The sequence below is a fragment of the Diuraphis noxia genome, unplaced genomic scaffold (genome assembly GCF_037042655.1).
Source record: "Diuraphis noxia isolate RWA-SAM2 unplaced genomic scaffold, SU_Dnox_SAM2 contig0002, whole genome shotgun sequence".
Classification (NCBI taxonomy): domain Eukaryota; kingdom Metazoa; phylum Arthropoda; class Insecta; order Hemiptera; family Aphididae; genus Diuraphis; species Diuraphis noxia.
In genome coordinates, this window is record NW_028301712.1 from 75,935,156 (window position 1) to 76,422,174 (window position 487,019).

A 487,019-nucleotide genomic window follows, 5' to 3' on the forward strand; every position below is an offset into this window, starting at 1 on the left:
CTCTCAGCAAAATATCCTCACGAATCAGTTCTATTCGATAAAAAATAACACATCTTACTACTTTTCAAATGCTTTGTCTGTACAATAATGCACATGCGGTACGTTTGAGCGCACAAATATACTATGTGATGATATAATATATAAACAAGTAATGGGAAAAAAATTTATTAAATATTACGAAAAATGTTCAAACTTAAGTAAATATGTTAGTTAAAACATACTTTTAGTTCAGAACAAAAAAGATCTAATTGTGTAAAAAACGTGTATCCACAACCAAAAGGTTCTGATGTATAACGTATTGATATCTAATCTTAACAGAAATTATTTCTTAAGACAATGAAAAAACCCAAATTACAAAAATGTATTAGCACACAACGTTAGTTTTTGATTTTTAAATAGTTTTGACAATCATAAATATCATTCGTTATGAAAAAGATATAAAACAGTTTGACCTTAAAATTTTCAGTTCTGAGCTCCTTAAATCTTAAAGTAGCAATGAACAATATTTTCAAACGTATTTTATTAAAACATTTCTTTATAAATGAATGTATATAGCGTATTTAATGTTGTAATATAAATGTATTTATGTGCATATACATTTACAATTAGTTTTTTTTATTTATCTAGAACTACAAAACATGATAATTTAATAATTAAAACAAAATTACTACAACAGTAATAAATAAATTTGTAAGTGATGTAGACTATTTTATAGTTTAATAAAGTACACTTAATATTCTGCATTGTATAATATCCATTGAAGATCATGGAATTGTTTCAAACATAAATCAAAAATAATATTTCATCTTTTATTCTTTTAAACACTTAAATATTTCAGTTTTATCGTGCTTTACTTTAATATAGTTAAAACACAAATTACAAGTACAAAATAATATATTGGGCATGAAAAATTTGTAATATATACCTACAAATTACAATATCATAATATACTAAAAAAATAAACAATTATTATTCATGGTTTTTTTATGGTTTTTAAGTACAAATTGTAAAAAACCCAAATATTTGACCTCTGTGATTTGATATTAAACAATCATTAAATTATAAGCAATGCGCTTTGATAAATTCATCGAAATAGCGTAAACTATTTAGCCACACAAGTCAACCTGCTTCTTAATAAACTCATTAATCTCTGAACACGATTTTTCATTGATGTATAATTCTATTATTTTGTAATAAATAATTACAATTCAAATATTCTCAATTAACGCAAATCAGTTGCTTGAAAATTTCTTATTAGCTCGTGAATTTAGAAAATGCAAATTATATATATATTATAATTTATCATAAACTTAACTATATCGTGCATCTACACAAAATAATTTATCGATTTTTTAAAGAAAAAAAAACAAACATCTTTCAATTTTCGTAAGGTGCTTATACTGCAGGTATAAGGCATAAGCTATACTACAGTACTGATTCGTATTACCATGTATAATGCACCTATATTGTATAAACCATTTTGCGATAAATAAACATAATGTGACACACCAAAATGTAATCCTGTTTAACGAACACGCATAGTTCCGAATTTCCTATAATTCAAAGCTATATACTCACACGTGGATATGAGGAGTATTATCTAACTTAACCAAGATGATGCTATCTATTGCGGATTTTTGGTTCAATGAAAATACAGTTCCATTAAATTTACTTATAATACAAATTAAAATTTAAAAAAAAAACTATAATATGGCCATAATACATATTATTTAAGTTATTTCTGATAAAAAATATTAATAGTTTTAAATATTTATCTCAGCCGAAAGTTATACATGGTTCGGCCTGTGCTGTAAAACGCTAAACCGTATGTCACCTACACACCTGATCGAAAAAATGATAAAACCGTAGTAAGCCCCTGCAGAAGGGGGGGGGGGGGGTGATTGTTTTTACATCATCCACGTTTCTCACGTCACCCACCCATGTCCCCATTCACCAAGAACCGTCACTGATCTGGCAGTCGGAGACTGCGGTGACGCAGAGTTGTCGGGTTTTAACCGCGATCAGCGCTTCATCGCGAGATACCCCGTATATATCGCAGTATATAGTAGTTGTGGTGTACACATGCGACGGTCTCATATAATATATTTTATATAGTCCAAGTCATGTACACGGCGACAATGGCGTACCGGAAGACGGCAGTGAGACGCGAGTCCGAAACGAAAATAATACTCATCACCACCGCTCGCGCGGCGCAGCAAATAAAAAAGCAAGCCGCTAAAGATATCGTACCACGCGGGGACGACTTTGCGGTCTGCGCTCGGGCCCGGTCAGACGCGCGACGTCGGCTGGCGTAGGCGGGGGCGTCGGTGGACTGATGGCGTGGGCTGGTGGTGGGCTGGCGATGGTAGATGTGGCGGAGACGGCCGCTGCAATGGGCTTTCGTCGGACGTTTGGCACAGATACAAACGCAAAGGCGCCAGTTCGTCCTCAGAACGGTTAGTGGTTACACATTATATATGTATATACATTCTATAGCTGCGCTGATGCCGCTGCCGTACTATATATATATTATATTCGTGTGTCTGTGTGTGTGTGTGTGCGCTCGCGAACACTGCACCGGGGTGGTGGGCATAGGGTGCAGTTTCCATCTCGTCCAAGACTATATACGAACGTCGGTGTGAGAAGTGATCGGTGGTAAGGGTGAGTGGGTGAGAGAGAGTAAAAGCGGGAAAGAAACCTCCAGGCGGCACGCCCTCTCTGCAGCAGTGTGTTATACGATGACTTACCCCCTCCCCTATCTACCACGGCAAATGAATGTACGATTTATATTATATTTATTGTACGTACATAAGTGTGTGTGTGAGTGTGTAGTATATTATGTACCATGAACGTACACTATTATTGATATATGTATATTTTAATATATTATTTTCTACGTTTGTCCGAGTAGTTTTAGTTTGTGGGTCGTTTCATTTGCAGCGATCGCAATAAACTCTTAAAGTCTAACTTTTATGCTCACCGCATTGTACATAATAATATTATATGGGTGCTAAGGTAACCGACGTTTATTATCAATAGGACCTATTCATAATTCATTTTACGGTAAAATTTTTACCACGATAACGCGGCAGTGGTTCTGATTGCACTATATTGCAGTGACATGCACCAACGTCCAACAGCCGCATACAAGCATTTTGCATTATCATTTTACCAAGCATTTTAACAGAGCCCGATCGCGGAAATCCGTCACTTGCATAACAACAGATATATCGTAATAATATAATTTTGTTATTTATTGATGCTTTGGGTATTTTCAAATGTCTTGTTCATACTACTACTTGTTATAGCAATATACATAATATGGCTATTGTAATCTGTACCTGTTTCCGTTTACATATTATGTCAACCTCTCTAAAATAACGAAATCTAGCCAAGTGTGCCTATAAGATAAATTTCAATTTGTTCTCACTCAATTGATGATCGATTCGATTGTTTAGATTAGTTCACCCAAATAATTTTAAATTTATCTTCGAATACGTAGGTATTAGAATATTCGATAATTCATTGCTTAGTCACAAGAATCTTACTGGTTTTTATTGATATCATATTATATATTATTTCTTACATTTTAATGCTTAGATTCTACGCCTATACAGTGGCAAATCATAATACACTGCAAATTACAATATAATACATTGAAATAATTTAAGTATTTAAAAAAATGTGGACGTTCTAATACCTGCAGAGGTTGTGAAAACGCATATAATCATGATTCATGTTTAAAATTATTTCACAGATCTAGCAAAGAGTGTTTATTGGGAGTTTCCTTATGAAATAAGTTCCATCTCAAGATAAAAAAAACATTTTTAAGTAAGTTGATATTTGCAGGTCTGGCCATTGCCAGGGTGGATAGAAATAATTACTGTGGTTCTGTGTTGTAATTGTAATACGGTTTTTAGAATCACTCGAGAGCCATTTTTTGGACCAGCACCATAGCCGTTTGAAAGAAACAGTACCATATTATATCCGTGATATGATGATGCCTAAAACTATTTTAAGCGTTTTTGAAGAAAACTTCAATCGTTGGCATTTATCTACTTGACAACTCATAAGAAATCAGACAACTCGTATAAAGGAATATGATTAAGCAGAAATTAGATTAAGGACAGAAATCATTTTAATGAAAGTTCAACTCCACACACGAGTAAGCAATTTATGTATTGTATTCCTATTCGCCAATTATTTCTATTAAGAACAACTGGGTCATTTTCATAAAAAAAATTATAAAAAACAAAAATGTATAAATAAATCCTAACTTTCATTACTTCTACATAGCGTTCATTATAATTCAATTTTTATACTTTATTTACTGCCCAACAAGAAAATTAATTTTTCCATGCTCTTTAAGAATGGTATAGCATATTATTCCAATTCTTAAGATAATTATAAATAAGGTATATAAGTAAGTAATTTATAATCATTCTAAAAGAACTATTATTTTGTATAATGGTAATATTCATTTAAATTTTAACAAAAATTACTTTCAAAGTTATACTATATGTCTATATGGACATGCTATCTTTAATTATAATATAATTTCAGACTCATTCAATGTAACATAAAATGTTTTCAAAAAAGTAGCTTTAACTTTGTGATCTAATAATTACATGGCTTTAAATCGTTTGAGTTGTAATGACTATTGCATCTTTTAATACGACAACGGTATACTTCTTGTTTTTTGAACTTGTTCTTGGAATTTAGTTTCAACGTGGATCTTTATATTTTTCTTATTTCCGGTGATAACATTAACATTTTTTTAGTTAAATCTTACTAACCTATAGAAATATTATGCTGTAAATGGAATTAAAGTAAGGATTTAAGACTTCTTTTATATGCATCAAAAATATAAATATTTTTTTTATTTAAATATCTAAAGAATTAAAAACAAGCTATAATTAATGCAAGAAACTAAAACTTCATTTTACTTTACATTTGAATACATATATAATTTAAATACATCAACAAATTCATGTAACACGTAGAATATTCTCCACTACGAAAAAATGAAACATCACTGATGTATAATTGTATAACGTTCTTATTACACTCATATAAGTGTTGACCTATTATAGTAAAACTAAAAGCTAATAATAAATAAAGTGTAAAGTATATAACATAAGTTACGTCCATATTGAAACTGAACTCATAATTTGTTTTTTGACAAAACTAATTATTATATGAATGTAAAAATAAAAAACAGTTTTAACTATTAGTCCGTTGAATCCCTAGCATTATTTTAAAATTTGAACTTAGTATCTTTGAGATGAGCCGTTTTACTACAGTTTTTAATATGAATTGTTTTAATAACTATAAATGAAAATTTCAAACAATTTGCCGTTAAAATTGCAATTTTGTTTAGTATGATCATTATTTTTAAATGGTATATTTATTATTTTTCATCTACCACTAACAGTGATACGCTTTCCTCGAAAGCAATAAAATGGAAGTTTTGTTAAATACAAAATATGTTACTATAATATCATTTCTTGGAAAATATCAACTAGCAATACTGTTCTCTAAAAACTATACTGATTCAGTTCTGTTAAAATATTTTTTAATAGTTTATTCCGGATCAACGTTATAAGATAAATTGTTTTTTTAATTAAAATGTCAATGGCCTTTAAATATTTATTTTTAGATATAGATTCTGCAGATCTGGAGCTTGTTTTACAATGCGATTTTATCTTTACAGTTGATTAAGAAAATACTTTCATTAAAATACTGTAATACACTACTACTAGAGTAATGTAAAAAATGGAACTTATATCATTAAAATATTAAGTACAAAATATATTTGAAAAACTGAAACCAGGAAATAATTATGTCAAATAAAAACTTGAAAACTTTCCGAATACGAAAAAATTGTTATACTACTGTTATACCTTCGTAATAGATACATAATATTAATAAAAACACTAAATGGCAGACATTAATTTCCTCAACAAATATTTAAGCGTTAAGGAACACGACGCTGAGTTTATCTGTCTTCAATAAGTTCAATGTAACCCCTGTATTGGTATTTGAATTATAAGACTTAAAAAAATATATTTATTAAACATTTATAAATTTTATAAATATTAAGTTAAGATTTTCAAAAATTTAATTTCATAATGAATACTAATTATAATTTTTTTTAACCACATGATTTGTTCCTAAATTAAACTCTACATAATGAATAACAAATTAATTACACTTATATACGAACTCATGAATATTTTAAATGATTATAATATAAGGTATATTAAGTATCGACATAACAAAACTACTTTGTGTTTATGACCTTTTCCTGAGCACAAACGCCAAAAATTTATATTTAAATAAAATTGACCAAACAAAGTACAGTTGGTCTCGAATTCTCGATAATCCGAACGAGATTGGGGATAGGGGTCGTTCGGATTAGCAATTTGTTCGGATTACCTATGGCTTAAAAAAAACATAAATTTTATTGTAATTTAAAATATGAAATTTTATTTTTATTTGTATTAATCGTGAAAAACTTGTAATTTCAAAATATTATGAATGTATAAAAATATTAATATAATTATTATGAACTTTAAGATTTAAAATATTAATTAATTTTAATTTTTTTTTGTACACTGGTCTCCGCTTTGGATTGGTATGCCTTGTCCCACATAATTGAAAAATTTTATTACCCGAAAATATTATTTATAAATACATACATAATATGTACATATTATGGCGATAAGATAATTCTCAAGCCCGTTCGGATTACCGCGTCTTTCAGATTAGCCTGTATTCGGATTATCGAGACCCTACTGTAGTAAGTACAAACTATAATTGACACTGCTAAATAATATGTAGTTTGATAATTAATGTGATCGTATAATAGCGCTAAATTTTTTTTTTTGTGGTAAATTTTATATTTATTAGTCTCGAAAAATGTATACATATTAAATGTTCTTTTCTTCATTTCGGGTGAATAAATAAAAAAATAAAAATCTAAACGCTTTTCGTAGTTCATCACATTTTCGAGGTAGTGTATGTATATATATATATATATATATATAACTTTAGACTTCGTCACGTCAGTTACATCAAACGCGCCCTATGTAAAAAAGGACGAAAATCATTTTCACTCGAAAACACAATAATGGGTGGTGGCAAAAGAATGAAATGGAAAGTTGAAGGGTATAAGTTATATTTTTTTCTTTACAATGTATTATAAACTAAAAACTACAAACACAAACCACATGACACTGAAACGAACATTTATTTTAATTAAAGCTATTTGTATAGTATTATTTTCAACTGAAGCGAACATTTCGTCGAACCAAAACAGGAGTTGGCTAATAGTCTTGCATCGTCATCCCGTATACACTGCCCAGACAGAATTTCATATAATATAATACCATGGCCGTAGACACAGTGGGGGTAGATGGTTAAACCCACCACTCCGTTATATCATGGAAAGTATATAAATTTATTTATAAGCATTTGAAACTATTAACATATTTTTAAGTATTTTTTTTTTACTATATTCACCTTATTCTTTGCATATTAAATTCCTGTCTACGGCACTACAGTGTAATACAAACATTTAATACGCACACGAGGTGGTAGGTGTAAAATAAACATCGCCCTGTGTGATTTAAAAAAATTTAATAGTTTGAAATTATGTAGGTACCTACCAATTTACGCCATATATCAAAAACAGATTTTTCTAATAATTTTAAATAATATGATCTATTATATTTTAAAACTGAATCAATACCTACGTAGATGGTTAAATGATTAAAAATAATGGTTGACTAGAAAGTCCAATATACGATGAGCACGATAATGAATTAATTTTCATAAGTTAGATCTCAAAAATATAACAATTAGTTTGAGTTTAATTTATAAATTTTATGTTATTCCAAATGTATTATTACATAAACCTAAAGTATATTTTTAAACATTTTTTTGAGTGTAAAGTTCCGTGCGTCTTATTCAAGCGTTTTTTAGTTCATCAACTTAGAAACGTGGCTTATTAAATGCTTTCCCCTTTCGAAATGAACTGTCAAATGAAATCATTTATATAATATAATTCAAAAATTATAGTGATCGTAAGAGGACGCTTTATTCGCATGTATGTTGTTTGTCTTATATACAAGCGTAACCTAATGAATCTATATAGGTACTGAATTAGTATTTATTACTGTGGACTGTGGTTTAATTATTGTGATGATCGTATAGAGCATGTTTACATGTTATATGGAATTTTTAGACCATAGTATAAACTGGTCCTGAGCATTGAGGTTATTTTCATATTTGTATTTTAAAAGGATTTAAAGTTACTCAAATATTTTGATTTTTCATATTCATTAAACCCGTTTTAAAATAAATATAAATAATATGAAAAACGAATCTCTTTGATTGGCCACAATTTATAATATTTTCTTAAATAAATTCAATAGTATATCAATTTGGTCTTATATTAATTTTAAATAATCTGTAGCAAAAGCACGAATAGCTCATTTTTATTGGGGAGACTAAAGTGATCCACCCAGAATACAGAATATCTTAAATTTATATTTAATATTTTTATTTCTATTGAGCAAACCGAGTACCTAAAAATCATACAATGATCTGAACTCTGTAGTACGGATCATTGGTTTGATTTACATTAATCTCTTAACATATTTTCAATGGAAAACAAACAGCCTTCTCATATCGAACAGTGTATCACCTATCAAAAATAATTTTTTTTTCAAATAAATTTAATTGTAATTTATTTCAAAATCATTCGAAAAAAATATACTTCTTTGGCACTTAATTCATGAAGATCTGATTTAGAGGGACTCAGCATAGTTTTGCGTGATTAAAATTCCTCAGATATGAACTGCTTTATCGAGAGAGAACCAAGTTCATATGGATTTGCTATATTATGTCACACGTATGTAAGATAAAGACAACACCATGCAGGACCTCTTAAATTTTAAATCATAGTATATAATGGTAATGATCATATTATTATTATAACAATTATAATATTTTCCTGCGTGTTAATGATAATAAGTCTTCGGCACGCACAATACCGCCGCCGCCACCGCCGACGACGACGAAAACAGTGCGGTTTTGTGGCAGAAGATCGGTCGGGAAATCGGCGAATTTCTCATTACTCATCGTTACACGTCGACCCGCGTCTTTATTATGCGCACACCCGGGTCGTTTATTATTGTGATCCACGCTACTGACGGTTGTACCTACTCATTATTCGTCAACATTATGTAATAACGTAATATTATAGTATTATTATTATATTATGTGTCTACATCATCGCATTCGCCGCCTCATACCCATCATTTTCCAAACATTTATGAAATAATATAATTAATATAATATTATGACGTATGCATCGCGTGGTGATAATAGAATACATACTTAGGTATATATTTTATAGGTGGTATATGATAATATTTTAATATATGTATATTATTGTGTATAATGTGGGTGTTTATGTAATACGTAGTCAAACGCTATAATATGTATATTATGGGATATCATATTATTATCATTACATATATTATTGTTCACACCGTTCATCGGTTGTTGTTATTTACTTTGTAAACATCACAATCGTTAAGCCAACCTGAAGTATTTGACGTTGACGAGTACGGCGGCGGCGTACAGTACAACAGGCATTGTCCATTGCATACTAAAAATGAAAACAACATACAAAATATAAAAACAAACAAAAAAAAACATAAAACAAAATATTTTTGCCGGTGAAATAATGATTTTTCTTTCTAAACAGTCTATAAAATACAACTATACGCGACAAACAAAAAATAAAAACTAGGTGTTTGTACATAATATTATATACCTATGCGTAAAAAAAAACTTAAATTAAATTACCGAAGTCGTGTCATCATGGTATTGCAAAGTAATACAATAAAGACCATATCTGTAATCGGAAAATGAGTTCAAAGAAACATTAAAATAATACAATAACGTGTTCTTAAGATTATCTTTTTCTTTTGGTGCATACTTCTGGAACGAAATCGCTATTTTCAAAAAGGATATACGCCAGATGGCCGAAAAATGTTCCATTTTGGTGGAAACTAGAATTTTTTGCCTTCCTATCGTCCGTTCCTTGTTTTATTTTAGATTGAGTGGATCTATGATTGCATTGAGTTTACAATAGTGTGTGTTTTTACACAAAATTAGTTTTCGATAAAATTAGTTTTTTACTTTGTTGTAGTTCAAAAACGAATGACCGTTGGCCGTTATTGTTACTTGAAATTTTCACCAAATGATTATATTAGCAATTTATATACTTTAAAAAATATTTTTCTTCTTTTTGAATTATTTATTTATATATATATTTATTTATACAATTTTTTTTTTTTTGACAAAATTTCAAATTTATAACATGAAGTTCTCTATGAAATACGTTTTCCTAGTTAAGTTTTAAATCAATATTTATATATATATAATATATATATAAGGCGTTTTTGGCTGCGAAGATAGGGCATAGAATTAAGGTACTTCAGCCTGGTATCCCAAATTCATATCGAATTTTGATGTTACTGTTTTAGGGTGACATTAGCCCAGTATTCTAAAATAAAAACATAACTTTGAAGATAAGACTTGGGTTATACATTTCAAATTCTTAGTTACAGATTATTGATACTCATTTTGTACTTATTACATTTATAGTTATTGTTCAAAATTAAAGATTTCGGGGTGCCAAAGAATATATTGTCACATGCATGGGTGCTCATTGAACGGGAGCAATACGGGGTACTTTCCACTCAAGAAAAATTATATGAACTTATAATTCAATAAATATTAGCATGATATTGGCAACATAAAATAAAATTTTTAACTTTTAAGATATGAAATACTTCTTCAGTATAACGATCGTCCATCATGAAAAAGTGGACTTGAACAAAAGTAGTTTCATTCAAGATGTCATTATTATTTTTGGAATGAACCAAAGAAATTCGCAGTTTTTCTTAAACGATACCGAATTACACATTTAATTATATTTTTTCTATTTTTTGAATAGTAGGTATACCTGTATTTAATATAAATGTATTTTAATTAATTATTATATACTATACAAATATTATTTATATAAATATTATAGCATATTTTTATTTTTATGCTGAAATTACATTAAACTTTTATTCAACTTAAATTTGAGAATTTTGTTATTGGCAGCCCTTTCCTGAAAAGTTACCCATGGACGCCTAATGCTGACATATAATATTTTCCTATAGATATGGGAGTCCACAAATATCTGACAAAAAAATATAGGACACTACGAGGCGTATGGCATGAGTTCGATTGCAAAAATTGAATTCGTTGACACAACAAATCTGATAAGCCATGTCAATATCCAATTTAGTTCGGTAAACATTATCAGTTGACCGACATTATCATACGGTAGGATATAATATGGAGACTTACCTACATCATTGCGTGTGTTTCACGCGTGCCACCGTTACCGTTGGGCGTTGGTATTTTAAATTTAAATTATATTAAATGGAAAACAAATAAAAATATAGAATAGCGACGACCACCCAGCTTGTAATGATCTTGCTGTATATATTATTATTTATTATAATAAATTATAAAATTACGTATCGCGATTGATGCTTATTGCGGTTATTATTTTAATAAATTGAGCGATTTCTTCGTTATTTTTGTAATCACGATCATTACAAAATATCTTGTGCAGGCATGCAACCTATTATTACAATATAGCCGATAACGATGTTATATTATTATTATTAGTAATAGATTTAATAACTGCGTGGTTCCTACATTTAAATACTGGTAGGTATGTAAATTTCTTATTATTTTTACACTCAAATATAATAAAACGACGCACATGTGAGTGACATTTTATACCAAAGATTGATTGGATAAACAAAGCTTTAACGTTGAATACCAAGAAAAATGACGAAAATAACATTTTCAATTTTTAACTTTGAACAGTTTTTTTTTTAAGCCCGACTACGCCGCCGTATTCAATACAGTTACCTACCTGCAACACTCATTGACGAAAACTTATTTAAGTCTTATATGCAGAACCATGTGCGCGTGTTATTTATATATGCATCATATACGCGTGGGCAAATAAATTAACATGTTTTTTTGACAGAATGTAGTTTTTTCACATCTTGTTATAAAGGTTTAAGCAATGCTTGAGTAGGAAAAAAATTAAAGGGGATGTAAAAAAAAAATTTCTTAAACAGAGATTTAAATTTCTCATTTATTGGAATATAATTAGAATATATATAGAGGGTATATACGCTAAACAAGAAGAGTATCAGCAGGGGACTTTAGAACTGGGCACCTATTCTTAACTATAAATCCATTTAAATGTCGATACATCTTCTTATGTGTCATGTTAAAGTTACCATAGCGTGAAAAATAATTGTATCGCCTATAAACAGACGCAATGACATGGAAAACACGCGTAGGTATATATAATAAATATATTCAATGTATTGTCATTATATTACTATGTAGAATTTAAAACCATTAAATCTGTTTCCTCGACGTTTGAATCAAAATATCATAATTATTTATTAATGATATTCCGTTACTCGCATTTGTTCAAAGTATTAGTTGAACGTCTAACTTAATGCATTTTAAGGCAGTGAAATGTTTAATTTGTTTTGACATGCGAACTACTATTTTAAGTTGGTGAGGGGTTTTTCGAGGTAGTTACCTGACAACAAACTTTCACGGGTTTTCACTAAACCAACTTTAGAATTGTTACCGGAATTTCAACGAGTCTAACCTGCGCGAGACCTTAATACCACCGTATAATCCAACTGATCCAAAGCCAACATGATCCCGAGAAAATTAAATTGAAAAACTATACGTCAATGACATTTTTTTTTTATTACTTACAGAAAATATCTGGATAAAAATATATAATTGATATCAATTTTAATCTAACCTTTACGTTGCATACGCGTATATATAGTTACACAACGCTATAAGAAGTCCAATACTTATATTTATACGGTAAATTTAAACCTTAAATGTTGCTTTTTGTATTTTTTTTTTATTTTTACAAGTAATATTCAATCTGAATCATTAATACAATAAGAATATAGGTTAAATCTACAATTGACAGGTAACATTATTTTGATGAAAGCAGCCACCTACTCATGACACTCCTTATGGTTACTTATAATTTTTTTTTTTTTTTAGATCAGACACAACTTCATAGAATATTGGTTATGAAAAAAAGCGTTAAAATGTTTTGAATTTGTACAATATCATAATATCATAATATAAGATTATATAAATAGGGAGCTTTTAAATATTTCAAAATGTTTTCCATGTTGGCTGGATCAGGATCAAGTACTTTATGTCAGCAATATGAAGATTGGGAAGTAGCAAATTATGTGTTTGACTGTGAGTATTTTTCTACTTGTGGGGCATTGGTCAGGTTTCATTCTGGTCATGAGGTGTTTGTAGGTCAGCCATGTATGAACTATTCGGAGTCGATTTATAATAACTTCTTGTAGTCTGGATAGTGTAAAAGTTGGCCATAGGAGGATGGTTTATCTCATTAAGTTTGGAGTGAAGTGTTGACCACGATTGGTGCCATTGACTCAGGATATGCGTGTGGGTGGACTGTTTTATGTCACGAAATGAACTCAAAGAAAGATGGCGCGAGACAGAGAAAGATATTGCCTGTTTAGCATATTATGTATCATCCAATTCGTTTCCAAGGATTCCAACATGACTTGGAATCTAAATCATGGTGATGGTCTGTGGGTTGAGTTTGAGTGAAGTTATTTGGTTGTGGATTTTACTGGCTACACTATTTGATTGCAAGAAGTTTTGAATCTGGTTAAAGTACTGGTATTAATCTGGTTAAGAGAATCATTGAGTATAAATAATATTTTTTAAATATTCTTGTTTTATTATATTGAGGCGTAAGATATCGCAAGAGCTTCAGTGGTAAAAATTGAACTGGAGTCGAAGAACTTAAGCATTGTTTTGACTTCGTTGAATATAGCAGACGCTCATGTTACTTAATAATTTAAACCTTAAATGTATAAAATGAATATTTTTGTGTATTAAAAATTAATTTATATTGATTAGGTACTTACGTGCAGCAATTAACTGTCCATAATCATTATTAGATAGTTAAAATATCTGTTATAATCTTTTATTTTAAGCCAATTAGTTTTAATATTAATGTATGGATTTTATTTATCTATAAATTGGCATAACATTTATAATTTAAATACCTACGTCCATCAAAATGACAAAATATCAACGAGTATACTTGTACTTTTATATGATTATAATCATCGATTTACAAGTATTATAGAGTTTAAGAGTCTAAATCTATAATTTGATGGAATTATTATTTTATTATTATTATTATAATTATTATTTTATGGAATCAAAAAATTGAATTTTTGATTCTTTAAGAAGACTTGAATGAATTATTTTAGTTTATATGAAAATATTTGTACACGGTAAACTTTTCAAATTTAAAAAAATAAATAAATGTGATCTATAAAAGTCAATAGAAGTACTTCAAATAACAAAACCTACAAACACATCCAAAACATAATAATGCATTTGTTTTGAAACAAATGTGTAATCAAAAACATACCTATTTCATTTCACAGTAAATAATAATATTTTTCCGAGTGACAAATTTATTTCCCTGGAATGTGTGCACGGTAAATATTGATTTTTATTTTAGAAGTATTGCCGGTTAATACGGTTTGAATCGTTTGAGAACCGTGTTAAGAAATTTTCTGTGGATGAACAAATATTTAATTCAGTAGATATTTATTATCTCGAACGTCGATACATCAAATTTCATTGTAATCTTGAACTCAATTGGAATCCCTTGAAATAATTAGCATTACAATAAAACATGGTATCTTGAAGTTTTTGATATATGTATAGAACTTTTTTCAGTTCTCCGTGAATTTGTACATAACAAAAGTTAATTGTACTTTCCCGTGTATGGCAAATAGTAAAATCAATAAAATTTATTACAATCGTGAAATTTAAAAATTAATTTACATGTTTTAATAAAATATTTGGAAATCCATTTTATACACAATGCTTAAAACAAAATAGTATGATCATTTTGTAGATTATGCATTGGTTGACGTACTAGAGAAACTTACATAACTTTCGTGTTTATCTGTACTCGCAGTAAACAGTATGAGAAATGTGAATTTCCGATTTGTCTATTATACATCAAAATGTTTAGAATACATTTCATTATAATATATGAATATATTCTCTTCAAAATTATAAAGCTTCTTCTTTTCTTTCGCTTTCTCTCGCAACTATTTGGAGTCGGCCACCCTGGTCCTCAATTTCCACTTTAGCATCCTCCTCACTAACACCAGTCATTCTCCTATCACACTCTATAACTTCAAATCATCATTTTTTCGGTCTTCTCTTCTTCTTTTTCTATCCACACTCATGTTCTTTGTCACTGAAACTGCCTCAATTTTTTCTCTTCTTAAAACACATAGGTACTAGCCATCTTATTATCTCAACCTATTCTCACACAATTTGCCAACTATTGGAGCCACTCCTATACTACTTCTTATATATACTCATTTCTTATTGTGTCCTCTCTCGTCACTCAACTCATCCACTTTAACATTCTCATCTCCAAAACAATCATTTTCCTCTCCATTGTTTTATTTATAGCCCAACATTTCGATTCATACGTCATCGCCGGCTTCACTGCTGTCTTATAAAATCTACCTTTTAACCTGATTGGGATGTCTCACCTCTGATCCTTTTATCAATTACCTTTCCCAAATCTTCATAGCGTGACTCATAATCCACGAAATTCTAAATGTTCAAAACTTTTGTACGTATATCTACAAAGTGGAACACATTGTGAGGGTTCTATAAGGTTATAACTTATAGCCTCCCCCTTGAAATATATAATTTCTTTAAAGAAAATCTATTTACCTTAAAAATTAATATACAGAGTGGATTAATAAATTGTGAATCATTTTTAAATTTTAATAGATATAAAATTAACAATAAAATTATAAGATCGAGAATTAAAGTTTAAGTTAATAGTTGGGAATTTATCTGATTAACAACATTGTCAAACGTCTAATATAATTTTCGTATCATGTACCATCGATTATTACCACGTTATTACGAACTGAAAAAGTGAAGAGAATCTATACTCGTAGATAATCAGGTTAAAAACTTTAAACGTAGACTAAATTGGAGACTAACAACATAATTAGTTTAAATCAACTGTTTATAAAAAAAATTAATTTATATGGAGAGAAATCCCTCCCACGAGTCTAAAAATAGTCTTAGATAAAACCCTAATCTAACTAAAATCCAACTAACGCTACAACTGTACCTGCATTCTGAATAACATTAGATACACTACGGGAGAGGTTGACAATTTATTAACCTAACCTTGATAAAATAAGTCAAAGTGCGTCTCCGCATATTATGTGTATAATTTAAACTTAACGCAAAGAGTGCTTTTAATGTTTTAATGTTTATCGAATTAAAGCTGTTTATGTCTTTACTTTTAGTAATTAATAGTCGATTACGTTTTTAAGAAAATTTATATGATTAGTTAATTTTAGACAGACACGCATATTAATAATTAGGGTTGCAATTAAGTTTTAACAGTTAAAATGTAAATCATATGTGTTAGAAAATTCGTTTAGTACTACGAGAATTATTTTGTGATATGGTTACCGCTCAATTTAATAGATTGGCACCAGGATTTGTTGGCCATATTATTCATTCAGTTCTGTCAACCAAAACTTTGGTTGTATAACGTATTACCGAGTGATGTAATGGGTGACAAAAAAATCTCTCTCTAATATATGTATAATACATATTATAAACGTTTTGCATCTATACAACATACAGATGGAGACTAATAAGTTACATTATACATTTAACTTGTTTTATACATTAAATCAGATATTAATTTTATTTATTATCTTTTAGAACGTAAAAACACAAAAGACCAAAGGTTTATCATGATAATATATTTTGGTAGTTTCTAAAATCACTAAAATTCTCAACATATCATACACGGTAGATTTAAAAAATAAGCTTTATCCTCGGTCAAATAAAAACTTAATGTATACTGGCATAGGTACTGCACTTAAATGAGTGCATACTAAAAATTAAATTAATCCGGAATTTCGTCAAAAATAAATCATATTAATATTTAAAAATAATATTTTTTTTCTCATCTTAATTCTATATTGTTTAGAGTAGGTACCTAGAGTCTGTACATCGAAAATCATTTTGAATACTTCCAGTGTACATCAATAATAATATGACTAATAAGTTCTCCTAAATCAAAGATAAGATACCTTTTAGAAAAACATTTTAAGACTGCATAGTGTAATATAATATAGTACGATGTTTATGGCTCAATTTTCAAGATTTATAGTCGAATAAAAGCAGTAATTTGTATGCTATATCACAATTAATAAAAATTAATAAATATTCGAAACAATACAAAATGATGCACAACATGAGAACAAAATGAATAAGTGTTTAGCGTACGAAAATTATCAGTAGCCTGTCTTGTCTGAATCATAAGATCTCGAGTTACAATTATTCAAGTACGTCGTACCTACTTGGTTGATACAATAATGATCAAAAATGTCCACGTTTTGTTGATTGTTTGTATTGAGATTATATAGGTATCCTTCACTATCAGTGGCGGTGCAAACAGTTTTTATAAATAATACAATTTTTTCAATCCATTTATCCTGTAAGGCTAATATTAAAATTAAGTTACATCCAAAAGTAATTTAGGGGCAACTGACAAACGGCCGATAAGTTAATTTTTTATAAATTAGAACAATATACCTACAGGAATAATAAACGTGCAATAAACATAAGAAATTTAAAATAATTAATTAAAATATGTCTAGGCACGAGGACCCGAGGTCATAGCCAGTGGAAAAACTATGGGTGCTTAAGCTACTCCCCCCCCCCTACCAGTTAAGTATAGCACCCCCATAATGTTCGATGTCATTGTTATTTTAGATATTAAAAGATTAAAGAAAAAAAGAAAAAGAATTTTTAAGAATTCATTATTTATTTTCTTCTTCTATAATTTTGCATTAATATGATTATATTATTATTGTTTTTTATAATTTTAAATTACAAAATGTAAATTCATAATTTTAGTAATTGTTTTTAATAGATTTGTTAAGAGTTATAAATATACACAATACAATATTACAACCCAAAACGGCTACATTAGGAAGATCGAAATTATAATTATTAATACTCAATAGTGTCATTGTTTCATTTCAAAATATGAAAACAGATTGAGCATTTTCAAAATTATTGCATTTTAGATTCTGAGCGGAGCCATGAATGTATGATTTTACCATTGTAACAATAGCATTTGAAAAATATTAAAAATACATAGGCAAGATTTTTTTTTATAAGCATTTAAAGTTCAAATTTTGACTAAATACGTCAAAATTACATCGATGTTCAAATTATCTTAAAAAAAAAATTAGAAATTCATAAAAGTTTTTCTTTTTAGATCCAAGATTTTAAAATTAAGTACAAGGCTCCTAACATATTTTTACAATAGCAGCTAAAAAATAAAATAAATATATAGTTAAAATTTTCTTTTATAAGCATTCAAAGTTGAATTTTGATAACATACGTAAAAATCACGAAAATTCGCAAATTATTTTAAGTTAGGAATTCATAAAAAATATTTCTTTTTAAATCTATGATTTGAAAATTGTTAATAATCTATAATATATCATAGATAGATAAACCGTCTCCGCTCAGAATCTTTTTTCGTATACAATGATATAATATCATTGGATTCAAATTTAATTCCATCCATTACAGTAACCCATGCACTTATAACTTACTGTACAGCAGCAGTGGCGGTTTTTAGGGGGGGGGCGAAGGGGGCGCTCGCTGTTATGTTCTGTAAGTTATATATGCAACTATTATGGAGGGGGGCACAAAAATTGAAAATAGCCCCCCCCCCTTGATGTTTTATCAAAACCGCCACTGTACAGCAGAGTTACATCCGCGACTTACCCGCTTTTTTTCTCATAATGATATGTTGTCATAATATATAGCATTATCTAAATATTGATAACATGTAATGTTAACAGATAACATCTATGATCAATGTAAGCGATTTCATAACTGTGGTAATTGTAGCACCCCTAAGATTTGAACTTTATTTACGTCACTGGTCATAGCCAATAAGTATTTGCAAATCCTAAAGTATTAGGTAAAATCCCTTCCGGTCTTTCTATAGTGTCTAATCTATATACAGGTATACAACTAAATCTGACATTTATGATTCATAATAAGACGTATACTACCTAAATTTATGTATTTTATACAAAAGGTTCATGATGAGCTACATATTTTTTTAAACAAAAATCAAAAAAATACTAAGAAGTACAACATTTGATCATCAATTTATAATTAAATTCCACTCTTTACAATGAGGATGATTTTAGATAAATTAATAACGGCCCCAACTTAATCAATAAATAAAAAGATCACGTTAAGATCAAATAACCATATAATATCTAGTTTTGATTTATGTAGATAATTTATGTAAATTACATAAATTCCTTATTGCACTGCGTGGCCACGAAATTATTCACAAATGTGTTGGCATTTATGTTTAATAATATATAGTCCAAAGATCAAAGGAGTTTCGTTGACAAATGTTTGTGAACATTTTACCCTGCAGTATGGACCTTTTAAAATTAATTTCTAACATAAATGCACCTCATGTTTTACCTTCAACGGATAAATTTACTCTGAAATATACAGCATTAAGTATTCATAAAATAGAATTAATTATTGTTGGAAATTTAAAAAATTATTATTATTACATTTTTAAAACACAATTTAATAAATAGAATAATATGATATACTGAAAACAATAGCTAATCACCATGAAGGTTAGAAATAAGGAGACCAAACTCCGTATACAAAATATGAATCCTGAAAAAAAAGACCAGGGAAAAAAAGAACAATTTTTAAAATTTTTAAATATATTAATTTATATTATAAATAAATAAATTATCACATACTAGGTACCCAGTACCTACTACCTACGCACGCATCGAAATTGCCTACATTGGACTCCTTAAGAAGATGTCGGCGCACTATTTGTTTTCTCTCTATGTATAAACAATTTAAGTTAGATAAGCCTAATTAAGTACTTAGTATATTTTTATATATTAAATACAATATAGCTTAGTATAATATAGAGTAAGATGCATTTGTATTACTGAAAATTTCTTAAATAGGAATCATAGTGCCCTTATAGTTGACTATAGGTGGCCTTTTCATATTTCATCATAAAATATAACTAGTGGTAAAATATAAAATATATATATATAAACATTTATGTATATATGTATAAACATTTTATTACTGGGAATTTCTCATGTAGACCTTTCATACTGTAATGTTATCATTCGAGTGAACAAATTTTAGTTTATTGACAGTCATTGAAGTGTTAAAGTTTTTTCATTAAATTTTTATATTTCAATTTATTAAATACATTTGAAATGGAAACTTTTAAACCCAATAAAGGAGGTGAAAAAGTAGCTTTTGAAGGATATACATACATATATAAATATTCTTATTTTTTATTTTATTGATACCTAGGTATATTTATTATTTATGTATAATATTTGTATACAATTTATTTATTCTTACGCTTGTAAAATTATATGATGTTATTATTAAATAATACATAATTAATAATAATCATTTGATATATTTTTCATGTAAATGTGTATAAATAATCATTTTAATCTTCATAATCCATTACTATATATATATATATTTTTTTTATATAGATTCAAATTTTTAAAAATTGTTCTTTTTTACCAATTACCACAAAATATGGTCTGACAAAAGTCGCCAATAAAAAAGGGTACATTACTTTCTTTTAAATCCATATTGTGTTCTTCACCACCAACAAAAAGTAAAGATACCGCGTCCATCCATAAGTTTTGAGTTATAAAAAAATAGCATCTACATTTAATTCTTCAAAAATTAAAGACTGTAGTGTTATATATTTTTTATTATTATTACTATTATAGGCATATCGCATATGGTTATTCATAATATATAAAGTGAAGATATTTTGTTTTTTAACTTTAGGTGCTTTAAATAAACTTTTATTTTTAATCCAATTGTTTTTTGTTTCTTGACATCTAGAGTGCACCTGTATTACACCCGGGCTTATGTACCTACGTTTTTCGAATTAAACCTGATTTATTATTCCTTAAAAATGCTTTATTATCTGAATCAGATCTAAAACACATATACAGGAGTAAAGTGATCCCGGTTAAAATTGGTTTAAATTTAAACAATATAAATTTATACTTACAATATTATCTGAGCGCACGGCAGTGCGCCAGGCCAAGTTACAGCAATGCCAGTGTATCTTTACACGAACCAATTCGCCCTTTTTTTCTAACCCATATATCTCTGTTTCCTCTTAAGATAAACTTTTGAAATTTAAAACACAGATTAACCTCTAGTAGCTTAGGACACTGTAAGAAAATGAGCCCTTAATATTGTGCCATTTCAAAATGGCAGGATTTCAAAATTTGCAATATTGTTACTGACTGACTGACTGACTGACTGACTGATCATCAAAATTATAAGACACTTCCCGTATAGGTAGAAACGTGAAATTTGGTACAAAGGTAGATTTTACAGTGTAACTAAAGGAAAAAATCTAAAAATTGAATTTTTTTCAAAATGAATGCCTCTCCAGAGTGTGTATTTCTAAGCGTATGAAGTGGCGCGCTTAGCACGCATAAACGTTTACTTTCAAACAGCGTTACAATATGGTAATAAGAAATTGTTTGTAGTTGACTTATATACATATATTTATAAAACATAATCATGTTTTCATACATTTATTTTATTCAAATACAAAATATAATATACTCATACAAATACAGAATATTTTAATAATATTCGTCGGTTTGCCAACGATAATTTTATGTGATAACGTCACAAAAAACATTGATGACAAATTTCATAATGCATACTCTTACGACGCTGAAGCCCGCAAAAATAAATGATATCCCCAACAAAAACATAACAGTGAAAAAATGCCAAGTTCCAAACTCCCTCCCAAAAAAGTCGGCCTATCAAAGTAGTGAAATCTACATTGTGGCCAAGTCTGCGATTTTTTAATTCATAACATCAATGCACTCCTACATTAAAGAGCAACACTTCTCTTTTATTTGTATTGTTTAACACTTGGTCAGTTTCTGAATGAGGAATAAAACATCATTATCGAATGTGCGCACTAATGACTTACGAGGGTGATGGGGAGAAGAAGATTCAGAAAAAAGTAAAAGGTTTAGATTTCTTCTCAAAAAAAAGACAGCGAATCATAGTAAGTAGCGGCCAAGTCTAGTTTATTCCTCATTCGGAAACTGACCAAGTATTAAATAGAACAAATGAAAGAGAAGTGTTGCTCTTTAATGTAGGAGTGCAGGTTATGAATTAAAAAATAGCAGCCTTGGCCACAATGTAGATTTCACTACTTTGATAGGCCGACTTTTTTGGGAGGGAGTTTGGAACTTGGCCTTTTTTCACTGTTATATTTTTGTTGGGGATGATAATTATCTATTAAACACGACACACGTCATTCATACGTAATTATTTATTATTCATCAAAGTATTAAATTTATAAATAGACAATGTATATAATCATAAGGTTTTAAATATTATTTTTTTTATTTTGCTTTGATTATTTAATTACAATAATTATACATAAAAACTATAGTAATTTGTATTTTAGATTTTTGTATCTACACATTATAAATGGTGTAAAGCTTCGACCATAATATAAGCTAATAGACGCGACATACGGTAAATATCTTGACGCCAACATCATGCAGCGTGTGACGTCACGTTCGGGCAATAACGCCGGCCGGCGGCCGGACTATAGATAGTCTTCTAGCTATCCCAATAAAATATGATTGATTAATGAATTACTTATAAATTTTAATTCTTAATTTCTTATTTCCTTACTATAACATTAATTACTATTTATCAATCTATCTGTGTATTTCGGTTTTTCTGTCCTGAAATTCAGTCCCCACATATTCCCTGGAAGTATTATATCTTTTACAATTTTGTGAAGATAAGCTATTGAAAAAGATTCCTTCAATTCAAAAATTCTGAAATTATAAGAAACCCCAAAATATAATTAAATTACATTTTATATTATTGATATAATTAGTAAATTTATGTAGTAGTATCATTAAGTACAAGTAGTGTCTTACTCATTCGGTGAATTTTGTTCTTGTACTATTTTAATTTCATCTAGGTCACTTGTTGATGCATTACAAACCCTTTTTTTTTATTTCTTGCCTATTTTTAGGTGCCGGTCTTTTTGTCCCTACATTTGAAAATCGTTCTGGTAAGCCTAAAAATATTGTCGGAATAGCATTTTCTCTCAATGCCGGACGTATTCGTTCAATGTATTTAATTGACCCATCAGGCATTTTACACTCATATTTTAAAAAATCATCTTCTTTAAAATGTAAACCGCAAACTACATGTTTTATGGATAAGTTCCTATCTTTCCGTGGTATTTTATTATTCCATACAAATAGTAAGTCCTGCAAGATAAATAATTTTAAAACGTTCATGTTTATACCAGAATACCTGTATTAGTTGTTGTGTAACTTTTTATATATTTATTTTGTTTTTGTTATTATTTTTATTTATTTTTTTTTACTTATATGTATTGTATAGTTTTCTTTTGTCTTAAAAAAAATGTTATATAAAGATCAGTAGAATAATAAAAAAATTTTGTGGACGCAGGCTTCCTCTCGGTGGTCAACGTGTTAAGTTTCGTTAGAGGTATGTTACAGTACATAATTAAGTATACAAAATATTATTATTATTTAAAACAAAACAATAACTATCGGGTAAGTGTTACTTGTGGTGGATGGAACATGGCTGGTACATTCTTCCCTGCTGATTTTAATATTTTAGTATTACTTAAGTAACCAGACTTGCATGCGGGAACAAAACATTTGTTGGGCATATTAGCACAATATGAAAAATGTTTAAAAATAATAAGTTTTACTAGTTTTAGGTAGGTGTGGGTTATATTTCTACTATAGGTAGTGTGGTACTATATAATAATAAAATATAAATAAACAATGTTATTGTTTATTATTTATTTATTCAAAACAAATATACTTAAATAGACAATATTGCTTATAAAATATTTTCAAATCGGCCTTCTTAGCTCTTCCTGGTGGACAATTCTGTAACTAAACTGCCGTAAAAATGGTACTCATTTATTTCTCATACGTATCATTGATAGCACGAACTAAGATATACTATAGTATATATATATACTATACTATAATAGTATATCTTAGTTCGTGATTGATAGTGACTACACCGTTTTATCTACATCGTGAAAGAATGTAATGAATGATAAACAGCTGTCTGAAAAATGATAAGAGTGGTTATATGACGGTTACCTAGTGGCAAGTGACCAACTTGTGATGGTGTATGCAAATCAAGAGGTAATATTTTCGTTTTTTTATCCGAGCGCAGCGCAGCGAGTGAATGGCAACGCGGGAACCCATAGTGAAACTGAACAATCATGAGTCGATGAACATGAATAACATGAATAGATACATAGAATTCTTTATTATCTATGGAATAATATGGTATTTGTCATTATCACTATTTAAGGTATTAAATCATGGTCACCCATTGGTCACCATAATACAATCATTATCATGCTCATCACTATCTATTTAAACTTCAAGCATTGTACACAATGTAAACATAACATTGTAAACACAGCATTTTCAAATTATTGTTCAGATTACCAGATTATATTTTGTTCAATTAAAATAAAATAAATAATAATGTATTAATGTCCTATTATTTTTATGGTCTCTTACTTGAAGTTTTAGTGTGTGAATCATTCATGTGATGACTATTGACTGAAAAATAAGTATTGTTTATGCTAATAAAATGGATCGGTCTGATACTTCATTGCAAATGCATATTAATTTACTCAAGTGTCATGTCGACCTTTAATATTACTCCATTGCAAATTGTTATATTTACAAATACTAGTCAAAGGTGATATGAAATTAAAACTCTATGTTGTCATTCAAAAAAGTAAAAACCTTAAAAAATTATAAGGATAAAAAATATTTAAAAATATAATTTTTTAATAAAAACATTAGTTTTTTAACAACTTGAAACTATGTAATATAATATTTTCAAAAACATTAATAATTTTTGAAATAATGAGAGTTCAATGATAAAAGAATCACTCTGTATTGTGTGTTTGATATTATATTATATTTTTATTGACACTTGTTATGTTAATAGCACTTCTAGATTCCAGTAGACCATGTCCAGCAATTTGAGATTCCTTGAGCATTAAATTGTGTATGCATTCTTGATGAATATTAGAATATTAATAACAACCTATTTTATTTTCATTATTATCAATTTATATTTTTACTAATGATACTTATTATTTTTTATTTTTCAGAAAATAATGGTGGACTTTTAGATTTAATTTATGTATTAAAAAAGATGTGTTAATTTGGATGATGGTCAAAAAGTAATTTTTATTCCTATAGAAATAAAACAAAGTTCTAAGTAATGGAAGGCTTTATATAAAGTAAGAGTCACTGATTGGCGATTATGATATGGATAAAACAATTGCCAATATTGTTTTAAGTTCTAGTGATATTAGTCATAGATATTATAGTATATTATTAGCTATAAAACAACTCTGGATAACACAAGTATGTAATTAAATTTAAATATTTTGATTTTCTTTTACATTTTTTTTATGTTCCATTATTTACTGGTAGTTCCTACAAGAATATTGGTGTAAAAACACTTATGGATGGTATTATTGATTATCTACCATCACCAAATTACTATATTACAATATTACCTTAGATCCATTTAAACTTTGGTACCTACGTATATGTCAGATAGAGCTTTTAAAGCTTTTCATGAAAAAAAGGCCTGTTACAGTTTTACAGTCTTAAGGAGTTATGGAGGTACTTTAGAAAAAACAAGCTTAATGAATTTAATAATAAAAATCTATGGTTAATTTACTATTAATTCTTATGATATAATATCAACAATAATGTTTCTCTTACTTTAATTGATTATGATTCATGTATTTTACACAGGTATATTTTTTTCAGCCAAAAATTCATGAATTGACAACCCTGAATGTGCTGCTGCATTGTCGTGATGAAGAAACCTGGTTTCACTTCGTCATTTTTCTGGTCGCTTTTTGCAAATTCTCTCTCGCAAACGTATTAATACATCTTTATAGAATACCTGATTGACTGTTTGTTTATGGGGTACAAATTCATAATATACAATTCCTTCAATAATAATAAAAAAAAAAACAATCAGTATTGCCTTGATATTTAATCCCAGTTTACCAATTTTTTTTTTGGTTGAGGGGAAAATTTTGTTCTCCACTGAGATGATGTTTATTATGAAATTAATATCAGCAGATCAATTTTTAAGGTCTTGAAAAATTGTTAAATGATTTTCCTTTTATTCTAATGTCAATTTCCAATGTCAACTGCGGAACAACTTGGCAGCTACCCTTCTCATCTGTACATTTTCTGTTAAAATTTCATAACAAGATCCAATTGTGATTCCTGCCTCATTTGCTAACTCATGAACAGTTAATCTGCGGTCACATTGCACATTTTCGTAAATGTTCGGCACCACATCATAGTTTCTGGATGTCGACAGTCTTCCAGGACTTGGATCATCTTTACTTGACTGTTGACCATCCTTGAAACGTTTAAACCATTCAAAAGTAATGGAACAATTTAAAGAATCGCCCTCAAAAGCAGTTTTAATCATTGTGTATTTTACAGTTGCATTTTTACCAAGTTTCAAGCAAAACTTGATGCACATACATTGTTCTTTACTTTTGTATGTGATAAAAACTGAGATTGAAACAAACTAACTAGATTTAACCACGTATAATATTAAACTGAAATAAGATAACGACTCTGGGCTTTGCTCAAAATATTCTCTAATACGTTGGGAATACATCTATTTGTAATTTAAATGTTATCATGTGTAGATTTGCCGCAATAACAATAATATTTGTCTTGGTACTTTTTGAATATACCTTGTATTAATAATTATTTCATTTAAAAATCTTGGTATACATTTAATTCATTTTGAGATTAGATATACGTGAATTAGAAATTGTTGGTAAACAAATAAAAAGTAAATTTAAAATTGATAATGATCTTAGTCATCCTTAAATTCCATACAAATAATTAATGTCTGAATTGAAGCAAAAGAAAATCATAAACTTGATTTTGAAATTGGTAATTTACTATTGAAAAATTTATATTTTTATCATCAAAATACCATTACTCATATTATGATGAATTTTGTAGCAAATAATAAATATTAACTTGTCAATTTCTTTTATTCTCAATGTTTTTATTGAAATTTTATTTTAAAAATATAATAAATATAAATGTATGCTCAGGATCAACTATGCATAATGTTTAAATACTAATTGTGATGTCAATATCAAAACATAAAACTAATAAAAAATGTTTATCATTGAATCACAGTTCAGAATTCCAGATAATGCATCCAATACAGCATCAATGTATTTAAACTGATAAAATAGTGTAAAAGCATCTTATATATAATTTTACTATTACCTTTAAAATTATTTTTACCTAGACCTATGATTAAGTGTTATTTATATTTAATATTACAACAATCAAAGATATGCTATCTTTTGAAAATTTAGGAAATATAGTTATTATAATACTTGTTAAAATAGTTAATCTACTTTTAAATTTAAGGTAATCAATGAACAGTTTATATTTCATTGGTTTGAAATTGGTGAAAGAACATTACATACTTTACATAAGTTCTACTGTAAATCAATGTGTTCAAAAAGTGTGTATTCCAATGTTAACTTAAATCTGTTTTTTAAGATTTTTAATTATTATTATTATTTTTTCTGATTATTTAAAAAAGCTACTAAAATTTGCTAATAAGATTTAACTCAGATCTATTATAAATATTAAAATTGTCAGTGACAACAATCATTCTTTTTCTGTACTCTCAGATTTTGAAAGAAAAAAAATGTTCAGTTCAATACATTTCAACTAGACTAAATTATTTATAATCTCCCCAATGTTGTATTTATTTTTTTTTTCTAATTTGTGTTTTAGTTCATAAATGCATTATAGTTCCTCTAGCAGGTGTATTAGGCATAGGCTAATCAAAGGAATTTAGAACATTCACATCGTAAACAGCTTCATTTTCTATGGATTTTTTTTATTTTCAAGAAATTTTAGCTCCAAAGATGAGAAAAAGCAATTAAAAATATTACTGGTTTTTATCCATTTAAATTTTTAATTGTGCCTTTGTATTTTTATAATTTTTTAATCACTATAAGAATAACTTATGAGGAACTTTGTATTAAATTTTCAAGTATTTTGATAGGGCCATAAAAATTTTATCGACACTTAAAAAAAAAGTCGAAAATTTTTAACTAAAATTTTTCCTATAATGATGCTTCGAGTTCTCTCTATAGCTACTTGAAGGAAAACTTATGGAAAACTTAGTGTTGTATTTTTAATCCTTAGTTATAAACGCAAAAAATTTTATGATTTTTCAGCTTCAAAATTAATTGCAAATTTTCGCATTTTCGACAGATTTCGTAAAAATTTGAACTATAAACGCTTATAAAATAAAATTGTGCTTATGTATTCTTATAATTTTTTAATCTCTATAAGAATAACCTATGAGGAACTTTGAATTCAATTTTCAAGTATTTTGATTGTGCCAAAAAGTTTTTATCGACACTTCAAAAAAAAATTTTCAGACAAATTCAAAATTTCAGTCGTCTATAAATATCTCAAAAAAAGTCAAAATATTTTGAAAATTAAATCATGTAAATAAAATGCCAATACTAATAACTGGTAAAATTGTCAAGTATCTAGGACTTATACTTTTTGAATAATAACAAATATTTAAAATCGTTTCAGGATAAATCGTTATCGGTACACTATTTCGTAAAAATTTAAAATTTAAACGCACTTAAAATTTGTCCTATAATGATGCTTCGAGTTGTCTCTATAACTACTTTAAAGGAAAACTTATGGAAAACTTAGTGTTGTATTTTTAATCCTTAGTTATAAACGCAAAAAATTTTTATGATTTTTCAGCTTCAAAATTACTTGCAAATTTTCGCATTTTCGATAGATTTCGTAAAAATTTGAACTATAAACGCTTATAAAAAAAATTGCGCCTATATATGAAAATTAAACTGTATATATATAGCACTACCATAAACATTTGGTGAAAATTTCAAGTATTTACAGTGATTAGTTTTTGAATTACAACCATATAAAAAAATCGATTTGGTCGAAAACTGATTTTACGTAAAAATTCCCCTTTTTCTGTCATTTTTTTTTTGTTTTTCTCGATTTTTTTGAAAAATGTTGGAAAATGTTTACTTTTGACCTTATTTCGACTAGTTATGCTGTACACAGACACAAAAAAAAAAAAAAAAAAAAACACATCATTGTAAAATCAATACATTCATCACTTCGTTCAGAATCTAGTATGTAAGAATTGAATACGTACTTGAAAACGGTTATAAACAGAGGCGGAATAGGCAGATTTAACATTTTTACAGCTACAAAACTAAACGTATTTAAGTTGTTTAAGGGTTTGAAGAAAGCACCACAAACGTACAATATTTTTTAGGGATTTTTCGAATTTATATAGAGAATTTAATCTAAATTTTCACATTTCGTTATATTATTTGGTATATTATATATTGGTTATTATATAATATATATTATATATTGGTAGGTAAAACATTCATTTTGAGTTGATCGATAAGTTTTCTAGAACCCCTGATTTTTTTTACTCTCAGCTAGGTATATAGGCCGTCGAGTGTGAGGTGGTACCTAATACTACGGTATAGTGGTTATTTTTGTATATTTTGTTTGAAGGTTTTAAAGTTAGTAGGTTTGTAACACGTGTTTTTGTATGTATGACAAGGATATGTTGCTAAAACACAATTTTGTATTTAAGTACCTTTGTATCTACTTTAAATTTACGAAAATTAAAAAAAAAAAATGTATATTAAAAGCATGTTTTCTCTTTTAATGTTTACTATGATTTAGGGTTTTTATTCTGTTAATAATTGTAAAGTAACATTTTGATAAAATTTCAACAATGGATCTTCGAAACCCACGTTTGATATGATAACGGCAGTCAGTGGCGTATTTACGGGGGGGGGGGGGGGGGGGGGGGTAGTACGCTATATATTATAGACGATAGTAGACTCAATTTGTATTTTATTATAATATTATAAACTTATAGTTAATATTTAGACCCCCCCCCCCCCCATAAAAAAATTGAAAATACACCACTGACGGCAGTTGCTGTTTACCACCAATCGTAACTTTGTGGAGTTAAAATTATTTAAATATTTAACAAAAAATATGTAAGAATTGAATACGTACTTGAAGACGGTTATAAACTGAGGCGGAATAGGCAGATTTAACATACAGCTATAAATAAAGTAACCAACAATTTGCCTTCCCTAAAATAGGTGAACAAGTTACATTATCTCCTCCAACATACTTAGTCTAAATATTAAATATATAGACAATAGTAGCGGAGATCCATTTGAATTTTTAGATTAATTTTTTCGCCTTTTGTTATCTAGCCTACTTAAAAAAAAAAAAAAAAAAACAAAAAAAACGTCAATGGATGTTCATTGAATTTTAATAAAAACCTACAACGATCATTTTTATTAATTATAAACAATCAATTTAAAACAAAACTATAACTATTGTTAGGAACATTAAGTATAACACTAAGTTTACAGTACATTTTATAATAAAAAAACTCTATTTTTATAATATATATTTAATATTTATATATGTTTAACTTTAATTAAATACATATTATGATTTCTATAATTTTTACTTAGGATATTATAATATTTTATACCTTTTTAATAGGTGAAAGGAAAATGTACAACTGACCACATTTCTGCTGCTGGTCCCTGGTTGAAATACCGCGGGCACTTGGATAATATTTCAAATAACTTGTTTTTAACGTATGTTATTATAATTGTTTGTTTTTATTATAAATATAAAATAATTGTTATTTTCATTATTGCAGTGCAACCAACTCAGATAGTAGGCAGTAATGAAATGAATAAAGGTTAATTTAACCTTGGCATTTGCTACTGGGTTTAAGCTCGGTAGTTCATTAAATAGAATGAAAAAATTGACTTATTATTCTAGTTTGTATCAAACCAAGGGAAAAAATGTTTTTCTCAAACACGTCTTATCATCAATTTTATGACCTCGCTGTAGGAAAAGGGGTTTTTTGCATAATATTTTAGAATACCTATTTCATGGGTTAGAGAGTAATTTAATATTGGAATATTTTGTAAATGTTGAGAAAAAAATATTAATTTACTATTAGTTTTAATATTATTGTAAAACAATTGTATATTAAAGCATATATTGATGTTAATCGACAAATTTCGCTTTTTTAAATTTTTTAATTTCTAATAGAATATAATGAGAATATTTTAGATTTTTAAGAGAATAATAACATCATATTTAAGATATTTGAGAGAATATAAGCCCTATCGTTAGTCTTATTATTACTTATAACTTATAATAGGTATTTAATATAATGATTGTATAATTATCATAAATTGTGACCATTTCAATTTAGGTATATATTTTATTTATATTATAAAACAAAACAAAAAATAAAAGTATGGTTGTATGCTAATATTTTAGATACGTATAACTCATAAACTAGGTAGGTACTCGTTTTAAATTCGATTTTTATTTTTATACATCGAATACTTATAAACAATTTTGATTTGGAATATGGAATAAAAACTGTGCTATCATTAAACAAAGTTAATTCTTAAAAAATGTTAAGGATGAATTGTATTTTTTACGCAGAGCATAGCCAACAATCAGCGTGTTTAAAGTAGTGGAAAATGAATTATGATGAGTGAATATATTATAATATAAATCAATACATTATCTAATAATGAAAAAATCTCATTTCTCTAATGATAATCTGTAACTATTGTTTTAATTGTCTTAAGTATACTATTTATAATCTGACATATTTTTGGTTATGCCCCATAAAATCTTGTAAAAGCGTGATTGCATGTTATTAAATATGACAATTTATTGAAGAATTTTCAATATTAATAGTAATGTACATACATTTATTATTTACGATGAATTTTTAGTTAATAACTATTTAATAATGTTTGGTAGAATTGAAAATATATTTTGCATATTTTACCATTTTTTATTGCATAAAAAATTTGGATCTAGTAATAATCTAGGTAATCATTAATTTTTTTAACTAAGTACTTATATTGTCTTAAAAGTATACAATCATTAAAAATAAACATATCATAAAACTAATTTAATTACAAGCAATACAAAAAGATAATTAAATAAATTTATAGATAGGAAAACAGATAATTTATTTAAGTTTTATCTAAATCAGATAATAGATAAAACTTTTATTAAAAGTCACACATTTTTATTAGCATACATAAGTCACTATTTTTACACTATTCGTATGTCAGCAGTGCTTCATAATATTTTTTATGGCACCGCTCTGCTTAATATATATTTTTTATCCATAACATTTTTTAAAATGTTGCTTTTTGGACACAGTTTGTATTTCATATTTCAAAGGGTAATATTTATCTAAATATTTCCATTTATAATATTTAAATTTAAGACAAATACCTAATTTGTAAGTTATTTCTATAAATAAAATGTGAATTTAGGACAAGTAAATTCACGAGTTTTATAATAAATAAATATAAATTTTTAAATACGTATAACTTACAAATTAGGCATTTGTCTTAAATTTAAATATTATAAATGGAAATATTTAGATAACTATTACCCTTTGAAATATGGAATACATACTGTGTTTCCAAAAAGCAACATCTTAAAAAATTTTATGGATAAAAAATATATATTAAGCAGAGCGGTGCCATAAAAAAAATTATGAAGCACTGCTGACATACGAATAGTGTAAAAATAGTGACTTATGTAATCTAATAAAAATGTGTGACTTTTAGTAAAAGTTTTATCTATTATCTGATTTAGATAAAACTTAAATAAATTATTTGTTTTCCTATCTATAAATTTATTGAATTATCTTTTTGCATTGTTTGTAATTAAATTAGTTTTATTTTTAGTGAATGTATACTTTTAAGACAATCTTGTTTTAAAAAAAATATGATTACTAGATTCTAAATTTTGATGCAATAAAAAATTATAAAATATATATTTTTTGTTTTAAAAAGTATGCAAAATATAGTATGTATATTACTATTAATTTTGAAAATTCTTCAATAATTTGTCATGTTTAACATCTAACAATAACGCGTTTACAAGATGGTTAAGAAAAAAATCTTATATTGTATTGGGCATAACCAAAAATATATAGTAGGAAGACAATTAAAACAATAGTTACAGATTATCATTAGAAAAATACAATTTTTACATTATTACGTCATTATGTATTTATTTATATTATAATATTATGTTCACGGTGTTTTGTCATTTTCCAACACTTTAATCCCGCTGCAGATTGCTGGCAATGTTCGGCTTAATAAATAAATTTTAAGATTTAACTTTTTTTAATGGCATCAGAGTTTTTATTTTATATTTCAAATCAATATTGTTTTTAAGTATTTCGATGCATAAAAATTGAATTTAGAACGAGTAGTTTATGGGTCATACGTATTTAAAATATTATCATACAAGCATACAACAGCGGTACTTTTACTGTATTTTGTAATAAAAATAAAATATATAAATTGAAATAGTCACATTTCATGATTAACATACAACAATTATATCAAATATTATAAATTATAAGTCAATTAATGAACATAGATTTTGGATGAATAAAATTAAATTTAACCTTGATGGGGGTAAATTACCTAAGTCAACTATGATTTTACGAACTAGATTAATCAGCCAATTGCTTCATTCTGTTTAATGAACTGCCGGCTTTAAACCATTCAATTTGTTGTTCGTTAAATGTGTGGTTTAGTAATATTTCATCACTACTTCCATCGCTATGGCATAATATGCATAGTAAAGGCTGAAATAATAAAATTTATTAGTGGGATAGTTCAACTAAAAATGTGTTTTTTAAATATGTAGTAGCCTAAAATTTTCAATTTTGATTTTACCTTGCCGGGAGCAAATTGATCAAGTCCGACTATAGACACTCTATCAGTTGGTTGAACTTTATCATAATCTTTGGGGTCAGAAAATGTCAAGGCTAATAGTCCCTGCTTTTTCAAATTTGTTTCGTGTATCCTTGCAAAAGACTTGACAATGACTGCACGTCCTCCCAAATGTCGTGGTTCTAAGGCGGCATGTTCTCTGCTACTTCCTTCACCATAGTTTTCATCACCAAACACAACCCACGGTAAATTATTTGCCTTGTACGCTCTTGCTGTATCCGGTACTCCTCCCCATTCTCCAGTCTGCTGGTTCATTACTTTATTCATATCATTATTATCTGAGTTGGTTGCACTGCAATAATGAAAATAACAATTATTTTATATTTATAATAAAAACAAACAATTATAATAACATACGTTAAAAACAAGTTATTTGAAATATTATCCAAGTGCCCGCGGTATTTCAACCAGGGACCAGCAGCAGAAATATGGTCAGTTGTACATTTTCCTTTCACCTATTAAAAAGGTATAAAATATTATAATATCCTAAGTAAAAAATATAGAAATTATAGTTATGTATTTAATTAAAGTTAAACATACTTTAATCAGAATAATAAGGCCTTCTAAATCTTTCCCGTCCCAAGCTTCAAACGGTTCCAAAAGTTGAAGACGATTGGATTTGGGATTTACTTCCACATTTACAGACGACCCATCTTCAGGTGGAGCTTGGTATGTATCTTGACCAGGATCAAATCCCTTTTGCGGTAATTCATCGCCAAATGGATTACTCAGTTTAAATTCTTTACCTTTAAAAATAGATAAAATTATGACTATAAATATATAAATATTAACCCGAGATAATGAAAACTGTTCACGAACGAAACAATTTGATATTTTTCATTAACACAATCATAGTAGCCGTATTATATCATAAGTTTGTCATCGCGACAATAACTAATAATATTTAATATTTGACTAACCATCAGCCCCTTTTATTGATTCAACTGTTGGATCAAAGTCCAAACGACCTTCAATGGCTAAAGCAGTTACTAGCTCTGGAGACGTGACAAAGGCGTGAGTCGCTGGATTCGCATCATTTCGTCCAGTGAAGTTTCTATTGTATGAGCTGACAATGGTATTCTTTTCACCCATTTTAACATCTCTACGGTCCCATTGACCGATACACGGACCACATGCATTAGCTAATACAGTACCTCCAAAATCTCTCAGTGTTTGTGCCTAAACAATTTTGTAATTTAAATATCTATCAATAAATACTAATTAAATATTTTATCATTTTATACAATTCCATCTCTTTCAATTGTTGCCCTAATTTGTTCAGATCCAGGAGTGACATAAAATGGAATTTTTGATTTACGACCATGATCTAAGGCTTCTTTTGCAATTGTACTACATCTCGCCATATCTTCATAACTTGAATTTGTACAACTTCCAATCAGACCTGAAATTTAAAAAATAACATTATCATAACAAATATCTTATAATCATATATGGAAATAACATTATCATTTTTAGTATAAAATAAATCCAAATAAGAAAGCTAAAATACCTACTCATCGTTCGTGGATTTAAAACCGTTTTAATATAATATTTAACATATACATATAATTATAATAATAGATATTATATTGGGTGTTACATTATGTTACCCGTGTAAATGGTATTTTTAATTATTTTTTTTTTTTTACTAAATGCCTAAATTAATGTCAATTATTAATTTAACTTATTGCAGGTGATAGTATTTTATGTATACATTTTAAACAAAATTTCACAAAATATTATAGTGAGCCATTTTAGTTTTTATACACAAAATCCCAGATTAAACTGCAATTATCTTTATTTGTTGCAACTGTTAAAGGCTCATAAATCATCGCGTAAAAATCACAGTTATCGTGTTATATTCCGAAAGAGAACATCTATGGAGTTTGAAGGACGATTAAATAATTATTGAACATCAGTTAATTATTATCAGTATTTATCACAGTTATCATCTGCGTTAAAACATTATAAATTATAAAGACAAATCTATTTTCATTTTCAAAATTCAAAAATATTTAATTTAAAAATCTAAGGTTTGAAAACGCAACACAAGATTCCTTATGATTTTATTTTATTGGCATTTTAAGATCAAATCGATTTGGTTAGATTTTGTCTTGCATTCGCCTTTATCTCTTCCAATATTTATCATAAATTAAATAAATAAATAACTAACCAACTTTAATTTCAACAGGCCAATCGTTACTTTTGGTGTTTTTGCCAAGTTTTGAAATAGGATGAGCGAGATCTGGTGTAAAGGGTCCATTGACATGAGGTTCCAATGTTGTTAAGTCAAGTTCAATTAACTACATCGATGATAATATAACAACATATTAGCGTAATGTTATATTAGTACAAAGGAAAAGAATTACCTGATCATAATTACAGCCTTTGTCAGGAGTCAACAATGATTTACTATACTTCGCAGCTTCTTCAGAAATATCACTACGTGAAGTAGCTTTTAAATAATCTGCCATTCGGTGATTATATGGAAATAAACTGGTGGTGGCTCCAATTTCAGCTCCCATATTACAAATGGTGCCCATACCTTGATAAATATGATTAAATTATTATTAAAATATTATAGATACTCTACGTTTTGTTAGGTTCCTGTCAGTACCTTAAGCCGTATATTAAATAAAACCGAGACGGCAATCCATTTTTGGAGGATATTAAGTAATAAGTAAATTTTTTTTTCATATGTGGAACCGATTTCACATATAATTTTAATATAATATTATTACTATCGGGAAAGCCGCCCTAAAATTAGTAGTTAAATACTTATATTACCTAAACCCTCATCAAATCGTCAAAATCAGTCAATTATTTTTAGATTCAATAAAATTGTGCCACAAAATTTGCTTTTTATATTTAGCTGTTACCCGTGGAACCTAATCTAATATTCTTGAGACTCTATCAAAATTCAAAAATGTGTGTGCAAAATTTGTTACAGATGGGATAAAAACTGTGATTTCGCATATTTTGCGTTATAAAGATAGAACCCGACTAATAATAATATCTATGTTAAACGAGTATTATTCATTTATGTATTGATTCTATTAAAATATCCTAAATTGTTTTTTCTCAAAATCGGTGAAGTATTCTATTCTACCTATAAAAACCTCGACCATATATTTTTTATTTTTAAAATATTATATTACGTGTAACCAATTATGGTGACCTTGAAAATAAACCATAATATAGTTTGTATGTGTTAATATAGTTATATAGTTTAATATGTTATTATGTTTTGTAAGCAGAAACTAAACTAATATGCGAGCCATCCTATAGTGACCTAATTGGGTTGTGAAATCAAGCTACAAATTCTTCCAGAGTCTCATATAGATATCTATTGGTATAACTTTTAAACAGTCCAATAGTTTTTGAGTCTATGTAGAGGTGTAAGAAAGAAAGTAATTTTCATTTTTATTATATATATGGACATTTTTACCTGTGCATGATATATTATCAACTCCTGGTCCGTGATATTCAATTACAGCACCGGTTCCTCCTTTGACTGTCAAAATATCTGCCACTTTAAGGATGACATCCTTTGGTGTAGTCCAACCTTTCATTTTTCCAGTCAAATGGACTCCAATAATCTATATTTAGAAATTAAAAGCATAATTTAAAATTATTAGATATTAATTATTATTGTTTACTTTAGGACACTTCAACTCCCATGGGAAATTTGCCATCACATCAACAGCGTCCGCACCACCTACTCCAATACACAATCCACCAAGTCCACCACCATTAGGCGTGTGAGAGTCTGTACCAATCATCAATAATCCGGGAAATGCATAGTTTTCCAGAATTATCTAAACAAAATATTACAATTTATTTTAATAAATAAATGTTATTTTGATATACATATTAAAGGTAATATTTTGTTTTAGTTTGTAATTTACTTGATGAATAATCCCTGAACCAGGGCGCCAAAATCCAACTCCGTACTTAGCACTAGCTGTTTTCAAATAATTAAATACTTCTTCGTTATCTTTATTAGCTCTCTTTAGGTCCTCTTGTCCACCGATCTGTTATTAAACAATTTTCAATAAAAATGATATTATATCATTTTTAACTGTTAAATAAATCTAACTTACTTGAGCTTTAATTAAATGGTCACAATGAATAGTTGTAGGTACCGCCACTCTAGGTAAACCAGATGACATAAACTGCAGCATAGCCATTTGAGCAGTAGCATCTTGCATTGCCACACGATCGGGCCTTAGTTTTAAATAAGATACACCTCGTTCGATTTCTTGTGTAGCCGGGTCCTCCAAATGTGAATAAAGGATTTTTTCAGTCAAACACAACGGTTTTCCTATCCTGTTTTAAAAAAATATATATTTCAAATTGCTTAATTAAATATAAAATTGTCATATTATATTTATGCCATAGTCTCGGTACATAATAATATTGCAAACGTTAATTTAATTTGTTATTTTTGAATACCAAAAATGCTAAATAATTATTCAATACATTTCTTAATATCGAGAAAGCATGTCACATAATGTCACTGAAAAGTTAGGCACAGTAATTATTCAACTCTTTCTCGCTAGTTTATTTAATTTATATGGACTGATCAATATTTTTTAATACTATTGTCCCTACTTTGTAAAGCTGAAATCACGCTACTGATTATAGACTAGTATAAAATACATATCTATCAAACCTGTATGACCGTACATAAACACTATAAGATTTACGACCAATGATAAATGTAATTTAAATGAAAAAAGAATTTTTCCCTATGATTTACGTTTTCTATAATATATTGGAGAAATGCCAATAGAACCTCCCAAGTTACTTTATCCAGCCTGAATCTAGTTCGATGTCCATATAGATGCATTATTATGAAATCGATATGAGATAGAAATAACTTTAATTGCAATTAAAATATTACACGTACTTTTTTTTCACGATGTCTAAGTTTGACTTCATCTTTTGGTAGGGCAAAATTTTCTTGTCAAATACACTCATGGTTGGTGCTTTTTTAACGGCGCCCAACACGGTTTGCGATTCCAAAAATAGCGAATTCCAGAAGGATTGTACTTTACTCATATGTTTGATAAACGCCATAATTTCACTTTTAAATATTAATCAATAGAGTTTTAAGTTATCTTAATACTTTATAGAAATTATGTTCAGAATATAATAATAATATAATGAAATATTTTTAGAAACTAACTAAATTGAAAACAATTTTAAGTATCTATGGTTACAAAATGTATTACAATTTTTAAAATGTAAATATGTTTTATAAACAAAAAATAACAAGGAGGTTATATATAATAATTTAAATTAATTTAACAATCAGTTAAATTAAATTAAATTAAATTATTGATTAGTAAAATTAATTTTATTTTCAGTCTTCGTTAGTGCAGTGAGGCGGCAAGGACGAAGATTGAAAATAACACCTGTGCTGTTTGACGCATTTTTTTGGTTACGGTATAATTCTTTTTTGTTAACCAAAAAAATGCGTCAAACAGCACAGGTGTTATTTTCAATCTTCGTCCTTGCCGCCTCACTGCACTAACGAAGACTGAAAATAAAATTAATTTTACTAATCAATAATTTAATTTAATTTAATTTAACTGATTGTTAAATTAATTTAAATTATTATATATAACCTCCTTGTTATTTTTTGTTTATAAAACATATTTACATTTTAAAAATTGTAATACATTTTGTAACCATAGATACTTAAAATTGTTTTCAATTTAGTTAGTTTCTAAAAATATTTCATTATATTATTATTATATTCTGAACATAATTTCTATAAAGTATTAAGATAACTTAAAACTCTATTGATTAATATTTAAAAGTGAAATTATGGCGTTTATCAAACATATGAGTAAAGTACAATCCTTCTGGAATTCGCTATTTTTGGAATCGCAAACCGTGTTGGGCGCCGTTAAAAAAGCACCAACCATGAGTGTATTTGACAAGAAAATTTTGCCCTACCAAAAGATGAAGTCAAACTTAGACATCGTGAAAAAAAAGTACGTGTAATATTTTAATTGCAATTAAAGTTATTTCTATCTCATATCGATTTCATAATAATGCATCTATATGGACATCGAACTAGATTCAGGCTGGATAAAGTAACTTGGGAGGTTCTATTGGCATTTCTCCAATATATTATAGAAAACGTAAATCATAGGGAAAAATTCTTTTTTCATTTAAATTACATTTATCATTGGTCGTAAATCTTATAGTGTTTATGTACGGTCATACAGGTTTGATAGATATGTATTTTATACTAGTCTATAATCAGTAGCGTGATTTCAGCTTTACAAAGTAGGGACAATAGTATTAAAAAATATTGATCAGTCCATATAAATTAAATAAACTAGCGAGAAAGAGTTGAATAATTACTGTGCCTAACTTTTCAGTGACATTATGTGACATGCTTTCTCGATATTAAGAAATGTATTGAATAATTATTTAGCATTTTTGGTATTCAAAAATAACAAATTAAATTAACGTTTGCAATATTATTATGTACCGAGACTATGGCATAAATATAATATGACAATTTTATATTTAATTAAGCAATTTGAAATATATATTTTTTTAAAACAGGATAGGAAAACCGTTGTGTTTGACTGAAAAAATCCTTTATTCACATTTGGAGGACCCGGCTACACAAGAAATCGAACGAGGTGTATCTTATTTAAAACTAAGGCCCGATCGTGTGGCAATGCAAGATGCTACTGCTCAAATGGCTATGCTGCAGTTTATGTCATCTGGTTTACCTAGAGTGGCGGTACCTACAACTATTCATTGTGACCATTTAATTAAAGCTCAAGTAAGTTAGATTTATTTAACAGTTAAAAATGATATAATATCATTTTTATTGAAAATTGTTTAATAACAGATCGGTGGACAAGAGGACCTAAAGAGAGCTAATAAAGATAACGAAGAAGTATTTAATTATTTGAAAACAGCTAGTGCTAAGTACGGAGTTGGATTTTGGCGCCCTGGTTCAGGGATTATTCATCAAGTAAATTACAAACTAAAACAAAATATTACCTTTAATATGTATATCAAAATAACATTTATTTATTAAAATAAATTGTAATATTTTGTTTAGATAATTCTGGAAAACTATGCATTTCCCGGATTATTGATGATTGGTACAGACTCTCACACGCCTAATGGTGGTGGACTTGGTGGATTGTGTATTGGAGTAGGTGGTGCGGACGCTGTTGATGTGATGGCAAATTTCCCATGGGAGTTGAAGTGTCCTAAAGTAAACAATAATAATTAATATCTAATAATTTTAAATTATGCTTTTAATTTCTAAATATAGATTATTGGAGTCCATTTGACTGGAAAAATGAAAGGTTGGACTACACCAAAGGATGTCATCCTTAAAGTGGCAGATATTTTGACAGTCAAAGGAGGAACCGGTGCTGTAATTGAATATCACGGACCAGGAGTTGATAATATATCATGCACAGGTAAAAATGTCCATATATATAATAAAAATGAAAATTACTTTCTTTCTTACACCTCTACATAGACTCAAAAACTATTGGACTGTTTAAAAGTTATACCAATAGATATCTATATGAGACTCTGGAAGAATTTGTAGCTTGATTTCACAACCCAATTAGGTCACTATAGGATGGCTCGCATATTAGTTTAGTTTCTGCTTACAAAACATAATAACATATTAAACTATATAACTATAATAACACATACAAACTATATTATGGTTTATTTTCAAGGTCACCATAATTGGTTACACGTAATATAATATTTTAAAAATAAAAAATATATGGTCGAGGTTTTTATAGGTAGAATAGAATACTTCACCGATTTTGAGAAAAAACAATTTAGGATATTTTAATAGAATCAATACATAAATGAATAATACTCGTTTAACATAGATATTATTATTAGTCGGGTTCTATCTTTATAACGCAAAATATGCGAAATCACAGTTTTTATCCCATCTGTAACAAATTTTGCACACACATTTTTGAATTTTGATAGAGTCTCAAGAATATTAGATTAGGTTCCACGGGTAACAGCTAAATATAAAAAGCAAATTTTGTGGCACAATTTTATTGAATCTAAAAATAATTGACTGATTTTGACGATTTGATGAGGGTTTAGGTAATATAAGTATTTAACTACTAATTTTAGGGCGGCTTTCCCGATAGTAATAATATTATATTAAAATTATATGTGAAATCGGTTCCACATATGAAAAAAAAATTTACTTATTACTTAATATCCTCCAAAAATGGATTGCCGTCTCGGTTTTATTTAATATACGGCTTAAGGTACTGACAGGAACCTAACAAAACGTAGAGTATCTATAATATTTTAATAATAATTTAATCATATTTATCAAGGTATGGGCACCATTTGTAATATGGGAGCTGAAATTGGAGCCACCACCAGTTTATTTCCATATAATCACCGAATGGCAGATTATTTAAAAGCTACTTCACGTAGTGATATTTCTGAAGAAGCTGCGAAGTATAGTAAATCATTGTTGACTCCTGACAAAGGCTGTAATTATGATCAGGTAATTCTTTTCCTTTGTACTAATATAACATTACGCTAATATGTTGTTATATTATCATCGATGTAGTTAATTGAACTTGACTTAACAACATTGGAACCTCATGTCAATGGACCCTTTACACCAGATCTCGCTCATCCTATTTCAAAACTTGGCAAAAACACCAAAAGTAACGATTGGCCTGTTGAAATTAAAGTTGGTTAGTTATTTATTTATTTAATTTATGATAAATATTGGAAGAGATAAAGGCGAATGCAAGACAAAATCTAACCAAATCGATTTGATCTTAAAATGCCAATAAAATAAAATCATAAGGAATCTTGTGTTGCGTTTTCAAACCTTAGATTTTTAAATTAAATATTTTTGAATTTTGAAAATGAAAATAGATTTGTCTTTATAATTTATAATGTTTTAACGCAGATGATAACTGTGATAAATACTGATAATAATTAACTGATGTTCAATAATTATTTAATCGTCCTTCAAACTCCATAGATGTTCTCTTTCGGAATATAACACGATAACTGTGATTTTTACGCGATGATTTATGAGCCTTTAACAGTTGCAACAAATAAAGATAATTGCAGTTTAATCTGGGATTTTGTGTATAAAAACTAAAATGGCTCACTATAATATTTTGTGAAATTTTGTTTAAAATGTATACATAAAATACTATCACCTGCAATAAGTTAAATTAATAATTGACATTAATTTAGGCATTTAGTAAAAAAAAAAAAATAATTAAAAATACCATTTACACGGGTAACATAATGTAACACCCAATATAATATCTATTATTATAATTATATGTATATGTTAAATATTATATTAAAACGGTTTTAAATCCACGAACGATGAGTAGGTATTTTAGCTTTCTTATTTGGATTTATTTTATACTAAAAATGATAATGTTATTTCCATATATGATTATAAGATATTTGTTATGATAATGTTATTTTTTAAATTTCAGGTCTGATTGGAAGTTGTACAAATTCAAGTTATGAAGATATGGCGAGATGTAGTACAATTGCAAAAGAAGCCTTAGATCATGGTCGTAAATCAAAAATTCCATTTTATGTCACTCCTGGATCTGAACAAATTAGGGCAACAATTGAAAGAGATGGAATTGTATAAAATGATAAAATATTTAATTAGTATTTATTGATAGATATTTAAATTACAAAATTGTTTAGGCACAAACACTGAGAGATTTTGGAGGTACTGTATTAGCTAATGCATGTGGTCCGTGTATCGGTCAATGGGACCGTAGAGATGTTAAAATGGGTGAAAAGAATACCATTGTCAGCTCATACAATAGAAACTTCACTGGACGAAATGATGCGAATCCAGCGACTCACGCCTTTGTCACGTCTCCAGAGCTAGTAACTGCTTTAGCCATTGAAGGTCGTTTGGACTTTGATCCAACAGTTGAATCAATAAAAGGGGCTGATGGTTAGTCAAATATTAAATATTATTAGTTATTGTCGCGATGACAAACTTATGATATAATACGGCTACTATGATTGTGTTAATGAAAAATATCAAATTGTTTCGTTCGTGAACAGTTTTCATTATCTCGGGTTAATATTTATATATTTATAGTCATAATTTTATCTATTTTTAAAGGTAAAGAATTTAAACTGAGTAATCCATTTGGCGATGAATTACCGCAAAAGGGATTTGATCCTGGTCAAGATACATACCAAGCTCCACCTGAAGATGGGTCGTCTGTAAATGTGGAAGTAAATCCCAAATCCAATCGTCTTCAACTTTTGGAACCGTTTGAAGCTTGGGACGGGAAAGATTTAGAAGGCCTTATTATTCTGATTAAAGTATGTTTAACTTTAATTAAATACATAACTATAATTTCTATATTTTTTACTTAGGATATTATAATATTTTATACCTTTTTAATAGGTGAAAGGAAAATGTACAACTGACCATATTTCTGCTGCTGGTCCCTGGTTGAAATACCGCGGGCACTTGGATAATATTTCAAATAACTTGTTTTTAACGTATGTTATTATAATTGTTTGTTTTTATTATAAATATAAAATAATTGTTATTTTCATTATTGCAGTGCAACCAACTCAGATAATAATGATATGAATAAAGTAATGAACCAGCAGACTGGAGAATGGGGAGGAGTACCGGATACAGCAAGAGCGTACAAGGCAAATAATTTACCGTGGGTTGTGTTTGGTGATGAAAACTATGGTGAAGGAAGTAGCAGAGAACATGCCGCCTTAGAACCACGACATTTGGGAGGACGTGCAGTCATTGTCAAGTCTTTTGCAAGGATACACGAAACAAATTTGAAAAAGCAGGGACTATTAGCCTTGACATTTTCTGACCCCAAAGATTATGATAAAGTTCAACCAACTGATAGAGTGTCTATAGTCGGACTTGATCAATTTGCTCCCGGCAAGGTAAAATCAAAATTGAAAATTTTAGGCTACTACATATTTAAAAAACACATTTTTAGTTGAACTATCCCACTAATAAATTTTATTATTTCAGCCTTTACTATGCATATTATGCCATAGCGATGGAAGTAGTGATGAAATATTACTAAACCACACATTTAACGAACAACAAATTGAATGGTTTAAAGCCGGCAGTTCATTAAACAGAATGAAGCAATTGGCTGATTAATCTAGTTCGTAAAATCATAGTTGACTTAGGTAATTTACCCCCATCAAGGTTAAATTTAATTTTATTCATCCAAAATCTATGTTCATTAATTGACTTATAATTTATAATATTTGATATAATTGTTGTATGTTAATCATGAAATGTGACTATTTCAATTTATATATTTTATTTTTATTACAAAATACAGTAAAAGTACCGCTGTTGTATGCTTGTATGATAATATTTTAAATACGTATGACCCATAAACTACTCGTTCTAAATTCAATTTTTATGCATCGAAATACTTAAAAACAATATTGATTTGAAATATAAAATAAAAACTCTGATGCCATTAAAAAAAGTTAAATCTTAAAATTTATTTATTAAGCCGAACATTGCCAGCAATCTGCAGCGGGATTAAAGTGTTGGAAAATGACAAAACACCGTGAACATAATATTATAATATAAATAAATACATAATGACGTAATAATGTAAAAATTGTATTTTTCTAATGATAATCTGTAACTATTGTTTTAATTGTCTTCCTACTATATATTTTTGGTTATGCCCAATACAATATAAGATTTTTTTCTTAACCATCTTGTAAACGCGTTATTGTTAGATGTTAAACATGACAAATTATTGAAGAATTTTCAAAATTAATAGTAATATACATACTATATTTTGCATACTTTTTAAAACAAAAAATATATATTTTATAATTTTTTATTGCATCAAAATTTAGAATCTAGTAATCATATTTTTTTTAAAACAAGATTGTCTTAAAAGTATACATTCACTAAAAATAAAACTAATTTAATTACAAACAATGCAAAAAGATAATTCAATAAATTTATAGATAGGAAAACAAATAATTTATTTAAGTTTTATCTAAATCAGATAATAGATAAAACTTTTACTAAAAGTCACACATTTTTATTAGATTACATAAGTCACTATTTTTACACTATTCGTATGTCAGCAGTGCTTCATAATTTTTTTTATGGCACCGCTCTGCTTAATATATATTTTTTATCCATAAAATTTTTTAAGATGTTGCTTTTTGGAAACACAGTATGTATTCCATATTTCAAAGGGTAATAGTTATCTAAATATTTCCATTTATAATATTTAAATTTAAGACAAATGCCTAATTTGTAAGTTATACGTATTTAAAAATTTATATTTATTTATTATAAAACTCGTGAATTTACTTGTCCTAAATTCACATTTTATTTATAGAAATAACTTACAAATTAGGTATTTGTCTTAAATTTAAATATTATAAATGGAAATATTTAGATAAATATTACCCTTTGAAATATGAAATACAAACTGTGTCCAAAAAGCAACATTTTAAAAAATGTTATGGATAAAAAATATATATTAAGCAGAGCGGTGCCATAAAAAATATTATGAAGCACTGCTGACATACGAATAGTGTAAAAATAGTGACTTATGTATGCTAATAAAAATGTGTGACTTTTAATAAAAGTTTTATCTATTATCTGATTTAGATAAAACTTAAATAAATTATCTGTTTTCCTATCTATAAATTTATTTAATTATCTTTTTGTATTGCTTGTAATTAAATTAGTTTTATGATATGTTTATTTTTAATGATTGTATACTTTTAAGACAATATAAGTACTTAGTTAAAAAAATTAATGATTACCTAGATTATTACTAGATCCAAATTTTTTATGCAATAAAAAATGGTAAAATATGCAAAATATATTTTCAATTCTACCAAACATTATTAAATAGTTATTAACTAAAAATTCATCGTAAATAATAAATGTATGTACATTACTATTAATATTGAAAATTCTTCAATAAATTGTCATATTTAATAACATGCAATCACGCTTTTACAAGATTTTATGGGGCATAACCAAAAATATGTCAGATTATAAATAGTATACTTAAGACAATTAAAACAATAGTTACAGATTATCATTAGAGAAATGAGATTTTTTCATTATTAGATAATGTATTGATTTATATTATAATATATTCACTCATCATAATTCATTTTCCACTACTTTAAACACGCTGATTGTTGGCTATGCTCTGCGTAAAAAATACAATTCATCCTTAACATTTTTTAAGAATTAACTTTGTTTAATGATAGCACAGTTTTTATTCCATATTCCAAATCAAAATTGTTTATAAGTATTCGATGTATAAAAATAAAAATCGAATTTAAAACGAGTACCTACCTAGTTTATGAGTTATACGTATCTAAAATATTAGCATACAACCATACTTTTATTTTTTGTTTTGTTTTATAATATAAATAAAATATATACCTAAATTGAAATGGTCACAATTTATGATAATTATACAATCATTATATTAAATACCTATTATAAGTTATAAGTAATAATAAGACTAACGATAGGGCTTATATTCTCTCAAATATCTTAAATATGATGTTATTATTCTCTTAAAAATCTAAAATATTCTCATTATATTCTATTAGAAATTAAAAAATTTAAAAAAGCGAAATTTGTCGATTAACATCAATATATGCTTTAATATACAATTGTTTTACAATAATATTAAAACTAATAGTAAATTAATATTTTTTTCTCAACATTTACAAAATATTCCAATATTAAATTACTCTCTAACCCATGAAATAGGTATTCTAAAATATTATGCAAAAAACCCCTTTTCCTACAGCGAGGTCATAAAATTGATGATAAGACGTGTTTGAGAAAAACATTTTTTCCCTTGGTTTGATACAAACTAGAATAATAAGTCAATTTTTTCATTCTATTTAATGAACTACCGAGCTTAAACCCAGTAGCAAATGCCAAGGTTAAATTAACCTTTATTCATTTCATTACTGCCTACTATCTGAGTTGGTTGCACTGCAATAATGAAAATAACAATTATTTTATATTTATAATAAAAACAAACAATTATAATAACATACGTTAAAAACAAGTTATTTGAAATATTATCCAAGTGCCCGCGGTATTTCAACCAGGGACCAGCAGCAGAAATGTGGTCAGTTGTACATTTTCCTTTCACCTATTAAAAAGGTATAAAATATTATAATATCCTAAGTAAAAATTATAGAAATCATAATATGTATTTAATTAAAGTTAAACATATATAAATATTAAATATATATTATAAAAATAGAGTTTTTTTATTATAAAATGTACTGTAAACTTAGTGTTATACTTAATGTTCCTAACAATAGTTATAGTTTTGTTTTAAATTGATTGTTTATAATTAATAAAAATGATCGTTGTAGGTTTTTATTAAAATTCAATGAACATCCATTGACGTTTTTTTTGTTTTTTTTTTTTTTTTTTTTAAGTAGGCTAGATAACAAAAGGCGAAAAAATTAATCTAAAAATTCAAATGGATCTCCGCTACTATTGTCTATATATTTAATATTTAGACTAAGTATGTTGGAGGAGATAATGTAACTTGTTCACCTATTTTAGGGAAGGCAAATTGTTGGTTACTTTATTTATAGCTGTATGTTAAATCTGCCTATTCCGCCTCAGTTTATAACCGTCTTCAAGTACGTATTCAATTCTTACATATTTTTTGTTAAATATTTAAATAATTTTAACTCCACAAAGTTACGATTGGTGGTAAACAGCAACTGCCGTCAGTGGTGTATTTTCAATTTTTTTATGGGGGGGGGGGGGGGGTCTAAATATTAACTATAAGTTTATAATATTATAATAAAATACAAATTGAGTCTACTATCGTCTATAATATATAGCGTACTACCCCCCCCCCCCCCGTAAATACGCCACTGACTGCCGTTATCATATCAAACGTGGGTTTCGAAGATCCATTGTTGAAATTTTATCAAAATGTTACTTTACAATTATTAACAGAATAAAAACCCTAAATCATAGTAAACATTAAAAGAGAAAACATGCTTTTAATATACATTTTTTTTTTTTAATTTTCGTAAATTTAAAGTAGATACAAAGGTACTTAAATACAAAATTGTGTTTTAGCAACATATCCTTGTCATACATACAAAAACACGTGTTACAAACCTACTAACTTTAAAACCTTCAAACAAAATATACAAAAATAACCACTATACCGTAGTATTAGGTACCACCTCACACTCGACGGCCTATATACCTAGCTGAGAGTAAAAAAAATCAGGGGTTCTAGAAAACTTATCGATCAACTCAAAATGAATGTTTTACCTACCAATATATAATATATATTATATAATAACCAATATATAATATACCAAATAATATAACGAAATGTGAAAATTTAGATTAAATTCTTTATATAAATTCGAAAAATCCCTAAAAAATATTGTACGTTTGTGGTGCTTTCTTCAAACCCTTAAACAACTTAAATACGTTTAGTTTTGTAGCTGTAAAAATGTTAAATCTGCCTATTCCGCCTCTGTTTATAACCGTTTTCAAGTACGTATTCAATTCTTACATACTAGATTCTGAACGAAGTGATGAATGTATTGATTTTACAATGATGTGTTTTTTTTTTTTTTTGTGTCTGTGTACAGCATAACTAGTCGAAATAAGGTCAAAAGTAAACATTTTCCAACATTTTTCAAAAAAATCGAGAAAAACAAAAAAAAAATGACAGAAAAACGGGAATTTTTACGTAAAATCAGTTTTCGACCAAATCGATTTTTTTATATGGTTGTAATTCAAAAACTAATCACTGTAAATACTTAAAATTTTCACCAAATGTTTATGGTAGTGCTATATATATACAGTTTAATTTTCATATATAGGCGCAATTTTTTTTATGAGCGTTTATAGTTCAAATTTTTACGAAATCTGTCGAAAATGCGAAAATTTGCAAGTAATTTTGAAGCTGAAAAATCATAAAAATTTTTTGCGTTTATAACTAAGGATTAAAAATACAACACTAAGTTTTCCATAAGTTTTCCTTTAAAGTAGTTATAGAGACAACTCGAAGCATCATTATAGGACAAATTTTAAGTGCGTTTAAATTTTAAATTTTTACGAAATAGTGTACCGATAACGATTTATCCTGAAACGATTTTAAATATTTGTTATTATTCAAAAAGTATAAGTCCTAGATACTTGACAATTTTACCAGTTATTAGTATTGGCATTTTATTTACATGATTTAATTTTCAAAATATTTTGACTTTTTTTTTAGTTATTTATAGACCACTGAAATTTTCGACTTTTTTGAGGATTTTTTTTTGAAGTGTCGGTAAATAAAATGTTGGACGACCAAAAAAACTTTGAATTTTTTTTTGATGTGTCGATAAAATTTGTATGGCCCTATCAAAATACTTGAAAATTTAATACAAAGTTCCTCATAAGTTATTCTTATAGTGATTAAAAAATTATAAAAATACATAGGCATAATTTTTTTTTTATTAGCATTTGAATCTCAAATATTGACTTAATACGTAAAAATTACGGCAATTTTCAAATTATCTTAGATCGAAATTCATAAAAGTTTTTCTTTTTAATTCAAAGATTTGAGAATTTAATACAAGGCTTATAATATAGTTTTGCAATAGCAGTTGAAAAATAAAAGAAATATATAGCCAAATTTTTTTTTTACATTCATTAAAATTTTAATTTTGACAACATACGTAAAAATATTATGAGCCTTGTATTAAATTTTCAAATCTTAGATATAAAAGGAAAATTTTTTATGCATTTCTAGTATAAAATAATTTACAAATTTTCGAGATTTTTACATAATATGTTGTCAAAATTCAAACTTTCAATGCTTATAAAAAAAATTTGTAACTATGTATTTCTTTTATTTTTCAACTGTTATTGTAAAAATATGTTAGGAGCCTTGTATTAAATTTTCAAATCTTAGAATTAAAAAGAAAAACTTTTATGAATTTCTATCTAAGATAATTTGAACATTGCCGTAATTTTTATGTATTTTGTCAAAATTTGAACTTTAAATGCTTATAAAAAAAAACTCTTGCCTATTTATTTTTAATATTTATCAACCACTATTGTAACGATGTGTTAGAAGCCTTGTATTAAATTTTCAAGCTTTTCTACCCAACAAATAAATTTTTATCGATATTTATAGGAAAAAAATTTAAAAAGTTGAAAAATTAAAATATCTGTAAACAGCTCAAAACAAATCTAAATATTTTGAAAATTGTATCAAATATAGAAAATACTTATATAAGCATTCAGTCAAAATTTCAAGTATCTGTGGTCATTTGTTTTAGAGTTACACCAAAATATGGAAATCGCTTAAAGTGAAAATCCAATGTTGTAAAAATTTAAATTTCAAATGCTCATAAAAATTTAATTTGAATTTCCGGTGGAGTTTTTATTTGTGATAAAGATTGAAAAACTTTCAAGGAATCTTGTATTAAATTTTTAAATCATAGATTTAAAACCAAATTTTTTTATGAATTTCTAGCTTAAAATTATTTGTGAATTTTCGTGATTTTTACATAATATGTTGTCAAAACTCAAACTTTGAATGCTTATAAAAAAAAATTGAATGAAACTATGAATTTATTTTATTTTCAACTGCTTGTAACAATATGTTAAGAGCCTTGTATTAAATTTTCAAGCTTTTCTGCCTAACAAATACATTTTTATCGATATTAATTTTAAAAAACTAATAATGTTCGAAAATTTCAAATGCCTATGAATAGTTCAACTTCAGTCGAACATTTTTGAAAATTGTATGAAAATTGTATGGTGAATAGAATATACTTATATAAATATTCTGTGAAAATTGCATTTATCTATGGTCATTTGTTTTAATGTTACATCAAAAACCAAATTCGAAAAATGAGTGTGCGTAAGAATTCCCGTTTTTCCTTTAAATTTTAGTTTGTTTTTCTCGATTATTTTAGAAAAGTATAATGATTCACTTTCTGATCGAACGAGGTACTGAAGTCAAAAATCGAAGCACTTTTACTGCCCCAAAACGTGATGACAGACACAAAAAAAAAAAAAAACATCATGGTAAAATCAATACATTCATCGTGTTCGGGCCGTACGGCGATTTGCTTTATAATTATGTTTATCGAACGCACGACAACTAGAACTTTAAATTATAAATATAAAACCACTTATACAATAAATAACTGTTTAACCAAACAGTTTTATATCTTTGTGTTTTATAAATTTATATTGATATAATTTAATACCCTATAAATTACATAGAATATTATTTAAATTTTAATTATAATATTACTTTTTGTTCTCATTTACGCACTTAGAATTGGCGGTTGACAGTGCATCGGTCGCAGCTGTTATGAGACTAAAAACACGTCCGTACTAAAAACTGCTCCTTTGACCGGTCGAGCCGATAACTCGTTATTATAGCTTATCTTACGTATGAGTACAATAGTATAACAACCGCGATCGACCACTATCGACCGTCAATACTTAACACGTCGCTCCGCTCAGAATCTAAAAATCAGGGGTTCTAGAAAACTTATCGATCACCTCAAAATGAATGTTTTACCTACCAATATCACCAAATAATATAACGAAATGTGAAAATTTAGATTAAATTCTTTATATGTCCAGAGGTAACGCTTTTTGGTACTCAGATCCCCTCATCCCCAAACGTTAAATACCTCGGCATAACTCTTGACCACCGTCTAACCTGGGCTCACCACATCAAAGCCAAAACTTCTCAATTAAATTCCCGTTTACAAATAATCAAAACCCTAATAGTCAACAACAAACACTAAATTAAATATTAAACTACTTCTTTATAAATCTCTTTTAAAGCCAATTTGGACGTATGGCCTACAGCTGTGGGGCAACGCAAAAATATCTAATCTAAATAAAATTCAACGTTTCCAAAACAAAATTCTAAGAAAAATACCCAACTCTCCACTATATGTCTCAAATCACTCCCTACATAAAGACCTTCATATGAAAACAATTCAGGAAGAAGCAAAAAATTATTACAAACGATTTCACCAACGCCTCAATTATCATCCAAATGAACTTGTAAGAAATCTGGCTTCTTTAACCATTCCTGGTAATCCCCCTCGTCGCCTCAAGCGTAAATGGTGTAGAGACCTACTTAACCCCTAACAAAAAAAAAATAAAAAATAAATAAAAAAATGAAAAAATAATAATATTTAATAATAATAATAATAATTAAGTTAAAACAAATAATTTAAAAACATAAGTGTCATCGGTGGGTGGCTTCTTAGCTCATAATTTCATGTTTTTTATTGTCTTAGCTCATACTCTTATTGTGCCGATTGTGTACAGATTGTGTATTACAAATAAAGAAAAAAAAAAAAATTCTTTATATAAATTCGAAAAACCCCTAAAAAATATTGTACGTTTGTGGTGCTTTCTTCAAACCCTTAAACAACTTAAATACGTTTAGTTTTGTATAAGTATACCATTAAAATCAAAAATCAAAATACATAATATTGTTTTAAAAAAAATATTTTAATATAATTATTACACATACTTAAAAGTTTTTAGTGTTCTTGTACATTAAATAATTACGATTTTAACAATATAATTTTATTAATCGATTTAGAAGTCTAATTAAAATTTCACTGGGCCTGTGAATTGGTAAATCGTGTTCTGCAGTTAATATTATGATTTAATCAGAAATATTAATTAAGACTTATTTTTTTAAGACTTTAAATTGTAATAAATTCTTAATATTAGGGTATTATTTATATTTATAGTTGAATTTGGCCGTTTCAAAATTGCATACCAAAACACAAATTTGGATAATTGTTAATTAGTGTAAAAGCTAAGTACTGAGTATTTTTCTAAACACTATAAATTGGTCTTATGAATTATATTTTAATCAATAATTTATAAATACCTATATGTTAATATTATCTTACAAAGTATTGACTGATGTAAATATAAAATACCAATACAAAATAATAATTTTTATGTTATAAGCAATTAAATGGATAAATGTGAATGTTCTAAATTCCCTTGATTAGCCTAATACATCTGCTAGAGGAACTATAATGCATTTATGAACTAAAACACAAATTAGAAAAAATAAATAATTACAACATTGGGGAGATTATAAATAATTTATTATCCAATAATTTAGTCTAGTTGAAATGTATTGAACTGAACATTTTTTTTCTTTCAAAATCTGAGAGTACAGAAAAAGAATGATTGTGGTCGCTGACAATTTTAATATTTATAATAGATCTAAGTTAAATCTTATTAGCAAATTTTAGTAGCTTTTTTAAGTAATCTGAAAAAATAATCATAATAATTAAAAATCTTGAAAACAAATTTAAGCTAACATTGGAATACACACTTTTTGAGCACATTGATTTAACAAGTCATGTTAATGTATTTTAGAAATATGGTTAAAAAGATAGAAAAATTGCTAACTATAAAATTATGTAATATTATATGTATTTACTATTTACTATTGATATTATTCATTTCAATTAATTTTTGTTCGAACAAAATATAGTAATATTATATCCCATTTGGTAATATTAAAAGAGATAAATAATTAATGGTTTTTTTAAAATTGGATAATTTTTTTATTATATATTATAAATCTTTATGGGTAAATACATTTGCAGGCTATTTATTCGGTCGTGGTTTATTCTTTTAACAGTTTCACAGTATCTATAATCTACATAGGTACCAACAGTTTTAAATCAAAACATTTGTGGTATGATTATTGGATAAAAAAATAATAGTAATAATAATTTTTTTCTGAGAATAAAGTCCTACCAATAAAACAAAGTGATCGATCAACGAACGAATAAAAGATATTATATTAGTGGCATACGTTTTATTTAAACGCCTATGTATGAAGATAAGTGCTATCTTAGGCCGTGATTACCATTATACCCATCGATGTCATTATGACAGTGTGATTATTCACATGTACAAATACAAGGTCCCAATATGTGCAATAAGCCTAACTAGTTTCAGTTATTCTTATTCATTCATCGTCGGCACGCGCGTCGACACCGAACACCGTGCGCGTACCTGTCGGTCGACTAACTGTTACTTATGTTGTAGCCTACAACTTGTAGGTGAATATGAAATAATAATAATATTATATTCGTAAAAGCATAATGTTTCCAGCATTCAAAACAATAATGTTTTTTTTAATAGTCCTGGTAATTGAATAATATGTGTAAAATAGTTTCAGTTCAAATTGTAAACTTCGTTTTCTGTGTAAAACCAATGACGTGAATTGAAATGTAAGTACTCACCTGCTATTATATAGATATTTTTCTCGTAAACAAATACAAACTATTATTTATTTTGGATGGAATACGTGTGTTGTGAGCAATATTATTTTCGTACGAACAGTTACTACAGCTCGATTTATTGATGAACATGATAAGTTGTGTTAAAACTAAAAAGATAAGTCATAGATAGGGTACCTATATGGAAATAAAATATTCGAACGTATAAATTCAATTCTTTCTGATAAAATACTCCTAAATCTACAATTACAAATTTCGTGAGACACTATAATATGCAAGTAGGTAATTCAAACACAAATTTTAAAACAACTGTTCAAATGTAAAATTATAAATAATTTGTAACTATTATACTAATTCTGTAGATAAAATTCATCAAACGCAGTACTTACATATTATTTTCTACTCATATTGCTACTAGTAGAGTTGCAGCAGATCGTTTGAATGTCATTACTTTCGATATTTGCCCTCTAAAATTACAATTTGAATGTAAATAGAGACAAACCACGCGAAACAACTTCAGACGTGTGTCAAAGTTTAGTACCTATATAGCATATTGTATACCTAAAACAAATTAACGCGTCTTACTAATGTCGTGTTCATAATTTTTGTTTGCTACCTATTTGTTAAAAACGAAGTTATTGTTTTGGTCGTACTAAAAAGTAACACCAACTTTCTTAGAGTTTAGCCTTCAAATATTCATATTAATTATTAATATAATTATATTATATTATCAAAAATTCTGTTTTCTGTCCGAATGCGTAATGTGGATACTATAATGGTTTCGAAACTTTAGTGGTAATACTCATCGACTTATCTCAACTTTATTGATCAAAATATGTTAATTATATTGTAAACACTGAAAATAATAATAAAGGCTATAGTCTATAAAGTATAAATGTAGATTATTGGGTACATATAAATAAGATGATTTACGAAGAAGGCTTTAAATTTACTTAATAATAAAATAAATGGATTAAATTGGTAAATCAATGATAAATTAAATACATTCCCAGTTCTGACAAATTTACAAAATTCAAAGTCTATGTAATAAACGTCTTGTTCGTATGTTTATTATATTAGTCATTTTCTTGTCATGTTTTATTTCCTCAGTAAATTACTTCTAGACCTGCAACTACCTTTTAGATAATTTATTAACTATTAAGTGTGCACATGTAAAAGTGATATACAAACAATATGGATTAAATTCAACGAAGGTGTGTCTGTTCATGGTATAATATCTTAAACATTGTGATATAGGATAAAATAAATATTAATTTTGTTTACCAACTTTACTAAACAAACATTTCCAAAAAAAAAAAATAAGATTTTTTGTTTAATTTAAAACTAGGTATTATAATTTATAACATTTTTATTAGGTACCTTCTACGGGTGTGCAACAGTCTAAATGTTCCTACAACAGTGTTTTTTTAATTTTCATTTCAATAGCTTACAAGAACTAAAAACAAAACAATTTATGCCGATTGTATTAATCAACATCAAATACAGGTTAGTTGTATTAGAATTTTAACAAAACCAACAGATTAAGAATTTATTTTAGTTTTTAAGCTGTCTTACTTCCATTTTAATCGTTTTTTTAATGATTTATTGTATTCTATTTAAGGATCTTCCGATTACTTATTTTTAATTTCTTAATTTCGTATAATACTGACTCACAAACAACTACGTCAATACGTATGCAATTACTGTTTGTAACAAATGATTGTACATCTCATATGATATTACCAAATAAATAAACATAAATATAATAATTAATTTACAAAACAATTTTACCTCGTTTGTTGGGGTAATTGGTACTGATTTCTGGTAACTTCCTACTTGAACATTGGTAAATAAACGGTTTCAAAATATCAATGAATATCAATGAATTATTCACGAAAAAATAATACCAAATTTAAGATTATATCCAATAAAAATACATAATTTCTATAAATTCTTACATGAAGATCGGACGTTCTGATGGTTATATATTTAATTAGTTTAAAATGTAAAATTTTTTCTAAATTATATATCAAATAAACACGATATATTATCTTTAACAAAACTATTTTAATTTTTACTAATATTTACATTGCGTCCAAATTTACGCTTCTTTATAGGTAGTAAATAATACGATTATTATAGATATAGCCTATTTGATTGTTCAATAGAACTTTGAATTCAAAATATATTTAAAAGTATTTTATATTTAACATTTTAAACGTACATTTAGCTCGCAGTCCGTATTGTAGTTTTCATCTTTGGAAAGTTGAAAATATTTAACAATAATAAATATCTAAAATCTAATTACGTATGAAGCAGCAATACAATGACATGAAACATTGGAGGCAATGTACCGTTTTTACTGCTACAGGAAACCGTAATTATAATTACAGACCGGTATTCAGCGATTAATTTCCGGACCCAACGATCGAGGCCATTTAAGCGGCACGTACCAAATAATTATATTGCATTTTTGTTATTAATATTTTCAAACGTATATCTATGCAGTGTAATAATAGGCTGCATAATGCAATTTGTTGCACCAGGCTTTCAATTAATTAGATTAATAATTGTAATGAATTCTTTTTAAATAATTTTATTTTACGCCTTACATTAAATGAAAAGACGGATGCATATTTAGATTAGGTACACGAGTTTTAATTCCAACCACGATCGGTCATTAATTTTAAATAAAAATTGAATAACAAAACACAAACATTTTGTGGTCAGTAAATGAGCAAGGTTATATAATTATAGGAAATAATTTATTTAAGGCAGACACTCATTGTTTCAAAAATTATCAACATTGTTGATACATTTTTACATAATATTAAGTGGTTGAAAAACAACATTTTTTTAATATAAATAGATTTTAACAATTTTTATCGTTATTAGATATTTTTTTATTTACTTTTTTTGTTGACAGCATACACTTTTAATTCCTTATTCCAAAGTAAAATGTATTTGGAATACTTTCCAGTAATTTATGATTTATAAATATTTGAAGTTTAGATGTGTGATATGGTGGTACATAGAGTAGGTACCCTAACAATGTTGGTGCACAGCTCGGCTCGTCTATAAAATTTAAACACTTACCTAACTATTAATAACTTCTTGTATACAGTTTGATTTTCATAGATCAAAATACATATTTTTTTTTATAATATTATATAATATAATATATGAACACCAATAATCAATATCATAATAAATAAATGAGTCAAACAACTTATTATTTTAAATACCGACACGTCATGATATCACATATTAGTATATGTTGAAAGTTATAACATGGAAATGGGTTGTACAGGCAAAAAGAATGAGACGGAAAAATTCCTCCTAAAATTCCATTCTCTAAATAATGAGTTTGCTAAAATAAATGAATAATAATGAGCGTAGCAATAGCCTGCGTGGGTATAATAATTTCAATCTGTATCGAGGTCGGTATTACGGGAAAACGTCGAATAATCGTCTTTCGTCCAACCGTATTTACTAAAACTATGTAGGTGCTTATTATAATTTAGGTATAAAGTATAACTGATACGATTCCGCTTATTGGCACTATACGTCGTTATTTTATCGCAATTTTCTCAGTGTTGGACCAATAAACTCAATCCGTCATTTTATATAAAATTCATTAGAGAAACTGTAATAAATGGAATTTATATATATTTATTTATTTATCTTGGAATTCATCTTCAATACCTATCGTAATGCTTAAGCGGTTCAACTACACATTATAAAAATATTAATACATTTTAAGCTTTTCTTTTTTTTTTTTTTTAATTGAGAATAAAGATTTCTAGATCATTAGCCTGTGATTGTCTTTACATTATTATTAATAGATAGTTCAGTTGTGATTGGCGATTACATAAATTTTAAGTTATTTATATTTTATGTATACATGTTGTATATAATCTTTGTAAATTTTAATCGCCGATTAAGCATGTAGTTTATTTTCCTTACACTGCTGCAGGAGAGTTTCGGCTGCAGTGATCGACATCCGTAGGTGATAGCTAGAGAAGGGGGGCAGAGTGGTAATCTCCACATACCACGTGAGTTAAATCGTATCTTGTCCAAAAACGATGCTTAATTGTTGGCGTGGGTTTTTTATTCAGAAAATATGTCTACTGAATTGGATTAACCAAATAGTCATAAACGGTTTGCACTTTGTATAAAATATATTAAAATGTTGTATTGATCTCTCCTTTGACCACGGGTGTTGTTCGTGTCTTAGGTGAAATCCAAGACGAACTCAGCAATCTCACGTCATATAATATACCAAATGATAACTTTGCCTACTGCAGCAAAGGATTCATGTCGTCGCGGTTTTCGTGAACCCAAAGATTAGAGTCTACTACTTCTACTAAATGAGATTACACCCAAACGAAATATGGACTTGGACTGCACATCTTCACCATCAACTACAACACCGTCGACTCTGCAGGTAACTAACAGGGCCAAACGGCCAAACTTGTTGCATATGTCCAATATCGGATATAATAGCAGCGTCGAAGATCGTCACAATACCGAACAAAAGGACGCCCTTCTGCTGTCTTCTATGACCGACGATGCATTGCTGTCTCCCGACCCCGACGCAGCCACCGCAGATGTCGACTACCCTGCAATCCTGGCCAATGGACAACGGATCACAATTTCAGTGGCTAAACACAAGTACAAGTCCAAAAATTTAATAATAATTATTACCCCATGTGTTTTTTTCGTAACCAATTTTTATTTTTTGACCTAACATTATAAGGCTCAATTTCACCAGAATGTACACATGCGATTTTCTAACTTTTTTCAAAATGCTTACGTTATTTTGTTGATATTTTTTAAATTTTAGTGGATAATTTATTATCTTATAAAGTTATTTTTATAATTCTAGAGAATATTTTTTTTATTTTACGACAAGAAATGACCATTCAGGAAAATTATCCTTTAAATAACTTTAATAGTAAATGTATTGAGTAGTTTATAAAGATAGTTTTGTTTTAATTTTTGTATCATTTCACCAAAATGTAAACAGTTTTTTTTTAATTTTTAAGAAACTAATTGTCCACAACGATCAAAAACTATTCTAAGAAATAAAATTAATCATCCGCAAAATGGTAATACGAGTCCACGAAAAAAATAAAGCGAGTGGTTTTTCAATTTTTAATTTGCAAAAAAATATTTGTGCAAAAAATTAAAATAGTTTGAAAATTATGCAAGATATCTATATAATAATGTGAATGAGAAAATTCATACATTGTCTAATGTACAAGCATTCATTACAATTTCGAAGTACTAGAATTCTTTTAAATATGTAGGTAATATACAATCAGCTGAGTCGTCTTATACCTAGATGCGTCAATGGCAGGCACTTAAACTTGTGCACATCAATTATTATTATTATTATTTTGTTACACAATGTTCGTCCTAAATAAGTATACCGATTATTTACAACACTTTTCTATGACTCTTATAATTATAATTATTAATTATAGTCATACAAGTTATATCTAATAAAACTGTAGTTAATAATTGTACTAAATCCATTAAAATATTTTTTGAGTATTGTATAAATTATTATATCACAAACGTTACAAGCACATAATTATTCTACATAATTTATAAGTTTAGATGTTCAATAATGACAAAACAAGCGATTTTAATTAATAATGTATCAAAAATAATTTAAAAGTTGGTACAAGAATATATATATATATTTATTTTTAATAAGAACCTATTGTTGCTTTAAAAAAAAAATGATTTGACTCATAAATATCATATATGTAGTAGTTAATTTTTTTTTAAATATATTTAATTCAACCTATTGCAATAATAGAATAATATTGAGAATTAAGAGCAAAATAAAACAGATGAAACATACTGTAGAAGTCTCTAAGTTGAGATATCGTGGCATGATAAATGTTTAATTGGGTCGTAGGTTACGACACCACTGAAGAGTAAACGAGGTAGGTATTTTGTTTCATATCGAGAATCTTGCAGGAGATTACAAGAATCCTAAAGTATTACATAAACAGTATTTAACTTACAAAATAATAAATATGAATTAAAACAATTAATATTATTTGTCATATTATAAGCTTCTGTCAAAAACCAAATACCAAACTGATCAATAAATCATATGTTGTGTGTGTTTCTAAAACTGTTATTTCACTGAATTAATTTTAATTTTTTTTTAAATCAGCTAAGATGTATAAAAACATTAAGTTTGTAGTAACTAAATGTATATCTAACAAATAAAAAAGACATGTTTCGCAGAATGTAGAATAAGCTTCAAATGATCACTTAAATGAAATTATTATGATTATAATTCTTATAAAGCATTTCAATTAACATTCATTATACATTATATATCGTATTTAGAATACTGAGAATTAATATTAGTATAACCAATTTCAATGATTTATTAATTGTTTTAATTCATATTTATTATTTTGTAAGTTAAATACTGTTTATGTAATACTTTAGGATTCTTGTAATCTCCTGCAAGATTCTCGATATGAAACAAAATACCTAGTTGATTTTTTTTTTTATGACGGGTTTTTTAAAAACATAAGTAGATTATTTTTCTTATCAGTGTCTAGATTTGTATAAATCTGTAAGGGTCCGTTTTATAATCATAGTTTAAACCTCGGTTATGCTTAACCCACTGATTTTACCGACTGAATTCCGTAGTTTAACTGTTGTAAGACGGGCTCTAATTATTACCATCTAGGTATCATTTATAGCCACACAATCTACATGAATGTAATAATAATAATATTCATCTGGTATTAATCATATCGAAAATCACAATAAATAAATACTATAATTATCCTTTGTTAGAATATAACGATATTATTAAATCTTATAACTATAATTCCAATGATTAAAAAAATAATTATTATAATATCGCATAAATTTAGTATAATAAAATATTATTATACGCGTAATTAATATTGGTTAAAATTAATTGGTTAATTAATTATAATATTATAAGTATTTCGTATGAACACAAATTCTGAGCAAATAAATCACTGTAGTTACACCGATCAGCTGCTTGACGTGTAATCGGTCAAACAAACAAGAACGATTATAACGGTACATAAATATTTTATCTGCATGACCAATATCATTATTATAATTATAATGTTATAGGTGTAAATCGTAAAACCTATAATTCAATGCGCTAAATCCTTTGATTTTGTAATACTTTCTGTGTAATAAATTCACTTAAAGTAAAATGTATAGTTGTAATGTGATGTCATTTTTAATAAATTAACGACCAATAAAGTATACCTATTTTTTTTAATTGTTGTTATTACAAAGTTATTAGATTTTTTTACGAAAGATTTTAACTACGGACCACTTGTTAGGAAACCATCTCAATAAACCGATGAATTTTAAGTTGTTATAATAAACAATTTTTAGATCGTGCACAATGCACCATTATAGTTTTAAATTTTAAATCATTAAATCATGATACACCTTTTCTGGCTACTCTATTTTATATCTTATATAATATTATCTTATTTTTAACCTATGGCCTACACATATTATTTGTATACTTCCATGGAGCGTATAGATATATGTAATGAAATTTCTGCTGTATGCCTGTATACCAACTTTTCTACTAATTTTCACGCACTTTTTTTTTATTCGCAGCCGATATATTATTAAAAATCGTTTCATTTTTATATTTTATTATATAGGTACTAAAACTTAATCCTAATCCTGAAGATTTTGGATGTTTAATTAAATATAGCAAAGTCGTTTAATATTATAATATTGTTTTTTTTTTTAAACTTTTATTACTGTTTAAATTTAAAACCAATATTTATAGGTTTTATTTAGTTTAATGTAATTATCAAACAATTCAACTATGATATTTTTAAGTATTCGTAATTAATTTGCATAATATTATAATGCGAGCAATCTACGTTATTAGTTATTAATTTGTTAACCAATGAAATCATTGCAATATATCTTATATTATTTTATTTCGACCACGGACATTAATCTATCATATTATATTCAAAAGGCTGTTAGTTTTCAGTCTGACACATATGGTGAATACTGTGCAGTGTTAATAATACCTAATATTTTCAACAAAATAAATAGCACGTTCGAGTTATGTCTGATATTGTATTCGGGATAGATAACTGTTTCAGCTGTGACAATACCGATGATAGGTGCGATCGATATTCCATGTTAATACAGTGAAGCTTCCATATTACGATGTCTCGTGGGCAACGAAAAAAAATCTTAAAGTGGAAATATTCGTTGAATATATTTAAATTGTTCTGGTTTTCAAAAATATTCCGTTGAACAGAAAAATTTTGACTATGAAAGTTTCACTGTATTATATATGCACATTGATATTGAACTTATACGAATGCGGCCTCCCATAAAAATCGGTAAACCAACACAACCGTCAACCACCGATACCAACTGTTGACCGCAAAACCATCGCATCTTCTTTCACTCGACTTTTTTTTAATGTCAGTTTCTTTATCGCTCTCGTATCAGAAGATTTTGTGTGGTTGAAAGCCATATCATCGTTTCTCTTTCCATTTTATATTTTGGCCTAAAAGCGTACTTACGTTTAATCAAAATAGGAATGCTGTAATTATATGGAGTTCAATTTCAATGATGCGATTATGTTATAATCCTGATGACATTGTTTGCTTGCCGGGTGCAAAATTGTCACCATTATTATTTTATAATCGTCTGAAATCCCAAAATTGTTTCAGCACGAGAAAGTCGCATCTGTCGTCGCCGTCGGTGTATCGGAAGGCCAAACGGAGAGCTCTGTACAAGAATGGCGAGTGCAACATCGTCCTGGCAAACGTGTCGAAACTTCGACGGCGGTACATGCAGGACCTGTTTACCACGCTGGTGGACGCACGATGGCGATGGACCCTGTGCGTGTTCATCATGAGTTTCCTGCTCAGTTGGCTCGCTTTCGGCATCATCTGGTACCTGATCGCCTTCACTCACGGTGACTTGACGCCCGAGAACATCGACAACCCGGCGTGGTCGCCTTGCGTGATCAACATGAAAACGTTCATGGCCAGCTTCCTGTTCAGCGTGGAGACGCAGCATACCACGGGCTTTGGTTACCGGATGGTCACAGAAGAATGTCACGAGGCCATAGTGTTCTTCTGCTTCCAGAGCATCGCCGGTTTGATGATCCAAGTACGTTCGTTTGTAAACGCGACCAAACGATTCGTTCAGCGTATCAATAACCGTTACGGTTTTGATTTATGATTTTGTATTATACGACACCTATACTTCATGACTAGTACCTAATTAATAAGTTAAAAAGAAATTAACAAATTAAAAATTTGTCTATATTAACTAAAAAAATTATCTAATAATTCAAAAATGTCAGAAGTAAAATAAAAAATTCAAAATTTATTTCGTTAGATAATGCTTAATTTAAACTTAGTGTTAAGAAGCCTATGTTAAAAGTAATGCATTTTTTTATAAATGCACAGCTCTAGCCATAAAGTTTAGACGAAATTAACTTTTTAATATCAATTAATGCCTTTCTATGGTTGTACTATGATACAAAAATATTCACACATTATAAAATTGATACGTGCTATTAATTAACTTATAAGATAGGCTATAGCTTATATAATAATACTAACATAATAATCATTGGTTTTATTTCATTTATAAGTGAGTTTGAGAAGGGAAAGGGTTATCATAACTCATAAGTCTTTAAACGTACCCGCCCATAAATTATTATACGTTCCCATCTCTGGTTATATGATATTACACGCTGTTCCGCTGACGAAAAATCCAATTGACATTTCAATGAATTTTATTCGTAGGCGTTCATGGTGGGCATCGTGTTCACGAAGATGGCACGCCCGAAACAACGCAGCCAAACGATCATGTTCAGCAAGAACGCGGTTATATGCCGAAGGGACGGGCAGCTGTGTTTTATGTTTCGCGTTGGTGACATGAGGGAAAAATCGCATCTGATCGGCACCACGATCCAAACCAGACTCATACGATCCCGAGTCACACCGGAAGGAGAAACGTTATCGCCTCATGTTACGTATTTGAAAGTGAGAAAATATAAAATATACCATTTACGAATAAATATTTTTACTAAAAATAAATCAGATATTGAGCTTTTTTGTTTTGGACACGAATATTTGAGCTGAATACAGCTAAACAACACTATTTAGTTAATAACATATCAGTGAAAAAACTCGTAAAATATTTCTAAGAAATGTATAACCTGCTCTGCATCTTGAAGAATTCACGTTGCTTAGTACCTAATACCTATTAATTGTAACCTAGGCAGTTAATGTACGTTACCTTTTTAAATAGTCTTTACTCTATCTCACATTCACAATATGTCAATATGTAAACTATACAGACGCGTAATTCCAGTTTTTCGATTTTTGCTGTCAAAATGTTCACAAACCGTTTCTCAATAACTGTCACACCAAAGGATATAGGTTACAGCAGTAGATTACATAAGTACAATACATTTAGTAGGCAGGCAATAAAATACTAGGAATGCTGTAATAATATACCTATGTAGATTGTAGATTTTTTTTTCTTTTTGATATTTTGATGGAAATTATCAACTAGAAAACGCAACTTCTATGACATTTTTGAAACAATCAACATTTTTTGATACGCCTTATGATTAAAAAATAAATGTTTAAAATAGTACACATTAAAATTAAAATTTACAAAATGCAAGTTATACTGCTGATATTGGATGTTTTGATCCACTTGCAATATCAACTATATAAAAAATATTAGATTTGTCAGCAGGAACAGCAGATATTTAGTATTTGCAATGTCTCTGAAGTTTTTGAAATAAAAATAGACAGTAAATGGTATTTATCATGTAAATTAATAATTAAAATTACATTGATACAACTACATTGATGTATTCTTTATGTCTTTGCAGTCACGAATAACTGCAGACGACTGAATGTGATGCAGGCAGCGTAAACAATACAGACGTTACTATTTCAATATTGTTAAAACTTAACACATTCATAACAATTGATTTATAAAAATATTACAAAAAAACTGAGAGGTTTATTAGCTCTTCTCGCCAATGGTGTGGCCATTGATGGACAGTTTTTGTCAAGTGTTTTTTTTTTCTAACAAAAACGTTTCGATTTCAGATAAACATAGACGACCACGACGAACGCGTATTCTTAATGTGGCCGACCGTAGCCGTTCATATAATCGACAAGGACAGTCCACTGTACGGGCTAAGCGCAGCCGACCTGTTGAACGAGAGATTTGAAATAATCGTGATCCTGGAGGGCACCACTGAGTCTACAGGGCAGACTACGCAGGCGCGTACATCTTACACGGCGTCCGAAGTCCTATGGGGCCACAGGTTTCGGCCTTTGGTCAAATATTGCAAGAATAAAATGATGTACGAAGTCGACTACTCGCAGTTCAACGAAGTGTTCAATGTCGACACTCCACTGTGCAGTGCTAAAGATCTAGAAACGTACTTGATAGTCAATGAGCCGAAAGTCGTGATATGATTCACTAATCATTATATTACCTATATATTAAGATAATGCAAACATATACATATTCGCTCGACTTTTATTTTTCTATGACTGCGAAAGCGATGAATCTTTACTTGATTAGTAAAATTTAAACACCATTGTTGACTTGATTTTTTTTAACATAAAAATTGATGTAAATTTAATTTTTCTAATTTATAAATCATGACTTTTTATGTAATTATATTTCTATATAGCGAAAATTATTTTTTGAATTATTTAGACAGTCAAAGGTAACATTTTAGATCTTAAAAATGATTATTTTTGTGCACATTAATAAGTCTATTCAAAATACTATATTATTTTACGAATGAAAATATTAAATTTAAGACCATTGAAAACATGATAGCAATATAATGTATGAACACATAGTTCAAAACAGCAAACGATAATATGATCTCTAAATATTAGTATAGGATAAATAATAAATAATCTCTACAAATGCTATTTTGAATATTCCATCTAAACTTAAATAATGCATAGGTATTACTCAAATGTATTTGAACTATAAATATATGTCGTGCCGTTGTCCCAGCAGATAGTGATAGATTGCCCTTGTATTCAATATATCTAATATCTAAAGTAGTAGCCAGAAGGTACCTTACCCCACATTATTAGTTTAATTTAAATGCAAATTTTTGATTTATGTTATCTACCAATTTTTCTAATCCAAACTCTAGAAACCACTTCTCCAAAATGTAAACTATGTAATGATTAATATTACAAAATGTTTAGTCATAATTAATTAGGTATGTTTTTAAAATAATACAATGTCAATATAATAGAACATTTATTTTATTTAAAATATATGACTCCTACACATGACATAACTAAAATATATTATACCTATTAGTTATTACTCATATATTTAATCTGATAAAAGTATATAATAAAACATAATATGGATTAATAAGATGAGAATTATAATTACCAAAGTCATAGCGTAAGCACTATTTACTATAATAGCTACTACTATTTGAAGAAAATTTTAAAGAGTACTCTTTTTGTGAGGTTAAAAGTAGTGTCTCCTTATTCCATCCCTATTACCCCCACTTTAACCTCAGCATACATATTTTACTATATAGTCAACTGTCAAGCACCGCTTATCAATATAATATTATTATTCTATGATGACAAATATATTATAATATCTTATTCTTATATTATCTATGAGAAGTAACAAAAATATGATATTGTATACCTACAAATTACTATTCAATGTTCAATTATAAAATATAATATAAAAAATTAATCACATAGAATAACAAAACAACAATTACAATACCGTGGGAATGATATAGAATAAATTACAATTCCATATATCAAAGAGGAAAACATGCAAAATTAATTTTTGTTTACAATTTTCTACTTTAAAACACAATTATAATTCATAATATTACTATCATATTTTTTGTCTTTTTGTATAGGTACTTCCATATTATGATACGATCAAGTATCTGCATTAATCCGTTATTACTTTTATAAAAATGCATGAAAACTAATTACCATTAAAAGTTTACCCAATATATTACCTATATATTCATTCAATTTATGATATTTATTAAATCACAACCAATCATTTTTTTGGACAACTGTGATGGCTTTTTCCAATTCTGGCGTCCTTAAGTAATTTCAAAATATATATTCGCATATCAATACATTTTTATTTGACATAATGACATTCGGCCCTTATTAATTACACTCAAACTCTTATAGGTAAATATAACAATTAATAAGTAATAACCAATAATGTACATGTATGGTGGTCTGAAGAATAATTTATCCCAACAAAAACACTCCGTCAACTCCGTGTAAAAAACGCTAAGTAAAAAAAAAAAAAAATATAAATGCCATAAAATGTGTGATATAAGGTAGAAATCTAAGTAAATGGTCTAATGTGTAAAATGTATTTATTAGTAATTAATTCAAATTTAATAAAATTGGTTATTTATATTAATTTATAATATGAATTATTTTAACTAAAATTTATCCAAATTTAGTTTACTTGGCCGGAAACAATTTATTTATTGTAATGGTGCTTTCATTTTTTATTACATAAACTATTAGTACTTGGCTATACATTTTTTAGACTGAATGTTCCGGCCAAGTAAACTAAATTTGGATAAATTTTAGTTAAAATAATTCATATTATAAATTAATATAAATAACCAATTTTATTAAATTTGAATTAATTACTAATAAATACATTTTACACATTAGACCATTTACTTAGATTTCTACCTTATATCACACATTTTATGGCATTTATATTTTTTTTTTTTTTTACTTAGCGTTTTTTACACGGAGTTGACGGAGTGTTTTTGTTGGGATATCATTAGTTTTTATTAGGGTCAATATATTTTTTATTTTTTTTCCATTATTATGATGTAAACATCTTTTGCACCACGAGGCCACCGTTCAAACTGTACAGATGTATCGTTACATCTTACCCATTTATTCTGATGTTTTATTATTGCTGTATAATGGGCTTCAGTCATAGATTGTCAAACAATAACGCAGACAACAAGCTCGTACACAGGACGCGAGACGAAAGAACGAAATTTCAAATTACGAAAACAGAATGCACCGATACCGATAAGCGATAGTGAACTATGTCCGTGTGTTGTATGTGTCTAGTGGTGGTGGGAAGCAATAGTAGTGGGAGACACACGCCGCCGTCGCAAGAATCCCCTCACCCGTCTCCGTCCACATGACGCGTTTAATACGGCAGCCGGCGGCGAAAGTAATATAAAATGATCACTTAAATATCCACAGTTTTTTGATCATAACTAAAATATTATTCAACCGATTCTATTGAAATTATAAAAGCACGTAGCCTATGATTTTCTCGATCGATTGATACCTCATTCTAACTATTTGGTCCATTTATTAATAAATGATTAAATAATAAAGAACACCAAAATATTAACACGTATTAAATGGGAATGTTTAGGTTTCTGTATATACTACACGGTCGAGTGCTTCGCCTTCCTTTTTTTTTACTTAGCTCGCGACACTACCGTGTCGCTGGATTTAAAATAAACAAAAATGTACATCTCACCAATATTTCTTAAAATATTAGAATAAATATCAAATTATAATACTCATGACATGGAAAAAAAATTATATGATATTACAATGATTGAAAAATACTATTAATTACATATAACCTATTCTGAATCAATTGCCGGATTCCGACTTGTTTAATGTAGTATCTGTGTATGGCAAACTCAAAATGTTTAATAACACAAATAAACAATTTTAAAAAACAATATTAATAAAAATATGGGAGATCCTTAAAATTGTTCTAATTCGGACGAATCAACTCGTTTATGTTCATGTCAATTTTCTAAAATTAGCTTAAAAATTGTATTTTAATGTTCAGATTATTATAGTACTAATTACAAACTAAACATTCAAAATGATTTTATTAGACCTAAAAATGCGTAGGTACATGGACTTCAATAAATATACAACGATGATGCATAAATAAAAATTATACAAAATAAAGTAATAATTGTAAAATAAAAAAAATAAAATCCTTAGTACTAATTCAAACAGATATAATATAATATTAGTCAAAAATATATGTATTATTATTTTTTTTTTTTTTTTTGAGCAACATAGGTGGAATATTCTGTCAAGTATAATAATATATGAGCTTATAAAAACGTATTTATAAATTAGTTACGAATTATTGTTTTAAAATCACACAAATTTTGAGTATTCATAGGAAATCTCATTGAAATGTGCGGTCGTAAAACAATAGTATTTATAATGTCCAGCCAATTTTACAAAGAAAACGTATATATAACCATACATTTACGGTTTTCATCGAAAATATATAATATATTAGCTGGACAAAAAAATGTATAATTTAAACTGACTGGTCCAGCTTATACAACGCTTTGCCTAGTAATTGTAGTGGCCGGCGTATTGTGGTTGTTGTTGTTGTCCATGGTAGTAGGGTCCCGATGGATATGAATTTGGTGCTGGGTATCCAGCATAAGCATATTGTTGTTTTTGTGGATATACTGTAAAATAATGAAAAATAATTATCATCCGTTGAAATTTATAGTTCGTATACAGTGATAGTACCATATGGTTTTTTAATAGGCGAACCACAAAATTAATTAATTAATGATTTAATGTTCACGAGTGCTATATAAATTTAAAATATACTATAGAGGTCGGTCAAGTTTCGTGACGCAACGTGTTTAAAAAGTTAGGGTTAATTTTTGGCCCAAGGTTAATGTGCACACGATCCACCTAATTTTATAATTATTTTCTCACTATACTATTTTCCCATAACTAAATAAACTCATTTTAAATAATTGTGAACTAAGTCCTATTAGTTCTCTATTAACTTACATAGTGCCCTCGATATTTATAAAGTAAGTTTGTATAACACTATAAAATATTTATTCGTTCATCAAACATCTTATATTGTGTAACTGCGCATTTATTCTCTAGTACAATATATGAAAAACCAACACCAAATTAAGCGCTGGTCACTTGATTTAATATAATATTTAAAAATAATATATATTTTATATTTATGATCAAGATATTTTGCACCCATAATTTTAGTAGTCAGATTTTTAATTGAATGCAATATCAATGGTCATAATGTGAAAATATATGTGCAGCAATAGTATACAAAAAATCATACTGTCATATCAAATTATAAAATGTTAAATGGGATAGTTAAATGTGATTTTCCCTTGGTATAAAACATAAAATAGTACACTTATATTAATATTAACTGTTCTTGGCCACGTTTACAAAAAGCATTCGACGATTTAATGTCCTTCGGAGAATAAATGCTCAACAGCAATAAATTAACTCCGTCATTGGCACTTGTTAAACCACACATTCTATTATACTGACCAGGCATTAAGTATTGCATGTTGAGAGCCTCTTCTCTTTCGCGTTCGCCACGTAGACAGATTGCAGCGCCGGAAAACAGTATAGCAGACACCAAAGAAAATGCAACGCCAGTCCACGCCATGAAGAACGACCAATCATAAGATATACGAGTGTTGTCCTTAAGAATCTGTACAAACATGATAACAACAATCAATTGAATATAAGAGTGATCAAAAATAATAAAATGGAAATGGAAAAATTAAATTTTAAATTAAAATAGTATGTAGTTGAAATACCTGTCCATAATTATAATAATATATCTACAATAAATTCGGTAACGTAAATAATTATTGCATAAATGCATCATTACAATAAATAGGATAAATTACATGCTTGTCCTAATTTTTTCTTTAATACTGAATTTATTCAAATTCTGATTAAGCCTTAAGGACTATATTTTCAATTATATATATTTCTTATACCATTTAAGGAGTGTCCTTTGGCAATGCAATATTCTTTTTGTCAAATAACAATCAATCTTATTTTACTGTATACTACTAAGCAAACGACTTTTCTGAAAATTTTGGCGTTTTTTAATCGAAATTAGAACGAGTAATATCTGAGTTATTAACATATAATATATATATACATATATTATATATATTATACGTACCTACTATGGCTAATAATCCTTAAAAATGGTTTTACAGAAATATAAGATACATGACGTCATATTGGATCTATTAATTATTGTACTGGAGCCATTTTCATAAATTACTAATGTTACTTGTTACTGAATTAATATGAATTGCTGAAATTTTAAATCACAATAACCTCTAATATTATCTTTCAAATGCGTAACCATCATCCGTAAAAAACTACTAAGTTAAATAATCCATATTATAAAACCCGTTCAAATTTCTATAAGCATATAATAAAAATGTCAACATTTGAAAAACACCATATGATTAAAAATTTACAAGATAAATGAATATTCTCAATTGTAAAATAGGAATTTTGGTATCACCACGATACCACAGGCATACTCCTTAAATAGTATAAAAAAATTAATACATTTTTATAAATACAGATCTTAAGTACGTTTGAAAATTACAACAATTATAATTTGAATAAATTTATATTTTAAAGAATAAAAAATGCTTGATGAATCACTCTGCATAATATATTTATATGATTTATTTACGTTATTCCACTGCTGGTAAAACTCTTCTCCTACTACACGTTCTTTTTCGTAGTATTCCACACCGTGCCAGAATCCCATAGCGCCAGCGCTAAGTAGGCCTGAAAATGAAAACAAATGAGTCATTTTCTCAACATTTTTGATAATTTTAAACAACATCTGATCGTCAATATTACTCACATGCCAATAGCACTAAAATTGCAGTGGCCGTGATATTTCCGGGCGATCTTCTCCAGCAACCCGCGACTCCGGTCCAAAAAGCGATGAACATTACGAAAAAGCTGACAATGAATAAGGCGATAGTTGATCTTCCCATGTCTAAACAAGAATAGGTGGATTAATTTTTAAACTGTAAACAATTGCCAATTACTTTTATTTGTTCAGACATACGTAATCTGGTCATGGCGTCTTCAGAGAACTCATGTGTCTGATTTTCCGGGTCCAAAAAGAAATAGTCGACATTCATACAATGTGTTTCGACGGGACTCAAATAGGTTTCAACTGAAAACAAATAAATATTACTGTAATTGATATAGTAAATTAATAACTATAGATATTATTATTGTGAATAGATCGTTATTTTATCCAAAAGTTAATGATAACGATTCCGTTTTCATTTTAAAACACAATATTCATCTTCTACTATTTGTTTTTTGATTTCCATTTGATGCATTTGTTTATTTAACAATAAATAAATAAATTAGTTTTTTATTCCAATAATTATGTATAAAAAATGTATACATTGAGTAACATAATTGTTCTTTCTTTAGTTTTTAATGTGATATTTATGTTTAGAATCTAACCTTCCTTTTCAATATGGGTTAAAGTCGAAAGTAATTTAATTACAATTCAACAATATTCATTAAATAAGTACGGGTTTTTCATTGTTCTCGATAGGTATTGAAATAACTTAATAACTATATATGCTCTTATAATAATATAATACATAAATTATAGTATCTATATTATAAATGTAGAAACTAATTGTTATATTTGTATACTTCACCCTATCTAGAATTCAATGTTTTCTTATTTTAATACCTATACAATAATATTATTAATTCGTATTCATATAATGTCCTATCCTGATATCCTACAATATTTAAGTATAAATTGTTTTATGAATAGAAAAAAAGGAAAAGGTTTTTTATTCACTTATCGGAAAACAAAGTGGTTACCACAAACCAGCACACACAGAATTATTAATTAAAATATCCACATAGTTGCGACTAGAAAATTAAATTTAAAAAAAAAAAAAATCGTGAGTGGAACAAGAAAAATGATAATTAAATGGTAGGGATTAAACGATAGTACATTTTTATCTATACTTATATTATAATATTACATAATAAGATTTTAAAAACAAAATTATAAAAATCATCAATATTTGGCAATCTACCACTTAAAATTATACGGATTGAAAAAATGAAATATTGAAAAAAAATAATGATAGTATTTACCATAATATTATTAGTTTCCTTGTCGTAGATGTACGACATTGAAAAATGTAATTATTGCAGGAAAGTAGACTTTTTTCTGTAATATGGAAATATTGCCAAATATACTTAGGATTATTCTCAACTTAACGTTGAACATTAAAACAGTATATAAATAACGAAATATATCGGATTGAATATTTAAATACTGAGCAAGGTCACTAGCACAATGTAATAATTTAAAATATATGTAAAATCATTAAAGTATATTTATTTATAATAAATGTATATGCATTAGTAAATGTTTGTCTTATTTCATATTACTATCTCAATATTGTTATAGGTAAATCAAAATAAGAATTTAGTATATACGTACTCAAACGTACTTATAAATAATTATATAATATATTTTACAGTATTAATATTTGAGTAACCAACAAGAAAAATGTAAAGCAGAAATTAATACCAATTATAACCTTTATGAAGATGATTTGGCAAGTAAAAATATTGAAATATGTTTAGTAAATTCAATAATAGATTCATCAGTACGTTTTAATAGATATATTACGATACCAGGCATCCTAACAATTGAAAACAATATAGTACCTATTCAACGATACGTTTTCATTACTTAAATGCGTAAGAACGACACGCGACGTTAAAAAGTCAACGAAACGATTTTAATGGATAACAATAGGAATAGATATTTTTTTCCAAAAACGCTATGATAAGATGGTTAGGAATGGAGCGGAGTCAGGAACCACGTCTTTAATTTTTTTTTGCCATTAAATCGAGGAGAGAAATTCTATTTTATGAACCTACGATAATTGATTATTATTTATATAAAAAAAAATATAGCGGTGGCAACATTAGAAAACTTGGTGGACAGTAAATATCGTCATCTATCCAATTTATACCTATTGAATATTATGAACGTCACGTCAAGATAATTAGAATATGAAAACGAATTAACCACATTTGCAGCATAGTCGCATGATTTCATCAGATCTTGATTGGAAATGGGAATGTAATAGGTATAATACCGGGTTAACAGCAGCATAATATTATAATGTAACGTTTGAGCGATTCGGTTTTAATGTGAACAGGTAGAATATTGAAAAACGTAACACTATTTTTTTAAGATTACCTATCATATTGGTTTGCTGCGCGAAAGAATAAAAACTGCGGATGGACATCAAAACTTGCGTGGTCACCTCCATACTGGTTTGAGAATTTATTTCCATTCCAACAATATTATAATAATTATAATAAATATGCAATCGTCCGAAAAACCAACTCTGGCGAATCAGTGGTGATTAAATAATAATGTCATAGTTAGCCAACACTGGGATGATCATCAGACACGTGTGCAAGCGTGTCACATATTAGCATATTACTATACGATCCGAAGATTTTGAACTAAAGTCAATTTTTTTTTTGCACGCTGTGAACGATATTTTTGACATACCTTTGACGGATCGCGTAAACATCAATCACTAAACATTTAACGAATTAATAGTGAACTAAAAGTACCTTAAACATGTTTCAGTGGTCCATTCTAATAATATAATTTTCACCCTTTACTATAGTGGTCAGTGTCTATTTAACATTATATAATACCATACGAGTTGGATACCAATAAATTGTTAGTGCTTTTCTCTCTCGGAGAAGAAGGACTTACTACTATGCCGAGTTTTCATTTGACATACTTGTTAATTACAATGTATTATTCTCGCCACCAACTCTGTGGCATTGTATATTTTAGTCCGTTTCGCAAATATGCCGTGTGTTCACGCTGTTTTATTGTGCGGTTCGAAGCGCATCAAATGTCGGACCAGTTACCGACGTCGGCATTAGTTATAGATATCTAGGTATATTATTACATTATTAGATGTCTACTTTTAGTTGAGTTTTAATTCATTAAATACTATATGATAAGTGATAACACTTCTATAGAGGCTGGAATGGTTCGATAAATCTATCATGCGGCTCTGTATAGTATAATCGTGTCTATATTCATTATTCGATCGACCATTCGTAAATGCGATAATTTAATAAATAATATATTATATGTATATTATCGATGGATAATTTGGAATACCACAACTTGCACAGTTTGTATCGTTATTATTACTTATAAAGTTATAACATTAATAATATCAACTATTATCTAGATTTTGGATAACATATTATTATGATGAATACAATTAGTTTTTTTTTGTATTTCTCGGTACACAAAAAAAAACAATTTTATTATTTGGACAGGTTTTTCAATAAATTAATTCATGTGTGTAAACAAAAATCTTGTTTTGGCTAAGTCGAATTAAATTCGTTAAAAAAATTTAGTTTTGCCAATAAAAATCTTGACCTAGGTACCGTTGTTGAACATTATTTTGAAAAATGTATACTTTTAAATTATCATAATTATACTCTTATACCCAAGTGGCTAAGTGATAATATAATGCGTTAACATATTACATAGTAGGTATATACACAACAATATGTATATATGTATGTAAAATAAATGATAATATTTTATTATAAGCTGAACGTGTTTATTATAATATTATTTGAATAATAAATTATTCATTGTTAATTTTTTACTAAATACGTTGGTCACTTGTTTTAAAATGTGAAAAGTCTAGGTAGTAAAATTTTATTGCTAACATAGTTAGTTGGTTTTTGAATTTTTTGGACAATCTGAGCTACAATAAATACAATGTTTATGGAAAACACTTTCGTTGGGTTAATTTTTTGTTTCAAACACAAAGTAAAATTTATATTGTTATTTGTTTTATTATTATGTAATTATATTATCATCATTATTGTTTTCCCAGACACTTTGAGAAAAAACAAAACCGTTATTAGTACATATTTAAACAGACAAATAGTGTGAAATCACCAATCTCACACTGGAGCAGGCGCTGTGCACAACCACTTTCTATCAGCCACTAAAACAAAAAGAGAAATATTGCATTCTTAGACGGCTATCGGAGGGAAATGAAAAAAATAAATACCTCCAGAGTAATAATAATAATAATAATATTCCCTTGTGGCTTTTTCTTTCGTCCTTTTCTCTGGAGTATATGTATACTTTTTTATAAACGCGCACACATGATGTGCTACTAAACGTGACCTTGGTTGACGTCCTACAGAAGCAATTATGGGGCACAGATGGAACCGGTTGTCGGTGAGTCCCTCACGCACGCGCATGGAATGTGGGCAAGTCTATGCTGAGAACCGGTACAGGCAGCTGATGCTGAATGCGGACACTCCTAAGAATATATTTTATACATAGATATATGTATACACACACCATGATATTATGCGAGCCCCGGGATGTCAGCAGGCTTCGTGCTAAAATGATCGTGATGGCTATTAGGTGTTCACGTCAATATCATCATCATGTGTAATGACTCCAACTAGGTATCCTTTTCTCGGAATTCCATCCAGAAATTCTACCCTCTGCTACAGCAGGATGCCAACATCGAAATGTTTTATTTTTCTACTGATGTATCGTTGTTGTTGTTGTTATTTTTATTGTTGTTAAACATTAAACAAACTGTAGTATAATAATAACATGTATAGACAAAAACAAAAATATCACTTTTTTCCGAAATGTAATTGATAGGTATAATGTATAATATATGAATAAATAATCAAAAAAAATCGCGTAAAACGTAAATTTCAAAATACTTTATAATATAGAACACACTGTGTATTACGAGTGGATGTAACCTAGTATAAAAATATAAAATATGTTATTATTATTATTATTACCTACTTTTGTGGTATAAAATAAATATCTACAGACATTAAGATAACTATAATTCTATATTAGAAAATATTATGCAACAAGATTATTATTTTATTAATACATAATATGTATATTATGATAGTATTTGAATGGGAATAATACAAAAAGTTACGATGGAAAATATTATAACATGATAGGTACACAGATATTAACTTTGAGACTTATTATCACACTTCCGTTTGATAAAATAACATGGTGATTAATTTTAAAGCACAGAATACGTTATTGGAAAAAAAAAATAATACTTTTGTAGAACGTAGAACGTACCTATATTATGATATATGAATACGCAAGGCGTGAGATATAATAATACTAGGTATAACACTTTTGACAAAACTGCATTTAAAAAATAAAATATATACCTATATAATATCAAATTATTTACACTTTTTTTACAAATTTATTTGTGTTTTCGTAATCTTAATCCTAAATAAATAAATCGGGATATTGTGCAGTCGTGCAGTTAGTAAAGAACATATTTAATATGTAATACGATTTCTAACCTAAAACAAATACTATAAACATTATACCAGAAATGACTGACATAATTTATATAATTAGTATAATTGTAGTTGTATAATAAATTATTACTTAAAAATACTTTAATACGTGTTGTGTAATTTATAACTGTGAACTGACAAAAATGTTGGATGTGCACACACTGTCTTATCCCCAAAAAGTTAGTTGTAAAAAATGAATATAGCAGTTCAACATCGTTAAGTAAATTGATGAAAAACATTTTCTTAAAAATAGGACGTGCATCAAACTGAAAATTTATTCGTGTCAACAGAATTCTTAAATATAAATTGTTGTACTCAAATGACATGGTTTTATCAAAAATTTTCCTGTTCTCTTCGATTAATATGTATTATGTATTCTGGTATTCGTGTTGAACAGGAAGAAATTTAGATAGAAACACGTTAGTAGCATCAAAAACAGGTATATATTATTTTGTAGAAATATTTATAAAAATGCATAAATGACTAACCTGTTCTAACTGTAAAATATAAGCTCACGATAGTATCATTTATTATTTAATATTTAGAGGTTTTATAAGTAAGAAACACGGGCATATAAATTTAACGATTTCAAACATAAATATATAATATGTTATAATGTACAATTATTATTATTATTCGTATAGGTAAGGATTAAAATAATATAAATTGTCAACTATTTATTCTAGAATTACCTACTATCTAACGATAGCGAATCAACGTCTATCTAAATAAAAATTATTTATATGGATTTATAAATGTTTTAATCGTCTATATTATATAAGACTGAATTATATTGCAGTACATTACGCTGAATAATATATCTTGAAACATATTTGCTAATATTTTTTTATTTGATATTTTCCCACTTAGGTAATAGTCGTATGGTCTTAGTTTAAATCAATTGTACTCGTACCTTGTACCTATACATCTCTGATCTCTACATAACGCTGTACATGAAATTGAGAACAAAATTTGTTTCATTAAAAAGAAAAACTATTATTTATCTATCATAAAATTTAAGCCAGAAAATCACAATGTTATTTATATTAACAACACTTGTGCCGACAGCAATTTCCACTCTTTTCAAAAACCGCAAACGTCGAAACCAAAACTAAATGGTACCTCGACTAATCGAAGATTCTAGCAAAACCGGTCGAATGAGGTTATACATTACCACAGTATTATTATTTTTTTTTTTTCATACAGCTCTCTTCCGCTTATATACTGTGATTAGTGCGCATAGCAAATACTTTACGAATGAAATGTAATGTAAATCGTAAGGAACAAAATATGAGAAAGCTTATCCACATACTTTAAATAATTGATCAAATAATATGTATTTGGTCTTGACCAATTACGTGCAAATATGTCATTGCAAGAACCTATTTTAAAAGTCAAATGAACATTTAATTATCATAAGTGTACCGAGATGGTCCTCAAGTGACGGTGAATGTAATAAAGGTAAAACAATTTTTTCAACCTATCTTCCCTCCACACAACACAATTTTATGCATTACCGTAACAATGTAATTTTGGTAAAATTTAATACACTGCTCCCCCCCTTTTACGACACACGTAAACAGGTTGAAAAACTGCCAAAACAAATAGTTTTATTATTAGATTAATAAAATAAAAATATGGGTAGGTACTAAAATATTATTTATAAAATATGTCTCAAAATGATTTCTTATTAGTATATAATTTTTCAAAAATATTGATGAGATACTCATTTAGTGATTTAGTTACTTTACTAAAAATTTATATTTTTAGATTATTCGAATATATTAGATGATAACATTTTATCCACTAATAATAATGCTACCAATTGAAATAATTGTATACATTTTTTTTTATTATTTAAGTAAGATTTTATCTTTTTGAGCAGTGTGAAGCGGAACTATAATCAAAAAATTTGATGGTAATTCTAATAAAAAATAGTTCAAAAAAATAAAGACTTCTTATACAATATATGTATAGGTAGAAGATCAATCATTATATCAATAGTATTCAATGATAGGAACAATCGTTGAATTATATACACTATACATAATTTAATTAGATTTGATTACAACGTGTATACTGTATATAGATGTACACGTTTCAAGCTCGCTTTATGTTGACATGAATTTTTAATAAAAAAAAATATATTTATATTAATACAGTAAAACACATAATTATGTAATATAGAAATATTTATGTCATAATATACATAATTGTATATTAATTATATAATATTATTATTATTAGTATTATAATATATGTACCCTGTATAGTATCATCGCCAACATGAAATATTATTTAAATGTTTTTATTTAAGTTCAACATAATATAACATAATTATAGCCGTGTAAAGTTAATACATAATATCGTAATCAGAGATTATAATTGCTTTTTTTTTAATAACACCTATTAATTGATTTATTGCTTACACGTCACATCGAGCGAGTTGTTTGTATAATGGACTGCTGATTTAACCAATCTACATCGGATGGCGCAGCCTCTCGTTTTCTACTCAGTATATTGGTATAATATATTATAATAATTGAGAGTACCTACTATACCTATCTATGAATGGAATCATAATATAATACTATTATAATCTGTATTATGCGTGTATTATGTGTCCATACGGAATCGGACGAAAGGGAATAGGAAAAATCGGTCCATTCTCGAGAAGAGAATATTATTTTCTTTTTCACGCGTGACATATTATAATAACAATAACACGAATTATATTATGTTCTATATATTTTATGTGCACCGTACATAATAATAAAATATGTATTAAATAATATTAGATCCTTGGCCGACGACACACACGCGTATACCATATTGTAGAAAACTATCTAATCGGTGTGTATTGTGCTCTATTGTTGTGTCGTTGCGTCCGTTTCGGTTCCGTGGGAGAGCGACTTGTTGCTCAGCTTTATACCATAATACACCTGTATGATAATGGTAGGTAGGTAGATACAGCATATAGCGGCAACGCTTTTTTTATTATTCGTGGACGGCCGCGGTGACGTAACGACAGCGCGAATGCGATTGCAACAATGGTCGGGTTTGTAATAGTAATAATAATAATGTACCTACATAGTTTTTCGAACTGAGAAGGAAACACGGCTCACGAGTGTACTATTATATTATTATAGACACTCGTTTATATATATATACCTAATCCTATGTATAGCGTATAATGATATATTATAATATGGGCGTAAGCCGCCACTGCGCGGGGAGGAGAGAAATCGAAATTTAAAAAAAACTTACGTCCGTAATTAATAAACGAAAACTCCTAGCGTGCCGTACAGATTAACTAGACGGTCATGCAAAGTGAATATGTGACAACGTAAATAGAGCATGGGCAACCGACAAATATATTATAATATATTATATTATTGTGAGCACCTTATAATGATTATAATAAGCGTCGTGCGCGCGTGTGTATTCATTTATAAGGGAATTGTATAACAGGTGTCAGTGGCGCAACCGCGGGGAAGTAGTCTCCGAGTCACCATCCCTCCCACGCAGTCCACCATGCTATAATCAAGTATCATTATCAAGTGATACATTTTTTGATTCAAAATGTATTGGTCTTGCCAAAAATCGTGATTTAATAATATAATGAGCTATTTATACTCGTAATTTAAATAATATGTTATACAGAAGGTAGGTGAGTACAAAAAAAAAATACGTAGTTTTGGACCCATCCACATCACCCTCTCGGGATAGTCTTCATTATGTTATTTATTTGTTATAGATACCAAACCAAGGGCACCAGATAAAATTTTAACCAGGAAGAGGGAATCATAACATAACATGTTATATTATAATGAAAAATTATAGAATTGTATACTTCCGTATTATGAGTATATTATATGTTATAACAAACTTCGTAAAAAAAAATCGACAATAATTATAATATATTATTTGCTGTATTATATTACAAGACTGCGAGAGCACTGAATATTTTGTTCTATAGTTTTTAATTTTTAATGTTAAATTATTATTTTATTTACTGACAAAAAAAATGGCTTTTAAAAGTTAAAAGTATATAAACCCTAAATATATACCCTATACATACATTAGCACAAAAGATTGAGAGTTGGGAGGCCCACACACTATGCCTACACACGGACGCCCTTGTACCTAATGCTGTTATAGTGTTATGACTTGTGTTTTTTAATGTACAATTTTATATCGTTCTGCGTATGTGTATATAGTAAGTTAGTAGCTGTCGAATCACAGACTACGAATCGGGTGACTTGGCGGACCACTATAAAGGTAATTGCTGAACACAATACGTTATAGTGGTTCGGAAACTGCATATTGTGCAACGTGGAGTCCAAGTGTTCAGCTAGACTACTAGAGTGATATACAAAGCTAAAGACATAAGGACCGAATGTATAAAAAATAAAAATAAAAATAATTTGTGCAAAATTAGTAGAAAATAAGCAGCAGATATGTAAAATAAAAATATAATTTTTATCAATGGAAAAATGTATAATAATATATATATTATTTAAAAAATGTATGATCGTCAATAATCTATTTTATATAATTGTTGAGATTTTGGAGATTATACATCTTCCCATGCAATACTATGGTAGTTGAATTGCAATTATTGTGTCATCGTGATTTCTATTATTTATTCTTTCTTATAGGTAATTGATAATCATGGTTTGTGGGGCACCGTAAACTTGGCCGTTTGAGGACTGCTTTGAGATACACGCACATAATATAAGCACAGAGTGCAGTTATAAAATATCTGAATATTTTTCGCAACGTCTTTATCAGCCTCGAGAGTTTCACAACCGGTCGAAAATCGGGACATTGAGAAAATTCTAATTAATAATATTGTATCATGGGTTATCATCATCAACACGAGAGTTAAACGTAAACAATATATAATCATATAACTAATCACCTAGGTATGTATTATATACTGAAGGCACATCTCGATTTCTCACGCTACCGCGGTCGTACGTTCCGATAATATAAATTATTATTATTATATTCATTAACTTCGCTTGTTCGCGGATTCAGATACTACAATGGATCGTTTAAATATGTATTATTTTTTATATTTTTCGCTAGTTCGTTTGTTCACCACATGACATTGAAAATTCGACGTTTCGCCCGACGGGTTCACGGGTTGTACGAAACTTTTGCGTAATGGTTTATGACTCGCGCCTTTATTATTCCTATGTTAATCGTAATGCTATAATACGCGTTAACGGTAAAGAATTATAATAATATTATTATTGTATAGTTGTTGTTTAGATGTGATTGAACGCACGTCGTATGATTTTTATCTGTCAAAAATTATAGATGAAATCGGCCGCGATGACGTCAGCTCCTGCTTGGGTGAGGTGAGTAAAGAGAACCGAATGACGACGAATAGATAATATTCCACTGATTCACCAAGCTCACTCCGATCTCCGCCAAGTTTATTTAAATTCTGATTTTTGGAATTTTTAAGTAACATTTTTTTTTAAATACCATATTTTCAAATACTCAGAATATTGTCTAATTTAATGAGCACCACGTGATGATACTTCGTATTATTTCGAGTCAATTTTTTTACATACTATAGGTAAATTGATAAGCCAATGATTTATTTTTTTTAAATGTTGATTCATATAAATCAAAAATCAAACAAGTAGGTAGTTTCTAAGTTATTAAACTTTGTATACGAAGGAAAATAGTCCCTAAAAATAGTTTTACAATAATAATAATAATAATATGAAATATATAATTAATGTATTGACCATTATGCTTGGGCATTTTTACAAAATTTTAAATGTTAATAGATTAATATAAATTACTTTGATTTTCAAATCACCATACTTAGTTCACGTATTTTAAACATCTATTATCTTTAGTATTCACAACTACGTTTAAAAACTGAAAATAAAATCGTATGAATTTCAATTTAGATATACGTACATAACATATTCAAAAAATTCATCTAATAACGTGTCCTCATAGCGGAATCGTTCAGAACCAACCCATTTTTCCGGCATAAAGAAGGTTCCGTTATAGGGAGACTAAAATATACGGGAATATAATTTTTTGTTGTTAAGAGATTCCCGTCTAAAAAGGGGGTCCGTTATTAAGAGTAAGTCCTCTTAATAACGGACACTGTATAGGGAAAAGGCGGGTTTTTATCTGGAAAAAGTTGGCATCACCTCAGGACACTGTTCAAATTATAAAAAACAATCTAAATATTTGAAAATTTCGAAAATCAGAACATGAATAAGTTCCTTATTAAACGAAAAATGGAGTTGAGTATGGCAGGCGCATTTAAATACATTATTATGCTAGTTTAAAACTATTAACGAATAATATATATGTCATAATAACAATGAGTACACGTATCAGTCTAAATATTAAATTTTTATTTGACACTCCTAAATACACATTTGTATTTGAGTTTTTGAGTTTATACAGTGTAAATTCTTATAATATGTAAGTAATAAAATATAATATCAATATTTATAGTATGGCGCGTTACTGTTTATAGGTAATATGAAAGGCGGGTAACAAAACAATAAAACTAAATAACAAGGTAGCATTCTATTTTACCTTAGCCAATAGCCTTCTGTATATTATCCAACCTAATTTCAATGAACATATCAACGAGACCGTATTTCATGAATTATTTGTATTATTTTTTTTCCATCTTTTATAGGAATTCGTGTGAATGATTATTTATTTTTTTTTTTACCAATAATATTCGATTTTCATTTAACCTGTATTTACCGTGATAATATAATAATATGCAACAAAAAAATAAACGTGTCCAGTAACCCGATAAACTGATTTGACTGCATCGAATTTTCAAAGTACCCTTAAGAGACGTTATTTTATAATACACTGTAACCCATGTCCCCATATCATATACAATATGGAAACTCGTGGTCTAATTTTTTTTATTATACCGACATATAATAATATTATCGTGTCGGGAATAATATATTTACCTGCTGGAGGCCTGTCCTTGGGATAGCATATTCTAAAAAGACCCTTCGTTCTTGTAAAATAGAAATATTTATTCATTTGTTCGAGTACTGAAGTTTGACTACGCTGGCTAACGGCATTCTGAAAATACATAATAGATACAAATTAAAATACTGTGTTAAGGTTGTAAGTTTTAAAATTTCACAGATTATGTTTGTTCGTAACATTATCATCATCATCTCAAAATTAACATTTTTAAACATCATAATACACACATAGTTAAGTGTTTTTTATTTTAATTGGAAATTACTTTACTGTTGTTATCCAAACCATAAATTTCAAAACTACACGGTTTAATTATTAGGCGCACATTGCATTTGTTTTAATACATAATGGAATAAATAATATATCATGTATGGTATCGGCGAGTTGATCAAATGCATGGCCCAGTAAAGTATTGCAATTATTGCAATGAGATGTATTCACGTATAATCATTACACCTATTTTATAATCTCGTTATATTTAAAAAAAAAATAATAAAAAACAATAAAATAAAATAATCGTATTGTCGTTCACGTTTCGGGCGACCTTCAAATACACAAACTGATTTACGAAAATATACAGCTTTGACGGGCAAACATTACGTTCTAAATATTCTGAAAACATTGAGTATAGAAAGTATATCTACTCATTCAAAAAGGTTTAAAACCGTATAATATTATTATTGATTGTAATTCAAAATATTATACATAACTATTATAACTATGTAATAACTAATAAGCATTTAATGTCCGAGCGGAATACAACAGAAGGAGAGGATACTTATCGATCAATTAACAACATAATAATATATATTAAAGACGTACTGCGGCACGCTTGCATTTGATTATTTGCACATTATTTTACCGATTTCTCATTTTCTAGTAATGGGTTTCGTATGTAATTAATTATTATTATTCGATGAAATCGACCCACTTTATCGTATATTTTTTTCCATATTTTTTCTATTTATTGTCATTCGGCTTTGTGTCGCTGTCAGCATCGCGTCTTTATTATTATTTCGCAGACCATATCACTGTTTTCTTCGGATTTTAAAATGTACTTATATATACTGTATAATACGATAGAGGGGAGTTCAATTCTATGGTACAGCGACCTCGACTTGCATACGTATATAAATATATATATATATATACAAAATAATATATTCGAAACTGCGCTAAATATTCGATATTTTTTTTATTTTTCAGTAACGCTTCAAATCGGACTATGCCCGCGGCGGTCGCGACCAATCGAAAAACAAACTATATGTGTCATACATGCGTTTGTAAGCGTCTAAATAACAAAAATAACAATACGGATCAGTAATATAAACTAAGAAATTTATAGATTTGACTTTGTGGATTGGTTACGCTGTTACGCACAACGGGCGAGAGGTTTTTTGAGTACACAAACAGCCACCTAAATTGTTGGTAGAGTTTTTTTATGATTACAATTTTTTTACAAATACTAGATAGTCCGTATCTATACAGATGTAATTCATTGATTTATAATTTTGATCATATTTACATTTTTGTATCAATATCATAAGACAATTATATTTTATAATATTATTATATGTTAATATAAAATAATATATTTATATTACATTTTATTATGTTTATTGAAAAATAAATAGTTATAATTTTCCACATTAGATTTCCAAAAAGAAGAAACACTCCCTGAAAATGTTGATGCAGATATAAATAGACTTTTACTGTACGTGTCGTGATATCTCAAAATATGTATACCTACCACCAAGTGTGTCTGACTTAAATAAGATGCAGTTAATATTGGGTGCGTTCTAACGACAAATAATTCCAATATTGTATTTATCAAATACGTTATAATAATGTTGTGAAAATCACGACGGTGATGTTCAAATTATTATAAGATGTGCAATTCGACGTTGTTGCTCAAAAATAAAAAACAAAAAAACTGTCCATAATTATACGTAGGTATTAAAATGAAACATTAAGTCATGCTATTGCTTGCGTAATAATCTTCGTCGAAAAATATATTATTATTTCGAACTAAATTATTGTTTAATGTTTTCTAGTATATTAAGCAGTATTTAAAATAATACAGTCACTGGTACGGGATCGATTCAACGTTAATCGTATGGTTTTCTACGAACTTAAATTTTTTATATGAAAATAAAAAAATATATAAAATGAGAACTGTACACTGTATTTACTCCGAATCCGCCGATATTATACGTTTTATTACAAATAGTAGAATAGTTCACTTTTTAGATTATTTAATGAAATCGTTGTGACTCGGTGGTGATTCACGATTATTTTTAGATTTAACATTAATACAATCCACTGCAAGAACTCTAGCTGTGTCGTTTATTTGACGTAATGAACAACGCTGTCTTGAACTCTTGTCACGTGAAATATCGATATTTTTCATCATGACGATCCCAACTGTACTAATGAATTCGTAGTTCACTCTATTATCAGTTTAGGAACAAACAATTCATTTTGTCAGAACTTGGGTTGTTCTATAACCTATAACTATGCAGCATAATCTCGACTATAATATTATAGTTATTATGCGATGAATATTAAACTGGCCAATTTTATAATGTTATAATATATATATATATATTGTAATAGTTAATTTATAATATTTATATTCGAGGTTAAAAACTAATGACGTCATGATGCATTGGTGATTCGAAACGAAGGAGCTCACGAGACTCCTGTAAAACAACTAGATATGTTCACGCTGAAATGTAACTGTATATAATATATTATGTTTTTTGAATTCGATTATTAAATGAAGAGCATTCTCTATCAAACGCATTCTTCTAATGAAAGATCGATCGAAAGTCAAAACCAGCGAGTGCTTATACAAATGTAATAAATTATTACTAATCTAATAATACTAGCTGTTTAACCCGACTTCAACCAGAAAAAATAAACCAAATATTCAAATACAGAGTTGTACTAGCGGTTTTAGCATAATATATAAGTACCTCGGTTCACGGGTAAATTGGCGTCTGTGTAACTAGCTTTGCAGTGAGTTGATTCGACCAAGAATCGAGATGGACAATCTGCCTATGACAGATTATACTACTAAAATAGTAGCGTACTTTATTTTCGCTGAATCATAATGCAACTGAACAGTAAATATAAAATCAAGTAACAGAAAACTGAGCATGTATAACACTCACTTAAGTTTAAACATTTTTGCGAATCATACTAGTCATTTAGGCTCCTTGTCAGTAAATAAATAAATAACAGGCCAAAACGGGGTCTTGCACAAAGAAAAAATTGTTATTAAGACAGTGCAATATCCAAAATACGCCTGCACTGTTGGTGACCAAATGATAATAAAATGTATGCAGGAGCTATAGCTGAGACGCGGAAAAGGCTTACACTATATAGACGACGAAAGTAGTCACCCATAGGGCCATATGTATATTATATATTATTATTGGCAATGATATTGTGCAGACCGTCAAACGAGGCGATTCTAGTACAATCCTAATATAATACCAATAAATAATAATATTATAACAATAAACACGACGAAATCTTAACCGTTCGTCGAGTTTCCGGTGTCGGAGTGTCGTCGTCGTCTCTGCAGTGTTTCCGGTACGATAGGTTCGTCTGTGCGGTGTATATAGCTGTAGTAGTATAGTAGCAATACACCGCTGCAAGAAGCGCATAAAAAGAACCAATACTACATAATAGTATAATGCCCGACTGTACCTATAGCATGGGTAGGTCTATACCACCTACCTATGCACTCGAGAATTACACAGCCACCGCCACCACCGCCGCAACAGCAGTCATCGATGGCTCAACGACCTCGTATAGAATTCTGAGCGGCCCCCGACGCGAGTGCTGGTGCCGACGGAATACGTTATGCGCTCTAAAGAATGCGCGTCTACGCGCTATTGTATCTTGTATGCGACAATATAATATAAATTATTATCATATTCTTAAGTATCTATATTAAACAGTTAGTGGATAAAATGCACAGAGAAGCTTTTTCTGTACCACCACGCTTAATTTCCTCTGCCGGATTTCAAGGTTTTAACAAAAAAAAAGGAAAAGTCCAACTTTTGATATTTTTTACCAACCGCTCTAAGTTATTTGAATTCCGTACGCACTGGAGCGAAATACTCTTGAAAATGGTTGAAATATATTGAATATAATATTATACGTCTAATAACCGACAATACACACCAAACGAATATAAAAGTTTTTTATTTTTATTAATAAACAAACTTTAGACGCAGCATTTCGTTTTTTTTTATCTAAATTATACTTGTACATTTCCTTTAAAGGGTTACGGCCGTAAGAAAATTAGTTTTTTATCAAAAGTGTCACTTTTAAATAATTATAAAACTATTCATAAGTGCATGGATATTTTTTTTTTATTTAAAAACTCTCATAAAGAAATAAATAAAACTAATTTATTTGGCAAATGAGTAAAGCAGTTATAAAAAAATCACCCTGTATATTATTGCTAGACAGACAGATGAACACTAATATTGTTTATTATTATAATGTCCAACGGAGTTATTTTACTTTTCGTATTGTTTTTTTATTATAGTTGTTGCCTACTATTATTATTATTGAATTTATAGAATTCTTATTTAATTTTTTTAAATTTTTATCTGTGTCTCACCTCACTCGTTCCCGGACCGGTAACGGTAACAGACACGAGAATAGCAAACCACATGATTCATATATACATGTACAATAACGGTCATGTACAGAATGATTTCAATGGATTAACGATTCTACTATAACCAATCGATCGGATATTGTATTGCAGTTATTTGTCACCCTATAACCTTATTAATTATTTTAGCTAAGCCTTCGCTACATAACAAATTCTGAGATCCTCCCCCCAAATCCTAGCTAAGTAATCACAATTACCATATAGGTAACAAATTATAGTCATAACATTAACTATTTAGTGTTATATTAAAAACATACAAAATATAGATAATATATAGATATAGATATATCAAATTCAAATAATATGATAGACCTCATATGGTACAGTGTTATTGACGAACCATACTTTCCTTTTTTCTTCAATAATCCAGTTATTGAAAATCTGTTTAGTAAAAAAAAAAATAGAATAACAATAAGCTTTTAAACAACTGAAAAACTGCATTTGTTCAAATTTTGAATTGAGAACATTAATATTTTTAAAGAAATTATATACTTCATAATTTACGACGATACCTATAGAAGAAATATCATTTGAAAAACAAAAGTTTGTATCAGCTCATCACAGTCCTTCTATAGCACAAAATATCTCAACAATTTGAAACTACTTTCTTTATGAGTTTATTGTTTATTTAAAAATTTCAAAAATCAAAAGTTCTAAATTTTACTATTACATAAGAAAATGGGGGTAAACATGCTTGCTGAATCACTCTATATATAATATTAAAGTATTATTAAATGATAGATGCCATAAAATTCTGTCATCCTCATGACGTCTTCACAGGATCTATAAAATTAACCTCAAAAAATAATTCATCGACAATTTTAACAAATCGGCTACGATTGGCTATTTATATTTATTTCAAAGATTTTTTTTTTTAATCCATTCACTACCCTCAGGCTAATTAATTAAATATACCTCTGAATAATTTACGAATTATTAATCACCCCCAAGTTAAATTGCTAAAATGTATTATACTAAGGTTCATAGTTACCTACTAAGATAATAATATACTATGAAAGTGGGTACGCCAATTTAATCTGATTTACATATTTTCTAAACGATCAGTTTAGAAAAACATAAAAATAATAACGTTGATTAATTTTCGATGGCCCAGTTATATATTGAAAATATTACGTCGGATATGAATACATTATTAAGATTAAACTGTGATTTCAAAATGCTGGTTATATGTTACTCGACGATGAAGATTATCGAAATACACTACGAATCGTAAGTATTAGATAATCTTCTACAACATTACAATTTAAAATGTAATCAGATATTTCAATATTTTTAAAACATCACACATTTATATAATAGCATTATAATTTATAACATTATACCTGCAGGTATGTGCCAAAAACAAAAAAGATGCGATTTATTTTTCTTACGAGCTGACATGGATTTTATATTTATAATATATAATATATATAGTAATAATTCATATTTATATAATATGATACAATACAATGACATAATAATAGTTAAGGATTGTCTATACGTGTATAATCATAGAAAACTAGTAAAAATGTAACAGAAATTTTCTTATCAGTTGTGTTGATGAAATGACACCGATTCGGCCAATGATTATGATGCAAATTTCTGCCGCCGCTCCTCTTTATCTCTCATCACTAAGTCCTCAAGTTATGTCGTCAGGTGTACATTAAACATCATAAATCATAATTCATAATAGTAAGTTCGACGAATTATTATATTATTATTATTATTATTATTATTATCAAAATATGTCATCTGGCGGTAGCTACCTAATACCTTACCTAGTATCTATTTCTACAGGTAGTTAGTAGTCTGTACTCGACGTGTTTGGTAACATACACCGGCACCGTATTATATTGTATATGATAATATCTTAATAAGATAATTATCGGATAGTGGCATTGTGATTCCCTACCAGCATACCAGACACCAGTACTACACTACACTTCTCCGCGGGTAAGCCAAGTTCAAGGATGACGATCAAAACCATAATATTATTTAACACAAACCACCGAACCTCAGACCTCCACCGCTTGAAAGGATTAACGCATCAATAACGAAGATGATAGGTAGATGCATTTTTCTTTCAATTCGATTTTAGTCTAATCATAAGAGTCTTAATATTATAATATTGTTCAAGTGCGTTAATAACTGTATCTTAACTATTATTTTGTTGTTATATAAAAGAATGCCTATTGTAGCGATAACAATTTCAACCTCTCCGCCACAGGTGGGAATCTATTAAAATGCCAGGGGAGAGCGAGGTAACAATTTTATCATTGGGGCTTCGATCTAATAGGTACAACAGAAAATCTGTTTTTTATGGTGGGAGGGGGTCTAGTGGAATATTAGAGGGGCAGGGGAATTGTCCTCTTCCGACATTTCCACTCATAATTTTCGTGGACGTGAACATCTTCGAAACTCGAACCCCGCCACTTGGGACAATGAACGCATCATTAATGATATAGGCAGATTCTTTTTTCTTTTTTTTTTAACTCGACTTTAGTCCAATCATAAAAGTTATGTTTATGTTATTTTTCACGTGCGTTAATTATACGCACCTGCGTCGATAACACTTTACCGTTACAATTATTTTGTTATTATAAAAGAATAATATCTGTTGTAGCGATAACAATATTAACCTCTTTGCGGATATAAACATCTACAGCTGCACTCGTTCGACCGTGTAGGCACCTATAAACATACGTTTTCACCAAAATCGTCCGCGGATATTCCAATATTTTCACGGCGATACATCCTCGGGTTATGGCGATGGCTCATTTTTTATACTAAATATTATTCACCGTTAGGGCGATATCGATTAAACCATAGTCAACTTCATAGTCTGCCAATCATCCGTCGCGGATTTCAACGGAATTCATGTTTTATACTCGTTTATATTTTAAATTTTATAATATTCTATTATTATAAGAAACATTGTAAATTTTGTAAGTCATGTTGTCAAAAACTACGTTTCTGTACAAATATTATTTTTATTATTATTATTATCATCATAAATAGGTGATCGATTCTAATACGTATCCTGTATAACCTCACCCAATACAATATAACATATATACGCTATGATATAATAATTTATTTCACGGGATAATGCCCTTTGAATATATGATTAATATACATAGTCAATAATCACAAAGACAGACAAAGCATGATGGAACGATTTCAGTACAAAATACTAAACTTAAATTAGAAATAGTTGATAGGTACTTAAAATAGAATTATACTTTTTTACATTACCAATATGTCTATTTTAGAATCAAAAAAGTCCGTCGAGGTTGATATTACTAAAAAAAATATAAGTTATATATATTATACTAAATTAACAAAAAGTGGTGCTCGAGGCATTGGATTCTGCACTACGATATTCAGGAATATTGAAAAGGTCATTAGTTCTGGAAAAATATGTTGGGATCCTGATTCCTAACAAATGTAGACAACCAATGTGACCATTCAGTAAATCATAAAATACCAGAAAGTTGTTTTCTTAGGTTGAGTGAATCTAAATTGAATAAAAAATAATATTCTGAATGTTTTTGTAAGAATTTCTAGATACAATTATACAAGTGTATTGTGACATTCCAATTTTTTTTTAAATGAATATCGAACTAACTCGTGTTTTTTATATCAGGTATAATATTCAAATAAGTTTTGAGGCCAATATCTGTACAATCTTGTACGAGAGAACAATATAATGTTTCTAAGCTTAAGGTGTTTTTTTTTCTTTTTAACTATGTTTATTGAAAACTTTTGTGGCTATAAAACGTATGGTAAGGATTATTCAAATTGGTTTTAAGATGGAATTTAAACGACTCATGGTTCAAAATGTATATAAAATTCTTTAACTATTAATAGGTACTCTTTTTAATTTGTAACCTATTATTATTATTAAAATATTATACTATATAATATACCTGCGTTATCGTCACAATGTATACACACTGTCTTTGATGGAAATTATTCGAGCATAAAATTATGTACGGATAGTATAATGTTAGTATATACGAGTATGTGTCGTGCTCCCACGTCATAAAAATATATTGACGGATAAACACTACGCCAGCCGTTGTCCGATCGTCGCAACACTATATTATTATATAGTGTCGGCGTGTCTTCGGTGTAGATCGAACCGGCGAAGAAGAACAATAAATAACGATATTATATTATGTATATGCGTATGTGGAATTCCGCATCAATAACTCGTATCAGGGACACGTCGTCAACGATTTTTTTTCTTAAAACAATTTTTTTCAACACAGGACTATAATATTATGGATGGGTGGGTTTAGCGTGGTATCTCTTTCCACCTATCTTTATTGCAGGCAAGTAGGTACTCCACGATATCTGTACAATACAATTTATTATTTATTCACTGTATTGTTGACCTTTTTGTTTTAAATTATTACATATACAATAATATTATAACATTATATATAGGTAGGTACGTACGTTTATGTAATGAAAATGAGGCTCGATGCGACACGACACGTGAGTACTGCAGTATTATAAACGCGAAGATGACGCAAAATATATAATAATATACCAATACAATATAGGTAGGTACCTATTTACGTATTGTGTACATATATACGTGCCGGACCCGTTATTTCGTGACGCCTCTGCCGCATACATATTACACGGTATCACGTAGTATACACGCATCACAAAAGCAAGGAATTCGGTCGGTTCAATATCGTATTAGACGTGAATAGGTAATGTAGTCTGGGAGTTCAGCGATAATTATACGGTCATCATCGTGTGGACATATCGCGTCTCAACGTATAATAATATGTGCCACGAAGTATAAATATAATATTATACTTATCTAGGTGGTGTATTATAGACCAGTAACTCAAAATAAACGATACACCGCACGAATACCGACTTACGCAATTTTTTTAGTTATTTCTTTTGTTTTGTATTGTTGAAAATAAAAAATATGTAACTCGCATTCAGTGGTTCGAGCTATTATATTATAAACAACTGTATCAAGTTCACTCAGTAGCGTATAATATATTTATATACTCGTATTTACACTGGTGCAAGCAGCTGAAGCAATTACCAAGGGGTGCAGTTCATCATATTCAGAGTGCACTACTAACACAACAGGTGTAAGCAGTAGTACACCCTTTGAGGCTAACCCGGGAATAAAAGCTATACTATAGCTAAAGATGAATCACATTCATCACAATTTTTTTTTTAAATCGTTGCAAGTAAATAACACAATAAGGACCTTTAACATTAAATTACGTGTAAATAATAGGTACCAAGTTCATTAAAATAATTTCGATGTTATAGGCTATTTCGTTTCGGAAAGTATTCACAATTCTTATATATTTTGTGATTTATTTGCATGCAATTTCGTAAAACAGGAAAATAATTATGGTCATGTTTTTACTAAAGAAGTTGGTATAAATATGCATCACCATGTGTATCACCTACACACACTGCAGTGGAAAATGTCACGCCTACATAATATATTAATAATAATATATTACACCATTCAATTGCAATTAGTTGGTGGTGCAAAAAATTAAAATTAAAATTGTTCACAAATCACAATGATTACAAATATACAAATTTACAAGACTATATAACATAAAATATCAAATATTGACAAAACAATACACTGTACTAACCTCCGTCATAACACTGTAATCATTTACATAATATTTCGTTATTTATTCTCTAAGCATATAGATAAACACAAAATTATAACTTTGCTAACATTCATTTTATATTTGTGTATAAGTGTAACATGATTATATTAAATCTTAAACAGAGCCTGATTAAAACGGTAAAAAACAGTTTACTGAAAATCCGAATATCTACGGAACTCGGAAGTGTGACTACTAATGTAGGAACCTACAATACCTACATATTATACATTATACACGAATATATGAAATAATTAAATTCTTAAATCTAAGCCGTGTTCAACAAATTATGTTTTAATGTTTTAAAACCACAACAAAGCGAATACAATTTATTAGTTTTTGAATAATCCCTGTCATTAAAATGGTACACCTATAATTTTTACTAAAACCTATAAAAAAAAATTCATTTTATTCCCAACCAAATTGCACTTTTTTCATACTACAATAGGTACTATAATGTAGTAATTTAGTGTTCAAAGTTTGATTCTTTTAAGAAAAATAATAAATATTAAAATTTACTCTTCTACTCCATAAGTTTTTGTTTTGCCACTGCATCCATTTTCAACCTTCACGTAACTAAGCTCCAATTGCATTCTTTCGGTTTCCTTTTGTGCTAACTGCTAAGCCACATTCTCACCCGTACATTATAACATGTAGTTAGCATAAAAATATCTAGTTTTATACATTACCAATAGCAATGTAAAAACAGTTTCACTTGCTAGTGAAAAAAAACTAAGCATAATCGTTTAATGCCTTTTAAAGAATAGAAAATAAATAACGTGAAAGTGAGAACTCTAATATAATTCTCAAGAAGCTTACAGTAACATCATATTATTATGATGCTTTTGTAAAATGTAAATATAATGTTTCATGTTTATACCGTCAGGTATATAATTATAGATACTTTTCGTATTTTTAGTTACAACTTACCATTTATTTATTTAAGATGTAACATACTTTGATTTCTTTTCCTTTTTTCTAAACTATATTATATTATGGATTTAACAAGTACATAAAAATAAATTATATTTTTATAAGATATTAAGCAGTATGTACAATTTTTGGACATTATATTATTTAGTACCATTCATATTTTTTAGTCAGTACGCATATTATACATCAAAAAAATGTAATATAAATGCTCATATTATTTATTTGTCTATATGACTCGGAACATGGTTACGGAATGGCACCATTGATACGTATATTGACGTTTAGAAAATAAAAATAAGGAGGGACTAATTATATTTATAAGCCCACGACTATGTGTGTTTATATTATAATGACGCATAATCAGTGATCAACCGCAGTTTTACTATCTCAACGTAAATACATACACGCTATAATTATATTGCTGAGGAGATAAAGCATCCATAGACATCAATTGAGTGCGATAATAATATATTTTTTACGAATATTAAAATTTAAAATTCAAAAGGAAAATAATTATAAATTATCTTACCACAGAAAAAGTTCATATTTTAGTTCATATTGAAAACTTTTTTTTAAATATAATATAATACAACGCCTTTTCACTTTTATAGTTTTGCTCTTATACAATTATTATTGTATTAAATATTCAATTAAAGAGTGCTACTTCTGTTGTCACGGTTCAATAATATTATAGCTTGTGACTTGCGAATTGTAATCTAAGAGTTTTTCTCATATTAAAATAACAAGTACCTACCTAATTGAGCGGATGAAGGTCCCGTGTACCTAATATAATATTAGAGAGTTTTGGTCCCTATCAAACATATTTGTTTTTACTTTTAACAGCATTCATTGGAGTGAACCTAAATATGAGATAAAACGATCATGAAAATGTGATGCCTACCTACTACATAATTAATTTACGTTATTAGACTATCCCGGTGAAATCATTTAACAGATCATTACAATTCACAGTAGGTACAACTGGTATATTATGTGCGTAATAAAAAAGCTTGTCTCGTAATTTTCATTGCCTACGCTATTTTTCTACATTTAAAATATCCATATCGAAAACGATAATCGATCATCAGATAAGGCTCTCCAGATTCGTGATAGAAATTTACTGGAATACATGACGATGACCATTTTCTATTACAAAAAAAGTCTCGACTCTCTTTGGTCTGGTCAACACTTAACTACGTGCCAGTCAGTCAGGTTATTGACCCTGGTTCGCAACGCTATTGGTAATTGGAAAAACTTTCATTTCAAGCAGTTGGAATATTTAGACTTGTTTGCCCGCTCGTGCCTACCAACAGTATTTGATGAAAATGAAAGTAGAGTGAAAAAAAAATACTATTTTACCATTTTACTAGGAAATAAGCGGCCGTTGATAACTATTTAGGTACTTCAAATACTAATAACAAATAATAAAATACCAACATAATTTATTTTGTTACAATATAATTTAATATCAGAAAACAGAATATACCAGTTACGTAGCCTGCAGTTTCAAATAATATTAATATTGTCTCAAGTAATTATGTTTAATATAATAATAACCTCGATGACTAATTTTCTACTGCTGGACCTAGTTAGATAATACATTTTTATAATTCTTCAAACAGGTTTATGAACTAAAAAGTAATTAATTTATATATATTTCCATAATGTTTGAAAAAAAAAGACAAAATTCTAAAATATGTTCTTCTTTTAAATAATATGAAATATTTATTACACAATATTATCAATTCTCCTGTGACCTACAATTTAATTTTTTTATTTTCTAGTTTATACAATCGCCAAATATTTGGAATTTGGATTCTGAGTATAAATATTTTTATACAACTATTAAGAGATTGTAAACCGAACAGTTGAAGTTACGTTAAAAAATATTTTCTTAAAATTTCAACTCAGATCTCAACAACTTCCAGTCTTCAGTAATAGAATTTATAATAGTTAAGTAAATAGTCATTATTCTAAATTTTTATTTCTTGTTCCAATTCATGGCCATATATTATACATTCGGTCTCGATGATGTTTTATTATTCGGTTATTTGTAACTCAAAATACGGTTATTGCAAGTAACACGAATTGATAAAGTAAGACATGCGTCTAGCGTGAAACCAATTAAATGACTGAAATCATTCATCTTGTGTAGTAACCTCAATAAATGCATTTTATATAAATACAATATATTTTCGTAAGCAATTTTGGATTCGTTTATTAACTTCTTAACACAAATAACAATTGTTATATTAAGTAACCTTCAAGTTTCAGGTGTTATTTCCTACACTACATGATTATAATATTTAAAATGCATAGACCATATAATATTACACCTAATATTGAACAATAAAATATTATGGTTTATGCATAATAAAAATGTTTATATAGTCCACTTGAAACAAATAAATGCTTCCAGCTATTTTTGTTTAACTAAACGTAATAATATGTCAATTATCTAAATTATTACTTAAAAATCATTAATGATATAACATGAAAACTATGAAGTCACAAAATGACATTTCAATTTTTTAATGGCACAAGCTAAACATCTAAGGAAAACCATAAAATTCTTCTATTAGCGTTAAACTAATAATTAATCTCTTATAATAGGATATTATAATCATAATAATTACATCATATTATCTCTTTTTCGGTACAAAATATGAACATTATGACGTATAATTAGGATTATTAGGGTTACTAAGATCAGAATTTAAAAGAAAAAACATGTTATCATTTTAATTAATTGATTTTACTCGGTAATTATTATTAGTACAATGTTGTATAGTCATGCTGACGGTTTGGAAATAAATTATTTTAATGATGATCGTATTTTTATTTTTAATAGATCAGCTATATTTCGAGAAATAATGAATATTATATTTTATTCTACAAAAAAAAAATTAGATTTGTATAAATTGTTAACATACTGTAATTTATTTGAAACTGTAAGTAAGTACATTATTTTATTATATTTATATTAGTTACTGATTCTATCATTACTGATTGTTAAAACACAATACCTATATAAGATAGAAACATTATTAAATTATTGTAATTTGTTTATAGAGGTCATAGGCACCAGTTTTGATGATTACTTTTAAACGTTTGGCTATTACTTATTTTTTTATTTTTAACGTTAAAATCTAATTGACGTAATAAATTTAGATCGATATTAATCTGAAGTCCGATAGAATAATTAGCAAATTTTATAACTCGTTATTTTTTAAATTTGTATATAACATAGTTTGAAGAAACTGATATCTGTTTGATTTTTGTTTCAAATGATTGTCCACGTATGAAACTCCTCTTAAAGTTTTACAAAATGTAAATTAGTTTTGTAATATTCCATTCCAGAAATCAGTAAATTTATTATTAATTATTAAATTTCTATTCATTTATCGAATTATTTCACGCAAAATATTAAAACTGGTTTTAGAGTTTGTTCAGAATTTAAAAAAAACTAATTTGCGTATAGCTTTATAAGTATATAGGACAGAGGAACTGCATAATATTTTATGATATTATATGCCGAACAAGATATGATAGGTACTAGGTAACAAATTAGGTAACTGTAAATGTAACTGAATCTAGCCTGACGTGGATAGAAATATCGAAGTTATTTAATTTTATAATTTAATGGAAAATTCATAATATAATGATTGATTTTTTTTCCACTATCGTTATGATTACTTGTAATATATTATAGTTTTCATCCTTTTATTTTGTTGATGTATGTAATGATTACCATTTACCGATGAAAAACGTGCTAGTATAATTTTTCATAATTTCTGTGTTTGACCTTATAAAGCATACTTCTTATATATAGGTGTATACTACTGTAGTATACCTGCGTGTTTTGTGTATAATATAAGATAGGTATTAAAAATACTACAATCAATTAATATAATTAAACTAAATTCAAGAAAATTATAAATATTCCAAGCCGGTACTCTTTCATTCAAAATTGAAAATATTTTTGTCTTGTGGCGTTCGTGTTTCACAGTAACCATTTAAAACGTTAATGCAAAATAAAGATATAAATACGTTGAATAAAACATAATTATATATTAACACCTAGCTAATAAAGTGATTTTGGGCAAGTCAGTAGTTTTTTTTAGAGTTTGCGGTTGTGTACGAAGGGCATTGCCCGATTGAGATATCAACAAAAAAACACACTCCCGTAACCAATTTGTGTTTAATAAATAGGTATATGTTTAGTGTTTGAATTAACCTTTAGTCAGAACCAGTAACCACCACATTAACAGAAATAAGCTTTTCCAATACGGCAATATTCCTATGATATCGTGGGAACTTAACCTCTGGTGGTTTAGTCCAACGACACGCAGTTTGTGTTCATCCACATGTATTCATCGGTGAATAATAACAATTTATAAATAATATTTCTCTTTCAACAATGGTGAACCGAATAGATTAATTTTCCATTGCCTATTGTTCGGATCCAATAGGTATTAAAAATCGTACACAAAATAAAATAGTCTCTTGAACTCACTGACCACTATACACAGACACGCAGTATAGATACCTGTTACACATAGTCTTCAAGTATAATATAATATACATTATAAACATTGCGTGGATGGAGGTACCAAAGCACTAAGAATGATAAAATATAAAAATTGATTGAAAACCGTGTTAAACCGATCATGTTGGTCGTTTATTGTCATTATTTTAATATTATTTTAACGACTTAGTCGTCGGCAACGAGTATTAAAGCTTACGCATTAACTAGACTACGAATATTGAAATGTCGAATAGACCATCGTGTCATGGGATTAGGTACTCACTTGTATTTGATTCCTTCTGACTTCGTAGTACACCCAATTGTCGGTGGAAAAAGCGATGGCCAGTAAAGCCGTGGCCACGATGGCCGTGATGGTGGCCAACGAAAGAGTGACTGCGGAACAAGGCATGTTCGTTCAGTTGCGTTTAGTCGGCGTTTGACTCGAAGGTGTCAGCTAGGCCACAGTGTGACGAAAATATCACACTACACAATAATCGTGTGTTCCGACGAAAGATATGAAAAATATTGGGCGACGATTCCGGTCTCGAATACGTGATCGACCGTCGAGATTTTTACCACATTTTCGAAAACAGACCAAATACGAACCCCCGTCTGCGATGGCCGATGGTGATATTTTTATTCAAACACACACGCGCGCGCACACACACAGAATATATTATCATACACAAACGAGAGAATTACACAGAAAAATAATAAACACTCGGTCGCTCGTTACGGGAATATGCACCGCGCACACACACGGCAGACAAACCGGCCGTCTCGAACAATAGTGGAGACCCAGTCTTAACGTGTACAATTGCTCGACGGTCCTCCCCCACCTAAACGTCCGTCTCGCCTTCTCGCCCTCGGTCTCTATCGCTGCCTCTCTCGCGGTCTGTCCCTCATTCCATCTCTTTCTAGCTCTCTCGGTCTCTCCCAGACTCTCTCTCCGGTTCCTCATAGACCATCGTGCAGCAGGTTTTGTCAATTTTTACACCTGCTGCTGCTCTGTTGGTGCAGTGGCGTTCCAATATAGGGATAAACGCGTTGTTCGGTGCACCGACGACGACAACAACAACAACAATAATAATAACAACACAAACAACGAACGATAAAGGAGAAAAAAATTATTATGTCTGACACAGACGTGGTAGATTTTTTGTTTTAGGTATAAGACGTATGCGACGATATATTATTATAAGCCGGGTTGTGACTCGTATAACATTCGTGTACCATAACATATGCCGGCACGTCATACTTACACGACGTGGATCCAACGTCCGTCATCGTTTTTCCCCTTCTCTCTAGCTCCGCAGACATTAGAAATACACAACTAGTCCATATATATTCCGTAATATAATATTATTGTATCGAACAATGAGGCGGTAATGTATTTTATGTTTTTCTGGGTGGTCTCGTTTCGGTAAAAAAAAAATACACAAGCTAATTACACTTAATCGAGTGATCGAAATTTTGAATAAGTTGCATGCTATATAGTTGCCTGCTGCTGCTTCTGCTGTATACAATAATAGATGACATGTAGATTCTAGGTACTAGATTGTGAAAGAAGAAAGTATCAATAACGATTTCTATCTATAGCAATTTTGTTTTAAATATTTACAATTGAATGTTTGGGAATAGAATATACAATATAGATACAACATATTAAACGCAACTTTTTATTTATATGACATTAAAAAAATTACCGATCTTATTTTTAATGCTAATTATTTGTGGTTCATTATATTATAACGTGTACAAGTGAAAACAAACACCAATTATTATGATAAAAAAACTTTTCCGATGTTGCAGTAAGTGTGTTATTATGTAAATAAAATAACAAATTATTTTTCCTTGAATATTAATAAATTTTATATAGTTTTTAAGTAGCGGTTTTTACACAAAAAAACATGGACGAAGTATTTAAATACAAACTATTAAAGTTTTTATTGAAATAAAATTAATTACTCATATTTCATTATTTTAATTACAATGTGTGAACAAAATGGTATTTTCTGTTCCCAAAAATAGGTATGAAAATAATTCTATACTCCACTTCTTTCGTATACTTTATAGTTTATTATATGCAGTGAAAATATTACAAATTAAAATAACAACACTTCTTATTATTTTATTTATATTTCGTATACATACATTATAGCAAATAAAATAAATACAGAGTAAACCAATCTTTGGCTTTTGAGCCACAGCACCATTAATTCAATTTTTTGCTGAATCTGAATAATTATATTATAATGTTATTTATGTTAAAATAAGTATCATAAACTGTACTTAATGTAAAAAAAAATTTGGAATCCCAGTAACTATGATGTTGACGTATATTAATAAATTCATACAAAATAAGATGATATTCTACAAACACTATCAATGTATAGAATATACTTATGTAATTTTATACTTATTGTTTCTTTTGCCAATTCCAGGACAAATATTATATCACATAGGTACATTAAATGTCGTCGATGGAAAAATATCATGAAAATACTGGTTATAATGATTAATATTATAAGTTATCAAACCGTTGATTATTTTTATCTAGGATTTTTTGTCTTAGTGAAATCATGAAAAAGTGAAACTTTATAATAACTTTTTTTAAAATAAATTTAAAGTATAGGCAGGCTTTCATTAAAAACTAGTTGAGAAATTACGCATAAAAAAACTAACCTATTTAAGTGAAGTAACTATACCTAAATTATACTCTGTTAAATTCATTATAATAGTTATCGATATATTGTGAAAGATTTTATAATACTTAATATAGATCTTAAAGATTGAAAAATAAATATTGATTATTAAGGAATTATATCGAAAAATATTTCAAATGTTTTCATGTCTGGGAAATTGTGTAGCTATATGTTTATTTAGAATAATAGAATACATAAATATTAATAATTAAGTATATAGTAAAGCTTAAAAATGTTATCAAAACATTTAGACAAGGAATTTAAAATTAAAACACACTATAATTGTAATATAATAGTTATTTGAGATTGTAAACACTTGTATAGTAAACACGATATTATATGTATAGACGATCCCGCAGTTTGTGTCATCGAATAAAATAGAAAAAATTTATCGCATTTAGGTTTTTATTTTTAACCATTAAAATAAACTTGTAATGGAATACAATATTCAATAGCTATAAGTCGTTATTTTTAAATAACATTTCAAAAATATAACTCATTCACTTGTACATTTGTACATAAAATATTATAGCTTTAACTTGTGAAAATAAAATGGTAATTTCCATAATTATTATTAATTCATTATCATTACATTATTCTGAAAATTATTTATATATATAAGTAAGTGGAAAAAATATTAAGAAAAAAAAATTATATTCAAATACGTATAAATAATGTAATTATAAGAATTAAGAGACTAAAACTTAATTTATTATTCTCATGACTTTCATAACGACGAGGACACACAGTGAGAAGTATAATAATATTATGAAAATATGAACACCTCGTAAACCATACAATACAGCATGTATTATTATAATATACATATAATATAATACATAGTTGCAAGTGTTATAGATATGTAAGAAATAATTAATCAAAATAAATATTTAAGGTGCTTTAAAATGGTATGTTTTTTTTCTGACAGACAACACTCAACTATCATAAAATACTTATTATTGTATTGTAATAATAAATAAAAATTGTTTCGTGTTATTCTAGTTCTGTATTCAAATGTATTATATTAAAATTAACTGTCAATTGTGTTTGTAAATACTGTAATATAGTACAATGGAACTATTTGGATTACACTAAATACTTGTACAGTATAATTTATCGCTTAAAACTCATTTCATTTTAATATTGTACTTGAGAAAACAACAGACAAATTTGTGACGATTATGAGAAAACGTGTTTTCTTTTTAATAATAATATACCATACCCAGTACCTAATCATTATTCATACAACTATACGTACTAAGTACTGATCATGAATATAAATGTATAATTTAAATATTTACTCATTTAATATTATGTCAACAAAATACAAATTAAATACTCACATTATACACATTTTTTTTTTAAGCAAAATTATTTTAAATCAAGTATTTATTTGTTATTTAATAATAATGCCCCTTCTGAAACACAATATTTTGTTTAAGCTTTAAAGCAATATGTTTAGTATGTCTATAATAACAGGCGCAAATTAAATTATAATCAAAATTCGATATAAACGTAAGTTTAGTTGCCTATAAACCAGGAGTTGAACTTTTTAGTATCAAATCAAATTTTAGTCGATTGTCACTTATTAGTTATTATCATAATTCATAATAATGAAAAAAAAAATTATACAGCAGAGCAATGCTAACCAGAATCCGAAAATATGTAAATAATTTTAATCTATTCATATTTAACTATTATTATAATTTATGGACAATGGATAGTTTACAAAATAATTCCTGAATGCTGTAAATTATAAATACGACATTGATGGTTAATTAACAATTTATGACGAATTAATAAATACATAGGTAATAATATATTCTTTAATAATTAAAAAGAAACGTATAGCTATTAAGTAGATATAAAATTCAAAAATAATATAATAATAGAAATTAATAAATTTTAAAATATTATATAATATACCTAGGTAATAGTATAATATGAGAACCATATATTAGTTTGTATTGAATGGTGCCAAAAAATATAATTACAATTATCATGAATTTCCAATTGCTATTTGTCAGTGTGACTTATTCGCGAACATATTCAACTAAATAATTTTTTTTTCTCACTTATGAAAAAGCGAAAATAGAAATTTCGCCCAAATATGGCTAGCTATTATAACGACTCTATTAAGCGAACATCACGACAAATAATCCTAATCGTCAAACAACTGTTTTCAAAAGAATAAACTGAGTAAAATCATTTTAATCATGAAAAATGATTTAGTCAGTTATCTTTTAAAAGTTAACACATAATGTTTATGTACCTATCATGTATAAATATTTTTTGAGTTAGCCTGGTTTACTTTTTAGAAGATCACCTTGTATTAACATTTAACATAATATATAATAAGTGAGTAGGTAACAAGAAAATAATTATACACCTTTCGGATTATTACTGCTCACTAATCCGGTGCATAATTTTTTAACACATATAAATTATAATTTATAGCTAATAGATTGTTGATTACTGATTAGATATTCAATAAATAGAATAATTCTACTTTGATGAACATATAAAAATCAATGTTACTATTTAAATTTAGTGTAATACCTACCGGATAGTCAAAATTTTAACTTTAAATGCTTATAAAAAAAAATTGTGACTATATATTTCTTTTATTTTTCAATTGCTATTGTAAAAATATATAATGAGCCTTGTATTAAATTTTCAAATCTTAGATATAAAAGGAAAATTTTTTATGAATTTCTAGCATAAAATAATTTACGAATTTTCGTGATTTTTACATAATATGTTGTAAAAATTCAAACTTTGAATGCTTATAAAAAAAAAGTTGTGGCTATGTATTTCTTTTATTTTTCAACTTCTATTGTAAAAATATGTAAGGAGATTTGTATTAAATTTTCAAATCTTAGAATTAAAAAGAAAAACTATTATGAATTTCTATCTAAGATAATTTGAACATTGTCGTAATTTTTACGTATGTAGTCAAAATTTGAACTTTAAATGCTTATAAAAAAAAATCGTGCCTACGAATTTTTAATATTTTTTAACTTCTATTGTTACAATGTGTTAGAAGCCTTGTATTAAATTTTCAAGCTTTTCTACCGAACAAATAAATTTTTATCGATATTTATAGAAAAAAAAACAAAAAAAGTTGAAAAATTAAAATGTCAGTAAACAGCTCAAAACAAATCTAAATATTTTGAAAATTTTATCAAATATATAAAACGCCTAAATAAACATTCAGTCAAAATTTCAAGTATCTGCGGTAATTTGTTTTAGAGTTACACCAAAATAAGGAAATCGCTAAAAGTGAAAATCCAATGTTGTAAAAATTTAATTTGAATTTGCGGTGGAATTTTTATTTGTGATAAAGATTGAAAAACTTGTAAGGAATCTTGTATTAAATTTTTAAATCTTAGATTTAAAAAGAAAATTTTTTATGAATTTCTAGCTTAAAATAATTTGTGAATTTTCGTGATTTTTACGTATTTTGTCAAAATTCAAACTTTGAATGCTTATAAAAAAAAATTGTGACTATGAATTTCTTTTATTTTTCAACTGCTGTTGTAACAATATGTTAAGAGCCTTGTATTAAATTTTCAAGCTTTTCTGCCTAACAAATAAATTTTTATCGATATTAATTTAAAAAAAACTAATAATGATCGAAAATTTGAAATGCCTATGAATAGTTCAACTTAAGTCGAAATTTTTTGAAAATTGCATGGTGGATAGAATATACTTATATAAACATTAGGTGAAAATTTCATGTATCTATGGTCATTTGTTTTAAAGTTACATCAAAAACCAAAATTGATTTTGTCGAAAAATGAGAGTGAGTAAAATTTCCCGTTTTTCCCTTAATTTTTAGTTTGTTTTTCTCAATTATTTAGAAAAGTATTAAGAATTTTTTACTTTTGACCCACCAAAGTACCAACTAAATTCACTTTCTGATCAAACGAGGTACTGAAGTCAAAAATCGAAGCATTTTTACTGCCCCAAAACGTGATGACAGACACAAAAAAAAAAAACACACATCATGGTAAAATCAATACATTCATCGCTCCGCTCAGAATCTAAAAAAATAATAGGATGCATATATGTTTTTAATTTAGTTTTAAATGTATTTTTATTGTTTTGACAATGGATATACTCGTACTTTTTGATCATTGATCATAATTAAAAATTTGAAATAATACTCAACTGTTTTTCTTAATTCCAGTAATAATTATTAGATAATTAAGAACATTGAACAACTTTGGCGTTCCAAACGAAAACTGTTATAACGGGTTATGGGTATAATACAATTGTTATAATACAAATTTACAATAGTATATCTTTACACAAGTGTAGTTGGTATATTAATAGATAATAATAATAATTATGTTTGAAAAAATAAACGGTCTCAAAATCCAACTGATGCTGGCCAATTATAATAATATTATTGCGTACTAGCTGGCCACTAATAAACAACGGTTTGTTTGAAATTATCGGCTTTGGTCTACGACGAAATCCGGAAATGGTTCATTTTATTTTTTTCTGTCTACCTACACGCGCATAATACACCTGCAAAATGGCTGCATCTTATAATATCGAGAAATCCGACCACATTGAAAAGACCACCATAAGAAAAGTTATCGACAAAACAAATAGCAACATCGAATACGATGAAATGGAAACCAAGCTACACAGATTCGATAACTACAACGAAGAAATAACTTATGACGATTTGGCGGGTCTACTGAGTTATGCAAAGCAGTTCACAGGCGACGACGCGTCGACTGCCATAATCGCTCAACCGGACGAATCCTCCAACATTGGACCGGCTGAGATAAACATTATTGCAGACGACGTGATTGCGACGTCGTCAACCAAGCAGGTCGCGGCCGTAGAAGAACATGTTAAGCAAAATGACGAGGCGTTGGACGTCACGCCGACCAGGGGAAAGGAGGTCACATCCCCTTTTTGGGGCTTGTTCGTCTGGCTGGACCCGGGAAACACTCCAGCGATACGCGCACCTCCACGCCCGGGCATCTTGATGAGAATCATTAGCGCGGTGTGGAGAGGCGTAACAAGAGCCGTACGCGGAATTCGTTGTTTTTTATTGAGTTTTTTCCCGAAGTGAAACCGTACGAAAGTTCCCCCCTGGTTGAGGGCAGCAGACAAAGGCGTGGCGATGTGAGGACGAGGAAGGTACGTGACAGAGCACTGCAGGGTGATCGGCGGTAAGTCGCCAATACGTGTTATTCGGCCACCAGCTGTGGCGCAACGGGATCGCAGACGTCGGGTGCTCGGGATCGCCGACACGCGAGACCCTCTGACGGCGCGGTGGACGCCTAGCTGCTTCGATTGCGATCGACGACGACGACACGACGACGGTGAGCCATATCGACGCGGGCATCGACGCCGCCCCGTCGATACCAATAACGACTGCAATGCACGAATACGACTCGTTGCGACGGTGACGACGGATTTCCGTAGAGCTCAAAGTGTTCGGGTAGTAGATGATTATAATTTATGTAGGGTAGATAGGAACACGGATGTCAGTATAGCGCTGATGGACTCGAAGAAACTAAACGTTTCAGAGTTACGGCGGTGCGCGACTCCACGGCTGGACCATTGGCCGCGGCAGACTGCACGGTGCCGACGGATGTGGCCAGGGCGAAAATCACGGAGAGTCTCACTACTGATTCTCTCCCCTTTTCGCCTAGTGGTCTGACGCTGTCGGCCTAGTCACGACGCCTCGGTTAGGTCACCGCCCATTCCACAGTACCCATCATATTTTATAGTCTTCGTCGCTCGCTCCGGGAGCTTAGGTAACCGTCGTCACCGGCACAACGATCATCGTATTAAACATCTGCAGTATCGTCAAGCGCACAACATCGCGCACTAGCCACTTGTCGTCAATCGTTGTTCGTCTCGCAACCGTCGTGGTCGGGCTCCATCCGCTGCCATGGTCGTCTTCGCGGCCCGGGCAAACGCGCCAACGATTCTTGAACGCCCCTCAGGACCGACCGAATAACGTTGTAGAGGTGACCAGTAGCCTTACTAGCATTTTCTGCGATTATCACTCAATCGCCATTACGTACCACTCACATCGCCACGTCTTCTCTGATGCCTTTTTTTTATTTTTGTTAAAATTATTAGTTATTGTTTTTTTTTCAATTTGCATTGTATTATATATTATACTTCATCTTTTCGACGTAATCTGTTCAAAATGTTAAAGCACACATTTGTTATGTTCACTAAATTGTTCATTAAATTTTTCAATAAAATATATTTTGTTTATATATACAGTAACATTTTGTTTTTTATTTTTAGCATTAAAAAGTACGATTTTTTAATTTAACAGAACGATGATCTCAGTGTGCAAAATCATGGTGTCACGTGGGACCCATAAGGAATATTAAAAATTTGTTTTTTTGTTACGTATCGATTCGACCAAATCTCAATAAAATATATTATAATATATTTTTGACACGTCATACTTAAAATTATAAGTTTATCGGTGTGGTAAGATTAAGCGTGATTACAGAAAAAAGAAAGAGAAAAAATTAAAACACCACGCACACAATATCATAGTAAAATCAATACATTAATTATTAGTCGGCTTAGAATCTAAAATATCAATAACTACTTTTTTGTTATTGTTCTATGAATACCGCATTGTCTTTAGTGTTTACGTAAAAGTAGATATTGCTCCGATCCACAAGTCAGACGATGAAATCCGTGTTGAAATCCACACACGCTGTCTAGTAGTCTAGTTGATGATGTTGATAATACTTGTTGTGGGCATAAAAAAAAATGCCATTAAATAACTCAAAACAAGTAAAAATATTTTGAAAATGTTATCAAGTATAGGTTAGGTTAGGTTCCATCTGCGTTCTCTCGCCGTGGTGAACGGTCGTGTGTTGTTTTTAGTGCATTGCTGATAAGGCCTGCTCTGTGTAATATATTTCGTATATTGCTAGTTAGTTCGTTTTATCTATGTCGTCATCTTCGGGCAGCGGCTCTCGCGCTGGCCGGAATTCGTCTACGAACAGACTAAAATCGACTTCTCAAAATGGAAGTTCGGGGCTCGGCTCCGAATTTACACTCGTCTCGTACCAACGTAAGTCTAAAACTAAACCAAACCCAACCAGTCCCGTCTCTCCAGGTTTACAACAAATTATGGATAATCCACCGGTTCTTGATACATCAAACACTACTTTCAATTATAACATTCCCGATAACGCGCACGAGCCAATTATGGTCGATGATGCTATTAACGGCTACGACCGTTCTAATGAGTCTGCCTCAGCCACCACGTTATCTACAGATATCACTATGCCATTAACAAACCAAAATCCAGCTATCGATAATAATAACATTAACACTCGTCTCAGATATTTTTCGCCGGATTATAATGGTCCTATAGTTATACTCGCCGAATCAAAACCGATCAAAACAAAAATTTAGGGAATTTGCATCCGTTTAAAATAGCAAAAGTATTAAGAATTTTTTACTTTTGACCCTCCAAAGTACCAACTTGCTGGATTCACTTTCTGATCGAACGAGGTACTGAAGTCAAAAATCGAAGCATTTTTACTGCCCCAAAACGTGATGACAGACACACAAAAAAAAAAACACACATCATGGTAAAATCAATACATTCATCGTTCCGCTCAGAATCTAAAATTAAAAATTTTTTAATAATTTTAATTTATTAATTATAACAATTTTGTAATACATAAGAATATATCATCATTTAAAAGTAATTTAACATAAATTAAAACCCTAAAATTAATTTAGTAAGTCAAATATAACATGTCATATTATACAGGGCGATTTTTTTATCATGAACCACTCATTATTTCAAAAAGTATCAATGTTTTTGAAAATATTTTTTTACAAAGTTTCATGTTGTTAAAAAAACAACGTTTTTATGAAAAAATTATATTTTTTAATATTTTTTATCCTTATAATTTTTTAAGTTTTTTACTTTTTTGAATGGCAACCTAGAGTTTTAATTTCATATCCCAAAGCAGAATATTTTTCTAAGTATTTTGATACGTAAAAGTCGAATTTTGGAAGAGTAGTTTATGAGTTATAAGTATTTAAAGTTTAGATTGGCGGAGTGGAGTGGTACGGGGTTACCCCGCAAAATGTTTGTCCACTACTCCGCTTGTCTTAACTTTAAATACTTATAACTCATGAACTACTCGTCCAAAATTCGATTTTTATATATCAAAATACTTAGAAAAATATTCTGCTTTGGAATATGAAATTAAAACTGTAGGTTGCCATTCAAAAAAGTAAAAAACTTAAAAAATTATAAGGATAAAAAATATTTAAAAATATAATTTTTACATAAAAACGTTGTTTTTTTAACAATATGAAACTTTGTAAAAAAATATTTTAAAAAACATTGATACTTTTTGAAATAATGAGTGGTTCATGATAAAAAAATCACCCTGTATCCATAACAATATTAAGCTATGTACATGTATAATTTTATATTTCAGTAGACTAATTTATTGTAGGTCTTAGATTATTAAGGTAATTAAGAGTCATTAGCACCAAGTGCAATAATCTATACAATTTACGTTCCAAAAACTAATTAACAAACTGTTAATGTGTAAAAGTGTTTGCTCTAATCAACCAAGATCTGAAGGTCATCAATAATTAAAATCTAAAGCACTTTATCTTATTCGAAACAAAACCTCATGACAAACTTTATTTATCAATTCGATATCGTTTAAAAAATACTATTTCGTTCAAACTTAAAATCAGATTTTCACTAGAGTAACCAAGGGGTTATTTATTTAGTTATCTATTATTAGTTACCCTGGCCGATGACGTAATATTAACAAACTATTGTGTATAAATAATTTAATATTATATGGCCATCTGAGAAAACTTTTTTGTTATTATAGCCAAACATGATAATACATTTTTTTCTACATCTGATGGCGTTTTGCCGGTAATAAAGTGGTACATACAAACATAAATAATTATAAATAAATATTTGGAATTTTTAGAATTTGCCATAGTTGAATCATCTTTTGACTGGAAAATTTAAATTTATATTCTAACATGTTTAATTGGAAAACAAGATAACATTCTGTTAAATGTTAAGCGTGCCATTAAATTTCAGGTTACTTTACTTATGGTTATATAGAAATTATCGTGTACGTACTTACTGTTAGTAATTATAAAATTTATAAAATCTTGATAGGTATTACACAATGTTTTTTTTGTTTAATAATCGAAATCTTTAACTAAATTTCAAAATATAATTGTTTCATAAAAACACATATATTATAAGCTCAGTTGACAATTATTCAACAATTCTGAAATGCAATAATTATTATTATTATAACTTAATATGAACGTATAAATAATTTTACATTAGCGATTTATTAAAATATTGTATTATGTTGACGAGACCTCAACAAAATCAGACCAACGACCAACCATCTGATGCCTGAGGGTTCTTGAGTAGAGCGTACAACAACCTTTCTGAAATAAATGTCAACTACTCGACGTTTATAAAGGAGACAATTTCAAATTTGTATGCAATTAATAATTATGCATATTGTATGATCATAGCTGATTACATAAATGCAATTTGAAAAATTGTAACTAGATTACGGGTATTTTATGTATTTTTTTTTTTTTTATTAACATAAAGGCTTCAATTATATTTTATGTATTATTATTATCGAATCACAATAAGTTGAATTGTATTCTTGCTCTTTGAAATATTTTTAAGCTGCATTTGGGGTAATACTTTCAAATTATTTTTATTCCCCCGGAGATTCGAGTTATCGAGTCGAGACCTATATGATGGAATTTGAATCCACTATATATATATATATACATATATATATGTGATATAATATAATATAATATAATAATTCAGGGATGGTGAACCTTTGTCACGCGTGCATTTTTCCAATTTAAATATAACTCATAATTTTTACTTCACTTTCCAAAAAAATTACTGAAAATTTGAAATTATTTTTAACTTATTATTATAATACATCATAAGAAATCACAGATGTCATTGCAGCATATGTAGTATTCAATTGAAATCTTTAAATTATAACCCCTACAGAATTGATTGGTTAGCTGGAAAAATGAAGCAACAGATTACTCATTAAAAAAATTATTTTTATAAATAAAAAAAACTATGTGTTTATATTAATATGTAATAGTAAATGCTGTAATGTTGAAACATATTATATATCTTGCAACAAATAAAATTATGTTTATATGTTTAATTCATTATTTTTTATGCAAAAAGAGGTCTGAAAAGTTTCTAATGATACGCCAGGCAAATTAAATAAAACAAAACGAAATGGGCGCATATGGGTTATAAATCGGCAGGTAGTACGTTATCTTTCAGGCGCATCTGTCCATATCCCTCGGTGCGCAAATAGGCTGTAGCCTTTTAGTGTACCAAATATTGTTGGATCGTATTATTTTTTGATAAAACATTCAATGAATGATTAGTGCCAATGGTATCGATCTTAATCATGATTTCTTTTTTTAATTTAAAATATTTAATATCCAATTAGCACGAAGTACAGTTAGTACAGAATAAGTACATAAATAATAATATATATTATACTATATAATATACTATAGACACTTGTTAATATCAAATTCAACTGATTCAAGATACATAATAATAATAACATAATATGTTAAAATAGGTATAATTCTAAGACGTAAACATAAATAAAAAAGATTAAAACTGATAAATACCTTATTAGACAAGTATATAATTAATATTTTTTATACAGTATTTGAAACATGTTCATTGTTAGAATGAAAGAAGAAATCAAATTCATTGAGTTTATTTCTTAGAATTCACAGTTCACCGGTGCAAAAATGCAGTAATTTCGTTTAAACTTAGAAACATATAATGTAGATTTGAATCTTAACGAGAAAGTTGGTACATTTAAAGAGATTTAAGATAATATTTTAGGACATTCAACTTTGGATTTATTTAATTTTTAAGCCACCATATATCTTTAATGATCTACTAAATTCCAAGATTTAAATATTGAACTCAGTACCTAATGATTACAATGTTATTTCAACTTTATTTATTGTTTTATACGCTAACATTCCTAAAAATGGATTTTAAGTCATCAAGTACTTTCGATATTGACTTGTTATGATAGAAATTTTGTGGCCAAAAGATATCCACTAAATATTGGTACTCCATAAGGTTTAGTTTAATACATTTTTTATGCAATTCAGCATTTATATTATTATTTTTCATGCTATGTTTACAATAATAAATTCCATATGAAATAAAAACATTTAATTTTAATTTTTAACGTAGTACTATTCAACTAAAAAAAAAGTTTTATTTTCAAGTCATCTCACCATTACAGTCACCAATAAAAACGAGATATTTTTTATTATTCTAGTAAAATCTGTAGTCTCGACTTTAACGATATAATACCATTCTCTCCTGCAGGGTAAGTTAAATATACAATTAATTTAAGATCGGATAAAAAATAGTGAGATTGCATATTTTTAAAAGATATTAAGTTCAACCATATTGCATAAAGGTTGTCTAGGCTATAATGTTTTATTTTCAAAAATGTATTTTTTGTACTTCTCTAAATGTTCAATAAAAAAAAATAAAAAAATTGTAACTAATGGCTAATGCCCAATGGTAACCGATGTAGGTAAACTAAGAACAATAAAAATAAAAAGTATTCACTTCAAAATATATTTCTGTTGTTTAAAATCTACATTATTGACATTTTTAAAATAATTTATTTAATTATGATTATAATACCAGTTGCAGTATTTTTATTTGCTTAGTATTATTTTAGTTACCACTTACCACACATAAAAATGTATTATTTATTCGATTTTAAAATTGTATAATAGATGTGTAGGATTAGTAAAATATTTTATAATTATTTGTTTGCTATTTGCAAATGACACAAGCTATGATGAATTGTTAAGTGGATACTGGCACACACACCCATGGGTAAAATATTTTTTATGAGTAATGACCAACATGGATAACATTTAAGTATTTAACTATTTATGCTTGTTTATATTATCAGTCTACAAACACAATCTAATCGCATCCAATGATAATAATTTGCATATATATGCATATGTTTATAGATTAAGATAGTATAAACAATCACCAAGATTCCTAATTTAATAAATTATGTAGAGTAAATTTGTTAAGTCCCACGGTTTTTGTTTATTTTTTATTAATATTATGTTAAAGAATATTTTTTTGTTGATAATTTTAAACAGTTGTGGTTTAAAAAATACATATGTTATTATCAACTAAAGATCTGCTATCTGTATCTAAACTGATGTTGTTGAAGTACCTAAACAAATGAAACAATACTTAGATCATAATAAACTTGTATTTATCAACTATCGTGTAAATTATTAATATTATTTTGTATATTATGACCTTAGGGCTTAGACTCAATATATATGTATAAGCTTATAGTGTACGTATCTTTATCATATCGATATCTTAATGCATGTATAATAAACCAAATCTTTGGATTAATCTCCACATGATGTTTTTATACAAAAAATAATAATTAGCGTTTAAGGTGAGGTGCAATAGTTATGATGATGAAACAAGGACACGCCGAGTCAAATACGTTGCAGTGTTCGGGACTTCAGTGTTTGTCTATGCTCATTTGCTTTTATATATATCTTTGGAGTGAGGGGCTTAGGAGGTTAAGACCTCTTAATAATAAAATTTGCACTCCTCACTCTTTCCATGTTATTTTAAATTTTTTTTATATATATTAGGTATTTTTGTCAATCTCCTGGATTTATGCTTGTTTAATGCTAAAAATATATGACATGAATTTGGTCGTCTTGTGATTTTTTAATAAAAAATCCTAAAATATGAATCAGCTATTTTAAACTCTTATTTTCTCTTCGTCCCCGGCAATCAATTTAACTATAAGATTAATTTTTTTTTTCAATGGTACAGTAGATCTTTATGTAATAACGTAATAACTATACTACATAAAAATCCAATCATATAAACCTATCAAAAATTTTAAATTATTATTTGTAAAAATATTTTTAATTATCCCCCCCCCCCTAAAAAAGGGTAAAATATAAAACATAAAATGTAAATTTTTAGTACAAAGATAATTAATTAGCTATTCTAAAATGATGACAATTCTATGATTACTGAACTGGATAAAAATGTTGATATAATTATTATGTCATTTCTTATTAAAACAGATGGCAATGATCAAACAGTTGTTTTTGATCAATTTCCATGCTTAATTTTATCATGACTGATTCATAACACTTCTAACACAACCTTCTAAACACAGCGACATTGGACACACCTTTAAGTTGCAGATCAAACCACTGATGCGTAGGTGCTACCATGTAACTTATATAGAATTACGTTTCATGAATTTAACTCATCAAGGTCAAAATTGGTTTCCAATGTTTACGGTAAACGGTCCTATAATAAAATCAGCCAAATCAGTTGAAAACTGTACTTACGAACACGTATTACAAGCTCACTACAGTGGCGTAGCCAGGGGGGCTAAGAGGGCTCCCCATTGACTGTGTTTATTTTAGCTAGGTAGACTATAGCCAAGAAGGATGCAGTTAAAAGATTGGAGCCTGTAGGTATAATAAATAAATAAAAATGTTTATACATGTATACAATTAAAAAAAAAAAAAAACGTAAATAAAAGAAATATGTTATTTGTATTTTTTGAATTTTTTTGTGAGACTTAGCCCTCCCCCCCCCCCCATACAAAATTCCTGGCTACGCCACTGGCTCACTACTACAGTTATTTGATGTTTGGTATTTTTTTGTTATAAATAATATGCAAGCATTCAATAATTACCTACACAATCATTTTTACTCGTATCAATCATCTTAAATACTTAAAGTAGTTTGATATCAATTATTATAGCCAAAAGTATTAAATTTATACGAAAATCGTGAGCACCTGACCTATAAAAATATAAGTATATGTATAACGATATCAAACCTTTTGTACTTGACTGATAGATATTTATTACCAGATTTCTGAATCTAATTACATGGTACTGTCTATTACGATGTATTTGATGAGAAATATGAACTGCTTACTCAGACACTAAACGTAATTGTAATTTATAAGTATATGCAAAAAAATAAGATTTTTTTTGTTTTATTTCATCTGAATATAACATTTTTCTTAAAATGACGTAATACGCAAACATTATAGATAATCATTGCTGAAAAAAGGGATTGTTTTTGTTCATAACATACTTAACATAAATCCATACGTTTTTTGAATGATAGATCTGACAATAAAGTTGCTTACACTAATATTCATATTATATTTTAATATTCACATATTATTGTTGAATTCGTTTAAAGCATTTTAATATTTGATATTTATAGTTATGTCTTTTCATATGATAGGTTTTTATTATTTTATTTAAGCTTTTATAATTTGATCAAATGTTAATCACTATACCTCTCTTAAAATACAGCACAATATATGTTTAAAGAATCGATGATGGATATGGATAGCTAACAAGTATAAAATCAAATATTATTTCATAAACCAATGAGTATAATAATACCCACTTAAAATAATAAATAAAATGCTTAGATATTAATAAATTACATTTATACAATATTGCAAATGAGTTAAGAGTTTAAAAAAAAATTAGGGACAGCTGCAGTTGATTACCAATATATTACCAGATAAGGGTCTCACTCATACGTATCTAATTTGAAAATATTTATACTGTGACGAGAATAAAATTATCGTTTTTATTTAAAGCTTTATATTATTCTGTTTTCATATTAATGTATTCGTATTAATGAAATCGATATTTTTGAAAGTATCTAATGCAAATATGCATTGTTATTTTCATTAAATTTTCATATAAATGTATAGATTGTTTAGAATTATTTGTTCAGTGCATGACCACTGCATGTGTTCTAAAAAACAAGTTAAGATGGTATGTTGAAGATTTTACGCGATTCAGCGTGTCTATGGCAATTAAGTTTACCATTATGTGTTTGTTTCAACTATTTTCTTTCCATGTGTCATAACTTACAAGTTTGTGCCGTTATTCTTTACTGATAAGGTTAAGAATGAGTCAAGCGAGTGTGTCCTATTCTTACTCGAGTGGTATTAACTTATTTTCTTTTATATATGTCAATGGGATATTTTCATTTCTTTAACGTTGAGTCTCACATATTTGATTTTGCTTGAAAGAAGTAAATTATTCTAATAATTGGTCTGCCGTGATTACAGTGTTTTAGTTGTTAATATTAAATATACATATGGAGTTAAGTGTCTCTGGTGTTGAAGTAAAGTTATTTTTTTTTGAAAAACTGAGATGATGTGAATTCGTTGACTATATCAAGTCTGAATTTTCATAATAGTTTGTTAACGGTAATGTTTTTATTCTTATTCAGCTTGCAGAAATAGTGATGGTTCTGTTGAAACGGACGTTTGTCTTTATACTCAAGTCCGATAGCCAAACGGGATGGTAAAATATGGATAAAAAAATAGTAACCGGATCTCATCGTCTGTATAGCATTCGGCGTTGTTTTCATATCAGCCATCTTTCCGGTATTTATGAGTATTATAAACGCGAATCCTATCATAGCGGTTGCGTCGGGTTGCAGGACCAAGCTCATTCGGTTTTTGCGCCACGGCGGTGTTTAATTACAATGTTTCTGTTGTTGAAATAACAACAACAATAATAATAATATTAATAAGTGTATGCCTTGACAAAGTTTATTAAAAATATTATATGGAATTTTACAGCAATTTTCATATTTAAGTAAAATTCAATCTACCCTTGAAAAGTAGGTAGTGGACGAAAATAAAAAATCAATAATGTCAAAAATAAAAAACCGTTTTAAAATTAGTTAGTAGTTTTATTTATTTTTTATGATACCAATAATGTCATCAAGGTGTGGTAAACTGTCAATGTCACATCTGAAAAGTGTTATGATTCTCACATACCTATAGTTATAATCAACACTAAAGGATTCATTTATTTCAAGCAGAAATAAATACCTTTTGTATTATTTTGACTATATTAAATAATAATTTAAAAAAAGAACATAATATAAAAAAGTAGTGTTTTTCGATTTTTGTCATCGTGCCAATACATTTTTTTTGGAGCGAATACTGTTTAATATTAAATAATCAAATCGTGACAACTCGAATATTTTTTATTACCATTGAAATTCTCGTAACATTCAAAATTGTGATAAATAGCACGAATTATAAATACATCAAATATAGTGATTCCAAAAATGATGAAATAATGAGTGCCAAAGAAAAACATAAAATATTATTACGACGATCTAAGCATTGCCAATAAACAAAGAATTTTCAGGAATTTTGTTAATTATTATTAATTATTATAAACCTGTGAAATGTTTGGATATTCTCAGATGAAATAAGAAAATTATAAATAAAACAGCCGAAATGTCATATATGAATAACTAATTACTTTTCTAGTGCTGATACTGAACACTATAACACTAGCTGTGATGTCTTTTAAAAAAATGTTAAAATACCAACCTGTACCTTTACTAATTCATTAGACTTGAAAATACAATTTTCCCACCAATATCGGATTCATTCGAAACGTCTCTATAAAACTGAACCACAACATTCGAGCAGTACCAACGACTCTTTCCTACTCCCTTTATGAGAAGTATCATTTTCCGCAATGACGAGCACGCGATACGACGAGAATAATACACATGACAAAAAAGTATGGTATGGTGTTGGTGTTCTATACTGAAAGCGCAACATAATTGCATTCCGAAAACCCGATACAACTAACTGAACTAACAACACTATGACACTATACCTGTACAAATAATAAATATTATATTATAATAATATGATACCCCAAAGTGATATTTTGGCACAACAATTATAGTATAGTGTTGCACCTAGCATATACTATACGGAGTGATCAAAATAACACAAAATAATCATTGTTTCAGAAAAAATAAATTTTTTGAAAATATTTTTTTTTAATAGTTTTAAGTCGTTACAAAACAAATGTTTGGGAATAATTTATATTTTAATAAATATTTATTATCGTTTTATTTTTAATGCTTTTGCTGTTTTGTATGATACGTGCCTTTTTAATTTCATATTACAAAGCAGAACTAATTTGTTTGGAGATTTTATTCTATTAAAATCAAATTTTGGGCAATTAGTTATTATTCTTTATAAGTACTTAAAGATTTAACGAGCAGAACAGTAGAACAATATATTTTTTGGTGTATCTCTGCAGTACCACTCCACTCCGCTGATCATCCAGTGGTACAACCTGGAGGGGGCTTGGGGGTTGTGATCTCTAGTGAAATGTTTTTAAAATTCAAATATTTCAAAGTTTTTTTTTTGTATTTGTTCATTGAAACGACCTATAGGTGTTCATCAATGCTCATCACAAGTGGGTAGTATGGAGATCATGTGATCTATTTAACTATGTATATATCACTATATGCATGATACTACCCTCATTCTCCAATAGGAGACATGTGCGGTCTTCACTACCAGTGGAGTGGGACCTAGTTGGAAACCGGATAACGCAATCGGACGACAGAGTAGGGGATTTGGTAATCACGTAGACCCTCAAACATTTTTTTTGCACTTTGCTATGAATCGAACCGATGACTGTGTGAGTGGTAGTCAACTGCGTGACCACTGCGCCACTCCGAGTCCCCATATTTCAAAGTGAAGACCTTATTTTTGTTAATTAATTTTTTATATATACCTATGACCCCTAAAATCTACAAATTAGATCCACATTGTGCCACTGCAAGTGATCATCTACTACTTGAACACGTAAAACTCATAAGTTACACGTCCAACACTCAGTTTTTATATGTATCGAAGTAGCCTAAAAATATTTTGTTTTTGAGTAAGGCGTTTAAAATGGATATTGTCATAAAAAAAATTGTACAAATATAATATTTTTTTTAGAATAATATTGTTTTTAAACGACTCAAAATAATTAGTATCTCCGGTTAAATGGATAATCCGGATGATTTAAATTTTATAAACTAATTCAAACCGGAGGAATTAAAAAAGAAAAGAAAAGAAGGTACCTATAATAAGCTACTACAGCACCTCCGATATAATAATAATATTTTTATTGCGTCTATTGTAAACAGCAGTCGTGAGTCGTGAGCGCTCGTACCTATAATATGTAGTGCGACAAAACATTAATCCTGCTGGCGGCGGCGCCGTTTGACATTGATCTCGTGTGCCGCCGCCGGCCGATCTCAAAAGCCCGCGGGGACCATCTCGGTTGTCTGAGCAGTGGCGGGGCTGCACGGATAACTACGACGGAGGCTGTATATGATATGAGGATACATTATATTATATGCGTCTAGCGAGGTAAAAAAAAAATATCAGTCGGATGAGAACAAGTTTTTAACTAAAGTCGCGGACAATGCGGAGAGAGAGGAGAAGAAATAATAATAATAATATGATATTAGACGCGTATTACTTATTATTATTATATGGAGGTACGCACGCGTGATGTTTACGAAGACTGCTTTGATAGCGGTGGCGGGTGTGGTGGTGACGTCGGTGGAGGAGAGTACCTATACCGTTGTGTGTGTGTTTTTCTCTCAAGGTTTTCACAGCCCACGCATAAGTATCGTTAGGTACAATGACCATACGTCGGCGTATAACTGCAGCGAGGTGGTATGTACCTAAATACTATATTGTATGTATAGCACCTTGTATATCTACCATACATATTATACCTATTACCTATTCAATATAATAGGGCATGGCCAGTCGCAAATAAAACAAAATTCGTATTTTAGATGCTGCAGTGTATCAATTATTGTGCTTCTAACACTTTGTAGTATATATACCAACTGCACAGAAACGTATAAATTTGCACTTGCCTTTAAGTAAAAATATTTTCTTATCCAATCTAGTTCCATCAACATTATATAATCATATACATTACCTATACCTAACCTCATAAGTCATAAACTAAAAAATTAAAAACTTATACAATCGATTCGGCTGAATATCTGGTACCCTCAGACCCTTTTGTGTCTGTTTTTTAAGTCATATTATTTAGTACGACTTATTATTACTTTTATACATTAAAGATAATTTATTCATTAGCTAAATGCATACAATGTACATACTACTATACTACAATAGTACAATACCATATTTATCTCGTGAATTAAACAGCCACCGCTTCTCCGGTGTCCTTCTTTGTTACTATACTGTCTTGGAACCGATGCATCACCTATATACCGACGATTTGAAGGGCTCTGATTTACGATTATACTGTAGAATACAATAAATATTATTTTCATATATTATAAATTTAAATACCAACGAGACCAACTGCTATTTTTTAGTAAAATTGGTCTATATCAACCCTGAAAATGCAGACCTTCCGTTCTTCAATAACTTGTCAATGGAACTTAATTTTTTTTTAGCGAAATTATTGGTTGTTATAAAAAAAGGTAATTTTGTGGCTTTGTGCGCAATCTGTCAATTCCTAAAGATAGCATAAGTATGCTACATCGGAAATATCGACTTCACGCTCATACTTGCCATTGGTTCAGATTTTTCCGGGACACTTTTACACCGGTTTTACCGTGAACACGATCCTGATATACCTATTTTAAAACTCAATCGGTACGTATAAGAAAGTATCAGTTTCTAGAAATCAGTGCCGAGCGGGTTCGTAATCATATTATTAATTATTGCAGTGTACTAAAAATATATTATAGCTAAAAATAATAATAATTTAAATTCAAAATAATATTATTATGATTATTACACAAAATGTGACTTCACTTTTGTGCATCGCGTTAAAACGCACGCTGATGGGTACTTGTGTATACTTCTTGGGTTTACCATTACCTGTGCCGGCTGTTGGTATACCAACCTTCAAACGAGTTACTCTCCCGTCTAGTCTCGTCAGAATTTTCGGCCGGAGTGTGAGAGGGGGTGGAGAGAAGAGGGTGGTATAGGCGAAGGCGTCCAGGATTATAATGCTTTGATTAAACGCTCAAAATCTATCGTGAAAACGTTTTTTTCATCATTAAAAAGTAATAACATATACCTACGTACCGGTTTCGATAATATGCTAATAAGCGTTATATTATCGTCGCCTCGTGGTGATGTTATTATTATTATTTTATCACATTGTGTTGTGTGGTGTGTACACGATGTCCGGAGAGGTAGGTCCGGGCGGCGAGTGCGTTTTTATTTTTTCGCCAACGGTCAAGTCTATTTATGGGCCACTCGCTACAAGGTTCGCGGTGGCGGCGGCGGCGGCGGTGTAGTGTCGTATACCTACTCACTAGTATTATATTATAGTGTGCAGTTGTGTTTCGAGCGGCCGTCGAGCTTGTCGCGTGTGCACACGGTGTTCACAAGTCGTGGAAAAAAAATATTAAAATAATAATAATAATAACGCCATAAACACTCTACGTTATTAAAACATTTTCCTATTAAATCTAATAATCGAATATTTTTATATTTTTATCTCCGCGGTCGTGTGCCGGTGCTGTACAATAAGTCGACTGAAAAATCCTCTGATAGACGTGCAACGAGTGCCGTCGTATTCTGCCTAAGTTTTTCGCGGTAAACGCAGTCTTCGAGATGGGTCGAAAGTTCCCGTTGCTCACGTCGTGTCTGGGTTGCCCACTCAAGACCGGAGCCATCATCAGCGGCGTCTACGGAATAGTAAATAACAGCAATAATAATTATAATAACAATAAGTTTCTCTGGGTTGTACACTGTATGACGTTATATTATTACAATATTTGCGGTACAATTATATAGTTAGGTATGTACTAAATAGAGTACCTAAAATGGCTATAATACATCACAACACTTATTATATAAAGATTAATGTACCTGTCGTATATACATCAAACGTTACACCGCTTTCCGGCAGTGTGTTTATTATTAATCATCATCGTATATTATTAAACTTGTCAAAGCACCAAAAGTCGTTAATACCGTTTAGGTTACGCCTAAAGTTCAAGGGCGACACTCGTGATATATATATATTAGTTGCTATTAAAGGGCACTGCAGCCAGTGACATCAGCGTCTGTATAACATGACCATGATTTGAACGAGTTCCAGTTAAACAGAAAAATAGTTCATATGACCTAGATAGAAAAAATAAATAAGAATAGTCAATTTATCGTAAACACCATCTTTAATAAAAACGCATTTACACATTTTCTGTTTATGATTAAGACTTGTAAACGCTTTTAATTCGAAGTCATAAATACATCATCATTATTACTAAATAAGTGAAAAAAAAATTACAGATCTTCTAATATCCATACGATTTTATTTATCTAACTTGTTATACATCATAGGTATGCATTACAAATTTATAGTTGATACAAAATATGATCTTTATGCTCTTAATTTTGTTTGGTGTAAGAGTCTATAGCGTAAAATTAATATTTGTTACGAAAATTGTGGCCATAAACTGTAAGTACAAAAAGATTTAGGTAAGTTAGTTGATAAAAAAAAACCACAAAGCAATAGTTCAATGTAAATTTACCTAGGTATATACTTAATTAATTTTCAACTATATATAATATATAGATATTTGGGTAAAATCTGGTATTACTCATTAATCATTATAGAATAGATAAGCGTATATTATAAAAATCACCATGTCTTGACACATTGATTAACATCTGTTTAAAGTTTGAAACCAATTTTTCTGTTTAAAACAACGGTATAGTTGTACATTTATTTGTTAAAAATGCTCCACATTTAACATAAATAATCCAATCACACCTACAACACATGTAATAGTTTGATATCGTTATGATTATAAATTAACTTAATAATTAGTTTAAGAAAAAAATTTTTCTTTCAATTATAGTTACTAATGTTACTATATAAGTAGAAGTATTGACGTCTTGATCGTTATCTTTGCGCATCAGCTTAAAGTCCATTCCTATTCGATTAGAATTATTATACTTAATTTAAAAATGCTATCCTAACACATTCAATAAATTGATAATTAATAACAAAAATACAAAATATCGTGTTTCAAAAATATAGTTTACATTTTCCTAGGTACCCCATCCCTTAATATTGTATTTTTACATATACGAAAATTCCACTCTAAATTATTTTGATCAAAATAATATCTAATATTATCTGGTTGTTTTGCCACAATTTTAACTACTCGTATATTGTATTAAAGTAATTTGTTTAACAACTTGTTGTTTTATATTTTTTATGGTAGATAGGTTGGATTTATAGGAATCAAGAGTTAAAATAAAATTTGATATTAATATATAAAAATCAAATCATATTGCTTATGAAACTGTTCATTATTCGCCAACTAACCGATTATTTAACATATTATCTGTATAAACTTAATAATTTACTTACAATTTACAGTGTTTATTTTTAATAAGTTTAAAATTCTAAATATATTATACTTAAAACTTTTAATAGACAGAGAAAATAAAAGTAAAATCAACACCAAAATAATGCAATATTTCTAGCTCTTCTGTAAGTAGGGTTTTATGTTTTATTGCATAATATGTTATTTGGACTGAGAACTGTAGTTGTATATGAAAGGAATAATATTTATACAATCAGCAGTTGACGAAAATAATATTCATAGAAAACCAATTTCATTATTTATATTTAATGATTACGCTAATAATTCTTTGTTTATTCGATAATTTAATGTTTCTATGGTAAAACACGTCGATGCCAAATTAATGTATTATCGATTAGATTTATTTTCGAAATTCCACGTAGGTTATTCACTGTGTATAATGTATTCAATTGTATTTTATAAACTTAACTGCTAACTATATCAGTTAGATCTATTAATAATTTATTATTAATAAACTAAATTACTAAAATAATAAAATCACACTAATTCTATGTAATTGGTGAATGTAATCGATAATAATATTATGTTATAGGTACAACTACTATATATAACGATAAAGTTATACTGAACCAAATATTTGATTGAACGTATTATAACGCCCTCAGGTTGTTTTAATGAACACCAAACAGTAATAATGTGATAAAATATCAAAATTATACAAAACAAAATAAAAATCTATATCCATAAATTACTGCCATCATAATATTATATCGGCATAATATCAAACACAATGTTGTACTTTTGTACGCTTTTAAACAGATTTTATAGTAATTCATACATATATATTTATTTTTTTGTTAATGTTTTATTCAAATTTATAACACTCATAATTATTATAAATTATTTATAGGTATTATATGAATAAACATTGTAATACTTTTTGAAGGATTGTATACATCAATCAAATAGGTAGGTACCTATTCTACAAATTAATTATGTTAAAATAATAATGCTTGATATCTTGAAAGGGACGAAGATTTGTATTTATATTTATATTTATTATATTTATAATATTTGTATCGTGATTTTGCAGAATAATTATTTTGTGTATGACAGCACACATTAGGTTTATTAGGCCATTAGGTAAGGTGTATAGAAGAAGGTATATCATTAAAAATATTTTTCTAAACGTATAATGTGATTGGGAATAATTACGCTGACGAAACTTTATTTGTAGTTTTGAACTTTTGACGTTCAAGCTCTTGCCGGGGCCATTTAATATTTTTAACTATACCGTGTGCCGTGGCTCTTACGTTCGTTAAGGGTATATCTCCTAATGACATTTAAAAAACTTTTTAATTATCGTACTTAAAACCCATTATTATTTCGGATTGCGCTAACGAATTTTATTAAAAGCTTGAACTCGTTGACGGTTACGACTTGTGAGTCATATAACGTCTTACATTATACGTTATTATTCATAAACAGCTTTTAGCTTTCCCCTTGAAAAATTTAAATGAATTCTCTCAAAATTTATAATCCATGTAATAAATGTAATATATTTATGATGTACATGATGAAATTTAATTAACTACTATATAGAAAATTGCGCATAGGTATTTTAGTTAAATTAATAACCTACTTAATAGAATATAAGTTATATCCTACTATTTAACATAGTTGACAAATATTATGAAAAAAAATAACAACATTTAATGTAATTAAGTTGAAAATAAGTATTTTTACGTTGTAGGTAGCAACACAGCTTTTTATAGTTCTAACAATAAAAAAATGGTTTTTTATACTTTTAATGTGTATACAGAATATTTGGTTTTAATATTTAAATTATAAAACATAAATTTCAAAACATCAGTACCTATAATGGATTTACAGGCAATCACGTTAGAAATAAGTAAAATAAAATTGACTATACCTAACCAAGCGAATTTATATTATGATCAAAATATTTTGTTTAGTAAATAAATAATAAATAACAGTTCCTATACTTGTATCAGTTTTATCTACGTTGTATAAATGGTTTTATTCTATGTTTATATGTTTATCGAAACACAATTAAAATCTAGAGATTACCAAGATGATAATAATGATGGCTGTATAATATTTTTTGACGATATTAATTAAAGAAATATATATAAGAATAAGCATAAGGATAAACTATTAAGATTTATTTGTAATCGGCTTATTTTTCCAAGTACCTATACTAAGGTGTGTAAGGTGTAACTACTAACTATATGCACATAACTTCTAACTAGAATACCTTGCAGTTTTAAGTTTAAAAACCAATATAATCAGCTACAGTTTTCTCATCAGATAATGCATAAGAGTTTTACTTTCAACTTCATTCACTCGTCTTACCTTCAAGTATCTCCTCTAAGGCTCTAAATATCTGATTTTCGACCCTGCATAGAAACTGGTCACACGAGATGTACTTTTACTTAAATAGCATTATAATATTAGCATGGGAGCACATTTTCTGCCTTATGGTAATCGATTTGTCTTGTTATTTGGTGACACTACGAGTATCGATCGATTTTTAATGTACCTGTTTGGAAGTATAAATAAACATAAAATATTTCGTCATTTGTATAGGTATTAAGATATCAATTTTATGATTAGAAGGTAGAAGACGATGAATTTGAGCTATTAAAACATGAACTCAATATAATGTATGGAAGCAAAAACCAAACAATCGCCTGAGCCCTGAATCAATATAAAACTATGAGTATTCATCGATTCCACCAGACCCTTTTTTTATTAGTGCAATAACCTATCGAATCTACCGACCTTTTTTTTAATAGGGCACACAACTTATTGATTCAGCCAATTTGTAAATATTTCGAACTACCTAAGTAATAGTGTTGAAAAATGTATAATTCCTGAATAAAATTTAGTTTTATAAATCGTAATTTCATTAAATTTCATTTCTATAGGAACATTTTATAAACACTATTGATATAATATTATGTTTCAACTTATTTATGTTGCTATTATACAGCGTAATTCACCAAGCATGCTCAGTGCTCACCCCCATTTTTTCCTTTGATCACGAATTTATTCAAATTTTGATTTTTGACTTTTTGAAGTTTTCTTGTTATGAACATATTTTAGATTTTAGATCTTTATACCATTTAAAGACTAAAGAGCGTCGTTTGGTGACTGGTGACAATTACTTCGTTTTTAAAATGAGAATCGCCTTTTTATGTTTATGTATAACTCTTAATTCTGATTGCAGGATAGTCGCAGATAACGACACGTTCTAGCAAACTAAAATAATCAGTATAATAGTAACGATTTTTCCTTACGTTATTGTTGAACTTGACACTTCGAAATTATTAATTATGAATTTTAAAACATAATAATATAATAAAAATATAAAATATAAAGTTATTTTTTAATAATGTATAACTATTGACACAAAGTAAAAATACTTAACAATTTGGCCTAAAAGAGGACCAAATAATGCCTATAATCGATGTTAGATATAACTCTGATCTCAAGTAGGGAAATAAAAATAAATAAAACTTTTGTATGTTTCGAGTTACATAGAGAATCGACTGTAATAAAATTATAATATTACTATAGTTGGTAGATATTATTAACAAAATATCACATTGCATAGATTAGGTACGCGCAGACCTTCCGAACATTATTTTAACTCCAAAATCATTCTCAGACATAGCCTTGACGTGTGTGCATAAAAAAAGTTTTTATTCGAGACAACTAAATTTATTAGACTTAGGTTTTAGATATGTTATGTTATGTATGTGAGTACATTGGTATATTATGACGCGTTACAGCAGTACAGCACGTTTTTTTTTTTTTTTTATCCACATACTTTACTGCGCATTTCGATATTCTGCCAGTTGCTTAGCGAGACGATAACAAGTATTATATTTAGCATAGTAAGCACGTCGATGCGATGCAAATGTGTAAAAACGAGAAATTGTTTGTTCAATATATATAGGTATATTGTGTTTATTTATTCATCATTTAGGGGCCTAGCTGCTATTATAGTAACGACGAAACCAATATAGTGATTATCAGATGATGGTTTCTTGTATATAATATAGATGTGTAAAAGACAGAACACTCGATCAAGCACACTTATACAGGCATGCGATATTACGCTGACCCATAAAAGTTATTTTTTAAACGATTTTTTACGAGGGTATGCAGGGTATCTGACGTCTGGAATCAAATATGAATTATATTATTAATAATAGAGGTCAACAATTCCAGATTTATAATAATAATTTTCCTTGGCACATATTCACTAGTACGTTACAATATTTAGAACGATGGAAACGTCTATTTTAACTATACGACCAAGCAGTTTTGAAAAAAATAGTATAATATTATTCAGTTAGGTACGCGTTATTATTTCCAAAAAGAATATCGTATTGCTAGCAAATATCAGCAATAACAATATAACAATATAACAGCAATATAATACACAATAAATAAACAATCGAAAAGGTTATATATAATTTACTCTTTTGATCATCAAAATAAACATTAATATGATTTTATATTTAGAAACTAACGACTATAACAATAAAAGACTCGATAAAATAGAATTTCGCATTGACATGGATGGTCATTTGACCACATTTTAGGGAATAGGACCTTTTTTCTTTTTTTTCCAGCTCAAAAACCAGGAACGGGTGGGAACTGTTCATCGAGGGAATGCACTAAGGTACATTTCAATAGATGAATAAATTGTGTATTTTTCGTAGGACTTTAAAAATATTTGAGGAAGATTAGATTAGTGATCGCACATAATCAATGAACTTTAAAAAAAAACATAGTTCTTAAGTAAAAAATAAGTTTCAGGGGTCAAAATTATGTAGGTCCCCGGTCCCCGCTCTTTGAACGATCGGTCGCTTCCCGGACAAATAGTGAACAATTTAAAATAAATTTTAAATAATTGTGAATTCAATCCAACTCCATATTCTACGTTACAAAATCGACCAAAACAATATTATAAAATATAATATTATATCGTTGTAATAATATTTAGATGAACTTAAAGTTTCGTCGGTTATTGTATAGATATAGTTGTAGCTGATCATCACCGTTGCTATATGATTTTATGGTCTTAGGTAGGTATATGTGCGTGTTTAATGATAGATGCTAAAGGTCATTTATTATGTTCAAGTTAGTGTGGTAGGCGCATTTTGTTGATCGTTAAAGTTGCTTTATTACATATTTAAATAGTAAAATTATTCTTACGCCATTTTATTAAAAATAAAAACAAAACAAGTTTGACATTGAAAAACATTTGCTCAAAATTCAATTTATTGCATTTATTTCTATTATATTATTTTATACGCCCATTCTCTCTCGACGTATTTAAATGAAATATCTAATCAATTATGCACTTCCTATCATTTGCATCAGTAAGCAATATTGTGAAACTATAATATATCTTCCAAATAAACGGATCCTAAAATAAATTATAATACCTATGACATTTTATATACATTTAAATCGACAGATTGGCTTAGTTTAAATATTAAAATGTTTTTAAATGGTATATTTATGTAAAATCCAACATCATAATAATATAAATAATATAATATGCTATGTATAATACGTAAGTAGATATATTCGTTTTTATACTATAGTAATTTACAAAAATAATATAAAATAATATTATTTTTGTAAGTTTTTATGAAATATTACTATTCATATTATGAGTATTATTGTATAAAAAGTTACTAGCAAAAAAAAAAAATGCAAAGTCATAAACATTTAAGCTCTAACAATAACATTAAGAATCTTTCCTATTTCTGCATCCCAGCGATATGAGATAATGACACGGTAATTACGGAGAAATCATAAATAAAAAATAGTTTAAAACATAACTCACAAACAGCTATAATTTGATCAAAAGTTTTATTGATGTAGAATATTTTTATGTTTTTAAACTTAGCATATTATGATATTATTCTTAAGCAATTTGATATTCTAGAAAAAACACAGATTGAATATATTTGGTACACATACAAAGTTTGATTAAATTTACCGTAAAAATTCAACAGATAAAAATTATGTTAATGATAATATATTCTTGCCGGCTGCTTGTTTTCTAGCTATACACTATAAATGATTTTTACATATAAATCATGGCACAAAAAAAATGTCTGGTCACCTGTGTATACAAAAACAAATAATTCTACAAACAGAGTCGATGAAACGCATGATGAGTCTTATGTATATAAGTACATTTAATATAAAATTTCAAAATTAACCAACACATGTTAAATAGGTATATAAGTACCTAATTAATTTTGAATTATGTTAAATTTCAATTAGAGATGTTTATTAAACGTCGGTGACGTAACACTTAATGTTACCTATCTGATATAATACGATGACGCGCAAAAATGTGAATATTTTCCTTTCGAGCGATCAATTCGCGTTCAACGCCTGAAAACCTTGGCCAATATTTTCACGAGGTAAACTATTTATCTTAATTTTAATCGAATTTTTCTTACTTATCATTTTCGGGTTGGTGGGTTGGTCACAAACTCGTAAATAAAATAATTTTCTCGACAATAATAGTTTCATGTCATAGGTATTTCGAGCAATAACATAACGTCCACATCCATTAATATTTACAACATTGTTCATCGCTATTTGCGCGATACATTGAAACTGTACCGCAAAATAATAAATTAGATTAAAAAAAAATTAATCAAATAATAATAATGATATATATAGTTAAACGATATAAGTGTCAAAAATATCGACAACAGAACCAACGGACTATAATATATGATTAAGTTTTTGTGGCATAGGTAGTCTCTAGAAATAATCGCTATAAATTACGCGAAAAGGGGTTAAGTTCTTTCTTACAGAGTATTCTGATGCTGGACAGACACACAGCTAAAAATAGAAGCCTAAATATGGTCAGCTTCATATACACTTCATGAAGTATTAAAATCCAAAACTACAATGATTGTCAGAATTATTCTGAAAATTGTAAAAATTTCTTTCTGTTAATTGTATTAATTATAAAATAATAATAATAATTCTCAAACATGAAAGGAGAAAGAGGTTATAGTCTCAGACATTTTAGGACAATCATTTAAAAATACTTTTAGTGTTCTGTGATCTTATATTACTACGTCGTGGTGGCGTGTCCGGATGGTGGGCCTATATGTATCCAAACACACTCGGGACATGTTTCGATCGAAATTAAGTATATGTATTTAAATGTTTTTACTTTTTTTTTATTATAGGTATCATCATAATTTATAAAATTATGAACATTCTTGTCATCAATCTAAAATTTGTCGTGTACTTAAGTTTCGTAACCCATTAAAAAGTTATTAGCGAGATGATATTTTTCATTGACATATTATTATAGGTACAACGATAGTTAACAAAATAATACAATATTTGTACCTATTGTTCTATGTTACTATATTCTATGTTATATATCTTTATAATGTCATCGGCTCATCGCCATAGATATTAAACTATGATTAGATAAATCGTAATAATAACAATATTTTCATTAATATATAATTTTCAGATAGAATTTGCCAAAAAAAATTTTTAACCACCTCTTCGATAAAAAGTTCTGGATATGCCTATTGCTGTTTATCACTTTTTGCACATACTAATTCTTACTTAGTCTTTAAACAATTAAACACGTGTAACGATTGGTCATCATTAATTTTGTATACCTATTATCTACCTGTATTACCGATATACCAATAGGTAAATCAATTGAAACAACTGAAGATAGGGTGTGAAAAAGAGTCTATAACACTCCCAAGTTCTAATTTATTACCCCTTATTTTTTATGCCTAATTATTTTATTTTAGTGAAATAATATCAATTTTATATTTTGAGTTATGAAATATTTGCCAAAAAAATATTTAATTATTTTGGTCAATTTAACTCGTTATAAACTATTACCAAAATATTGATGGACTGTATTAGCATTACAATACATAATATTTCGGAAAAATGAAAATCTTATAAGCAATTTGTAGTCAATACTCAATAGGTCTCGTCAAAAAGCACTAAATACTAAAAAGATTTAATATGCTACGGTGGACTACTGGTAATCCCCATAAGTTCTATCAGCTAAATCTTAATATATTAATAGAAATACTCAGTAGTGCCTAGTATACATAAACATAATAAATATATACATACATATATTGTTTTTATCATTAATATGAAGCATGTCTTACATGTGTAGGTACTAGGTATCAAGTTTTAAAGTATTGATTATTGTAAATTTGTAACTTGTAAGATACCTAGTTTAAATTTAATAATAGCGGGTGTGAAGCTGTGGAGGCAAAGTCCCCACCCTCTTGCAGCTCTGTGAGACATTTACAATTTATTATAGCAGCTCACGTTTTAGAAGTCAAGTTGCGCCTATGGGTAAATCACTAAAACTACAACCAGAACCATTTGTCCTGTAACTTTTTGAGGATTCCACATTTCCACATCATCTACAATTTATCCATTAAATTTTTTTGCGCTTGACAAACTTCTTGAGACAGATTTCACAATAGCCTTACCAAATGTCGAACATACATAATATTATAGAAGACATTTATGTACGTCGTAGCGTTTTAATTTTTTACAAGACATTAAAAACTATTTTTTAGCCCAGAAAAAATAAATACTGTTTAACCTACTTATTAATATCAAAAAAAAAAAAACCACTACAACGCTGATAAAATCAACATCTATGACCTGTATAGTGTGAAAATTTGGTAAATCTACCGTAAATAATGCACCTACCAACTATCGTAGTAAGTCGTAAGTGTATCCAGGCTATCCAAAGCGAAACCATTTTTCTTTAACAACTCATTAGTCATTTTTACACATCAACCATAGTTGGTATTAACATGGAATCATTTTTTAAATTCTCTGAATAAGTATTTGAATATATTTATCATTTATGATTAAATACCTATTTTAATTATTCTCAGAATGTTATTAAAATTGCCTATCTTAAGCCCCTTAAAAAGCGAGTGTGTTATCCTCATAAGAACCAAAAAACTTAGATTTAGAAAAACCAGACCAGAACCTAAAACTCTGTTGAGGTTCCAAGCATTACATCCACGCGCTGTTGGACATTGATGTACCTATATATATTGTTATTAATTGTACAGCACTCACCAGTTTAACAGACGCATACCACATGGCTAACGGATTTCTTTTTTTAGGTTATTGCCATATTCACTCTGATCATGATTCTGACTAACGACATCAAAATACAGACGATCGTCATAGATTTCTTACCCAAATCTGTCGGTAAGTTTTTATTTTTTAAATAACTAACTAGTAACTACACCATCAAACCATAGTTAAAAAAAAAATTGTTTCCGTGTGTAATCAGTATGATTTATTTTGTCTACTTGTACGAAGTAAAAACACTTCTCTACGTGATCTCTGCGCTCTGCCATGTTCAAATGACTTTTATAAAATCATTTAAAATAATTATAATCATATTGGTTTTATTTTCAGTGCATATCATTGTAGCAATCAACCTGCTTATGACTATATTAATATCGTCTCTGCTTTTGGTCGGGATTTTTATGGTGAGTACGAGATGATGCAACAAAAAAAAAAAATAAAAATAAATATTCGCAGAATGTTTTCTCATCATGATGATTTTATTTCAGCGAAAGAAGATATTGATGCTTCCTTGGATAGTACTAACGATCATGTTATGCATTGGACTAGTCATATCTGTGATATACACTACTATTGATTTCTTGATTCATAAATTCTATTTCACTAGCATTGCGGTTCTAGTGATTGGTATGCTATGCGTGTGTAAGTATACTATGAATTAAGTTATAAAATTTACAAAGTTTCTTTTAATAATAATAAAAAAAAAAAAAAAAAGTTATAAAATACTAAATTTAATATACATTACTGTGCCATCACTCATTATCATGTTTTACAGGTGTTTATGTGTTCATGTGGTGGGTGACCTACAGTTATTATCAAAAAATCAAAGAAGAAGATAACCGGACTCCATACACCCGAACACCTTATTACGGCTGAACCATAGAACTAATTTTTTTCATAATGATGAATGTTTGTACAAAAATCATGCAATGTTATTGCCAACGAGATTTTTTTAGACAATGAGATGAAATGATTAACCCCTCGAAATTGTATATAACAACATTGAATGTGTGTGTGCAAGTTATATTATTAAGTAGTTTAACAAGGTTGTTTTCCATGTTAATTTTTAATGCACTATTTATATATTTATATATATTTTTTAATTTATAATATGTATATAATAAACAATTGAATAATGTACCCACAAAGTTAAAATAATATAATATTAATTTTAAATAAATGTTAAAAATGTGTATATTTGGAATGCGAAATATTATATTAATTAATCGAAACTTATTAACTCTGCGACCTGGGGTTGCTCAACTTTGGGCTGTTCTACTTGGTTTGGAGCGGACGGCTGTGGATTTACTTGCTGACTAGGTATTTGGTGTGCACCGTACTGTCCCATATGAACAGGTCCACCATAAGGCATAGTAGATATCTGACCCATCATTGGCTGCTGATGTTGACTGGGTATCATTGGCTGTCCTACTGGAATCGGGTGTTGTGGTGGACCCATATTTTGCATTTGAGGTTGTTGATGGCCAGGCATCATAGGCTGTGTGTGAGAGCCAACACCAGGAAGCTGCTGTTGGTGAATGGGATTCATTGCTGGATTAACAGGAATCCCTGAATTAATTGTGCTGGCCATATGCACCATGCGTGGTTGATAAATAGGTTGAGGAATGTTTGAATTGACTTGTGACATGTTATTGGATTCATTGGCAGGTAAATTCACTGATTGGTTGTTTGTGATTGAATTTGGATTTTGAGGTATCACATGTCTCGTGACAAAACCTGCAAATTATATATATTTGTTATTACTATGATTATTTACTCTATCTAATACTATATACCTTGAGGTTGAGAAATATGTTGAAAGTGAGCTGGTTCTGTTGATTGTGGATACCTTATACCATTATCTTGCATTTGAGAAGACATCAATGAATCTATAAGATAACAAGTATGACAAATATTATTATTTGTGATAAAATTCTATCCATATAAATTATAATGTGAATAGTTATTATAAGTAATGCATTACAATTTTTAATGGTCCCTTGAGGACTTGGATGTTATTATAAACAGTTTTTATTGTTATTTAAAATAAAGCTCATTAAAAGAATAGCTCAAATTAATTAATTTTTTTATTAAAAATAACTAAAAGATTTAATAACTATGACATGTTAAATCTATATATTAGTATTTATTATGTTTTAAGCAAGTTGTCAGTACACAGCAATAAGCCCTGGACAGAAAATGTAAGGAGAGCAGATTTTTATAGTTAACAAAGTCACAAAGTTGGAAGCCAAATTGAACAAGACATTAGTGGAGCAACTGAATCAAAGATCTGAAGCTCCAATAAATCAGAGATAGAGAAAGAGCAGAGTAGAATAGAGATGTGTGGTGAGGCATGATGGGAATAAATAACTTCAAATAAGCAAAAAAACCCGGCAAAAAATAAAGATAAAAAATTTCTATTACTTACTAGGACCAGGTGACATGTAAGGATTAGGTGCAGTGGGAACACTTGGCAAAGAATTAGGGCCATACATATTACTATTAAGATAGTTTTGCCTCTGATGTTCCATTCTCATAGCCATTTCTTGTTCTTGTTGTTGCACTTGTTGAAGAGTCATTTGATGTTGATACTACAAGACAAGCAGTCAAATAATCATTTTAATTCAAATAAAAGTTAATAGGAAATTAGTAATTACTTGTTGGTACTGTTGTTTTCTCTGTCTCAATACATCCAATTTCATAGCTAACTGAATCTGCCTCTGTTGTTCAGCAAATGCAGCTTCTTGTTGAATTGCTGCTTTATGATCATCTCTCATCGCATCCAGTGCAGCCCTTGTGTCTTTAACTTGAACCAATTTGTCTTGCAACCTTTCAAAATATACTAAAAAAAGATTTTTTTCAATTAATATAATATATAGTATATATACTAAATATTTATCATGTATTTAATATTTTTTTTACTTTTACGTAACAAGTATTTATTTTACCCGAAATCACAGTTACTTAACAACATAAAATACATAAAAACTATTTTGCTATCCTTACCTAGACTAATAAGTCTATTCAGAAATACTATCTTATTATTTTATGTTTTTTAATACTACAGTGAAACCTCCCTAAACGGACACCTCTAATTAGCGGACACTTCTCAATAACGGACAAATTTAACGGTCCCAGCATAACCCCACTAAAAATAATGAATTACGCCCCTCTAAAAAGCAGACAACTCAGAATAACGGACGCGGACAGGTTTGCGTAGTCTTGTGTGTTAGAATATCTCTAAATAACAGACAGATAAACTGAGAAACATGAACTCGTTTTATTTCTATTTTTCCGATAAAGACCATTGGATGCAACTGGCTTATTTTTCTGTGATTTATCCAACAACAAAACAATGTCTCTCAAAGTTCTCTCCACAAGAATTGCAATGATGGAAAAATAAGTAAAAAACAAATTACAGTGATGCTGTGCGTTAATATAGTGGGTAATTTTGAAACACCTTTGGTGATTGGAAAGGCACTTAAACCCCGGTGTTTTAAAAACATTATTGTTAACAAACTTGGAATAATGTGGAAGGCTAATCATAAAGCTTGGATGACTCAAGAATTGATGAAAGATATGCTATCGAATTTCGATAAAAAAATGCAAGGCCAAAAGGTTATTTTTTTTCTTGATAACGCAACTAGTCACCCCACTTGAACTTACAGAATGTGAAACTCGCAGTTTTTCCACCAAACGTGACATCAACTTGCCAACCTCTTGACTTTGGAGTTATACAAAATTTTAAAACTCATTACCACATTAGTCTTTTAAAACACGTACTTTCGTCAATAGATAATGAAAAAATGAAATACCAAATGTGACGGTTCTTGATGCGGTCCTGTGGACTACAGCACCAATCAAAAAAATTAATAAGGAAACGGTCACCAAGTGTTTTTTTAAAAGCCTGGTTTCAGGGGTCAGAAAATATTGAAGACTTAATACAAATAGAGGATTTAAATAGTAAGTTATTGGAACTAGCTTCAACAGAATGTCCAACGAAAGCAAAGGACTATTCTTCAATAAATGAATGTTTACAAACCGAAGACTTATCATTGAACATTGAAGACATTATCAATGATGACATGAGTGAGAATGAAAAACATAACACTGAACAAGATACAGAAGAAGATACAACTGGCGTCGAAAAAGAAAAAATTATGCTCATAGAAGCATTGCAGTTAGCAAATCGGCTGAAGACATTTTGTCTTAATACAAGTGATACAGATTCATTATTACTGGTTAGTCAACTTCAGTCTAATTTTGAGAGAATAAGAATTCAAGAAAAAAAGCAAACAAAAATATTAGATTTTTTTTCACTGTTGTAGGCTTAATAATTATGTAATAATAAAAATAATTAAATTAAATTAAAATTTTTAAAAACATAAAAACATAAATATTATTTTATTCATTTTTCCCAATAGCGGACATTTTATATGTGTCCGCTATTCAGAGGTTTTACTATATTAATAATTAGAGTATTAAACAACTATGAATCATAATATCTATAAAAGTATAAAGAGCGTTAAGTGAGTCGTAATTATTTTATTTTGCTTAAAAAAACATTGAACTTAAAAGTTTGTTATTTAATATATATTAAACATATAACAAATGTTACTAGTTCATTATATTTAGGGTAGTAGGTTTAAAATCATTGCCAACCCAAATATTTATGACAATAATTATCTATACTTACACCTTTTCTCATCTTGTAGTTGAATATATTGCAATAACTTTTGATGCATAGGTGTTATCTTTGAGTAAAATGTCTCCAATGAACCACCATTAATAACGGTTCTACCTCTGCTTAAGTTTGATTTGATACGATTAACGAAAATTTCTAACTGTGATTTAACGGAAGTAATAAACATTTCCATTTCCTCAGAGTCATCAAGTTGTTCATTATTTATGACAGGATTAATTTCATTGTTTGGTGACTCAATGGTATTCATCTAAATTATTTAATAGATAACTTAAAATTAAACTTGTTTATAAATTATAATTATAATACATACATTTGTTGAAGCCATTTTCGTTTGCATTGTTTTAGCTATATTTCCCATTTTCAGACTTTCCCAGTATGAACGATTTAAATAATGTGCCAATTCTGGATCATCTTCAGCCTCAACCTCAACCTTTTTTTCAGTCTGTGAAAGAAAAGATAAATAATTAATATATACCAAATTACTTAATTAATTGAATGAAAAACTTGTTCATACTACTGGTGGTGAAGAATATAATCTTGCTGCTGGTATTGAAGTGGAATTCATAAAAGGTATCCCCTATTGGAAGGTATAACATATTATACAACATACATAATAATATAAGACTGCATTATTATAAATCTAGATTGTTATAGTACTTTTTGTTGTTCTGCTTCAGATTGGGATAAAGCTAAAGCCAATTGTAATTCTTCGTCTTCTCTTAGTTCTTCTTCTGTTTTCCTATTAGCTGCTGGTATCTAATATAAAATAATTTATTCAAATTATTTCATATAAGAAATAAAATGTTTTGTGGACAAATGTTTTTATTTCGTAGTAATTTTAATATACAACTCAGTTATGATTCTTACCACGAATAAGTTGATTAATGTGTATAGTAATATTTAATTACAGATTTATATTCAAAATACAGTATCTTACTATTCACTCTAAATTGAATAGCTAATAATTTAGGGAAAGAATAGATCAAAATAAATGGTAACTAGTAGAAAATCATCAGATGTTTCACCACATGGATCAGTGAACAATTTAAAAGATTTCATTTGAAATTAAAAACAATAGAAGATGCCCTTCAGTTCAACATTGGGAAAAGAACAAAAAATCGCAGACTAGAGCCATAACACAAGATGTTTTACTTGAATCAGTTGAAGCTCAAGAAGAGGACTATCCAGACTCATAATCAAGCTAAAATGTATCTATAAACTTATTTGTAAACCTCAATTGATTAGCTTTATAATATTTTAAAAACATTGTAAAAATATTTGGTGTATGGAAACAATTAAATTAATAAATTTAAAAAAAAGATAAAAATAAAACATGAAGGTTCTCTTAAAATGTATAATTCTACCAAATTATTTACTTATGATTATAATTGATAATAATAATAAAGGACGAAAATAAAAATAAAGATTTTATTCAATGTTTTGTTCTGTTTGATCATAAGCCTAAACTTTTTAATCCACCACTCCAAGGAAAACCAACAAATAAGAAATATATATTACTTGATTTTGTTGAGCCAAAGAACTGGTAAGATATTCTATAGGTAAGTCTTCTGATCCTTTATTTATTTGAGGTCTGCAATAAAAAACATTGGTAAAATAATAATAAAATTTAGAAATAAAAATATAAAATCTTTGAATGCAGTATTCATAGTTAGTAATATGTCAAATTTAAATAATTAAGAGATGTTATAGGTAAATAACTTATAGTAAACCCAGATGTAATATAGTATTAGCCGGTAATAGGTAAGTTATGTATTAACAATAAGATTGAATATTGGCCAACTAACATGACATCTAATTAGGTAATAATTAACATTAATCAATAATATAAATTTAAAAAACTGGTACTGATTTAGTTGACACCTGCCCCGGAAGTATTTTCCCACTGATGGTCGATCCAACTCGTATATGTCCTATATTCAGAAATTATTGGCAAAAAGGTATTTATGTAAATAGATTTTACCAAACATTATTCTTAAAACATCCAATAATTGAATTTCATGCATATACCTAATAAATAAGTTTTTGTACCTTTTTTATCTGCGATAATAATTTGAAATTGTATTGCAAATTATGAAAAAATATGAGAGATATAAGTGATGAGCATTTATTAAACCTGAGTAGTGGGAGAATACTTTATAGACGAGCATCAACTAAACCAATACCAAAAACCCGAGTACTGAGTATTGGTTGAAATAATTTCTTTAAAAAATGGATACCAAGTAATGCCCCAATGGGTATTAAATTATATCTGGTATTTAGTAATAAAGTTATTGAAAGGTACCCAGAATATCTCTATAAAATATACTTTACGAATAAAATTTTGAATTTTGTACTTTTGTGATTTTTCAAAGCAAGCTTCACAAACACGCACTGGTTTCTCAATACCAAATTTTGGTAATGTACAAGAGCGTGATGAACATTGCGCACAGAAAACTTGTCCACAAGCACGACAATGGTGCTAATAAAAAGAAAATTATTTTCACAACAATATTAACTTATATACTATTTTTCATAATAGCTTGAATAAAAATTACTTTGCGTTGAACCATTCCAAATTTAACACGACATCTATGACAGCAATCAGAATCTTCCCAACCAGGAGCTACATCTGAACTGAACATAGCATCACTTTCTTTAAGTGCAGGAAATGTATAACCTTCAGCTTTCATTATGTTAACTGTATCCTACAAAAAAAAAAAATATATATATAAAACATTATTATGTTCAGAATAGCAATACTTCCTTTTTAAAATTAAATAGCTACATAATGTTGTAATAATTAATAGACCATGAATTATTATATTTTAATAGTCAAGAGTAGATAGCTTTATATGATAGGAATGTCTTATTGTAAATAAATTTTTAAAAAATAAATAAAAATAGCCAAGAAAATATAATTACCTGAACAGCACAATATTTTGGAATAGCTCGGAAAGCAAACGCCCACGTCTGTAATAGTTCTAGTAATTTGTTCTTAACATTTTCATGTGGTGTTGTTTTTATAATTTCTCTTATTTGTTCCATAAAAGGCTTAGTTCCAACTTCATCATGTACTAATTGACCACAATTTTTAACACAACATTCCAAAACCTAAGAATAATATGTTATTAGTTGTAAAAAATATGATTATTTTATTTTAAACAAATACTCACTAATAAGCTGTACATAGCTGTGTGAGGATTTGGACTAATGAGTTTTTTCTTAATGGCATTGAGTGCAAATTTTGGTCTGAAAAAGATAATAAATAATATAAATGCTTAATACCTAAATACAAGTTTAAGAATCTGTTATATTATATTATACTTCTAATATATAAAAATCTGTGATAAGTATTTTATTTATTAACAAAACATTTACAGGCTTTACCTATCATAAAATAGGAGCATTACAGCTTATTAGTATCACAGTAGTATTTAAAAAAAATCCCAAAATGTTTTTAAGATACAATATTTGAACTTAATTTATTACTAGAATACATTGCAATTAATTTGTAGTTATATGGTATCAATGTATCATTACTATCAAATATCAATTTGCTATTTTATGTAATTATTAATATTACAGAATTTAATTGTAAACAATTAAAAATGTCTTTTTTTTATTTAAATATATTCCATTTGATTACTAGATAAAAACAATAAAGGTCGCCACACACAGCAGCGGTGGCGGTAAAATTCTTTTGTCTTTGTGGTGCCGGTAAAATTGAGTCCGGCTTCATTTTGCCGTAACCACTACCACCACCACTACCGCTGCAGTGTGTGACGACCTTAAGTAATAAGGATGATAAGATAAGTACACACAAAAATATTCATCACATGAAGAGGAGACTAATCATTAACAGAATATCAGAAAATTTCTTACTTATTTTTTATTTTAGAAGGTCTCTAGGTCAATTTCTTTTTAATTGACAAAAACTTTTTGGACGTGTTTTTAATATAGGGGTTCAGATGGTTAATTTTTTTTAAATGGAAATTTTTATAGTGGCTTTTAGTAAGCTCGTTTATTGTTTGCATTTTTAGATCGTTATGGAGGGCTGCATTTGTTATGTCTTATGTACCATATAACGCTACCAGTAATAAGTTAGGGTAATTGTTTGAAAGGCTTGGATAGGGAGAATGTTTGTGGTTTTTATGGGTCTCAAAAAAATATCTTTTAAAAACAAATATTTTTATGATATTCTTATACTTCATAATAGGAATCTCCAAATTATAGCCAAAGAACAAGTTTTCATAATTTTGCTGACCTTGACCTAAAATCTTAGAAAATATATATTTATAGAAATCCCTTTAGTTGTGATATTGAAAAGTTGCCTCTTACCCTGCAAATAGAAACAATTGATTTGCAATGCAACAATGAATTAAAAATCAAATATCGCAGAGACTTTAATTGATTTTTATAAATGTCTTCTTTCTAAATTAAAAATAATTAGCGATTGAATATATAAATATATACATATATGTATAATAAATATATGCTAAGTCTTATTTTTGCAAATCAACTTTTTCTTAAAATAAATACATCAAATCAAAATATGGATAAGCCATGTAATGATTCATAGGTAAGTAGGTTTCAGATATGTGACGGGAGAGCTGGACGGCAGATTAGGTTAGCCACAAGCAGCTGAACCTCTCGGGACCAAAGATGGGGAACAAGTCGCACACACTCACGTCGGAGATGTCACCGACCACATTCTACCTTATCCCCATGGGAGGGACAGACCATACTGAAACATAAGACGATCTGGTGAACGAGAAACAAGAACAGTGGACTTTGTTTGGCTCGGGAAGACGGAAAGGAACGAGACTGCCAGGGTGACCGACTCCGGTCAGCTCGAGTAGATGTAAGAGAGAGATTAAGATAATAAATAGTAAACTATCAAAATGTATAACCTTGAGGGAGTAAATCGGGGTATTGTCCCTTCTACCCCCATGTGGCGAAAGCCTTTACGTATAATTATTTGTTGTCAAATAAAGATAGTGGTGTTGCGGAAGAATGTGAAAGCAATTCCTGTGACGTCTTGGTTCAAAACCGAAAAAAAAGTAAGTTAGATATGTATGGAAAACAAATAAAAATTCATCTTTCTATACATTTGTATACTCGCAACAATTCTGATTAATAACTATACATTTCATAATTTATAGATTCTAATCCCCAAATGTATGCTTATATATTTTTGGGTATGACAAGATAGACTATTAGATGTGAAACCGGATTAAGTTTTTCAATAAATAATCATTAGACCATGAACACTTTCAATACTTACTTGAGTAAGCAATAAGTAAAGAAATGAGTGTATTAGATGATATATATAAACTTTCAAGTGTTAATTAAGTTTGAAAATCTTAAATCATTTTTTTATAAGTTAAAATCTATGAATAATAATTCAAAATAATATTATTAGATAGGTAGTACATTATTTTTTATTTTTTTCTAAAGGTCGTGCCATATATTTAAATTATTATTATTTAGTAGAACATGAAGCTATTAAACTACTTTTTTTTATAATATTATAATAATATGTTGAGTATGAGTGTAGGAACTCATTTATACAATGTATGTATGAATAAGACATATTTTATTAATTGTTTGAAATGTTGATTGTTATCACTTTATAGTTTACACCTATTTCTATTGTTTTTAATCTTGATACCTATTAATAATATATTAAAACTAGTATAAAATATAATTTTCTTACTGGACATCCTTCTGCCGTATTGTATCACATATTTCTAATGTCGTTGGCCAATCCGCTTCTAACAACAAATTGCTGGTAACTTTATCTGGAAATTTGAATTATATGAAAACATTGCATTAAATACATACAATAATATTATAGTATTGCGATCGAGATAGTTCAAATTACCAAGAAGTTTTTCGAAATTCGATTTAAACATTTTGCTGAAGTGATTTTCAGTACGTGTTTAACAAAAATATAGGTAGTTTTTATGCGGCTATGTAAAGCGTTCACGACGTCTTTAAAATAAACTGATAATATTTTATTAAATAAATATTTTTTTGTAGATAAACTATTAAGTACCAAAAAATTAAACAATAAAAATTTGCATTAATATAAAATACGAAAACAATAAACATAGAAAAAGGTAGACTAAAGATTAAAAGACAATAAATTCATGACGAAATTATAGTGACAACAGCGGAGTCAGGAATCGTTTTTTAATTCGCTGAACCTTGTCATTTATCAATTGTTATCAAGAACAGTGAGCCAGCAATAGCTGCTGTCCCTAATTGTCACCGCCCCTGACGGACGTTTTTGTAATGTAATGAACGTCGTATAATGATTTATTATAAATTTATTATAAATCGACGTGCTTACTATAATTTTCGGTTGTTACGATAAGTGATAGTAGAATTTTTTTGCTGACTGGTTATTCTTCAAAAACCTAAAACGATTATTGTTCGCATATAAGATATAACACGTTAGTTTATTTTTTTATTTAGAAAACGGCGACACTGCACACAGTTTCCGAACATTCCGTCACTGAATATTGTTATATTTTCGTGAATGCTCAGAAATCAGAATACTGAATATAGTCTTATTGGGTTAGTTGTTAATAAGTAATAACACTAAATACTAATAACTATTGGCATAAATAGAGTGGGATGGATTTAGTTCCCCGAATTCAAAAATCAATATTTGATACTAAGCATATTAGATTTTTGGAAAATATTATATCTAACCAACCAAAAAACTTGAGCGATTTGTGCCTATATGTTGATAATATAATATTACACCCTCTAGTGGGAGTGGTACAACAGTAGAATAGGTACATACAATATTGTAATATTTTATTTATTAGCTAATAATTTAGTTATAGTAATTATTATCTAATTAGCTAATTTTTTACCTTAATCCTTTATTAAAGAGCTTGAAAATTCAATACATGATTTCTTATGAGATTTTCATAAATACATTTTACAATAGCTTGATTGGGCCGTATATCATAAAATATAATATTTAAATCATTGTATGTCCAAAAAAAAAAAACGTGTTTTTATATTAAACAATATAGCTAATTGAAAAAATACGTATTTTTAACTACCTATTTAATGTGTATATTAATATTAGGTAATATTTTCGCTTAAAAGTGAATACTTCGCATACATAGGTGACAACAAATCGTTGAACACAACGCTCAGCCATAGGCGCCCGCGGAAATTTTTCTAGGGGGGGGGGGGCAATGTTAGGATTTGAGGATAAATATTATAATTTTACTATAGGTATTTTAAAATAATAACCTTTTTTATTATACTCGTATACAATATATTATATTTTATTATATTACAACTTATTTTATACTTTAAATTTGTTGTATACTATGTATAGTATATACTGTATATAGTAATTTATCTTAAAACATTCAATTAAAAAAAATATTTTGAAAAAGCCAGGGGAGCAAATGCCCCAGCTTGCCCTCCCCTGCGGGCGCCTATGCGCTCAGCGTTAAACGTAAATTGAAACTGTAGAATTTTTTTTCAAATATTTATGCTAATATTATACTAGGTATTCGTCTACATAAACGGTATACTTTCATTATTATATATTTTTGTAAAATATTTTAACTTTATCAATTGTATAATCTTTAATTATTAATTTCCGCTGTTATATTATGTGACGTGTGTGCCTCTGAAATTACTCTTTGCCACGTCACTGTGCTGAATACTATAAGTATTAATATTATTAATTAAATATTAATTATTTTATCGTTATTTTTAACTTCTATACATCCATTTATATGAATGTATATTTTGTTTTTGATACCTACACCATAAAAAAATTCAATGACAATAATACTTAATTGTCAAAAACTGTTATTGCATGAAATTTTCCTTATTAGATTCTGAATGAAGTGATGAATGTATTGATTTTACAATGATGTCTGTTTTTTTTTTTGTGTGTGTCTATGCAGACATGTACAGTATAAGTAATCGAAATAATGCTTCAATTTCAAACTTTGGGGGTGGTTTCTGATGTAAAAGTGAATATCCTTGGTGCATTATAGAGGTCAAAAGTTAACATTTTCCAACAATTTTCAAAAAAATCAAGAAAAACAAAAAAAAAAATGACAGAAAAACGGGAATTTTTACGCGAAACCAGTTTTCGACCAAATCGATTTTTTATATGGTTGCAATTCAAAAACTAACCACTGTAAATACTTGAAATTTTCACCAAATGTTTATGGTAGTGCTATATATATATACAGTTTAATTTTCATATATAGGCGCAATTTTTTTTAATAAGCGTTAATAGTTCAAATTTTTACGAAATCTGTCGAAAACGCGAAAATTTGCAAATAATTTTGAAGTTGAAAAATCATAAAAATTTTTGTGTATATAACTAAGGATTAAAAATACAACACTAAGTTTTCCATAAGTTTTCCTTCAAGTAGCTATAGAGAAAACTCGAAGCATCATTATAGGAAAAATTTTAAGTGCGTTTGAATTTTAAATTTTTACGAAATAGCGTACGATAACGATTGATCCTCAAACGGTTTTAAATATTTGTTATTGTTCAAAAATTATAAGTCGTAGATACTTGAAAATTGTACCAGTTATTTAGATCGGTATTTTATTTACATGATTTAATTTTCAAAATATTTTTACTTTTTTTGAGATATTTATAGACAACCGAAATTTTAAATTTTTCTGACAAATTTTTTTTTGAGTATCGATAATATTTTTTTGGTCCAATTAAAATACTTGAAAATATAATACAAAGTTCCTCATAAGTTATTCTTATAGTGATTAAAAAATTATAAGAATACATAGCCAAAATTTTTTTTTATTAGCATTTGAAGTTCAAACATTGACAAAAATTCGTCAAAACCATGAATATTTGCAAATTATTTTGTAGTTCAAAATTCATAAAATTGTTTGTATTTATATCTAAGGTTAAAAAATTCAACACTAAGTTTTCCATAAGTTTTGCTTCAAGGTTAGGTAAGACTCTTCGTAGCTACCATAGGCGTGTCCACGGGGGGCGCAGGGTATGCACCTGCACCCTCTGCGATTTAAAGTGGCACCATGAATTAAGAAAAATTGTTCAAAAAAGAGGACTAGGGCCCATTAGTCCCTTGGGTTCGCACCAGGTTGCACCCTCTGCGTCAAAGGTCTAGACACGCCTATGGTAGCTACTGGCCGTAATATTATTGTATGACATATTTTCGGAAATAGAAGATTTATTAGATTTAAGCTGTTTAATGTATTTCCTAAATGGTTTTACATCAGTTAATATAATCTTATTTTCTAAATTAAGAATAAAATTTGAGCTACAATGCATTGACATAATCTTACATTCTTTACGTAGTTTGGAAAACTCAACATAATCAGATTGTAGAGCACTAATTTTGAACTTTTTATGAGCCAATTTTTTTAATTTTACAAGTTTACGTAAATCGGCGTTGAACCAAGAGGGACTCTGGTTGTTAAATAATTTGGTTTTAGGAACAAACAATTCAATAAAATGGTTAATAATTTCATAAAATGTATTAACAGCTGAGTCAATTTTCAAATCCTTAAATGAATGATTGAAATCAATACCTGACAAACATTTAGAAAAATTTGAAAAATCGAATTTAAGAAAGTTATAAAAAGTTAATTGATTAATAGCATCATTCCCAAATGAGTGATCAAAATTACATATAAAGTCTAAAGGAGGATGGTGTTAATCAGCTAAGGGGCAAAAGAACACCCTTTAAAGATCATTAATTTATCAATATCACTAAAAAGTAAAAATAAGATCAAGAGTTCTACTATTTTTATTATTAATAAAATTGAATTGCTTTAAGTTTAAAAATTGAATAAACGAATTAACAACAACATTTGCAGTAGAATGGATTACTGGGGACATTTCCCACCAATTTACACATTGTTAACTTGATCACGTGGTTCTCGATGCACTTTAATCGAATCATTCGTGATGCTTAAAAATGATATTTCTTTCCAATGTAGTATATTGTAAAACCATAAGATTTTGGGAGAGGAGTGGCTAAGCCCCCTATCCCCCTCTATTTTCGCCTATAGTCGAATCGTTGGAAACGTACTTGGGTCTTGGGTGAAAGAAACAATTTTATTCAATTATTCAAACAAGCATCGAAGAGCGTTTATCAGAATGAAAAATGATAATTACAAGATCGTTGATAGTTATTCAAATCGAAAAGTGGCAATGTGAATAATAAATCATCAGTATCGTTTATTTATAAATTGAAATGTGATTATAAGCAATAAGCTTTAGATAATTGAAAAAGTAGGTAATAAAAGAATGTCCGTTTGTTCTTCCATATTATTTTTATTTTTTATGTCGAGGTAGGTATAGGTTTTTTTCTATAGTTACAACTTAAGATAAATGAAACTAATAATATATATATATATTATAAAAATATTATACGATATAATATTATTGTTGCCGTAGGGTTTTAGTGGACTATATATAGATACATACACATTTTGGTTCTTACATTATTTTATATTAAGATTTGAAATTTGTTTACAAACATTTTAGTTTTTACATTTAAATAATTTATTGTGTTCAGAGACGGACACGATTAAACGATTAGAGACACACTAAAACCAGTAAAACCTACTTAATTAAAACATCAATTGCGCCGATATCGACGAGAATCGGATAATATAGGTATACAGATAAAAATAATAATAATAATAATTACATAAATTATATAATACAACAATTATGTAATATTTTTATAAGTCCGTTGTAATATCATTTGATGAAGTGTTGTAGTATAAATAGTTCCATTGATTTAAAAATTCCAACACGACACCATTTGTCCAACCGAATCCTAACTGTGGCGCGTATTCGCCACCACCACCACTTATTCCTAAAGCTAAAGCGTCATACTGTAAAATCATTATTAAACTATTACATTTGAAAAAATGTCTTAAATATTTCAAAGGTAAAATGGTTTCATACTTTTTCGAACATCGATTCGTTATTTGTAAATCCACGATAATTTGTGCGCAACCACACCTCAGCCAATTTCCCTGCAACTTGTTTTGCAATTTTTTGTTGAGTCTTATCCAGACCTTGAATGATAAAAGCTTGGAGCGGAGGCCAAGCATTCGGGAAATCCCATTGTTGTGACGATGAATACATTGACGTAGGCATTCCTATTGGGAAAAAATGGTTAAATGAGCTTACATAAATTGTATTGAGAAATACACTCTAAAAACTTGTCCAAAATAAAATCTTCAAAGTATAACAGCTATAATGACTTAAATTTTGCCATATTGACCCTAATTTTTTTATTTATATACGCCATGTACGATGTACCTACATATTTCATATACTTACATCAAGAGCAATTTTTTTTTTATTAATAATTTTTAAAATAATAATATTTGTTTGATTAAAATGGTAACCGGTAACAGTACCTACCATTGTATTTAATACTGTAATCGAGCTCGATTATACGTTCATCTCTCAAATATTTCAGAACTGAATGGGCCACTTTTTCTTTTGGCATTTTATAGCTTTCCGTCCACAGAGGTACAATATTGGATGCATAAAAATATTCTCGGCTCTTATTGTTGATCAAATCCCAATCAAACCAAGATCCTTTGTTTGGTTTCCACATAACCTAAAACCAAATATTTGATACAAAGAATATTGTATTCTTAAATTTATCAAATTTTTCTTGCATATTATATAGGCATTGATTATAAATAAGTATTATTTTATTATCAATAGTATAAGGTATTGATGTTTACAATGTTTACATTAAGGTACATATAAATATCATAAGCAAGGTTAGGGACTTATAGCACTTAAAATCATTAAAATAAGCGCTTAAAAAAGCTCTTATAAAAACATCATTATAAGCACTCAAATAAGCATTTAAAAACTTAAATTTTTGCAAAAATATTTATCAAAAAACAAAAAACTAAAAAATTCTAACTTAAAAATCAAACAAAATAGAAATTTATCTTTATCTTTATATTATAAAATAAATTAAACTTCACTTTCGAGACTTTAAGGATTTAATGGATTTTCCGAGGATTTTCTGAAAATGAAATGTAAACGATATTTATAATAGTTGAAAACATTATAAAAACATAGAAATACTGGTCAAATAAGCAAAAATAATCTGATAGTACTGATAAAATCAAAAGGTTACCTGTGTTCAGTGGCGGTTTGTTGAATTTTTTCTGAGGGGGGGGGGTCCTTTAATATTATCTCATAATATATAAGACCAAAAAGGTTAACCCTTTAATTGTTACATAAAAAAAAATATAGCATTTAAGATATATTAGATATAAGCGTACCTATTATCCGTATATAAAAATCGTAATAGCTATAAAAAAAAAAAATTACTGTCAAACCCCAAGCGCCCTGAGCGAATAATGAATCACAGCCTTAACTCGGAATCTGGGGGGGTTCCAGGGGTTTGGACCCCCCCCCCCCGTAAAACCACCACCGCCTGGGTTATTTTTGTTTAACTTTTTGTAACAGATATTAAGATATAAGAATATAATATACCCTTACTTCATGTATATTTTCGAGAAATTCATTAGCAATTGTTTTGTATTTTTCAGCATTTATTTCATCTCCCATTTGATCAAACCAAGTACTCAACGTAAGTGCATTTACATGAAGTAAGCTATTTAAGTCAACTGGGACAATGTTTGCCGTTTGTATATCAGATAAATTACCTGTATTAAAACACTAAGATCATAAATTATATTTCATTTTATAGTTCTAAATTGATGTTTACCGCTATTAGTGCCATTAGCTGTTATGAACCATCTACTTGAAAAGTCCCAACCAGATTCTGCTGCAGACTTGATGTGTATATATAATTCATTTTTATCTTCTTCTCTGTGGTGTTTTTCAGCTAGTTTATAATCGTTCCTTGGCGTATACATACACATTATTGTTGATAAATTTTAAAATTACAATAACTTGATACCTAGTTGATACTATATGTTATTTATTTATATTCTACAAACCTGTATGATTCTGGTCTTGGCCCACTTGACCGTGAGCTGTATCTAGCCATTTTAAATTTTCTACCATCCTTCTCGAAGGTGACCATTCGATTTTTTAACCAAAAAAGATATTCATTTTCCAAACTCTAAAATACATAATAATAAATTATAATATAGGTTTATTCACATTATTATTTTTATTGAACTTACACCTATAACAGTTTTTATGAAATTAAAGTCATTAGTTGCTTTATAATAACTTAATACCATCAATATAAGCATCGGTGGTTGTGATCTATTTAGATAGAAAACTCTGTTACCGTTGGGCATGAAACCAAACTGATCCACCAATGATATTATATTTTCAATAATACCACGGGCTGTGGTTCTCATATCACATTTCAGTAATCCATTAACAATCCAATAAGTATCCCAATAGTATAGTTCCTTAAAAATACCTCCTGGTATAATGAACCCATTTGGAACCCATACCAGTGAGTATTTATCTGGATGTATTTTTACGTCATTCTTTATCTTCCTGGCTAGGGTCATCCAAAGATCATTCAATGCTTTAGCCCAATATTTGTAAGTTTCATCTTTGATTCGATTAAAAATCGACGGTTTATCGATGAAGTCTGTAGGTGTCCATTTCTCTAATTCGTTACTTTCTTCGAAATTCTCAGTGATAAACTTGGCAAAATCTTCATCAGATGGTACATTATTAATTTTTCGTTTCATTTGATCATACTTTACCAATATCTCAGATTCAGTATATTTAAGTTTTTTAGATACAAAATTTTTACATTTTGGATGATTGCAATAGATTTGTACATCGTGCAAGACTTCGCTGTTGCAGTAAATTTTACTGAAAAATGTAAAGATTTTAAAGTAGGTAAATTATAATTTAATAAGTATAAACATTCTGTAACATAAAATAATTTATCGGTCATTACTTAATTTATGGTCATAAAATAGTTGTAATAACTAATAACACTATAATAAAGTAATAACAATAGCCTATAGGTAGGTACCTGCATAATATTTAGTGTCTCATAATAATTAATCATACATTTTTCATCATTAAGATGGTCATTTTCGTGTAATTATAAGCTAATCCATTAGTGAAAGTGTGAATTTAAAAGAATTATATAAAAAAAAACGAATGCCAGGTCATATATCTACTCACATCTCATAATAATAATAAATGAGATACATGTTTATTTGAAGTACCATATGTGGTCAAACTTCAAAGACCCTTTGACGACATATTGCTGTGTTTACTCTTACACCTACGATTTTCATACCATTTGGTATGAACTTGGGTCTATAATTTCAGAATTTTCAATTTATAATAAACTTAGCTTAGTTTTGGATATTTGCATATTTGAAGTCAATGTATTTTAAGTATAGTCTTAAATTAATGAAATGATAATTAAACATTAAAATAATAGCTCGTTTACTTTTATAAAAATTGTACATTGAATCTAATAATGCAGGATGTAGGTATATTTGTAGACTAAAGTTTCCATTATATTATAGTTGTAATATAATATACGTACATACCTTCCGTACATAAATAATGAAAAAAAATAGGTATATATATAGAATTAAGCTAATTTGATATCACCATAATAAGCTATACCGTTCGTAAACAGTAAATACAATTTATTAATTTAATAACATGATTTCATAATAATAGACCTATATTGCAATTGAATTCATTGAAACTCTATATAGTAATATATGAAAGCAGTAGGTAATACAGTAAAATAATATTTACATTGTATAATCTTGGATGTTGTTACCAATAATACCTATTATTTATATTATTCTATCAATTATGATTTTTAAATTAATCATTAAATCATTTTCGTGATATAATAGTAACTTTTATTTATTATTTTTAATTAATAATAAATGTACATGCAACATGTAAATAAGATAGAACTGGTACTGAATGATCTTTTTAACAATAAACACTCATTATATAAACAAATAATTATATTTTTGTAATTATTTTTTCATAACTTTCAAAACAATATTTTGGAAAAATACCACCCATCATTCAAGCCTAATTAGGTGAATTAAGTTACTTCTAATAAGACTAATCATACCACCAAATCATCTTTGCACATGATAGATAAACCTAATAGAAAATTGTTTCAAGATTTTTAGAATAATTTAAGCCAAGATTTACTCAAGTAATCTTGAAAATTATTTTAAATAGTAAAAACTTAAAAATTATTTTATTAAAAAAAAAAAATGTAAGACTGTTTGAAAAAATTGTGTCACTTTTATTGAATTATCTTGTATACTGTATACCTGTGACATGATGACGGAAGTTCATCCAATGGTTGAAAAAATGATTTTTTCAGATTTATTATAGCGTCTAGGGCAATTATCTGTTTATAGTACACAACTTGTAATAGCAAGAGCATAATAAGTAAGTAAAAATACTTCATATCGATATCAGTGATAAGAAACTTATATACACATGAAAGTAAATTATTGGCAGTTTAAATATGCAGACTAATTCACTTTTAACGATCTTTGAAGAACTCAGAGAATTAGATTGTTAAGTCCATAAACTTCGTGATAGCCGGGCTGAAAAATAAAAAAAGTATAGGTATGTAGAAACTGAGTGTCATCTAAAATATGATTTGTAAATCATAATACCATGTGTATCGTTGTATCTGAGAATCTGGCATCGTTTTAAGCGAATTCAACTGCAGTATAACAGTCAGAAATTATAAAAATATGTTTCTAGAGCTTTTAAGAACTTCCTATACTACATGTATTCGGTAAAATGATAATGGACTCATAGTAAACATCGCTACTTAGTACTTGTAGAATTATAGATGTTAAGTAAATTTTAAACAAAAACAAATTGTTGCCATGAATTATTATGAATTTTTCTAGCATGAGTTATTACCAATTAGTCTTTATGTTAATACCGATGGTATAATAACCACAAATTAGCTCTATTCACTAAGTTTAAAGCATAATCTTACTGTTCTAAGTAAAATATTCCCCCTGTCACTCATAAGTAGGTACATAATATAATTTAATACATTGTTAGGTAATTATATTAGATTATGATGCTTATACAGCAAGGTGTCCCGCGAAGATTTACCCATTGTGATACATTTTCGAAATTCTGGTTTTATACTTCATATTTTAATTTATTTTAATGTTTTGGTAAAAAATTTAAAAATATATTTTTTTTATTTAATTATTTACAAAAAAATTGACTATAGCCATTTGGTAGAGTTTATTTTTGCTGAAAATATTGTCGTTTCAAAATTTTATTTTCATTAATTTTCTGATTTTTAATTCATATTTAGTTTCGAGAAAAATTGTGAATTATTTAAAACCGTAGTGTTATCAGACATAGTAGTTATAATTATGGTTTATAGTTATAGTTATTTTTTTTAGTTAGATTCATATTTTATTTCTTCAAAACTAGAAAAAATATTAAAAATCAGAAATTCATGAACATTTTTAAAACGTCAATTTTTTTAGAAAAATAAACTCTACAAGATGGTTATCTTTAATTTTTTTTAAATTTATATTAAATAAATAAATATATTTTTTAAATTTTTTACCAATACAAAACATTAAAATAAATTAAAAATGAGATAAGTGTAGTTCTTATCCCTGCGAGTCTTATAACAAAACCAGAATTTTGATATCTTCATTATTTCATCAGATATCGCAATGGATAAATCCTCCTCTATACATATATATAACATAGGCTCAAAATTAAATTTCCCCCACTTGGCTCTCAAAATGCTTGACGTGGTCTTTTGTTCTAAAAAGCTCCTCCATTTTCCTCCCAATTTTAAAATATTATTCTATTGAGTCGCTTCTTATTATCTTGTTTACAGGGTGATTGTTTGTGGTTCAACCCTCTCCCCGAAATAATTTCTTTGAAAATTAAGTCAAATTATACACCTATTATTATAAAATATTTTTATCCTGTGTTTATTCTATATTTGTATGCCCTCTCCTTTCGAAGTTTTATTCTGTGTACGTGCCTGATCATAGTTAGTTAACCATCTAGTAGTGGAATCGCTAGGTACTGTTAAAACAATTATCCAATTAGTAATAATTTGAATAATATTTTGTTGAAACTCAAAAGGTTATTTTCCTTCAAAATAATTATCATTGTTATTTTTTTTTTTTTTATTGAGAAATCGCTAAATTTACAATTTATACAATTGAGTTTAGTAGATTATTAACTAAATGAAACGAGTGGCTTGAATGACAGAGGGGTCTGGGGACCGTCCAGAAACAGTAATTCTTACTTTGATGGGCTTTAATGGGAAACTGTTTTTTATTAGTATTTAAACAAGAACGTTTCTTGTCCATTTTCTTGGTAGGTTGTAGGGAATGGTTATAGATGATGAATGGGAAATTAGAGGGTTTGGCAGGTTCGGGTTATTAGAATGAAGTTTGGAATGAAATTTTTTGTAATGTATTGGCTCTGTATTACATTACTTTTTGTAATGTATGTTTGCATTAAAAACATTTATCAAAATAAAAAGTAGGTTACAATAGGAACAAGTTATACAATGAGTTCGCTAAAATGCTTATAGCCTCCCAGCTCTCATTATTTTGAACCTATATATTGTTTTATTGCTGTACACAAATAATAAAATATTTTACATAATATGATGGGTAGGTAATATTATAAATATTATGTATGTATTTTTATTGTTTTCACGATGGTTATATTTTTTGATCATAATTAAAAATTATTATTGTAACATAAAGAATGTCTGAAAATGTCAAAAAAAAAAAAATAGGTATTACGATTTAAAAATTTGTTGTGTCCCTTCGGCCACCAAAGTCTGAACACGTCTATGAAATATGAATACTATACATCTATATTACGATTTAAAAGGTATGATAATTTATAATACTACTGTACTATTATAGAACAATAAATAATTTAGTACTACTATAAATCGTGTACAATAAATTAATAAATATAATATAATATTATAATCATCATTCATCATTCTCCGTCGGTTAGGCGGCAACACTGTATTGTCTGAAGGTTTTCGATAACGAGTTGATAAATTTTTCCGTGAAACAATATACAATAATAATACATAATATTTTAACATAGTTTGTAGGCACCTACATATTATTATTATTTTGTATTTTGATATTGTAGACTTTAAAACGTTTAAAGCATTGTGAATTTTTGATTAATCGACGCGCCGTTTAATCGGTTCGGATGTGTCGCCGTCCATCAGACGTTTCAAGACTGTTTGCAGCTTCGTAGCTTGCCAAATCGTGTACATAATATTAAAACTACTAGCGAAATTCCTATTTTGTGTGTTCAACTTAAACTCTTCCCATTTGCTTTGTTTTTTTTTTGTTGTTTTTTATTTTCAAATAATTTATACAGTAATACATACTGTTCTAATGTTACCAAAATCTGTCGTTGACGTTTCGAAATGGACGAAATATCGTTGCTGAAGAAACGTACTTCGGCTGAAGCTCTGCACAACATGCTTCGCAATGAAGACCCCAACCCACCGACGTCCAAACTAAAACGATCTTTTTCACTTAAGCGTGACTTGATACGCAACAAACATGTGAAGCCTGGTGATGTAGACGATGCTAGACTAAAGCTGTCAATGCTAAGGAAACCGTCATCATGGAACAAGGTATTGGGGAAAATGTTGCAGAAAATGTCATACCTCGGTTTACAACAGGACAAGAGCAATTTATGTTCCAAGTATGATGCTTATGTTTCACGCTCGTCTACAGACATCTATAACGATAACACCTATCAAACTCCGAAAATTTTAAGCGGTGACAAAGTTCCGGGTGTGGTTGGTCTACGTAACCAAGGAAATACATGTTTCATAAATGCTGTGTTACAGTGCTTAAGTCATACAGATGTTCTAGCCAGGTAATACTTACCAATCTTTGAAATTAATTAATTTTCTAAATTTAGATCATAGCAAGGTTATCTTAATCTAGATACCTACTAAGTTATAAGTAATTTAATGTAAGATATCAATACCTATAGCATAATCAATAGTTATGTATAAAATTAATAAATGGTTTAACCTTTTATATAAACATATTTCAATAATTAGATAATCTGAAGTACAAATTCATTGATTTCAAAAAATAATTCTTAAACTTAGTATGTTGCCTACATTCATGTGTTATATTCACATTTGAAAACTAATTTTATCATAACTTACTAAAGTTAATAACTTTTACCTATTTTTTAATGTCTGGCTATTTCTCTTTTTCAAAAAATCAAGCTTATAAATAGTAGGTACTTATGTAGTGATGTATTCAATCAATACTCAGTATTCTCTATCAATGTTTTTTTCTACCTAATAGATTCTAATATTTTAATACACTATATTTTTATCGAAAAAAATATAAGTAAAAATATTAGTAGTTGTTTTCAAAATCATAACAATTGATAGATATTTTTTGGAACATTTGTCATTCTGTATATAGGTACCTTGGTAGGTACTTATTTGTTGATATATTATATTATGTACTTATAATACTATGTTATACTATATATTATGTTGTTTTAATATTATATTCTTAATGTAACGGTATTGTGTTTAAAATTGAAATTTCAATCATTTTTTAATCCAATTATTAGCTCCATCTTAAAGTTAAATTAGATTTATGCTCTTCTAACTGGAATTTCTCAAATTTATCGCCTTCCTTTTGCTATAAACTCAATGCTATTGCCTATTAAGAACAATCTGTACTTTGCTACATACGTCACACAATTGTTAAATGTCTTTTTATAAAATAAAATAAAACATTGGTTTGATTCAATGTAACGGATTACTTATTTCAATAAACTATTAAAATTTAATAGGCAGAGGTTGCTACAATTTTTAATTTGTATTATTAATTTATGGACTAGAGTAATTAATGACTATATACTAATATACTTTTCTTTGAATATAACAAATCTTGTAATTACGTCATTTTTTATATGACAACTAATAATAATTATTGGAGGCATCATATAAATGCTATTAATAGAAAGTGTCAAAATAACTAGGTACTTTGTACATGTTTGTGAATTATAAAACCAAACTATTTTATAACATTAATACACTGACTGATAGGTACTTCATAAATATTTAAAAATATTTTTATGATTTGATTGGGCATATTTACAAACTTAAAGTGGGATAGTTAGATATGGATACCTATATTAGCCATTAGGTAATTATTGATTTTTATGATTTTATAAAGCTCTTCATTGAGCACAATATATTTACATAAAATTTGCAATGTTTATTGTTTATTAAATCTAATGATAACTGTTCTGATCTTTGAAAATGCCTTGCATTACTAAAATTCTCTAGTCTTTCACTTGGCCAACCTGACCATATTTTGTATATTACAATGCTGTCTAGAAACCATTCACAGCTATGATATTCAAATTTTACTCAGTCCTACTAACCAAGTTTTGATATTATTAGAGAAATTGACCAGAAATATAATTTTTCAATTTTTTTTTAAATACATGCTCAGTTTTCGACAAATTTGAGAGGTTAAGATCTAATAAAACTAATTGTCAAATATTTTTTTCTTATACTAATTTTAAAGATATTTTAGTAAGTACAATATGTAATTACAATTTATGACTACCTATTAATATAAATAAATTTGTCTTATATCAAATAAAACATAAAAGATACACAATAATACAGTTTAATCCCCATAAAATTATTAACTTATAATTACTTTTAGGCTAATGACCTGGGATGTTGAAGCCTTTTATTCCAATAAAAAAAATAAAAAATAAATACAGTTTAAATCAGAGGTGGCCAACTTGCGGCTCGCATCTCTTAAAAAACCAATAATTACCTATTAACAATAAAATATGATAAAATATAAAAGTTATAAAATGTATTTTTAAACATTTTAGCTCTTGATATCATTGTATTTTTCCATGTATTCATGTTAGCCACCCCTAGTATAAAAATACACTTCTTATCCACAACAACAGTAAAAACCCGAATATTACATTAATATTAAAATTTTTTAAAGTTAAGTTAAAATATGGATTAAAATATAAGTGGGTAAAACATTGGGTAACACTCGCTAAGATCTCATGAATAATATGAGTTTAAACTAAAATATTAATAAATATTAATATCATTGTTATTTGTTCAGCACATATATTTTAAAATTAATGATCTCATTATAAAAAAAAATACACTTTTTATTCTTGTATTATTGTACTATGGTTGTAGAAAATGTTATCATCAAATTTTATATATTTTTTTATTTAGAAATGACATATACAGGTGATTCTTTTATCAAACAACACTCATTATTTAAAAAAGTATTGACTTTTTTCAAATTTTTTTTTTTCAAAATTGTAGATTTACACTCTTCTTGAATTGTTTATTATTTTTATATCTGTCACCTTATATTTATTAGATAAACCTCTAGCAACTTTTTATTTTCAAATGGTAACTTATACTTAAAATTTCATAAATTAATAAAGCTATTTTTTTATTAATTATTACGTTAAAGTTTCAAATTTAGTGCTAGTAGTTTATGAGTTATAGGTATTTAAAGTTTAGATTGGCAGAGTGGAGTGGTAAGGGGTTACCACGCAAAATGTTTGTCCACTACTCCGCTTGTCTAAACTTTAAATACTTATAACTCATAAACTACTCGTCCTAAATTCGATTTTTATGTATCAACATTTTTAGAAAAATATTCTGCTTTGGAATATGAAATTAAAAAACTATGTTACCATTCAAAAAAGTAAAAAACTTAAAAAATTATAAGGATAAAAAATATAATTTTTTAATAAAAGCGTTGGTTTTTTAACAACTTGAAACTATGTAAAAAAATATTTTGAAAAAACTCAATACTTTTTTAAATAATGAGTGTTGTTTGATAAAAGAATCACCCTGTATATTAAAATTAAAAAATAATCTTTACAATATTTAACAGAATCAGGTATTCAATATTGCTATTATGTATGAATATTAAATAATAAAATGCATTGCTTATAATTTACCTATTTATAATACTATGATATGGCATACTTGATTTTTAATTTTTTTAATAGGGGGTCGCATACCAACAAAGAGTATATTTTGTAGGTTAAAAGTAGGTAAAAAGTCTCTATAGCAAAAAAGTTGGGAAACACTTACATAGATAAACATCTTATCTTATCTTTAAACATTAAATTTAACTATATTATTTTATTATATTATGTATATATGTATTTAGATATTATTATTTTTTTATGTTATATAATTATTTTGATTATAAAAAAATAATTTTAAAATACCAAAAAGAACATTTAATATTATGATTTTAATGTTTTAGATATTTTGTAATGGATCAATACAAAATGGACCTTACTCGAAGAAATAAATTGAACTCAAAAAAATATGGTACACGAGGAGAGATGACTGAACAGCTGGCATTATTATTGAAATCTATATGGCTTTGCAAATATGACCCAGATATGTCAAATCAATTTAAAACAATTGTAGACAAATATGGTACCCAATATCGAGGAAATAATCAGCATGACGCACAAGAATTCTTATTATGGCTTTTGGATAAGGTTCATGAAGATTTAAACATAGCTACAAAAAAAAAATATAAAACAATTAGAGTAAGATGCTTAAATAATAATTGTTTTTATCTATTATGTTACTTATCATTATTATTTTTCTTAGAACACATTTGGGAGACCTGATGAACAAGTAGCAGCTGAGACTCTTGCTAATCATATACGTTGCAATGAGTCCTTTATACATGATGTATTTCAAGCACAATTCAAATCCTCTCTTACATGTCCACGCTGCATGCGTCAATCCAATACATTTGATCCATTTTTGTGTATATCAATACCAGTACCACAATGTTATTCAATGCCTGTTTTTATTACTGTTATTTATACTTCCCAACAACCAAGAGATGTAAGTTTAAATCTTTATTGTTGTTATTGTTCTTACATTTTAAAGTCTATAAAGCTTTTTAAATTTGTATAATTTTTTTTATAAATATTTTCTCATTTTCTGATAATCTGAATAAACTTTTGATTTTAAAATATTGATCACTATTAGTCATATCAAAACAAAATTCATATTATTTTTTCTGTACATATTTGTTTATTTATAAATACTCAATTAATAATAAATTGATTGTTTGCTGTAAGTGCTAAATATATATCTACTGAGAAAGTTTAAACTTAATGAAATATTTTCAAGCTTAAAATGGATAATATTTTCTTAATCATCAGTCATCGCCTTGTTAATACAATAGTATATATGTCTTAACCACTTCGTGAAATGGAAATATATTTTTTACACTTTGTGAAATTCAAAAATATTTCACGAAATGGTCACTCTAATTTAACATCGTGTAATTTTTTTCACAAAGTGAATGACCACCTTGTGTACTGAAATACAAATTTTTAACAACTTATTCTACCCTTACAAATGTAACTTAAATAATTATGTATAGTAATAAAGTTTATTTATATCATATTAATTTATTAACCATATTGTAAACATTTTTTATTTATGAGAGCAGGAAATTGAATTGTGACAACGACTGTTACATTTTAGACTACCTTTAAAACAAACACATCTTTTGGTTTGACAACCACTTTTACGCGAACAACTTAAAAAAAATCCCTGACCTCCAGATACAATTTGGACAGTTTTACACAAGGTTAATTTTTTTTTTTGTCAACTTCTTCAGCTAAAATACAATTCATTTTCCTGCTCTAATAAATAAAAAAATGTTTACAATACGGTTAATAAATTAATATGATATAAATAAACTTTATTACTATACATAATTATTTAAGTTAAGTTAATAAGGGTAGAATAAGTTGTTAAATGTTGTATTTCAGTACACAAAGTGGCCATTCACTTTGTGAAAAAAATTACACAATGTTAAATTTGAGTGACCCTTTCGTGAAATATTTTTGAATTTCACAAAGTGTAAAAAAAGTGTTTCCATTTCATGAAATGGTCATATTTTCATGAAAAGATCGATTTCACAAAGTGACTATGACATATAAATTATATAGTTATAAATAATAACTTATACTTTCAATTAAAAAAAAGTCATATTGTTCTAATATTGTTGAAATTATTTATTTTACAGGTTAAACTTGGGTTGTCTCTTCCAGTTGATAGTAGTATAGCTGAATTTCGAGAGTTATTATGGTCTTATACTGGTATTTATCAAGAGCATATGTTAATTACTGAAATAACTGATATCGGTTTTAATCGAACATTTTGTGGTAATTATTCTTTATTTATTTTAATACTTTTCGTATAACAAACATAAATTTGAATTGTATATTTTAGATTCTATGCCAGCATCTATGATAAAAGAATCAGACCCCTTATACTGCTTAGAACTTCCAAAATTGAATGATTGCAGTAACGAGAGTGGACCTTACTTATTACTATGTTGGGTTAATATTCTTGTTGTTGAAGATCAATGTTCAAGGTTGTTTGTTTTAGTCATTTCAATATATATTCACTGTGTAAGTATTTTTGTTTCTGTATATCAGATTTGGAAGTGCTTATACCATGCAAATATGTCGTGAAACATCCTATAAGGACCTTCAAAAACTTTTATTGAAAGAAATGGCAGTGATGTTACATGATGATATATTAACAACTGATCAAGAAATACCATTATTTGGTATTCGATTGGCTGATGCAAGTGATTTACCTCAGTATTTAGATCCAACTGTTGAATTACCTCTTTTTACCGATCCAATTGATCAAGCATTAGCTATGTCTGGGGATCAGCCTCATATAAAATTAATTCTTGAATGGAGTCTCCATGCTAAGGAAGTGTAAGTATAAAAATTAATATATTTATTTAAGGGAAAAGAAGTTACTAATATTCAATATTTTTAATATTTTTAGAACAATTGCTGATCATTGTGATCAAGTTGAAGAGCATGCCAGTGTAAAACAGCTAAAATTAAATTCAGAAAAGGGAACATCTATCACGCTTGAACAGTGTTTTGATGTAAGTTGTGCACTTTTTTTTGAAATTAAATTGTTATAAAATATAAAATAAATTATTGGTGTATTAAAAAATTGTAAAATGTAATATTAATAATATTATATTCTAACTCTCTTTGATTTATGAATTAGGAAATTAATAATTTGTTTTGAGTTATATCTTATATCTAATATTATAATATTTGCTTTCAACATTTTAGTTGTACACAAAAGAAGAGGTATTAGGTCCAGAAAATGCTTGGCATTGTCCTCAATGTAATCTTAAACAAGAAGTTGTGAAAAAACTTGGATTATGGACTTTACCTGATATTTTAGTGGTTCATCTTAAAAGGTTTAGACAATCTCTTTCGCTACCGTCATCGCGACAGCACAATAACAGGTATTTGATGATAATATAAAATAATAATGGATTATTAAATTTCATTATTTGTAGGTATATTTACTTAATATAATTATTTTAATTTTCAGGCAACCAACAAAACTTTCTGTACTTGTAGATTTCCCTTTGTTTAGTTTTGATATGACCCCACATTTAGCTATAGGTCGGGATGTTAGGGTACCATTGAAGCCTCTAGCTTCTCGTCGGTTATCTTCTATACAGGATCATAACCTATATGATCTTTATGCTGTATGCAACCATCATGGATCAGATCCTCATAGTGGACATTATACTGGTTAATATACATTGGTCATGGTTAAATTATAACAATAAATATAATTATTATTTTTCTAGCATTTTGCAAAAATCCATATGATAAACAATGGTACAGTTTTGATGATACTAAAGTTACACCAATACCTGATACTTCTCTGGTCACGACTTCAGCATACATGTTGTTTTACCAACGACGAGATATGATTCTCAATAATTCTGACCATTGGGCCACAAGGTTACATGCACACATATCAAATAGCCATTCAGTTGGACAAATAGTTGATAATATAGGTAATTTATTAACTAATTGAAACATGATTTCTATTAAACATTAATGAGGATAAAAATAAACATTTTGTATTCTTTGTATATAGAAATATGCTACCTCTATTTTTTTATTCTATGTAAAATCATTATACTTATGGTACAATTCCATTTAATATTTGAGAAACTTCTCTTTTAAATTTAGTAGTGATGGGTCGAACCCTTATTTTTTAAATCGAACCGAACTTGAACTGAACTTTAAATATTTTTTTTTGAACCCGAACCGAACCAAACCTTTATATTTTCTACCGAACCAAACCGAACCTAGAATCATTTTAAGTTGAACTCGAACTCGAACTCAACATTTTTTATCATGTACATTGTACACACAAATTAAATCAACCATCATTACTATTTTATTTTAAGTCTATATTATATGACTGTATTTACTATAAATTTAGATTAATTTCTTATTTTTTTTTTTTTTTTTTATATGTACAAATTAAATATATAATAATTTAATAATTAATAAATAAGAATAATATTATACTTTATTCCCACTCGCTTGACGAAAACTCGTCTTGTTCACGCATGTTTGTTGCCACCAGTTGGCGAATGATGTTGACAGCAACGCCGCCGACGTTCTGTAAGTGTATACGTAGTGAACTATAATATCGCATGCGTCTAGGCCACGAGTACATAATAAGTAATAACATAATATAATAATATTATTACGATCTAGTTAATTCGTAAAATCTTTGTTAATTGTTATTATGATCATCTGTATGCACGGCGGCGGCTGTCAATATAGACGGTTGACGGCAGCCGCCGACAACTGGCGACCAATCACGAGCCGATAGTCTAATTATTTCTTAATAATCACTATCAATTTTTATTTTTAAAAATAACTTTTGAAGAATTGTATAAATATTTGGTCTTCGAACTATTGTGGTCAGTAAGCCTGGTTCGACGAATATTTTCAAGTTTGATTTTCGGACAATAAAGGATACTTAATAGTTCGGTTCGAATTTTTTTCATACCTAGTTCAAATTTCGAACAGAACCGAACATCAAGGGTTCGGTTCGGTTTGAGATTCAAACAGTTCGACCCATCACTAAAATTTAGACATATCTGCCTTTCAAAAAATAAACATCTGTTAAATAATAAAAAACACAAATCATCATTGTTATATGAATATTAGAAGTTTGTATCGGTATACTATACTCCTTATTATATCAAACATTTATTTAAAATTGGGTCTTTTAATATATTTAGTAATTTCTAAAACATAATTTAGATACAGTACATCATTGATTATCTGTCGAGTAGGGTTGTACGGCAACCACAGATAATTGAGTTTCAAAGTTAATCCACATAATACAAATTAAAATTAAAATTTTTTTATCATATTAAATAATATTAAATAGAATTTAATGAAAATTAGGTACTTAAATATACATATTTTTGTTTAACCATTCGTTTAATTTGTATAACATTGAAATATATTTTTTCACAAAATTATATATGCTTATTGTACAATTGTATATAAACTCTATTTTTAGAACTGTAAATAGTTTTGCGGAAAGCCATAGATAATCGAGAGTTTACTGTATAATATGTATTATTCAAAGGTATTAAGGGTGAGTGGGGAAGTGCATATGCTTACTGTTTTGTGTATCATTTAGTATTAATGACAATTTATTTTGCTTGTACCAACATGTATGTAAATTAAAATAAAATGGTACATACAATTATGCTAAATGTTTTAAAAACTACTCAAAAATATATTATATTTAGAAAGCATTGCTAATAAATATATAATTATACAAATAGCAATTGTTTCTTATAAGACACACTGTTAACTGACTTATTTGCCTAATGGATTCAAACAATCTAGTCCTGATTACTGATACATAGAAAAAAATTTCTTTGACTTACTACACCTGTTAATCGGTGTACTAAAATACATAATTGGAGAAATAATAAAATTTAGATAAATCTTATAAATTTTTTTTTGCTTTTGATCATAAATACATAATGATATATACCTAGAATTTAGTGATTATAATTAAAAATACATGATCATTAAATGATAAATATTTTTCTTAAAAATCTTTTTAATATTTAATATTTATATTTATTACGCTATATATTATATATATTTTTATTCTTGGGAATTTCACCTTATTGACTTTCTGTTTATATACCTACACAATCATTCTGATTCCAAAGTGAGTCTAATAAGCACAAACCGCTACAATGCTCATTAATTATAAATTGTATTTAAATTAAATTTTCCATTGTTATTATTATTATTTTTAGAGCACAATAATGATGATATTGCAGAATTAAGTGATTCACCATCAAGTCATAGCATTTCCAGGTCATCGACAGTTGAAAATGATATGGTATTTTCGAGATCGGTAAATATTTTAATGTTTTTTAAGTTTTCAGTCAGTAAAAATAATTAATTGTTTTGTTCTATTTAGAGTTCACCCATGGTAAATGGTAGAAGACAGTCTGATCTTTGTCTTGATGATACTGAAAAAAATTTTAAAAAACTTTTACATAATGCTAAAGAATCATGTATTTAAATTTTTTAGTTATATTATCATTGTTTTAAAATTGTTATTTTGAAGAATTTCAAATTGCTTACCATTGAAGAATTATTAATTGTTTTTATAATATTTAAGTTAGGTACACATAAATAATTACAATAACATTTTGGCAAAAAGTAATTTAATTTGCTCATAAAAGGAACATTCCTTATACATGTTTACAGTTTCTATACAACAATACGGAGAAACAAAATTTGTACTTACTACAGTTTTCTGATTTTTATACTTTGTTCTGAATAAATTGAAAATCTTGTATATGAATAATATAATATTGAAAATGTTTCAATATATGCTCAACAATATGTCCCTCAGAATATGTTGGTAATAAAATATTTTAGAAAATAAAGTTTATTTTTTAATTTCAAACAAAAACCTGAAAACCAATATTTGGTGTTTTTGTCGATATATCCGTCTTATGTGAATAATGTTGTAAAACCTAATACCCTGTAATAAATAGAAATTTGTTCCTATTAAATTAAATATTTAGATGATCTTAAATAGGAAAAGTGAATACTAATATAGTTTTTACTTTCTCATTTCATTACCTACCAATTAAATATAACACATATTAACATATTATATACTATTTTAATTAATAACTATTTAATATAATGGTGATCAACCAAAAATCTAAAAAAACTCCTATGAGATTATAGAAAATTATATTTTATATGCAATAGACAACAATTTTAAAATATTAATGGAATATATAATAATATCACATCATCTGACATTTTGATCACAAATTATGATTAATTCATCAATGAATAATTCTATAATATAGGACATTTTGAAAAAATTTAATACAAATAAACATGGACATTTTTTTTTAGTTGAGTAAATTAAATTAATTGCTGTATCGTAACAGAGTATCTACTCTATAATTGTTTTTACTCTCAAAGTGTATTTGGTGGTCTATACATGACATTATGATTACCACGTAAACACTGATGATTAAAATGCGTTAAAGAATTTCAAACTGGATATTTTTAAGGAGTTCAATTCAATATAGTCATATCTTTAAGCGAGTCTTGTAAACGTGTGTAAAGTACTAGGTGATTACCGATATCTATTATTGTTCGTAAGATTAGAAATCATTAATACTTATATAAATTGATTTGAATTCGTTAATAATATATACTTCTTAAGATCGATTATGCAACATTTAAGTTTTTAATTTCAATTTATCAATTTCAAATGATCATCATCAAAACTTTCATAAATACCTATTCAACCCAATTAGGAAATTAGGAAACAAAATTTAATAAAACATCTTGATCGCAGATTGGACCCACTCAAGCAGAAATAATAAATAAACAAAAATTCATAAAAGTTCACAAAGTTTGTTTTACTTCCCTCCTACATGGAAGTAGGTATTCAATTATCATTATGATCTTTAAGACTCTAAACCTTATAAGCCAAGCACCTCGCCAGTTCTTATCTTCCTATCAGTTAACTACCAACTTTTGCAAAGCTCTTCGAAAAATTAATTCTCCATAGAATTACATCAATAAATGACCAACATAATATATTACCTAAATCACAATTCGGTTTCCGTCGCAAACACAACACAATCCATAGAATCACTGACAAAATCTCAGCCTCCTTCGAGACCAAGCAAGATTTCCTCGGGATATAGATATATCTCAGGCTTTTAACCGTGTTTGGTATGATGGCCGATGGGCTTCTATTTAAACTAAAACAAACATTTTCTCCCTTCGCCAAAAAAAATAATTATTCAATTGTACAGTATATAAAAACCTAGAGTTCCCCAAGGCAGTGAATTTTATCGCCTATATTTTGTAATATCCTCATTGCTGATATACCTACATCAAACCAAACGCTTCTCGTCTTATTTGCTGACGAAACAGCAATAGGTACTACGTCAAATAAATTTTCTGATATCGCATCTCAACATTTACAATTACCTACATTTAAATAAAATAGAATCTTGGTCCAAAAACTGGAAAATTAAAATCAATGACGAAAAATCCGCACAGGTGAATTTTTCACTAAACAAAAGGGAAAGCCCCCTACTAGTTCAATAACAAACCAATTCCACTTCACCAGTCAACCATAGTACGTAGGCATAACTCTGGATAAAAAAATTAACCTGGTCAAACCATACCAAATAAAAACAAAAACAACTTAACTCCCGCCTCCATCTACTTAGATCTCCACTAAAATAAAACTTGAGTCTTAAAAACAAACTACTCCCTATACAAAGTAATCGTCAGTATGGTCATATAGCATCAACATTTAGGACCCAGCAAAACCCGCAAACATTCGTCCTATTCAAGCTTCCTAGTCAATTAACCTAAGACTTATCATCGGTGCTCCGTGGTACATAACAAATGCAGCCCTCCATAATGTCCTAAAAATACAATCAGTAAACGAGCTTACAAAAAGCCACTACAAAAGTTTCCATTCAAAATTAACAAACCACATAGGTAATCCCTTTCATTCAAATATGTCCTCTCTAACATTACCACAAATTTACCATCGATTAAAAAGAAACTGAAGATCTCCTAAAATAGGAAAAAAAAATGTTCTGAGGTTCTGTTAATGAACTATGTACTTTTCACGTAATTCATGTTTGTATATTTTCCATGTTATCCTTATTACTTATTGTTTTTTATTGTTAACAGATTGAATATATTTAAAAGAAAAAAAAGTTCTCAAAAGTATAATAGCGTTACTATGCCCAAAGAGGCAAAGACTATCGCTATATGATTGATAAAAGGTTTGAAACCACATGTAATCCCCTCGTAATTAAATATCACAGCCCACAGAAAATAATAATTTTGAAATAAATAAAACTAAATTCTTATTTTTTGGAAATCAATTTTTACTTTCCAAAAATTTGCAGAATCGTTTAAAACTGTTTTTCAACATAGATCTGCTGTCTTGATTATCACTCTGAGGCTCTAAAAATAAAACAAAATAAAATAATAAACGAAATTGCGACGAGTAGATACTAGATAGGTGTATAGGCAGTGACGCCGAACCCCCTAATAAGTGTTGTTAAAACAATAGCGCTTAAATAGGGTGGGTGGTCTTAGGAGCTTAGCCCATAATGATCATAAGGACCTTAAGGCTGCTCATATAACGTTTATATATTATTATAAAGTAATATAATAGTATAGTAATAACCTTGGTTTGAATAGTTTTGGTGAAAATAAATTTGAAAATAGGTAGGTAGTACCTACTTTTTTAGAGCTCGACGCCACTGAGTATAGGTACCTAATACTAAGGCTCAATATTACCTACAGTGCCCTATAAAAAAGAAAATAGTAATGCGTATCACCATTGTCGTCAAAAGAAAAATAATTTGAGAATGAAGAAAAATTGATGATCTTAAATATTTAGTTATCGGTGATTATATGAACAAAAAAATAAATGTCAATATTATAATAATATTTGACAATCGTACCTACGACTATACACCTATTGCATTGTGAGATTTTAACAGTGGACGAATAGGGTAATATTGTTCATATTATATCCCTACAAGCTACAGTGATGCCTGTGAGAATAGTGGATGTGCCATTAGGAATAAGTATTACTTAAAGAAAGTTCCTGTGAACAGGGAATATTCTCCAATCTTTCGGGAAGTTTCTTTTACAATTCTTTTAAAAATATTCTGTATATGTCGATTTAATTTAAATAGAGTCACTATAAAATATAGTAGTATAGATTTAACAATAAAAAATTATTTAAAACCTAATCTTTAAACTGAAAACTGAAATTTAATAGTTATAGTTCTATAGTTCTATATCTAACTTATTAATTTTGGAATTTCCAAGTATTCTTATTCTCCTGTAATATTTTTGAGTATAAAATATTAATGATTTGATTGATTTAAATCATATACAATATATTCATCCATAGGTTTAATTAAACATTGAAACGTACCTATAAACAATTTAAAAAAAAAAAACTTATTATAGGCACTCATCTCGAGAAATTCCTGGCCTTTGTGACATTCCTTGGAATTTTCCTGAAAAATTACTGTAACTACATCCCTGTGATGTCTCATATCATTAAGGAATACTATTGCAATTTTCATGGCAGTTTATAATAGTGTCAGAGACGAAGATTTGAGAAATTTTAATTATTCTTTAGGTACATATATGGATTTAAGAGACTATTGAGTGTTGACACGTTCATGGTGTTATACGTTATAATTATTGTATTTAATGAACGTTAGTCGTTAAGAAATGTTAATAATAATAATTGATTTATTATTTTTATTTATGTAAGTTATAAACTCTCAACTTATAAAAATAAACATTGAAGAAGAGTTAGCAAGCATAGGCTAGGGCAGAACTTATAGTTTCAAATAGGTAATTTATTTTACCAGCTGCTGTGTATTTACGGAATACCATTGGTTTAAGAACACTAACACACCATTTTCCCAACCAAAACCAGTCTGCGGAATGCTCTTGTGAAATTGAAGAAACAAAAATATATAAGCCTGAATATTCAGTATCGGGATAGATATGACAGTAAAGTCGAAGAGGGTTGGCTGGCATAGGGCAGAGCCTGTCTAATTTTAAGTAATTAATTTTACCATCTGTGTCAGTTGTTTTGACGGAACACCATTGGTTTAAGAACTCTAGCACGATACCATTTGTCCAACCGAAACCAGTTTGCGGAATATATTCACCACCGCCACCAGTTTCTCCCGGAAGTTCGACGTGGTACTGTTATAGAACAATAAATGTTGACACATATTATATTACATATTTTCAAAATCAATATAATGATATTACAATATTTTTCTAGCGAATTATAGTTACCTACGTATAATATAACATTCGTGTTTGTTTATTCTTACCTTTTCATACATTATCGATTTTTCTGCAAATCCCTTATAATTCGTGCTCAACCAGACCTCGGCCATTTTCGCGGCCACTTGCTGTGCGCAGCTATGTTCTGTCCTGTGCAGACCTTGAATGATATATGCTTGCAGAGGAGGCCAAGCATTTGGATAATCCCACTGTTGAGACGATACGTACATGGATGTAGGCGTACCTTTAGTGAGAAATTACTAATCAAATTATTCTCTGCCTATCTGTAGGTATAGGTAATGCAAGGCTGGTGTTAAGGGGAGGCAATGTTAAATGTTAATACATACCCGCATAAATAAATAATAGGTACTTTATTTGTTGTATTTAATTGAATATTAGTTAGTCTTTTTAAGTACCTAGGTCCTACATAATATATGAAACTTGAGTAAATATTATACTACATATTTTTATATTTTATATATGTTCTTTAATAGTAAACATATTTTTAGCGCCACGCGAAGTATTTTCCAGTGGTGTTTTTACGGTCTGTTTTAACGAGCTGATAATCTATTAGATATGTGTTGTGTATGAGGCCGTTGGCCAAAATACGTTTCATAATAGCACGAGATTCGAAATACAGTGCAATGTTGGCACTTTAACCTAACCTAACCGATCGTCCCGAATAAAACGCTGCAACGCGGGCACGTTTAACGTCGGGAGGCGTACAGGTGAGCTACAGTGGCGTAATTATGGGGGAGGATATAAGGATATATCCCCCTCAGAGAATTTTTTTTTAAGACAACCATGATTTTATTAAATTCCTGAAAACACTTGGTTTTAAAAAAATTTTAAAAGATTTTAAAATAAGAAATATAAGAATTCGTTGATGTTATTACAGATGAGATTTGTTTTTATTTTATTAGTTTAAAACTGGGATATACCTCAACAATTACAATGTATGACAAACAAATTGTACGTTTCATAGTTAAAAGATAACTTTTAAAACAATTATTATATCATTTACCTCATTTAATCTTATCTCTATGTATAAAGGAATTTGTCTTTCGGAGGGATCACTGTAGAGCCCAAACCACAGGGCACATCTGCTTGTTATTTTCAGGACGGATTAATATTATAATTTCACTATTTGTAGCTGGCAATGTTTTCCCATATGTGTTTGAAATTTATTATAATAATAATCTTTATGCCAAATTTGGTGTAGATGTACATTCCCAGTAAAAAGATTGTGTCTAACCGGAAATATTAAAAGTGGTCATTTTGATGTTAATTTATCTATTTCTAATATTCCAAATTCTATAGAAAATGTAATTTTTACTACAGAGCGATTTGCCTATTTGTAAAAATTTTAGTTTCACAGATAATTTAATTAATAAAAGTAAGAAGCATTGCCGTGCTAGAAGTACAGATGGACCTAGAAGCAACCAAGTCATGGAAGCTAAAAAAAGATGAGAAACCTATTTTTTGGTCTGAAAATCCATTGTGGAAATGGAAAATTATTAAGTTAACTGGTCTTGCATATGATCCCACAATTGGTTATAAAAGTTATATTGGCACTATGAACCAAAATGTATTCATAACTTTTGCGTGTAATCTAAAATGGTAAGAAATCCAAGAAGCACTTCTACCAGGACAAAAATATTACCATCGCCCAGACATGTGCTGAGATTCCGAACTCAGTTATAGATCCTTTATTGTACGAGATAGTAAAGACTAACATGATACATGGACCATATATGGGTCATGGGATATAGACTTTTGAACAGAAATTCTCCTTGCGTGAAAGAAGGTGATTGCAGCAAAGTTATCCAGTTACCCTCATTAAAGAAACTCAAACAGGAGAAGATGTCTATCCAAAATACAGAAGGCGATCTACAATTGATGGAGGTTTGAAAGTGAGTATTAAGCCGATTGACTTGGATAACAGATGGGTTGTTCCATACAACCCAATTTTGTTGCGTACTGTTACTGCCCATTTAAGTATAAATGTTGAGATAACCAGTTCAATAAAGTCAATAAAATATGTATGCAAATATGTCACAAAAGGTAGTGATCACGCAGTTTTTGGTTTAGAAAAAAACTGACTATATAGATGAAATGAAAATATATAAAGGTAGCAGGTATATCAGTAGTTCCGAAGCAATTTGGAAAATTTTAGGTTTTCATATACATGATAGGTATATATATTACATATACACAGAACACATGACCAACCACAGCCTTAATAGTGAAAATGCACGAAGCTACGCCGACAGATGTCGCTCTACGAGCGTATCTAACTAAACCTTATAGTTTAAGTATGTATTTAAATTTTGTTATAATTTTATACCATGAAAACTTATGCTGAAATCTGGTTCGACAATCCCTTCATCTCTTAAATATCTCAATACATCATTGGCCACTGACTTTTTTGGCATGTTATAACTTTCTGTCCACAAAGGCGAGACATTGGAAACAAAAAAACATTCTCGATGCTTATGATTCATTAAATCCCAGTCAAACCATGCACCTCTGTCCGGCCTCCACATGACCTGTAGCAGAAGTTTAGTTTTCCGTGAAGATAATAATAAATTATGATAATTTCAATATAAATATTACTAACTTCTTGTATACCATTAAGAAATTCTTGTGCGATACTAGAATATTTAGTGGCTTTATATTTATTTCCAGTCTGGCCAAACCACGTGCTCAATATGCGTGCATTTTTGTTTAGTATACTGTTTAATTCGACTGGTACAATACTTGGCACATGTACATTCGATAGTTTATCTGTATTTTTTTTTTTTAAACATATTTTATTGTAGTATGGAAATTTCAAACATTAATTGGTGAAATATCATATGAGACGATATATAGTCATAGTGCTAACCGGGATCCGAATCTTGGTCAGTACTTATAAACCATCTACTCGAATAATCCCATCCGGACTCGGCGCCAGACTTAAGTCTAGTATACATATCATCTTTTTCATTTTCCGTGTCAAACTTTTCAGCAACTTCGTAGTCCTCTCTATATCGATATACATAATACCTACATTTTATAGCAATCTTTGTTGGCACTAACCTGTCATTTAGTACAAACCTATATGACTCTGGTCTTGGTCCCCTCGACGGTGCGTTATATCTAGCCATTCTATACGATTTACCGTCTTTCTCGAATGTCACCATCCGATTTTCCGTCCAAAAATGGAATTCACTCTCCAAGTCCTAATACAAATAATACAATGATTGATCGGTGTGGGTAACAGTGACGTAATTACAAGGGGAAGATTTAGCTGTCGTATCACAAGTGGCGTATATAAGGGGGGTTTTAGGGGTTCAACCTCCCCCCCCCCCCGAATGTATGGTTGGTATTGGCCTTGATTTTGATTGTTATAATATTATATATAGTATTATTCATAGAGTTTGGAATGAATGCAATTCATGAGTACATTCAATTTTTACATTATGAATTATGATTCTGAATGCATTTATTTTTCAAACAAATATGAATGGAAATTGAATGTAATTATACATTCTTTTTCTAATCACATGGAAAATATATTAATATTATATTTTTAATACCAAAAAATAGTTTTTAATAGAGTCTATCTACTATCTACATAATCTGCGACAAGATTAGAATATTATCGTCTCAGTTTCAACCACAATAACAAATAATTATTATTTTTAATATTTTATTTATTTATATATATATAAAATATTATATAATATTGTTAATGCAGTTAATGTTTAAAATGTGTGTTATTTTAATTTGCTATACCTACCTCGTTTATTGATATGGTTCATGCAATATATAAAATGCCTCGTTAAACACAAAAAATAAATTAATATATTATGTTTTATTCAAATAAAATAAAACATTATTATGAATGTGGTTAAGAATGCATTCTTTTAAGAAACGAATGCAAGTATGAATGCATTCTTTTTGAAAAATTGATGTTGAGTGTTAATACATTCAATTTTAAGCTCTATGAATGTGAATGTGAATGCATTTATTTTTTGAATGAATGTTCCAAACCCCGAGTATTAGGTATATCATATTATTAATATTATTATTATATCATAATATTATAATATATTGTCAGGATTTCTATGAAATACTACAAGATAACGATGCGTCGTGACGGACCGCTGCGAGTCGTCGACGGTCTATATATGTATATATATATAGTTGGTATAGAAGTCTGTGTTCAATATACGACGACAATCTAAAAACGGAATTCTCGATATTATTATTTCTTAATTTCTTATTATTTGGTTGTTAATTATTATGAAGAACCGGAGAACCGGACAAACAAAATTTAGTGTGTTTCGGACGTCGGTTGTTTCGGTTAGTGTCGCGTGTGTAACAAAATATTAATTATTAAATATAGCATCACAACCTTCATTATTACATTTTTTTAATAAAAAAGTAGCAGTGACTGAGCCTGAAAAACATGATGATAATCCTTGTTCATCCAATACTATTAATCATAGCAAAATTGATAGTAATACTGATTTAACTGAATTAAATGAAATTCTTGATATTGGTTTATATACTCGTATTAATACAAGAATATCTGACAACAAGTTGAAATATGATTTATTAAAAAAACCATGGCAGCCTCCTACGTACTACAATTTTCCGGTAATTTCAAAAAGAAAATTAAAATTTCATTTATCTTGGATCGCACGTTTCTCCTGGTTAGTATATTCTAAAAAAATAGAAGGTGCGTTTTGTAAAATGTGTGTACTACAATGCAATTTAATGATTTAATTTAATGTCTATAATTATTAAAATAAAGTTAGTTCATAATATTGATTAGGTAAATACATTTTTTAACCCCCCCCCCCCAAAAAAAAAAAAAAAATTAATATCTATATACGCCACTGCGTATCCCCGTTGGATATGACTTTTCTTAAACTGGAAAACCATGTTTATGTATTTGACTATAAATATTATTATTTATAGGTAGGTACTAAATAATGTAATATATTTTCTATAGAAAAAATAAAACATAAAACTCGAATTTACTATGATGGTATTGACATATTGTATTTATAATATTAATAATAATTTATACATAATTAATAATTTAATACATTTATAATATTATATTTAATATTTACTTATTGCACAAATATAATATTTAAATATGGCATAACATTGGAGTTTAGTTCGCATGCGATAAACATGACAAAATCACGGCACTGGCGTATAATATGTATTGGTGCCAGTAGAGTCATTACTTTTAAAAATTCATTACTTTGTTGTACTTACTGGAATGATCTTTTTAATATATTCAAAGTCGTCGGTTTCTTCGTAGTAACTCAAAGCCATCAGTATGAGCATTGGTGGTTGTGATCTGTTTAGGTAGTATGATCGTCCACCATTCGGCATGAAACCGAATTGATTCACCAGCGATATGATATTGTCGATGACACCACGAGCCGTGGCCTTCATGTCACATAGCATAAGTCCATTAACAATCCAGTACGTGTCCCAATAATAAAGCTCCCTAAATCTACCACCGGGTATGAAAAACCCGTTTGGAACCCATATCAGCGAGTACTGTTCGGGATGGATTCTCACGTCGTCTTTGACTTTCCTCGCCAAAGTTTTCCACACCTGGTTCAATCCCAACGCCCACTGTTTGTAGTTCTGGTCTCTGATCCGGTTGGCGATCGATGGGTTTTCGCTAAAGTCCGGAGGATTCCATGGCTCCAACTCGTCGCCGTCTTCTAAGTGCTCGTCAATGAACTTGACCAACTCATCCATCGTGGGCACGTTACCATTGTTAGTGTCTTTCAGTGTTTTATAATCGGTTAAAATTTCATATTCGGTACATTTCAGCTTCTTATCCACAAACGTTTTCGAATCCGGATAAATTCGTGCTAGTTGTACGTCATGCATGAATTCGCTTTCGCAGTAGAGTTTGCTTTAATTCAAACAATCACAAAGTTAGACAAAGATATAACGAATTTATTATATTATACATTATGCCATATAATAAGGTTGTTATTTTGATTTATAGGATATATATCCAGTGATCGTGTTGATGAGGAAGGTGCGCTCGGGGACGGAGTTCCCCTATTATGTACCCCCATTATATTTTTTCACTGGAACGGGGAACGGCCCAAACTTTTGAACAAAATAATTTTTATTAACATGTGACTGACATCAATTATATAACGATATCGAATTTTACAATTTTAAGCATAAAAATTATTTTGACATTATAGTTTTAAGAGGGCGTGATACCCGCATGTGTTGTCTCCGTCTTACAAATGCGTAACATGGTACGTTTTTCGCTCAGCAAAACACGTGTAGCTCCGTTAACTTAAAAATTAGAGTGAACTGACCTCTTATAAAATTTAAAGGTAAGATTATTATCCAGAAAACCTCATATGCTTTATATTTTATATCAAATTTAAAGCGAGTTATGAGTATTTTAAAATTGTACATTTTTTGTGCATCTTAAAATACTCATAACTTCCTTTAAAATTTAAATATAATAAAAAGCATATGAGGTTGACTAGATAACAATCATACCTTTAAATTTTATGAGAGGTCAATTCACTCTAATTTTTAAGCAAACGGAGCTACATGTGTTCTACTGAACGTAAAATTTACTATATAATGCACTTGTAAGACAGAGACAACACATGCGGGTATCACGTCCTCTTAATTAATTTATCATCATTTCCAAGTGGTATTCAAAATATAAGTAAGGTTGGAGAGAGGTTAGAAGGTGGCAAAGCCTTCCACGCGTCTGTGTTTAGCATAATTGTGCACTTGAAACGCAGTTTTTAGATCGTTAGATTGATTTCTTCTACTTAATTTTTCCCAATTCAAGCTCTGCGTGTATAATATCTAATCATGTATGGCTGACGGCATTGTGTAGGTATAATAATTTACATCGTAATGATTACAGATATTGCTGTAATTATGTACTTACTGACTACCTATATTAAATATTATGTACATGATATATATTATAAATATTAAATAGTCATGTGCAAACATTGGTAAATCATATAGAATATATATCAATACTGCTGCATTCGGTCCATTACCAATAGTTTTTCAACTTTAATCAAAACACCGCTTTACTTAGGTAATTTTTGTTACTATACAATGTAAAATATAGTGTCTACGCATCACGTTTAAATTGTTTAACTGAAAATAATATTTTGTCGAAATAGGATCTCAAATATAATTAATAATAAAAGATAATAAAAATTTTAAATACGCATTATTAAAATCGAATAGTTATTAATAACAATACATATTATTATAAGTACGAGAGTTTTTATTTTCTTTTGAAGAATTGTTTTTCGTGTAGTACTAAATTAATAATATTAATAATAATAATAAATCTTATAAAAAAAATCAAAAATGAAGTCAATACTATTTTCAAAACTATTTTTCAAGAGCCCAAGGCTATGATATGCATTTTATTAACAATTAAGAGGACGTTGTACCTCAACGGTACTTGTAGTGTTATCACTTTATTATATTATAAAAAAAAAATAGTACCTATCTATTGCGCATAGCGCTTAAAATATGTTTTATTGTGTTCATGCGGATTTGGAAGTTCAATTAAAAACTAAACTTGTTTGCGTTCACGCCATTCATTATTTTTTCAAAGGAAAAATTTCACAAATTAAAATATGCATTATAATATTTCGTTCATTATTCATTTAAAAATGAATTAAGTACTAACTACAGAAATAAGACACCAAACTACACAGACTCACCACTCACAGTGTATTATAGTCTATAACAAATTATGAAAACCAACATGATAAAAAACTAAAATGTATCATTCAAACATTTTTAATTTTTAATTTGTATTTAAAGTAATACATATACTATATAATTAAATAAAAAATTAATTTAATTTGGATTGTATGTATTTTACAAATGTTACAATGTTTTATTCAAATTCTCAAAAATATGAATTTCAATCACGTCACATTGTTTATAACTTATAAATTATAAGAAATAAGTGACGCTCACTTGTCGTTCACAGTATGGACGTAAGTATGAACGTAAATGCTATGAACACATCCTTTTCAAACGCTGGATTCATGGGCAGGTGCCTAATAATATTTAATTAATTATATGTAACACACTAATACTAAATTATTTATCACTCATGAACCCATTTTATTACTGCAAAACAATTATTTAATTAAATTTTAAATTCCTCTCGTCTATAGCATATAATTAAAAATAATGCCATTTCAGTAACTATTTATTTGAACAAAAAGTTAAGATTCATTTATCTATTATGTTTGGACTCTATGATTAATTTACATATTTAAGTATATATGTGCCTAATAATGATAATAGATAATATGTTGAATTTTAAAATATTAATGTACCTAAGTTGTTTTGATATTAAGTAGGCACTTGAATTAGATATCAATTGTTTTTTACAAATCTTGCCTGCGGGAAATATTTAACTTGTAATCCTACATAGTCACATATAGGCGATGACATTATGTGTATTTTAGAAATAATTTTTGTACATACATTTTTTAACAGTAGGTAGTAATAAAATATATATAATTTCTAAGAAATGCGAGTATATGGTGACTTTGAATATTTGAATAATTATGTTTATGTATCTAAACCAAATTAATACAATATTATTATTATTCTGTACCTGAGGCATGTTGGCTGTAATGCATTTGATGCATACACAGTTCCTGTCCTCCAGTCTTCACAAGCAGAAAACATTGATAGAAGACTTTTTATATGTAAAAAAAAAATATTTTATAACGAAATACTTAAGGTTTAAATATTTATTGAATACATTATAAATACATACACATTTCCTTCTTGGCTTAAAAAATAATGACAACTTGATCATTATAAATAGAGATTATGACATGTTTTTATCATAACATATTATATAAAATATCAGTTTGTAATATCAATCTTAAACTGATAAAAATAAAATGTTACGAAAATATATTACGTAAAAGCGTCGAATATTTATGTTTAGTAACAATTAGATTCTGTTAGAAATATAAAAATAAATTAAAAATGCATCTCTAACGAAAAACATAGGTCCCAAGGGCCAAGAACTATGCGTGTAATACCTAGTAGAATTCATTTAAAATATAAATTTCAGTTAAATTAAATAGATATTCGTAGGTTTAAAAAGTAAAAATTTGATTTTTATATGTCAATATTTTCAGAAAAAATATCTAATAAATAATTTACAGTAGAAAAGGTGTTATTTGAAAAACAGAAATTTGTATCTTTAAAGGACCCTATATACTTAAATAATACAAAAAATGTCAAATTTTGAAAAAAACCATAAAATATATTTTAAAATGTGATTTTAAATAATTACAGCATTTTATATTTATATTGTAGTCATACTCGTACGATTGTTCGTATTAGTGAGATTAAAAACTCAAAACATTAAATTTTAAAATCTCATGGTTATGACTTTAATTTTCTATACATTTCCTATCGACATTCCTGTCTTATATGATGGCTCTATATCGCAATTTGCAACTGTACACCAAGACTTATAAAATATATATATTAATAATAACTAATAACTATACGAATACCGTTTGGTTATAGTTGTATATCTGTCGTATATTTATTCGTCAATTCGTTCGTCCGTATTTCGATGTTAGATACTGTCATCGGTTACGGAATATAAAAATTATAATTTTTTTTTAATTCTATAATATTTATATTGTTGATTTTATAAATAAATAATACAAATGTAATATGTTTGGCTAGCACACATATTAGTCTCGAATAAATGGTTTTTTCAGCGACAAAAATAGTACCTAGGTAATTAGATTTCCTACCGACCAATAATGCTGTGTTTGCGTTTGAGTTTACGTTTCCAATCGTCTAAAATACATGATATTATGTGAATTTTTATATTGAGTATTTGATTAGGCACTACAACATTATCGGTAATGTATATTTTGTAATTTAAGATAATACGAATTACGATAGTTGTTTGTATAATATAGAAAACGGGAAGTTAACAATAATTAGCTTGTACTTTTGGACGAGTGTTCTTTTCCTCACTTATTGTAATTATATTATTATCTTGACTCCATACATTTAATGTAATATTTAGACCATTAAATTTTTTAATTGCCCTGGGAACCATTTTCTCGTTGTTAAAAACCAACTGGACGACTCCGTAGAATTTAGATATTTATTTGAGACCACAATGAGCCGTATCGCGGACGCAGAGACAGGACTTCGAAAAAAAAAGTCAATATTCTTAAATACATCCAATTTTCTCAAATATAATGGTTAAATTTGACTATGGAAAACAATTAATAATCAACAGTTTTTAATGTAGGTATTTTTTAATTCAAGTCAGATTAACATATTATATAACGGTATAACATCATATTATGTTACCTACTTCTCTTTACATGAAAATTGTATAGGTAATATTTTGTTGTTATAAAACTGAGAAAAATTAAGGTTCGAAGAACGCAAAAACTAATCGAATAAATTATTTCATTGTTTTATACACTGGTACTCAAATAAATATTTGATGAGGGTTTCAAGTGTAGGGCATTTTTAGATTACGACCAAAGAACCAACATAATATGTTTTTGTTAAAAACAGGTATTCTCAACGTTTTGATTTTAATTTCTCAAGTTCTTCAAACTGTTGACACAGCATGAAATCATATGTTCATTGCTTTAAACCATTAATGTTATTTTCATCATGCATGAAAAGTATCATATTAAAATGTTGGATCATTTTTTAATTGTATGGTTACATAATGTTATACTATACCATCGAATCTGAAAGTAATTACGCTCGTATTTTCAATTTTCAATTTAATAAATGTGCTTCTAAAAACGTTCAATTTTTATTGCGTGTCTTATAAAACGAGTTGAAAATTATTAACCACTGCAGTGAATTATAAATTTTTCGCATTGCGCAAAGTGTGTGGAATCAAATTTGTGGCCAACTTAATAAGTTGAGGATTGGAATGTTAGTCGTCACCCTTATTAGATAAGCTTTTATAATTTGTTCGATGTTTATAATAGGTAGTATTACGTTTTCCCTTCAAAATGCCAGAGAAAAATCCACTATAACGAATGTACGCATACCAGATGTGCGTGTAAAATTTGAAACCTATATGGTCTTATTAAATTAAATACTATATCAACACGAAATAATTATGCAGACTTTTGAATATTAAAAAATACACTTTTGGTTTTTCAATTTTTTTTATTTATTTCCAATAATAAATTATTAAGGCATACCATATAATAATAAACTTGTTGTACATGCAAAAAAGTGCATAAAATATAAATTACAGGTATTTTAACTATTGAAAATTGCCTGTTATTTTTCAATAATACTAACATCAACAACATTTCATTAAAGTATAATTAAAATAAGTGTAAAGTTATCTTATACAATGTTTACGAATGAAATAATATTTAAACACATTATTTATCTATAAACATATTATATGTTATTTATCATTGATTGTTTTTGTGTGTATAAAAAATCAATAATTCTAGATACGTGTTGTCTTTTATTTAATAAAAATGATCTAAAAATAATATTTTTTAATGATTAAAATTATTATGTAATAATTAATTAATACTGAGTTTCTTCTTTGAATTTATCAGCGTTTCAGCCATTTGAATCATGGTAAATTTAATTAGGTACCTAAGTATAATCAGTTTCCGGTGCATAGGCGAATAAGACGATTATCCTTGTCTCCTCGACTCTGAAAAATAAATAAAATTATTATGCATCGCTAATAATTTATCCCATTACAAAATTATTTGTTTTGTTCTGTATTTTTGTGATTTTTTTTAAAATTTAACATATACCTAATATAATAGATGAAATTGTTGACTTAGAAAAGCTTATAAGTGAAAGATATTATCATTGTGCGCTATTATAGTGCTTATGTACTGTGTCACTGAATAGAATTTGCAAATTATTAAATAAAATTAGTTTTAACGAGTGCATTATATTGGTGAATTCTAATGGACAAAAATATACCCATTTTTCTTTCATATCATTTTTTATTTGTCCAAAACATTAATTGTTGTCTGATCCTATTGAAATCACACAAGTAACTATAACCGGAAGAACATCCTAAAAATACAAAAACATCATTTTTCAAAACCTGATTTACGTTTATTCAATCATTTCGTCAATATTTCGGACACTTCAAGCACATTCGGTGCAAGTAGATAGTAAAATAAAATGTTTTCTTGAACGATACCATATTACCAGATATTATTAAGCTGTTTTTCCACAAATCGAATAAATTAAGACTAAACTTAATCCGTGTCACAATATTAAACACAGTTAATAAATATTGTTTTAATATTGAGTTTACCTCATTTTATTCTTAAACATTTTTCCTTTGTAATTATTCATAAAAACTTTTGGGATGCTATTTATTTAATCAACGGAGTCAGTAAATATACTGAATATTGTAAGCATATAAGACAATTTAAAAGATATAATATAATATAATAAAAATATTATACCTATGGCGGCCTATTTAATTTACTAAAATATATTTGTTATATACAGCATTATTTTGTTTATTAGAAAATTAACTATTTAAGGGTGTCGGAGGCGGTACGTTTTTAGAAAAATAAACATGTCTTACAGGATTATCTCTCACAACTTTATGTAGTCCTATAGTACGATTTCGTTGATTATTTAAAAAAAGAGAACATTTTGGAGGTTGCATCAAAGCCCGATTTTCAAAATTATAATTATAAAATTAAAAATAGCATTTAAATAAATCACAATAGTTGTTATTTTTCTGACTAGAAAAAAGTTTTTATCATTTAAATAAAAAAATTATCAATTTAGAGACGTGAGAGTTTTTCCGGTGAAATTATTTTTTTCGATATAATATAGGTATCGAGATAGTAGAAAAGTATTATAATTAAGATACCAACTAAAATATAAAATATAATTTTCAAATTTGTATAGAATTACGGAAAATTGGAAAAATTAGCACCGACCGTGTCTGACATCCTTTAGTAAAAAAGTTAACTTTTCACTAAGTTGATGTCGCATTTTTTTTTTAAATTTGCATTTTATTGAAAAATGCCGCCTTTGAATATGGCAAAAAATAATTATTATTACTGGGGTACTGGGTTAATTGGTTCGTTTTATGTAGATATAACAAAAACTTGCTTACGTTTCACTTACTGTTAATTTTCAATTTATAAACTTTTTTTTACCTGCTATTCAGTATAGTTATAGATTTTATAATATAGACTTTTATTATTACAAAATTACATTAAGATTGTTAAAATATTTATCCAAATAGGATAAAAGTTTTTCATTTTATACATCTAATACTTTCGAAACGCCATATTACCGTTTGTCCCGTTAGATACTGTATCACCCCATCGATTTAAGAACTCGAACACGACTCCATTTGTCCAACCAAAACCTGTCTGCGGAGTATATTCACCACCTCCACCAGTTTCTCCCGAAGCTAGAACGTCATACTAAAAGACAATTTTTAAGTTAGGTTAACATTTAAAATTATAAACCTATGAATTAAATGGTATAATACTATGTTGTAATCATACTTTTTCGAACATCATTGATTTCTCTGCGAATGATTTATAATTTGAACGTAACCAAACTTCAGCCAATTTAAATGCCACCTGCTGTGCAAGTTTCTGTTGTGTCTTGTCAAGACTTTGGATGATGAAAGCTTGTAAAGGAGGCCATGCATTTGGAAAGTCCCACTGTTGTGATGAATTGTACAAAGACGTAGGTGTTCCTGAATAGTAACAATAACATTGTTTTTCATAATGTACTTATATTGAGTATCAGTAATGACCGCAATGCGTTGATGATATACAATTTTAGTATATCGCGTGTTTGCAGATGTTACTTATATATAGTTATAAACAATTTGAGTTTAAAAATCTTATAAATTCTTCAACAAAAAAAAGTTGGTTACTGAAAAACAATGTACCATTGAAAATCACAGAATAATCCGCTTCAATAATATGGTTATTTTTTAGATATCCCAACACTGAACTAGCTACAGCCTTTTTCGCCATGCTGTAGCTTTCCGTCCACAGAGGAACGATATTGGAAACGAAAAAATATTCTCGACTTTTATTGTTCAACATGTCCCAGTCAAACCACGCCCCCAGGTCTGGTCTCCACATAACCTAAAACAATTGATGTATTATGAAATGTTTTTTTCAACAATTAATATACGCGTGTACGGAATAATGGAATATTATCAAAGAATATAATCTATCATACTTCTTGTATACTGTAGAGAAGCTTCTCTGAAATTGCATGATATTTCTCGGCTTTAGCTGTATCTCCCATCTTGCTATACCATGTACTCAACAGCGCTGCATTCTTTTGTAGTATACTGTTCAAATCGACTGGTACTATAAACTTCGTTTTTATGTCAGCCAATTTACCTGTATTTCATAAACGTCGAATAACCCGTATACAGTTGTTTCTTTAATTTAAGCAATAAAAGTACTTACCACGATCCGAGCCATCGGGAGTTATAAACCACCTACTTGAAAAGTCCCATCCAGTCTCTGCCGCAGACTTAATTTCGGTATAAAATTCCTGTTTCTCGTCTTCAGTTTTAAATATTTCTGCTGATTCGTAGTCCTCTCTGCATAAACATATAAATACTTAAGTCACTGCAGTTATAAGCCTATTAAATTATACGAACCTATAAGACTCTGGTCTTGGACCTTTCGACGGTGCGTAGTATCTTGCCATTGTGTACGATTTGCCATTTTTCTCGAAAGTAACCATTCGGTTATCCAGCCAAAATTTGTATTCATTATCTAAGGACTAAAACAATAATTGTTCGTCATGATGTGACTACAATTTCATATCGTAATTATTATTTATACGATATTTATTGATTGAACTTACAGAGATGACTTTTTTTACATATTCAAAGTCATTGGTTGCTTTGTAGTAGCTTGATACCATCAATGTCACCATTGGCGGCTGTGATCTATTCAGATAATACACTCGTCCTCCATTCGGCATGAAACCAAATCGATCTACCATCGATAATATGTTTTCGATAACGCCTCTAGCTGTCGACGACATGTCACATAATAACATTCCGTTAACAATCCAGTACGTGTCCCAATAGTAAAGTTCCGTGAATCGGCCTCCAGGTATGGCAAACCCATTTGGAACCCATATCAATGAGTACCTGTCAGGGTGTAATTTCACGTCTTCTTTAACTTTCCTCGCTAGGGTTTTCCATACTTGGTTTAATCCCAATGCCCACTGTTTGTAATTCTTGTCTTTAATCCGGTTCACGATCGAAGGAGATTCAGTAAAGTCGGGAGGAGTCCATATCTCCAACTCGTCACCGTCTTCTAAATTTTCGTTGACAAATTTGGTTAAATTTTCTTTTGGCGGCACTGCACCGTTGAAGCTATCTTTAAACTGTTTGTATTTGTATAAAATGACAGATTCATTGTATTTTAGTTTCTTATCCACAAAAGTTTTTGAATCAGGATAAATCTGAGACAGTGCGACGTCATGCATGAATTCACTATCACAGTATATTTTGCTAAAAACAATATCATTGGTAGTTGGGTTATTATTATTTTACTTTTAAGTTTTAATACTACGTGAAAATTACAAATGTCGACTATTATAACTGTAAATATTTATTTTAATTCAGATTCCTAGCTGGGCATTGATTAATGATTTTAATTACCTGTTTTTTTTTTTATAATTCAAAAATATTTTTGACGAGATTTTAAACTTATATTTGTATATTTATTATAATTTTATTTACTTGTACTAAATTAAATTTTCGAAATAGTTAGATACATTTTATTTATTACAATATATGATTTTTAAATAATATTTTATTAACTGTATAAATTAAGTCAACCATTTACATATACGTTATAAATTTATAATAATATGCTTTTTAAATATAGTTAGTTGTTTTAAAAGTTTGAATGTTTTATGTTTGTACAAATAATATTTTCTTACTATTTGATGGTGGAAAATGGAAATTGAAATAGATTTGTATTATTTAGTAATTTATTTGTATATATTTAATTAACTTTATGCTATTTTTTATTTTGCAATTAGGTACATTATGTTAAATGTTAATGAAGTATGATTTTTTATAAGTTAATTGTATTTACCGTTGCACGAATGAGAACGTATTAAAACCATAATCATTATCAATACTCTCAGTCAATTGATAATTCTAATTCTACTGCTATCAGTTACATGGACTTTAATCCTATAATGATAAACTAACTCAATTACTTTATTCAATATTAGTTCTAAGTTTTATAGCTAAACATGTCTAACATATGTCATATTTTCATTATGACCTATCACGTATGAAGTGTTTAGCACATGTTTTATTATTTTTTATTATTACGTTTACTTAGAAAACAAAATCATTATTTAGATTCGAATAGTACACCCTATCGAAAATTTTATAATATTGACATTCCATATGACAATATAACTATGCATATTGCAATTATTATACTAGAATTATATAAAAATGCTTGCTTAGTAACGTATCTATTATAAAATTGTAATTTAAATCGTAATATGAATCATTCAAAAACTATAAAAATAAGTGTATAAATTAGTTGATTTCAAGTCTTAATATAATCGAGATATTAATGTCATTTTCTTCATAGTTGTTTTATTTTTGTCAAAATGCATGCCTACTTTTATCAGTCGATAACTACGTATTAATTTTTAAAAATGTGACAAAGAACAAAATTGAAACTTGTTAACTAATTGTAAGTTGTCTACACTACTTATTAGTTATTATGTTTCATTATTATTTCGAGTAAGTTATAAATTAATTTAAGTCATAAATATTTTTAAAAATATAGGAAAGAGGTATCCACCAGCATTGTAAAAATGTTTGCAGCAATGTACGTAGTAATAATAAAAATTAATCTATCGTCCATCTTATACAATTCGACAGATTAGGATTGCCTATAGGTTTTAAGTAACAATTTAAATTATTTTGAATCGTTAATATTTGTATAACTACTAATATTATGTATTTACAACTATTAATTATTATCAGTAAAACTAAATAGTATTTTTTTTAGTTCTCACTACGTTTTTAGGACGTACAAAAAATTAACAAATTGTATTTTAAAAACGATTCGTCTTAATTCCCATCAGTTTTCAATAAAATCGCTTAAAAACAAAAAATGTATGTAATATTTTTTAACCGAGAACTCCACTATTTTTATTTTTAAATTTGAACAGGAATTTACATAGGTAGTTTTTTTAGCATAGTTATTACTTATTATGCGTATATACAATAACGATTTAATACAGTGTCCATAATATTCTTTCGACGATTGTTTGATTTTCATTGTGGTTAATTCATTTTTCTCTCTACACATTCGTGTTAAAAATATACTTTTAATTTTGTTATATGTTAATTTGTTGTCTCGTTAACATCTGTTATTTATTTTTACTACGGCTGTAAGACAATACTTGGTAATTATTCTTATGATAAAACATTGTCAAATGTCAATACCTACTCAATATTATGTTTAAGTTTTGGCAAAGTATTTGACTATACTTTTACATTGCTGATTTTAAATCATTGTAGTTAGTTTATCAAACGTATTATTATGTAGATTTATTATGTTTTTTTTTAATCGTATAATCACATAATATAGTTATTTACACATATATTAGAGACAATAACTTGTCTAAAAGCATCAAAATATTCTAATCATTTTGGAGTAGATTTAAGTACAAATTTAAAAAACCATTTAACGTACAAACTGATAATTATACTTAACGATTTACTACTTACGATGATCTAGGTATAAATAATTTACCATCATATTGTTCACTCTCAATGGTGCAATATTTTAATAACAGAAATAGATATTATATTTTGATTTACAACTATAAATGTTTGTTTTATATTTAAAAACAATATTTTTAATTAATATTTTGAAATATTAAGTTTAAAGTTTTGAAAAATGTATTTAATTAGTTCTAGACATTTTATATGTAATCATTAAAAATTAACAAAGTGGTGAATATTTTCTGATAACCTCTATATGAATTAATTTAATTAGTTCAAATCTTCTACTAATATGCATACCTACTTTATATTTTAGTAAGTAACTTACATATTTATTCTCTATCCATTACAATATTTATTTATACTATACACCAGTGATTAATTTATTAATATATTGTCATAAAAAATATTAATAATTTCATTGCAATTTATTTAACAAAATGTTAATAACGTTGTTTTAGAATAATATTGCTACTCTAATAAAATTGTTATATTATTTAAAATTATAAACTTTACCTAAAAATTTAAAGTGCAATTTTTACCAAACATTTTATCGATTATAATTTATAAGAAACTTTAAATATAACCTAAAAAAAATGTATAGTTAAATTAAATAACAATCTAAGGAGTTAAACCATTCAAAATATGATAACTATAGTTATCAGAATTTATTAATGAACCAGTTCAACAAATTTTAAATAAAATCAAAATTTCTATATACCTTTGACACGATGGCTTTAGTCCATTGGATGTGTGATAAAATTCTTTTGCCAAATGAACAAATTCTTGGTTATTTGCATGTGTGTAATACACAAAATGTACCAGACACACGATCAGTAAGTGGAATCGCATAGTTTTTAAAATATTAAACGAATTTCAATAATACGCAAATGATGAGTACGCCAATAGAAAAATAATATTTTTATTTCTTCAAATAAACTAGCATAATCTTTTTTTATAACAATTTGTATTAAAATAAAATTATTTTTTTATTTTTTCAATTAACAGTTTGAATATTAAAAATAAGGTGAGATTTTTAAGTTGGACCCTGAGCCTCCTTCGTAGGTTTCCCACAGGCCTTGCACGAATCGACTGCACTAATGACCAGCGTACATTGTGCCTTTATCTGAACGCAAGACCCAATGCTAATGTTGCCTAATAATTCATTAGACAGATAGTGTACTACGGTAACCCCTCACGTGTGATAATTTGTGCAAATACGAGCAGATAAAATTAACAAATACACGCGGTATGCGCACAAATTGTAAAAAGAAATTGTTGACACGTCTTCGTATTGTAATCTATTTTCCCCCTTTATTCTTACACTGGTTTTACAATAAACATATTACTTTGAATGAAGTAGGTATACCCAGCAATGTATGGACAAATTAGTTCTATTCAAGTAGATTTTTTTTCGCATTTCCTTGCCCAATTTTCATGGCCATGTTCAACCGTTCTGTCATTGTGTTCAAACAAATTTATATGGTATAACTGACAAATTATACTTAGGTATAATTTATTATCATTCACTTGTTTTCGGTTACAGTTTTTTTTTATTTGTTAGGTAGAGGTACTAATATTGTATGCACAGTTGTCACTGTAAACTACTAGTACATTTGTAAGTAAAAAATTATGAGATCAATATTTATCTAATTCGTATGAATCTACATCGATTGTTATTTTTTTGATGACAAATCAAATTATTTATTTTAAATTTTCACACATAAATCGATGAAACAAATTGTTCAACTCAATCAGTTTATATGTTTTATAGTTATATTTTGTCTTTATCGTCATAATAATATACGTGATACGCTATATGCATAGTACTTTTGGATTCAACATATTATAATAGAATTTCTATAAAATATTTTTTATAGTTATATTATATTTATTTTTAAATTGTACCAATACGTATTACGTACCAGATAAATATTTTATATTTTAGCGTTAAAAAATAACAAATAATATTCATGTATTTAATATTTATTATGTCCTTCATCAATCATCACTTTCTATGGATAATAATACAATTATATTTATAGAATATAAACGGGAATAATTTTTAATAATATTTCTCAATTTAATTTTGTTGAAAGTACCTATAGGATATCCCGTTACTTAGAACTTATTTAGCTCATCTTTTGGATTTATTTAAAATGAAAAAAACAAAAATTAAACTAATTAAAATACATCTATGTATGTTATTTATTCAAGATAAAAAAAAACACGTGACTTGAGTATATTAAAAAGACCAATATATTATCAGTACTTAACATTGAATTTATATTTGTTCAATAAAGTAATACGTCATGTCTTACATGTTTACGTAAGATATTAAATTATATAGTGCTTATAGCTATTTATTTGTTTTTAAGTATAGGTAGTATAACTAAATTTTGTATTGAGTACTGCGGGATGAAAGCAACATTTTATTAACTTCTGTTATCAACAAAACAACGTGAGTAATATCTATAAATTATAGACTATAATCTATATATATAGGTAATAAATTGGTATTATGATTGTTAGATATTTGAATTTTGAAGCCAATGATAAATGTTCAAAATTAAAAATCAATTGTAATTCAAGTTCGATTTACTTGAGTAATCTTTATGACGTCTTTTCAAACTTTGAAAGTACCTATAGGTATTCATAAAATTAATTGTAAATACAAAATGATAACTAATAATGATTTTTTTTATGTATAATAAATATTCTTTCTAATAAAGTATTAATATTAAACTATATAATATATTTTTTTTGGTCTCCAAAATCAAAATCGTTATTTTTTAAAATAAAAACCCGAAAAAGATACAAATGATGAATTATTATTCCACAAAAACCATGTTGAAACTATTTATACAGATCAAGTATGAAATAGAATAAAATACAATTAATACAATATTTAAATACATTTCTTAAAATGTAATTGCAAATGCTCATTAGTTAGCATAACCATTTTTAGACAGGGAAGTCTCTTAATACCTAATTAAGTCTACTAATATTAAATCAATTAAGCTTATTGTTACAGTAATCTATAACATATATTGTCAAGCAAAAAATTATGTTGAAAAATACATTTCTTAAAAAATCTGAATTGTATAAATTAATTAAAAAAAAAAAATACGTAAATAACACAAATTTACATAGACTAGATAATAATCAAATTGCCAATTTATTTTGAGTTCATTAAAAAAAATAAAAATCTATTATCTACTAAATTTTATTGAAAAATCTAAAATATCGATATTTTCCATGGGTTATATTTTTTAACAAGACACTCTATACTAATATTAATAAAAAATAAAAATATTAAATAAAGTCCTCTCGTATCCGGACATGTTGTCGCTGTCTTACACACATAGGTACCTACGACATATCTAATTTCCGTTCACTAGTGTCAATAGTGTGCTGTTAGTTTTGATATTATAAAGAATTGACCTAATATCAAACTTTTGATAAAAACATTATCTGTGTTTTATCATTGATTTTTACGATATTTTAATTTTTAATTTTAATTTTGAGCATTTTCAAGTACATATTATTATTTTACATACTCATACTCACTTAAAAAATAAAATATCGGAAAAACAATAAGAGAACACAGATAATTTTCTTACCTAAAATTTTGATAATCAAAACAAACAGTACACTCTAGCTAATACTATTGAAACAGTTAACGAAAATATTCTATATTGATGTATAGGCAACACATGCGTGTACGAAACTACGACGTTCTCTTAAGAACTCCATAGTATTATATTCGACTAACAGCTTGTGATTTGAAAGTCGACTCTGAATAATATATTATCTTCATATCCTCATATTCAATATAAGTATAGTTTAGACATGTCCTCATTGTCCTCGCACATATTTTCATTCACAAATAATAATGTGACTAACTACATGGAATATTAATACATAAATATTAAAAAGGTTAAATTATAAATACCTACATCTAGGTATAATGCCTTATGTGTAAGCTATCTTTGAACTTAACACGAAAATCAACTTATTTTAAAGCTTACATAAACCAAAAAATAATTGAAAATATAATGGACCAAAGACGCGGTTCTGTTCCATTAAATAAAAACTAAAATATCTCATTATCAAAAATGTAATTTCCTAGCAAACAATAATAGTAGTTTTTACTCGTTAACGAGGACATATCTCAGTTAAGGTACCTACCTAGGTAAAATACATTGCTTAATCTATCTTAGTATGACGTATAACTCTTTTGGTGACTAGGTAGGTATCACGATTTCGTGGTAACGGGCACTTTTATCCACACCATATATATACACTTTTCAATACAATATCCATTATCAGTGTTTGAAAAAACGTTTTCGTGACCGCGCAACCATGTTTGTTCACGTTCATATTTTGTGAACGTCACTTCTCACTTAGAAATTACAACAAATAGATCATTAACAATGTTCATAATTTCAAAAAATTTAAACGAATTTTAGGCTTTTCTAAAGGCGATTAATTGAATCGAAATTTCATACACATGGTGTATCAACAAAAAATTTATATTAATTTGGAAAAAAATATTTAAGATTTTTTTTTAAATATTTGATAACTTTTAAAAACACGATGTATACGAGCGATTGAATGCGGATGAAATATTATGAAATTATTAATAAGGACTATAATAGTAAATATTCTGTTAAAAATAAATAAAAATTGATAGATATTATATTAATGTATATTATATTTTTAATTTTCTAGTAAGTGTCTTGTTATTTACTTGCATATTTTATATTATTTTTTTTTTTTTTTATTTAAAATTAAGCCGCAACAACAAAGATTATTGGCTGAAGTTAAATTTAACATATGGTGATAAAGGAGGGAAATTTATATAATTCAAGCTTGGGGTGTGAAGGTGTGTTTAGATTAAGTTATATAATTTAGTTAATTTTAAAAAGGTAAATATCTTCTGAGTGTTGTCGGGGTCAGGACCAAGAGCTTCGTAGAGATTGTCAGCTAGTTTGAGGTTGACTCTAACATTGTTGTGTTCACGGCAGAAGCATATGATGTGTTTGACTGTAGGTGTTTCGCCGCATGAGAAACAAGGTTCGGGATCCGTTTTAGACATTAAGTGTTTGTGGGTTAACCATGTGTGACCGATTCTAAGTCTATTAAGAATTACTTCTTGACGCCTGGTAAGTGGAGTGGTTGGCCATGGGAAAATGCTGGGTTTGATTTCGTTTAGTTTAGTACGTTGGGTTGACCAGGAGTGTTGCCAATTTTTTAGAATGTGATCAGTAATAAAGTTTTTTGATTTTATATTATAATACCTATGTGTATTGTGTATTGTAGGTATATATGTATTACATATTATACTCATAAATTATAATTAATCTCTACTTATTTGGTATTTATTTTATACATATCAACTTTTAAAGTGTACCTATGTATAATTTATAAATTTTATTGGTTAGGTTTATGTTAGTTAACCATTACTTACGTAATATATTTTTTTTAAATATCTTTTTTAAAACAAAATAACTACACCATATCAAAATTTTAATTTTCAATAAATATAAGACTATGAAAAAAATTATTTTACCTTATGGTTAATCGATAATAAACAAATATTTTTATTCATATGGCCAAGTCATGAACTTTTTTTTTTTAGAACGTGAATTTGAATGTACATATTTTCGCAAAACAAATGTGAACGTGAATGATTTAGGTTTTTTATGCATTGAACTCGTGAACTTAACTAATTACAAGTGAAATTTCGCTAAAACTCCCACTATCCATCGCGTTTCAGAACGATATGAAGCTTAACGGAAGTGATATGTATATAGATTTTATCATATTGATAGGGAATTTGATATTTTTGCAAATATGTGGCACATGCAGGAGGTTCGTTTAAATTCATTAATATTTGAAGTTTCTGTTTAATTAATGCATGTACATAATGTTATTCATATATATTATGTATTTACGCAAGTAAAACTATCGTATAATTAAAAACTGAGAAAAATTTGTGAACTTGAAACAGAACAAGTATCTTAAATTTCAATTATTAGGTAGGTAGTGTATATTGTATGAATTGATATTTTTATTGCATTAAACCAAAACAGTTCGGCTGATACAACCTATAATCTGGTATCTGGAGGGTGCGAAAATAGAAGAAAAAAACGATATTTTAAAATATTAAACCTCTATAAGCTATATCATTGCGTAGATTTTTAACGCTCCAACTAACATAGTAGTACCCACAATAATATGTAAATTATACTCACATATAATAATAATTAATAGCAAGTAGTATTTTGCATTTACACTGTTTCTGTACCTACTTATCATAACTATATATAACACGCGTTTCTGTGCCTGCCACATAACTATTTACACACATTAATATTTTTTTAAATCTGTTTGTAAAGCTCATGCCTATCTGTAATATCGTACGATTTGAATGATTTCTTATGAAAAATGTTTATTATTCTTAAAAAAGAATCGCCGGAAAACAATTAAACAAAAGAATTCATGCTTCAATAAATCTAAGGTTAATTAGCCTATGTAGGTTATCTAAATTGGCACTAATATATTTGCATATTGCTGGTTAGGTGTATTTTTATTTGCAAACATCAAAACGATAATACAACAAGGACAATCGAAAATTCGCAAACAATCTATGTCACTGCCAGATTTTCAAGATTTATGTCTAATTTATACATAATAAACAGATTAGGCTTACGGAGTATTATATTTAATTTTTAAATTTAACGTTAAATGAAATATTCACCTAACAATATGAAAGGAGGAAGTTCTATTACGTAGCAGCTAGGCGTTTAGTGATGTTTAGAAATTCAAATTACACTGCCCATCAAACCATTTGCATGTATCATTATAATAGTATAATTAAGACGTAATGTGTAACATGCTACACAACGTAACACTTCATACATATGAGTATAATAAAATTTTACAATTATTGTAAACTCAATATTGTTGTAAAGTTGAATTATTATAATTACTGTATTTTTGTGATTTGTTTAATATCCTATACAATATTAGGGGTATATTAGTTGAACAAACATACTTAAGAGGACGTCATACCCACATGTTGTGTTGTCTCCATCTTGAAAGCGCACAACATAGTAAATCTTAAGCTAAAATAATCTATTTGACTGTGTTATTTATAAAATGTGCACATTTACCTTAAGAGTTTGAAAATTTAAAAAAATTTACAGTTTTAAAACGCTGAATTAAAATACAAATACAATACTTAGATATAATATCCTAATTATCTTTTGCCATGCATTTTATTAAAGATTCATTCTATTGGCATATGGATTATTCCGAACTTAAGACTATAACTTAACACTATAAGACAAAGTTTATAGATGCAAGTATGCCATCCTCTTTAAACGCATTTATAACGGCTCGGCTTAATCAGTGGATTTGTGGATTAGGGAGGTATACTCGTATAATTGTGGTATATCCACTTGCACAATACAAATTGTTCGCATGTGTTTCATACATAATTAGATAGTATATATTCTAATAATTAATTAAAGTATTTAAGCTTTAAGACTTATTTAATTATCAAATCTATTTTTATAATTTATTTACATAGGCTTATAATAAATGTTTAAGGTATAAAACACTCTCATACTCCTTTAAATTTATATTCTAAGCAATCTAAGCTAAGGACTCGAGAATGGCCCTGTCTTATATATGCTATAAATATTGGTTTAAAAACAAAACCTAGATAATATAAACCATTTAAATATGATATATTGTTGTAATTAATTATAATAAGCATAGTGTGTTTTCATTTTTCATTCTCATTCATTATAATTTGATTACTTGGCATGTAATTTTGTACACAAAACGTAGCGATAACCATTAATTTCTATACAATCACATATGTGTTTGCAGGTACTTTCTTGTATCATTTTTTTATTTTTTTTTTATTAACTTTATCAGTTTATCACGCTATAGGTATAGGAACATTTGGAGCATAATGATATTATGATTATATTTAATGTTGTATGATATTATATTTATCACTAATTATTGTTCATCGTCTTTCACATTAAAAAAAAAATATTATGATATTTCTTCTAACATTAACACTGCAATAACTATATGAATATTATAGACACGGTTTGAAAATTAAATAAGGGGCAGCGCTACCTAGTCTTACAACACAGATAAATTTAAATCAATGTATAACATATAAGATATACGATATACCAGCTCTAAGGTTAGCGTTTCTAAACACGAGGGCACCAGCTGATTAATTAAGGTCACCAACAAATAAAATTATGATTTCCGTTTTTTGCAAAATGTATGTTCCAATTGCCATAAAAAAATTTACATTATTAAGGGGGGGTTTTTTTTTTTGAAAACTCTTTATAATATTATATAATGTACAGTAATAATAATTATTATTATTATTTCGTCGAGGCTGAAGACTTATTAGATTAAAACAATTTTTATGATATTTAAAATGTAGGTATGCTGTATATTGTTTATGATAGTCGTATTAAATTTAAAAAATCATTTTAAAACTTCGATTCTTTTAATTTTTACACAACAATAATTTCTACGTTATACTTATATTAATTTACGCTATGTATAAGTGATGTGTTAGTGTGTATCATACATAAATTCGGCTAACAACGAACACGTTAAGAAATACACTAAATTTATATTACTTGAAAAATAATAATATAAGTCGTGAGGTGAGGTGTGGCCTGTATCAAAATATTCATAATTAATAATAGTTGTGGTTTCATGGTTTAGAGATTCAGGGAATCTTAAGTAATATCTAAATTATTATATTCATTTTTTGGCAGAAATAAGAATAAAACCTTTTGCTAAAAACGGAAACGGTGATAACGATCTAGTGGCACTATGGTGGAAAATAGTTACGCATCATAAAATGAAATATGTACCGACTAAAGAAAAATATATTAAATTTTTAACCGGTAACCGATTACCTCCGAAATGTAAAAGGTATCAATAGATATTATACTTCTACTAAAAATGCTTAATCCAAACTTCACTCGGGAAAAAATTAAAAAATATAAAAAATAACCTAACCTGTACCTATATAAAAGAGAATATAGGCATATTTCGGTTTCAGTGTGTCGCCTCAGTTCATTTGTAAATTGGTGTCAACATATCCTGCTCTATGAACTAATTTGACCGAGATAAACAATCTTATAGATCTTACCGATATTAACGTATATTTACTGTATAAGCATATTTGTATAGGAACGTGGTTAAAATTACACTCTACATTTTCCCGATATCTCTAAGGAAAATATCCGATTTTTTTTATTTCGATATCAATTGTGTGAGTACGAAAAATATTTTTTAACAAACCTCTATCAATCTGCACTTGAGCAGACGTCTAACGAACTTCAGGTAGCCAAATTGCAGAGATTGATAGATATAAAGGTAAATAATTTGTTGGACGACAAGCACTCATTAATGCAAACGAACGATTTTTCAAGGTTTTTCACCCAATGAACATTTTTTTATCGACAATATTAGATGTCTAAAAATTAACTACAACAATTTCAAATGATCTAATGTTTGTATATATATAGCTCAAATCGATACAAACTTTTTTGAAAATTTGATCATAATATATTAATATGTATATAAATTATCAATAGAAATATTTGGTGAAGATAATTTCAAGTACCAATGCGGTTATTCGTTTTAGATCTACACCGAAAAAAATGCTGTCAAAAACTGATTATTGAAACATAAGAATTTAAAATTCTCATTTTTTTAAATATATTATTTTTTATTCATTTTAAAAATATTGTGCATTTTTACTTATAGTTACAATTTTCTATAAAAATCCACCCTCAAAGTGACAATCTTAGTGGTATTTCTGTTATATAAAAAAACTTCAGATCCAAAATGAATATATCATTGTCACCATTGTAAAATTAACACATTCATCGTTCATAGTATAAAATATATGAAATAATATAAATATCGGAAGTATTCTGATTTTTGTATTTGCGTACAAGTTATTAAACGACTTAATAGATTTTCCCAAATTATTATACAAATTGTTTTTGAGTCGTCCTTGCGTCTATCCTTCATGATGTTCCCTTTAGTTCAAGGAATAATAGTTCGTTATGATGCTAGTCTAAGTCATATAACGAGCTTATTAACTTTGACTCAATTATCAAATTTAAATTATACATATTTGATTTATCATACATGATATATCGAAATGTAATTATGTGTTAAGATATATATTTTTTTAAAACAGTGTTAAGAAACTCTTTTTATTTTAGCCCTTTACGTGTGTTAATTATTATGAATTAATACATTAGTTAAAATATTAATTCAATCTCTCGTACCACTAATAGAAAAAAATAAATTATTATAATACCAATAATTAATCAAATATTCTTAAATATTAATTTTAGGCTGACTGACGGCCATATTATCTGCTCAAAATTGAATTTCTATACAATGATTTAGGTATAATTGAATTAAAAATTAATACATCCATTTCAAAATGACGAGGTACACTCAACACCAATTCTGCCGCAGACTGAGTTCCCCGAATTTTGGTTGAGAGATATAATTATTTTTTTTACTATTTCTTTATTAAAAAAAATAAACTAAAATACTTGTTTAATTCAAACAATGTATTACTATTGTTTCTGCAGCATGATTCTTTGTTTATAAAGACAAGTTGAAAAGGACTTATGGATTCTTCTTATCGATAATTCCTATAGTTGTAACATTAGAACTGATGATATGATACCAAACTTGACTTATTAATTATTACTGGACCAATATATGTAAATATATGATAATAACTACGTTTAAGTGAAGGGCAATGACATTTGGGTATTTGGTGGTTGAGGTCGGGTAAAGAGAACAATGCGTGTCTTTGCTCTTCACTCTGTACGGAATCCACCACTGACCTATATAATATTAAGTATATTGTTATTAAGTATTGATTTCATCGTTAAGTGGTTATCGTCTTTAATAACGGCGTTAATAATAATAAAAATAATATGTATTTTATACAGATAACATTAAGGCGCAAATATTTGCTGTACATATAGACATTTGCATGTTTTAAAGTGTTTTCAACTCACAGTGATAGTCGTTCTTGAATATCTGTATTTCTGTAGATCGTTATTAGCGGTAATTCAGACGAAATCATCGGGCACTTTCGTTCGTTAAAACATATGTTTCCACATTAATAATAATACATTGCTATATTATATTATACTGTTCCACTGAAGCACTTTTATTGAAATCACATAATATGTTATTAAATTGTCACGACGCCGTGTTAACAGTAACGTGTCCCGAATATCCCGTAATAGGTACCTATATACTATTCTCTCGTATTATTGGCATCATAGGTACCCATCAATTTAGTGGTTAAGTATTGTGCCACATCGTCACCGACTTTATAGTGTTGTTTCACGACGTAACATAATATATCTTTTACATAATATAATACGACGTGGGCTTATGAGTGTACTTTTTATTCAAAAATTATATTCTAATAGAAAAATAATAATTGTATACAACAATCTACACTGCGCATTAAACATAATATTATTACGACCCAGCGGTGTCAGTACAACGTCAATAAATTTTATGGAGGTCCCGGTACAGTCGTCGTTATTCAATAATAGTTGCTTTTGAAAATTGCTCGCATGGCAACAACGTTATAACAATATTATAATTGTTATAGATGCTTAAGCGTGCAGTGTATTATTAGTTATTACGCATTTAACGGTTTTTTTTATATTTATTTTCATTTTTATGGCCACGGTTTATCGTGGAAAGTCGCATATATAGGAGTAAATAGGTATTATTATTATTTAGATTTTGTAGTATATATTTTTTACTATTTCAGTGCTACGAAATCGAATGGCATGAAATTTCGTGACGAACGACATACGAGTATGATATTAAAACAATACCTATAATGTATATAGTCGATTAAGTAAAACACGTGTATATAGCGATCGATGACATTAATCGTGTTTTATATTTGAATGCCCTCTCTGGGCTCTGGCAATCACAACATTATTATTATACGATTACGAGCTTCTAAAATTTCCAATTTTCATGTGTATCTCTTGACAATGATCATCTTCTTGCTATGATGGTTTATTCAGTTCCAACTACTTTCACAAGGCCAATGGTTTTATCAAATTAATTATTATACAGTTATGACATTTAAATATCTATATTAAAAATAAAAGAAGTTTTTTCTGGTTAATATAGGTAGGTACTTAACATATTGTTTTTATTCTCTTCTATTAGTTAAATTTGTATGAATTACATTTAGTATTTATTCATTAGCCATTAAACTAACACAATTTAAGACTTATTAATAAGCGATCGAATTTGCTTTAATGAAAATTTTTAAGCAAAATAAGCTTGTTTTTTTCTTATATATTGTAGTAGGTTATAAGAAAACATGCCCTGTCCGATGCGACTATGGATTTTGTGGTAAGACCTTCCACACTTAAAATTATCAATTATTGAACTCTATTTATTGCAATCATTAATTTCAACATGAACTGACTTTATAATGTAATTCCTTTATTACTACCATACACTTGAAAACATAAAATGCACTTATATACATTGGCAGACCATTCACAAACGCATTACCTAGCGTAGCAAATTATTTATTATAGAACAATATAATTATTAAATGCTATCAAAAACATAAAATTATAAAATGTGTACGTCAATATTATATGTTCAGTATTAACATTAACCCTTTAATAGATTGATAAGAAATAAAAATATAAGTGTGGTTTAGTGGTTTAGTGTTTTAGGGAGTACCTAGACTTTAAAATGATGAATTAACGCCTAATAGCTATCGGTGTAAATAAATATAATAATATAGTACATTAAAGTATATTTTAATGGAAGATAATTTTTTCAAACAAAACACGACAAGGATTACCTACAACGCGTTTGCAAACAAAATAATATTAACAATTAATGCATTTAATTTAAATGTTCACAACCGTCAGTATGGAACATTTTACATTCAAATTAAAATTAAAACGCCCACCTATAATCACATTTTTATAAAAAGGGTAAAACTTAAAATAAATTACAAGGTGAGTGCTATACGCCCATTATTTTTGTTAGATTTTGTATTTTTAATTTTAGATTTTTGTTTCACATATAAATTTTAAGAATAGTGAAAATGCTTTGAAATACACACTATTTTTAAAATAATATTAAAAACCAAAATAAAAGGTTGTATACGAAAAATGATTATAAATCGGCTAAGTTCCGAAGACGAATAACCTAATATAATACTTAGACATACCTATAAATTTATTAATTACTATAAAATTAATTTATTGTACTAGCAAAAATACTAGCTACTAATATTACAATATCAATAGGTCCTATAATAAATATATTTTTTCCGAACATCTTGCATTTGATATACATATACATATACTTTAAAAGTTTCATGTTCTCACGAATTGTATTTTTAAATAATAATCATCAACTTCATAACTAAAATTGTAATTCTACGTTTAATTATCTAGTTTAATTCAAATTTGAACTTGGTAGGTATATCTATAAAAAAAATGTGTTTATTTATTTTTTAGATTTTTAGGTTACAGTATCAACTTATGATAAACCTTGTTTTAAATTTTCATTCCTTAAATATAAAACTATAAAATTAAATATTCTTATTTAAATTTTTAACTACAAAACAATTTACAATAAGTTTTAATGATTTTGATAAAATTTGAATTTTAAATACTTGCAAAAAATCGTGCATATATTTGATATGTATAGTGAATATTTTTTAAGCTGATATTGCATCCACTTAGAAGGATCCCACATAGCACTATATATTAATAGTTTATTCCACAAAATACTATATATAGAAGGAAACTTTTATATAAAAATATCTAACTAATAATGTCTATAAATAAATCCAAGTGGTTTAAAATATTTTTAAAACTATACCATGTGTAGAAAATAACACTTGATAGAAATTTCATATATTTACAATTATTGCTATAATAATAAAATCGTTAACTTACGGGTGAATAATATCCAATGTATCCAGACAACGAACATATAAAAAGAAATACGAATCTAATCAACACAAAAAAAATCCTTAAAACAATCAAAATATCATATTTAATATAACCAACATTTACAATGCACATAAATATCTAAGTATTTGATTAAAAATTGTGACTTTTTTAATTTTATTCTCCTATTTATACATTTTAAGCAATTTAATGTACAAATGTAATGCTAATGACGTTATTAGTAGAAGCAAAAATTATTATAATTTCAAGATCTATAAAAAATAATAATAATATATATCGGATGTTACGAAAATTTGTTTAGAAATTACTTGGTATGTTGAAAATTTTATCTACGATTATTTTTAATTGATGTAAAATATGTTATGAAAAATTTCGCATTGAATTTTCAAACTTTTTGACCAAGTGAAGAATTTTTTATCGGCATCACTCATAAAATAAATGTATGTGTTTATTAATAGATCAAAAAGAGTCAAAATATTTTATAATCTTTATCTCGTATGAAAAATGGTCTTACAAACATAAAATGAAAATTTAAATTTAAATTATCTACAGTTATTTGTTTTTGAGTTTCAAATTCAGTCACAAAATCAATTTTTTTGAAAATTGGTTTTGTGTAAAATTTTCTGACATTCAAATACTATTAAGAATTTTCTTTTACTAAAAAAAATAACTAGAGTCGAAGAATTTTTCAACAACTTTTCGTGTATACAGAATATTACAGACACATAATAAAACATAAATCTTTGTAAAATCAATAAATTTATCGCTCGTTAATTGTTTATATTCTAAAATAAAATAGAATTTTAATATTATTTATTATGATGATACTTGTGGTGTAGTGGTATACGAATATTCATTAGATTAGCATATTTAAACGTATAATAAATTCAACGATATATTATATAATTTATGTTATATATATCTATTATCTATACTATAATTCTTAAGTGATTTTTGTTCGAATAATAGACGAACTGGTAATATTATTGTGTATATGTAACTTGATAGATATAGCTAGATATAAGAATATTTGAGTACAATATCTACACTAATAAATATTGATTATCGATAAAATATTTTTTGCTAATAATTCTAGTAATGATTTATATTTTATACTAGCTGAACCCGTGCACTTCGTAGTCCGTTAAAATCCTAACTCTTATATGTCTCAAACTGTGTGTTAAATTCGTTTCCTTTGATTTTGCTAGCAGTATACTTTTATGCATATATATATATAGATATCAATTAAAATATACTTAAAATCTTACAACGATATTCAATTTAGTTTATTATTTTGTTATTTTATTATTTATTATCGAGAACGGTCTGACAATTAAATGATATTTGGGCCTATCACTTTTAATTTAGCGTATCTTCTGCCCACAGGTCGAATGTATCTTTGTACCAAGTTTCGTCGCAATCGGTCAAGCCGTTGCATAAAGGACAAATAGAAATCCATTTTTATATATTTATAGATTTTTATATTTTGCAATTTTATCAACTACCTACCAACGTGGAACATTACGAGTATATGATATTACCACAATAACTTTTAACATGTCTATGGATATTATAGTATCATTTATTGTGTAATATGTTCTATGTAAATTATAATGACATGACACATCCGTGATTGTTACAGATTGAACTTAAAATCAATGGCCATCTGCTCTATCAACAATCAGTTCAAGTGGAATGTGATGTATTTATATAACCGATTGCCAATCGATCATGTATGGTCAATGGTCATAGAGGACTGAAAAGTTTCAAGTATTCTTCTATACACCTCGTCTGAAGTCGAGACCGGTGGTGCTCGTCGTCCGACACATGAGTAACGAGTAATCCCCGTAGTAATGTATATTGTTATCTAGTTGGGGAAGTGGAGTATGTCTCATATCACGTATTTCAGATAATTAATTACAATTATTTAAATATCTTGAGGAGTATTATTTTTAACGACTTAAAATATGGTATGTAAAAAAATATTTGCAAAAACGCAAGAGTTTTCGAATTAATGAGTATTTTACATTAAATGGATTACACAGTTATTGGTGTATGTATTTTATATATTTCATTTTTTCGTGAATTCCATTTTATGTAGTAAAAATATTAGATTGTTATTGATTTTGTCCTTATTGGGTTAGTTGTTAATAAGTAATAACTATTGGCATAAATAAAGTGGGATGGATTTAGTTCCCCGAATTCAAAAATCAGTATTTGATACTAAGCATATTAGATTTTTAGAAAATATTATATCTAACCAACCAAAAAACTTGAGCGATTTGTGCCTATATGTTGATAATATAATATTACACCCTCTATTTGGAGTGGTACAACAGTAGAATAGGTACATACAATATTGTAATATTTTATTTATTAGCTAATAATTTAGTTATTAGTTATAGTAATTATTATCTAATTAGCTAATTTTTTACCTTAATCCTTTATTAAAGAGCTTAAAAATTCAATACATGATTTCTTATGAGATTTTCATAAATACATTTTACAATAGCTTGATTGGGCCGTATATCATAAAATATAATATTTAAATCATCGTATGTCCAAAAAAAAAACGTGTTTTTATTTTAAACAATATAGCTAATTGAAAAAATACATATTTTTAACTACCTATTTAATGTGTATTTAATATACATTTTAGGTAATATTTTCGCTTAAAAGTGAATACTTCGCATACATAGGTGACAACGAATCGTTGAACACAACGCTCAGCCATAGGCGCCCGCAGAAATTTTTCTAGGAGGGGGGCAATGTTAGGATTTGAGAATAAATATTATAATTTTACTATAGGTGTTTTAAAATAATAACCTTTTTTATTATACTCGTAGGTATACAATATATTATATTTTATTATATTACAACTTATTTTATACTTTAAATTTGTTGTATACTATGTATAGTATATAGTAATTTATCTTAAAACAATCAATTAAAAAAAATATTTTAAAAAAGCCAGGGGGGCAAATGCGCCTATGCGCTCAGCGTTAAACGTAAATTGAAACTGTAGAATTTTTTTTCAAATATTTATGCTAATATTATACTAGGTATTCGTCTACATAAACGGTATACTTTCATTATTATATATTTTTGTAAAATATTTTAACTTTATCAATTGTATGATCTTTAATTATTAATTTCCGCTGTTATATTATGTGACGTGTGTGCTGGTAATATACACGTACAAACGTTATATATATATCACTTTTTAACGAAGCTTTTTGACAAAATTGATTAGTTGGTTTAAGTTTAAAACGAATAATTGTAAATAGTTTAAATTGCCATCAATATTTTTTATATATGACCATTTTTCATTCATGATAACATTTAAAAAATATTTTGACCCTTTTGAACTATTTATGGGCATGAGAATTTTTTTTATTATAAAATATAAATATATTGTCGATAAACAATAAGTACAAAATTTTTTTTTTTATTGATCTTGAAATGTACACAAATAAATTTCCTCTTCGACAACACGGGCCACTGGCGTTACATTTTTAGTAAGATACAATTATATAATAATACATATGATATATAATTTAAATAATTATACAATATTTTAGTTGTGACTTATAATACCTATAGGTTTATTATTTTTATTGTTTTGAAAACTTCTATTGTTTTGGATTCATTTCCAGGGTTTGGACCTAGACTTATTCCGATGTCGTGGCTTAGTTCTTCTCTTTGTATTTGGTATATTCTGCATTCTTCAAAAATGTGTTTAATCGTGAGTGTGGACGTGTGGTGCCACGTGTTTCGCATATTGGTGGTTCGATTTTTTCCATCAAATATCCGTGAGTCAATTTTGATTATCCAATTCTAGCTCGATTCAGTTTTTTTTTCATTTATGGTACTAATGTTTGGGTTTCTTTTCCATCTTTTTACTGTTTTTTTAATTCGATTTAATTTGTTTGTTTGGATGTTCCATATTGCCAAAGGGAGATTGTGTTTTACCTAATCTGTTTTCTTACGTCAGTGTACTGGGTAATGTACAAGATTGTTTATCCTAAGCATAAAGCTCAAATTTTGATAACATCTGCACGTAAAATTTGCAAATTATTTTGTATAGAAAAATTTATAAAATATTAAATTTTTATAGCTAAAACAAGGTTTCTTGTGAGTAGTTCATATTTTGTAACCGAAAGTTCTAAAAACTGTATATATGTACACAGATTTCTTTTCATATCCACATTAATATAAAATTTAGAGAAAATTAGATATTTTAACGAAAAATTTTCAATTTTGATTATTTTATTATGGTTAAAAATATTATTTGTAAGTACTTACCTGAAACTTTTAAAGTATTTTATTATAATTTAAATACACAATGACATTTTAAAATGCAAAGTTTTCACCAAGCTCAAAACATAATTCAAGTTACTGTATCAGTGTATTAGTATTACTAATAGTAAAATAAATTACTTTAATAGCAATTATATCATATAATACACTTTGTAATATATGCTGACTGGCCGTCTTTGCTAAGAATCGTTTTTCATATTCAATCGTTTTATGACGTTGAGTTCACATTTAACACATCCATAACAGTGACCCACTTGCTACTGCAGCTGTACAGCAAAACGGTACTACACGGCTCACGCTTACCCACCTTTTATTTTTTATCTGATTTTTATACTCTTTGGACATTTAATATTCAACTTAAATACGTTAAATGAAACGAAACTCTTACGTTAATAAAGTTGTTTGCTTATTTTTACGGTGTGTTCAAATTTAACAATCCTATAAGATTGTTTTTCTAATTTTGTTACTGGACAGTTCTCGTAAATTTAGTTTAAATGAGCATATTGCCAAATCGATTACTTATTTTTTTTCAGTATCTCGCTTTATATTGAATTCGTCGTTTGTTAAGCTGTTGAACTTCTATCATTATTTACCCATTATTAATAATATAAAACGTTATTTTATTTTATTCTTTATCAGTAGGACGTGGAAATCTCATCGACATTTACATAATATATACATCAAACAATTGTATTTAAGTATAACTGTCTAGAACCTGATATTTAACTCGGGCACTTAGTCCTTAATTTTCTGTTACATGCAGTTATAAATGTAATTATATAGTTGTAAGGAATATTTATATTATAAACGAGTAAACTAGTGTTATGCTAATAACTGACACACTTTATCTAATTTATTCAATGGAATTAAATGCCTAGAAAATAATAAAGCTTGCATTAATATTACAAATGAAGCTCATATACTATGGAATTGTCGACTCTTATCATTACTAGGTGTGAACTGTCGTATAAAAGGCGGTACCTATTCTTGTTCTTAAAACTCACTTAATCATACAGGTACTGGATTATTATCGAATTTTTATGGCTTACAATTGTCATACACGCTTATACGTACTTATATCGTATAATGTTTTGGCTAATCACTAAAACTAAAGTTCTAAAAATAACACATAATTAAGTAATTAGCATAAATTGACGTCTGATGTAGGGAAACGAATAAATATTTAGTGGTTTTCGATAACGCCCGTAAATAATTTTAGTTAACGTATTTATATATAATTAATATATTGATGATTAGTTTTAAATATAGGATAAGTTAAAATTTGAATTAACTTTTTTTTTTAGATTAAAGCCTTAAGGTCCCCATACACTGAAGCGATTGGACGGTAGCGATGGCGATGGTGATGAAGGTGGCAGTAAATCGACACAATCGAAGGTACCGACAAAGCAAAAGAATTTTACTGCCACCGCTGCAGAGTGACCTTAGAGCGCTTCAAATCAGTGTTCATTATTAATTATTATTCAATATATGCCTATGATAGCACTTATAAACTTTTACAAAATTGTGAACATTTTCAAGATAATATTTTAATACAATAGGTAATTGTGGTAATGTAGGTATCTCTGATGTGTATAATTCTATGATAATATTATGCTTGTTATGAGATCAGATGTCTTGAGAAAATCTATAATTCACGATTGTTACCTATAGTTATATGAATGCTTCTTAAGATAAGATACGGTATTGTATTGATGCGTTTAATTTTGTTCCAGTGTGTTGGTAGATGCCAATTGCCAGGTGGTCACATTCAAAGAATATTCGTGTTTCATAGATAATACCCTGAAGAGACACATTTCAATCTCACTCGTGTTGGTTTGGGTTTCCTACAATTAAGATGAGAATCTGAATATGTAAGTCTTGGATTTCCAATGCTCGGGATTTTATCAATTTTACCGTTTTAAAGTGATTGGTGGTAGTAGTTTTATGTATTTTTCTAACACATATGCAATATAGGGATTTAGACATGTTTTCATTCTATCGTACCGATTGATCTAGAGAGATCTTAAGAATACCAAAAATAGATTTTAATTTTTCGTCAAGTCAAAAATCAAAAATCTGGAAAATTCTATGTTAAGTTGATTTGAAGAAAAATTAAAATTTATTTTTAGAATTCTTATCACTTAACTAGATCAATGAGTACTTTTGAATTGAAAAAAGTATATAAATCAATATGTTCGGCGTGTGTTAGACAAAGACCAAAAATCTCTGCTTCCAATTTTGATGGTATTTTGCATCTGTTTTTCCGCTGACTATCAATTCCATGTATATTTAATAATTAATGCAATATATACAATAACTCAAATAATGAAGAAGATTATTCTTATTATATTATTTTAAAAAAATAAATACGAATATTAAAGTGAAATGCTCACATTTTTGTTTTATACATATAACATATATATTCAATATTTTTATGACCTTTGACGGACGACGGTTATACACATTATGCTGTTCTTGTTGTTTTAATAAAGTAAATTAATTTAATGTTTAATCATGCATTTTATTCAACACCAAATAGCTAAACATCACAAAAACCAATACGACGATACTGCATTACTATAGCAGTAATAACCTAACCTGTGAACTCAACTTATGGTATTGTGTCAGGATAACATTATTACATTAATATAATAAACAATAATATTTACGTTTATGATATACCTATAAATTATGAATCGTTTGTATTAATATTATAATTTTCAGTTATATTATTTTATGTCTACACAGCTGCTAAAGCCTAAAATGTTATGTCTGTATGATTTTTTATCAAAATTAAATTCAAACATCGAAAATATACATAACAGTTCGCCACCACATAATACTTCATAATATACAGTGTGTTCACCGATTTAGGGAACACTGAGTTTCTCGGCCGGATTTGTTTGGAATAAATCGATTTTTTTTACAAACTGGTGGTATATGAATACACGTTTTTCGATACATTTCAAATTTTTTTGAGAATTTGGTCTACGCATGCGCAGTAAAAACTATTTTTTTAATAGCAACACCTACTTTTAACACCATATTCGGATAGGCCTATTTTTTAAAGTACTTTTCATGTATCAACTATGGCTCTAAATTCAATATTCACTGAATAAGAGCCATGTCAATTTTATTAAATAATACATTTTTAATTAATTACTTTTTGAATACCTATTTGTACGTATTTATTTTTTTAGAAATGTTATAAACAAGACTAACATAATATGGATAGGTACAACATTATTTATTAAAAATCGACTAGGTACAACAAGTGAACAATATAGTTATTTTATAATTACACAATAAATTAAATAAATTGTTCAAAGTTTGCTTCAAAGCAATAAATAATTATAAATGTTTAAAAATGTTTAAAAATGTATTATTTAATAAAATTTACATGGCTCTTATTCAGTCAATATTGAACTTAGAGCCATAGTTGATACACGAAAATTAATTTAAAAATATAGGCCAATCCGAATATGGTGTTAAAAATAGGTGTTGCTATTTAAAAAAAAAGTTTTTACCGCGCATGTTCAGACCAAATTCTCAAAAAACTTTGAAATGTATCGAAAAATGTGTATTCATATACCACCAGTTTGTAAAAAAAAAAATCAATTTATTCCAAACAAATCCGGCTGAGAAATTCAGTGTTCCCTAAATCGGTGAACATACACTGTATAGTTTTTTTAGTAATAATATTTATATATACACGTATAAAAATAGTGATATACAAGCATTATCGGTAAAAATCGTATATTTCTCAATAAAAGAGAATAAATTTAGGTATTCAGATATAGCTTTTTCATTTATAAGACAAACATTGGATAATTAAAAAAAATATTTATCTGGAAAATATAAAAATAAAGACTTGATATGTATAGGTAATACTTATAGGTAGACCTCGTTATAGACTATAGTATATGTAGGTATTATTCTCATAAATTAATCTAGATAATTTCAACACTGCGCTCAAACCCAAATACCCCAAGTGCCATATTTTATACTTATGGATATTTTTCCAAGTGAAGTCAGATAATACAATTTGTTAAAAATATTTCTAGAATTAATATATATTAGGTTATATATAGTTGGATTTTTATCAAGAGATACATTACGTTATTATAACAATTAAACTATAATATATCCATTGACTCATGACTGTCTATACTGCTGTCAGGTTGTATATGAGTAAGGTTTAAGATTATAATAATGTAATACATTTGAAGTAAACAAAATAAATATGCAAATATTATAAAATATTATACATATAGTAAAATATAGGTATACCGCATCCAGCGGTAAAGTGTGAGTAGTGTGACTAAGCAATAAACAAGTAAGTACTGTTTAATCCTGTTAACTGTTATCACTTTTAATTTTAAATTGTTCAACCTTATAAGTACTTGCTCTGTTGCTCAGTGCTGCAACTACTGGGTGTGCATTGCACATCGGCCCCCAGATTGATGTGCTAAAATTAATTGTAAAGTTGGAGCTATGGAAAATTGAAGTGAAATGAAGAATAAAAGAAAACCAATTTGATACTAAATATTTATTATTGTAATTAAATATCATACCTAACTGTTCAGTATTCACTTGTTGCCTGATGGCAGTGGCCAAAATTTGATTTAAAAATATGTTGAAGTTATACTATGATGATATTTTTATAAAAATTATACAATTATTACAATTATATAAATATATAATCATTACAATCATAGAATTAAATAATTTAATTTTTGTTTTTGTTTAGCTATTTATATTTTATAACTGAGTTCAAATTTCAGGTACTTACAAGTTACAACATAATATTATTTTGTCAATATCTTTTGCTGACAAGTGACAGTTATTGTTCATGTGCATTATCCATAAAATTAATTAAATGATGCAACTTTTATAATTATTTTACTAAAAATTTGATTAAAAAAATTTTGTTCAAGTAAAACTACGGTCTACAGGTATTCTGACATTCTGTAGTAATATATCATATTTTTTCATAACACTTTTCTGTATAATAATGTGAAAAACTATTAATAACATGTCTATAAAACATTTTAAGACGATTATAATCAAATATTTACTAGACTACCTCCATAATATAATCACCAGTTAACATAATTGTTTGAAAATAAAATGTAGGCCCCAAATTATGATTTGCACATTATTCCCGTAATGTGTAGTTGCGGCACTGTATTTGGTTAGTTGCTTAGTTCGATTTTACTTTAAAAAGTCTGTTAATAACTAATTAATAGTTGTTTAATTATAGATAGTATTATAACTAATTAATGTCATAATAATTAATAATATTATGATCATATAATGTGGCGTTATGGATAGGTCTTTTATGGGCATAGCTGTCCGGAGTGCATTTTGTTCATTGTTCATACATCAGTAGATACTATTCACAATTCAGACTGAATTCACACATAATAATATTATATTATACTAATTATATTAATATCACAATATCACCTATATGTATTTTATCACATTACAGTACAAAAAACTTACAAATAATTATATCTATTATCTATTATAGGTAAATAGGGCGAAAATAATTAGTATGTTAATATGTATGTTGTATATAATACATATAATTTTTTTATTTATTTTTATAAATAAATGCATTTACAATCTGTAATATAATAAAACAATAAGTATAAATTTGAGATTTTTTTTACAAAGTTTGGAAGTATTAACTGGTGGATAGAGAAATATTAAAGTATAATTTTTTAGAAATTGTTTGTACTTTGTAGTTAATACATCGTAGCGTAATAATTTTGGAGTTCAATGCTGAGTGATTATCCTTTTACTGAACATCATCGTGCCAACGAGTACACGGAAATTTAAACCGTGGCCACACTGCGCACGATTATTTTGGTACCAGTGACTCCCACTACAGTGCCGCGGTAACCGTTCGACCGGAACGGAACGTTTCGTAAAACCCGCGAGTAACCACCAATAATTACCAGCAGTTACTGGTTACCTAATTCCCAAACTATCGTTCATTCGTGCGCTCTTGCCGACAATCGTTTCGTCACATCGAATATTTCGTGTCAATGTTTTGAAACCAGAAACACATTCCTCAGCTGCAACTGATAACGTTACACAGACTGACAGTCACACAGAGCACTTTCTATTATTCGGATTGACTGTGTTGTGGTAGCGCAATATTATTGTGATTGTCCGCCGATTTCGTTCAGAAATTGATTACGGTCGTTGATTAGAATTGTTAAGTGAGAACTTTCGACTTTTGAAGTTTCGAATGCGAATTAATCTGTGCTAAGAAGTAGATCACTCACTCTTCACTGGGAGTCAATCACTGGACGAGGCGGTGGTTCGGAGGAGAATATTGGAAACTGTACTGGGCTTTGGAAACAAGGAACACATCAGCTGCTTGTAGGACGATAGACGATTAAACAACCGTTTCATCGCCAGTACCTAATTGCATTGTGGTCTTTTTCTGTCGTTCTGAAAACAAGGTTAGTTTATCTATCCAATTGGACGTTCGGTATTTAGGTACATTCAAAATCTGACTAGTTAGGTCATAATACGGTTGGCACTTCGAACGGTTGTTATTATCAAGAAACAATGACTGATCAAAATGAAACGGACAATGAAGACTGGAAGGAGAAGTTCAAAGCTCTGGAAAAAGAATACGATGATTTTCGAGAACAGTCTCAGTCACTGGAACATGAATTGGAAATGGATGTTGAGCATTTGGAAAAAAACAACAAGGAGCTTAAATCAAAAAACAATCAATTACAATTTGATCTCGATACATTAAGGGTATGTTCATGATTAGAAAAGATTTTGTTATTTATTAATTATACATTTGGCTTAGTTTAATATGAATTCCTATGTTGGCTATTTTGATTTGAATAAAGGCCCATTGCTCATCCAGTGTTCAAAATATTTATGACAAACAAGTAATTGTTTTAATTGGTTTATGCCTTATAGTCTAAAAACCGTGAAGAGCAACAAAATCTAATGAACCAAATACATAGTTTACAAGAGGAGGCTATCCATTTTCACGAAAGAGAAACAAACTATGTAAAATACATCAGAGAGTTGGAACAGAAAACTGAAGACTTAGAAAAATCACAAAGGTTTGTTAGATTTTAATCAATTATCATTAGGTATCTATAAATATATTTATATTTCAGTACAGTTTAAGAGGACGCTTAACTCACATGTGCTGTCTCCATCTTACAAATGTGTAACTTGACAAATTATATGTACTGAATAATTTTTATTTAACTCTGATATTGTGATATGATTATTAGAATGACCTCTTATCAAATTTAAAAGTAAAAAATATATAATCTAGTTAACCTCATAGGTTTTTAAATTGTAAATTGTATGTGCATTTTAAAATATTCATAATTTGCTTAAATATATAAATTTAAAAAAAAACTTAAGAGGTTCACTAAATTATATTCTTACTTCTACATTCAATAATAGGTCAATTCAGTCCTATATTAGACCTACCCGAGTTAAATATATTATTCTGAACGTACAAAATATGGTATGTTTTTGTGCTTGTTAGACAGAGAACACATGCGAGTGTAGCGCCCTCTTAATAATTTTATAATATTAGATGAAAGTAATTGTGTTATATTATTATTTAAGAATAGATTTTCAATACATTATTTTATTACAGTATATTTTCAATATACTTTAACATTATCTTAACTAAAGGCTGATAGTCTTAATAAAATTATATTATATTTTATGAATCAATGGACTGCAATAATTGACTCATATGAATTATATAATTCTAACCACAAGAAGTGTGTTAGTGTGTATATTAGTTAAGTTGAAAAATAAGAATATGAAATCAAAGGCCCATTAGATAAGAAAAATGATAATTGAATCAAATGGAATTGTTTGAGGCAGATGGTCATAACTCATAACATTAGGAGGTAGTCAATATGAGGAAAATAATAATTTTTCTAATAATCTGCTTTCGTTAAATTATTTTTTCTTCTGAGTACATTAACAGCTATGACTTAATATTACAATAAGTAAATTGATTGTTAAAAGTATACTAGTATAGCATAAGTTTTATTTTTGATCTCCAACAATTAATGATTGAATATATATGTATATTGTTATTGATGACAAATAATTGTTGTCAATAATTGAATAATTGCCCATTTTTATTTTCATTCTGCTACTTTTTAATTATTTATAACTCATTACTGTTACAATTTTACATCTTTGCCAACTAATGTTTTGTTGTGTTAATCTTGCTATTATAATTATATTTACTACTATTAGATATTATTACATTAGTAAGTACTTCCATAACTCATCTATAACCAACTGATATAAATAAAAAATGTATTATAATAGATATATTATCAAAAGTAATAAAAAAATATTTATTTGAATCTAAAAAATTAATTACTTTTAAAATAACAACAATTATTTGATTAGTTTCATAAAATAAGTGACTTACCTGTATACATTTTATTTTTAATGCTGTGCTGTACCATTTTGAGATTAGGCATCAGAAAATATTATTGTAATATTTGTTTTTCATCTGACCCACACGCAACAGATAAAATTCATAACATATTAAGTAAAATAGTTTTTTTTAATGGTTTTTGAGTAATCTTAAAGTTGAAATAACTATTACAAAAGTTATAGCACATAATATTTTTTAGAATTATATCGGTTTTAGATTTTATTAATTTCTGTTTAAAAAAAAAAGAGTAAAAAATAATTATTTTAAATGGATATAAATTGATTTGAGGCTATATTATCTAGACAAATAAATATCATTGGTGCCCACAAAAATATTATTTTCTTTCATTTTTTTAATGAGTAATTTTACTGTAAAAAAACTCAAAAAATATAAATGCGCGAATACGTTTTGCCTATGTAGCAGGAGGGCCGAGATAAAATGAATATTGTGCAAAGATCCTATTTTAAGCAGAATTTTATTTTTTGTAAAAATTAATTAGAAATATAATTTATTTATTGTCTTGATGTTTTAAATTGAATAATTTTGTTATATAAATATTTCTATCATGCTACCTGAATAAATAATCTATTTTTTTTATTTTACAGGGAAACTTGTGCATCTTTAGGAGATTTTGAAACTAAAATGAATGATGCAATTGAACGAAATGCACTTCTTGAAGTAGAACTTGATGAAAAAGAAAGTTTGCAAGCAATGGTCCAAAGGTTAAAAGATGAAATTAGTGGTAAGTCAGACAGTAACTTGTCATATTTTCTTACCATAAAATATTAATTGTAGTTATATAATTAATATCTATTAATTTAATACAAATGAATGAACAGATAAACTGTAAAACTTTCTTAAAAATATATGATTATAATTTGTAAATAATTAAGTTCTTGAATCATACAGAATTTTTTAATTGAATATTATTGACTATATAATATTAATTTAGTTAAACAAAAATATTATTGTATTTAATTTATAATTGTATTGGCCTATTGCAGTCTCGTCTGCCATTCTCAATTTGTCAAGCTTTATTTATATTTTACTAATATAATTTATTATGTTATCAATATTTATTATTTATCATTTATTTTGATTTACATTTCAATTTGTCTTTATTTTTTATTGGAAAATACCTTCCCTAAAAAAAAAAATAAACAAATAAATGTAATGGATACAATGTAAATTGTCATTACAATCTAGTTTACTTGTTAACAAAATGATATTGATTGTGTTATTGTATCACAAAAACTGTACTATTCTGGAAATTATTTCTGTAAACACATCGTTAGTAAGATTTTTGTTCATCAAAAATAGTTATATTGTTTATAATCAAATACTATTTACGAGAGTATAGAAAACTTAATATTAAGAGAACACTACATTCTCATGTATTGTCTCTGTCTAATAAATGTACAACAAAAAATAACAAAAACTGTTTTGTGCAGAATAGGACCACTCATGCTGTAGTGATAGCTACAGACTCCAAATTAATATACTATTTAGTTGAGAACATTATCTGTGAAATATTGTTTTTATATTTTGATATCACTTATACAAAAAAAGTTCTTATTGTTTTTAAATCAATTATTTTTATGTTTTTAAAATTTGAATAACTTTTTTTGTAGTTCTGATACAAAAAAATAAAAAATAAAAAATAAAAATACATTTCATATCCAAAATTATTCTTTTTATATAGTATACTGGGTGACATAGCTTACAATTTCTCTAGTGGTTGTGTATACAAATTCCTTTAAAATATAATAATATATTGTATTGTAAGATGTATAAACAACCACTTGTGAAATTAATTGACACAGACCATAATATCTAAAAATGTTGATGAGTTCTCATTATTATCGTACATAGTATTTGATATAATTAAAACCATCCAATTTTAAACAGTGAATAAAATAGGTATTATGTATAATTAATTTGCTCAACATCAAATTATTGTGTTATGACCTCAATACATTTGTTTTCAGAACTAAAGCAAGAAATTCAAAGTAAAGAGCGCAAATTAAATCCTGAAATGAACGAATCTCAAGCTGCAGCTGCTGTTAGGCGGTGTAGCAGTTTCAGGGCGGCAGTAGACAATAGACTGTCATCTTCAGCAGATAACACTCCAAAAAGTCATACAAAAAGTAAATTAATCTAAAATATATTTGTTGAAACTATATTGAATGTGCTATTATCAAATTTGTTTAGGTTTAAGTGGAAATGTTGTATTTCATTCACCACCCACTAAATTGGCTAGAGTTGGCGATATCGTCGGAGATCTGATGAGAAAAGTACATGTAAGTCATGTCCGTTTAAATCTTTATTTATTGTGTCAAATATAATTTTTTTTACAGGTTCTCGAACTCAAACTAGTGGAAGCCAAGCAAATGAATGGAGCTAAAACTCAGAATTGTCCATTCTAACATAACGCTTTAAGGCATACCACACAAATGGTTGGCCTTCTGTAGCTGAATCCTGTATACTTTATCTGCTGCTGAGAATCCTCAAGTTTTTTTATGTGTTTTCTGCTCTCTGAAAAACATCCTATTGACCTAGGGCGACTGTTTCGTATGTTTATGTCGCTAAAATACTATTTTCCAGTTTCCTGATGACACATTTGAAATGCTATTATTTTTCACAACACAAATGCAATGTAAAGTTTCTTTTTAATTAATATTTTTGTATTTAATTATAAATTATTTATATACATGATATAAGTACATAATTACATTACAAGTAAACTTATGACAAAAAAGTTTTATTTTAATTTAATTTACTTATAAATTAGTATTAAATAAGGACCTAACCAACGAAACATGGACCCTTCTTTTGTAGAAAGACAGACAATAATATGTTTGTACAAATATTTATGATATTATGCACATAAGATTATTTTTAAATCACATATGTTTATGTATAAAACAATAATGTATTACAAAAATATATTTATCCAACAAAATTTAAAAAAATGTATTATATTAAAGAAAAAAAATTGTATAAATGAAAATCGATATTGTACATTTTTCCTTTGTTTACTACATTTTTACAATTTATGAGAATGTTGACTAGACTAATTCACTTACAAATTAAAACAAATAAAAAAAATCATCATAAACAAAATACACCAACAGGAGGTGGTGCAAGTCAAATACCTTTGTATGACCGAAAGAGTTTTGGGACCCAATGCATTACAGTTAAAAACATGGTAATTTAAAATAAATTTATAAAAATGATAATAATATCATATACGTTGTAATGTCGGCGTATCGAGTGTGTAACGTATCTACTATCTATCGGGATTTATACGTTTATTAAATTCTTAACCATAACAATGTTAACAACCAATTATGAGCTGCACTATGAGATATTTGAATATAATATAATATTACACTTATATTACGATTAAAACTAAAACGAATACATTACAATAACAATAAATTATAATCAATAATATTATGTTAGTGTCTTACGTACGATGTTAGGTATTATGTGTAGTCGTACATAACAAACTACCATTTATAAAGTAACGTCACTGTTAATTTTATATTATACTTTCGATGAAGACTCTCTGGTTACAGGTTACTCGAGTGAAGTCTAGGGCCGGCCCGTGTGCCATCCGAGGATGACTACGAGGAATTGAGGTAGTCGCGCCGGGCCACATACACGCGATTACGCTATACTTAACGAATAAATTTGTACACGAAAAGAAAAAAATTATCACAGTCAAACAACACGCGCTGAACGTTTTTTTGTTGTTGTTTTTTTCTTCATCATTTATGGCACCGTCCGAGAACGACAAGAGTTAAAAAAAAAATAATAAAATATATAGAAAAACCGCGACGGACAATATCGTTTGCCCGCTCACAGAATCCACTCGAGGAACGAGCCGCCGAACCAGACGGCGACGACTGGCAACAGGTACGTGACCAGCGCCTTTTGGAGCGTCGGTTTGGCCTTGTGGCCGGCGCTTGATCCGGAACCATCTCCTCCGTCGGACGGGTCTGTGGCCGTCCGTGTCGGCGAGGGCGTCGTCGTACCGGCCGCGTTGGTGGCCGTCGTGGCTGCGCCGTTTCCGCCCGCCGGTGGTGGCGGCGGCGGCGGAGGCGTAGAGGACATGTAGCCGCCGCCGGAGTCTGAATCCTCGTCGCCGGAACCGTCGCCCGACGACGCTATCGCTCCGGCGCCACTCGACTCGCCGCCGTGGAACACCTCCTCCATGTCCCACTCAACGTCCAGCCCCTGGTACGCGTTCTTGAGCAGGTTGATCAGGGCCCTGAGCGCGTACACCTGTTCGTTGAGCAGGCTGCTCGGCCGCGTCACATCCACCGGCACCTCGGGATTCCTCTTCTGGTTCTTGATGCCATCCCTCATCACCTCCTTGCCGTAGCTGAAAAATTTCACCAAAATAAAATCACCGTCAGTACATTTAACTTCTCGTTGTGAGGTGTAAGCTGGGTAAATGGGCTAAAATTCGACATTTGTCGCCGATCACATGGCGGTGTGATGGCAGAAATTAAAGAAGACATCCAAAACACTAAAGTTCTTGTATTGTGTGTTAATCAACGAGGAACACGGAAAAATTAGTTAGCCGTGAAAGCCAAAGGTTATATTATTTACAGTTGTTTATAGTTTAATTTAGAATATTAAAATTTAAACGGAGCTAACTGTTTCTTCCGTTTTTTTGCAATTTGTATATTTTGTTTTTCAATGTGGTTTTCACGAATATATTTCATGGAATCTTTATGCATATAATAATTCGAGACACCAAGCCATAATATACGTTTGATATTATATGTAAATAAATCACTGGGGGATTCCAAGTCGATCGTATATCTTGACAGTTTTTCAAAGCGGATGTATTACAGGAACAAGTATTGTAACCCAATTTTTAGTACATTTTATGGTTTTACGAAGTTATCTTGTTTTTTTCTGGCAGTGAATTTATATTCTGAGCGGACTGAGCGGAGCGAGGAATGTATTTATTATTTTCATTATTTTTTTTTTTTTTTTTATCAACGAACAGATCAAATTGATAGTGGGTTATTGTATAATTCGTCTTTTTATTTATAAAATAAATCGTCCAAAAACTGGTAATATATTATTATTTTACCTGACCCAAACTAACCCGACTTGAAATAATGATTTATAATTACCTGGCCAATGCAGATCCGTTCCAGCAACTGGAGTTCTGGACAGTCTCGATCACGGCCACATCGTTGTTGCACACCTCGTACGGCAACCTCTTCCAGAAGTTTTTCGTAGACGACACGTGGGTGCCGATGTCCTTGAGCAGCCTGTGGAACGCGAAAGCTGGACCTCCTTGGTCTTCTTCTTCGTCTTCGAGACCGTTGTTCTTGTTGTTCTTTTTCCTGTTCTTGTTTCCACCACTTCCGGCGCCGTTCTTAGGTCCGTTATTGTTCTTGTTCTTCCTCTGCGGCAGTTGTTGCTGCTTATTCTTTCGTTCGCCGCCCTCTTCCGGGACGTTTTCTTTTTTCTCGTTTCTGGGCTGGGTCGGCACCGCCGGTTTCACCTCGTCGTATTCGTCGTCTTCGTCGTCCTCGTCGTCGTCGTCGTCCTCGCCGTCCTCACCGGCGTCCTTGTTCTTGCCGTCGTTCATCACCCGTCCTTGTTGATAGTCGTAGTAGTCGTCGCCATTGTACAACACGTCGCGGCGGCGACGGCGCCGGCGTGACGGTTCCAACGTCGGTTTACCGCAGTTGGCGAACACCTGTTAGACACCAACAGAATGATGATACCATTAACACGGTTTCTGATCAATAATATACATGTATTACATTACGTATTATTTTCTCGTGGTTAGTATGGGGAGAGAAGAGGGTCGAAGTCGTAGTAGGAAAGTTCAACGCAAACTGCTATTATTTTATAAGGGAATATACATCCGAAGACTTTTACTTTATACCTACACAGGGTTACGCCGGTTACGGTTGAGTATACACACATTATCATCACAAGTCGCATTTAGATTCCCCACCCCCTTTTTGTAATCTTTACCAAAATAGTCGTTTTTCTTATCTTGCAAAGAAAATCACAAAAGATGTATCGCACACAAAATGTTATTTAACTTGGTTATTGATATATTGAACATGGGAATCCCGATTCGGTGTGACTTTGCAGGGAATATAATAAAGACTGTAGTGCAAATTTTTTTTTAAATTTTTAGTTAAACGGGTTACTAAATACAGATATGTATATAACTATATTATTTTGCCATTATTATACCTTTTGCGAAACCTTCTGAGAATTCTCTTGGAAGTTCATAATTCCTTCGGATATTTTCACGTTGATCGGTATCACGACCAGTTCGATGTTGAATGGTCCTAGTAGACGTTTTTTCACTTTCTCCATGATATCTGTTAATGGAAAATCGTTATGTTGTATGTATATCGAAATCGATATTAAAAAAAAAAAAACTATTATCCGATGACTTACCCAAAAATGCATTCCAGTCTTGATCGAGCTGCGAGTGATACGCAAGACATCCCTTCATGACGTTTAAACAATATCCGTTACAGGCTTTGCTGTCCTGCAGTCCTCTGCAAGCCGGACATTGGGTCATTCTGGTGAAACCAACCAAACACTCTTGGGTGGGCGCCATCTGTAAAATTTAAAATCGATCGAATATTAGTATACCTGTCGAGAAACCACGGAAGTGTAGATAGTTATTGTTGGTTAAATTTAATAGCACGCCTGCCCTCTCTTTCTCTAATGCGGCAATCAGTTTTATTTTGTAAAACAGCAGTTATCCTACTCGAAGATTCCAATAAAATAATCAATTATATTTTTATATACATATAAAACATATATAAGACATATATCATTTACTGGTATAGATGAGTTTATATATATTATATAATGTACGTATTATTATGATTAACTACAATATTTAGGCATGTACCCCCTCAAAGCTAATTAGTAATTATGCATTTACGTTGAGCCATCATTAATATTTTTTAACGTTTTTTGCGTTTTAAAACCAAAATTATCCAAGTCCCGGATATTATGAATGCTCCTGATTATACTGCCAATGCTCTTTGGTAAATATTATTATATACTAAATTATAATATAATGGGTGTTAAATCTTAATATATATAATTAACTATACAAAACATATAATACGTCCACAATGTAACACGAACCTTGTTTATGTTGGCCAAAATGTCACCGGCTATTTTCAGTGCCTGGACGTACGTTCTGGAAGCGACAAATGACCTTTTCAGCGGCGCTGAAAGTTTGTCTGGCACGTCACCAAAGGGTGCTACCTCCGACATGCTCTCGCTGACGCACACCAAATACCTGCGGATAACACAATCGAACAGTGTTATAAAAACGTAGCTAATCAACCTTAACGGATAATTAATGTTAATATTATTGTTATTTATTCATTTTTTTTTATTATTCAGACAATTGAAGCAGATCCAAAAAATGTATACAAATCTGGCCGATATAGGTATTCTTTTTGCATATAGTTTCCTTTCAGACTATATTTTAAAATTTTACGTTTTAATATTAAGTACCTTCTAAACTAAAACAATTTTTTGTATAAAAATTTAGCCTAGTTTTTTATACGACAAATTTAGAGGGATAATATGTCTATTACAATCCCCCCCCCCCAAATTACAGAAGAAATGCCTATGTATTTTACATAGGTATAATATAGACCATACAATATATTGAATGAAATAAAAAAAAATTACTCTAATCAGTATTATAATCTGCAGTTGTCGTTTTTTAATATTTAAAATCTCTCCGAGCATAAAAAAAAAACAACAATAAAAACTTGAAGTTTTAACTATAAGGCTAAATGATAAATATAGCAGACTATAAAATACAGTTAAATATAATACTGTCGTTATAAAAAAGGAGAGGTTGTCTCATCATGTAAAAAAAGGCGTACATACCATCAGAAGAAATACATTATATTATAATGTTATCATGGCATAACAAATCGAAACATCTAGAAATAATACGAACAAGGATAAACGAGGATGATGAGTATCCTTTGTAAACCACCCTACTGTGTCGTCCGAAATACCATAGCTATTGTGTAAATATACATTAGTGTGTATGTGTTATCCACACGAGGAATTCGATTTCCTGACCACAGCTGTGACAGTAGCACCTCTCTGAAATGTTAAACTGATGAAACATACCTATCGTAAAGTTGTATAGCTGCCGAACGGAACTCGTGCAGCGGAACGGACTTTTGAAAACGTGACGGAAATCTACGAAATCGGTAGTAGTTCGTGTCAAGTCGACCGCAATAGCGAAACCGTTCATTCAGGCAGAAACAAAAAAAAAGTTTTCCGAGAGATATTGTCGCGCGCGATCGTATATATATATAAGTATAATATATATGCATTATACATATAGAGCGCATAAAATATTATAAAACGCATATAGGTCGACATATATTATGTATGAGACGCAAATGGGAAAAGCTATAGTTTGAATATATATGCGTATAATATTAAAGGTATATTATAGCAATATATTATGATGCGTATGAAAATGATAAAATGTATATGAAAAAAAAAAATCACTCACTTGGCGTCGAACGTAAATTGGCTGTTCATGACAGTGAACATTTTCTGACAGAGAACGGAGAAGAAGTTTTCCAACACCTCGACAATGTTCGTGTTGCCAGCGTCGTAATACTTTTCCAGGTCCCGGAACAGATCCTGGAACAGGTACGAGTTCTGTTCGTACATCATTCCGTACGTCTTTTTGAACATGTCGTGGAAACCCATCCTGGCCTTGTTCAGCATATCTTTGAAGTACTCTATAGTCGGGAAAAAATCAATAAATAAATACGATCGATACGTCGATTGTAAAAACGCTATATATTATAAAATAGCGAATTTCAGATTAAATTCGTATGTGTAAATCAGCATAGGATATTTTTGTTTAGTACAAAAATCGCAAATATATACTTATATACATATATACATATATTATATATTGTAGGTATAAACACAAACCATCGAATTTCGCAGCTTTCTCTTTGTACATGCCGCTTAGGGTTTTCAACGAAGTCTGCAGTTTGTCGTCGTACATACTTCTACCCACGGTCACCAGTTGTGGTTCGGAGTTTTCGTGACAACACGTCTCTTGCGACTTTCCACACACTTGTAAGTAAGCACCTGTAAAAGAAAAAAAAATCCGTCGTTAGCGATTTACGTATGATTTTTGCACTATAATATTATGCCATCCGATCATCGTTTTATAAATCGGACCATATACTAACATAACAATAATTTGTTTTTATAGGCGTATAGCGTTTGTACAACGGCCAAGGTAGTTTCGGATTACTATAAACGCGTGTCACACAGTATGATGACAATTCAGTGAAATTTTTGACAGAATTTCAGCAACCTAAAGAGTATTCGGTAGACGGTAGGTATTCAGAGCGTTCACTGGTTTATAATAATACGAACTCGTTTAGACATAAGGTAATTATATATTTGCATTTAATAAATCGTTATATTATATTATGTTATAACGCCACGTATATGTTATATATCCTTCGATCAAACATTCCGTCGACGTATCAGTGAATTCGGTCAATAATATTATTCCAGCTATAAATGTATGTAATGAATCAAAAATAAGCTCGTACGTTGCTATTAATGAGACTTTACCTTATAATAATATATTAACCTAGATGTTACGGGCAAGTACTTTCAACCAATAATAATTGATGGAGCTAGGAGTAGCCGTACTATCCTGACTTTACTATTATTATGAATTTAAGCCTGTATATTATTACGATTAATCGGGATCGTGAATATAGATTCATAAATATTATTTATTTCACATCTTTACACCAGAATCTGCGTTGTCTTACTCAATAATGATCTTATTACCCTGGATACATAATTGTATATTAATATATTCTCTTACCTGCAGATACTGCGTTGTATAGACGAGATGATAAATAGAATCTGAACGAATACCTTGGTATTGAGGAAGATGTTTAAATAGAATTAAAGCAGTCGTAATTCGGTTTTGAAAAGTAATTTTTTATTATTTATTTTTATTTTAAACGCCAAACAGCTTTTACCATATATATTACTAATTAATGAATATACATTATAACATTTTTTTTTTTATATACATATCCAAACATAACACATTGAATATCAATAAATTAAAATTATACAGTAGTACATAGTAGGCTCCTGAAAATTAAATTTAACGCAACAAAAACCTAAATTAGAAAAAATGTTTAACTAGTTTGACTATTAACTAAAGGCATATAGCTCTCCTTAAAGGATCATCATCCAAATAATTTTTTGACACTGAAGCAAGGTAGTAGGGGTCACGAGAACGGGTTGTACCTGGAATGCGAAAACCTATTCTAGATAACAAGTCTGGCGACTTTACTACTTCACAGCAAGATAAAAAGGTCGATGATGAAATTAGATTAAATAAGCTCTTGCTTTAGGATAAGACGATGTATAAGTTGCACTGAACTAGTTGTATGATGGGAGCAGGCAGAATTGAAAATGAAAAAAGGGGCTCTACTTCTTATAGTATTGACCTTTTGACTTGTTGTTCCACAATAAGTTATTAACATATATTTTTATGAAGTAATTTTGTGAAATATAATCATGTTATTTGATACAGCTATAAATAATAAATATGTGTATGTATAATTATTAAGTGGTGTTGAGTTTTATATAATTTTAAAGGTACAAATAGTTATTAGTTTTTAATATGTTGGTCTTTGAGATATAATTAATAATGGGCTAGGTATGTAGAAAAATGTCATGGATTTTGACTTATGAAACTATTGTTAATAAATAAAGTTGTTTGTTAAACATTAGTATTTTCATAGTTGACAATATTATGATGATATTAGATTATGAAGCTGAGTGGCGTTATAGTGTGATATATCATCACATGTATGATATGATATTTACGTATATAGGTAGGTAATACATATTAACATATATTATATTATAGGTTTGTGTGAATTGACTTATACCGTCGACTAGCCGGATCAGATGTTTATCCGACAATATTGATACTTACTAATATACGTGACTTTAACACAATTATATCGAGATACCTCGTTCATTAATAAGTCAAAATGTCAAAACCCCTGCGCCGAGAGCGTAAGTACCTACCTATATATTATTAATGCGCTCTGTGCCCGCGCCTAAATAATATAATAATTTAGTACACACGAATAATGAATGAAGAGAGTATTACGCGGATTCCCCTAAACGCGTTCGAGGTCGCCCATTGTGTATTAAATCGTATATGATGAGTATTAGATTATTATACGATGAGGCTAATCGTTTTAGAACGAAAAAACAAGTCAATTAAGGGCGTTGGGAATTAGCCGGACGCATTCAAGATTCTCCTTTGTCACGGTAAATTTTTAAAAACGGATTCGTCAACAATATCAATAGGCGTATTGCTCGGTACCTACCCATACATAATAACGCGCGCAGAACGTCTTGATCTGGAGGGGAAACAAACGTTCTTTTATACATTGATCGTAATCGTTTTTTGAATGTTTCCTCTTTAAAGGAACAATACAGATCCGTTTTTTAGATTTATTTTTTAATGCTGACTGTTTATGAACGATTTTGACGATCCCGTTATACATAATGCGAGAAGAGACCTTCGTCGCGATGAGTCTTCCAACAATGCCAATTATCTTTGCATCGGGGGTACAAAGACGCGGAGAACAGATAACGCAGAGATGCTATTACAGACCGATGGACGCGTTTCGGCATATATAGGCTATAGGTATACGTTCTTGTCCATATAGTATTATTGTAAACGGAATTGTGAAATGCGAATATCAGCTGGTTATAAAGTATACGTTTATTTAAAAAAAAATTTTTTTTCGATGTACGAGAAGCCCACACAGAAAAAAAGCCTTATATATAGGTACAATGAAACTATACACCGTCGTATATTATTATGCAATAACGACTATTCTATATTATTATTTTACTACGCATTAACAATTGGCCATTTTCGGTAAGCGTTCAACAAAGTACATGACGAATTCTATTTATCTAAGGTTCAACCCACTCGGTGATTTTTATTCATACAAACAATTTGATGAAAAAAAAGGCTTTGTATACCTACCGAATATACTGCATATTAATATTATACGAGTCTATAGGTTCAACGCAATATTTGTATAGTATCAAGCTAGGTATACGTTTGAAATCCAGAATGTTAGTACACTTCTTATGTTTAAGGTGTTTCATCTAAAAATCTTTAATCATTGTCATTTAAAAATATATTGAATTTATACTTAATTCATCAGTGCCAAACTTCATGAGGTAAGATATAATTTATATACTTCCAATCGGACATACAATTTTGATAGTCTATATAATTTCAGTCACATGCTTAAATATAATTTATTCATCATTGGTCAATTTTCTACAAAAACCGCAAGTATAATATATAGTACCTACTTTGGTGGAGATTTGATTACATTTTAGGGGGGTTAAAATCTTATTAGTTACATAAAATGAGTCGATTATAAGATTAAAATAAATTATAACTATATAGCATAATATATTTTAATTTTAAGTTATTATATTTGTATAAAATATTATTATTGTAAAAATTAATATTTTACTAGGTTAACACTACGGTCGATCACAACGGTTTTAATCTTAATTCATTTAATATATTTTGAAAACATAAAAATGTGAAAATTATGTTAACAAATGAGTGACAATTTTTTATGCTTAGAATATTTCAGACCACCGAGTGGATCGGCTTCCAGATTTCGAGCCCAACAGAAACTCGTGGAGTAACCCGACAGATAATATATAGAATATAAGTTTTGTAGGTATACTGTTTATATATATAAATACAGCGTCTATAGACCATAAGAGTATACATATTCAGGTGAGTAATAAACACTATTAATATACAAGTATAATAGACGCGATCCGATGAGTGTCGTCGTGTGTTATAGGTATACTGGGGGGACTGTCCACGAAGACTACATTGACAAAAACCTGCGGAAGACCATTAGTCGTATAATTTAATATTATTTGTTATTAAGTATTTTTTTTATTATTATTATTCTTAATGTAGGTACGACGTGTAATATACAATTGATACAAGACCGCGTAGTCGTTCGTGTCGTCGTCTTTCTCACCCGGTCCAGCCACGGAGAGACATATATACCTATACTGCACGCGTTACGATAATAATATTAACATTATTATCACTATATATGTATATCGTACACGCCTATAATAGGACAACGGTGCACTATAATGTAGCTGCTCGACGAAATATACTCAACCGTGTGTGCGACCAGAGAAAAAATAAATAAGAATATATTACCATCTACTACTATATAGTAAGGGCCCCAGCACATCACGCTGTGTTTACGAGTTGCAGCCGCATGTTTAATAATAATAATAATAATATGAGAACCGAGGAGCTAATGGGTTTCAATTGCACACACACAAGCACGTATACAGACCAGTGTGCACATAATAATAGTGTATAATATATGATTCGATAAAAACACATCAACACCAATCTCCGTCGAACCACGGGAACAGGAAGCCGGTCAATTTGTTTATACTACTACACGTCATGTATTATATAGTGCGCACTGCACTGTACACACGACGAAAGCATTTTTCGTTGGAATTTATCATAATGTCTATTATACGCTTTTTTTTTTATATACCATCGACTCAAAGTCCTATGCTTCAAAGGCAGTTGGAGTAAAAATGTAATGTTATTTGACAAACAAATGTTAAACTTTAACTGAATATATACATACAAATTTAACCTTAAAAAAGTTTACGTTTTGTTGTCCAGTATTTTATCTAAGGTGTGTGGTTATCAAATTCAACGATTTGAATGAATGCCTTGATTGAAGAAAATAGAACTATGAATTTCTTGGAGGATATATTTCTATTTCTAGTTGGCGCTATTCAGCTAGTAGATGTTTGGTTGAGAGTTCTCCGCCACAGGCGTTGCTGCAGAAGGAGGTTGTTCACTTAACATTAGTTGACTGAAAACTATAGATTACAGACATGTTCAATTCTGAGTCGGTTTATAACTGTCCATGTTTTCAGGTGAAATCTCTAAGGGGGAAGATGATTGACCTTTTATTTTCGGTTAATTTATAGTTTTTGCCATTCCTCTATCTCGCCAAATGTCTAGCAATGTGAGGTTTTTTCATAGCGTTTATGTAGGTATACGTGCGTTTCATTATTATATACACGAAATAATATGTTATGCTGTTCTCTATCGGGTCCATGGTCGAAGATCCCGTTTTATCTCTCTCAAACACGAACATACAGACACACACACTATGTCCGTCGATCTGTTTTTCTCGTGGCGTCCAACTATTTTTCTCGATAATAATCGCGTACCCACACAGCAACGGTGGGGCAAAAGCATATTATATAATAACACGAGCAGCACACGCTAATGACCCAGCCGACGGTGAATCGTATACGTAATAACTAATAATAAAATATAATAAGTACACACACACACATATATATATATATATTTATATATTATATATAGAGGTACCGTTGATTCGTGACAATGTCTTTCGACCACACAGGTCGCCCGACCGCTCGAAGGAGGCGGTGGCGGGAGATATATCGAAACGCGCGTTGTTTATAAACATCATAGGTACGACGGACTGCTGCGGAGTGCAGACTATAAATGTGTATATTATATGATTATTATTATTAGATAATAATAACGTAGAAACGGTGAAAACACTGAAAACAACGCGTTATTAGGTGCATTATAATAAACACGAGCGCATTATTTTCGGGTAAGTAATGAAATAATAATTACGCGTGTTGTGCATGTACACTGGGTGGATATTCAGCTCAAGTCTCTCTATGTAAAATGTATATTATATTATAAAATAATACGCGAGATACGAGAACGTAATGACGGTAAATCGTGTGTATCGCGTTCGTAAACGACGACGACGACGACCGACCGACCGATATTATTGCGAACGGTGTGTGTCGGCCGTGTGGGTGGGCCGAATAAAGAAAAATAAAAAAAAGCATTCTCCGAGCGGTGTGCGCGTGATTGCCACCTTTATTATTTTAATGTTCACCCGTCTCACCTACACACAATTATCGTTTTGGCTAATATCGCCAGGCCGAACAACGAAATCGATGTGAATATTATATAAGAAAGGAAAAAAAATATACCGTCAAATATAATATAACGTACTATATGATAAATTGATAACTTACTAATATATATAGACATACAAATCTATACACGACGGAGTGATACGGACACTCTGCAGACGTAGTATAGCATAACGTGTAGGTGAGTCATAGCACATAAATTACCATTCCCCAGTCCTCCTATTCTTACACCCGCAGGACATGTTTTTATATGTATATGTTTATTTCCCTGGGGCGCGTTGTGGAATCGTTAATATACGTTTACCCTCGTCGTGGCTGTTTTTATTTTTTCAGCGGAGAAGCAGGACTCTGCGTCCAAGTAGAATATACGAATGTCCGCGGCTCAGTGCGTTTAAAAACGTGCTTTAGCGCTTCAGCATCCTGCCGACACAATCTCATTATAAAACGCCGGCTTTTTACCCGGAAGTCACTCTACACTTTATGCTATATAATATATTAATATATATATACATATATATCGCAGGGTCGTGACCGAGGAGTAAAATATAAGTGCAAAAACCCGCAGATACAGAGTGATTCACCAAGCACGATCGTCAATCACATTTTTTTTTGTAACAATGAATTAATTAAGATTTTGACTTTGGAATTTTTTAAGTATACCTACGCCTACTTAAGAAGTATTATTTAAATTTTTAATCCAATTAAAGAGCGATACAAACTTTTTTTCAATCAATGGTGTAACATTGGATCTGTAATAGTATTAGTTATTACATTTATTGGGTAATTTTCATAAATTATATGGAATAATAATACCATTAAAATGTTCAAATCATCATAGCCCCATTATTACTTCCAAACCCATTTTCACGGACCTACTCGTACATCCTTAGTACGCACAGTGAATTTTCTTAGAAACTTCTCGATTGAATTTCGACTAAGATATGTATCTTAAATATAAATGATAGAGATAAAAATCTTAAAATGTTTAAAAAAAGCCATCTGATTAACAATATTAACAGGAAAAAAAGGTGATACTTATTTGAAAAAAGTTTTTTCACCGTAGGACATTACATAAAAAAATCTCTAAGTATTTTTAAATGAAGTCCACTTAAAAAAATCTAAGAATCAGAATTTGAATGAATTCATTATAAGAAAAAATATAGGACGTCCGTGCCTGGTGAATCACTCTGTACATAATATATACAATACATATAGATAGATACACGTTCAACGCAAAGTTCCGTTTCCTTTTCTTGTTATTATCGTCCCTTCACCACTTAATAAAAATATTGCTGCAGCATTTCGTGTCTAAGTTATTTATATTTTCTGTGTAGTGAATAATCGTTGTTAATTCGAAATTGGCAATTAAAAAACGTAAAAAATAAAATAATAATCGTCATCGTAGTCGTCGTCGCCGCCGTGGTCCGTATTTATGTATCGTGTATATATTATATATATACGTGGCCGGCGACTTGCGAGTCGCACACACACACACACACTCTCACAATAATCATAATAAATTATATAACGAGTAAACACAAAGCTCTGACGGCCCTGCAGAGCGGAAAAGCCACAAACGGCTCTTCCTTTTTGTTGTTATATCGCGCATTTATATAACATACATAACCGTACGATGTATATACGCCCGAAACAGCATTCTCGGACGGTAGCGTAATTATTTATGCTGACGAACAAACAAACAAAATAGTGGTGTGTTTACCATTGTGGAATACATATACGTCATATATAGACGTAGATGTATATACTATTATGATTATATGTATATAAGCCATGCACAATCGGTCCTGATCGTCATTACTCGAGCTCCACTATAGTATACGCACATTCGTTTCGGGAAATGCATCAACAAAATATAAATATAAATACAAATAATAATAATGATATAATATAATGTATGCCAGGGGTGTTTCGCCGCATTTGTATTTGGGCGTATTTTTTATCTGATAATTTAAATTGATTTTTTTTCAAGTGTATACTATATAGGATAGAGCAACGCTCATAAGTCACATTATATTATATTATTACAGTTTTGAGTAATTTTTGGTTTGTCGCCTAAAAACGCGGAATGAAAAGAAAAACCCTAAAATTGCAGTAATAGCGAGTTCTCTAACTCCCAGGATTATTAACCACCGCGGTTTTCCGGCGATGCGATTTGGTGTGTTTCCGATTTTCTTCACAGAGATGTTCATGATACTTCATGCGCATGCAATTTTTTTTAATATTATTAAAATCTCGTGATTTTTAATTTGCCAGCGGTTTGATCGAAATCGACAATAATTTATATAATAATAATAAAGAGTGTAACAGGAAGACCTGACCAAAAAAAAAAAAAAAATATGCTAATTCATCGTATGATAAAAATTATTGATATTATATGATAAGTAAATATTTTTTAGAAACATACTCATGTCAGCAAATTATCAAAAATCGTTATTTTTTAAAAAGTTGTTGTGTTCCAAATTAATCTAACAAAAAAATTCTAAAAAATAAATTTCTTGATTTAGATAAATCTTTTTACCATCAAAATTGTTTTGAGAATCAGATTCTCAAATAGCATATTTTAAATTTATCCAAACGATTTTGTATTAAATTAATTAATTTTTATTTTCAATACTAATAAATAAACATAAAAAAAACGTATTATACATGTAGCGATGGGTGACTTCATGAACAAAAAATAAAAATAAATATTAATTTGAACAAAAGTTATTCCAAAAGGCAAAAGTCAGTTCTATCTGTTACACCTTGTATACATTGTGAAACAAATATTAACTGAATATTTCAAGTATGAACAAGAAAAAGGATCGGAATCGAAAGCGACACTTGGCACCGCTCTAGACTAGGACCAGAAACCGAGGACAATATCATGATTGTGTTTAACTTCCTAAGATCAACTAACTTATATAACTCAATTTAAAAATTATGTATACCTTTTTTAGTTCTTAGTTCTTACTTTATTAGAATACGATAACATTATATACACCTATTGTAACCAACTTTTGTACCACCATACCTGTAACTGGTCAAAGAAGTCAGGTTGTATGTAAGATCAATAAAAAAAAATAATAACAATAATAATAATATACATTATAACAGCGAATAATTAATTAATTAATAGTAACTCAATACTGGAAATATTAACCATTTAACCACAACATAATTATTATACTTTAAATGACCGCAGCGAGTTGTTTAGAATTATTGCTATATGCAGTTGATTAATCACTGTGTAGCAATGATGGCGATTAATCCGACCGAAACAATTTTAAACGGACTTATTATCACCGGACACCCATACGCAACACAGATACATTTAAATAGAATTAATCGCTTAGCAGGAGAAACGTCTTGGAAACTTGATATAGCCATCCAAATAGGTAGGCATCGCACGTGTTCCGTTCGAATGATCATGCCATTTCGGCGATCGAATTACATATTATACATTGGTTCATTTAATAATAATAATAATAATTGTATTCTGTAAGTATCGCCGGCTTATCTTATTATATAAATGCAGATAATGGAGCACTCGAGGACGTGTTATATATAATATGTATAATATATTATTTTGGTATACGCATTCGCGTTTGCGGTCACACTGGTCACAATCTTTGTGTAGGTACCATAATACTTGTAACGTGGTAAATTTGGGAATTCGTAATTCGTTTTTAAACTCAAAAAGACTTCATCTGTGTTCTCTCGCCGGATTTTTGTAAAATTCAATATTTTGAACATAATATACCTACTTATATTGTATTTAGGTATAAAATATTATAATATTTAAAAATGCGTACATGTTTCTAACGATGTAGCGATCGCTCGGTATACAAAAAACTAGGAAATCGTCAAAATAAAACTAAAATTTAAGGTTTAAACATTTCAAGTATAATATATTATATACGTGGCTGTAGGTTTAACATTGAAAAAATAATACCGGATTCCTGATCGGTAACAGTAATTCGGATTAAAATGGATTAAAGCATTTTTTTTTCAATCCAGACATAATATATCATATGATGGTAAGTTTTTGATTTATGTAAACAATAATATATAGATGATGAATATACTAAAATGTACAATCTCGACAAAACCGTATCCAATGCGAGCAACATCGAATAAACTGCGTAGGAATAGGTACCTATAAGTGTTCCAGTGCCGAATTCTTTTTGTAAATATGATATAGTATACAAATTACAGAGTGATTGACCATTAAAATCTGAAAAACTGAAAAAGTTTATATCTTCACGGAAAACTCTTTTAAATAGCACAAAAACTCTTGAAAATAAAATGTAAACATGCTTTTATTTGGGGTATTTAAATATTCCAAAAATCGGATACTATACATAACTTCTCATTAAAGAAAAAAAGGGGCGAGCATGCTTTATGATCTATCCTACCTATATTGCTGTAAATGCAGTCTATAACGATGTGCATGATTATTGTTATTGTATATTAGGTATATAAACAATATATAAAAGATATCCTAATATATAAGTATACACGCAAAATACATAATATAATAACTTTGTATATATTATAGAATATAGACGCCGCCAATCTCCATAAATAATCGATATTATTTCAAGTACGACTCGGCCATTTTGTTTATAATGTATTTATTTATCTTACATATTATTATACTATGCTTAAAGAAATAAATCAAGAAAGGACCTATTTGTATTCAATATTGTAGTTTTTTAAACAACCGGAAATTCTATAAATTGTTATTTAGTGATGTGAATTTCTAAAATATTTACACAATATGTATCGAATGCGGTATTATATACGGCACATCACTGCTGCGTACAGAATTATTTTATAAAAAAATCAAACACAATTACAACGTTTGTATGATTTATGCTTGTATATAATTGTTAAAATATTAACTCACTTGCATCATAATAGAATGTTGAACAATATTGAAAATATTCTGTAAGGTGCCTCCTTATAAAATGATGAAGAAATGTTAAGTAAATAATTGTTATATTTATAAAATACATTAAAATATTATACATACTATAATAGGCTCATCAGGTATATTAAAAAAATTATAATCAAAAAATACCTTTTTTTCACATCATTACCTGGCCGTTTTGACAAAATACCATAATAAAATTAAATAGAAAACGTTATAAAGGTATTTAATATTATATTAATATACATTTACTATTCATTAAAACATAATAATAATAATTAGGTACTAATAGGTATAATTATTCACAGTAATATTTTCCATTTTTAAGTTTAAAATAACGAGTTGAATAATTTAATTTAACAGCAATATATAACTGAGGTCTGCAGATGTGCTGTGCAACACATCGATTCGTATCACTGATAATAATATCATCGTGTAGGTTTACTGCGACCAACATGAGATGCAGAGAAGTCACAGATGGCAATGAATCATTGCCATTGATATATAATAAGAAAACGAGTTTACGCTGTCGTTAATTTTATTTTAAAAACAATAAATACGAAAGTCAATTTATTATTTACTATATCTACAATCGATCATTAGTTTAATTTCGTGCAAATAATATTATTATGTTTATTTTAGATGTGGTATAATGCGATAGTTAATTACGATCACAGTTCATCAGGGATAATCTTTTTTTAGAATATTATTAATACGATTCCCGACGGAATTTCATTTAAAAACGATTACCAACTGAAGTATTTATTGTAATTTGGATACTTAAATAGAATTGAAGATTTCTAAAAACACAATCATTGACGATATAATATTATTATAATTGTTCAATTCAAAGGGACAATCATCTGAACAACACACTTAGTAGACGCTCTTAGAATATGGTATGTGCAATCAATATATTTGAATATTAAAAATTCCAAATCAACATTGAAAATATATCAAAATTCATGATAAATTAATAAATACAGTTCACGGAACGTTAAAGTTAGTAAAAACAATAAAAACCTACAAGATTAATATTTATAATGGGTAGATAATATATTATGTTTGTTATATTTTGTCGAATAAGGAATTCTTTAGAAAGCTTCTTTCTTTTTTTAATTTAGTCCTATTGTTACGTGTCACTTAAGCTTCAACGCACTGGAATGGTGGTATATTATTATATGTATCTAAAAATGCAAGTGATGGAGAATTTGTTGTTAATTAATATTCTTTATTCGAGTATGAATACGCAGAATATGCGTGATTCAACAACCATAATATATCGCACTCCAGGGACCGGATCTACAATCAAATACCAAACAAGATTAACTTCCTAAAAATCACAAAACTAAACAATGGGATTAAATTTAATCTTAAACTGTAAAATTCTATGGTAAATAATTTATAAAAACCAACTATGTAAATATTATATCCATATTAATCTATAATAATGGCTTTAGATACTATTGTTTAGATATAATTTAAAAAAGAAATTAATTCTGAATTGAATTAATTTAATTCTTCATATAGTTGTTTCGTGATAATTTTGAATATTGATAAACTGCATGTATTCATTGTAGAAAGAACTCGATTTATTACAATATATCATAAATTGTCATGATGTAGGACTATTCAAAGAATCGTTTAAATGATATACCATATATCGATATACTTTAGTCTTAATTTAATATTTTATAGTTTATATTATTTAGAACCAGTACCTATAACATTTCCTTATGACTCAAGTCATTCCTTATCCATTAAAATAGGTCCTAAATATGAATATTTTTTAAATACTCCTACGCTCATCCAAACTTCACTTCCGTTGTAATTAATATATATAATATACCCTTCACAATGATCATTCATTTATTTAATATCATATTTAATTATTCATATTGACTTCTACTGAAGTTGACAGTTCTGTTATAATGTTTATTGATTTCAGAGAAGTCCGTTGTGAATAGAATATAAGCTTAATACGCAGATGAATAAATCAATAATGGTAATTTTTTTTTTAAATTTTAAATTAATTTTCTAGAAAATTGTGAAAAACTACAAATTTTTGATTAAGTTCATCACACATATTATTTTTATTTTTATTTTTTTTTTTGAAACAGAAATGTGCAAACTTGATCACCTACTTGTTTTAGGTTAAGGTAGGGTCACCATATTCCTACGCGAATATAATACAACTGGAATTTCACCTACAATGAACTCTATGATATACGTTTGTAAGGCAAAAATTAGTTTTACGTTAAAATCGGAATAAGTAACCGACAAAATTTAGCGATAATAGAGATAGCAAAAATTGTTATTAGGGACAGGAAAACTATGAAGTATTATCAATATAATTGTCAAACCACAACTCACGACATCCCAATTATAAATAGGTGTATAAATTATAAGTTTATTATTTTGAATATATATTATAATATTTTTGCGCTGGTTTTTTGTTAAGTGAACAATTTTCTTAAAATTTAATATTCAGCATCAAACATGTTGAAAAACGAAAACAACTAAATTCTCGATGTCCGCGTGGGAATCACAAGTAAAACGTTGATTTGACGAAATCCTAGAAATATGAGAGAACTATAATAGAAAGAATAAGAAATGCCCATAATATTATAATGTGCAAATATACAGCGATAATTGATAAATAAAATATATATTATAAGCAAACAATAATCAAACTAGACCACGTAGTATACCAGTACAAAAAATAGCTAGATAGTAATATTTAGTATCCATATTTTAAGTAGGTATACAATATACCTGCATAATAAATAATATAGAATATTATCATTACTATTTCTTCACACCAATCATTAAGTTTTATTGACATAACTATAATTACTATTGTAGATTCGTATATAGGTCATAAAGTATATTTTTATACACATATATTAGTCGAAAAAATATAGCTGCGACTGCAGCGTATATTTAATAACTATTATAAACGGTCGTAATATACATATTAGATTAGTATATATAGATAGACAGATAGAGAATCTATTTAGTCGTATAAACTGTTAGCGCGTGTCAAGCGGTCGTCTGATAATTGTAATATTCGGTTTATTATAATTAAATCGTTAATGAAATGATTAGTGATGTGCGCGGTGAGAACAAAAGCGCACAAACTGCTGGCAGCAATAATAAAATAATATAATATTATAGTGTTTAAAGCCATAATAATTAATACTATAACATATTAAAAGATATAAATTATTATACTTATAATATAATTTTGTGTTATAACAACTATAATGTGTGTGCGCGTGTGTGTATTGTATAATTTATGCATAATATTATTATTATTATTATTACCTACCTATATTATATTGTATTATAATATATTATATTATATATATGGAATGGAACAGATTTTGTTCGATCGGTTATTATAATGTTATGTGCTGTGCTCAGAGTGTAGCTCCGGTGCGGTGGTGGTCGACGCATACCATTTTGTTCACATGGTCCAAACCAAGGCGGCGCTGCACACATATGTAAATTTATTATTATTACTATTATCCGGAGTGCAATGGAATTCCATACCGAATGGACATCTCGCATGGTCACACGGACACTTGTTGTATGCGGCACTGCACCGGTGAATAATATTCTTGGTGCAGAGTCAGTGACGACGACAACTCTCATAATAATATTATGCTGCATTTAGTTCATCGTATTCTCGTAGAGGCCTATATATATGTGAATGTGTATGTGAACGCTGAGAGATAGGTATCGAGAGACTTTTACGCATTATATATAACATATAATAATAAACGATTGTTATTGGCTGGGCTTTCTCTTGCTGCAACAGCACACGACCGTCGATGATGCCATTTAGAGTGTTTTGTTTCGTAATGAATTTTTTTTTCTAATTTCCTCTTAGCAGCATACTTTTCCGACGATGAATAATAACAATATTATATTATTATAACGGCAAACGAGGGGTACTGAACTTGAACCAGTCCCGTTCGTTCACCGCCTTCGTCTATATATAAAACGACGAATCCGATACACACTAACATACCTATATTATATTCCATATATATATATATATATATATATAATATTATATGGGTACAGGCAGTAATGTTATAATTTTTCAGGTAGGTATATACAGTGATGCACGTGGGCCGAGTGATTCTCCGCAATGACGTGCAGTCTCGCAAAATGCCAAATGTGTTTTGAAAACGTTTTTCGAACAAACCGTGCGTGAACACTATATTAAAATATAATAATACAATATACTATAACCGCTTGCAATAGTTACGAGTTGAATAAAAAAAAAAAAAATAATAATAATAATAATAATAAAACCCGTTGCGTTGTGAATGAATTTGAGAGGATATGTAAGTATAATATATATATATTATTTACTACATAGACTATATTATTATAGATAGTATTAATTTTTTTGTTTTTTCCTACTTATGCACGAATCTTTGCCACCAGCCCGTCTCGATGATTTCGGATTGCTTGACTTAATATATCGACCCGACAACGTTACAATATTATAATAGTCATCCGAACACAAAATTATAATATTATTCCCACCATCATCGCGTGAAACACGAGCTACGTAAGCGTTTCGGCATAACATTTTATTTAGTGTAGTATGAGGACGAAAAAAAATCTAACATAATAATATAAATACATGTTTGAGAACTAAGTCAAACGAATTTGAAGCAAAAAAAAACCTTGGATAAATAAATCATTGTTTTTCAGTTCTTGTTTAATATTGGTACTTTGCATATTCTGCTGAGGTGTATATTATCATACATTTTTTTGGTATGGCAATTTTTTTTTATTCCGAGGATTAGGCTTAGACCTACGATTTTGTTATAATAATAATGTATAATGCACTACCTACACCTATACATATAGCCCATATAGGTGTCGTAAGCGATCTATTAAACCAAACACGTTATTGATGTGGATTAAATTATTTAGATTTTCCATACGAATTTTGATTGCATACATAACATTTCATATAATAATAAATTAATGATTAGGTTAACACGACAGTTTCTGTACTGTGTACATTGTACTCACGTACAGTACAAATCAAACTTGGGATTTTTTTTCTCCAACACGACACTTATTGAATGTTATTCGAATGTCGAATTATAAAAATGCTATATATGTATATGTATATACGCTGTATAATATTGTAATGCGTAACGCAATTATATATAAAGAACGATTAAAAATCATAGATATAAATCACGAGACTATTCATGATTCCGTTAATTAAATTTAAAATATATACACATCATGCATAACATATTATGTCAATAGCCGGTCATTTACGAAAGTTTTAAATATTAAAAACACCTATATAATAGGTATAGGTGATTTGCGGTGTGTACCAATCAATGTAAATTAATTCTAAATAAATGTTTTATCGTTTGGAATTTTTGATATATAGCTGCCGTATACCTACCCCTTTTTAAATATGTAGGTTTTATATATATCGTACATCATATTATAAACGAATCCCACAAGCGGTTCTTTTTTTAATTAACCACAATATAATAGACATCACGCATTCCAATATTGTTTAGTAAAAGGGTTATGTGTATAATTATAAGAAAAAAAATTATATACTTGAAATTCGTCGAACAATGCCGCTTCGCCAATAATGCTCTTAAAAATGCATAATATATTCAATCGTGTTGTATAGTACCTAGTCCCCAACTACTGCAGAACTCTAGTACCACCCTAGGGGGGAGAATTTTTACAATGTAGTATACCGAAAAACAATGGAATTTTCAGAAAATTCAACGTACCTATATACTGTTATATGTGAAAGCGGGTATTGTTGATGGCAATTCGCTATTTTTACTTTGTGTTTTTAAATATATTATTTTATTCTTACACGCATATATTTGTTAGTAAGTACCGCCAAATCGATCATGATGAAATCACTGAGCGTATATATAATAATATATTAAAATACCAAACTATATCTCGTACATCATCGACATTGAATTATTGTTAATAGAGTATTATAAAAAAAAATGTCCATAATAAACTATAAAATACAGTATGCAAAACACGTGTCGAACAATAAACGAATAGAAAAAAGTTATTATATATACATTGCTATATATCGTTTCGTCTGCATATTATAAAATCAATAAATATTAATATTTAATATACTGCAATATTTTTATGCAGCCATATCGAGTACATATTATATATTGCAGACTGCAGTATATGTGGTTTTACATCACAAACATTTATATCATTATAATGCATGAAAAATAGCTATACGTGCGTTAAATTTGTACGTCTTCAGAGCACTTCATTTCATCCGGGATCGATCATTATTCATATTAATGTTATTAATCAGTGGAGAACAAACGAAATTACAGCGTTATTGTTCGAGTTAATTACTGAACGGCGTATACCTGCAGCCATTATTGTGTAATAGCAAAATGTGTAGACGAACCTACACACAATGTATATAATAATAATATATTAAGTAAACCTGTATAGTGTATACATACGAACGCGCACTCGAAGCAGCATCAACAGCAAAACGCGTATTGTATATAAATATATATCTAACATATTATTTACAGGTATATATTAGGTATAATTTGTATGGTACCGGATATAATATAACACGATGAGTAATAGCGGAGGATGGTATGCTTTTAAAGTGATCAGTGCCGCAGCAGCACGTTTGAATCAATATTCAAATTAATTTGTTTTCATTCTTCAAATGACATACCTATTATACGTACATTATATGATTATAATATCATGTCTTCAGCGCTGCCAGACAATACCCAATAATTATTATTCTCAAACTAGCGGCAGTTTGCGATGTATAGGTGGTGTGCTTATATACACGCCATATGGTGCGATAATTCGATAATTCGTTAAAAAATAAATGGGGGATAAAAAATTGTCACTGCGCTTAAATAACGAACGATCTCGTGTAAGTCGATTGTACAATTTTTTTTTTGTCTTCGCCGTCCGTGCCACGCCGCCGCCGCCGCCATTCCCAATCCCGTTTTGCAAAAACGCGTAATTATTCGCGACATCGGAATCTCCTGCAAAGATGCAAATCTCGATTATCCTCTCTCCCTCTCACCCTATATCTCACACACACAGACATACACCGTGCATATTAGGTACATTTATTTTTTTTCCGTGCCAAAGACGACATTAATAAATCGTAATAAAAGTTATTTTATATACCTATGTACATATACTATATACGTATTTTGCGCGTAGGTATAGGTGAGCGTATGTGATGCATATACGTGATGCATACATATATATATATATAAAGGTATACACACACAGATATATCGACATATATAATATACATTATTCATTCACCGAAGCATTTATTTTTTTATTATTATATATTATATTATATTGCGATTATTATTATATATTATATACATAAATATCATATAGGTACTGTTTCTTTTTTTCGTTTATATATTATATATATTATTAGAATATGGCCAGCTCCTCCGGCCCAATCCCGCCCCTTCATTCTATGTATATATAAATATATACATATGTACTACTACATACCGACGTCGCGCCGAACTGCTGCTGTCCGCCGGTCGCTAAACGGCAAACTTGTTGATTTATAGCTCAGGATCCTTTTGTTTCACGTGTGCGAATAATACCGGCCACTAGTTTCACATTTACACACACACAAACATAAATAATATATAAACGCGTACCTATAAGTATATACATGAGCACGTGTGTGTGTCAGTATTATATACACATTATATTATGTGCACGCGGAATACGCATATACAAGCGCGTATGTCGCGGGCGAGAGGAGGAAAAAAAATATAATCTCTGGAAGACTGCAACAAAAAAAAAAAAAAAAAATGGAAAAAATACCGACGACCCCTTCGAACTACATTCCTTTGCCGAGTGCTCATTGTTTTCTTTTCGGGGTTAATGGATTTCGGGTCCGGCGCACACAATACATGTATACGCGTATGTGTGTGCGCTCTGCAGGTCGGGTATATTATATACATATGCATATGTGTGTGAGTGTGTACGTTTATATATACCTGGTGCACTGGTGCCGCAGAGACGGTGTGAGACGAAGAGGAATAGAGGGACACGGACAGAGAGCGAGCTCAGCAGCCGCCGATTGCATTCCGAACAATACACTCACACACACGTTTAAGTACACGTGTAATTCGTGTGTGTGTACACACTGTGATCAGAGAGTACGGGTGACGTTAATGTGCAACGAGTTTGTTATTACGCGATTGCGTTATTATAATAGGTTTATTGAATAATAATAATAAAAATAACGCTCGGCGGTAGGTATAGTGGTATAAATATATACATTATATTATTATGTACGTATCCTATATAAATGGAAGATTTTCCCTCATTCGTATAATATATATATATATGTAGGTGTGTGTGTGTACATATTATATTATATATAAAAAAAAAAGTTATAGTGGTATTAAAGAGACGCACTGAAACGCTACCCGGTGACATGCAGCATATAGGTTATTTATAATTATACACGTTGTTATAAGACGAGTTTGGATTTGAGAATTTTTTTTATTACAATTTACAAGTAAGGTTTTTTTAAATCTTTATTTCGTCAAAGTGCTCGTCTTGTCGTCTAGACATTTTCCTCCCTAATAGTAATAATAATTTATGTATTGGAGTATTTTATTATTATTATTGTTATTATTATCATTTATCATGATTATTTGTGCTGCGAACTACAAGATATCGTATTTCCGATGGAAATTTCATATATATAACCAAAATAATAAATGCCATTTCTAAATTTCTTTTCCTCTTTTAAATCTAGAACGAACTAAAACAAAATTCATGTTCGATGTGGCACCGAGTAAAGAAATAAACTAATTACGGTTTTTTTTTAAGTAATTCAATTAACAAGACTGCTTTTTAATTATGAAGAAATTTAATATTCTACGACTCTGTTAGCTGTTAATTCACTCTGCTGCAGTATTTGGCACTGTACATATCCCAACTTCTTGCGTGGTAAATAATAAAAAGTTTTGATTAATGAAAATATAAAATTTACTATATTATAATTGTTAAGATTTTCTCAAGCAGGAGCTTTAGCATTAAAGCCATCCGATAGGGAGACGTGGTGGAAAATCTAAGCTCCCCCCTCCCCCCAAACTAATTCAACGGTCCCAATTATTGTCAAATATAATGTTATTTATGATAAAAACAAGATTAAATATATAATTAATTTATGTATTTGTATTAAATTTATCTACATTATACAGTATACACCCATCATAACCGAAAACCCTCGGTGTCGTTTCATAATTAGTTTTAAATTTAATCTTATCAGTTATTATGTGGAGTATTGGGGACTACATATGTATAATTTATATATACGATATTTTAAATCATATTATAAACTCGAAAATACGACATTATTACTATAGGTTTTCAAAATAAGTCGGTTACGATATTTTTGCCGAAATATAATAAGTTTCACGTTGTTTAAAAAACAAGGTGGAGCAGTAACAATACTTTTAATCATTATACTCGTATTGTACATACCTATATTTCGTATATTATGAAATGATAACATTTAAAGAACCAGCATTTTAGATATATATGATTTTTTTATCTACGCTTTCGAGAAAATTATACAAAAAACAGATAATATTATTATATAATTATTAAAAGGGCCAACCACTCCACTTACCAGGCGTCAAGAAGTAATTCTTAATAGACTTAGAATCGGTCACACATGGTTAACCCACAAACACCTAATGTCCAAAACGGATCCCGAACCTTGTCTCTCATGCGGCGAAACACCTTCAGTCAAACACATCATATGCTTCTGCCGTGAACACAACGATGTTAGAGTCAACCTCAAACTAGCTGACAATCTCTACGAAGCTCTTGGTCCTGACCCCGACAACACTCAGAAGATATTTACCTTTTTAAAATTATCTAAATTATATAACCTAATCTAAACACACCTTCACACCCCAAGCTTGAATTGTATAAATATCCCTCCTTTTATCACCATATGTTAAATTTAACTTCAGCCAATAATCTTTGTTGTTGCGGCTTAATTTTAAATAAAAAAAAAAAAATTATTAAAAGAATTTTAAAGAGGACATCACATTCGTATATGTGTTTGTCGAATTTGTGATCAGCAGTTCCAATTTTGATAAATAATATTTTTAATAATTGAAAGAATTGATTTGTCATTAAAGTTAAAGGTACAAGAAAATTATCAGTGTTTTCTAGTGGATTTTTAAGAATAATATAATTTTTACACAAATTATGAACATGTAAAATATTTTAACTCAAAAATTCTCATACAAGTCGCTTTAGGAAAAAATATCGTAAAAAAACACACAAATAATCAAGGGAAATCTTCTGAAATTTAATTTGATTGTAGGGGAATTCATTCTATGATTGGAACTTATTATATAAAATTGAAACTGTTAACTTAAAAATGTGAGCGTTCATATAAGACGGAGACAACACTTGTGACAGTTACTCTTATTAGTCCAAACCGTATACATTTGTTGTTTTTTAAAAAAAACCGTTAATATTTAGAAGCATCATGTCGTTTTTATCGTAATTCGTAAAATTATGATTATATACCTAAAACGGATACCATATAGTGAATCGTATTATAATATTTTAAAGGTATTACGATACAGGCGATAAAGCTGCAGCAGCTGTCTACGATAGATAGGTATATGCGTTATTATTATTACAGTAAATTAGTCTGATTTCTTATATTACACAACCTTTTTACTTTATGTTATAAGATACATTGCGTTACAAAGTGATTTTTTACGCACACGTTTTAAAAAAAAGTCTATATCGATAAATTCGCCGCGAACGAGTCAACGTACTTGTAAAATTGTATCTTGCGCGTATATTATTGTATACTCGGTTTTGTTAGGCACAAAGACTCGAAAACGGTTTTTTAGCCCAAATTGAATTGGTATTGTTATTTTTATATTTTTTTTATTTCAAAGTTAATTCGACCGGATAGTGTATATTATAATATTATATATAAGTACTTCGATCCGCTCCGACGCTTCTTCGTCGACCACGGTCCGGTTGAGACAACTCACCACAAAGTCAACTGCATCATCACGCATCGTATATATTATGCTCAGAAACATCTGATACGGGTGTGTGTGTGTGTGTGTGTGTGTGTTTAATGTACTTGTGTGTCCGTGCATATACAAATATTAGGTATGAATAACAATATATTGTTCGCAGATGTTGAATGTGCATAAAACGCGACTGCAGACTGCAGAGAGGTGGTGGTTATATGATTTTGTTCTCGGCGTTTATATGTATATACTTTTCTGATAAATTATTCCATTTGCTATAATATTACTGCCGCTTTTAGTGATGTCAACCGCGACGACAACGAAAGGATAAAAACAAAAAAATTACTCGTTATAATTAATATGCGTATTCGTTTCGGCCTTGGTGTAGCGATAAGCTTACTTTCGATCGGAATTCTTCGGGTGCAGCGACAAGGTTTTAAGTAGAAATAATATCCCAAACCAATTCGGCCGAAACCCGTTCCGTGAATCTCCACATAGTCGTGCATCAAAATTAATGTGTCGAACGATATTTATCGTGTATGGCACTATGGCATGGCATACATATAAAATATAAATACAATACGTACATAATATTATAAAATGTACACATAATACAAACTTATAGAATGGAAGAAAAAAAATCCCAAAAAATATAAAATTATAATAAAGACACGTTGAAACGATCGTATGGTATAAAGAAATGTGTATATACATGTGTGTACATAATATACGAGTAATATACTGAAAACTATTGAACTCGCGCGGAATTAAAGAGCGTCAGTGATATCGAATGTCCTGCAATGTAACTGCATTACATTTAATGTCACAGTCGATTACCGTCATCACTGTATATTATTATATATTAATATTTATCATTATTTTATGGACTTGTGCGATTCCATTTTTCCGCTCTCTCTCTCTCTCTCTCTCTCTAATAATACAATTGCAATGTTTGTGTATCGGTACTTCGGTAGAACTACTCTGTATGCTGCACTCAATACATGCGGCGCGTACATTGAATGAGTCTCGTTGCCCTTTTTTTTTTTTGCTTAATTATGATAAATATTGTCGACTAAACTTGTCGCCAACAGGACGGCGACGAGTTTGAAACTTGCACCACGATTTAGCGAAGTTTAAGTGTCATGTACGGGGCCACGAGGGGTGAATGTGCAGAAGAGATCATTCAGTCACGTACGTCGGTCGCAGAAGATGGAGTTTCCCTTGCATATTCTGTATATACTATATATGCATAAAATAAAATACTGCAGTGCGACTGCAGTTGTATGTAAGTTTATAATCGAAACGTCACACGCTAATAAATGAGTGGCTATATATAATAATATATTTCAAAATGTATATTACGTACAAATAGCACACTCAAATGTGAAAAACAAGTTTTCGGAATAAACGATTCGTTTGCTCAACAGTATATTATATAGGTAAAATAGTTATCTATATATAGTCACGGCTTAAACGGTTTGATAAACTTCGAGCTAATATATTTTTCACCGTTCAAATAATCGTTGTCAAAATGTTATTGAGGTGCGATCGTTAATATTTCGACGTGTTTTGAGTGTGATAACGAAAATATACGACCGCGGAAAAGGCACCGTCGCCGTGAAATATCATGAATATTATATAATATGTACGTATACTATATCGTGTTGTGCTTATTATATTTTTTCTGTATATTTACAACAAAAATGTACATATTATTAACTTAGAAAAAAATCGCGTGACGGCCGGAACATGGTTTTTTGTGAAAACTAGATTTTGTATTTTATATCAATATAATTATATACGTTGCAGGGTAACCTACGCGAGAATAAAACGTAACGAAATATATGCATAATATTTTAATTATCGGCTGTCATACGGCACACGCACAGCGGCCATCGGACCGAATAATAATAATATTAAATACGTTGGGTTAACGTCACTATACATTAAAATCCAACTCTTTGACTGTTCGAAATAATTTAACAAAAATTATCCTATACAGACAAAACTTAATAATTTCCTTCAAATAAATTATTTAAACTATTACGAGTAATTGATATTAACGAATTATACAAAAAATAAGCTAGGTATGTGCATTTTAAAACAAACTCAATGAGTATACTTAAATTCAACCTTTCTATATTGTTTAAAAAAAATTTCATTATTTAATGTTTTTATTTCGAATTTGTCATCGCCATAAGAAGACCAGCGCACTGCTTATATATTAATGGAAAATTCACCCGGATAGATCAGTGCTACAGCTACACTATATCTCATCTGTATGAAAGTTTTACATATTATATGTTATAAGTAACACATTATAATATAATACTCCATAGAAATAAATTTTAATAAAAGTTTAATAATTTCGCGCATTTGATTGGTCGTATGATGCAGAACAGCTGCGCTGCAGTGTAATGTAATAATAATAATAATAGTGACGATAAAGAAGACCGGCGCTACGCGCACGTACCGCGTAATTAAACGCCGCCGCCGCCGGTTTTTTCATTTTTTATTTCGTCGGGTTTCCGAAAGGATTGAACGCCGCTACAACCACCGACCGTATAACTACAGTGACGGCGGCGGCGTCCCGATGACCCGTCGTATAGTGATGGCGGTGTCGATGCCGCGTATTATAATATTATTATAATAATAATGAAGCCGTTTACGTGAACACTGCTGCTGCTGCTACACCGGCGGCGGCGGCGGCAACGATGGTGCTCTCCGCGTCGGGTCTTACCGGTGCGGTGGTATTATTATTATTATTATGGTATAGCGCCGCCGCTCCGTCCGTCGTGTCGGTTCGAAAACCAACGCGGCGGCCGTCGTTGAAAACGCGTCATTACCAGAGTCTCACATGCTCTCTCTATCCATCGCTCCGTCTCGTTCGCTGGCTGGCTGTGAAATCGGACGGTATTTCTGCGGCGGCTGAGAGCAGGTAATTTCCTGTCCGCGCGCGCGCGCGCACACACTCAAACGGCCGCGCCGCCATCCACCCACCCGCCGACGGTCTACATAATATACGTAATACACCGTACAGCTAATATTATAAGGCCGTCAGCCGCTGCGCCGAGCCGCATTCCAACGCTCAGACGGAGTGCACACACACACACACACACCGCATCGGTGGAAAACGTCTATTATACGCGGCGCGCGCGATATGTGTGTGTGTGTGTACACGCCGTATGGTATATATATTGTTGTTATTACGGTCGACGGGGGATGGGGTGACAGTTGGTGGGTGGCGGTGGTGGGGTTATGAGCGTATTCTCCTTCCCATTATTGCCGTGTTCCTCTCGATAATAAAATAATAATACGCTTTAATTGGCCCCCTTTTCCTCCCCGTCGCGACGCCTCATGGGTACCTACCTCCGAAAACTGAGTCGCGCTAAAATAATATTTAATAATATATATTTCTATAAGACTGCATAATATTATATAATGACGTTATATATACAACACATTTTATACGCAAACGCATGGTCCCGGAATGTTTTCGTTGGCTTTTTATTATTATTATTACATCGGTCGTCGGCGGTTCCCCTTTTTTCGTTTCCTTTCATATACACGACGTTTGACACGCATAACCGACGTCGACGTTGACGGGTGTTCGCAAAAGTAATATAAATTTTTGTGTTGTTCCTCGTTTTTACGACCGAAGCCGCCAGAACACAATCGTCGTACGTAAAACAACAAATTATATGCTGTGCATATTATTATGTATATACCTATCGAATCGTTTGCAATTTAACGTGTTCCGTCTCTTTTGACCGGGTGTCGAGCCGCCACCGCTACAACCAAAGCACTGGAGACTTAAACGTAATAATCAATGCAACGAGTACCGCCAATTGATTTGTCAGCCAATCCGTCTGCACGCGCGTACGCCATAATAACAGCATAGCATAATAATAATATTTAATATTATAGGATCCGATGGCACTATACGGTCGTAGTTTAGAATGATTATGAGAAACGTTCGAGAAGATCGTTAAACCGGGATTTTCAGTATACAGAATATGATGGCGTGGTGAGTCCGTGCGGTTTTAAGGTTTTAACGCAGTGGCTGATTTTATATAATAATAATGTATGTACTGAAACTATAATATTATAAAGCGAACCGATATAATGTGTCACATTTATATTAACAGTTTAACTATGGATATTTATAGTAATTTATCGATTATACTAATAAAGAATAAGTACCTACGTCTGCAGTTTTAAATCGCGAGAGTCCTTTAAATCCGACCCTAAGTCACACGTGGTACAATACGGAATTTTACAATGATACCTGCAATTTTGAAACAATTTGAATGTCGGATTTATATATCCTGAGAGACAATGATTCGTTAAATGCACCGTGCGCACTCGTTATAAATAATATGTATTTTATATTTAATATCATGTACTAACATACAAAAAAACAACAAAATAATATAATTATTATGATCGTATATTGTATGTTTGAATATAATATAACAATCATATGTGCCTTTGTGAGCCTACGTAAATCATTTGTGGCATTTTATTCTACCTTCGCGTTGCGGACACATTAATATTATTTCGGCGATCTAAAAAACGTGCTACAAACCTACAAGTGTCAGATAAATATTTTTTTTCGCAATAATACCACCGTGGAGATGACGAATAGTTGGTAGGTTAGGTCATAGGTATAAACATATACGAGTATAGGGAAGGAAAAAACGATGGAATATCATTGACACGCATTTTATATATTATGTGTTCACTAGATATAGATATAAACATTTAATTTTGCACTGTTTTCGTTCTCGCCGACCCGATCGATTTCCGTATATTCAAAGGGTCGCTTGGACGATGACCTGTTGTTAATCAATTGGTATTGGAGTTTATTAATGGACGGACAATAGACGGTTTTCCGACCCACAATTTCACCAATATTTACAAATGTAGGTATAGAATTTTTTGTTTTTCACTTATAAAAATAATTACAATAATAGCTTCATACAGTTGGTAATTATTTTACATTGTACGAAAATCCTTTAGGAATGTCATATAATGATGTTTTATTACAGGATATTGGCATCTATAAACACTGTGATGTGCTGTAAAATTATTATAAATAAATAATAATCGCCCTAGGTTTGAGAGCGATTGCGGGCGAGTTGGAAAAAAATAAAACAATATTATCGAGTAAACGTAAAACAGTTAGGTACTAGAACGTAAAACAATAATTACCAGAGCGTAATATTAATCAAGCCAACGTCAATATTATGAAAACGTAAATTTCAATAGATTTTATATAATATTTTACCGTCAATGGAGATAAAACATGATTTAAATTCTATAAAGGTACCTAACATCCAACAAATAATTACCAAAGAGTCGATAGGAATAATTATAATACATCTTTTAGATTTTACACGGTTTCTTTTTTTCGTCGTTGTTGTAACTTGTATTCTTTTGTTGGCGTGCGCGTACTCAAAACAAGTTACAATATATGTATATAAGGTTATTGTACACACATGTTGAATAATATATTATATTGCTTGTCGGCGAGTTCGGAGAACACGTGTGAAACATGAATGAAAACTACCACAGACAGTCACAATTATACGCACACTGATCATCAACGTTTAACTATTTTTCTCGTGTTCCGTATGATAGCGATCGCGTAGGTTTAATATGTAATTTTTCTTCTTAAAAAGTAAAAAAAAACACATAGTATATTATAATGTATAGTATAATATAGTATGTCGGGATAGGAGAAAAACGGATTAGGGAATAAGCTTGCTCAAAAACGAACCAAGCACTTACCCCTCCAAAAAATAAAAAACTATTAGACATTTTAAGGTAAAATTTTGAATTGATACGCAATCATAAAAAAACATATTATGTGTTTCGCTACTGTGATGATCGTAAATTATATTTTTATATAGTCCCGTCGAGCAGCGTGTAAATTTAGATGTTCTATAAAAATAAGAAAAAAACGTCTTCAATAATTAACGACGATAATTATGAAAATAACGATTCCGTTATATATAAATATATATATATATATAATATGATCCAAACAAACGATATTATTGTCTCAACATCGTCCGTATCGACCACATCTCACACACTTATACCTCTCGGGGTAACCTATATAATAGTAACGCCTATTCTGTACCTATATATTCTTTATTTTGACGCGCGTATCGTGCACGTAATAATATTGTTATAATAACACTTTTCTTTGTATGGACATTTATCACAATTTATCATAACGTTCCGTCGCGTTTCGTGATACTATAATGGTAGTATAAAACCGCATATCTTTATACTATTATACAATAAACGTCGATTATCGATTTCCGCAGCGGTAGACGGCGAGGATTATTTACTTAATAAAGACGTTCACGAATCCGATACCTCGCGCTATACCATTAAATTTAATATTATATTATGTGTACGACGAGCGCGGGGAGACATGTGTTGCTGTAATATAATATATTATAACGCTGTGTATTATATTTGCAATGATGTACCATCCGTTTAACGACACGTGGTATTAACTGGCTTGTAAGCAATCAACGCGTATATCTTGCGTGTATAGGTACTGCAGGAGGTGTTATTAAAATAGTATTATTATATTTGCAAGATTATCGCATCGGTGGCAGTCGCAGTATCACTATAGCAATATCTTATAGAGGTACGCGCCACTAACATAATATTATTAAACGTGGTGTCCCATATTTTAACGTATATAAACCACTCGTAATTTAAAAAACTGTAAACGTTTTTTTTTTTTTAATATTATATTGTTAATTGTCATTTTACTTTTTTTTTGTTTTTTTTAAACTTTTGATTGATAATTTAATTTTTAATTCATCGTTCCAAAGCAGAATGACCGGAGTGAAGTAGCTATTACCCACTTAAATATTGGATCATTACTCCGTTCGTGTCTAAACAGTAAATACTTAAAACGAAATTTGATTTTTATAGATCGATGAAATACTTCGAATAATATTATGCTTGGGAATATGAAGTTAAGAAATAATAAATATTGTCGTATAAAATAGAGAGAAAGCAAAATACAAATGTCAACGATAAAAAATGGTAACAAAAAGTTGTTTTGTATAACGACTATTCGTACTGTGTAAAAGAAACATTTTCAATAACGTTAGTGTTTTCTGAAATAATGAATGCGCCTTATGTTAAATGGATCACTTCCTATATGTACCTACTACAATAGGCGGTCGAAAAAACAGAAAAACATATTTTTAATAGGCGTTATAATATTTTTATACACACAATCTCCGGGTGTTATCTATATATACGAATTTCACATAATAATAATATATTATGTATCATAAATTTATAAACACAACCATCGCACCGCCGCCACAACAATCTCATAGCTGGCGGCGGCGCCTAAAAGACACGCCACACACCGCCGGTAGACACACACTCGCGACTCGCATACACACGAAATCCTCATGGTATTATATTTGTGTGTGTGTGATATTGGCGTCAGCGGTTTTCGCACATCTGCACCGGCGCGGTGGCGGCAAGACGGCAATCGTCGGAGCCTGCGGTCCCTTCAAAAGGCTGCCCATATATATTATATAATATGTAATGTGTGTGTGTGTGTGCTTTTTTCTGTGTGTGATGTAGAGAGAGAGAGAGAGTGAGGAGGTACCCAGCCGTTTTTGAGATCGTTATTGTATTTTATTATATATTTATATTGTTGCTGTTACCGATTTGTGTGTTTTTGCGGAGGTGGAGTACGGATCGCAGCGTGTGGTATATATATATTATATTATACATATGTACATGATCGGATTTTCAATTTACAAAAAAACACCGCCGACACTCGTACCGCATAATTTGTACGTACATGTGTGTGTGTGTGTGTGTGCGTGTGTTTACGCGTGTGCGTGGCGTAAGGTGACCCGGGTATTTGTGTGTATAATATTTGAGCGATAGAGATTCGGCGGAATTCCATTGCCGCCACAGAGCCTATTATTGTCCGGGCGATCGGATTTCCTCGGGGTTGGATTAGCCCACTCTTCCACCCTCCTAAGAAAAAACCACGGATATATGCTCAAGCATTACATCCCCGAAAGGAACTGTTCGGAATGGCGGGGGCAAAGGCCTGGTGCAATCGCAAGTATATAACATAATACCTATGAAATATAAATATATTATATTATCCATTATTATATACTTTAATACGTCTTGGTATGGTGGTCGTCCTTTGTCGTCGCATGATGCATCACCCGCGTTCGGCAGAAGATCTATTGATACAGACTGCAACGATCTGATATCAATAAGAATATAATATTATAATATGTGATACACTGCAGCACAGGCTGTTGACCGGTCGTGTAGTCTGTCCTATTATGATGTACAAAATATAATGCATAACATATATAATATCGATATATATATAGGTACGTGACAAGCGACGAGAGTATTATTATTATTATCATCGTGACGTTATTGCAGCAGTTCACATTACCCGCGGTAATATTACACATGTATAATATATAATATGATGCATGTAGTGTGGTACCTCTTTTTCATATTATGATGTGATATGGGTGCAGCGTTGCAGTATATTGTATATTATTGTACATTATAATATACTAGACGTGTACGGTGTATTATTATTATTATTATTATTGTACGCATGCGTTTTTACGATGGTTTAATTCACGGTTGAGTGATACGTGCGGCGGCGGCGGCGGCTTTGGGCATGTAATATATGAATGAAAACGTAGTAAAAGGAGATTCGAACCCGTGTCAAAACACACGCACTCTGCACAAGCCGATGGGTACCCTTTGATCCACCGATGACGTGACGCCGACAAATGAATAAATATCGTTATTATTATTTGTTGTTATACCCACCGCCAAGCGTAGGATACACGCTAAGAGTTTATGATATAGAGTTGATCATCCGCCGCACGATATATTGTATTCATAATATTTTTCGACGGTATAGAGTGATAAATAAAAATAGTTTATCCAACTTGTAAGTTATCGATGCATCATGGATAGCAATTTCATGAAATGTCATTAAAAGTTAGTTTGCATATTGTACATTTAAACATTATTAATATTTAGTTGTATTTTTTTTTTTGCACAGTCTGTGAATATCATATATTAAGTATAGCAATGTACAATTAAATATAAGTGTCTCAATAATATTATTGTAAACGTACTAATTTCTAATTGTAGTGTGATAACGGACATCCTGATATTATTATGACAGTTACAGGGCGTATGCTTATTCAACAAAAAATAATAATTATTATTCACAGCTGGATGACGTTCGACCGCGTTCGGACGTTCAGGAATTTTCATTTAAAAGCGGACAAAGAAAAAAAAACTTACTTTTGAAAGATATATTATATACCTAAATCGAGTTTAGGGATACAACTTATAAGTAAGTACCAATTATAAGTACTTGCCGGGTGCATAATCAAATCAATATTTCGAAGAGGGTTCTTAGAGTATGTATTGTCGTAACTACGTAGTACAGAAAAAAAATTTGACAGGAGTTTAAGCCTTCGTCTCAGCCATTCTGCACACACACGCGACTGTTTATATAATATTATCATAATATACAGGATTTGCAGTACTCAAGTTAGAAAATCCTCCAGTTTCACGCACGTGTTGACAGTCGTCAATTCGTAACGTGAGAGGGTGAACATTTGGCTAATTTTTTTTCTTTTTTGTGAACGATTTTATATGTTTCCAAGCATATAATGATGCCGTTAAAACGAAAATAATTTGTACAGAAAATGATCGAAAACATAACTATCGCGAACATCGCTCGTATTCATGTTTAGGGACACAATAGATACTTTGTACGAGCGAATCGGTGGACCGGGACCGGGAAAAACGGTCGACGCCGATGAAAATATACATATCATCCGTCCGCCACGCCTCTGGATACGTATTAGGAACCTAACCTATATATACAATAATAATAGCCGAAAAATTATTGGTGATATTGTATACTATATTATTATGATACATCGTACATATTCTATAAAGGAGCCAGGAGTGGCGAATTTCAACCATTAGGGGGATCCAGGCTATTCGTCTCCTTTCCTATCAGTTATCGTTTATATTGTAATATTGTCATCCCCTCCACTGTCTTGTGAAGTCCTAAACACGCCGCCGAACGGTGCTCGTGAACAATAATGTGCATGCCCGACGAGCGGTCATCGTCTTCGTTGTCGGCAAACCTCAGTGTGCGTTGCTCTCTATATATAATATAATAATATATATAATACGCGCGAACAAGACCGATGACGACTGCAACAATGCTCCACCTCCACCCCTTCCCCCCACGGGTCCACGAGCGACATCGATCGGCGGCGTGCGGGGGAGAAGAGTTGACACAATAGGACTTATCATCCGGACCACCGGTGCAGACTCCTCGCCACCCTCCTTCTCCCATCATCATCCGCTGTCGGCTCGTACAACACACACGCATATAACTCTATATAGGACACTCGTCATAATGGATTTTCTCTCGCTCAGTCTCTCTCACGGACACCGTACGGCGCACAAACACGCACACACACAGTATATATAGTTGTTTCTCTCTCGTCATTCTCAACACGAATATCATCTCGGATATATGCCGCCGCTGGTGTCGGTGTATGCGTATATATATATATGTACACCAACACAGACTATATATTATAGTAGGTAACTGAAAGCCTTATTTCACACGCTCCGGAGTATAATCTTATCGGATAATATTAATATTATTATTTTGTGTTTTATGGCGCGTATATCGGATGATATGCACTTCATCCTCCTCCGAGAAAGTCGAAATCTATAATATATCATGTATAATCGATGTAGCGTATTAAAATACCGCGACCCGATAAAGTGTTTTGAGATTTGTATTTCGAGCACGTGCTGGTGCGTTTATATACACTCACCGCCGACCGCCGTCGTTTAGAATGTGTCATTGCGACAGTGTGTATACAATGTAATATGTCACGCGATATGCATATACACCCCAAACACACAAAAATCTCATACCACAATCTCAGTTCCCTGCTATCACGTGTCTCCGGCGACCTTGCTGCAGTTGTTTTGTATCGTGATTGAGGAAGTATATAATATACGTCCTAAATACCTACAGCTGATGCAGCAGCTGTCATCGATGCAGTATATACCCCGTAGACAGGAACCCAGGGTGTCACTGAGAAGGTTTTCAAGGTAAAGGTGAGTATCTAGAATGTATATTATTATCATCCAAGTCTTATAGATTCTAAGATACTTGTACACGCGCCGACATCAACATTAATATTATATATACATTGCATTTTTTTTTTTTTACATGCTCGTCCGGATAAAGTAATTTTGTTATTCTCGTTCGTGGTCAAATATTTTTAACCCGATACACGATGCATCGATATTCATTGCCGAATGCCGATGATGATAAATGCGATGCGTAATAAAAAAATAATAATTAATTATAAAATGAACTCGGCGTATGACAATAATTATTGTATTATTCGTATCATATAGCGATACCAACCAATGGATTAGTCGTTCTAAACATAGTACCTAATGGAATTAATGAAAGTACAAAAGAAGAAAAAGAAGAAGAATGATCAACGACAGCCAATGAACAATAGCTGCTGGTAATAGCAAAAGATTAATTGAATATCTACAAAATAATATATTAAGAATAATATTATATTGTAATTGTATAAATGTAATTGTTCCAGTCGAACAGCGAGTGGACGCGTTGAAACTTTTAAAATACTTCGAGTAGAAATCAATGGTATATTATGTTCAGTACAAATTATGGAATTTGGGTCTTTGTACGAACTCGGACGAATAATAACAGGGTTACCCATCCATGCTGGGATCAGAATACCAGTGTCGAATAATACAAAAACAGATTATAACAATGGGATCAGACCCGATCAGTCTAAAGTGTTATTTTTTTTTACTAATGCCTAAATTTGTTCACTCGTACCACAGTGTTTTTATTTGTGTTCGAAAATAACAATGTATTATTTTTAAGGGGGGAGGCTATTACTTGTATAAAACTATTATCGGAAGAACATCATCCATTTAATACCAAAATACAACTGTTGCCCGGTGTAAAACATATATTACAATCGTTTATCTTCGTTTTTCATTTTTGATAAAATATTTCCTATATGTATACAGTGCATTAAATCAGCTGTTATTATAACGTTCAAAACCACGAAGATTTATTACTTTTGTCACAATTTATTTTTATTATACCTATAATAACGCGGTATTTGCATAAATAAAATTCACGTTGAAATCTGGAGCCCAACGACGGCCATACGTACGTATATAATAGAAATTAAGATCACATTGACATAATATTATTCATAAAATGACTATATACATACGATGACTATATACATCGTATATAGTCATAGTCGCATCGTGTTATTCGAGATCGTATATTCGGCAATAAATTCAAAATATGGAATTCAGATAAAAAAAATAAATATCATTGGTTGGTGTAATCGCATATTTATTTTTAAAGAAGGAACGTAGGCAGAAACGAAAATCCCATTCGAACGACCAAGATATAATATACAATAATATGCTTACGGCGGGATTGAAAATAACTTACGGCGTATTTAATTATAAATGCGGTAACTAATGGGTACAGTAAACATCTTGCGGTTTTGGAGTGCGGCACTGGGGATTAAATCCGTCGAGAGTTATGAAATGACTCATTTTAAACTAGTACGATAATATATACGATAAATAAAAACACATTATAAGCCTACGTGAGAGCGCCGCGTGACTGAAATTCGGACTTTGTTCAAATATATCCTACATATTAGATGTAATACGAGGTGTATACGAGGAATGAGAAGAGAAGGAGGTAGCAGACGAACATTGGAGGAAATATACGTGTTTGTGTACCCATTTGTAGTAACATAATAATAATATTATATACCCGACGTACCTTATATAGGTATATATTATATATATATATATGGTGGATAGGAGTAAATAAAACGCGTCATTGCGGGATCCGTGAAGAAGTTCAATAATCGAAGACAGTCGGGTAGACGTTTTGTGTATTGTAAACATACAATAAAATATATACTTTACCAAATATATATATATAAAGACGAAAAACAACGGCACACGGACGGGCGCGGGAGAGAAAAATGACACGAGGACAACCGTCGGATATAATATGCTTATAAGGGGTATAATATAATATTATTATATGCTGCAGTCCGTGTATGCGAGGAGAAAAGGAATACATCCCGTCAACGTTAAAATATAATATAATATATAGTAATATATTACACTTAGGGTAACCTCGCTGCACTGATGCTTTTGGGTATAGGTACTTGATGGCGGCGGCGATAGGACACAACTCTCGAGTTTTTCGAAGTAAACAGAACACTTCAAAAAACGTGCCGCTCGGGGCTTTTGTATAGTGTGATGACAAAAAAACCAACGCAAACATTTCACCGAAAACAAATATAAATATATATGATTATTATTAGGTATATCGAGTGCATATACTAACAAGTCTTGTTGTATTGCGCCCACCTATACTTACTTACGACGAGCACCTATATATTCCTTTTTTATTCGTGACAGTTGCCGCTATCAATCGAATATATCACGACAATAATGTGTAAGCACACGACTTGTACAGACATTATAATGTCAAAAATTTAAATCGACAGTCCAAGTTCGTATAATACAAAATTATTCCAGTTGCAACCATCATTGGGTCGTCGTTTTGTTACGCCCCTGCAACAGTGCCAAGAAGGCCTTTCGGAAACTATACAACAGCTTCGGGCTAAAATTCACGGCTCATACTTAACCATGATGTGTGATATTATGTATTTACCGTACAACGATATGGTGCATGGTAAAAGGCATATTACATATGTAGGCAGAAACAGCGTGTTGCGATATATTGTATAGACGTCATCGCGCTATACAACGAATGCGCGACAAATCGTCGACACAGATGCGATCAGAACACGACTGGATCGGATTTTTATCAGTTTAACAATATTTATTATAATATTTTTTTCGTCAAGTGATACGATATTAAATATTATACATGAATACACGTAGGTTTTCATTGTCCAATAAGGTTTATTGCCACGCCACATAACATTATAATAATGATTGAAAATTACATATGCCTATAAATAGTTCAACTTAAGTTGAAATTTTTTGAAAATTGCATGGTGGATAGAATATACTAAGTATATCCATCTATATAAGTCTTATACAAACATTCGGTGAAAATGTATGCATGGTAATTTGTTTTAAAGTTACCTACATTAAAAACCAAAATTGATTTTTCCGAAAACTGATTGTGCATATAAAAATTCCCGTTTTTCTTTAACATTTAGTTTGTTTATCCCGATTATTTAGAATTTTTTACTTTTGAGCCCCCAAAGAACCAACTAGGTTCACTTTCTGATCTAACAATGGGTATTGAAGTCGAAAATCGAAGAATTTTTATTGCCTCAAAACGTGACGACAGATACAAAAAAAAACACTCACATCATGGTAAAATCAATAGGTACATTCCTTGCTCCGCTCAGAACCTAAAGTCTCCTATTGTAAATAAATAAATCGTTTGTTAAATGAACTTTAATTATTTAATTTGTTTAAATGGTAATTGTTATAGAAAAAGAATTTTAGACGTAAATCTTTATGAACACAATGATAAAAACTCGTTTACCTCACCGACCACCTCAAACATATTATTATAGCTTACAAGAGTAAATATATTTTAATGCATTTATACATTTGAAAAAATATTTAAAATGTAAAGGTATTTTAAACACGGATATTGTATATAATAAAAAGTAAATTTATAATTTTTTATTTTATAGTGCCCCAGCAGCGAATCGTGCCAAACACTACGCAGCGATATACATACAAGACATACGTCTTAGTCGTATAGTCAATTGTGTAATACATCTACGTTGCAGGCCAACACTAATAATCGCCTGAATAATAATAATAATGTAAGATAATATACGCACGGTGTAACTAATAAATTATGTCGCGAAAAAACAAGATTTTAACGTGACGCGGGTACTATTTCGATCTCGATTTTACGCTCTAAGTGTTAACATTTTACGAGACTTATAAAAAAAAACTACGGATTTTTGACAGTCATTAACACGAGTTTACTACATAATAATAATGTACACGAGGCTTGGCGCTATTCCAGTGCAGCTGAATTATAATATATTACACCGTTCTCACGCGCAGACACTGAAACATCGCGTATACAATATAATATTATATATATACACATAGTATCATAATATAATATTAAAGCATTATTGTTATGATATTATTATGCGTATAATAATATAATACGACGATGTCTTCAACCGTAGTTTAATACTTCTATACTTATTATTTTATTTCGTATACAATAATACTCCTATTATGTTTGTATCGAACACGCATATCATCACCGCATCGCCTCGCCTGCTGCAGTACGTTTTAATTCCACTTCTGACGATCTTTAATTATTTTTCTTACAATACCGCAGCGACGTAAACGAAAAACTTATCGCCGACGAAACTATAATATAGTAAAAGATGCGTAGAAGTGGCGAATACGTCTTTATAATAAATGTACCTATAATATTTATATTATTACGTGCGTGATAAATCGACGAGTCTGTGATCCGTATAATCGGACTTAAATTTGTTTATACACGCGGCGTATAGAAACGTAATTATAATAATATTGATTTAAATTATTATTTTCTCATATCTTTCGAACATAGCGGACATTAAAATGTATGTAAGCATTAAATATATTATGCACGATGCACTTTAATAATCCGGTTAAAGGCATACGGTATATACGGATGAATTAAAATATATATTTTTTCGCGATTAGCGCGACAATGCGCGGCCACATATCGAATGTCGGCACAGATGTCTAATGATACGTAGCTCGGGCTTTACTTTTTCGACGAATGTATGTATATAGATACTATATATTATATATAAATAGGTGTAATATATATGTTTTTCATATTATACTTGCCTAAGTACATATTACATACAAGTATTATTCTTTACATCAGTTGGTGTTAATGTATACACACGCTACCTACGTGTTTCTCAACACTATATATTTTATTGCGACATCATGTATAGCACCGAACGGATAATAAACCTAAATCGCCAGCGGAGAATCCTTGCAAAAAAAAAAAAATTACTCGATATTACACACTCGAATTATAAGCAAAACCCACGCGGGACAATATATAATATTTTAAACATTTCAGAGTACGCAAGAAAATATCAATTATTTTTGGTCAATAGCTACAATATGTTATTTATTATATTTTTATCTATATACACATTATATTATATTATAAACTTGGACACCAGATAACATAGTACTAAGTCTCTGGACAATAACGATAAAACAGTGAATCATACCACGATATACAATAGTTTTTAATGTTCAATTAATATTATATTGTATTTAATTAAAACGACAGCAGTTCGAGGAGACCGCAATTATTGTAAAACCGCCTTCAACGTTTGATTACATTAACAACTTGCATTAGTGTCGATTTTCATACACGATACACATAAAAGTATAGTCCGACACGAAATGTCAAAAATAATAATGATTTTAATTACATTTGTGTGTTGTGCGTGGGTACTAAATACTAATAACGTACAATTAATCGACAAATACAAATCACTTATTTAATTGTATTCGAAATACTCGTTGCGTAAATTTAAATACGACGTCAAACTAAGGAAACGAACATGATATAGTATTATTATTTATTATAATATAATAGCAGTGGTGTCTTTATGAAAATAATTACGAAACCAAGCGATTTGTATACAAGATTCGTAGTTCACATCGCCGCATTCTTTGTAACGGGGGAAAATAAAAAGAAGAAGAAAATGTAGGAATCCCGACGCCCACGTCTCCGCCGATGGTAGCCGACACAGATCGTATCGGCGGCGATGTGGGAGAGAGTCGGATAAACGATATACCTATTACTGCTCGTACCTACATATTATTATAGTATTATATGTATATGGTATTATAATATACCTGGAGCGTAGGTGAACACTCTTAATCAATAAAGTATAGTTATATATCACACGGACGGGTTTAATGTGAGCAATTAGTGAGTGAAAAAAATTAAGTAAAAAAGAAGAAAAACTAGGAAATAAAAATGGTTTTTATGGCCAAATTCTAGTTTTATTATTATCATCGCAGCTCTAGACTGGAATGATGTATAATATATGTCTAACATGGGCGGTGGCAACTGGCAAGTGAAGTGACCGAACGTCACACGCATATTTTATTATACACAAACTTGACTTTTCGGGTTCAGTTTCCGTGTGTTAAAATATTATGGAAGTATAGTTGATTTATTGTCCCGCAGAACATGTCGTATTTTAACGCTCCGAATAACGAGACTGGAAATCCACAAGTAGCAAAATATGGGTACAATGGAATATAATATATCGCAGTTATCTCGTATTATTATATTATGCTGAGCATTGTTTTTAGTTTTTTTTTCGTCACAGCAAAACTGGGTGTTGCGTATATTATACGAATTTTCGATTGTAAAATGTGAGGTCGTTAACATTTTAAATTTACTAACGGCGTAATATAGTATAAATCAGTAGTAAGACCAATATTGGTTATATCAAGTACGAGTATATGGTATGATTCAAATAATTTAAAACAAGAAAAATAATGTTAAATGGGCTGCTCTCAATAATTAAATTGTAAAAACAGGTTTTGTTAATTAATACATAATATAAATAGATATATTATACGTATACACAGCGGTTTTATGCGAATGTAAAATAATAATAATAATAATAATAAATCTTACGGGATAGCAGAAAACATGATTCGCACCACAAACATTAATATATTATGTTAGGGAGGTATATCGCATATATATATTATATATGTATACAATACTAATATAATATTGAATACATGGCAGTAAATATTGTAGCAAATTAGTTGTTGTCGAAAGTTTTGAACGTGTTAACTTTGCACCAAACCCTTCTACATAATACACACACACACACACACACACACGCATACCAGTATAATGGATCCACGTGAACGCACAATGTAAAGACTTGATACTGACTTATTTCTATGCACTCCCCTAAAACTATGCCAATAATTAACACGCATATATATAGTAAATATACACGTTATATATATACGCGAATATAAGGAATATAGGGACCCATTGAAACCTTTCAAAGTTTAACGAGGTTATACGTATTTTATACATATACCATAAAAAGGGTGTGCTTGCAGTACTTGAGAATAACTTTTTATCCCACTATCGTTTTGCAGAAATCCGATATGTTCTAAACTATTATAGATATCTACCTACTTCAGAGGCTACGGTTGAAAAAAGTTATTTAATCTTTTTGTATTTTATGAGTGGGAAAAAGAATGAAACATTTTAAAGATATAAATTTCCGAATTTAAAACAAAACTGTCATCATTATAATAACATTATTGTAATATATAATTCAAACGCCGTTAGAAGAAAAGTCAAAAATATAATCTATACAGGTTTATATATATATATATATATACGAATAATGGTTAAAATGCGAAAATTATATTTTAATCTACTAATATAATAAAGATTTAAATTTTAAAATATTTATATTTAAACGGGTTATTTTCCATGACATCATAACATCGCGCGCTGTGCAAAGATGCAAAAGAAACCATTTCTTATTGCCTATTATGTATATACATAATAATACGATATAGGTACCTACTCTGCAGGTGCTGTCTGTGGTGACCGTCGGACTTGTTCCTTGAGAGGATCGCGTGCCTCGACGACGGATTCGTTTCTCATTAATTTTACATCATAATAATATACGTGTATATATGTATAAACGCCCCGTGTCAACCCCACGGCCACAGGGGATAATAATTTGTCGCAACCGAGATAAAAACAGGACGACAAATAACACTATAATGTGTCCATTAACACGACCATCATCCATTACCAATCCGGCGAACAACAAATTTATATACCTACACTAGATTTTCACATTTAAATACACTGGTGTTTAACGCGTGTTTATTTCTTTTTCTCTTCAGGTATACTCTCTTCTTTGTCTTCTTGTCCTCCTCCAAAGTTCTCTCGATACGGCGTGAACCGCAGCACAGCACCAAATCCGGTTTGTACCGCACATGACGATTTGTGTATATATTATACCGGGTGTCCGGATGAATGTGTGTGCGTGTGTGTGTTCCGCCGACAGCGGCGTGATGTTTCAATCGCGGTATACACCCCGGAGGAGACCGGTGCAATTAGCCACGGAATCGCGGCAGTACGCACGTGACCAATCGGCTTAGGTTCGGCTGCAGCTGATGAACATTATACACTGTGAGGAAATTCTTACAAGAGACCACCCTCTCTCTCGGCCCGATGACGTGGTGTCCAGGTGGCCCCGGAGGAATGCTTATATTACAATAATATGCGGGGATAATAAAGGTGTTTTTCTGCCGGGGCGAACCCGCATCATCGGGATCTCTGCAGCCATCGCCGAATAATAACGTTTTAAACGCCGCCGTTTGTAATAATTTTCCCTCGAGTTCTTTGCGCAGAAAACTGCCATGTATCACTAATATGTGTCCCCGCGATCATGTGATTCGACGCGGCCATTCAATGTACCCAGAGGTCCTTCTTAAATCATGTGGACCGTGAAAATTTTGACTAGCGTCCACTTGAATGGAAACGCGCCTATACGTTATAGTTATAACATTATAATATGTACACTACAGTTGACAAACGAATACCAACGCATATTATAATATTATATGTATTATGTACGCTGTAAGGAACATCGAAAACAAGTTCGATAATAATGGATAAGTACATATAACATGTTCATATGAGACGACCTAATACCCACGGGACATTTTTGTGGAAATATTTTGTTTCTTCTTTAAACGTTGTTGTGAATACACTCGAATAGTAAATAATAAACGATAGGAATATAAATATATAATACACTCTAACAGTATAATATTATACATTGTCATTAGGTGTGTACCTCATTGATAGATATTTTAACATTGTTGTTCCGTTGAACAACCTAAATCGCAACAAAATAAAGCTGCTTAAACACGCGGTGCTTATTTTCTATTATTAGTCTAAATGTTTACACGATTCTCAGAAGCACTGTTAGCGAAAAAGATGACTATATGGCCAAGGTGTATCGGCACAATTTCAGCTAATCACCAGCGGGCACGACGATTGGGTGTATAGAAAATATTATTAATATGTTCTAGTGATTTATAACCACCTGTACAATACGTGCAACGGGGAGTGGCCTTGTCGCGACATGTCCGTTATACACGAAAACTGTGGTATTTTAATATTATTCCGTTCCGAACCGGATAGGGCAATAAACATAAATCGACTGGACACTGGAAGTCTGGAAATAATTCTGAAGCAGGTGGACCGACGCAACACAACGAAAACTCTCGATTTTGCGCACTATACAACCAGACGTGTGGTAATTACACGACACGCTATACACAGATATACGAACATGTATATTATATATTATGTATTTATAACGTGACGCGTGTCGGGACCACCCTATAAACGTTGTCTGAAAGGAGAACAAAAAAAAAAAAAATAAAACCAACCGAAAGAATGAAAAGTACACCTAGCTTGTAATAACCGAATTAAAATAAATACGAAAAAAAAACGTACCGATGACTTTCCCACCGTTTTCTCGGTCAAATTCCATCGGATGCCTACGCCATTGTCATTTGTTACGGTTAATGTTTTCAAATATGTAATGATGGTGTAATGATTTAATCTCCGCGGAGCCCGGAGACGCAGGTACCCATATAAATATATATATATATACAAACACACGCGTATAGCAGTCTATATACTATATGCATTATATGTTTATAATGTATATAATATTGTATTATATGTACTACTAGTACTACGACGGGAACCAGAGCGGCGGCAGCGCTGCAGTACCTCCACGCACGCCGAGTGAGAAAGACGAGCCGACGAGCATTGTGTTTAAATGCAGTTATGGGAACAAAAGATTATTTGTGTATACGCGAGGCGTATTATATACCTATACATACCTATAATACACTGCAGTGTACAGCGACCGGCTCGGGATGACTAGACAATATGTGCGGTAAATGATGCTGGAGGCGGAGAGGGGTCACGCCGCGGACACGCGGGAGGATAAAAATCACACATAGATATATTATATAATACATATATATGTATATACAGAGCGAACGCAGCGCGATCAATGAACACGCAGTAATTGAGGTTTACGAGCTAATTATTTTTTTTTTTTTTATGATCTCGAGGAATTTATCTTTAGGTCTTGATACGACCTCCACCGCCGCCGACCACCCCACGAGAGAGAACTCGGGTACGCCGTAATAGATCATAATGTAATATATATAGATACTATTGCACGCACAATAATCTCCGGTATATATATATTTATATATAAATCATGTTGTTAAAAATACGATGTTCATTGTATTATATGTATATATGATGTAAATAACAATATTATATATATTATTATGTATCCCTTTTGCTGCGAGCAAACCAATTCAATGGGCTGCTCTCTCGCTGTGCATCATCGCGGCGTGGCGCTTGTATGTCTTATTTTCTAGAAGAAATATGATAGACCATCATATACCGTCGTCTAGGGAAAGAGGTTCAAAAGAGCATCACTTCACAATTTCCTCAGCATGCCTTTTGCGCTTCGCTAATGATTCGCGATTGTTCCATCCAAGTCCGAACTTAAAAGGTTCCTCCGTCTTACGCGAACATTATTTGGAAAGTATATATTGAGATATATAGCTGCTAAGTGTACTGTATACAATATAGTAGTATATATATAGTATATATAGCAATATATAGTATATAACTCACTTTCAATGCGCTCAAAAAGTGCTTACGATAAATATAATATTATAATACTACAGAGAATTCCATTCAGGTGCGAAATTCTCTATATTATCTATTCATAGATAATAATACAATAGCATTTACCTATATATACGCTATATAGGTATATAATTGCAATGAATTGAAGGCAGTAAGCCAGCAATGCACTTATTTCAAAACCGTTTACGTAGATATAATATAATATTATGTTCTACATTTTAAAACGATGGTACATCTTGTATTGACATAGTATTGTATTAAATATGTGCCTATATATAGCTTGCGATATGATTAACATAATTATTCATTCGTTTCCATTGACGTGTAAAAATCTTCAATATAATATATTATATCGAAAACAAAGTCGTGATTGAACGATCTCTATATATTATATAATATACATAAAAATAGATGTACAAAATTGTACTCGCAACATATTTTAAATGTAAGTTTGATATAGGTATATATATATATATAGGTCAAAATATAGAAGTGTTTATAGGCGAACGTGCGGGCGACGGATGCGATCACTTTGCGCCACACTTGATCGTTCTGTATATATATATATATATATACGTCCCATCAGTGTATGTGTAGTATGTATATTTGATATAATAGCGGCGGCTAATGAATACCACTGAAAAATCTCATTCAATATGTCGGTCCGTAATTCACCATTACGGTCAATGCGTATCCATGGGAGAGAGAGATGGAATGCTGAAGAGAGGGTGAACTACACAGAACGCAGACAGAGAAAGGAATAGAGATTTGGTATTCAGAACGGACTCCCATGGCCCGCGTGTATATACACTATATACCTGTCCAGTATCCACACGGCTATATGTGCGGTGTTCAAACACAAGGAAAAGAAGGAAGAGTAGGAAAAAACGTGTATTTATTATATATACGCGCGTGCATATCCATTACGACGATGTCCGTCTTTTCAGCTTGCACTCGTGATGAGTATATTATATTACTGGACCTTCAATAACCTCGGCCATTAATGCGGTATTTATTATTAATATGCTGATTGTATTTTGTGGCACGCCCAAAAACAGTGAGAACGGGGTGGAGCCGAAATTCCTATTGTGGATTCAGGGAACGAATAAATGTTGGACCGCAGGACAAACTGCGGGAGTGTGACCGGAAGAATGTGTTTCCGGTGGTAGATATATTTTTGGGCGTAAATCCTTTGTTTTTTTGGGGGGACAGAGGGGGTCTTGAATCCCCTATAGCACTTTTTCTATACAACATAATATATTGTACCGGGAACGAGATTCAATATATCGTGATCAATTGGATTCGAAGATCGTACGATTACGAAAAACAGGCAAAACATGACGTATGAGATACACGAATTGATAACGATTAGCGATTAAATAAAAAAAAACGTTAGTACCAGCAAATTTGTTCAACCAAGTCTAAATAGATACGACCGACATGATTTGTACGTCCAAAAACATAACACATCTTATCTTGTATATATAAAAAAAAATGTTTAACGGTTCTTAAAAGAAAACACTCTAATTCTCATTCAACTATATACATGCCTATGTACGTATAATAGGTACCTATACAATTGTAGAAATGTTATAGCAAAAGGGACGTTAAATACATTGCAGTAGATAATAAATTGTTCAGTAATCCAGCATTATTATTCAAAGCCATGCACACTGTTTACAAATATGATATGATATCTAAAAATCTTTTGTTAAAACACAATTTCATTTTTTACTGTCACTAAACGACATATACATAAATAATGATAATACGTCCGGGGACAGAGCACTCCAATTTAAAACAATTTTCTCGCAGATATAACCGGATTTCTCGTACCTATAATATCGTTTTCATATCGTAATATTATGACCTGTACGCATAATGTAATATGTATACGCATATGTGTACAGTCGATGGATCCTGCAGGCGACAGTGAACGATGTATATTATGGTAGTAAGGACGATGATGGATATTGGATATATATATAATATAACGTAGCTGATGAACACATAAGACGACTCTGTGCCAGTTTTAATGACTTCTACAGAAACGAACGAAGAAGGAACAAAATACAAAACCGTTTATGTATAATATAATGCATTATACCTACGCACAAGAGTCGAGATCTAGAGATTTGCACGCAACACTTCACAGATCTAGTAAACATCGTCTTCGTAGTATATAGATAGTAGTCCCACAATGACGTTTTGTGAGAAACAGACCAGAAAGACAAACACGCAACGAAGGCATTGTATACTTTTTTCTATGTTTTTGTTTTTTAAACAACCCTACAGTTACGCGGCGTGACGAACAGGTTACATATATATATTATATATATATATATAATTAAATGTTAATGGATAATATTATGTAGATGGGTATTATACATATTTTATTATTATTATTAAAAAAAAAATTTCATCTCGTCGCACGGTCGAGACGGTGATGTCGCGGTCCAGGCGCAGTCTATAATTCTGCCTTATCTTTGGCACACTCCATAGTCACGACGTTTTATATATGTGTGACGATGTAGGTACAAATGTACAATATGTCCACGGTAGGTATATATACGTGTCGGCTGATCTGACGTGTACGAAACGACTGTCACGTACACGTACGATCTGTAAACGGTATTATATATATATATACGATCTCTGCGACCGATAACCGCGACCGACACGAAACGGGCACCGATGATGCAGTGTAATATTATAATATATATATATATATATATAAGGTACAGACAAACAAGACACCCGAAAAAGTATATAATATAATGTGCACAATTTATAATAATATATGAATATTATATTATTATATAGACACTGCAGCGAAGAAGACGATCTTATTATTTTATTTATTTTTTGACACCGGAAAACCACTGCTCGCGCGTAAGAGACACGTCGTATAAGACGCATTTGTATGAAAGACAAAGATTTATAACACACGCATTATGTTTTTTTTTATATGTTTAAGTTTATATATTATATATGTATTATATATACATACAGAGAACGTGACTGGCCGGCCACAAGCGTCTGTTCCATTAAACAGCTCTTAGCTGCTGCCGCAGTCTATAATGTACCCCTTCAACGAGTAAATATACATAGGTACCTATATAATATTATAGCGTACACACGAGAAAACATTCGATGATTATTGCGCGCACTATCCGTGTGTAATTTCACGATGACGTGTCAAAATGGCCAATCAAATAAAATGGGAATAAAAAAAAAACATTTAAAAAAAATCGTGTACACGGCTTTTAGTGGTAATTGCGACGATTTTCACTTTGCCCCGAAGTGACTCAGTGTGTATAATATGAAATGATCATAATAAAAAAAATGTGTGTTCAAAATTCCGGTTGAATCTGACGGCGAAGAACATAATAAAAACGATTGTTCCCATCGAATTATATATATATATAATATATAATACGTATGTCGTGTATACCGTATATATGATCCTCGGCGTTAATTACATCACAGGGTAAGGTGAGAGGGAAGTAATACTCTTCATTTAACATCCGTAATTGCATTAGGTTTACATTTGAAGGTGTATGTAATTATATTATGATTGTCGTCGACTACAAGTATTAAAGCGCGGGCATCATTCAAAATCATTATTCATCGTACATATTAAACGTATGAATTTATGAAATATTAATAAGAAAATATTTTCATTTGTTATTTTTTCATTAAACCAGTAGATCGTCAATAATTATAACAATATTATACATTTTACAAAATTATAATATCATATTTATTTACATATATTATATACCTATAATATTAATGAAATGTGAAAATATTATGGGTAACTACTAATTAGTAAGTTTTGAATGGTTGATACTGATTTTTTTCATTTTGTATATACCTCGGTTTATACATTATACCTATACTATGGAAATGTTTTAGATATTTAATGTCTTTAGACTTTAAGTAAGTTTTTAACAGGAAATCGTTTTTTTAAGCCAGCTCTTTTAAGTTTTCGTTTAATTACATTCGTTGTATGATATAATTCAAGACACAATTATTGTTATTCAGGAGTGCAGGCTATAAAACCGAACTTAAAAGTTTAATCGCATTCAATTTGATTTGATGTATATAAGAAAGTGTTAGCAATATTGAAATAATGAATACAAAATATATAATGTAGATATACAGTAGATTAACGTTTGCAAAATTAATAATTGAATAAAACAAATTTTTTGTTACAATAATTAGTTCAAAACTATGTTTCAACCTATTTTTACTTTTCACACATATCAACGAACATAATAACTAGGTAACCGATTATTCATCAATTTATATCTTAATCGTTTTGTCAGAAAAAATTTTATTGAGTTAATATATATGGTTTTCGAAATATATTCCATATATTTATTAAGTTGTATAAAAACAATGCTTTATGAATGCTTTTATGTAAAATAAATAAAGTACACAAATTACTTACAAGTAAAAAGGGCAGACAAAAGAGTTCTTCTTTTGTTTATTCATTCATTTTTTATGAAGTGGATAAGAATTGCTTTTATTCAGAAGCACTAATTTGTGTGTTCGTAGAAAAGTCAAATGTATTATTATTATTCAGTCACTTGTTGCTTACAAACCTTAAAAAAGACCACTTGAAATTACCCTGTAGGGCTTATAAGAAGAGCAGTTTAAAATGTTAAGTACTTGAATAAATGTATTTAAATATTTACATATTGTAATTATATAGAATACATTCAAGTATTATGTTTTTATTCTACCAGGAACTTAAATTTAAATTTTATTCATTTGAATTTAAAGTAACTCACAGAGTATATTATAGGAACTATAGTTTAGATGAAACACATATACGACGTAGTAATCAAAAGGCCATATGATTATGGTAGCAATGATGATTTCAAATAATAATATTAAGATTATTTAAAATAGATGTCAAGATATAAGTAAATGATCGATTAACGCAATTTAATATTTAACTATAAATAATTTAAAATGTTCGAATAATATTGGTGGACTTCGAATAAGCCACATTAGTGCTTATATCAAAAGATGAAGAATTTTTAATAATTTTTAAATTTCCAGAATTATATTTAAATGATTGCAACGACATTGAACATTTTGTAATGTCACAGAGAACTATTAAACTAAACGTAACAATTTAAGTATTTTAAGCCGATTCCATCACACGATATATGATAAAACTAATCCTGAATTCCTGATCCTGGGGTTTGTTAAAATTATTACAAAAATGACCTACAGTACTCTAATGCATCATGCATTGAATTTCTATAAGCCCAAAATAATCAAATTTTATACTTTATTAGAAAGTTAGAAATATTATTTTCAGAGTAATGCTATATGGGGGGGGGGGCTAGGTAAATTGAGTCCGAGATAAGTTTGGTACATTTTGAAAGCGGTAAATTGAGTCCCGGGGAAAAATAGGTAGTAGGTAAGTTGAGTCCCGGAAAAAATGACGCAGTAGGTAATTTGAGTCCCAGGGAAAAACGATTTATATGCATTTAAAATTTAAAAATGTGCACTTTAAAATTTTTATTTGTGATATATGGACAATCATGTTGACTGCATGTATATGATTTTTAAAATAGTAACATGCAATTTTATTGCATAAAAAATAATTATATAGAATTAATAAAAATGCAATTAAATTGCATGTTGCTATTTTCAAAAAATTATATGCATGCAGTCAATGAATGTCCACAAATCACAAATAAAAATTTTAAAGTGCACATTTTTAAATTTTAAATGCATATAATTAAAACTATTAAAGATGAAGCTGCTATTTATTATAAAAGATTTCATAAAAGGCTTGCAACTCACTCAAATCCTTTAGTCAAAACACTCTCATCATATGCTATTCCGGGAAATCCTCCTAGGCGATTAAAACGCAACTGGTGCAGAGATATGCTGACTTAATATCATAATTTAAAAAAAAAAAAAAAAAAAAAAAAAGCAATCAATAAACATAGATGTATCTATGAGAAAACTTAATGTATAACTTCAATTTATAAGTGTCATCAATGGGTGGCTGCTTTTATCAAGATATTCATGTATTGTTTTTATATTTTAGCTAATACTCTTATTGTACCCACGAGGTACAGATTGTGTATGTAATAATAATAAAGAAAAAAAAAAAATGCATATAAATCGTTTTTCCCTGGGACTCAATTTACCAACCCCGTATAGGGGAATTATTGGTCACGTTAATTGCAATAGACTCAATAGAGTAATAAACGCTAAAATTGCTTATTTTGAAAAAAAAAAATTTATTAAATACATTTCAATTTTTTTGTGTACCTAAACTTCATAAATATTTTAATAAAATTAAGGATTTTAATTTTAAAATTATGTATTGATAAAATTTGTGAGCGTTAAAGATGATGTTATCAATACTGATTAATCACCGTAATCTAAAGGTTTTATAAAAGATATATATTTTGAAAAAATGAATACTATATTCCAGGGCCTCATCGTAAAATGATGTTAAATCATGGTTCTATAACTATAATATTATCATGACTCTAATAACAATATTATTTCCATCATTTATTGTCCATTAAAATATATTCAGTCGTTTTCGTCATTGTTGAATTACTGTGTCTATCGTCGGCATGTTAAATGTATGTACCTTTTACGATACCTACTTTTATTTATTTTATATAAACAAAAATTTATATTTTACAATGCATGTACAACCTTATAGGCTATAGGTATTTATTATGGTATTTATAATACCCGTACATATTTTATAGCGTGCAGTGTATATGTCGTGCGCGTACGTGTAAAGCCAGATAAACTCCAGGGTTTGGAGTTTATCTCTCGTTTCCAGTTATAGTTATATTGCCATTCCGAAGACAATCCTTTTTTGTTTTATTAGTTCGTTCGGTACACGGTTTGCCAGCCAATATTATTCGGGAGACGGGAACATTCCACGTGGATCGTTTCATTTCCGACATACCTCAGTGAGGACGCATTGTTTATATTGAAAAACCAGCGGTGGTTGGAGGGAGCAGCAGCCGCAGATAAGAACAGATGAAAAAAATATAGTTAATGAAATAAAAAAAATACATCATATAAATACCTTAGCCGTTATAAAAAAAAATTAAATATATTTTATCGTCGTCTTTTAGTTCTTTTCATTTCATTTTTTTATTTACATTTTTTCTGCATTGCTAAATTCTAGATAATTACGATGTAAGCTGCGTTGGCATATTACTCATTATAAAAGATACAAAATATTCTATAATATACTATAATAATCAGAAGAACAAACCAGCAACGCTTATTCGCATGGGTTGCCGTAGTTGGATTGTTTCGAACTCGTAAAAATTGACTATGATGTTGATATAATATAATGTTATTATAATCCAAATTTGTGATCACAAGCTATATTGTATACCGCAAACGTAATATAGCAACCACCGTGGGATAAAGTTTTATTTTACATGTAAGTATTATGCATGCAATACAAACGTACCTATACATGACGTATGATTTGTAAAATTATAAATATCTACTGAATATCTAAAATAAGCCTACCGAGTAAATTATATCCGATTAGGTATATCGCAAAGTATTAAAAGGATGTCAGATTTAGCACCTACCTATAATTTTTTTCTATTTCTCTAACCCACACTCTAAACAGTAAATTCACGTCCAAGCAGCTTAACAAAACCAACTTTGTGTTATTAGCTATAGTATATTAAATCCAACTATTAATTAATAAACTATGCAACTTTTAAGTATACAAAATGTTTAATGAAAAAATTTCTCATCTTAAAAATTGAAATATCGTAAAATATTGAACGTACAAACACAAATTATATTCAAAAATTTTAGTTTGACGATCATGATAATAATAAATCCACACTAATATTAAAGCTAACAACACAAGGGGTTGCTGTCATGCTAAACGCAGATTTTCTATGAGGCGCTAGGGGCCAGGGGGTCAAAGAAAAACCCAATAGTGCACTCATGTCCTTTAAATTATACTGATAATTACATATTAATATTTTATTGAAATTTAATAATAATATAAATTGATGTTATGATTTATTTTTGTCTAGTCATTTATGACGTATATACGCATTGCCATGAAATAAATAGGTGTTATAAATTAGACTGTCTAATGTCTACATACAATAAAATAAGGTACCTTCATAATAATCATAAACTCTAAAAACAAGCGTCAAAATTAGTGCATAAGTTAAGAATAACTTCACAAAACGAAGACTTTTAGGCATTAATTTTTTAAAAACTTAAACATTATTTGTTTGGAGAATAACAAAATGTGCTGTTCTCAGCGGTGGTTTTAAAATTAAAATAATACGAGTACATCTATTATATACCCAATACCTATATTTTATAATAAATTTAATATAATACAGAGAACATTTCAGAATAGTTAGTTCTTTATTTATCTTCATAAATGGTATTAAATGTAATGATTATATTACTAATTTACAATTGATGTTTACAGTTACACTAGCTAGGTAGCAGATAATTTTTAAATACATTAATACAAGATTAAACGTTGTAAAATACTATAATACCTATTTTTATCGGTCTAGAAATTGGCCATCGCTTGACTGGTACTTGTAAACTAAGAAATCGTGCTTTCATACATTTCCTACATAGAGTATTTACTATTTTGAACGGATGCAAATAGTGGAATGACCGGCGAATGATAAAATCTGAGCTCGAATCTGAGTGAGACTATTGATGAATCCCATTAAAGAGTTTAATCGAGTTAACTATCGGTATATTGCTTTATAAATGGATGCACTAGGACGTGTGTTTCGTAATCATACATTAATATACCTACGAAACCGTGATATTAATTATTCTTGATAATATTGAGTTGACCTTTCGAAAATTCTCTGCAAAACTGATATCAATCACAGTAACACGTAATTTCAAGCAGATATTATGGCAAGGACGCGTAATTATAACGTTTGTAATATTATAATTTATAACTATTATGGTACTTATTTTGTAAATTTTCTACAAACCTACATTTATTGTTACTGTTTATACCTACTTAATACACAGAAACTACGGTGTATCAAGCACAAAATTAGTGTTATATCCTATTACAAAGGTAATGCTATTATATTCTATTTAAACGGTTAATTACTCAAAAAGTCAAAAGTGTATACATATTATTATATATATGTATATATTTAGGACTATTTACTAAACATAATTTGAATGTGTACTACTACGGCGATATATGTTAAATGAAATGAAATTATTTATCTGCAGAGTAATCATCACTGTAGGTTTTGAAAAAACCCTAGTCCACAAACTATCTGCTCCACTCCACACACTTTGGATAAAAATTTTCTAGATCCGTGCCTGTACTTAATGAACACCGGAATCGAATCGATTTCGAATTCGTTGGCGCAAACGTCCAATATAATATACAGAGTTTTGCAGAAAGAGGGAGAGAAAGGAAAAACAAGCGCACGCACGCACACATGCTAGCTTGCGTATATATGGTAGAGGGGCCGGAAATGCGCAATATAGTGTCACCCTTTAAAAAATATTGTACGCGTATACACAACCACCCTTATCCTATTCGACGGCAGATTTGGCAGCATCAAAAGAGTTAATTGTATTCCGCGGCGGATGACGAATCGATATAAACGGGCACGTGCCCTGCACGATGTACATACGTTTATATTGTACAGTGGTGTGGGTAGTATCACTGGTAAGGGGAAAGACACAGCCGCCCCTGAACTAATTTTATTTCTTTTATGGAATCTTAATCATCACCATCACAACCTACCCCCTTAATATTACACTAGATTTCCGTGGACTATTCAAACCGGTACACATCACAGGATGCACTAGCTTACTGACTGCGAGTAGCGGTGAGCGGGGATGTCAAATTTTTTAAATAGTTAATGTATAATTTAAAGAAAAATCCGGGACAAAGCACTTGAACATCACTTACTTGAGACAGTCGGTTGTTCCAATACGTAGCTGGTGTCGTTGAAATGTGTTCGGAAGTAGTTGGACGTCCGGTAACATGACGGAGGCGCGGTAGCCGTGGCCGCCTGTGCCAGGCACAGGACAACAGTAAGAGAAAAAAGGTTGCGGCTCATTTCAGCTTCCGGATGTCCGGTTGCTACTGCGATCCACGCGAAACGAAAAACGCTAATAAATGGCAACTAAACTACGAAATGTTTAGTCGCCGGCACGAAACACGGTCCGTCGTCGACTATTTAAAGTTGAAAAAATGAATATTATTTTAATTGTGCAAGGGGATGATGAGCATTGAGCGTCCACCACCGACACTATAAATCGCGCAACACAGTCAAACGCATGGCTGTCGCTGCACTGTTGTGGAACCGGAAACGGCGTTATCGATCGAATTATGCTCTCCCAACCGGCCGGCTCGGTCTCCGCGTGACAAAACTACCGGAATTATTGCGACCACGGCAATAATAAAATAATACGAACGAATAACAATAATTCTGACATTCGTTTCTCGTTAGTTGGCGACGGACAGACACGAAGGAACAACACACCCGCACACGATACGGACGCACGTTCGACACTAATACTGCTAAAAGAAGAAGAACAACAACGTCGACGACAACGACCGGTCTACACTACTGCTGCCGTTAGCGGTGCGTGGCGCGTGCAGCTGCGGCGGCGGCGGTACCGGCCGGGCAAGCAGATGATTTCGGTTCGGCACCCGTCGACGGTACACGAAGCTCCCCGACGGTGGCGGCGGCGGCGGCGTGTTCGCCCGGACGACAGGTACACGGGCAGGTAGCCAGGTAGGACTGTAGGAGCAGGAGGCACGACAGGTACGGAAAGGTAGTCTCACCGAAAATATTATTATAATAATAATAATAATAATACCGACACTAATCGAATAAATTACACGATTGAATCTCGGCACCCTCCCCCCCTGCACCAACCCAAACACGACGCGAAACACGATCCATAATAATATTATTCATTCGCCGGAGTCTGTGTGTCGTGGAAGTTGTACTACAGTTCGACTGTATTGTACTCGCACATCATAAATAGAGATTCGGGTACGATGTCGTGCAGAGGTACGGGGAACTTGGTTTGCGGATCGTACATTTCTCGAAATATTTTAATAATGGGTCAATAATTAACGAGGAAAAAAAATCCAATTGACCACGATGGCCAAGCCCTCCGCGAATTCCGATCCGATTTTGACCTTTGGAGTTGAGATTTATCATCCATCTACTAAATTACATAATATACAACGCGTAGTATAAAGTTGAAATTAAATCACAATTTCATATTGTAGGTATTTTGATAACATTTTTGCCCATTACAGTATTACCACCTACAATCTACAGCTACACAACGTAGACATAATATGTAAATAAAAATACATAATATTATATGCAATGATTTGTAGTATTTACCCACTGTTCATTATTAATTCCGAAATAGTATTATTCATTAACAAATGAGACGTCTTGACGTTTTATTTTTAATTAATGCAATTTTTTATGTTACAATATAGTTCCAACTTTCCAAGAATGCTTGAATGATATTATAATCGTATTAATATTATAATTTTGCTGTACTTGGCGTTGTAACTTGTAACACGTGGATTTATTTAAAACAAAATAAATAAAATAATACTAACATATTACTTTTTTGTCACCACTCAAATTACGTTTAATAAGAACCCACTGAAAACAAATTTAAATTTAAGATAAAAAAATTGATTTTTCATACCTGCACCTTCTGAACTGCTGAAGCAGTAGCATGCGATGACACGAGTCAATCAACAAAATCAAATATATTTATCATTAATTGAAGGTAATATAATTATACAAGTCGTATAAATTATAAGCCCATTGGTTTACCAATTAAGTCCCAACGATTTGAGCAAGTTCTAAATCTAAACACTATAATATTCCAAAGGATAACGACTTTGACATCATCTTGTAGCTAGCAAATCTTCAGTACCGATTACAGTGGCATCGTCATAATAATTTTTTGAATGTTCATTAATTAGTGAAGTTAGTGATAAATCGATAAATATTTATTTTTAATATCACGAGGCTACATTACGTCATTATGACTACTTTAATCAGTCGTAATGAACGAAAATCACGTGTATAATTCTGTGAATTGCGATGTAATATAAATTATTGTGCTGATAGAATAAATTGAACGATAATATTCATTTTCGTAACTGTTAGGTTACTTATTTGGCAATTCATTATTCAAGAGTTAAATCGTAACAATACCGCCAATACCGGCCGACGGCCATAGATGATCGATGATTATAGCAAATTGCTGCGATTCTGTACGCCGACTTGCTACGGTTAACTGCTCAAGATATAAGAACCTAATCGGGCGGATTTAAAATTGACAACGGGAAATTGGTTTTGAAACATAAAAAAAGAATCATGTCGATAATTCAATACATGCGTATAGCAGCGGTTGGTATAGGACTATACGAATATTGTTTAAACTTGAGTTCTGATGGTAATATAACATAATATTGTAAGGTAGTAGGTACCTATATGTAATCTTGGTAAACATTTCGGTTGACAATCCACAGTACATGTGATTAAAGGCTGTATATTAAAAAAGAATAAATTTGAAATCGTGATTATTTATGATTAACTTTCCAAAACGATTTATTCTAATATTAACCACTTCGTTCTGAAAGAAGTTATTATAAACCGTGATCACTGTAAAAATACGTTTGATGCAAAAATCTTTATTTAGATTTTACGTCATTTCTAAGAACCAGTCTGTGAAATGTAAAACCACTGCGAGCCATCATAAATTATTTACAATCCATGACTTAATAGATACATTAGTACTTAAATATTACGCAAATTAAATTTAACCGGTGAATACTACCAAATATTTAAAGTATGCATAAAAAAATGTATTATTAACAGTGGATATAAATTAGCAATTTTTCATGTACTTTTAGAGCACTTCAAGCATCATCGATTGATGTAACAAATATTTTATGTATATATTTTTTATTCATTTAACATTTAACTTAAAAGTATATACCTGTATTGAGATTAATATAATGCATGCGAGGCACCTATTATATGTCGATAAAACTTATTCGACATTCCGTTCGAATTACTTACAACAAGTTAACTATTAAAGGAAAATTTATTGACGCAGCGAAAATTTCAATTTTTTTAACGTTGTTAATTATTTATATAATAACTTCGAGATGGTATTATAATAACTTATTTATTGCATTACTTAAATGATAGACCTCAGTACCTCATATTTGTCGATAGGGTGGTCCAAACAATTTTGAATAGGTAGTGCGTACCTATACATATAGTGAATAAATTATTCATTTTTTAAACTGCGGCTTATTGCTATAAAATATAATGAATAAGTACTAAAGTTAGACATAGACAGACACGTCTTAAATTAAAAGTGTTTGTGCTATAAATTACATTATTATAATAATATTAAAAAAACCGTTGTGAAAAACTTCGATGAGAAGTGAGAACTTATATATCTATCAGACCCTTCATGAAATCGAGCGTGTTATTGTATTTAGCATAAATTTAATCGAATATACTATGTATACTCTATGGATACGACAAATATTATCATACTCTTGGAATTCATAAAAACATGTGTATATACAGTAAAAACCTGTTAAAAAAATAACAATAAAAAAATCAATAACTGATAAGATTGCAATAATTAGGTATTATAGCATATTATAGGTACTGTATAATGATAAAAAAAGTTATATTTTGTAATGATAGTGCATTGTTTTTTCTCACATGATTTCAAAGCGCTTATTGTTTTTATCATGTTTTTTTTTTGTACAGATTGAAATCAGTATGAACGTAATATAGCTATAGCAATCCGTACACGTCCCCCGTTACTCACTGCTTTGAAAAATCATATTATATATCTAAATTAACTGCGTGTCTGCGTAGATATAGGTATTCAATTTACTTGGGAACCTATTCTGTGATCACGGTAGAGATAGGCTTACAACACGGTTGACTCCTGCCTTATAATAATAGTATTTAATGCATTTTATTTATCAACCAACCAACGGTACACAATGATGACATTGTGATACGTATGAGTGTTCTACCACTTCTTCTACATATTATTATGGTATATATAGGTATATAGGTATAACTATTATTATGGTGTTTGTATACAAAATAATTTGTTAAATATTTTTCTATATATTTATTAAAGATGACATATTATTATGATGTCGTTACAAACTGTCGAAACCCATACACCAAGGTATTTAAATTTTATTTATTACAATTTTATTATTGCCAAACAAATCTATATATTATATTATATGACTACTATTTATTATTGACTTATAAATATTTTTATTTTATTATTTTCACGTCATAATTATTATTATAAATATTTTGATTTTATTATTTTCATGCCAAATCTATTATTTTTGTTATTATCAAATGGATCTAAATACTATTTTAATGTGACTAGGTATATTAAACACATTTACTACGAAATCATGTAATTTTTTTGACATATCATATTTTAAATTATTATAATTATTTGAATAAATATTTTTAAATTTAAATTATTATTATTATTTTTTTTAAATTGAAAATGGCAATGTTGCAGAGTTTTTCTATGCTCAATTGTGTAGGTTTTCTTTTTTTTTAATTTCCTTTAATACGCCGACAATTTTGCTCATTCTTGTCGCAAAAAAGTTGTTTTATGCTCAATCGTGTTTCAGCCAATTGACGGACCACAAAACCGTAAAATAGACCTAATAGTATCAATAAAAACACTACCACTTAAAATAATTGGGGACGATACGATAAAGTCGGGGTGCCAACTTCACGGCGGTAAAATAAACCACACATGCAAATAATATTTCTTATTATTTAAAAATGCAATTAAGTTAAGATGACTTTATATACCAAACTATATTAATATAAGTTACTTCATTCTTATTTTTCTGATATGTATATCATAGTCAGCTGCTATACTTGCGTCATACCCCACCGTATTATTTGCACTATTTGAAAAAATGTTAAACATGTTAACTGTAACTGATTTTATATTATTTAAATTGGGATTCAAATTACTTGGGAACCTAATCTGCGATCACGGAAGAGATAGGCTTAGAAGAACACGGTTGATTCCTGCCTTAATCACATACGAATTATATTTATTCTGCTACCAACTACACCAGAGGCAAACAATGTGATACGTAGGATCGAAAATATGACATCAATATTTTAATGTAAAAATTCATAGATAATAATCATGTCACTTATTATTCAGTTGAGCAATACAACTTTTATATAATAAATAAATAAATAATAGCGTTTGTCGGGGTATAATATTTCAACAATTATTATTGTTATGTATATTATATTATTGTTAATGCTTCATACTTGTGTAAAAAAATATTAATGTTTAAGGCCAATAACCTATGTTGTTGAGGCTCAATTAAAATAAAAAAATATTTTGAACAACGGTTTCAAAACAATCCAGACATCATAATTTATTAAATATTGTTCTATATATGTATTAAAGATGAAAATTGACAACTGCTGCTTTAAAAACAAAAAACCCACCGTAGAATTGCATACATTTGGTAGACAACAAAACATTAAAATATACCTACTCCAACACTACCACCTTTTATAAACTACATGCATATAATATTTCTTACTATTTAAAAATGTCATTAACTTTAAATGACATTAGCTACTTCATTATTATTTTCCTGATATAATATAGCCACTTTATAGGAATTTACTAATATTTCATTATAATACATTTATATGACTTATAAAAAGACTGATTTTTAAGCTTTATTATTCCTATAAACCAGTTATAAAATATAAACTAAACATATATAATATACAATGCTCATTTACAAACATTTGAAAAAATCTGCACGTATCAAACAGTCAAATATATAATAATGCCTACTCACCTGCAATACCTTACCGTTTTTTATAATTTAAATTTAAGTTGTTATTGTTATAGTTATTTTTCAAATTTTTACATTAAACAATAATTTGAAAAATATTAAACTAAAACATTTGAAATATTAAAATATTATTTAACTTGTAATTTTCTTAACGACATGAAATATTCAAAATAATTATAGTTGTTTAATATTAATAAATTAATTTTATGCTGTCTATAGATATTATATGGAACTTGAATGTTTTAGTTTTTGCTATAAATGCTCTGTTAAATTCTTTCGGCTTAAAAGCTATAATATTTTTTACGAAGTTCCTCGTGCGTTGATTATATTGTACCATTCAAATCGTGGAAATAATGCTCACGGAAACAATATTCAGTGCTGTAGTCCTAAAAAAAGCAGAGGGTATACTATGAGTTATAATATTAAACATTCATACTATCATTAGGTATCACTTTGGTAGAGGGTATAAATAACACAATACACATATTATATTAATTTTAATCTGATCGAATACTTTGGTAGATGGTAAATAACACAACACACATACATTAATTGTGAAAATTAAAATTAAAACTAAACATTTTTTTCTAAATAAATTTATTGAAAAATATTCCATAAATGTTGTCTGGATTCCGATTTTGTTAAATTATTTCTTTTCAATATTAATAATAATCTAATAACTTTTATATTTATATTATTTGGTAATTTCATTACAACAGAGAGTATATACCTTGATCAGCAGGTATACGGAGTTTATTAGAAATAACCAGAAAGTATACGGCGTATACCGTCGTATACCCTCCACTACAGTACTGACAATATTCACAGAAAAAATTACCAGGAAAAAAAAGCTCTCCTAAAAATTTAAATTTTAAATAAATATAAATATATAATACATATTTAACTAATATGAATACATTTTTTAATATGCATTTAACTTGTAATTTAATAACTTATATTTTTCATCTGTAACTTTGTATACACATTTATGTATTTATTATTGCTCAATGTAACCAAATGAAAAATACTGTACCATATATTAAATGGATTTCTACCCGTTATGTTTATAAAATAAAATAAATTTTTTTTTTTTGGTTTAAGTGATTTTACATCAATGAGACTTCTTTAGATTCTATAAACTGTAATAAACACAAGTTTGGAAAATAATACGATAGTTATTAAATGTTTGACTATTGAATTATTTTATGAAAACATTTTGATTTGAATGATATGTTATGGAATAACGTGTCATGATATTAAATTAATGATATGACTAATTAAAGATTATTATTTATTATCTATTTATCTATAATATTGTGATGATATCGCATAGTATCATCACTTTTGAGTTTTATCGATTATTATATTTTGAATATATACTAATGTATAATAAAATAAAAATAACCGTGATTGTATTATGATTTTTAAGTTAATCAATAATCAACACTATAATCAACAATTAACAAAATATTATAAAATAGTACAATGGGCAATGGCACAGCTTTAATTTCCGTGGTTTTTTTTTTTTTAATTTTTGGGTTTTTTTTTTCAGTGTTCATTTCTTCCGTCCACCAGATAACTAATATCGTAACAAGGTTTCTTGGACCACGTTGAAATAAGTGTAACAATTATTTTAAAATATCGGAAAAAATAAAAACACAATTTTTTAATAAATATATAATATTAAATTTTCGATGAAATTTAATATTTAAACGAAATATAATTATGCTTTCCCCTAACGACCCTAATTATTTTAAATAGTGGTTAATTTAAATCGTAGACACTTAAAACTTTTCGTCAATACGTATGTATATTATATTATTATTATAATACACATTGAGATATTATGTTCAAAATATTCAGTCTAATAAATGTTAAGCTAGTTTTACTACGAACTTATTGACAGACCTCATTTTTCCATGATTTCGAGGTAGACATCGTTGTTTTTACTTAGAAGTTAATAACAATATTTTAAATTATAATAATCATTGTATAAAATTATATAATGTTCTTGGAAAAAAATAGTTCAATCGACCCTATTATTAAAAATAAAATACCAACAACAATGTAAGAAATGTATAAAATATTCTTAGGAATAGGGTGAAAAACTGAAAACCATCTCGGCTCAAAATCATTTTTCGTACGCGATGATTTATTATATTGAAGCCAAACTAAATGTTATATTCATTACAATGACCTTAAGGTTACGGATACGACGTACCTAGATTCGATATCGTGGAACTCTCGAAAATGATACCACAATTATATAGCAGAGTCTGTCTTGACCAGTCTTGCCAGGTTTTTCGACATTGTGGGTGCTGGTGAAACTCACCACGTGGTTTTTTTTTTATACTTTTGTAACAATGCAATGTTATTATATTTTATTGTAGTCGAATAGGGTCAATAATTTCAATGGCTGCAGGTATTGCTGTGTTATACACATGTATTATATAGGTACCTAACGATACTATCTCCAGAATACCACGTACGATAGATGGCTAAACCCGTTATTGAGACAACGAGAGATGGAAAATATCGAAAAACTCATCAATAATCCCTTTGGAGACAATTATATAATATATCTGGGATAAAAATAATCAATGTGTATCATCAAAGACGACATTTATAACAGCACACGTATAATACATATAGGATGGTTATTTTATTGAAGAGCACATTCATTTTATCAAAAACTATATGCCTATGAATGCTTATGAAAACGATTTTTTTATATAATAATATATGAGTCATTACGAAACAATATTTTTAAAATTTTACAAATTTTTATCGTCAAAATGTTATATTTTTTGTAAATTTTATAAAAACTATAACACATACATTTTAATTTCATATTCCTAAGCAGAATATTAGGTATTTATAAACGTCAAATATAAATATCATTTATATCACAATTATATTACAATCTTATAAAGTTTAGATGAGCTTCTAGACATTTAGAAAATTAGACAATAGTAATGGACACTCGTGCACGACGGCCTGGAGAGTGGAGGGGCTATTGCAGCCCCCGGCGGCAATATAAAAATTAGGCTTAGGGGTGGCAAAATATTGAAATGGTCAAACACGTAAAATGTAAAGTTATAAATTAATCGAACATTTTTATTTTTCAAATTGTTTGTCATTTTAAATATTGTTTTAAATAATATTATATATTATTGATTGTTACACTGAGTTTTATTTTATATTCATGTAACTATTTACCACTATAATTGCATGTGTAATATCAATAAAGTGGGGAATAAAGGGGGAGGTGGTAAATTTTATGTTGCCCCTGGTGGCAATTTTTGTTAATACGGGCCTGTGGACACTGGACAAACATATAACGCGGTGCTCCGTGTAAAAAACTTGAAAAAAAAAAAATGTTTTTTTTTTCTATGTAGGTACTTAAAATCGCGCAGGAGAAATATTTCCAAAAATGTTTATTGCTTTTAAAATAAAGAGTGTTCTTCGATAAAAGATACACCCAGTACCTAAATGCATCCCTAATATATACATAAATTATCATAGTAGAGAAAATACGTGCAAGAATTAATGGCATTTTAGGTTGAACGCCTAAGCGTTTACGAACAGAGCGCACAATATGATACGTATTAGTATTCTTCTTTATATACTTTACGGTACAAGTTGTTCATTTTATTTTTTTCCATATCATCATCTGTAGTTATTCCAACACGTCAAATTGTATACGAAAAAAAAAATCCCCTCCTTTTTTGTCTCGCGTTGGGTGTTTCAAATATTAGACATATTTAATAATTTAATTTATTATACTAATTAAACAATAATGATTATATCATCGTACAATTTTAAAATGCCACTTTATGCGGTATAAATTACCGTTATTTAAAATATTGAAAACTATTGAAAAGTTATGGATACTTTATAATATCAAATACAAAATTTTATTTCATTATTTTTATGTTGGATAGAAAAAATTAACGTAATTAATGAAGTATACGTATATGCCTAAATTTATTTATACATTCATGTATAGCTTATAAAATATAATATTTGTGTGTTATAATAGAATTGCATCTCTTTGTGTCGTATGAATATGAAATTACAGGCAATTGTGTTTATAGCGTGTACCTATATCTATATTATTCAATAAATTATGAATAGAATGTTATACAGACATATGTTTTACGTAGCCACACGATATTTACTTTCGTTCGTGCATGTATCAGACTTGATCGACAACGCGCGAGCATATAGATATTATAGCATTTTAATTTGATTATAGCAATATTTTATACGTTTAATGTCCGCACGTGTGTTTTATGAATTTTACGAGTATTTAATGTCATTTATTCATAAAAAAGTTATAATTTGTCACATTAATACGATTATTATTACTGCTGTGAAGTGGTCAATGTTTAAATGCGACATTATTATGGTTCAACGACCCAATTGTGAATAATAATAATAATACGAACGTTCGGTCGAGTCGGTCGCCTACATATAGTTTTATATAATTTCGGTTCTACATAGGCTAAAAATTCTGAGCAAATAAAATTCACGATTTTGAAAACTGATAACATCTTACGCATACGAATAGCGAATTGTTACTCATCATATTTTAAAAATTTAGAACACTGCATAATATTATTATTGTCGAATTAAAAATAATATGTTGCATTTCGTGACTGTCAAAAACTCGAGGACTTTGCGTCAAGGATTTCCCCTCGTGATAGCTCTTGTAATAATTTATGTACATTGTACAATATTATTATTATTATGTCTCGAGGACAAAATCAAACTTCATCGCGTTGTTTAATAATACATATTATACCGTACAGGGGTATACCATAATACGCATCTTGCACTATTAATCTATACACTAAAGTTATTTTTATAATATGATATTCAAGTAATATAAATTATAAAAAAGTAATTCGTGCGGGACAAATACTAAAAGTTATGAAGTTGATTGCACACACTCGGCGCCAATCCATTTTGACTGCATTTGACTTATCTACACATAATTGGCTTTTTTCTAAAGATCGCCGTCGATGATTACATGACTAAAATATGGTTTATCGCGTCATAAGTTATTTAATTAACTCGATAATAATATAATATACTCTACACTGCATCTGGCTTGTTAATAAATAATGGTCAATTTAATAATAATAAAGTTTTTATAACTTATAGGTATTATAATTTATAACCTTTGTCTAATCTATCTTTTTAAGTATATATAGGTACCTACCTAAATTGTATATAATATAAATAATAACTGTTTCAGACCATATCATAATTTATAATATGAACATCACAATAATTACTATTATATCATTTAGATTTATATTGGTTTCATTTACCTACGAACCATTTTAATATTTTACTTCACTAATTGTTTAATTTACTAACAACTATTTAGCCAAACAGCAGATATAACATAGAATTATGTAAAGTACAAAAATTATATAAATTAAATTTGCGAGTGTTCAGTAACAGGTTTCGGCTTTTATATTATATAACTGGTAAATTATGCATATATTTTTTATACATAAATTAAACACAAAGAAAATGTGTAGTTAAATAAATTAGTCAACTGCATAATAAAATGTTCATATGTATAACTTAATATCATGATAATCAAAATAAAATGTACAAAAAAGAGAAAATCCACATTTCTCTGACCTAGCCTTTCTCTGATCTGTTGTGGTCGGTGCCCTTAGGGGAACCTCACGAAATTTTAGCAATTAACTAAATTGATAAAGATTTGGATGGAGTTGGTTATTTGAAAAGAGTGGGCAATCATCTCCTACGACCTACGTAAATAGATCAACATTTTCAAAAAAATCATTTACTTTACAACTAATAGAAGAAAGCTATAGGCTGGTTCACATTTGAAAGAATGAAACTTGCATCGTTAAAGAATACTGATTAAATGTCTTAAAAATCTAAGTATTTGAAAATATGGTTTCTGTACTTGAAATTTAAAAAATTAAAATTTGAATAAATAATTATTGTTTGATAAAATGGGGTTGAGCATGCTTGGCCGAATTACTCTGCCGCATATTTTAACTATGAACTACAAGAAATTATTATTATATTATTTTATCAGCTATTTCTATTACTGTCATACTTAGTTTATGATAAACATTTAATAGTTAATGAATTATTATATTTTGCGAGGCTTGTTTTTTTTTATGAATTGCATAATATTTAAAAATATTATTGAAATTTCCGAGAAGTAAGATTAAGAGATTTTTATCGAAGTAAGTACCTAGATTAAAAATTCTCGTAGCCAAGACTCGACTGCAATGATCAAATCCTATCAAATCGACAATAAAATAATCATGTATTTGTAGTATTTGCACATCCCACACAATCATTTTACTGTAATCCGCGATCTTAAACGAAATATTGTTGAAAAATGTGTTTATTTATTCAGAGGTCGGCCAGTTCTGATTAGATTTCTCATCCAACGGCTCTAGGTACAATGATATTATGCTATTACAATAATTCATCACAAATATACAGTAATGTATATATAAATGCCATAAATTATAAATATATTATATTAATGGCATAATATACAATGCCATTAATTCAGTAGCATCGCTCAGACAGAGTAACCCAAGTAATGCACATTGCTCTAGGATTTATTTTTATTTTTTTGATAGAGTGAGATTTATCATAACTCTATTAAGTTTTTTGTACACGAAAAATAATGAGTAGGCATTATGTGGGGGGGGGGGGGGTAGAAGCGCGTAGCAACGTACGCAGGGTATAGCTATTTAACATTTTTATAATTAAAATAAACTTTTTTTATTGAATTAAAATAATATTAAAATATTCTATTGGTTAAAGTGTTTAAAAAAATGAAAGAATATTTTTCAGGTGTATTATTATTTATTAATACATCTCGTATTACTGTTAAATTCATATTAGGTACTTTAATTATAACGGTTCGAGCATTCAAAATCCAAATTCACGATTATTAATATCACAAAATTTTCATTCCGGCAGATCGGCATCATCCACGATACGAAAAAAATAAAATTTTGGTAGTTATATAATTCATAATATTTCGGGTCCCACTAAATAATAACAATAAAAAAAAAGAATCCTCTCTAAACACGTGAAATAGTATTCTACCACGCAATTTTTACACAATAAACGTTGTATTCGAGGGGTTTCAGTCGAGCAATCTACATACAGTAACGATTTTATTTCGTACTTTGAAACGTTGGAAAAAATACGGCGAAAATACATATTAACTTCTTGTAAAAAAATATAAACATTTCAATAGTATAATATTATGATCAGTGACAGAATATCATATTGTGCAAAAAATTCACATGGTTTGCATAATTCAATTTCTCACAGGCCAAAACAGCACATTCCGGACGGGATGGTATTTAATGAAAGATTTTTATTATTATTATTGTGTTTTGATTTTGAGTGGGCAGATCGGAATTTCGTATAATAAACCAGCAACGTAATTATTCTATACATATAACACAGTATTCGTTGTCTGTATAAATTAAGTCGGACGTAAATATTGATGTCGTGTGAATAACATGCAGTCCCGTTAACCATTTTCACGCATTTGGATTTTGGACCATATAAGAATATTTATTATTATAGACACAATTTAAAGGGGCTGGAGCGCAGCATGTTTTTTGGAGTATTATTTTTTTAATTTTTATATGACATGTCCATTTGGATTGTGTGGTATGGGAGTGACAGACATCAACAGATTAGTGTGTTTAATTCTGCAGTATCGTTTTTAAGTTTAAACTCTAGACTAGGCTATTGAATAATCACTTTTTCAATTAAAAATCTGATGTGCCGAAATAAAGCAAATGTTATTTGTAATATTTCATGGGATTTTCACGACAGTGTTTTAATTTTAATAATTTTAAGGTACTTTAAAATTTAAAACTAAAAATCGACTTCCTAAATGGCACAATCATATTATTTTTTTCAACGCATTCATACATACGTCATAAAAAATTAAAATCATACATTGCAAAGTATAATATACACATTATAATATGTAATTACTAATTTACCATCGCTTGTTTGTCTAAAACGTATGAAATAAACGTGTACAGCAATCCCCTTAATGACTGGAACTGTTGAACTACACGAAAGTGTTATCGAAATTTTCCATTTAAAAAAAAAATACATTTGCACAAGCCTAATCTAAATTACTATTTTTTAAACTTATTAGACCCACGAGAATTTTCGTAAAACTGGTGTTGGGTAAATTCACATGCGTATCATTCATTGATCTTGATAAAAAAGGGAAATTCGAATAAAAAAAACTAAAATACACCATTATGTGTATCTATTATGATAATTTAAACAACGCCAACTGAGTACGAGACCTGCACTGCATTTATTTTCCATACACATCCATAACGTAATACCGAGTGATCTATTTAACCTTAGGCACTCTCTTTTGTTAGAGATCACCGATCACCAACGTTTATTAAAAATATTTCTTTAGTAGATTCACATAACAATTTCGTTATAAAAAAACATTTATGGCAATGAATTATATTTTCACTACTTTTCTATCATTATCATTTTATAACTTTTTTATTATTTTGTATGACAATATGCATTTGTTATCATTTATTCTTAAGTGGTTAATTAAGGTGTTATTTGAATGCAGTATTTGAATTTAAAAATCAAACTTTTTACTATTAGGTATAGTTTGTTAACTATAATTTTTAAATATTTCTTTAAAGTTTAGATTAACCACGGAGTGTCGGAGTAGATAACTAACATTTAGCGGCATACCACTGTCACACATCACAACGTTGAGCTTTAAATACTTCTAATTATAGTAAACAACTATAGTTCAAAATTTGATTTTTATACATCAGAGTACTACAAAAAATATTCTGCTTTAAGAGTATGAAATTAAAATGACATTTATAATATAAATATAGAAGAATAATGTTTGTATGTTTGTGGTTATATATCGCAACTACCCTACCTACCAATTTTGACAACATCATCAGAAGCTGATTTAAGAGATATCAGGAAGATATAGAGAGCTGTAGATCTAACAGTTGTAGTCGTTTGATCGGTGAAGCTGAAACATATTCAACATATAAACTACCATAGTTTATTATATTTATATTGTTACATAACAGTATTATCACAGATTATATCAAACCATATGGTGCACTTCCTATTCAAGTCATGTAATTCTCAAAAATGTAATCAAATTAAAACCTACTTCAAATCAGTATTACCATCACTAATAGAAAAGAACAGTTTGTATGAGAAATATTATAGATTATTAACTACGCATTACTGATGTTTATCACTCGTGCCACATTCCTTACCATTGTCGTATAATTTGATGCAATAATAATTATAGTAATTGTGTGAATAATTCGACAGTTTTTCCATCACTTATGGTCATAAAGCTTATGTTGGGATGAATTTGTCCATTTTTTTATTTTAATTCTATGTGCTTTGCTGATCAAGTTTTTTACGAACACAAATCATGATAATATCGGACGACCAGTGTGAGTCAATGAGACGCCATCAATAACTTATATGTCATACGCAATTCACTGCATAGCAAGAGCATAACCATTTTTTATTTTTTTTTTGTGAAAAAGTGACAGGGTCACAGCAGGTGTGATCAAAACCGTTCACCCCTCCCCCTCAACCCATATAATTTTATTGATAAATTATCTAAATTTAAGTTTAAAAAGTCATTATAAGTCATTTAAGAATAATATAAAGCTTTATGGTTACAATTCAAATACATTTAATCATAATATTATATATATCCTAGCTGTATTGCCTAGGTTTGCCAGAGTCTAACCAATTTTTTTTTAGTGTTAAATAACTACGATAGCATGCAACACTCTATTTCTAGTATTGGTTTTGATAGTTGATATATTTTTCTCAGCCGAAAAAAACCCGATGAGTCGCAACTGGTTGTTGAATGACAAAATTGTGAACTGATATCGCATTTTCTAACAATGATACAATTTATTATCATTGCGATCTCTTGTAATAACTACATAATATATATATATATTTTTTTTTTTTTTTTTTTTTTTTTTTTTTTTTTTTATTAACATAAAGGTTTCAATTACTAGGATTATTAGCCTATAATTTTAATATATTTTTATTAGACTTGTAAAGCTAGTTCCACGCCACCCACATTCACAAACATTATGATTTCAGTAAATTTGTCTCAAGATATTTAATTGATTTTATTATTTTATATTATAAAATAAATTGTAATATTCATACACATACATATTAGAAATATTTTGCATGCAATTCTGTTTTATTTTTATAAGTACATTATATAGTTGTGTTTAATTTCAAGAAAAAAATATACTTTGATAGAATTAGAGGGACTTTTAACAATAGACTAGACGAATTTTCTAAAAAGATCGTAGATTCTCTTTTAAATAATAAAATGCAATATTAATATTTAAATGTATTTAGATTATAGTATATGAATATAGATTATTGATTGTAAATAATATTGCTAAATAATTATATCATATTTTTTTATTTACATTTGTGCTGTTATACTGCGATATTGTGTGTATCGACCAATTTCTGAATAAAAGTTTTTGAGCAATAAAATCGACTCTCACGACGATATAATAATTCACGTTCAACGATCTGTATGGTACTACACATAAATTCGGTAGAGCTGTATTAAATGTACCAATATCGCTCGTAAAACCTCGTTTAACACGTTTTCGCGTCTATAGAAGCGATTTATGTATTTTCGCCGCAGTCGTTGTATATCACGGTGAAATCTCCTGGCAGAAACCTTCTTTAAAAATATTTAGACGGTGTTGTGGTGTGTAGGGTGTATTCACGACTTGTATACAATAATCCCTAGTTATCTGCAGAGGTTATCTTCCAAGAAAATTGCACGGATAACGAGACCACAAAGCAATCCGATAAAGTAGGTCAGATTTTATTTTTTAACCCAAAAAATATAATAGTATTAATATTTTAACTATTTTTTATCGTTGAATTTTAATATATATTTATTACCAAATTGATTAGAAACGCCGTAGGTACACGTCGTGTCACGCACAAAATATCAATTGGTAAATGATAGAAATAGATATCATAAGATAATATTAATCATCCATAATACGAGTATACCTATGTTGTACTTAATATATTTATCTGTAAAGGCTATTTTGTAAAGTATTTGAGTAAATTAATGTATTTAAATACTGTCTTGGATGAGATTGTATTAGAAAATTAAATACCTTATAATTTTTGTTTTAAATATATTATCAATATCTTTTTTCACAAGAAAAATCATTGAAATTTCGTAATTTTATGTTACATAGCCTCGTGCAAACGTGAAAAATAAAAACCATTGCTAATTATTTTAATCGAGGCATACATTAACATAATTGCGTGTGACGTGAATTAAAAAATACACATAACGACTACGCGATACACATTTTATGTAAGTTACATAACGTGTATATTCTATATATGGCATATAAAAGAACTATAAAAATATTATATTATGGAGAAATATAAAAGATTTAACGAAAATATTCTACACTAGTACACTATTGCGAACTCACTGTCAGGATTCTATGAATTTATACAAGCAGATAAGTATACAATATATTACTACTTTATTAAACTATATATACAGTTAATTATATATTCCCGAACATTTATACAGTTTGACCACTGTTGCCAACACTGTTCTAGTAAGAGTTATAGATTCATTGAACAAATATTAAGTATTCATAGTAAAAAAAAAATAAATACATTTAGATAAGTATTTGTATTTAAATAGTTTCCAAGTATTTAAATTAATTGTTGTTAAATAATTATTGACAAAAGTACCTAATTGGAATACTCTGAATACTTTTTGTTTTATTTGAATCTGTATTAAGTATTGATGAAAAGTATTTTTTTACATGATTGTGGTACGATATGTGAAATATTCAGCCGCACGTAACGACACATAAAAAAAAAAAATGTCTAAAATTATCTAAAAATGACAAAATGTTGTTTGATTTATAGGTATTTCGAACAAATCTACGGATAACGAGGATTACTTTATATTGTATATATACGACATCAATTAATGTTCGTCAGTTCGTCACTGCAGATCGTTGCACCTACTATATTGTCGTAGAAAAGTGTAAACATGCTATAAACGTGTTAGCTAATATTATTTGTAACGTCTTGTGCGTCGAGAAGATTGTCGGCAAATGGAGAAAGCTCCAGTCAAAGGAACTATTAATATAATGAATACTTGAATATGTGACATGCGTCCTTACTATTATAGTGTTTTCACCACTCAATTGTGTCATGATTGCAACAAAATTGTAGTAGCGTGCTAGTATTGTGGATTTTGTGGAGGAATAAATGATAAGAATGAAATCAAATCGGACAAAAAAACAAATAATTATAATAATACATTATGATAAATGCTAGAAAAATTATATTCATATTTTTTCTATGCCATCTACCTACCAAATATTTAAAAATTTTCAAATTCTATTCAAATATTAATGTCACACTAAGCCACCAACCTCTTCAAAAATTAGAAATATATTTATTTACTTCAATAAATTTAACGAATGTATTAAATTTATATATTTGTATAAATTCGTAAAACCCTGCTTGTGACTGTGTCATAACGAATTATGATTTCATTTATTTATTTTTATATTTATAAAATCATATACATATATTATATATATACTAGCTGTAACCCGCGTGCTTCGCCGCCGTGGATAATTGTTTGAAAATTGTGGAACTGTTTTGTGGCTCCACAAATCTTGTCTATCTATCTTGCAGTTATTTTTAAAATTATATATTTTTAATATTACAGCTAGTATTATGTTTTTTACTTGACGATACTGCACAATAGCTCTGACGAATGTATTTATGGAAATGAATGTAAACGTTAAATTTGTTTCAAGATGGTATATTGTACTCGTTAATATCACAAAATTCAAAACAAAAATTATTGATATACAGAGTGGTAATAGTTTTATACTAATTTTCTAAAACAGTTGGGTAAACTATGTTTCGTATTTCGTTGTTAGGAGTATGTATGTAAAAAGCTTGTGCCATACCAAGTCGAGAACAGTAAAATTTACTGTAAAAAAAGCATGGGTTTAAAAGGTTAAGACCAACTTTTTTTAAAGATCGTCCTTATAATTTATTTATAGTCATTGCAAAACCCAATCTCACTAGGAATTGCAATCTTTTGAAATCGAAGGGCAGATATGAAGGTAAAATGAGAATATTTGGAAGAAATGTTGTTAAGTACTCCTTTAGCAGTTTCCGTCAATACTGTAGCTTCTAAGACGTTTGGTAGCAGATTTTCAATTATCAAGTTCAAGTCTAAGTTTGAATATCCAAGTTCCTGGGTAATATAATGATAACAGAACTTTTTTTTAAGCAAAGATCATGTGGTGGAAACTGGAAAGCCAGGAAGCTCTAATGAGTTAAAAAATTCTGTTGTATAGTGGACTGCTTGGTTTGGATCTGGCACTGAATCTATCGATTTCTACATTGTTTTCATCCCTGAAAAGAGTCTTGGATAGTGCAATTGATGTCGCTGACGTCTTCGTGGTGCAAAAATAGCTCTTTCTATTTTATTTGATTGAATCTAAGATTTTAATAACGTTAATGTTCAAATAGATCATGGCTAAAAGTTTAAACTGATAAAACAGTTATCCTATCATGAAATTATTATCTATTTTATACTAAACAAAAATTAAATATGTATAAGGTACTAACTCAAAATATTTAGGACTAACATGGTTATAGTGACGCTTATTCTAATAATTGTTCTATAAAATGCGTTATATGAACCATGTGAATCTAGAAATAAAGGTTTTTAATGGAATTTTAGTTTTTTTTTTCCATTTATTTTATTAGTCTCGAGAGTTTTTAATCGTGGAGTTAGCTCAATTGAATTAAAAATAATGAAGATACAGAAAAAAGTATAAGGTGAATAGGTTCTTTCTCCGTTTCATTAGTTTTAATGTTAAATTAAAAAGTGTTATTTATGTTTTCACCTAGGTTACTTGTTACTTTACTTAAATAATTAGTTTATTTACCTGATAACAATTTTTTTTGTATTATTCAATTTTTAACACAAAATTAAAAGACGATTAGGTACGACTGTTTTAAACTTTTTAAATATTTAATCACGACATCGAACATAACCATAATGGAATTTGGACTTTCACCCCATTGCAGACATCCTGGTGCCAGCGAAGATGTCCTTATTCGCCCTTCATATTGTATCAGTTGTCGTCGGCACACAGAACACGCCAATCCTCCACAACTACGTGTGTTGAACAATGGACGTCCGGCTGTGATGTCTTTCTGTCATTTCTGCCACAAAAAAAGGATACGATTGGTATCGTTTGGATGGTTTCACGCTAAAACCGGGATCAGGTAAGGCATTACCAAAGCACACATATCTAAACTGCAGAAAAACAATACATCACACCGTTACATTTATTTTATATACCTACAGAGTGATTTTGAAAAGAAAAAAATTAAGAAGGAAAAAACATCGTAGGACACGTGTCAATATATGATTAAATAATAAAAACACGTCATTATGTTCAATGTTATCTGTATATATTATAAAACAGTAAGCTGATTGACTGCTATCAATGCACAGCTCAAACCATTGGACGGATCTGGTTGAAATTTGGCATACAGATAGCTATTATGATGTAGACGTGCGCTAAGAAAGGATTTTTCGAAATTTTGAATTTAAAGGGTTGAAATCGGTAAAAGAAAATTTTTACATGTAATTTGTATATCTATATTCATATAATAATAACAATAGCAGTCGATCGATTACGGGAAATACTGTACGGCACGGCGACCAGAGGGTTTCCATCTACCTATACTCTGACCTTTAATTTGTGTGTGTATTTTATCAGCGTGTAGATATGAATTGTTCCGTATTGGTATTGGTATTGTGTATAAATATATTGATTTGTACGGCATTTTATATATTATATATTATTATTGCATATATTACATAGTGATGATCACACCTCCATCGCATTGTCTTGTGTTCCATGTATTAAAAAAGAAAGAGCTCGGAATAAACAGGCACCATCGCCAACAATGGGGACAACAGTATGTTGTTCAAGTTCTCCATTAACTAAAAGACTTTCTTTGGCCATTTCTTAGGTAATTAAATTAAACAACGTTAAATTAATCCTCCTAACAACAAAAACCAAACACGAAAAAATCTAAAAAACTGTTTTATATTACACTTCATGACAACGATAACGACAAAGCGGCCAAGTACATATAATTTACAGCACGTGGGCATAAATTTTATATAAGCAAACGTTTTTGTCACGCGCAGCAATAAATATAATATTTACTATATTATATAAGGATAATCACTTAATAATAACTTCTAAATACTACTTAATAACTTCTATCGTGAAAACGACAACGGTCTCAAGTGGCTCTATCCGCCGACAACGCTTAACGCCGACAATGCCTTACAAATCAATGTATTATTTAATATTTATACACAATACCAATACCAATACGGAACAATTCATATCTACACGCTGATAAAATACACACACAAATTAAAGGTCAGAGTATAGGTAGATGGAAACCCTCTGGTCGCCGTGCCGTACAGTATTTCCCGTAATCGATCGACTGCTATTGTTATTATTATATGAATATAGATATACAAATTATATGTAAAAATTTTCTTTTACCGATTTCAACCCTTTAAATTCAAAATTTCGAAAAATCTTTTCTTAGCGCACGTCTACATCATAATAGCTATCTGTATGCCAAATTTCAGACAGATCCGTCCAATGGTTTGAGCTGTGCGTTGATAGCAGTCAATCAGCTTACTGTTTTATACTTAGAATCATATATTACCGGATAGAGCCATTGCTTATCTCTGCGTGTTACGAAATCGTGTCATCATAATACGGATTACACTTTATCACTGCGCATGCGTAAACATTTTATTCATTGTTTTTATTTACATAACGGATAGTAGTGATAATATCGTATGATTAATTATTATGCAATTGTTTTATTTTATAATTTAATAATTGTATGCTTTTAATTTTTATATTAATATTTAATGCGATATACTACCTATATTAATATTATATAAAATGGATAAAAATAAAAGTATATATAATAACAGAAATTCGTGTTTTAAATGTTTAAAATCTATGAATAAGAATCCTGGTATGTCGTTACATAAGTGAGTAAAATAATTAGTAATAATTATATATTATATTATAATTTAATAATCTTTTATTATAAATAGCAATAATAATTTTTATGCGTTTTGATCATATACAATTGTTCCTAGATTTCCCAAAAATAAATTAATACGACAAGAATGGCTTAATGCTTGTGGGTTTTGTGAACAAGACATAATAAATAATAGGAAAATTTGTTCTTTTCATTTTGAGTCAAATTGTTATATTGAGGGCCGTAAAACTTTAAAGCCAAATGCAGTGCCATCCAAATTTTCTAAACTACAAGTCACTTGTGGTCATAAACAACATAATAAAAGTAAATTTATTTATAAATATGAAAATAATTAGAAAAATATCTATATGTATTTATTCATGTATTAAGTTTTTTATTATTTAAGGTAATGAAACAAAATCTAATACTGGATTAATCGAAGCTTCAACACCAACAGTTGATGACATTTCTGTTCTTTCAAATGAAACGCTTCTTACAAAATCTTCAAATACTAATTCAATATTTGAAACAATAATAGGTTTATATAACACATAAAATAATATATATTATTTTTCTCAAACATATTTAAAATAATATTAATACATATTTTAGAAACACCAAAACGCAAACGAAGATTGTGTTATATAGGAGATGTAAAAACACCAGATTTTGATACGCCAAAAAGAGCTAAAGTGCATTTCAAGAGAGCTAAATACCAAGTTATGATTCAAAAACAAAAAATTAAACGTTTAAATGAAACTGTTAGAAGGCTTCGCAAAAAAATTGTTTCTATAGAATCTCTTTTAAATCATTTAAAAAAACAAAATTATATTACTGAAAATGCACATGATGAAATATCGGTAAGCTATCAAACTCTATGTTTTTTTTTTTTTTTTTTCCCCACTTTTATTTAATCTATACATTTCCGATCAACCCACAACTAACCATACGATCACAGGCGACTTTGCCGATGATAAAGCCATTATGGCGCTTCACTCAGAACCAGAAATAGTGTCCAACCTCGTACAAATCCACTTAAATCTACTCCAAACCTGGTATAAAGATTGGGGAATCAAGATAAACGAGTCAAAATCCACCCACTGCACTTTCACTTTAAGACCAAGGAACTGCCCTACCATAACCCTTAATGACTTACCCATCCCACCCACACAAAATGTCCGATATCTCGGCCTCCACTTGGACCGTCGACTAACCTGAGCCCATCACATCCACACCAAGCGTATCGCACTGAATAACCGATCCCGTCAACTACGTTTCCTTCTAACATCTAAACACATCAATCTTAGCAACAAAGTACTTCTATACAAACTACTACTAAAACCCATATGGTCATATGGTATACAACTTTGGGATTCGGCCAAACCATCGAATATAAAGAAAATTCAAACATTTCAATCAAAATGCCTTCGACAAATTACCAAAGCACCCTTCTATGTCTCAAATGATACACTCCATAATGACCTCTCTATTCCAACAGTACAACATGTAGCCAAAACTCTGTATAAACGATTCCATTCAAATCTCTTCAACCACCGCAATCCTCTAATCTCAAACTTATTTACTCCCAGAATCCCAGGTGACCCTGGAAGACGTTTAAAACGCAAATGGTGTCGGGATCTCCTGACTGAATAAAACCCATTCACAATCTCAAGAAGTTCCATCGCTGGATGGATTCTTCACTCAAGTCATCAGTCCCTTTTATTTTATTTCATTTTATTTTAATTATATTTCTTATCAACACTTATACTCATTGTAAAAATATATTTACAGATTGTATAATAAAAAAAAAAAAAAAAAAAATGTTTTTTTTAATCTGTGGATTGGTTTGCAGCTATCATCCATTCTTCTCTATTATTATTTATCATCTAACTATATTATTTCCATAAACCTTGTGCTAGGGTTGACTTAGTATAAAGTCTATGATTATTCCATAATAAATTTCCTTATGTAATTCTTTCCAATACTTCTACATTGGTTACCCTGTCCACACCATTATTCTTAATCTTATAATTTAATCTGTTTGTGCATTTTTATGTTAAATTATAAACACTTTATATTAATCTTTGTGGAATATTGGTATACAATTAATTAAACAATTTAATCTGTTTGTGTTGTAATTATTGTGTATTTCTATATTAAATTATAAACATTTTATGTTAATCTTTGTGTAACTTTTATGTGTAGTATTATTATACCTACTTTTTTTCCTGATTCTTCTGGTGAAAAGACAGATTTATTGATTCTAAGTGTTCTATAAGGTGGGCTAATTATATAATTAACTAATGTAATGAAATTACTTTCTAGTTCAAATAACTTATAAGAAATTAATATTTTTTAATGCATTAAAATTTTTACAGAGAACTACTTCAGTATCTATAAAAGAAACTATAAATAGAAGCCTTAAATTGAAAAATTTAATAAAAAATTTTCTCCAGCAATAAGGTCTTTTGCTCTTACATTACAATTTTATTCTAGCAAAGCGTACACATTTGTTCGAAAACATTTTAATAATTTACTCACCCATCCTTCAACTTTTAGAAAGTGGTATTGTGTACTTAAAGGTGAACCAGGATTCACCGAAGAATCGTTTGCAGCCCTTAAAGCAAGACAAAATCAGTTATCTGACCCGGTACATCATAAATATTTCTATAGATGAAATGGCTAAAAGAAAGCAAATTTCTTTTTTAAATGAAGGTTTTATGGTGGTGTTGATTTAGGTACAGGAAATGAAAACGATAGTGATTGTACTCAGGAAGCTACGAATGCATTGGTATTTTTAGCAGTTTGTATTAATGGCCACTGGAAAATTCCATTGTGGTACTTTTTAATTCATAGTTTTTCTGGTTCTGAACGTGCCAGTTTACTGATAAAATGTTTGGAAATTGTTAGTAGAAACAGGAGTAAAATGTTATTCTATAACATTTGATGGTGCTGCTTCAAATATATCAATGTGTAAATCTTTAGGTGCAAATTTTGAATTTACATCTGCAAATTTTAAACCTTGGATTGAATATCCTGGCAGTCAAAATAAAATTTTTATATTTTGGGATGCTTGTCACATGATTAAATTAGTACGGAATACACTAGGCGACTAAAAGATATTAATTAATAAATATAATGAACCAATAAAATGGAGTTGTATTGAAGATCTACATAGAATTCAGGAAAGTTAAGATTTACATGCAGCAAACAAATTGAAAAAACCACACATTCAATATTATGAAAATAAAATGAATGTCCGTCTGTGTGTGCAAACGTTGAGTGCAAGTGTTAGTTCAAGTTTATTATTTTGTGAGCAATTAAATTTAATAAATGAAGTTAAGGCTACAGCAGAATTTTGTCAAATATTTAATGATGCATTTGACTTACTTAATTGTCGTAATAAATATGCTAAAGGTGAATATAATTGTCCAATTAATGATGACAATATTGAAAAAATTGAAAAATTCTTAGAAACATTCAAGACTTATGTAGAAGGGTTACGTTATGGACCAACAAATAATGATGCTAATGGAGAGCAACTTATTAAAAGTAAACGACAAGTAGGTTTTATTGGTTTAATCATGTGTTTGACAAATTTAATTAATACATACAAGGTAGTTAAAGAAGAAAAAATGACCTATTTATTAAGTTATAAACTTAGTCAAGACCACTTGGAAGTGTTTTTTAGTGCATTGAGAAGTCGTGGTGGTTTTAATAATAATCCCAATGCAATTCAATTTAGATCTGCCTACAAAAGACTTATTGTTAGACATGAAGTAAATGGTTCAATCTATGGAAATTGTACTCTGTTGGACAGTTCTAGTATATTATTTGTTAGTGCAAAGAAACGGCAAGATGCTGATGCTATTATGAACAATGATAATGATATAGATAATGAATCTGATTTATTTGAAGAATTTGAACATGATTATGATTATAGAATGCCAGAATTAGAGGAATATGTTACAGACGTGGTGAAATATACTAGTGGGTTTATTGTACGGAAAATTAAGAAGAATAAAAAATTGTGTAATGTATGTGATTCAATGTTAACAGTAGAAAATAATGAAAATGCATCAAGATTACATAAGTTAAAAACTAGAGGGAAATTGATTACTCCAACAACTGATGTACATAAGATATGTTTAACTACAGAATATATAATAAGAATGAATTTAAATATATTACTAACACATAAAAATATTAAACAAATATTAATTGTAAAAACAATGAATGAAATATGTCATGATTCTACAATATTCAACTCGCAGTTAATGAAAACCCATATTTTAAATCAAGATCCTCTGGACAATCACCGCAGTCAATTATTAAATATAATAATGAATATAAATAATATTACACTTAGAATGCACCATTATGCAAAGATGCATACATTATCAATTACGGGCAAAAATGTCATAAGAAATTGTATATTGTAAATTATTATAAAATAATAATTATTAAATTATAAAATAAAACATTTACATAATAATTAATCATACGATATTATCACTACTATCCGTTATGTAAATAAAAACAATTGATAAAATGTTTACGCATGTGCAGTGATAAAGTGATGGCTCTATCCAGTAATATATGATCTAAGGTTTTATATATACAGATATGTGTGTGTGTGTATAGTTTCTTCATTATAAATTATTTGTATTTCGGCATAAACACGGCGAATTATATTTTTCGTCAACCACATAAAAGTAATATCACACGGGGTAATAGATAGGCAATTTAGGTACACAATAAACCTTACTGGTAAATGGTGGTTGATTACTCAATAATATTGGTCTCGCACATTACCACATTAAAATAACTTGAAGAAAATTTATTTAAATCAAGTTGTGTAAAACAGTGAAGTATTCTATAATATCAAATGTATATGGCTATAATAGAACGTCATAAATAATTTAAAATAAATATTTCTTCTGAATATTATACAGTCGACTAAAGCAAAATGTATGAAAATATTTTTGAAAATTCACTTTATATAATCTCGAATAATTTTATTAGAGCTAAAATATAATACTTTAAGTCGGATTAAGCCGTTAACTGTGCACGCATCTTGATATTGAGCACTATTTTTTGGTATCATTTCAACTTGGATCAATCTTGAATTAATATATAACTAAACTATTTACACGTGTCAATGGATGAGCACTTTGAAATTTACTGTCGTACATTTTGGTGCTTCAACCTTTTCTGAACAGTTTATCGGTCTATATATTCTATTTTGTTTCGTTGGTTTTATAAACAATAGATATGAAATTAATTTGAGGTACGATCTCAAGCATTACGAACAATAAGGTACCACCGATAAACACACCGCGCAATAGTATTCTACACGGCTTATCAACTGTTTATTGTAAGACGTATAGTTACTCAACATTGATAGTATAATATTTATTTTAGATTTAATCATAAGTATGACACTGCGAACAAGGTGATAACACCGAACATTACGTTTACTTTTTTGCACTCATCGTCTGCGGATACGACGACGACAACAAAAACAAACACAAAACCTTTTTCGATCGGCGGACATTCATACTTTGGAGATGTTGAAATGTCAATTTTAAGGCATTTGTTGTAAGATAAGATGTGTATAGAAATATAATATCGTAATAAAATAATATGTTCTATGACGGTATGCCACAACGGTGTGAAATTTTTCAGAACGTGTGTATTTAATTTTTTTGGAAATAATTAAATAAAAAAAGCGGGTAAGTGGATGTCGCTCTGCTGTACATTAGGTGGTGAGGTGGACCTCTGACTAGGGTAGGTTAGATTTAAATGCAATGATAAGTATCATTGTATACGAAAAACGATTCTGAACGGAGATGATTTGTCAGTCTAGGATATATTATATTTAAATATTGTCATATATTATTCTATTTTGAAACAAATATTTTATTTTTCAATTAGGACGCATTTTGCATAAGGTATGGTTAATCAATTTTTCCAAAAACATTGCATGTAGTTATCATAATACCTTATATTATCTAATATATAAATGTGAAAATGAAAACCTTTGAGTGATATGTTCTCGGAAACTACTGAACCGATCGTTATGATTTTTTTAAAAAAAAATTGAAGAGCTCATTGCGGAGAAGGTTTATGGCTTTTGATCGATTCTCTAACCTTAAAAACAAAGGAGTTATCAATTATCATAAATAATGATAATAATAATAATAATAATAATAATGGTTTCTATGGTTTCTCGCATACTATAGTATTATCTAATCAATAATAACTAAAGTGCATAAAATAATATAATCTATGTTAATACAAAAAAAACACAATTTCTCGCATATTCTATAGAAATTCAACGCATTATAGTGAACGAAGGACGGACCGAACGACATTTTAAGAGAAGCTTCGTTAAAGTCGGAACGCTGCTTAATGTTTGTGTATCGACTATCGATGAATTGTCGAATATTCAAGATGCCCGCATTCAAATAGTAAACAGTACTAATAATAAGTAAATTACTAATAATAACTTACTTTTAATTATTTAAATTTATCACAATGAAAAGGAAAATTAATTTAGGTCATTCATCGAATATAATAAAACGTCAACGTTTACTTTGATTAAGTCAAAATAACAATGGCTCGCCAGATAACTGCAATATTTACAGCGATAATAATGATGATAATATAAATAGTGTTGGTAGTATTAATGAAAACAATATTAATAACAACGAAAATTTAGATGAACCACAAGTTCCATGGCGTCGCCGTGAAATTTCGGCATTTACTTATGATAAATTAATAGATTATAAAAATAATTCTCACGTTATCATGAATTTAAAATGTAATTATTGTCGTGCATTGAAATGGTCCAAAGAGCCTGCAGGTTTTTGTTGTTCAGGAGGAAAAGTTGTTTTGGAAGACATTGCTGATCCACCTGAACCATTAAAAAGTCTCTTAAATTTTTCTCACGAAAATTCAAAACATTTTTTTGACATGATACGTGTTTATAATTCGGCTCTCCAAATGACATCGTTTGGTGCAACAGAAATTAGACATGGAAATTTCATGCCAACATTTAAAGTTCATTTAAAATTTAAAATTCACTCAGCGAGTGGTCAAATGGTATATATCCCAAGAATACCAATGATAACAAACGAGTACCCATTCGAATTTAAACGTGTCCAATTTCCAGTTAAACTTTGTTTTGCTATGTCAATTAATAAGGCACAAGGACAGACAATGAAAGTTGCAGGAATTGACATCAGCGATCCATGCTTCACTCACGGACAATTTTATGTTGCCTGCTCCCGTGTAAGCTCAGAAAAAACTTATACATTTTTGCCCCTGGTGAAAAAACTAATAATATAGTTTATAAAGAAATATTGGTTATGTATTAAAGAAGGTAAATGGTAATACATGGCTTTATTTCATTTGTCACGAATTTGTTTCCGGGCAACGCCGGGTAATTAATCTACCTATATACACTTACAATAAGTTGGTTATTTTTTTCTGCACTAAAAATTCCCTAGAAATAATTTATATGGCAAAACAACGTTTGCCGGGTCAGCTATATATATATAAATGGAGACAAAAATGTATAACAATTCATCAAATGAGAACGGTTGAACCGATTTCGCTCACTCTTTTTATGTTTGGGTCGTAATTGCCAGGAGAAGGTTCTTACGGATGAAAAATTTGAAAAAGTTATCGGGTTAGAGAAATATGATGAGGGTGTGATGAAATTAAAGTGGCGCCATCTGCCCAGTAAAAAATAAAATAAATAATATTAATATGTTTTGATAGTCAAAGGCAACCATTTAAACAAACAAGTGCTCTCGAGAGCAGCTGGACTTAATTTTAGGATGGACATTTTTGTTTATTTATAAATGGTTGCTTTAGTGACGGTTATTATTAGCGGTTATTATTGTTCTGTGTTATTAGTGATGATTATATATATATGTATCTAGTAGTTCTATATACATTCTTAAAAAGCTGGACCGATTGCGACAAAATTTGGTACAGAATTTTATTAGACATATGGTAAGTTAGAAAGTGTTATGCATAAATATCATTGAATTGAATATTTAAATTGTCAACATTATATTGAAAAAACGAAAAAAATTACATAATGATATACGAAATTGAATATCGTTGTAAGATTATAATATATTTTAACCACTATCTATCATTATGTATAAAAATATACTGATAGCATCATCAGATGAAATTAATTTAACACACAATATGAACTATGGACCATAAAAGAGAATTTTTAACGGGCTACGAAGTGCACGGGTTCAGCTAGTCATTTATAAAAATATATTTGTTTATGTTATCAATAAAGAACTTTGTAATTTACTCATTCATTGCAGACTATGTTCTATCCTTAATCCCGAGGGTTATTAATTATTATTAGTGACAATAGTGACATTATATGAATATTAATTTGACATTCTCAATAGTTAACTATACGCTATGATCTCCAAAACCACTAATAAACTACAAATAAAAAAATTAATTATTTTCTCATAGATACATAATAACTAATAAGTAATAACACTATACACGGCCTACGAAAATGCCAAAAAAAAAACTAATACGCGGGCAACGCCGTGTCGGGACACCTAGTCATAGATATACATATACCTGGTTTGAGGATAAATCGTTATCGTAACGCGATCTCATATAAACTTAAAACTCAAACGCTCAAAACATTTTCCCTATTATGACGCTTCAAATTTCCTTTATAGCTATTTGATGAAAAACTTATGGAAAACTTAGTGTTGAATTTTTTAACCTTAGATATAAGTACAAACAATTTTATTATTTTTCAACTTAAAAATTACTTGCAAATTTTCGCGTTTTCGACAGATTTCGATTTTTTTGAAAACTGTTTGAAAATGTTTATTTTTGACCTCTATAATGCACCAAGGATATTCACTTTTCCATCGGAAACCACCCCCAAAAGTTTGAAATTGAAGCATTATTTCGACTAGTTATGCTGTACACAGACACAAAAAAAAAAACACAACATTGTAAAATCAATACATTCATCACTCCATTCAGAATCTAAAATATATTTTTAACTTTTTTACCAAAACATTGAAATCAATTACAATATGAAATAATTGTAGTTCTTATCCCTGAGAGTCTTATTACAAAACCATTTTTTGGGAGATATTGCAATGGGTAAATCCTCACGGGACATCCTGTATATTGCTATATCCGCGGGCAATTCACGACTAGTCAATAATATTCGATGTTGCGCGCGCTACGAAATACGAATAACAAATCGTTGCTGTATTGTGTTACTGCAGAGACTATAGAAATGAAAAACAATAATTTAATTTACTTCGGTGATGTGTACCAACACTACCAATAACGTATATCATATATACGTACATTGCACCTACGCAATAAACATTGTAAACGCGATGTGCATCTGAATATATATATATATATGTATGTAGTAAAGGTGTATATGTAGTATGTACGCCTATTATGTCCCGTGTCCTTCAAAATTCGATTACGTTTTCGTTTTTTTTTCTCTCGTATTATTATTCCTTACCCGCGCTACAATGAAATTGACCATCATTTGGGGTTGCTCTGTCGGTCGTCGTTTATTGTTTTTGGCCATCTCAGAAAATGCAATTATTGTACCTATATATATATATTTTTTACCTATGCTTTTTCCTCTTCTTCTGCTGCTGCAATACTACTTATCAATGAGATCTTTCGGCTGCGACGATTCGTGTCGCGACCGGTCCGGGCACGTCGGGTCAGGATGACACGCGCTATTAGCGTTGCCATTGTGTTATTATTATTATTATTATTGTTAGTGTGAATATCCGTCCCGCACCAATGGGCCGCCGACTTATGCGATTTCTACGAGATTCCCATGTGATGTATTATAGATATTATAATATACAGTGTTGTATTGTAAATATATAATATGTTATTATAATGCATATTATGGTCAGTATGTGCACATTAAAAAACGTTTCGAAAAACACGTAATTCTTCTCGACCAGATAACTAAATATAATAATATACAGGATGATTCATGTACACCCCACATTTAGAAGTACGACAGCGCTGTAGAATATAAAATATACATATACAAAATATATTTGAGGATACAAAGTTAATATATTCTAATGATAATATATACGTAATTGGTAGGTAAAAATTATGATAGAAAATATTTTGTTGGTTATTTGATTTATGAAACGCTTTAGACATTTTTTTAATTATTATAGCTTTAATTATCAATAATTTTAGATTCTGAGTGGAGCGAGGAATATATTATTGGTTTTACAATGATGTTTATTTCTTTTTCTTTTTCTTTTTTATTCTGTAAACACTTTTTCTCCCTCATAACTTACTCAAAAGTATCAAGTGTAGTATCTTTTCCGAAATGTGATGTTCTTGAGCTGATACTTTAGAGAGGTCATTTTACAGTACTCGAAATTAAACGGTTAATGGAGAAAAAACGTACGATTTCACGATTTTATAATATTAAATAATTACGGACGACGTTTTCTACCAGAAATATAAATATTTATTCAAAAGAAAAATGACAAGATATCTTTTTTGCTGTATTTTGGATTTCGTTTCTTACGGTTTAAAGTTCGGAAAATGTTAGCCATGTTTGAGCTATTAATAGACATTTTAGTTTTGGAATTTTTTTTTGTTTTAATTCGGTTAAAAAACATTCGTAAAAACTTAAAATTTGGGTTGTTTACTTATATTAGCCTTACCTAGACATGGTAAAATGTTCAAAACATTTGAGCGACTCTTTAAATCTAAGATTTGGAAATTTTTAATAATCTATAATATATCCTAAACAGATAAAATATCTCCGCTCAGAATCGTTTTTCGTATACTATGATATAATATCATTGGAATCAAATTTAATTCCATCCATTACAGTAATCCACTTGTAACCTACTGTACAGCAGAGCAACTGTGAACTCAAATAGTTTTTGAACTAGGTTTAGTACTGTTCTAAAGTTGTAAAAGATTTAAAGTGTAAAATTTTAAAACATAAAAATAAAATTTGTTTTTTAATATAACTTATAAGTGATCAATTCTAGTTAAATAGTATTTTGATATTTTTAGTTTCCAAATTAATTTTAAAATTGAGTAAGGTTACTAAAAATTATTTCAAATTTTTAATAATTTATAAAATATGTAAATACTTAGCATTATGCCATCACTAATCTCTTATAGTTGTTTTACAGAATCCTAAATTCAGTAGGTACCAATATTTATTCCAGGTTAAAAAGTCATTAACCAAAAAATGTATCGACCAAAATCGTACTATTATAGTTAATTTATTAATTTATTAACAATTAAATAAATTTGTTTTTATTAATTCATCATAATTCAAACATTTATGTATATCACTACAGTAAATAAGGCTAAAATCCGTACTTTTGTGATAAGCTAAAATGTAGGTATTTTATGTTTTTGGTTACCATGATGACTATAATATCTTTGTTTGTTTGATCCTATCGCATATTATTATAATTTTCGTACATTCACGGATTTTGGATTCCTTTTATCTTATACGATTTTTATATCAGTTCATATTAAAAGAGACAATCAGCGCTACAAAATGCATTTTCTACATCGATCTGAGTCGACGGAAAGCCTGGCGGCATGGTCACCGATCGAATACGAGAGAAACGAACACGCTCGGCGTTTTTATTTGTCCGCCGCAGCGAAAAAACGTGAGTTGCCACCGATGTGCTTGGACCGGATCGCAATGGACCGAACTTTCCGTCAGTTGGAAGGCAATCAGTCGACCGATTGCGAGAAGAAGCGGACGGCGGCGATGACGAGCGGGTATCGAGCTGAGAACGGCCGTCTGAAGGGCGTGAACGAGGTAATAAGTGTCCTACTAATTAGTGCTTAGGACAGCTTCTCAGAACGAATGAATCATTCGCAGTGACGGCGCGAGGGGGGGCAATCGGGACAGTTGCCACCGGCCCCACGATTTTATAATTATAATTATTAAGGCCCCGCAGTTCTTAAATTATATTTTATACTGTTCAGAGATTATAGTTAGTTTGGATAATATGTAATGTGGCTGTTATTTATTTTGCCCAGGGCCCCGTAAATCCTAGCGCCGTCCCTGCGAATGATGTATGTGATATGTAATCAAATTTGTTAAATTATATTGATGCTAATTATCGATGCGCAAACGATGTATAACCCAAAAATAAAACGATTTGTCTTACAAAAATAAAGGTCATAAAATAACAATAGTGATGCATAAACGATAACCGTCATAAAATAACTAATCGAAAAAACGAATTATCCTCAAGAAATGCTGCAATACTGTATAGGAAAGGGATACTATATATTATTTTTCACGTGTTATTTTAACAAATTTTTATTTATATTTGGTTTGACAAAGGTGTATATTAAAACCAAGCTGCCCAACGAGAAATGCGAAAATTCGGACTACGAAATTCAAATCAGTAGAAAGTTTAAAAAGTTCGACAGAGAATTCGTCACGTTGAGGGTTGACAGCGAGCGGATGTTGAGCTGCAGCGGCGATCAACAGACCGACGGATGTCGACAAATCGCAGAACGCGTTGAAGAGTACTTGAGCAGAGTCCGGGAGTTTTTTATTAGTAAACTGACACACGTCAACTCGATGGAGTCCACGTGGACTTTGAGACGCAGGACTCTCGCTTTAGAAACGTTAAAAAAGTTGTATACACGCGACGTGTCCAGGATGGATGCTTGGATCGAGTCGGTCGTCGAGGCGTAATCATCACACACTCATACGCATTTATCACTTATTATGAATAATTATTATTTTTCATAATATAATACTCATATATTATAATAATATGTATTATAAATTTAAATATTGTCTCGATATTATTTCTTCACAATTCATCTCAAATTTGTAAAACAGATTTTGTTTTTAAACCTTTCACGTGGAGTTGGGAAACGTTTCTCTCACCCATCGACTGAATTCTTCCGGCAAACAGACGCTGTCCAAATTTCAGAAATGGCCATACGAAAAAATATAAATATTTCTGTATAGATAAATTTGTAGAATTTAATCGGATGGGACTGAAATAACGTAAGTGTCTCGTCGTAATTTTCTCCTGTACATGTACTAATATTCTACTCGTTGTTATCCCTTTAAACGGCCGTTTCTTGTGTATAAACTTTGATTTTTATACCCATAATTGTTTTAACACGTTCTTTTATATAAATAATGCAAGTTGTAACATCAACGACGAGTTTCTGTATAAATTAGCTATCTAAATTTTAAAGTAACACGAATACAAAAATTTTTAACTTAAAATTATTAACTTATTTATATATAACTAATTAGTACTTTTAGAATACCAGTTGTAAAACCAGATTTGGAAAACGCGTTAATTTTGAAAAAGTCGTTGATGGTGACAAAATTCTTGGCGAATTTATCCTTAATATTAAATGATTCAATAGATATTCAACTTATGTCATAATAAGAAGGATTGAATATTATACCTTGCTCCTCTGAATTGTTTCCTAAACCAATATCATTTAGCATCACTTCATCATTATTATTAACGACCAGGTCAATTACAGTTTCAGTACCTAAAATCATTGGGTATGTTAAAAAAATAGTATTGCTAATTTTATATTTAAATATTTTAAATTTGTCCTTAATATTAAATTATTCTATACAAGTACCTAGGTCATAATAGGATAAAATAATTGAATATTAAATCTTGCTCCTTCGATGTTCCCAAAACCAATATTATCAATGTCCAACACAACTTCAACGTTATTATTAACAGCTACATCAGTGTCAGTTTCTGCTGCTTTACCAGTATTTGTATAATTATTTAGAACTTAACTTAAAAGTTTTTTGGTTTTTGATCTAGACGACATTATAATTAATTTAATATCGAAAAAAAAAACAAAAATAATATTATAATTGTAACATTATTTTGAAAAATAATATTTTATCACAAGTTATGCAGTTATGGTCGTTTAGGAGGTACGAAAATTACTTTTAATTGGAGACTCCTTGGAGTTAAGTTTATTTCGTCGTAACTTTAATTGCTATTAGCTAGTTGTACGAAGAGAAATTGTCTTATCAGAGTAAGAGTGGTTTTAAACGATGCGTTTCTTTTTTTGTAAAAAGAAAAATATAATAATCTCAAAACCGTAATTTTGAAGTTACGAGATTTACGAATTAAGCTGACGATATATTATGTGCAGTTATAGATCATCGTCGTGAAATAATGACGTTTGCTGGAAGTAAATATTCTCACGACGATAATCTATAACTGAACGTCTGCACGTAATACATTATACTATACTAATGACGACGAAAGTAGCCCACAATAATATAATAATAATAATAACAATATGTGATGTTCGTGCAGCGTGAAATATGTTTATGATAATAATATTATCAATATCCAAACAGTAAGCGTAATATTCAGACGGCGTCCGAATTCCAGAAATCGTTCAAATACAACCATTTTGCCTAATTGTCATTTATTAGAGACCGCGTTGTTCTTTTTTCGACCTACGCACGATCCGCCAGCTGACCGGTCAAATCTCCACAATTCAAAACCGGAATCTGATAGGAAATATCTGCTGAAATTTACGAGTTGCATCTCATAATACAGGTTGTCAGGTTGCGTCGCCACGAATTTTGTCACCATCAACAACTTTTTCAAAAATTCAACTGGTATTCTAAAAGTACTCAATTAATTATAATTTTAAGTTAAATATTTTTGTATTCGTGTTACTTTAAAATTTAGATAGCTAATTTATACAGAAATTCGTCGTTGATGTTACAACTTGCATAATTTATATAAAATAATGTGTTAAAACAGTTATGGGTATAAAAATCGAAGTTTATACGCAAGAAACGGCCGTTTAAAGGGATAACGATTGGCTAACGAGTAGAATATTAGTACATGTACAGGAGGAAAATTACGACGAGACACTTACGTTATTTCAGTCCCATCCGATTAAAGGGCGGTGGTCGTTTGGGCGAAGGTAATAATTTTTACCAAAAAAATAGTAGTCCGTTTGGGCGACTATCATTTGTACCGTTTGGGCGAGTGAAATTATTTTTACCTGTGCGAGGTAAAAACCGGGTGACAGATACTCTGATGATATTATTGCAATATTGCTAATCGTTATTAATCACTATTATCGAAAATAAGATTACGATTCAGACACGCTGTCCAAATTGTACATAATACATAGAGTAATTACTCTATATATTACTCTATGACATAATAACACTGTAGTGTGCTATGTGTAGTGTCTTGAATAATACTTTCACGTACGATTATTTAAAAATTAATTCTAACAATATTAGTCAGTTGTAAATTTTTATATTTTGTACTATAATTATATTATATATGTAATTTTATTTATAATTGTTGACTTATTATTAATTATGTATGTGTTATATGATTTTTGACTGCAGGTTACTTATATTTTATATGATTTTTGACTTATTATTAATTATTTATATTTTAAACGATTTTTGACTAATTATTTATGTTTTATATGATTTTGTTTAATTGTTGAGTGTATATTATAAGCATTTTCATACCGCTCAAACCGTGGTATTTTTAATTGAATAATTCTCGCCCAAACAGTATATATCTATTCGCCCAAATGGTATATATCTATTCGCCCAAACGGTAGTTTTAGTTGACTAAACCCTCGCCCAAACGGTAGGTATATAGTTATTCGCCCAAACAGACTATATTTTGGGTCGATTCGCCCAAACGGTATACGCCCATTAAATTCTACAAATTTATCTATACAGAAATATTTATATTTTTTCGTATGGCCATTTCTGAAATTTGGACAGCGTCTGTTTGCCGGAAGAATTCAGTCGATGGGTGAGAGAAACGTTTCCCAGCTTTAGCTCCACGTGAAAGGTTTAAAAAAAAAAAATCTTTTTTACAAATTTGAGATGAGTTGTGGAGAAATAATATCGAGACAATATTTAAATTTATAATACATATTATTATAATATATGAGTATATTATCATATTATGAAAAATAATAATTATCTTAAGTAAATGCGAAAATGAAAACCTATGAGTTAGTGTTCTCGGAAAAAACTGAATCGATCGTTATGATTTTTTTTGCACACGAGACATTTTAAATCATCACCATTAGTAACTTCATCAATACAAACTGAGCACAACATATCACGTTTAGGCAAGGTAATTTAATTGTGATATATAATATAATACATAAAAATATAGTAGGTATTCTCGAGCGAAGCAATAATTTCAACGCTAAGATAAGAGAGTATAAAGTAACAAAAACACGACCTGTAACGCTGGACTTTAGATATAGGTATATAATATTATCTAGCTATACCCAAACAGTAAGTTCAAATCTAACATTAATCTCCACGATCCAACACCGGAATATGATGAGAAATATCTGCTAAGATTTGCAAGTTAAAGTTCGCTGTACAGAGGGTGCGTCGCCACGCATTTAGTCACCGTCAACAACTTTTTCAAAATTAACGCGTTTTCCAAATTTCATCTGAATTTAGTTAATCGTACAACTGTTACGAGTTTTTCAAAAGTTATAATTTTAAGTTAAATATTTTTTGTTTTTATGTTACTTTAAATATATTAATTGAGATAGCCAATTTATACGGAAACTCGTCGTCTATGTAAATAAATTACAACTAGCATTATTTATATAAAATAACGAATTAAAATAGTTATGGGTATAAAAATTAAAGTTTGTATGCAGGAAACGGCCGTTTAAAACTATAAAGGAATAACATATTTTATTTTGATTGGCTAACGAGTAGAATAGTATTCTATATACGACAAGAAAATCACGACGAGACTAACACTTACGTTATTCCAGTCCCATCCAATTAAATTCTACAAAATTGTCTACACAAAAATATTTAGAACGCGATTCGTGTGCAATCGTATGGCCATTTCTGAAAATTGGACAGCATCTGTTTTTCGGGAGAATTCAATTGATAGATAAAAAAAAAACGTTTCTCAGTCCCACTCTCGTGAAAAATAACTTTTTTTGCAAATTTTAGTATAGTAGAGAAACAATATTGAGACAATATTAAAATGTATAGTACATTATTATTATATGGTATATATTATGACATAATAATTATTTTATAATAACTGAAGGTTGCAGGAGAAAACGGTAGTAACCATTTCTGTAATTTTTTCAGTTAGTTAAAAAAACTTCGTTTTTAGGATTAGTTATTTTAATGATAGTTATACAGGGCCGTATTAATCTTTTTAGCGCCCAGTGGCACTAATATAAGTTGAGGAGAAGTCACCAACAGCGGTTTATCAAGCTCCTTGATTTTACCAAGCTGTGGCGCCCAGGTACAAATGCCTCTTTGCCCCCCCCCCCCCCAACACAGTCCTGTAGTTATATTGTTGATAGAATTTTAGCTTTTTAATCAAATTTTTCTGGTCAATAGACAACTAGATATAATATTTAGAGGCGTAGTAAGGGTGAGGCGACTGAAGAGGCATTTTCCTCAGGTGCCAATGAAATGGAGGAGCTAAACTATGACATATTTTTAAAAATAAAATATTGGTCTACCATATACTTAGATAGCATCAGGGCCGGATTTAGAAATTTGGGGGCCCTCGGCCCACCCTTACAGAAGTATATATTATTTTTCGATTACATATTTTTTAAGTGAATTTAGTTTATTAATCTATTAAAATTTACTACAAAACAATATTTTATTAGAAAAAAGGTTAAAAATATTTACATTAAAATATCAAAAAAATTAAAAAAGCGTGTTACAATAAGAGTAGTAAATTACATTTATTAGATAATGTGTACTGTCATTATACATTATTAAACATTGAAATTAACGTTTACGTGTAACGTTTTCACAATAAACTGCATCCCAATCCGATAACGACAGAAACTTTATAGAATTTAATGATGTTAAAATAAAAATAAAATAAAATAAAAAATAAATAAAAAATAAAAAATAAAATAAAATACGAAGCACAAATTGCATTAAAATATTAGATCGATTCGAAGTTACTTAGAATATTTTCTAAATAAACATTTAAGTATTCAGTGTATGTTTCTATCTGGTAGGATTATTATTTTCAATATAACAATTAAATAACTAATATCGACGAAAAATTGTCAAAATTTAATTTTTCTTGCGTGAATTTCTAACTTTTTTCGCGTATTTGCGGTAAAAAAATTGTAATCATTGGAAAGAGGAAGTTTTGGAGAGTCTTAGACTATATTTTCAAGTCTTTACTTAATAATAATATACAATACAATAAATAATAATACATTAAACTAACCTGGATAAATATCACGATCAAAATATTGCACCAAAATATACTTGTGTGGTTGAAGAGTGTACACTGTACACGTCTATACTGCGCCAGATATCAATGTACAAATGAAATCTTTATCTACGTTATCGGTTATCGCAAATTTAATCGGTACGTATTAATTGTTGTATTTATCTACAGCAGCAGTTAGGCGGCTTGCTACACGGATAATAGATATAAGTAAATAGATATATAATATATAAATAGATATATCTATTATCCGTGGGCTTGCTGTACAAGTTGTATGTGTTTATTTATAACTGTTTTTTTTTTATCAATATTTAAAACTATACCAAATTACGAATATTATTCAATCGGGATTATCCTATGCTCTTCATGTCCATAATAATCGATTTTAAATTTATATTTGTAAACTCGCAACTTGTTTTTATGAATTTGTAATATAAAAGTATATTAATAATAAGATTTATTTATATATTTATGACAGTATTCATTTTTATTGAAATTATGATTTAAATCTATTTTGAAAATATTATATTATCGTGTTTTATATGTAAACAAATCCAACGAGATGAGGCTCTCATTTTGTGGGGGCCCCGGGACTGGGGTTCCCTGGACCCTCCCCTAAATCCGGCCATGGGTAGCATTTAAAAATGTCTTACTTAAAAAAAAATATTCAACTTACCTAAATGTATTACAAGTTTAATATATGTTAGCCGTTAGGTAGTTTTTGCCTTTGATAATTGACGGGCGTTTTAAGGTTGTGATTTGTCATCTATTTCCTATTTTGTCATCTAAATATTATATGCGACGTATGTATTTTTTTATAAAAATATTTTACTGATTACAATCGATATATAGCACATTATACGCATTGCAAACAAAAATCGTTGAGCCAAAATATAAAAAATACGAGCGTCGTTTCCGACGCATCTCCTATTACGGTAGACCAAAAAGTCCTAGGTCAGCAAAAATCCGATGCAAAAAAAGGTTGTGGTTAAAAAAGTTTCGGTACATAACCATCAATCAAGTAAAAATAAATAAGTTTACACAAATAAAATTATTAAATAGAATCCTATACGTGTTATAGTATATTGATGTATAATTTAATTTTTTTTTTTCATTAATCCTAATAATTTTGGCTACTAGACCATTAGTTCTCATTTACATTTTAACTTAAATATATTTTTCACTATAATAGAACATTTTAACTAACGAAATAAACAACTCATCTCTTAAGTGCATAGAGATGAGTTATCTCTTAAGTGCATACCAATATGGTAATATCAATATTATACTATAGTCTGCAGTTGTCAAGTGATATAATATATACCTAACTACTTTCTTTACGATTTCGATAAGTGCACCTAACGCATACTATCATATGACTCATAAGCAATTATTATTTTCATTCATTGCCTCATTGGCATATTTAATGACAGTTTGTTGCACGGTTGAATCACCACGACCGTTGTAGAAGTTGTTTGGAACGTTTTTCAGTGGCTAAAACAGTAATAACATATCGTCTTTTCAGTGCCCGTTAAGTGACTTGTCAATTTAACGTATTCATTAAAAATTATCATTAATTATATTGTGGATGCGATTTGACCCGTGTACTATTATGAGGTCGTCATTAAAAAACACATTACATTTTTTTTAATCAATAGCGATATTATTTTCACGTGGGGCTAGACTTCGATTGTCCAGCAAGATTGGCGAGAAGAAGAATTCGATACGTATTGACTGAGAATAGTTACGTACCGAATAGCATCGAAGTCTAGGTCCGATACCGGTCGGTACATATCGCTTGTATAATGTATATTGAACGTATAACTTCTTGAACACTCAAAATTAAATCGATACTTATCGATACACTCTGTTTTGACGGGAAGGTACTTATGAAAACAAATAAACTATTTTTTCGGGTTACTTTATTTAGTTAATGTATGAATATCGATAAAATTATTAATTTTACGAAACTCGAATACGCGAGGCAGTGCACTCGTAGCACAGCACTAACGCGACTGACTACAAAGGGTACTGTCCAAGAAGACCGGTCCGGTGTCCGTGCTATTAATTTGATAACAATTTACAATAGTGATATAATATTATTACATAGTGCACCGAACACACTCCAACTTTTTCCTTGAAAATCTTTGCAGGTTATGTTTTTTATTCACCGCCTTCCTAGCATGGTGAGAAACATATTTTTGTCATCGGAACATCGCTTCATGTATTCGCTCTAACATAAGTCAAATATGGACAAATAGTTGAATGATGTAATATCTCAACTCACATAAGATGTTACAACGCTCAAACGTTGATCTAGAATTTTGAATTTATGGGAACTACATTATTTTCAGAAAAAATACAGCTATTATTTTAGTACATAATAGATTATAGATTTATAAATAAGTTCTGATATCAATATTTACATTTTTATTTATGATAAAATAAATTAAGATAATCTGTTTGTTACAAAAAAGCGTGCAATGGTGCGCCTTAAAATATACGTCCGTTGTGAATAATTTTAAGTAATAATTTAATGTGATATATTAAAAAATGTAATTCGATAAAAGTTTCCAAATAATTAATACGGTTCGAAAAAAATTGTCCTGTTTCCATGTACCACTTTTTATCGTTGCGAAAAGACGACAAATTTTCTCCGGAGGAACCTTGGAGACTTGTGCTAAATATATTGGCGTGGGATTTCTAGTAATAAATTAGGCATCTACAACTATTGTAAAATATATAATACGACAAATGCAGAGGATAACGTGCAGTTGAAAGTGCATGAACATGTTTTTTTTAAGTAAAATAATTCGTCGATCTTGGCACCCTCTTAAGTCAGCCGCATGCACAAGTCCGTAAATCATGTAGTGAAATCGCAATTCATTATGTGAAATAAGCGTAGGAAATCGGTGCACCCATATTGTATTATATATACCATCGATAAACTTATTACGCAAATATATATACAGAATTTAGCGCGAGCATTGCATATTTCGATACCTATTTTTAAAATGATAATTTATCACTTTCAATAAATTTTTTTTTTAATAGTACTTAAGTATTGTGAAGAAACTAAAGTGCCGTAAATTCAATTTTTATGTCAACTTTTAACAATACGTTAAGAATTAAAGTTAAAAGCACCGACTGCTAAAAAAAAATAACCATTGCCTAATATAAATATATTATATATTCAAAGAAATACTATACCCTTTGTTGTCAAGAAGCATATAAAAAACCACCAACATTTTTCAGGTTTTGGTACATTATTTGGTTTTTCTTTTCTTTTTAATTGTTTTAAGATTTTATTTTAGATAGAATTCAGTTTATATTATGAAAATAATACTAATAATTAAAAACGAAAACCACACAATGATAATTTATTAAAATGGTTTCAACTAAAAGAATGTTAATAAAAGAATTTTAAAATCGATTTCTTTCCTTTATTTTTCTCTGCCGAATTTATGACGGGCTGTAGTTGTAATGACAATATACTATGTTTGGTATTAAGAGAATGAAAATTATTTTACTCACCGTTAGTTAGTTGAGACTATTTTTCGAGTTAATTTAAATACATTAGTAAATATAAATTAGGATCATTGTGAACGAAATGGCAATGAACTTTAAATGTCATCCAACTGATTAACTTTATTATAAATTATAAACGAAACTTTCCGCTGTTCCTGCTTACTTTATCTGTGATTCTTAACTTTCATTTAAACTATCATAATCTTAAACATTATTAAATTGTATCGATCATATTATAATGGCCCGGATTTTTAATCTGCTACTGCTTTTAATAATAATATAATTTAAAAAACATACAATCATATTATCGCTGAATTATTCTTTGTGCTGTGCGTATCTTTTTTCAGTTTTACTGAATATGATATTATATATAGACCAGCGGTTCTCAACCTTTTTATAGTCACGTACCACATACAAAATTTGAAAATTTTTACGTTCCACCTGACCATTTTTTTGCTTATTAATAATTTATACGTTTATATTATATGTATATCATTTTATAAATTAATTAATTTTTTATAAAGGTAGATTTTCTATGTGTACCACCTAAGAGCTTTCCACGTACCACTAGTGGTACGCATACCACAGGTTGAGAACCGCTGATATAGACACATAAATTGAATCAGTCTTGATAGATCACGGATGGTGAATCGGTAAAATGTTAATCACATTGTTGAATAATTTTAATAATACTACAGCGTAATATCCCTCTTTTCGTTGCAAGTTATATGATACTAAAAACGTACAATTCTACAAAAAGTAATATAAAAATAACATAGTTGTATAATTTGAAAATTCGGAGTATTATACTTTGAACGTTTGTAAAAACATTTTTAGTCAAGATTTTCTAGGTATAATTATCAGAAGTAACACGATGAAAATATTGTAAACCTTGTATTATAAAATGTCGAGTATTAAAACTCGAAACTACACATTTTATTAAAAGAAGAACAACTACTAAAATATTTAGAAAAATATTATTGTTGTAAATTACGAAAACTGTACATTTTGCTGAAATTCGAATTTAAAATATTTATATGAAAATATGTATGTTGATATATTAAATAATTTTTCGGTAGGTATTTTAAACTCGTATACCAACCTACTGTTGACTCTTTCACTAAACTGTAATATGAAGTTAAAATCCCCAATTTTACAATGTTAAATCGAAAAACAATCCCGCTTTAGAGTTATTTGAATTTCTGTAAACGTCAATGAACGAAAAAAAATAAGTAGAAAAAAATTATATTATTCTCGAATATAATAAACATTATTAACCAATAACTATTATTGTTACTCGAGATGATTTTCAGAATATGTTTAAGGCACATAAATACCTAGGGTTTAACTGATTTAAGAGGTATTTTATTTATCTTATTAATATAAGCTTATATAAGTAATATTCTTAATGCCGAGATCAAAAGTAATCCGATCAATTTCTTTAAATTTTCAAAAAACTATATTTTCGGGAAAGTAATATTTAAACTGCCGTAGGTAGGTAAGATAATATATTATATTATGTAAAATACAAGTATTGCAATTTGTACCCATTATGTATACTTGAGATAATTTAATTAAAACCATTGTCTCAATTTGTCATATTTAATGTATTTTGTATAAAATATTAATCGTAATGTATATTTAGAAATTCCGATAACCTTAACAGTTGAGACGAATATATATATAAAAATAGGTAGGCACTTGTAAAGATTTTTTTTTCATATCAATAGTGATGCAAGTACATTATAATAATATGTTTATATGAGATATGACAACCAATGTTTTAATATTTTTCTCATATATGTTTCATCAAAACAATATGAAATTATCATTTATTTTATACACACGTACCTGCTTATCATTGTGCATTTCTATTATTTCTAATGTGGCACGGGTGGACAAACAGTGTTCGGTGTGACACACGCATACCGAAATCTACACGATGCTAATTATTTTAATAGAATATGAAAAAAAAAATATAAATACAATCAGAATTAATTTCCGCTATGCCCAAAACGGTATGCGTATCATTTTATCACTATTACACACGTATGATATTATAAATCGTTAGTAATAGCCAATAATACATTAATATAATAATATTTATTGAATATTTAGAGTAAAATTAGTAAACTAACCTTGTAACTAGAAAAGTAACGAGTCAGTCCAATATCTAGTTACAGTTGGAATTTTATAGCATGGATAACAAGAGGAAAAGTAAATTTCAAAATTACAGAGCTACTCATTTTTAATGTTCAGTAAGTAATAATATCGTGTCAGGTATATCGTTTATCGATAAAAGACAACTCTAGTGGAGGTGAGATTTTTTCTAAGAAATTATTTTCATCACTACATTACCTATAACGGTTTGATATTTTCCACTCAAACCGTGACTTTTCCGTCTATACTCAAGACTATATGTCACTCAATTTTCGGGATTTTCCACCCGGATCCTGCTGCGAACGATAAAAGTAATTTAATAAGAATTTATTAATAACATTTTTCTGAACAGCTAAAGTATAATATTATTATGAAATACTTGGGGACGGTTTTCAATTACCACACACTGCACCACGGCGAAATTGAATATGTTTTCAATTATTACGATCAATTTCAATCAACCGATTTCGGTCTCGAACAAACGTAGGTATATTATAAAAATGTTGCGACCTGGCTGAGTTAATAATAATTATTATTATTTTAATTATAATAATGATAACAATTGTATAAGCGTAAAGTGTGGTTTTGATTTTAAACTTTAAAGTGTATACATAAACATATCATCACTTGCGTTTGTTCGTCGAAATCGGAAGGTAACACGTCGCCCGAGGATCCTTATGCAAGACATAGGTTTACATATAATATTAACTGCACGTGCACACGTTTTTAGTATTATTATGTTGTTGAATGTGTTATTATAAATGCATAACCGGTGTACGACACTACCATTGAACACTATGCCACGGCAATGCCAATATGAGCCATCGATTACACCCTCGCCGATTCCACCAGTGATGGTAAGTGTATAGTTTAAAACAACAAACAACCCATCGTTAATGTCACCTACCAAATTTCACCAAAAGACATTCTGCAGTTTACATTAATTCATCAAAAACCCTTTTAAATTAAAAAAAAAAAATATTTTAGATGTGATAATTATACAAGTATGAATATACAATGCCAACCTATTGGAAATGTTGTCTGCAATTTGATTTTTCAGTAACAGTGTACCCACTACTCAATACACATCAGGAGCAGATTCAGGACAGGACAAGCGGCTTCAGCTCTCTTACTTTGGAAATGTTTTATATTATGTATTTATTTATATACTAAATAGTCGTCTTGAAATCCAATAACTTAAAAATATAAATAAAATTATTAATATCTGAAAAAAATGCACTAATAATTGAACATAACTACGTTTAAAAATCGAAGCTCAGGAGAAAATATGTTATAGGTACTGGATAAACTAGAATAACATTATAATTAGTAAAATATAAAAAATATTCATCATATAAGAATAAGAGCGTAGTTGTCGTTAAGACGTTAAATACTGTTATTATTTAACACGTATTTTCTGCTTATAGTATAAAACTCATTTATGTTTGTCTTAAAATTTTTAAATCAATTAGTATTTTATATAGTATAAGTATACAGTGTAACAGAAAGACCGAAAAAATAAAAATGAAAAATTTATAGTTGTTAAACGATTGAAAAAATTATGAAAAATATATCTAGATAGTAAAAAATTTAAGATTTGCTTAACTGAAAATTTCAAAAATAAAATTTTTAAGAAAGTTATGAAATTAGGTATAATTAGGTACATTTAAAATTAATTAATTATGTACTTCAAAAAATTAAGAAATAAAGATATTTAAAAAAAATTACTAAAGAAATTATTCAAAATTATTACTTAAATACATATCCTTGCAATTAAAACATTACTAAAAATTAGATCTGCAGGTTAAAATTTTTTTCTAAATATTGATATAAAACTTAAAATTATTTATTTTAGCATTAAAAAAAAAAAATCGTAGCTGTACTCCTAAACACAAGCTTTTCTATAAATTTATCATACAATTTTTTTTTAATTTTTGATTACGAACAAAAGTTATTTAATTTTTCAGGTCATTCTGTTACATTCTATATTTCGTCATTAGTAGGATATTATAATATTATATCATCTACATTTTATCGTATTCCAAGATAAGATTAGACAAAGTGAGATTTTTAATAATATAGATAATAGGTTTTACAATAATATCCCTTTGTTGTTAGTTAGTCGTCGTGTTCATCGTATAATATCATACTACGTATATTTTTATAAACTGTATAAATATGTGAACGGTGTCGTTAATTATCATGATGAGGATATAAGGTGTATAATACCAGAAAAACTAACAGTCTGTTAAAAATATTCTCACGGCTACAATTTTCGATACTTCGAAAACGGTTTTTTTTATTAGTATATTATTATAGCTGATCCGATTAAAGGTTTTCTTTATTATAATTATACATTTATTTTTGTATTATCATAAAGTATTATTGTTTCATAGAGAATATCGTCAATAAAATATCACAGGTCATAATAAAATTGTTTCACTTCGTTTTTGTAGCACCTAACAAGCGACGGAGCAGCGAAGAGCGCGGTAACTTATTAGTTATTATCATACAAAATTATTATAAAGTTGTTATTCACCGTGGTAATGTTTCGTAATTTTTTTTTTAATTTTTCCGTTGTACGACATCAACAAGGTATCGGACCGGACATCATTCATATCAAGTCAAGCTATTTTACAAATTTTACTTATAGAAGTAATATTAATAAAACGATGTACTTGACGGTGTAGCAAATAGATTAACTTAAAATCCATCATCATGACCACCGCTGCAGCGTACTCGTTACGTTTTTTAACTTAATGAGGTACGAAATTCTTAGAGTTTATATTTGTACCTGACTATATAATCTGTCATAAATATTATTATTATGCGTACTATATAATATTATGTATATAATTATATGTATACATTTCCATGCAACCGATATACCTCTTTAACGTTTTATTTTTAATGTTTTAATATAATGTTATACGCATCCGCCGGTTTTCGTTAGGTAATAATTATTATCGAACCAACCAACCCCGATTACCCCAGATCGTTATTTGATAATCAATTTAGAACATCGCCTTGTGTTTCAGTTATTATCGTCTCGTAAAATGCAGGTTAAAGGAATTTTTTAATGCACGCGTTTATGTTAAAGTAATTTATTAAAATTATTTCACATTGGTTGTGATGCATAGACAATAATACGTCATGCATGTATTTATCTTTATCAGTTAGATATCAGTAACATAATAGAGCTTAAATCATTTTTTAATACAAATATCATATTGTATATTAATCGGGGTGATTATTTAGACTAGCTTACACCTTTTTCTTCAATAATGCAGTTATCAAAGATTTTCAGATTTAATTTTCAGAATATTTATAAATATACTCAAGATCATCAGGATTTCAAATTCTTAAGATACTTTTGTAGGCACTATTTATGGAGTGTTTTGTGGAGATACAAAAATATATTTTTTGAAATGATGAATCCCCTCCTCCTTTTATACAGTAAATCATTTAGTGGCGGAAAATATTGTAAACATTTAAAAATGTTGATATATTAAAAACGAAATTCGAAAGAGTGGTTTTTAAGTTATTTAATTTGTGTATAAAGGATAATAAGTCAATGTAAATAGATTATATGGAGGCTATGGTTATTTGAAAATTGTAGGGATTTATCTATCAATATTGATACATTTTAAACATCGTCAACGTATAAAAGATACTAGATTCAATTATTATACTTACTTTATATTTTTATAAAACCATTCTTAAGGACTATAGTCCTTAATATAAACATTTTAATACCTAACTGAAAAACTATGCTAGTCTGAATTTGGATTAGGTATATCAACATTAAAAAAAATATATATATTCAATAAATAATTTAATTAAAATAGGAGAAAGGGTTTCATTTGATTAATAGGAGCTTGTATCACCATAGAATACTCCTAAAATTATAAAAAGAACTTTAAGAATTTGAAAATATAAAAAAATTCAATTTTAATAACATAATATAATATCATAAACTGATAGGTACTTGTAATGTTTATGTCACACAAAACACGAACTTTCCTATAGGATATGTGTATAGGCTAATTTAACATTAAGAAAAAAAAATTATAAATTCACTTCGTGGTCGTCATTTTTGTTACAGTCATATAAGAGAGTATTATTATTTATTATACGATTATATTATAATATTCAATTATTGTTATTGAACGCCGCATAATATTATTATTAATAATACGTCTTAACTACCGATTGCTTTTTACGTGATAAAACTATGTAGTGGACGTGGCGCCAGTTTGTACCTATATATTTGTATTTATTTATTTGATATGTCTGTATTTGAAGGCTACTACGATATCTTAGTTATTTACTTAGTGTTTAGAATAATAATGAATTTTTCCATTCAAAAGGAAATTGAGTATTCTTAATTTCTATAATAAATCATATAAATAATTATGTAATACACTATCGCGCCATTGACAAAAAAAAAATCTGAATAATATTATTTCATCGAGTTTGTATGTACGAGTATACACAGTTTGTTTGTATATAATACATGCTGTATACACAGTAATATTAAATAATTCAACAAAATGTACATTGTTGATAATATATAATATAATATATATAATTGTATTAACAGGCCCGGCTTAAGTGCTTAAACTCACCTAGGCAAACTTGAGTTTTGCCGCCCCTTACATGTAAATACTACATCAAATTTTTTTTTACATAAATAATACTGAAATAGTCTTAATTTTGAGTTCATTTTATTTATTCACATAAAATTAACAATTAATTAGATCAATATATTTATAGACATGCAAACCCCTACTAATTTAAAAATAAATGTATTATAATACAAAAAAGCGGGTAAGTCATGGATGTCGCTCTGCTGTAGGTGTAGTCATAGGCGCACATAGGGTGTGAATTTAGGGGGTGCTGAAATAATTTATAGTACACAGACCCGTGGGAAGTGACTTTTAATACAGTATTAAATTGTATGAGTATATACTTATATTGCATACAGGTGCAATTTTCACGTCACATACCTAACCAGAAATAGCAAATTTTCACACTCCACTTTTTATCTTCTAACAGTTCTAACAATCTGTCCGATTCTCCATTCTTCCGTTCATTGAAGCTTACCAATATTTTTTTAATCATTTAGGTAATCAAAATGCATCATACTTTATTTTGTTCATTGTTTCTATATTATTTTTGTTTTTGTTTTTGCTATTTTACATCATAAAAGCATGTTGTCAGTACCGGATCTAGGGGGGGCGATCCGGGGCCCATGCCCGGGGCGCTTATCATAGAGGGGTGCACATTTCAAATTTTAAACTCATCATTTTTATGATTTGGTGACTTTTAGGGGCGCTAATATTATGTTGTGCCCCGGGTTGCATAATTTGTAGATCCGGTACTGCATGTTGTTCTTGAATATTGTAAATGTTTTACACTTTATAATGTAATACAATATTGTTATATACAACGGATTTTCGTTTTATCTAAAACTGGGTACCTACTTGTCCGCAACACACTAACATTATTAAATAAATAAATATAATGCGTTGTATAATCAACACTCAATTAGGTATCTGAATAATAGTAACAAAATACAATATATTTTATTTAACTACAGCTTACGTTTTTTTATGGAATAACAATAATACATTTACAACATGGTTTTACTATAAAAATTAATATTAAAATGCTTATGAATTATGACCCTACATATAATTGAATGTTATCGAGTTTAAATTATCAATATTGAAAAATAGTAAAATAAAATGATATGATGTGATTCAAATCATATTTTTCAAATGTTTTATCTAATAATACTTTTTGTTTTTCTGTATATTGATTGTGGACACCTACATATTGTGATGTTATAAAAATAATTTTGTTTTTTATTGATTTCATCAATGGGATAACGCTGTACCTATACTCTGTATCAAATATTATATTGCGAGTGTGAAAGTTTTTTATTCACCTTATTTAAAAAAAAAATATATATAATATATATATATCCTATTGGCATTTGGCATATTACTTTTATAGGTATGTGTAACCCAATAATAAAGTGTGAGTGAGTCTGAAAATAGAATATTATTTAATAACTGTTTTGAAACAAGTAAAATACCATATCAGATATTCAGTGGAAGTCGATACAATATAAAGGTTCAAGTTGTCTTAATATATTTTTAGATAATCTAAATCTATCCATGTAAGTCACGAACAACTCAACACGGTATGGAACAATAAAACGACACATTTTCTATTATATAATAGACCATATATGTCACCGAATTAAAAAAAAAAAATATTATTCATTTATACACCAATCGACTATTATAAATCTAATATACAATAATTACGTATATGTAGGGTATACTTTTAACTATGCACTAGAAATGATAAGACATTATAAATCTGTTTAGTTTGTTGTATACTTGTTTAAATCATCTTTCTGAGTGGTTTCCTAACTCTAATCTCTCTTGGTACTTTATAATATGCTTTGCCAGGATTAAATTGGGATACATTCGTTTATCAGGCTCACGCCTATAATACAGGGCTTAACCAGATATTTAAAAGGATGAACTTCAAACAAAAAAACGTTATTGAAACGCATAACCTGTATATAATTAATGATAAAATAATGCTAACTTTACTACTGGTGATATTAATAAATTATTATTAGATTCTGAGCGGAGCGAGGAATGTATTGATTTTACCAAGATGTGTGTGTGTTTTTATTATTATTATTATTATTTTTTTGTGTCTGTCATCACGTTTTGGAACAGTAAAAGTGCTTTGATTTTTGACTATAGTACCTCGTTCGATCAGAAAATGAATCTATCTAATTGGTATTTTGGGGGGTCAAAAGTAAAAAATTCTCAATATTTTTCTAAACACTCGGGATAAACAAACTAAACATTAAGGGGAAAACGGGAAATTTTACGCACAATCAGTTTTCGACAAAATCTATTTTGATTTTAGATGTAACTTTAAGAAATTACCATAGATCCATGAAATGTTCACCAAATGTTGATATAAGTATATTCAATCCACCATACAATTTTCAACAATTTTCGACTTAAGTTAAACTATTCATAGGCATATGCAATTTTCGATCATTATTAGTTTTTTTTAAATTAATATCGATAAAAATTTATTTGTTGGGTAGAAAAGCTTGAAAATTTAATATAAGGCTTCGAACACATTATTGTAACAATAGCAGTTGAAAAATATTAAAAATACATAGGCATGATTTTTTTTTACAAGCATTCTAAGTTTGAATTTCGATAACATACGTAAAAATCACGGAAATTCGTAAATTATTTTAAGCTAGAAATTCATAAAAAATTTTCTTTTTATATCTAAGATTTGAAAATTTTTAATAATCTATAATAAATCCTAGACAGATAAACCGTCTCCGTTCAGAATCGTTTTTGGTATACAGTGATATAATATTATTGGATTAAAATTTAATTCCATCCATTACAGTAACCCACTTGTAACCTAGTGTACAGCAGTACAGCAGAGCGACGTCCACGACTTACCAGCTTTTTTTTAAATTTAAATTGTATTAAAATGTAGAATAATTACAGTTCTACTAAATCTTCCATATTTTAACGGAAACAATATTCTTGAAATCAGTGTTAGCTAATTTTATTAGGTACCTATACAGTTTTTTAAAATACAGTAGTTTTATTTAACATATTGCCATCTAATTTTTTTGGTAATATTCATTTGTTTCGAATAAACATACGAAAATAAAACCGTGTAATTCATTCAAACAACCATATGTTAATGAATTGCTGGTGGAGCGTTATTGAACCACAAATTCTCAATCACTATACTTGCTTGATTATTGAATGTATAATATTATATATAAATATAAATATAGTCACATATAGGTAGTTACGTCTTACATGCTTACAGCTACCGAGGCTATTAAGATATCTGTTAAGTATTATAATCTCTACATATATGTCATTTTGAATATTACGGTGATACTATATATAACATCCGGATTTAAATGATCAAACGCAAGAATTTGAATAAATTATCATAATGTTTATATATATGCGCACGTTTCACATCGCAGAGAATTCTAGTCAAGTATTCGTAGGTACTAAATCTGATAAATTCAACGCATAATGGCATCCGTGAAACCGGAAACGAGCGCACCCAAACCGCCGTCGTGATTGATTCACCGATGTGATTCTAATACTATAATATATGTATAACTATTTTTTGATTTAAAATATAAAAACGATTAATAATTATTATTCTTATATTAAATCGGTATTGTTGTTTAATTTCAAATTTAAATGTATTAGCCATATCAGTCAAGCTGAATTTTAAATATCTCAGACCATAGTAAATGACTGAATATATTATGATCATGATATGATTATTAATGTACATTTGCTAATAAGGCATGTAGCACAACCAAAACTTGAATAAGAAAGTGATTAAAATAAATATTCTACTGTGCATAATATAATAATAATAAAAATACGTGATCTGCAGAACAGGACATTGAAACATTTAATTTCACTACAACGGAACAGAATATTTTCCCGGATAAAATTATATAACACACCATGTGTAGGTATTTTTTTCATCCGATCGATGTTTTCAATTATGTTTTATTTATTAAATTGTTTTTATTTATAGCTTTAAGTGACAGGATTAAATTTAATTGGTTGTTTTTGTTCAATAACGATAACAACAAACTATTTTGGATGTTTTTTTACAATATTTGAAATAGTTATTTATTGTATGTACCAAATTAATTGTACATGCACATTATTATTACAAACCAAAAAATAAATTATATATTTCATTCAATATATAATATATCTCAGTGACCACAATTTCTATGTATAAATATTGTGGATCCATTACCTTATTTAGGTGGATGCGATGGATGGCGCTGCAATGAATGATGGTTAAATTAAATTGGATTTTGTATTGTATTGGTACAGAGCTTAACCTAACCTAATCTTAGGATGAAGGTACCAGACTTAATATATTTTTGAGTAGTAAGGGCGCTTAAAATTAGCCACAAATAACTAGGATAGTCTACAATTATTGTAGTTATAACCAAAAATTTATTGAGTTTTTGTTTGTTATGTACTTATGACCAAAGTATTTGAAGACAATAATATATGTCAAATTTATTGTATCGACTTCCTAATAACATCATGTAAATATAGTTAAGTGTTTAGGCAGTCATTAATACTATTTTTAGTTTATTTGTGTTTTAAAATACATATGAAATAATGGAATTAAATACTATTTTAAGTCATTGTATAACGGTTGTACGAGGAAGGGTCAATTCGGATAAAACAAAAAGTGATGGTATCAAATCGGAGTTAACTTTTATGCAATGAAATATTGTTAAGCTAATATTTTTTGATCGTCAGTAATAAAACTTTTAGATAAAATGATTTAGACCTTAAGCGGACTAATATACTTTATTTTAACTAATTATAGTTACGAAGGCACTAGCTATGCTTGGTACAAACTTCGATGCGCAATTATCATTGTGACATTTGTGACCCAAATATGATCATACGTACAAAATAATATATTAGATAATTCCATTATTGCGATAGCGATTCGAGCGCTATAGATGTCTACGCAGACGACGCCACTGATACACACAATATCGCGAATTATACTCTTACAAATTTAAGTCCCTAATTTTATTCGAAAATTCAACTGATCTTTATTACATCTGAAATCATAGATAATTATATTAAAAACTTAACTTCTTTATAATTCAAATTTTGAAATTATTTAAATAAGATTTGCATTGATGATCGATCGGGTGGTGAAATTTTTCATTCGCCTTTGACAACGAACGTTTCACTCAAAAAACTAATCAAGGATTCCTATTCTATATTGTAGTCTGTACGTATCTATATTTATATTTATTAAATTATTAAATATAATGATTAGCGTAAAGGTAAAAAGACATTTTTCAACCATTGCAAAACCAAATTGAAATCTGAAACTTTTGTTGTGCGTTATTATATTGTACTGTTTATCGACTTTTGTTGATGAATTGGTTTTCTTTCGCCGGTCAAATATATCTGTTGTAGTATTTCGAGAGCAGACTTTGTCTATTTAGGCATTTGCTCATTTTGTGGTTGTAATATTTAGATTTGTTCACCAAAAATATTGATAAACATTAAACACGCATAATATTGATAATTTATAAATTTACTGTTTAAAACTATTATGCAGAGACGTCATAATTTTGTAACAAAACAATTGCCTATACATAACCCCTTAAATACTTTATATGACAATATGTTGCCACGATGACACTATGACTCGGTTTTGTAAAAATGATTATATTGACACCATTGATTAAAATTTTAGAGTTATAGCATTCATTATGAACCTTCTGACCCACGTGTGAGTATTGAATATATGACCAATGCGTGTTACGTTAGTTTGTGTAGCTTAATAACTTTATGAGGAAGCTTATATTATAATATCAACAATATGAAAAAACCGCAATTATTATTGTCATTTCCTTTTAAATCAGACATACGTTAATTTTTTAAAAACTAAAAAAATATAAAATGTAAAACATAAATATTATAATCTAAGTTTTAACTTAAACGCTGTATAAATGCCTACCGCAACCCCATAGCCGTATAATCTTGATGTTCTTCTAATCAATAATTTATGATATAATTATTATACAACATATTTTTATTTTTGTTTTGTTTCAATACAAATAATTCTTGAATATTATCTTTCTGCGTGTGTTTTATGCAATTACTAATTGGTCATTCAATTATTTATCAGCGGTAGGCAATTAACTTGGGTTAGCTTAATTAAATAACTTTTTAAAACTACTTTGAGATATATAGCTTAATATAATTATAATATTCAACTCTAATATTTTAAATATGATAGTTAATACGGAAAAAAATTTGACTTAACTCATTCAAAACAAGTCGGTTCATTTTTTATCACTACCAACATCACTCATTAAAATATAATGTATGATAATCACTCTATTAATTACTGTGAAATTAATTTTTTTAGAGTACCTAACTCATCTTTGTGTGTTAGTTCATTCTACTATTTCTTCTTAGTGTATCTACCGGAGTTGGTAAATTGAGTCCCGAATGACCCTAACTCGGTAAATTGAGTCCCGAGTAAAAATAGGTAGTAGGTAAGTTGAGTCCCAGAAAAAATAAGGCAGTAGGTAATTTGAGTCCCAGGGAACAACGATTTATAAGCATTTAAAATTTAAAAATATGCACTATAAAATTTTTATTTGTGATTTGTGGACAATTCATTGACTGCATGTATTTGATTTTGAAAATAGCAACATGCATTTTTATTAATTATATAATTATTTTTTATGCAATAAAAATGCATTTTGCTATTTTCAAAATCATATACATGCAGTCAATGAATTGTCCACAAATCACAAATAAAAATTTTATAGAGCACATTTTTAAATTTCAAATGCATATAAATCGTTTTTCCCTGGGACTCAAATTACCTACTGCCTTATTTTTTCTGGGACTCAACTTACCTACTACCTATTTTTACTCGGGACTCAATTTACCACTTTCAAAATGTACCAAACTTAACTCGGACTCAATTGACCTAGCCCCGTATCTACCTATTCTACCTGCATTGTATAATGGTTTACATAGACGAAAATAGGAGAGGAGAATTCAGGTGCTAAGCCCCCCAAAAATGTTCTAAATGTTTTTAAACTTATTCAATGATGTTATACATATCCAGTCTCACTCCCAAATCTCAAATGCTATTATTTGCACTTATGATGGTGTTATCATTTTATCATAAATTTGTGGCTAATGAATATCATCAAATCGAGAAATCTTTCTTTCTTTGCGTTTGTTAAAAACACAGCGTGATTAGATAAACAAATATTTAATTAGCTTATAATATCATCTTAGTTGTTGATTTGTATAAACTGCATATTCTTAAATTAACATGTACCTTTTATTTTTCAAATTATCTGAAAAACCAAGCAGTTAATTAAAATCATTGACAATAATTCAGTAATTAAATTCATTAGAGTATTTATACTACAACTAATTAAGTTTATAAAGTTGACAAAATTAACTTTTAACCAGTTAATGCCGGTCACCATTACGATTATAATAAAGACTACAGGTCCAACTCTTATTCTAATTTTAATTACAATTTTACAAAACTTCAAGGACCGCTTTTAAGTGTTTGTACATGCGTATAGATTAATTATTGCTGAATCGTTTGAGGGGTTTAATAATATCCTCCATCGCTTCACTCTTAGACAGAGCAGGTATAAACAGTATTTTTATATTTTTCAACCACCTCCCCACCTGGGGGAAAAAAAAACAAGAACCGAAATTAACTCCAAATTACTTCAGTGACCATTCCCCGGGAATAAAACTTAAATTATGCATGTGCATAAATATTATAGTATGCTTATATAGGTATGTATTTATAGTTCACCGCGATCGCAAGAAACAAAAAAAATAATAAATATGTAGATCCGACCGGCCGCGACATCAGTGGTTTAATACACCGTAGTACAATCGATTTCATGGTTTTATGTAAAGGTGTATTACGGGTAAGAGTATAATATAGATTGCATGCCATAAAGCATAATTTCGCCTCGTCTGCGTGATAAACAACGATTTTCTACCATAGATGCGTGCGTGTACGTATGAAAATGTGCATACGCCTTGAAAATATAATACTCGGCGGCGGTGGCGACCGGTTGAAAAAAAAATTACTTTACATTAATTTTATAGAATAGAAGGAGGAGACAAATTGGAGTATAATATTATATTATACATTTTAGATCATCATAAATTTAGTGCAACGAAAAATAATGTTTAAATGGGGAAATAATTAATAGTCTGTCGATCGGGTATTCAAAAAATTAATATAAACTCTAATAAAACTTTTCTTGTTTGGATATTTTCTCTGCAAATCTTAAGTACTTTTGTTTAACAATTCAAATTGGTTTTGTTTGTTTTAGAATCTCACTAAGAATTTTTCCGGTAACCTTTTTAAGTTCCTCGCATATAAATAAAATCAGTTAATAATTCATTTTTACGTGTTCATTGAGATATTAATAGTTCAGAAAAGTTATTTCACTCTACGATGATCGTGAAATGGATTTAAGGTTTCCACAAAACTTTGAACTACATAGCACATTTTTACGCAAATTTAAGTATAATATGATATATCAACCATATTTTTTGTGACGTTTATTACAATAATTGTCCTCGTGATGGACAGACTTGCATATATTAATACGTCATTAACTTTGTATATAAATCTAAGAAATTCAATAACTTGAATTAATTTGCTTATAGCTATGAAAAATAATATATGTCATGATTCATATTTTTGACAAACTAAATTCGTGACGTTTGTGCTTTTTTAGGACCTTTCATCTATATGTTAAAAACTTAAAAAATTAAATGTTGACTGATTCGTATAGAGAAATGTGCACTTATGAAACTTATTGGAAACTCATAAGCGTATATTATAATAATATTATAAAGTTCAATGTTTACCTATTCCAATATTTAATACAATTCAGATACATTAAACTCATATCGCAAAAGCTAAAACTCTATAGCTGCTGAGTTTCTTTTTACGCCAAATAGCAATTAACAAAGACAAATACATAAATATTGGTAAGTATTTAAGATAACAAATCAATATAAATAAAAAAACAAGCTTAAGTACTGAAAGACATGAAAATTAAAATATAATTAATAATATACATATCATATCAAGTAAAAAACAAAACGTTGTGCGTGGTTCGTGTCTAAAAATCCAAAAGTCTCGGGTCTGAGTTAATTTTAAACATAGTTCTTTGGATAGGATCATTGCATAGATAATTTGCTCTACGATTTCTGCTGATTTCAAACATCTGTTTACTACGAGACCCATTTCTAGGTCTATGAAATTTAACCCTTTTGAGTAGACGGCTAGCATCGGTCTTCCCTAAAACTAAATCATTTAAGAATCTATTATATCTAGCATATTTCTGTTAAATTCAAGGTTAGATAAGTTTAAAAAGTTCGATACCGATGTGAGTTTTAAAAATTAATTTGATAGTTTATGAATGATCAAAAATTGCAGTGCCAAAAAATGGAATATAATATAATATCATCAGGTTAAAAGTCATGACGTTAGGTATAAGTTAACGTTAAAACGCTAAAAGATTTCAGAAAAGATTTTAAACAAAGTCAATATTTCATGAAGTGTTCCAAAAAATATGATTATCTCAGTATAGAATTTAAAATATTGACGAATAAATTAACAACGTTAAAACATAATAAATGCGTTTAGTATAGGTACTTACGTTTTTTATTAATGTGCAAACAGCGTAGATCTCAACATAATGTACAGTATCAAGTTTCACATGTGTGGTCGTGACTACGAAATAAATTCAAAATCTTGGTCATGTCATAAATTACCATATAAAATAAACCATATACGGACGACCTCTCGTCGCAGTAAAAATTTCAGAAAAAATTGATAAAATTGCTGTAATACCTATATTATAGACTTGAGCAATTTTTTAACTTAATTCAATATTATGTATAATATTTTATTGTTGGCCATCCTATAATGAATTCAACTTTTCGTCAAGATTTTGACATAAACATTTTTACCAACAATTTTGGGTGCGCACATAAGGCGCAGTGCAAGCTCACGAGTAAGGAAAACCTAACTAACTACTTATATTAGCTGTCATGGTTTTTACTACAATTCATTTTTTAACACAGCCGTGTTTTTCCGGTTTTTCATCGTTTGTCATATTATTCAAAATACCATCTTGAAAAACAAACAACCTATTACTAATATATATTGCTATTCAGTTAAAATTTTTTAATTTTAAAAGAAAATATGGAATTCATGATAATACCAACACCGGTTGACAGTTCGTTGTCACTTCATTCTGAGAAAACAGCGCCCGTAGGGGGTTCTAATAGGGGTATTTCCCCCCTGGAGTTCTGTTAACTGTACGTAATTTAATAGCATGCACAATATGGCACATCATAATAAAGTGTATTAAATATTTCAGAAACAAAAAAACTTAAACAATGATGTTGTGTGCCATATTACAATATATATGATTATACAATACATAAGTAAACCAAAGTACAATAATACACTAATTTGGCCATTAAGTTCTGCGAGGAGACTTGTCATGGGCTTAGTTGTTCCAGGTAGATCTAATGAACAACATAAAAATTAAACGTTCAGTTTTCAATGTATTTAATTTGTATCAAATGTTAAATCAATAATTAATGTAAAAATAATGAATCCATAAATAACAAGCAACAAGTTTAAAAAACGTGACCGCAATTTAAAATCGCATTCAGCTTACAACTTTTGAACACATGTCTGTGTGCCTTGTCGTTTTCCTAATTTTATGTTATGAACAATTAATATTATGTTTTTACGACAAATTATAATATACCTAATTATCGAATCATTTTATAGTTCTGCACGTCCCACAATATCGGAGGTAAAGTGTTACAGAGCAAAACATTTCTATTTTCTAGACGTTTTCGACGTAATATAATAATATCGCGACTGTTCGTTAATTATCCGTGTGATAGTGTAGTGTATAATGCACTGGCCGATACGAAACACTTTGACGTTTTATGATTCCTATGCAAATCGAATCAAGCAAACATTGTTCGTGACTTGTCGACGCGTTATAAGTAGTAATGACATTCGGTAAGTGATTCACGTCGATAAATGGAAGGTTTTGGTCACTTTTGACCCTTTTCGGCGGCACAACTATACAATAATTCAATACACGTGCGAAAATTAAATTTAAACACTATAGAGTTGCAGTCACACCAGCTGTGGTCAGCAGTCAGCAATGTCTCACCAGTGAACACAAAATACATAATAATAATAATAATTGTTTGACTCCGCTAGTATTTTATTGTTTTTTTTCCCGTGGCCAATATATTTATCACTATTGTCCTTCTAAGAAAAACTGATACCTCGTTACACGTTCGATACTAAAACGTTTTATCGCGCACTGCATTTGTTTTACGCGAAATAAAACATACACAATAACTATATGTAATAAATTGTAAATATTATGTAGTACTAATATGTAATTGTTCGCATTGTTAACGTTTTCAAACGTTTCAGTCGTGTGGACGTGTGGTAGGTACAAACATTAATATTATCGAATTGATATTTCGCGTATTATTCCAATATAGGCAGTCCAACACAGAAGACTGTAAAATACTGCAGTTGTCAGGGCTGTTAAGGAAAGATGGTATTTTGCGCTAGTTTTAGCACTTGTCTTGTCTTGTAATTTTCACCGCTAATAATTATAGGTAGGTAATCATCTAATCATAAATGTTGGTAATCTACGTTACGACGTATAGATGTTAAACGAAATGGCATATGTAATCTGTACTACACTATACTTTATGTTTAAATAGTTGGAATTTTGCTGATAAACTTACTGAGCTTACATCAGTTATAGGCCGCTATAGCACATAAAACGTAGGTAAATGAATTTTAATAAAATATTTATACAATAATAATAAGCACCTGGGAAATAAGTTATAATATCTCTGGTATTTTATTATTAATTAAAATATTATATCATTATACACAAAATTTGTACCTACGATAATATTACAATAAGCGTATACATTTTTAAATTACATTTTATGTGTATATTTTAAGAATTTTTATTATTTAATAAAATAAATTTGACTGGAGAATGATTTTAAATTCAATTTAATATGATTAGTTATCTACCATTTTAAATTGACGCAAACTACCAAAATTAGTTTTTAACTTTGTCGCAAATTACATTGTGTTTGTCGCACGTGCCTCCTTAATCTTGTTGTGGATGCCTAGTGCAGCAGCTAACGATGAGCATATTTAAGTTGGTAGCCGAAAGTTTGTTCGACGAATTATGTCCTGCTGATAACAATATTACGATTGGTAAAATGGGTCTCGGGAATGAGTCCAGGGACTGCATCAACCCACGACTGTGTTACCTTGCACCTCTTCTTTGTTTTTAGTTTTGTACGGACTGTCATTTCGCTTCGAGAGTTGGTGCAACTATATAACCGACTTAGCAAGGAATTTCAAAGCATGTGGGAAGAGGCCTCCGTGACCGTGGTGGACCTATGGTTTGATCCCGTTGCCCCTCTGGTCGACCTACTCTCTGCACCGTGAAAATTGCACTTCATTTATGTCACGGTCAGAAGGACGGTAAGCACAAAACCCGGGTATCCCGCTGTACATACATACAACTGCGCGTTTTATTATGGTCATGTAATTTAATTTATGTTCATACCTATTATTCTAGAAATCCAATTAAATGCCGTTCGAATAAATTATTATCAATCGGTTGTTGTTTTTATCAAATTATTGGTGATTTCGTCTTACGAAACGTTTTAGCGCTAACGAATGATTACACTGACTACAAGCCTAAAGGACATGAATGTATTGTATTAAACTATAAAAAATAGAAGAAAGAGGTATACCGTCGTCGTACAGATAAAATGTAGTTGATTAAGATTTAGTTGGCGATGATGGTTTTTTTTCCGAAATCCTTTTTATCTTTTTCTGTGAACGATTATTATGTCAGGCAGAGAGAGCGTTCCGAAAGTTTCAAGTAACCCAGAATCGTTTTTCGAACGCGGTACGAATTATCGTCATTTTCAGTATTATAATATTATCACAAATTATATGTTTAAGTATAACACACGACACACCATATCAATTAAGCCTACCCAACTGTATCGGTTAGGTTTTCTCAAATTGGTCTATGATCATACTATATTGTTTTTATTTTATTTTGAGTGAACGTGTTAACATAAACGCGTTAGGTCAAATGAAGTAACTTTTTATTGACAGCGCAGATAAGTGGCTCACACAAGGGGTTTTGATCCATAAAAATGGGTGTTTAGAGGGTGACCGGTCAACTGTTAAATTTACTGCAGGTGAATCATTTTATATTGTGTGTCGAACTAATAATTACAATGGATTTTATGTCTTATAGTTATAAATGTAACAAAATCGATTAAAACATTTTTTTTTCGGTATATTTTAATAAGTGCAGTGTGGGTGTACCGTAACAATTTGGTCACTCATTGCGGAAAATGAATGTGCACTGATTAGCAATTAAAATATAATATTCCTCGTCGAGAAATAAGAAATCATTTACGCTTAGTGCAGTACACAGTTCAACTCATCTGTTATTGGTCATAATATTATAACATATTATATTATACCTATAACAGTATTTATAAATACTTGCAATAATATTATAATAATGCTAACTTTGGAAATTCAAAAAAGGTCTATCTTCATCGTTATGACAATACTGATGATAGTGCGATCTGCAACTGAAATCGAAACTCATCACCGTCCGATGGGGTTAAAGGTGGTATCGTTTCCAATAATCGACGTATGGCATCAACGTTTAAAACGATTTATTCCTACCTAACCACCTAGTCTGAAGTCGGGCACGCCGAAATTCGCACATTTCATTTCACGGCCCTAGAGTTTGGCAGCGATGTGTGATATTTGCTATATCAATGATTATAATATATTCAGCGCATCGAACAATAATATTATAATATAATATATATATATATATATATGAATTGTGCAGTTGTCTTTGGGTTGTCGATGTCGTCAATCTTGCTTGCTGTGACTACGTGATATTCCTACCCGATGACTGGCTCTATCAACGTCACGTCCGTCGAGCTATATTGCTATTTTTCACTCGACGCAGAAAAACAAAAATAACATGAACTCGACTAGTATAATATTATATAGTGTATGACGTGTATGGTCTAAAAATTGTATTCTTTATTGGATCATAATATATTATACATAATATTATAACTATACAGTATATATTTTATTATATTAGCATGAATAAACATTAAAGACAATTTATATAATAATAATTTTTAAATTTGCCTACTTAACTATACAAATCACAGTCGTCAAAATGAAAAAAAAAATAATAAAAATAAAATACAACTAAGGCAATACATACGTGAAAACATTGTAAATAATAAAAATAATAATAATAAGTTTCCGCTAATCATTATATAATAATTTTTTTTTCTCCAACAACTCTCGTACAAAACAACATAATTTCCTAACAAATTTATCCCATTCTTCTATATTTTATTATTATTGTAATTTATTATTACGTTCAACGACAAAAAATATAGGAAATTTTATTTTTTTATTTAGCAATCTCTTTCACCCACTGGAAGCCCAAGAGGAATATCCGATGACGACCACACTCGCGTGCAGTGCCCACAATCCCGTTATCGGTGTCGCAGTGTCTGCTGCAGTATATAATATATTATGTTGCACACATCATAGGTACATTCACACGATATCATATATATATTACGTCTCACAGTAAAAAAAAAAACGCGTTACACAAAAAAAACGTGTCTCTGATAATAATAATTTAAAAAATAAATAAACAATATTATATATATATATAATAAAAAATATTATGTCGGCTCGGTCTTCCATATACGTTCTTCGAGGGTCACAATTTTTTTATTTCCCTCTCTCACTCGTTCTAACTTTTTTTTTTTTATCGAAAAAACAATTCCATTTTGAAATGACGACAAAAAAATTACGATTGGATTAAATAATGATCTATATATAATAAAATAATACTTATGTACTACACATAAGCTACTTTATATGATATTATTATTATTATTAAATTAATAAATTGTTTACTGTTTGTTCGTGTGTTGAAGTATAATTTTAGACAATATAGTAGGTACCTACATACGACGTAAAATGGCGTGAAAATCGTTGGGCAGAGTTAGCCTTTATCGTGTGTTCCCCAGCTCGACTCATAAAAAAAAAATCATATCACCACGAGTGAGAAAAGTAAAAACAAGAATTACAAATAAAAAAGTGTGGAACTAGTGAAAATATAAAATCTTCCATCGAATAAACGTGTGTAGAGCATAACAATAAAATGTATATAGATTATTAGGGATAAGTGTTCAAAACTAGACTAAAAGAATATGTACACTGTTTTTTTTTTTTTTTTATCGTAAGTTAACATTATTTTTAAATATAAATTATTATTATGTATTATTATTGCTCGAGAACAACAAATAAACCGTTATAAGACAAAGTTAAAAATTGGGTTATTACGTATTAGTATAATAATATAAGCCTAATGGTTTATAATATATATATATAGATAGATATATAATATTATATTAACGATTGTTATTATAAATTATTGCGCTTGGTTTTCGACAACAAGTATATATAGGCTACAGAGAACATTTTACACATAAATAATATCATATGAATACAAATTTTATCAGTCTAAAGGACGTAAAAAAACAAATATATAATGACGACAAATTAAAAAAATAGTCTCATTTTGGAAAAAAAAAGTTTAAAATAATTAAACGATTAATTGTGTCCAGAAGTGTTATAAATTGTACATACATATAAATATATATATATATATATATTTTTGAAAAGGTACCCTAAAGAAAAGCCGAGTAAATCCAAGAACAAAGTTTCACTTAACAACAATATAATAACTTAACGTGACGAAAACAAAAAAATAAAAAGTACATTTAAAAATATATCCTCGTCAGCTGATGCTGCAATCCGGGGATGACCATCAAGCACACCGTTATCAATAGGGGTGCGTGCAGTCGTGTAGACGGGGTGGCGCCCGACGGTTCGTTGCCGTTTATCACTACGTCCGGTCCCGATTTTTCAGTCGTTTTGACTGAAAAAAAAATTAAAACATTAAAACATCGAATAAAACAATTATTGTCATGATGCACCTATCAAAATCATGATGTGTTATTATTGTTATAACGCACGTGTGCATGGCCGTTTAAATATTTAACTATCGCTAATGATTGCATAATAATAATAAATTTTCATATACACCGTGCGATGATAAGCTTTTATCATTTAGTTATTTGTATGTTTGATTACTGAGCCTCACTAAAAAAACTTGTTTGGAAGTCCAAGAGTACCAAATTACAATTTATAATGCAGTATCTATTCTATTTGATAGGTGGAAACACGATTAAATATTAAAATTATTTTATATTGTAAAAATAGAATTTATAGAGATAAACTAACAACAATCATGAAAAATGATTAAATATAATTCACAGTTATAATGGCTGAAATATGATGCTTGATTTGTGATTGCTAAAAATGTTAATTCTTCTGGATATTGTGATTGCCGTTGTAAAATGTATTTTTCAAATCGATTAATTGGAAGATTTTAAGCGTATAAGATGGTGTAATTTCACGATACATATAGTTTGGTGCCAGTTATTTTGAAATGTCTACTATAGCTTTAATTATTTGTTTTTTTGAAAATAAAAGTAGTTATGTATTGATGTACATACGTAATATATAGTGGAAAAAAACGATACTTACATTGTGAATCGTCGGAGTTAGGCGACTGAGTTGTGATCGGATTTTCACCGGAACCGTCACCCGATGATGAGTAGTCTGCGTTGTCGTCGTCGTCGTCCCAGCCGGAGTTACTTCCCCTGCCAGCGCCACTGCCTTCGCCAGACCCTTCAGCCTCGTCGGCCATGAGCGAGTCTGACTGTGGACTCGAACTCAATTGATTCAACACCGTCTGGAAATCGTTAGATAAAAAATGAAAAATATCGTTCGACAGACCATGAATTGAGGGGAGGGGGAGTCCATCTCCTCTTTTAAAAAAAATATTCGTGCGTACATTCCTTATAATTTTACTCTAATCAATTATACATTTAGATATTCAGGCACGCATATTTTTTTAATCTTTTGCATATTATTTCTTGTAATGTTTTCCCAAATCAAGAACTTTTTTCATTCGATCACTTTTAACGGTGCTATTATATAATACTCTGTCCGGCAAGTAAGCATGCCGCCGTGGCGTCTCTACGTGACACCTATTATAGTGAAAAACGGTTTTCGTCAAAAAGGTGTGGTGTCGAGTGAAGATGCGCAGATTTATTGTGCTGAGCAGAGTTTATAGTGGCAGGTATAGAAGCAGGTCGATGTGGTTAGCGAGAGGCTTACTTCCGCATACTCTAATAGTCTATATTTTTGTATTGAAGATATGTTAAGAGGACGCTACACCCGCATGTGTTGTCTCTGTCTTACACGCGTATACTACGTAGCAAATTTTCGTTCACTAGATTCAACAGTGTGCTATGAGTTTTGATATTAGACTGAATTGACCCATTATCAAACTTTTAGGTAAGAATATTATCTGTGTTCTCATGTTGGTTTTTTTACGATATTTTAATTTTTAAATGAGTTATGTAAATTTTCAAATATCCACACTTAACATGCTCATAACTCAATTAAAAATTAAAATATTGTAAAAAACCAACATGAGAACACAGATAATGTTCTTACCTAAAAGTTTGATAATGGGTCAATTCACTCTAATATCAAAACTAATAGCACACTATTGAATCTAGTGAACGAAAATTTGTTATATAGTACGCGTGGTAAGACAGATACAACACATGCGGGTGTAGCATCCTCTTAACAATATAATAAAAAGCTTATATCATATATTTCCACCAGATATAGGAGGAATAACTCGAGTACCATTAAGCGTTAATGATCGGTAATTTTTAAATTTTTTTTTTTTATCTTCTTACTGCTGAAAAAGCGTATTAATTTCTAGAACCGAATCAGAGTTAGAACAAACAATTAACTTTTTGTCTTCAAGCCCGCGCATATCAGTCGCCATAAACTTAAGGCAAGCTAATTCAATATAATGTTATTATTATATTCCACCTATATTGTGTTATTGATGTTATTATTTATTATTATATTATATTATGTGCGTTAATTGGCGTTATCCCGCAACAAGCTTCCTATACAATATCAACATGTACGGCGTCAATAAATCACGTTTATCACTCGGTTAATGGTTTTAAACGATCTATCATCCGACTAATACATATTATGATAATAATAATAATAGTACACAATATTTTCCTCCTATCCCTCCCTCGTATTTAATTTATTTGATCGTCAAGAGAATAACACACGACCAATGCATCTTCTACATCATTATAATATTATATCATGTACACCGAAGTGAGTATATATCGCACTACTCACTTGTCTGATGTGCCTGAGCTTATCGATGACTTCCGCCACTTTGTTGTCTTGTGTGTTGATGGAAGCCGTCCAATCGAATTCCGGGTTGTACATTTGCGCACTCAACAGTGGTCCGACAACGTTGTCTGTATATCTATGCAACATAAAAATATAACATCGTTATTAATTATATAAATATTCATATATATATATTATTGTGTGTAGCGTTGATAACCATTATTATTTTAATAAATAAATAATAAATCAATAGACAGATCGACAGCAATCCCGAGTCACGAAGGTCGGCTGCGTCGGTGAAACCGAATTCGGCAACAATTATTAATAAAAATTGCCACACACGCGTCTATAGTCTCGTTCGGACATACGATGATATAATATCAATAAATTATTATTTCGTAATACCATCGTATGATAAACTACACTGGACAATAAAATCGCTGAAAATAAGATGGCACGTCTCATTCGAATGCGTTTTTTCCACTTTCAAGAGGCTTCAGTTTATAGCTTCATTTAGTTTCGTTATAGTTTTAATAATATTCGTGTGAATTTATCTATTATTGTTATTTAACTCAAAAGGGAGGTAAAAGAAATTTTAATGATGTAGGTATAGGAAGCGATTTTTCGATATTTGAATTTTGAGAGAGTAGCATCACCTAAAACATCGGAAAAAAATTACCAACAAACTCCAAAAAATGTTGTTACCTTTTAGTTTAATTATATCGGTAAATTCACTCTATAATATTAAAACCAACAAAACTGCTGAACGTGAATTGTACGCCTTTATAAAACGAAATACGATACATGTGTGGACGTATGGTGTGGTAATGTTATTGTATTGCATACATTTATTGTAGATACATAGATTAGTATTAAGAATAATAACAAACGCACCATATGGTTCATACGCAACGAAAATCTACATAAAGACCTCCGAATCATAAAAATTCAAGATCATATAAAAGCTCTAGCAGAAAATTTCCATAGTTCACTCCAAAAATCAACTGGCTCAATACACTTCAACTTACACATACGTCCACCACCTCAAAGCAGCTAGACGACTAAAACGCGGTCGCCCGCACGATCTTATTCGATAATGCTATTAAATAACTAGTCACTACTGTAATTATCGCTCTTAATTGTAATTGTAAATACTTATATCATATTAAAATTAGTCAAAAAAAATTATGTTATTTATCCATAGATATAGATAGCCTTATAGGCTAGGAATGTCTTATTATAAAAAAAAAAAAAAAAAAAAAAAGATACATAGATTATAGGTACCTATATAGAGAGCTGTTGTACGAAAGTAAAAAAAAATACATGAAAACCAATATGAAATTGGACAGTCAATCGACTGAAAATCTAATAAAAATTATGTGGTTTAGCCAGATAGAGTAGGGTCCGGGAAGCTGTAGCCCTCCCAAAAAATTTCTGGAAAATTCAAAAATGCTTTTAGTGTTTTGTAAACGTACGGTCGTTGTAAGTTCGCAGAACATTTATCAAAATTTTGAATTTTCCTGAAATTTTTTGGAAGGCTGCAGCACCCTTAGTTTCTCCTCTGACTACGCCACTGTAGCAAATGCACTCACTCTCCCACCGCTCGGCCGTTCCAGCAGTCCGTCGTCGTGTAGTTTGCGCACATGGACCGCGCCATGTCTGAGAACAGTCCCCGCACCCTAACAGCAGTTTCCGGGTCGGAAAACTTGGTCAACTTGGATGTGAGCAGCGCTGTGCTAAGGTCCTCTTCCTCAACGTTCCACACTTCCTGGCTCTCTGGCACCATGGCTGCACCTGACGACGAAGCTGTAGCCGGGGCACGATTGTTCCACTTTGCAGGACCACAGAAGTATTTCACCTGCGACACCGAATCAAAAAGCAAATTACATTTATTGTTAGGCTGCAGTATGCACTTACACATTTAATATAATTGTTTTTCATTGAATTTAGCGAATCGTGGACTATTGGACATAATAATTGATAATATATTGTACACCTTTTAAAGAATAACATATAATATTTTACGAGGAGAGTTAACTCGTAAAACAAAACTCGTTCCACGTTTCAAAAATAACAATTAAATTTACATCAATCATGACGCCCCAACAAAACATTTAATTTTGATAATAAAATACAAAACATGCATTACATTTATGTGTGGGTAGGTAGATTTTGATTGTTTTGTTTCTATACGACTTCTTTTCATTACTATAACATAAATTAATAAAAATCTATTCAAATGCAAAATGATAGTTTTTTTTTTTTTTAATATATTGACCAACGTGAATAAATGCAAACAATATTTAAAAAGTGACAATATAAACGCGTGAATAAAATTCACTGTTATGGTGAGCACTAAAAATATTTAACACGTATACGTCGTAAACGCGTTTAAATAGGTAAGAATTAACTATTACAATAGGTTAGTTAGAAAAAAATATGCATAATATTAATTGAAAATTGGTTTTTGTATGAAAGGAGTAATAAACAATTTGTTACAAAAAACTGACTAATTTTGATTTGCAAACACCACGAAGAGTCCACGTAAATGTCTATAATACATTTACGTATATAATAAAATTAAGGCGAACACCTTTTAAAAACCATACTACATAATTAATACTCAACCGTAATATCGGGCGCAATCAGAGAGGTAGACAGAGGAGCAAAGGATCTGTCACTTATAAAGCACATTTCAAAGGTCCTTAAAAAACGGCTTGTCAAATATCCTAATAATGTTGCACATATTCTGTATATGTGCACCAGTGTAATGTATGATATTACTATAAAAAAAAAAAAGTCCGCGCAACGAAAACTGGCCGGTTACCCCCGAAACCCGCCCGCCATGAACGTGCCGCTAGCCGCGGGTTCTCAAACTACGCGTCGCCGCTGCGATGTTATACAATAGGCGCACGCGGTGTGTTTGTTATGCGATGTTGAAAACCAGTTTTAGCTGTATAATTTTAATTTTATAATTATAATTTTAACTGGAATGTATTGTATAGAGGGATCGTAATTATTAATAAATGTAAAATATTAAGTATAGCCAGCATAGGTATAAATATTATTTTATTTTTATTGTATGTGTAAAAATATTATTTTTTTTTTACTGATTTGCAATTATTATTAACAATCAATAAACTGTATATATATTATATCACGTATTGAAATTATGTTTTATACTGATAATCTTATAAACCATTTTCTCTCATGATTGGTATAATAATTAATTAATATATACCATGTGAACGAATAATTTTAAAAAAACGCGGCAATTAGATTAATAACCACTTATTGACAATTGCCACTAGAGTCACACCAGTCACCGGCCAGTTTTCGTTGCGCGGACTATAGTGATAAAATTAAAATATTCAAGTGACTTAAAGCACACCTTTTCGGAAAAAAAAGTATCCATCTCAAATTCTCAAATGCGCCTGAATCAAAATCTTGTTTTAAAAATGGTATATTGATTGCATGACGAAATCGATTGGAGTTTCTTGTCTACAGCAGGCATCAAGCGTGATATTAAATTGGTTTGTTTATAATAATACGTGTGATATAAGTACGTATATGTTATATATATATATACATAATCTATATATATTATTCCCTATCGATCGGCATCCGATATACGTTTCGATTAGATTGTTATTAAAATAATAAAAACATATAATGTCTCGTCGATGATTATACCGGAATCTCGAATTTATAATACATGAACACATATTATATAGCTGATATGGTTGGAGGAAGAGAGAGACAGCGACAGAGCCAGAACAGAGCCCGAGGCAAAGTTTTGGACACACCGCGAGAACTTTTTGTTTTAAAACATATATACCTATTGTTTAGTCATCGCGTGTACACACACTCCCTTTCTCTCTCACACACACACAAACACGCACGCACGCGCACACACAAATATATATATATATTGAACTTGGCTTTTCGGTCGGTATAACAATGCGCGCGCGATCAGAGCATGCACAATTGAATCGTGTGTACCTACATGACGATTATTGGGCTTGAGGCGTTTAAGATATACGTGATGTATTATATGTGTGTATACAGGGTGATTCACCTGCAAACATGCACAACCCCGTTTTTTACCGTGTTAATTAATTTATTAAAATCTTGATTTTTTAAGTAGGTACCTATGTATAAGTGGGGTAAATATGAGACAAAATGGACACATTTATATGTTTCATTAATCATAATATATATCATTGGGTGAGTTTGTTACTTAGATAGCAGATGTTATTGACAATATATTGTAACTAACTTTTTACAGTTTTAATTAAAATTTATAACAATGAATTCAGCCGAGTGATAACGGCCATGAGATAATACGAAAACTTGTATTGGGAAAAATGAAATGAAAATATAGTAACATGTTAAATAATTTATTTTCATATCATAGATATAATATGGAGGTGATTATAGCTATATAGGTATATAATTAAGTTAATATTAATATAAATATTTATCGATATCATATTTTGACATTTGAGGTATTTATTAATTTTATTATAATTATCGAAATATAGAAACAATAAACATTAATTCTTAAGTTTATATCACAAATATGAATTTATAAGCTATAAATATTGATAACAGAAAGTAATAATCAATTAAGCACTTACTCCGTTACAATTTTAGTCATTATAATATAACGACTAAAATAATCAGCTAGTATTTCACACTTTACAAGGCGAGATTAAAGTGAAAAAAAAATAAACAAATAAAGTGATGATACTACTTCAGTCTTACAGAGACCTCTTTTAAAACTTAATATTCCCCTCACATTTTCATTCAGTTTTGGTAAAATGATGCATAAAATGTGTTCACTTTGAACTCTAAAGATATCTTCAGTTAGATAAATAAATAACAAAGTTTTTGGTTTATACAATAATTTATACTTATATTTTCTCATTAATATGACGTCATATTATACACTGAATTGAAAAAAAAAACACCAACATAATATACTTATAAGGATCAAATGTCCTAATACATCGATTTTGTAAACCATTTAAGGTCTTATGGAGTACAATATCCTGTCACGATACAAATTCCTTTTCTGAACGAGGAACACCCGTTAATCCTGTTATAGTTAATCAGAAGTTAAATTCTAAAACATTTTGTTAATGTAGATAAAAAATAATTATTTAAAAACGAAATCTAGCCGATGATAAAACCATAATTGAATTTCCAGTTTTTGTATTAAAATTTGATTTTGATTTTCAGGAAAAAAGTTTAATGAATTGAGTGAAAAAATTGTTCCAATTATTACCATGATGACATTATAAAATCATATTTCGTCAGACATCGTGAACAATCTTCAAAAATATGCCACTGACACTGCGCGCATGATGTATAGCGTAGAATATTTATAATTTATCTATTTCTTTAGACTTTAGTGCAATATGATATTAATAAAAATTATAATTGTTGATTTTTCATTCGGTCATCGGTTACGATGAGACGATACACTCTATTGCGGTATTTTTCGTTTGGCTAATTAACAATAATCGTATACGAATACGACGTATTTGAAAAATATTGCTTTAACACAAAGTGCGGGCTTTTTCCGTTTTTCCGATGGGAAACACCACGGCGTTTTCCGTACGCAGTTTACCGTAATACTTTTGCATTATTCATCGAGCCGAGGTGTCCTGTATAAGCTATATGTGATATGTCATTATAATATCGTAAGCGCTTATATATAATATATTGACACTGACACGACGGTAAAATAATATTTATCCGCATAACGTCATCTGCTCGCGTGGTTATATTATCTGTCTTTCTCTCTCGCTTTCCATCTCCCTCGACCCTTAATTTATGTATAATATTCTAATATTAAATTTCTCGTAATTAAAATATTATTCCGTTCGTTCACACAGTTTGGGCGCGTTTGTGCCGCGGTACTACATCACACGGCACTCTGCACTGATGAATGATGAATGATTATATATATATATATGGATACAATAATGGCACACGATCGCGGTCGTCGTGTAATATTCTAAAACATTATTGTTTTCATCGTTTCCGTCGCGAAATTCTTTCGCTGAACAAATAACACAGTCGTAATGTGTACTACACACAATATTATTATTATATGCAATTGTTCTTTTATCCCATCGGTTGTCGGTCTTTGCTATGCGATTCTCTGGGACCAACCAACCGGAACTGAGTTGCATCCGCCGCCGTCCCTCCCAAATGTTTTCTCGTCAAACCCATCAACATTTTTGACCCATATGAGAGCAGAAATAATAACCACACTACTGACGGAACATTTTCTTTTAGGCGAGATCCAGAAACTGCATGTCTGTACCACCACAGATTATGAGCTCTCTTGTATAATGGTATTTAGACGGAAGTTCGGGTGATTGTCAGTCACCGTCGCGAAACGTACAGACATTTTCATAGATTTTCTATCAGTCACATATAGTTGCGACTGCACGTTGCATGCGCGGTGAATACGAATATTGCATAACATATTAATATATAATAATAATATTATATTAATCGATTGTCAGAATTATTTATTCAATAGTATGACATTATTTTACCATCATTATTATTATTATAATTTTTTTTTCTTTTGATAACAGAAAGTTATTATTTAGTTTTTTACGTTTCCTCCCTATCATCCGTTATAACCTTCGCCACCGGTCGGTAAATAATAATATTATAATAGGTTGTGATTAGGTTTCTAACGAGCGTCACGAGTAAAATGAAACGCGGCGTCGAAATTGTTTTATTTACGCGTACGTGACTGCTGCAGCAGTATAGACACATACACACACACACACACACCACACACACACAATACCTGTAATACCTACAACTACCGTGGTCGAGGCAATAAATCTAAGAATTTATCGCCGCGCGTCGGCCGCGAAATCATTTCGGTCGTTGTTGTACACGCAGGGGCAGCAATAAATGCGCGCGACGATTGCACGCTACGGACACGACCAGTTGCAGTCGCACATTTTCTCTCGGATTGTGTTCGCCGCTCAACGGTTGCGCTGTTTCGAGTGCATAAATTATTAGTGTGTAATATTTTTAACACGACCACGATATGCAAAAAAAGAAAAATAATAAAAATAGTAAGAAATGAAATGATTAAATGTTTCAACCAACAGAATAATAATATAAATTATCTACTCTTGGCAGTGGCTGCAGTATTATACGTTTGCTGTTCGAATGTGAATATATTTTTATTGTTGTGGCGACAAATATAATATAATAATATCGTCTTAACGGTGTGATGGTTGGACTTCTTACCCTGCAGGCCAGATATTTTCGAATTGCACTCGACTCGATCATTTAATTTATCACTCATTCGATATCTGCATATATGAGTCAATCGACTTATTGCGTCACAATGACGTAACTAATTTAGAAATAAAATAAAAACATAAAAATACGTTTTCATATAATTGATTATAATTCGTATTTACCTATGAAATTTTTATATATTGTATCCTAGCTATTTATTAGTTTTTAAAAAGAAATCATTTTTATTTTTATCTCTATACATTTTTAAAAAAAGAACATTATTTAACAAGCTACATATATATATATATGTATGTATATATGTATATATGTATAATTCCACTTATTATTTTAATAAAAACACTAAGCTCGTTGAGCTTTAATAGTTTTATACTCGAGCTAATAATAATAATAATAATAAAAAAAAAAACGGTAAACTTTAGATATTTCTAACCGTCGACTAATGTTCATAGATAAATTAATTTCATGTAAATGACTGGAATGAGTGCAGTTCGAATATTACCATTTTTTCCGAACGCCATTTCGCAAGAATAAGTGCAAATCGACCTTATCATTGCTTACTCCCCCCCGGGTGAGTCACCCGTTGAGGATAATCCTCTCCACATATTATAAAGCCTTTTTTCAGGTAGCTGTTATCATCGTGTAAGCCATAACGGTATTCCGTATCGTAATAAAAAAAAAAATTTTACGTTAGGATTCAATGCAGAAGTCATAAAAGTAATAACATATTGGCAAACACAGTTTTAATTTTATTCGTAATGTAGGTACTATTATATACCTATATATCACTATTAAATGTGAAAAAAAATCATAACTGTAATTAATTATTCTTACTATTTAATTCGTACCTTTATTGCATGTTGTCGTACGATATAATAATGTAGCTATTCCTATTTAAACAACGACGAAAATTCTTGTTTATAGAGCTTGTAAACATTTACGAATAATTTGCATACCTAATACATTAAAGTTTTAGTTATATTTATATTATTTCTGCAGAAAGTTATAAATTTCGTGGGGATTATTTTAGACAGGGCGTCATGCGAGGGATGGCTGTATTTTATTTCTCGTAAAGACAGTTCGTATGCTCAAGAACTACACATTCCCAATCACTTAACTGACGAACGTATAATAATATGATGTGTAATATACATCGTATAAGCCGCAGCAAGTATAGTATGGGTACGCGTGAGATATATTAATTTTCTTATAATTAAACTGTAAAACATACTCGCGGCACAGACACTTTTTACTGCACATACACGACATAATAATATATTATATAAATAAAATATAAAATGCGCTCGAGCACGTGTATGCGTGTGTGTGTGTGTGTGTGTGTGCACAAGACGAGGAATGCGATAAAACATTATATAAATTATAATAATATCGAACGCATATATATATATATTGGTATACCTACATTGTATTTTATGTGTGCGCGGCCTATAGATCACGGAGGGAAGATTGCGTAGCGTGGGAGGCCAGAGAAGAACGACGACGACGACGATGGCGGCGGCGTATACACCATATACCGAGAGAATATTATCGTATGTATATACTTGTGTAGGTACCTACCTCTATATTTACAATATAATATATATTATAAAAATACGTAATAATATGTAGGCACGTTGACGATCATTGTGTGCCGTAGTTCTTTGACGGTCGCGAGCAGCAGCGCGGATTCCGTACCGATGACTCTTCTCATTCTTCTCTTCGTTCTTCTTCTTCGATATATATATTTATTATATATTATATACACACTCTTATTCCATCCGTTCCTCTTATTATTATTATTCTCCTTTTCCTTCTCCTCCCTCCCCCACCACCTTCTACTTGTCCTATCTTTAACTTCTCCTCAGACCAGTGCCGCGGCGGCGCTGAAGTATAATATACACAGGTATAATAATAATAATAATAATAAGCGTGAGTATGCGAAGCGGCGGCGGCGGCGGTTGTGCATGTGTTAACGCGGGGTGGAGGAAGAGGGGGAAAATACCTCATGACTGTAAAAGAAACAATGAAACACTCGAGGAGGGGGTGGTAGAGGGAGATTATCAAAAAAAAAAAAATAATAATCATAATAATAATAAAAAATAAAAAACGGATAACAATGAAACGGACGGGGTCTCCGACATGTCTGAACTGGTCTTCAGTTGCGGCAGCGGCATACACTCGCGGGCCGACTGAAGACGTTGTCGTCGCCTTCGGGCTGTGACTGTGACGACGTCGAGACGGCGAGGTGTAGAGAGAGATGGCGCGAGAGCGAGAGAGAGAGAGAGAGAGAGAGAGTGAGAAGTGGACAATTTAGGGCGCCGCCGCCGTTTGATAATGAAAATATATATATATTTTATTATATTATTATTATTCTCAATGAACAGCGTACGCGCGGCGATGTGTGCGGACGACCGCGACAGGCCCACGTTTCTCACGGCAATAACCAACACCTATATAATAGATATTATATACCTGTAATTATTCGATTTGTTTTTTCCTCCAAATCATTGTTAGTAACGCGGGCTCCATCAACCTTTATAGTATGATATGGAAGATTTTTGTTTTTGATTTACTATATATAGTTGCATAGTCACCGATCTAGCTGCGGTCGACAAAGATAATTACCATACAATATGACGTATACCTATTACTCACATTTCGATGTGCATCGGTGGACATTGAAAACGGCCAAAACAGAGTGACAATTTATATATTTTCTGTCGGAATTGTGACATTTTTTACACGCAGTCACTTCTCTAATACTCACACTTATCAACGGGATTAGCTAATCTGTCGATTGCACTCACGTCTTACTTGCAGTGCGAATTGTACGTTTTGCTTAAACTTTCTTGACGCAATGCTATGCGCATTAAAGCAGTTAATATCAGAGTGTTTCGCAAAGTTTCGATAAAGTTTTTCACCACATAATCTTCCGCGAAAAAAAAAGAATACATTTAAACAACCCAACCGCGCGCCAGAGGTGCAGTAATATAGGCACGTGCGTGTACCGAGTTATAAAATACCTACAATAAATGAGAGATAAATAACTACCGTGACGGATGTTATAAGTATAACTTATTATATCTTTGCAGTTGCACACTTTTACAAATGTGTATACTGTATGATATGAAATCATGCGAACAATGTAAACGGAATTCCTCGAATGCATTAATACGTAATAAAACAATATAATTATGTTGTGAGCGGACAAATTACTTTCTTACTTAAGCAGAACCAATTTTGTTAAGAAAAAAAAAATAAGACATGAACAAGACGAAAAAAGTTTTCACGAGAACTTTATTATTGAAACATAAGAACCGTTCTTGACATAGATTGATTTAGGTTATTTCTCGCAACAAGTCCGTTTTCCACTCGTTTATCGAATGTTTCAGTCTTAGTTTAATATTGCGCGGGTTTAAGCAGTATAATATACTTATTATTATGCGACTTCTGCATCACACGAGAATTGGATAATTCATATTATTATTTAGTTTTTTACGTTTATTACAATCGATTCGAGACCATGATGATTGATGACACTTTTGACTTTTCGTGATTTAAAAGCAATACGAGAGCATTATAGTCTAGTAGGATACGTAGGTACTTATGATCAATAATACGCTTAACTATAAATTGTGTCTGATTCACTGATATAATGTAACAAATTAATTAGATTAGGTTAGTGTATTTTATACGTGTACGTCGCACTAATAAATGTGTATAATATTAAAAGGACACTGCACGGTCGATAATGTTGATGTTGACCTAAATATATTATAATATTACCTATATACTGAATGATTGCTTAGAATGTTTGTCTCATATATTTCTATTTAATAATGAATTTACTCAAACTAAGGGATTTTCAAAGTTTTACGTACCTATAGTTATATAAGAATTAAATACTTATAGATTTTTCATTAACGACTGATCTATAGTATAAATAATATTATGATGGCTATGATGATTTGAAAATTATAGCAATCGATATTATTTTTTTTATATAACATTTCAAAATCAGTAAAAACAGTCTGGGTATAATAATTAATATAAATAAGTATTACTTTATCTATATATTTCATTGTTTTTTAAGAACTATAGTAGTCTTAGTTAGGCATTTTATAACAATCCTGAGATAATTTCAAGTTTATATTTAGATATATTATTAATGTTTTAAAAAAAAATGATCTTTTTTACAATTTGCAGTGGTTAGTTCTCATTTGGAAAAAAAAAATTTGCATTGTTACTGGACATTTCTTATTAAATCATAGCAAAAATCTCAGTTTCTATTTGAAAATAATATGTTCCTTAATAATTATTCTTAAAAATTCCGAAAAATCAGAATTTGACTTGACTCATTGGTAAATGAAAACATGGTAATGTCACGCTAAAATTAAATCACCCTGTATTATGGAGAATATGTTGAATATGTGTCATATGTTCACCGCGGTTGAAACGTTTCTACACATCAACTCGATATCGACGTCAATGTTATTCCTAAGTATCAACTCAATGTATTCTAAAAATACACTCGTGCGTTGATGGTTCAATTTATAAATCCATATTACACGCATTGTATATAATTGTAAATATTTGCATACATTAATCATTGTTAACGAATTGTAAGACGAATATGATTATGAAATTAATAATATGCACGCGATGTTCCCATAATATATTTGCGCACGGTTGTCGTTTTAATGTAAATTTAAAATATATGTGAATCAAGTGTATGCGCCTTTAAGACCTATTGCGACCGTATGATAATATAATCGAGATTTTTTTTATTTCGTTTTCCTATTCGAATGTAACCATCTCGCTTATTGTTGTTGTGGCTCCCTCTGGTCAATACAAACCACTCGTCGTGGAACCGATGCAATTTACATTTTGCCCAAACACAATTTACATTTAATCCTCGAATTAATCATTCAGCGTGCTTTTTTTGTTGTTAAATTAACCTTGGTATGAGATTTCAATACTATGTAACAACGAAAAAAAAAACACATAAAAAATTGGTATTTTTTAACCGCAATTTGATCGTATAATAATAACCGCGTTGCATAAAATATAAACGACATCTTGTCTTGTTATTTTTTTAACGCTACCTTGCAGCTATATGAATAATACGATGTGGAGGGATCTCGTCCTCAAGCTGAATAAAATACCTGAATAACGATCGATGCAAATTAAAACTACATACGTGTACGTATATAGGTACCGAATTCAAACGGGAAAAAGGCGTTTAATTTCCAAATCGAGTTATCACCGCGTGGACTGTTCAGATACACTGAAAATTTTGGATTTCAAACTCGTTCTGACCATCATCGTCTCATATACAATACTTATATTCTATGTATATATTATATATTATGTATTTATGTTGTGTTCGCGCGCGCACTCGTTTATTTATTATTATACGAAATCCTTGCAGCGTATATAATATTGTAGTAACGCACGCATGCATAATAATCATTATCCATTATATTATTGTTATTATTATTATTTATTATTATTATTATTAGTTATTACGTAGGTACTGAAAGATTCAGGTACTTATAACCAATTATTTAACGACAATGATATTTTGTTGCAGTTGTTGCACACGAATTACCGATGGTGATAATATTATCTGTACGCGCACATATATATAAGTACCAATACGGAGTGATCCTTTTAACGAAAGACACTCTTTGTTTCTGAAAAAAATAACTAACGTTTTTGAAAATATTTCTCCTGCGTGATTTGAATTTGTTACGAAACAAAATGTTTATTAGGCGTATTAATGTGTGAGCTGTAAAAATGTTATCGAATGATAAATAAAATCTGATTTGATTTTCGTTTATGAAGTCAACTGAACATTATTATTTGTTTTTAATTCTACACGACTACAGGGTGCAGTTGTTTTAATTCACCTTTTATAGAATAATTTACAAGATACGCCGTAATTTTGCTTCAAATCTCATAGTCAGTCGATTACAAATAATGTATAACATCGAACATATAATATATATAATTACTGTAAATAGGCACAGCTATTTCCAAACGCACGACGCATTAGTCGTTCGAATTGTATTTTTACTATCCATCTCGACCGAAACAAAACGTGTAGGCACTATTATCTACAATATATCGTACTATTATATTCTATACTGAAATATGCACATCATTGCACACACATAAGTAGAAAATGTGACGTTGTAAAATATAATAATAAGTGTAATAATTTTGATTCGATTTTCGCGCGACGTTCGGGTCATCGATAACATGTTTCGACTTAAACATGCGATTTCTACAATATCGTACGAATATTATGATAGGTATATGTATACAGTCGACTGAATACGTAGGCGTTGCAGGATTTACGAGGTCGTTGTTTTCCATTTCTCGAATAAACCACTATACACGGGATGATCGTAAATCAAAACGCGGTTTTTGACGAAACGAGTGGGTCGTATCGAACTTTTGGGGTGTGTCGCGTACGTCACTTCAGGCTGTGCCGGAGTATCACTCTCTTTCTCTTTCTCTCTCTCACTTTTTAGTCTTTCTATGCGCATACACACACACACACACGCGCGCGCGTTTATCATATACGTACTTAAATAAATATAATGCTGTGTAGGTATATTTTATGCTGCTCGTACTATTATTATATTGGCAATGGTCGACTTGACACGTATTGATTATACCTATACCTATATATATACATATTATTTTATGCGTTAACGTTTGCGTAAATAATATTACGTATTATTATCGTATTTTGCTAAACTTTAACACCGAATACGAGCTGTGTATAATACCTCTCAATAACCTATAAAGGTGCAGATCGATATTTATTATATGTTATTATTGTTCCACGACCGTGCTGTCGCCTACACTCGTCCGTTCAAGCGTATATTTCTGTTGCCAAAAACTTAATCAGAGGAAAACGCCCGACGACAAGCGTTACTCTAATTGTCACTTATTGTTTGGGAAACGCCAACATCGAATAAAAAGAAAACGGACGCTTCCCTGCACCTCCACGCCATTAGGGCTATATATGTATAACTCACAGCTCGCACGACGACGATAATCAAACTAAAAGAATTGGGCCCTGAAAATAAATAAATGATCGACACATCACAACGATTGCGATTGTTCCTTTTTACGACCGCCATTTTAAATGGAAGTGAATAAAATACATTTTTATAAATCCTAAAATGATTGTCAAAATAACCGTTTCGGTATATTTTATGGACATACTTATATATTATTGCAGTCGATTCAATATTTTACAACTATAGATGCTAACTATATTATCCTAGTTCGTTATTGATCATACATAGTGAATAGCATTTGCAATCAATATAATCGTAAGTTGTGAGTAAATATATTTTTAACTAAAGTCAGCATAAGATCTACCACATCCACGAGTGTATTATATTATTATCATTATTTTTAAAGATGTAATGATCACAAATTTGTAATTAATCATTAACTTAATTTTAAAACAGTTATCTTATCGACGTTTTATATTATATTATTATATAGGTTAGAAATATCAAATAGTAAGCATATAATAACACTTTGAAACAAATATATTATTCCTAATTGCATATTTCCTATGTACCTAATGTATTATTCTAGGTACCTAGGTGAAACGATTTCTAAAAGTATTTTAATTAATTTTTTAATCGAACTACTGCCGTATATCATACAATTATCAGATTTCTATTATACTAGAACACTTTCAAGTAACTATCTATACCAAATAGATATTTCCTATTTTATACCTTCTATACTCCTAAAAATCAATAATAACATTTTACAAAATGTGTATATTATGTATAATATTGTTTACAATTTAACCATATTAATTAATAACTCTTCAAAATTAATTATTCTATACTGTAATTAATTACTCCCACATCCGGTATACGATTTATAACTGGCTAAAATAATGGCCATATAATTAGCAGTTTGTCTATTATTTCGCAGTATTAATTGTCCCCCGTACCGATATAATAATTTATTTTTAAAAGTTGCAGCGGTACCTATACTATAGACCATTATCATAAGGTTAATTCTATTCGATCAACACTCGACTACATTAAAGCGTTTTCGAAATCAATGGACTGCCTATACCAGTACACATATTGTAGTTTCGCGTGGCGGACAAAAACGAAATAAAAAAATTTAAAACGGCGAACGTTTAATAAAATAATAATATATGTAACGCAGTTTTTAATTTAGTGGTTGTGCAACGGATGTTTGTATAAAACGAGGTTATTATACTGAGTGTGTGTTAAACAGATTAGTGTCATTGTGTGTAAAAAAACAAGTAACGAATTAGCAAAAAAAAAAATACCACGCTCATACCCTTCGTTAGTCGAAAACATTGTAATAATAATCATAATTTAATATGTACGCAAATAATAATAATTATTATTATTATACTACATGGACGGCGCAAACTCGTGCGTTATAGATATGATATATTTGGAAATATAACGCGCATTTCGGTTCAAAGCCATTACAGAAGTGAGTTTCGTGTAAAAAAAATTTGTAGCAATAACAATAATGTTGTAAGCTACGCAAAATATCAAAATTTTTATCGTTATCATTATTTCTGAAGTTTTGTGGTTTTTATTTTGTGATATTTTTTTTATCGTTGTATTTATATATGTATACCAATTTTTTTCTCGAGTTTGTCGATAATAATAATAAATAGTCAGCGTATAATAATCATATTAATGTTTACACTTGCAATATTATAAAACTGTCATTATATAATGTACATACACGTTTTTTTTTAGGGAGTATAACGAAATTATTTGAAAATTTCAAATTAATAAAAAAATAAACCGGAAGAACTTCGGTCTATGTGTACGATGGAAATAAACAGCAGTACTTATCGATATTATACATTTATCATGTAGCAAATAAATTTATAATACACAGGTAGTGTTTGCAAACAACCGTTATAGGACGCACTACACACAATCGGGTGTATTTGACATTTTTTCTTTAATTTATTACGTACCTACGTTTACGTGTACTCGTCGTACATAGATATGACATAAACGAATAAATCATTTTTCTGTTATTGCACAACCACCATGATGAGAATTCCGAGCAATTAAAGTACTCAATTATAGAAAAAATTATTCCCTGGAACAATAATCATAATTCACCCCGTAAATATTGTATAGGTACGTCTCTGTCGATATGCCTTACCGACATAAATGCAGGATGTCCATTCAAGAGTCACTTAATCCACACTTTATCGAGAATACTGCAGTGAACAAATACCTCACCTATTTATATACTGGGCTGTTTAATTTTTGTGCATAATTCCATAATATGCAACTCGATACGAACGTTTAACATTTTGCTTTTTTTTACATTTTTACTAATATACATATTATTCTAATAAAGTAGTAGAAATGTTTTATTTATTTTTTTTTTTTACGTATAGCGATGTCTAATCTGAAATAATCACGTTACAAATTATAATTTAAACACATAAAAACGACCGCGCACAGTTCCCTAATCCATGCGCTAACATCGCATAATTCAACTTTTATTCGAGATATAAACTGATAGGTAAGTAATAACTAATAATATTATGTATGAAGACGTGCTGCGTTCATGATTTAGGTACATAGCGATCGTTTGTGTAGTCGTGTTTACCTATTTCATTATCAAGATCTCATGTTACGGACGTATGAATATTATTATTTTGTGAAAAAAATCCCATTCATGTTCGTATAATAATTTTAATATCGTACACTAAGAAAGACCTTCCTTATTTGCATAACTATGTGTTATGAAGAAACCATATTTATGTGCATGAACATTTTCTCCGTTGAAAAATCGAGTTATCGAGTTTCCACTTGCGTACCAAATAATATTTATTTCGATTCGTCAAAATGTATGTCATATGGAAGCGTACGATTAATTAAATACCAATTATGGTACATTTAAAAAACGACGTATAATATTATACTAAATGTATATCGTTTCGGGAACCTTTAAACTTAAGTTAGACTTTCCTATACACCTATATACCTATACACGCATGTGTGTATTTTTTAATAATTTTTCTTGACTCTGATTAGTTGCGATATTTGTATATTTCGTGGAGAGCTTTGCAGGGTATATACCTGCATATTACTGTATAGTGTTTGTACAATTTTTACGACACCACACAGACCACGTTACCATGTTGTTGTATCTATATATTCATGCACACGGCTGGTATAGTATAAGCAAAAATACGATATGTTTATAGAATAATATATTGGTTTTATAACCATTTATTTATGAGCCCGTACTGCCAATGTCAACCAATGTGAAACGTGCGTTAAAACTCTGAGTGGACGTTAATAATATATAATTCGTATACACAAACGTAATTTGCACGTGTGTCTGTTGTCTATATAGAGCAGAAAACCCACCTTAAAATATATCGTATGGTATAGAAGAATATCGCGGTTATCGCGGTATCGGGTAACATAATATTATATATACGCACACATAATAATAATACAGAGGTAGGTATACGCTTATATTCGAATCGTTTCGTCGACAAACTGACGCCGATCAAAACCTACGACAACACGTTGCAATAATAATAACACTGACTCTCATTTTTTGTTCTCCCCAGCCGAAACCCACGCGGTGTTTGTTTAGTCTCCCCGGTGCAGCTCGGTTTCCGACCTATGCGCACGTATTGTATATAATAATACACAAACACACTGCAGGCACGGCGTTAATCGGGACAGGAGCACAATAATACTATACTCGCTTACCCATAAGACCTATATTGTACGTGGACTCCATGAGGGGGGGGGGGAGAACGAGAGAAACGTAAAACTGCAACGAGAGCGTGTATATATATGTAATATTATAATGGTGCACACGATATATAGGTACTCGCACGTATATATATATATAAAAGAAAATTAGTATATTGTGGTGTACGGTTGAACGTAAAAAAACCAAACAAAACGTAAAAAAAACTATAGTCGTATATATATTATACATATGCGGGATAGACGCCTTTGTCACGTGAGCGGACATACACCGCACCCAGCGAATGCGAATCCACACCGAATAAAATAAAATAATGTGCACGCGCGCCCCAATCGACAACGTTTTGCCAATAACAAATTTGAATTTCGAAGTTTTGGCTAAGGTACAGGACATTTGACTATAGTTGGTTTATTTTCTAATCAACTTATGAACTTGAATAGTTTAATACTTTAATTGACAATTGAAATTACTTTACAAATCCGAGCACGGAGACGCAGGTACCCATTTACACATATATATATATATATATTTACAAATACACACACGCACACACATATGTACTGCAGTAGTGCAGTATATACACTTTATGCATTATATCTTAATAAATATTTTTGAATGGCTGCAATACACTAATATTATAGTTTATAATATAATATAAATTATAATATCACTCCCACTATACGTAGATATATAGGTACAATATAGGTATATATTTAATTAATGATTCAAGATTTAACGTATAAAACGTTCATTAAACCAATTACTATTTTACTTTTTTTGAAAAAAAAAATGTTTACATGATTTTATTCAAAGTATTTTGATGTACGAGTCTATGTATAAAAAAAATGTCTGATGAGTAGATATAGAGTTTATGAAGCTTTTTATTTAAAATTTAAAAAAATATAATTTTTTTCAAAAATGTTGTTTTGCAACAAGTTTAAATTGTGTAAACATACATTTCAGAAAACGTTGGTAATTTTTTGAAATCGTGACTTTGATTACCTATGTATGGTCCGACGATCGATGTATGAAAAATGATGATAAACTATATGTGAGTAAATCGTTCGAATTGTATATTTGTTTGCATAAAGCCATTAAATTATTAAATAGAGTTATCTAATACATATACATTATACGTGCACAACATAAATTACATATTTATCATAATAATTGATGATTTCGTGGTAATATAATTAATAGGAATAGGTACATGCATTAAGTATATATAAATTAATAATTATATAATACAAATAATATATATACTAGTAAACTCGTTTAAACTTGAGTCGATTTTTTTCCCGATCGACCGGAGGGACTGGTATTATATCATTATATTATGTGTATTGTGTATTATGTACTTACAGCAGAATAATACTCATTATAATATAATATTCAAGTATATAATATATATATGTAATAATATATGATACAGGGTGATTCATCAAGTATACTTATCCTTATTTTTGCCTTTATTCAAACGTTGATTTTTTATTCTCTAGATAGAAAAATAAATATTACAAACTGTAATAATATGGTACTCGGTCAATTTCCACACGACATTATGAATGACATTTGAAGGGATTCCAAACAGATGAAAGTTATTCATGCTAAAAATATCTATTTTCATTCCAACTAACAACTGTATTAAACACTGATCAATCAAATTACGTTATATTGATTTTGAAAACAAGTTTTGATTCCTGATTGACGTCTTATTTAGATCCTACAATAATAACTTATAAACAAATTTTAACGTTTATATGTTGAGTTGTCAACATTTTTACATTTGACTTTAGAAATGTAAAAAAATTTGCATTTTCAAATATTAATGTCATACGTTTACAACTACTCATCCTTCTCCTTTATCATTATTTTAATAAATGGAAAATGTCGTTCGTAGCCTCGTAGGATCTTAAGTATACATAATATTAAGACGTTCAAATCAGGTTTCAATATTGAAATTCATAAACTGTTTGTTTTTAATACCCGAAACTTGACAATTTAAACAAAATTCTTTTGGAGTTGAACTTACGAGGACTACATTATACCCACATGGCCACATGTATTGTCTCTGTCTTAAAAGTGCGTATAACATAATAAATTTTATGCACAGCAGATCATGTTTAGCTCCGTTACCTTAAATAATTATAATGTGAATTTAAAAATTATAAAATTAATTGGTAGGAGTATTATTTAGACGACTTCATGGGCTTTTGATTACATTTAAATTATTTTGAAGCGAGTTATAAGTATTTTAAGATGTAAAAAAAAATGTACAGCGTAAAATTTGATATGTTACGCAATTGTAACGTAAGACGGATACAACACATGCGGGTAACGTGTTTTCACTGGAATTTAAAAAAACATGATCCCACATGTATAAATTATGGCAGGGAATTGTCCACAAACAGGTGGAAATCGTCCAAAAACCCGACTATAGTGGCAAATGATCGGGTAGCAATATTGACCTAGATTCTAATATTATTTAGTGTCGAGTATAGTGAAACTATAGAACAAGACTTCAGAGCAAACCCGCTGGTCCCAAGTCGTCGAAGCATATATTATACAGACATATGTGCGCACGGTGATTGAATTATTGGAAATATAAAATTGTGAAACATTTTTATTTTGTCACTAGATATAATATATCAGCTATAACATACATTCTTTAGATACCTATAGCAAAACCACTTTTTTCTTGCAGCAATAAATTCCCAATTCGTAGCCAAACCAAAGAACATTCAAATTATCAAAGCAAGGCGTGTATTTTTGGTGACCTTTTATTACTACTGGCTTCTTGCAATATTTAAATTACTAAAGAAACTATTAGGCATATAAATATTTTATAATGTTAATAATTTTGATTTCGATCGTTTTTGACGGTTGTTTAAATATTAAAAAGATCTTACGTTGAGCACTGTACCATTCTTCCTTAAAAAATGTTGTATTATATATTTATATGTTTACCGATTAATGCTATCAGCTACACTTCGACGAAGGCATGACGTAATGGTACGCAGTCACGCAGATGTCTGTCTTGACAATAATTATGCGTTTATCTAGAATGCAATTTTGAAGACGTAAAAGTCAAATTGCGTTTTAAAAGTTATATATGCAATATTCAATCAATATTGTGGATTTCAACACGCGCATTACAAACCAATTGGAAATTCATATACATTTACCTATAGGCTATAACTAATATGCATTATTGTTATTATTAGGCATTATTGGCACAACAATAATTCGGTCGGTAGAAGAAAATTGTAGTAAAACAACAAACAACGACATCCGAATCATATCATATTATTATTATTATCGTGTTGCGAAGTTGTGATGAAACGACCGATGGACAATTAGCGTATAAATTAATCAAAGTAAAAACAGTAAAAATACAAAATACTTATGCACTCGTACTCGTATGCTATAGTAGACGACTATATCGACGGCGCTCGGGAAATCTCTGCAGCATCCTTAGCTACTACGCACTACTGCACCTCAACTGATGGTCGACTTAAATTATAATGTGTGTGTGTAAGAGAGGCGTGTGTGTGTGTGTGTAGCCTACCGAGAAATATTGCGGCATAATAGCATTCCGGTAATATGTCGAACGATAAAAATAAGTGACGGAATTCTCCGATAGAATGTCGCAGCGGTTTTGCCGTGTAACTGTTCATATATGTGTTATGTATATATCTATATGTATATCGGACTACTATTTTTTTCATCCTCCTCCTCTTCCTTCGCCTGCTCCTTCATCACCGCCGACTCCTTCTTCTTCTTTCTCTGCGTTTATACTATAACAAACTTATAAACTCTTTGTCCTTACATCACTCACTCGCGCATCTATATTATATATACGTACCTACCGTCTAATTATCGTGGACGATGCCGCTCCCGAAAACATTTACATCGTTTCACGTTTGACCGTGAATTAAATTAGAACGGTGATGATTAAGGAACAGGACGTCATATTATATTATTGTAGCCATGGAAAAGCGCAGCACTTGTGCGTTTAAAAACCCTAAAATATGCGCTACACGTTTTTTACTAAAGGCTTATTTTAAATATATAAAGAATAAACTAAATAAAGAGCAATGTAGCATCTTTAATTAGAACGATGTCGAGAAAGACACGGATAACGTTCAAGTCGTTATAAGGTACCTGCAGCGTGTGTACACTGAAATACTCAACCAACCGCTGCAGCCACTGTTGCTGAGTGCGCGGAGACTTTCGAATAATCATAATATTGTGGTAGGTATAAGAAGCGATAAAATGTATATATAAAAAAAAAATGTGTCAAAACAATCAAACAAATGTAAATATGCTTCGAAAACCAAAAAAAATCCTAATGTAATCGACTTTAAAAAATTAAAAAATACTTTAAAAATGCAACAGAAAACTATAAAATGTATAATCATTTTTTTCATAGTTTCTAGTTTGATTGTATTTCGTTCGTATAAGAAGCTGAACTATATATATTTTTGAAATATATTTTGAAATCAATTTGATTTGATATACTTACGACCGCACACATAAATATATTTCAAAATGTGTGGTTTCTGGAAAGTACATAAATAATACGATGTGCAGTACCTAATTGTGTACCTCTATAATATAGATAAAAGGTACTTAACACGTCATGTGTGCGCTTATAACCATCGAATAATAATAATTACGAGTTGTGGTCGTGCCGTACACTGTTATTATATCGGGAACGAACGAACACACACTCGACAACACTATTCTACACACCTCGCCTGTACAATAATATTACAATATAAACCGATTCGCGTTGATCGCGGCGACACAATTTAAAACGAACAGCATATATAATAATAATAATAATATATACGCATAAAATACAAAATATACACTCGCCCGGTGAATGCCCGGCTTAATTATATATTATACATTTAACTAGACACAATCGACGGTTTCGAAACGCGTCATAATACACATCGATTACTGTCTGCTTTTTTTCCATACCTATATCCACTTTAGATTTTGTTTTTTTAATTTTCATTTTTTCTCTCTCATTCCATTCCGTGTACACAAGAGGCCATAACAGTTTCGTTTTACTTTTCGTGATTAATCACGAGATACTGAACTTCATCTGGCGTGTCGAAACCATATAATATAATAAATACATCGATTCGGCAGCCATATATTATTATGAATGATAATATATTGTATTATTACTATTATTGTTTTTGCGCGAAAAACCGACTTGACCATCACGGTATTTTTTTTTTTTTAATACGAAATCAATGTTTTACGATACAAAAATGTAATTGAAAAAAAAATATCGATACCTAACACTTGAGTTCCGGTACCGTGTTGAATGTTATATAATATTATATTGTATAATGTAACGTGCATAATTATTTTTTAATTTAATGGATTTTAATTTATGGTTAAGCTTTAATAACAACGCTACCTAACAAACTAGATTTTTATTTATCTCGTCTTGGCATATATATATATATATATATATATTATATACCTACGTATCAATAACTTAAATTTAAAATATATTATACTCTAAAAGGTCGAGCCCTTGACCATTTTATATCGCGATGCGATCTGCATAATTTTTTATTATTATTATCTTAAACATGTATGATTTACCTATTCTTGTATAACTTATGAAAAAAAAAACATCGCTCTAGGGGATTCAGAAATTATGTACCTACACTTACGTGAATGCAATTTATTCCATACAAACTAGACGCGTATTTATAAATCGAAATTATAATTCGCCATAAAGTTATTATTAGTTATTACTTATTAACACCTTTAATATTTTAACTATCGATGTTTTTCCCCGGAGACATAAGAATTTATGTGTTATCCAAAATAAGCATATCATATTATTACTATTATTAATTACGTCACTTTGTTTGATAAAACGTACAAAATAACTTTTCTGCTGATTAACACAATTATGTGATACATTCCAAGTTTTTATGGTAATATACATCAAAACATTTTAATGCTGTTATTCAACGACCAATCTGTCGGTAATTCAACAAACATGAAAACAATTAAACTGTGAATACCATAAAGGTAGCATACAATTTGTAATTACATTAGTTTGACAACTTCGAACAGTCAACAAAATGTCAATGTATTTAATACCGGACAGTCGGTGTTAAAGTTTTGAGTTTAAAACTTATATTATTGCATCACGGATTTATTAAATTTAAAAGCATTTTGTAAATGAAAAAAAAAGATATATTAAACGCGGGCTCCATCCTGTTGAACCTTTTAAAGGGTTTCTATAATACTCGGGGGACAAATCTAGTACGAAATAGTCTTATTTTTGGCACGATCGTTGGAATTTTTACTCTCGACAGATTTATTGGGGAGCCAGACACCCGTTCTTCACTTGGGTTCTAATAAGAAATTTCCTGTTGCCAATGATACACACCGGCTTCTCTCTCTCTCACCCCTCCCTCTCAAATCACCTCCAGTCACTCCTTCATTCTATTTCACTCTCCCCTTGTGTGTGTGTGTGCGTGTGTATGTGTGTGTGAGTTTTTATCTTTTTTTTTACGCCCGGTAAAAATAAACCAACTGCACGGCGACATTCCATTCCGAGGTACACGCTAAAAATGCACCGTCCGCCGACGTCGTCGCCATGCATATAATCTTGTCACACATATAAATCGTTGGCCTTAACTCGGTATATTAACCATTCCCGTCTTAAAATATACAGAGTGATTTCCATACCGCAGACGGACCGTCCATTCCATCGCGCCGCCTCGTATATGTGCTTTATTTGGCCATATGTATATATTATGTAAAGCTAATCGCAGATTATTAATAATAATTATACGTACTTAAATACGTTTGTATTTGTAACGACACTTCTAATTATACATTTTGTAAAAACGGCGCGACGTTTAAATGTGTAACGCGCCCAAGACGACTGCAGCACTCTAATAAATTATTCATAACGATGCATTGGTAATTTATTTGAATCAACCGCACCCTGTGTTCTCTAAATAAATATACGAATCTTGTGGGCTCGCTATCTTCGATTATAAAAAAGTTCAAGATTTCTGCAATAGTGTACAAACTATTTTCTTCGTACAAAATAAATTACAGTAATAAACATTTTCGTTTCACTTTTTTTTTCATCAATTTTCTTTTCGTGTATAAATTTAAATTAGCCTAATTTTACTTTCAAAATATTGTGTTCTCTGTATATAGTATTAGAAAAATTACTTTCGTTATTAGCTATTACACTTATTATATTCGCTCCTTCAATATAAAATTCGTAACATTTTCCCTTTTCATAGTTCCGTTCCACACGCACCGCTAAGTGTTCTTATGAAGATTTGGGTATCTACAATCTATATACGTACGTGGTACGTCGCATATACCTATATTATATTATACAGGTATGCAAAGAGTATATACCTATACTGAATTATAAAAATAGAAAAAACCTAATTTTCACTAATTTGACCTAGTTTCGATGAAACAAAGCTTTGATGAGAAAAATGTATAAGTATGCCATTCGATGATAATGAATATTATGATAATTCCGTCACTTTTCTTTTCACTCTTGCTTTATATGATGGTAGCATGTATTGTTAACGATTTTTGAGAATTCCATTTTGATTTTTTTCTTTTCGATACGTATGGTTGCGCCGTCAGAACGAAGATAACATTTGGATGATGATTTATCGTTCCGTTACGACGTTACCTACGTGTAAGTATAGAAACGGTTAATTCTTTAAAACGGTTCCCAGACGCAATAATCGATTTATTTCGTAAACGTCGCACCAAAAAACACTCGAAAATTATTATTTAATATAATAACCTAACCGATATCGCAAAACGAATCCCGAAAAAACTACGTCAAAAAAAAAAAAAAATCATCCAACATAATCAACTATATTGTCCAGTGCTTTTTGGTGCCGTGCCTAATGCGGGATTTTAAACGAAACGCAGTCAAAGGATTTCCAACCCCGTCGTGGGCTCGGTAGAGGGGGGGGGGTGTAAGTGTACCGCAATCGAACGTCCTGCGCGTTTTTCGTGCACTGCAACACTGCACCGGCGGCACCTCGTTAGCGCTATACAAATCGACCGAATTCGTCTTATTGTTCACGCATCATGTGCTTACACATTGTTGTGCACATAATATAATATATACAGGTATTATATAGGTATGCATAGTATAGAGTTCTGCTTGTAAATATATAATATTTAATGTAGATATATAATATATAGGAAAATGCTGCGGATTGTCAGGAGGTGCAGCGCGAGTGTGTGTGTGTGTGTGCGTGTGTGTGCGAGTTGGAACCGGTCCAAATATGGTAAATCGAGTTTAGTATCGGAAGGGTTGTGCGTTTGTGTACACGCCTACGTCTGTATGCATATTATATATATATATACAAACACATAAAATACATAAAGAATACACGTGCGTTTGCGTGTGTGTGCGTGAAAGGTGCCGGCAGATCGGAATTCCTCTCGCCGGACCAATGGAAGTCCAGCATTTCATTGAGATGAGTCATACGCGTTGCACCGGTCCTCGCCCCGACGACGATGTGCACGTCCTCGTCGTCTCGTGATCTCAGGTGGCGCTACTAGGCGCACCGATCCGTCTGGTCGGTATTTCGGGTCCCGCCGCGCGTATACGCGTTATGTATAGTTATATATTATCATAATAGGTACGCATTATATTATATTGTTATTATACCGCCCGAACCATTCAGTAAAACCGTGTCGGAGATATCCGATCGCCCAGAGTCATTGATATCTGCGGGGAAATCGCCATATCATTTGAATTCCACGAGTTCGGACCACCTGGTCTTTCGTTTCATCTCTCCAGAGAGAGAGGGGGTGGGAGACGGAGAACAACGTTCGGTTTCGGCGTACCGCGGACGTGCAAGAGGTAGGTAGGTATACCTAAAAATATTCCGACCACATAATTTTACTCATTAGGTAGGTACTGCACGAAAATATGCATCCAACAAATGCACTATGCACACCGTACAAAGGTACAGGTATAATAATATTTTAAGCGTCCGCTGATTTCGTTATCGCTGCAGTAAAAAACTGTATAAATATGATAGCGCGTGACCTCGATTTAACATATAAAACACTCGAATCGCGAGGAAGTATATATATTATTTAATGCATTCGTGTAATATGTTATTACATATTATAATGTGGTAGGTATTAAATATTATGAAAACACTATTAATAGGTTATATAGGTATATGATAAACTAAACATAATCAAACCAACGAGTTACGATTGTTCCTACAGTCTTACGACGATTATCATTACTATAAATTAAATAGACAAACATAATTATTAAATATACAAGTACAACTAGGAAACTAATAAAATAAAGAAATTTAATTTTTTTTCGGCGAATAGAAAATACGTGTAGGCGCCTAGTATAGGTACTGCTACGAATAAATTTACATAGGTATTATAAACGATTTTTAGATAAATCTATAACGAGTGATATTAGAATTAAATTTTCTTTTTAAATAGGTATGCATATTTTTATGTAAATTGTACCAATACTCTGCCTAGAATTTATCTATTTTCAGACCAGCCAAGTCGAAAAGTACCATAATATTGTATTTTAACTCTTAAAATTAGTACTCACATTTACAGTGTATACCTTACGAGTTCCAAATGAGAGACTACTGGTAATGATATAATATTCAAAATTATATAATGTCGATTCTATCTTGGTGTGTATCGTGTATAGGTGTCATCGCAATGGTCATATTATGCATGATATCAAAGATGAAGGAAGATTTAAAATAAAAACTAAAAAAAGGAAACGTAGATAGCGACAAATTTAAGGAAAAAAAGTTGACATTGTAATCATATTGATATTTCAACGAATTAATTGAAACTTGAAACAACAGGTCCGAGAGAGAATTAAAATGATTATTAGGGTCCTGTTTTACAGATTTAAGGGTATATATATATATAATAAATTAAAAATAAGTATACAATACTTTTAAAATTACCTAGAGCGGTGTTCGACACTCGTGTCAATAAATCTATATAATGTAAATGTAAAATCCTACTCACGTTGTTTTGTATGTCTGAAGCGTGGTTCATCGCGTACATGATGGCTTCGGATATCCTCGAGTGCAGGGATCTGAGCAGGTCCTCCAGACACACCGACGACTGGCCGTTGTTGATGGCCGACACCAGACGGTCCACGGCCTCGTAGTATCCGGTCCACGGCGCGTCCAGGTGCGCCGTCTCCCTGGCCAGACAGCCGCGGATAACGTTCACGCACAGCCCGTGACACGGTTTCGCGTCCTTGCCGTCGCACCACGAGCACTGTCTCATCCGAGTCAGCGCCGCCGAACACTGTTCCGTATTTCCGTAGCCCAGCCACGACCGGGAGTGTTCTTCGTCCACTAATTGGCCACCGTATCTACATCATAATATTATTATTGTTATTACAACGTCGTCGAGTAAAACAAGTGTGAGATTTGAGATTTGATTGGACATTCACTACGCGATGTCGATATCTTACGAACTGTTTGCTGAACGAATCATCATCAGTCGGTGTCATCGGCGGGGACCGAGCCAAACGTACGCACAGATGAGTTTGGCAGTAATCAGTTACACGTTGCAAAGTAACGCAGCCAACACATATATTACAATTCTTAACTATATAGTAGCTTGTAATGAATTGCGTGATTTGTAGTTTTAATTAAAAGATACGTGTAATAGGTTACATTTATTGTTATATTTAAGTAAGTAATTATTAGACGATATCAAAATTATTTTTATATTTTATATATAATGAAAACCACGATATGAAATTTGGTATTTTTTTTTTTTAACTATTCTTAATTTTGAATAGAACTACTAAAAGATCTAACGTGTTATTTAATTTGCACTGACTACTAACAATATATTTATATATAATATATATAGATATCTATAAAATATTATTATGCTCTAACCATGAATATTAGTAATTATTATTAGGTTCCTATCGTTTTAGTATATTGTGTAATAATGAATTTTTATTTCAACAGCCGTTTTAATAAATTTCATTGTTAATACTTTTACATTAAACATCTTTTTTTCAGGAACCCCTCATACAAACAAATATTTAGCAGTGACATTATTATTTTCTCAAAGAAATGAACTAAAGTGACTTTCAATGTAACAGTAACTTGTATAACCAGTTACAACTAGTCATATAACTATAACTCATCTATCGAGCTGACTAGCTAAGTAATAGGGTAGGCGCGAGAATTGAGCATTATTTTGGGACAATAGATATATATAATATTATACTTAATAGTTCCACTTGGTACAAGACACACTTAGTAATATTATGGATATTCCGTTTGCCATCAGAATAAAAACGGAAATACTTGAGAAATCGGGTTTCCCAAAAAATCAAAGACATAAAACTATCGTTAAAGTCTATCCATATACGTTTATCATACCTGAGCGCGTGTACGAGTACATTGGTGGCGGAGAATGTCCTGGAAATGTCCTTGGCCAGCGTGTACGGCACGTCGCCGAACGGTTTAACATCGAAGGCTTTACCGGTTAGACACTGGACGTAATCCTCGTCGAACTCGGTCTCGCCGCCATCCGGTCTGTCGGCCGCCGCAGCCACCGTTCGGTAGACGACCGGAAACAGGTCGGCGAACAGCCGGGATGCAGCGTCTTCCAGGCTCGTCGCCGGAGTCGTTTCCGGGTCTTCGTGCACGTACCGCGACAGCCGCCCGTAGAACGCGTCCAACGGACCGGCGGCCGGTCCTTCGATGCTCGAGTACACGTCCGCCAGTACTCGAACCGTTTTGCTCTTGGACTTCCGGATCATGTGCGTCATGTGATCTGAAACGATAGTTTTCGAGATATACTTCATAATATATAATATAAGGGTGTAAGCGTAATGGGTACATAATAGATATTATAGTGTCACGCACGTGCTGCGGTAAATATCTGTTATACACTACGTAAGACAGAGCATACACATGACGTGTCTAGAAATTAAAATTGTTGGAAAATACAAACAACTTAATATTTCTGATAAAAAAAAAGTTGAATATTCACATGTCTCTTTATTATGAAACAATAAAGTAAAAGACGTTATGTACAAATTTGTTTACAATCACTTGAAGAAACATTATAAAACTCTATAGAGTTACTTAAAGGGTTATAGGTCATCAGGTCGTTGATATTTTGACGTGCCATTTATTCTTATAATTACTATATACATTTTGAGAAGAACACATTTTCTTATAAATCAAAAATAATAGCTTTAATACATATTACCATAATTAAAATCAACATTCTCATATTATGGTATTATACAGTAGATAATGAGTTAAAAATATTTTATTTTATTGAAATTTAAACTTTATATTTTAAATTAGAAATTTCAAATATTTCAAATTTGTTGATGTGTTCTATATTTCTTTTTTGCTTAAATCATCTCACTTTGTTACTACTGTTACTAGTATAGGTACCGATTTATCAACGACCATCGTTTTTAAAATGATTGCTATAATAGTTAGTTTAGAAATGTAATATTTCGCAAGCTTCGCATATTTTATTTTGGTTTTAAGAATTGGTAAGTTTTATTTTGGACACCGTGTTGTTTTTTCTGAATTTCAAATGGTAATTTCTATAATATTATTCACTTGTATTAACTATCCAAAATTGGTCTAATACACAATATTATTATTTGCATATAGACGAGTCCGAAACGTCGAGGTGGGTTGATTACTCGTTTTGAAATTCAAACAACCCTATACAATGTATTATAATGAGATGATGTCGCGGCGGTAAAGTGATACCTTCTCTAATTATTATTATTATTATTACTATTACGGGGGAATAGAACTGCGATTTGATGCGTTTTTGCGGTCTGTATATTATCCGCACGCATGGACGCGACATTCATATTAATAAAATACGATATTATGTTGCTACTTTGATTTAGTTGTATTCATTATTTCCGTTGCACCTATATTAATATCAGCACGATGACATTTAGAATTGCGAAAACGCATTCGAATCTCTATTAATTTTCCGTTTTGGGTTTCTTGCTTAAAGGTCCATGAATAGCATTATACCTAATCGATATCGAAGCAAAAAAAGAAATCGGTTTAAGTCGATCATGTCAAAAAAATTAATCGTACATCGTTATGGGTGCGCGTAAGTTATACATTTAAAATAACACAAGAAAAAAAACAAATTTAAAAAATGAAAAATGAAAAAGGTACCTACACCTATGACCTATATGATATGTATTTAAGGCTTTGAGTGTGACTTGTACGATAGCAAACTGCAGTACTCATAACAGTACTCAACTACTTAACATCACTAGCCTCCACCATAATACACGAAGATACAATAAAAATATAATTTACATATTACATTTGCATTATTTGCAGCAGTTTGCACTGACGATGGGTAGAATTTAAAACGAACATAAAAGAAGATAGAAATAATTACGTTCTTATATTTTTATTAGGTACTGCGATTCGATTTCGAATAACTCGACGTGGATTTGTGTTATGGGAAATATACAATTATTGTACTTATATTTTAAATCATAATAAGTACGAATGTGTACGCGTATATATAATATATAAGAGGATCGTTAGCTGAATAATTCGTATTCGTTTAAGCTTATTATTTCTTAAGTGCTTTCCAAAGTATACGTACAACATTTTTAATCACCAACGTACCTGGTAAATATAATAATAAAATATAGAAGTGGAATAACTTATATGATATGATAATAATATCTGTCGACAGTGCACTTAATATATAATATACGTATTACATTATAAACTGCAGATATTGAATTATCGCAACGATCTCATGCATCAATTATGTATTAGCGAAAATATTACTATATAGTGCGCGAGCACACACACACACACACACACACACGTTACATACGTCGTGCTCTAGTAATTCGTGTCTATAATTACTAATTAGGTATATCACATATTATATACGATAACGCAGAAATTAAATACTTCGAACTTAATGGATCGTTTAATCGTTTCGTACGCGATGAAGACACTGCAGAGTTGACGAATCCGTCGACAATCGAAACGATTGATATCATATGATATTTTCATAAAATATATTATATAGGTCAAGTCTCTGTGGACTGTGACACTTGTCGTTCGACGAGCACGGGATTCACGCGTCTCTTACACAGGCGCGTGCACTGTGCACCATGATGCGGCATGCAGTAGCTGAAGCGATTGCACATCTGCAGTAGGTACTCAGATAATATATTATGTACATTTTCCGACTAATTGACGATGGATATATATATATATATATATATATATACGCTGTAGTTTGTAAGTACATTATATAGTAGTATGATATATGAGGTGATACATTTAACTTTTTAATACACTCATCACTCATATTATGTTTAAAAAATATGTACCTACGTTTTTAAACATAAACAATAATTTTTAATGAAATCATTATTTCTTTTACATTATAAATTACAATATAACATTTTTAGATGAAAAATTCTTCTTTTTTTCTTTTAATGACAATGTTAAAGTACAATTTAAAATTCCTATCTTGTAGTATATAATATTATTCGATGTATTTTGATCTATAAAAATCAAATTTCGGAAAGTGGTTAATTTGTATAACATCTCATAAGTGTTTTAAGTTTGGACAAGCTGAATAGTAGGACCATTTTGACATTTTTAAAGGTGCCCCTGTACCACTCCACTCGGGTCATCAAAACTCGATATACTCATAAGCGATAAGCCACTCGTCCTATTCGATTTTTGTTTATCAAAGTACTCAAGAAATGAGAAATTAAAAAATGCGCTTGTTTTTTTAACGGGTATCATTAGAAAGGAAAAAAATTAAAAAACTATTTAGTAAAAATATAATTTTTTAGAAAAATGACCAAGTTAAGTGTGTAAAAAAGGTATTTTCAAAAACGTTTATAGTTTTTGAAACAATGAAGGTTTCACGTTGATTGGATTACTCGGCATATTATAGATTTTTTATTTTTGGAATCGGATAGTTTGTGCACGCATCATGTACATGAGGTGTACTTAGAGTATACGTGTATATAATATACATATACATATTATATATTATTATTATACTCGTTGTAGGCTGTTATAATATTATTAAGTACGGTATAGAGCTACGGGTAACGCGCAACGGGTTTAATAAGGTGGTATAATATTACGTAATACGTGTATTTATAGATACGCATGGAGAAAAACATGAAAACGAAATGAAATGATAATAATAAAAAAAAATTCAGATTATATGAAACGGAATTAAAAGAACGATCGGATGAGAGGGAGAAAAATACAAGAAACAATTGAATGGGACCCGCCGATCTGGACTGGAATGCAGTTTGCTATAGACCTATAGTACCCGGAGGACGTCGCCCGCGGCGGCCGGGGGGGTCTATCGCTGGAATGCGGCGGCGGCGGCTGCCCTCGTGTGTCGTACGAGTGTGCAGTACTATATACCGAAATGAACATTTATTCACCGTCATTCGTCAGCCGGGGTGAAAATATATTTTTATGTACGCCGCCGTCTCGCGTCGGGAGGATATTATTATTGAACGTTATTATATTATTATTATTTATTATCATTATTATTATTATTATTATTATTGACTACTAGGAGCCATCAAAAGTGAGGCCGGCAGACCGATGTATGTGTGTGTCACGCGCATTTATACATATACCGGTTGAACGCATTATTGATAATAATAATAGAACGTACTGCGTTGTAATAAGGTACCTATTATGTTATTTAAGACGAGTTTGCGGACAAACCGGACTGCTGTCATCGTTGCAGCAGCAGCTGTGAACAGCGAATTGCGATCCAGACACATCAACGCCTGGAAAATGCCGCAGTCGCGGAGGCAATCCCGAAAGCGGAGTGAAACTAGTCACTGTACCGCAATTCTGATTCATTTGACTGCAACAGGTGGCTCAACTAGTTTTCTGAGTAGTGATTTTAATGATTGTAAGATAAAAATAAAAGTGTCTTGGATGTAAGTATAGTAGTTTTGAACTCAACTTTAATGTAAGCAAAACTTTAAGAGGACGCCACACTCACGTATATCAGGATATGTCGTCTCCGTCTTACAAACGTACAACATGGCAAAAACCGTTATGCGCTAGACAACACTTTATACTCTCTCTGTATTTATTTGTAGAATTGCCAAAATTCCACAATTCAAAGGGAAAAACATTATTTGCGCCTGTCTTCATTTTTTTGATAATATAGCATTAACCATTAGTTTTAAATAATTAAATGAAAAAAAAACATATGTTCGGCGTCCTCTTTAGTCGAAAAGTTAAGAGTTTTAAATATATTCTGTCGAGACATTTTACGAAACAATTATATTTTCAACCGATTTTTATAATCAAAGATTTATTTTTGAATTTTGGTCAAACGGAGTAAGTATGAAGCATATCACAATTTTTAATGGTTGTGAATTTTTCGTTTAATTCTTAATTCCGTTCGTCTAAACTACAACATTTCAAACGATTAAATCTATTTAAATACTTAAAAAAAAGTACCTATTCCGCATCTAATAAAATTATAAATATATGTTTCAATAATAACTATACAAAACTTTTTAAACATTTAGTATAGTTATTAATTGAACACCAGCTATTTCAATGTTCAGACTATGTAAAAACAATGTAATAAAAAAAAACCAAAAATAAACTTAAACAACTTTTAGTTGTCAATGCGAATATTACGAGATTTTTATAGTACCTATTTTTCTATAAGAATTCATAAATAACTTTATAATTTATATTATATTTTACTCCTTTACCGTTCGACAGGCAAAACGCACTTAACAGGCCCGTCGTGGTTTATACATTATGCTGTAATTATGTGTGTAAAACTGTAATGTATACAGGTGATTCTTTTATCAAACAGCACTCATTATTTAAAAAAGTATTGACTGTTTTCAAAATATTTTTTTACATAGTTTCAAGTTGTTAAAAAACCAACGCTTTTATTAAAAAATTATATTTTTAAATATTTTTTATCCTTATAATTTTTTAAGATTTTTAATTTTTTGAATGGCAACATAGTTTTTTAATTTCATATTCCAAAGCAGAATATTTTTCTAAAAATGTTGATACATAAAAATCGAATTTAGGACGAGTAGTTTATGAGTTATAAGTATTTAAAGTTTACACAAGCGGAGTAGTGGACAAACATTTTGAGGGGTAACCACGTACCACTCCACTGTGCCAATCTAAACTTTAAAAACCTATCTCATAAACTACTAGCGCTAAATTCGAAATTTTAACGTAATAATTAATAAAAAAATAGCTTTATTAATTTATGAAATTTTAAGTATAGGTTACCATTTGAAAATCAAAAGTTGATAGTGGTTTATCTAATAAATATAAGGGTGAAAAATATAAAAAATAAACAATTCAAGAAAAGTGTAAATCTACAATTTTGAAAAAAGTCAATACTTTTTGAAAAAATGAGTGTTGTTTGATAAATGAATCACCCCGTATATTGTAAACATCATATTATATAATGCGTAACTCGAAAGAAAAAGGAAACCCCCATCGTGTGTGCCATAATTATTTGTAGCCGGCTAATAATTTCGACTTCGTTCCGTCTATACAGCATTATACACAAGACACAACATAATAATAAATAAACGTTGTTATTATTATTATATATAATATATACGAGTTTTTTTTCTCGAAAAGACGTGAAAAGAAAAGGACGGTCGACAATCGCCATAACGCAATGTATACGCACAACCCCTTGCTGCTCCTGCTGCAGGTCGAGATCGTTATCGCCGTGTTCTAGGTGATTATTAAATTATTTTTTTATATGCGTTTGGTTATTGGATAAACTATTTTATATACTCTGTCATTTCATAACGGCATGCTACGATATATATGGATATAAGATATATTGTGTGATCAATACACGTATAGGTACAGGTACGATATACGGTGCTAGACGTTTCGGCCGAGGGCGGTTCACACGCCAAAACAATATTACTGCATGTTCACCGTTTAGGTGCGATTAAATACTTTTTATTACTTTTCGATAACGCTATAATATTATATACGATATTATTTATCAAATATTATTTTATAGAAAGCTGAATCGTTATTACGAATTATTATGATCGGAAATATTATGATTGTATCGAGTACTTTTGGTATTACACTATTTATACACCATTAATATTCATATATATATATATATATATATATATAGTAACGTTAAAATTACGAATACCGAGAAACCCTAGGTCTCACCCAGAAAACTTAAAATTTACGGACTACTGACGGCAAGTTTCAGAATTTCAGACTATTACCGATCGATCTTGATAAATTCTTAAGCATACAAATTAATGAGGTCAAACAACGAATGATTATTGTAGTTCAAGCTTTTACAAACAAAAAATGGTAATTCTTACTAAAGTTATATAGAATACGTCTATCTATTACGAAAAAAAAATACTCAAATCAAATATATGGAATTAAAAATAGTTTTTTTTTTAATTATTCTAATTTTAGTTTATTTATAATTAGAAATGACTAAAAAATATAAATTGTTAATTAAATAAATGCTAATGATGACATACAATTATAGATATTCTTATATATTACTTTATTGTACATTTATTATACTTATACCTACTATACAATAAGAAAATACATTTTTTTTTTGCGTTTTTAAATAAATATTTTTATTTATAATTTATTTTTATTATAGTTTATTTATTTGTATTATAAATGATAATGAATAAAATCTGAACATATTATAAAATGATTGCAATATATATACGATATTAAAAATTAGTGCGAGTGCGTCAAGCACGGTATCAAGTCGTATAAAACCAAGTTTAAAAATATAAAATTTGTTAAAATATTGTAGCTAAACTAAATTAGAATGGTAAAACATTTAATTTCTTCTATCATTAAAATTTCTTTTAAATACATTTATATTTCTCAATAAAATAAGTAAAAATAAATATGTATAGGTAGAACAAGTTTTAAATATTAATTACAATTTAATATCAATCAATTTGAAATTTGAATATTTATTTAAAATTTTTTGGACTTTTTTTATACTTTGGACTTTTACTAGGTATGATAAATTATTTATCATAATATTTGCATTTGTTCTGGTTTTCACAAACCAGAACTATAATAATCATTCGTAGTTTGATCGAATTTTGGTTTATAAATCTCAGAATTAAACAATATAAATTGGTAAGCTCTTGGGTCTACCAGTTAAACTTAAGTCTTACTGGTATTCATACATTTACTGTATAATATAATATGTACTCATTGTACTCATGTATAATCAATGGTCCAAATCATTTTCAGTATTTAAAAATGTTTATTTACATTTTGGTAGGTACTTATAGTAAAAATAATAATATATATTGTTGTACCATTTATAATATAGTTACGTCTAATAGTTTAAAGATTGCTGACGGAAAAACAATTTATTCAGAGTAAAATTTCGTATATAATAATGCATTTAATACGGGCCGAAAATATGTTTCAGAGCGAAGGAATGATAAACCACGGCTTTTAATCTATATGAGTAAGTTTAAGGAAATTTCTCACCTATTGTAATTAAGTTAGCTATTGTTATTTTATATAAATTTATAAAGGATGATTCTAAAAAATCAATAATGAAATTGGTTTTTTTAATAAATAAATTGTTATTGAAACTGTAGAAACTAGAAAGTAACGGAAAACGTAGCTTTTTTACCCAATTTTAGTAAGTATATATGAAATGAAAAATTTTTAATATAATACCATCCGATTTGTTTTACATTCTGTATCAAAGAAATACTTTTCAGATTAATAATATCAACAAAAAAATTAACCATTATATAATATAGGTACTTAGAAAACTTTTAAAATTAACATATTCATATTTGTATTCATAGTAATATACATATATATATTTTTTTTTAATTTAAAAATTTAGTTTTTTGAACAATATTACAGTATATTTCAGTAGTCTTTAAAATTAATTATTAGTAAGATACATGAATAATGTGATAGCCACACAGTTGAGTTGTGTCAAAGGATCTTAAAAGGACCTATAAGGATTTTAAATTACTTAAATGTCCAGGTAACGGCGCCGGTTCCTTTAAATACGGATAGGTGAAATCTGGAGCGGTGTATTTCAACTTTTGAAGTAAGATTACTGATAAGCTTGTTGTAATTGGACGGATGTTTTGTATGGAAATGTTTATAAAAAAATGTATAGTAATTTTATTGATTGAACAGATTTTATGGTCAGATTTTAAAGATTTGTTTGAGAAGTACCTGCAATGGTGAGTTGCTGCAGGTAATTAAGCGAAGGCGGATATTTAGGAAGGCTTGAATGATTTTATGTTATCAGAGTTTTTGACAGAAACCCTGAGGACATAACTACGTTCATAATGGTTTAGCTTGGTATACTGAAATAAACGTAATACATTTTCTCACAATCCATTATGCCAGAGTACATCGCAATGTTTTATAACACATATACCTACCTATGTTATTATTATATATCCAGCGTAATTCGTTACGAGCTTAATCCCGGTTTATGGTCATCCGCGCGAAAGTTCATACTGTAAAGGTGTTTTATATTAAATAAAGTTCTAGGGATTATGTTAAGTTCGTACGTGTTAATGATGTCATAATAAATCAAGTGTGAAGTTCAGCTCGTGATATTATCTTCAAGATAAAAGAACAAAGTGAAGCGTCTGGCTAGAGTGTATATATAAGATATCATATTTACTAATATGCATATACGTTTTACATATACAAGTAGTAAGTAGTACAACCATCAAAGAAGGTGTGTTACAACATTTTTTCTTAATTATTACAATCACCTACAATTCCCAAACGATTTAAGTAGAACTGAAAATATCGATAGTGTTATTAAATTTAAATTAATCAAAATTGCTAAGCTCTAAATAATAAGTAAATACCTATCCTAACGAAACTTGACCATATAACTAAATTTGGTAACCAACCACCAAATTGACCCTTTAAAAAAAGGTGTGACCGAGGTCACACCTTTACAGTGTGCCTTCCTAACTTTTTCGGTTCTACTGAGTAACAACTATTGATTTATCACGAAAAAATAATGAACAATAAACATTGTACATAGTTTATTAATAGTTAAAGTGTAGTAAATCTAAATTGTCGGTTAAATCAAAAAATACGGTCGTCAGTCTATTTCCCTACAGAGTGTTGTCTATTTACATGTATTATGTATAAGATACACGTCGTATAGTCGCATAAACGCATAGGAAGAGAACTATCTGACTCGAAATCTGACTCGCTACGGATCGAATTTATCGTTTAATAAATTCATTCATAACCTGCAGGTCTTGTGTAGCGAATTCAGTGACTTTTTTCGCTGATAACATAATGTAGTCGTAAAATTATAATAATAATAGTAAAAGATATCCCTAAGGATTTCTTTTCTTTTTTACGACCGGCCGCCTCCGCGTATATACATTAGCCATAACATAAAATTATACAATATATATATATATATATATATATATATATATATATATATATATAAATAACAAACCAGTTGGGGGCGCGTGTCGTCCCCGGAGCACATTTTTTCTCTTATTTTTATTTTTATTTTATTTTGTTTTCTGTTTACCTTGCAAGTGATGGGCGGTAGAATTGAGCAGGTCATAAACGTAGCCCGCCTGCGTGGCCAGGTGTCTCTTGTATTCGCTGTCCACCATGTCTATCAACCGAGCCTCGGTGGCGGCGTTGCAACAGCTCTTCCTCGACTGACACACTTTCAGATTGTCTCCTGAAACACAAGAAAACGATAAATTACTTCCAGAATAAGACGTATTCATCGAACGGCACATAAATCCAACGAAATCGGTAATAAAACGTCGTATGTGTACACACACACACACACACACATACACCCACCCACACACACACATATAATAATATGTATTGTGCGTGTGTGTATTTTTCTGTCAGAACCTTCCTGTCACGACGAGGATCCCGTTGTCGGCAATAATAATTCATTGTAATCAACATGTCCGTACTATATATCGTTATTATTATTATTATTTTTATTATTATTTAGTAAACCATACGCTGTGGACAGTCGCCAAACACAATTTTAAAAACCTCGCTACATTATCTTTGGATGCCGGGACAGCAGCTGCAGTTTGTATATTATTGTTGTTGTTTTTATATTTATACATTTTATTTTAACCTCAATCGGCCGCAGCGTTCCAAATTTAGCTAAGGATACCACTGGGCTCCAACGATCTCCATACTATTTTGCAATCTAAATAGGTTCAATCTGAATATCTCAATACTGTTAAAATACTTTAATATAATATTACGTGACCTTTTGTGGTAATTGTATTAAGTCTTAAGCTTCATAGAGTCTAATCGTAGGTACACACGCTTACACGTATATATGTATAAATGTAACGTATGTTCTGTAACTAAGATACTAATGGATCAGTTCATTAAAATTTAATTTATTTATTTTAACCAACGGACAAAACTGTATCAAAAGACTTAACAACGCGTTAAATGTTACAAGACTGTAACCTCATCCGTAGCTGTTCCGTTTTATTTTAAGGTCTTGGATAAAATCCCATTAAAATAATTAATTTACTAAAATCGTGTTAAAGTTTAAGATCCCTCTGACCCATTGCTTTCTGACATAAATATCAATCTAAATCCCTATAAAAACACCGAACGAATTAAGTGATTGGGCTGTGAGCCAAAGGTGAACTAGAAATGTATACACGACTTGAAAATAGTAATATTTACTTAACACGCTTTAGTTTAATGATCTGAGTGGTTCCTTGAAATAACATTGGTAATATTATACTGTCATTCGAGTTGATTTTCATATAGACCAACAAAAATATAAATCAAACCTATTATATTGGATGAGATTTCCAATATGATCATTTGTATGGATACACGTTTTATCGAATTATAATTTATAACTTGATATAGTCAATGATACTTTGTATAGGTATTTAGTATTTGATTTATTTAACAATCAATTAAAATTTGATGAAACTATTTATTATTCATCTCGAATAACCCGTTCGTATATATTTAGGAAGTGTATATAATGTATGATGAGTAATACACCGCTTTTGGTCCTAGACTATTGTTATGACGAATACAATTAAAATGTGCAAGGCACTTCGATAGCATACATTAAAAAGAAAAACTATCTTCGTGGATTGGTTTTACATAAAAGACAATTTTTCGAACTTTATCTATCTCGTATAAGTGTCTATATTATATAACTGATGAACAATAATGAATATTCGCATTTTTTTTATTTTCTTCTCGAATTATTATATGACTTAAGTGAATATTTTATCACAATGTATAATGAGTAGATACATATACATACCTATAGTTTTCCACTTGAAAAATTGCGTGGATACCTGTACAATACACGCTTTCATTAGTTATTTTTACCATGATTTATCAAGTGTCGCGCCACTCACCAGCGATATAAATCGTTTTTGCACCTCGGACAACTGCAATTTCCTATATCAATTTATTATACACGTTACGACATATTAGTATTATATGCAAACTGTGAGTTACGACTTATAATGGATTGTGTTTCCGTTCGCGATCGCGACGATCGTTCCAATTAAATCTTACAAGAGGCGGGATGCGCAAAAAGAATATAAAAAACAAATTATAGCTAGTAAAGCTATAGATAATATGCAATCCATTGTTCGATAATAATATGCGTATATTATATAACTGCGCGTGACATCGAAATTAAAGGCGAACTGCAATCATCTTTATCACGTCTACGTCGGATATTAATATTCAATAATGCTCGAGGATTATTATACACCGATACCGAATATGTATAGGTACCGAAATCGGTTGGCATGAATACTTAAATAGTACACCACCGACGTTATTGCCGTCCGTATCGACAAGGGCGCCTCGAGGACAGGAATATCAATACGTCAATTAATGTTCGAGACGAAAAAAAATTTGTCAACCACGTGTTTGTTGCCAGGACGTGATTGCAGTGTGTTCGTCCTTTCAATGCAATACATCTCATGGTACTCATACCTATATTATGATACAGCAGTAGGTAGGTACACGACTTCTGTACGATACTTTGTAATTTATAATAATATATTATATGATGTACGGCTATGATGCAGCCCTCCAAATCTAAAATGGATTAAACTATCTTATCGCTGCAACGACTTATTGCCCGCCTGCAGAGTGTGTATATAATATATACGTATACAAATGTGCACTCCCGAGTAATGAGTAATAATTTACACTCTAATATTATAATATATTGTAATTTACGTTTATCTTTTAATCCGTCCCGTCTTATTGTGTACCTATATACATTATAATGTTTGAGTATAGTTACCGCGAAAATGCGATAGATCAATATATATAATATTCGTGTATACAATAATATACGATTCGGTCTTTCACGGGTCGTTATATACAACAACACAGTATAATAACGCACAGATAATATATTATGTGCGGCTTTTAATTTTCAAACGAGAAAAGGAGAGAGAGAGAGAGAAAAACAATCGGTACCGAAATTTCGGGCACGAGTGAACGTTGCCGAGAAACCCGACACCCGCCCCACTGCAGTTGAGATGAATTATTATGTCCACAGATTTTACGGTTTGCGTGTGAGTGTGTGTGTATGCGCGAGTGCCGCGCAAGGGATGATAGAGAGGACACCCGTGTATGCGCGTTATTATCGGTCCCTTTAGGGGCAAAAGAAAATAATAATAACTTGGCGACAATTGTGAGTGAGCCGCAAGCATATAAATCTTAATGTCTTCCGTACAAAAGACAGATTTTTTTCTCCTCTCTTAATATAGGAACCCGCACCCCAAGGGTTGTGCTTTGTATTGGAATGTTTGTGTATTCAGAGGAAATCGAGGTTAATTTTTTTTTACAAACATTCTTCTCCCCCCTCCCCCCCTCCCGGAAAAGGTACCGGCGGCGGGCCTTTAGCGCCATAAAACGCCAACAATGGCCAAAACGGCACGACGGAGAGAAAAAAACGAAGGACACGTCGACACCGTCCCGTGTAAATAAGAGATGTCTTTCATAGTAAAGATAGGTTGATATAGGCACTAGGTAGGCAGGTAGGAGGTAGGATACACAACAGGATTTTCAGAACCATTTTTTTTTCTTCATTTTTTCTCGAGATCGTTGTATGTATTTCAGACGGAAGTAATATTTTTTCTTACACTTTCCGGTTGTGTTATTATAAAATATTATAATATATATACATCTTATATAGGATTATACGCAAGAAACGGTTTTGAAAAATTGTTTCCATTTTCGCATAATATACCTATCTACCTACCTACCGCATTTGTAACAATTTTGTTTTTTATTATTTTTAAAACGAAAACCGTCAACGTATTAAGGTAACCCTCGTTATAAATTCACGAAGAAGTAGTCCTTCACTTGGTTATTGTAATACACACGAAATACGATACACGATCACCGATTCCGGAAGCCGGTGGAATCATATTGTTGAGTGGCACGTATAGTGCACACATATGTAAATGTAGGTACTTGTAAACCCGTCATTTTCGGTTCGGTCGCAATGTTGACCTTATTTTAATAATAATAATAAACGCTTTTCAACTCGTTTCCTTTCAATCGGAACATTAAACATCACACACTTTCTGTTCCATATAAGTTTCTCTTATAATATATACACACTGCAAGAGGTATTTTCCCAATTGAATGCGCCACAATAGACACGCGTGTTACACTTTTCGATCTTCAAATCAATAGAACAAAGTCCAGACATCGATATTATTATTGTTAAAATAATAATAATAATAATAATAGATGCCAAGAGTAGAGATAATATAATGATCGGAGATTCGAAAAAGAAGTACTTATATTATACACACATAAACACTTGCATCAACTTTGTCATTGAAATTTATGTTCATTAAAATATAATATAACGACCAACGGATTAGTTCGATAATGATATACGTATATATTTGTATATTATTATTCTACGCTTTTATGATTTTACAAGTATTTATATAATGTTTAGTAAACGTGTTTTATTTGAACAACAAAAAATATTGATAAAATATACAAAATACTATATATTATTTTGACTACATAAATGTTGTCATAAATATTATGATACTAAAATGGTAAAAAATTGACAATCAGAAAAATTAAAATGACTATGTAGTTAAACGATTAAATATATAATGTACCTACATTGTACGTATATCTACCTAAACATTGTTATTATCATTACAATAATTATTATACTAATATGCTGTTTGCGTCAAGTTCAAGAATTACGTTTTCATAATAACTCCATTATATTATACTTAACATTTAACAAAACGCGATGACTGTAAGCCTGTCCGGTCGGGGATTCTATGTGTTTTTTTTTATAATAATATCGTTATGGCCTGCGTGTGTAATGACTGTAATCAGAAAAATACATTTTTTATAAATATTTTTTTTTTTATCTTGATTAATGTCTGAGCATTATTATTATTATTACTACACCAGCTGTGTGCCTATGTGATGTACAGTGTAAACGTTCCGCTACCAGCACAGAAGTCGTAAGTAAAATCAATTCGAGCTGGTTCGTTAGCAAGCGCGCACATGGCAATTATATACTGCTCGTATACACAGCAACAGCATATATATATACCATGTATATAACATATTAATAAAATTTCACAACAGTTACTGCAAAAATTTGGGATTAGCTGCAATGTAGGTGCTTCGATACCTAACGAAATTGTTTCACCCAACGCTTCAAAGCTATAGGCAACAGTATTGTGCGTAACATAATCCATGTATAACTATAAAAATATAATACTGTTTAAAAACAATACTATTATAAATTGTAGTCATTATTTTTATTTATATAGGTAAATCTCAGCAGTCCAATTTAAACAACAACAATTATTATTATTTTTATTATTATATCATCTATAAATAGTTATAAATATAAATATATATTTTTTTAAGCCCAAAAAAGTTGGCAGACATATAATAAATAACAAAAATTTTCCAACGACGCGTGAAAGTATTTTATTTATACATATATACCTACCTAGGTCAGGCGTGGATTCAGGACTTTTCCAAGCAATAGAGGAGTTCGATTATAACTGAGAAAAAAATTATAAATCGTAGTGTCATAAATATAGATTTTTGAATTTATATTTTCTATATTATTTTATATTTTATTTAAGTATTTAAGTATGATTGAAACTGTGGTTATTTATACAGGTTGTAATAAACTCGGATTGTTGTCATAAGACTGTGATAGTTGTGAAACGGCAAATCCATTTTGTGCTCCATATTTACTAAATAATTATTGACTATGTGTATACCCTTGAATTATATGACTCATTTACTCATCCATGATAGCTAGTAAGTAAAAAAAAAAATATATATTTTTTTTAAGCATAAATTCATAACTTTATTTCACATTATATAATATTAAATTTCAACTTTTTTTTCAAACAGAAAGTCACTTAATATCAATTAATATTTCGTTTTCCCATTTTTTATTTTTTTATACACAAATTTATCAATAACGTTTTTTTATTCAAATATCCTTATGAGTAATGAGTAATGAATAAACAATCCGCCCGTTATGGTTAACCTTTATTCGGCCGTTTTAGTCTCAACCGACTTTTAAGTAATCAAAAAAACTCCTTTCCGCCTCCATCGCAACAACTGAAAAGTAATAAAAGAATTTAAAGCACAACAACCTCCCTATAACCAACATATTGTATAACAGTTGGAATCAAACTTGTCTAAAACTAAAATCGTACAGAAAAAGGTTAAGATATTATCTGACACGAATTTATTTCCTAACATGGATTTATTTCACCCCAGAGACGCAAACAGGATATAACAATAATATGATTCGCTAAACAAACGGATATATATAGGTACCTGGTACCTTCAACAATATAAGTGAAGGCGATCTCACTTTCCAATCGTTCTAATTTTTCAGGTCTCGATATATGTTATAAAATACAGCTACTTATCTTGAAATTAAATATCATAGGCTTAATTATCATTAATATTAATTATCAAAAATGTTTATTACTTTTAAATTTTATAAAATATCTCATTATTCAATTATTGATACTAACAATAAATTACTGCAGCGATGGTCAATTTTAGATATATGTCTTAAATAACAAACGAAATAGGCATGCCGCATGGTATAGAACATAAATACCTTATATTGAATTACTAAGTCACACGAATCTTATAGCACTGAATTGCGTAAATGATTGTCAAAACGAAGCCTAATAATGGTTTCCATTATATTATTATAATACATAGAACACTGAACATACACCTAAAAGGCAAAAATCAGGTACTGTATTTTTTTTTGTGTTTGGGGGGAGGGAGGAATGAAATAAAAGATTTTCTCTACCTTTTTAAAATCACATCATAGGTATTTTAAAAAACTATTTTTTGTTTTAAATTATAGTATTGAAATACCGAAAATTTGCTAATTATTTTGTTTAAATACGTAAAGTTTCAAAATGTGAAACAATACCTCTCTGGAGTTGTTCTTAGGGCAGTCTAAAAAAAATAAAAAACATTTGCACAATTTTATTAAGCACACAGGTTTTAAATTCGAATTGCCCATCTCCGACGCTCTGCAGTATCATTTTTCGTGTACATTCAATAATTTATTGAATTCAAATCTCTGCAGAGGAGCTAGAAATCCTGTTCATATAATTTATTTTTAAAATAATCAATGTCGGTTGGAATAAATAATCATTTTCCAGTAAAAATATTTACCAATGTTTACAATTAATTGTATTTGTTTTTAGAGGAGATCAATAGACTAAATCAATAGGCTAAACTCCCATTCCTGCAATACCCCTCCCCCGCGAATTCCACCAATGGACACCCATAAAAAACCACGACCTACCTATGTATCTACTTATATATGAAACTGTGAGAAAAACAAAACTCTTTATATAGGTACCTTTTTTTTTACCATCAACCACCAACGGCACGGCATACTATACTATAACATTATTGTTTATATTATCATATTTTAATTTCAATCTTAATGGAATTGAAGGGGGTTGGTGCTCATCCTCTGCCCGATTTCCCAGAGGATCGCGTCCGAGTCACATTCAATATTGCGTAGGGCCGACCGCGGCTGCGACGAATCGCTTCGCTGGACCGCGAGCGTAAAACCGGCGATCAAATCTAGGGCGACCGCGCACACAGGCGCCAGGCAGGCGAGGCGTCGGCGGCGGGGATCTGGTGCCGCCGCGGCGACTGCAAAATCGATTCCGATATTACTCTCCTCTTCTTTTGTACACACGAAAACCCAACGCTACCGCCACCGCCGCCGCCACGCGATTCTAGGTCAACATACATATCAGTGTGTCGCGCCGGCTGATGCTGTGTCGAGGCTGCGGTGGCGGCGACGACCCGCCATAAGCCATTAGCCTGTGACAGCGGTAATACCGTCGAGTGATGGCGAGACGGAAGTGGTGCAGTGGACTCGGCCCGGTGATTGTTCGGTTGTCCGCGACCGTGAACGGTACGGTTGATGGCGGTGAAAGGGTTTTGCGGGGGAGGGAAATAAGGGACGATGTGAAATCGCAACTTGATGGACTTTTTAGTGTTTTTTTTTTTTAATTCATTTATTTTGTGACACAACGCAGGCGATATCTGCACGAGTAGGGTCGATCACCGCCACGAAGTGCAGGTAGGTTTGGAAAAATTTTTTAAATAATTTAATACTAAATGCTGGTATCACTATATGCTGCAAGACCGTTGTTATATTAACGCTAACTCTTCTCCGACTTCCCCCCCCCCTGTGAGCGGTCGTTCCAGATGATTCGCATACTGACGCATCCGAATCGCGTACGGTAGACAAAGGTTAAAAACGAACTGCATGTGAGATTTATTTTTGAGTGCGATGGAGTTGCGTGTGCTATTAATGACAACTAATATTTAACAAAGAGTTTTATTTTATTTACTTAATCATATGACATGTATTATGTATTGATAAATAAATATTTTCAAAAAAAAATCTGACGAGAAGTAATGGTACAAAAAGTGATTGGAAAAGGAAATTGTACATACATATGAGACATTATAGAAATAACCAAATTTTATGCATCACTTGAATTTGTTGACAAATCAGGACACATCCAAGCGCAACAAAAATAGGATTTTTATCGAACATTTAGTATATACCTATAATTTGACTAGAATTTCTTCCTACTTATATGTATATCATCATAGTTTATACTACCGCAATAGATTTTTTTTAAATTGAACTTTTAAAAAATAATAATATATTTTTCTACTCCTTCTTCGTCTTATTATTATTTTTACCACTTATTATACATTTATAATATATGTCCAGTGTTTACACGATGTATAATTATCACGTATATTAATAATACTGTAACACTACTGTAACACTACTATTATATTGTTGACTAGTACAATATAATAATGATTTTTAAATCCTATTATACCGGTTAAATTTTGTTAGCTGACGCCTGTAAAATAGTGGGAAGATAAATATTATACCATAATAATAAACTGTATTGTACACCTTATATTATTATAAAAACGGGCATGCAATTCGGTTGAACACAATAAAAAAAAAACACGCACGTCACAACCCGACCCAAATTTGAATTTTGGCACGCAATTCGAATACAGCACTATACATAATACCAGCGCTTATTCAAACATCGTGTTTCGTCGAACGCCTTTTATGAGACGATTTTCAATTCGCGGACAGTCACGGTCATCGCGAACGCATATAGGTACATAAACGCGGATAAAGTTATAAAAATCGCAGTGTTTTGATGTTTTAAAATTATAATTCGTTACCGGCGTTACCGCTACAGACGCCAGTCATTGATCAGTAATAATTATTATCATCGACTACGTAATAAACAGTAATTATATTTTATGTTACGACAACGGCTGCAGCGTTTCTCAGACGATATATTATATATATATATCTATAACGATATCGTCTAGACGTTGTATTTTTCATAAAACACGCAATAATATTGATGGAGTAGTGATGGTAGTACTACACCCATTAACTATAGACGACAATTAGACAACTGTTTATTATTATTGTGGTTGTTAAAAAACAATTATTAACATGGTCGACTATATAGAAGATACTCTCGTATAATTACTGTCTTACTGACCAAAAACGTGCCTCGAAAACTACTATCTGCCGATAGTTTCGTTCATTCTACCTTCTTAAATCGAAAAACTCTGAGCATGGTCGTTGAAATGAGCCTAGTTGACTTAAAAATTAAACACATTATTACATTCATTATTGCTCAATAATTGTTTTATTTTCTTGTTCAATTATCTTCATATTGTTTCGTCGGTAAATATTTACTACTTACCTATGAAGTTAATATTATTTACTACCTTCTTACCTAAAAGGCTATAACTACGTTTAAGTACACAATCAACATTATAATAATAAAGACACAGAAATCACTATCCACAGAGACTATAATACGGAAAAAAACGCAATACATATTATAATATTATTATAACAATATTCTATATCACAGGACGATGATAATAATAAACGAAAATGAAAAAAATAAGTAGGTACTAATTAGTAATTTGTATAAAACATCTGAACGGCAATGTATGATATAAAGTAATGCGATAAACAATGCATGGACATAATAATAATATTCATCGATTGGTTTATAAAGATAGTACACCATTTATATTATAGGACATATACCTATTACATTGTATATCATGTATATGCATAAAACGTACATTATATTATTACATAGCATTGTCGTATTCGGTTGAATTATGGTTATCGACATTATAGTTATTACATATTACTATTATAGCGAAGAAATCCTTCCGCATATAGTCGAAACCGATTTAAAATTCTTTACTTACATTAGCGCACATCTAATTCTACACTCAAATATTTAAACAGCATATATAAAGGCGAGCCTTATCGATATCGCGTGTTAATTATTACCTATCTAACCGAGTACTAACAATATTCAAGGCATTGAGGTCGTCACAAACAGTTTTCACCGCACAGTGTGCTATACCTATGACCTATATATATATTTAATGATTATCATAATTTACGGAGATGTATGGTAGTAGCCAATAGCCATTTTCCTCCAAAAAAGGATAACGACAATTCCTAAAAAAAAAGACCAAAACAAATCAAAACCATTTTCGTCCACGCTATCCTCCATTATCAAAATAATATAAATTTGTACACGCATATTAATCTGAATAGTAACCTACCATATTATCTAGCCAAAAATATTGTTCTGCCTATCTACTTTTATGTAAATGCGTTTTTTTATAATAATTTAAAAATTTAATACATTTAAGTTTAAATATAATATGCAAACTATCATCATTTTTAATTACATCATAATACCTAAATATTAATAATATTAAGAGTATGAAGTGTGATATAAGACTTATTAATATAAGAACACAAATTATTTGATTTTAATATTTAGATAAGACAATGGACATTATTCTAATGAAAAAAAAATGCGTAAACGAAGTAAAGTACCTCTCGTTTTTCGATAAAAATTGTCCCACCATGATTTTTTCATATCCCGGACCGTAATCGTTGCATAAATTTCACAGTTTACACTTATTTAAGTATTGAAGTGGGCATACACTTTATTATACAGGTACTATATACTATACATAAATACATTATATACCTACTACATATTTATGAGCTATGTAAGTATATAATAGTTATGTACGGAACATTCTGCATTGATTCATGATTGTGTAAACGTTACATTTTTAAATTTATATGATTTTGAATACAAAATGAAAACGAATCAGACACAAAAAAACTACAAATACGATAAATAATACGGAAATAACTGAAGAAAAAGAGTTTAAGTCCATAGTAAATATTATATTATAAATATATTTTTTTTAAGTATTTTAAAATTCACATAAAAAACAACTATATTTTATATAACTGCGCCTGCAGTTCCTTTGAATTCGAACAAAAATATGTTTTTCTTTTTTTATTCTACTTAAAGTCAAACGATACTTAACTCTGCAAAAAAATAATTCAAATGTCACTCGAATGCGGAAAATGTACAATATTTTATACATAATGTAGACGTACTAACTACTGAACCGAGCGCAAATAAATTAACGTTTCTAACGAGGACAATTAATTTGGGTGAGTGGTCCTTTTTTATGACGGCCGAAACACGACGTTCCTATCGTACTTTCGAGCAAACGTGTAATATATCATTAACAACAATAATTGTTATTATTATTTTACTATCATATTTTCGATGACGCTTAATCACGTATGACATCATAAAATAATATATTACACCCATCACGTGCGCCAATTATGATTCGAGTGTTTTTTCGCTGCTCGCGATCGTAAATATCGGTCAACTCGACGCAAAACGTTCGGGCAGAACTAGTAAGCATGTTTTTGTTTTTTAAAGATGCTTATATTTTAATTCTAGATATATATATAATTCAATGCAATAACATATCACGATTATATTATACAACTTGATACATATAGAGGATTGAGGAATAATTCATAAATACGTTTAATCTTCTCGGTGCCATATGTTGCTTTGTAACATTATTTAATTATTATATCATGGCTAATTGTTTTAGCGTTCCGAGGATTTCTTTTAATCAAAAAACGTCTCTTAATGTGCAATACTTGGCATTCACGAGTTAAAAAGTTAAAGTTAAATTATTATTATTATTTCAACCTCGTTTTTTATTTAATTTTTACCAACTTAACTTTTATTTTTTGTTATTTTTAGAAGAAAATATACAATCCAAGTATATGCGGGCTAAGAAAGGAAACACGAATTACAAATTTTGTGTAAAGAAGCTACCCACTGATAACACTTTCAATTTGATTTAATTTTTTATATTTATTTATTCTTAATGTAATACATTTCCACCCATTTCGTCTTGGGGTGCTACCTGGGATTGTGAGGGATCATAAGTTCTTGAAGAGTGGACTTGAATGAGTAGATAGACGGTTATGAAATTTTCTATAGGAACAATTAGTTTGGTCATGAAAAGTTTTTAAGTTATAATCTATGTATAAAGTATGATTTGAAATGTATGGTGGGGCATTTAATAATTTTCTTAACGCCATATTCTGAAAACTTTGTATTTTATTTAGATTGAAATATTTAGCATTTCCCCATAGCTATAGCTCTATAGAGTCCGTATGTCCAGATAGGTTTTTATAAGGTTTTGTACATGAGAACTGAGGAGTTTAATGTTAATAAACAATAGGGATGACTTTGTTACTAAATTAAATGTTTAAGCGTACGTAGCCGATTATTTAGAGATAGTATTTTTTCTTGTATTATTTGTTGAGCCCAAATTAAACTTTTATCTTTACTGATTTTTGCTGGTCTTTCAATCAAATCCAAGTTATGTTCATCTTTATATGAGTATAGTATAGTAAATATAATTTAATAATCGATGGAATAACTAAAAATTGCATTATTGTTGCCATTAACGATTAGCCAGAATTGTTTAATTAAAATTAATTACTTTTGATACCATACTGGCATTATTTAAACTGTCTATTTGTTTAGTTAGTTGTTTATTAGCTAAGTTGGCACAATAACCGTTGCTTTCAATATAACTCTTAATTTAGCTGAGTAAAAAAAAAAAAATATTAATAAGCTAGGTATATAACTTTCAATTTTTTAACAATGTTCCTATATCAACTCAATAACCAAATATGATCTAACTTTCTCAGCCTTGAACTAATATGTAGGTATCATATAAATCAAGTTTATTCTAGAAAAACGAGTGGGACATTGTACGCACTAATAATTTTTAAGTCGATGAGCATACAATTATATAATGATATTATACTGAATCGCGCCTACAGTTCGATTCGTTGAAACATCGCGAAACAGATTTTTGCCATCATATATTATAGGTACGTATAGTGTTTATTATATTATTATGATGTATCATATTATTACAGGAACAAATCTGGTAATAAATAGTTATGGATGTTAGTAGGTTACCTACTATATTTTTATAACCTTTGGACGATGGACGACGATATAAAAAGGTCGATTTTGAGATGAAAAAAAATCTATGCTTGTATAAGCAGTATAAGAGGTATACCGTTCGAATAATTTTATTTTAGAGAACCATAGCAACAATAGGTACTTAGTTTGCTGTACTATATATATGTATACATAACCTATATATATATATATAATAACCTATATATATATATATGTCATATGTGTGACTTACAAGTCTCGATTTAAAACTCTGCGCTGCCGTCTACACTCTTCGAACGACTAGAATTTTTTTTCCTCCCTCGTGATATTTAGCTCGAGAGATAAAATTCAACACACATTTTATTATTATTATTGTTTAATGCTGCAGTTGCATCGCGCTAACCGCACATATTATAGCTCGACGGATAGTATGTTGTCGTATAGCAGTGTGACCTTTTGGCTACAACTTGGGCTGAACAATTTAAACATAGAACCATTTGTGCGGTATATAATCACGAATTCAGACAATATTATGTAATAATATAGCACATCGTCTCGGCGCTAATATGCGTTTCATCGATCGTTAGTCTCGGGTTTTTGTTTTGAGATTTATAGTATCACAAATACAGCTAAAAACGACTAACTGCAATACCTCTACCAGGCGTAGGTAATAATGAACGATTAAAACTCCAACTCTTATGTGATCGACCGAACATGGTTTGCACACGGTTGTTTTGATTATTTTAAAATTATATATATATATATATACATATTTAGGTAAGAGGTAACAATATATTAAATGCCACAAGATGTCGTAGGCTCTTCTTGGATAGTTCTGTCTACACAATGAAAACACATTACTGTGTAGAAATTAGAAACAGTTTACGTCATGTGTCTTATATCGTCGATATATTTTCATTCTGATTTTTGAGTTCAATTTGTATTGTGTTTGTGTTCGATATAAAATAATATTTTACACTTGTACATACCAAATAATATATTATAATCGATATACATTTGCGTTATTATATCTGAATTTCATTAATAATTCCAAAATTTTAAATAAAAAATTCACAAATTCACAAGCATGATTAATATTACATGTGCAAAACACGGGTTGAGACACGTAGAAAATTTATGAAGGATAGCGTATATGCCATATGGTATATGAATTAATAAAACCTTTTTTTCTAATACTTATAATTCGTATTCATAATTCAAGTACCTACATTTTTGTTTAGTGCATGTGCTGATAGTATGATTTCCTTTCAACAAATATATGTCCCTCTTCTACAACCTTTTTTGGCAAATTTTGTTACTATAATACGTATATGAATATTTCGTTTGAAAAAAAAATAACCTTCCGTTTAATCAATCTGTTTATTAATAAGTACAATCTAACGGTTTATTTCTTCAGACGTTCACTACTATTTATCATTTCTATACATGGTAAAAACGACGTAAACAAAATATTAATTTTTACCATACAAAACTATTATACCGGCGCATAATAACGAACATAACGTTACTTTCAACAAAAAAATAATAATATAATAAATGTACGTACATAACATCGTTATAATATTATATTCAAGTATTGAAAATTATACTCGCGCACATATTCACATTTTGCTCTGTTATAGAATAACTAACAAGTGCATTATATATAAATGCTTTCATGTTTTTCAATAACAAATAGGAACAAGACACATCAAACTATTATACTTTAATTTATCTTATAACGTATATATCAACACATGCACATCGTTCAAATAAACAGCTTATTCGTCATAATATTTGTAATACATTCTTCAGATATCTGTACATTTGATATTTTTTTTTTAGTTGAACAATGAACCCCAAGTTTTAAAAAATGTTACTGTTAGTCCATTAAAAAGGGCTACACTACATAAAAAGACGTAACATATAAATAAAAACAAAAATGTATTTATTTGTTTTTAACGTCCTTATAAAATAATTTAATGAGTCGCAAAGCCGCAATAGTTTTATATAATATATATGTTCTGCTGACTTTCTATTGACTACAAAATTGGATCACTTTTTTTACAGCTAAGGAAAATTTTAAAACAAATACTCGTCTATATATATGTATATATAATGTAGCAGTCAGTGAAACCGTACAAATAAATGCTTCTCGAATCTTGGATTTTATTTATTTATTTAATAAGATTTTGTTTTTCCCTCTCTTTGAATAAATTTAAACTATAGTACGCGAGGAAAGGCGTTCAATAAATTTTCGTCTACGATTCCGTGTTGCATTACATTGTTTGCATTTAACCCTCGAGGGTTCAAAGAAAAAAAACAGTATGCAACGCATAAATCAAGTTTTCTCACAAAGTTATCATGTACATTTTCACTGAATCCTTAACGCGTCTGATTTAAGGTGGACATTACATAATATCGAATAGTATAGTATTCCATAAAATCGAAAACATAATAAAAGTATATTATTGTTATTGTTTGTTTTATATATTTTTACACTACGCGTCTATGCGCACCGATTATAATAACGTGGAAATGTTTTGGGTCATGGGGTGAGTTTTCGTGGAAAGTATCAACGTCAAAAATGGATGACGTTTTGAAAAATAAATTTTAGTTGCTAACGGTATTTTAATGGCGCCTTAATATTGTGACGCGATATAAATAATAAATGTTTTTACACGTCTATTTGTCTTCATTCCCTGGATTCGCCAAAAGGACGATGAAGCGAAGATAGCCACGATGGGGGTGGGAGATACATTTATAATATAAAAAGCGTACACTCGAAACTGTTGAGCCAGAAAAGAATGATGGACCTACGGTATCGATTTGGCACAGAATTGCATAATAAGCAAAGCTTGTACGGAGATAATAATATATATAATAGTCCTTCACTAATGACCTAGTGCGCACAATGGAAAAGTTTTTCATAGATCTGAAGAATTAAGATGAAACATTTTTTTCTTCATTTTTGCGTTATTTACTGCAGCATACACCAAGTCACCAACCATTGCCATTAATAATAAAAGCTGGCGCTCGACCGCGGTTGTTGTTTCTTCTAAATTATTTATATTGTTTGTATATTATATAATATCGTAATAGTGTGGATTATCAGCTAAAAAAATTAAAATTTATATTAATTCAATTTATTTACTTCTATTAAATCCATCACAATTATATATATTTTATAGTCCAAGAATCTGCAGCAATAATTGATGTTAAGGTGCGTAATACAATGGCTGATTAATAATAAAAACGCGACAGTGTGAAAACGGCGAGCGTGCGCGCGCGATTAATCACTTAATACGTCGCTGTTTATATTATATGCTATGGTTATTTTATGATTTTTGTTCAATTGTTTCAACATGAATTAGGTAATGTCTTGTATAAATTATTGATAATACTATTATAATAACGACAATGTCGATATAGACAAATAATTGAAAAACCCACAACAACATGAACGGATTAAATACATTTTTATGATAATTTCTAACTTAGAATATTATTGTACGATATATGCTGCAGATATGGTTTAAAATAGCACTATCCACTGATAATCTGCCACGTCCTATAATATGTTTGTGCGCGATTTTAAGACGTTAAACCGTATAGAAAGTTTTTATTGATATTTTGGTATATGATATGATTTATCTAACGTAAAAATATGCATGGGCGATACGTATACACATGAGTTTTGAAGTTCGCAGCAACACAGTAGCGCACATGTGCCGACTAATGGACAATAATATTTTCATTTCTATTGTTAATATAAGCGCTCGTAGCAGTTACGTAATTTGATACAACTATTATTATTAAAATGATGATAATATTAAAATATATGGGTCACGTATGACGTTGGTTTAAATGAAAATGTAAACCTAGTATAAAAAATAATGTACGCAAATGATGTCAAACCTCGGTGAAAGCCATTTGAAATGTGAACGGTTTTTGTTAGTTATCTCAATATTATTTCAGCTTTTATAGCCAATTGCAAAAAAAACAAACTGTTTTGATTTCTTAAGGATAAAATCGTCTTATCGCATAAATGAGCCGTTGAAGCCATAATATAAATATTGTTTATGTAATTTGGTGCAAAGTCGTAAAAATAGGTTATTGCAAATCGCTTTTAATTGTATCTAATTAATATTATAATATTGTTATTATTACTGAATAATTAAATTAATATACGATTTTGCAATGTAACAAAATTATATCCTTCTTATCTGACAAACCACAGACAGATACGATAATGTGTAGTTAATTATAAATTACCGTGTTGATAAAATAATAAAACCTATTATCTCATTATTTAAGTGCTTGAGCATTTTTTAGCAATAATTCGTTATCTACGTTTATAATGTTAATATAATATTCAAAAATGTATAAAATATATTTTCACGATATTATAATATTATATTTTGTTCAAAATTATTATAAACATTTATTGAGAAATGTATACTCGAGTTAATACACTCGTATAATTAACAGTTATATCAGTTGCGATTGAGTTAATTTAACTGACGATATACCATTATACCGCGTCTGTACTTATTAAACTATTGTGACACCACAAAACCAGGATGAATACATTATGATTTATATTACACTAATCACTTGCGCTGAAAAATATTTTTTTGTCCGTTTATGGTCTGTATGGGGTGTTATAAATCACAATCAATATAAATTTTAAATTAAAACTGCCGACATATTATTATACATTTGGTAAGGATGTTTTCTTATAACATTCCGAGAAGGAAGGTAGCAATTCAAAGCTTTCAGCACTGATCAATAATAATTTATCATGGCAAAACGATGATAGAAACGTGCAGCAATATCAGTTTATTAAAAATTTGAAGATAATTGATATGAAATATAAAATGGTTTTTCGAGAATTCAACATCACTCAGATTAATGAATCCACTCGGTTTCGACGTCTGAAAATTTGAATCGCTACCATATAAGGAGTCTAAACAATAGAATTATATAATTTGAACTATGTTTGTGTAGGTAATAGATAATTATTAAAACTGCTAAAAAAAAAACAACAACGTATCGAAGTATTGCTATAAAATAAAATGTATTCGGTTTTGCGAAATTTTGATTGAAAAACCAAAACGTAACCGACCGCTCTGCAACTGAGGTTGACCGGTTTAAGTTCATGACATCTTTCCTATATACTGTTTAGTGCTTATAGGCAGTGCAATATAAAAGGACATATAGTGAACAAAAAAAAATATGAATTTCGAAATCGTTTTCGGATGTGTCACGCTGTGCTGGAAGGTAGGTGCCTATTATATAGCAATAATAATGTTACAATTGTATAACGCTTTCTGCACCATTTTTTCCGAGCTGCATGGCGCCAAGTTAACGTTTACGAAACACTGGTGTTCGTGTACGGAGTACAGTACGCGTATACTATATAACTGATGGCGAACTATAATGTTATAGTGAATTTCGGTTTGCCTTACAGGTCGAAGAAATATACACAGAGTAGGTACCCATAATCGAGTACTTTTTCTAGTTCTAATATACACTAACGATATAAGGAACGAGTAACGTCGGCACGGACGATTTGGCAGTCAATAATTATGCACATCTGATGTATTGTTTTGACATGTAGAAAAGTCGTCGAAAGCTGAGTTTAAGCGTCTGTTTTAACGGTCCACCATTAGCGCAAATCAACCTTGGAGGCGAGGAAAAAATCCGTACCTCGAAATCGTCTCTGTATACTCGACTACGACGGAAGGTTTATTTTAGGTATTGCAACAACACGAATGTTATATTAATATTATATTATCGCAGCGATTTTTCGGCCATATTCGCCCGAGCAGGCGCCATATGCGAAACGTTTACGAGACACTGGTTTTCGTATGCGCAGTTCATACGTACCTATACATTATTGTCACGGAAACGGGTGGGCGACCTGGGGCCATCGTTTCTGTGCAGTTTAGACCCGCGTCTTAACGTACGCACGCACCCGAGATTTTACTTCACGCCAGATTTTACACATAATACGCGTTTTATTCGCCCGACATCGACGACAACAATACATAATATAATAACAATAATAATAATAATAATTTGAAGCTCTAAAAGGCCTGTCCGTTGTACCTATACGTGTATACCTGCTGCAGCCAGAGCAGCACAATGACAGACGGTACCCGAAACGTACCTATGTCTATAATATATAATACACAGAATAACGTATATATACCTGAGGACTGCCTACATCCGTTTTCTACCCAAACGAGATATTTTCACGCATATACGACCGACCGTTCTGCACTTCTATCTTTGTCACTCCATCTCTCTCTCTCTCACACACACACACACACCCACCCACCCACACCCACAGAGTGGACGGTGTGGTGGTCGTCATCGTGGTATACACACAATAATACATAATAAAATATAGTATATATGTATACAACGTAAAGAAAGAGACGATAACGACTGCGATGACAACGGACACATTATTAGATGTGTGTGCAGTGTGCAGTATACCTGCCATTTCACTACCTGTACGTTGTTCGCCAAAAATGATCGATTTCGCGTTAAACAAGGAATATATTGTATTGTGCCAGTAATTTTTTTTTTTTTAAGGACACCGTTTCGTTTATCATCAATAGACTATATTATCCTGACAAACGATTATAACACTGTGTATAATATATTATATAGCTACTATGGTCTCGGTATTAGCACAGGATGCGTGTTGGACGAAAAACACAATAATACTCACCTTTATTTACTGCACAGCCACCAAATATATTATTATTATACAATAATACTGCGGCGTTTAATCTCGGAAAGCCTAGTTTGTATGTAGAGGTAGGTAATAGGTATAATACTTGTATACATATATATATTGTAATACCTACGTATATTATTATTATGTAGTGTACCTATATAAGATGCACGTCCCTGATGGTGCTGTAAATACACACAGCTTCGTGTTTATTGTAATATAATATATAATTTTCGTATAAACCCAACGAGTTCCGCTTTTATATAATATGCGTCTTGTACTATATTATTATTACGCCGAAAACGTCGTTTTGCGAAAACGCATCGGTCGGCTATTATCTATACATACATACTACACATGTAGGTACGTATTACAATATTATTATATACACTTTGAATTATATACGCAAGTACTATACACGTCATATATTCCTATACAGTCAAGTCAAAAGGCGGCTACGGTTAAATTACAGACAACTCTGCAAAGTACCGCACTTGAACGACGGAAAATTGCACGCTCGACTATACAATATATCACGTTAATCTAATATGCGTTTTCGACGTTCATACATTTCATTCTAATTGAATCGCTCCGATTTTCGTACGAAAGACAAACCACAAGGAATAAGACGTATTTTATTCTTATAGCCGGTTAAACGGCGTATTATTATCTTGTTTCAAACAACGCAGCTTTTTCGTCGACCAACCAAACTCGCACGAAATCTATAAGTTTCAAGTTTGGTTTTTATAGGGGACGGCGTTTGGAAGTTTCGGGTTTACCTTACGCCAGCAAATTCTAATTAACGTTATAATATTTACAATGCAAGGACAACTAAGTGCCAGTAATTATTTATTATGTTGTTATATTTTAATAACATATTATATATGGGTATAACTACCCATTATTAATTACGGTTAATGACAGATTTAATTAAAATTATTAATAATTTGCGAGTAACACGTATCAGAGATAAATAAATAATAACTAAACATTAAGTTATGTAAATGTAATATAGTTTGATACATCATGATGATGATTAACAATATTGTATATTTGTATATAAAGAGAGATCCACGAAATCTCACGTACTTGGTACATATTCATCATAATTCGTGGTGCATGTTTGATATGATTTTATTATCAGAAAACTCGAATGCAATTGTAAAATGATTGAAAATATTGTAATTATTACGAGACGGATTAAATATTATAGCCCGTTACTAAATTACTAATATACATATGTAGGCATGTAATGTTTGCGCATAATTATTTATGCATACTTAACATTTTTGTACATCGAAGAAAAAAATATGCTCAAGAGATTTCCAATATTTTATTTCAAACCAGCTCAAAAAAAAAAAAAAAAAAAATGATTAAAACATACAAGTTTGTGTTTAAAACACGTTTTTGTTTCCAAGTTCTATCACAATAAATTGTAAATACAAATAATGTATGTACAATTAAATTTATAAAACTAATACGTATTAGCGAGTAAAGTCATATAATTATTATACTACAATATTTATTTATCGAAGACAATTTATTTTGATCAATATGTGTAGGTAGATTTTCTAACTGCTTATTATGGGGAAAAAATACAACTAAATATAATTATTTAACTTATACTTTTATTTTTTATAATGACTTTAAAAAGATAACAGGATCGTCATTAAACCTTAAAAGTTAATATCAACTACATATAATTAACTAAGAAAATATTTTTATGATATTATATACTTTTTTTTTACGAAACACCTGATTTTCACTAATTGGAATATATTGACCAATTGTACAGAGTATTAGTTGGGTAGTTACATAATATTTATTCAGAGTATTTCGTACAAGATGTAACGGATGGCATATACCTACTTAAAGTAAATAGATTTTTTTTACGAATAAATTGCGCGTTTCCTTAACCACGTTTATTTGAAGCAAAGCTAACCGGTAATGGAAAAATCAGTCTGCACACTAGATTTACAGATTTTTTTTTAATTTTCTGAATCGAAAAGGTATTCGATTTAAATTTTTTACATTTTATCGGGGCTGCATTGGTGACGTAATCCTTCGAGTTCAACGGTTCAGCCATATTAAAAATTGCTGACTTTTGATTCTGTGAAATACAAATCCAAAAGGGAAAAGTTTAATGTCATTTTAAAACACGCGTCTATGTACTATATAAAGAACCTATATTAAAAATGTATACGCGAATGTATTATACTATTATGTAGTAGATATGTAGGTGTACACATTGGTTTAAAGTTTAAATGTGCCAAGTCACAATATATTCTTCACACGTATAGATTAAGATATATATTTATGTATATGCACTATGCGCTTATACTTAATATTAACTAAATAGTACATATTAGAAATAACGACTAAACGTTTTTTGATGAATTAACGAATTAAAATATAAATTAAGTGCCTGTTTATATTATACGCATGTGAATAAAAGCGTAATAATATCCAATGTAGGTATACAGTTTATGATTGGTACCTAATATTTGTAAAAAATATTGAGAATTCGTTGCAAAAAAAATTATCAGATATAGAGGGTACCGCTCTGGCGCACTGCTTTTAAACTAAGGATCACAGTATTGAAATCGTTCAATTTTAAAACAACAATACAATATAATTGAATACGAAAAACTAATCAATATACATCACTCAACAGACTAGAATATTTTACATTATATTAATAATGTCATAAGTAATAACAGGTAGATAGATAAGTAGGTTGAATTCAATTTTGCAAACAGCTCATAGCATTTTCATTCTTGCGTACCAATAATTATTCTAAAATTTTGAGTGATTTCTTGGTCTACTCAACTCATAAAAAGAAACTTTGTATTCATTTTCTAATCCTTAACCATAATAGAATTGAACATTTTATAAATTTTTTTAAATAAAATAATTTTATAAATTTTTTAAATTTTTTAAAATAAAATAATTTTAAAATGTTCGTGATTATGACGATTATGAGGAATTTGATATTTGAATAATTATAAAAAAAAAATCATGAATATGTATATTTTTAAATTGCTACAATTTTTGAAAAACTTCGTAATAAGTTTTTAAGGATTTTAACCAAACAAATAATTTTTTTTTTAATTGTATAGAAAAAAAAATTGAAATCATTCTAACTTTTTTAGTAACAAAGGTAACCGAACAATTAATTTGATAATAATAATAATATTAAAGTTTTCGTATTTTTCTATTACTTTTCCTGATTATTTTAAATTGTACTGAGGATTTTCAATTACGACTTCCCAAAAATAGCAACTAGATCCAATTTTATATTAGAAACTTTCATTAATGTTTATGATCAGAGCATTTTTTTTTTTTACTTGAAAAAGTGTTTTTCAGTAATCCAATACATTCATCGCTAAGTGCGATTAATAATAATAAAAACTTTTTCAAACTGGTCAAAACAGCGTTTGTTCGGCAACTGAACTCATATATATATATATATATATGTGTATATAACCAGTGGCTGGAAATTCGGGAAGTTTTTTTTTTAATTCACGGTCATAGAAATTTGGTCTGCTTATCTATGAATATTCTTCCGGTTCACGACCTACCACTGAAGATGTACAATTTTATAAAATATTATTATCTAATATTTGCTTGAAATACGTCATTATTGCACAAGTGATATCATTGTATAATATGATAGACTCATATTATTCACGACATTAGTTAAGTTATTACCATGAAAACAAGAATAAGGAGAACAAACACAGACGGTCGCCCACTTGAAAAACGTTTCAAATAAAACCACACGATTGAACGGCCACAGCTGGTTGCGCTTCGGTCTTATCCTTTGATATAATTTACTCTAAACCGAGTAGTAAGTATCGTGCAACTATTTTCGTGATGTTTTCAATAACCAACATTTGGCCTCCTTAGTCCTTACTCACCCACCCAGTCATAATTACTATATGGCCAAGATTTAAATGGTCAAAAAACTAACAAAAATAGTCTGAAATAGTCTATAAATCATTTTATAATCACTAAGACTATGCTAAATTCTTTATTCAATTATTTTATACATGTTCATTTATAAACATTAAATTACACTAAACAACATTTTTCGAGGTAATCATTTAAATCATCTACCTAGTTTTAAACTAAAAACTAAAAAATATATACAAATATATAATTCGAAATAAAACTGTATAAAAAAGATTTACCAGATTTACCTGCAAAAGATCAGTCTAATCGTTATTATTACTTTTTTTATCATACACACATTATATCGTGGCAATCGTGCACAATTTCCACGATAGGATGGTTACACACAGAGCACCGGGCGCTTATAATCGTTTATTATTATTATCATACCCATACTTTGTTTTTATCCGATAACATATTTTAATATGATTGAGTGTTTGACGTCTATAATTGTACTTGGTGTGTTAAGTGTTTTCACATCGATATATTATAGACACTACAGTGTCGAATAAATTATCCACTTATCTATATTTTTGATCACCATGACACTATTGTAATAATAATAATAATAATAATTGTTATTGTTATTTATATTACTGTCGAATATGTTTAAAACATTTTACCATTCTGTAGGTAAGTATATAATAAATTAATAAAAAAAGCTTTTGAATTTTTAAACTCTCAATATGTTCACTATAGTTAAAGAATTCCGCCAAAACGGGCACAACAACTCACAAGAAATCATATTTTCTTTTCTTTCAGAAAATCAACTTAAGACCATTAATTACTTACCTACACTATAGGTACTTAATCCAATGCGTTCACAAATTGTGTAATACTAAAGAGAATATAAAACTGAAAACTTTGAAAACATTCAAAACACAGTTATGATTATAATATACAGTCCAGGAAGTGTTTGCCAAAATGCCAAGTATAATATTATAACAATAATTCTTATTTTCATAAGCGTTCTTAAAAGAGTTTTTTTACTCGTGGTATTTTGGTTAAAATCTTTCAACTTCAATTCTGTATACTTTAGTTTATAGTTGTTTGATAGCAATTAAACTTAATTTGACAATTGCGCAAAGTACTAAATCACTAAACGAATTAAATGTTTGTAAATTCCTTGAAACATTTTATAATATTAATAAAAGTATTGATTAAATAATAATTAGATTTTCGGTCAACAACCTCAAGAGGTATATTTTTACGATAAGTCTCTCAAAGATTAATGGAATTTATTTTTAATTATTTAAATTATTTTAGCTGATAAATAATTGTATATTTTCACCTAAACGATAGACAAACAATTTTTAATCAATGTATATATAAATACCAAACGTATTGTATACAATATATTATTATATTTGTCGATTGACAATACAATTTAATAAATGTTTATAGCATAAAATATTACTATACAATTTATATTAGTGGTTCTCAAACTTTTTTGTTCACAGAGCCTTTATATTCCTAAAAAAAATTACGGAGCCCCAAAAATCAGAAATGTCTATATGAGACAACAAAAATTCATAAAAAATTATGTCCATTGTAAATGAATTGCTTTTTATTTTTATTTTCTGTAAAATACGAATAAATACAAATTATTTAATTAAGATTAATAATTTAAATTAAATTAATACAGATATTCTCGGGGAGCCACGGAGCCCCTAGGCTACTCTCGCGGAGCACAGTTTGAGAACCGCTGATTTATATTAACGTAATGCAATCATAAAACGTTTGATAAACAGTGATTTTCAATCACCACTGAATATACACAATCGACGACATTCGCAATAACTAACCTGATCTTTTTTTAATAATACCGATCCCCCCCCCCACATTACGCTATATAAATCGAATTGACGGAAACATTATATACATAGTACTAAACGGAACTATTTTTTCCCGCATAAAGTTCCTTTGACTGTATTCGCATTTTACAAAATATTACAAGTACCTATGTATATATTTATACATCGTGAATTATTTACTATACATATAGCTGGTATGATGTGAACTGATATCATTAATATTATTATCGGCATTGATGTTCGTATGTAGATGTTAGAAGTATACGTTATAGTGTTACGTACACGCCGTTAGTTAATAATTGATATATTATTATATTTTATCGTACAAAATACAATGATTATAAATTATAATTGTATATCGCAAAAAAACAGTATAATATGTTTTATGGTTTTTATTATAAATTAGTATAATAACATGTTTATGCATAATTTTTTTTCTACACTTAATCTAATAATAGGCACGTGCAGTTAGGGTCGTATCATACAGATAACAGAATAATCTTTTCGACGAAAATAACAACGAGATGAAATCAGCGAAAAATTAATCGCCAACGCGAAAACTGCAGTATTGAAATATATTATACATATTGTGCAGTTAAACTGTTCGCGTTGTTATTTATTGGTCTCGATTGTATTCTTAATTGGACACACTCGACTATATTGGTAAATGGTAAATACATACAACAAACGCACACACACACACACACACACAAACACACACAATACGTATGTACACGTGTACATATACGTGCATTTTTATGCTCGATTCCCTTCCCGCGTTTATTCAAAGGAATGTCTGCATGGGCAATGCTACCGACATGTCTTGAAAATTCAAATGTATCTCCGTGTATGGAAGCTGAAGTAGGAGGTAATAGGGTATATATATATAGTACATCTATGTAGTAGTAGTAGTAGTAGTAGTAGTAGAGAGAGAGAGAGGCGAATGAAATAAAAAAACCTGCCTCTCAAAGGTTCCGACTATTTAAATTTCCGTCGACCGCAATAAATTAGAATGTAAAAAAATATATATACCGTGTAAACACACACGACTTGTCCTTCGACGTATCAAGTGCTTTAGAGTGAAAAATCTTCGTGCATCGCATTAGTCAATTATAATAATCGATGACGACACTATTGTGGATTATAATAATAATAAGAACGGATCTATACAGACACAATTCGACAGTTCTAGCGTATGGCTAGCGAGTGACGAACGGTGTAAAACGAAAACGATTAAACATAGAATATTATAATATGAAAAAGTAAAAAAGGAACTGTTATTATTGCGACAGTTATTGTAGACGCATCGTCGTTTTCGTTTCGAAGAATGGCCGTCGGGCGACCCGACTCGGTTTCGAAGACCGCAATTCAATTAAATATTATATATTATATTCGTGAGCGTACAAAAACAAAATCGTCTTGACAGACGTATGGCGCGGCGAAAACCGGGAAATAAGACGACGCAACGATGACGGGTTGTCAGACGGGGACAATCGTGTTTATTGTTAACTATACGCAATTTTATTGAACAGCGCGATTGGTCGATATCAATCATTTGACATTATTGTGGCGGTTAAAAATATAATGGCATAAAGTAATGTGTAGTGGGTATGCGTATGTTTATTTGTCAGACTATCAGACGACAGCACACGTCATACTCGCAACGCCTGCAGGAGGCCGAACACTGCGAAAAATTATTCGTTTATACGATTCAAATTGATGATAATGTGACGTACTAATAATAAATTATTTTTTATAATTATCGTGAAATACGAGTTATAGACATTACGAGATACGACTGACAAACAATGGGATCGCTGGCAGTCCGTTACGAAACAATAAAAATAAGATGTTTATAACCACACTAGTCCGTACATAATATTATTACTGTTCGCCGACCACCGTCATAAGTCTTAACAGTGTAAGGCCGCTGTCCATTAAGTAGTAGGTAAGTAAGTTTTCACTTCAGAGGAGTAAGTGAGATTTATACCTATATTGCATATTAAAAAATCCCAACTGTATAATATATTATATAATATGTGGACGAGTAATAGTGATAATCTGCTTGGAAAAATTGACCCCGCGAATTCCAGGAATCTCATGGTGTATTTAAATAACGCAAAACTTTAAAAATTAAATAAATGATTTAATACGGTTGTCGGGTTGTGTATAGGTAAAACAAAATAATTATCTTAATAAATCGGACAAAAAAAGCCGTGATTCAAAAAATGAAGTAAAAAAAAAGAAGTAATTTGCGTGGACAAACATCACGGTAAAACACCGCAATTTATATAATATTTATTTGCATGCATACCACGTGCAAAATATTATTCAATCACATTCAGTACATTTACATACAAGCCGAGATGAATTGCAAATTAGAATTGACTGAAATATTCGAGAAAAAAAAACGTAAACACGTTATATACACAATACAAATCGTGTTTCGATATCCGTTTATAATATGTTATTATAATATATTATATTATTTGTGTACAAAAACGACAGACAAGTCCAGTCAAACGTGCAAATTATACTCACCGCGCGCACTTGGTCGAATGCGCCGTGTATGTTATACAGCATAATATAGGTACTCATAAACATATAGCATTATACATAAAAATACCTACGTATACACACGGATGTTGTCCAGTATACAAACAAAAATGTTATTATTGTAATATGGAAGTGCGGTCATATATTATTAAAGGTACCATATACCTACTGTTTTTGTTATAATGTACCAAATTATATATTATATAGTCATAATTAATATAGTTACCTACGATGTTTATCACATGACATAATATAATAATAATATACCGTCGACCGGGAGACATTGAATTGCTGTATAGGTACGTTACGCGTGGGATATTATAATTTATAATAATATTATAATATTATATATAATATATACGACGATGCGCACCGCGATAGGCGAGTATACCGGGGGGTCACACTTTGGTGATGAATCGGATTTTTCGGTCTCTTCCGCCACCAAACTAACCGGACGAGAAATTAAAAACGATTTTTTTTAATTTAAGCGGTGACGATGCGACCGACCGCGCTTTATGAACTCATCAGCAAGAAGAGGCGCGTAGGAGAAAAAAAGAAGAGAGGACATTCCGATATGCGTTTTGAGATAACGGTTTCCCACGCAGAACTGCGGTGGCCTATTGCGGCAGATCGTCGTTATAATAATAATAATAGTAATAATATTATCTCTCATAATATCATATTAATAATATATTGTTATACGCATAAACGAAAACACAGACATTATTATATCATATTGGGTACCTTCATTTGTAGATCAGCCTAGTCCATATCACACGGCGATCAAGTTGAACCCATGTAAAACAATTTTTTCAGTCGCAACACGATGCTTATAATTCAAAAATAAATAAATATTTCTTTATGTTTCCAAATTTCATAACAATATGTTTATGTAAATAACAACCAAAATTCCAACTTGTTTTATATTATGGTTAAAAGCGAAACACGTACCTACCATGCGGAATTGGTGATGAATATATTATAGTGACTATACTTGTGCCAGGTGGCAACGAGCTTATTGCTTATTTGCTGATCAAAGTAAACAGATCGAATTGTTACCAAGCCACGTGTTCACAAAGCAACATGCTTCTAACTGAATGTATAGGCACGAAGTGGACATGCTAAAAAATGTTAAGTATGTTTATAAGTGTTAGGTTTTGTTTCGAGGAAACAACAACATTCGACAATACCTGTTAACGTTCAAATAACTACTTGTTACCTATACCTAAGTGTGAATCCGTTTGTATTAAATACATCTTACTGAAATAAATAACATTACAAACAATTTTTTTATTTACATTCATATTTATCACAAAAAACTTACATTTTTTACATATAGGAGATTTTTTTTTTAAAAAGCGTTCAATATTTATTTTTCTACACAGTCATATTAGGTAAAAATACTACTGATTTGGGCAAGGCTCCTTTTCGCTCTATCTGCTACGTCATTGGAACCGATATATAATATATTATACTGGTCCGTTGGATCTCAACAAAATATTGTGAGTACAGCACATACCCATGTAATAAATATAAGCATTTCTTTACAATAAAAATACATAAATTGTCAGCTACGATGAGGGTTGTGACTCGCGAGTAAAATAAAACTAAGAAAAAAACTATCGTTGTGGCTTATCATATATTATACATTATTTATGTTACGTGTATTACAGCGCCTACGTTATAATATGCCTACCGTTGATTTTTTGCGTCACATAATATAAGAGGAATGGATTATTAATATTCATGTTCGGACACTCGAGTTGTAATAATTTAGGTAACCACTGTCGGTAAGTTGACCTGTGTACCATGTGCATTGAAGATCTCTGTCTAGCGCCCACGCACGCGCGTTCGGTCAAACGATCGGGTGGGAACGACGGGCGGTGCGACGGTGAGTCGAACGAAGGGAAGGCGTGCAAACCGGCACGCAAACTACCGGGTAAAAATCGGGATAGTTTTATTTATTTATTTACTTTTTTTTTTGTCTTATCGACCGTCGCACACACGGTTCGAAAACCGGTCTTGAATAAATATTAAATAAAATTAGAAAACACTGCACACGATGCCGGATCAAATATCTCTATTTGAAAACAGGGGGCTAGCATTAATTTTATTTTTTAAATGATCATAATATATCACGCACCGTCGCTACGCCATGAATTTGACCCTTTTATATTACTATAGTAATAATGACAATCATACACATATTTAAATAAATGTGGAAAAGTTAGTAACAAAAAATTATCTTGAATTAGTTTAAGGCAACATTAAGTGCGTTGAGTTATAAGTTAATGGTTAAAAAATAATATGTTCGACGTAAACATTTTAAAGTTAATATAAAAGAAGGTTTTGTTCCATTTGGACATATTATATATATTGAATGCTATGCAACTTTTAATTTGTCGTAAATAATTTATTACCTATTAAATATCTTTTTTTATTTATTTGTTTTTATTTTTATTACGGCTTCAACATCAAGGTCATTAGCCGAATACAAATATAATTAATATTTTAAGTTTAATATTGTAATAATATATACATTTATCTAATAATTATAAATATTATATAAGAGTAGGTAAATACAAATGATAGGGAATAGAGCAGAGTAACAACAAAATATTATTTGTACATTAAATGAAATACTTAAATTCTGTTGTATAGGTTAGTTATTTTAAGAAAATATTATATTAATAAATTAAAGTTTTTAATTGCTGCAATGTCTTCAAGACTTGTTGGAACAGGAAATATTTTTCTCTCTTCAGTTAGGTGAGGGCATTCGGGGAATCGTAAGTTCCTACACGAGAGTAACAGGTAGACAATTACATACGTTAATTCCTACATAATATGTGATGTGTAAGTTCCTACACGAAAAAAAAAGGTACGTACATATGTTAGTACCTATTACACGACGGAAGACAGGCGCCTACGTTAGTTCCTACACGACGAAAAACAGGTACATGTGTAAGTTCCTACACTAGGAATATTATAAGTTATCAATCTAATAACAGTTATATCATTATTTTTAAAATTATTAAATATTATAAAGAATTATATATTATATAGAATAAAGGGTTAAAATGTATGACAGTATTATAATATGATATATCATTATACCTAACTAATATCATATTGATAACTTATAATATACTTATTACTTAGTGTAGGAACTTACACATGTACCTATTTTTCACTGTGTAGGAACTTACACGTCATGTACCTGCTTTTGACTGTGTAGGAACTTACACATGTACCTGGTTATTACTGTGTAAGAACTTACGAGTACATATGTACCTTATTTTATCGTGTATAGGAACTAACATATGTATCTTGTTTACCTGCTAGGTCTCGTGTAGGAACTTACATTCGCCCGGGCATTCAAGGATCAGATGTTTTATAGATATTAAAGATGTGTTGCAGAATTTGCATAAAGGTCTTGGTTCTTTTTTCATCAAATGGACGTGGCCGATTTTTATACGTGACCATATTGTCTGTTCTCGTCTTGTACTATGGAAGTGGGATACAGGTTTGGAGCTAAAGAAGGCTTGATTTAATGGGGTTTATTGTTGGATTCCTGGTCCTATAATTGTTGATGTGATTTTTTGCTTCTTTCGACTTTGCATCTGATTGCGTCTTTAAAGGACGATAATACTATTTTTGGAGTATTATTATTGGTGGATGCCGAGGTGGATGCTTTCTTAGCTGGTTCATTGGCTTTTTCGTTCCCAGGTATGTTTTTGTGTGCGGTTATCCAAAAGAAGATTATTGATCGAGGGGTTAGGGAAGAGATCCTTTTTTTGATATGGTTTATTATTTCATTAGATGATCGGTGGGTTTTTATAGCTAGGATAGAGCTAAGAGAGTCACTGGCTATTAAAAATTACTCGGTGTTTTTCCAATACTGTTCAATTAGTTCAAGTGATATTAAATATCTTATTAAAAACAAATCCCAAATCTTATTGTGAATTAGCTATTGTAATGAGTTAGGCAACTATACAGTTTAGTAAGTTTCACATATAGTGTCAAATAAATGTTTTGTTTATTTTTATTTACAATAACTATAAAATTATATAAAGCATAACTAAACAAAAAATGACGAATTATTAAGTAGATTTGATTTTAGCTAATTGTTATATTTTTCAAATCATCTGGGAAAGACAAAGTTAAAAGATACTATAGCTATTTAAATTAAGTATCCTATGGTTAAGATTAAAAGCTTACAAAAAATTAACTTCTTAATTAGTTAATTCACCCATCTTTGTATTTAGAATTATGATGCACCGAACGTGGTTCAACCGTGTGGTATGATGACGATGCAATCAAACGATCGTGCGACACGCCGACACGGTGTGCCGTTTCCCTATGGGTAATATAAAATACATAATATGTATAGTACAGATATGCTTTGGCGGCCTATCTAACAAAATATTATTATAATTTCGCTTTTAGAGATCAAATCGAGTCTTCACATATTATTATTATTATAAATTTAATATGTTGCTTTTCGACCGCAGAGAGATCAAACATTGACGATCGTAACGAATCTAAATCGCAGAAGCACGCGGAAACTGTTTCAGACGATACCGTCGCGCGGGGTCGCAAAAACGTCGATTATTATACCAGAACCCGGTTGGTGGTTACAGGCAAACGAGGAAACGATTTCATTATAACAATAAAATAGAATAATGCGTTAAACTGTGTATGCAAATCGGCGCGCCGAACATTTATATCGATATTATTGTTGCCGTGTATTATAATACGCTACAGCCACTGCGGCAGGCCGGTGACCGGAGGCCAAGCGTGTGACGGATGGACGAACGGCGTGCCATTTCCCATCTGCATGCGACTATGAAAACTATAATATACAATATAATGATAATAGTAATATATTATTATTATTATACCAACCCAGTCAAACAAACCCGTGAACAGTTCCGTAATTATATTGTAAATAGAGTTTTGAAATTTTTTGTTCCCACAACACAATTACACCAGTGTAGGTACGACAATATATTATATATTATCATATACCTATAATATTACTTGCCGACAGTGTTTAACGAATGTTAGTCATTATTGGTCATTGTGAAAACAAAATATTATGCTTAGGATTACATTTTTTCGGCAAATCAATTGAAAAAAAAAGCTAAAAGAACAAATACACATTAGTACAACACACAGCTGCGCAGTATAATATTATATATTACGCGTGCACCAAAGTAAATAGCATTAAGACTTGCGCTTCCAGCCTAAATGTATTACGGGAACCGCCTCTTGAATAAATATTATATACATATTGTAAGTCATGTTATCTCAACGAGTCCTCCGGGTTCTTTGCGTGCGTAACTGCTTAAACGGTTTTTTTCTTGTTCATAAATCATATAATAGTTTAAATACATTATAAATAATATATTATTATATTAAAGTATCCAACACGAGTTTAATATGACCATTAGTTTAATGTATATAATTTGTAAACATAAACATTGTAGTATTTATATTATTATGATTGTTTCCTTTTGTCGGTTTTTTAATAACAAAGCGTACCTATATTATATGATAGGTACGAACTGATCCGCGGTGATTTTTTCAGGGATTTCAGATGACTCTCGTCATTTAAAGCCAAGTACTAAAATATTATTTATTATTATTAGTTATTACGCTTATACTTTGATATATATATTATAAGTATTAACGTAAGACTTACGTAACAAGGCCTTCAAAATAAAATTGGACTTTTCTTTGAATGGGAGTGGAGGAGGGGGGTGGTTAACGAAATGCCGAGTACAACTATCATAACTACAGCAGCTGTTGTCCAATATACATCAATTGATCTTTGAACAAAGAGCGAAAATAATATATAATAGAAATTGCGTCACTTGATTTTTTTTCTCTAATCCGCTTCGTCTAGCCGTGTGCGTGTATGTCGCGTGTGTGTGTGTATAAAAATAGGAAAAACGAATGTACTGTTGCTGTAGCGTGGGTGAGACGAGCAGAAAATCACATTATGGACGGTGGTTTCGGCGTTCATCACAGAGGATATTCAACATATACATAAACATAATAATAATATACAGACTGCTGCTGCAGCGTGGGCCTTGAACGTCTAGAAATGACAATAGGACATATAATCGGGCGGAGGGAATACATTTTTTTTCCTTATTATTTCGTTATCTTCTCTCTCTCTCTATATATATATATCATATATAAATAATATTACATAAATAATATAATGATTCGGTGCGCAAAGGTTCGGCGTCCTCGCACATCTTTGACACGTCTGCCATGTGTGTATTATAGGTACCCATAATATATATATATATATATATATCTGGTATATAGATGGTATATCTGTCGCCACCACTGTCGTCGGTCAGACACGGTGTGTATAGTTTTTCCAACCAACCGTTTCCACTGTAGTAGGTATACGCGATGCACTCGCACTCTGGCGTTTTCGGTACAACTGACTGTGGGCAGAAAGAGAGTGAGAGAGGGGGATCATTGACCGCCGTCGTTGCCGTAGAATCACTGCAGGTATAACGAATTTTAAATTACTATATAGCTAGTAATACACCCTGTCGACACGAAGTGTATATCACGCGTGTGTGTGTGTTGTGTTGTGTTGTAATGGTAATTATTAATTAATATTATATTTTGTATCATACGATAATAAACAATATATTAGCATAATATGATCGATAAATACATATAAATTATATGAGAAGTACTTATTTTTACACGTTTAGGTCCTTTTTTCTACTACAACGGTCCAGTGATGGTCGGAAAACCATAATTTATAATACTATGTACAAACTTTAATAATAATAACAAGTGATCGATGATGATTTCTATTTTAGAAGTATCCATAGGTATATAATATATACATTTATTTGGCTAACTATAAAAATTCAAAATACATTATAATTACTGTATATATTATACATTATAATATACCAGAGGTCTCTCGTCCTATTATTCTTTCGAGTAAATTCAATTAATAAAAAGCTATTTATACGGTCGACAAACGCTTTAAAAAACGACATTACAGCGATGACCTTAGGTGCAATTTATTGAAGTAGAGATATTCATGGATTGTTCAAGTATGAGGTAGATTAGCATTGAGATGGGAAAATAACATATTTTACCGACACAATGTTATCATGCATACTTTGCAATCATATAGTCATATATAGGTACATTATATTCTAGCTACTTATCTCTTGTCACATACGCGTTGCGTTTCTATGTTATATTATTTTTCTTCAAGTATCATATATTTTATTTTAATGCTATTATTACAAGACACAAGAATATAATACTTCATGCGCTATTTTTTAAACTTTTTTTTTCATAATTAAAATGTTTAATCTGTTTTTAACAGCAAACACAAAATATTATTATTATTATTATTATTATTATAGTGCTACGTATACCTATGACTGTTGCTTGTGTCTGTCAATATGTGTGACTTACGAGTTACATAATATAATTATTAATCCAAGCTGAACCGTCGCGGTCGGTCGTAATGTATAGTATAATTTCATGAATTTATCACCGCGACTATTATTAGGATACCTTCTATTTCTGTTGAGTTTTCTTTTGGCAGTTGAATACGTAGTGTATAGTCGTAAACAAGAAATGAAGCGACGACAGTAATTTATACGTAAAATAATATACACTACGAGTTTAATTTCAACTCGCGACGTGTTATCCACTTAAACAGCTCGACGAAAGCCGAAAGGATACGAAAATATAAAACTGTTGTTTTTTACTTAACATTCATAACTGACGTTTTAAGAGTTTAATAATATAACTTCATTATAACTAATCGGGTCTGTATCGCTATCGATAATCTTTTTTATACACGAATATGAGCATAATATAATGTGTGGCTAAAAATATTGTGTGTACTTATACGAATCGATTTCAGGGCAGAAACTGTTTTTTTGTTTGTGAATTAGGTACATTCTTATAATAAGTAATAATAATAAGTGTACGAACAGAAATAATCATTTTGAAAAATAGTTGATATGATTAAAGAATAAACTTCATGATATGATATATTATATTATGTAAATATATTTTTGAATATATTATGCGATTAATAATTATGCACAAGTATGGTAATTACTAATTAGTAATCTTGTGTAAAAAAAAGTGACTACAGTCTTAATCCGGAACTGTAAGAGGTATAATATGATATAGTTTAATGACAAACATGTACATGTGCGTGTTGTCTACATAATTATTAATTAATATTCACGTGTATAATATCATCGAAACAATGTATAGATAGGACATTATCCTCGACAAATCATAGAACCGTGACCTTAAAATTATCAAATAGGTACACATGTTCAATTGATAGTTGATATCCCGTGGATTTGATAAGTTTTTATTAATGTATTATACATATTATTATACTTATTACCTACTACAATAATAGAGTAGACGGAATGTTCCAAAAAATATAATCAAAACTACTAATTTTGAATTAAATGTTCATATGTGTATACCTATACACTCGTATAATATAATATGCATTCACATGATGCACGAATTAATTACTGATCTTGTTTACTCGGTAATTACAACTTAAAAACGAAAACAATAGCGATTTAAAAATAAATTATACATTTTATGTATAATTTATTATTTTTACTATGAAAAATTGATACTACAAACTACTATAATTTGTGTATAACTGACAAATACGAGCATGCTTTAATGAACATTTATTCAATTCGTTATGGATTACAAATTTATAATCATAATAGTTATAGACCGTAATTATGACAATATAATACCATGATGAATACATTATATGCATTTTACAATACGGCCTATATTATATTGTATGGCCAATCAAATAGTAATCAAAATAATTGGAAATATATATAATTATAGTAACTAAGTAGTTTCGCTTTTAGTAGCGGGGGAAGAGTGAGTGACTGGGGTAAATGTCCTAGGCAGAAAAATGTTAATATCCATACCTAGCGATCAATACCAGTGATGGATATTTAAGTACATTTTTGGTAAAGTAACTTATTATTTACTATCCAAGTTTTAGGATAACAAAATTTCATGTACCTAAATTTTTATTTTTTGCGTGGAAAATTGGAATTTTTCACTACTGTAGTTTTCAATGGACAGAGTTTTAAAAATCTTTTCGGTTTTCACTTAATGAAATAAAACTTTAAATCGGTTTTCATAGTTCATACGGATCTATATATACTCAATGGGGCAGCGTGGCATTGCAGTAATTCTATTGTACGCAATAATGCCAACAAAAATACCAAAAATATAACCTATGAGGTACCTTATGTATTCAACTTTCAAAATTTTGACTTAATGAAATAAAGTTCATCATTTTATATCGAAGAAAACTTCGTATCTCTATAAATAGCTCAAAAATAACCAATGAAAATTATATCATGTCTAATAAAAAAAATATCTCAACGTAAATTTCTCCATTATTTTAAAAAGATGTAGCTGTTTTCTAATTTTTACAGCCCCTCCCCCTCTCATATGTATTGTTATTTACTTTCTCAAAATGTATTCAATATAACATGTACTATAAATAAGAATCATGTATTATAATATACCTAATATACCTATCTGTAGAAGGTAGTTTTAATGGTGAGAGGAGGTGCTAATAAAATGTTTATGCCTATATAATGCGCCACAGATTATAATTTATCTTAAATGTATATCTATACCTACGTACTAGAGAGTGATTGTAAAAAATAAGTTATTTAAAGTGATATCATATTATAGAACTTGGAATTTCTAGCAAGATAAAATAATGCTATACGCAGACCTGTACATTAAATTTATGTATAATAATATGATAGGTATAACTTTTCAATCAATTAGATCCAACATATAATTTATCAAGTTTAAACTTTAAACATTCATCAAAATACCATAGTAGGTACAACGTACACGCAAAGTTTGTATATGAACTATCGTTGCAGTATTATATAGCTTTTATATAATATAATGAAATTATGGAAGCTACGATAAGTTAAATATATATGATAAAATGTTGCGATTATATAGGTATGAAGTGAACACTGAATACTATGATAATAATTATTTGTGCAGTATTAGTAGGTATACGTTTATAAATGATTGTTTGTTTACTAATTAAAAAAAAAACAAAATTTCGTCACTAACTCAATGCTAAAATCGTCTAAAATTAGCGAGGAATAGATCAAACAAAAAAATTTCTATCATTAGGTAGGTATATCTTATAATATATGCATATATAAAACATAAAATGATACGAATAATTTTCGAAGATTAAGATATAAATCTGGCTACACTTGAAACAAAATCTTTAATTTCAGACTTCAGTCAAGTTCGAACGAATAAACGAAACATGAATTTAAAATAAATTCATTTTATTTTTTCTGAAAAATAAACGTTTGATTGTTGTGTACTTACAGTACGTTCGTTAGATTTTATAAACCGACAAAGTTACAAATTAATAGCTAGTAGGGTTTTCAGTACTTAATACTTATCTTAGGAATTTAATGTGTATTATTTAGTATATCCCAATAAATGTAAAATCGACAGAATACTAAACAAATTAATCTACCTATACCTATAACATAATAAATCATAATCACAACCTCACATAGTCATGTTACATGACTCATGTATAATGTAAATATATATAATATATGTTATACTATATTATATTTTCATTTTTATTTACTATCTGTTCGGTCTATACAAACTCACGAAAACTAGTATAATCTCGAAATCACTGTAGTCATGTCGATAATAAAGCTAACTATAAATTAATGACAACAACTAAAACATTACAACTTTTATACATTTATAATCATAATATTGTCTTGATTAGTATATATACGAACCAAGTAAATGTCATTATACTACAGAAGTTATGTTCAAGTACTCTGAGCTCTATAATTATTATCTATGTATTTATTTTAACTGAATACGAATAAATTGAAAGGGTATGCTGATTAAAACTTAAAAATTTAAAATATGTCTCCAAAAGGAAAAAATAACAAGAAAAGTCTTCATTATCTGTTATGCACTTATAGGTATACAATGTAATATATTTTTCCGAAGATTGTTCGAGTTGTTGTAACAATCGAGACAAACTGCTGACTCAGCGCCTTCCGAATGATCTTGTAGAATCTACAATGTAGTTTATACACATACCTACATTAAGAATAGTTGCACTATTAATACGGTATATTTGAATTATTTTTTCAACGACACAAATAAATGCATAGACACAGTAAATAATTATTGAACATCAAAAAATATCTCCTTACTTTTAGAAGGCAGGTAAATAATTATATTAATTACTTTTCCTAAAAATGTCTAAACATTGTTTAGGTAGGTATCTAAGAAAAAACTCATATCCGAAGAATGAATATGAAAAAACGTGAATGCATTTTATTATTTGAACAAATTTTTTTTATGATAGATATGTTTGAGATGGCATTTTTACATCATAACAATTATTGAATTAAGTAGGTAATGATAAATTACGAAACGTTTCAATTAATAGAATTTCAAATGGTTTTTAATCGCCAAAGCGTCGGATTACACGTCTCTTAAAATTAAGTACGTATAGTTTGGTATTTACGCACTACACTACATGATGCGCTTAAGTAGTTAAATATTAAATATTATACTATTATATTGTGTTAAGTAATGTAGTTGCAGCTATAAAGCGAGAGTCAACTGTGTTTCCCCCCTTATATTAACGACTGCGCAACCATCGTGTCATAATAATAATATATATTATACATAGTAGTAATAACTAATAACGTAATATATGCTATTATCAAAAGAATATATCGTCTTAACGTCATACTCATTGACCGGCACACGTATGTATACGCACACTTTTTATGGCACACGATCGTTTAACCCGATCTACAGCCGCCATCGATGTCGGCTGTCTAACGCTCGAATAGCATTCCTAAGCACGCGCAATAGATTTACATTATTCGACGAAGGCAGCAGCGGCGGTGGCGTGCGTGACTCGCAAACGGAATACGGAAATCGACTACGAGTGGCCGGAAAATAAATCTAATAAACTTCGCGAAAAGCTCCGCCGATACCGGTATCACTGAATTGGTCGGTTATCGCGGGAATCATGGGTTACCCCCCTACCCCCACACCACCACCCACCAGTCAATGAGTCGTGTACCCGTGTTGTATGGGTTTATGCCACAAATAATAATCGTTTTTAGATCAAATTTAATTTTTAATCGAACATCGAACCACGTTAAGAATAAGGTCTTATAATATACCCACGCACCAAATTCGTTTTTGGGGATTTGAAGTATGATGACGTCATATTTATTAAAATATCTGATGTAAACGCATTTACGTGAAAAATAAACCGTAGAACAGGGGTATGTAATATAAATGTTTAAGCGGGCGGAGTGGCGGGAGCGGGATATACATAATATACTTATTATATATAGCCAAAGTCGGCGGCGGCGGCAGCGGTGGTCGTCGTTTTCGACTCATCGTGGGAACATAATAATAATAATATTATTATTATACAAGTTTCGGGTGTCCGGTACGCCGTCCGAGGCGCGATTCAGGGACACGCGTGGCGGGGGGTGAGAGGACGGGTGGACAGGTAGATACCGCGTGGGAGGTGTATGTGCACGGCGGCGGCGGCGGCGGGCCACCGGCGTTTAAAAACCATCGTTGCCAGACCTAATGGAATGCACCGGTTAGTGAGTGTGTGTGTTTGTTGCCCCACCGCCGCCGCCACCCCGTTGAGCACCACACCGCCACCGTCTCACACACACACCTATACACCTTTTCACGCGCTTTAAACGTGTGTTTATGTGTGTGTGAACTGTGCATGTATATGCAGCGGTCTCCAACAGCGAACCGCCAGCACCACCGGTCGCTTTGACCAGAGCGCCAGGCACCACGTGTAATAACAATAATAATAATAATAATAATAACAATATCGTATGACCGGAGAGAGGGGAGACTTTGGTCGAGGTCCGGACGTCCGGATAAACGAATACCGAATTAATGACTTTACATTTGAATATGGATGCTGCTAGGGGACGTTTCGTTAAAGACATCGAATTATAATTGCGTTAAACGCCAGCTGTTTTCAAGTCGTGATGATTCACATAATAGATGTCAAGGCACTATATAGGCGTGACTAGACCTTATATTTACGGGTCATACACAAGCTCAATACAAGAATACGAAACCAGATAGGGATAACGAGTTTGACACCCAAATTTTGATATAGACACTGAAAAATAAATTATGAGTAATAAAATAAGGTAAAAATGAAAATAAAATTTATTAACACTTAAAAGGAACCATCACAATGCTATTAGGTATTGATATAACATTTATATTTTATATTTTATACAACTGTCTTGTCAAATTTCGCAGGTGGTGTATGTGCATGATAGGCACGGCCCGTAGACACGCCTATGGATGTGGGATGTCAGTGTTATTATTGTTGTTGCGCGTGATGTACCTATACTCTGATACTCATATTAGTCGTATTGTGTCTGTATTGATGTACAAAAGTCATAAACTCGTAACACTATTACGTGTGCGTGCGAAATAATGGATAACGAAAATATTGCGTGTCGAGTGTATATTACAAGTATTAAGTAGGTAGATACAAATAATGTTATATTATGCGTAGAAATGTACGAGTGTACATAAAATGTTTATTCTTATTTCTACAATACCGACGAGAGGACTACGTATACGAACCAGGTTTTCTGGTTTAATTATCTTTTAGTTTTATTTTGACCCGAAAAGTCGTCTAGTTCGAAAGATATAGGTAATGTAGTCACAAGACGGCATTTTGTACATTGCAGTGTAGCTTGTACAAGTAAAACTAATACAAAACATGAAGTAAGAATGACAACTAACAAAATTTTGTTGCATTAACTTTTTTGGAGTGGAGTGAGTAGTGAAACCCACAAAAGCTCGGTGGCTATTTTTGTTATTTCTTACCAATAATTTATATCAATACCAATATAAAATTGATCACTCGATATAAATATTAAAATACCTATACGGTTCAAGGGGAAAGGTCTAGAACCTATAGAGACCCCCTCACTGGTTGCGCCACTGTCGTTAAGTCTGGCGCTATGCAACAATTTCCACGGTTGTCACACAATACCTATTGTGTAACGAATATAATATAATAAATATAAATTGTGAATTCGCGTTGCTCGAGAAGTATTATTATTACAATAATATAGGACGTAAACGTACTTATCGTTTCAATAAGATATTTTAATCCACACCGGATCGAACTACGTAACTCCGTGTATTATTATTATATCTCAAACCATCCTCGTATTGCGGAAGCATTATACAGGTCATAATCTTATATAATATGTATACGAATACGACTACACCGAAGGGATGTTGCGTACAGTATACCATTAAACATTTAAAACCATTATTATTATTATTATTATTATTATTACTATTTTTTTTTCAAACCATAATATATACGAGAAATGTACCTACTGTTGACAACACTGTAATTTTAGATTTGAACGTCATCAAATCATCACACAAGTAATAAAGCGTAACGTCATAAATAACGTGAAAAAGCTTTTAAATAATATTACCATTTACCATACCATGTTGTCCTATTTACAACATTGATAAATCCATTTGGCCGACTTCCCGGATGAGTTTTAAATGAAACGTCTTCTTTTTTCGACCGAAATGCATATAAGGAATTTTTAAGACCAATAAATCCGCCTTCCTATTATTAACTGTACAGACAATTGCAGAGTTATTTGGCTCGTTCCCACTTGAATTCTATATTGTTTTACACACAGGCGTGACAAACACTGGAATCCCAAATAGGCTATTATAATATGACTGCGATTCTGGAGCGGATATTCTGATATGAATGGCTGTTTTTACATTATCTATACCTATTGTATGATTATACAACTTTTAATTCATATTTATTTAAATTTTAAGTTCCTATAAGCTATAATCATTTCGATACTAGTTTCCTATAATTTTAATCATTTGAATAAGAGTTATAATTATTATTCAGTCCCCAAGACAATATTAAAATACAATAGTTTAGTTTTCATTGTTAAAAAAAACTTGATAGTTTTAATTGCAACATATTTTAGTATAGGTACCTACATGTAATTAATATACTTGAGTTAAAGTTAACAGTATATAGGTATTAGATATACTATAAATAGGTTCTTAAAATCCTCGGAAAACGGTAATTTTATTAAAGATGTCACGGCTGTTGAACTATATAATTAAATCACTTATTTTATGTAAATCGTTTTTATTACATAATTATTTAAATTCGTAATTGTCTTGCAGCCAATGTTGACGAAACCAGCTATTGTGGAATGGATTTATATTTGAAAAAAGTATAATATACCTATTAATTATAATAATTTCGAGTGCATTGTTAGGAACGAGATTTTATTAAGACGTAAAATTCTTTTAGTGACCATATATCGGTGATAAAGTAACTTTTAGTGACCAGCCGAATTACTTTTTATTAATTTTGGCTAATGCATGAAAATATTGTCCGCACCCACTTGGTCCGGTTGGCAATCAGCCACGGGAATTCGGCCAAACAACAATGTCCCTACCTAAATCCCAATAGCATGTATGTCCTATGATAATTTTCGTTATTTTATAGAAGTTTAGTTGTTTAGGCATATTTTGGTCGCCTAACTTTTTCTGTTCATACGGCATTTAATTTCAAACTCATAATATACTTCCCACGTATAGTACTACTGTGGGTAGTGTTTGAACCATCTTTTTTATTACTATTACTACAAATTTTAATGTAATTTATTACAGAAATATTTTTTTTCCAAATTATAATCAAGCTTGTACAAAAATTCAAATTCAAATCCAAACGCAACACATATTGTTATACCAACTAACACAATCAAAATCGAATTCATAACGAAACAACACTGTAATAAATCCACACTGATTGACGATACATAATGTAAGAATAAGCATGATAAATAACTATAATAAGTGTACCTATGTCTGCTAATTTATTTTTAATTATGATTGTTTTAATTCATCCACATTGTTTATAATTAACGTATTATACAAATCGTACTTTTTTTAAATCTATTACAAGAATATTTTCGATATCAGTGTTGTGATTGTCATTTGTTTTTTCAGCCAGATTTATATGTTCTTAAAAATACTAATAATATAAGATGGTTATTTATAATTAAGCACTCTGTAATTTGTCATTTTTATTAGAATTAATGTTAATCACAATTTACCTCAAACCTTCATTCCACAATATATGCACCCGTAAAATTGAATTCAGTTACACGTATCACGCGTGTACGTTAATCACGCCGGCGCTTGTGGTTACCGTGTTTTAGTTGAATTAATGGGAGGCGGATGACCTATACTGTACGGCAATAATATAATTTTATATGGAGAACATGAGATCACGATTACATATTCCCTATTACCATGGAGTAATGAAGTCATTGTGGTATAATTTACAAAAAAAACAAAACAAAATCCAACGCGACGTGTTTAATTAGGAATTCACTGTTCAGTACCTTTTTTTACATAGATTAATACACCCCCGAGGTTGGCGAGATTAACATGATGTACATACGTAATAAATTATAATGGAAATGTTGTCTGAAAAATAATATTCAACCCATGCAAAAAATCCCATAAATGATCAAAATCATCATTAATTTAATTAAAATCACTATAATTAATGTTTTTATTGGTAAAGTTTAACTTAACTTTTTAGCTAACTTAAAAACAAAAAGAAGAAAAACATCGTTATTTTTATTTTATTTTGTTGATGTTTTTTTTTACTAAATTGTCTTTATTATCACATTTTTATAAACTAAACTCCATTCAAAAATTCAAAAGAAAGTAACTTCTCGTCGTAAAAAAAGAATCCGAATGAAAAGAAATAAAGATGAGATTTTATAGTTGGTTAAACTCTATTAGTGTGTAATCATTATTTCGGACAAATCAATATATAGAATTGTGATTCTGTAACATTCATTCTACTATTCCAGAATAGTTTTTAAAATTGAAAACTGAAAAGCTATCATTTATATATTACATTTATTTTTAATTTTAACTAAACTATAGGCCGTGTCTCGTGGAATAGCCGGGATTTTACTTTTTTTTTTTAGAGAGCAGATAATTTGTTATATAGAGGGAGGCTTAACTAGAATTCCTTTTAAATTTGGTATTCTGAGGCTGTATGTATAAAGTATATGACATTTTAGATTTGCAGCAATCTTCATACATGCAGTTAAAATTTTTATAGATAGTAACTTCTTACGTAATACATTCATAGAACACTAAAATCATTTTCAATAGGTTCTGAATTTCCTGTGAGGGGATAGGGGCTGCAACCCTCTCGACACCACTGGCTTTGCCAGTTTAATTATGTTAACTAGTATTAGTGAGTGATGAATAATAGAGCATTGTAATTTTTATATCATATATTATATATTGTAAAGCATAATAATGCCTATATTTTAAATTCTTTTATTATTCTAAACTTTAATATTATTTTAAGAAAGATTATAATTATAATTTAAACACTGTAAAATTGTTATATTTTTTTCAATCGAAATGTTTCCACTATATATAGATCATATAGTATTATACTATCTATTGAAGTGTAAATGATCGTGCTAACTTCCATACGATAATAAATTCACATTATTTTTATCTGAAATATACCTATAAAGTATGCATATTCTGATTTCTAAATATATGTTTGTTGCAGTATAAAAATTGGAAAATAGTAGTATATTAGGCTTTATTAATGAATAGTAAATAACTAAATATACCTAACTATATTAAAACCACGAATCACAATTGCATATTTGGTTATATCGTATTAAAAATGACTTCATAAGTGAAATATATGAGATAAAAAAACACATTTGGTGCTATAATTTTAATAAGATAATAAAACCTATAGGCATGATAAGAAAGTCTTATTAAGTGGGGCGATCATCAATTGATCGTACGTTTAATAATATAGTTAACTATAATATTAGACAAAAATAAATCAACAGTTGATCTAGAATTAAATCCTAATTTTAAAGCATACAGTTACAAAATGTTAATAAGGATTTCAGTATGATGCACGATATATTTTATACCTATATGATTACCGTATCCATACATCCACATTTAAAATGATCGGAGGAATTTTACCTGTACCTATGCACTTACGAATAAGTATTCGAACTATAATATTGCAATGAAGTAAGACAAGTTGACATTATAGGTTTGTCAGTCTGATCGCGGGACGAATCACTGCAACTCGAAACAGCATATACACACACACACACACACACACACACACACACACACACACACACACACACACACACATATATATATAGAGAGAGAAACATTTGCGGGGGTGATGAAGTCAACGACTCTGCGTGCCATGAAATCCATCGTAAGCCATTATCGGGACATCGGGTGTTAGCAGGGTACTATATATTTAATTTTATGACTGCATTTTTAATTATATATTTATTAATTGTTTTTAGCAATTTTTATCCATGTAGATATGTAATTAAATAGATCGAGGTTATCAGCTAAATTATTTGTGTTTAGATTTCTAGATACTAAGCTGAGTGATTACGGCAATAAGGTAGTACGGCGGCAGTTAGATCGGTACATTTGACTGACATTTCGATCACAGAACCTTATGTAGTATATAAACATGTCTTATATATTATATACATTCCTCTATTATCAATGGGAAAGACATGCTGCAACCGCAGCGGTATGTATGTATTGTATAATATATAAGTACTGCATTATGCGAGAAATAATATAAAAATCACTAAATACCCATTGTAAATAATAACTATAATAATGTAGTAAAATGTATTTCAAAATTTAATGTACACATAGGTATATATATATACCCTTATTTTCTTGTATACATTTTGATTAAAGTAGGCTAAAAACCTGTGTTATTGAAGCCTTAGTAAACTTTAAAAAAAAAAAAAAAATGCATAAATCGTTTCGGCTCTTTCGTGAGTAGGTATATGGTCTCTCGTAAAGCTCGACTCGATAATATAAAGTGTGCATCAGGATATTATGATGAAAGTAGGTATCTATAGGTATATATATATATATATATAAGTGTATAAATCAGAGAAGCTATTGAATGAACGGCTGTGCTTACCTTGGTCAATCCGCGACGTCGGCGTGTCGTACAGGCCGACTGACCGGAACCGTTGTACGGCCACGCGGCATTCCCCGTTTGCAGCAGACTCCGCAGACGTCGGGTAGGCGCATCCGTCCCACCGACGGTGCACCGACAACACGATTACCGCCAACAAAAACCTCCGCATGTCGGGCTCGGAGGTGTGGGCGGCTCGACGAACGGACTCGAAGGTATAAACCTCTGCTATTTACTTATTTATAATATAATATTGTACCTATGTTATGGACGGCGGAGCGCGAAAACACGATCGGAAACTGTTGCAGACACTCTCGCGCGACTGCCCGCGACACGGCGAAGATAACGTACCTATGTATATAACTATTAGACTACAATATTAATGGTCGCACTTTTATGCTTTGCTGTTATACTGCGTTTTCGGAACTTAAATCGAGAATAAGTGTAAAAAGAAATTTATCGAATTCGAAAAAAATGACCGCACACCCATCCGACGGACGAAAAACTCGCGATATCAACAGTTGAAATTCTCTTGCATTTACACGTTTCAAATTAATATATTATTATTATGATATTATAAACGACGGCAAAAATACGAACACGACGACGACAACGGTAGCGGCGTCGATCGACGTCAACGCGCGTGCAACTCGACCGGGTGTGAACGGCACGACTGACTGAAGGATTCGCGGGCGATGCACGTCGTCGTCGGGGGCGCCGCCGCATCGCGACGGGTGGGCGGTCACGATCTGGAAAAGCAGGGGTGGTGGAGGGTTTTCTGCTGTGGTAGCGGCGAAGACGGCGGTCAGCTGTGCCGGACTGCGGCGGCGGGTCGACGGCCGCGCACTCCATCTGTCGGCCTACGGGACGGAGATTTGCCAATTTTTCTAACGTGCAATTTATTTTTATCGTATCCGCAACAATTTATAATAATATACTATATACCTAACTGTAGTACGCATTATTATGTTTTTATTACTTTATAATCATTACGCGTGAACTAATATTTATATTACACATATAGTACGCATAAAAAGGCGAATGGATCGTTTATTTCTTTTTTTGACTGGTTATATACAAATACTATGATATTGTCGTAACAAAATTATTTATCCAACGGCGAGACTTCAAGCTGAATAAATTATTTATTATTATTGTGTTTTAGATTCTGAGCGGAGCGATGAATGTATTGATTTTACCATGATGTGTGTTTTTTTTTTGTGTCTGTCATCACGTTTTGGGGCAGTAAAAATACTTCGATTTTTGACTTCAGTACCTCGTTTGATCAGAAAGTGAATCTAGTTGGTACATTGGGGGGTCAAAAGTAAAAATTTCTTAATACTTTTCTAAATAATTGAGAAAAACAAACTAAAAATTAAGGGAAAAACGGGAAATTTTACGCACACTCATTTTTCGACAAAATCGATTTTGGTTTTTGATGTAACTTTAAAACGAATGACCATAGATACATACAATTTTCACCTAATGTTTATATAAGTATATTCTATCCACCATGCAATTTCCATAAAATTTCGACTTAAGTTGAACTATTCATAGGCATTTCAAATTTTCGATAATTATTAGTTTTTTTTGAATTAATATCGATAAAAATTTATTTGTTAGGCAGAAAAGCTTGAAAATTTAATACAAGGCTCTTAACATATTGTTACAATAGCAGTTGAAAAATAAAAGAAATTCATAGTCACAATTTTTTTTATAAGCATTCAAAGTTTGAATCTTGACAAAATATGTAAAAATCACGAAAATTCACAAATTATTTTAAGCTAGAAATTCATAAAAAATTTTCTTTTTAAATCTAAGATTTTAAAATTTAATACAAGATTCCTTACTAGTTTTTCAATCTTTATCAAAAATAAAAATTCCACCGGAAATTTAAATTTTTACAACATTGGATTTTCACTTTTAGCGATTTCCTTATTTTGGTGTAACTCTAAAACAAATTACCGCAGATACTTGAAATTTTGACTGAATGTTTATATAGGCGTTTTATATATTTGATAACATTTTCAAAATATTTAGATTTGTTTTGAGCTGTTTACTGACATTTTAATTTTTCAACTTTTTTAGTTTTTTTTTCTATAAATATCGATAAAAATTTATTTGTTCGGTAGAAAAGCTTGAAAATTTAATACAAGGCTTCTAACACATTGTAACAATAGAAGTTAAAAAATATTAAAAATTCGTAGGCACGATTTTTTTTTATAAGCATTTAAAGTTCAAATTTTGACTAAATACGTAAAAATTACGGCAATGTTCAAATTATCTTAGATAGAAATTCATAAAAGTTTTTCTTTTTAATTCTAAGATTTGAAAATTTAATACAAGGCTCCTAACATATTTTTACAATAGAAGTTGAAAAATAAAAGAAATACATAGTCACAATTTTTTTTATAAGCATTCAAACTTTGAATTTTTACAACATATTATGTAAAAATCACGAAAATTCGTAAATTATTTTATGCTAGAAATTCATAAGCGAAAAATAAGCGAGACAGGACGTATTTTACCTGGAAACCGTTATCACTCGGGATTTTAGAACTTAGGCATATATTGCCGTTGGTGATCGAATTGAAAGTAATTTTAACTTTTTTTGAGCCGACTTGTTTAATATTGGTAATGCCAGTGAAGTTGGTAGAAAAGAATTTTGCTATTTTAAACGGATGCAAATTACCCTAAATTTTTGTTTTGATCGGTGCATTCGGCGAGTATAACTATAGGACCATTATAATCCGGCGAAAAATATCTGAGACGAGTGTTAATGTTATTATTATCGATAGCTGGATTTTGGTTTGTTAATGGCATAGTGATATCTGTAGATAACGTGGTGGCTGAGGCAGACTCATTAGAACGGTCGTAGCCGTTAATAGCATCATCGACCATAATTGGCTCGTGCGCGTTATCGGGAATGTTATAATTGAAAGTAGTGTTTGATGTATCAAGAACCGGTGGATTATCCATAATTTGTTGTAAACCTGGAGAGACGGGACTGGTTGGGTTTAGTTTAGTTTTAGACTTACGTTGGTACGAGACGAGTGTAAATTCGGAGCCGAGCCCCGAACTTCCATTTTGAGAAGTCGATTTTAGTCTGTTCGTAGACGAATTCCGGCCGGCGCGAGAGCCGCCGCCCGAAGACGACGACATAGATAAAACGAACTAACTAGCAATATACGAAATATATTACACAGAGCAGGCCTTATCAGCAATGCACTAAAAACAACACACGACCGTTCACCACGGCGAGAGAACGCAGATGGAACCTAACCTAACCTATACTTGATAACATTTTCAAAATATTTTTACTTGTTTTGAGTTATTTAATGGCATTTATTTTATGTCCACAACAAGTATTATCAACATCATCAACTAGACTACTAGACAGCGTGTGTGGATTTCAACACGGATTTCATCGTCTGACTTGTGGATCGGAGCAATATCTACTTTTACGTAAACACTAAAGACAATGCGGTATTCATAGAACAATAACAAAAAAGTAGTTATTGATATTTTAGATTCTAAGCCGACTAATAATAAATGTATTGATTTTACTATGATATTGTGTGCGTGGTGTTTTAATTTTTTCTTTTTCTTTTTTCTGTAATCACGCTTAATCTTACCACACCGATAAACTTATAATTTTAAGTATGACGTGTCAAAAATATATTATAATATATTTTATTGAGATTTGGTCGAATCGATACGTAACAAAAAAACAAATTTTTAGTATTCCTTATGGGTCCCACGTGACACCATGATTTTGCACAGTGAAACCATCGTTCTGTTAAATTAAAAAATCGTACTTTTTAATGCTAAAAATAAAAAACAAAATGTTACTGTATATAAACAAAATATATTTTATTGAAAAATTTAATGAACAATTTAGTGAACATAACAAATGTGTGATTTAACATTTTGAACAGATTATGTCGAAAAGATTAAGTATAATATATAATACAATGCAAATTGAAAAAAAACAATAACTAATAATTTTAACAAAAACAAAAAAAAGGCATCAGAGAAGACGTGGCGATGTGAGTGGTACGTAATGGCGATTGAGTGATAATCGCAGAAGATGCTAGTAAGGCTACTGGTCACCTCTACAACGTTATTCGGTCGGTCCTGAGGGGCGTTCAAGAATCGTTGGCGCGTTTGCCCGGGCCGCGAAGACGACCATGGCAGCGGATGGAGCCCGACCACGACGGTTGCGAGACGAACAACGATTGACGACAAGTGGCTAGTGCGCGATGTTGTGCGCTTGACGATACTGCAGATGTTTAATACGATGATCGTTGTGCCGGTGACGACGGTTACCTAAGCTCCCGGAGCGAGCGACGAAGACTATAAAATATGATGGGTACTGTGGAATGGGTGGTGACCTAACCGAGGCGTCGTGACTAGGCCGACAGCGTCAGACCACTAGGCGAAAAGGGGAGAGAATCAGTAGTGAGACTCTCCGTGATTTTCGCCCTGGCCACATCCGTCGGCACCGTGCAGTCTGCCGCTGCCAATGGTCCCGCCGTGGAGTCGCGCACCGCCGTAACTCTGAAACGTTTAGTTTCTTCGAGTCCATCAGCGCTATACTGACATCCGTGTTCCTATCTACCCTACATAAATTATAATCATCTACTACCCGAACACTTTGAGCTCTACGGAAATCCGTCGTCACCGTCGCAACGAGTCGTATTCGTGCATTGCAGTCGTTATTGGTATCGACGGGGCGGCGTCGATGCCCGCGTCGATATGGCTAGCCTCACCGTCGTCGTGTCGTCGTCGTCGTCGATCGCAACCGAAGCAGCTAGGCGTCCACCGCGCCGTCAGAGGGTCTCGCGTGTCGGCGATCCCGAGCACCCGACGTCTGCGATCCCGTTGCGCCACAACTGGTGGCCGAATAACACGTATTGGCGACTTACCGCCGATCACCCTGCAGTGCTCTGTCACGTACCTTCCTCGTCCTCACATCGCCACGCCTTTGTCTGCTGCCCTCAACCAGGGGGGGAACTTTCGTACGGTTTCACTTCGGGAAAAAACTCAATAAAAAACAACGAATTCCGCGTACGGCTCTTGTTACGCCTCTCCACACCGCGCTAATGATTCTCATCAAGATGCCCGGGCGTGGAGGTGCGCGTATCGCTGGAGTGTTTCCCGGGTCCAGCCAGACGAACAAGCCCCAAAAAGGGGATGTGACCTCCTTTCCCCTGGTCGGCGTGACGTCCAACGCCTCGTCATTTTGCTTAACATGTTCTTCTACGGCCGCGACCTGCTTGGTTGACGACGTCGCAATCACGTCGTCTGCAATAATGTTTATCTCAGCCGGTCCAATGTTGGAGGATTCGTCCGGTTGAGCGATTATGGCAGTCGACGCGTCGTCGCCTGTGAACTGCTTTGCATAACTCAGTAGACCCGCCAAATCGTCATAAGTTATTTCTTCGTTGTAGTTATCGAATCTGTGTAGCTTGGTTTCCATTTCATCGTATTCGATGTTGCTATTTGTTTTGTCGATAACTTTTCTTATGGTGGTCTTTTCAATGTGGTCGGATTTCTCGATATTATAAGATGCAGCCATTTTGCAGGTGTATTATGCGCGTGTAGGTAGACAGAAAAAAATAAAATGAAACATTTCCGGATTTCGTCGTAGACCAAAACCGATAATTTCAAACAAACCGTTGTTTATTAGTGGCCAGCTAGTACACAATAATATTATTATAATTGGCCAGCATCAGTTGGATTTTGAGACCGTTTATTTTTTCAAACATAATTATTATTATTATCTATTAATATACCAACTACACTTGTGTAAAGATATACTATTGTATATTTGTATTATAACAATTGTATTATACCCATAACCCGTTATAACAGTTTTCGTTTGGAACGCCAAAGTTGTTCAATGTTCTTAATTATCCAATAATTATTACTGGAATTAAGAAAAACAGTTGAGTATTATTTCAAATTTTTAATTATGATCAATGATCAAAAAGTACGAGTATATCCAATGTCAAAACAATAAAAATACATTTAAAACTAAATTAAAAACATATGCATCCTATTATTTTTTTAGATTCTGAGCGGAGCGATGAATGTATTGATTTTACCATGATGTGTGTTTTTTTTTTTTTTTTGTCTGTCATCACGTTTTGGGGCAGTAAAAATGCTTCGATTTTTGACTTCAGTACCTCGTTCGATCAGAAAGTGAATCTAGTTGGTACTTTGGGGGGTCAAAAGTAAAAATTTCTTAATACTTTTCTAAATAATTGAGAAAAACAAACTAAAAATTAAGGGAAAACGGGAAATTTTACGCACACTCATTTTTCGACAAAATCGATTTTGGTTTTTGATGTAACTTTAAAACAAATGACCATAGATACATGAAATTTTCACCTAATGTTTATATAAGTATATTCTATCCACCATGCAATTTTCAAAAAATTTCGACTTAAGTTGAACTATTCATAGGCATTTCAAATTTTCGATCATTATTAGTTTTTTTTAAATTAATATCGATAAAAATTTATTTGTTAGGCAGAAAAGCTTGAAAATTTAATACAAGGCTCTTAACATATTGTTACAATAGCAGTTGAAAAATAAAAGAAGTTGATAGTCACAATTTTTTTTTATAAGCATTCAAAGTTTGAATTTTGATAAAATACGTAAAAATCACGAAAATTCACAAATTATTTTAAGCTAGCAATTCATAAAAAATTTTCTTTTTATATCTAAGATCTAAGATTTAAAAATTTAATACAAGATTCCTTACAAGTTTTTCAATCTTTATCACAAATAAAAATTCCACCGGAAATTCAAATTAAATTTTTATGAGGATTTGAAATTTAAATTTTTACAACATTGGATTTTCACTTTTAGCGATTTCCTTATTTTGGTGTAACTCTAAAACAAATTACCGCAGATACTTGAAATTTTGACTGAATGTTTATATAGGCGTTTTATATATTTGATAAAATTTTCAAAATATTTAGATTTGTTTTGAGCTGTTTACTGACATTTTAATTTTTCAACTTTTTTTGTTTTTTTTTCTATAAATATCGATAAAAATTTATTTGTTCGGTAGAAAAGCTTGAAAATTTAATACAAGGCTTCTAACACATTGTAACAATAGAAGTTAAAAAATATTAAAAATTCGTATGCACGATTTTTTTTTATAAGCATTTAAAGTTTGAATTTTTACAACATATTATGTAAAAATCACGAAAATTCGTAAATTATTTTATGCTAGAAATTCATAAAAAAATTTCCTTTTATATCTAAGATTTGAAAATTTAATACAAGGCTCATTATATATTTTTACAATAGCAATTTAAAAATAAAAGAAATATATAGTCACAATTTTTTTTTATAAGCATTTAAAGTTCAAATTTTGACTAAATACGTAAAAATTACGGCAATGTTCAAATTATCTTAGATATGATCATAAAAGTTTTCCTTTTTAAAACTAAGATTTGAAAATTTTTAATAATCTATAATATATCCTAGACAGATAAACCGTCTTCGCTCAGAATCGTTTTTCGTATACAATGATATAATATCATTGGATTCAAATTTAATTCCATCCATTACAGTAACCCACTTGTAACCTACTGTACAGCAGAGCGACATACACGACTTACCCGCCTTTTTTAAATATTTGTATACTATTATTATTAGGCGCATAATTCATTTCAGTATTCACTATTCAATTACCTAGGTAAATACATTATACAGTGTATATTATATAAAATATGCATAAAAGCACGAACACCATATGTCCGTGTGTGCCTTTACAGTAACAGCTATTACGGTTTTGTTAATATATGGGTTATACGTAGATGGATGGTAACATTGATTAAAAATGCTAATAGTATATATTTTATAATCAATAGCACTAAATTGTAACGCAATATATACATCATACACCTTGTTGTATCCTGTATATGCCTTTTTTTTTACAATATATCAATATATAAGCCTAATATTTTCAACAGCTGTTGAAAGCTGTATAATTTATCACTGCAGTTATCATGAGTGTGAGTTTCTAATGTTTCTATATACTTATTGTTTACGTATTAAAAAAAATCAATTCATTGTTGATTGTTTATTATATACCATTTATACCTGTTAAATTGGTATATTGTAAATGAAAGTCTTAAGTCACTCATTTGATTACCTATCCTAATTCACTGTCAGTAAGTTAACATTGTTAGTTTTTAAGCAAAAACTTCAGTTGCTACCTACTTGCTAGACACTGGTATAAAAAATGTATGTGAATATTTTCTCTCTGCTGGAATGCTGTGATATCACTGATATCTCATTAGAGAAATAGAGACTGGTACTGCAGCGTACGGTAACAACATTGATAATAATATAAGTTATTGCATAAATAACTTATAAGCCGGATGGATAGGCGGATGCTTGCAAGCTGTTATTGTCATGCACCATTTCAACCCATGTGAATATGTAACAGGGTTTTACATAACAAAGTGACAAATTTAACAATACATAATATGATTTTAACTACGTATAATATACCTATTGTTGTCGAATAACGTAAATAAATTTCCAAAATTGGTCTCTTGATTAAAAAGTATTATCTTCTGGACGACAAAAGATCGCAAAAACCATTCATTAAATGTTTAATTATATTTTGTTAGTTAACATTTAAAAAGAAAAAAAGAAAAAGGTGATGAATGATGATGATATATTAAATTTATTATTATCTAACATTCTTAAAAACGTAAATATATTATATATGTATATATATTAACTTAGTAACATTATAGGCTGACAGACAGTCTTACCTCAGAATAGTTGTTCGTATACAATGATTTTAAATCAATGAATTTAAATTTAAGTTACATCGATCCTTCTTTCATATTCATATCTACTATACAGCAACTTGGTCACTTCCCGGCTTTTTAATATTTATATAATTGCCTTTTATATAAGTATACTTATATACTAAGTATACATAGGCATTATTATGATGTATATTGATGTTCGAATTTGAATTATATTTATATATTAGTTTAATAATTTGTATAGCTTTATAGTTTTATTGATTTTCATTATACATCATTGTTTAATATTTTTCATCAATCATGGTATGCCAAAGCAATTGTGTGCGGGGACAGTTCCACAATTTCTTTCTTTCTTTTTTTTCATTTTACAACAGTACATACACAATCTATACAATTGAATGCTCCTATTTCTTTTTCCAAATATATTTCTTATCATATTATATAATATAATATAGTGGTATCATAGCCTAAAAATTATTATAAATATTTTTAAATATTCGTTATGTGTATAATGTAACTCTATAGGTACAGCCTACAAAATAAGTTAAATCTTTTATAACAGCTAAAAGTTTATTCAAGCTTATAAAATCATATTTCGATATTATTTTCTTAAATTTTTTATCGATTACATATTTAATTACAACAAAATACAGTCAATTGAGAAAAAACCTAAAAACGTGTGAATGTTGCGTAAGTAATACCTATAAATCACACAAAAAGAATTCATATTTTGTATGAATAATTATTTATATATAAATATCTGGTGATATTTAAAAGTATTAATATTTTAAATAACTACAAAAAAAATAAATAAAATAGATTTTTTCAAAACAGATTTTGCATAAATCTTTGAGATTTTCATAATTTTTAACCATTAACTCATTTATTTTATGAAGTAATAAGAATTTTAATTTTTTGTCCCCTCAAAAAAAATTCCAAACTTTCTAAATTATAGAACTTTAAACCAGTTAAATTTAAATCAACCTCAAAATCGATGAGTTGAGATCCAACAAGTATAATAAACACAAAAAAAATACATCATTGTAAAATAAATACAACTCTCTTTATTCTTCACTCCCTTCTGAACCAATAAATTATGATCTAAAACTATAACATATAATTTTAGTAATTTTAGTTTTTTATACGTCTTAGGTTCTACCAATACAAATACTATTATAAATTACGAATAAGTCATAATGATTGCTAAAACCACAATAAATATTAATATTGAGATGGAAATTTATAAAATAAGATTTTGAAGAGCAAACTGACATGAGAATATAAACCTTTGTCAACCTATATATTATATTTAACTAAAATTCATATATTGTAAAAAACTTTCAGCTAACGGATTGAGGGGAAAATAAAGCATTCAATTTTCTAAATTTTCCATAATATATTAGGACAGTATATGTTTATTTAAAATAAATTATGCATATGCAATATACGTGTATGAAAAAATTTAAAAAATCGTGGCATCAATTATAGGGAGTATAAATAATTAATCCTTATAGCAAAAAAAAAAAGCGGGTAAGTCGTGGATGCCACTCTGTTGTACAGTAGGTTACTGTATTGGATGGAATTAAATTTGAATGCAATGATACTATATCATTGTACCTATACGAAAAACGATTCTGAGCGGAGACGGTTTATCTGTCTAGGATCTATTAGAAATTATTAAATATTTTCAAATCTTAGATTTAAAAAGACAATTTTTTATGAATTTCCAGCTTATAATAATTTGTGAATTTTCGTGATTTTTACGTATGTTGTCAAAATTAAAATTTGAATGCTTATAAAAAAAAAATTGTGACTATGTATTTATTTTATTTTTCAACTGCTATTGTAAATATATTTTAGGGGCTTTGTATTAAATTTTCAAATCTTAGATATAAAAGGAAAATCTTTAAAATTATATTTATTATTCTTAAATCATTTTTTTAAATTGCACGGTGGATAGAATATACTTATTTAAACATTCGGTGAAAATTTCATGTATCTATGGTCATTTATTTGTTTTAAAGTTACATCAAAAACCAAAATCGATTTTGTCGAAAACTGATTGTGCGTAAAATATCCCGTTTTTCCCTTAATTTTTAGTTTGTTTATTTCGATTATTCAGAAAAATATTAAGAAATTTTAACTTTTGACCACCCAAAACTAGGTTCGCTTTCTGATCGAACGAGGTGCTGAAGTCAAAAACGAAACACTTTTACTGCCCCAAAACGTGATGACAGACACAAAAAAAAACACACAATAGATACGTTAAAATAAATACGTTCATCGCTCCTCCCAGAATCTAGTATCACTATCAATTTAATATAAGCTTTAATTGTCTATTGATATTGACATTTTAATATTTAATTTAATCACATTATAGGTATATAGATCATCCTTCTTAAAAAATATAATACGCCCTAATATTTATTTTAGTGAAATTAATGTATTCAAGTGGTTGTTTATACAATGTATTAATGAATATAAGTTATAACTAACTAGGTTATAAACAAAAGTTATTATACTGCAAAATTAAAATGTGTTTTAATTATATTATCTCATATTTATTCTGTAAATTGCAATAATAACATGCAATATTGCACAACTCTTATGTCACGTGCATTGTGCTGATTTCTTTATTTGATAATGCATATTAATATAGACTTAATCCTTATCAATAAAACACATACAAAATTACAGAGTAATTCTATCATGTTTTAGGAATTCAAATCAAGATAAAATATTTGACGTTATTTAATTCTTATTAAGTTACAAATTACAATATATTTTTTTAATTGTATAAAATAATATTAAATTAAAGCTGTTACATGTTTTTAATCATAAATCATAATTTAATAACAATAATATAATATTTATATTATATTTATGTTGCCTATAACTAGTATTATACAAACTCTATGTATACTGAAACATCACATTAATTTTATTAATTTTATTCAAAAAAAAACATATATTGTATAATGTATATGTAAAACTAAAGTAATCGGGAATCAGGATAGTACGTACTACCATAAAGTGGTGCCTGTTCCAAATATTTTTAAGTATTATTCTTCTTCTATAGACGATAACATATCTTTTTTTTTTTATTTGCTTTTTATTAAAAAATAATTATAGCAAAGCGTTTACAATATAATGATGTATCAAAAACAAAAAACAAACATATATATTTATAGACAATATTAATTAATTATTAACATTAAATGAGAATGCCGACAGTATGAATGAATTGGATAAGAGAACGGATGATAGGGATGAAACGGGAGTTTAGTCAGTTGATAAGAAGATTAGAATCGGGAGAAATATAGCCACAAGAAGAAAGAAAAGAGAAAAGGAGTTGTCTACTAGTTATGAGAGATGGCAATTGAAAAGGATGTGATCAAAATCACATATCGATTCGTAAAACATATCATTGAAACTGAAAAATATAAAGTACAAAAATAATCCACAATATTATCAGCTATTCGCAATCTTACACTGAATACTGATGATATCAGAGCCCCGACAAGGGGAGAGAGATCAAAAGAACCCGTGGACCCAACTCCGGCCAATCGAGGCGCCCGCCAGCGTTTATGCAAATAATTTCTTCGATATATATTAGAAAAAAGTTTCAAAATTAATTGTTATTTAAGAGGGGCCGTATTTAGTTTTGTACCAAAACTAAAAATATGATGTGGGGGTGGGCCTAACTGATATACATATACCTGATATTCAAAAAATCATATATTAATTAATCTAGTTTTATAAAATCTTAAATTGATTTTTATTCAAAAATAAATAATAATAGCGAAGTTAAAGATTTTTCGAGTGCAATGGCCAATGAATATATAAGTTTAAACCATCTTGCACAATTAATAACAATAAAAATAATACAATTTAATATTTAATGCACAATTTATTATTGTTTTAAAGCTATAACGTAACAAAAACATAATTGTAGGAACAATAATATTTACCATTATTAAAACAATTCAATTGTTATAAATTATAGTACAAACAAACATAATATAAAAATGATAAATGAAAATATTTACTGAGATAAATATTAAAATATCTCAATTTATTACCATTGTTTTACCTTATTTTGGATTAATAAAAATAACATTTAATACTATACTTTATTATAAATCATGATTTGTTAAATTAGACGAGTGCTAAAAAATTACACTTGAGTTATATCGGGTTTCTTCGTTTAATATAATAATTTCTTGTGATTATTTTGAAAATTGGCCAATATCATGTACATAAAAATAATTCAAGAATACTTAAGTTATATACTTATACATATAGTTAAAACTTAAAAATGCTTAATATAATATATTTCAGTCATTTTACGTAATCAACAGAAACGGTTTACTTACAAGTAGGTATGTTAGTGGTTATTATTTATTTATTCAGAAGCTAAAATATTTATGTTTTTAAAAATGTACATACAAACTTTATTACAATATAAATATACGTAATACGATACGAAATTGAATTACACCAAACTCAACTGGTTCATAAAACTATCATTTTTGTTGAATTATTTGCTTTGATTTGTGGCTATTAAACTTTCTCAAAAGTTGAGCATTATGCATAATTCATTTATATGTCTTTATTAATTTGTGGGAAGGAGAAGATATATTTTAATCTCGCAATAAATTATTGTATCATTCCAAAACAAAATCTATAGATAACATTTTTGAAGTAGGTACTTATACCATTATATATATTATGCATAATTATTAGTAATTACTAGTAAACATTATCTGGTAATTTTAAGATAGGTTACATAAAATAACCAGATCTAAGAAAACTATGCTAATTAAACATAGTTAATAAGTTCAAACATGGAATTTAAAATTAAAATAATTTTAAAAAAACTATTTAGAACTTGGATTATTAAAATGTTGATACAACTAAGGCTATATATACTACTTTAAGGTTTTCAAACAGGAACTGTTCCCTTGTCTGTACCTTCCACTTTTTATTTATATCTAGGAAAAAAAAATAGTGTATATAACAATATTAATACTATTATTGTAATATTTTAAGTACTGTAGACTCTGAATTGATTTGAAAAATAATACTTTTTTTAAAGATTTTTGAACAGAAACTTGGGGCGAGGGGTGATTGGGTAATAAATTGTTGTAGGTAGAACGGAAAACTGCAGCGTTTAACATCGAAACATCGACGGATGTAGTCAGTGCTTATTTAAAATCTACACAATCATCTGCTGTAAGATGATTAATAATTAATAAGTATATATAATCATCTAGTGAGTTGAGGTTTATTTTCCATCAAGAATTTTACTAATTTTGAATATTTTTTTTTATATCTTAGTTATTGTTCAAACAAATTAAATTTATTTATTGGGGTATTTCTGATAAAAAAAGTTCTTCATTAAATGATAATTTTTTTGTATTTAAAAAAACTATTCTATACTTGTAGGCAATATATTTTATATTTCTTTGACGTGTTTTTTTTTATAGCTTTTCTCAGTTTTTATCGAAATATGCAAAATAAATATGCAGAACATACATTTATATTATAAATATGCACTTATTCCTCAAAACCTCTAAATATGCAAAAATATGCCTAATAAAATTTAATGAATCTAATTCTATGTCACATTAAACGAATTTATAACTTAGTCTACACAGCGTATATGACTAAAAGAAAAATATGAAAAAGTCATAAACATTCTAACCCTAGTTATTAGTTAAAACTATTTTCATATAAATTAAAATAATGAATCTAATAAAGTAATAACAAAGAATAACCACCAAACGTGTAAATCATTTTAAAAAATCTAAAAAAAAATTTCCATTTAAATTATCACTTACCTATTTAAAATGATTTGATATTTTACTATGACTATAATCCAAATTAACTTACATTTTTACATTTTTAACAATCTGAACAGTGTATTTTGAATTAAAAAATATAAGAATAAATATAGATGTACGTTTTAATTAATAATTTATTTAGTATCTATATAATAGTAGTAGTGATATATTTATATTTAAAAATTAAATTTTTTATAATATCTAACTTAATTATTGTATCTTACTTATTATACTAATTGTACTGTATAGATTGTAAATAAAATGTTTAGTAAAATAAAATATATATGATAAAAAATTGACTAATGAGGATATTTATTATATATGGTATATGGAAATATGGAATATATTGAGGAAAAAGTATATTAAGAGTATGTAGGATTTTTTTAAGTATAAATACTTGTAGTATAGCATAGCAAAAAAGTCATGTACGACATTATATAAGTTTTAAGTAGGTACAGGTGCGTGATATAATTTAAAAAATATACTGGGAGATTATTTAAGCAGTAAAATATTTAAATCTCATTACATCGAAAACTATAAGAGTTTTAGAAAATATTTCTTTTAAACGATTTTAAATTATTACAAAATATTATTTATGAAAAAAGTTATATTTTTAGTCGTTATAATTTTTGAGTTGAGCACAACATATTTTTAGTTGCATTTATTAGAATTTCGATGAATAATAATCTTACTAGTATAATATATAATATATTACATTTTATAAAGACGTATTTCATAACACCAAATTATAAATTTGAATTAATTTATGAAGATAAATTTAAAGAAAGTTTTATTTATCACAAATTAGTACTCCTTTTCAAAGTACTTTCATTAATGTGCAATTTTAGATTTGATTTCATCAAAAACACGTCATTGTATAGTAATAGATGACGTATTATAATGAAATATTATTTATATAGTTGTTTGTGTTAAGTACCCGATCATTGTCGTTGGACTTAGAACTCGATACAATAAATCTAATGGACCGATATACCGGCGAATATTATGTCTACCCTCCGTAGTTGTAGGAAAAAACACTTAGATATTTTTCCTACCTAGAAAAAAACTTGATAGTAATTAGTAAGTGTAAACAACAAAATAAATATAAAATTTTAAAATTCCAATAACTAGATAAAATTGTATAATAATATGTGTTATACATACAAACTTATTATAATATACAATAAATAGTAATGAAAAATGAAAATATAATTTTAAATCTCTGCAGCACTAAAAAAAATTGTTGTATGATACACTAAACTCCAATTTTACACGTTTTCGTATATATTGAAGTTTTAAATGCACGTTCTTCAGATATTTTCTGCGCAAAAATCTGGTCTACATTATATTATATTATAAGCAAGTACTTAGCGTTTTGACGCGGAGAGTAGTACATCAAAATTTATTGGGTTATCTTTTTTCCACTCATGACTCATCTCTTCTTAACAAAACTATAACTATAGTATAGTTGTATATTTAGCTACCTACTTGTTAAATATTCAATTTTTAAGTATTACAATTTTCAGAAAAATATTCTGCTTCAGGACAAGAATTTAAAATGTATGTCACATTTCAACAAAGTCAACACTATAGTTTTTCATTGACTTTAAAATATTATGTAACAAGAATTTTTTTTTTCAAAAAGTTCATACTATTCGGGATAACTATTGTTTCCAGAAAAATTAATCACCATGTATGTTAATAATATAACACGAGTATATATAAATACCCTTCACTTTAATAATATTATGTTAAATTATTTAGTGTTAATTTTAAATGAGATATGTTTAATAACGACTAATAAAATACTGAATAACTGGCTAGTCAACTTTGTATAAAATTATTTAGAGAAGTAATTAATGTTTCAATAGACAAAGGTAATATAGACATATTCTAAATTATAAGCTAAAGAGATTTTCTTAACTGTAGTCAATGAAGCTTATCTCGTTTTGTTAAATTAAACACGAGGAAAAATTGTTGATAGATATTGAATTATTATAATCATAAATATTAATAACACAAATGCTAAAAAAAATGTACCAACAAAAATAACAACAATTAAAATAGTAGTCTTGCATCTATTCTATCTAATTTATATTAATTCGTAATATTTTTGACTACTACAGCAAAATTCAACTATCTATCAAATTATTCGCCTAATATTAAAACTTTGCCATTTTTGAAATTTTAGTGGAAGAGGAAATAACTCAACAATTTTTATTTTAATATATCGCTTGTATAGCACTAGGTATATACCGCACATCTATAATATATAGGAAACAACAATTATTAAAAAATGGAAACAGATTTGATTTTTTGATAAATCAAAAACACATAATATTTATGAAAATATGAACATATTTGGATAATTTAGTAAATAATATACCAAGACGAAACAAGTAGATACTTATTTACTTGATAGTTGATAATAAATATTCTAAAACATTAATAGTTTTGCTATTGCAAAATAATAAAATATATTTTATTTTAAGCACAGAATATTACTTTAATCTATGTACCTATTAGAGATTGGCTGAATTACTATTTTTTTCAAGTTAAGGTCGTTGAAATGTTAATGTCTGGACATCTCCACATTATAATATTATACCTATTGGTTATTTCTATATAGTAAAAACACAATTTGATCGTATAATTCGATTAATTCATACAATTCCTTTTAAAAAACCTTAAGTGTTTAACCCGCGATAACTCACGCCGTTAGAGATCTAACATTCAACTTATTTTAAAAATAACTTTAATAAATTAAACAAAAGATAGTTACCCTTCATCCAATGATTTATCTATATAATTATGAAAATAATGACTTCATAACGGTAGGTAATTAGGTAATAATTCTTTGATTGTGGTTTTCTTAGGTTGATGTAAAGGAAGGGGAGTGTCAAAATTATTTCATATATACTGTCTCCAGTTTATAATGCATTGAATATAAATTATATATAAAAATGAAAATTGTATTTCGATGTTAATAAGTAGATTAATATATAGGAAGAAAAAATGTAACACGTGAGCAATCGATAAATAAAACGCGTGAGTAATCCTGGAAACCTATTTATATACTAACATTTTTAAAAATACTAAAACACAATGTTTTTATACCTACTACTTAAGGAGTATTCTGTGGCGATACAAACTCCTGTTTTTTTAATGATTACATCCTCACAACCACTTTACACTTTACACTTCAGTGGATCATTTTTTTTTAATTTGAATGTACCTTATTGTAAATTCGAATGAGTAATTTTTTAGTTTTTAAAATGCTTGTACAAAAAATACCTAATACTTGAGCCATTTTTACAAATTATTATTGTAATTGTTGGAAATAATATTAGCAACTAAAATTTTCAAATCATAATAATAGTACCCATATCTTATAAACCCAATACCTTTTATCCTTAAAACATAAAAATTAACAACTCAAAAACCACTAGTATTAATTTTAATTCTGATACATCAAATTCTTCAGAAAAATTATCAATTGAATAGTTAAAGGGGGGGGGGGGTTGGAATTCAAAAAAACAGTAGTTTGTATGTCCACAGGACACTCCATAAGTATACTGCTAAAATCTTAAAAATTTGAAAAAAGATCTTTAATTTTAAAAAAATTCTGAAATTGGAAATGAGCTAGCGTGCTTGTTGAATCACTCTTTATATTTAACCAGTCTTTCAACTTTCAAACAAATTCAAATATTTGTGTTAGGTGATGTGAATAAATTCAAAAATTTTCGCAAGAAATAGTATGGGGTAGATTAATTTGTAATTCATTTATTATCAATAATCTTCATCATAATTATTTTTATTTAATTCATAATGCATGAACCTATATAACTATCACCTTTGTATCACTTTTCGTATCTCTGAACAAAAATTCTTCCTACAATCTAAACGTGTTATAATTTATTATGTAGCAATTCCCAAAACTGCTGATAAATGAGATATTTTTAAAAACTTGATATATATATTGAATATGTAAAATGTTTTCAAAGTTCAAGTGATTAATGAAAAACAATAAAAAATAGAACATTTTTATTCTATATTATTTTTAAAATGAAAAAGTTTAAAGTGTATTTTAAGCCATTTTTGTAGGTACAGCTATTATTACAGTAATATACATATTTAAATAATGATTAACGATAACCCGAGTTGAATTCCCAGAAACCTTATGGCTTAAAACGTTTTAAAAATACCAATAAATCAGTTTTAAAATATTATTAATAGCATTAAAAAAAAAAATTAAATACACCTATTTAGTAGTTATTATTATTATACATTTGATAATAAAAAGCAATTTTTATTTTTATTTTTATTTGTTTTCATATAATATATCTTAATAAGTTTATATCTATACTAAGTATCTAATCTGCTCATTCCATACTCAGAAAAACTGTATGTTTTTAGTATTATTGTTTTGATATAACTAATATAAAATATTTAATCTAATATAAATATAAAACAAGAATGTGCTAAAGAACATGAAATAGATCTCAACTCACTAATCAAAGTCCAGCCATATACTTTCCCCCATGGAACACCAACTTCGACATCAATATAAAGTTAAAATCATAAAAACGACAATATATTTTACACAGACGCCTCCAAATCAGATGAGGTAGTTATAAACAGATTACGCATCGGCCACATCCGTCTAACGCATGGATACCTCATGGACAGAGGAGAAAAACCGCAATGCACTACTTGTGGAACTGAACTCTCGGTTAACCATATAATTACCGAATGCCTCCAATACGCAGACGAACATAGAAATTTTGAAATACCCAACACAATAGATGCAGCCCTCGGACCCGACGCAATCAACACCACACAAATCATCAAATTCCTAATCAAGACAAACTTGTATAATAAAATTTAAATTTAAAAATGTACTATAAACAATATTGTAACTAATGGCCTTCGCTGCCGATTTTAATAAGATCAATTTAAAAAAAATATATATATATATAAAACATATTTTCAGATCCTTCAGATATTTTGTACTACTTAAGGGATGTCCTGTGATGATACAAAATTCTGTTTTTTTCAAATAACAACACACTTTTTCTAATGTAAATTATTATATAATGTTATCAATTAAAATCAAAATTCTGACGAGTAGTTTTCTGAGTTATTGAACTTTGTGTACTAAGAATAATAGATCTATTATAATTATAATGGATTATGGATTTGAAAGTAAAAGTGCTATAGTTATTTAAAAATTATACCAATTAATATTAATAATCTACCACCCTCTATAGTTTATAAAAATATTCCAACGGTAGTAAATACTAGTTCCAATATTCCATTATTACACATATTTTATGTTTGTGTAAAAATTGTTAAGGACCATTATAAAAATATATCCTAATGATAAATATTTAAGTTATACATTTATTAAGGAAAAAATACCATGAAGTAGAGAGTTGGGAACACCCAATAGTGTTAGGTTAGGTGTTTAGTAGCTATGCCACTGGCTGTACCTATACATATATTTAGGAAAGTATCTATAATATAAGTGTAATAATCACATAACCTTTCTTTTTTACTGATATAACTAATGATTATATTATTAGTTATATCAACTTGATACTCATGTTATATTATAATAATTATTATTAAATGATTCAACAAATTCATCTGCATATTTGTGCGGTACATAATATATTTTAAATTAATTATTAACCTATTTCAATAAATTCCAAAGTTACTGGACTTAACTAACGTATACGAAACTGCATTTTAATTTTGAAAGTGGTTCAGAATTAAATAGTAATAAAATTTAGATTTAATATCTTAATGTGTCTATCGAAATACACACATACATACTTTTTTACTTAAGTCTGTAATATATTCTTGAGTTTTATTGATATGTTATTTGATTATTTCTTATTGATTGTTCAAAAAAATACTACATCTGTATTCTGTTTTATCGGTGTCTTAAAATACCATACCAGTAATTTAAATCTACTAACTAATAAACAAATATCGTTAATCATGAATAAAAAAACAATTTATAACAATTAAATCGAACTTAAAGTCATTTATTTATTTTATCTTCGAACAAAAATATATGAATAACTCTAACACATAATACTATTTAAGGCATATGGAAATAATTTAATATTATACATCTTTCAATCTTTGTACAGTGAATGATAAGTATAAAATATAGTTTATTGTAGTGTCTAAATATATTAAAATATCATATTACACTTATTAAAAAATTTGAATTTATCTGAATCATAAATATATAAAATAATATGTAGATAATTTGAAAATATTTTATCAAAACTGGTTTATCTACGTCTCTAAGTGTAGTATATTATTCTTTTACACTTTTAACTGTATATAATTTGGAAGTATGATCGTTTTTAATTTTATTTTATCTAGAGGTATACATTATTAAAACATCCAACAGTCAGTTAGTTAGTAAAATATATCAAATTTAATTTTAAACTATACTTAAAAAAAATTCCAGTTCATATTTAGTGCGAGTTTTCGTGTTTATTTTGGTGAACAAGTAACATTTCTACGACTGTTTCTAAGGTCAGACCGGTATGCGTGTATTATTTTTTTAGTATCTATAATACTGTTATACTATACATAATATAGTTATTATTTAAAGTGCGTAACATGACGTATTTTCAGGAGAATCTCATGATTGTTGTGCTCTCATAAACATAAAAACGAATTACAACTAAAGGCATTTTAATTGACGTCGTACCCGTCGTGGATAAATATTTTGAAATTATTACGAACATATTTTATCAATCCAGTTCTCATACAGTGTGATTCACTATAACCATACATCGACCAGTTGTAACTTATAATGAATTAATTCAAATTCTGATTTTTGGAAGCTTTAACTATACCCGAATATCATATTTAATAAGTACCTACATCAACTTATATATTCACTCTTATATCAAAAAATATGGTATTGTATGAATATAATTTGAATAGTAATTATTTTCTTTATGAATCAATCAGATTTAAACCTTAAAACCATAGCTTATTTGTCCAGATATAATATACAACAATGTACTAATATATAATATAATCTACAATAAACAAAAATACAAAAATCGTAAAGTATTATTAATAAATAATAATTTATAGTTAACTATTATTGAAAATTAGTTACTCTATCGAGTTTCAATAAACAATTAACACAATAGTTCATTCATTATACCTATTACTAGTTGAGTAGGAATTTTATTAAATTAAATAATAATATTAGTTTTTCGGCATAACGAACTTAACATTTATTTTCTTCTTTGTATTCGCAGCGTATCATATACGGCTATGAATTCTGTAGAAAACAAAAATAAAATTATTTTCATAAGTTATCCGACAACTAGACACCAATGATATTTTCATTTGTCTTATGTTGTTTAAAAGTTTGTTTGTGCTCGTTCAAACGTTACGATAGTCCCTACTTGTGTCTTAAAAGTTTATATTTTCGCCGAGAAAACCGTGCGTTAGAATGGATAATATTTTTTTTATAAATAGAAAGAAAACGAGTAACCGAATAAAATTGTATAACAGACATACATTTTATTTTTGTAGTTTGAGTATAACAATGATCGTTATAAATTTATAATAACAAATTAATTATACACAAAGCACGCTGATACTAGTGATATATAAATTGTTTGGTATATTCCCAAGACCAGGATTTTATAGCAAAAATTATAATTTTATAACGTGAGTGGAGGGATATAAATGTATTGATTTTACGATAAAGTGTTTATTTGCATTTAATACCTACACTTTTTATAGTAGGAACAATGCTTCGATTTTCAACTTCTTTTCTGGAAGAAAATTGTATTTAGTTAGCACTTGGAGAGTTGAGAGTAAAATATGCACAATACATTTTTTAAGTTTTCAGGTAAACTCGGAATTTTTAAATTAAATTTTTTTTTTATATAGTTTATTGTTATACATTTTTGAATTACCTAGTATAAAAAGTTGAGCCCTGAATCCACGAAAAATATAAGCGTTTTATATTATTTATGCATGTGATGTATCACTTAGTGACACATATTTACGATATTCTCATAATATATGACCAAACACGACATTCAAAACAGGAAATATAAAGACCCATTATATTTTTTAGATTGGAAAAAGTCCATTTTAACGAGATAAAAGTAAAAAATTCATTGGTTAGTAAACTTTATGGATCAGAAAAAAAAGAAATGTTTGCGCTTTGTATGAATGTAATATTTTGATAGTTAAGTCGTTACGAGACTGCAATGAGCTAATTGCAGGATACATATTATTAGGAACAAATTAAAAACTGTTTTTTATTGCCTTTAGTTAAATAATTTCAGTAAGAGTTAATACCTAAAACACCAATATCTAATATCTGTGTTTGTAAATTATACGTATACTTTAACATTTTAAAAATCAGAATTCGATTAAATTAAGAATTAAAGAATAAACTGTTAGTATACATGCTTGCAAAATCAAGTTGGATACAGAATGATTCACCATAAATGCTCTCCCTATTTTAGATGTTGAGTTGAACGATGAATTGAATTTATTGATTTTATGATGATGCGTGATTTAATTAGTTGTTTTTTTTTTAAAATTTAATATAGAATATCTAATATTTCAATATAATGCCTTTGTTAAATATATTCATTGTTTTTTTTTTAATTTATTAAAATCGTAAAATGTTTCAGTACATATGGTGCTATTACAAGTAATTAATTTCATTGTTGAATGCTGAGGTTTATAATTAAGCAAAAATATGAATTATTCTAACAAAATAGGTATATGAATAGTAAATTATTAAAGAGGATAATCAATAAATGTTATAAAAATCTCAAATTATATGACCATAATATATATAGCAAAATAATGCATTTGTGAAACACCGTGTTTTAAATTTTTGAAAAAAAAAAAGAAACAAAACAAAATCATATGAAATATAAAGAATACGAGAAGGGTGGTATGGTGGCAAGTGCGTGCAGACGATTATGTTAATCTAGGGCCAATGGTCATCTCTTAATAATTGTACCGGGGTTGGTAAATTGAGTCCCAAATCACCCTAACTCGGTAAATTGAGTCCCGGGGAAAAATAGGTAGTAGGTAAGTTGAGTCCCACGGAAAAACGATTTATATGCATTTAAAATTTAAAAATATGCACTATACAATTTTTATTTGTGATTTGTAGACATTCATTAACTGCATGTATATGATTTTGAAAATAGCAACATGCATTTTTATTGCATAAAAAATAATTATATAATTAATAAAAATTCAATTAAAATGCATGTTGCTATATTCAAAATCATATAGGTACATGCAGTCAATGAATGTCTACAAATCACAAATAAAAATTGTATAGTGCATATTTTTAAATTTTAAATGCATATAAATCGTTTTTCCCTGGGACTCAAATTACCTACTGCCTTATTTTTTTCCGTGACTCAACTTACCTACTACCTATTTTTCCCCGGGACTCAATTTACCGCTTTCAAAATGCACCAAACTTATCTCGGACTCAATTTACCTAGCCCCAATTGTACATCAATTATAATATACTTAATTCCAAAAATCAAAATACGAATGAATTCGTTATCAAAGAAAATGGCAAATCACTCTGCAGTATATATTATCTGCAAATACGAATTCTGTGTAGGTAGCTCAATACCTCGAGCATAATTTATATAATTCACATGGCCGTTTACCGGAAGTTATCTTGCGTGCATTAAAATTGTCGAAAAAGAAACACTTAAAAAATCCCGATAGTGAAGATAGTGTATTTTACATGTCAAGCGCACGGCATACTACAATAATATAACGAAACGTCATTGTTACGATGATGGCAAAACGACAGAAATTATGAATACAGAGTGATTTTTTTTATTTCATCGTCACAAACTTTTGTGAGAATGTTAAGTAAATTTTTAAATTAAATTCCTTGATAATTAACCGTGCTTTATTATTTCTACATATTTAATATTTTTCTTTTTTTTAGTTATAGTGAATTCTATATTCTTAATCAAAATATAAAAGAGTGGATTATTTTTCAGAAAATTCTACAAATATCAAATACTGAACTAATAATTAATTATTTATATATATTTTTTTATTTTGATAAGTAAAGCAGTTTTAAGGCCGTTGTGAAGGTGTTGTGAACCGTTGATACACCCTACTCTGTTCGCCTGAACTATTTAAACGCTTAAAAAGTTATAAATAATTAAATATTGATTTAAAATTTCTTAATTCGCACGTAATAAATTATTTATGATTTGAGATAAATATTTTACATATTAAATTAAAAATTTAGGTCATTGTATATTGTTCAAAACAAATACTTGGAAATCGCTTCAACAGAAATAATAATTACCAAAATTAAATTTACTTGTGGTCTTCAGATTCAACAATCGATTTCTAACGATATAAAAAATAAATTTCACCCTGTTCAATTTCTTATGATATACAGCAATTCACTAATCATGCGGACTTTAAATTAAATAGGAAAAAAGAAGGAGGATACCCTTCAATATGAATTTTTACATGAAATCTGACTTTTATGATTTTAAAGTATTTTTCAATCTATGAATACATAGTTGTGTATATATTATTATTGAGTGTTCTGTGGTGAAATACCAACTTCCCTTTTTAAAATGAGACTAACATTTTTTTTCCTGGATATTATTCAGCCGATGATCAAAATTTGAAGGAGTAGGTATACCTCCTAGCTAGTTTGAATTATTTAACATTGTGTACTAATAGGAAAGTAGGTCCATGATAATAACTTTGGGGGATATGATTTGAAAATTACAGTAATAAAAATTAATCCATCAAATTTTTTCGATTTCTAAAATATATTTTATATTTTTGTAAACCTTATTTGTAAGGGCTATTATCCTATATAATATTTAAATTACTCGGGAACTCGTAAGAACTTAGGAATCGATAAATCAACATTTTTTTTTCAAGTATTCTGCCTATATTACCTATTTTAATTTAAAAAAAGAAGTTGATATCGTCACAAGACAATCCTTAAAAGGTATAAGTATCTATTTGAAAATATGTATTTTTGTATGCATGAGAATCCCACTAATACGAATTTTAATACATTTATTACTAAAAAATACAATTAATTGAGCCTGTTTTTGTTAATCAGTGCGAGACAAAATCCTCAAATTTAAGTTTTCTGCATCAACGGGTACACTACCCCTTACAACTACTAACTAGTGGTACCGAAATGTATATGCTAATGTCTGGCCAAATTTAAATCATAACTTTGTTTTAAATAAAATAATATATATTAGAGTTAATAATTGTAGGTAATGGTTGTTATACTTGAATATGGAATTGCGTGGTCTAGAATTTAAGTTCAGTCAGTTGTGTAGTGAATCACACTGTACATCGTGTATATGTGCGTGATGTGTCTAATACCGTACATAAACTTAACTGCTTTGCCGAGTCGACGATTCGTGACGAACACTATATTAAATTAATTGCCCGACTTCGTTCCCTTACACTCGTTCAATAGAAATCGTACAAACTAAATAAGGAACAATGTTTATAGTGTTTATACAACCATAATACCTGCTGACGTGGCGTAAAGTTTTCGCACAAATTTCCAAAATGATTTTGAAGTCATGTACCGTAAACACCAACATTCGAAAATACTGTTTCCGCAAATTTTAAACAAGGATTGATTCCCGTTTTCTGCCAATGCGCCCACTTCACCCACTTCGGTATTCTAAATTTTTTGAAGAAATTTTGCATTTTCAAGTATTCATAATATATAATGATATGTGAGTAACAAAAAATCAGTATTAGAATTTTTATAATATTAAGTTGAATGTTCTATATAAAGAAAAAAATTATTTGATTGTCTTAATTTAAATTTTAAAAAATAGAGTCTCAACTTGAAATAATTTTTCATGGCTTGTATGACAATTCATTAAACAATAATATAAAACATTAATTAAAAACTCAAATAAAAAAGTTACTACCTATACACAAATTATAGATAACAGATTTTACACAGTATTTTTCTATTGTCCACCATAGTTTTTATAAAAATTAAAATTATTTATAAGTATCATCAAAAAATTTAAATGATATATGTGAACTGAAATATAAAGGATATTTCTAACTTAAAAAATGCACTAAACAATTTTTTTTAAGAGACAGTTTTCATTATAAAAAAAAAAAACAGAAGTTGGTATTACCACAGAATACTCCTTATAAATTATTCAAAAAACGTAAACCTATTTGAAAATATGGACTTAAATTTAAAAAATTAAAAAAACAAATTTTTATTTTGAATTAACTGTATTATTAAAGTAAAATACAGTGAATATGATTAGTGAACCGCCCTCTGTATATTCATATATGTTCATATTTAACTCATTTAAAATATATAAACTACTAATTGGTATATTTTGTTGGCGTTCCAAAAGGCGAGTTTATTTGTGGACGAATATTTTTTTCATCCATGACATTAAGACACTTTTTAATAGTCCAAATATTAATTAATAAATTGATAGATACTCGGTCTCAGTTTACTCTTTTTTACTATCTCCCTCAGCACGCAGCATTAAACACAATATAAATATAATATTCTAGCAGTAACCTATCCATTTATTAAGCGGGTCATAATATTATAGATGTCACAAACTTGATGTTAAGAAAACCACTGCATTTTGTGTACTAAATCCAAATAATAACCTCACTTAGATTTTTCAGTTTTTGTATTGTTCATTATTGCGTGACGGCATCGATCATATTGATATTTTCTTCAGTTGACAATAACTCTATAAATGGCTCGTGACGAAAATAGGAATATTACATTTACATATCAAATAATGATATTATATCATTGTATACGAAAAACGATTCTAAGCGGATACGGTTTATCTGTCTAGGATATATTATAGATTATTATTACTTATTAATTATTATTAATAATTATTAAAATATTTGACTTTCCGGTGGATTTTTTTTTTTTTTGTTAAAGGTAGACGAACTTATAAGGAATCTTGAATCAAATTTTTATGAATTTCTTTCTAAGATAATTTGAACATTTTTGCCGTAATTTTCACGTATTTAGTAAAAATTTGAACTTTAAAATGCTTATAAAAAAAAATCGTGCCTATGTATTTTTAATATTTTTCAACTGCCATTGTAACAACATGTTGGAATCCTTGTATATTAAATGTTTAAGCTTTACTACCCAACAAATACATTTTTATCGATATTAATTTTAAAAAAACTAATAATGATTGAAAATTGCATACGCCTATAAATAATTCAACTAAGTCGACATTTTTTAAAAATTTCATAGTGGATAGAATATACTTATATAAACATTTGCCGAAAATCGCATGAGTCTATGGTAATTTGTCTTAATGTCACATCAACAACCAAAATCGATCTTGTCAAAAATCGATTGTGCGTAAAAATGCCTGTTCTTTCCTTAATTTTTAGTTTGTTTATCCCAATTATTAAGAAAAATATTGGGAATTTATTTAATTTATTTACAAAAATATTTTTGACCTCCCCCCTCCACAAGTACCAAATAGATTCAATTTTTGATCAAACGAGGTACTGAAGTCGAAAATCGAAGCACTTTTACTGCCCCAAAACGTGATGAGAGACAAAAAAAAACACATCATTGTAAAATCAATATATTAATAATTAATTACATCTAAACTATAGGTAGGTAATAATATATGGCACTTGCTCAATCTAAAACAAAATCTAGTAAATTATAGATAAATGAGCCATACAGTCATTTCTCGATTACTTAAAGTTTAAGCGAAGAAAAAATGTTTGGTTGCTAAAAAAATTTTATATATCCAAACCAATTAACTGTTATGGCCTTTAAAGGAGAATTTAAAATTCGAGATACCAAAAATCGACCTATATATTGAGCAATTATTGACGAACGTGACATACCTACTAATGTGTAAGATCCTAATAATTGACATTTATGTGCACTATACGGACTTTCATTTTTGTCTCTGTGTACTTTGTATAATATACTAGGTATTCAATTTTAGATAACGCGTTTTCCAAGTACATATAATTACAATAATTGAAAATACCAATGAATTATGAATTGTATTATATGCATAACATTATCTATATTTTACTTATCAAGTATACTTAATTGTATTTATAATATATTTACATAACATAATATGTTAATGTTATTCTTTATAATAAATGTATTGCTTTATTCAAAACACTTATACAATGTTATTATATACATCATTTGAATATAACTTAGATAATAGGTTACGTATCACACACTCATAAACGTTTTTATTAAAATTCATAACCATGGACTTAAATAGTCTGGGGAGTATCAGAGTATATTTTATACAAGTAATTAGATTATTCGAATTGTTATATATATATATATATATATATAATAATACAATATAATGTATAGTAATAATATATGCTATATTATGCTGAAACGCCTAAAACAATTTTAAAATGTCTTTAATTTAAGTACATTGAATACAATTATAATTCAGAAGTTATTTTGCAACCATAAATAATATTAAACTTTTATGATACAATAACATAATAATTTTTATAAACATCAGTAGATATTATAGGAAAGTAGAACACTATAATATTAATAGGTATTTTAACATAAAGTTATTGTAAGTATGAAAAATAATATATTATTTAATTGATACTATAGTCATTAGATAATTTTTATTTAATGTATAAGTCTTATAAATTATATATATATATTAATTTTAAGCCCAATAACTAGAGCCGTTAATTATGAAGTTATGACCATTAGTTGTTTATAAGTTTAGTAGATTATTATTACGGTGAGAAACGGTACAGTTTGTTATAACACGAGTATGTATGGCGAGGATTTGCCACCAAGAACCCGGGTGGTCACCAATCCAGAAACTTGTGATATCGGCCGATACTTGCATTTAAAACACGTTTCATGACTAAATACAGCCACTACGCCACATTGGATAATTTGTATATTAAATGCGACAACGATTGTTTCGTTTCATCAATACTAATCGTTCATGACCAAAAACATAAAAATACTTCTGCCGTAATTAAATGTACCCTGCCTTCTTGATACCGTAATATTGAAACTATAATACTTCAATAAAATCAACAACAATAATAATACTTAATATGTAATTACTAAAAATTACTTATTAGGAATTTAATATTATGTTATATTTTGTAAGCCGGCGCTTTGTATATGCAATTTTAATACATCAATTCGGTTTATCGTGTTTTATAATTATTATATTATAATGTTATTTCGATTGAAATAAAAATGTATAAATTACAGATATTTTTTACTTTATTAGACTGAAGAATATTTTTGTTTCCAGTACATTTTTTATTTGATCAGCTCTTAAAGTCTTAACCGTATAATTGATATTTAAAAAAACTGTCCGTGACCGACGTCCAAAAATAACTTTTTATATTAATTTTAGGAAGTGATGCTGTTAAAAACTATTAAATTATACAAGACATTTGACTATCGAAAGTTTATCCCAAAAGAAAATTTATTTCAGTTTTTGTTTAGGCCAGTATCTACATATTTTTAAGTCAAGATTTAATTGCACTTCTTCTTATAAATCCTATAAAAAAATATTTTAATTACCTTCCTACTATTTATTATTTTCTTTTATGAAATATTTAGAACTTGTTAGTATTTAACTAGATTCAAGAATGCAAAATATTATTATAAATGTGATACAATTTGTGTAAGATGGCAAAGTACATTAAATATCTATATATAAAATATATACACGACTATAGACGCTAAGGCTTATTTATATAAATAAATAAATATATAATATTATATGTGTGTATGTGTGTGTGTGTGTATATGTGTAATCATATATCTGAGTATTTAAGTGCACACAATAACCCTTATAAATCCAGTTGCAACAATTCAACGACTATATTTCTGACAAAAGATTTGCGACAAACTCCATAAATATGAAATATGATAAATGTGTTGTAGGTTTTTCGTATTTTTTTCAGCCTCTAATGCATTTAATGCCAGTTAGGTAATGTGGTATTCAGTTTAAAACTTAAATCCTTATTTTTTAGAAATAAACAACATATACATCTAATTCACAATGAGTTTTTATGATGAGAGAATACAAGACGTGAGGTGTTGAATAAGAAGCCACCCACAAATTACACTTAACATGATTAATTATATATTTCATACTATTATATATATATACCTATTAATAATTACTTTTTTTTTAAATTTTTTAATTGATAAGAGGTTGGAGTTATATAAATATATAACGATTGTATATTTTAAGTTGGTGATTGTCGAAGGTCACGAAACCACTTCCTTTTAAGCCTGCGCCTTGGATTCCCCCATGGAAGTGTTAGAGAAGAGAGATTTTTAATAAGAGAATTTTGATGGGATTGAAGTCACTTGTTGAAGTACAAGTAAAAGTATTGACCTTCTTCAATGGTGATTTTCAAAATTTGAAATCTGCAGTAATAAAATGAACAATAATATATACACTTTTGATGTAATACAATAAAATGTATAAATTACAATCAAATTCATGTATACAACGTTTCTGCTCATAGTAAAATTATCTAATTGCTAATTCGTGGTCACTTTGTACGGTATATTATTAAAAATCCAAAACGCAAACTCTATATTTTTTACGAACCGTTAAATATTTGTTTAAAATTATCAATCTAATGCACAAGTATCGAGCAAAAAACATTTTGATTGAAACACATTATATTTATTTATCCTTTATTTTAATCAATATACGAGTAAGTCATCTGACCAATTTTTACTTAAATAAGTATTCCGCATTTTGTTATCAATATTTTTATCGACTGTACGAACTTTTCTGGGTTTGATATATGTATTTATGTTATAATATTATTTATGAAATGTTCTCGTTTTGAATTTTATAGTTTTATACAGAGGGTCGTATAAAGTGACCTAAAACTATCCAATCATATCTGATTACTCGAGGACAAATAATTATTTAAATTTGTTTGATTTATTCTTGTTTTGTTTTATAGTATAGTTTTTGGTTTTGTAAAAAATAAACACATAATTTTTATTTAAATTTTCACCCTAATCTACGTTTCAAAAATGACAGTGAATTATTATTTTCGTATAAAATATATAGAATATATAACTAATATTTAAAAATTTCACGAAATATATAACATTTTGATACATTCAAAATGTTGATATTGTACTATTATTTTGTTGTATTTTAAAGCTCGTGTTAATAATATTTATTACGAATTAAATATAGTAATGATTGGTAGGTATTAAACATAATAATAATTATATGTATATTGTATAACCAAATGAAAAATTAGAAATATTTAAACTTTTTTAAAAAATAAGCACTTCCTTGTCGCAAAGAATTAAAGAGTATTTTTTTAGATTCTAGATCTAGAAAGATCTAGAAATAGAAATCTAGATCTAGAAAGCGGAAGACTTTTTACGAAGTTTGTTATCGTATACTTGTTGGGACAATCTATCAAAAAATATTAAATTTGAAAACACCATTACAATTGTATTATTTTTTTATTATTATTAATAATAATTAACCCTCGGCAACACAGACAATTGAGTTGTTATTCTAGGTAGGTTTTTAACTGTAGGGTTGGCATGGTAGGTTGGCAACATTTTTATGTGTGGCAAGGTATTTAATAACTAATAACCTTAGTGGTCACCCATCCGAGAATTAGTGAAAGCGGGCAGTGCGTGATGTCAATCGTGTTGCGTGACTGATTGTATCAATTGCGCCACGCCAAGCTTCCAATTATAATATGATGATTATCAATAAAACATGAATAATTTTCTTGTTGTAAAAATAAAATAAAATATATGTTTAAATATTTTGTACAGTCAATAATAATATTAAATACATTTATAATAATAGCTATGGTATTAAGTAATTGATAAAAAATTTAGAAAAAAAAAAAAAAATTTTATTTTCGCTTAAAATGGTCGAACGCAAAAAACATAAACTCGACCCGCGACCACCGCACTAAATATTTTTATCATCAATATTTGTTTAAAAATTCAATGTTTCACGTTTTTTTGGATTCAAATACTACATATAGAATACATACTTAATTATTTTATAAGAATAGTAGGTAATCTATATACATAACAATTAATTCAGTAGATAATCATTGATTATTATACAAATCATTCCTTATGACCTTACCCTATATTTTATATGCAGCAGTATGCTTTTGTGTTTTTACCCCAAATCCAAATCAACCCGAAACCCGAATTAATTTTAAAAAACCTACACAACCACAAGAGCCATTCCACTATTCCAGACCAAATAATGCAAACGATAAAACACCCAAAATCAACCTTCATAAGTTCTGTATCAGCATAAATAAACTCAAAATAAGTTAATCAAATATATGACTATATATTTTATTTATATTCGAAATCTATACTTTTAAATCACAATGTTTTTACAATGTTTTGTTAGAAGACCAGCATTTAAATAAATTGATTTACCACGGATTTAGAAGATAATAGGGGTGATCAGGAACGACAGGAACTATATATATATTGGGACAATAGGACACATTGTAAATGTTAATCTAACTGTAGGTACACTTATAGATAACAATATTCTTATAATATTGCATAGTATAAAACTTATAAAATACATTATCATTTTTTAAAACAATATTATTGTTAAGATAAGCACTTTATTTACGATTTTTTGATGACAGCTATAGATACATATAGGTACAATATATATATATGGAGAACCTTATACCTTGTATAAGGAATAAAATCCATACCTACGTAACCATATAACTAGATAATGTTTTAAACATGACATTATCATTGTAATTTGTTAATTTAGTCATTGGGGTCAGTAGAGGACCAACGTGGACACCGTGGACTGTGCAGCACTCTCTTGCGCTACTTATCAAAATATATAAGATATTAAGATTATTATTAACCCAAGGGATATATCAAATCATATAAATATAAATATATAAATCAAAAAGTCAAGACGATAATGATAAAAGTAGTAAAATTATAAAATTATTCAGAAATATCGTTTTGTAACGATTTCAAATTATATAATATATAAAACCAAAACATTTTTACATTTTGAAATAACGTGCGAGTTAACTGTTAAAATGAAACCCCTCATATATATACCTATAGGTAATTATGAAAAACTGCAAGATATAATTGATAAATTTATAAAAATTCGTTGCATAGTAGGTACCTATTCCGATTATAATATAATAAAATATTATAATATTATAATATAATGAACATTGAAACATTGATCGAAAATCGTGTATGGTATTTTCAGTTAAAAGTATTTAATTTCATTGTTTATAGAGCATGTCAATCATAGATAAATTTAATTAATGTAGTTATAGGCAAAAAAAATGTTAATGAAAGTATCTACATCGCGGAATACAAAATTCAAAACTTAAAATAAAATCCGGCTGCGGTAATTATAATGAGCATTGAAATACTTAAAATTACTACGTCCAAGTACTAAACCATTACATAATACCTACCTACCTATAATGCGTATGCATTTAATTGGCTTTACGATTCATATATTAAAGCGTTTATGAGGCCACGACAGCAGAAGAACCAATAGTAGGTATATAACTAGCAGCTGTCAAAATTTAATTTTGTACTTTTTGTTTCTACATGTATTACTTACTGCTTAGCAGTAGCATATATACATATAAGTACTTATTGATGAACGGTCGAAGAGAACACCGGTCGGAGAATTTTTTTTTTAATTTTAAATTGATGAGATATATTATACCTTCTTAAGAGGACGTGATACCCGCATATGTTGTCTCCGTCTTACAAATGCGTAACATGGTACATTTTTCGCTCAGCAGAACACGTGTAGCTCCGTTAACTTAAAAATTAGAGTGAACTGACCTCTTATAAAATTTAAAGGTAAGATAATTATCTAGACAACCTCATATGCTTTTTATTTTATATCAAATTTAAAGCGAATTATGAGTATTTTAAAATTGTGAATTTTTTGTGCATCTTAAAATACTCATAACTTCCTTTAAAATTTAAATATATTAAAAAGCATATGAGGTTGACTAGATAACAATCATACCTTTAAATTTTATAAGAGGTCAATTCACTCTAATTTTTAAGCAAACGGAGCTACACGTGTTCTGCTGAACGTAAAATTTACTATATAATGCACTTGTAAGACAGAGACAACACATACGGGTATCACGTCCTCTTAATACCATTTTATAATTTAATAAGGAATTAGTTCAAATTCTCAACAATGAAATTCATAAATATACATTAAGACATTATTTTCATACTGTTGAGATTTTAGTACAAGGTATACTTAAAGACTAAAGTGTCCTGTGAACTGTGGTGACACTTACGAGCTTTTTTACTGTACCTATATTATTTAATCGATAGTTTTTTTTTTGAAAACTTTGATGTATCTAATTTCTAATTCGAACGAAAAACTTTTTGGTTATTAAAATGATTATAGTCAGGATAATTGACATCAAAAACGATTTTACAAAAATGTATAGATGGAAAAATTGAACTAGTATTAGCTATAGCTGGTATACGAGGAACATTTTTATAAATTAATAGATTAATATTAATTGCTACAAACCTAAAATCACCTAATACTCCAATCTTCCAAACTTATATTATGGATCTATTATTTTTAGTAAGTATACAAAGTCAAACATTTCAGATAGAATATCCACTGAATATTTAAAATAAAAAAAGGGATTTATATTCAATAGACGTTTATGCCCCTACATGACACTCCTTAAATTATCCTACAATTATTTTAGACTACTAAGAATTCGGAAGTACGATTTTTAGGTATATTTAAAAATTCAAAAATCAGATTTTATATGACTGAATTATTAAAAAATGAACTGAGTATGCTTTGAAAATCAAAATCCTGTGTACAAAGTGAGTAAAATTAAAAAAATCCTTAAAAATTAGATTAGATAAGTCAGATTTCAATATAATATATTTTTGTAGTATAACTTAAACCTTTAAATTATATTATGACTTTAATATAACAGATCTTACATTTTAAAAATGTCAATATAAAATAGTAAAAAAGTGCAGTGACGCGATGTAAATATTAAGGTAGTCTTTAAGTTATAAACCGATAGTATGCTGTCATGGTCACCCGGGACTACCGAAAAATCGACAGCAATGTACCTAAAATGCCTATCTATAACGCCGTGTCTTCATAATAATTGTGTTAACTACCACTTATTAAATGTTCGTTAGTTCAATAGAAATAATTATTTAGAAAATAATTTTAATATAAGCAAGCATTCAATATTAAAAAATAAATATATAACGCTGTTAATTATTTTATAAGCTGATTAATTATGATTTTATTCATATGAAGGTAGTAGGTTAATAATTTAAGTCATTACTATTTACTATAGCATCTAACAACTAACAAAATTAACAAAGACAGCTATGAATAATAAATATTTCTACGTTTAAATAATTTAGCATCAAATAACTAAATTAGTAAATCTAGCATAGCCATTTTTTATAAAAATTAAATAGATTACCATAAAATGATGATTTTTTTTTGTGAAATTAATTTATATAATCATACATAGGTTCAATAAGGTGTTTTTATCAATTTTTTTGTGATAGTGAAATGGGGGAGGGGGTTGAACATTTTACTAACCAAGAATGTGTATTCTAATTCAATTTGTTCATAATATTATATTGTATTTAAGAGGGGCCTACTTAATATTTTGGCACAATTTAATATTTTAGTGGTAATAAAATTGTTAATAATAATATTAAAATGCACAAACATGAATAATCCTATCATCTGAGTAAAATATAGTTTCGAAGTCTCCTTAATTTTACTTAATGTTTACTTCAACACATTGAGAACTCAAATTTCTAATTTTAAAATAAAACTTTTTCCCGTTTAGATTTTAGTTGTTAAAGTAGTATACTCACTTAACAGGTTCGTATTTAGATTTTTGACATTCCGGGGCACTTATGTAACGCAATTTTTCTTTTGGTCAATCAGCAGTAATTCACCACTCTACTTTTCTACAACATACGCTTATATAGTTAAATCAAACTCAATATTACAAATCGAAATAAACAACCGACAAAACTGTCGAGTTAGACATATGGGTGTCTTTTAGACGGTAAAATATTTTTAAAAAAAATCATGCATACTATTAGCACTAAAGCGTGAATTTAACATTATTGAATACCAATACTCATATAGTCATATTTGGACAGTATCACACAGTAGTAATAAACAAACCGAAACCGTAAGTTAAAAACCAATAACAATGACGAGTTTATGATGCTTGATGACACGTCGTCAACAACTGAAACAATAAATATTATTTTAAAAAATGTATTAATAGAGACTGATTAGTCATATAACGAAACAAAACAATAACGTGTACAGAGAAACATTTTAAATTTTATTTGAACACCGCGCACCTTGAAAAATTAGAAAAATTTGACATCATCTCATATTAATCTTCATATCGTACTATTCGTACTAAGATGTTTACTGAATTGACCCAAGCCGCAGGTCACTATTCCAAGAATTCTACATAAAAAAAATAAAAAAAAAACATTTAAAAAATTTTTATTCAAATATAATAAAACAAAATTATTAGTCTGTATTCTAAGTAATTAGTAAATAGACAGTGCCTCATATGTCTTCATCAGTGATATTTGCCAATAATATAGTTGTCATCAAGCAGGGAAAACAATTTAAAATATATTTCAAGTTATCATTTACCAAAACAATATGTTGTTCTTTTTTTACTTGTTTCATATAGATTATGATGTCCATATAATTATATATGTCTACTATCCAGTGACAAATAAAAATTATAAAAGGATAAATTCTAATGTTTTATGAAATTGAACCTATAATAATATAATTACTAAGATATTGACATATGTATATACGTATATATGGTCTCGGATCTTTTTGGTATTTGATAAGAAAAAAAATCTTAGCTTATACCAAAATATATTTTATGAGTTTATAATCTTACAATTTTATATACAAATTCAAAATTTCAAAATATCAAAATGTTATTTTCCATTTTTAGGAAAATTTAAATGTTTTTTAAATATAAAGTAGTCAAGTACTCTTTTTTGAACTTGAGAAATCATGGAATCCAAATAAAATAATATCATTCTTTAAGATTTTTTAAATATAGGAAGATGTGCAATACTTAAGTTAAGTATTCCGTATAAAAATATAAAATATCAAAAATGCATGAATTTGTTTCAAAATATATTTTTAAAGCACAGTCTTGTGTTAATTTGTATAAAAACAAGTCTAAAATGAGCCAAACTGGCTTTGAGGCAAACAAAAAATATGAATATAAATTGTAAATTTTTTTTTTTTTCATATTTGTTTTAATACTAAAACAAACATTTTTATCATATAAGTGTTTACAATTTTCTTCAAGGTATATTTTGAACATTTGAACATAACTACATCTGCAGTTATATTTAAAAATAGGTTGATACAAGTATATGACCTTTAATTATCTGCCCTAATGATAATAATATAATTCAAAAATTACTTTCACATCATTTACAATAACTATGATAAATAAGCTTGATTCTTAAATTTCCATTATCATACAATATACACAAAAAAAAAAAATGTATATCTACTTACTATTCATGTTATATATCAAATTTCAACACAAAAAAACCCCATATTAATATATTTGATATATTAAGATTCACCTAGGATGGCTCATCCCAGCTTCCTTTAGATAGACTTAATAGTAATCTACTTTCTTTACTAAGTTCATTATCCAACTTAAATATTTAATTATTCAATCTTCATAAATGTAAAATTGGTAACAGTTTTATAATGCTATTTTTCATTTATAAAAAAGAAACATAATGATAATTTAATGAATGATTCAAAACGGTTACCTATTTTAAATGCATAACATAATTCACCAGTCATCATAACGACATGCTTGGCATGACAATGTTAGAATGTTTTTTTACCAAATAATTTTTCAAATATCTAAAAAAACAAAAAATAAAACATATTGTATTAAAAGTTCAACTAAGAATTAACTACAACACAAGAATCAATAACTACTTATGGCTTTGTTCCAAACTTTAAAATGTATTTTTGCCTTTTGTTAGATGTTAAATGCACAACTATCAACTACCCTATATTAAATTATTCATTATTTGATTATGCATTTCACATTGTTTGTATACCTATATAAATATTTAAAATGAGGCAAATTTAAGTATTTTTTAACAACAATAATTTTATACTTACATTTTTTTTGTACACAAGGCTTGTAAATTAAACAATGATATAAACAAATTGTTTTTACTACTTTGTTTCTAATTAGTAATCTTGTACAGAAAACAGAACGATAACATACTTTTTCCTCTTTCGCCTAAAAATTATGGCACTATTACACAGTAATTTATATATTATGTATCTTATAGTACATACATATACCTATGTAATATGTATTAATTATTTAAATATACAATTAAAAAAATTAATAATTGATTGTATAAATAACCTTTTCTAAAAATTACTTGATAACAAATAATTAAGCCACAATTTTGTTTCTCAATTAGAATTCCTTTAAACATAAGACTAGGTAATGGCAAATTAATCATTGTTAACTTGGTTAAAAATTATGGTATATCACTATGCAAGCCTTACAACAATAGTGTTATTGTCACATGATTGTCAACAAGAAAACTAGTCAAACAATTTTTTTTGTGCAACATTATCATATACTAATCCAATTGTGTTACTAAATTTATGCAAAACAGTGCTTATTATTTTGCAGGTCAAAATATGAAGAGGTGATAAATTGTGCTGCACTGAATATATTAATTTATTTGAGTACAATTTCTAGACAAATTCTATGGATACTTTTTTATAACTCATAACAAAGAAATTTGCCATTCTTTTTACCACTTTAATTGGAAAAAGAGTTAGGTAAATTATATAAAACAATTTTGAGTTTAAAATAAAATTCATTATATTGCACAAGTAATGACAAAAACAATTGTATAAGTAGTACAAGCTCATGGTGGATTCTTGACACAGGATCTAAAAACATTAACGCTTCTAATACAACTTATTTTATTATGATTACACTATAATACTATATAGGTTGATCGATAACCAATAGATATTATGTCATAATACTGTAATCATAATATTTATATGACAACAGTTTTCAAATAAATTAGTTTTCAATTTGCTTAAACATTAACATAATATAATAATTATCACACAAAAAATAATATTATGTTATTTTGTATCAAAAGTTGAAATATGTAATTAAATATATATACCTATATGTATATAATATATATACATACGTGCATATTATATAAATATATATTATACGCCATACATAAATACAATATACATTTATAATTTTCAATTAAAACAAATATTAATTAATACACTATATATTTGCCTATTATGAATAAATAAAAACAAATTAATGAATAGGTATTTAATACACTTTGATATACATGGTTTAAATACAATTTGGGATTGTGGTAAAATTTCCAGATGGCATGCTGATTAAAGTAATGGTTATTAATTATTACTATAAAGTTTATTTTATATTAAATTGCCTAGTAGTAGTAGTTTCGTTAACAATTTTAATACCTTTATGATAATATAAAATATGCATTATCTTAAACAAAATAGATGTTAAATTTCAGAATCTGATGAGAGTTTATAATGTAATATTATGAAATCAATATTATCATCTTAAATATTAAAACTAGCAAAGATAAACATTTTATTTAATATTATCAAATATAATTTAATGTAAATATATTGACCATAATTTTAAATTTTAAATTTAAAGATGATAATTATTAATCAAAATATAATATATTACTTAAAATATATTCATCTTCTGATAAATGTGTTTAACTCTAGATAAATTGCGACAAAAAAATAGAATAGGTAGTTATATTAACTGTAATTCGAAAACTGCTATTTGTTGAATACTCACATAAAGTTATTCAATTTATTGAATTGAATACCAAAATAATCGGTTAAGTCCACACTTTTTCCAAATATGAATACAACTTTTAATTTAATAGTTAATAAATACTTCAATTTAAGCTTTAATCAAACTGAAAACAAATTAAGTAACCCATATAAAATAATGTATTGTTTAATAAATAGTTCTTGAAACACTAAAACATATCAATTTATAAACTCTCATCTTAAAATAATTTCTCTAGAAACAAATTATCAATAATTCTGATTTCAAATACTTATTTATGCATGTTTAATGCAACTTATAAGAACATAACAACTTTCCAACCAAAAATCCGAAGAATTAAAAACCACATTTTCCCTACTTGGTTTTATAATAGTATTCAGGAAAAAATGCACAATATTACCAGTGGTCCATTAAAATATAGTTTCAATATTTGTGACTTATAAACTTTATAAGCACAATAACAAATATTAACTAACTTTCATTAGACTCACTGCAATATTTTGTAAGATATATCAAATGGAAATACTACACCAATTTAAAGGATTTCATAGAGTGCGGTATGGGCCATTTACCTTGAGATAAGTCATTACTAAAGATGGGCCGCCTTTGACTGCATCTCCAAGTTGACTCAATGGACAATTTTCAATTCCCAACAACTGCAACTTGGAACATAAGGCAAGTTCAAATGGTAAATGATGAAGACTTTGGTTGTCATTAATGTAAAGTGCCTCCAAATTTTCCAGTGTTCCAATTTCTTCTGGCAATGTACTAAGCTTATTTTCACCAACACTAAGGTATGACAGATTTGTGAGATGACCAATTGCTCGTGGTAAAGATAACAATTGGTTGGACTGTAAAATTAGTTTTTGCAGCTCTCGCAAATAACCAATTTCCTGAGGTAATGTTTCTAGCTTGTTTTCTTCAAGATCAAGTACTCTAAGTTTTTGAAGATTTCCTATAGTAGCTGGCAGTCTTTTCAATAGATTGTTGGATAAGACCAACACTTCCAAGGATTGTAGATATTGTATGTCATCAGGCAATTTGGTAATCATGTTCGTTGCAACATTTAGCTCCACCATATTAGTCCAAGAACCAACATCTAATGGCAGTGATGTCAAGGCATTATCTTTCATATTAAGTTTTGTTAGATAATTAGCTTTGGAAAATATTCCGTAGGGTATTTTATCAATTTTGTTATGTTCAAAATTAATTGAATCTACAGCTATAAATTGTGCAGGTCCTCCAGTAGGATACGATGTGAAACTGTTTCTAGCTAATGTTATACTGTTCATTTCTTTTAAGTTAACAAGTAAGCCATCAGGTAAGCAACTAAGCATATTACCTTCTACATTAAATTCATCCATTCGTTTACAATTACTCAATGAATTAGGTAAGGTTTTCAATCTGTTATATCGTAAACCTAACCGTATCAGAAGTATAAGATTGCCAATGGTCTCAGGAATGTCAACAAGTTCATTATGTTGGAGATCTAGAGTAGATAATTGTATACAATTTCCTATCTCTTCTGGCAAATGTTCCAAATGATTATGTGACACATCAAGTGTAACTAATCTTTCTAGTTTACCGATACCAGATGAAAGTTCTTTGATTTTATTCTCTCGTAAACTGAGCATGACTAGGTTAACTAATTTACTAATGTCATCACTCACTGTGCGTATCCGATTGAAACGCAAAAACAGTGTAGTTAGCGTATCCAGCTTATAGACAACATCTGGCACTTCAGTAAGTTTGTTGTGCCTTAGGTCTAATACTTTAAGACTAGTAAGAGTAGCTAACGAATCCGGTAGACAGGTTAAAGAATTTTCACTGAGTGCTAGTGTCTGCAAGTTCGTCAGACACCCAATTTCTGATGGTAAAGTGATTAATTTATTCCCATACAAATACAATTCAGTCAATTGTGTGGCATCTCTAATTGTTATTGGCACTTTGGTCAAACCTGATTTACTCAAATCTAGGCGCCATTCAGAACTATCATTGCAGTTCTGAATCTCCTTTGTTGCATCTTGAACAATTTTTTTTGTATTTTCCTTTTTAGCAGTCGGTGTGTAAAGCTTTTTTGAATCGTGTTGCTTGACAGTCACCACTCGAGGTTTTAAGTCCGACGCCGGGCTGCTACTTATAGAACTTACAGACAACTTTTTTTCCTTCCGCATTTTATTAGTATCGATCATCTTAACCACATCTACTTCACTGGACTTCATCATCAGAAAATTAATTTACTATTTACAAAACATCACAATTTCTATTAACAAGGAGAAAGAAAAAACATTTTGAACTCTGCGTTCAGTGTTCACTTTAATATAAATTATAAATATTATTATTTGTGTTTTTATTATTATATAGTGTACAGTTTTTCTCGGGATTTGTTATTGATTATAGTTTCAGATAAAAAAAAAATCATGGGTGAGAAAACATTTGTTGTGGTTTTCCTGCCATGACTGAGCACCGTCGATCTTGATGAGTGAAGTAGTGAAGTGAAGTACGGAATAGGGTACCCTATAGTCTGTGTAGTGAAGACGGTAATGAACACTGAACAGTGATACTCAACATTTGCCACGTCTCTCGTCATACATCGAGGAAAAAACTCAAAAAACTAATGTCAGTTTTACCATTGAGTATAGATATACTTTATATATACTATCTATACTCAATGGTTTTACTACAAAAAATAAGAATTAACTCAAGACTAATCAGCATGCTGTATAACTATTTATGGTGCAACTTACTTTTTTGAAGTATTCTAAATTCAAGTTATGTAATATGACAGATTATAATTTATAATATGAAAATTTTGATTAATGATGTAAATTATAACTACAACAATATAATTATAGAACTTAGAGAACCATCGATATGTATTGATTATCTATCACAAACATTAGTTTATACTTTTATAGGACGTCTATGAACACAATATAATGATTTAAATTTTAAATCTATCTCGATAGTCGATACGTTGAATAATGTATTAATGTTATAATATTAAAAATATTATATTGTTCTATAATAATAATTATAATCTGTGATGTTACAACTTTGGACACCAATTAAAATTTTGTATTTTGAGGTTAGGGCATGACTGTTAAATTTCGCTCGAAACAAAAACAAACTTGAAAATTCTGTAGTGCAGTTATCTCATATTCTCAAGCTTATTATCTGCAATAATCGACAATTGTTGATTTGTAAATTCACAAATTACTGTAAAACTAATAATTTATCCGACAATTAACCACATAGGTATTCATAAATTAGCACAATGGTTAATTCTACCGAACCCAAATCCGACGGAGATAAGCAAAAGAATACTTTGGATATCGGTCTGTTAGAAGAAGATGATGAATTCGAAGAGTTCCCAGTAGAAGGTAAACGATTCATTGCTTTTGGTTTTTAAGCTTATGATGTTTTTAAAATAATTTACTACTAACTAGTATTAATATTTATATTTTAAGAGTGGACTAGCCAAGACGAAGAAGATAAAGAGGCTAATGTTTGGGAAGATAATTGGGACGATGACAATGTTGAGGATGATTTCAGTGTTCAATTGAGGTAAATATGACTGACAATTATTTAAACTTACTTTTTGCTAATAATTCATAGAGGTATTAAATTTAAAATGCATTGTTTATTTAAGCCTTAAATCCAACTATCAGTTATTAGAAATTAAAATTATTATTATTATTTTAGATCTATTAAAAATAATACCCCCTATACATCAGAATCTACTTATAGCAATCTTCATGGAATCTAGCGAATCAGATAGTTTAAACCGATGACCATAATATTATTATTTATGGCATTGTGTTAAGTAGATTTCATTGTGTTAATTTAATTCTTAAACGTTATTTACAAATAATGCAATTAAATATGCTTAAAGATTGTATTTTAATACAAATTAGGTACATGGTTTGATTAATCATATTGTTTAATAAGACATTTAAAACCAATATTTGTTTAAGAATGAAAATCTATTTTAAATTTATATATTATGAAAGTTTGGTGAAATTAAATACCACACAGTTGTATTAGTACTTACCCTTTAGTGTTCATTTACTAACTATTCAAATCTTCTGGGGTTTTGTAGTTTTTTAAGCCTTTTCCATATTTAAACATTTAGTAATATCTTTTGTTTTTGTTGTATTGTTGTTTAATTTTAATATTTTTTTATTTTATTTTACAGAGCTGAATTTGAAAAGCAAAATATTCCTGCTACCTTTTAAGTCTACTGGTTTTTAATGTGGTGTTTTGTGTTAAGTACATGTATAAACAAAAATTATAAACTCATACAGCTAATATAGCATTATTACTATTAATATTTTTTCTTGTTTAATTTGTAATTTGAAATAAAATTATTTCTTAATATGTACATTACCTATATCAAACAATATTATTTTTTTACGTTCCAAAAACTTTTCCTATTTTTAATCTATATAAACTTAAAGATTTTTAAACAGTTTCATATGACAATATATTTTTTAGAATAAGTGATATTCTAGTACTTTTTATTAATGCTGTTGCATCAATCAACAATTGGAGCTTAAATTAGTTTGATGAACGCTTGTTTTCTTCATAAATAATTTAATTGAATACCCATGAATTGGTTTCTTTTAAAGTAGAAATGTTGTCTGAGATAAGAAGTTACCACAATAGTTATAATCTAGCGATATTCTATTATGATGAAATGTATATCAATAAATAGGCTAAGTGCAGTGACTTATGTAATGATTCTATTATTATTATCTTATTAAATAAAAAGCATCTTAAATCAATCTACTATTTGGACAAATTTTGCACTGTCAATTTATAATTATTTACTATTTCAATTTCAATTTATTTTTAATATTATCATTACAAAAAACACACTCCAAAGTCTTAATTCTTGACACTTTATTTAGATAGATTGTTCACTAATAACATATTCTTATCGAATTGTAGGTAACAGTACTCTATATATTTTTTAAACATTTTGTTTCACAACTTTAACCGTTCCTACCTAGTTAACTATTTTGTTTTTATCTTAGTTATCATGTAATAATTATTTCAATAAGATACCTATTAGATATTATACCAAGTATGATACATGTTGACTGCCTGTAACAGTGTATAACATTAAAAAATAACCATATTACTTGAATCTCAAATTATAAATTTTAAACAATTTGTTTACCAGCTGGTGCTGATGAAAAAAGTTCAAACATTTTTAAACAACAGATCTTGTCGATTTAATAGTGCTTTTATACAGCAGATAATACTTTTAGCTGTACTCAAATATGTATGTATCTTAATTAATCAGTTGACATTTTTAAATTGGTATTTTATATAATTTTTTTCTTTTTATTGGGAAAGATTACAAATGAAAACACATTTTTTTATAAATAAATTGTAAAATATGAGTTGGTAAATTTTCCTCTTGTTATTTTTATTGCATAAAATCACTAAGTTTATATTGTAAAACAAGTTTAAGAAGTCGAGGTAGATAACACATTACATTGTATAGAATATTATTTTTGAATTTAAAAATGAATAATTTTAACATTGAATGCAGATAATATTTGTGAAAGCTGGTGGTGCTTAGTGGGATTTTAACTATTGTAGCCGTTCTTTCCAATAAGTTAACTAAATAATATTGAAGTATTTTTTTATTACACAATTATAAAATAGTAAATAAAGTATAAACAAATTATCTTAGCAATAAAGGAAAAAAAATCTCGTATCTTGCAGGGCTGGCACTACCTTTTGTGAGGTCCAGAACAAAACTTATTCAAACAATAATCAGTTACCTATACCCTATAGAATTTCCTTATAAAATAAACTTCAATGTAAATTTTATGTGTTAACCAAAACCCTTAACGCCGGCCCTGATACCTTGTATCTACAAAATGTTTTTCAATTATCTTGCCCATTCTCGGTTAAACACTCATACAACAGTAATATATTTTATTTGTAAATCAGACTGAGATTGGTTTCCTAGTATAATAGGTTGCAATAGACTGGTGCATGTTTTAGAAAAGTCTGTCTATTTTTAAGAATCTATTAATGGATAATTTTTGATAAATTTGTCGCTCTGAATTCTTATGTGAATACAACACAATCAGACAACAGCTCGTTATTTTAACTTCAATTCTAAGAATCAAAAATTATAAAAGATAACAGTTAAGAATATGGTCCAACACGAGTCGTAATTTTAATATAATCAAATTTTTTTCTCAAGACGAGTACTGAGTAACAAACAACTAAATGTGCAATTACCCATCTATTATTTATTAGTTTATGTTATGCAACAAACAATAATTCCTCCACAACTGCATCTGTAACTATATCATACATATATTTCATTTGTAGTAGACCAAGAAATTAAACATTTAATTATGATTATTAGGTAATATTTGGTAACAAATGAAAATCATTCTTGTGACATCTATCAAAGTATCAACAATGATCTAAGTTAGGGGTCAGGAACCTTTTAGGAAAGAGACATTTTTTTTTTTTAAATGTTACCAACTGTAAAGTTCAGAAAGCTGCACAGGTTTTTTGATCCAGGAACCAAGCAACCTTATTTTTTTGTAGTTATAGTATTTCACTATTTTTTTTTGAATAAAATTAATATCTTACGCCTTTACAGTTCTCGATATATTGATGGATTTTTCAGAGACCCACAAATTACATGCTAAAAAGCCACATGCCACTTCGGAACTGCAGGTTTCCCGTCCCTGATCTAAGTAAAGTGCATACTTTAATAAATTACAGTTTTGAAGGTTTTTAAATAAAATGATATAATTAATAAATCTATCACAGTTATAATCTGCATCCGTCAAGCTAAAATCACATTGACATGAGAGGAAACTTTCTGGTGCTTAAAGTGGAATAATTTTGAAAAAATATTTGAGAAATTAACAGCTACAGAACGATACTAATATTGTTAAGACTATTGAGCATGAGCAAAACAGATGTTAAGACGCTAAGAAATCGTTTTTTGAGTTTGTGACCAACCTGATTGTTTAAAAATCATACAAAATGGATTTATTGTTATTTATTTATCAATATATTTTTACAAACATAAGTTGTCTGTTTACACATATTGCTCAGTATATC

At 29.4% G+C, this 487,019-nt stretch overlaps 17 protein-coding genes and 3 long non-coding RNA genes across 40 annotated transcripts; 9 read left to right on the plus strand and 11 right to left on the minus strand.

Annotated features, from left to right (window-relative positions):
- Positions 1–24,538: 24,538 nt before the first annotated feature.
- Positions 24,539–31,628, plus strand: LOC149058936 (putative aconitate hydratase, mitochondrial). Of its 10 annotated transcripts, none has more exons than XM_089220965.1 (8): positions 24,768–25,158; positions 25,414–25,473; positions 25,580–25,838; positions 25,908–26,102; positions 26,238–26,414; positions 27,909–28,005; positions 31,098–31,195; positions 31,261–31,628. In XM_089220965.1, the coding sequence occupies exons 6-8, from the start codon at positions 27,916–27,918 to the stop codon at positions 31,286–31,288; spliced, it is 216 nt and encodes a 71-aa protein (XP_089077091.1). In that variant the 5' UTR covers positions 24,768–25,158; positions 25,414–25,473; positions 25,580–25,838; positions 25,908–26,102; positions 26,238–26,414; positions 27,909–27,915; the 3' UTR covers positions 31,289–31,628. The 10 variants fall into 10 exon arrangements, 9 of the variants coding, with proteins under 9 accessions (XP_089077090.1, XP_089077089.1, XP_089077091.1 ...); XM_089220966.1 differs by having other exon boundaries at positions 25,580–25,711; positions 26,253–26,414; XM_089220959.1 differs by having other exon boundaries at positions 24,770–25,197; positions 26,253–26,414.
- A 1,869-nt stretch (positions 31,629–33,497) lies between these two features.
- Positions 33,498–39,487, minus strand: LOC149058937 (putative aconitate hydratase, mitochondrial). Its single transcript, XM_089221093.1, has 13 exons — positions 39,315–39,487; positions 38,506–38,731; positions 38,311–38,436; positions 38,062–38,220; positions 37,851–38,001; positions 36,772–36,947; positions 36,576–36,705; positions 35,647–35,804; positions 35,323–35,581; positions 34,943–35,148; positions 34,760–34,857; positions 34,346–34,694; positions 33,498–34,254 (listed from the first exon to the last, which is right to left on the minus strand). The coding sequence occupies exons 1-13, from the start codon at positions 39,482–39,484 to the stop codon at positions 34,120–34,122; spliced, it is 2,343 nt and encodes a 780-aa protein (XP_089077219.1). The 5' UTR covers positions 39,485–39,487; the 3' UTR covers positions 33,498–34,119.
- Positions 39,488–40,234: 747 nt separating this feature from the next.
- On the plus strand, positions 40,235–46,224 carry LOC149058938 (putative aconitate hydratase, mitochondrial). Its single transcript, XM_089221043.1, has 13 exons — positions 40,235–40,407; positions 40,991–41,216; positions 41,286–41,411; positions 41,502–41,660; positions 41,721–41,871; positions 42,775–42,950; positions 43,017–43,146; positions 43,918–44,075; positions 44,141–44,399; positions 44,574–44,779; positions 44,865–44,962; positions 45,028–45,376; positions 45,468–46,224. Exons 1-13 carry the CDS (start codon positions 40,238–40,240, stop codon positions 45,600–45,602), a joined length of 2,343 nt encoding a protein of 780 aa, XP_089077169.1. The 5' UTR covers positions 40,235–40,237; the 3' UTR covers positions 45,603–46,224.
- A 1,869-nt stretch (positions 46,225–48,093) lies between these two features.
- LOC149058939 (uncharacterized) lies at positions 48,094–49,237 on the minus strand. Its single transcript, XR_016190380.1, has 2 exons — positions 48,527–49,237; positions 48,094–48,461 (listed from the first exon to the last, which is right to left on the minus strand). It is a non-coding gene; the product is annotated as an uncharacterized LOC149058939 (long non-coding RNA).
- A 6,261-nt stretch (positions 49,238–55,498) lies between these two features.
- On the plus strand, positions 55,499–67,535 carry LOC107170150 (ATP-sensitive inward rectifier potassium channel 12-like). 7 transcript variants are annotated; one of them, XM_089218568.1, is made up of 6 exons: positions 55,578–55,594; positions 55,708–55,765; positions 57,151–57,280; positions 64,519–64,963; positions 65,608–65,847; positions 66,934–67,535. In XM_089218568.1, the coding sequence occupies exons 3-6, from the start codon at positions 57,180–57,182 to the stop codon at positions 67,306–67,308; spliced, it is 1,161 nt and encodes a 386-aa protein (XP_089074694.1). In that variant the 5' UTR covers positions 55,578–55,594; positions 55,708–55,765; positions 57,151–57,179; the 3' UTR covers positions 67,309–67,535. The 7 variants fall into 7 exon arrangements, with proteins under 7 accessions (XP_089074690.1, XP_089074693.1, XP_089074694.1 ...); XM_015520189.2 differs by lacking the exon at positions 57,151–57,280 and adding an exon at positions 60,012–60,448; XM_089218565.1 differs by lacking the exons at positions 55,578–55,594; positions 55,708–55,765 and adding exons at positions 59,751–59,935; positions 60,012–60,448.
- Positions 67,536–70,398: 2,863 nt separating this feature from the next.
- LOC107170147 (uncharacterized) lies at positions 70,399–102,790 on the minus strand. Its single transcript, XM_015520184.2, has 7 exons — positions 102,276–102,790; positions 86,139–86,256; positions 73,793–73,903; positions 73,583–73,720; positions 73,406–73,503; positions 72,223–72,388; positions 70,399–71,366 (listed from the first exon to the last, which is right to left on the minus strand). The coding sequence occupies exons 1-7, from the start codon at positions 102,399–102,401 to the stop codon at positions 71,245–71,247; spliced, it is 879 nt and encodes a 292-aa protein (XP_015375670.1). The 5' UTR covers positions 102,402–102,790; the 3' UTR covers positions 70,399–71,244.
- Positions 102,791–125,037: 22,247 nt separating this feature from the next.
- Positions 125,038–137,453, plus strand: LOC107170149 (uncharacterized). Its single transcript, XM_089219410.1, has 5 exons — positions 125,038–125,414; positions 136,279–136,366; positions 136,580–136,653; positions 136,738–136,891; positions 137,025–137,453. Exons 1-5 carry the CDS (start codon positions 125,331–125,333, stop codon positions 137,123–137,125), a joined length of 501 nt encoding a protein of 166 aa, XP_089075536.1. The 5' UTR covers positions 125,038–125,330; the 3' UTR covers positions 137,126–137,453.
- On the minus strand, positions 137,327–147,133 carry Hrs (Hepatocyte growth factor regulated tyrosine kinase substrate). Its single transcript, XM_089219409.1, has 15 exons — positions 146,839–147,133; positions 146,671–146,755; positions 144,128–144,203; positions 143,877–144,065; positions 143,510–143,659; positions 143,309–143,433; positions 142,473–142,545; positions 141,612–141,710; positions 141,469–141,531; positions 141,265–141,396; positions 140,946–141,201; positions 138,907–139,091; positions 138,678–138,840; positions 138,046–138,138; positions 137,327–137,986 (listed from the first exon to the last, which is right to left on the minus strand). Exons 1-15 carry the CDS (start codon positions 146,867–146,869, stop codon positions 137,472–137,474), a joined length of 2,235 nt encoding a protein of 744 aa, XP_089075535.1. The 5' UTR covers positions 146,870–147,133; the 3' UTR covers positions 137,327–137,471.
- A 4,304-nt stretch (positions 147,134–151,437) lies between these two features.
- LOC107170146 (trehalase-like) lies at positions 151,438–156,785 on the minus strand. Of its 2 annotated transcripts, none has more exons than XM_089221128.1 (9): positions 156,615–156,785; positions 156,261–156,542; positions 154,149–154,803; positions 153,960–154,084; positions 153,725–153,861; positions 153,496–153,662; positions 152,389–152,590; positions 151,924–152,120; positions 151,438–151,850 (listed from the first exon to the last, which is right to left on the minus strand). In XM_089221128.1, exons 2-9 carry the CDS (start codon positions 156,398–156,400, stop codon positions 151,695–151,697), a joined length of 1,779 nt encoding a protein of 592 aa, XP_089077254.1. In that variant the 5' UTR covers positions 156,401–156,542; positions 156,615–156,785; the 3' UTR covers positions 151,438–151,694. The 2 variants fall into 2 exon arrangements, with proteins under 2 accessions (XP_089077254.1, XP_089077255.1); XM_089221129.1 differs by having other exon boundaries at positions 151,701–151,837.
- Positions 156,786–158,972: 2,187 nt separating this feature from the next.
- LOC107171420 (ubiquitin carboxyl-terminal hydrolase 43-like) lies at positions 158,973–169,868 on the plus strand. The gene is made up of 12 exons (XM_089219520.1): positions 158,973–159,867; positions 163,305–163,599; positions 163,664–163,906; positions 165,105–165,243; positions 165,311–165,455; positions 165,520–165,810; positions 165,884–165,989; positions 166,186–166,364; positions 166,454–166,659; positions 166,719–166,931; positions 169,227–169,327; positions 169,394–169,868. The coding sequence occupies exons 1-12, from the start codon at positions 159,407–159,409 to the stop codon at positions 169,496–169,498; spliced, it is 2,484 nt and encodes an 827-aa protein (XP_089075646.1). The 5' UTR covers positions 158,973–159,406; the 3' UTR covers positions 169,499–169,868.
- Positions 169,869–172,363: 2,495 nt separating this feature from the next.
- LOC107168629 (trehalase-like) lies at positions 172,364–183,063 on the minus strand. The gene is made up of 9 exons (XM_089219521.1): positions 182,990–183,063; positions 179,596–180,253; positions 177,415–177,539; positions 177,203–177,342; positions 176,936–177,102; positions 176,663–176,864; positions 174,363–174,559; positions 174,096–174,228; positions 172,364–172,449 (listed from the first exon to the last, which is right to left on the minus strand). Exons 1-9 carry the CDS (start codon positions 183,061–183,063, stop codon positions 172,364–172,366), a joined length of 1,782 nt encoding a protein of 593 aa, XP_089075647.1.
- A 2,479-nt stretch (positions 183,064–185,542) lies between these two features.
- LOC107171423 (trehalase) lies at positions 185,543–193,600 on the minus strand. 2 transcript variants are annotated; one of them, XM_089219790.1, is made up of 10 exons: positions 192,891–193,600; positions 189,256–189,913; positions 189,047–189,171; positions 188,850–188,986; positions 188,614–188,780; positions 188,315–188,516; positions 187,920–188,116; positions 187,703–187,835; positions 186,355–186,450; positions 185,543–186,073 (listed from the first exon to the last, which is right to left on the minus strand). In XM_089219790.1, the coding sequence occupies exons 1-9, from the start codon at positions 193,019–193,021 to the stop codon at positions 186,371–186,373; spliced, it is 1,830 nt and encodes a 609-aa protein (XP_089075916.1). In that variant the 5' UTR covers positions 193,022–193,600; the 3' UTR covers positions 185,543–186,073; positions 186,355–186,370. The 2 variants fall into 2 exon arrangements, with proteins under 2 accessions (XP_089075916.1, XP_089075917.1); XM_089219791.1 differs by lacking the exon at positions 186,355–186,450 and having other exon boundaries at positions 192,891–193,592.
- Positions 193,601–194,584: 984 nt separating this feature from the next.
- On the plus strand, positions 194,585–213,017 carry LOC149058940 (uncharacterized). 2 transcript variants are annotated; one of them, XR_016190308.1, is made up of 4 exons: positions 194,585–194,630; positions 207,896–208,091; positions 211,878–212,146; positions 212,307–213,017. It is a non-coding gene; the product is annotated as an uncharacterized LOC149058940 (long non-coding RNA). The 2 variants fall into 2 exon arrangements; XR_016190309.1 differs by having other exon boundaries at positions 211,878–211,968.
- Positions 213,018–216,554: 3,537 nt separating this feature from the next.
- nudE (Nuclear distribution protein nudE) lies at positions 216,555–222,053 on the plus strand. Of its 3 annotated transcripts, none has more exons than XM_015518116.2 (7): positions 216,555–217,052; positions 217,111–217,359; positions 217,531–217,679; positions 219,649–219,785; positions 221,032–221,190; positions 221,255–221,343; positions 221,401–222,053. In XM_015518116.2, the coding sequence occupies exons 2-7, from the start codon at positions 217,162–217,164 to the stop codon at positions 221,467–221,469; spliced, it is 801 nt and encodes a 266-aa protein (XP_015373602.1). In that variant the 5' UTR covers positions 216,555–217,052; positions 217,111–217,161; the 3' UTR covers positions 221,470–222,053. The 3 variants fall into 3 exon arrangements, with proteins under 3 accessions (XP_015373602.1, XP_015373601.1, XP_089075469.1); XM_015518115.2 differs by having other exon boundaries at positions 217,115–217,359; XM_089219343.1 differs by having other exon boundaries at positions 216,555–217,359.
- LOC107168631 (glypican-6-like) lies at positions 221,706–282,885 on the minus strand. Its single transcript, XM_015518117.2, has 8 exons — positions 282,211–282,885; positions 228,047–228,208; positions 227,613–227,847; positions 226,205–226,361; positions 225,497–225,662; positions 225,287–225,417; positions 224,200–224,774; positions 221,706–223,433 (listed from the first exon to the last, which is right to left on the minus strand). The coding sequence occupies exons 1-8, from the start codon at positions 282,359–282,361 to the stop codon at positions 222,908–222,910; spliced, it is 2,103 nt and encodes a 700-aa protein (XP_015373603.2). The 5' UTR covers positions 282,362–282,885; the 3' UTR covers positions 221,706–222,907.
- A 33,169-nt stretch (positions 282,886–316,054) lies between these two features.
- On the plus strand, positions 316,055–317,218 carry LOC107168628 (uncharacterized). The gene is made up of 2 exons (XM_015518112.2): positions 316,055–316,324; positions 316,859–317,218. Exons 1-2 carry the CDS (start codon positions 316,055–316,057, stop codon positions 317,216–317,218), a joined length of 630 nt encoding a protein of 209 aa, XP_015373598.2.
- Positions 317,219–347,299: 30,081 nt separating this feature from the next.
- dally (division abnormally delayed protein) lies at positions 347,300–439,854 on the minus strand. The gene is made up of 8 exons (XM_089219657.1): positions 439,175–439,854; positions 391,416–391,574; positions 381,188–381,584; positions 379,800–380,154; positions 353,213–353,478; positions 351,624–351,756; positions 349,926–350,133; positions 347,300–349,254 (listed from the first exon to the last, which is right to left on the minus strand). The coding sequence occupies exons 1-8, from the start codon at positions 439,341–439,343 to the stop codon at positions 349,097–349,099; spliced, it is 1,845 nt and encodes a 614-aa protein (XP_089075783.1). The 5' UTR covers positions 439,344–439,854; the 3' UTR covers positions 347,300–349,096.
- A 36,235-nt stretch (positions 439,855–476,089) lies between these two features.
- On the minus strand, positions 476,090–477,913 carry LOC149058941 (uncharacterized). The gene is made up of 3 exons (XR_016190485.1): positions 477,823–477,913; positions 476,350–476,461; positions 476,090–476,231 (listed from the first exon to the last, which is right to left on the minus strand). It is a non-coding gene; the product is annotated as an uncharacterized LOC149058941 (long non-coding RNA).
- Positions 477,914–478,888: 975 nt separating this feature from the next.
- On the minus strand, positions 478,889–482,648 carry Sur-8 (leucine-rich repeat protein shoc-2). Its single transcript, XM_015524644.2, has one exon. It carries the CDS (start codon positions 482,132–482,134, stop codon positions 480,455–480,457), a length of 1,680 nt encoding a protein of 559 aa, XP_015380130.1. The 5' UTR covers positions 482,135–482,648; the 3' UTR covers positions 478,889–480,454.
- A 356-nt stretch (positions 482,649–483,004) lies between these two features.
- Sem1 (Suppressor of exocyst mutations 1) lies at positions 483,005–484,293 on the plus strand. The gene is made up of 3 exons (XM_015524645.2): positions 483,005–483,292; positions 483,380–483,476; positions 484,108–484,293. The coding sequence occupies exons 1-3, from the start codon at positions 483,187–483,189 to the stop codon at positions 484,145–484,147; spliced, it is 243 nt and encodes an 80-aa protein (XP_015380131.1). The 5' UTR covers positions 483,005–483,186; the 3' UTR covers positions 484,148–484,293.
- The last annotated feature ends 2,726 nt before the right edge of the window (positions 484,294–487,019 follow it).

What these genes read in the sequence shown, in the direction of transcription:
- LOC107168628 (XM_015518112.2), top strand. Translation starts at nt 316,055, where the DNA reads ATGCATTTTCTACATCGATCTGAGTCGACGGAAAGCCTGGCGGCATGG. An exon ending in GTCTGAAGGGCGTGAACGAG is followed by an intron (nt 316,325 to 316,858) that starts GTAATAAGTGTC and finishes GGTTTGACAAAG; the next exon opens with GTGTATATTAAAACCAAGCT.
- LOC149058938 (XM_089221043.1), top strand. Translation starts at nt 40,238, where the DNA reads ATGGCGTTTATCAAACATATGAGTAAAGTACAATCCTTCTGGAATTCG. An exon ending in ATCAATAAAAGGGGCTGATG is followed by an intron (nt 44,400 to 44,573) that starts GTTAGTCAAATA and finishes CTATTTTTAAAG; the next exon opens with GTAAAGAATTTAAACTGAGT. An exon ending in ATCAATTTGCTCCCGGCAAG is followed by an intron (nt 45,377 to 45,467) that starts GTAAAATCAAAA and finishes TTATTATTTCAG; the next exon opens with CCTTTACTATGCATATTATG.
- LOC149058937 (XM_089221093.1), bottom strand. Translation starts at nt 39,484, where the DNA reads ATGGCGTTTATCAAACATATGAGTAAAGTACAATCCTTCTGGAATTCG. An exon ending in ACCATTTAATTAAAGCTCAA is followed by an intron (nt 38,437 to 38,505) that starts GTAAGTTAGATT and finishes GTTTAATAACAG; the next exon opens with ATCGGTGGACAAGAGGACCT. An exon ending in GTTCAGGGATTATTCATCAA is followed by an intron (nt 38,221 to 38,310) that starts GTAAATTACAAA and finishes TATTTTGTTTAG; the next exon opens with ATAATTCTGGAAAACTATGC.
- nudE (XM_089219343.1), top strand. Translation starts at nt 217,162, where the DNA reads ATGACTGATCAAAATGAAACGGACAATGAAGACTGGAAGGAGAAGTTC. An exon ending in TTGATCTCGATACATTAAGG is followed by an intron (nt 217,360 to 217,530) that starts GTATGTTCATGA and finishes TATGCCTTATAG; the next exon opens with TCTAAAAACCGTGAAGAGCA. An exon ending in GACTTAGAAAAATCACAAAG is followed by an intron (nt 217,680 to 219,648) that starts GTTTGTTAGATT and finishes TTTATTTTACAG; the next exon opens with GGAAACTTGTGCATCTTTAG.
- LOC107168629 (XM_089219521.1), bottom strand. Translation starts at nt 183,063, where the DNA reads ATGTTTTCTGCTTGTGAAGACTGGAGGACAGGAACTGTGTATGCATCA. An exon ending in TTCTTAATGGTATACAAGAA is followed by an intron (nt 176,865 to 176,935) that starts GTTAGTAATATT and finishes CTTCTGCTACAG; the next exon opens with GTCATGTGGAGGCCGGACAG. An exon ending in CAAAACAACTGACACAGATG is followed by an intron (nt 172,450 to 174,095) that starts GTAAAATTAATT and finishes TTTTATTTTTAG; the next exon opens with AGCCTCAGAGTGATAATCAA.
- dally (XM_089219657.1), bottom strand. Translation starts at nt 439,343, where the DNA reads ATGCGGAGGTTTTTGTTGGCGGTAATCGTGTTGTCGGTGCACCGTCGG. An exon ending in TACCGCCCATCACTTGCAAG is followed by an intron (nt 381,585 to 391,415) that starts GTAAACAGAAAA and finishes CTATCGTTTCAG; the next exon opens with ATCACATGACGCACATGATC. An exon ending in CTTCAGACATACAAAACAAC is followed by an intron (nt 353,479 to 379,799) that starts GTGAGTAGGATT and finishes TCGGTGTCGCAG; the next exon opens with GTGAAATACTTCTGTGGTCC.
- Sem1 (XM_015524645.2), top strand. Translation starts at nt 483,187, where the DNA reads ATGGTTAATTCTACCGAACCCAAATCCGACGGAGATAAGCAAAAGAAT. An exon ending in CGAAGAGTTCCCAGTAGAAG is followed by an intron (nt 483,293 to 483,379) that starts GTAAACGATTCA and finishes TTATATTTTAAG; the next exon opens with AGTGGACTAGCCAAGACGAA. An exon ending in GATTTCAGTGTTCAATTGAG is followed by an intron (nt 483,477 to 484,107) that starts GTAAATATGACT and finishes TTTATTTTACAG; the next exon opens with AGCTGAATTTGAAAAGCAAA.
- LOC107171423 (XM_089219790.1), bottom strand. Translation starts at nt 193,021, where the DNA reads ATGCGATTCCACTTACTGATCGTGTGTCTGGTACATTTTGTGTATTAC. An exon ending in CTAAAGCCATCGTGTCAAAG is followed by an intron (nt 189,914 to 192,890) that starts GTATATAGAAAT and finishes TATTGTTTTTAG; the next exon opens with CAAAATATACTGTGATAGTG. An exon ending in TTCTCTACAGTATACAAGAA is followed by an intron (nt 188,517 to 188,613) that starts GTATGATAGATT and finishes CAATTGTTTTAG; the next exon opens with GTTATGTGGAGACCAGACCT.
- LOC107170150 (XM_089218564.1), top strand. Translation starts at nt 60,168, where the DNA reads ATGGACTTGGACTGCACATCTTCACCATCAACTACAACACCGTCGACT. An exon ending in ATTTCAGTGGCTAAACACAA is followed by an intron (nt 60,449 to 64,518) that starts GTACAAGTCCAA and finishes AAATTGTTTCAG; the next exon opens with CACGAGAAAGTCGCATCTGT. An exon ending in TCGCCGGTTTGATGATCCAA is followed by an intron (nt 64,964 to 65,607) that starts GTACGTTCGTTT and finishes TTTTATTCGTAG; the next exon opens with GCGTTCATGGTGGGCATCGT.
- LOC149058936 (XM_089220964.1), top strand. Translation starts at nt 27,916, where the DNA reads ATGAACAGTTTATATTTCATTGGTTTGAAATTGGTGAAAGAACATTAC. An exon ending in TAAATCAATGTGTTCAAAAA is followed by an intron (nt 28,006 to 31,097) that starts GTGTGTATTCCA and finishes CCTTTTTAATAG; the next exon opens with GTGAAAGGAAAATGTACAAC. An exon ending in TCAAATAACTTGTTTTTAAC is followed by an intron (nt 31,196 to 31,260) that starts GTATGTTATTAT and finishes TCATTATTGCAG; the next exon opens with TGCAACCAACTCAGATAGTA.
- LOC107170146 (XM_089221128.1), bottom strand. Translation starts at nt 156,400, where the DNA reads ATGAAGTATTTTTACTTACTTATTATGCTCTTGCTATTACAAGTTGTG. An exon ending in TTCTCGAAAATATACATGAA is followed by an intron (nt 152,591 to 153,495) that starts GTAAGGGTATAT and finishes ATTTGGTTTTAG; the next exon opens with GTTATGTGGAAACCAAACAA. An exon ending in TTACAGTATTAAATACAATG is followed by an intron (nt 152,121 to 152,388) that starts GTAGGTACTGTT and finishes TTTTCCCAATAG; the next exon opens with GAATGCCTACGTCAATGTAT.
- LOC107168631 (XM_015518117.2), bottom strand. Translation starts at nt 282,361, where the DNA reads ATGAGCCGCAACCTTTTTTCTCTTACTGTTGTCCTGTGCCTGGCACAG. An exon ending in TTTTGGCCAACATAAACAAG is followed by an intron (nt 225,663 to 226,204) that starts GTTCGTGTTACA and finishes TAAATTTTACAG; the next exon opens with ATGGCGCCCACCCAAGAGTG. An exon ending in CTCAGAAGGTTTCGCAAAAG is followed by an intron (nt 224,775 to 225,286) that starts GTATAATAATGG and finishes GGTGTCTAACAG; the next exon opens with GTGTTCGCCAACTGCGGTAA.
- LOC107170149 (XM_089219410.1), top strand. Translation starts at nt 125,331, where the DNA reads ATGGGTCGAAAGTTCCCGTTGCTCACGTCGTGTCTGGGTTGCCCACTC. An exon ending in TTTCTTACCCAAATCTGTCG is followed by an intron (nt 136,367 to 136,579) that starts GTAAGTTTTTAT and finishes TTTTATTTTCAG; the next exon opens with TGCATATCATTGTAGCAATC. An exon ending in GATTGGTATGCTATGCGTGT is followed by an intron (nt 136,892 to 137,024) that starts GTAAGTATACTA and finishes CATGTTTTACAG; the next exon opens with GTGTTTATGTGTTCATGTGG.
- LOC107171420 (XM_089219520.1), top strand. Translation starts at nt 159,407, where the DNA reads ATGGACGAAATATCGTTGCTGAAGAAACGTACTTCGGCTGAAGCTCTG. An exon ending in AGTCTCCATGCTAAGGAAGT is followed by an intron (nt 165,811 to 165,883) that starts GTAAGTATAAAA and finishes TAATATTTTTAG; the next exon opens with AACAATTGCTGATCATTGTG. An exon ending in TCATAGTGGACATTATACTG is followed by an intron (nt 166,660 to 166,718) that starts GTTAATATACAT and finishes TTATTTTTCTAG; the next exon opens with CATTTTGCAAAAATCCATAT.
- Sur-8 (XM_015524644.2), bottom strand. Translation starts at nt 482,134, where the DNA reads ATGATGAAGTCCAGTGAAGTAGATGTGGTTAAGATGATCGATACTAAT.
- Hrs (XM_089219409.1), bottom strand. Translation starts at nt 146,869, where the DNA reads ATGTTTAAATCGAATTTCGAAAAACTTCTTG. An exon ending in TATATTCTTCACCACCAGTA is followed by an intron (nt 141,397 to 141,468) that starts GTATGAACAAGT and finishes TTTCTTTCACAG; the next exon opens with ACTGAAAAAAAGGTTGAGGT. An exon ending in GAAAACAACAGTACCAACAA is followed by an intron (nt 138,841 to 138,906) that starts GTAATTACTAAT and finishes CTTGTCTTGTAG; the next exon opens with TATCAACATCAAATGACTCT.
- LOC107170147 (XM_015520184.2), bottom strand. Translation starts at nt 102,401, where the DNA reads ATGCCTTGTTCCGCAGTCACTCTTTCGTTGGCCACCATCACGGCCATC. An exon ending in TCAGAAGGAATCAAATACAA is followed by an intron (nt 86,257 to 102,275) that starts GTGAGTACCTAA and finishes ATGTATTTTCAG; the next exon opens with AATGCCGTTAGCCAGCGTAG. An exon ending in TTTACCAGCAGTGGAATAAC is followed by an intron (nt 72,389 to 73,405) that starts GTAAATAAATCA and finishes ATGTTTGTACAG; the next exon opens with ATTCTTAAGGACAACACTCG.